The 492,842-nt window shown below is 35.6% G+C and overlaps 73 protein-coding genes, 5 long non-coding RNA genes, 3 other non-coding genes and 6 pseudogenes across 132 annotated transcripts; 29 read left to right on the plus strand and 58 right to left on the minus strand.

Annotated features, from left to right (window-relative positions):
• Positions 1–266: 266 nt before the first annotated feature.
• On the minus strand, positions 267–2,788 carry LOC18610909 (laccase-11-like). The gene is made up of 6 exons (XM_018113892.2): positions 2,559–2,788; positions 2,305–2,456; positions 1,976–2,220; positions 1,727–1,855; positions 591–1,514; positions 267–484 (listed from the first exon to the last, which is right to left on the minus strand). The coding sequence occupies exons 1-6, from the start codon at positions 2,664–2,666 to the stop codon at positions 354–356; spliced, it is 1,689 nt and encodes a 562-aa protein (XP_017969381.1). The 5' UTR covers positions 2,667–2,788; the 3' UTR covers positions 267–353.
• Positions 2,789–7,198: 4,410 nt separating this feature from the next.
• On the plus strand, positions 7,199–10,310 carry TLP2 (tubby like protein 2). Of its 2 annotated transcripts, none has more exons than XM_007046839.3 (5): positions 7,199–7,636; positions 7,866–8,258; positions 8,555–8,642; positions 9,097–9,226; positions 9,315–10,310. In XM_007046839.3, exons 2-5 carry the CDS (start codon positions 7,905–7,907, stop codon positions 9,985–9,987), a joined length of 1,245 nt encoding a protein of 414 aa, XP_007046901.1. In that variant the 5' UTR covers positions 7,199–7,636; positions 7,866–7,904; the 3' UTR covers positions 9,988–10,310. The 2 variants fall into 2 exon arrangements, with proteins under 2 accessions (XP_007046901.1, XP_007046900.1); XM_007046838.3 differs by having other exon boundaries at positions 7,199–7,420.
• A 1,037-nt stretch (positions 10,311–11,347) lies between these two features.
• Positions 11,348–13,384, minus strand: APC10 (anaphase promoting complex 10). 2 transcript variants are annotated; one of them, XM_007046840.3, is made up of 6 exons: positions 13,067–13,378; positions 12,920–12,980; positions 12,707–12,799; positions 12,552–12,622; positions 11,861–11,965; positions 11,348–11,763 (listed from the first exon to the last, which is right to left on the minus strand). In XM_007046840.3, the coding sequence occupies exons 1-6, from the start codon at positions 13,243–13,245 to the stop codon at positions 11,694–11,696; spliced, it is 579 nt and encodes a 192-aa protein (XP_007046902.1). In that variant the 5' UTR covers positions 13,246–13,378; the 3' UTR covers positions 11,348–11,693. The 2 variants fall into 2 exon arrangements, with proteins under 2 accessions (XP_007046902.1, XP_017970259.2); XM_018114770.2 differs by having other exon boundaries at positions 11,519–11,763; positions 11,893–11,965; positions 13,067–13,384.
• A 1,236-nt stretch (positions 13,385–14,620) lies between these two features.
• HBI1 (basic helix-loop-helix (bHLH) DNA-binding superfamily protein) lies at positions 14,621–17,588 on the minus strand. Of its 5 annotated transcripts, none has more exons than XR_016024224.1 (7): positions 16,644–17,588; positions 16,175–16,378; positions 15,916–16,050; positions 15,752–15,823; positions 15,435–15,610; positions 15,227–15,335; positions 14,621–14,986 (listed from the first exon to the last, which is right to left on the minus strand). XR_016024224.1 is itself a non-coding variant. In XM_018114447.2 (7 exons), exons 1-6 carry the CDS (start codon positions 17,109–17,111, stop codon positions 15,264–15,266), a joined length of 1,155 nt encoding a protein of 384 aa, XP_017969936.2. In that variant the 5' UTR covers positions 17,112–17,588; the 3' UTR covers positions 14,621–14,986; positions 15,227–15,263. The 5 variants fall into 5 exon arrangements, 2 of the variants coding, with proteins under 2 accessions (XP_017969936.2, XP_007046905.3); XR_001926283.2 differs by having other exon boundaries at positions 15,227–15,338; XR_001926284.2 differs by having other exon boundaries at positions 15,227–15,338; positions 15,435–15,607; positions 16,644–17,587.
• A 77-nt stretch (positions 17,589–17,665) lies between these two features.
• On the minus strand, positions 17,666–17,739 carry TRNAN-GUU (transfer RNA asparagine (anticodon GUU)). Its single transcript has one exon. It is a non-coding gene; the product is annotated as a tRNA-Asn (tRNA).
• Positions 17,740–19,752: 2,013 nt separating this feature from the next.
• Positions 19,753–25,592, minus strand: LOC18610914 (ARM repeat superfamily protein). 6 transcript variants are annotated; one of them, XM_018113872.2, is made up of 7 exons: positions 25,397–25,592; positions 24,879–24,948; positions 24,326–24,398; positions 23,532–23,717; positions 23,107–23,214; positions 21,285–22,456; positions 19,753–20,770 (listed from the first exon to the last, which is right to left on the minus strand). In XM_018113872.2, the coding sequence occupies exons 3-7, from the start codon at positions 24,380–24,382 to the stop codon at positions 20,020–20,022; spliced, it is 2,274 nt and encodes a 757-aa protein (XP_017969361.2). In that variant the 5' UTR covers positions 24,383–24,398; positions 24,879–24,948; positions 25,397–25,592; the 3' UTR covers positions 19,753–20,019. The 6 variants fall into 6 exon arrangements, with proteins under 6 accessions (XP_017969361.2, XP_017969359.2, XP_088663420.1 ...); XM_018113870.2 differs by having other exon boundaries at positions 24,326–24,402; XM_088807294.1 differs by having other exon boundaries at positions 25,446–25,583.
• Positions 25,593–30,385: 4,793 nt separating this feature from the next.
• Positions 30,386–36,973, minus strand: LOC108660493 (uncharacterized). The gene is made up of 3 exons (XR_016024287.1): positions 36,927–36,973; positions 32,539–32,665; positions 30,386–30,802 (listed from the first exon to the last, which is right to left on the minus strand). It is a non-coding gene; the product is annotated as an uncharacterized LOC108660493 (long non-coding RNA).
• LOC18610915 (protein RADIALIS-like 3 pseudogene) lies at positions 35,001–36,717 on the plus strand (annotated as a pseudogene). The gene is made up of 2 exons (XR_016024286.1): positions 35,001–35,484; positions 36,522–36,717. The product of XR_016024286.1 is annotated as a protein RADIALIS-like 3 pseudogene (transcript).
• A 3,428-nt stretch (positions 36,974–40,401) lies between the features above and the next one.
• LOC18610916 (AAA-type ATPase family protein) lies at positions 40,402–44,720 on the plus strand. 2 transcript variants are annotated; one of them, XM_007046855.3, is made up of 8 exons: positions 40,402–40,898; positions 41,096–41,191; positions 41,326–41,436; positions 41,853–42,162; positions 42,248–42,338; positions 42,965–43,307; positions 43,702–43,850; positions 43,975–44,720. In XM_007046855.3, the coding sequence occupies exons 1-8, from the start codon at positions 40,623–40,625 to the stop codon at positions 44,483–44,485; spliced, it is 1,887 nt and encodes a 628-aa protein (XP_007046917.3). In that variant the 5' UTR covers positions 40,402–40,622; the 3' UTR covers positions 44,486–44,720. The 2 variants fall into 2 exon arrangements, with proteins under 2 accessions (XP_007046917.3, XP_088660565.1); XM_088804439.1 differs by having other exon boundaries at positions 40,769–40,898; positions 41,331–41,436.
• An 865-nt stretch (positions 44,721–45,585) lies between these two features.
• Positions 45,586–49,043, plus strand: LOC18610917 (late embryogenesis abundant domain-containing protein / LEA domain-containing protein). Of its 2 annotated transcripts, XM_007046856.3 has the most exons (4): positions 45,586–45,951; positions 46,632–46,741; positions 46,871–47,676; positions 48,963–49,043. In XM_007046856.3, the coding sequence occupies exons 1-3, from the start codon at positions 45,776–45,778 to the stop codon at positions 47,632–47,634; spliced, it is 1,050 nt and encodes a 349-aa protein (XP_007046918.3). In that variant the 5' UTR covers positions 45,586–45,775; the 3' UTR covers positions 47,635–47,676; positions 48,963–49,043. The 2 variants fall into 2 exon arrangements, with proteins under 2 accessions (XP_007046918.3, XP_088661958.1); XM_088805832.1 differs by lacking the exon at positions 48,963–49,043 and having other exon boundaries at positions 46,871–47,844.
• A 1,126-nt stretch (positions 49,044–50,169) lies between these two features.
• On the minus strand, positions 50,170–52,518 carry HB24 (homeobox protein 24). The gene has a single exon (XM_018113977.2). The coding sequence runs from the start codon at positions 51,457–51,459 to the stop codon at positions 50,383–50,385; it is 1,077 nt and encodes a 358-aa protein (XP_017969466.2). The 5' UTR covers positions 51,460–52,518; the 3' UTR covers positions 50,170–50,382.
• A 7,940-nt stretch (positions 52,519–60,458) lies between these two features.
• On the plus strand, positions 60,459–60,530 carry TRNAD-GUC (transfer RNA aspartic acid (anticodon GUC)). The gene has a single exon. It is a non-coding gene; the product is annotated as a tRNA-Asp (tRNA).
• Positions 60,531–60,699: 169 nt separating this feature from the next.
• On the minus strand, positions 60,700–61,827 carry LOC18610919 (DNA glycosylase superfamily protein). Its single transcript, XM_018114295.2, has one exon. It carries the CDS (start codon positions 61,725–61,727, stop codon positions 60,861–60,863), a length of 867 nt encoding a protein of 288 aa, XP_017969784.2. The 5' UTR covers positions 61,728–61,827; the 3' UTR covers positions 60,700–60,860.
• A 1,380-nt stretch (positions 61,828–63,207) lies between these two features.
• Positions 63,208–68,639, plus strand: LOC18610920 (sugar transporter ERD6-like 6). The gene is made up of 18 exons (XM_018113903.2): positions 63,208–63,697; positions 63,782–63,844; positions 63,943–64,032; positions 64,259–64,318; positions 64,405–64,470; positions 64,573–64,638; positions 64,747–64,822; positions 65,292–65,356; positions 65,466–65,558; positions 65,738–65,818; positions 65,923–66,007; positions 66,491–66,537; positions 66,645–66,707; positions 66,800–66,859; positions 67,028–67,093; positions 67,218–67,277; positions 68,162–68,276; positions 68,362–68,639. The coding sequence occupies exons 1-18, from the start codon at positions 63,239–63,241 to the stop codon at positions 68,472–68,474; spliced, it is 1,728 nt and encodes a 575-aa protein (XP_017969392.2). The 5' UTR covers positions 63,208–63,238; the 3' UTR covers positions 68,475–68,639.
• LOC18610921 (alpha/beta-Hydrolases superfamily protein) lies at positions 68,617–70,904 on the minus strand. The gene is made up of 4 exons (XM_007046864.3): positions 70,191–70,904; positions 69,191–69,280; positions 69,038–69,105; positions 68,617–68,940 (listed from the first exon to the last, which is right to left on the minus strand). Exons 1-4 carry the CDS (start codon positions 70,839–70,841, stop codon positions 68,805–68,807), a joined length of 945 nt encoding a protein of 314 aa, XP_007046926.1. The 5' UTR covers positions 70,842–70,904; the 3' UTR covers positions 68,617–68,804.
• A 3,315-nt stretch (positions 70,905–74,219) lies between these two features.
• Positions 74,220–75,946, minus strand: LOC18610923 (GATA transcription factor 18). The gene is made up of 2 exons (XM_007046866.3): positions 75,091–75,946; positions 74,220–74,965 (listed from the first exon to the last, which is right to left on the minus strand). The coding sequence occupies exons 1-2, from the start codon at positions 75,544–75,546 to the stop codon at positions 74,672–74,674; spliced, it is 750 nt and encodes a 249-aa protein (XP_007046928.3). The 5' UTR covers positions 75,547–75,946; the 3' UTR covers positions 74,220–74,671.
• Positions 75,947–82,656: 6,710 nt separating this feature from the next.
• Positions 82,657–90,866, plus strand: LOC18610924 (nucleolar protein). Of its 2 annotated transcripts, XM_018114390.2 has the most exons (26): positions 82,657–82,857; positions 82,961–83,122; positions 83,419–83,584; positions 83,728–83,844; positions 83,943–84,076; positions 84,167–84,317; positions 84,418–84,485; positions 84,964–85,035; positions 85,306–85,421; positions 85,889–86,063; positions 86,144–86,254; positions 86,349–86,427; positions 86,553–86,696; positions 86,794–86,907; positions 87,109–87,230; positions 87,311–87,393; positions 87,472–87,596; positions 87,679–87,799; positions 87,952–88,089; positions 88,500–88,596; positions 88,705–88,830; positions 89,445–89,537; positions 89,640–89,745; positions 89,848–89,990; positions 90,071–90,151; positions 90,253–90,866. In XM_018114390.2, exons 1-26 carry the CDS (start codon positions 82,702–82,704, stop codon positions 90,379–90,381), a joined length of 3,129 nt encoding a protein of 1,042 aa, XP_017969879.2. In that variant the 5' UTR covers positions 82,657–82,701; the 3' UTR covers positions 90,382–90,866. The 2 variants fall into 2 exon arrangements, with proteins under 2 accessions (XP_017969879.2, XP_017969880.2); XM_018114391.2 differs by lacking the exon at positions 83,728–83,844.
• Positions 90,867–91,328: 462 nt separating this feature from the next.
• Positions 91,329–92,995, plus strand: TTN5 (ADP-ribosylation factor family protein). Its single transcript, XM_007046868.3, has 5 exons — positions 91,329–91,511; positions 91,612–91,722; positions 91,880–92,042; positions 92,259–92,339; positions 92,676–92,995. Exons 1-5 carry the CDS (start codon positions 91,447–91,449, stop codon positions 92,811–92,813), a joined length of 558 nt encoding a protein of 185 aa, XP_007046930.3. The 5' UTR covers positions 91,329–91,446; the 3' UTR covers positions 92,814–92,995.
• Positions 92,996–94,557: 1,562 nt separating this feature from the next.
• Positions 94,558–98,569, minus strand: LOC18610927 (Maf-like protein). 3 transcript variants are annotated; one of them, XM_018114165.2, is made up of 10 exons: positions 98,420–98,541; positions 98,178–98,256; positions 98,001–98,072; positions 97,531–97,605; positions 97,140–97,223; positions 96,284–96,353; positions 96,117–96,208; positions 95,447–95,488; positions 95,267–95,347; positions 94,558–94,930 (listed from the first exon to the last, which is right to left on the minus strand). In XM_018114165.2, the coding sequence occupies exons 3-10, from the start codon at positions 98,049–98,051 to the stop codon at positions 94,820–94,822; spliced, it is 606 nt and encodes a 201-aa protein (XP_017969654.2). In that variant the 5' UTR covers positions 98,052–98,072; positions 98,178–98,256; positions 98,420–98,541; the 3' UTR covers positions 94,558–94,819. The 3 variants fall into 3 exon arrangements, with proteins under 3 accessions (XP_017969654.2, XP_007046932.3, XP_007046933.3); XM_007046870.3 differs by lacking the exon at positions 98,178–98,256 and having other exon boundaries at positions 98,420–98,564; XM_007046871.3 differs by lacking the exons at positions 97,140–97,223; positions 98,178–98,256 and having other exon boundaries at positions 98,420–98,569.
• Positions 98,570–99,538: 969 nt separating this feature from the next.
• Positions 99,539–100,310, plus strand: LOC18610928 (uncharacterized). The gene is made up of 2 exons (XR_001926238.2): positions 99,539–99,862; positions 99,999–100,310. It is a non-coding gene; the product is annotated as an uncharacterized LOC18610928 (long non-coding RNA).
• Positions 100,311–100,471: 161 nt separating this feature from the next.
• Positions 100,472–101,828, minus strand: LOC148764420 (uncharacterized). Its single transcript, XR_016024741.1, has 3 exons — positions 101,574–101,828; positions 101,172–101,227; positions 100,472–100,826 (listed from the first exon to the last, which is right to left on the minus strand). It is a non-coding gene; the product is annotated as an uncharacterized LOC148764420 (long non-coding RNA).
• A 1,081-nt stretch (positions 101,829–102,909) lies between these two features.
• LOC18610931 (protein RADIALIS-like 4) lies at positions 102,910–104,214 on the minus strand. The gene is made up of 2 exons (XM_018114167.2): positions 103,523–104,214; positions 102,910–103,145 (listed from the first exon to the last, which is right to left on the minus strand). Exons 1-2 carry the CDS (start codon positions 103,804–103,806, stop codon positions 103,124–103,126), a joined length of 306 nt encoding a protein of 101 aa, XP_017969656.1. The 5' UTR covers positions 103,807–104,214; the 3' UTR covers positions 102,910–103,123.
• A 2,944-nt stretch (positions 104,215–107,158) lies between these two features.
• LOC18610932 (uncharacterized) lies at positions 107,159–113,397 on the plus strand. 13 transcript variants are annotated; one of them, XR_016026522.1, is made up of 17 exons: positions 107,159–107,481; positions 107,588–107,749; positions 108,015–108,194; positions 108,286–108,343; positions 108,883–108,933; positions 109,160–109,242; positions 109,592–109,679; positions 109,881–109,922; positions 110,011–110,085; positions 110,286–110,354; positions 111,180–111,295; positions 111,777–111,889; positions 112,351–112,375; positions 112,501–112,575; positions 112,656–112,776; positions 112,965–113,031; positions 113,172–113,397. XR_016026522.1 is itself a non-coding variant. In XM_088806923.1 (17 exons), exons 1-17 carry the CDS (start codon positions 107,222–107,224, stop codon positions 113,305–113,307), a joined length of 1,665 nt encoding a protein of 554 aa, XP_088663049.1. In that variant the 5' UTR covers positions 107,159–107,221; the 3' UTR covers positions 113,308–113,397. The 13 variants fall into 13 exon arrangements, 2 of the variants coding, with proteins under 2 accessions (XP_088663049.1, XP_017969446.1); XM_088806923.1 differs by having other exon boundaries at positions 112,712–112,776; XR_001926207.2 differs by lacking the exon at positions 112,351–112,375 and having other exon boundaries at positions 112,496–112,575; positions 112,712–112,776; positions 113,172–113,243.
• A 658-nt stretch (positions 113,398–114,055) lies between these two features.
• LOC18610933 (FAD/NAD(P)-binding oxidoreductase family protein) lies at positions 114,056–121,246 on the plus strand. Of its 2 annotated transcripts, none has more exons than XM_018114861.2 (16): positions 114,056–114,448; positions 114,567–114,728; positions 115,035–115,214; positions 115,446–115,503; positions 115,975–116,025; positions 116,276–116,358; positions 116,624–116,711; positions 117,301–117,342; positions 117,436–117,459; positions 117,671–117,739; positions 118,093–118,208; positions 118,826–118,938; positions 119,749–119,828; positions 119,975–120,095; positions 120,467–120,533; positions 120,860–121,246. In XM_018114861.2, the coding sequence occupies exons 1-16, from the start codon at positions 114,186–114,188 to the stop codon at positions 120,993–120,995; spliced, it is 1,653 nt and encodes a 550-aa protein (XP_017970350.2). In that variant the 5' UTR covers positions 114,056–114,185; the 3' UTR covers positions 120,996–121,246. The 2 variants fall into 2 exon arrangements, with proteins under 2 accessions (XP_017970350.2, XP_007046941.3); XM_007046879.3 differs by having other exon boundaries at positions 114,057–114,448; positions 117,436–117,510.
• Positions 121,247–123,491: 2,245 nt separating this feature from the next.
• LOC18610934 (Clathrin adaptor complex small chain family protein) lies at positions 123,492–127,491 on the minus strand. Of its 4 annotated transcripts, none has more exons than XM_088805314.1 (8): positions 127,374–127,491; positions 126,019–126,190; positions 125,828–125,898; positions 125,537–125,588; positions 125,190–125,286; positions 124,490–124,560; positions 123,854–123,945; positions 123,492–123,745 (listed from the first exon to the last, which is right to left on the minus strand). In XM_088805314.1, exons 2-8 carry the CDS (start codon positions 126,085–126,087, stop codon positions 123,679–123,681), a joined length of 519 nt encoding a protein of 172 aa, XP_088661440.1. In that variant the 5' UTR covers positions 126,088–126,190; positions 127,374–127,491; the 3' UTR covers positions 123,492–123,678. The 4 variants fall into 4 exon arrangements, with proteins under 4 accessions (XP_088661440.1, XP_007046943.1, XP_088661441.1 ...); XM_007046881.3 differs by lacking the exon at positions 127,374–127,491 and adding an exon at positions 126,561–126,689 and having other exon boundaries at positions 125,537–125,598; positions 125,828–125,870; XM_088805315.1 differs by lacking the exon at positions 127,374–127,491 and adding an exon at positions 126,561–126,689 and having other exon boundaries at positions 125,537–125,585.
• LOC18610935 (Putative methyltransferase family protein) lies at positions 126,267–127,369 on the plus strand. The gene has a single exon (XM_007046882.3). It carries the CDS (start codon positions 126,475–126,477, stop codon positions 127,267–127,269), a length of 795 nt encoding a protein of 264 aa, XP_007046944.3. The 5' UTR covers positions 126,267–126,474; the 3' UTR covers positions 127,270–127,369.
• A 12-nt stretch (positions 127,492–127,503) lies between the features above and the next one.
• LOC18610936 (vacuolar sorting protein 39-like) lies at positions 127,504–133,230 on the minus strand. Its single transcript, XM_088805307.1, is given in 13 exon segments — positions 127,504–128,023; positions 128,197–128,295; positions 128,450–128,896; positions 129,120–129,362; positions 129,484–129,705; positions 129,925–130,254; positions 130,512–130,935; positions 131,290–131,402; positions 131,646–131,789; positions 131,873–132,004; positions 132,090–132,301; positions 132,728–132,841; positions 132,844–133,230. Coding segments are annotated over 13 exon segments (2,994 nt in total). The 5' UTR covers positions 133,157–133,230; the 3' UTR covers positions 127,504–127,822.
• An 807-nt stretch (positions 133,231–134,037) lies between these two features.
• TRNAI-UAU (transfer RNA isoleucine (anticodon UAU)) lies at positions 134,038–134,111 on the minus strand. Its single transcript has one exon. It is a non-coding gene; the product is annotated as a tRNA-Ile (tRNA).
• A 255-nt stretch (positions 134,112–134,366) lies between these two features.
• On the minus strand, positions 134,367–136,726 carry LOC18610937 (MIP18 family protein (DUF59)). Its single transcript, XM_088802981.1, has 5 exons — positions 136,530–136,726; positions 136,174–136,277; positions 135,866–135,965; positions 135,516–135,561; positions 134,367–134,852 (listed from the first exon to the last, which is right to left on the minus strand). The coding sequence occupies exons 1-5, from the start codon at positions 136,641–136,643 to the stop codon at positions 134,752–134,754; spliced, it is 465 nt and encodes a 154-aa protein (XP_088659107.1). The 5' UTR covers positions 136,644–136,726; the 3' UTR covers positions 134,367–134,751.
• Positions 136,727–141,332: 4,606 nt separating this feature from the next.
• On the minus strand, positions 141,333–144,307 carry LOC18610938 (uncharacterized). Its single transcript, XM_007046887.3, has 6 exons — positions 144,042–144,307; positions 143,476–143,538; positions 142,993–143,169; positions 142,555–142,653; positions 142,222–142,467; positions 141,333–141,839 (listed from the first exon to the last, which is right to left on the minus strand). The coding sequence occupies exons 2-6, from the start codon at positions 143,530–143,532 to the stop codon at positions 141,495–141,497; spliced, it is 924 nt and encodes a 307-aa protein (XP_007046949.3). The 5' UTR covers positions 143,533–143,538; positions 144,042–144,307; the 3' UTR covers positions 141,333–141,494.
• An 8,030-nt stretch (positions 144,308–152,337) lies between these two features.
• Positions 152,338–152,743, minus strand: LOC148764421 (uncharacterized). The gene is made up of 2 exons (XR_016026313.1): positions 152,601–152,743; positions 152,338–152,510 (listed from the first exon to the last, which is right to left on the minus strand). It is a non-coding gene; the product is annotated as an uncharacterized LOC148764421 (long non-coding RNA).
• A 1,362-nt stretch (positions 152,744–154,105) lies between these two features.
• LOC108663207 (uncharacterized) lies at positions 154,106–154,865 on the minus strand. Its single transcript, XR_001929227.2, has 2 exons — positions 154,627–154,865; positions 154,106–154,493 (listed from the first exon to the last, which is right to left on the minus strand). It is a non-coding gene; the product is annotated as an uncharacterized LOC108663207 (long non-coding RNA).
• Positions 154,866–157,292: 2,427 nt separating this feature from the next.
• Positions 157,293–158,407, minus strand: LOC18610942 (late embryogenesis abundant protein). 2 transcript variants are annotated; one of them, XM_007046891.3, is made up of 4 exons: positions 158,231–158,407; positions 157,913–158,122; positions 157,688–157,821; positions 157,293–157,589 (listed from the first exon to the last, which is right to left on the minus strand). In XM_007046891.3, exons 2-4 carry the CDS (start codon positions 158,092–158,094, stop codon positions 157,516–157,518), a joined length of 390 nt encoding a protein of 129 aa, XP_007046953.3. In that variant the 5' UTR covers positions 158,095–158,122; positions 158,231–158,407; the 3' UTR covers positions 157,293–157,515. The 2 variants fall into 2 exon arrangements, with proteins under 2 accessions (XP_007046953.3, XP_088666055.1); XM_088809929.1 differs by lacking the exon at positions 158,231–158,407 and having other exon boundaries at positions 157,913–158,137.
• A 2,970-nt stretch (positions 158,408–161,377) lies between these two features.
• On the minus strand, positions 161,378–163,908 carry LOC18610943 (SCARECROW-LIKE protein 7-like). Its single transcript, XM_018114145.2, has 2 exons — positions 163,736–163,908; positions 161,378–163,634 (listed from the first exon to the last, which is right to left on the minus strand). The coding sequence occupies exon 2, from the start codon at positions 163,598–163,600 to the stop codon at positions 161,774–161,776; it is 1,827 nt and encodes a 608-aa protein (XP_017969634.2). The 5' UTR covers positions 163,601–163,634; positions 163,736–163,908; the 3' UTR covers positions 161,378–161,773.
• A 5,580-nt stretch (positions 163,909–169,488) lies between these two features.
• Positions 169,489–175,450, minus strand: SDH1-1 (succinate dehydrogenase 1-1). The gene is made up of 16 exons (XM_007046895.3): positions 175,198–175,450; positions 174,503–174,664; positions 174,305–174,392; positions 173,681–173,827; positions 173,453–173,593; positions 173,096–173,181; positions 172,928–173,020; positions 172,759–172,822; positions 172,440–172,583; positions 171,893–172,080; positions 171,363–171,537; positions 171,110–171,280; positions 170,812–170,881; positions 170,606–170,726; positions 170,478–170,515; positions 169,489–169,920 (listed from the first exon to the last, which is right to left on the minus strand). The coding sequence occupies exons 1-16, from the start codon at positions 175,300–175,302 to the stop codon at positions 169,818–169,820; spliced, it is 1,896 nt and encodes a 631-aa protein (XP_007046957.1). The 5' UTR covers positions 175,303–175,450; the 3' UTR covers positions 169,489–169,817.
• Positions 175,451–180,698: 5,248 nt separating this feature from the next.
• On the minus strand, positions 180,699–185,459 carry DWF4 (Cytochrome P450 superfamily protein). Its single transcript, XM_018114041.2, has 8 exons — positions 184,846–185,459; positions 184,421–184,745; positions 184,168–184,320; positions 183,822–184,073; positions 183,621–183,713; positions 183,442–183,520; positions 183,229–183,335; positions 180,699–181,231 (listed from the first exon to the last, which is right to left on the minus strand). The coding sequence occupies exons 1-8, from the start codon at positions 185,046–185,048 to the stop codon at positions 180,953–180,955; spliced, it is 1,491 nt and encodes a 496-aa protein (XP_017969530.2). The 5' UTR covers positions 185,049–185,459; the 3' UTR covers positions 180,699–180,952.
• A 9,025-nt stretch (positions 185,460–194,484) lies between these two features.
• On the minus strand, positions 194,485–198,084 carry LOC18610946 (uncharacterized). The gene is made up of 2 exons (XM_088803866.1): positions 197,681–198,084; positions 194,485–195,208 (listed from the first exon to the last, which is right to left on the minus strand). Exons 1-2 carry the CDS (start codon positions 197,788–197,790, stop codon positions 195,004–195,006), a joined length of 315 nt encoding a protein of 104 aa, XP_088659992.1. The 5' UTR covers positions 197,791–198,084; the 3' UTR covers positions 194,485–195,003.
• A 1,629-nt stretch (positions 198,085–199,713) lies between these two features.
• On the plus strand, positions 199,714–201,966 carry LOC18610947 (protein LIKE COV 3-like). The gene is made up of 6 exons (XM_007046900.3): positions 199,714–199,889; positions 200,392–200,444; positions 200,853–200,962; positions 201,055–201,222; positions 201,300–201,524; positions 201,631–201,966. The coding sequence occupies exons 1-6, from the start codon at positions 199,773–199,775 to the stop codon at positions 201,744–201,746; spliced, it is 789 nt and encodes a 262-aa protein (XP_007046962.2). The 5' UTR covers positions 199,714–199,772; the 3' UTR covers positions 201,747–201,966.
• Positions 201,967–202,193: 227 nt separating this feature from the next.
• CHR1 (chromatin remodeling 1) lies at positions 202,194–207,633 on the minus strand. Of its 3 annotated transcripts, none has more exons than XM_007046901.3 (16): positions 207,527–207,633; positions 207,237–207,314; positions 206,581–206,844; positions 206,409–206,492; positions 205,648–205,994; positions 205,371–205,560; positions 205,067–205,242; positions 204,559–204,628; positions 204,287–204,476; positions 204,000–204,095; positions 203,818–203,912; positions 203,609–203,728; positions 203,247–203,366; positions 203,052–203,150; positions 202,852–202,956; positions 202,194–202,733 (listed from the first exon to the last, which is right to left on the minus strand). In XM_007046901.3, exons 2-16 carry the CDS (start codon positions 207,303–207,305, stop codon positions 202,494–202,496), a joined length of 2,265 nt encoding a protein of 754 aa, XP_007046963.2. In that variant the 5' UTR covers positions 207,306–207,314; positions 207,527–207,633; the 3' UTR covers positions 202,194–202,493. The 3 variants fall into 3 exon arrangements, with proteins under 3 accessions (XP_007046963.2, XP_007046965.2, XP_088664958.1); XM_007046903.3 differs by having other exon boundaries at positions 207,518–207,584; XM_088808832.1 differs by having other exon boundaries at positions 207,523–207,561.
• Positions 207,634–208,795: 1,162 nt separating this feature from the next.
• On the minus strand, positions 208,796–213,699 carry LOC18610949 (sulfite exporter TauE/SafE family protein 3-like). Its single transcript, XM_018114316.2, has 12 exons — positions 213,288–213,699; positions 212,964–213,123; positions 212,471–212,671; positions 211,973–212,037; positions 211,850–211,886; positions 211,291–211,352; positions 211,096–211,182; positions 210,824–210,874; positions 210,164–210,385; positions 209,624–209,717; positions 209,348–209,488; positions 208,796–209,242 (listed from the first exon to the last, which is right to left on the minus strand). The coding sequence occupies exons 1-12, from the start codon at positions 213,513–213,515 to the stop codon at positions 209,160–209,162; spliced, it is 1,431 nt and encodes a 476-aa protein (XP_017969805.2). The 5' UTR covers positions 213,516–213,699; the 3' UTR covers positions 208,796–209,159.
• Positions 213,700–216,125: 2,426 nt separating this feature from the next.
• Positions 216,126–221,415, minus strand: U1-70K (U1 small nuclear ribonucleoprotein-70K). Its single transcript, XM_007046907.3, has 10 exons — positions 221,013–221,415; positions 220,633–220,747; positions 220,464–220,543; positions 220,006–220,081; positions 219,852–219,916; positions 219,701–219,763; positions 218,078–218,159; positions 217,841–217,991; positions 217,320–217,388; positions 216,126–217,095 (listed from the first exon to the last, which is right to left on the minus strand). The coding sequence occupies exons 1-10, from the start codon at positions 221,112–221,114 to the stop codon at positions 216,486–216,488; spliced, it is 1,413 nt and encodes a 470-aa protein (XP_007046969.3). The 5' UTR covers positions 221,115–221,415; the 3' UTR covers positions 216,126–216,485.
• A 1,025-nt stretch (positions 221,416–222,440) lies between these two features.
• PERK4 (roline-rich extensin-like receptor kinase 4) lies at positions 222,441–228,466 on the minus strand. 2 transcript variants are annotated; one of them, XM_088806601.1, is made up of 9 exons: positions 228,332–228,466; positions 225,594–226,118; positions 224,532–225,074; positions 224,182–224,268; positions 224,026–224,096; positions 223,808–223,884; positions 223,475–223,619; positions 223,024–223,185; positions 222,441–222,941 (listed from the first exon to the last, which is right to left on the minus strand). In XM_088806601.1, the coding sequence occupies exons 2-9, from the start codon at positions 226,036–226,038 to the stop codon at positions 222,708–222,710; spliced, it is 1,764 nt and encodes a 587-aa protein (XP_088662727.1). In that variant the 5' UTR covers positions 226,039–226,118; positions 228,332–228,466; the 3' UTR covers positions 222,441–222,707. The 2 variants fall into 2 exon arrangements, with proteins under 2 accessions (XP_088662727.1, XP_007046970.3); XM_007046908.3 differs by lacking the exon at positions 228,332–228,466 and adding an exon at positions 226,401–226,928.
• On the minus strand, positions 227,067–230,281 carry LOC18610952 (F-box protein At5g03970-like). 5 transcript variants are annotated; one of them, XM_007046909.3, is made up of 3 exons: positions 230,124–230,281; positions 228,903–229,089; positions 227,067–228,476 (listed from the first exon to the last, which is right to left on the minus strand). In XM_007046909.3, the coding sequence occupies exons 2-3, from the start codon at positions 229,083–229,085 to the stop codon at positions 227,358–227,360; spliced, it is 1,302 nt and encodes a 433-aa protein (XP_007046971.2). In that variant the 5' UTR covers positions 229,086–229,089; positions 230,124–230,281; the 3' UTR covers positions 227,067–227,357. The 5 variants fall into 5 exon arrangements, with proteins under 5 accessions (XP_007046971.2, XP_017983672.1, XP_088662737.1 ...); XM_018128183.2 differs by lacking the exon at positions 230,124–230,281 and adding an exon at positions 229,840–230,056; XM_088806611.1 differs by lacking the exon at positions 230,124–230,281 and adding an exon at positions 229,567–229,676.
• A 503-nt stretch (positions 230,282–230,784) lies between these two features.
• LOC18610953 (putative F-box/LRR-repeat/kelch-repeat protein At1g11620) lies at positions 230,785–233,142 on the minus strand. Of its 2 annotated transcripts, none has more exons than XM_018119708.2 (2): positions 232,861–233,142; positions 230,785–232,184 (listed from the first exon to the last, which is right to left on the minus strand). In XM_018119708.2, exon 2 carries the CDS (start codon positions 232,148–232,150, stop codon positions 231,038–231,040), a length of 1,113 nt encoding a protein of 370 aa, XP_017975197.1. In that variant the 5' UTR covers positions 232,151–232,184; positions 232,861–233,142; the 3' UTR covers positions 230,785–231,037. The 2 variants fall into 2 exon arrangements, with proteins under 2 accessions (XP_017975197.1, XP_007046974.2); XM_007046912.3 differs by having other exon boundaries at positions 230,785–232,191; positions 232,861–233,140.
• Positions 233,143–234,320: 1,178 nt separating this feature from the next.
• LOC18610954 (anti-muellerian hormone type-2 receptor) lies at positions 234,321–235,140 on the minus strand. The gene has a single exon (XM_018122600.2). It carries the CDS (start codon positions 235,021–235,023, stop codon positions 234,520–234,522), a length of 504 nt encoding a protein of 167 aa, XP_017978089.2. The 5' UTR covers positions 235,024–235,140; the 3' UTR covers positions 234,321–234,519.
• An 857-nt stretch (positions 235,141–235,997) lies between these two features.
• LOC18610955 (Leucine-rich repeat (LRR) family protein) lies at positions 235,998–239,824 on the minus strand. Its single transcript, XM_007046915.3, has 2 exons — positions 238,179–239,824; positions 235,998–236,449 (listed from the first exon to the last, which is right to left on the minus strand). The coding sequence occupies exons 1-2, from the start codon at positions 239,280–239,282 to the stop codon at positions 236,180–236,182; spliced, it is 1,374 nt and encodes a 457-aa protein (XP_007046977.3). The 5' UTR covers positions 239,283–239,824; the 3' UTR covers positions 235,998–236,179.
• Positions 239,713–243,619, minus strand: PBRP (plant-specific TFIIB-related protein). Its single transcript, XM_007046917.3, has 3 exons — positions 242,945–243,619; positions 241,692–241,850; positions 239,713–241,270 (listed from the first exon to the last, which is right to left on the minus strand). The coding sequence occupies exons 1-3, from the start codon at positions 243,530–243,532 to the stop codon at positions 240,434–240,436; spliced, it is 1,584 nt and encodes a 527-aa protein (XP_007046979.3). The 5' UTR covers positions 243,533–243,619; the 3' UTR covers positions 239,713–240,433.
• Positions 243,620–243,925: 306 nt separating this feature from the next.
• Positions 243,926–247,164, minus strand: LOC18610957 (polyol transporter, putative (DUF1195)). The gene is made up of 3 exons (XM_007046918.3): positions 246,756–247,164; positions 246,443–246,658; positions 243,926–244,287 (listed from the first exon to the last, which is right to left on the minus strand). The coding sequence occupies exons 1-3, from the start codon at positions 246,999–247,001 to the stop codon at positions 244,207–244,209; spliced, it is 543 nt and encodes a 180-aa protein (XP_007046980.1). The 5' UTR covers positions 247,002–247,164; the 3' UTR covers positions 243,926–244,206.
• Positions 247,165–249,105: 1,941 nt separating this feature from the next.
• LOC18610958 (putative polyol transporter 6) lies at positions 249,106–250,955 on the minus strand (annotated as a pseudogene). Its single transcript, XR_016025492.1, has 2 exons — positions 250,722–250,955; positions 249,106–250,634 (listed from the first exon to the last, which is right to left on the minus strand). The product of XR_016025492.1 is annotated as a putative polyol transporter 6 (transcript).
• Positions 250,956–251,126: 171 nt separating this feature from the next.
• On the minus strand, positions 251,127–253,097 carry LOC18610959 (spindle assembly abnormal protein (DUF620)). Its single transcript, XM_088804952.1, has 4 exons — positions 252,954–253,097; positions 252,557–252,815; positions 251,889–252,227; positions 251,127–251,764 (listed from the first exon to the last, which is right to left on the minus strand). The coding sequence occupies exons 2-4, from the start codon at positions 252,767–252,769 to the stop codon at positions 251,285–251,287; spliced, it is 1,032 nt and encodes a 343-aa protein (XP_088661078.1). The 5' UTR covers positions 252,770–252,815; positions 252,954–253,097; the 3' UTR covers positions 251,127–251,284.
• Positions 253,098–253,763: 666 nt separating this feature from the next.
• LOC18610960 (putative polyol transporter 6) lies at positions 253,764–255,830 on the minus strand. Its single transcript, XM_018122566.2, has 2 exons — positions 255,687–255,830; positions 253,764–255,416 (listed from the first exon to the last, which is right to left on the minus strand). The coding sequence occupies exons 1-2, from the start codon at positions 255,808–255,810 to the stop codon at positions 254,020–254,022; spliced, it is 1,521 nt and encodes a 506-aa protein (XP_017978055.2). The 5' UTR covers positions 255,811–255,830; the 3' UTR covers positions 253,764–254,019.
• A 7,439-nt stretch (positions 255,831–263,269) lies between these two features.
• On the plus strand, positions 263,270–264,613 carry OFP7 (ovate family protein 7). Its single transcript, XM_007046923.3, has one exon. The coding sequence runs from the start codon at positions 263,461–263,463 to the stop codon at positions 264,562–264,564; it is 1,104 nt and encodes a 367-aa protein (XP_007046985.3). The 5' UTR covers positions 263,270–263,460; the 3' UTR covers positions 264,565–264,613.
• A 3,396-nt stretch (positions 264,614–268,009) lies between these two features.
• Positions 268,010–271,750, minus strand: EMB2444 (RNA-binding (RRM/RBD/RNP motifs) family protein). Its single transcript, XM_007046924.3, has 9 exons — positions 271,500–271,750; positions 271,330–271,378; positions 271,120–271,208; positions 270,966–271,022; positions 270,785–270,847; positions 270,627–270,692; positions 269,406–269,492; positions 268,897–268,990; positions 268,010–268,731 (listed from the first exon to the last, which is right to left on the minus strand). The coding sequence occupies exons 1-9, from the start codon at positions 271,602–271,604 to the stop codon at positions 268,235–268,237; spliced, it is 1,107 nt and encodes a 368-aa protein (XP_007046986.2). The 5' UTR covers positions 271,605–271,750; the 3' UTR covers positions 268,010–268,234.
• Positions 271,751–272,705: 955 nt separating this feature from the next.
• On the minus strand, positions 272,706–274,451 carry LOC18610964 (Tetratricopeptide repeat (TPR)-like superfamily protein). Its single transcript, XM_007046926.3, has one exon. The coding sequence runs from the start codon at positions 274,236–274,238 to the stop codon at positions 273,003–273,005; it is 1,236 nt and encodes a 411-aa protein (XP_007046988.2). The 5' UTR covers positions 274,239–274,451; the 3' UTR covers positions 272,706–273,002.
• Positions 274,452–275,296: 845 nt separating this feature from the next.
• Positions 275,297–279,579, minus strand: ATU2AF65A (U2 snRNP auxilliary factor, large subunit, splicing factor). Of its 2 annotated transcripts, none has more exons than XM_007046927.3 (13): positions 279,279–279,579; positions 278,651–278,925; positions 278,421–278,534; positions 278,137–278,231; positions 277,477–277,547; positions 277,347–277,391; positions 277,194–277,253; positions 277,051–277,111; positions 276,853–276,965; positions 276,331–276,777; positions 276,076–276,211; positions 275,727–275,794; positions 275,297–275,626 (listed from the first exon to the last, which is right to left on the minus strand). In XM_007046927.3, exons 1-13 carry the CDS (start codon positions 279,408–279,410, stop codon positions 275,489–275,491), a joined length of 1,755 nt encoding a protein of 584 aa, XP_007046989.1. In that variant the 5' UTR covers positions 279,411–279,579; the 3' UTR covers positions 275,297–275,488. The 2 variants fall into 2 exon arrangements, with proteins under 2 accessions (XP_007046989.1, XP_007046990.1); XM_007046928.3 differs by having other exon boundaries at positions 277,347–277,394.
• Positions 279,580–280,603: 1,024 nt separating this feature from the next.
• LOC18610966 (SIN-like family protein) lies at positions 280,604–285,898 on the minus strand. 2 transcript variants are annotated; one of them, XR_016024250.1, is made up of 14 exons: positions 285,357–285,898; positions 285,199–285,267; positions 285,003–285,110; positions 284,633–284,701; positions 284,240–284,404; positions 283,983–284,030; positions 283,630–283,736; positions 283,422–283,490; positions 283,160–283,211; positions 282,110–282,714; positions 281,749–281,961; positions 281,529–281,640; positions 281,109–281,197; positions 280,604–280,920 (listed from the first exon to the last, which is right to left on the minus strand). XR_016024250.1 is itself a non-coding variant. In XM_018114380.2 (13 exons), exons 1-13 carry the CDS (start codon positions 285,768–285,770, stop codon positions 280,849–280,851), a joined length of 2,103 nt encoding a protein of 700 aa, XP_017969869.2. In that variant the 5' UTR covers positions 285,771–285,897; the 3' UTR covers positions 280,604–280,848. The 2 variants fall into 2 exon arrangements, 1 of the variants encoding a protein (XP_017969869.2); XM_018114380.2 differs by lacking the exon at positions 281,109–281,197 and having other exon boundaries at positions 285,357–285,897.
• Positions 285,899–292,998: 7,100 nt separating this feature from the next.
• Positions 292,999–296,614, plus strand: LOC18610967 (zinc finger protein GAI-ASSOCIATED FACTOR 1). Its single transcript, XM_018129937.2, has 4 exons — positions 292,999–293,798; positions 293,910–294,306; positions 294,399–294,700; positions 295,164–296,614. The coding sequence occupies exons 1-4, from the start codon at positions 293,675–293,677 to the stop codon at positions 295,943–295,945; spliced, it is 1,605 nt and encodes a 534-aa protein (XP_017985426.2). The 5' UTR covers positions 292,999–293,674; the 3' UTR covers positions 295,946–296,614.
• A 2,813-nt stretch (positions 296,615–299,427) lies between these two features.
• On the plus strand, positions 299,428–301,586 carry LOC18610968 (laccase-6-like; annotated as a pseudogene). The gene is made up of 5 exons (XR_016027847.1): positions 299,428–299,447; positions 299,537–299,683; positions 299,818–300,083; positions 300,178–301,196; positions 301,309–301,586. The product of XR_016027847.1 is annotated as a laccase-6-like (transcript).
• Positions 301,587–303,431: 1,845 nt separating this feature from the next.
• Positions 303,432–307,422, plus strand: LOC18610969 (Protein phosphatase 2C family protein). Its single transcript, XM_007046934.3, has 5 exons — positions 303,432–303,811; positions 304,150–304,880; positions 305,072–305,396; positions 306,347–306,496; positions 306,994–307,422. The coding sequence occupies exons 2-5, from the start codon at positions 304,294–304,296 to the stop codon at positions 307,288–307,290; spliced, it is 1,359 nt and encodes a 452-aa protein (XP_007046996.3). The 5' UTR covers positions 303,432–303,811; positions 304,150–304,293; the 3' UTR covers positions 307,291–307,422.
• A 262-nt stretch (positions 307,423–307,684) lies between these two features.
• LOC18610970 (vicilin-like seed storage protein At4g36700) lies at positions 307,685–310,367 on the minus strand (the record flags this gene model as incomplete). Its single annotated transcript, XM_088808953.1, is given in 7 exon segments — positions 307,685–308,802; positions 308,894–308,932; positions 308,934–309,197; positions 309,379–309,459; positions 309,592–309,767; positions 309,872–310,081; positions 310,262–310,367. Coding segments are annotated over 7 exon segments (1,779 nt in total), but the record flags the coding sequence as incomplete, so codon positions are not given.
• Positions 310,368–315,834: 5,467 nt separating this feature from the next.
• HAM4 (GRAS family transcription factor) lies at positions 315,835–318,054 on the plus strand. Its single transcript, XM_018114355.2, has 2 exons — positions 315,835–316,526; positions 316,650–318,054. The coding sequence occupies exons 1-2, from the start codon at positions 316,046–316,048 to the stop codon at positions 317,720–317,722; spliced, it is 1,554 nt and encodes a 517-aa protein (XP_017969844.2). The 5' UTR covers positions 315,835–316,045; the 3' UTR covers positions 317,723–318,054.
• A 1,052-nt stretch (positions 318,055–319,106) lies between these two features.
• On the plus strand, positions 319,107–322,378 carry HVA22K (HVA22-like protein K). The gene is made up of 8 exons (XM_018129743.2): positions 319,107–319,399; positions 320,039–320,097; positions 320,246–320,343; positions 320,946–320,997; positions 321,114–321,177; positions 321,671–321,766; positions 321,900–321,972; positions 322,064–322,378. The coding sequence occupies exons 1-8, from the start codon at positions 319,367–319,369 to the stop codon at positions 322,171–322,173; spliced, it is 585 nt and encodes a 194-aa protein (XP_017985232.2). The 5' UTR covers positions 319,107–319,366; the 3' UTR covers positions 322,174–322,378.
• Positions 322,379–322,470: 92 nt separating this feature from the next.
• Positions 322,471–327,122, minus strand: GBF1 (G-box binding factor 1). 2 transcript variants are annotated; one of them, XM_007046938.3, is made up of 12 exons: positions 326,794–327,122; positions 325,407–325,542; positions 325,236–325,283; positions 325,023–325,112; positions 324,834–324,923; positions 324,546–324,703; positions 324,373–324,427; positions 324,171–324,219; positions 323,651–323,859; positions 323,340–323,417; positions 323,092–323,217; positions 322,471–322,829 (listed from the first exon to the last, which is right to left on the minus strand). In XM_007046938.3, exons 2-12 carry the CDS (start codon positions 325,464–325,466, stop codon positions 322,728–322,730), a joined length of 1,065 nt encoding a protein of 354 aa, XP_007047000.1. In that variant the 5' UTR covers positions 325,467–325,542; positions 326,794–327,122; the 3' UTR covers positions 322,471–322,727. The 2 variants fall into 2 exon arrangements, with proteins under 2 accessions (XP_007047000.1, XP_088664038.1); XM_088807912.1 differs by lacking the exon at positions 326,794–327,122 and adding an exon at positions 326,173–326,695.
• Positions 327,123–327,839: 717 nt separating this feature from the next.
• On the minus strand, positions 327,840–332,296 carry LOC18610974 (serine/threonine/tyrosine-protein kinase HT1-like). Its single transcript, XM_018115828.2, has 6 exons — positions 331,873–332,296; positions 330,382–330,514; positions 329,521–329,716; positions 328,773–328,894; positions 328,535–328,690; positions 327,840–328,413 (listed from the first exon to the last, which is right to left on the minus strand). Exons 1-6 carry the CDS (start codon positions 332,148–332,150, stop codon positions 328,105–328,107), a joined length of 1,194 nt encoding a protein of 397 aa, XP_017971317.2. The 5' UTR covers positions 332,151–332,296; the 3' UTR covers positions 327,840–328,104.
• A 2,221-nt stretch (positions 332,297–334,517) lies between these two features.
• Positions 334,518–336,463, minus strand: HB40 (homeobox protein 40). The gene is made up of 3 exons (XM_007046941.3): positions 336,223–336,463; positions 335,794–336,104; positions 334,518–334,882 (listed from the first exon to the last, which is right to left on the minus strand). Exons 1-3 carry the CDS (start codon positions 336,317–336,319, stop codon positions 334,661–334,663), a joined length of 630 nt encoding a protein of 209 aa, XP_007047003.1. The 5' UTR covers positions 336,320–336,463; the 3' UTR covers positions 334,518–334,660.
• Positions 336,464–346,565: 10,102 nt separating this feature from the next.
• LOC18610976 (Quinone reductase family protein) lies at positions 346,566–349,062 on the plus strand. The gene is made up of 2 exons (XM_007046942.3): positions 346,566–347,257; positions 348,530–349,062. The coding sequence occupies exons 1-2, from the start codon at positions 346,692–346,694 to the stop codon at positions 348,756–348,758; spliced, it is 795 nt and encodes a 264-aa protein (XP_007047004.2). The 5' UTR covers positions 346,566–346,691; the 3' UTR covers positions 348,759–349,062.
• Positions 349,063–350,290: 1,228 nt separating this feature from the next.
• Positions 350,291–355,958, plus strand: APP1 (aminopeptidase P1). The gene is made up of 16 exons (XM_018113942.2): positions 350,291–350,579; positions 350,668–350,731; positions 350,832–350,971; positions 351,071–351,355; positions 351,432–351,554; positions 351,712–351,990; positions 352,312–352,398; positions 352,584–352,648; positions 352,842–352,908; positions 353,359–353,493; positions 353,630–353,710; positions 354,274–354,328; positions 354,472–354,576; positions 354,674–354,745; positions 355,126–355,250; positions 355,598–355,958. The coding sequence occupies exons 1-16, from the start codon at positions 350,487–350,489 to the stop codon at positions 355,757–355,759; spliced, it is 1,938 nt and encodes a 645-aa protein (XP_017969431.1). The 5' UTR covers positions 350,291–350,486; the 3' UTR covers positions 355,760–355,958.
• Positions 355,937–357,537, minus strand: LOC18610978 (anthocyanidin 3-O-glucosyltransferase 5-like). The gene has a single exon (XM_018113943.2). The coding sequence runs from the start codon at positions 357,528–357,530 to the stop codon at positions 356,085–356,087; it is 1,446 nt and encodes a 481-aa protein (XP_017969432.2). The 5' UTR covers positions 357,531–357,537; the 3' UTR covers positions 355,937–356,084.
• A 2,594-nt stretch (positions 357,538–360,131) lies between these two features.
• Positions 360,132–361,790, minus strand: LOC18610979 (UDP-glycosyltransferase 72E1 pseudogene; annotated as a pseudogene).
• Positions 361,791–365,937: 4,147 nt separating this feature from the next.
• LOC18610980 (anthocyanidin 3-O-glucosyltransferase 5-like) lies at positions 365,938–367,728 on the minus strand. Its single transcript, XM_007046948.3, has one exon. It carries the CDS (start codon positions 367,462–367,464, stop codon positions 366,025–366,027), a length of 1,440 nt encoding a protein of 479 aa, XP_007047010.3. The 5' UTR covers positions 367,465–367,728; the 3' UTR covers positions 365,938–366,024.
• Positions 367,729–370,201: 2,473 nt separating this feature from the next.
• Positions 370,202–371,632, minus strand: LOC18610981 (UDP-glycosyltransferase 72E1-like). The gene has a single exon (XM_007046949.3). The coding sequence runs from the start codon at positions 371,630–371,632 to the stop codon at positions 370,202–370,204; it is 1,431 nt and encodes a 476-aa protein (XP_007047011.3).
• Positions 371,633–374,704: 3,072 nt separating this feature from the next.
• LOC18610982 (anthocyanidin 3-O-glucosyltransferase 5-like) lies at positions 374,705–376,444 on the minus strand. Its single transcript, XM_088804626.1, has one exon. It carries the CDS (start codon positions 376,315–376,317, stop codon positions 374,899–374,901), a length of 1,419 nt encoding a protein of 472 aa, XP_088660752.1. The 5' UTR covers positions 376,318–376,444; the 3' UTR covers positions 374,705–374,898.
• A 3,314-nt stretch (positions 376,445–379,758) lies between these two features.
• On the minus strand, positions 379,759–381,177 carry LOC18610983 (anthocyanidin 3-O-glucosyltransferase 5-like). Its single transcript, XM_018116698.2, has one exon. It carries the CDS (start codon positions 381,175–381,177, stop codon positions 379,759–379,761), a length of 1,419 nt encoding a protein of 472 aa, XP_017972187.2.
• Positions 381,178–382,794: 1,617 nt separating this feature from the next.
• LOC18610985 (anthocyanidin 3-O-glucosyltransferase 5-like) lies at positions 382,795–384,680 on the minus strand. Its single transcript, XM_018114263.2, has one exon. The coding sequence runs from the start codon at positions 384,356–384,358 to the stop codon at positions 382,937–382,939; it is 1,422 nt and encodes a 473-aa protein (XP_017969752.2). The 5' UTR covers positions 384,359–384,680; the 3' UTR covers positions 382,795–382,936.
• Positions 384,681–386,452: 1,772 nt separating this feature from the next.
• On the minus strand, positions 386,453–388,121 carry LOC18610986 (anthocyanidin 3-O-glucosyltransferase 5-like; annotated as a pseudogene).
• Positions 388,122–390,872: 2,751 nt separating this feature from the next.
• BEH2 (BES1/BZR1 homolog 2) lies at positions 390,873–393,181 on the minus strand. Its single transcript, XM_007046956.3, has 2 exons — positions 392,694–393,181; positions 390,873–392,172 (listed from the first exon to the last, which is right to left on the minus strand). Exons 1-2 carry the CDS (start codon positions 392,910–392,912, stop codon positions 391,429–391,431), a joined length of 963 nt encoding a protein of 320 aa, XP_007047018.3. The 5' UTR covers positions 392,913–393,181; the 3' UTR covers positions 390,873–391,428.
• Positions 393,182–396,345: 3,164 nt separating this feature from the next.
• LOC18610988 (Major facilitator superfamily protein) lies at positions 396,346–399,848 on the plus strand. Its single transcript, XM_007046957.3, has 4 exons — positions 396,346–396,872; positions 398,057–398,680; positions 398,829–399,004; positions 399,176–399,848. The coding sequence occupies exons 1-4, from the start codon at positions 396,790–396,792 to the stop codon at positions 399,772–399,774; spliced, it is 1,482 nt and encodes a 493-aa protein (XP_007047019.3). The 5' UTR covers positions 396,346–396,789; the 3' UTR covers positions 399,775–399,848.
• Positions 399,849–400,385: 537 nt separating this feature from the next.
• Positions 400,386–402,544, minus strand: RCE1 (RUB1 conjugating enzyme 1). Its single transcript, XM_007046961.3, has 6 exons — positions 402,378–402,544; positions 401,694–401,807; positions 401,319–401,427; positions 401,045–401,123; positions 400,812–400,928; positions 400,386–400,732 (listed from the first exon to the last, which is right to left on the minus strand). Exons 2-6 carry the CDS (start codon positions 401,800–401,802, stop codon positions 400,595–400,597), a joined length of 552 nt encoding a protein of 183 aa, XP_007047023.3. The 5' UTR covers positions 401,803–401,807; positions 402,378–402,544; the 3' UTR covers positions 400,386–400,594.
• A 940-nt stretch (positions 402,545–403,484) lies between these two features.
• Positions 403,485–408,364, plus strand: LOC18610990 (dolichyl-diphosphooligosaccharide--protein glycosyltransferase 48 kDa subunit-like). The gene is made up of 13 exons (XM_018123054.2): positions 403,485–403,835; positions 403,924–404,060; positions 404,153–404,278; positions 404,399–404,452; positions 404,532–404,645; positions 404,873–404,928; positions 405,015–405,056; positions 405,914–405,989; positions 406,155–406,226; positions 406,330–406,455; positions 406,548–406,652; positions 407,741–407,824; positions 407,937–408,364. Exons 1-13 carry the CDS (start codon positions 403,565–403,567, stop codon positions 407,982–407,984), a joined length of 1,311 nt encoding a protein of 436 aa, XP_017978543.2. The 5' UTR covers positions 403,485–403,564; the 3' UTR covers positions 407,985–408,364.
• A 958-nt stretch (positions 408,365–409,322) lies between these two features.
• Positions 409,323–411,124, plus strand: GGPS1 (geranylgeranyl pyrophosphate synthase 1). Its single transcript, XM_007046967.3, has one exon. The coding sequence runs from the start codon at positions 409,712–409,714 to the stop codon at positions 410,822–410,824; it is 1,113 nt and encodes a 370-aa protein (XP_007047029.3). The 5' UTR covers positions 409,323–409,711; the 3' UTR covers positions 410,825–411,124.
• Positions 411,125–414,323: 3,199 nt separating this feature from the next.
• LOC18610992 (UPF0496 protein At2g18630-like) lies at positions 414,324–416,413 on the plus strand. The gene has a single exon (XM_018128843.2). The coding sequence runs from the start codon at positions 415,156–415,158 to the stop codon at positions 416,326–416,328; it is 1,173 nt and encodes a 390-aa protein (XP_017984332.2). The 5' UTR covers positions 414,324–415,155; the 3' UTR covers positions 416,329–416,413.
• A 1,642-nt stretch (positions 416,414–418,055) lies between these two features.
• On the plus strand, positions 418,056–421,716 carry EMB3111 (Tetratricopeptide repeat (TPR)-like superfamily protein). The gene is made up of 2 exons (XM_007046970.3): positions 418,056–419,127; positions 420,240–421,716. Exons 1-2 carry the CDS (start codon positions 418,401–418,403, stop codon positions 421,244–421,246), a joined length of 1,734 nt encoding a protein of 577 aa, XP_007047032.3. The 5' UTR covers positions 418,056–418,400; the 3' UTR covers positions 421,247–421,716.
• A 7,098-nt stretch (positions 421,717–428,814) lies between these two features.
• LOC18610995 (calcium uniporter protein 3, mitochondrial-like) lies at positions 428,815–431,652 on the plus strand. The gene is made up of 2 exons (XM_018113817.2): positions 428,815–429,597; positions 430,871–431,652. The coding sequence occupies exons 1-2, from the start codon at positions 429,010–429,012 to the stop codon at positions 431,363–431,365; spliced, it is 1,083 nt and encodes a 360-aa protein (XP_017969306.2). The 5' UTR covers positions 428,815–429,009; the 3' UTR covers positions 431,366–431,652.
• Positions 431,653–439,668: 8,016 nt separating this feature from the next.
• HOS3-1 (GNS1/SUR4 membrane protein family) lies at positions 439,669–440,788 on the minus strand. Its single transcript, XM_007046972.3, has one exon. The coding sequence runs from the start codon at positions 440,649–440,651 to the stop codon at positions 439,800–439,802; it is 852 nt and encodes a 283-aa protein (XP_007047034.2). The 5' UTR covers positions 440,652–440,788; the 3' UTR covers positions 439,669–439,799.
• A 5,487-nt stretch (positions 440,789–446,275) lies between these two features.
• On the plus strand, positions 446,276–447,817 carry LOC18610997 (uncharacterized). The gene is made up of 2 exons (XM_007046973.3): positions 446,276–446,471; positions 446,927–447,817. The coding sequence occupies exon 2, from the start codon at positions 446,938–446,940 to the stop codon at positions 447,613–447,615; it is 678 nt and encodes a 225-aa protein (XP_007047035.1). The 5' UTR covers positions 446,276–446,471; positions 446,927–446,937; the 3' UTR covers positions 447,616–447,817.
• Positions 447,818–453,463: 5,646 nt separating this feature from the next.
• LOC18610998 (putative galacturonosyltransferase-like 1 pseudogene) lies at positions 453,464–455,149 on the plus strand (annotated as a pseudogene).
• A 3,771-nt stretch (positions 455,150–458,920) lies between these two features.
• On the minus strand, positions 458,921–462,957 carry LOC18610999 (PQ-loop repeat family protein / transmembrane family protein). Of its 5 annotated transcripts, none has more exons than XM_018114604.2 (12): positions 462,656–462,956; positions 462,487–462,529; positions 462,212–462,238; positions 460,809–460,907; positions 460,595–460,698; positions 460,323–460,494; positions 459,976–460,080; positions 459,797–459,886; positions 459,664–459,684; positions 459,527–459,585; positions 459,345–459,435; positions 458,921–459,228 (listed from the first exon to the last, which is right to left on the minus strand). In XM_018114604.2, the coding sequence occupies exons 1-12, from the start codon at positions 462,877–462,879 to the stop codon at positions 459,124–459,126; spliced, it is 1,140 nt and encodes a 379-aa protein (XP_017970093.2). In that variant the 5' UTR covers positions 462,880–462,956; the 3' UTR covers positions 458,921–459,123. The 5 variants fall into 5 exon arrangements, 3 of the variants coding, with proteins under 3 accessions (XP_017970093.2, XP_007047037.3, XP_007047042.3); XM_007046975.3 differs by having other exon boundaries at positions 459,797–459,892; XM_007046980.3 differs by lacking the exon at positions 462,212–462,238 and having other exon boundaries at positions 459,797–459,892.
• Positions 462,958–492,842: the final 29,885 nt, after the last annotated feature.

The raw sequence follows: 492,842 nt of genomic DNA on the forward strand, positions 1-492,842 counted from the left end.
TCTGTCTTTTTGGGGCCTCTCTGAGCGCCTCTCTGTACTTCTTTGGATTTGGTTTATTAAATAAAAGTATTTTTCTAAAAAATACATGTAAAGAAAAATAATAAAATAATTATTTTCCTTTCAATAATTCATTGCATTTACGACATAACTCAAACTTGAAACCTTTCTTGGAGTTTATTACAGTTGGAATGTCAAACAATTAGAACTTTACAATTACCTTTTTTTTTTCCCCCTTAAATTTGGTTCCTCAATACATGTCCTGCAACTTTTGCGGAAGGTATATATTTTGAAGCAGAAAATAAATTTTATGCACAAACTTTTTTTGGGCTGAATTTTGACAAACTTTTCAACAGTTAGCATGGTGGCAAATCCTTGGGTGCAGGCAGAATGGATTGATCAGCTCCTGGTCCATCTTCAACCACAAATGCCATTTTCAATCCCCAGCCAGTGTGCAGCTCCAAATGACAATGCATAAACCAAACACCTAAACCAGGAAAAAGAAAATAATTTAATCATATGGTTACTTTATTAATTCTAGGCTAACAATTTTTTTTTCTCTGTGGTTACTTATTCTAGTCTAACAAGGATACCTGGATTGTCTGCTCGAAAGCGAATGGCGGTCCAACCCCCTGTGGGAACACCAACTGTGTTTCTTTCCACAGGATCAACCAAGTTGTACTTAGCCGGGTCTTTGACAGGATCAAAATTCCCGATACCAGTTCCCACGACAAAGAAGTTATAGCCATGGAGATGGAATGGATGTGACTCAACTGTTAGAAGATTGGTGTCTTGCAGCACTAGCTCAACTGTAGAATTGAAGGCAATCTTGCTAAGCCTTGTTCCGTGTGCGGTGCCAAGATTGGCTGTGAGGGGTGCACCGGTATAGTTGAATGGTTTAGGGGGTTTGTCAGGGAAATCAGTCCGAAAAACTCCCTTCATATTGAAGTAATGAGCTTGGAGAAGTCCAACTTCAGGCATTACGAAAGAGATATTGTTCAAGGAGGCTAGGAGTCTTGTTCCATTTAAGCATGTTGGGCAAGTATCTTTGCCGAAACCGATTGTGTAGAAGAGTTTTCGATCAACTTTAAGGGGCACATTTGCAGGAAACTTCGCGGAGTTTAAGCTCCTTAGCTTTTTGTTGTAGCTCAAAGCGAAAGTTGTGTCATTGGGATCTGGCAGTTGGGGAAGGGTTGGAAGAACAGTGTTAGGGATTCCTTTGTATTGGAGTATCCCTGTCGCCGTTTTGTTGTCTATAGGAAGTGGAGCATCCATGAAAGGCCTAGAAGCCATGAAATATCTGCCAGGCATTTGGTTGGCTCGAACAAGAACGTTCGTCGTTTGCCCTGGTGCAATCAGTATAGCTTGCGTGATGAATGGCTTTGTATAAACTGCATCAACCTCAACTACTGTCATGTTGTGACCAGCAATGGCAAAGAAAAGCTCGTCGTTGAGGGCAGCGTTGATGATTCTTAGCAAGTATGTCTTGCCTGATTCAACCTCCATTGCAAAAGTATCTAAAAAACATTCAGAATCGAACAGTGAGCATTGCATGTAAAACAATTTATAAGGTTCCTCACTCCTTTTATATCTTCTGCACATGTTATAAAGCAACATTTTCTTGAAGGTTCTGCTACCATTACTTGAAAAAAAGATTGCATAGCTTCATGTGATGTTATTTATATATGCCATGTCTTGAAGTCTCTTCTAGCTAAGTAACTTTGCTTACGTTTCTCAGAGCATGGAAAGAGAGGTCCTGGCTTCCCGTTGATTGTGTGCGCATCTGACATATTCGGTGGCAAGCCCATGTTAGTTCCTTGCTTGACTATCTCTTCCACATCTTTGTGCCACCATTCCCCTGTGGTATGAACAAACAGATTTTGAAGCTAGCTTCAAGATTTACTAAATCTAAAACTCCAAATATTTTTCAAGTTCCCAAGGAACTTCTTAAATCAATCAAAATGACCCTAGAACCGACCTAATATAATGATCTGTTCCATGTTTGGATGCGGGAATGGAAATGGCGTCCCTTCTTTTGGCATGATGACTATTGCTCCATACACTGTAGCCCTTAGCCAAAGAATGTGCGCATGCCACCATAAAGTTCCTCTCTGCCCTGTTACATTGAAGTCGTAACTGTAGCTATTCCCGGTCTTAATTGGACACTGTGTTATGTAAGCTGGTCCATCTGCCCAACCATTTCTATATTGCTTCAATCCATGCCTGAAGATATCACCAAGCAACAAATTAAGTATGAAGAATTTTGTTTGAAATTTATTTTCCGCATATAGTTTAGTGAATCCCTACCAGTGAATGGACATGTTATACTTTGCATGGTTAGTAACATTGACAATAACTCTGTCTCCCTCCCTAACATAGATAGTAGGCCCTGGAAACCTCCCATTTACAGTTACAATTGGCTTTGCATGGCACAATCTGCTAACGTTCTTCACTTGGATCTGTTTAAAAGACATCATATAGACCTCATCAAGTGGAACAGCCGAAGATGTATATAATAAATGAGAATTAAATATGAAATGTGCACTTCTGATTTGACTCACATCAAACTGGTATTTCTTTACAGCAGCTTCTGCTGGAAAAGAAATGAATGCGAGGAATCCCACAACAAAAAGGGTCATTCTGGAAAAGGAGCCGCCTCGGATAGCCATTTGTCTAGGCAAATACTTCTAATTATTCTGTGTTTGTGTGGATGAGACATGAAGGTGAAAATATGAAGTACTTATATAAAGCTAAAAGAGGGTAACTATACCAGTTTGTTAAGGAGGAGGAGGAGGAGAAGGGAATGTAGCTGATTAGGTAGAAATTGCAAAGGGGTTGTCGTATGTCAAAGCTTGTAAGCAAAATACTGAAAGGAACTTCAGGACTATTGACTGGCGTAGAGTCTTAGATTGCTTAACAAAGATTAATTTTTTTAGAATCAGGGTGCTTTAGTTTTAGTTACCCCATTTCCGTTTTTCATGGCTTCTCCAATTTGATCTTAATGTGATTGAAAGATTTGGGATTGAAAGGTGTATACCAACCTAATCCCACATACAATACGAAGCTTTACCGTTAAGGAAAAGGAACAGTTGTAGGTTCTGATACTCCAAAGGCACTTTTTAATATCCACGGTAAAATCATCCTGCATGGTCATTTCTAGTTCACAAAAAATGTTTTTGGTCACATGTCATTCTCAATAGCCATTTCTCTTTACCAATCAGCTGCTTCTCACAGACCCAGTGAGTCCTTTGGAAATACCAGAATGCAGCTCTTTACCATGGTTTATCCATTAAAAAACAAATTCAGAAGGGCTTACTTCTAAGCACTTTGTTACATTTCTTTGCAAGGCCGGTTTGCTTATCTATGGTACATTCCCTTATTAAGATGCTTTCCAGAGAAACTTTGTTTTGCTTGTGATCAAACCATTTTTCAAACTAGAAAAGTAAAGATGGAGGAAAATCAATCTTAAAGTAAAGAAATGAGACAGTCATGCGATAGTACTTGAACTCCCTAGTCCATAAAGTAGAACCTCTGTTGCAGGATGGACAATTATGAGGAAGCTGCCATTACTCTATCAAATTTTTCTTTTCTGCGTTACAGCTCTCTGCCTCTGTAAATGAGAGTCTTTCAAATGATCACATGGCTAGCTTTGCCAAAGGTGCAAATGTGCAGGCAGGAGGTTCCTTGGGCATATAGACAGAAAGGACATAAATGGATACATGTATTTGGGGCAAAAAAATGAGAAAGTGAGTCCTATCTGCTAGTGAATAGAAGCATTGCCTTTTGAAGACGAGTTCTCCGTGGCAAGAGAAAATGTGACGCTTATTTCCCCTCTTTCCCCTTTCTCTTTCTCTTCCCACAAAGAAACATTCCAACATAAGCAAGGGAGGGAAAGAAAATCACAAACTCCTACGGCAAGAATACAGTAAAAGAAAAATGAAGATTACATCTTCATGCTGACTTTAGTTGACATGAAACTTGGAGTTTTGATCAAGTGAAGATATCATAAGTCCCCTTTCTCCTAAATTAGATTGGTTTTCATAAGTAATAATGCTTCCAATTATTGATGACAAATAAAAAGTTCTGAATGGCAGCCTGAGTTACTCTATGGACTTCACCAAAACCTTGCCGATGATCATTGCTGACACACCAGAATCCACACTTCTCAGAATCTAAGGAGAATCTTGTTGATGAATGCATTTCCTAAGGATAAATACACAATCTATACCTTTCTTGTCCTTCAAGAATAACATGCAGAATCATCAATATTTGACCATTGAGAAGGAAATAACAGAAGAAGATTGGTCCTCTTGGGGTATGTCAGATTAGCTGGTCAGCTCAGGCCGACCCTTGAAGACATCTCAGCTAGTTGAACCTATTTTTGGTCCAAACCAACCCCATGACATAACTCACATGCATGATTACACAGATCTTGATCATGTGGTTCAACTTTGACCAATACGAAAAAGATCGAGGGAAATTAGATTTATGTACGATCTTTCAATCAATTGGATAATAATAATAGAGGATGAATGGCATCAGCAACCAAACCAAAAGGACAAGGAAGAAAAAATGCAGACACGAGGGCACTAAAACTAGAGGCAACCAGATATGATTCATTAAAATCATAGATTGACCTAAACAGACAAAGAACTCTCTGACAAAATTAAATTAGTTAAAGAAAAGATGTTTAGTTCCCTCAACCAATAACCATAACTTTAAAGAGACAGATTCCAGACATGGGTTTTGTCGCTTTCTGCAAAACAAGTTCGTTTTTCCTTCACCTTTGTCAAGATTCAGCAACAAAGACACTGTAATTCCTCTGCTTATTTTATATAAATTTAATTTGATACATGATTTAAACTTATATCCGGGATATGTTTCTGGAAGATAATGTTGATTAATCTGTCAGTGAAAATCACTTGTACCTTAACTAGTACTATATTATTATTATATAATTTACAACTTCCGAAAATTCCCTTTTTCCAATAGACGATGTGGCCATGGCCACAGGGCATGTCCAGGTGGAAGGTAGCGGCAGTGGCAGCAGGGGAGAGTTGGGATTGTGGGAATGGGTGGCTAACCTTATCGAAAAGAGCCAATCCCCCTCGATTTTTACACAAAAATTGAGGAGCTCCAAAGCTTGAGCAGTCCCCTTCATCCAGCTAATTCTTAGTCTTCCTAAAATCATAGAAAAAGTATTAGTATATGTTGAGAGAATCCATGAGCATGAAAGGAGAGACATGGGATCCACAATCAACAAAAAGCAACTAGGCAAGCAGGCCTAGGACGTGGGAATTTGCCCCATTTTTCTTCTTTGCCATGAACGTGCATGTAACTATTGCCCGGTGGTTATCGCTTTGGTCTCCACTCTAATGACATGCCTCGTGGGTGCAGTACTGTTTTGGCCTTCTACTTGAAGCGCGGTACAGCCAAGGCCTTGCCACCTTTTCCATTTGTTGCGTGTAAAATAAAAATCACCGTTGTTGGTGAGATTCTTAATGAGCCTATCAATATCAAAAGAAAAGAATATTTGAAGTTGGACTGGAGAGAGGCAGGTTAGGCTGAGGCTGACTTAGTCCGGTTTTGCTAGAAACTTGTGAACGGATAACGTTGTAATCTTACCCAAACGTGGTCCACCGAGATAAAATAAAGAAATCATCCCAGGGAGTAACAATCAAGCCCACTGGCCATCGGGAATGGGCTCCGGCACATGCATCCGTGGACCTTTGCTGGGCTCCGATCTGACATGGGACTCCCACCCATTGATCGTGGTCTTCTTCCTTCACATGGCTCAAGGCTTTGACCCTACAGAGCTACGGAGCTAGGCTTCTTCCCGTTGGGGTCCCGCACCATCCACGTATGCCTTGAATCACAACTCGATTGACACCTATCCGAAGTGGCAGGAAAGGTTTAGCCCAGGTTCACCCAGACCCTTACGCCACGAAACGATGGGGCAGACCCCCAAGGCTGGCTCTGCCAACCATGCCATGAATTCCCACCGGGGGCCATTGTCTCCTATCTTTGAGGCCTGGATTCGGTTCCCATAAAGCAACCACACATTTTCCATCGTTAATGATTATTATTGGGAAGACAAAAGTGGAAATTATTGGGATTTTACGATTTTTTTCGATTGTTTGTATCTATGGGTTGTCAATTTGAACTTTTGTTTTTGATCTTGTTACCCATATTACTCAAATTGAAATTTTGAATTTTACATTATAAGACCACTCCACTTCCTTGGAGATTTTGTAATCTTGTTTTTCTCTCGTGTCCTGTCGGAAATTGTGTGCTATTATTTACCTTTGTCTCTGGTTTTCAGTTTTCTTTGGAGTTTAGTAGTTGGTGGATCTAGAAAGGATTAAGCATTTCAATTCCTAAAAGGTTACGCTAAGCTTAAGATTTAATACTAAATTGTTATAAATTATATGAAAATATTTTCATTTTAAGTCTACATTAATATATTATTTGAGTGTGAATTCTATTCATTAATGAATCTTATCTTCAAAGATTTTTGAATTTTTATTCACTTTATGAGTAAATAATAATATATCCACATTGTACAAGGGTGATACATCAAATTTTAAATAAGTTCGGATAATTCAATTAAAAACATAATTATATCCTTTATTATTAGTTTCTAGATAAACTTAAGTTTTTAAATTTGGAATAGACAAATTTAATACTTATATTAAAATAAACTATAAAAAGAACTATTTTTTATTAATTTTGTTTTAATTAAACACTTGAGCCAACCCTAATAGATGGGATTAAGCTTTCATTAAAGGTACAACATCCCTTAACTCATATATACTTAAAGATTGTAAATAGAAGATTTGTTCAATAAAATTTCTTTTTTATCTTCTTTTTTAATATATATATATATATATATATAATTTGAAGAGTTAATTAGTGGGGAAATTGATTTGATAGCATTAAAAAGGTCTCCCATCAAATACTGATCGGGTGGGTAGAAAAAATGACGTATCTCCGGACATTTACCTGATTGATTGCCACGTGTCTTCATCAGCACGCCTTTGTAACTCACTAATTCGTCAGTCCCAGTGAGAAGAGGAACCGTGAAATATCCTCCTCCATTAAAAAATAATTAATAAAAAAATTGCTTTTTATATCTTATTTTTTATTATATCACGTAATTCTAAAACCAAAAAAAATTAATTAATTAAAAAAACACTTTGGATCCGTTTTAAGTGAAAGAGCTTTTTCTTAGGAGCAGAAGAGAGATATAGAGAGAGAGAGAGAGAAAGAGAGGGCGTTTTGGCTCACTGATCTGGGGGGAAAACTGGTGGTGATGGCGATGACGGTGGTGGGGGTGGTATTACACCGGGACTGATGGTGGTGGTGGTGCTGTCACCGGCGTTAGCAATGACGTGGCCATCTTCGGATTCCTACTAAAAGAAAAGTTGGCACCTTTAAATTTTTTTCTATATTTACTTTCATTCCGATCTGATTTTTTTTGGTTGTGGTGTTGATTGACCTGTGGGACCCTAAGAAATGTGGGGATGCATCTGAGCTGGTTCAGTTCTGGGTTGATTTGAACCTGTTGGCTTTGAGCTGGTTTCCACATTTTTATTTTTTCTCTTCTCAAGTCTATAGCTTTTTTGGGTTGATGATTCAGGTAGGAAAAGATTGATCTTCTTTTTTGCATTTTTTATGTCATTTATTGGTTGCTGATCTTTGGGTTTTCTTTCTGTTTTGTTTTCTGGGTGTTAATTATGATTAAAGTTTGGATTTGTGGAGTTTGATTTGATGGAAAGTTGCTTGTAGTTGAGCTGAGATTTGAATAGTGGAGAAAAAGTTTATTATTTGAGGTGTTTTTCTTTAACGTGTATTTTATATATTTGCAGGTGAATGTTGAGAGATTGGATTTGGTTTGCTTATAAAAGATGTCACTAAAGAGTATTATGCGGGAGCTAAAGGAAATGAAAGATGGGATTGGGAACATATCAAGGAGAGGAGGGGAAAGTAAGGTTTGGCGTAGCCGGATTAGATCCCATGTTGCTCCTGATCAAGCACCAACGGGATCTGAACTCGTAGAACAGAGCCCGTGGGCGAATCTACCACCTGAATTGCTCTTGGATATAATTCAAAGGGTCGAAGAGAGTGAGACAGCTTGGCCTGCTCGAGCTGTTGTTGTCTTTTGTGCAGCAGTTTGTAGGTCCTGGAGGGAAATCACTAAGGAGATTGTGAAGACTCCCGAGCAATGTGGAAGGCTCACATTTCCCATCTCATTGAAGCAGGTTATACTCTTTCGCTGTTGTAAAAGAAAAAACAAGCCTTTTTGATCCCTTGAGAATAAGATACTGCATATTTAGGTTTTAGCTAAATTTACATTAAGGGGAGGAAAAACTTGCACAGAAATATATCTATTCTGTGGCCTTTCTACCATGAAATGACTCTGGCTGATAGTTGAATGTATATCTGCTACACAGTCAACAACTTTCATGTTTGTGTCCATGAATAATTGGAGTGGCTATTTTCTTATTCTTCCATTTTAAAAAGTTTGTTTATATCTTCTGTTTCTGCTCATGAACAGCCGGGTCCTCGCGAGTCCCCGATTCAATGCTATATTAAAAGGGACAGAGCAACTTCAACATATTCTTTGTTCTATGGGCTGGTGCCTTGTAAGTGATCTTATTCTAACGTTCTTGGCTACTACTATTCATGATAAATTTAAACTTATGTATGTACCTTTATACTTGTCATTCTTATCTGAAAAAAATTTGGTCCAATCATTTTTTTCCTTTTAATTGGATTCATAAAGATTTTGTGCTAGGGAGTCAAAATTAAGTGTGGCTGTATACTTGTTCTATTGTTTGGTTTCTTTGAATGACCTAATAAGATGACAGTCTCCATCTGTTTTGATTGGAAAGTTGGGAAACATTGTACGATTCTTTTTGGAAGCAACTTTGTGAGCTCATTGGGGTTACTTGGCTTTGTAGTTATGTTACTTCTTTTACATCCTTTTATCCAAATAATATATTCAAAACTTAAAAACCTCAATGGAGGTATCACTATTATGAAGCTTCCTCACTTTTTTTGGGAGGTATTTACTTGTGTTGCTTCTTTGATTTACAGCTGAGGGAGAAAATGATAAATTGCTGTTGGCAGCAAGAAAGGTCAGAAGGGCAACATGCACAGACTTTGTTATATCCTTGGTTGCAGATGATTTTTCCAGGGCCAGCAATACATATGTTGGTAAACTAAGGCAAGTCTCACCATTAGATTTGTTTCTTATGTTTGTCTGATTATTTTCTCTTCATATCTTATGATAACATGTTGAAAATTCTTTTCAGGTCTAATTTTTTGGGTACCAAGTTCACCATATATGATAGTCAGCCTCCATGTGACTCAATAATCCCATCAACTACCCGATCAAGTCGTAGATTTCACTCTAAGCAGGTGTCTCCTAGATTACCTGCATGCAACTACAGCATAGGTACCATTACCTATGAGCTCAATGTTCTGCGAACACGAGGACCAAGGAGAATGCATTGCATTGTGCACTCCATTCCTATCTCTGCTATTCAGGAAGGAGGCACTGCCCCAACACCATCAGCATTCCCACAATCCTTTGATGAGCAACTTTCTCCCTTAACCAGTTCGAAAGGAAAGGAACTAGTGATTGGCGCCAGCTCCCCAAGCCTCCCAGCCACACCAGTATTCTCCCTGGGCTCAGGAGAGCCATTAACCCTTAAAAACAAGGCCCCAAGATGGCATGAACAGTTACAGTGCTGGTGCCTGAACTTCAAGGGGCGTGTGACGGTGGCCTCTGTTAAGAATTTCCAGCTTGTCGCAGCTGTTGAGCCCTCACATAATGTATCACCTGAAGAGCAAGAGAAGGTAATCTTACAGTTTGGAAAAATTGGCAAAGACATCTTCACAATGGATTATCGGTACCCTCTATCTGCTTTCCAAGCCTTCGCAATCTGCCTAAGCAGCTTTGACACCAAACCAGCTTGTGAATGATCACCACTGGTGGATGATCCACATCATTAATGTTGCCATGGATTATTATTACCTTTCCTTACTTTCAAGCCTTTGCAATCGACCACAGCAGCTTTAGCCCAAATTGGCCTGTGAATGATAGCATGTTGGTCGGAGATGCACATGTTTCACCTCTCGAACGCTTCCTGTATTTTAGTACTAGTATTTATGTTCTAAATGGAAGCTTTTTCTGCATGGCCTTTGATGGCTGATTCTTAGCTGTTGGGCGCCTGGCTTTTCTGATCATGCATTCTGACTTGTATATTGTTTGATCATCTTGGAATCAAAGCTAAATTAACAGTAAATTGCCTATATCTAGTTGTAGTATTTTCTTATTAACAGCAAATTGCCTATATCTAGTTGTATCTAAATTAACAGCAAGCATGCACGCTTGGAGTAAACTCAAATATATCCACTAACAAAGGGCTCAATGTAATACTTATACCTGAGTTCCACTGACGAACAAGCAAGCACTTCTGTTTCTCTTTCAAGGTTCAGGTACTCGTGCCAAATGCTATACTGTGGATCACTTTCCCTTAATTGCTGCTGCAAAATGAAATTCTTTCTGGTTACTTCAAAACGAAGCATTGAGTTATGAAAGTGAAAGGTGCAGTCTGTGCAAGATATGGGAAAAGGGGTAATATAAAAAGAATAAAACTATTCATCTTTGGTGCAGAAAAAAATTATGCTTGGCACTTCTTTACGTGACAAACTTCTGTTCGTACCAACTTGGCCGCTTTAGCATCTGTCTTGGTCAAACTTCGGCTCTCATTACTAGTGGTAAATGGGAAAGCACCAAGTTTGAGGGTGGTTTGATGCTAGCTTTTCCCTGATCAAGTGATGTTACTTGCAATTATTTTCCTTACATTTAAAAGTATCTTCCCAGCAGAAGCCACACCCGAAGGGAAAAAGAACCAAGGCTTCCTCCAACTAGTAAAATGATTCGCAGTAACAATAGTAGATGTATGACCCGAAAATCCACCTTGATGGTGTACAATCAACTGGCCAACTAAAGCAATACCTGGAGCAGAGTCCTTGTCAAAAAAGAGCTTGAACTTGGACAATGAATCATATTCGAAAGCTAGACACTACATGACTTGAATCACAAGTCAGAGAATACTTTTAAAAAAATATGTCCTTGATGTCTCATTCTTTAAAATTAATAGAATAGCTATTGTCCTGGTGTTTCCAGTAACTTGGAATCTATATCACAGGTCCAATATTTCAAATGATAATAAGGTTTCAAGGCAACCTGACCAGAAGAAACCTGTGGCAAATTCTTTCCTTTTACTAGGAGGTGCAATGACCCACGAGGTATGATACAGGAACAAGGACAACATAATTTGTTGCAGAGTGACTAATTAGAATATCTGTCGCCTTTCCTCAAATAATAGAATGTCACAATGACCAAAGGCATTAGAAAAAGGAAAAGATGTGAAAAAGAACCTAAAACGGGATACTATCCAAGCTAGTTTAAACCATCTGCTCAGCACGAGCACAAGGGAGTGAATACAGACAATATCAACTCTTTTTCTTCCTATAAATGTTGATTGATACAAAACCATCATCATGTTATATATTTAAATTGCTTTCAGCAACGTTCTTAGTTCTCTTCAATCTGAGACACGATTCCACATATGATATTCCATGTCCTTTTCAACCCCAAGCCAGCTATTAGGTCACTTTTATTATCTCACAGTGGAGTATGTAATGAATTCCCTTGAGGTAAATTGGAATGGTTGGTGCGGAATAGGATTCCTGCAATAAAACATTTAAACAACAAAAAAGTTCAAATTAGAATAATGGTGATTGAATAACTCATGCACTAAAAGATGTAGGGATCTATGATATGCACAGTCGAGGCCCATAAACTTTGATCTGGCGCACATGAGTATCCCTCCCATTAAGGTGATTTGACAAAACCGCAATTTGCAGCATAAAGGTATTGACAAAAGTTTCGCTGCAAAACATTTTGATTAAACATTGTCAGTACCCAAAATAAATCTCCCTATGCTGAGGGCAATTTTCCTCAATAACTAGATAGTGTATGCACTTCTGCACTCCACTTACAAACTGTTGATATTCACTAACAGCTGTATAGCAATATAGCAGTAACTATTAACATTGCCAATGAATCTTAAGAAGCAAGAATACGGAATTCTGATACATCTCTGCTTGATTTGGTTTTGTAACATATCTTTGATGTCACACAACACAAACCAAACACAAATGGTAGTCAGTACTTTGAATAGGAATTTGTTGATCATTAAATTTGAGGTTGCATATTATTACCAATCAACCTAGAGAGGAAATAATTGGAATAATTACTAGGGACCTAAAGCATTATGTAGCAAAGAAGAACCCAAACATTTTTCAAAGAAATGAATTAGCCTCTTAATCTGCTAATAAAGAACAAACAGTCAGTGATAAAATTAACAACATTGCACCAACAGCCAACGAAAGAAACATGATCACTCCAAAATTCCAAATACTTCAGAAAGCAATAGCAAATATAGTGGCACTGAGACAATTGTTTGGCCACTCACCGAGGATCATTTCCGGATAATGAAAGATAAACCCAACCAGTTGGCTTGACAAGTTCCACAGTTTTAATCTCCTGTAGAAAACATTCACATACAAATTAACCAACCCAGTCAGAGGCCACAATTCTAAATGGAAAACTGAAGATTACAGATTATACCTTCAAATTATGAAAGCCATCACCGGCTCGAATGCAGATCTTACTTGGTGTGTAGCTCTCATCAAGCTTGAAATCCACATAAAGTACAACAAGCTTCAACAACCCAACAAAAGAAATAAAAACCCACAAATCGTCACAAAACCCATCATAAAAAATTAACAAAAATGAGAACTTTGCAACAAAAAATCAACCAAATGCAAAAATTTCGCATACTTGCAACTTAACCTTCTTCTGGAACTGAATGTTAACTAAATGAGGCTGGGCTCCATCAGATCTAAAAAACCAGTCAAAAAGAAAATGAAAAGAAGTGAGAATTGATATTAAAATTGGAGTAAAATCTGAAAGAGTCTGTGTTTTAACTGCCAATAGGTTTCAAGATTGTCGTCACGGAGAGAAGAGACGCCATTGCCCGTTTTACAAGAGCTGACACTCCAAGCTGCTTTTTTTCCCATTTCTCTCAGGTCATCTTCGACGATTAGATGTTGATTTCCTCCTGTAATCTTCCCTTCTTCTTCTGACTCTGAAGATTCCGTAGCCATTCTTTGAAAATGCAAACCCTAATTTGAACTATTCAAAAAACCAAAATCCCCCAATTCCCTCCCAAATATAAACGGCCATTTAAAAGTTACTAAAACCCTCCTTAATTAAGATTTTTTTCTCTCTCCCCTAATTAAGAGCTTAATCAAGAAAAGTTTAGTTAACAATTCCAAAAAGAAAAAAGAAACGTTGGGTTAAATTTGCTGTTATTTAATGAGCAAATTAATTTACAATGATATCTATATGAAAAGTTTAATTAAGAAATATTAAAGTATAAAAAATATTAACTACAATTTTAACTAAAGTATTTATTAAAATTAAATGCTAGTATATCTCAAATTTATATGGATGATCCAAAAATAAGATTCATTAATCTATTAATTTCCATTCCGATATTAATTTTACTTATGACTTTTAAGAATGTGGTTTTAGTTTAGTAAAGTTGGAATTTTGTGTTACCACCCACATTAAAAAATAATAATGGCAAATAAATAAAGAGGTTTAGTTTAGTTGTTAGAATGAAAAGATTCTCAAATTTTAATTACACAACGTAAAACATTAGTTTTATCAAATCTATAATTAAAATCAAATTCTTTGATTGAATAATTGCCTTTTGATGATTTTTGTGGTACCATTAGGATATAGGTTAAACACTAAGATATAATTATTAAAAGACAAAGAAAACTTCGAGATTATTGTTTGACTATTTATTTCATGGTTGAATTTTTTTTATTTTAATTAACGTTTTGTGGATTTTTTTATTAATATTTTTTGGATAATTTATGTTCATACAAAAAGTTAAATTGTAAATTTTGCTTAATAAAATTATTAAAATACTCTCAATTACCTTAATTAGAATAGAACTTATTTACGGGATATTAATTAAAAAAAAATTCTTGTAATACTAGTTGAAGAAGAAGAAAACACAAAGATATTATGCGAGAAAAGTCTAAATTAGGAAGAGAAAGTGCCAAAAACAACATTGACTATGAATTGATCTGGGAAGGTAGATCCACCAGGTTTCTGGAAAAAGAATGAGAAAACAGCTTACGGCCTCCGTAATGATGAAGAATTTCAGGTGTAATCCCAAGTGTTTTATATCTTTATCTGATTGAACTGCCTATGTTTTTTTGCTCTGCAAAGGAGAGGTTTTTGCTAGCTGCCAAAGCTCATCCAATGAAGGCACAAGTTGGGCGGCAGCTGGGCCATACCGTCACCGGCTCCTACCCTTTCCACTTCACCTCTATCATCTTCCTTGCCCCCACAATGATTTAAAGTTTCCCAACCGAATGCCTCCTCTGTCATTTTCTATTCCTATCAGCTTTTTATGGTAGTCTAGTGTGGTCCTGTCCACTTCCTCTCCTCACTATTAGAGGCTAGAAAGACATATCTACATTCATTCATAGAGGGAAAACATACAGCCAAGAAAGATATCTCTAGTCATTATACAGTGGAAATATGGAAATCTTGATGATTAATCATATGGATGATATTTATTGGAATAGTGGGACTATACATGTAGAACAAGAATGTGTTTCATTGAGTAATCTGTGAAATCATAGTAATAAAACCTGTGAGATGGTGAATAGTGTCCAAAAAAAAAAAAAACATCTCCAACTTGACACTGCTAAGATTTCAGAATGGTAACTATCAGAATCTTTGAAGTAAATCCTGTAAGAGGGTACATAGTAGCATCTAAAATTGCATTCCATCTTGAGCCTGATTGGATTCCAGGAATTATATCTGCAGAAAACAAGTAAACAACAAATCTTAGCAGGAAGGCAGGGAACTGCAATGGCAGATGTTTCTGCTGGGTGGGAGAATGGACAAACAGAAACAAATGTAATATCCTGCACGTTTAATGACTAACGAAGGAGAAGGGAATTTTCATTTTCATTTCACATTATAAAGTTTATGTACATAGAGGAATTGCAGAGAAGAAGAAGAAGAAGAAGAGAGAAAGAGAGAGATCGCTAGAGTTACCCGTCGATGTTGGAGACAAAAATTAGTTGATCATTCTTTAATGAAACCCCATATTGTACACATTGTAAAGACCTTGAGGGTCCGTGTTCCAAGTTGAAAATGGTTGCAGCTGCTGCAATATGATTTTGAGGCATGTTAGGCAAAACAGAACGTCATAAATCAAACCAGGGAATAAGAATAGTTGAAACCATAGAGTAGGAATAATTACAGTGATGCAGGACGAGCTGAGAGCTTGTTCTGGGATAGATATAGAAGCACTCGCAATTCCTTCAGTTGCTGTTTGAGGAGGGTGCCCTGTTGCATCTAACATGCAACTTACAGCCTTTTGCAAGGGATTGAACTGAAGGCAGGCCAAATTGGCCATTGCTGGTGACTTGGCGGCTGCTGGAAAATTGGCGACATAAGCAGGAAACTTCATTGCATAATTATTTAAGCACAAGTCAGTCATAGAAGAAGTCGCTTGTGGTTATCCATTTCCTCCAATGATCAGTGAGAAAGGACAAATCGGGGAGGCTGTTTTCTTACCTCTTTTGCAGGGAGGTTGTCAACATTGAATTCTACGCTAGGATTTACAGCAGCAAGTTTCATAGACAAGAACTGCATGTAAATTACATTGCAACCCGATAAGTTAACAGAAAGGTGATGTGCTAAAATAATCAAGGCTAACAAGATCGATATGTCTATCATACCTCAACCTGTCTTTGGAGAGATTGAACATAGTTGATTATTTCATCAAGCATTCCAGCTTTGCCTGTGATTTTATTGCACCCAGGGACTAAATCTTGCAAGCATTTCATCTTCTTACTAATCTTTTCCCTTCTAGCCTGCAATCACAGACAGACAAACAAACAAAACCAATATTTCTTAAGATTCAGGCCAATGGTTGTACTATCAATTTTCCGTAGCAAATAAACCTCAAAATTCAAAAACAAAAAAATTCCTACTTACTCTTTCTGCCAAGCTGTGACTGTCAGTAGCCTGGCCTCGACGTGCTCTTACATGAATGTAATCTGGCTTCTGGACCTCGGAAGCCTTGGAGTTCCCCTTTGAAGAGTTTCTGGAAACTTCTGTACTGCATTTTGTTTTGACCTCAGATTCCCCTTCCACTTCTCCTTTAATCCTCTTATCTTTGCATTTATCGTCTTGAACAGCCTGTACAATAAAAGTCAGATGCCTTAAGGACGACTATAATTGCTTTGATATAGCAATTCACCAGGCTTTATTCTTATACCCTTTTTGTTGGAGGCAACTAAACCCAATTAAAAGTAACATCTTTATCACGATTCCTACCTGGTTTCTTTCTTTTATCAAAGAAAAACCTTGCCTCAATGATTTATTCAAAAATTCATAATTCATTCTTCTAAGAAGCTACAACCCAAAAAGCGAATAAATTTAGAGTGAAGACATAGTAACAAACCTCAACTTTTCTCTTGTTAAAGCTCTCCCTGCCGGTGGTGGACTCCATTTTCTTCAAAATCACGTCCTCTCTTTCCTCGTTCATAACAGCTGTCTGGAAAGCTGTCATCTGACAGCTAGAAGTCCTAGAGATACAGTAATCTGCAGCAGCCTCTGGCGGCACCAAATCCATCTTACTGGCACTAAACTCTGGGCCAGCTACTGAAAGGTTCACAAATTTGGGAAAATCATCACTACCCAGGTAAACTTCTGGCTTTTTCATCTCAACTAACTGGCCACTACCAAAACTGCTTCCGAGAAAACCCTGAATTTGAGGCACTGAACTTGCACATAATTCAATAGGATTATTATTTTGGACCCCATAGTTTTGCTGCTGCTGCCATTTCAACCTTGCCTGCTGTCGTTCAAGCACTGTCATATCCATCCCGTTATAGGTACAGGTTTCCAGGGAGTGCAAACCACGTAACATCTCTGGTCAATCTCTAAGGAGGAGAAATGGGATTTTTCTTTGTTCTCTAGACTATTTAAGACCTTTTTTCCAGGGAAACTAGATGTTACTAATGTGAAAGAAGAGAAAAGAACGGGAGAGAGCTGACTTAGTAAAGATGAATTTGCAAGGGGAGATATATATAAAGAAAAGAATTTGGATAGAAGAGAGGCAAAGAATCAGAAGAGAATGTAAGCCATTAACGAGAGCTGTGGGCAATGGGACCCAGTGACACAACCGCCATGTGAGAATGTCCGTTTAACAGAGAAACGGAGAGGCTGAAAAACGGGGTTCGGGTTCGGGTTCTGGTTCTGGTTGAGTTTAATATTTTCAAGGTTTGGTGGAGGTGATTCAAACGAATGGTGATATTTAGGGGGTTCACATGCAGATTAAAGCTTTAGTTTTTGGTGAGTTTTCAACGTCAAAAAGTCTTTAACTCTAAACAAACAATCAAATCAAGTTGTTTGATGAACCTTCTATTGGAGTAACAGCCCAAAATCTATCAAATATAGCAATCATATTCAACTTCATAAAATCGCTAGAGGGAGGGGTCGAACCTCCGACCTTATGGTTAACAGCCATACGCTCTAACCGACTGAGCTACTCCAGCATGTTGAAATTGACTATTACCATAACAAATTCGCAATAATGAAACCAAAGCAGCAAGTTAAAATATTGTCGAGAAGGAAAGGTAAAAATGGAGAGTGATCTGCAGTGCAATTGCTACTGATAACATACTTTGATATTTAAATTACAAGTTTCAAGCGCCCTGCATCACCATAATTGCATGTGTAAACTTTTTTCTCTACCTCTACTGCCTCCTTTAAAACAAGGAAAAATGGGAAAGAGACATAAATAAGCCAAACCTCAGTATCGCTGGTAACTGTCCATTTCAAGTTTCACACAACCAAAGAAAGTTTGGAATCTGGATAAAGGGTAGCAAGCAACTAAATGTTTCTTAAAATTACAAAGCAACCAGCCAAGGATACCCTGCAGTATCCTGTGACTGATTCAGGGACAAATCTGTTAAATAGATGCACTTTTACAGGTATATATGAGTTTTATATGGATTGAAGCTCATAGAGGATAAGAGGTAGGGGGCTGTTTAACAGAAGGATCTCTGTTTTCCAGGCAAAGAATATTTGCATGGATATATCGAATGGATTTATATAAGAGACCCACCGACAATGTGTGCCAAATTAGGGCAGCATAAAAACAAATCCCACCAACCAACTGCTTTTCTTTTTAAGAAACTCACATCACAAGACCTAGGTGACAGCAAGCTTCTTTCATGTATTTATACTTTAAATTATTCAGAAGGAACCAAAAATGAAGAGTGCTGAAGAGTTCCAACTTTTTAGTCACAAGTAGTATTTATTTCTATAGTAGTTAACTTAGAAAAAAAAAAAAAACCCAGAGATGGGAGCACCATTTAGGTTTTATTTGGACCATATTTGGTTTGGTTTGGTTTCTTTCTTGTAATCCATTTTGCTCTCACACTTCATGGAAGATGGTTTCATTGGTGTTTTCCAGAGGGTTTTGGTGGAAGCATGGGCTGTTATTTTTATTTTTTACATGAACTTAAATGGTGCAGTAACAGTTGGTCACCAATGATGGGGTAAAAAGGAAAATGAGGGACAATGTCACATTAACAATGATGGAGAAAGATATAGATTGCACAAGTTAGGGCCCAGCTACAGTTAGATGTAAATAGCTTCGAATAATGGGTATGAGGATAAGTGGTGGTAGGGTAGGAGAGCATGGGTAGGGGGTCTGTTGGGAGGACCTTCACCAACTTCATATGGGTATGTCTCCCCACAAGTTTTGGCCATGAAGGCTCCTTACGAAGTCATGCTGATCAGATTAATTTTCAGTGCCAAAACCCCACCATTGTCTACTGTCCCCTGCCAACTCATTGAATTAAACCTACCAATGATCGAAACTTGCCCATCAAATTCTTTTAATTCTACTTCTGCAAATTTTAGATCCATGATTGCAACTGACTTTAGCTCAGTGGACCCAAATTGGGGAAAGGGTCGATCAATTATGATAAACTTTAAAGAGAGGAAAGCACTGGATATGAACTTGTCATCTCCTCTATAGAGAAGTTGTAAGAAAAAAGCCTTTGAAGAAAAGGATTTGCAGACACAATTTGCAATATGTAATAGAAGCCTTAACCACCTCCTTCCCCCCCACCCTGAATGTTTTTGTTCTTGCATTTTCAATGAAAAGAGCATGTAGGCGGCAGTGATGTTTACCTCAGTAGTCCTGATAAATACCTGCAAAGCTCACACGCCTCATAGGCAACACTGTTCTGTTTGTGATCTTTCAACTAAATTGACAACATATAAAAATCAGCACGACAAATAGAAGAATTTTGCTCATGTTTCTTCAGGAAAATGGGGATGTGATGTGAAAGGATTGAAAGGTAAGAGATCATGAAGAATGTTTTGGCATCATGATTAAGTTCTCAAGGATAAACAGAAATCTAACCTTACATATCAAAACGCAAGAAAGGCAAACAGGTACCATTTGGTCTCTTTTCCTATAGATCACTAGTTCTGTGTTGGTTCTATGTAAGGTCCAATAACATACAAAACTGCCAAAGATTACGCGAAGAAGGTACAATGAGAAAACTTCAACTCTTGCTAAAAACTGTACATTCTTAAAAATTATACAACCAGAAAATGACAGCAGTTACATCATAAATAATCAAATCTAGGAAACTAGATCATGGAATTTAGTGCTGGAGCCAGACAAAATCATTCACAAACTAACTACAGTTTTGTTACAGTATGATGATATTGCTGCCACATCCCAGTAAGCAAATCCCCTCCCAGGCAGAATATTTGTTAACTCCAATGTCAATAGAGAGCAGAAAATCCAAGTTTCATTTCTTCTTTTTTGGTGCACTGGATTTTGAGAATATTGGAAATTTCACTCCAAACAATTTCTTGTGAGACTTCTTTTCTTGGTAAGCATCATCGGATGTGACATTGTCGGATTGAAAGCATTCTTGTTCATCATCATTAGAGTTGGTATCTCTAAGAAGCCGCAGCAATTCAAATGCACTTGCCTTTCCTCTTTCACTCCCATTAACAGATACATCAAAAAGAGAAGGGAATATATCACACTCATCCATCACTAAGTGACAATATTCAACACGTTGTGAGCACAATACAAGGAGAATAGCCAGTGCATGCTCTTGGTCCTCATAACTGCCAGTCTCAAGTAATGTAGCAATAGAATTAATGCATCCGGCAGTTTGAGTAATAGAAATCCTAGCCTCTTGGTTACTGCACAAATTTCTCAACATCACTAAACAGTGCCTTGCAAGAGTAGTGTCTTGTAAGAATGGAACAAATTTTGGGATGCACTCCAAAGACACCAAATTGGAACAAACATCATTGCTCGAGGACAGATTGCGCAAAATTTTAATGACTTGTTCCTGGAAATCTTTGATCTTTGAGTCAAGAATAATTAAAAAGGAAGCAAGAGCACCAGATGCAGCAATCTTAGATCTACAACTGTCATGGCCAGACAACACTTCCATAATGTCAAGAACCTCTTTAGTTACTTCTGAGTTGATAAACAATGATAATAGACTATACACATTTTCATTTAAGTATCGTGTGCCACTCCTGCAAGAAGCATCAGAAAGCAATAGAAATGTCGCAGATAAGTCCCTCTGTTTAAAAAGATACATGATCATAAATAAAATCAAGGGATAACGGACACAAACAAAACAAGCTTTAAATGATCAAAAGACATCAAGTTCTGTAATAGACATCACAAGTGATGTAGGACAAGTAATCCAAAACTAAAAACACTCAAAAAATTTTCAAAATTCTCAACCAAATTCTCAACTATCAATATCAAATACTGAAATACTTAGAAAATATAAAAAATTCAGCAATCTAAGCTTCCTTGTAACTAATATAAAGTCTCGGTGTGAGCATGAGAATAATCAGGAGTTTTTTAAGTCTTGAAGGGAAAAGTACTGACAAGGAAATTAGAGAATACCAAACTAAGGAGGAAACAACTAGCACATTGAACTAGTCAGCACAATTTGGAAGGTACAAAAACAATAAAAAAATCATCCCAAACTAATGACATCTCACATCATAAACTACTGCACATTAAAGAACATATTACCTCTTTTTGCTCAGAAATGTCAATAACAACTGAAATCCAGCTCTCTGTGCTCTTATATCATGTAAATCACGAGCACAGCTCACAAATTTAGTCACAGGCTCAATGAAATTCTTGGATGACATAGACAGACAAGCTAGGTCATCACATCTCAAATTATTTTTCATTTCTTCAACCATATTGTATTGGGATTCCCAATCAAGCTCAGCAAGGTTAGATAGAGACTCCAAATCCATCTTACTTGCATCAGTGGGAGATTGATATTGGCAAAGATCATCAATGGTCTGCTCTGGTATCAAATTTAAGCCATCTAAAAACTTGTTACGTGATGCATCTGAAGTATAACTAGTATCTAATGATCCAAGTGATATATTGCTTAAGTCCACTGGAAAGCGCAGATCATTCATAGAACTGCCCAAACTAGCTATGGAAGTGGAAGAAGTTTCCAACGATTGAAGTACATGTGATTGTATACTTGGGTCCTGAATAGTAATTCCATACTTCCTGCACCATTTTGATATCAGATCCTTCATGACAGCATTTGGGGTCAATGATAGATTGGACAGTATCTTTTTAGTTTTTGGGCATGTATTGTTACCGTCATCAAACCACTTCTGGATCCAAATCCTTTCAAATGTTTGTCCAGAAGCAATGACAACAGGATCATACATCAATCTTGAAGAAATGGGGCACTGATATTCCTCAGGAGGTATAATCCTACTGAACCTATCAGCTTGAGCTTCATACTGCTTATACTCCCTATGAGATTCCACATCAACAGAGTGAGTATGCACAAAATTAGTACAGGGGTCGTTAACTGCAAATGATCCTTCATTCTGATCAGTTGTGTTGTCTGTTTGCTCTCGAATAATCAAGTTAGCATACTTCCTCAACAGATACAAAAGATATTTTAAGATCTTTCCCTTTTGTTGGTCAGTGTCTTTAACCTTTTCCAGCAACTTCCTAATAGATCTTTGCTCTATCAAGATGGCTTTTGAAGATGAAATATGAAGTCGCGAAGCTGCAATTTGAAGAGCTTTCATTTCAGCATATTCCATTGAATCTGACGCTGCAGCTCCCCTCTGGAGCAATTCTCTTACAACCTTCCCTGCCTCTTCTTCAAATTTATCGGGGACAAAATTTGCAGCTCGCAGATCATCAACAATTTGAGAGATCTGCAATAACATGTCATTATCAGCTTGAAGAAAGAACTCAACATGATGAACAAAGTTAGCTAAAACTAAATATAATTGATTTGACAGTTAGGTGGCTCCACTGGGACCTGGAGGTAACAGGTTCAGGAGCAAAACAGCTTCTCTATGGAAAGCATACATCTGACCCTCTTAAGCACCACAAAGGGAGAGCTTCATGCACTGAACTTTCCTTTACCCTTGTTAACTATCGCGAACTCCAATTAAGAACAAAAGGCCCAAAACGTATCAAATAATACAGATTTATGGTTGCTTTTCCAAAAACTTATTTTTGGAGAAGGCAACAAATGGACTAAAAGCAGGGGAATCTAGAAAAGGTCAAAAGTCTACAAATTATCCAAATTTGATATTTTGGCAACGCCTGATCATCCTAAGTCAGTGTACTAAGAACAGCTCAACCCATGTATCAGGGAATAAACATGTGCAATACAAAGAGTTCAATAGGTGCATGCTAAAATGGCTAAAGATAAAAGACAAACTATTCTAAAACACATGGAATTTGAGCCATCATCTGCCAGCTATTTGGTTGGAACAAGAAGAAAATGAAAATACAAGAAATTGTTTGTACAATGAAAGGTGAATAAAAGATTAATAAGAAATGTAGTTTGACAAACCTCAACAGCCAGCATGACTGGAACCATACTCTGAATTTGGCATAAACTTTGTTCGAACAAGTTCTTCGATCTTTGGCATCTTGAAACTATGGCATCTGTCGTTATTGCCTGAAAGTAATTGCAGAGCACTATCAACCACAAGGTATAACTTGATCAATCAAATGAATGATGAAATAAGGAAAAAGGAAGATTTCAATTTAAGCTCATAGACACCAACAAAACATTTCATACAGGATCAATGCCTATTTAAGAGGCCAAAAATGAAAGGTTGAACTCTTTGGAAGACGACTTATCATCAGATTGTTAAAAAAACTGGCTTTGCAACAGCCAGGTCATAATCATTTTTAAATAAAATGAAAATAGTGATAAACCTTGCCTTCACAACCAGTAACCACAAAAATATATGATTAACTACAAAAACACACCAGATAGAGTTTACTGGATTCACTGCAGTACTGAAGAAGTGACTTTGCTTTCACAATTGCATTGTTCAGTGAACATAGTGCCTTTATTCCTGAATCGCATCTAGGTCGAGCAGCTTCAATTTCCGGAAATATCCTTACAATTCTGTCAACGAACTTACCAAGCTCTGTGCACATCATGTGATGCACCTACAATCATCAGTGATAATTCTGAGAAAATTTTCATCTTTAAAATATTCAAAAAGGAAAGTCAGCTCAAATTTGAACTTTGTTCAATAAAATTCTCCAATAATTGTGAAGGCAGACTAAGTTCAAAGACACCCTAAATGTTTGTGAGAGAGTAACAGGGATCCATTCTACGTTTTTGAACAACGACAAAACACAAGCTTTCTCACACTTTTATGACTTTCTAGTTTAACTCAGCCATTAAATACCAAAGGCAGCATAAAGGAAAATACATTACATTTTCCTTATAAATATTTAAATTTTATATTGTGCATAAGTAGTTAGCATACCCATTTTAGATGCCTATCAGACACCTAAAAGCAGACATGGGTATGAGGATATGATCCTCGATATATAAGCAAAAACTCATGAAAAATTGAATATATCCAGCAAATATGTCATTTTACTCATAAATAATCAAACTATACAGTCATAGTATGACTTGTCATGATTTATTTTCTTGTTCCAAACAACATATTTTTACAATACTTAGGCTGCCAACCAAATAGAATTCCTTAAATCTAAAATAACAAGTTGGAACAGAAAAAGAGAACCACACCCAAGAATTGTACCTTAAAGAAACTGGGAATTGTTGGAGTCTCCACTACTTCAGCAGCATCAGTCCCCATTCAAAAGATAGGTATCCTGACTAAAGAAACAGAACATAAGTCAAAAAGTTAACCAGATCAGAAACTGCAAAACAGCAGGGGTTACCAAGCAGCTAAAAGCTTATCACAATGATTATAATACTCACACATACCAAACTTCTATTAAGCTATAAAAGATGAAACATTTCTAAGTGTAGATTTATGGTTTTCATTAACCATGCATCCTAGCTCATAGACTTTGTGGTGAAACTTCAGTCAACGAGGAAAGATATACAAATCAGACAACATATGAACCAGGCATTAGTAACCCCCGCCCCCGTCCCCCACCCATCCTCTTTCCAAAGGGAAAAAAAAATCCAACATATATCACCAAGCTTACTCATGATAAAAATTCATAACCATACAATATGCTTTGAATATTTCTTTCATCAGGAAGTAAGCTTTTGAACTTAATCATCATAAACAATAATGGAAATTGGAAACAAATTAGAGAGGGAAGGGGAAGAGAAAAACTCACCTTGTGATGCGGAAACCAGAACAATGATGAAGAAAGTTCCCCCTTTTTTTCTGTATTTGTATTTTTGAAGCTGTATAACAACACCAAATATACAGAACTTCAACCACCAGAGAGGCAAAGATTCTTTAAGTGAGCAAACCAAATACTTGGCGACTTAAATAAGTAAACACTTCAGAGAAGATATCATTAGAGCCTCCAGAGAAACAGCGACTCCCACCTTGCCCAACAGTCAAACGACCAACTTTAAAACAAACCCCTTAAAAAAAAAAGCTAATTTTTTTTTCAACTCCAAAGCAGAATTCAAGGCATCAAAAGTAATTGTCTTGCAGCTCTACCATAGATGAGCAAGGTAAAATGGAAACAATAGTTCAAAAAAAGCTTTATATATGACCAAGCCGATTGCATAATCTCCTTGCTCATATAAAAAAACACACACTTTCTTGATCTTGCTGATAATCCCAACACTCAAAAACCCATCTTAACAACCATAGATGAATTTTAATGTAAAAGACCAGAACCTTAAAAAGGTGAGATAATCCCAGAAATGAAACACCTTCAATAACCCACCACAAAAATTAACCGCCAATCAAAACCTTTAGCTCTGAGAGCCCTTCAACGCAGGGCAACCTAGGAAAACAAAAACCCAGAGAGAAAAATCAGAAATTCTTTTATAAGTGAAAGCAAAAGTTGCTTAAAAATGAGCGGTTGATTTTTTTTCTCTTTTTTTTTTTAAGACAATGAAAGTCTTTGCAGAGAAGAAATTATAAAAGAGAAACAAAAGAAAGTTTCTTACTTTTTATTTTAGACTTAATCATAATAAAGATAAAACAAAATAACAAAGAAAACAAAGACTCGTCAACGAGCTATCCTTCTCCAAAGAGAAAGTACCAGGTCCTCCTTGGTCGTCCTTAAGCCAAGGACTCTTATGACATTAGAGTACATACCTTCTCCAAGACAAGAGACGTCTGAAACTGTCACTGGAGTTTTGAGTCACATGCCTGTGATGTCCGTGATGGTTTGCAATCGTCGATTTTTTCATGGACGATTCCAAGGTCTACTTGATCCTTGTGTCGAATCCAACGGTGATTAAGATTTAGGGAGTAGCTCGTGATACCAGCCAGATGACAAATATAAGCTGACGTTTCTATCTTTGGACAACGCAGTCGCTCTTGAATGGCCAAGCGGGGACTTCGCTTTATTAATGCATGAAGTCAAACGAGTGCCCAATTGGAGAAAAGTCCCAACACCCCAGTTTTTGTTGCTCGTTCAAGTTGAGATATTTCCATGAAATTTAATTTCTTCTACTAATTTCTTGCTAACTTGAACTGGCAGCAGATGTTATCCTTCTCATTCTTCTTTTTGCTAAGTTTAAATAAAGTCCTAACATCTTATGATTTGATTTTCAATTAGACCCTATAGATTTTTTTTTCAATTAATATCATGAAAATAATTTCTATTCCTATAAGATGTTAAGTTGTCAATTTTACTTAATAAAATTATAAAAAAATCTTTAAACATGAACAAATTAACAATTTAACTCTTGAAATAGAAATTGTTCACAATATATTAATTAAAAAAATCTCAAAGTATTAATTGAAATAAAAAAATACAAAACATCATGAATAAAATTGAAATTATAGAAAATATAAGCAGAATTGACCTTTTCAATAATGAAATCTCACATTCTATAGTTTATTTTATAGATTGTTTGCTGACTAATTTCAATATTTGAGAATCCCATATTCTATTGTCCATGTTCCAATGTTTTGTTGCTAAAAATTCCACACTTACTTATTTAAAACATGCGAAGTTTCTAGTTCAGAATCATCTTACAGCAGCCAGAGACTGTTTCTCTAGTGGGAAAAAAATAAGAAAGTTGGTGGCGGTGTAGGTTTCTCCGGCCATTATTTTCTTATAAAGAGAATAATAAATTACGCATTCTCATAATTTATTAATTAAATTATTCTATTAGAATTTGTCAGGGGGCCTAGTTGGTATTTAATCTTATTCTCTCCCCTATTCTTTTGTGTGGTTGGCTTATCAAAAGGCTAAAAAGCATAGGGGAACCACAAAGAGAAAGAAAAAAAAAGGGTAATTTGATGTGACTCGTGGGGCCTACTTGAAAGTCTAGCCTGCACAAGGGAAGCAATAGTTTTAATCCAAAAGAAACACCAAGAACCCATTTCAGGCCCAAAACAGTCTTCATCATGAGATCAACCCGAAATGCAAATTCATATCATTTAAAGCACAAAAATTGAGCATTAAACAAATAGGGATTGGTGCATGCTTTTAATCATCACAGGGGAGAGTAAAAGCAAGCATTGTCACCCGTCACTAGAGAATTAAAACGTTGACCGACTAATTATGAAATATGTGAACAACGTTTCAGCACAATGATAGCATGAGTGGAGTTTGTGACTAAATGCGAACTTAAATGTTTTTCGGCTTCATTTTCCGGAAGAATCCTCATCACCATTAATTGTTTCTATTTCTCTAATCATTACAATTCTAATGAGCAGAGAAAAAAGACTTTTCACACAAATTTAACACGTTTATCTTATTAAGTTAGTGTTCTGAATTAATTGCAAGTGCATATTGTCCAAAATCGATGATTAAACATCATAACATAAAAATAATACTGTTTCTCCATTACTCAATCGAACTCTTGTATTTGTTAATTGAATTTGAATGGTACCTATTAAATTTTTATCTTTTGTAAAGTATTTAAAAGAGTTTATCATAATAATAAAGATATACTATTTGAAAATGTTTCTACTTTATTCAAGCAAATTGAGATAAATTTTTATTTTTTTATTAAGTTTAATTAAATTCTTATATTGTTATTTTAAATTAAATAAATCTTTATGATTCAATTAATGAAAATATCACTTGTTATAAAAAGTGAAAAATATCACATTATCATGTCATTCTATCATATAATAATATATCATGTCATTATTCATTATGATATGTTAATATATTATATTAATATCAAATAATATAAAATGATAAATAACATATGATATTTTGATTAATAATAATTAGTCAACTATTGATCATAAAAATTTATTTAATTCAAAACAAAAATATAAACATTTGATTGATTATAATAAAAAAGTATAATTTTTTTAAATAATTAAAAGACTTTTTTAGATATTATACTTAAAATAAAAGACAGTTTTTTAATTTCATAAAATCAAACATAGTATAAGTCAAAAAGAAAAAAAAAAAAAAGCAACAGCAATTTATGAGCATGCATGAATCTAGGGCTTTAAACTCTTACCTTTTTTGGGCGAAAGGTAGTAGCACTCAACTTAAATAGTGCTATTTAACATCTTCCTAACAAATTGAAATATGAAAGGAAAGGGAAACAAGTTACTACTTTCTACTTCACACGAATAGTATTATTTAACATCTTGCTAAGAAATTGAAATATGAAAGAGGAAGGGAAACAAGTTGCTCCTTTCTACTTCACACGGGGTTAAAAAAAACCTCAATTTGATATAAAAAAAAAACCAAAAAGATGATAATAAAATAAATAAATTTAACATTTGAACATTTAATTTATTAATTAGTGTATAATTGTCCTATTTAAAAAAGTATGAGTTTAGATTCTCCTTCTCTAAAAAGAAGGTGAAATTATACAATTAATCTTTATACTTTTATCAAAATGGTAGATTTAGTTCTAATATAATAATTTGTAAAAATTGAGTCATCATATTTTCTAAAATTGATAATATTAGTTTAATGTATTAAAATTTTATTATTATCTATGTTGATATGGCATTTAATTGTATTGGCATAACTTTTTTTTACAAATATGATAATGAATCTAATGACATTGCAATGATGAAGTGATATTTCACAAATGATGTAATAATAATAATAATATGACATGACCAAGCTTTGACATTAAATTTATAAATATGGACTTGAAGTTATCCAATGTGAGCTTATGGTTTTAAACAAAACTAGAAAAGAAACATATTTAAAATACGAATAGATTTATGAGATTTAGGGAAAAAAATGTTATACGATAGAAAAGAATAGAATTTTTATACTCTTTAATTTAAAACAATGATAAATATTATGAAACAAATCAAAAATGCCAAATCATCATTAACACATCATATTCAATACAACATCATTCAAAAATGTTATATCAATATAAATAATTAAAAAATTTTAATACTGTTAACAAATAGAATGATATTGTTAATTTTTAAAAATATAAAAATTTATTTTTTATAAATTATTATATAAAAATTAAATCTACTATTTTGGTAACGTATAAAGACTAATTCATAATTTAACCCAAAAAAACCTAAACTTAGACCTTGGGCTCAAAAGAAGTGGAAAACGAAATGGGCTTTTTCCACACGACGGTTAATAAAAAAATAAATTTTCTTGAAGTAACTTAAGGATTTCAGGGCCCACCAGCAATTTCTTCGTCCCACCCTCTACCCTCTTTAGGCATTTCCACAACCAAAATATCTTTTTTCACATCTAAAGAGACTAGCAACAGTAATGTAGATAAGACTTAACGAAGTTCGCGTAAGAAATTCAAAACGCTGCATTAGGTAAAGAAGAAAAGATCCTTGTTTGGGCTTGGCTTGATTCCCAGCCATAAACCCATGGCTGCTTAACGCTTTTCCCAACTCTTTTCCAAGCAAATTAAAGAGAAAGAGAGAGATACAAACAAACAGTCCTCACGGCTCTGGGGATGGGAAGGGGGACCATGGAAAAGACCTTCCTGTCTATTGTTGTCAGCTTTAAAAATAGAAATAGCAAAGGTCCCAGCAAAAGAGAAAACTGGTGCTTTTAGGTTTTAGCCTTCGTGTATTTTCTGGAGAGCTCATGCAATTGTTTGTTGGTTTAATTCACTATGAAGCAAACAGTGAAAACTGGTGACTATTTAATCTAAAGGTAAGAACAAAGCCAGTTGCATTGAAAGGAAAACTAAAATCTATTGCACTGAGGTTTTGGAAAGAAATTGAACTTTTAATTGTCCTCTTGTTACACGTTTTGTTCAAAATTTATTGCTTCCAGTCTCACGCGTCCTCCTCATTAACCAGACAGAGACGTGACATTTAATGCGAGCTTCTTCTAAGGTCCTCCTTTAGAAGAACTTTTCAGAATTTTTGATCAATTAGAACTTACGGGAGAGCAATGACACTGCCCGAGACTATAACAAAATAAGACTTTCTCAATCTCATTTATGATCTCTTTTCAATTTATTATTATCACACGATTTAAATTATTTAGAGTGATTTTGTTTTCTTATATTGTTTAATTTCTTCAACACAGATATCAATCACAGGTACTACTTAAGATTTTACCTTCGTCACCATAATAATTAACAGTTTGCATTGACAAAACCGAAAGACCTTTTAGAATAGAATCACCCAACTCTTACTAAGCAATTATATCATGAGAATAATGTTTTCATGAAGTCAATTAAATCAGTCAAGTTGATTGGGAGACTGCAATTCTATATAACTTCCTAATAATGTCTGGCCGAATAATTAAATTCTATGCATCTTGAATTGTTTTGCTACCATAGGTAGACACTCACCTAAGCAGCGAAGCCTTTCTAAAAGAGCAACAAATAGAAGCTAAGTGAATGGAAAGCGTTTTGCGAGCATTGCAAAGCCTTACAAAGGCCAAAGAATATGCCCCCATTTGCTTTCGAAGCCCGACGTTTCTATATTCTGTTTGTGATGTTGAATTGTTGACAATGACATCATACTCTATAATTTTATGATCAGCAATCCTCAAATACATGAATGATTTTTTTGACATGGAAAAATACTAACCAGAAACAGGCAACTGGCTGCTTCACATTGGGACAGTGCTCCGACAAGCAAGTTTGTACGTTGCAACTCATAAATGTTGATCCATACTTGCAACAAGACCTCCATGCACTGCAAACTCCTCCGATTAGTTCTCTAGAATTTGAAAACGCCAAGACTAGAATACAAAATACAATTATCCACTAACTTTAATCTCATACCAAAAATAATTTTGCCAAGAAGAAGAAACAATAATTATATAAAGGGTAGGGTTACATGCACTCTTAAGGACTCAGAAGTCAATTTTTTCGCTTGTCCCTAATCACCATCCATATCATTGAGCACGCAACTTGTGATTAAGGACCAAAGGGAGGGATAAATTGTTGGAAATGCACATAGAACTTTTATGTCCATAAAAGGCCATTAGATCTGTTCTTTCTTCCCCTTCCGGTGGGTGACAGGCTGACAGTCATGAACTATACCTAGTAGCTCCATCAAACTAAGCTGTTTTACCCCTGTTTCCTTAATAGTTCAGGGACAAGATACCTTCCCTCAAAAAAAGGGAATGAGAAGGCAGAGCCGGGCCATTGAGGGATGAGACAGCGGAAGCCCTGGACCATAGCCAACTGAATGTGCTGTTGCAGCCTATAGGCATCTTAGGAGGCCCAAAAGGCCTACATTTATAAAACCCAGGAGGGCAGGGGCCTAAAGGAAGAAAGTTCACAAACATGGAATAAGTGGCGGAAAACTGCTGCCAGTTGGGTTTATCATGGTCTTGATGACAATACAAGAGTACTGTCTCTCAACCCCCTCGCAATAATTGATTCAGTATCTTATCCAACCGATCCAGGCCACAGATCCATTATCTGTATCACCTTAGAAGTCCTCAAATTGGTTCCTAGCTAGCTTTTAACATAGACTAATATGCATGCACACAATTGATTGGTGCATGAACCCTAGTACCCTGCGAGTGTATGCTTTTCTACCCTTTGCAGAGCAAAAATCAATGAAAGATCCTTTGCTCCCTCGATCAGATTCAGTTGTTATTAACATTTTCCTAAACGGCTAAACCATCTGTTCTTTTGTTCAAAGATTCCCTAAAAGGTCTTATTCTAGCAGATGTAGACTAGGCAAAAGCAGTGAATTTACTTTCATTAATTTCACTGCCAAAGGTTAAACTTTACTGCTTGATTGACCAATTAACAATTAAGATTAGAATCCAAGTCGTCAGCCACTAATATACCTACAGGTTGAATTTCGATACAGGTCTGTGCAGACATCATCTATTCTTTGAATATGGAATCTAACCATAAAGGAAATAGAAAAAGGCTATCCAGGCATCTTCTTTTGACATATTCTGTCACTTATTTTTGGTAAAATATATAGCAACCGTGAAATTAGAACAATCTCTACCAAAGGGAAATATGGGAATCCATCGTGATAAGGATTCCAAATCTTAGCGAGATGAGATAAAACAATGCAAATGCATATTCGCTCCTCATTTACTCAAGCCACTGTCATCCAATGATTAGCCCCCAAAACTAAGCTTCTCTTATTCTTTGACGCCAACTAGCCAACATATTAACAATTACTCATGAAAACTACATTTGCACAACCATAGCTTCCTGAACCTCCTTGCCACTTGCCAGTATGAAAGGAAATATGGGTCAAGTGAAAGTTGAAAAGATCAAATTGACAGCAGGGCAGCCAGAGTTGTATGGTGAGGAATTATAGCTAAGTACTCATGTTAACATATGAGCGAAGTAAAGACAATTATTCAGTGAACGTATATCAACTTATAGTATGAATTCAGAATAGAAAGCATATAGCAACAAAAGGATACAAAAACTGAATAAAATTTTCCGTACCTTCTTCCTTTAGTCCGGAAGCAATTTCTGGATTCTAGCAGTGAAACATACACATGATCACAGTTCCACTTGCAAAAGGTTAGTCCATCTAGCCACTTGCGCAGTCGGCAAGCAAGGTTCTGGGTAGCTGCCAAGATATTATCTTCAGTTGAGAATCTATATGCCTCACATTCCAAGCAGTAATTTACTTTTTACTAAGAATTCAGTCCATATCTTGGTTAGAATAAAAGCAAGTGGAAGAATCAACAGTCACAATCTGTGTACCATAGAGGGGAAAAAATTAAAAAAGCAGCAAATGATAAGATTCATCAGCAAGAAGATCTTCCAAGATTTGGTAGCGGCCCAGTAGGATGCCCATTGACAAACTACATAAATTCTTATCACTATTGACTTTGATTATTTAATGTATTACATGAAGTATGCAAACTAAAATCTGCACGGGTACAAAAAATAAACAAAAGAATGGACCTCAAAACTGAACTGACTTATTAGCAATCCCTTTCGGTGGCCTAGTCCTGGCTTTAAGGTAGCAAAGTTTGAGTGTTACTAACATAACCTCATGCCGGTTCGCTTCATCATCATTAAGACCTCTTCTTCCCTCCAACATCAGATAATCGCCTTGTTATCCTGGTGCATTGATGGTGATCACTTTGGAAACAACAAGATAAAACAGACAGGCACATGTTAAAGAACTTGACACAATCAGACTCGAGTGATTTCTCTCTATCAAGCTTGCCACAGGACATTGTGCAGAACACAAATACATGCTGGAAAGATACAGAGCCGTTGTCAACAGCTGTTATAAGGTTGATCTGCCTGAAAGTGTGCTAGTTGTCATTTATAACTATGGTGCTCCGAAGTAGGAAGCAACTCTTATCCAAGTATACTTGACAACAAAATCGACTTGATTAATTTGTGTTTTAGAGCTATTTTCTACTGCTTCCACCGTCATAACAAGTATCCTGGAAGCCCTCATTCTGCTGGCATGTGATGGCCCTATGGCCCTATTTCTTCTCTAATTTTAAGAGAGGACTGCATACCTTTTGCCTTAATTCCTATGATGCAACTCAATGAGCAGTTAAGAGGTTCCCTTAACTGAGAGCTGATCAGAAAGATTATATGTACTTTGAAATTACTCAATTAATTAACACATTAAACAAATTGTGACTTTGTTGTCCAACTAAAACACCAAAAGAAACCTTATGAGTCGGTCTGCACCTTAATTTTGCTTCTAAACACCATGTCCTTACCTTAAAATTCAACCCTCTTCTTCAGTTCAATAAGCAGGCCATGTCATCATCTATGTTTCACAAGAATTCATCATAACTTTGACAGCGACTGCAAGGTTTTCAAATTTCTTTTGAGACAAGGTGAAAGCATATTGATTTTAAAACTTCAGTCCAAACAAAACTTGATGTCAAAATCAACATTGAGATGCTGCTAAAGATATTTGCCCCTCCTAACACTTCCCCGTTATCTCCCACCCCCCCCCCCCCCACCGCACCCCACCGCACCCCACAAAGAATAAGAAAGCAAAAAGAAAAAGGAAAAAGATTATTCATAATGAGGTGAGGCAGATAGCCCCTTATCCGAAAGGCCAACTGCCTATTGCTATCGTTACTGGGAACTGGTGGATAATGAAACAACCTGTAAAACAGCTTTAGCACTGCAAATAATGCTACAGATATATCACCATCTCAACTAAGAAATAACAATCATTTTCCTTTATTAGTTGAAGATATTCCTGTGGGAGTTCTAGCTCGGATTAGTCCACACACTCATGGAACAATGCCAAGTCCTGCTAAGGGAGCCATACAAGTTGGCTGACTGACTGGTGACTTGACAATAAGGAAATGAGCTGTATCTTTCTGAAAGCCAGCTAGAACCATTAGCAAAGGCTAACTAAGAGTGAAAAAATTCTTCACATGCTTGTGACACAAGAAAAACAAATAAAGACACTATGACAAGTAAATTATTGCACTTGATAGAAGAGATTGACAAACAAGAAAAACCGTAAGCTGCTAGAACTTCAGTTTAATTGACCTCTTGTTTAAATTATTCTGATGATCCCTTTCATACTAAATGAAAATGTGAGTACATTATCTTTAGCTAATGACAACCACTGGTTAGTCTAATTGATGCATCATTAGAAAACAACACAATATGAGTTTGCTCCAGCTAACAGTATCTACATCTGATATTTCTTCTCACTTACTAGTAACTAACACGGCAAATCCCACTTGCCACTTACCTAATCGAGGAATACGGTTTGGTTTAAAAAAATATAGACTGTCCTTTGATACTGATTCTTCTCTTTTACTTCTTGTTCCTTGTGCTGCTCCATCTTGTGGTTCCTAAGGGGACGGGTCACATTATACTCTGCCCTTTTGGAGGATATATTCGCCCAACTGGCTCAACCCCACCACACTTTTCCTCCTGCTTATAAGGAGCTCCTTTCATGATATCTTTCCCATACCGCCCCTTGACTTCAGTAATCTTCGGTGAGAAAAACAGCCCATCTTTTCCCTTGCATCCTTTTTGCAAGTTTCAACTTACTCACCCTTCCTTTCAAATTCAGGCGCCGACATACTTCTTTAACTTTCAGCCTGTCATTCTCCAGAGCTTGTCACTAAATCCTCTGATTTCATTTGCTGTACTTAGATTTTCAGTAATGGCATCCAATTCTCTCACTTCTTCCCGTAGCTCTAGCTCCTCCTGGACACCTAAGCAAAACAAATTGTTCGAGAAGGCTCTGGCTAAATATGACCAGGACACTCCTGATCGCTGGCATAATATTGCTAAGGCTGTGGGAGGAACGTCAGCTGCGGAAGTCAAGCTGCAATATGAGATCCTAGTCAAGGATCTCAAAGACATTGAGTCTGGCCGGTACCCATACCCATATCCCAGTGGGAGCAGCAACTAAAGCAGTGAGTATACAAAACAGAGGTAATGTGCTGGTTACTTTATACCACTTAGTAATGGACCCAATAAATAATCAGCTCACATCCAAAACCACTTTCCACGAGTATTTACAACTCTATTTATTTTTCAATATTTGCAAGTTATCCACAAGCACTTCAGATAACCAAGAAGTGAAGGACAATGTAAATGAATGAATTTCACATTCCTGATGATGTGCTTTCATTCTTTTTTGTAATAAATAATAGTTTTGCGTTAAAAGAAAAAATGATTCTGAGAATTATCTATGACAGGGTATCCATGAAGTATATCCTTGTCCTTCAGCTCCATACTCCCACAAGAACTCTTACTCTTAAATCATACACCGCCAACCCCAAGTCCTTAAACAGTGAAAACTGAAGTCCCCTTGTGGGTCCATAGAAGAATCCTCGAAGTGGGGAGAGTGCCGATTTTTTTTTTGGTGGTCCATCAGTGGTTTTTCTTTTCCTATTGAGCATTAGGCAGCCATCCTGTTCACCTAACCGCTTATCAAGTCATCATTTAATTTAATGTTTTTCCTGACAAAACTCCTTGGAACTACTTATCCTGTCTCTGAGCCAAACAAAGCCCACATGAAATCTAATCTTACCCTTTTGGATAGCATGCCAATGGTTCCATACATTACAAGTTCAAACAATTCCCATGTGAATATCAGAATACAAAAAAAACAATGCCTTCTTTTGTTTGATTTGAATGGGGAGTCACTCGCAAAAACTGAACTCAATGGTTTACAATTGTCATTCTGTCTTTCTAAGTCACTTAAAACTTGGAACATTTTTTAATAATTTTCTGTTTTTGTCTTTACACGGGACCAAACCAATTGCTTTCCAACCTATGTGAAACTATGGGCTGCATTATTACCTAATCTGATAATGTTTTAATTGTTTTTTTTTTTTTTTTGAATCTTCAACATTTGTGTTTCTGTCGTAACTCTTTGGATATGGGTTCAAGGTTTTCAATGGGCTATATAAAATACTAATTAAAATGTCTTTTCGAAAGTCTACCCTGTTCTATTTGTCTTTCAGGTTCCCTGAAGAGTCAAAGACTACATATAGGTGAAAGAACGTGATGCAACCAGAGACCTCTGTCCTCCATTGCAGAAAGACTAGCCTAGTAGAATATTCCCTACCAAAAAATGTTCAAAAAAATTGGAATTATTCCCCGCTGTAATACTATATGCTGTTATTACTATTCGCTCTTATATCTCTTTGTATTCTCCTTTGACCCTTGTCTAGTGAAAATGTCAACTATTGTATTATGGATATATAATTTGCTTGTTTACTAAAAACTATTAAGTTAAAAAAAGAAAAAAAGCCAGCCTACGTTTGAATTTACAATTAAAAGATAAGCAGTAAATAATCCAAAGAAAATTCCATAAATGAGCCAAAAGAAAACTACTAGTTAGGTGATGGTTGAAGAGAAATTGGAACCTGGTTAACCGCTGGAAAAGCAATCCAATCGACAACCAGTTGATCTTGCAAATCAGCAAACATGAAGAAGAATCCAAGGAAATATTAGTACAAATAATTGCTTAACGACAAAAAAATACTAGTACTGTAATCATATTTGGATGGCTCGTGATCAAACATCAAATTTTATAAAGGAGAAATTCAAACAGTTTCTTCAATTTCTGGAACAAATGCGCATAAGACTAACGAAAGGAAATTAAAATATCTGACCTCTGACCTTATCATAGATGTCGATTTTAATTTCGATTCTCGGTCATTTCCTAAAGCGATCGGGTTTCCACTGTAAAGAGGAGTCTGCTGTAATCGTTATGAAGGATTTCGAGAGAAACGGGAACGACGGGAAGAAAAGAAGTTAGACAGGAGAATTGAAATTCTAAATGGACCGAAAATTACGGTTAAGCGAAAATTTGCGCGGGCGAGTGAGGGGACGTAACCTTAGGGTTTTTTGTGGCGGGAACTAGTTTTCTCAAACTTTTTTCTTTTTCGTGCCAATGTTAGAAATTTAAAACGCCTTTGCATTTTAAAAAAATAATAATAAAATGAAATATAAACCGGTATCCGCTGGAAAAATACTACTCTTTCGTTTTTTTATTCATTTTATATATATATATATATATCTCAATTTGAAGTTCCTTTTAAGATATTTAATACTATTATTTTTCTGTATTATTAATTTATTTTAATATTTTTTAATTTTTATATTAAATATTTTGTATCATAAAAAAATTAAAATTATAATATAAAATAAATTAAAATCAAAATATTTATTTTAAACTCTAAAATATTTAAACAAAATAAATATTTACAAACGAAAACAAAGAAAGTAATAATACTTAAGATAACTATTTTTTTTATTTCATATATATAAAACGTACACTTATACTTTAAAATATGTGTACATTTAAAAATGATTACTTTTAAATTAAAAATTACATGATTTTAATTTTTAACTTATTAAAAGATTATCATTGTAATTTGAGCCTTTTTTTTTAAATAATCAAAAATCTTTATCAAGTTCAATTCAGGATAAAAGAAAAAGTGAAAATTTAATGAAATCAAGCTTAAAACAGGTTAAAAACTCCAAATTGGTGCCCCAAAAAAGCCCAATAATTGTATTAGCTTTAAAACTATATTGCAGTATTAACATCTTATATATATATATATATATATATATATATATTGCAGTATTAAAAGTTCTAATCAATGGTCATGTAAAATTTTTTTATAATAAACCTAATTTATCAGAAAAAAAGAAAAATCATTTAAACCTGATTAATGGTAAAAAAACTTGATTAATGTTAAGCAGGTTTACAAGTCTAGTATGTGTATTAAAATTACTAACAAGACAATAAAATCACTTGACATTTGTTTTTTCTCTTCCTAACTCTTTCTTAACTGTTGCATATTTAATCTTATATTATTATTTTGGTACTCATCATTTACGTTTGTCACAAAAGAAATTCATCTTAAATGGTAAAGTGAATAAATTTTCACTTGTGACCACTTAGATAGTTTAACTTAGAATGGTAGCAGTGAAATATTCAAGTTATTTCATTCCTTTTTATCACTAAAATAAAATATTATTTTCATTTACTGATCTCCAATATGCTCTAATATACATATAATTTAGTTTTGAGTTTAAATCAGATTTTTATATTATACAATTTTTGTCTTATTATGTTTGTCTCTTACTAATGTTTTTAGTAAAATAAATCTAATTTTGATAAAAAATTTAATAAAATCATAAAGTTAAAAATGACATTACAACTTTTGAATTTTAAACTTTTTCAAACATATTTTTTAATTTATAATTTTATATATATTTTAAAAATAATAATTAAAATTGAATTCAATTAATCATAAAAATCAAACGAAGAAAAATAAAATGAGACGAATATAGTATCAAACTATAATCTTAGTCTATCCAAGCTCTAACCTAACAAACTATAGAAATATGTACATAATAAAATGAATATAAATCAGATGTACACTAATAAATAAATATATATAATTCTACTTTGAAAAAAAAGCTTGGGCTCAATGCTAACCTTGAAGCCCAAAATCTTATCTTTAGGAACCCAATCTAATCCATCAAGAGTACCAAAACCAGTCCAAATGTGGAGTATAATGAAAAAAAGGGCATTATTTGGGTGAAACAAAGAAGGCGAGAGAAAGGTCCATGATGTGATCAAATCATATATGAATTTTTAAATAAAAAGCATACCAATCAACTATTAATTTCATGATAAAAAATAATAAAATAAAATTAGTATTAATTAGTTTTAATATAAATGTTAAAATTGATTTTAATTTTATTATTTTTTGTCTAAATAAAATTAATCATTTTATTTTTATATGATAAATATAACATGCTTACACAAATATACACTAAATTAAATAATTATTCAAAGTAATTTAAAATATATTATGCAATTGAAAAACCATATATTGATTTTATAGAAAAAGTAAAATCTTGTGAAGTATTAATTGATTATATCAACGATAAAGTGATTATTTCGTCTAAATTATTAATTAAAGACTTTATAAATCATAGTAACCATTCGAAAAAATGCTTAAAATAATAATTATTAATTAATGTAAGTAAACATGTAAGTAACGTTTGGTATGAGAGAAGTGAGAGTATATTTATTGTAATATGTTCAATTAAATTATATTACAGTATTTATTTTACAATAAATTACTATAATGTAAGATTATAATGCAATCATATTACAGCTAAGCGTAATGTGATTGCAGTAAAAAATTAATGCAATTATATTACAGTACACTCTGTAATGTTATTAAAATATTTTTATATTTTAACTTTATTATTTTGTTAAAAATATTTTATAATATTATAATTAAAATAAAAATATATAATATAAGAATTAAAAATTAAAATAAAATATAAGAAATTAAATTTTATATAATATTAGTAAAATAAATTAAAATAAAAGATATAATATAAAAACTATATTAAAAAATAAAACTATAATATATAATATTATAATAAAAAATGACATTAAAAATATATTTAAGAAATGATATTATAAAAAAATTAACAATAAAAAATATAAATATATTAAATTTATATTTTTATAAATAAAAATAATTTTAAAATTTAATATTATATTTTTAATAAAATACTTATAAATCAAATGTTGTAATGTTATTTTCTTGATATTTTAATCATTATTTTGTTTGTATACCAAACACTATAATGTAATTTTTTCTATAATCATATTACTTATAATCACATTACTTATAATTATATTACTTGTAATCATATTATATTGTAAAATATGTAGTAATGAATATATGGTCTAATTAAAACTTTTTCGGTAGTAATTACTTGGTAGAAATAATATATTTTTTATCAAATTAGAATAAATAATAGTGCAAAGAAAAAGCATTCACGCTTGTCGCATCGGTTCTTGGCTTGGATTACTCTCCAAGCAAAAGCCCGTGCCATCGGGTAAAATTTCAACCGTTTAAACCCTAGCAACCAGGGTTTATGCTCGCGCGCTTGTCCCCGTCTCAGAAAACTTGTTTTCTTAATCCCCTTCTTCCTCTCCTTATGATCCGAATTCCAATCCCAACTCATTGGTAATCACACCATTGACTCAAACATTTTGTAGTTCTTTTGCTTTATTATCCATGGCTGCTTCTAGATTATCATCTTGCGTAGCATTAGCAGCCGCCGCCGCTGCTTCCGCCTCCACGCTCCAGAACCGCGCGTATGCCGACTCGCCATTTCGGTTCCCTCCGTTCTCCTCATCCTCTTCTTCTACTCCCTCGGTTTCGCAGGCGGAGCAATCATCAAATGCGAAACCGGAGCCCGATGAGCCCAAAGGAGCAGGGTTCGATCCAGAGGCTCTTGAAAGAGGCGCCAAAGCTCTTCGAGAGATTAACAACTCTCCACATGCCAAACAGGTAATTATGTACATTTAATTGCCTTTTATTTTCCTTTTGAGAAAAGAAGGAAAGGCAAATAGATTTTGGTTTGTTTTATTGCCTGGTTTAGATACTTCGCAAAATAAATAAATAAAATTAGATTGACTGAGTAATCGAGTCTTTTAGAATCAATTGAGTTGCCGATCTGTAAATTTGCTTTTGTTTTGGATTTTCAGGTTTTTGATCTTATGAGAAAGCAGGAACAAACTCGGCTAACAGAGGTATCAGCTGAGAAAGCTCATTATGAAGCAATTCAATCACAGGCTGATATCGTGAGTGATAAGCTAATCCTTGCATGGCTTCAATTGACTTACTCTCAGTCTATAGTTCTATTCCTTGTTTTGCAATACAGCTTGTACGCACACTTGTTTGATTTTAACTCATACTATGATCATCACATTGGCAGGACAGGCAGCGGAAGTTGGCTGAAGAGCAACGGAATTTAATGCAACAACAAGCTCAGGCAAAAGCACAAATGCTGAGATACGAAGATGAGTTGGCCAGAAAAAGAATGCAGGTGAAAATGGCTGCTTTACCTGTGTGCTCATTTTACACTATGTTAATTGTACAAAAAGAGTTCTGTCTGAGACCCAGCAAGTACTACCCTGTGAAGCGGTACTTACATTGCGGCCTACTATTAGAAAAAGTCACCGGCATGCCTTTAGCATTGGTTGGTAATATCTAAAAAATGGATAACATATTTTAGGCATGCGAACTTTATTATAAACTATCTTTATTGAATCCTTCTATATTGAAACTTTGGTCAGATTGGCTTAAGATATATGTCTTTTTGTGTAATGGAGCCGACTGATGTATGAGACTTTGGTTTTGACTTTTCAATTAGAAGTTCCTCTTTTCTCCCCTTTTAAGCATCCAACTTGTTAGAACTCTTCTATCAAACTGTTATATTTACCGTCTTATCAATTTTTGCAGACAGATCATGAAGCTCAGAGGAGACATAATGCTGAATTGGTTAAGATGCAAGAAGAGTCATCTATCAGAAAAGAACAAGCAAGACGAGCTACTGAGGAGCAGATACAAGCTCAACAACGACAGACGGAGAAAGAGAGGGCTGAAATAGAGCGGGAAACTGTAAGAGTTAAGGCCATGGCTGAGGCGGAGGGACGGGCTCATGAGGCAAAATTGACAGAGGATCATAAGAGGCGAATGCTAATAGAAAGGGTGAATGGAGAAAGAGAGAAATGGCTTGCTGCAATTAATACAACTTTCAGTCACATAGAAGGTACATGACATTTTTAGCATTCTTTGTCCTATTGGCATCTGTTCTCTATCTTTATGGTAATATTTTCTTGAACTGAAATTTACAGGGGGTTTTAGAACTTTATTGACTGATAGGAATAAGCTACTTATGACTATTGGAGGAGCTACTGCATTAGCAGCAGGAGTTTACACTACAAGGTATTAGTACTCCCTTTTTTGTTGCTTTCGACGGAAGTTTGGTTTAGTTGAATATTCTATATAAAGCTTTTCCTGTATCCCCTTCCCCTCTTTCTCCCCTGGTTTTGGTGTTATTCTGCCATCATGTTCACATTCTCTATATTTGGAAAAAAAATTGCTAGTTTGCTTTATTGAAAGGCATTGATCATCTGGGTGGTATGGACGGTTTTTGGGAGTGTGTAGCTGTGTTGGATGTTGGCACCATGTTAGTATCATGTTGGCTGCGTTAAACATATGTGAGAAACACATGTGATCATTGTATTGATAGAAGCAATAAATCTGTTCTATGACTCAGCAGTACTGCCACATCTGACAGCCCCTCGAACTCTGCCATCACCACCTTCTGTTTTGGCTGGAATAACTGTAATAATCATTTTGGCAAGTTTTGAGATGTGCCCCGTTCACTGATTTATGGGAAAGATAAACAGTTTTGTACCTTCTACAGACTCTCATTATGTCACAAAGGCATTGTACCTTTAATCTACAGAATTTATTCTCTTAGAGACGTATCCCAATTGATTGTAAGTTCTTTAATCCAGTGCCCATTCAAGACTTGTTAAGAACTAAATTCTTTGCTGTGTTGACAGAGAAGGGGCTAGAGTCACTTGGGGTTATATCAATAGGATACTGGGTCAGCCGTCACTGATTCGAGAATCATCTATTGCTAAATTTCCTTGGTCAGGCATAATGTCTCAAGCAAGGAACCGAGCCTTAAAGTATAATACAGCAGCTGGGACAGCAGCACCACTGGAAAGCAAAAAGGGTCTTGAGAATGTTGTTCTCCACCCCTCATTGAAAAGGAGAATAGAGCATCTTGCTAGGGCTACAGCAAACACCAAGACTCACCAGGCCCCTTTCAGAAACATGCTATTTTATGGGCCTCCTGGCACTGGTAAAACAATGGTTGCAAGGGAGATAGCACAAAAATCGGTAGGTGTTGAATGATCATTTCATTTTCCCCCCTTCATACCTACTATGATGTACTTATACCTTACCCTCAATTGCTGCCTTGGAAAATTTGTTTCTTAAGGATGGAGTAATTCCTTCAAATTTCATAATAGAAGCATAAAAGAAAATGAACTGAGAATGTTGAATTTCAGTGGAAAAATTTTAGATTTATCCTTTAGCTATCTGAGAAATAATAATCTTTTCTATATGTTTGAAAATAAAATTACTAAGTATATGCTATGGAAACAAATAAAGTGAAGTTGAATGCTGTTGGAAATTTGTATGGTCTTGCTGACTTCCCTGTGGCAGGGAATAGATCTAACTTTAGACAAAATTAAATTATGTGTTTGATGTGATTTGACACTATATGTTGCAGGGATTGGATTATGCCATGATGACAGGAGGAGATGTTGCACCACTGGGTGCACAGGCTGTCACCAAAATCCATGAGATATTTGATTGGGCTAAGAAGTCAAAGAAAGGTTTACTGCTTTTTATTGATGAGGCGGATGCTTTTCTATGCGAGTAAGTTGCCATTTCCTTGGCATGTGTCAAGTTTCTATGTTGAATCGCAATCTGATATTTGTCAACGAATGAGCTCTTTATGATGACCAAGTTAATAATTGTGCTGTTTATTTAATTATCGCAGGCGTAATAGTATACATATGAGTGAAGCACAACGGAGTGCTTTGAATGCATTGCTTTTCCGAACCGGAGATCAGTCAAGAGATATAGTTCTTGTGCTTGCCACGAACCGGCCAGGGGATCTTGACAGTGCTATCACTGATCGCATTGATGAGGTGATCGAGTTCCCACTTCCTGGGGAGGAAGAAAGATTCAAACTTCTGAAGCTTTATTTAAACAAGTACCTCTCTGATGAAAGTGATGGTACATCCAAGTGGGGTGCTTTGTTCAATAAAAAGCCACAGAAGATAACAATAAAAGATTTATCAGAAGATGAAATCCGAGAGGCTGCAAAAAAGATAGAAGGTTTCTCTGGCCGTGAGATAGCTAAACTCGTGGCTAGCATCCAGGCAGCCGTCTACGGGCGCCCAGACTGTGTATTGGATTCTCAGATGTTCAAGGAAATAGTAGATTACAAGGTCGCGGAGCATCAACAGAGAATAAAATTGGCAGCTGAAGGTGGTTTGCCATCTTAGCTTGGCATTTACTCCTAAGATTTTTACTCGCAGGATAGAGTAGGCCTTCTCTTTGAAACCATAAATGTGGGAATTTTGTCTTTGTTCCCACATATTTCGGAATTTACTGCCTTGATGGGTCATTTACGTTTAATCACCCTTGTTTGTAATTGGCTTCCAAACATTGATGAAGATTATCGATTGACCGAATGCTATTAGATTCATTGCAATAGCCTGGTTCTGTATTGTGAGTTCATCGATCTTTGCTTCCCTGTTGGATTTAAAGGACTAAAACTTATTTACCTGATGCTCCATCGGTCAGGATTGATGCTATTGCAGAAATCTCCTCAAGGATGCTTGTCCTGGTAAGGCCATGGCGCAGATTTTATTTCAGAATGGAGTTAACTTGAAATCAAATATCATTTTTACCAACAATGGAGAGTGTATTGCAATGTAAGAGAACATGATTTTTCATATTTGTCTTGTGATATCGTAATCATGTTTTAATTAAAATATTAATAATTATATAAATAAATATGTATGCAAATTAATCGATAATTCTATTCGAATTGATGGATAATTCTATGTGATTCATTTAAAACACAAAACACGATAATTTATTTTAAATTTAAATCCGTCCCGTTCTGGATTAATGGATCGTTACGTGTTATCCTATATCGGCATGCTTACTTTGGTCAGCTACTATCGGACAAAACACAATAAACGCCTGTCCGAAGATTGGCATCATGGTTGGACCCGACACTTGTCTAAATCTCCAGGGCCAAAATTTCCGCAAAAAGAAAACGAAAATACCAAGAAAAGCGCACAGTGAAAGGTCAAAAGCGAAGAAAAAAAAAAGAGAACAAGGCAAAAGGCGATTTGGTTGGGTTTTTTGAGTTTGAGATTCAAAACATTCCTCCACATGGGCCACAAAGTAAGCGAACCACCTGGAACGGACTAACCGAAACAACAAGATCTAACTTAAGATTATGCACGATTCAGATGCAGCCAACAGTACCCTTGTCCTAATAACACGTGGCATGTTGGCAGCGTTTCTTCTTCCCCACTCAGCCACGTTACCCACTGCAATGCCACGTTTCAACACCAACGGTTTTTGTTCCCTTCCCCCGTTATGACCATTGCTTTGTTCTTTTTCCTCTACAAACCAAAAAGCTTGTCAGAAATAGCCAACACAAAATTTCTGGTTTTTTATCTTGTTCTTGTTACTGCAACACTTTCTTTTTTTCCTGAGAAACAAACAATACCCTCAGAGAGATAAAGAAAAAGAAAAAAAAAAAAGAGATCAGGAAGATGGGGAAACTAGTGGTGGTGGTGATGGTAATGGTCATGTTATTGGTGGGGGTTTGCTGGGGATGGGGAGAGGACAAAGCACAAGAAATCAAGCAAGGTGCTGGTGAAGCCATGCAAGATGCCGAGGACGAAAACGAGAACTCCTGGTTTGATTCGGCTTTTGACAATTTCCCTGAGTAATCAACCTTTCACCTTATAAACTTAAATCATATATACTACTATATATAAAAATGCATACATAATCTATTTATATTATAGTATATAGTCATTTTTAGAAGTATCTTATTACGTAGGCCAATTGGGAGTTGGGAAAATACAATTTGCTTTGTTGGCTTTTTAGTACTGAATTTCTTTTTGCTAGGAATGTGGTTCTTAAGTTTATCAGTGGCTAGGTTAATTCTTAACATGATTGGATTTGTATGTTGAAATATTGGTGTGATTAAATGAATGAACATCAGCAATTTGAGCATTTTTGTCTGTTTTCATTAGATCCCAGAAAACATTATACTTCTCAAAAAAATTTTCCATTAAATTGAAGTGAAAAATAACAAACCAACCCTAACAATGTGAAATTCGTCACAATTAATTGAAACCTTTCGTTGTTTCCATGAACCAGTGCTTTTTCCTATTGTTTTTTGGTTATTAATTTTTTCTATTAATCTGGGTGATATAACAGGAAATATAGCTGTCCTTTCTCTTTACGCTCCTCAATTCCATGTATAGACTCAAGCATATAGAAACTAAACTCCCTAATGGAAGAGACAAACTACAGGATCATTTGTCATGTATGACTGATTCAGATCACTATGTTATGAACAAAACGGTTGTGTCTCTCATATTGTAATGATTCTGGTAGGGTTTTTGGACATAAATACGAGAATGTAAGAGAAGCAGCCAACGATGTGATGAATAAAGCAGGAGATGCGGCCTCAAGGACAACAGAGACAATTAATTCTGCTGCCTCTGGTAATAATTAATCAATCTTGTGTCTTTCATATTAATTAATGTAATGTCAACCCAAAGTTTGTTCTTCTTATCATCAGGATTTATTTTTCGTTTTTCGGTATGTGTGATATATTACTTCTGTCCTTGCAGAAGCATCGAATTATGCTGCTGAAAAAGCTAGAGAGGGAGCAAACATGGCTTACGAGAAGGCACGTGATGGACTGAACATTGCTAACCAGAAGCTTAACATCGTTACAGATGTGGCTTCAGATCAGGGTAATAGTGCTAGAGAGACAATGGCAGGAGCAATGGCCTATGGGAAAGACAAAGCAGCCGATGCCTATAATGAAGCTAAGGAGAAGATGAAAGTAGATTCAGACATGGCTTCAGATAAGGCCTATGATGCCAAAGAGAAAATTGCAGGTGGGATAGAGTACGGAAGAGATAGGGCAGCCGATGCCTACGATCAAGCCGCGGAGAAGTTTGAGATGGCTTCAAATGTGGCTTCTGAAAAAGCCCATGATGCCAAAGAAACAATAGCAGGAGCCATGGGATATGTAAGAGATAAAGCGGTCAATGCCTATGAAGAAGGCAGTCAAAAAATGAATACAGCTTTCAATGAAGAGTATGATGTCAAAGAAAAGATGGCTGGGGCAATAAATTATGGAAGAGATAAAGCATCAAATGCCTATGACGAAGCTAAGGAGACGGTGACAGAATCAATGGGATATGGAAGAGATAAAGTTGCCAATGCCTATGAAGAAGCTAAAAATAGGGTAGGAGAAACATATGCGGCAGCCAAGGAGACCATGAATGAAGAGGCTAAGGCTAACTATGAGGCTGCCAAGGAGAAAGCTTCCCAGGCTGTGGGTGATCTTGGAGCTAAAATGAGAGGGAGTAGCGCAGAGCTTTGAGTGAAGCTATATTTTCTACTTGCTGACATTGTGAAACTATCTGTGAGTCACTGTTTTTATTTTTGTTTCTCTTCTTGGAGCATACTCTTTGGGATTTTTCTCTTTTACTAGTATTTGAAGAACATTATTTTTATAACTCCATCCTTTTATTTCCTCATATCTAGAGATCACATGCAGATATAAGCATATATACAGTTCTTGGAGAAATAATTTAGTAGTGTATTTGAACAAAAATGAAATTGGTAGTGTATTGAACATATCTTATTTTAAGTTCCATATATTTTTCAACACCATATAAAAAATCTAGTGCATAGGGCTTGGTAATTAGACAATGTGGTGGGCTTCATGACCATGAATATGTAAATCACATGCAAGTTGCTGATCGAGCAACCTTGTTATCTGGACTATGAAGCCCATTTTTGCAATGTAGATTTTCTCCATTAAATGTTGCTTTACTATATATTTAGAAATGAATTAAGTTTCTAGTACATGATCAGATATTGAAGTTATTTTTTCCCATTCTCTCTAGGTCTTTCTTTTACTTTTTCTGGGAAAATAACTGTATGGTTTGTTTGATAAAACTACAGAAATTCAGCACTTGCATATAAAAGGAAAATAAAAAGAAAAAGTATCTTTAACATCCTAAATTAAGGATGATGGATTTCCTTAGAATTGATTTAACTGGTAGAAGGCACTCTCTAAAAGCCTTTTTAAACTTAAACCTTGGGCAGGTCTTTTTTAAATAATTAGTGATAATATTGGTTTTTATCTGTGAAGGAGAACCTAAGAAGGGCCAGAAGTGGCATTGTCAAAGTTTTGCATGTATGGGAAATCTCAATATGATTGATGAACTTGGTAGTGAATTTAGATGGGAGTATTTCTCCAATTTTCCCCCTCTCTCTCACCTTCATTTTCTGCCTATCTTTTTTTTCCTTCTCATTATATCTTCTTCTCCTCGTGGAAAAAAGAATGATGTAAAGGATCCAGGCTTTCCATTTTGGACACTCTTATCTTTATTATGTCCCTCTCAAAGTCAATGGAATTCATTTGAATTGTTCTTAAATGCCTGTGAGGCTGTGACCTTCCCCTATTGATTATCTGTAGCTCTTAGCTGTTTTCCCGCAAGCTGCTGGACTAACTTTCCTGTTTTCTTTCTGTTTTTATTTCTTCATTCAGCTACTTGTTCCTCAAGAATTTACATTGTGAATGTTTTGAACCCATTCCTAGTTGGCATTAGATCACCAAGTTATTGCAGTTCTATTGGTTAGGTTAGTATATATAGTGCATCTTCTGATTTGTATAAATTCTTCTATCTTTTTCTTTAACAGTTCTGAGCAGAAGTTTGAGCTCCCAATCCACCCCCAACCTTTTTAATTTCCAGCTTCCTGATGTGTGTGAGAAAGAAGAAAGAGATTAGATTACTCCTTCTTGAGTTGCCAAGACTATTAGAAGGAAAGAGAACTCACATGTAATAACATAATTCAGTATATCAGCAAGTTCTCATGGGCATTTTCATGCAATCTCTCAACTTTTTGGTTACTTTTATTGTTGATTTGTCATGGACAAATGTACTTTTCGAACTACTTCAAATGCCCTTCTCTTTTCCAATGCAATTTGTTTGAAGAAAAGAAAGTTCACCAAGAGAAATAGACTTGACATGAATGTCACTAGCTTCTACATATCAATCTGTATGCAAGTTTCCAGCGTTTTTGCACGGTGAAAGAATCTCTCAACTAGGATATGTCTCCTTCAATCTATAGCTTTGATGGGGCCAACTAGTCCAACGGTGTTGTTATAGATGCCGATGTTTCACATGATGAACAAAGAAAGAAAATTCAGGATTGCCATGTATAAACAAGTGTCACATGGCTGGAATTCTATTATGCAACTCCAAAGGTTGAAATTTCCAGGTTACAACTTAGCGCAAAAACTTTGGATTAACCATGTAAAATGAATTATGAGAATAAAAAGAATAGGATTTAATGATGCCTACTAATCACGTCGGTATCATAAAACCCGTCATATTCCGTTTGCCCCGGCTTTAATACTAGAGAGAAATATGTAGGAAGACTTTGTGGTAGGGTTGGAAGCAACCAAAGGTACCATGATTGATGGGCCAAATGGGACAGTTTTGGGGGAAAGGAAGAGAAAAAGATCTTCATACATAAAATTTTGCTAACATATGTTTGTCTTTTTTCCTCTTTTTCTCTTTAGAGAAAAGTAATTGTAGTAGTATACGAAACAAGAGTGTTTACCAACCCGATTTATTTCATTAGTGAAAGAGCTTAGGCAACTGAGTAGAAAAAGTATGGGTCAGATTCTAACATTCTCTAAGGATTGAAATGATTCGGAATCATTTGTAGAAGAGGAAGATTACAGATTGACTGATGTTTTCTCTAATGAAAAATCCTGACAGGGTGAGATTCCCAGATGTTGAAGAGGGAAGAAGGACTAGTACAATCTTTATGAGCTGCCAGAGTTTCTAAGACTTGGGATATGTCAGAAATCAGAATTATCTGAATTAGAAGAGATTAAGAAGAAGAGAATTATAGATTTAATGATGTTAAACAAACATTTCTGACAAATCAGGAAAAATCAATAACTAGTAAGAGTTCTAGCTAATCTATTTCCACCTTTCTTTTTCTATTTGGCTATGCACATTTTTAAGCTAAAATTATTTATTCTCTAAATCTATCAATTCTTTAAGGAGAGCCGCTACTTGCAAGTGTTTCGAAGAAAAATTCTTTCTTACATTTGCTTTTTCTTCATGGCTTGTTTATTGTTGTGCATCCAAACTTTGAAAACCTGTCTCTTTACTCCCACTTGAGCGCAAAACTGCTGCACTTCTTGCTCATCTTGCTTCTGGATTCTCCACCCCAACTTCTCAGCGAATTCCATCATCTTATCCTTCTGCTCTTGACTGAACTTTGTTCTGAACCTCTTCTTTGATGACTGTGGCTGCGCCGATATTTGCCCTCCTGCATTAGAATGAAACATATTCAGATCTTCACTTGAGGACTCAGCCGGGCCGCCACCACGGAAGTTCATCATTACAGGTGCAATTGGCATGGCAGTAGGACTAGTAGACAATCCAAGAGAGAATCTTTGTTGATGAAGAGGGATTGGTTGTTGAGGATGTAGCTGAGAAGGAGGATGTGTAGTATCTCTTCTGTTGTTGTTTTTGTTGGGGTTATAGGAATAATAACAGCTTGGTGCATATTGTGTTTCCCCGTTGATTTCTTTTCTATGAAAATTCCTGTGGCATTCACAAGCTGCGCATTTCAAGGCTTCCGGGGTGCCTTCTTCGCCGCTTGGCATGAATTCTCCGCAGCCATCCATAACATGGCTGCCCATGCTGGCTGCGTGGTTCTTCATACATTCTCTATATCTAATCAAAGGAGTAGAGCTGATAGTTGTTGGTGATGCAGCTGCCACTGGCGGGGGCTGTGATGTTGGAGGTTGTTGCTGTGGTGATTTTAGGCTTGATCTGTTAGCTGAAGCAGTCACTGTTGCACTGGTGGTAGCTGTTGGAGCTGACACCGGATCTGGGTCTGGGTCTGGGTCTGGATCTCTTCTGGGCTTGTGTATTTGGTGTTGTGGATTCAATTCAGGGTGGTAAAGAGGGTGGAGATCTAGGGTTTGAGGTGGGTTTGGATTGAGGACTGTTGTGTCACCATGAACAGTTTGATCTCTCCTCCTTTCTCCCACACCTGAATTTATAGGTGCAGAAGAAGAGACTTTTGAGGAAGAATCCCTGTTGAGTTGATTATTATAACTAAAAGAGCTTGGCATCCCCATTTCCTTATCTTGGCCTCTCAGTTCCATTAACTCTGATTTTCTAATGTAAAACCTTGATCTAAGTCTTGATCTCAGCCGCCCTTTTATTAGACTAATATACCAGTGATATGTTTCTTTTCAAACCGTCGTCATCATCATCATGGTTTTAGTGATTTTTTTCTTAAACTAGGAGAAAACTTTTCCTGCAATCTTTTCAACCCTAATTCACCACCATCTATTAGTAGCTAACCCAAAATTATTCCCTTCTCTCTTATTCTGACTTTGACGTTTTTAGTGCTAAACCCACCAACTCATTTCACTAATTCCCATTTCCTGTTTCCTCAAGACGTAAGCAAGTGCTTGAGCAGTATGTACAGACAAATGAAATTTTTTAAAGGACTAAAAGAGATTTAATTTTATAGAAGGTGATAAAATTAGATTTGGAAGCTCAAACAGGAAATGGGTCTAATATGGGGCCCTTAGCTACTACCAAAGTTTACAAAAACTTACCTCGATGAGTTAAACTGATCACTCATCAGTTTTTGATGTAAGAATTCTCTAACCGTCAGCAGTTCCATGAGGTTAAGACCAAGCAAACACAAGCAAGATTGTTTTAGCATTGATTAAGGAAGTGCAAACGTGAAGCCTAAACTGTGAGAAGGAAAGAGTGAGGGAGAGATGCCAGGAGAAAGAGGTAAAAAAGAGGGAGGATAGAGATGTGTGAGAGGAGTTTTGTTTCCTAATCACCCATCCAAGCCCATAAAATCCATCTATCGAAGGAACAGGCGGGTTGGTTTGTACTAAAAAACACCAGTGATGACACTATTAGAGACTGGTGACACTGAGGTATCTAGTACTCTTGCAGAACAACCGACAAGGCCATGTTAGTCCTCTCTCAGAGCCTGCACACTGGTCCAGCTCCTAATTATTGCCCCCCTAACACTTTGCTATTTGTTCCGTTACTATTTTCTTTCCTTCCCTCTGCACTCTGCAACTCTAAACAAACCCCAAACGAATAAGCTAAAGTTAAAAATTTTATGTGCACGACAGTGATCAAGGAAGAGAAAAGAACAATACTACAGGAATAAGAAATGTATATCACGTCTTGAGAATTGACATTGGCTTGGTTTCCTGGAATCTCCCCGCAATCTCAAATTCCTACACTTAGGACAGGTTTGATCATTCTTTGAGATTTGTACATCATCAGCCCAAAAACCTCAATTACAGAATCTCTTAAACAAGGGGGTTAAGCTTAAGATAATCAGCGAAGGAAGAGAAAACAAAAGAGGGAAAGAGAGGAACCCCTCTATCTTTTGTGGGCTACAGGAATTAAAGTGCGGGAATGCTGGTCCACAACACTGCACTTGTCCTTTTAGTGTGTGTCAGATTCTTTCTCTCACTCTCTTTCTTGTCTTTAACTCTCTCTCTCTCTCTCTCTCTCTACTTGAGCCTGTTTTTCTTTTGGGTGCGCCTGCAGAAATCTTATTTTTCTGCTACTCCACTATTTCTTAACCAATGACTTTTGCCAGTCCAATTCTTCTTTCTCACTTCTATTGATGTTATATTTTGGCTGGCCTTTGCCTGGTTGGCATCTTTTTTTCTTCTGTTTCTCCATCACACGTCGTTTTTGTGCTTCTAGCAGCTTTGTTTTCTTGGTGGTAAAAGTGTTGTTACACGTTAGCCAATATAAGGAGGTGGCTTTTAATTGATCTGCACTGTGTTATTTGACTCTTTCCTCCTTTTTGGACCATGCTTTTCTTTCTCTTACGATACATCACATTAGATAAGCTATTCCCATACTGATTTCGACCATTTAAACCCCTCTTAAATCTCCCTTTTTCTGGGTCAATGTTCAACCTTGAATGAGTCAGAAAGACTGGTTTATGCACTCAAATCGTATATACTTACCAACTACTTTACACCCAGTTCCATTTTTCTCTTCAAATTTGAATTTGCAGCCACCTTTTTAGTGAGATTAAAGTTTTCATAACCAAGGTCAAGCGGTCCACCTCCAAGGCCCAGCTGAAGACCCTTTCTCTAATCTTTATCATTCAAATTAATTCTTCTTTTCGCCATGTTTCTTTGCTCTCTCTTACCTGACACAAAGGTTTGTTTCGTATCACAAATTGGGAAACACCATGTTCACATGTGTCTGCATAAATCTTTCTGTCTTAATTAGTATTTTATTATGAACCTAATGGCCAGGGTTTAAAAATGGAAGAATATCTCGTGGACTACTTATCTCTGCAATTAACTAGTATAATCTTATTTTAAGTTATCCAGGGCACCTTCTTTTGTGAGCTTGGAGGGGAACAATTTCCAACCAGGATTAATTAAAAAATGAATAAAAAGATCAATGATTAAACGAACACCTGACCACTTGTCTTCTTAATTAATGCATGCAAAGACCCTGGACAAGTTGCAAAAGCCCAGCCTGGTATCTCTGAAAACTTTCTTCTTTGGGATCCCTGGGAAAAAAATTTTGGTGTGGCCTGGTCTGGTTGCATATGTAGCTAGGGTTGTTGCATAAAGCTATTTCCATCATAATTTGCAGATTTAATGCTTCAATGCTCCTTTGGGTCTGCATGTGTTTTAGCAGTAACCTATGCTTTGACTTTGCTCTTGAAAACGGACCACCCTGTTTCCATGGGCCCCCTGATTTTTCCCAGGGAAAATTTTTTACATCAATTTCCCCTATTTTTTTTCTCGAAAACCAATCAATACTAAACAATTTATGCAATCTAACAAACAATATTCGTCCAAGTTTTCCAAGTTAAAGTTTTTTTGCTTGATTATTATAGAAGTCAAATCAACAATGACCATATTTAACAGCTATAGTTTGACGTGAAATTTATATTTATGTTAAATAGAAATTAGTAATCTTGATCTGCCGACTACTGGTGTGTGTTTATTTTCATATTAGGGGTAAATCAATGTTCTTTTGAGACACAAAAAACGAGTAAGTCGTGTGCTGTCTTTGTTAAGGGACCGCTCTTGGTCATGACTCTTATGCAATTTGTGTGTTAGATCGGTGTCCGTCGTTTGTCTCTTTAGCTTAAGATAGAAAGGAAAAGAATGCCGCAAGAAGAAATGCACAGTGATCCTTAAATGGAAAGGTTTTTTTTAATCCTAATTTGTGTACTTTTTTTATATTAGTTAATCGAGTTCTAATTAAAAAAAAGATTTTTTTCAACAAAATTTTTTTTGTCAAAAAAATTTGATTTTAGTCAGAAATATCTTTAATTAATTGGAAATTAAAAGATAATAGATGAAGTTTTCTATCAGAATTCGTAAAAATTTATTTATTGTTTTTTATAATTTCTTTTATTTTGTATCTTAAAAAATGAAAAAAAAAATTGTCCAACATAAGTAAACAAACAAAATAACAACAAACTAAATTAAGTACCTAATTTTGGAAATTGCAACGTTTAAAAGTAATATAGTAATATCTATTTTTCTTTATTTAAAAAAATTGACAGTAAAAGCCATTAAATTCCAAATTTTAAAGTTTCTCTCTCTCTCTCTCTACATATTTTAAATACATATAAATTCGAATAAACAACTGGATTCGAGATAAAGAAATCTTCTTTTCCTTAAAAAAAAAATTCCCTAAAAAAATAGTTTTGAGTTGAATGCTAATTATTGAATTTATTTTTGAATTCTCAAAACATTTTTTTTAGAGTAAATATATTAGTAATATAGGATAGCATAAAAAAATAAAAAGGGTACGGATCAGTTTGGGCTGGTTGGCTTTTTCACGAACCAGAATCGAGACAAGGAAATCAAACGTTGGCCATTGTTGGGCTCCTCGCTCCTCAGTCATATCAAAATCTGCACGCGGGTACGTGCATGATTTGAGTGGCGGAGTTGACGTTTTTGCATGTGGAATCCAACGACCCCAACATAAAGTTTTCTCCTTTCCCTTGGCCACTTAGCTCCTTGCTTAATAATTCCCACTAAGTACTTTCTTCCCAATTCTAATTACTACTCCTAATTATCACTTGCAAATACTAATTATTACCTAATTTCCCCCTATAATTTTCTCATTGGTGCATGAGTCACACCATGATGATGTTTTTACAAAAGATTACTGAGTAGTTTTTCAAAATAATAATCAGAATTTTTAACTTTAATTTTCATCGTAATCAAGAATAAAAACCGAAAATTCATTAACAAATTTATATTTGATGTCTTATTCACGTACACTATTTATATGTACTGTTTTCCAATCCTTTTTATTCCATCAACGATTCAATGGAGAAAGTTACGACTAGTACTAGACCTCTTCTTCTCTCGACCCACCATACATAAGCCTCGTGTTGTCTCGATCCAAGCATCTTCTGCCTTCCATGTTCTCTTTTTGTCTCTTTCTTTTCTTTCCCTCTAAGAATTGATTCTTTTTTATAGTCTATGGAAAATCCCCTTTCTCTTTAAACCCAAATTTTAGAGACGTTTGGGCTGTTGGTTGGGGAAAAATTGTTTGAGATATAGTGGTTTAATTGTAAGGAAAGTCAGTGTTGATGAGATGAGGTGTAAAATGCGTATACATTGACAATGCATTAAATTAAATTTTATTATAATAATTCAAGCACTTAATTAATTATATATGAAAATATATAATTAACAAATTAAATTTCATATCAATGATAGAAAATTTGTAAAGTCAAGAGATGAGAATTTGTTAAATTAAAGAAATTTAGAGAAAATTAGACGAAGTAATAATTTTAAATTTAACATATTTTAATTTATTTTTAAGAATTTTTAAAATTTTAATTTATTTATTTCTGAGATGATAATCTCTTATTCATTAACAATCTCGTTTTTTATAATTCAAGCAATTAAGTTTATTTGTTGATAGTCCATCTATATATGTGGTGATTATGATGGCCCAGGCTCATGCAAGATTTTCATAAAATCGGTAATCAAGTACTTTTTGTCGTTAAGTTAATTTAATTTAACAACAATAATGAGTTAATGACTTAAACTAATTAATTTAGACTTAATATCAATTGATTTTAATTATTTATGTCCCCTATTCTTTTTCACTGGATGATAAGAAAGACATGCCATTGCATTTAACTCTAACTAAAGTGCCTTTAAAAAAAAAAACTTTAACTAAAGTGGTTTAATGACACATTAATTATGCAACTTGATCGGGAACTCTCAGTTTTAAAAAAGTTTTTAATTAAGAAATAAATTATTTTCATAAATGGCTTTAAAAAGAAAAAATATTTAAGGACAAACTATTCATTAAGACAAAAATGACTTATATATCTAACAATTGTGTTTAGATATAAATAAAAATAAAGAAACTCTGATCAATTCACTATAAAAAACAAATTTTCTCTAAATTTTTTATTAGAAATTCGTGGAAAACCTATTAGATTATTCCAACAAAATATATTTTGTGAAAAAAAAATATTTTTTTAGTGATATTTTGACAGAATATATTTTTGTGGAAAAATTAGGTAAAATCTCATATTTCATATTACCTATGTAAAATAAATTAATGATTTTGATGGAAATTAAAGCAAATCAATTACTACTACAGTTGTCATGTCACCCTTCGTATTTATAGCCTGTTCCTTTCCTGAACTAGTGAGGTCTTATTTTCTTTCCAAGTATGTTTTAAATGAAAGTAATTAATAAAAGTAATTAATAAAGGGTAAATATTAAAACTCAATCAAGAGATGGTTGAGCTGGTGCAAATGGCTTAAGGACAAAGGGATTTTTTATGTGTGGGGTGTAGACTGCATTGTCTGTGAAGAAAATGCTACAACTTTAAAGGCAAAACCAAGTGGTTTCCACAGGTCTTTCACAAAAAAAAAAAAAAAAAAAACAAAACTTTCATAGTTCGTCTTACAAAAAATGAATGAGGGAGCAGCTTTTTCTTTCAATACAAAGCACATGGGTGGCCACACGACATAGGAGGATTCCCCCATCTTTCATGGCCCTACTCATCACAAAGAAGCTTCCAACTTCCTACTAATACTGCTACTATCTTCTCTTAACCCCCTCTCCTAACTCCCGCACAAACTTACATAGCAATACATGACAGGGAGCGGTCTGCCTCAGTCAACTCACCACTCGATTTGAAAAAAGAGTACGAGCACTAGCTATTGGCAGCTGATCTGGTGTCTCCGAGAGTTAATTGTAGGAAAGACTTGTCGTGCAAGTTTCACATAAATGCAAACAGTGGGGGGATGGAGTGGTCCATTTCCATGTTGCTCAAGGCACTTTTATAATGGGGGGAGGAGGGGATGATATAGATTAGATCTTAGACTACCGATCCTCCCCAAAAGATTCAATGCCGTGAAAATGCTGGACTTTATAAAACAAATATCTTAATCACTAAACCACAAATAATTTTCCGACGATGTTAATATAAGAAATTTACGAATATCTGAAACAAAATTATGGAAAACATTTTTATTCCGCTTAAGTTTCTCTTAATTTGATTGTCATTGTAACTAATAAAGGGTGCGTTGATTCATTGGACTATTAAGTCGTAAATATATCTTCCCACTCTTAGTATATCTTGAAGCAATAAACTGATTTGAGCTTTGATTGTCCTTTGAAGGTCCAGGTCCAAGCATTTAAATGTCATAAAAAGAAGTCTATTTTGATGTGAAATCTCACAAAGTAATCAGATTATTTGAAGCCAATTCATTGATCAAGCCATCAGTCTGCTGCTGATGACGATGTGTTTTATCTATATCTACTTTTAAGGTGTCGTGGAAGAGGTTGTCTTCATCCATAATCTCATAGTTTCATGGTGAAAATTAAAGAGGTGATCAAATTGAATTATACATCTGTGAATAAAGCAGACACTGCGTCCCAATTCCAACTGTTGAGCTGCATCTAAGATTCCAGAGAAACAAAAGAGAGAAAAAAAAAAAAAAACCAAGAAACAAACGCTTCTCAAAGGAATAAAGTGCAATTCTATACGTCATATCATGAACATATACCCCCATCTGGCCTTTGGTTTTTTCTGGAGTGTAGCAATCGGATGATTCATCCGCCCGAAGCCGCTTAACAGTGCTGCTAAACCAGTTACTAATAGACATTTTTGTGAATGAATACAAAGAAGAAAATCAAGTTAATAGTAACGTATTACTATAATATCGTAATCTAATATAATTATATTAATTTAATTTATAATCTGTATTATTATAATTATGTTAACGTATATATAGTTTTGTAATTGTACGTTTAAGTTTTTCTCTTTGGAATACTGTTTCCTTTGACAAAAACAAAAAAAAAATCGAAGTTGCTAATATGGTATTTTGATTTTAATCCTGCCATTACACGGAAATTCTCCTATTCTATTAATATAGTCATGAATATGAAATAATGAAAAAAGAGAGGGAAGAGAAAAAGAAAGCAGGCTTGTCTTGATTCGCCGGTGCCGAAAGCAAAAAGAACATGTTCTTCAACGACAATCATTAATTTGGATGGATACAGACATGAATTAATTTGGTTCATATGTTGATTAGTAATTTTGCAACATAACTATTTAATTAAATTATTAAAAAAATTGTACTTAATTATTGGTTTAAATTCTTTGTCCGCACTCAAATCTTATCCTCTAGCTAGCTTGAAAGATGTCTCATATCCCTGTCATATCAAACATGAAAAAAAGGATCTGGAGACACACTTATCTTTTGACTAGTACTATCTTTCTTTCTTTCTTTCAGAAAATGAATGATGTGGTGCAACCAAAAGATGAATGTAGAGATTAGAGCACATGTAACAACAAAGAACATATCATGTCAAGCCAAATAAGCTCTTGTAAGAAAGTGAAAATAAAAAATTCAACATACTGTGTTTGATTTTGGGTTCTCAATTTTCTGGGAATATTTCTAGGCAATTTTGTCAAGATGGGGATTTGCTCTCAAATCTTTTCTTGAGCTTTTACCTTCATCTTCTCGTCAAAAACCTATGCTTGCAATTGGGAATTGGCAAAGTCTGGTGTTGTGCAGCACCTTTGGGTTGAATTGGACTGGTGGGTTTGTAAAGTGAGAATCAAAACATGGACTGTTTTATTACTCTGGGTTTGCCCCAGAAATGCCAATCCATATCTGTTGGATTCAAGGGAGCATTAAGTGGGCTTTTGATCTACGGTTTTGGACAAAAGAGAGCATTTAGGTGGGCTTCTGATCGAAATTCTTTTTCATATTTAATTTTCTAACGTATCGTGTATTTTTTTTGGAAAATTGATTGATTTTTATTCTCCAAGAAAACAGGTAGATAAGCCTGTTACATAGCTCAACTGTTGCCTTGGTAGCATACAAGAGCATATTATGCAGAATTGAGAAATATCAAAACCTCTTTTCATAGCAAAAATAGAATGACTTAGTCCCCATGTTATACAAAGCCTACTGTTTAACCAGATCATTAAAGATTCTTGTAGCACCAGCTTGCTTCGTTCTATCAGCCTCCTTAATTATGTTAATGAGTTCATCTGGTGCTTTTTGCATATTCCTATGTAGTCTGCTATTCCTCTCCATCCAAATTTTGTAGATACAAGCACTCCAAGGTAATCTTAAGATAACAGATATAAATGTCTTTCCCTTTAATCTGTGCTGATCCCAAGTAAGTTCATTATTCTAGTCTCCAGTGTTTCTAGTCAAGCCACAAAGTTGCATTACCTTCTCCCAAATTTGCTTACTGAAGGAGCAAGAGAAAAATAAGTGATCTCGTCTCCTCAGCATTACCACAAGATGAGCAGGCAGCATCAATCAAACACCTGGACCTGATCCTTCCTTTGGTAAAAAGCCTATCGAGGACAGCCATCCAGGCCATGAGAACATGCTTGGGAAACCGTATGAGCCTAGGCCAAGCAACCTTCTCCTGCTCATCTCTGACAATATTCTAAGTCTTTTCAGTGGTGTAAGAAACAGCTAAAATGAACCAAACCCTATTTCCTTGTTGCTATGTAACCAATTGAAAGGGCAAGACTTCTCAAAGCTTCCTCCGAGTGCACTGCTACCAAAAGTAGGACATCCATCCGACAAATGTTTAGCTTAAAGGATGACAATCAACCGGTCGTTGTAGTATAGTGGTGAGTATTCCCGCCTGTCACGCGGGCGACCCGGGTTCGATCCCCGGCAACGGCGTCAAGCTTTTTTCAGCCTACCTGTTTTCTTCCTTTGGAGGGCTTGCCTTAATCACATCCGTTAAAACCCCAGTTAACAGCCTACCTGTTTTCCTCCTTTGGAGGGCTTGCCTTAATCACATCCTCTAAAACCCCATTAACAGCTCTAATAACGAACTTGCAACTATTAATCAAGCTGAAGAAACAAGTTAATTTATCCAAAATGTCTATAACTTTGACACAGACCCAAACCAGCAACGATAAACATGAGTAGATCTTAATTCTAGTTCAAAGCACAATAACACAAGCAATTAGAAACAATTAGATGTCTTTCAATCCTAAAAAAACATGATTAAAACCCTCCATTTTGTTCAGCTTCAACAGTTTGAGCTTTCCCATTCCCTTTGGGTTTGGCTTCCACAAGCCTCCACATATACCACGACCCAACAGATCTGTAAGGCTTCCACTTCTCACAAATCTGCTCCACTTGTAATGGCTTCGGCAGCTCCTTTAACCCGTACAGAAACTGGACTCCTTTCCTCACTCCAAGATCCCCAACAGGCAAAACATCGGGCCTATGAAGTGAAAATATCATAAACATGTGGACCGACCAAGGCCCGATTCCTTTGACAGCTGTCAACATTTGGAACAACGTTTCATCGTCCATTGTAAGGATGGAAGTATCCGACAGAAACCCAGTTGAAAACTTGTCCGAAAGGTCGTGGAGATAGCTTGCCTTGCGAACCGAGACCCCGATTTCACGGAGCTTTTGTGGGGTAAGTGAGAGGACTGTGTTCGGGAGGACGTTGGATTCGTTTCCGCAGAGGGAAACGAAGCGAGTGTAGATCGAGTTGGCGGCTTTGGTGGCGAGTTGTTGGAAGAGAATGGATTTGGAAAGGGAGACAAAGTAGGAGTTACAAGGAGAGAGTTTCGGTGGGGGGTGGGCGGAAATGAGGGCGGCGAGAAGAGGATCTGAGGTGCGGAGATGGTTAAGAGCGAGGTCGATTTCGGGTTTTGTTGATAGAGATTTTGGGATTTTGGGAGCAACCGTGAGTGAAGGTTGAGGAGACTTGGTTGCGTTGTCGACGGGGGTGTTGGAGATCACTTTTCGGATTTTGCGTGGTCGAAATGGGATTTTGGAGGGCGTTGAAGGGTTTCCACAAAGTTTCCTGACGGTACTTCTGGTGGTGATAGTGGTGGTTTGCGGCGGAGGGTTCATGATTGCGACTTTGTGATGGTTTCGGGAGAAGGCGAGTTTGGGCCTTTTGGCAGCAAAGGTTGTTGGAGTTGGGCTGGTCAAAGTTTCATAGTCTGGGGTTCTTGCTCTTCAAGAAATTGACTTCTTTTTTTTTATTTAATTGACGATCAAAGTAGAAATTACTTTAAGTGATTAAATTAATTAATTGGCTGACATCCCTTAATCATTATTTAAAAAAATAAATGAAAAGAAAATGAAATAGTATTACAAAAATATTCTTATAAGATAAAAAATAAAATAAATATGTGACATCAAATACATACTTAATTAAATAAAATAAATATATAAATTAAATAATACACTTAAATATTTACAAAATTAATATATTTTGGATCATGAAAATTTATTAACTAATTGAAATATTATTTAATCGATAAAATAATACTTTAGTAATTTATATATCAATTAATAAAAAATTAATTTATGAATGTATTTCTTTTTTAAAACATTAAACTTAATGCATGTCTTGTGTATAATTCTTTTTTACAATAAGAAATCACTATTTCAGAGTTTTTTAATACACAAAAAAGTTAGAGATGAGATCTAAAAGACATAAATTTTAAGAAGAAATAAATAATATTGAAGTCATATTTTATAAAAATTTTATAATTGAATCATATATATATATAAATTTTTTATGTATAAAGAGATTATTAATTTAAATATCAAGTAAGATTTTTGTGTTTTTTTTTAAATATATTATCTTATAAATTCAACGAATTATTAATTTATCACATTTATCTCAAATCTTAATCGATAAAAAATATTATTTAATCAAAGTTATTAATTTATCGAATATTATTTATAAAAGTTATACTATATATTTAAAATATTTAATAAAAATTACATCGAGTAATTATTAATTTCGTGACGATAAAAAATTTAAAATATATAAGTAACTATTTGATTATAATAAAAATGTAAACTTAATTTTTAAATTTTTATTTTTTCTAAAAAATCAATTTTTTATCTTTATAAATTTTAATATTAATATTATACTAGAATTGAATTCAAAAAATTTATTCATAATCATTTATTTTATCATTTCAATAAAATGATTGAATTAACATATTAAATCGAGACAATTCAAAATGATTCTGTACATTATTAATTAAATATTACATTATATCACAAGTCTAAAAATGAACACAACTCCACAAGTTCATGTGTTTTTTTTTATAAAATACCTTCAATAAGTTGGACTTAATCTTAATATAAAATTAATTAATCAGATTATACAGATTTGATCTCTTTATTTTAGTGTCTCCAAAGATTGAAGAAACCATGTCATCAAAAAAATAAAATATTTAATTTAAGTTCTTATAGAAATAATGAAAAATATTGCCAACATACTTGATAAAAAGTATATAGGAGATGTCGTTTTATGCCGGTAAAAGGGCCCCTGGTTCTAGGATCTAGTCTTTGAAATCATGGATTGTTGCCAAAAACCGACAATCCTCGACCATTAAAGCATGGATACGGCCCCGACCAAACTCTTTAATTACAATTATTCCGAAGAAAGAACAACCAAAATAGCCGCCACGTCGGCACAACACGTGTCTTTTCTCCCATACAAAATTCTGAGAAACTCGACACTCGTCATCATCATCATCCTCATCGTTTCCTTTTTTTCCTCCTTCAATCAAAAGCCCAGAGCTTCGAGTTTCCTGCAAAATTTGATCGTCGCAAATCGGGCGTCGTTTTTTTTTTCTTTGTCTCCCCTGCAACGAGAGGCGATGAGTTTCCGGGACGATAATGAAGAAGGCCGGGATCTCAAGAAGCCGTTCTTGCATACCGGAAGCTGGTATCGGATGAGCTCGAGGCAGTCCAGTGTCATGGGCTCCTCGGCCCAAGTCCTTCGCGACGGATCAATCTCCGTCGTCCTCTGCGTCCTAATCGTCGCCTTGGGCCCAGTCCAATTCGGCTTCACCGTATAATAACTCTCTCTCTCTCTCTCTTGTTTCTAAGTTCATATTCAACTGTAAATTTATAGTTTTTAAAATTGGAAAATGCAGTGTGGATACTCTTCTCCTACGCAAGCTCAAATCATCAATGATCTTAAGCTTTCGATTTCAGAGGTCCGTATTTTGAATCGCCAAAATTTTTTTTGTCATTATTCTGTTTTGCTATACATTAAAATTAGCATCTTTTTATTTGTTGTCTTTTGTGGGAGCAGTATTCTATTTTTGGTTCGTTATCAAATGTGGGCGCAATGGTTGGGGCGATAGCCAGTGGTCAGATTGCTGAATATATTGGCCGAAAAGGGGTACAAACTGATTTTTTATTAATTTCTTACTTCTTAATTTCTTTTATTTTTTCTTTGATTGAAGCAACGCTTCAGCTTTGAACTGAGTAATCGTACATATGATCCATTAATTTTCCAAATTTGTGTTTGTATTTACTCTGATAATGCATCAAATATGAATCCGTGATATTTGTTTATGCTTTTTCACTTTAATTACTTAAAACTGCATTGTTGTGTTCATTTGCAGTCATTAATGATTGCGGCGATTCCTAACATAATAGGATGGCTGGCCATATCATTTGCCAAAGTGAGTGACTTTGGGTATTTTTTGTCCTTGTTACTGTCTCTTTCTCAAAGCTTGTTGCTAACGCAGTATGCCTTGGGCCCTCATAGGATTCCTCATTTTTATTTATGGGGAGATTGTTAGAAGGGTTCGGTGTTGGTATAATTTCGTACACGGTAACATGAAAGCTTTCATTTATTCTTTACTTCTTAGCTTGGAAGCTTTTGTTAAAGTAATGTTGGAAACAGCAGTAGCATCATCATGTTAATTATGTCTAGGTGCCTGTCTATATAGCTGAGATATCACCACAAAACATGAGAGGAAGCCTTGGATCAGTGAACCAGGTTTGTTGCACATTATGCTTGCTGAATTTTCTAACATGCTACATTGGTATTAATATCCACATTTAATCTTGTCAACTGATTAATTAAGTGAACTCCTTTATTGGGTAGCTATCAGTTACTATTGGAATAATGCTCGCTTATCTTTTGGGACTGTTTGCAAATTGGAGAGTGCTTGCAGTTTTAGGTACGTGGATTAAAATTTGTTCACTTAGCCACTCTTTTGCAGAAAGAGAAGCGTTGAATGCTATTGGAGAAACAGTATACGAACTTTTCTTACTATTTGAACAAATTCGAAATTTTTCAAGATTTTATATTGTGGGATGCATTTGAGTACTTGAATTCTTGAATGTGATTCAAGTTAATAAATATATTTTTTTTTGTAGAAAAAATTATTGAAAAATTAATAATATTTGGGGAAATCTCTTTTCTCAAGGAAATAAAGTTCTTTTAAATTTAATAGAGATAGATGGCTACTAGGCTCTAGAGCAACTACTTCTTCCCATGACAATGTTAGTTATGGCATTATTCCTATATAAATTAGATTGCTATGGTTCTGTTAAAGAGGAATGATGGTCAATGTATATCAATAATCAATCAAATTGGTTGATCAATGCACAGTTTTCATAAATAGACTGCTTTGCTTCTTCTTGTAGGAATCTTGCCATGTACAATATTGATACCTGGCCTATTCTTCATACCAGAATCTCCTCGATGGCTGGTATGAAACATGTACCTGCTATTATATTGTTTGGACCTTTTATGATCTCTTATCTTTCCCATTACCGTTTCTATATCTTATTTTGTCTTTTCGGATGGGTTGCATCCAGGCAAAAATGGGAATGATGGAAGATTTTGAAGCCTCTTTGCAAGTTTTGCGTGGCTTTGATACAGATATTTCTGTTGAAGTCCATGAAATCAAGGTATTGAACTGAATTACTGGCTATCTTCAGCCAAGGCTCATGCTCTCTGGATTGAACTTGCAAAACTCAGTTGTTACACAAAAGCTCTTAGTTGATTAGCATAAGGTTGTATATTATGGGCATTTTTTTTTCTAGTCTCCTCTTAAAGTTATATTAGGTGCTAATTACTACTTCTGCAGAGAGCTGTAGCATCATCAAGCAAGAGAACAACAATTCGATTTGCAGATCTCAAGCGAAAAAGATATTGGTATCCTTTGATGGTAGATTCTTTTGTTTTTGAATTATTTATTTCATCTATAGCACCTTTTCCTTTGTCCTTAAAAGTATTGAACCCCCAATTTTAGTGGTATTTGGCATACTGCAGATAGGGATTGGATTACTGGTGCTTCAGCAACTCAGTGGTATCAATGGTGTTTTATTCTATTCCAGTAATATCTTTGAAAGAGCTGGTTAGAACAACATTTCTCTGATGTTAACTATTACTTTACTATTCATTGAAGCATTTTAAGGTGGATGAATATATTTTTCTAATGCATGGAGACTTCAAAATGTGTAAACCACCACTTTTGGATGGTATACAAATGTAAATTTGGTAAGACAAAGTTGCTGTCTGGATAATATTTAATGGATGTGCCAAACAAAGCAGGAAAGAATACATTTGTGGTCTGAGAGGGATTTGCTAAGGTTCTCTTTATACATTTTATCGCTGTTCTCATATGGTAACAATATGAGGGTCATTTTGTTAATTACACAACTTACTTATAATCAATTTCCCATTTCCATCTCAAGTGCTCTCATTCTATGACAACCATAATGGCTTAATGGCATAAATTGGTTTGTGTTCTTTGAAGTTGCAACAGCTTTGGTTTTCATTCATTTATTTATTTTTTGCCTTCTGTTTCATTATTTGACTTTGCTATAAATTTGTCTAGGGGTTTCATCTAGCAATGTTGCAACAGTTGGGCTTGGGGCTATTCAGGTAACTTGTCATTAGTCACGAACTGTCTTGTTTTGCCATGCAGGCATTCAAATATTGCAAGGGAATTATATCTTGATCGGTCTAATAGGAGTTTGTATTCTGTGTAGGTCATTGCAACTGGTGTGACTACATGGTTGGTGGACAAAGCTGGCCGCAGGCTGCTTCTTATGGTGTGTTCTAGCTAACTAGTTCACCTTTTATTTGATAATGAGCCAAAGTGAACATAGCAATGAAGAAAATCATTACTGAAATGATTTTGCAGGTATCCTCATCTGGAATGACTCTGAGCCTGCTCATTGTTGCAGTTGCATTTTTTGTCGAGGTTGGAGATGTTACATCCATTTACTTCTCATTTATCTTCCTTTTTTAAAATATTTTAGAATCCAATTTCAAGAATTAAGAAATCCTGCTTGAGAAATTCTTTCTTAATCATTTTACTATTGCCTCTTGATACCTTCTTCTCCCTCTTCTTTTTCTTCACTGATATCAGGGCATCGTCTCTCAAGATTCTGACCTGTATAGCATAATGGGAATACTGTCACTGGTGGGCCTTGTGGTAAGATTTTCGTTTAGACATGGTAGATTGTGTGTGTATTACACACACACACACACACACACATCATGTACTGTAGTTTTGTCAAGTAGATTTCAATCTGTTTGACTGGCTTTTCTCCATCCAGGCCTTTGTGATTTCCTTCTCACTGGGTATTGGAGCAATTCCATGGGTTATAATGTCTGAGGTATCCAAATTTCTCTTGTATTTCACCTGACCATAAATAAGAAACATTCTTAATTGTGCAGTGTATGATTCTGTATAATAGACTATTCGATGATGACAGTTGACTTGTCTGACCATGGATAATAAGCAACTGACACCAATGAAAAAAAGGAATATCTAATATCCGTTTAAGAATCCCCCTTAATATCAATATTTAGTTGGAGGCATGCATTTGCCTAACTCAACCAAAACTAAACGTTTTTGTGAGCATTATTGCTTTCTTGAAAGCTCTTTTTTTTTTTTTTTTGAAAGATGGCTTTCTTGAGAGATAAAGCAGAGATGGGATGGTTGAGGGTAATGCCTTATGTAGTGACAGTGATTTTAAATCCAGCGGGACTATATTACATCTTTATTCGGTATAGCTGCGAAACCAGGTGTAGATTCAGTCATCATACGCACTCGTATTTTTTTCATGACTGAGGTTCTTATCATGGGCAGTATCCATGTATGCATTTGGGTGGTCCATATTGGTTTAATAAGAATGCCAGAGATAGGAAGCAAGTAACAAACCTAGGATACACTTGAGTAATTTAAGTCCATGTATAGAAACAGCAATAAGGTTCCTACAATTTGGTAGCTATTGGCTATAAGTGTTCTCTTATAATATGCTGGTGCTCTCTCTTATGCATCTATGCAGTATTTCAGAATTTCTTGCTCAAGTTGTGACAACTTTAGAATTGGATACATGGCTGCTTCTCTAAACAGAAATTGAATGGTTAAAGAGTGCATTTAAGTCTTTTATTACTATTAATTCTGTGGTTAAAGTCTTTCTGATTATTAAGTACATTGCTCACTTTGTTGGGGTTGTTTCTGCAAGTGCTTATATTTCCTAAATTCATCTTTCAGATACTTCCAATAAATATTAAGGGTCTAGCTGGCAGTGTTGCAACGTTGGCAAATTGGATGACATCGTGGGCAATTACTATGACTGCAAACTTGCTTCTGACCTGGAGTGGTGGAGGTCTCTCTCGCTCTCTCATCTGTGCCTAGTTGTGTGTGGAATACAATTAGAGTCTATAATTAACATGGTTGCTTCTTATGAGCAGGGACTTTCACACTTTATGCAATTGTGGCTGCTTTCACTATTGTTTTTGTGGCACTTTGGGTCCCTGAAACAAAAGGACGAAGTTTGGAAGAGATTCAGTCATCCTTCAGATAAAAATGTTCTTCACTGTATGCACTTTTCTCTTTTCCTGATTTGACCTCGGGTAAATGAGTTGTACATGTGCAAATCACATTGGTCTTCAGTCTCTCTGTAACAGTTGTATGATGTTGTCATGGCATTATTGTTTTCTTTTCAAAGAAAAAGAGAAATTTGTTCCTAGTTATTATATATATAATAATCAACTCTTTGCCAGAAAAATGCTAAGATATTTTACCATCCATAACAAATAAGAGTCCCCCCTCCCTCTATTTCCTATTTCATGACACCAAGCTGTGTCATTGACTTTAAATAAAGTGGGAAGAGAATACTGGAACTAAAAGATTTTCATTTGTCAACTTTTTCCGCCAGCAAGGAAGCCAGAAAACGCTTAAGGCACCTATTGTACACACAAGGTCGCTCCAGGTGAACCAGGTGGCCAGCCTTCTTTATGCCTTCGAATGTTGTATTACCTCCAAGTTGCCTGTATAGAAATATCCAATTACGCGAAAGCCATATGAGTACTACTGAAAGATTGAGAAACATCAGTATCTGACTTTTATTGTTGAGGTAGAACATACTCTTTCATGTTGTGGGCAAGCTCCTGCTTAAAGATTTGATCTTCTTCACCCCATAACAGATGTATTCTCTGCAAATTAATATTGAAAAATGAGAGAGCAAACATGGGAAAGTCCAGGAACAAGAAAAAGAGAAGCAAAATGCAAATAAAAAACCTGTGGAAAAGAGGGAATGGTGGCATCCTTGTTGCTAATAACCAAGGCCTCCAGGAGTTCAGCTCTCTCTTTCCTGTTAGTAAACATCACCTGCCAGGGGGGGGGTTGATCAGAAGTTTCCAACTATAACAATGACAATAACTGTTCCTTCAGTCAATGGAACTTTCATTTTTTAACGCAAGGGTCCCTTTTTTTTAAGGTTTCCTAGTTTGGCCAACGTTTCCAAATTTTTCATCATTAAATTTCCCAGGGCCACGGCCACCTGCAACGAGAGAGGAGATATTGTCCACAGGCTCTCTAGGTCATTAGACCTGTCACTGTATCAAAAACACTTCTTATAGTACACTGTTAGGTACAGTTGGTTGAGCGAAACGCACTAGTCACATTTTTCTCGTTCTGTGTCCGCAATTTTCTTCCCCCTCATGAGGTTAAATTAAAAGTCTAATTTCCTTGCCGGGTTTTAATCCAAATTTTCCACTTAAAATTTCTGTAAATTTGTTCTATTTCAACAGTATCCTCCTTTGTATTCTACTGGTTTTATCAATGAAGGGAAATACGTATAAAATACCGTCACACTCCTTCAGCTGCCATCATTTTCATGGTGGATGAATTGTCTAGCAAACTTTAATGCGATAAAAAGTATAAACAATGAATACCAAAATGTATGGTGAGACAGAGGGAGGGTTGGTCTAATTATAACTAGTCATAACTTTTTTATACTTTAGTGGACAAATGAAATGAATTTTGTTGTATTGACACACGCCATGTTCTGACATATAATTGTGTTTCTTTACAAGTTGTAAATAACTGTAACTAATGATTTTCGCCATTGGGATATTAATTCCAGAAAGCCATGAAAATCATGTGATCACCAGTCATGCAAATGTTCCTGACACTACTTTTCTCAAAATCGTGGCATAAACTAGAGAATTTTTCAGAAAAGCAAGAAAGAAAGAAGGGAATTATGTTTGTTGATGATCATAAGTGTAATGGTACAAACCTCAAGGTAGTCTTTGTGAAGCCGATCAGGGAACCAAAGCTTCTTGTAAGCAGCAACTGAAAGAAGAGCTTTAAGACCCTTGACAGAATTAGGTAACAGTAATTCCGAAGAAGAGGAGAAGCCTAGCCTGTTTAGTGCCTCCACGCTTATAGAGTCAGTCATGGCCAGGATCGAGCCAGACACCACCATGGCCACGACCAAATCAGGGTACAACTCAGCAATCTTAAATGCTACCATCCCTCCGTAGCTAAACCCCACAACAACACACTTTTCCACACCAAGTTTCCTTAAACCCTTAACCAAGTACTCGGCTTGGAAAGTAGGTGACCGGTCAGGTTTGTCAGTCATGGAGCCACCAAAGAAGAGAAGGTCAGGTACATAAACGGAGTACTTCTTTGTTAAAGCACCAACTTGGAATTGCCATGTGACTATGCCTTCTGCAGCAAAACCATGCACCAAGACAACCACTGGTTTTGTTGGTTTGTCCAGGTGGGTGAACTTTTCACCCTTTCCTGGTTTCCTGATTGTTTCACAAGGAACCCAAAAGTTCATGACCGTGCCTGGCTCGATCTCCACTTCGTAAGGCCTAACCCCTGCCATCTTCATTAGTCCATGCAACAGGGGTTTCTGCGCTGCTACAAGGTTCACCATGTTCTCTTTTTTGGGGTTTGCTATCACTTCCTCTCTCCCTGGAACTTAAAAGCACTGAATCTAACGTTAGAGAAGGCAGGGGTTTTAAACTAACGAGGAACGTTGGGTTTGGTTACGGGTTGTTATCAGTATCATTAAAAATGGGCTCTTTACACAGGTTACGATATTTCAACGCATGTCATTTCCATTAGTGGTAGCTTGACTGCCTTGAGCACTCTTTGAATTGTTAATGGGCAGATGAAAGCCCGCGCAGATAAGCAAAAGGCCCACACCCGAAAACCTCGTTAACAAAACGAATCCTAATTATAGATTCTAAACTTTCTTACACGAAATCTTTCTTTCCAATGCGTGTCTAATTGGTTATTTCTTACAATTTTTTTAAGCCTTTTAGCGTGCAAGGTTGTTTGATTTTTGATCACCTGCACTGCCTACTTTCGTCTGCACGTCTGTTGGGGGTCCTTGACTGCTTATATAGATATAGAAGATTTAGAAAGACTAGTTGTTGTTTGCATGTTTTATCTGAAATATCTTATTTTTAAATCTCAAAATCCCTCCACAATTTAAGTATTAATCAACAAAATTCAACTTGCCTTTTGCTACTATTATCATTAACAAAGTTAATAAAACTTGTCCTTTCTTACACGTAGCAAAAATGTATCCATGATACAAGAAAAGGGACAAAAGATTTTTATTTGATCAAAAGTTTAATTTTAACCGTATCCTATAATAAATTTAGTGATCTTAAAATAAGGTCTATAAGTCTCTATATATATGAAAAAACAAACAATAAATGCACAATTTTAAAGGAAATATCATAATCTTTAACTTCATTTAAGGTTTACTAAGATAATATGACTCGAAGAGTTAGTCATTAATTAAAGAGGTCTCTTTAAAATAAAAGTAATCAAATTAAAATTTTAATTAATCTTAACAAGTGCTCGTAAATACTTATTAATTCGACCCTTCAAAAAAAAAAAGAATTTTGTTAACAAATGTTTAAGAGTAGTCATTAAAACTGCTATATTAGGTAATTGGTTTTTCTGTGCATTTTTTCTCGACTTGCAACAAAACAAAATGCAACCTTTGACAACTTTGTACCGAACCTGATGAACTAAACCAAAGATAGGAAAAATGATAAAGACAACACAACTACCCATGTTGCAACAGCCAACAGCCCACCCACTATAATAATATATATAAATTTAAGGATAGTTCTTTTTCTTCAATTAAAACAGTGAAAAGCTGATTACCTAAGCTAATTAATGCTGGCCAATAACAAAAGCCGAACCATGCAACTTTTAGCCCGCTGCCCCCGCGGTGGAAGTCAATCAGGGTAGTGCAGACTTTTAGGGGACGTCCCGGGGTTAATGACCAATCAAGATCCAGAATCCCAGGCCAGCTGAAATCGGAATACCAATAGGAACATGAATGTTTCTCTCGGCCCCGGTGTTCATGACCCAAACGGATAGTTTTTTCCTCCATATATGGAAACCACATGGTGATTTGTGGGCTGGGCCGGTCTTCATTGAGCTAGCCGGTTAGCAATAGGGATGCGTGGGGCTCTTGTTCTTCCTCACGAGTAAAAAAGATTAATTTGTTCAAAGCATCCTCTTAATAACTTGTCGGAGTTGCAAATTTGACTGCAACATGTATTGGTTCCTACCAAGAAATTATTGCATTAGAGAAGTCAAATTGAGATGGAGTGTTTGAGAAGAAAAAATCTTAAGACGTAAGAGATTAAAATTAATTCAATAAATTACAAGTGATTGGAAAATCGTATCAGAAAAAAATAGTTTTCATATGTTTATATGAAAGAAACATTAACGAATTTCATGTCTTTTTGCACCGTAATTCTTTATTATTTAATTTAATTATGAGATATATTAATACGTTTTTTACATCTTTTTACTCATTTCATTCATGTATTTTAGTCCATATAGTATTTTTATCTTTTACTCTTTTTTCTACTTTAGTATGTATGTACCCAAAAAATATATAGTACTTTTTATGTAAACTTTGCACGAGCATGATTTAGTGACAAACTCCGCATCTATATAGTGATATTTGAAGGACAACTTCTCTAAGTTGAAAGGATTATTCAACTTATATATATTATATTCAAAGCAATATAGTTAGAATCCACAAAATGTATCTAGCAAAAAGACGAACACAATTGAAAATGACGACTTCCAAACCTTTAATGCCCAAATAAAAAAACCCGATCCCATCAAGTATCAACTAACCTTTTGTGCATTTAGATATAAATAGAGAGTTTAATTTTATAACAAATTTCCTTTGTCTACAAATGAAAGAACAATCCTTCCTCTTAACCTTGTTTTTATATAATTAAGTTAAATTTTGTTCTAAACCTATAATATATATTACTTTCATATCAATCTTAAATGCATATCCAAAATGCTTAAATTTTAAATTTAAGAAACATAACAAGTACCAAGAAAACGAATCCTAACAGATAATCTGATAGATATAATATTTATTAAAATTCGAATTTTTTTGTTATATTGGCAATTACCATAATTTTTATTCTAGTTATCACAATTAAATAATTTTGTTATATTTTCAAACTTTCGATTGGGATAACGGTTTAAGTATCTATAGTTAATTACCCCATAAAATATCAAATTTCCGTGAATTTCATAATTATCTAGCAGACAAAATTAGTTTTGGCATCTCTTTGAGGAAGGCAATCAAAATCTACTTGGAACTGAGAATAAGAGTAGAAAACTATGAAATGCTACTGAAACATAGTATAAGAATGGAATAATTTTTGACATAAAATTACTACCCCCAATCACCACCAAACAGAAAGAAAGCCGAAGTAAGAGATAAAATAACGGTGGGAAAAAACAGAAAAAGAAACAGGGATTTTGCAGAGGTGTCCCAAGGTATGCATAAGAGGCCAATTTGACGGTCAAGAAGGAGTTGTTTTGACGTTGGCTAAAAAAGCCTAATACGACAAATGCATTACTTTGTTCTGAACCGCACACTGTCCTCCAGAATCAGAACATCACAAATTGTTAAACAAAGTAATTGGAGGGTCAGATTGATTCAGCAGAATCAAACGTAATAATTCTAATGACAATCAAACCTCATCTTCACTCTCTTTTTTTTTTTTTTTTTGCGTTCTCTTAACTTTCTCTTTCAGTTGTGAAATTCAGAGAAATGGAAAAAGAACCAACAAGAAGCAGCAGCAGGCAGCAGCTCCAGAGTCTCAGGTAAAGTGAACTTCAGTTCATATATCATGAAAAAGGGTACCATTTGCATATGTAAGCTAAGACGTCCTATGTTATTACATTACATCAGGGGAAATCAGTAATCAATCTAACGGTGCTGAACTCATCATAATCATGATGATGATGATGATGAACTTTGATATCATTTAAACGTAGTGGGGGAAGAGGAACTGGCAAACTAGGGGAAAGTGAAAGTGAAACTCTCTCAAACGGAAAGGGTTTTATATAAAAAAACTGAAAGAGAAAGAAAAGGTAAAGAACTTGGGAAAAAGAAAAAAAAATTCAAAACCCGAAAAAAAAAAAAAGAGAGAAAGGCAACTAAGAACATAGAATTATCCCGTTCTTACTCCATCTGTAGAAGACGGAGACAAAGGAAACAAACTGAAAAAGCACAAATAAAAAAATAAAAAAGAATTTTGGCGAGAAGAAACGAAGACCATGTAACCATCAACATCACCATCACAAACACACCTTCATCAACATCATCATCGTGATACGTTTCAGTCATTGCTGCATGATCTTGACCGTCAGTGGTGGGGTTTTTCTTTTCTTTTTCTTCTTTCTTTTTTTGTTCTTTCATCTTGTAAAGTCATGGACAAGGCTTGTTGGCCTGTCTGTGACGTTGAGTCTCCAAGAAAGGAATGGAATGCCTGTATCAGAATCTCGATCAGTATCTTCAATGAACCTGAATTCATTGACAGGTGAGAAACATGGCATTTTCTGGTTCTGGGAGTGATGAACCCATGAATTGTTGTGGTAGCCATGGTGTTGCTGCTCCAGCATTGAAGCTGTTGCACCCGAGTTGTTCGCATTTGCTGTAGCTCTTCTTTCTTCTTTTTTGAATCGAATTCCACAGGCATTGCAAAGTGACTGCAATTAAACAATAAAAAAAATGCATGAAAAGTCGAAAAAAATGGCAAAATAAGTATACTTGTTTATGAAGAAACAATAAAGAGAATAAAAATAAAGAATTGCAAATGAGTAATTTTGTGTACCTTTGGACCTCTTGGTCCGTTCCTCCAAAGCGGTGTGGAAGTGGTGTCACAGTTAGCACAGCGGCGAGCTAGGAGAGGATCATTGCCTGAGCTGCTACTGCTATTTCCACTGCTCCCACGGCTGGCTTTTGGGGTTTGCTGTGAATAAGGCGCGTTCTTGTTCTGTAACAAGTCCCAGCAAAAGTTAGACATGCAAGAACCAGAGCGGCGGTCATGGCGGATACGCTTGTCATCGTCTTCGCAGAGACGAGTAGATGGAGTCCCCAAGGAGAGAGTGCAATCAACGGAAGAAGAAGAAGAAGAGGACGTGTAAGCATACATGTCTGTTTCATCGAAAGATTTGTGGGGGTTTGGCATGGAAAATAGCATCGAGAAGGAGTTGCTTTGGTTATGAAACAGGCCACATGAACATGGACCCACCATGTTTCCCTGAGAGCTACTGCACCTGTGCATCATTTCTCAAAATTTCTTTCTCTATGATTATGTCGAAGGCCTACTACACTTCCACCTCAATTTCAGCACAACGGATATCAAAAAGATCAAGATGGGGGTTGATTCAGAATCATCAATCAACCAACAACTGCCAACTGAGGGAAAAGAAAAAAAAATGAAGGAACAAGGGATTAGCAGATGAAGAGAAGGTCTGGGCTAATGCAATTGACGGATAAAAAAATGTGATGGGATGGTGAGTTTATAGTTAAAGGGTAATGGCAGGGGAGTACGAGCCAAATAGTAAACTGAGAGCGAAGTGCAATAATATAATGTTTGAATAAGAACTTGAAGAGAGAGAGCTGAATGGTACGAGAGAGAGGACTGAGAAGAGTTGTTGTCTGGTAGCTTTATAAGCTAATAAAATGGCGAAATACCAGTCAGCACCTGCAGTCCACGTTGTCGTCAAATGCAAATGGAGAGATGTACATGCGTATATAGCAAGAGAGAAATAAAGATATAGACAGAGAGGGACCCAGGTTGCATGTTACAGAGAGAGAACACTTGGAAAAAAGAATAGGCACCAGTAACTATATATAAATATGTATTTGTAGTTAAATACTATACTACTACTACTACTACTCTTATATAACTAAGAGAAAGAAAATTAAGTCAGGCAGTCAGAGAGTGAGTCAGGAGTGGTGAGGGCGTAGAGAAAAAGTATGTGAGAAAAATGTCTGGGATATAAGGCTTGAAGTGTTGCGAGTGTTTGTCCGTTGTTAAAGAAATTGGTTGCGGCCAATTGAATTTATACTCCAAAAGAAGGGATGAGTTGGTGAAGGGGTGAGGTGAGCAAAAGGGGGGGCGCTCCTAACAATGCGAAGGGGCAGATGGGTTGGTCATTGGGTAGTCAAAAGAGCCCACGTGACTAGCGGGAACAGTCTTCCATGGATCTGCCTTCTCCGATCACGAGGCCCTATTAGTCTCAAACCCAATACATCAAAACCTCTGTCCGTATCCGTATCTCTGCCCCCTCTGCTCTGTCACTGCCAGCCTCCCAAGGAAAATGGAATAGTTTCCCTTCCCTTATCCACGCCCTTCCCTCTGCGTCTTCCTTCCACGCTCCAATCAATATTGCCATATGCCCCTGCCCCCTACGATATGCTCATTCTGAACTTACAGCTTCTCTCATGGTCCCAACATATACGCCAACATTTGATCTATCAACTTGTTTTTGATTATGGTAGTTTTCATTTTAGTACTTAGAAAAGAAAAGGAAGTTTGAACTTTGAAGTTTAAATTGTTCTCAATTAAACTCTTTTCTAAAAAATATGACAATGAATAGCATACCTTGATGTAGATGTCTTGAATAGAGACATTTTGCAATTCCCATAAACATTGATCAGTTAATTATAGTTAAAATTTTGTTGGTTTATGACATTGAAAGATTTATGTCTAACAAAAAAATAATAATGAATGTAACAATCAATTCAAATTCTTTGGATTGAAGGCATGTCAGCAAATTGAATTTTGATTTATCCCCATGATCAAAGAAAATTGTTTTGTTCCTCTTAATTAAAAAACAAAAAGATCTTTCATTAATTAACACCATATGATAGGGAGTGAGATGGTGCTTGCCATGCACGCACTGGTTTTGCCTGTGGGAGAAAAAGCAAAGCGAAAATGTTTTTGAGTTCATGCTGTGACTGGGATAAGTTTATTCAACAGAGCAATGACCACTTCTGTCTAACACGACATGCCCACTCCGTTAGTTGGTTATAGGCAGTCCAATCCGTCAATCTTACAATCAACAATAATATGACCCCCTCCACCTCCCTAAAGAAACAACCAGTTTCATGCTTACTACAATCAGTACCCCGTACCCTGGAATCACGTGAACCACCCCCCCCGCCCCAGCCCCCCCCTCTTCTATCCTCAGAAACAAAGCCAATTTCGTCATGATAATTTCCTCATGTTCCCGTATCTAAAACTCAATCAGCTCAGCACCAACCCAAAAAAGCTTTTTGGTTTCTAGTTGTAGTGGTAGTACGAGTATTTAGTCTTGGGCAAAATATTGTAGTCCGGTAGAAGATCCGACCATTTTAAAAAAGAAAGGTAAAGGGAACCAACAAGAAGAAGGAAAAACATAAAAATAAAGGTATCCAAATGAGATACTCCGCAATCATCAAAGCAACAAACTTCTGTTTCTACTTGGCTTACCAAGAGAGAAAGATCTTTGAGTCAAAGATGGAAACTCAAAAAGAAAGGGTTCAATACCAAAAAAAAAAAAAACTTGAATTGAAAACAATGAGAAATGACCCCACATCCATCATGGCTAAACCCCGAACAACAAAACACCAAGAAAAAAAAAATCCTTCTGAAGAATATGATCAAAAGATTCAAAAACATGAAGAGAGAGAAAGGGAGAAAGAATCAGATCGTCTAGAGATTGGTGAGCCTTAGTTCGACAAACGGGACGACCACCGCTTTCCAAAAGATGCTCTCTCTATTTCCACTTTGTAAACCACGAAAAAAAAAACCGCGATTAGCCCAAGACACTAAGCGTTGCCTTGTATTGTTTTTCCTTTTTTTTTTTTTGCCCACCACTCATGTTTTCCGCCACGCGACCCACAATTCTCGTGGGGAATGTCCGAGCGTGAAGAACACGCCATGGAGAGGAGAGTGGGGGGGTTGGGAGGAGGTGGGGGGTGGGGCGGCGGGGGAAGAATCGAGCAGGTTAGGACTCTGCTCAAATGCCTATAAATTCGAGTAATTAATGAGGATCTGTTTATACTCTTTTTAATGGAAACTCTGGGATTTGCTTAATCATCTCAAACCACAGAAAATGATTAAGGTTAAGATACGCATTTAATTTACATGCTAGTCAATCATGATGTTATGTGGCTCGTTGGATTTGGTGGGGTCCCCCCAATTGAGGGTCGTAGGGTTTAGAGTTTTTGTCCCAACATTTCCAAGGAAAGCAGATCGTATGGGATGCTAATATATTAATCATTAATTCTTTGATCAATTCTCTAGGTGCCACGTGGGCATCATGGGTATTTATTATTATTCTTTTTCTTTATATATATAAATATTATAATTTAGGATTTTGCTTTGCTTTGCTTTGCATGCATGCATGCAAATGTGTTAAACAAGAAAGACTTCACGGTCTTACTCACAGACTTTTAAAAAATTATGAGTAGTAGTTCGACCGCACAAGTTTAACATTCCTCAAAAGCAACGAGAATACAACTGGAATGTCTCTTGGGAGATTGGGATTTTCCTTTTTTATTTTTATTTTTTATTTTTTAGTGAAAGGGAGAGAGGGAAGGGGGGGAACTTGGGGATTGGTCTAGTGATCTTGTTGTTGACAGGATGTTCTTTGCCAGGTAAGATTTTTAAAGTAATAATTATTTAAGTTGGAATGAGAGGAAGGATGGGAAAAGAAAAAGGTAGTGTGCAATAAACCAAAAAAAAAAAAAAAACAAAACGAGGACCCCAAACCCAACATTTAGAAAAGGGGTGCTTGTTTGTAGAAGAAGAAAAAAATAAAGGGGAAAAACCCCTAATAAGCCGTCCTATGAAAGATAAGCTGTTGTCAGTATCAACATCCGAGGGACACTGTAACCTCCAATTGTCTCCTCCAAGGAAGTCTAACGACTGTAGCCCTGTAATCTAAAAGATACATTCAGATTTCCCCCTTTTTCTTTTTTTCTTTCTGTTTACCTGTCTTGTGAATTTATCTAATAACTATATATTTAACCAAGATTAAACTCGATATTTTATTAGTTAATTGGAACTATTTCCCATGTAGATGAACATTTTTATTGGTATCATTAATTAGTCGCATAAATTTAAATTTTCTAGCTAGTTACGTATATTTGTAAGATAAAATAAATTATGCTCATATAATTATTTTCATTCGAGATGTGAATAATATACGTAATTTAGTATTGATATCATTTTCAAAATAAAAATAACTTTTTTTACGTTAAAATTTGTCAGAAATGTTTTAATGTGAATCTTTAATCTCTTAATTTTATTTTGATGGGAATATATTACATTGATTATTATTATATAAATTTATTTATTTATTTTTGAATGAGATGCCTGGTTACTCAATTTGCAAACGTGGAATTAATTGAACTAGTGTTTTTTTTACATGAAATTAAATAATTAATTAAGTTTTTGCCATTCCCATATTCTATCTGAAACGACATATCAACTTTGTCTTTGAAGATCAGCTATGGTGTTTTTGGGAAAGAATAATAATACAAAAATGGTTTCACACATAGAAGTGTATGTATATTGTTTTAACGTTTAATCAAGGACAATAGAAAAGGACAACTAAGGGAAAAAAAAAAAAGGACAAAAACAACATGATGAATGCCTCAGAATGAGGGTAGGTATCATGGCCTGGATCTAGTCTCCTTGACTCATTGTATGCATGTTCTTTACGTAAACCAATCTCTTTTTATCCTTCCATTTCTTCCTTCTTTTTTTTTCTTTAAATACTTTGAATCTCTTATATAACCTTTTGCCCTGGAAGTAAACAGATTTTTCCAAACCGAACATGACATATTTTAATGCTTTAAGCTTACGATATGGGCACTCTTTTTCTTCCTTTCCTTCCACCAATTTGTTGTTTTAGAATCATATTCACAGGAACGTTGAATAAACAGTAGGGTTTTGGATCCTTTGCAGGAAAAATTCCATAAACAGGGTAGTACCCTATCGATCCCGTTTTCAATATTTGTTGACTGGTCTTTTCCAATATCTTGTCTGCTGCATCTTTATTCCCCTGGCGCAGGAAAAGTTTGTGATCAGCTGGCAGAAAGCTTTGCGATTTTAAGTTGTTTGAATTACAACTTCCACCTTGGCCCATGTCCTATCGATTTTGGCAATTTAAAAGCGTGACAAATGTCAGATTCCTTTTTTTTTTTTTTTCATTTAAGAGATAAGCCTGAGGAATTTTACACAAAAAATGACAATTGATCATCATCCGATTCCAGTTTGAATTCAGGGCAAAGCTGAACTTTTTTCTTCTAGTCTGTTGGAAAACACGAAAACTTGTACAAAAAAGAGAAATCCCAAGCAAAGGTTTGTACATATATGTGACTGATACTGTAGAATTTTTCATATACTACAATAAAAACAAAAGATGTTCAAGTGAGTTGGTATTCAAAGATCTCAACTCGATGTGATCTCCATATCAGAAACCCCACAATTTCAGGATCTTTGAAAGGCTTTTTCCACCCATGATCAAAGATCAAATCCAATGAACACCCTGTATGAAGAAAGTTATAATTGTTGTCAGAAAAGAAAGACTTGTTAGAATCAGAGAGTGGGACTTTGGAATCAGTCAGTCTTCTGGTGCTGGGCTACAGTATTCTTTCTGGAGACCCTTTTTGACGCTAAGAAAAACTTGTCAATTTGGAAGTTACTTCCCTGTTCTTCTCCATGGCAGCAGGCATGTGTTAAAAGAATAACATTATTTAAACAATATGCAAACAGTGAGAGTTCCATGGCAGCTGGTCAAGTTAACAGCTAGTTTCCTGAGAATTTGAGAAACGTGCCTAGAATAAGCTAAATTTGGAGCCGCTTCAACGCTCGAAAATTTTCCCGCTCTTTATGGCCTTACCTTCTTTAGTACTTGTGAGAATACAAATTTTTAGTAGGGTTTTTGTTTGAAACGAAGTGATACAAACTTTAAAAAGCAGAAGACTTTTCTCGGAATTTACTTGATTATTTTAGCTGGAATTTGGGAACTTAAATTACTTTGAATAATAATAATAATAATAATAATAAAACACCTAAATTATTTTTCCAGCTTTTCTTGGGCCTAAGAAAGCCCAAAGCATAGATGGGCTGTGGCCTTTTTTTAGGTAGATAGTCTAATGAAACGGTTGCACCCGGATGACAATGGATAATGAATAATCATATACCTGATTTTATTCGATCCAATTATATAAAATTTAAATATTTTATAATTGAGTTTGTAACGAATATAGTTATCAAGTTTAATATTTTTTTTGAATTCGAATAAGATACGAGTATCATATGTTGAATATCCATTACTCTGTTACATATTTATAATTATTTATTAAATATTTAGTCACATGTCATAAAATAAAAATTATTGTTTGTTTGTAATTTGTAAAGGACCCCAACTTAGGCAAAAATCATGGTAATCACAAGCTTTCTCAACAAAGCCAACCATAAAATTTGCTATAACTCGTTATTAAAACTTTTTTTAATGTCTAATTTCTTCAAATGCACTTTGAAGAAATCAAGTAAAACAAAAGAAGCTAACTTAGGCCATACAAATACTTTTGAAATTTACATTACCATCTTATTTTTTATATTTTGTTTTTGATATAATATTATAAAAAAACTCTTTGATTATTCAAAAAAAATTAATTTTTTTTATTACATTCAATCAATCTCTTATATTTAAATATTTGATCAAATAAATCTTTATAATTAATAATTAACTAATTACAATTAGTTAATATGTCACTTTTTATTTTATATACATATAGTGCTAACGTGAAAGGTAAAAATACGACATAGTATGGTATCATGTTATGTCATCATACTTTATAAAATGTTAGTATGTCACATCAACATCACATGGTATAGAAAGACAAGTGATATTTTAATTAATAACAGCTAATTAACTATTAATTATTCAAATTTATTTAATTTTAAATAAAAACATAAAAATTTAATTAAACGTAATAAAAGTATAATAGTTTTATCTTAAGTATTATTTTTTTTCTTCACTAAAATTTTTTAGTTCAAATATTTTACAAATATTATCGATTGAATTTGGATAAGTGTTGGGACAATAATAATCAAATTTTAATATATTGGATTCAGATATCATAAAAAAAAAAATTGAATATGGTGAGTAAAAAATAACGGATACCCTGTCCGTTAAAATTAAGTTTATGGCCCAAATATTCTGTAAATGGGCTAAAGCTAGTGCTCTATTCTGAGATCAACCTAATCGAGCCTCTGTCCATTAAAAAAAAAAAAAACAAAAGAATTTGGGCCTTATTATCTCAATTGATTTCCTAGTCTCTTTTAACGTCTTTAAACGGTAAAACCCTGCTCTCCCCCTGCTTAAACCCTAGCGGGCTAGCACAACTCTCATCTCCTTTGCAACTTCAAAGAACAATGGAGACTGAAACTTACGTAGACTCCATGGAATTTAAAGTTCAAGAGTTGTTAAAGGAGGTTCGTCTGGAATATTCATCTCCGCTTACTAAGTTCGTCGACGACACCGTTTCCGCCATCAAATCCGCTATAGATAAAATTCCTGAAGATCTTCAGGTATTAAAAAAAAATGTGTTCATTAATTGATTTTTTTTCCTTTTCATAAAATGGGAAGGGAATATAATGAATATTTTATATTTTTAATTAAAATTTTGTGAAGGTTACTGCGGATTGGGCTCCGGAGTTTGTGAGAGATATTGGTGCAGACAAAGTGGAATTTAAATTTAAGAAGCCAAAGTCTGTTGAAATTGGTGGTAGTTATTCAATAGGCTGCGTGGTAAAGCCAGATGTTAATGTGGATCTTCTCCTCCGGTTGCCAAAGGTACATTTATTTTCAATTTGCAATGTTTTGTTTACTATACTATTCAATTAACTTATAATGCCAGTTTCCAATGTTTTATTTACTACACTATTCAATTAACTTATAATGCATAGGTTCCACGCGTAGCATATGAAATGTTGATGAATAATTTTGTTTAGTTTATGCAACTGGGCATAGATTAAGTAAAGTGCATGAACTTTGTTTTATCTTTTAATGAGTTAGAATAATTACTATGGTTTTAAATTGGGTTAGGTAAGTGCTTCCTAACGACTTTTTTCTTTTTTTAAATGTGGCAGGAGTGTTTTCATGAGAAAGACTATCTAAATCATCGATATCATGCTAAAAGGTGCCTTTACCTTTGTGTTATTAAGAAGTATTTGAAATCTTCTTCATCAATTCAGAAGGTTGAGTGGTCCACTTTGCAAAATGAGGCTAGAAAACCTGTTTTGGTGTTCTATCCAGGTTTATTTCTTACTTATGCTTCCTCAAATTGTGACAAATTGGTGGTTCCTTAAACTAATCTAATCATATTGTGACGAGTTGGTAGTTTCTTAAAATTTTCAAACTATCCCTGAATTAGTGAAATTTGAAAAATGGCATTGTAGCTGCGAAGCTTGCTGAAGTACCTGGGCTTTTTATAAGAATAATTCCCACTGCAACATCTCTATTTAATCTTTCAAAGTTGAACTTGAAGCGGAACAATATACGAGCTCTGAATACTGGTAGTACATAGTCTTCTGTTCATGCTTGTTGTGATTTGAGCTGTATTGTGAATGTTCATCTCTTTATATTGATGATGCATGTTTAAATTTTTATGAAGGGGGTGTTCCTCAGCCTACCCCAAAGTATAATTGTAGCATATTGGAAGACATGTTTTTAGAGGAGAATTCAAAATTTGTTAAGAAAAGTTTCTCTGGATGGAAGGAATTGGGTGAGGCCTTAATCTTGCTGAAGGTATGATGGCATGTACTTTAAGCATTTTAAACATTGGGTTTTTCATGCCTTTGCATTGCAGCTGAAATTGTTAGTATGTTTTTGCTGCAGGTCTGGGCTCGGTTGAGAAGTTCGATATATGTTCATGATTGCCTAAATGGATTTCTAATCTCCATCATAGTGTCATACCTTGTGGCAGAGGATAAGGTTAACCATGATATGAAGGCAACGGGAATATTTCGTGCCACATTGAAACTTATTGGTATGCTAAGCTTTAATATTTTACGTGCGTATATATATGTAAGCAGAGGCTCACAAGTTGTCAGATTTAGTTAAAGATTCAAAATATTCTTCTACTGCAGCTACTCATCCATTGTGGAAGCATGGACTTTACTTTCCACTAGCAGGCCAGAATGCTTTCTCAGAGGAGGTCTGTTGTGTGGTTTTCATTGGCTTTTGTAGTTTTTCATTTATGATCCTCGGAATACCAATCTTCTGCATGTTTTATACTATTAAATTCTACCTTAATTTAGACGTTTAATATAACAACAGTTATGGATCTATCATGTAGCACATGCATGTGGATTTTCATCCTCTAGATTAATGATTGAAGTTATCAAAATCAGACATGATGCAGTTTTGCAAACCTTCCAATCAATAGTTAGCACCATTCTTTAGACCTATGTTTGAACATCAAGAAGATTTTCTTTGGCTAGATATAGTGTTTTAAGATATAACTCAATGTTGTGCTGAAGACAGATAATGATTTTATGATCTTCCAACTAAACATCCTTTATATGCTGTGGTTTAATTGATAGCTGTAGCTGTTTAAAATATGTAACCTTGCTACCCTGTCTGTTACATGGACATGCATGTACGTATTAATTCATTGGGCTTTGGAATTTCAGGGAAATGAGCGACATAATTCTTCAACTCGTGTCAATTTGGCTTTCCGAATAACATGTGTTGCTTATCCTCAGGTACTGTTATTGGGCTTGTGCACTATGCTATATGTTAGTGCTGTTGAATCCTCATATAATTATATAGTTAGAAAGCCTATATGTTAATTTTGTAATACTTTGTATTATTTTGTAAAATTACATCAATGTTATTCTTCTAAAGGTTCCATGTCGATATGTTAACTTTTACTGCAACTAATATGAAAGGCTGTTTTCTTGATTAAATTTCGGACTTCTTTGTACTGCATGAAATTCTTCTAAGAAATGTGTATATTTTCCTCCCATTTTCAGCTCCAAGATGAAGTTGCGTTGACACTTAGGTGTGTAGAAAAATTCAGAGACGGTGGATTTGAGGAAATTTTTGCAACCAAGATCGATAATGCTGCTAAATACGATTATTGCATTAGGTATGTATCAATAAGTTTGTGGTTGCTTGGTTGTTACTTCTCGTCTCATAGAAAATGATTGGTGGTAATGTGACCCTGAATTTAGTTTTGTTTTCTCCTGTTTGTGGTTATAAAAGAATTGTGCTTGAGCATTGAGAAGCATCTTGCTTCAGCTGTTTAATTATGCATATTTATGTTCTGTTTTGGTCTCGTAGAACCAAGAAAGAGACTAGGTTGTTATATGGACTATGGTTTATGAGTAACTTGACCCTGTGATCAGATTCCCTTCAAATTTCTAGTAAATAACTGAATTATCTTACTGAATGCTTCTTCCTCTCAGAGCATAGGTGCATAAAATAATCACTCTTTTAAATGATGCATTCTTGTTTCTACTTGTATTTATGATGCTCTATTGAGGGCTTGTGATATATATATCAGTCATTTCATCTTTTTGTTATATGATTAATTTATTTCTTTGCACTTTTCAGATTGAACTTGAAAGGAAATAATGAGGTTTATGCGCTGGGATTTTGCTTGGATGATGAATGTTGGCGAGTGTATGAGCAGGATGTACACCGTCTGCTTAATCAAGGATTGAGTGATAGAGCAAAGTTTATACGTGTTATTTGGAGGAACACCCATTCAGAGTTTAATGTTGAAAATGTATGGAATCAATATTAACTTTAGCTTCTATTTTACATAAATTTTATGATTCTACTCCTAAAGCTGTGTCATGACCCCAGGGCTTATCAGGACTTGATAGTGAGCCATTGTTTGTTGGAATTTCAGTGAGCTCTGTAGAGAAGGCTTTTAGGGTTGTAGATATTGGTCCAAATGCTGAAAAGAAAGATGAGGTAGTTGTTTTCATTTATTTTTTTTAATAAAAAGGTTTATTAAATGATTGCCCAAACTATTGAGTTTGGACTAATCTTCATTGCCCTGCAATAGGCTCTCCTGTTCCGAAAATTTTGGGGTGAGAAGTCAGAGCTCCGGAGATTTCAAGATGGCAAAATTGCAGAAAGCACAGGTGAGAAGTTCATGGTCCTGTTTCGGCTGATGTTAATTGCTTAGGTTGTGTAATTACCCCTTCAAACTTCATTCTCCGACCAAATTTGAAGAGAGGATAAGCCTAACGCTTTCCATGTTTTGAAGTGTGGGAGAGCGAGCAGTGGACAAGACATCTCATTTTAAAAAGAATTATTGAGTTTTTACTTGGACACCATCTTTCTTTATTGAAAAAGGATATTGTCCAAATAGTGGATCAGCTGGATTTCTCTGTACTTCATGGTGGTAAAGGTAATCCCATTAACCATTAAATGCTTTCAGTTGTTTGTTGCTTGTTTTTGGTTAATTATGCAATGGTTTGCTCGCAATGATGCAATCATTTTCTCAGACCCAGTATCATATTCCGGAAGACTTCTTGGAACATTTGAAGAATTGTCTAAACGTTTGCGTTCTATCGAAGATATTCCCTTGAGGGTATCTAGCGTGCAGCCTCTTGATTCTGGTATTTTTATCTTAGGAAAGCTTCCTTATATGTTGTTCTTTTTTTAATATTTTGTGGATTTTTTTTTTTTTTGGGGGGGGGTGGGTTTGAGTTGGGATTCAAGGGATGTATTCTGCTTGTGCCTTGAAGCAATGGATAAACTGCCTTCTGCTGTTTGAATAAGCAGTCATGATTGATTAACTTAATATATCACATTGACAGCTTTCAGGTTTACATCTGTTTTCCCTCCTGAACCTCATCCTCTGGCTAATAAAAAGGTTGATGTAGCAAGACTACAGAATTTCACCCCATTCTCTGTTCAGTCACTCGAAGTTATGATTCAGGTATGTTATTATATGGTCAAATCATTCTTTTCCTTTTAATCTTATTCAGATAGTTGAAAATTTTTTATTTATGCTGATAGTTGGAAGGTTCTGGTAATTGGCCAATGGATGATGTGTCAATTGAGAAAACTAAATTGGTTTTCCTTCTCAAAATTGCAGAGAGGTAAGTCGGGATGGCAGTATAGCAAACATTTTGTTTTTCATTTTTTGGAAAAATCTAGTTAATGAAGTGTTATGACAGTCTCCAGAATAACTGGGGGATGACATGTACTGCTACTGAGGAAGATGTGGATGTTTTCATGGATGGATATGCATTTCGTCTTAGAATTTTGCATGAGAGAGGCCTAAGTCTGGTGAATAGAGAAAGTAAGAACTCTTAGCCTGATGCAAGAATTATTTGTTTTTAACTATTGTGATGTTGAGTTACAGAACTTATTGCATGTTGTAGTTGGACGTGATCAAACAAAGTGGGTTTCATCTGATGATAAAAAGCTTTTCATTCGTGGTCAACATGCAAGCATGATTAATGGATTGCAGTTTTGTTACCCAATATTTGGGCCAGTTGTTAGGTGATAATTTGAATTATGTTAATTTGTTGAGTCCTTTTTCTTTTGAACCCTTTCTTTTGGTTTTTCATTATTGAAATTTATTTTATCTGGTTGAAAGAAAAGAATCTGAATTTTTCCTTCATTCTGTGGATTCTGTTTTAATGTCTACGAAGGCTTGCAAAACGGTGGCTTGCTTCTCATCTCTTTTCAGCTTGCTTGGCAGAGGAGGCTGTTGAACTATTAGTTGCATACCTCTTTTTGAAGCCTCTACCATTTAATGTTCCCTGTTCACGGATCACTGGTTTTTTAAGGTCGACTCCTCTCTTTCACTTTGAAGTTGAATTTAGTAAGAATCTTTCTTGTGCCTCAAAACACTGAACCTTGAAGTTTTTCTTGTTTTGACTAAATATGCTGGTAAACCTGTACTGTACTTTCTTTACTGCATTGTGTTTTGTGGTTAAGTTCACTTGAATATGCATTTCTAGTTTTGATTTTATATGGAATTGCTATTGTGAGATCTAAAAGTTGCAACTAAAATCACAAAATGATTAGGATGTATCCTACTTCATAAATGTTTGGTTAATTGACATATATGGCTGTCTGCTTTTGATTGATTCAGCAACAATGTGAAATTACTGCTGTGAAGCGACTATGTAAACTGACAATTGGCATTCCCTTTGCCTTTCATATTTCTTTTTTTTTTTTTTATTATGAATATCAGGTTCCTGCGACTACTAGCAGAACATGATTGGGCCTTTTCTCCATTGGTTGTTGATATAAATGGTGATCTGAGCCAAAATGATGAGAAAGAGATTGAAGTGAGTTCTGTAGTTCGGAAAATGATCAATTAAGAGTATATGATATATATTGTTTCTTCATATTTGTTATGTACTAAGTGGCCGCTAATTTGTATGCTGCTTGTGTAGGATAATTTTATGCAAATTAGAAAAGCTTATGAAGAGAACACCCAAAATAGAAGCAAGGCCATGTTCCTGGCTACTGCTTATGACAAGGCATCTGAAGCTTGGACCAGATGCTCGCCAAACCCACTGGTTAGTGATCCCTCTGCATTGAATTTGGTTGCATTTAACTCCATCTACCTTGAGGCTTTATTGGCTCTTCAGCTGGATGCCTGTGCCATATGAAGCTTTGAAGGGGGGTTAATAGAAAACACCTAGGGGCCACTCAGAGGATTGATGATTTATCCTAATGGTTGCCTGCCTGCTTCGTGTGTGTGGGATGGGATGTCTACATCTGTGCCATTATTAGTAATAAGTTGGTTGTTCAAAGACATATATGCCCACTTGATGTTTAACCATGCTATGTTCTCTTTAGTTTTTCTTCCTTGATCTTAGGAATCATTTAAGAATGGAGGTTTTTTTGCAATTATTTTGATATTATGTGAGAGCCATCCCCAACATTGTTTTGTCTGGTGTCCTGCTTTGACAGAATGTGACAATTGACAATTCAGTACATTTGTTATAATCTATCTTGTAGGTTTACTAGTTTGTAACAAGTTGAAACCAATGAGTTTGTATGACATTCTATTGAGCAATTCTGGACGAGTACCCACCTCTAATTGGAACAGTTTGTCTGCATACGTTGATTAGTAACAGTAGTAGATTTACTTATTTCTTACAACTGATATATTTTGTTGATGCAAAAGGAGCTTAAAAGGTTGGTGGCTTATGCTCGAAGCAGTGCGAATTTGTTGACAAAACTCATATTGCAAAATCAGACTGATTCCCATGGATGGGAGGTGCGTTATACGCACTTGTTGAATTTTGGTATTGCTTTCCTGTTTTTCTGCTAACACATATTTCTAAACCTGTACTTATTTTGGCCAATTGTTGGCTTGCAGTGCCTTTTTCGAACTCCTCTAAGCCTCTATGATGCTGTAATCCTTCTCCATGGAGACAGATTACCTTACCCGAAACGTCTTCTCTTCACTTCTGAACTGGACCAAGGTATATTCCTGGGAGGGAAAAAGTTTGCACGACTATCATATTCTTTTTTTGTATCAATCACTTGTCATGTTGTTATATGTAATATAATAACGATTTGATCAGGGAAACATGTGGCTCATGGCAATGCTAGCAATGCTTTCCACCCTTTCCTATTGCCTGCTGACATGAAGGGTAGCTTAGAGCAACTTAAAACCAAGCTAATGGTAAACTTTGATCCACTGAGGTGCTTTGTTGGGGATGTAGAGGTAAGTATTTAGGAAAAAACTTTGATGTTTGACCTTTGCTGCATTAGTCTTTTGTGCTTACATATTTTTTACATATGTAGAAAGAGTTCTCCAACAGATTGAAGTTGTGGTATGATTCTTTGGGAGGTGATGCTATTGGTCTAACATGGGAACAGTCAAAGGTATGATTCACTATGCATTATGTGTCTACTGATTGTGTTTCCTGATGCATAATAGTCCACGAATCACATTGAGTTCTGATCTATACATTTACTTTTCAAAGAAACGAGAACGAAAGGAAGAAGAGCTGGGAGGAAAATATCCAGTCGATTTGTTGAGAAATGTAGGTGAACTGGGGAAAGGATTTGTGAGGGATGTTTATTTGATCAAGGCTCCCAAGCTTACGAATTAAGGGAAAAAAAGGTTTAGTAGAAGCCCCAGTCCTAGCAGCAGAAAGACCAGGTGTAAGTAATTGAACTCATAATTTTACTGGATCATGCATCTTCAACTTTGAAGCAAAAGGCCACCTATCTCCAGAGCTTCACTGCTTGCAACAGAATCCTTGCAAACTCTATCAGGCTTGGCTTCCCTCTATATTACATTTGGAGGGAAACAAATTCAAGAAAGCACACCAGTAAAGATGAAGTCTCCTGTAGCTGTCTTTCAACAAGTTGCTGCTGATGTTAGAGCTAGATTTCGTTCCCTTCCTAATTTAGTTGATTGGCCCTTGAAACAAAGTTCTATGTACAAATTGGGGTATATGCCAAACTATTTTAGTTAGTTCATAAGGGTCATCTTTCTATTAAACTAATTGTTGAATGTAATATTCTACAAAATTTTGACCATTTAAGCTTTTTTTTAAGGGTGTAATTTAATTAATGATCTCAACTTCTTTCATTAACTATTTAATGCAATTTACTTAATTTGATTAAAATTTTTCTATGTATCAAATTTGTTAAACATTTGACGGATTATTTAAAGTGTTAAAAAAGTCATATATATGTATATATATACGGGACAAGAAAATTCAACCAATAAAATAAAATTAATTGATAAACATCATGACTTCATAAAATCATAGCTTAATCAAAATTTGCATATTAATTTAGTTTTACTGCTTGAAATTGGATTAAATTGATATGCTAAGATTTCCACTAGATCAATACCATAGTAAGATATTATATTTTTTGAAAATAGACTATTAAATTTTGATTAAAGAAAAATGAAAACATAGAGTAGAAAATTATAGACAAAGATTGAACTCCAAGTATAAAAGAAACGCAAACTAGGGAAACGCAGGAAATAAAGACTTTTTTTTGTTCCCTAAAACGACACCGTTGAAAGTGAAAGTGAATAAGTGATGTATCAACTGTCAAAACTTCTCAGCAAAAATCTCGAAATCAAAATTTCCGATCTGCTGATCAATCGATAATATTTCTTTCTTAGTTTCCTTCGAGCTTTGTTGTGAGCAGAGGAAATGGGGCTTCTTAGTATCATCCGGAAAATCAAGAGAAAAGAGAAAGAAATGCGAATTCTTATGGTGTAAGTCTCTCTTTCTCTCTAACCCTTTTTTGTTTTTCTCTCTTTTTTTCTTGCTCACTCGAAAATTTGTATTTGTAATTCTATCCCATTGTTGCTGCAGTGGGCTTGATAATTCAGGGAAGACCACGATTGTTATGAAGATTAATGGAGAGGACACAAGCGTCATCAGTCCCACTCTTGGCTTCAACATCAAAACCATCAGCTACCAAAAGTAAAAATTTTCCTTTATTTGCAATCTCTAATCATTGACTAGCTAAGCTCACCAAGTGTTCGAAAATATGCTTTCTGGGTTGTCTTTCTTTTTAGTTTTTCTATTAGAATTATGAGTTTTTGTAATCTTGAATCAGATTTAATCTGGGTTTTGGCAGATATACTCTGAACATATGGGATGTAGGGGGTCAAAGAACCATAAGATCATATTGGAGGAACTATTTTGAGCAAACTGATGGTTTGGTGTGGGTTGTTGATAGCTCAGATCTTAGAAGATTAGATGATTGCAAAATGGAACTTGATAATCTTCTAAAGGAAGAGGTATGGTCTTTTTATTTTACTTGTTTTTTCTATCAAATGCATTTCGGTGAAGCTATCTATCTTGCTCTAGCAGTTTCGAGGTTGCTGCAATGAATGTTTAGTGGAATATGAATTACTGCAAGTTAATGCCAGGCAGATTCTCTGGGGCTTGTGGCTTAGGATTTCTTTGTAAACTGTTTTCTAAGAAGTTGTTACCCCTTTTTCTTTGTGTTGCAGAGATTATCAGGGGCATCCTTATTGATACTAGCTAACAAACAGGACATTAAAGGAGCTCTTACACCAGCTGAAATTGCTAAAGTAAGGCTACCAGCTGATAACCACCTTCTTAGCTTCTTAATTTTCAAATTTCGATGTTTGTTAGATTGCAAAAAACTTAGAATGTTATGTTTAGTTCTTTCTTTGTCAAAGGCCCAAAGTCGTTTAGTTGTTTTCATGCTTTGATGCGGCACCTGCTTGATCCAAAAGCTTTTGGATAAATGCCATGTCTATAAACTCTGTAGTATAAGTTTCACATGTTTTGAGCCATTAAGGGTTTTTCATGGAAATGCTGGTTTGTTTTAGGTATGGGAATGTTGTTAAAAATCATGTACTTTTAGCTTAGTTTGTCTTGATCATGGACATAAAAATGTGCAGGTGCTGAACCTGGAAGCTATGGATAAAACACGGCACTGGAAAATTGTAGGCTGCAGTGCATACACTGGTGAAGGCCTGCTTGAGGGATTTGATTGGTTGGTTCAAGATGTGGCCTCCCGGATCTACATGCTTGATTAGCTTGAATTTGATTTATGTAGAGTGCTGTCATTCTTCACTTGGGACCATAGATTTGGAACCAAGGATTATTCTTTGTTTAGGTGAACTCTGATACACGAAGATAAAAATTTGGAAATCTGCCACGGGACTTCAAATATCAAATTTTAAGATTTGAAATGCATGTTTGCACCAAATCTATCCAATTTGAACACCCTTTGCTTTGATCTCTCTCTGCTAATGGATTATGTCACCTATTCCATCTCATTTCTCTCCCTCACAATTGCATTGATGATCAGTATGCTTTTTCTATCAAAGACATTCTCTCTCTTTGAGGAGCTTTGTGTGTTCCAAAGAGAGGAAAGAAGAACATATTATGAAGGGAAAAAAAACAGGAGAGGAAAATATCCTTAGCCATTTTAATTTTCTTTTATTTTGATTTTACTTAATCCATTAATCAATAATTTAATTTGATAAAAGCAATCAATAATAGGATTGGGAAGTCATAATCAATCCGAGCGATAATTGCACTAAAAACTACAAGTGAATCATTTCATGTAAAATGATGGATTTCACAAATGCTCATTTTTAGAGTCTAAAATTCATAATTTTTTTTTTCAAATTAAGATAAAACATTTTTTTATTTTACTTTTCAAAAATGTAATCGCCACAGACTTCACAAATATAGTAATGCCCTGGCTCGAACAGATCGTCGCTGATGCCGGCGCCATTGCATGCCTCACCTTCCCCACCCCTCCCCCCCCCGATTTCCCTCTTCTCCGTCTTACTCTTCCCTTTCTTTCTTTCCTTTAATTTATTTTTTTTTGGTTTGTTTTGTTTTTTATTTCCAAAAAAAGAAACAAATTGAAGTTTCTTTAACGTCAGTTCTCTCTCTTTTTCCTTTAAGAAAACAACTTATTTTTTTTATAAACGTATCTTTTATTCATCAAAAAGTAGGGAAATCCTGCAACTTGAACAGAAAACCAGTTCAATCTTGTTTCAGAAGGTTCATGAACTACAAAAACGTTGGCATATCGAGCTATAAGAAGGAAAGAAAAGTAGAAATGTAGGCATCATAGCGAGCAGAGAGCTGATGGCAAAGTGCAGCAGTTGCTTTCTGAGATGCCCAAGTTTGTTATCAGATCCTCTGTTCCTGTTTCCAGGCAGACATATGATCGAGGTCTGCACTTCGGCCATAAAACCTCGGGCTCTTGGTGCCTGAAGAGGACCTTTTAGCTAGGGATTTTCTTAACCACTGCCATGTTATTTATTGAATCCTCATGGGCTCATCCAATAAGAATTGTCTACAGACATTAGGTTGTTGGGCCTCGGCCCAATAATTTATTTATATTTTCCCTTAGCATAGGGTACTCAATTATCCTTACATTTATATTTGATACGTTTTTCACAAAATATAATCTTATAAATATACAAAATTAAAAATTAAAAGTCTTTTGAAATATATATTTAAAAATATGAGTATCTATGTTTAAAAGTTCTGAATATTTAAATTTATTTAGTAATGAAGTAACAACATTTCTTTTATTGATAATATATAAAATTTATACTATCTCGACTTGAAAATTTAAATTGAAAATAAATATTGCATATTTTATCACATAAATTTCAATCATCCTTTTTTGGATGCAAAATATGGTTACCGAAGGCGTTTGTAGATGGCCTGTTCTTATTATTTCTACTTTACCATAAAAATAACAAAATGCTTACCTTACTTGGTATGGTATAAGCTTCAAATTTACAACTATGGTGCATCATAATAGATTTTCATTAATACAAAAGACTCTTGCATTTATTTTTATCTTTTTCTGTATTAATGAAACAATTATGAACAAAACGATTAATATCGAAAGCGGTGAAAAATCAAGCAAAATGACTGTTCCATTTGCCTAAGGAAAGGAATAGAAACCTCCCCATTAGAGAGGAACTAGCTATATGCAATCTATTTGTATGAGATTCGAGCCTGCAAATTCCACCAGGGTTCCGAAAATCACTTGCCATGAAATTCATCCTCAGCTCACATTCGGAATGCCCGGCGGTGAACTTTGTAGAAATAGAGCTTCCTGTATAAGTTTTTCTGTGAGAGATTTAGACAGTCCCATCACAGTATCAGTTGCTCCTATCTGCCAAACACCCAACATACGCTATGTCAGAGGAATTCTTGAAAAGCAAGTGACAAATACTCAATCATCTTTGACCAGGTAACCTAGGATCACTTACAGCTCCTTGATGGAGCAGACAGACCGCCAACAATGTTGAGGTGGATCCTAACATTCTATAAAACTATGTAATCAAAATTCGGAAACGTTGGTGTACCAGACTGTTGGAAATGAAGGTAAGGACCAGATAATTTGGGGGGTTTAAAGTCAGTTGGGCATGTCTACGGTGCTCATTATGTGAAGTAGCAAAAAAATATGTTCAATGATAATGGAAGAAAACAACAAGAGAAACAAGCTCACCACTGCTTCAACAAATGGCAATGTTAGAGGATGTTCCAGCATCAGACCTCCAGCAACCTTGAATGGGATTCCTTCATCAATCTGAGCACAGCTCACCATCAAGAACGACTTGAATCAGGTGAAAAGGAATAGCTCATGAAAAAAAAAAATCTAGTGATTACATTTGTATACTAATTTTACCAGGTTATTGATCACCTCATCTGGTATGTCGTGAAAGTAAACCTGTAGGACAATAACCGAGTAGCAATTGACTTAAAGAAAGGTAGCATGATCCAGTTTCCATTTATAGAATGCTTCTATTGAGAAGAGATTATTGAAATAAAATATCTTTAAAAAAGTGCTTTTAAAAGATTTGTCCTGTTGGATGGCAGAACAATATACAGAGATAATTAAAATGTCTATTTGTTGTCTGTAAGGCACTCAAAAGTTAGATAGGTATTCTGCACACAGCATCAAGCAAATGAACAGAAAAGAAAAAAGGCTAATAGGTTATTTCTTCTATTTTCTAACAAAGATTAAAGCAGCTATGTATAACTCACCAGCAATCCATGGGAAACTGGGACATACTAGAGAACCTGTCATTCTTAGATTTCCCCGATGATACAGGCAGCCAAGATGATAAGATGATATCGCATAATTGAGTTAATATTATTCTGCCATAATGGTGCAAGCAGATTGGTAATAGGGAAAATCTAGTTAACTGTTCTAACATTAACATGTCAATTGATAAAATTAAGCTGCACCGGAAGTCTTTATATTTTTGACATGCTGCCTCCATATTAATAAAATGCAATTCATCATTGCTTTTCTCCAAAAGCAGAAGCTAAATATATCTGGAATTAGGTAGTACCTCTGCACTTTCCCATCCACCTTTGCTTGCTCCTGTTCTAAGATTAGTCACAAGAACAGATCCTACCACTGCCGCATGGCCCCCAGAATATCCTGCAATCATAGGTGAGCTCTAAATCCATCTAATTCTTGTGGTTGGAACATCACATTGAAGCCCATTAAACAAACCTTTGATATATTCTCGTGCTTCTTCCTCACTGCTTGGTTTTTCTCTGATCATCCCCTTATAGACCACAACCTACATATACAGGTAAGAAATAACCTTATGTAATTTCCATGCAAAACCAAGAAAAAGACCACCAATATTGATACCTTTTCTTATGCTCACCTCTGACATATTTTATAAAAGGCGGGCAAAAAACAATTATAGTAAACCAATAGAAGTTCTGATAAACATGATAAATGCCAACTTAGCACCGGTTAAAGCATATGAGGAAACAACAAATCTATGAAATAAACAATGTTAAGGCAATTTTCTGTCTTACTATGTTGTCTGCTCAGGGGTCAGAAACTAACATGTGATACACTTCTAGATGATAACATGACAAGAAAAGTCAACATAATGGTGACAACTATCACAATAAATTACATCTACAAATCTTTAGCATTGCTGCAGCAGGATCACTGTTTGGATTAAGTAAATCTCTAATGAGACTCAAATTTGCAGGCTGGTTGGTCAACATCATTGGCAGTTAAGAACGGGCAAAAACATGTTTCCTTCTAGTAGAACCACACCACCTCTGATAAGCATTAAGCTGATAGGTGATGATATGTGAATAATATCAGGCTGTATCAGATAAGCAGATAATGCCAAAACATGCGGTTGTCATTAGCTTGTAACAAGGAGATCCAAAATTATAAATCAGCTATCACCGCACTGCTCCTCAATATAGTACTAGTATCTAACACTAAGAGCATGAACAACATATGAATGCTTTTCAGTTGATGATTCTCAGTGCACTTGTTATAACAAAAAAAAATCCCAGAATCCTTTAACATAGAATGAAATCATGTTGAAGAATACCGTATCTGCAGTAATTAATAATGTTGTGTGTGCATCTTCCTCTATTATGCCAGTATTCTGGAGCATTGATATGATGGCATCTGCCTAGGAAAAAGAAATTAAGATAAGAGTAAAAATAGAATTGTCATAGCTCATAAGCCATCAAAACGACAAAAACTGCTGAATGAAATGAAGAGCTTCCTCATCTACTGATGTGCCACTGATTCGGATTCCATCCCATAAAGTCAAATCATAAATTGAGACATCCTAGTGAAAAACTGCTGAAGCTCTATATTGCAAGTTCAAATAAAACATTGCTCTCGTGAAATGAAATAGTAAAGCATGAGCAACAGTGACCTTTGTGAGATAACTGAGAGTAACAATAGGTAACAAGAAAGCAAAGAAGTCATACCTTTGCCTCAGCAAGAGCCGTCACCAAGTCTTCTGGCTTTTCTTTTCTAATACTTTTCTCATCTATATCTGCAGTCTAAATCACACTCTTAGTTAAATTTCTTCCTACTTTGCTAAATGGGAAGAAGAAAGAAAAAAGGAAAAACTTAATTAAAAACCCCATCAATAGAATTCTTCACTAGATGAAATCCAAATACTTTCCCTGCCTAAAAGTACAAAGAAATAAAAAATTTCATGCTTAAAACCCCAATTTTAGTTAGAAAATTTAGGGAGACTCCTTTAAGCCAATGAGAAAAATGAATAAAAACCCAAATTTTTTTTTAAAAAATCATACTTAAAATACCCAACTTTTGTCCTTTAGTTAGAATCAGGGCTCACTTGTTTAAGTATACCAAATTCTTTTTTAGTTCTTTTTCCTTCTGAAAGTCCCCTTGAAAATGATGGATATATACCAGCACCTTAACAACATACCATGATTGTAAACTCATATCCCATCTCAGCTAGAATTCGCTGCCTAGCCATTGATGAAGAGCCCAATATCAGCTGTCATCAAATATCCATAGTAATTAATTATGAAGAAACGGAGGATGATTTATGTCAAAAGCATGGAGGAGACAGTCCAAATTTTCAAGTAAAAACAATGCAAACCAATTCCAAAGCAAACGATTTTCACAAACTTTACGGTTGAGCTCTGTTACATTGAAAAAGCATCAACCCTTTTGATTCCCTGAAAAACCAAGTGCTGTTTTTCATTTAAGTTTTTTTGCTTCAATCCAGAATAAGAATGAACAGCAAGAAAATGCATAGAAAATGAAGGGATTTTTGCCTTCTTCGTTTCAAATTTTACAGAGTTTTTAAGGTGAATTAAGGTATAAACAGTAGAAACGAACCTTAAAAGATGATTCTCCAGCAGCCATTTCCCTCTTTCTCCCTTACAAGTTCCGCTTTCTTAGGGACTCTGTTGCTTGGACAAGCTGTGGCTTAAAACTTAACTACACTGCCAAACAGTTCTTATTTTTTTGCGTATCATCTACAGTTTCACTTGCTACGGTTCATTCGATTTCTTCCTCGGAGAAAGTCAACCAATAAGGATTAGCCACGAGAGCAAAAGGCTGACTTCCAAAATCACCCAAACTCTTTCTCTGCGGGACCATATCAAGGGTACGATGCCGTGACTTTGAAGAAAAAGCGAGCCATTATTTGAAATCATATCTACCGTACGGTGTCGTCTCCAGTAGAGTCACAAACAAATACGCCGCCTTTAATGATTTTTTTAACCCTAACTTCTTTCCCAAGTACCACTCTTGTGGCGCAAGCTTAGTATTTTCTTGGACTACGTATTTGCCTTTGAATCAAACACAGTAGAAGATATACAACCCAATTTATCTCTCTTGCTTTAACCTTTTCAAATCGATATTGGGTCAAATTTTCACCCCTTATTTGCTTGAGATTTGTCATTTTTTTTGCCAGACTTCTTGTTAATTTCGAAGCCTTCCTTGTTAGGTGCTAGACCAGATAGAGTCCATGAAAATCCAATCCGCTACGCAAGCCCCAGAATCTGAATCTGCTCCACGTTCGATCTCTTCACGCGGAAGGGTGAATTATGACAATACAAGGCTTGTTGCTACTATGAGGAAATCTTTATGTAGGTGGCAATTTCTCTAGGAAATGAAGGAGACTTAGCGACATGCTTATATGTAGTAATTGGGCTTGTCAAAATTGCTTTTAAATGTCCAATTGGATTAAATTTGCAAAAAATGAACTTGATGCAAATTGCTATGATTATCCTAAAGATGTTTGGATTGCTTCATTAAGTTATTGAATCTTATTTTATTTAAGTAAGTTAAATAATTAATAAACTAATTAATTACTAATAGTCCAAGAAGACTTATAGCTTAATGCAACTCAATGGCAAATTCTAATTTAATTAAAAGTTAATCTAAGAGTTAGATTACAAGTCTTTTTCTTTCTCTATTTAAAGGATACACGCAGGATACTTTGATCAAGTATATCAAGAGCCCTCTTTCCCTTCAGCCTTTTCACATCCTTGGGTCAAATTTTCACCCATCTTTTGCTTTTGATTTGTCACTTTTTTTGCGAGACTTAATTGTTAATTTCGAAGCCTTCCTTGTTAGGTGCTAGACCAGATGGAGTCCAAGAAAAACCAATCCGCTACGCCAGAGTCTGAATCTACTCCACGTTCGATCTCTCCATGTGGAGGGGTGAAATATGACAATGCAGGGCTCGTTGCTACTATGAGGAATAGCTTTAGTCGGTTTATTCATGCTTCCATGGATGAACACATGACTTGTTTCGTAGAATCCCTTGGGCAGGTGATTATTACTAGCATTATTGATTTTTTGTTCTTTGCCTAACAAGATGAATTCAAAAACAAAAACAAGAAAAAAAGAGATTCTTTTGTTCTTTACGTGTTGTTCTGATTAATGCCTTATCTTTGGTGGGAAACAGCTGCTTGACAACAGGGAGTTCGGGAGCTATACTGCCTATACAAACATGTTGATTTTTTTCCCAAAGAGCTGGGCTTGATGAAGCTGAGAGTTCTCTGTGTCCCTTTCTATAGTAGCAATTAGCAAGAAAATAAGTAGTCTTTGTCATGCTTTATTTTGAGATGTGAAAGTTAGGTGCAAAAGCTTTTTAGGGGAATGTCATATCATTGTTTTTTCCTTTTATTTCTTAGTGGCATAGGAGAGAAGGTTATGGATCTATTGCCTTTTGGTGTCAAAACACTGTTTTAATAATAAGTAATTTTATCTTTTCATATGTACTTGTGATTTTGTTCTGTTCTTGGTAGCCAAAATCATAATCTTCTATCTCAATTCTTCCCCTATGAACTGTAACATTAAGGTTGATTTTAAGCCAATGACAGGTAATACAGATTACTTGATTATCTATATTGGATGAGAAAGATTGGTATGCTGGGGTAATGCTTCTTTATATATAAACAGAACCAAGTATTACAGATCCAATGAGCTTGTATGACATACAAAAAAGTTGATACACTCTTAGATCATGACATGACAAGCAAAGTCAACATAATGGTGAAAACTATCACAATAAATTACATCTATAGATCTTTAGCATTACTCCCTCTGCCCTCTGCCACTAATTAAAGGATCATCTGTTGGGACAAGTTCAACTAAAACATTGCTCACATGAAAATAAAATAGTGAAGCATGAGCAAAAGTGCACTTTGTGAGATACCTTTGCCTCAGCAAGTGCCGTCACCAGGTCTTCTGGTTTTTCTTTCCTAGTACTTTTCTCATCTGTATCTGCAGTCTAAATACATATTTAGTTAAATCTCTTCCTACTTTACTAAACTATATAAAACCCATCAATAGAATTCTTCATGAGATGAAAGTTCAAAGAAATAAAAAATTTCATGCTTAAAACCCCAATTTTAGTTAGAAAACTAAGGGTGACTTCTTTAAGCCAATAAGAAAAATTAATAAAAACTCAAAAAAAATATTTTAAAAAAACCATACGTAAAAAACCCCTAACTTTTGTCCTTTAGTTAGAGTCAGGGCTGACTTGTTCAAGTACGCCAAATTCCTTTCTAGTTCTTTTTCCCATTTAAAGTCCCCTTGAAAATGATGTATATATACCAGCACCTTAACAACATACCATGATTGTAAACTCATATCCCATCTCAGAGCCATTGATGAAAAACCCAATATCAGCTGTCATCAAATATCCATAGTAATTGATTATGAAGAAACGAAAGATGATTTATATCGAGAGTATGGAGGAGACAGTCCAAATTTTCAAGTACAAACAATGCAAACCAATTCCAAAGCTGAAGATTTTCACAAACTTTAAGGTTGAGCTCTGTTACATTGAAAAAGCATCAATTCTTTTGATTCCTTGAAAAACCAAGTGCTGTTATTCATTGAAGTTTTTTTGCTTCAATCCGGAATAAGAGTGAACAGCAAGAAAATGCGTAGAAAATAAAGGATTTTTACCATTTTCGTTTCAAATTTTACAGAGCTTTTGAGGTGAATTGAGGTATAAACAGTAAAAACGAACCTTAAAAGATGATTCTCCAGCAGCCATTATTTTCTCTCTTACAAGTTCCGCTTTCTTAGGAACGCTGCTGCTTGGATAAGCTGTGCCTTAAAACTTAACTACACCACACCAAACAGTCTACAGTTTCACTTGCTACGGTCCATTCGATTTCTTCTTTGGAGAAAGTCAAACAATAAGGATTACCGACGCGAGCAGAGGGCTGTCTTCCAAAAATCACCCAAACTCTTCCTCCGCAGAGACCATATCAACGGTACGGTGTCGTGTCCCTCAATTGACTTTTGGGGAAAAAAAGGAGCCATTGTTTGAACTTTGAAACCATATCTACCGTACGATGTCGTCTCCCGGTGAAGTCGTAAACAAATACGTTGTCGTTTGATGATTTTTTTACCCTAACTACTCTCCCAAGTGCTACGTATTTGCCTTTGAATCAAACACCGTAGACTATATATAACTCAATTTATCTCCCTCACTTCAGCCTTTACACATCGCTCATGGGTCAGATTATCACCCGTCTTTTGCTTGAGATTTGTCACTTTCTTTGCCAGACTTTTTGCTAATTTCGAAGCCTTCCTTTCCTTGTTAGGTGCTAAAGCAGATGGAGTCCGAGAAAAACCAATCCGCCATGCAAGCCCTAGAATCTGAATCTGCTCCAGTTCGATCTCTTCATGTGGAAGGGTGAAATATGACACTGCAGGGATCGTTGCTACTATGAGGAATAGCTTTACTCGGTTTATTCATGCTTCCATGGATGAACACATGGGTTGTTTCGTAGGATCCCTTGGGCAGGTAATTATTACTAGCATTATTGATTTTTTGTTCTTTGCTTAACAAGATTAATTCAAAAAAAAAAAAAGAGATTCTTTTGTTCTTTACGTGTTGTTCTGATTAATGGCTTATCTTGGGTGGGAAACAGCTGCTTGACAACAGGGAATTTGGGAGCTATAATGCCAATACAAACATGTTGATTTTTTTTTCCGAGGCCCTGAACTTGATGAAGCTGAGAGTTCTCTCTGTCCCTTTCTATAGTAGCAATTAGCAAGAAAACAAGAAGTCTTTGTCATGCTTTATTTTGTGATGTAAGTGTTAGGTGCAAAAGCCTTTTAGGGGAATGTCGTATCATTGTTTTTTCCTCTTTTTTTATTAGTGGCATAGGAGAGAAGGTTATGGATTGGATCTTCTTGATATCCAGAATTATAATCCTCTATCTCAGGCTAATTTCAAGGCAATGAAAGGTAATACAGATTACTTGATTATCTATATTGGATGAGAAAGATTGGTATGCTGGGGTTGGCCTAGTGGGAAAAAATAAGAACAGATCAAATGAGTTTGTATGACATAAGAAAAAGTTGATAGTTAGATTTATCATTTCTCATGGTGTCCGTATATGGAAGGTGGGCACAGATAAGATCATTACATCAAAAAAGGAAGAAAGGGAAGACAAGAAAGAATGTAAAGCAAGATAAATGGGCAGCCTTTTAATTGCTAAACAAATTGATAAACCTTTCCGGGGAATAGCTAGTAGCCTCTACTGCTACATTGATCATTCACCATTAGAGCTTTAGATGCTTCAATCTGTAGAAATGAAAATAATAAAATAAAAAAAAATTAGCGCAACATCAATAGATAACTCTACTGTAACAACTTTGTCAAGTTGGAATGAATCACAGTATGGGTGAAATATTACTTATTAGGATGAAAATGGAGAATGAGGAGCATGTTTTGCTAAAGGCTCTGGCTATCTGATAGTGTGTACAAAACAATATAAGCTTCAAGTGCAGATTAGATTAAAATCTAAGCTTAATTATATATCTAGGATTTCATTCCTGTGGAAGGGAAGTGGGAGATGATGCTTCATCACCCCAGCGACTAGAAAGTTGACGCAGCAGAAGCTTAATATATGTGAAATTAATGCAATTTTGAAACCAGTATATAGAAATCTAAACAGTTACCTCTGCTCTTCATTGCTAATGTCATTGATCCTGCTGCTTCCTTCATTTCTCCTGTACTTAGGAAGGCGTACTTTGCCTGATTCAATGCGCTTGATGTCATCTAAAAGGATTTCATACTGCCTCTTCACTTCCTGCTCGTTTGTCCCACCAACTAGCTTGGCTATTTTTTGCCATCGATCAGGAACATCTGTATCATATATTGCCAGAGCATTCTCAAACATTTTGTTCTGCTCAGGAGTCCAATTTGAGTCGTAGGTAGAGGAAGAAAATTGGCTAGATCCCATATTGTTACCAGAAAAAAAAGGATAATCTAGTTGCTAATGACCAAAGGCCTTGATGATCAGTGCAAATCTTGATAGAAGAAGAAAATATGGAAGGGAAATCCAAAGGCATAGAATCATACGGCGGATAAGTATGCACTGTGATTTAAGATAAAAAGACTTAAATGAGCTAAGAAAAACTACATGCGGGCACCGCATAATCCGGAAATCAAGGCTTTGATAGGTTGATGGCAAGTTGCCAAATAGAATTTTTTCAGCATATTTTATATGACAATTTAAGCATCCAGAATACGAAGGGAGAGAGAGAGGTTGGGATCAACATTTCCAAGGATGGTCAATTTCTTCTTTTTCAAGGCTAGTCATTTAAGGTATAATTTATCAAATTGTAAGTACGATGTTGTGATAATCTATACACCATGTGGGATTTCTTAAATAGATAAATGCAGTTAACATTCTTGAAAGAAATGAACCTACAGGCCTGTTAACACATTATATATAATAATTATACCTAGTCAATTTTGAACTTGTCTTCCTCCTCTATACCTAATTACCAATCTAAGGTTAATAGGTTAATAAAGAAGGTTAGCTAAGTTCCAAAACCCACTCCATTCTTCAAAGAACAGAGGAGGGAAAGGTGGAAAATTATGCTGAAAGCTGTGTGAGTATTCTTGAAAGTTGAAACTTTTGTAGTAGTGCATACCAGAAATAGCCAAGAATTTGGATGTTTTTCTGCATATGTATCTTTAATTAATTATAGCAACGTTTGAGGATCATATTCTGGTTGGTTTCCTAACAGTTTCTTTTTTATTATGAAGAAGACAAGATGCCCTAATGGTCAAATAGTAGTTGAGTAACAATGAGCAACGAGCCGCCCTTAAACTAGTGATATCTAAGGAGGGGTTAGGGGTTTGATCTCTAACCCAATCCTGGAATCTTTATCACGGGCCAAGCCAATCACAAAAACAAATTCAATGCGTGCCCTGACATCTACCTGTATTAAACAAGAAAGATCCAGATCCATGCTTTGTCAGATCCACTCTCATGACTTTTTTTTCCATGTTCAAAATCAATCAAAGTTTGTAGAGCCCTAAGAAATTGGCTAAACATCACACCATCTCATCTTCAGTTAATAATTTTTTTTCTGTCAAGTTGATCTATATTCTTTATTGACTAAATGCAGTGAACATTAATTTCCAAGTCTCTTTTTAAGTTTGTACTAGTCCTTGGATGAGATGGGTGGCCTCATCCAAAGAAAGAGAGAACTTTGAAAACTATGAGATGATGGTGAGGAAGATAAGGGTGTCAAGGTATTTCATGTATCAATTTCTAACTACAAAATTTGACTGCTAAATCTAATTTTTTTTTCCAAAAAAATTATGGACTAAATGCAGTGAACATCAATTTCCAAGTCTCCTTATCCGATGGTATGATGGTGAGGAAGATATGGCTCTCAAGGTATTTCAAGACTGCTAAGTCTAATTTTTTTTTAGTTTTGTGATGATATGATGGTGAGGAGGATAAGGTTGTCAAGGTATTTCATGACTGCTAAGTCTAATTTTTTTTATTTTTATGATGGTATGATGGTTGTGATGGTATGATGGTGATTTTTTTTTACCAAAAAAGGTCCCACTGAAATTTGAACTTGGGTTATTGGATTCAGAGTCCAATGTCCTGACCACCAAACGATGGGATCAAAACTACTTTAAGGACTACAAATATGGTTTCCTAAGGCGACAATCATAAAACAATTGTTTCAACCATCCTTCAAAGGGTGTGGTAAGGGTCGCGCTTCAACGTCAAGATTCCTTGTACTAAAAAGAATCGATGTTTAGATTCGTTTAGTAATAAAAAATAATTTGTTGGAAAAAAAAATCGGTATAAAATTTTTATAAAAAAAATTAGTGTTTTTTGTTATTTTGATAAATTATTGAAAACATTTTTTATCATTTGCATCATTATCTTGTAAAAAACATTTTTTGTCATTTAAGTATTAAGATGATAAATAAGAGTGATTACAAGATAATGATGTCATTTGATTTTCACTAATTTGAAATTAAAATAAATAATGTACATAAAAATGAGTAAAATCAATAATAATATTTTTCAAAATATTTAATTAAGTATCTATAACTATATATAAGTGAAGCTAATACTTTATCTTTGCACCATGTGAAGTGATAGTTTTATATCGTGAGTAGCACTAATTGATTGACATGTGAGTTAGTTGAGTTTAGAGGCTTTCAAGCGTGAGTTTGGTCTTTTTGAACTTTCGCTCTAAACGCGTGGCTTGAGTATCATGCCTGTTTTTCATTTTTGAATTTTTCTATTTCTCAATATATTTTATTTTATCAATTCTTCTATTCCATCTAAATTTATAAATTTTTCTATCAATTCTATTATCTTATCCTAAATCATGAGATTTTAAACGATGGATTAGATCGTTACTTTTTACCTTAGGTTTTTATTTTTAAACTTGTTTTTAAACTTGTGAAACTATATTTTCTGGGTTATAAGCTTTGAGTTATACGTTATGCATTGTTGTTGACCTGTAAGACTAATAGTAGTATTTTCATCATATGCTTTAGATAAAAGCCAATGCTTTTCTTGAGTAAATTATCTTCCTTTGAATGAAAAATAATGTATAGTAATTAAGTTATTTGGACATAGTTAATGGATGTTTATAAATATCAGTTAAGTATGTTCGTATTTGAATATTTTGTTTAGTGATTAGTGTAATATAAATATTAATACTACCTTAAATTTTATACAATGCTAGTTTATCATTAAAGTTAGTTCTAATTTAAAAAAAAATTCTATCTTATCATTGTTTACCATAACATTATAAAAATGTTAATACTTATCAATGGTATATGAGATTCAAAACCCATATTTATGTATATTCACTATAAAAATATTAATATTTATTAATTATGTAAGACATCTAAAACCTACTTATGTGTATATTTTCTAAAAATATCAATATTTATCAATTGTGTATTCATCAAATAATAATCATTGAAATAATTTTTATTATAATTATTTAAAAGATTTATTTAATTTATTAATAAAAATTAAATTACATTGAATAGTTTCATTAAAAAATGTTTTTAATTTTAATAATAGTAAATAATTTAAATATTTTTAATTTTTAATATTTAAATTAAATATTAATATTTATTAAATTTATATTTTCAAACTTAATATAATTTTTTTATTTTTTAAAAAATTTGTTATATCCTTTAGTGGACTAAAACATTAAATGACACGTAAAATATTTATATTTAAAATAATTTTTTTAAACAAATATAAATCTTAAAAATATTTTTTGAAAAATATTTTAAGTCAAAAAGAAAGAACGGATCCTTCCTACAACACCAAAAAAGTTTCTACGGGAGTTCCGAAACCAGCGGTTTCGGAAATGTGGCGAAGAGGCTTTACCAGCAGCTACACGGCTGGTGCGCAAGCACTAAAGGAGAAGAAATGGGACGCATTGGTGATCGGCGGTGGGCATAATGGCTTGACAGCGGCGGCTTACTTGGCTCGTGGCGGCTTATCCGTTGCCGTGATAGAGCGACGCCACGTCATCGGTGGGGCAGCCGTAACCGAAGAAATTATTCCTGGCTTCAAATTCTCTCGCTGCAGCTACCTCCAAAGCCTCCTCCGCCCCTCCGTTATCAGGTTGACCACCTTTTTTCTTTTCCCTCTTTGAAAATTAGAAACAAGAAAAAATTTGTATTGATTTTTTTTGGTTAATTTATGTTATGCTATGTCATTGAAATTGAAGAGAGCTAGAATTAAAGAGGCATGGCTTGAAGTTGTTGAAGCCGACAGCGACGTCGTTTACGCCATGTCTTGATGGGCGTTACCTTCTAATGGGGTACGATGATCATCATAACTACTTGGAGATATCAAAGTTTTCCAAACGTGACGCGGACGCTTATCCTAGGTGTTCCTTCTTTTCTTTTTCTTTTTTGTTCTCGTTTTCCTATTTCTCCCATTAAATTCAGCTTGAATCTTCTTGGAAAATAAATGTAAATTGCTTAGTACATTTTCATTTTGAGCCTCAAAACATGTTGACGATTAGCCTTCGCTATGTCAAGTTCACTAGTTTTCAATTTTATGAGTTTCCCGATTTAGTGAAAGTTTGAAATGTACCAATGTCATATCTGTTTTGCTCAAGGCTTCTAAAGCAAATTTTTTCTTGTCAGCAGATATGAAAATCAGCTATATAAGTTCTGTAAATTGATGGACTTTCTTTTGGATTCACGTACCCCTGAAACCTTGCACTGGGATTCATCATTTACTGATCGTCTGTGGGATAAGTTAGAAAAATCGGTGTTTTGGGCTTCCTGCCTGAGGCATATTTTCGCTTTGGGGCAAAAGGATATGGTGTAAGTCATATTCTTCTCATGGATACCTATAGATGGTAGTTTTCTCATATTTTTCTTTTAGTTTCTTAATTTATGGTCTAATGTTTGACAGGGATTTTATGGACCTTTTATTGTCCCCTACATCAAAGGTTCTAAATAAGTGGTTTGAGGTTGTAATTATCTTAGTTACTTTCTTTTACTTCTAGAGAGATGATTATGCACCCTGATTGTTTTTAAAATTTGTGCTTAATTCTTGAGATGGTTAAATTAGCCTTATTTCCTGCTTAATGCTTCATTGTTTGTCAAATTCCGTGTGTGCTTACTCCAAGCTTCTAGTTAGTTCAAGTTATGATCTCAATCTGTTTTGGTGCTTTTGGGTAGTTGATGGCTTGAATGCAGTCAATTGCTGGGTTCAGAATAACGTTGACCAGCCAACCCCATCGCTAGTCCTGCATTGGTTGGTTATGACCACAACTTTGATTTTTTCTTTAATGCTCTTCACCTAGTCCTAATATAATTAAATGGTATATGCATACATTTCAAGTTGTGATAACTAGCAATCTACATGGCTAATGTCCTTAATTAACGTATGAGTTATCAATTCATAATCTTACATAACTTATCTAAGTGATTGACTAATAGTTTCTTGATCGAGGAACTTAAATTTGGTGCCAAAAATTATTTTTATAGGTTGTTTGGGTTTTTGCAGAGTGATATACTGAAGGCAGTACTTGCTGGAGATGCTATTATTGGAAGTATGGTAAGACCTCCATACTTATTAATGGTTGCAAATATGTCTTAACATTTTCTGTCAGACAGATAATGTTAGAAAAATATAAAAGTGAATTTAATATCTATATCTAGATTTAGTCCCTAGGATTTCGACTTTCTTTTGAAAGGGGCTTTCGAATACATGATAGCATGCTCCGTGTTAGTAACCTTTGGCATTAATAATTGGTGTTGGTGTTTTCAATTATTTCCTGTAGGCAAGCATTCATACACCTGGCAGTGGATATGTTCTACTACATCATGTGATGGGTGAAACTGATGGTGATCGTAATATATGGTTGTAAGTATCTCAGAGGCAAATTTTAATCAGTAGATGGGATGATCAATTTGGTCGTCTAAGAAAATGGAAAGACTAACAATTACACCAAGCTTGTGTTAACTGAATTCTCACTTCCTTTTGATTTGTGTAATAAAATTGCTTCTTTTGTCGCCAGTACACTCATGGATTTGATATTTTATGGTAGAATGCCTGATTGAGGACATTGTTTTGCAAGATACCTTTTAGATTTATAACAAATCTCTTTCTTGTTGATGGTAAATGTTGGAATGCTATCAAAGAAAGTCTCCAGGTTTTATGTCCTGCTCAAAGTAGAATGGGCTTAACCCAATGCACTCAACACGTGCTGTAGGCATGTTGAAGGTGGGATGGGCTCTATATCCATGGCCATAAGTAATGCTGCAAGCGAAGCTGGGGTTTCTATTGCGACAAACGCAGAAGTATGTCTGCCCTTCTTTCATTGCATCAGAAAGTTGGAATTTGTGACGCTACGACCTAAGAAAAATTCTAAATAATGTTGTTTTTTTTTTTTTTTAATTTCTGTAAACTTCTCTAATGTATTATTTTCAATCAACAAATTAGCTTGTTCAATCAAGTTTTATAGTTCTTACTGGTTTTCAATTTTTCATCTTGCTGTACAGGTGTCACAATTAATGATTGGAGATTCTGGTACAGTAAAAGGGGTTAGTTCACTTCTTGGACTGACACAATGGGTAAATCTGGAAGTGTTTATTAGTAAGTAGATTACTGATTACCATATTGATAATCTAGGTGTTGCTAGCTGATGGGACAAGAGTACATTCTTCAGTTGTTCTATCGAATGCAACCCCTTACAAGACCTTCCTGGTATGATTTTCTAATGTTAACATGTCTCCATGTCTGTTTCATGAACTGGAGAAGTATTGATAGAAGATGATATGTTAAGAAAAGGTGACTATGGAGAATTATATTGATAAAATGAAGAGGAAGATTCATATCAAATTTTTTTCTACTTGCTTTTTCTATGAAGTTTTCTTTTCAAGAAAAGCTGTGTCTTTTTGATGCAGGGATTGGTGCCTCAAGATGTTCTTCCTGATGATTTTCTCCGTGCTATCAAGTACTCTGACTACAACTCTGTAAGATTACTTCACGAACAGCTTTAGCTGAACCTACATTCATCCACATATTTCATTGGGGGAAGAAAAGAATAGTGGGTAAAACTAGTTCAAATTTTGAATTATTTGCTGCAACTACCAATGCCACCTTTCAACCTAAATGCTATCAAAGATTTCATTTATTAAGGATTCTGCCTGATTTGTTTTATTATTTAACCCCTCAGATTGTCAATCTTATATCTACCATAATTTCATAAAAATCTTATAACTACCTTTGCATACTAAAGCATTTGACATAAATTTTGTCATATTTCCATTTTTTTTTATTTTGAGGATTGCTGCTAATTCCTATTTTATGCTTTGGAAGACCGTGTTATGGGTGTTTCACTCTATATTGGTTACTTTAAATTATTTTCTTAATGAAATTAAAAAAAGGAAAAAGATATTGAGTCGTACTTTGTCGTCCACATTGTTGAAGCATTAAACTGTCAGGATGATATATCAACAAATATATATAGACCTCCTGCTTCTGAGTGCTGAAAACAGCTTGAGGGAGGTTTACGGAGAAAATGAGACATGCCCTACCCTCTACCCCAAGAAAAAAAAATTCCAGAGAAGAAGAAAGGGATAACTATTGAGATTTTAAAGGGTTTGAGTTGTAGTATCTGAAATGTGTTGTCCATCTTTCTGTTTGCTTGTGCTAGTTGGCTACTTCCACAGTGATTTCCGAATGAAAGTGAGCAAAAGAACTTACTCTGCCAAGGCTTCCTTTGTGCACACCTTTACTAGTTTCTATATTTGGAAGTTATTCAAGAATCTAGATATACTAATCACTGATTGGAACAGGGAACCACAAAAATCAATGTAGCTGTTGATAAATTGCCCCAGTTCCATTGTTGCAGATCAAATAATCCAGAAGGGGGTCCTCAGCATACAGCTACTATTCACATTGGTTCTGAAAGGTATACTAAAATGTAAACGGTCAGTTCTTTAACAAAAAAAGTGGGGCTGCATATGCCTGACATACTCTTATGGTGGGCAATTTTTGTTCTATTATCTCTTTGAAAGAAGCACACAAAAGACGTTCTCATCAGTTTGACAGCTTCCTGAAGCTTCTGCTACTTAGCTGTCAATAATATGGATTTAGTTTGCAGCAGTGATAATAATGCTTGTATCAGGTCAACTTTGGTTAGATATTAAATAGTATCATTTTATACTGCCTTTGTCATCTTAAGGACTGGTAATGATTCGTATACAGCTGCATTAAACTATTGTTAAAAAGGCTAAACGTTCTTATTATTGTCCATCCACTTGTTCTCAAGTTGCAGGTTTATATGATATTTTGAATGTTATGTTGACATTTAGAGGATTACACCTTATAATGGCACAACTTATTCCTCTTCCTCTTTTCTTGCTCCATTGTTTCATTTGGCACCATAAAAGCATGGAGGAGATAGGATCAGCTTGTCAGGAAGCTTGGAATGGCTTACCTTCAAAACGGCCTGTTATGGAGATGACAATTCCTTCTTCACTGGACAAGACTATTTCTCCTCCTGGTATAGTGAAGTTAATCTTCCTTATGCCTTTCTCCATTCATGATGTATGCAATTATTTTTTTAATGATTTTGTCTTTGAATCATGCCGCTATTCAAAAGGTATGTTTTTCCCAAAATTTTTAATCATTGTCAACTTCCTAAGCTTAAATACACTTTCTCTATTCTTCTGACTCATTCATTATAATGCATATGGAGGGAAGCATATCTCTCAGAGATACAAGGAAGAATAAGGATCAAAACAAAGTAGGGGTAATCAATCCTAAGGTGAACTAGACAGAAATGCAAGGAGAGATGGTTATTTCAAAAATAATCTTGTGGTGTTTATCCCCATAGTGAAGTTAGTTTTATACAAAACATTCTATGCATTGATAGATTCCAGTCTTCTTTTCTTTTACTAGAAATCCTAAGGTGAACTAAACACTTTTCTTTCTTTCTTTCTTTGGTGGGGTTCAACCTGCAAGGGGGAGCTTATTGGAGAGGGACAACGTACGATTATCAGTTGATAAAGAATTTAATGTTATCGTAGATAATTCTCTCTCTTCTCAGCTTGAGTTATTTTATATCCACATGTTGCTTTGTCATTAAGATTGGTGCAAATCTGTGTAGGAAAGCATGTGGTTAGCTTGTTCACCCAATACACACCTTATAAACCCTCCGATGGTAGTTGGGAAAATCCTACATACCGAGTAAGTTGCCGTTATTAGTAACAGTGTGTCTTTGGTCACATGTAACTTTTACAATAGCTAAATTACTGCTGTCCTGTTAGGAATCATATGCACAGAGATGCTTTAGCTTGATTGATGAATATGCTCCTGGCTTCAGCTCATCGGTTATTGGTTATGACATGCTGACACCACCTGATCTTGAAAGAGAATTTGGTCTAACAGGTATGTCACACCGCTGAACTCTTCCTGATGTACATTGAGAACTGACAAAATAAACATGTATACCTCTTTTAGCAACAATCACATTTTTCTTTGGACCTAGAAGATAAAAATGAATTGGGATATAGATCATTTGTTGATTCTAGATATAAATGTTGAATTTTCTTTATCCTTTTATGTATGCATGGCAGGAGGAAACATTTTCCATGGTGCCATGGGACTGGACTCACTCTTCTTGATGAGACCTGCGAAAGGATGGTAATTCTTTAACAATTGAAAGTATTTATCATATTAAATGATTCAACGGCAGAAAATTTGTTTGATTTCAGATACATCGACGTCTTGTTCATGTTTAAAACTTTGTAACAAGAAGAAAGCTTTACTTTCTTTACTTACAGGTCTGGTTACAGGACACCCATAAGAGGGCTGTACCTCTGTGGAAGTGGAGCACATCCTGGTGGTGGAGTGATGGGTGCAGCCGGACGTAATGCTGCACGCATTGTCCTTAGGGATTTTAAGAAGCATTCTTCTTAGGAATTTTGTTATGCTCTAACCTTTTTCGGGTGCTCATAGTCTCAAACTTAAATGAAAAGCTAATTAAAGCTTAAAATTTCTTGCTCATTCTCCTTATGGCTTCAGCTTTAATATATCTTCGCCTCGCATACGTTGCCAATCTCTGACCGACACATATTTTTTAATGAACGTTTATGCTTTTCTTTTTTTTTTTTCTACTTTGGACTTGGCTTGCTGATTTTGTCTTCGCCCCACAGCATCTTAGATCGTACGGCCACTAGCGTCTGCTACTGTTTTTTCGAGTTGTTGACAAATTGCGGAGTTTAGCCATAGCACCAGACACCAGTATTCCGTTGAGCCCGAGGGCCAAGGCCGAACCCACGTGTCACCTGACCTATACTTGAAGGATTGAATCAACTTGCAATCCCGATGAGCGATGTGGATTCCTTTGTATAATTTCTTTCCCTGGATGCCACCATACTCGTCTCTGTATTTACCCTTTAACCACCTGGCCCAACAACGCAACAAAATCGAGGTTTTTGGTTTTTTTTTTAACCAAAGTTTACGTTCACGAGCTTAAAAATTTTTGTACGTATCAGAACAAGATAAGCAAAACTGAATGCGCTTACGACAAACATTCTTTCAGGGTTCAGACGTTTAATTGCCTTTCTTTTATGCTTTTTATTTTTTCAAAAAATTAGAAAATATGACGTGGTGGTGATGATGAGGTGTCGAGCAAGCTAAGATTAAGAAATAAGTTTTCAAATCACAATGTTTGGTCAAAAACTCCAACCAAACGAGCATTTGCTCCACTATCGTTTTTCATTACAAAATTTCAGACTCTCTCTCTTATTTATTTTCTGCCAATCAATAAGCTGAAAGCAAGCTCACCCAGAGCAATGTGGCGAAGGAGCTTCAGCACCGGCAGTCACGTGAGCTCCATGCACATGCTGAAGGAGAAAAAATGGGACGCGCTCGTAATCGGAGGTGGCCACAACGGCTTGACTGCGGCGGCTTACTTAGCTCGGAGTGGACTCTCCGTGGCCGTGCTCGAGCGACGCCACGTCATCGGTGGAGCGGCAGTTACCGAAGAACTGATCCCTGGCTTCAAGTTCTCTCGATGCAGTTACCTCCAGAGCCTCCTCCGCCCCTCCATCATCAGGTTCTCAAAGCATGTCTTCCATTTTATACTATTTTAATAATTTTTGAACTTTTTTTTTTTGGTTATTTAGATTAAATGAGTAAACCTCATAATATTTTTGTTTTCTCGAGTTTGTTAGAGAACTAGAGTTAGCGAGACATGGATTGAAGTTGTTGAAAAGGAATCCATCGTCGTTTACTCCTTGTTTGGATGGAAGATATCTTTTGTTAGGGCCTGATAAAGAGCTTAATCATTCTGAGATCTCCAAGTTCTCCAGACGAGATGCCGATGCTTATCCAAGGTACTTATCTATTCTAATCTTCTTTTAATCCGATTGATTTTCCTTTTAAATTTTGAATCCTCTGCTCATATGTATGTATGTATGTGATATCATTTCTTGCATGAAAACAAGATTATCGTGAATTTTGAGATAAATTTTTAATGATAATTTGAACAACGAGCTCTGTTTTTTCTTTTTTCCTTTCTTTTGCAATAATCTGTTTTACTGATTTTTGAGTTTTACTAAGCTTGATTATGTCATTTTTCTTTGTACTCATTTTAATAATTCTTTTTAATGATTTCATGCAATTTTAATCCTAATTTACAGATATGCGAGTCAGTTAGAGAGGTTCTGTAAACTCATGGATCCACTTTTGGATTCACCACCTCCTGAAACTTTGCAAGGTATCTCATCTCTCCAAGATCGATTCAAAAATAAAGTACACAACTCAGCCTATTGGACTCGATTGCTGTGCCAGGCTGCATCCTTGGGGCAGAAAGATATGGTGTAAGACTTCCTTTCCTTAAGTTGAAGTGGTTTCTGAATTCTGATGTTGTGGATGTTGCTTCACGTTATTTGCTAATAGAAAGTAGCCAGAAACTGACTGATAGAGATACTTTCTTCAGTCAAGTAATTAACTAACAAGCTTGAGGTGCTTACACATTACAATCGTGAAGTAAGCCAGTCCATTCCAGTCTAATTAAGCCTCACATCATGTCTATTTATATATTTTGACAGGGATTTTATGGATCTTTTATTGTCCCCGGCTTCAAAGGTTTTGAATAACTGGTTTGAGGTTGTTGTTTGATCCTTTAATTCCCTTGTTGTATTATCCTTGTAACTTCATAGATTGCAATAAGCTGAAGTGTTTTTTTCCGCTTGCATATGGCTTAAGTGAAGTTGAGTTATGGTGACTTCAGCTTAGTTTTGTTTTGTGAATACTTTCCTTTGTCTCAAACCAGATAACTTTGACAAATTTCAAGCCTGGTTGCATGTTCATTCTCTTTCTCTGTAGTAGCTTTAGGATCACACACTATCTCTTTGCAACAGTTTATGCCAACTCATCAAAAATTTTCTCAAGTCATGCAAAAGTTTATCATCTGAGACCACAGGGCACGGATTTGGAGGTTTGAGTGAGATTCATGTTTTTACAGCTTTTCCTAAAATTATGGTTTTAGATCTTAGTTCAAAAAAGAGATGTGTTGATAAAAAAGAGAAATTTATATTCATCAGTTTACAGTTCTATTGTTGGCTGTGACATGTACAGACAGATGTTCTGAAGGCAACCCTTGCAACAGATGCTGTGATAGGGAGTACGGTAAGAACTTTTATTATTAAAAAGTAGGAAGATGCATCAGTTTTGAGATTCAGTTATGCATAAAGGCACATATTTTATACCTTAATGTGCTTTGAACTTTTCCTGGCAGTTTTTTTTAAGAAGACTGATATTGTAGTGGTTGTTGTCAATATGGTTTTGAAACATGAATAAATGAACAGTGTTTTTTCTTTGGCTACCTTGCAAACATTAGTGAATCATTTGGCTTCTTCTCCTTCAATTTGTACTGTAGGCTAGTGTCTGCACACCAGGGAGTGGATATGTTCTGCTACATCATGTAATGGGAGAAACAGATGGTGATCGTGGAATTTGGTCGTATGTATACTATTGCTGGATTTGTATACCATTATCCTTCTCCTATTCTTTAGAATATGATTGTATTGTTAACAGGTAGATGTGTGCATGGGCCGGGCTGGATCCAGTTGATACTTTTAAAATCTAGATCCAAATCTAGTCCACCCATTTAAATTAAAAAAAATGATTAAAATATTAAAAATTACTAGTACATTATGCTAATGCAGTATATCATGATAAGATCTCTCTTAAGGTATCAGCATTTCAAAAACTAACAAATTTGTAGATACGTTGAAGGTGGAATGGGGTCAGTCTCTATGGCTATTGGCAATGCTGCCAAAGAAGCTGGGGCTCATATTGTCACAAGTGCGGAGGTATTTCTCTAGCTTTCATCATTCACCTTTCTTCTTATGACTGAATGGAACTTATGAAGTTCTATTTTGATGTCTTATTTGATTGCATAACTACATTTAGTTATTGAGATCCTATATTCTGGAACTTGCTTGAAATATTGAAGTCATATGTAGAGAACATAAATTGAAATTAAAAAATTGGATTATATTCGCATCTTGAAAATTTTGTCAAGAATGGATAAGTGTTTCTTGTCTCAATTTGTTTGCATGACATAATTCTTGTTTTTTTCCATGCTAAATTGCTGTCTTGGTCAAATTAATTTCTCCTTGCACTGCATCCATATGAAGCAAAAGACCTGGAAATTGGTTACTATCTAACAAATCACCATAACAAGATCATGCAGTTTGCGGAGGATTTCTTTTTCCTTTTTAACTTTGTTAGTTTTTTTTTATGTTTATACTTTTTAAGCAGAATGCGTGATGAGAAAATGATGTGAATTCTGGGTTTAAACTTGAAATATAGTCCGTATTATCTTGACTAATTGATAATAGCCAGGACAAATTTATGCTTCATTCCCACCCTCACTGTACTGGTTATTATATTGTCAAGGTTTCACAGCTGATAGTTGAGGACTCAGGCAAAGTGAATGGGGTTAGTTTTACTACCTGTGTTTCTGCAATTCAGCAGATCTTTAATATTGAATTAAACTAATTACATGTCGTAAACATGGATAACATTGTTTAGGTGCTGCTGGCTGATGGTACACTGGTGCGTTCTTCAAGCGTTTTATCAAATGCAACCCCTTATAAAACTTTCATGGTAAAATTTTACCACTGCTTGTTCAATTGTGTTGCTGGAAGAAGCAGAAAACTAGTGTTTTCAACAAAAAACAGGAAGCAGCCTGTGTGTTTAGCTAATTAACTTGTGCTTAAAATGTACTTTTATTTGATCATTGGCTATGCTTTAATTTCCGTCACAGGAATTGGTGCCTGATAATGTTCTTCCTGATGATTTCAGTTATGCCATTAAGTATTCTGATTACAGCTCTGTAAGACCCTCTCTTATTTTCTTTTATTCTACACAACTTTGTTAATTTGGTTTTTCTTCTCGCTTAATCAGCTATACAACTGCCAGCCAAAAACGAAATCAGCTATACAGTTACATTTTTTTATATTTAGCTAGCATGGATACATTGTAAGATCAATATAGTCTGCTGATAAAGAATGTTTACAACGTGCGACTCCATAATTGTGAAAATCATTGTCATTATGCTCAGAAACCATAATAGTATCATGAGTTCTTGCTTCTGACAATTTCTAAATGGGGACATGGAGCAATAGTTGCAAAATGCAGTCATACCGCCTGGTGCTAAACATTTTTAGATATCATTTACTGAAACAGGGTACTACAAAAATAAACCTAGCTGTTGATAAATTGCCTGAGTTTCACTGTTGCAAGTCAATTTATCCTGGTTCAGGTCCTCAGCACACTGGTACCATTCATATTGGTTCTGAGAGGTATGCTGCTACTCTTTGCTCATGTTTTTAAATGGTCCATCCAATGTAACTACTTAAATCAATAACTTTGAAGCATTTTTCCTCAAACTAGGAGCTCAATTTACTTTTGAAAGCCAGGCTGAGTGCCATTTAGATGCATGTCACAAATGTGGCTTCTTTTAGAAAGACTAAAAATTGCGGTTTTAATCAGGACAAAGGCATGATACGTTAACCTTTTCAGTTACAGCTCGCAATCTGTTTTAATGTTAAAGTGGACAATGGTAAGGCAGATGATAATAATCTAGTAATGACACAGAACAGTAGGAGCTAGATAGATTGCAGATAGGGATGCCATGATCAAAGAAGTGGTAATAATAACATTAAGTTGATCACTTGGCATTATGATCTAAAATGCTATTCCATCTCACTAGCTTAAAATGATCAGTTCAGTTCATTTATTCTGTCATCCTTGGATTTCATATGTATTGTCTGATAATGCACATCTGTTAGTCACTTCTAAACTGGATCACCAAACTTATAAATCTGGCAATTGTCACACTTCTTAGCATTCCATTCACCATATCTTCGCTTCTTTTACATCCCAAGTTTGAAGATATCCTATGCCTACTTTTATTCAGCATGGAGGAGATTAATTCAGCCTCTCAAGATGCCGTCAATGGATTACCATCAAGAAGGCCAGTCATTGAAATGACAATTCCATCCGTACTGGACAAGACAATTTCTCCACCTGGTACCCAATTTCGGCATCCTTTTATCTGCATATTATTGGATCCTTTTCTTCTTCTTCTTATTTTAATTATCAGTTTTTATTTTATGATAATTCATTTTAAAAATTTTATTGTGTTCATATATAAAATTTTTTTATTATGTACCACTATCACTCTTTTTTGTAATGTTAGTTGTGCTAGTTTATCATGTTCATATGCAAATCACGGTGAAATCTTAGAAATATACCATTTTCAGGATTTGAAATGATAGCATTTCGTTACTTTTCCCTCTCATAAACATATATAATGAATATTCCCTTGAAGCAAATTCTCCTCACAAGATTGACCTGACTATTTTGTTAAAGGCTAGTAGGGAAAAGAAAATGGTTCAGATTGAGCTACTGAAACTTGTCAGTGAAGTCAATTTGCATGATGACTATTCAGGAATTTATGCAGTGTGTTTAGTTTGGGCAGAACTTAGGTATGATTTTATAGATTAAGTTTGTGAGGTTCTTCTTTAAAAATGATCAAATAAAAATTAAAATTGAAAATCCGAACTGATAGATTAAAAGACCTTGTTACATAAATCAAGTACACAATATTTGAAGTAACTTGAATATGTTTTGATACTTTTTCTAGATAGGCAAACTAGGATAATGGACATGAGGCGCCCTCTGTCTTATTCACATTACATTCCTCTATTACATTCACAGTCCTCTTCTTTAATTTTCTTCTTTTTAGAAAGTAATCCGTCGCTGCACAGTGGGCTTCTTTCAGCACCTATATGAGATTTATTGCTTATACTTTTGACAAAATCTTACGTGTATTCATAGGTAAGCATGTCATTAACTTGTTCATCCAATACACACCTTATAAACCATTGGATGGCGGCTGGGATGATCCTGCTTATAGGGTGAGTAGAATTTTATCCAAGTCTCTTCTTCTACTTCCAAGCTTAGGTAGAATGTAAAATCATTGAGATTTTTCCAAAAACTTACTCTTATTATCATTGCTCTTATTATTACTGAATGGTCCCTCATAATCATTCTTATATTGTAGGAATCATTTGCACAAAGATGTTTCACCTTGATTGATGAATATGCTCCGGAGTTCAGCTCATCTATCATTGGCTATGACATGCTAACTCCTCCTGACCTTGAAAGGGAAATAGGCTTGACAGGTTAGGAATATTTCTGTGTGTTAATCCGTCAATTCTGCTAATTCTGATGCGGATTTTATCTCCAAATTGAAAGTATTTCTTTCGATGAATTAAAAATGGTTTTCAAACCTAGACTTTCTTCCCTGCTTTATTCATCGTAAATCATTTTTAACTCATAACTAACTCCCTTTCAAGCACATCTTCTTCCTATTATAATTGCAGCAAGCAAGTTTACAGGCTATTTTTAATTATCCTTCTCCATCGAACTCCACCTTTTCCTCCCATTTTTTTATTTTATCAAAGCACAATGGTATTAATTGTATGTACAATTTACTAAATGTACTTTATCCTGAAAGCATTGAATTTTAGTCCATGGCTTCCATTGTTTGCAGGAGGAAATATCTTTCATGGTGCAATGGGATTAGATTCTCTTTTTCTCATGCGACCTGTTAAAGGATGGTATATCTAATTGCTTCTCTTTTCCTTACCAAATGAGTACATGTTTTAATTTATCAACAATTTTTTATAATACTGTACATTGTATTTTTGTTTAAATAACAATTATATATAAATGTAAATGTTTAATATGATTATAATTTAAAAATATAAAAATAAATGAATAAAAATTATTCAATGAAATTAGTATTCTTATATATATACCGAATAAATCTGATTGCTTCTTTTTGCCTTTTTCTTTACAAGAGTGACTGCATTGATAAATTTAATTACAATTTTTTGTAATATATTATTATTATTATTATTATTATCCAAATTTGTGGATACAGGTCAAATTATAGGACCCCGTTGCCAGGCCTTTACTTGTGTGGTAGTGGTGCTCATCCTGGGGGAGGTGTGATGGGTGCGCCGGGCCGCAATGCAGCACAGCTAGTTCTTCAAGATTTCAAGAAAAAATCCAAGTGATGCTCGGAAAACCAAGCTCCGCTTTTTCATTAGTCTCTGGCAAATATATCCTTTGGTCGAAATTCAGAGCGGCTTCTTTATCCGAATCATGATGTTGAATTAAATATACGTCCTGCATGTCATTTTTATTATTATTATGCTTTTATATAAAATTATTAAAATAGAGTATTTAACAATACAAAACATAGATATAACTAGATGTTGAAATAATATATTTAATATTATTATAAAAAATCGATATATTTTACTGTTTTATCAAATTATTAAAATAGAGCATTTAATAATATAAAACATAGATGTAACTAGATACTGAAAGAATATATTAAATATTATTATAATTAAGTTAATTATAAAAATATCAATATTATTTAACTGTTATATAAAATTATTAAAAGAGTATTTTGTAATATAAAACATAGATATAACTCGATATTGAAATAATATATTAAAATTATTATAATTACGTTAATAAAAAATATTGACCTTAATAATTATATTATATAATAAAAATAATAATTAAATTACTTTTATTATTATTAAAATATTGATATTATTTTGCTGTTATATAAAATTATTAAAATAGAGTATTTAATAATATAGTTATTAAGTAGATTTTGAAATAATATATTAATATTATTATAATAAGTTATTATAAAAATATCAACATTAATAATTATGTTAGATAATAATAAAAATTAAATATTACTATTCTATTTATTAATTAAAATAATTAATATAATTTATTAGGTAATAATTTATTAGTCTACATATTAAATAGTACAATTTAGTAATTAAAAATAAATTATAATTAGTTATATTAAAATCATTAAATAAATTAATTAAAATATCCAGTCATTATAATAATTTAAAAATAACTAACATAGTGATTATAATGTATTAATAATTATATTAGAAATAAATAATAATTAATAATAATATAATCTCATAATAATTATTAATTATCAGAGAGATTTTATTTTTATACATTATATTTTTATATAATTAACAAATAATTATAATATCATATATCAATTTAATAATTAAAAAATAATTATAACATGAATTAAGAATTATCAAATTATTAGTTAACAAATAATTTAATCATTTAATTTTATGCTTTTTAAATAATAGCAATATTCAATAAATATTAATTATGATAGTAATTAGTAAATCAAACAGTTATATTTTTCACATTATAGTAGAGTGATTGTTTTTATTATTATATAAATTAAAATAATAATTTTAATTAATTAATTACAAAATGCTTTACAATATTATATTAATTATAAAAAATAATATTAATAAACAATTAAATCATTATCCAAATATTAATAATAATATCAATTACTAATTAGAATAAATCTATTTTTAATGTCAAATTTAATTAATACTTAAATAGTAATTCTAATCTTAATTTTATATAATAAATAATAAAATAATTATATTAAATAAATAAGTCGTCAACTTAATATTAGTGATTTGATTATTTATTATTATCATCATTTTTAATTGTTAATTTCAATTTTTTGAAAACATATTTTAATATTTTTTATTATATTTATGTTTAGATATTAAATTTAATTGAATAATTCAGCATCTGATATTTTAATATACTAAAAAATTAAATAATTATTTAAGGATTAAAACAATATAACAAGTGTTTTATAATGTATGATGTTGAAATAATATAATAGGAGTCATGTAGAATATATTCAATCAAAATACAAGTATATAAAATATAGAGCACCAGTTAATATATATCTATATGCCATTACTATTTTAAACAAATCATTAAAATAATTACATTAGAAACCGGCAATAAAGTTAATTAAATTTTAGGTTTTATCTATAATTTATAATTAAAAACTTTTTAAATATAATTTTATAAACATTAATGTTGGAATCTTAATATACTATATATTTATTCAATTTTTTGTTTTACCTTTTTACATATTTTCAGAATTTTATTCTTTTAAAATTTATAATGAAAGAAAACATTACATTTATTACTTTATAAATTTATAATAATATTAAATCCATATATTAAATTCCAAAGAGTCAAAAATATATATAGTTCAATATTATTAATAGTAAATATAAAACCAAATAAAAAGATAGTAATATCTTAATTTTAGAAACGGAAATTTATTTTATAAAGATTTAACTGCCGCAAACAACACCTAAGCTGCGCAGATTAATCTGCAGATAGAGCCTAGAGTAATTCTACACATTATAGAACGAATTGACTGTTCAAACAACAAAAGAACCGGACCATTCAAGAAAACCGCAGACCCCTATAAAAACGGTGGTAAAGTCTACCTGATGCGTGCTTCACTTTAAAAGCAAAATGCCAGGGAAAACTAAATAGCAGCAGAAATCACTGCTCGTACAAGTGTTAAACGGTAGCTGAGATCTCAAAGTAAAAGCATATTATAAATTGCGAGTAAAACAGCTTGTTACCTGTATTTATTTCGTACTACGAAGCACAAAAATAACTAATCAAATATAATAATACCTCTTGACATTGATGATGTGGACCAATACGAAACAGATCCCTTCACTCAAAGCATTTAAACTTTCACCAATGTACAACACCGGCCCAAGTTAGTAAAAATCACAAGTTATCAACACACACTGACAAGAAATAATTGAGGACTGGTTTGAACAGCATTTGAATGCAGAACTACCTACTTCGCCAACCGGAAGCAGACTTCGGAATGAGTGTGATAGCATTTGAGGCAGCTTCTAACCTACATCATGGTTAAGCATCATCTGTTAATAAGTATAAGTACAATTCAAAAGGGGGAAAACTTGCATGCTTCACACATAAGCACAGAGTTGAGGGAGAGAAAGAGCACTTAGATATCTCTTCAACTGCCTTCATAACTTCTGTTGAACTTGTTTCCAGCACTTGACCTCCAAAAATTATCTCATCCAGGATAGTGTGCATCTGCAAAGGATTATTGAAGATTCGGTCAATGAACCCAGCAGAATACAGTAGTAAGAAAGCATTCAACTTACTTTGAATCAGTTGAGTGTACACGTAGGATGTTATAATGATGTCATAAAAAGTGATTATTGAGCATATTCCAAAGACAGCCCCATGGCTAGCTAAGCATAAAAGCACTAATGTTCAGCTAGCTTTGCCAGCAACAAAGTATTGACTACAACATCAACAATATAGGCTATCAAGTATACTGTGGAATTTATTAAGACAAGATGCTAAGGAGTTCAGACAAAGTTAACTTCCAAAGTGACTCTAAACAAGCTCAACTGGAGGTGAACCCCAAAGCACCATAAGAAGCTTTCCCTGCCATCAAGTAATGTTTGAAACCTGAAGCATACCTCATATAAGTTTACCAAGAACATCATCTCCTATGTCATATAATCACTTCGTGCCTATTATTCCAAACTAGCAATATCTTATCTATATGTAGAATCTTGCATACCCTGGCACTAAATAAATGCATATATTATTGATGAGAGGGTACAACCTTGCTGTAATTGAACACAATGTCAAGCTCGCAAACATTCTTGAAGCATTTGTCCAACGTTTCCACAAAAACTGAAGGCATCACATTTAAAGTAAGTTAAGTTATCCAGTATTTGAAATAAATTTCAGCAATTATTGCTATATCCAGCTTCTAGTTTATAAAGGATATGCATGACCAACCTGGTACATTGTTCTCATCAGATAACATGCAATTTTTAGAGCCAAGAAGTTCATTGAATCTTATAGTTTCATACCAATTATTATTATAATCGTCCATACAGAAAGATGGTTATATACAAGTTAACTTCTACAAATTGTATTGATGCAACCAAACTTACCACTTAAAAGACACCTGAGGTCAACTCAGCTAAGTTGGGTGACACAACAGTTATCACTAATTCCAGTGCACATGAATATCAATTTTGTTTTCTTGTTTTCAGTAAATCCTCATACAAGAGAACCTATTTCACAAAAAGGTGTATCTGAAGTGAATTCAACTTCAAATCATCAGAAAAAACCATCAAAAAGGCTCGCTCCAGCTTCAAGAAAAGTTTTCATATCAATGATGCAATATAAATATTTGGACATTTCCCAGTATTGAGAAATTGAAATCTCTATTTCGAAAGGATCGTTTCACAGAAGAACAACATTTCATAACTTGATTACTGCATCATAAGTCTTCCAGAAAATGAGAAGCGTACCTTGTATCAAGTCAAGCACGGCTAGTTCATTTTCAGAACTATCAAATACAAAGACAAAGTAAAGAGTAGCAAAATGCTTGTATACAAGGCGACTATCCTGCGAGTGAGAATTCAAAAACAATTAAACAGAGTTCTACAACAAAGCAGAGCTAAAATAAAGCTACGGCAATTACTACACACGATTCAAACAAGAAGTTTAAGTCAAGAAAAGGACGAAATGAAAATTAATTGGTTTCTAACCTTAATATAACAAGGAAATGAAAATTAATTGGTTTCTAACCTTAATATAACAAGGAAATGAAAACTGAACTAGAAATGAAGAAAAAATAGAAAGTAAAAGAAGTTACCGGGCCAAAAATCGATTCAGCCTCTATGAAATTGCTTACGTTCTCAGCTCTACTGCACAAGACTGTTTAAAGATTAAAATCAAAATTTAAAGCAAAAAGAAAAAATGAAAAATGAAAAATAAACGCTAAGTACGAATTCAAGAACGATCGATTAGGTTAAATCATCAATGAGATTAGAAAACCGCATCTAAAATTCATGCCATCCAAACAAAGCACAATTCAAATTAATCACAGCTAAAGTAAGAAGAAGAGGACGAAGAAGAAGAAGAAAGTTGGATAAGAGATCGGAACCTGCAAAAACGCTTCGTATAAGCTCCTGCTGCTTCTCCACTGGCTGATTTCAACGAAATTCGGAGCCACGTCGATTATTGCAAAGGAATTTGAACAAGGTAATAAGATCGTGATCTTCATTTTTTAAAAAATAATACTAATAATAATAATCAAATGAGAGTAAAAAAATCAAAAGAGAAAGAGAAATTTACCAGATATTCGTAAAATTTTGCAAGGCGAGGCTTGCCTTGAGTGTTCATCACCATCACAGCTTTTATCATCTTTGCTCCTCTCTCAGCCCACTCCAAAACCAAACAGAATTTTGAATCTGTTTAAAGATTTTCACCCCTAAATATATATATATATATATATATATCTAATGGCCTGAAAATTGTAAATGGACAAAAAAGTCCTCGATCAGTGACTGGAAACCGAAGCGACCATCGGGGTTAAATTAAGAATCTCATAATAATGGACAAACCAAAGTGTTTATCCCATCAGGGTTAAATTAGGAAATGGACAAACGAAATTGTGATGTAATAAATAATATAATAATCCACGTCCTCTCTAGTCTCTACCCTGGACGAGCCCTAGACAAGGAGAGCAGTTTTAAAAATGGAGCGGGAGCGGTCTGAAGTTGGCGGCGCAAAAAGAACGGAGCCAAGAAAATGTCTAGTCAAGAAGACGATGACGAAGAAATAGATCCCGTTAAAATGATCTTGCCTGACGAACAAGAGGAAGGGAAGAGCCTTACTACGCTAGGTGACGATGCAGCGAAGCAACAACTGCAGGAGCATCATATCCGTTCGGTCGAGTCAATGGTGGTGATTAGACAGCTTCCTTCTGAAGGGCTTTCTTTCCAGCTATGGCCAGCTGCTACGACTCTAGTCACTCTTCTTGACAACCATCGCCATCACCCTAGCAAAAGCCCCCTCGCAACCACCCTAAGCGCTTTGTCCAACGGTGATAATGATCGGAAACTGAAAATCCTTGAGCTCGGCTCTGGTACTGGCCTTGTTGGGATTGCCGCAGCAGTCACGCTAGGAGCTGACGTGACAGTGACGGATTTGCCATACGTCGTCCCCAACCTGCAATTCAACGTCGACGCGAATGCTGACGTGGTGGCTCAAAAAGGTGGGACCGTCAACGTAGCTCCGTTGAGGTGGGGAGAGGATGATGACTTGGAGGTTGTCGGCCGAGAATTTGATCTCGTATTGGCTTCTGACGTGGTTTACCATGATCATCTTTTCGAGCCTCTGATCCAAACGCTGCATTCTCTGTTGAACGGAGGAAGAGGTGGGAAGAAAGTTTTTGTCATGGCTCATCTGAGGAGGTGGAAAAAGGACACTGTGTTTTTCAAGAAAGCGAAGAAGCTTTTTGGTGTCGAGACTATACATGCAGACCCACCAAAGGAAGGGTCTAGGATTGGGGTTGTTGTTTATCGTTTTGTTGGGAAAAGCTAGAAATTGAACGAGTTAAGTCAAATGTTAAAAGAGTTTTTGATGATTGAAATAGCAAAATATTGTTGAAAAAGTTAATGAAATTGATGGCTCTGTTCGATTATTACCTGGCTTTTTTAGTTTGATTTCATTTCGGAGTTGAAATATTTGACTGGATGTCACCGTCCAAGCTCTGACAGCCACAACTGGAAAACTGGGATGAGGGTGGTAACATATCAGAAAATTTACGCAGTTACGGTAAGAAATGTAGGGCATAGCATTTTCATACTAATCCAACTTTTTACAACCAAAGTTACAAAACCCGTTTTCATCAATCGGGAGTGTCTCAGACTCCACGCTCATACAAATCCCCGTTGGCCGCGTCACCGTTGAAGCCGCTTTCGACTTTAACAGCTCCGTCAGTGGCCTTGAATTATGTGAAAAGCACGGCAGCATTCGCAAGGTAAGTCTCCTATATATAAATGCCTCCAACACTGTTTCGGAGCTCGATTCCGGGCAAGTGAGTTGCATCTTGGTCGTGACTGAATAGCGATGCATCCTTCCTATGGATCAAACATCATCGCTTCCTTATTGGTGAGCCTTTGGCTACTGCTTTCATACTTTGCGAATCTCTGAAGCAGACAAAGTGCACCAGTGTTTTCCCGTTTGGATAGACTGCAAATACGCTCGTTCCTATTTTCTTGTTACAGAGAGAGCACATACTGTCACTTGAGATCTTCACTACAGCTTTTCTTTGGCTGTAGAGTTCATCTTTCACCTGTTTCAAAGGGGAATTCAGACAGATGCTTAGACGAAAGAAAATCAAAAAAGTATTATTCGAGGAACCAACGAAATGATATTTGTGAAGATATATATATACATATGCTAAAAGGAAAACCTCATACTATGTGCTAAACTGTTTTTCTTTTGTAAGTAAAACAGTTTCCGTACCAGTAGGTTCTCACTCTGCCTCAAGCTCTTGATAACAGAGAAGTTCCTGTATGCTTCACTGGATTTTTTCGGAAGAGGTCCCAGAAATGGAAGCAAGTTCTGCAGGTAAAAGACAAATACCTTAAAGAAAGAGCTTACAATTGATACTCTGATGCCCAAAAGGCAATCTAACAACTTAGATATCAATGACCATATACACTCAGATACAACTGGTTCAGGAGATTTGTAAGCAATTCAGGATTTTGGTACATACCTCTAGCTTAGTCTCCCTTGGTAAGAGTTTGAGTGCCTGAGCTCCATTGATTCTATCCCACCTTCGGCTCAAAAGATCAAATACCTGATCAAGCATAATTGTAGAAACTCCTTCCTCACCCAATTCTTCAGCATCACCATCACTCCTACCACTATCAGTGTTGCTGGGACTAATACGAATATCCTCTGCACCTTCTATTGAGGCAATTTTCTTACGTCCTCCTTTACCTTTAATTGAAGCTGCTGAACCAAACTTTGGGATGCTTGTATTTGGGGATGATACCAAATTTGTAATTCTATTTTCAAAATTCTTGGTTGTTTTTTGAGAATTCAAATAAATCTGTAGAAGCGTGAGGTATATATTGCCAGAAGATCTTACCGGCAGTTGATGAACCACAGACTCATAAACCCGATCACAATAGGCCAGTGCCAGTTCAGGTACATGAAGCTATAAAGGTCAAGAGCAGTTCAGTTAATAGGAGCATATTCATAAGAAAAACAAGAGATTTAAGGAATATAAAATAAAATAAAAAGGGGGTGTGATGTCGGGGAGGGAGGGGGAAAGCATTTTATAGTAGCCTAGCTCAACCAAAGGTTCAACTTCATTTTGCTTTTCCTATTAACCATCTTTCTCAATATAAGGAAACTGGATGAACCATGTAAGAAACTACCTTATGAACATATAGTGATAGCGCAAGCTCATGTTGGTTCATTTTTCCCAACAAAATTGCACGCTCTTCAAATAGAGCATCTGGAGGAAGACGCCTCAACAAACCCTCCAAATTGTATCCTGAGATGCTTTCCAACGCAGATAATAATTTCTTCCTAGTTGGTAAATAAGCGTTCTCATCCCATATCTGTTGAGCACTTAGTTCTGTATACCATTCAAGTACTTCTGAGAGATAAATTTGTACCTACAATAGTCATTGATAGTACTATGAGCTGCACTATCACCAACACAAGTGGCAACTATGAGAACTCCAGTGGCTTCAAATGACAACCGAAAGTTATTTTGATTAAAAATAAAGGCTTTACCATTTCATTTTGAAGGTTCCCTGAGATCCCATTTTCATTCATCGCAAGCATAAGCTCCAAGTACCTGCCCTGCATGTTTGGAGCACGCTGCTTGAAATAAGAGTTGACCAAGTCTGCTGGAATATTTCCAGACAAAAAAAGTTCAATGGTTTCTGTTGGACAGCTTTCAAGAACAAGCATCGAGAACTCGAGGACAAGCATGGGATCGGTGCCACAGAGAGGCTGCCAATAAAACCAGACAAAGTATTCAGCATATAAAAGTTCTATCACAGCATATTGTTGAGTCCATAAGGTCAATCCATAACAAAATTAACATTATCTTTCATATTATTCAGGGGTAAAACTTCATATAGCCTCTTTCACAAAATATAACATTATATTTTATGTCCTACAGAACACGCATGACCCAAAAAGCCTAATGCTTCCATAGCATAAACTGACCTTGAGATATTCAATAATTGCCGCAGCACTGAACTTTTGGATGAGCTCGGCCTGCTATTGGTTTGATTTTGCCTCTTCTACTAATTGATGTAGAAGTTTTAGAGCTTCACGGTGCATTGAGTTACTTCTGTAAAGTTCTAATAAAGCAGCATAATGATTCCCTTTCTGAAGAATCTCCTCAAATATTTTTACATCACAGTAGTTAAGACATTTCAGCAATTCTAAAGCTACTGAGGATTGTCCAGTAAGAAGCAGAGCTTGGAGGAGGGCTGTGTCCAGTATTGCTGCCATCTCCCTAGCAGCTGAGTTAATCGGAATGCTACCACGTACCTAAGGGACCAAACATTACTTCAGATCATTAAGAAAGAAAGAATGAAAAGAAATTGGATATTAACAGAACTGATTGCAAGTATTTTCGATCAACATACTGGCATTTAAGGAAGGAAACTTTTAGCTGGCTTATGTCCATAAATTATGCACTTCTGCATAAAGCCAAATTCTAGTGCACGAGCTGATATCGAATCACAAAATATGCTTTGCTTTTTACAAACATTATTAACAATAAAAAAAATTGAAATTAGCCTCACCTTATTGGACTTCTTAAACCTAGCCGAAGTAAAATCATCTCCAACGGCATCTAAAACTACCTCTTCTGTTCCCTCAGCAGCAGCCTTCTCTAAAACACTGAATCTCTTCTTCTGTAGGAACTTGATGAGAGCCATGAGAGTATTGTGGCTCATTTTTTTGAACTCAAGTGCTGCATTCTCATCAGATTCTGATGATTGTGGAAAAAAGGTTTCCAAATCATCCGACAGACCAGATGAACCTCTTGAAAGTTGTGAAGCATCCAGAGAAAGGTCCAATAACTTCTCTGGCTCTGGAACTGTGGTTGTTTTGGGAAGAACAATGGATGGGTACAAAGTAAGCACATAGGTAATATCTATTTGAGATGCCAAAAAGTGCTCCATTGCCTCCTCATAGCACCCATTGTCAAAAAGATAATGAGCGTATCTGCAACAAGGTGACACAACCAATCAAGCAGAATGAATCACTTGAGGAACAGACAGTAAGCCTGAATAACCTGCAGAAAATTTATACCAGGGAAAAGAAGGTTTTGGAAGTATTTAAGGGGTAGATTTTCATATGCAGTGTTTACAATACCTCGAGAACTGTAAGGAGAATGACCTTGAGAAAATAAAGGAGTATGATGGTGTGCAAAGTTTTTTAAAAGGTGTACACTATGCTGTGGCATATTAAACATAAATAAGCATTGGAATGATTAATTTATTCTTATTAAACATGATATAACCCAATTAACTTGATATAGCTGCACAAAGTAATAACTGTTAATGGGGAAAAATACACCTTATATGAATTGACCCCTCCTTTGCGGCTCTAAGGCTTGCATCTTCTGGTGGAAGAAGCTTACACAAGGCCAATGCTTCCTCAAAATTTCCATATGCTGTTAATTGGACAATCTGCAATGCAAGCAGGAACATTTAATGCAATAACCAAAGCATTTCTTCAGAGTTAGCATATGCAGACCATAGTCAAAAGCATAAAAGAGTTACAAGACAAGGGGCACAATATGATGTTCAAGCATAAACAAGGGGGAAAAAGAATGACCAACGTTCATATAAAAGCTTAAAGAAGGAGGTGCATCTGGATTTGAAGCTGCAGTTGTTTAATCGCGTTAAACTTCTTAAGCATACTAGGAGTACCTGCGCACCAAGAGGAACAGGGAAGAGCCCACAAACAGAATTTTCTAATGCTACAATGACAGCATTGTTACTTTTTATAAGATGACGTGCATTTTGGAGGACAATCGTCTGTATCAATGGATATGGAACTCGAAGAAAGCGAATCTGCAAAGAATAGTTAAGTGAAAGGGCATAAACCAAATTTAAGTCAGCAAAATCCAATCTTCTTTAGCAATTAGTCATGCTACCTCAACGCGTCTTGTTAACAGAGCTATAGCATATGGCCTCTGGATGACAACAACAGCAGGAGCTTCGGACCAACATATCCTATCAGCTTGAAGAAGCTTTCCATTTTGATCCACAAAGACTCCAATATTTTCCTAAGGCAGCAGGAACAGCACATCTTATTACTCCCACCCAAAAGAATCCTAGAGTCATAAATAAATGATTAAAGCGAGTCAGTACCTTCCCAAGAATAAGTTCCCCAGAGGGAAGAGCAACAACCAAAGGTGGCGCTATCTTCCCAGAAGAAAACACCTCCGACAACACACCATTCGTGGCATTTAGGATCATGTATTCCTTTCTAATTCCTAGACATATGTTCTCACCACACCATGACATCGACTTTACAGTATCTGGTACACCAAAATCTTTCACCTCCACAAAACCTCGTCCTCCTAAAAAACATTTTGCATATCAATCAATTCCACTAAACAGTTAGCAGACTGATAACAATTAATTCCGAAAAATATTTATCCAATTTACAAAACTGAACCAAAAAGAGAGATCTTATTTTCCTTTTTATTCATAAGAAATTGCTAAATAATAAAAAGCAAAACCATAATTACCTATTCTTATTGATTGTTCAATATAAAAAATGTAAAATAAAGGCATTGGGTTCTCTGAGAAATTTCATTTTAAAATATTGAAAAATATTACTATTTGCTTTTTATCCAAACAGACTTTCTACTATTTTTTTTCTTCAAAAAGTTCAAGAAAAAGATAGCAAAAGAAACAACCAAACAAGACCTAAATATTCAATTAGAAAGGTAATTTACAGGTAACCAAAAATAAAGAACAGAAGGAGAAATCGAAGGACTTACCGTCGTGCCTGAAAATACACACTCTCTTTTGCCTGGCAAAGCAAAGGAAGCCTCTCTGGTCTTCCCAAGAGTAGGAATTAGCGCCATTAGCTTTGGCGATCACAGCAATGGTTCCAAATTCGGTAGCCGATGAAAAGCGATCGACTCAGAGAGCGATAAGAGTAGCTCTCTCGATTCCAATACTTGCATTAAGAGCAGCGCCTTCTTTGAAAACCTTGCAACGGTTCTCTCCAGTGCGTACGGCTCCTTCCGCAAAGCGTGCTGATCGATCGGCGGAGACCGGTCTGCGCCGGAGGAATCTGGACCGTAGATTCGAAGGGACCCATCGGAGCAACCGAGGAGGAGCTTCGAGCCATACGATTCGATGGCGTCGATTTTAGTGGGACAATCGTGGAGGAGCTCGAAGGAATCATAGGCGCTGTGCACCATGTTCTGGGTTTCTTTCCGGCCTCTTCGCAAATCATTGGAGCATTGCTCTATAACGTGAGAGCTTCTACTTTTGAGATGAATATATGTTTCAAACTACGTTGTTTCCTTTCAACCGCACATCTAAGCGACAGCCTGATTCGTTGGAGTTAGGTCCCGCGCTTTTTTGTACTCAATATAATCCAATTACATCCCGCCACGTCGAATCCAATATACGACAAACTGGTAAAGGAACATTTTACCTATGAAAATAAATTGAAAGATCATCAAATTCCCCTTGCCTTCTTTTTTTTTTTGGTTGTTTTATTCCATAATTTTGAAGGAATCTCATTGAATAGGATAACTTTTATAATTTTAAAAATTAGATAAAAGTTATAATTTTGAAAATTAAATAACATAAATTAGATAAATTTTAAAATTTTGAAGAGACAAATAAGAAAAAAAACATTTATATTGAATATGATAAATTTCTTAATTTTGAAATGACGAAGAAGAAAAATAGCATTTTCATGAATAGGATAAATTCCATAATTTTGAAGAGGCAAAGATTGAATAAGATAAATTCCATAATTTTGAAGGATGAGTAAGAAAGATAGCATTTTCATGAATAGGATAAATTTCATAATTTTGAAGAGGTGAAAATTGAATAGGAAAAATTCCATAATTTCGAAAGATTTGCAAGAAAAATAGCATTCTCATGAATAGGATGATTTCCATAATTTTGAAGAGACAAACATCGAAGAAAAATAAATTCCATAATTTTAATAGCATAATTAGTTATATAAATTCTATAAGTTTGAAGAGGTGAACAAGAGGATAAAGCATAATTGGTTAAATTTTATAATTTTGAACAGGTGAACAAGAAAAATAATATAATTAATTCTTGGACCCGGCGAGGCTCGAACTCGCGACCTTCGGCTCATAAGACCAACGCTCTAACCAACTGAGCTACGGGTCCAATGAATTAAAAAAAGTATGTGATAATTAAGGAAATTTGATAATGTCTGATTTATATAATTATATGCATACACATGATACTGCTAAAAAGGTATTGATGTATCACAAAAGTTTTATCCATCAAAGATCTTCCTTTTCTCTCTATAGTTTATCGTGGCTTTGACACAATATGACATCAACAGCATCTTGTTCCACAATCTCAACCTGCTACTTATGCATCAGTAAATTACATTGCAAAATTTGGGGAACAGAAAGATAAAGCCAACTCAAGAATGTTTCCAGAACTCAATCCAAGTTTTCAAACAAAAAGGAGTCATTTCACAAGACAACTATTTCTACAAATTCTAACAAGTCCTGCTTCTGAATTCCATCATACATAAAAAGGTTCCTGTGCTCTAAATTGTTACACTTTGCCACATGAAGGAAGGCCATATGATAAAAAACATGTAGCACCATTAGTTTTCCCCCATCTAAAGAGATATCCAAGCTGCACTCTTCTGCATGAAGTAAAACGAGGACACACACAAAGCATATACACTCAGCGAATGAAAGTTACATCACAACAAAGTCATTTCTTATTGCATCTGGAGCTGCTGACGTTTGATCTGTACATAAACTTCATAATAGGTGAGCGTACTTGGTCAAAGCTCATTGGAGTAAAGGCACTCGTCCACAAGTTGGCGAAGATTAGGATTTTCCAATGCAGCGGCAACTCTTTCTTTATCATTTAGCTGCTTATTAACTGAAGAAAAAACAAGGCGGAACATTTTAAGGATTAGATCAGGGAGACCGGAGACTGAAAGATGAAAATGGGGAAATAGATCAGCTGACTCTATTGAGATAACACATTAGATGCTAGAAAACACTCACATAACATTCAAGTTTCAATGGAGGCTTCATAACTCACTATAGCAAGAAAGCTTGATGAAGGGCAAACTATTACAGGATATGAATTGACTCAGTTAAATGTATACTTCTCTTGATCTATCATTTCTCTTGGTAAGAAAATCCCGAAGTTTTTGTTCAGAAAGAACAAACTAAAACATTAAAATCCTAGCATACATAAATCATACCAAAGATATTTCATTTATGAATTGATAGACATCTTCTCCACCTAAAAATGTAGATTTTTAACCTTTTTTACTGTTAATTTCTGCATTGGCCGGTACACTAAAAACCATTAACATATTTCATTGTAGGAAGTTTCCACTTAAGCATACGCATTGCAAAAGTGATCAAAATATGTTGGTCTCGCTCTTCAAGTTATCCTGAATAAGATTGGATCTCCCAGATGAAACTTGAACAATCAGTCCCCCGAACTTCACATAAGATGCATTTATTTTCAAGAAAAGTATTCAAAAGAGCTACTCAGATAAACTTCTATATACTATTTTTCCAACTTCACCTGATTCTTCATCAGCATGAGATCCAGGAGCGACTTTGATGTCAACCTGTAAAGATAAAAATCATTAAACCATAAATGATTTCCAGCAATTGTAATCAAAAAAGAAATTATCGAGACTTCAAAGATTTACACAAAAGGAAGAAGGAAAATAGAGGATTATAAAGATTCAAAGACTTCTTTTTATCGGTTTAGTGCTTACAGAAGAGGAAACGGAATTGCTTCTTTTCAGAATTTTTATATCTAAAACAACAATGCAATAGAATTTCCTTTTTTGTGAAAACAAATTGAGAGGAAAAATTAAATAATAAAGACTTTTAAAATTTACAACTTGATATAGAACAGAAACTGACCTTAAAATGTGGAGGAAAACATTCTTTTAATTTAACCCTCAGGCATAGACCGATTACCGCCGCCATGCTGCAATGCTGAATAGTGGGAGTGAAAGTTATCCTAAACCATTAATCAACTATATTACTTCATAATAAATAAAATGCAAAATAATAATTAGCTTTGAAAAGCAACTGAACAAATTAACACCACAGTTTCAAGATATTGAACTTAGAAAACCTAAATTTACTAATTCTAAACTCAATTTTGCTCAAATTGTCACAAATTTTGATTAAAAGCTAAATCAAAATTAAAGTGAGAAAACCCTCACAGAATTCGGCCGAGCTTCTCATCGACGGTGATTGATTCCTCGGAGAGAACACTAAGCTGCTCCAATGAATACGGATGTTCTGGATCTCTTATATCCCTCACAAAATTTACAATTCCAGTCAAAGATCACAACATTTTTTTTCTTTTTTCAACTTCGTTTTTTCACTCACAGAAATGAGAAATACTCTGTTTTATTGCTGAATAAATGCAAGCAAGCAACTAAAAGATGTAAATGAAATCTAAATTTGAGCTAAGCTAAGAAAACAAATTGAACAAACTAGCTCCTTCATTTTAATTGTTGAACAAAAATAAATCAACATCAGATACAACATGGAAACTGAATGGTACTAAAAGGATATCATAGATTTCGAGGGGATCAACGGCGTCCTCACCGTGAGGATCTTCGCTTCGAGCGACTCGTTCTTTCTTGGCATGAACCACTGGGTTCGCATTGATCAGGCCCAGAGTCATTTTCCCTGTTCTTCGTTTCTACGTTTGGTTCACGGGACCTTTCTCGCCTTCTGGTCTTCAAGTCGCTTCGGTGGAAGACTAGAAAGAACTTATTGAAGGCGTTCATTGCTGATTAGTTTTTTGTTTCTTCTTCCATTCCAATGGCGTAGTGCCACGTCACTTATTTTTTGGTTTGGTGGGGTAAAGTTCTCAAAAGGCAATGCATTGTGATCTTGCCACGTGTCATGTTGGTCATGGTTGCTAACTATTCCGTTGAAATTTTGCATTTGAACATTCCAGATAAATTTCACTTTCTTTTTTATGTTTGTAGTTGGTTTTTTATTATGTAAAAATTGAAAGGTTAATATTTGATAGTTGATACACCTGGTTATACATTATGGGTGCCTTTTTTTTTTAACTGAGAGAGAGAAAAAATTCAAATTTTACTCTTAAGACATGAGAATTATGCATCAATCAATAAATAAATATTCTTATACTTATTAATACATTTGGTACAATACAAGTGTGAGACATTCCCTATAATTAAATTCCAAAGAATTACATTGCAAGATTTGATTGATATTTTGAGATGGAAATCACATTTTCCTTCTCTCATGGGGGACAGTTACTTTCTATTAGTAAAGGGAAAGTAAAAAAAAAAAAATCTCAAATTAACCTCTTGATCCTCCTATTCTATTTTCCGTTCTGTTTTTTTTCTCTTTTATCTTTTTTCCTTTTTTTTCATTGTCTGTTCCAAGGGTAGTCAATCACTAGCACATTTGGATAAAATTTCATCACCAAATTCGATAATTTAAGAGATTAGGACATTTAGGATTTTATAAAACCTTAACTCAAATTTTCAAAAATTTTGAAAGTATTTTGAGAAAACTTTGTGTTTTTTATGTCAAAAATTGAGAGAAACACTTTAAGGGCATGCTTGGTTTAGGAGAATGGAATAGTCATTTCTCCTCTATTCTTATTCTTGAGATAAAACTGTATTTGATTCAATGGAATGACTATTTTTCAGAATAACCATTCAAAGAGAGACATGAATAACCATTACCAAGGCCCCCTTGGTAATAGTTATTCCAAATTATTGGAAATAAGAAAAGAAGTTGATTAGACAAATATACCTTTTTATAATTTAAAAAATTACCTTATAAAAAATACTAAACTTATTTTTCCTCTCTCTCTTCCTCACTCCTTTTCTCTCTCTAAAGCACAAAATACACAAAATTTTTTACTTTATTTTCAAAAAAAGGGAAATACAAATATTTAAATATTATTTAATATATTAATATTATTTCACTATAATAAATATTATAAAGCATATTACTTAATATTATTATTTGAATATAATAAATGTAATAAAGAATATTATTTAGTATTATTAAAATTTAATGAAGAATATACTTTATCTCTTAATATTAAATATTATTTAATTATAATAAAATGTTTAATTATCTTCTAATACAAAATATTATTAAATTATAATAAAAATATGTTTGTATTTTGGTAAAAATATTATTTAATTATAGTAAAAGTTATTTTGATTTTATTGCTCATAAAATTTTTTTCTTTTAACAAAATAAATTCTTTAATTTTAATAAATAGTATTTATTTCTCATCATAGTTTTTTTGTTTTTTAATTGAAAAAATTTTTAAATTTTAATAAAGGGTATTTTTATCATTTACCCATTATTCTTTAACCATTCTTAAAATTATTCTTGTCAACCAAATAATGGAATAAGTAATAATAGCAATTTCTATTATATTTAATTCTCATGAACTAATCTGCATAATAACTATTATTTCTCTATTTTATTTCCTTTGAATGACTATTTTATTTTCATTTTATTATTTTCAGTGAACTAAGCATGCTATAAATGGTTTAGAATCAAAGAAAATTACTAGGGAGTTGAGAGGATTTGAGAAAACGAGGTGCTTTGGTGTTGTGGTTATGAGATAAAGGAAGCATCATACACACTTAAAATTGTAAATCTATTAATCTATCGATAAATTATATTTAAACTTTTGACCACGAGTATCTATAGTATGATCTATGAATAGATTTTTCTTTAGATTATGTTTTTTATTATTCATGTGATAATTCTAAACATTATTAAATTTAATTTTTATAAGTTTAAAGTAAAAATAAATATTTGGTAATTTTACATTTTTAATATTTAAATAATTAATATTAAAAATATTATATTATTTTTATCATGTTATTATTTATTATCTCAATAGATAAAGTTGAAAAGTTAAAATTTTAGATTAAAAAATTAAATTTATTCAACTTTATATTTTTATACATAAAAATAATTTTGTAAATTTACAATACATTTTTAATAAAATACTTTCAAACTAAATATTATATAATATAATCCTTGTATTGCCTACAATCATCACTTTTTCATGTTTTACCAAAAGTTACAAAGTTATCTTCCTAACAATTACATTCTTAATAATCACAATCCCAATAACATACCAAACACAACCTATGGTTCCTTACAAATGATGATGTTTTGCGGTATATTTACAATGTATAAAAAATATACACTGTCAACAAGGGCAAAACTAAAGTATTTTTAAGGGAGTCAAACAAAAAAGGCTTAACGATCAACGAGAACTTCATATATTATCTAATTCTCACATGCAATATATGTATATTCACTTACCCAAGTTAATAGAATAAATAGCACAACACTAGTTAAAAGAATGTGTAAAAAATGTAGTGATATAATGATATACTAATATTTCAAATTAGTTCAAAAAGCTCACTTAAAATGACATGTCAAAACTCAAAAAACTTCAATAAGAAATTCCTACCTATTAATTTGGATTTGGATATTTCTAACTTTTATATAATTATATTATTTGGATGAAAAATAAATTATTAAATATTTAAATCAATAAATTTGTAAATGACATATTCTGTTAAGAGTAAAAGAAAAAAGTTAATATAAATAATAACATTCAAAATAGAGGGTCAAATTACCTCCCTCGTCAAAATGATTAACAAGAAAACTAAATGATACAAGTAAAAGACTTATTAATACCAATAAATATTAATACTGAGGAATGCTTTCAACGTTTTCCTAATTGTTTCCTCTAGAATGTTTATAAAAGGTTATTGCATAAAGTACTGATCATCAATTTTAAGTATTTATTGTTGCTTGGCAAACAATAATCCTTTTTCTATACCAAAAGCGAAAGGGGTCTAAGGTAATTTTTCAAACTATAACTATATTTTAAAAAATTAATAAAAAAAACTCAATAAAAAATTGGAAAAAACTGATTGAAGTGACAAATAGCTTCAACTATGAATTGTTTTGGAGAGATCAGCAGTAGAAGGAAGCCTTTGTTTGAAAATAAGAGCAAGCGGCGGCTTTGTTTGTTTTGGAAAATTAGGTAGTTTCCGGAGGAAGTTTTCATCCAAAGGATTCTATTTGTTATGGCTTATGATAAACTTAAATTTATATAGACTTAGTAGGTTTGAGTTAGTAAACTCATTTTTATTTTTTAAAATTTGATAGGCTTAGTATATTGGGTTGGAATTTATATATTGAACTTAGCTAGTAAGTATAAATTTCACAAAATTTTAAAGAGTCAAGTTAAGAAAATTTTAGACAAAACTAATTATATGTAATGAAATTAAAAAATTTGGGGGGGCCTTTATAACAAGGAGGAGCCACCCCTGACTGCTACTATATCAAATATAAATTCAAAATTAAAAATAAAAATTTAAATACTGCTATAATTTATTAAAAAATGATAATTTATTTATATTCATTTAAGTCTTGTTGGCTTTTTAAAGTAAATTAATTCTGTTTGCTTAATATTTTGATTATATATTATTTATATAAAAAAAAACAAATAATAAAACTATCAATGAAATAAATTTTATATTTTTTTATACATTTAAGATTTGAAATCAAATTTAAAATTCTAACTATGAAAAACTATTAGTCATCGGCTTATACTATCATTGCCGATGTTTGAAAAACTATTAGTCATCCGTTTATACTATCATTGCCGATATTTGAAGTCATATACAGGAAATGATATGTTTCCAATAATATCGTACGCTATGAATTCGCTTACAAAATTAATATCGTACGTTTCCAATATAACTATAAAGTCATATACAGGAAACAAAGAAACAGCTTTATGAATTCGCTGCTTCAGTGCCTTAAACGATCGTCCGTTACCGTTTCACGTAACGAAGTCCATGAATACCGCACGCCCTATGAGAAAGGTAGCATTGACATGAGCCGAATAGGTCGGTAGACGAGGTAATCAACTTCAGTCACGAGATAATTAAGTTGCACGTAATTTTAAAATGCTTATCAAGGATTAAAATATGAATTTATACTTGATATATAAATTTAAAAGTTAAAAACTTTTAAAAATAAATATTTATTTTGAAACCTTTTACACATTAATGAGTGATACTTTGATCACGAGCGATGATACCGTTTATTTACTATACACTAACAATGCATTGATTTCGTGAGACCATCAATGAACAACAAATGATGTTTAAGTAGATAATAGAAATGGATTTAACAGGTAACGACTAATTTGGCACTAAAGACTGGAGAGACCATAACTTTCGAGAAAAAAAAAAGACCGGAGAGATCATATTTACTCATGCCAACTAATAAACTAGCAGCATCTTCAATCTTTTGTTGGGGAGAGGGGGCAAGAAAGAAAACTTAAGTAGCATTTATAATGGTTAGCATTGAGAACAAGAAATGGCGTTTATTACAAAAGGCAAGAACTGGATGTTTGATATGCAGTTCCCATTTAGGTTGATTTAAATTTTAAGCTAATCTGTTGGATTCAATCCGGTGGCTGTATTTTACATCACTTGATTCTGCCAGACCATTCTGGATGATGGGCAGGCTCTCTCAGCTTGCCTGCCTGTGCAATGGGTGTTGGCTCTGGTGCCACTTCAGCCACTGAATACCCATTGCCAATGTGGTAGGGCTTCTCATCAATTCCCCAGAACTTTGCAGTTTTCACATCATCCTGAGCCATCAACCGTGAGAACTCCTCATGATCGTACTTCAGAGAGGCTTTTCCCCCAAATTCACTGGGAAGGTTTTCAACATCAAAGTATGATTTCATGAGCTCCACACTATCTTTGTTTTTAGGGTAAACAAACTTCACCTTTTGAGCTGTTTTTGGATCCAGAAAGTACTTAACAGCCTATGGAGATGTACATAGCACAATGTCAATCGAATGAAAGATATAGCTCCTAAAGGAACCATTATGCAAAATGTTAGTGCCGCCATTTAAGATTGACATATTGCATTCAACCACATTGAACTAACTCCAGATCTAGTCCGCTCTATAGGTTCACCAATCTCTTTCCTGACAGCCCTTTTTATATAATATTAATCAGAATTCATGGTAATCAACGTGCACCAATTCACTCTCTGTTTCTCATGTGATGAAACGAGCTAGCAGTTAACTTTTACACTAGGAAGAAGACAAAAGATTTGTTTGGAACATAGACCAGAAACTAGGATAATTACTGAATTAGAGCAATAGCTAAACTAACCAAATGGAAAGAGTCAGGAGAACAAACCTTATAGAATGCTTCAAAAATCCTTGGTGGATTATACAAGAAAGCAATGGCCAGCCTCTCTGGATAGTGGCTTTGTAGAATGTAAATGATATCACGAGCTGTTCTGACAGAAATATTGGTGTTTAATGAAAATCCAGTGAAATCTATCAACCAGGACATTTGTTCCTGGCCCTCAGAGAGGTTCATGATAGCATTTTCTAAGAGATAGACCAGATGGCGGATGTTGTTTTCTGCTGATGTTGTGTTCTGCCAAGAAATATAGGTGGAAAAATTAATAGTGCAAATTAATAAAAGATTGGTGACAAAACAAACTGAAGGAAACCAAGTGCAAACCTGCATCCCAGGCCTCATTATAAGCACAGTCCTTCCATGACGGTCATGAAAATTTGCCCTGGAAACTTTTCCAGTCTCTCCTTCATGTGCCACTTCATGCTGGAGAACATGTCATGCAGTAAGTTCAAGAAACCAAAAATAAAGCAATTATTGCCAAAAATTGCCCCAGTTATAAACTCATAATCATATGCAAATACCGAATGAAACACATGATCAAGTTACAAGGCAAGAACGATTATCCAGTTTCATTCAAAATTTTTAATTGTATATTAAGACACCAAAACTGAATTAAACAAGTTTCAACCTGAACCTACTATGTAAAGTTTATAGGATTCTAACAGGATTTGGAATCTCATTCGGTCCTAACAAGACAAAGACTGATCAGAACCAACTTATACACATAACTAAAATATGGAGGCAGTAACTTATCTAACATACCCAGCGGATTTCTTCTGGCTTATAAGCTGATCGCCACTTTAATGTCTCTTCCAACATTTTCTTTGACTTGTCAACATTCCAATTCCGAGCTTCCAAATATCTCCTCAGGCATGCATCGGTGCAGTACTTTGAACTGCGTCCAGACTGGGGCCCTATAGCAGTCTTGAGTTCACTGACCTGCATATCGACCAAATATCAAGAATTTACTAGCAATTGCACCCCAAAGAATACATCGACCCTACTAATTAACAGAAAATTCAATTACTTTAGCCTTTACACCTTCCTATTTACCTCATCAAGAGAAAGTCTGGTAGCATTTCTCATTATTTTCAGAGTTTTGATCAACAGAGACTACTAAAGCTGTAAACCAAATTCAACATAGACCTCCCGGAAAGATGGTTATGCCGAATTGCTGATAATTAACTAAATATGTTCCCCTTCAAATGTAAATATGAATTAAAAACTAAATAAATAAATAATTACCTTTGCATCCCGTTGCTCGGAATCATCCGTCTGTGTATGCCTTCTCCGAAGAAACATTTTTCACTGCAAATAAAGTCAACCACAATCTTAATAACTAATAAGACCAACTTTAAAGTTTAATTCTCCGAATTAATTTTATTTTTAATTCTCTTAAATGAAAATTCGAAAAGCAAAGCAGAGGAAATGAAAATCATGGCCACACCGTTTTCATCTTTCAAACATTTAGTGAACGACTACCGGACTCAGAGCTCGTAAGGATCCATCACTTTACAAACATTTAAAAACAGATCTATCCCTGCCTAAACTTTCGAAAAAAACAATATTTTCTTCAACTCTCATGATCAACAGAAAATTTTGGAATAAATAAATAAAACGAATCAGTCAATGCTGGTAGATCTACTCCACAACACCATAGGTATTTCCTAACAAAAAATAATTCTGCGGTGAAACAAATAGATTGACGATCAGTTTTTCCAAAGGCCGACAGCCGGCTTTTTCAACGGCCGGCACAAGAACTTCAAACGTTAAACAAAAACAATAAAAAAAAAAGAGAGAAAGAAATATACCCGGTTAAGCAAAAACAGCTGAATATCGAAAGCTTTCAGCGCGAATAAAAAAGAAACGGACCAGATTTCGTGCCGAGGAAACGAGGAAAATTTTTGAGCCTAACAAAGTGTCATTTAATTCAAGCGAGAGCAAGACCGAGAGAGAGAGAGAGAGAGAGAGAGGGGGGGGGGGGGCGAGGAGTCTCCTTTATTGTGGTGGGAAAGCAGAAGAGTAGACTGGGTAGGCGAGGCCACAGTGTTGGCTATAGTCTATGCGAGCGCACAAGCGGGGCCCGATGCAACTCCGATTCTTGCTTCTTGGTTTGCCCCTCCGTCTTTATAGTGGAAACGACTTTTACAAAAGGCCAAAAATTTGGACCATCAAAATATTTCCTTTTCGGGGCACCAGTTTGGACTCCAATAGCGGATAGTTTTTTATCCATTTATTATTTATTATTTCATAGACGCCAAAATTAACTCTTTCCTTTCATTGGAAAAAAAAAATCTGGAAAAAGAGGGTATACGGTATACAACACCAGCAATTAACTGGCCAGACCCTTCGTTCTTGAAATTTGTTTAGAAACGGCAAAGAATTAGAGTACTTTGTAAACAGATTCCAGTAAAGTACATATAGTTTTATTAAAGTATTTTTTATTCAAGTGTGATTATAAATAATAAATTTTTTAAATATTAATTTTGTTTTTATATATTTTTTAGTTTATATATGATTTATGATTGAAATCATTTATTTTAAATTATAAATTGTTTAAAAAAAATTTATTAATTTCATTTTGATTAATAAAAAAATTATTATTGAATTCAGGTCATATTTGATTTTGTAATGAGTACTCACATCAATTTTAACTAAATTAGTGAGTTCGGACTTTACTCAACTTCTAAAAAATTATTATTAATATAATTCAAATAAAGTATGAATATTAGATTTTGTACTCAAATTAGGATAAGGATATCTTAATTAACTAATACATTATCTATTGTCATTCTTAAATTCTATAAATTATTTGGATAAAATATTCACTTTTTTGAATAAAAAGAGTAAGTATTGTTATGCATTCTTTGAGAAATTGCAAAGGATTATTATTATTATTATTATTGGAAAAATAATTGCAAACGAATTAAATGCTAGCATCAAACAGTATCATTTCTTTTCGCAAGTGACTTACTCTATAGCCTATTCTATTACGTCTGAGAAAATTATTGGCGAGAATGAGCTAAATTTTCCGACATTGCTGTTAGGAGTGCTAGTATCATTTAATCCGCCGTGTTTGGCAGGTAGACAGCGTTATTAAACGAATTCGGGTCATAAACGAATTTCTACTTACGTTAAGCAATGAAATCGGGTCATTCATGCTGTGCGTATTTCAGCAGTTGTTGAAAACATTTAAACATGTGCTGGCTACTGAAAAGAAAGAATAAGTTGAAGAGATTGAAGAGTAATCCACGGGGTTTGGGGCTTTAGGCCCCAAAAAAAATAAAAATTATACAATTTATTTTCTTACTTAAAATTTAAATTTTACTCTTTTATTCAAGTATGTTACGATAAAAATAAAATAAAAATTGATATAATATTTAAAAAGAAATTTGAATTATTTAAAAATTTTTAACTTTTTTAATTCTTTTATTATATTAAATTATAATTAATAATAATAAAATGACATATTGATTTGTTATAAATATATAATGATAGCAGTCTCATTTGTCACATTAACATCACGTGAACATAAAATAATAATTACTCAATTATTATTATAAAATTTTATTTAATTTAAAATAAAAATATAAGAATTTGATTAACAAAATTGAACATAATAAAAAAAACTATTTGGATTTTGTTAATTAATTCAATTTTTTGTAATTAACAAATTTTTAAATAAAATTACAATTTTTAAATAAAATTATAATTTTTAAAAAAATGTATTGGACAATTCATTAATTAGCTATTGACATTAGGATAGGGATTCTCCATGTTACAATTGATGAAGACTCTTTACTACTTTTGTTGGCTAAGGGAAACTCAAAATCCTCTCTCTAGAAGGTGACGTGACTTCAAACTTTAAAGTCAAAACCAGAGTTTGTTTACTTTTATGTAAAATATTTTTAGAAAAAAAGTTTTTATGATTTATGTTTGTTTGAAAAACAAAAAAAATTATTTTAAATATAAAATATTTTATGAATCAACGGTAAAAATATCCAAATCATGTAAAATGTTTTATATACTTGAGAGGTGTAAAATATTTTTTACAAAACAAAAAAAGCTACTTTTATATTAAGCTTATCATAATAAATTTGATAAATATTAATATTTAATTTAAAATATTAAAAAAATTAAAAATATTAATATTTAATTTAAAAAATTTAATATTTAAATTATTCAATACTATTAAAATTTAAAAAATATTTTTAATGAAATCATTCAATATAATTAATATTTTTATTTATAAATTAAATAAATCTTACTAATAATTATAATAAAAATATTTGAATGATCGTCATTTAATAAATACATATTTATAAATATAAGTTTTGAATATTAATTAATGAATATTGATATTTTTATAATCTTATGATAAAAGAATTGATAAGATGAAAATTTTTTGAAAAATAAAACTTACTTTTTTTATAATATGTGATTAATTCATTAATTACTAATTTTTTAAATAAATTACAATTTTAAAAAATATTTTTTGTATTGGACAATTCATTAATTAGCTATTTACATTAGGATAGGATTCTCCATCCAACATTTATGAAGACTCTTAATTACTTATGTTGACTAAGGGAAACTCAAAATCCTTTGTTTTGAAGATGATGTGACTTCAAATTTTAATGTCAGAATTACTGCTATGAATGCAGCCAGTTTCTAACTCCATTCTTGTCGTTTCATAGCATTTTAGCTTATACAACTCTCCAAAATTTCATGGTCCACCGTCCTGCTTTCTGCCAGTCAAAGCTTCGATGGTACCCACTGTCACATTTGACATTTCCTAACTCTAGAAATGTTGCCACATAAAGAAAAAATGTTTAATGATGTTTTTTCATTTTTTTTGCCAAAACAAACCTTAAGCTTTTGAAATAATTTGTTTCATGACAAGCGTATTTATTTTTTTATATAAAAAGTTAAATTCAAACTTTTATTCAAATAATAAAAAGATTTATTTAAAAAGGTTCAATTTAAAATTTTTTATCTAAATAAAAATATTTTGATATAGTACTAAAAACAGTCTCTGAACTATTTAAAATTCAAATACTGTTATTCTTTTATTACATTAAATCAAACTCTTATATTTTTATTTTTGATCGAATAAACTCTTATAATTAATAATTCACTAACTCTTATTAATTGAAATTATTTGTATCATTTTACATCATGTTATAATGAATGGTGACATGACAATTTCATCATTTTATGTCAAAGTGAGTATAGAAATAATATGTTTTATTTTGATTAATAATAATAAGTTAACCACTAATTATAATAATCTATTTAATTCATAATAAAAATAAAAACTTCATTAAATATAATAAAATAATAAAAATTTATTTACAAATTTGTAAATTATTTAAGAACTTTTGAAATTACTATACCTGACAATTTTAGCCTCATGTTGACAGATAAAACCGAACCAATTTTAACTAGATAAATTCTAATATAAATCTGAACAAGTTTATGGATTTGTTTTGTTTGAATTAGTCAAAGGAATAAAACTCAAATATATTCACAATCATTACACGAATAGGCATGCGAAGAACACATCAAGATTTGATGAGATTTTGCTCGTAAAATATTGATGACTTCTCCTCAGCCATCGATTTTCAATTAAAAAAAGAAATGATTTCTCTGGTAAAGTATGATTCATGCTGGCAATTGACCCATGGAAAGTTTAATATTAACTTAATCATAGGCTTTGAAAATACTAACATTGGTTATGGCCTCCTCTGTTGAATTTAAGGGTTGCTGAGAGGGCTGGGACTTTGAATCACATGGTTCAAAGAGAAGCAAATCGAAGATGTGATGGGAAGAAATGGACTCAAGGCATCGCGTTTGTCAAACCCCGTAATTCCCAACACAAAATCCACCTGTTCGATTTTCAACGCAAAATAGGCCGAAGGGTTTGGACTTTGGGCACATCAGATTTCTTTCAGTGTGTTACTTGCAAAATGAACCAAATTGTTTTAGAAATTTGCACTTTTGACAGATCGTTTGTCAGAGGAGGACGTTTTAGTTTCTAAATGAGTAGACACGTGTAGACGGTTAATTCGATTAATTTAATTAATAGATTTTTTTAATTAAATTAATCGAATGTGTTGGGAAAATTAACTCAATAGATAGAAAATGAAGTTTTTAACCTATCAATCAAATTAAATTGATTAATTCAATGAACTGAATTTCTTATGTCATTTTACAAACACATATATTATAAGATATGAATGACTTATATATAAATGGGTTAATCTTATTAATCGAAAAAAATTTTCAAAACCAAAACTGATAAAATTAATCAATTTAATCATGTTTATTTATGAATTAATTGAACCGTTTAAATCAAAAATTTTTGATTAATTTGATTTTAATCAACAATTGCTCACTCTTATAAATAAGAGTTTCACCTACGCCCTCAGCCACGTCATATCCTCATGAATAAACAGTAAAAAATAAAAATTATGTACAAAAAATTATTAATTAACTTAACTATTCAGATTGAAAATTGTGTTGTAAGCAATTTATCCAGCTTAATTTTTTTTGATCCCAGCATGTGGTTAATGAATGGATTTGACATTTCCATGAAATTATTGGATATAATCATATTAAGAAGCAGGAATTTTAATAAATTACAAAATTTTCTGTCAAATTTAATTTAATTGTTTTAATTTTTACGTTTGATACTAACATTTTTGTTAGTTATGTTGATGATTAAAACAGCACTTAAATTCTTATAAATAAAATAATTAAACACAATTTATGAATGTTAAAAGTAATTTATTAGTACATTTAATTGGACCATTAATATACAAATAAAAAGTCTAAATAAAAAAATTTCCAACATGTATATATATAAGATGGTCCATATTCCACTAAGAAAACGTATAATGAACTATCTTACCTCAAATATTTGTTTTTTAATGTCATTTGAAAGAGACATAATATCTAAAAAAATCTCTAAGCTATTTAACAAAATTTAAATAAATTTTTATATTTTTATTACGTTCAATCAAATTCTTATATTTTATTTTCAGTCAGATAAGTTTTTATACTTTTGTTTTAAGTCAAATAAACTCTTATAACTAATAATTGATTTGATTAAAATGTTATTTGTCATTATAAGTAATGTGGCACTAACGTGGCATGCTAACATATTATAATTAATAATAATGTGATATGTTGACATATCATAATTAATGTTGTTACGCATGATAATATGGTTATGTGACATTTTTTACTCTTCATATTAATATCATGTCAGAGTCAAGTGAATATAAAACGATAACTGACATTTTGACTAATAATAACTTATTTGATCCAAAATAAGAGTAAAGATTTGATTAAATTTAATAAAAAATAAATTTTTAAAAATTTATTAAATGATTTAGAATTTTTTTTAACATTATACCTATAAAAAAAGCCTTTGAATTCATTTCACGAATCAATTGTTTAGGTTAGAAAAACTAAAAAAAGAATTAACCTAACTTTTTATTCACTCGTCCAATGCCTAATACCATTAGGTGGTGGTGCCACAGAAGTTAAAGACAAATGCTTTAATGGTTATTACTGTTCTCCTCCTCGTCAATGTGGTCTTGTCTTGATTGTAACGAAAAAGATTATAAAACTACTGAATCTCATGTTCTACTCTCATCATCATACATGAATTTCGTTTAATATTTTATTTCCTTTATTAAATGTATGTTAAGAACTTTTGAATTCATTTCAACATCACATGTTTGTGTTGGAAAATATACAAAGGAAGTTAGCCTAACTTTTCTCACTCCTTCAATGCCTAATACCATGGAAGTTACCACAAATGCTCGTATTAGATTTTATATTGCTTTGTCTTTGATTGCGGTACTTTGGGAACAAGATGTGGCCTGAGCTAAAAATTGCAATCTGGAGCCTTTTTTTTTCTTGGGGCAAAGCCCACCAACTGTAAGCACCCACCAGCCATACCCCGGAAAACTGTTCCAATAAAATCCTCTTCAAGTCATTTGAAAAACATGACTTACGAAACAAAAAAGAAAATGAATAATTCATTTGACAAATGCTACGATCACTCATCATTTTTAAACAAAAACCAAGGTTTCCAAGAAAGAACACCCACACCTCCATGTGCTGAGGTCAAGTTAGAGATTTAGGATTCGGCACAACAAGACACCAACTATGAAACTCTGCAGAAACTTCAGGCTCCGAAGGGGATCTTCCATAAAGGCTTTGGAGATGCTCAGATCAGAATAAATTGTGCTAGAGTCGCAACCTACGAGAGGATGTCCGGTTCCAAAAAGCTGATACACGAGTGCCTTGCAAGGCGTGAACGAAAGAGGAAGAAAAGCTTGGGTTTTCGAAGCAAGGTTTTCAGCTCCAGAAAAGTTTCTGTACAATTCCCAGATGGAAGATGGTGGCCTTTGCAGGAATGGGGATGACTCAAATTAATTAGTCCACTTGGCCTGGATGATGAAGCTGATAAAGGACAGACAGTCTATCGTCTAATTGCAACACTATCAATCTGTTTCCTGATAACTTATTTACAGAATTTTTCCTTCTAAGTCTAGATATTTGGGTTCAAAATTTATCCTTCCAACTACTTTTCCAACATGAAGTTTCTACTCAGTAATCAAATATTACAATGCAAATTGTTTACATTTATACTGCAGTCTCAAGTATTCAGATTTACAGTCCAGTCCAAAACAATCCATGGCGGAAGGGTAGAACTCTGGATGTGGATCTCAATCGACGATGGCCGATGGGTGACTACCAAGAACGGCATAGAGCTGACTTCGGAACAATGAGATGGGATTTTACCTTACCAAAAAAGACAACAAAAGACGCAATATTATTATGGAAAAAGAAAACAATAATCTTGCTATTACCTAAAACCAACCACAAAAAAGCCCAAGCCCAATAAGGAAGACACAGAGATAAATATCTTTAACAACCAGAATCACACGAAGAGAACAACAAAGAACACATACAAGGAGATCCGGGCGGATTCGAACCACCAACCTCTCCAACCCCTATCCGGGATTGAGCGCTCTGCCGTTTTGAGCTTACAGATCTTTCCAAACACAAGGATCAGACGAGTTCAGCGTCCATGCCCAACCTATTAAACTCAGCATTCTTTCTAATTCCCAGATTGTAGTTTTATTGGCGATATGGTGAGCACAAATCCACTTTCTAATGACATTTTTCCCACCCAAGACCTATGAGAGACTTTCAAAGCCGAAAATAGAAATTTTTTTAAAAAGAAATGTCCGTTGAATATAATTTCAATCCTCATTTTCACCCTCCAAAATTGAATACTATAACCCGTAATTGAAAAATATTTGACACAATGTTAAAACAACTTCGAAATTCATCTTTAATTTTGGTTCATATTAAAAATATTTAAATAAAAAGGGAGTTCGGCAGTTAAATCAAGCACTACACGGTAAAATTCAAAATAAAAATCGGCTGAGAAAACATATGAATTTTTATAATTTCACATTCCTAAATGGTCAAATCAAGTATCATATTTAATTGCAAATCTACAAATAGAGCCAGAAAATTATTCACAGAAAAATTGAGATTCCGTAGCACTCAGCTTCACTATCAAACACTAAAATATGAGATTCAGCTTCACTAAACAAATTTTCAGCTGCTCAAATCAATCCATCCTTCCAACCTGCAAAAAATAACTTGATACAATGGAGACCAGATACAAAACAGTAATGGCTTTTTCTGATATTTGCGGGAACAAAGTGACAAAAAAAGAGTAAATTTAACAGATCAAAACATAAAGCTTGAGCCAAATATTCAGTTAAAAATAAAATTTAACAAATCATACAAATGCAAGAGTCAAATTCTACACCAAGCAAACTATACAGTTAAAAATAAACTTAGAGAGCAATAGAGATTGTTTAAACACATGAAAAATGTAGTGGTAGATAAAAATTTATAGGGAAAGTAAATACTAACTTTCATCACCTTGACTGCCACTTACCATAGGCATATCAAAACTGCCAAAGAAGTGTTTCAACTTTGACATAATTGCAGACGGTACCAATCACCAACACAAATGCGCAACATATAAATATAAACAAGACACCAAAATTTACGTGGAAAACCCCTTCAATATTAAGGGGAAAAACCACGGGACCGTAGTCCACTGAAAATTTTCACTATGTAAAGGAACTGGATACACAGTTGGCATGTACCTCTTATGATCAATCTCCGACAACAAAAAACAGGAGTTCTTCAACACTAATCTCAGTAAAGCAGAGCCGCTGCACCATATAAACCAAGAAGGGTTCAAATAACAAGCCTTCAATGCTTCAACAATTAGCAAGTGATGGAAAGATCTTCAGAGACTAGACCTGCTGCTGCAACGGATTTTTTATTATCATGAGACTCCAAAGCTGGTTCCTTCACTTCCAAGGTCTACAAATACCTTCTGATATAAAATCTTGAAAGTTGACCAAGCTCAAACACTCCACTCCATCCACCTTGACTTTAAATGTTTATCAAAGAACAGAGATGCATTTGCCAACATGCTTGACATAGTAAATCCACTAATATTTCAACATCATGCTCACCACTGGGACGTCTTTCATCAAAATCCTCAATAGCCAGGGAAGGAACTCCAACCTTCAACCCAATGTAAACAGAAGCCCATGCAAGGGCCTAAAGAGCTACAAAGAGAGCAATACAAGCCAAATACACATGCTGCCTCAACCTATGTATGACATTCTCCTATAATTGTACAGTTTGATAATGCACCACTAGCAAATCGACACTAAGATACTAAAAATGCAATTGGCCTAAAAAATAATAAGAATATATATAAACAACCATCATAGAATAGAAAATAGCTTACGCAATTAAAGGGCATCCATATTTTTGCAGGCACAACAATCTCAAGATGGAATGAACCTCAACATAGAATAGTCAATATTGAAACATTCTGGTAAATGAACCAATGTTAGAGAGGCATGGCAACTTTGAATGATGTAAAGCTTTACCGTGTTGGCTGAGATGGCTTTGAGATGGAATATGATCAGTCCTAACTAACAATACAGTATGGCCAATACTTTGTAAAGAGAGCAAAATGTTGCGAATAACAGATATAATATTGCTCTATTGCTCTATATCTGCCATGGCAACTGTAGATGTTCTGATTAACTTCTCATTGCAGGTATATCAGATAACCACAAGTACTTTGGTACACCTACTTTTTATTGAAAACCAATTTCTTTAGTTCAATTTTAATTGATAGACCACAACTTGATTAATGTTAACAATATAATGAGAATTTAATAAACTAATATATCAACAAAATAGTTTCAATTTGCTTCCGAAGATACTGGTTATTAATTTTTTTTAAGTTAATTTTTTCAAAGATAAAATTTTGATTTCAAAATTAAGATAAAAATTAGTACTATAAGAGTTGTAATATAACAGTATTGCTTAACTTTTGAAAAAAAAGATTGAATCAGAATAATTTAAAAGTTTTATAAAATAGGTGACAAAATCAAAATCATGTTAAAGGCTCTTTTTAGGATAAGTGCTAAATATTTGACCAATTATAAATTTATTCTATAATCTTAAATGATAATGAAAATCTTAAAATATGTTAAAGCCTAATGGTGATCGTGCCATCTTGGTCAAAATTAGTGGTTAACTCTACTTACAAAATAACTAGCAAAAACTTGAATTTTAAAGCAAATTTAGACAAGGCGAATTTTGGTTTAAAATATGTAAAGAATACCTTGGCCTTGCGATTTGCTAGTAGAGATCAATGGCTTGGAGGTCATTCCGATGTTGATGATGATGATTGATGTGGATCATGCATCCATCCCGTATGGTGCAAGAATATCAGAGGGGACTAACGGCAGAGTAAATAATGGAAAGCGAAAGGGGAGAGGGGGAGGGGAGAAAGAGTAAAGGCACGACACACCACACCACAGCAGAGGGGAGAACCCGGGCAACCCCGTGCGAACTCCCCTCAAAACACCAAAAAATTGAATTTTTTATTAAGTTCGGGTGACCTGCCATGCAAGCGCACCTGTCATGGCAAAGGTCGGGGATGACAAAGATAGATCAGGACTCAGCCCCCTTCCATAAATAAATAGTAAGACTTTTGCCCTGACATCTTACACATCCTTTCAAAACAAAGCTCCCTTCAGCCCACATCGCTATTTCCCAACATCATTCTTACCACGAACCTCGACCGAAACTCTTCCCTATTTAGATATAATCTTTCTCCATCTCTGGACAATTACAAGAATAAACATAAACAAAAGAATCCCGCAAGATTACAAGAATAGAACGTGTACAAAGGAATCCATGAGAAATCAGGAGACATCAAAAGAAAAACGCACTTAGGAAGATAGGACATCATACCAATCTTTGCCTGCATAACGCCTTTAAGCCTCTGCAAACCGGAGAACTTTAGATCTTAGATCCGATTACGTTAATCCGCTCATCGAACAAAATCTTATATCAAAAGAAGATCAAGGAGCGACGCAACCGGTACCGAAGACACAATTCTTGGAAGGAAAATCATCATGGAGAATAAATCTTATCTGCAAAAAGAAAGAAATCAAACGGCAAAGAGGAAAATAAGAGGGTTTGGTTAGAATGAAACCTACCCTTCCACAAAGCGTTAATATATAGAGGGCGCTTTGAGGAATGGACGGTCAAAATAAAAGAGTGCTTGGCAAGAGCAATGGAGAAGATGCGTCCACGTGTACTGAGTCGGCATCTTTTATAGAGGAAATTATGCTGCCGAAGGAAAGGTGAAAAGAATTGTACGAAACGTCCAATGGTGGAGCACCACGTGACGCATATGAGGTGGCTACAGGTCAATGTTTGTGAAATTGCGTTGTGAATACGCAAGTTGGGTTGTTCTGATCTGACCTTATCAAAAACGACTCTAGAGCCCTCGGGGACCTTTCCTTCGGAAACACGGCCGTGTTGAGTACTATTAGGTTTCTATGGAAATAAAACCTTCAAATTAATTGAATTTGATTAAAAGGCTGTTTGGTCCATTATTTTTTTAATTTAAAAATTATTATTAAAATTTTATAAAAAATAATAATTTTTAAAATTAAGTAAAAATTATTTAATAAACTATTTAATAAAATAAATTATATAAATTTTAATTTTATTTAAAATTATCATAAAGAGTATTCATAACATTTTCAATCACCTAAATTTATATATAATATCAAATATTAAAATAAAAATATCAATAAAGAACTCAAAAAAAAAAAAGAAAAAAGATGAAATAATGAATTTAACATTAAAATCTTTTTTTGTGAAAAAGAGAAAAAAATCTTGAAATACTATTGAACGCAGTTTTGAATTTTAAATTTTTTTTTTGTTATTAGGTTTTTTTTTTATAATTGGGGGAAGGAAGATTCAAATCCTGCTCTTTAAGTAAAGAGATTATGCACCAATTAATGAAACAAATGCTAGAGTGCATATTTTATTATTAGGTTTTTTGTGTTTTTTAGTAATTTTTACAAAAAGAGATTGAGGAAAGAGAAATCGCGATTTACATTGAAAAATGATAATTTGAAAAGGGAATAAGAAGAGAGAGAGATTGATTGAAAAAATGATATTTTTTAAAAAATTAATGTGTTTTTTTTTTTAAAGAGAAAGCTCCTCCATAAAACTTTTTTAATCTCTTTTTTTTTAATTTATTTTTTTAAAAATTATTTTTTTAAAAGTTTTTCAAAAAATCATATTTGATCTAATTTTTATTTTTAATAAATAGATAAGTTAAAAACCAAACAAGCATTAATGTAATTTAATATTTTAAAAAAAAACGATTTATTTGATTATTTGAATCAATTTTTTTATCAAAATTATTAAAATAATTATATAGCTTATTTAGTTAGAGTTCTTATTATATAAAACTATTATCTAGTTCAATTATAATATTTAATTAGATTATGAGTAACAATATCATCTAATAACTCTAACTAAGTATTTTATTTAATTATCAAATATATACAACTCAATCGTAATAAAAAATTAATTATCAATAAATTGTTTTAAATATGATATATTATTAATAATTTCAAATACATATAATTAAACTAAATACATTTAGATTTTATGTATAAACATTATCAACAAATTAACTAAAAGTCTTTTAAATATACTTTTTATATTTAATATTTATTAAAACTAATCAAATCGATTATATGGAACAAATTAATTTTTGTTTTAAGATAAAGTTAAATCGATATTGAATAATTTTTATTGAAATTTTAATTAATTTAATTTTTAAAAAATTAAAAATTAAATAAATGTCAAATTAAAAATTCACCTCTAATTTTTAATTGTGTCCATCTTATTAATGACTTATTTTGTTAACAAAATTAAAATTTTCAAATAATTATTCTCACAGTAAATGGTCTAATTTCAACATTTAAAATTAATTAATTTTTGAAGGGAGAAAAAAATATTTCATTTAAGTTTAACCTTTATTTTATTTTAGCTACCGAAATATAGTAAACAGTAGCTAAGTTTAGAACTTAGGTTCTCTTATGAAAACAGTTCCTCATATGTAATTTAGGAAAAGAGACAAGACCCATCTTTGTATTGTAAACCTCCACAATTATATTTGATAATGTAGAATCTTGTAGTTGATCAGCTGATAGCAACACAAAATAAATGGTGGTACCGTATTTTGAGTTTATATTATAGTTGAAAGGATGAAATAGGGAAGACAACAAGAAGAAAAAAAAATCATTTTAAAATTTATAATAAATTAAAAATATATTTAAAATAAATTTAATTAATTTTGAATTGAAAATATTTTAATAATTTCTTTTTCATAAAAGGTATTGAGTGAGTGTGAATTGACAGGAAAAAATTCACAAAATATATTTAAAAAATTAAAACTATAAAAACGATCGGATCGACGTTAAACCAATCTAAGCCGCTACTGACCTTGGCCCATGGACATTTTAAAAAGCCCGTCATCATTTTTTTATTTGCGAATGGAAATAGGGAGTTTGCTTCTCAACTGATACAAGAAATTATCAGTATCCAAATGGTTCAAAATTTATCCCATTAAAACCCTAAAACCTATATGCCACTTCAAGGCTTATAATAAGCGAGCCAGGGTGTCCCAAGGACCAGCAATTCACATTAACAAATATACTGAAAGAAAAAAGAAAGCTTCAGCAGCTTTCACAGCGTAGATAGATTAGTCCAAGAGAGAAAAATTCCAGAGCAAAATATATCTCATAAACATCAAATCTCTGATCTTCCAAGTTAACTCGAAGCCTGGGTTTGGTGCCTGGCTTTCTCCTTCTCTTTCACTTCACTCCCCTGTGTCTTGTCATAAGCTTCATGCACAAAGCAAACGCAGAGCAATTAAAGTAAGTAGAGTTTTTCTACAACTTTGATGATTAATGAATGTACTTACAGACAGCCTTCAACTCACCTGGATGATTTTCATGAATCTCCTTGTCCATTTCTATTTTAGAGTTACTCTGATTCCCTCCATATGTCCCTCCAAATCCTTCTTCATCCGACCTCGTGGCATACCCCTCTCCAAATGAATGAGACATCACATCTCTTAACAAACAGAATTCAACATGAACAATTCAGACAACAGAAAAGGGAGGAGTGTAGTCAAGCAAATTTCAATAGTGTTCATGTTACTAACCCAGTTTTTTCGTTAGGATTTTTTTCTGTCTCGTCCATGGTTTGTGGATTTCCTGAACCCTTAGAAGAACTTGTAACAGGCCTGAAGCTGATCACTGACCTTTTGTGGCCTAAAGAAGATTGCAGGGAAGAGGAGAAAATTGCTGGTGGCTGAGCTCGAACTGATCGAATTGCCCGATTCATTTTCGTTTTCTTTCCAGTTGTGAAGAGACTAATATATACTCATCAAAAGGAAGTGATTTTAGCCAATAAATACATTGCATTAAGGGTATAATGACAGAAATTGAGGCTGGTTCAAAAGTGCTGATCCAGACCTTACCACAAAGAAAATACCAGAAACCTTCTGTCACAGTACGACACGTGGAAATGTCTTGGAGACGTGTCGAGTTCGTATATAGCTTCTGGTTACGTGGGGCTTTCTGCTTTTTATGCCGGTGAGTCTCCCCCAGATGGCACTTCTGCAGGCAAAGCTTGGTTTGTGGATAACGAGCCTAGAGCTATTCTAATGGTGGCGAATCACATGCTTAGGAACAACCACAGGTTGCCGCAGTCGACTGGCCTTTTAAGATATCGACACAGACTCAACGTTCGCGTGACAATGTCCGAGGAGACCAATTCCACTGTTCGGATGGCCAAGGCCCATGTTGCGTAGACGGTCCATCACCCCAGATTCTAACCTCATCCTGGCCCATAAACACGTCCATATAGTATGGCGAGGTGAGGTCCATCTTTATAGTATAAATGAGTAAAATTAAAGTTTGATAATTAATTTATACATTATCAATTAATTAAATGTTGATATTTTATTAATAAATAAACATCAATATGCTAAAGAAGTAAAATTAAAATTCATATTTGATGCACAAATAATGTATAAAACGAAATATTACTATTTTGTTAATAACTTAATTTGAAAATTAAAACTTTTAAAAAATATTCATAATTTAAAAAATATTTAATTTGAAAGATTTTTGAATTTTTAATTTTACATGATATTTTGTAATTAATTAATTGTATATAAATATTATACATGAACAATATATCAAATATAAACTTGTAAAATTAGTTTAAATTGCAAACATGATAAAAGAAGAGAGTATAACGGAGAAGAAATGCCATACAGCCTTCAATATCCACTGTAAATTGCTATTTGCATTCCAAGCTTTATTGTCATGTCCACATCCTAAAATCAAATGCTCCACAATAACTACTCTCTTATTGAGTATATGGAGATGGAAGCTAGCAAATTTGGCTCAAATTCCAGATAATTAAAATTCTATTTTCTGATTCTTCAACACAAAAAATAAATAAATAAAATGGGGCAAATTCAAATCCTTATTCTTGTGCTACTTGGGCTCTGTACCAAACCAGCAAAAACAAAGCCTTTATTTAGAAAACAATAAAATGAAGGCGAGAGATACGCTGCCGAGGAAAAAAAAAAGTTGCAGTGTCAGGATTAGTCTAGTCTAAGTCTAGAGCAGGATATATAGAGAGAGAGAGAGAGAGAGAGAGGACACGTCACTTTAACTAATACAGTTCAGAGTCTCATGTCTCCAGATTGTGGGACCACTCGACCGTTGCTGCTACTGGCAGCTTGCTGATCTCATCACGCACCTTCAGTACCAACAATAAGAGCTAAGGAGTAGGGGGGAGGTGATACGGTCACCCACATAGTACATGGGTACGTGCATGATGTCAGAGCTCTTTGGGCGCCTTCGGCCCTTGATTTGCCAGCATTATTCAGTCTTTTCGGGCCGCCTTCAGTGGATTTTAATGCCATTTCTCTGATGGACTGTCTCTCCTGTTTATGCAGGTGGGGTTCTCGTCCTAATTCATTGAAGAAAAAAAATATAAAAAAAAAACAAAAAGAAAAGGTAAGGGAAGGGTGTTAGGTCTCCACAAAATTTCAATTCCCCCAAAGTAAATTGGAAGCAACAATCGCAGTGTTGGAAGATCGATGACTTTGATTTTCCATGGTCCATTGTTCAATATTAGAGTTTTGGCTGGGAGAAAATTCAGTCAAGTACCAAGCTAACGAAAAGACGAGAGAACCATCCGACTACAAAATTGGACCCTTGCAGAAAAGAGAAAGAAGGGAGAAACCTCTCCTCTGCATAGGTGCAAACGGTTCACGTGTAAGATGAAACCAGAACTTGACATGGATCTAGTTAATGGTATCAGGTTTATCAATGTTGTAAGGCATCCATCCATCAGGATACCAAAATGCAGGCCAAATCTTGAATATATATGGTATTTAGGCAGAAGATTGAGAGTCAATTTTCTTTGCAAATTTAGGGTGAAACAAGTTCTTACAGGGAACATATCAGATGAGCTGTGTGATGGAAGAGCATTGACAAAGAGAGTTGAAAGAGGACCCATACCAGAACCCTAAAAGGGTACTCTAGTTATATGGGGGGTTCAACGTCTCGACTCTCAACAATCTTATGGCTAGAAGTGACCCCATGCCGGTCTCAATCAGTGGACTAGAAACAACATCATGCAAAAACCCCATCACCAACCTTGTCCTGTTCTTGGCCCATTGGTTATCAGGGAGTTGGAAACAGGCAGCTTTCATCGCCCTGGTTCCATCTCAATTATGTCAAAGGATGGGATATCATGTTCAAGCTACTCACTTGTGTCCCTCCCTTCATTTTCCACTATTGGGTGGAAATTAGACAATCAAGATTTTAACAAAACTCTAAAATCAAATGAGAAACCCGCAATCAGGGGATAAAATCTCACGTTCAATTCCTCCCACAAAGAGAGAGAAAGAGGGAGATTTAGAGTTTGATTCAAGATGACAATGACTGCCATTAAATCTTATAACCAACAGTAGAAAGGCCTGCCATAGATTTAGAAAAATAAGAATAGCAGGGATGGCAACAACCACCGCAAGCGAAATTCAAAGTCCTTTCCCAGCCGAATAACAAAGGAAAATGATGGGTACTGTAAGATAGCAGCAGCCCAAAGATTGAAAGTTGATCGAGAGAAAAGATAAAAAGATTACCTGCCATATAATTTACGCAAAGGCAGAGTTTCTATGTAAAAGTCTTAATCAGAAAACCCTGTTCCATGAAATCATAAGTACTGTGTTGGTCCTCATCAAACACCAAATACAGAAAATCCCAGTTCAACCCAAGACTCGGTCTCAATCAAAACACCCAATTCCAGTGCCTGTGAAAGAGAGTGACATTTTTAACTCTTTGTTCATGGTTTTTACTACACCCTGCAGGGTGCAAGGCCAGGTGAAAAATCTGATCACATTAGTAAATATAGACAGAGTCACAGGGTCTTTCATTCAGGGGGCAACCAGTGACCAGAACAAGGCTTCAAGTTCAAAGAAAGAGCACGAGAAACTATAGTTTCTTAGTCATTAAATCAGTTTTCACCTTCTATTGCAATGGCACTGAACTAAAGTCTACATTGACAATAACATGAAACTAGGAAAGGAAAAAGAAATAAACCATATCAAAAGGTTTCAAATTTATATACAAAGCAAAGTTGCTAGACACCCTAAGGGAAAAGTTGTTCTCGAATTTCATTTTCCCCTATGTTACAATTTTTGTCATGCTGAAAGTTCCAAACCTGTTCATAAAAGAAAAAAAAAAAACCCAACAAAAACAGAACCCAGAACTAAAATAACCAAAAGATAAATCTAAGATCAAAATCAAAATGAAAAAAATTAATATAACCATGGAAATAACCCTAAAAAGCTTCTCAATTGCCCCTTAAAATATTACCACTGTTTCACTGAGCTGAGGCCCCAGAGTCTTCCCAGATCAAAATCTGTTCCATTCCACACTAGAGAAAAATTACCAGGTGGAAAATTTTACAACTGTGAACGCGAAAATCCCACAAATCATCAACGCCACGATGAAACCGTGAGTAGAGGCACCTCGTTCCAAGCTAAAGAGAGAAATCCAGGTTGGGATTCAATCAGTGAATACGAAGAGCTGTAATTGTAATTCCACAACAGAATTCTCGCTTGACTTCTCGCGTAATGGCTAAGGGCTACCGTTTCAAAACCTGCACTCTCTAGTAAATTCTTCCATTGTTCTTTATCTTCCATCCGTTCCCTCCGTTTTTCCACTTCTTCCGGTCCAATAACCCCCGCGATTCTTCGACCAAGTAATAGTCTCTCAACTTGGATCCTCTCTGGCGAGTCTCGAGGCAAGTTCGGTTCCAACGATTCGAACACGGCTGAGTAATACCTTAATGCATTCTTAAACCGGTTCTCGAACCCGACTCGATTCAAACTCGCTTCGTACTCACCCAATGTCACAATTTTCGGGTTCAAAGATTTAGCCAACAGGAGAGCGGTTTCTACAGTGACCGGAGCTTCATCCAACAAATTGTACAATTGAAGCATGAAATTTACAGCCAACACCTCATCCTGGTCAACCCGGAAACTCAACTCGTTAAGCTCCTCAATTGGAGTGAGAATTGGTTCGAACTCAAAATTCAAATCCAGGAGCTTCGCAAAGTCACGGAGACGATTACCAGTAGCATAAAGAGAAGATGCTGGAGATTTTCCCAAAACCGGAGCGGGTATACCCGAGATTCGGATTTGGGTCGGTTTTCCAGCAGAACGCGTAGCTAACGCTTGCAAAAGAGCAGCCCACTGAACTCCTTGAACAATTCCAAAGTCCACTATGTGAATCTTACTTGCTCTCTCCGTTGCTTCGAGAATCGCTTGATTTGCCGTCAAATGAGCAAACTTTGAGTAGGGACACGCGTCGTTCAAAGCTTTGTAAGAGAGAGTGAACTCCTCCGACGTCGTATCGAGAATAGTCAATCTTTTCTCAGCTTGACGCGAGACTCTGCTATAGAGAGCTTCGGTGAAGTAAAAAGCCACTCTTTCAGTTGGATCTCCGCATTCTGATATTGATTCCCTGAGTCGAATCAGTGATTTAATCGCGCGTTCAGGCTCCGACTCAGCTAGTCTGGCACAGTCGAGTAAAGCTTTTAAAAGCGGGGGAGCTGACTCGGCCTCGGGAGAGGCGGATGAGACGCCTACGACGTCGTTTATGGATGGCGTTTGGCTCGGAGGAGTGCTTATTTTGGTTTCTTTAACGGTCACTTGAGGAGGAGGAGGTGGAGGGGATGGGGCCCACGTAGATAACTGAGGCTGAGCTTGAAGAGAGTTAGGGTTTTTCTGTGCTTCTGTTGAGAAAATCACTCGGTTCAGATCGGACGGCGGAGAGCACGTCACGCTGAGACGATTCGGGCAAGCACTAAAGGGATCGGCACCGTAGAGACCAAAATCGCCATTGTTCTGCCACGCCTCACAACCAGACGGCAGATTCGAACTATCCGTTGAATCCCCACTGTTCATTAAGCTATCCATCCACTCGTCCGAGTCAAACTCACCACCCGCACCACCACAAAAATCCGGGAACCGAAACCCACTGGATTGATGCTCGATGTTTGGAAACTGAAACCCTTCTCCAGTATCTCCCTGAAACGGGTCGGCAAAACCAGGTCCTGAAAGCCCGTACCCGAGATTGGGGGCGTTGGAAACGGCATGGTGTGTATTGGGCCAAGGGTTTATAGAAAAGGGATTGAGACCAAGGAGCTGTTGCTGCTGATGGTGGTGTTGCTGTTGTTGTTGCTCTTGCTGTTGCTTTTGCTTTATAACTTGTTGAGCGATTGCCATTAGATTTCCACTATCCGCGCACATATATGCCATCCTCCGGCAAATCTTCGCCGGAAATTTTCGTAAACTGTACGCACATTACCCACAAAAAACTATAAAAAATCAGCAAAAGAGTGAGTGTTTTAAAGCATGAAAGAGGAGGAGAGAGAAGAGGAAGAGGGTACATACAAGACTGTAGGCCCGAGAGTAACTGGATCAGAAGCTCTACAAACTTGGATTTAGCTTAAGCTAAGAGAAAGAGAGAGAGAAACTGAGAGGGAGAAAGAGAGAAACTTGAGAAGTGTAGCTTTAAAGAACGAAAGCCAGTAGCAGAAGCCGGACGAGAGCTGAATAAAGTCCCTCCAAATGAAGAGTGGGTCCTTAATCCTTATAGCTATTATAAAAATAAGGTGGGTCCCGCCTTTTCTAAAGAAAATCAAATGCAATTAAAAAAAGAAAAATGACGTGGAAATAACGAAAGACATGAGAGGATGGAAATCCCGTATACCCTACTGTGAGCGGCTACCATGCTATTCCTACAAATCTACAAATTTCCAGCAGCTCTATCTCTCTTGTTTTTCTTTGTTTTTTCTGTCTCTCTGAGTCCCAGTTGCTGTGCACATGACGTGGCGCCCATACGACGTGTGGGACCCACTCTTTAATTTTCTATCTACCGAAATGACAACACCGGGAGGGGCGTCATTAGCGTCCACGTGTACCCGCCTCCCCTTTTGATTTCAATCTCTCCCGCTCTGTTCGGGGACCCCTTCGACATTGGGCTGCGGGGCCCACCCCTTCGTCACTACACATCGATTTTTTTTATACGGCTCGTCGGTGTCGCCGTCTCATTGACGTCATCAAACCCCCTCCATTCACCCCCTGTGATCGTCTAGGGAAGGTCGCTCTAATCTTAACCGTCCCTTTTTTTTGTTCTTCTTTCTAAAGATCTGGGCATCCGGTCCTGTCTGCTCTGCCCCCTCCCTGAGAGAGTGCAAAACGACGCCGTAATTCTCTCAAGGTCACGGCACACAGCTGATCGCATTTGTCAAACGTTAGGTTCCTCTTTTCTTTTCTTTTTTTTTTTTTTGTAATTTTTATTTTTCACCTTTTTTTTTTCTTTTGTTGTCAAGAGGGTAAAAAAAAAAAGGGTTAGCGACTAAAAGGTGGAAAAAAAAAATTGGCGTCGATGGGGGTGGGTCAAAAGGACTTTGCCCATTACGGTCCGTTCTTTTTGGGCGGTTGAGGGACCCACCAGGGGACGAGATGGGACCAAGGTGCCAAGGACCATGAAGAAGAACAAAAAACAAAAGTGGTAAAGTGGGGTCCAGAAAGGGGTGGAGGGTGAGGAATGCAATGGGTAATCCTCGACCAACCGAAATGCAACAACTAAGTAGAAAAAAAAAAAAAAACCAAAGAAAAGCAACGGTGCAGGATATTTTGACGGGGGGTGGGCAACGTTGTTTCGTTGATGGGGCTAGGTTGAAAGCAACTTGACACGTTGCCGTTGGCATGGCTGGGAAAGACGTTGCCTCCACAACAAAGCCCCTGGGTCAACTGCCCAACGTCTACATTTAGTGCTTTCTAATTACTACCCTCTTTTTTCCCTCTCCCCTAAACCCTTGGATTCGAATTTAATTTTATTAAATATTTTAATATTACAACTATAATTAATTTGTTAAATTAACTTACTTTAATCCGATCAATTATGCTTTTTTTCGAGTGTTATAATTTAACGAAACGAAGTGAGAAATTAAGTTAAAATTTTCATAAAAAGCATTAATGGTTAAACTGGGGAATGAGACGAAAGGCTTAGATTTTAGATTTACTTCAATTACACGCTATTGATCTTCTATTTTGGCCATCCTATTTATATCTTGCATTGGATTATTACTAAATATGAAAAAAAAAAAAAGCAAATTAGATAAAATTATGTCTTAATCAGCCGTCATTAGTTGGATGATTTGACAAGGAATTCACAGCAGTCGGTTCCAAAATGGCCCACTCTAATTACCACCTTATCTAAACTTTCTTTTTCCCCTTTCCAAACTCTCTTTACCATCACACTGGCTCTCAAAATTGTTCAGCTTTCCAATCATGTTGCCATTTCAATTCCGAGACTGCTAACTCTCCCGCTCTTCCTATCTGAGGCTGCTATAGCTCAATCTTTTTAACTTCAATTCAATCCCCGGCAACGATTTTGACCATAATGAGCAAATAGGCCACTTTTAGTTTCCGTTTTAACTGCTGAAATCCTAAAGCTTTCTTTCAAGCTTCTGGTTCTGAATGATCCAATTTCTATTTGATTTGAAAGATTTGATCATCAACTGTTCACTACTAAAATATTTTGGGTTCAAATCATTGTGATCTTGTCTCGTCGGTCCATTGGGATTTCGTGACTGTTCTTAAATTCTTATAGGATAAATCCAATTTAACATAGGATTGAAATGCAACTAGGTTTTCAGACCAAATTATAAGAATTTGGTTAGCTTTTTTCTTTTTCTGTGAAGGACGCACCCCGATTTTAATATAAAAAAACCCAAATCGAAAAATTTTGAAACAAGTCATTTACACGAGAGCATTTATTCTCTTTAAAAATAAAAGAGTATCACTTTTTATATATTTATTTGGATAAGTTATTTTGAGTATAATTACAATCATAATTAATTTAATACGAAAGTAAAACGTCAATATTAATATATAAATTCATTAAAAGAAGAAAAGAAAATTATCATTTGATTGAGATATTGAATAGGAAATTTTCTTGTAATGGAGCAGTATTTAAATTTTTTTTATTTTCATTTCAAAAGCATAAATTCTAAGCTCCAAATATCCAATCTATTTTCCCCCTATTATCTTTTATTTTCTTTCTTCTTAATGGGGCCTTTTATATTAGAGAAATTAATTAGCCTACTGTTCTCCTTTAGTACTATTTATTAAATACAATAACATCTGATTAAAAATAGACCAAACAAACTAGCACACATAAAATTTGTATATCATTTTTTGTGAGATTGTTAGGCGCAGCTTATCTTAAATCAGAAACCGTTCACATTTAATCAATTTCATCCACAAACAGTATAATTAAATAATAATAACAATAATAAATCATCAAAGTTAAAATATAAAAACGAACAAAAACAATTCAAAATTATATATATATATATATTACATATAAAAATTATTGTTCGTTGACAGTGTTTTTGTCATTTTCTATGATTTTTCCTGCTTTCATTCTCATCGTAAATTGATAGCGCATGATGGGCTTGACCACATTCTTCCATCATTATGACATTTAATTTTATTTATTCATAATTTATAATAATAATTTAATTATGTGAGCACGATCTCTTCAATCTTATTTATTTTGCCCCATTAGCAATGGCGACTGCCTTTTTTCTAAATTGGACCACATCTCCCAAAAAAAGAAAAATCAATGTCACAGTCATTACTATTAATTTTTAGGAAAACAGTTGGACTCGATAATTGTCACTCCATGATGTTGCAAACCTTTGCTTTCATGTGCATATATCCAAACAAATTTTGAATTGGTTTTTAGAGTAATTTAAAGTAATTAAGTACTAATACGACTTTTTTTTGAGGGGGATCATTATTAGCAAATACTAAAGAACAAGATGCAAGATATAACAATCATGGATTTGGAATAACAAGAGGAACAGTGTGTGGAAAAGGACTATAGATTAGTGTAAGTTTGAGTGAGAAATTAGTAATGAGGACATGATTTAATAATAATGCAACTTGATGGTATAATCAAATTTTGATTAATCGGAATTCTCTTTATCATTTCACTTTTTAATTAGAAAGCAAGTGGTGTAATTATTTTAGTAAAAGTTTAGGTTTTAAGGTTTAGAGTTTAAAAAATATAATTCTTATTATTTTATTTTAATATATTCAAAATTGATTTCTTTTCAATTTTGTTATTATTTTTATGATTTTAAATATTCAAAATTTATATAAAAATAATTAAAAAATAATATATCCATGCCCGACAATTTATTTCAAATTCAAGCCAAATTAGGAAAAATGTAAAAATTTTTTTGTTAAATTTTAAGTATGTAATGGGATATAATGCTTTTATCATTTCTTAAATTTCTTACTGTTTGATTTTGAATTCTCAACATTAATATAAAAAAGTTTCAAAAAACATATAACGTACCCACTGTCGAATACTTTAATCCAAGTTCATGCAATTCAGAGAGAAAATATAGATGTATGTTTATTAAATTTTAAGTTTGTAAAGGGAATGTAATGTTTTTATCATTTCTTCGATTTTTTTTCTCTTCTTGTTAGGACTTAGATTCGAAATTTGCAAGTTGAAAATATGAAATCATGGAATTTTTTTCTTTTTCTTTTGGCTAAAACGGTTTCAGATCCTCACCCACACACACTATGTCTAAACCCTCAAAACAAAAAAAAGGAAAAAAGAAAATCTACAAAATTTTAATGTACCCAGGTTGAACTTATATCCATGCTAGGAGGCTTGTATGTGACTCGATCCGATCTGGCTGATTATTTTAATCTTTTTCTCTATGTATTTTTCTGGAACATATCCCTAGGGAGGCATTGTAGCCTTAACCCCTTAATAATCACAGTAAATTAAAAACAAATGATTATAAAATAGAAAAAGCAGGTTGATAAAAAGTGAAGCCCCGAACGTTTCTTAGTAAATCATGACGAAGTAGGATCTTTCAGTCAAACTAGCAATAGAGTGGGTTCTTGATCACCCAAAGGCTGCTTTTTTTGGTGCAAGTGTTTTTCACCAGCACCGATAGGCTACTACTACCAGGCAGTGACAACAGGCAGTGGCCTGTGACTGGTGAAAACAACTTGGAAAGACGTTTTTAGTACTTCTTTGTAGTGGGAGACACTGTACTTTTGACAAAATGGGATAGGATACTCATTGGGTTTTTTTTTTTTTTTTTTCCCCTTTTTCTCTTGAAAGTGTATTTGTCCTTCGATTTTTATATATATTGTCTATGCAAAAATCTGCTCTTTTAGTCAATTGTTATAATGATTAGTATTTTTAAACTAATATTTTGAGAACAACCCCCTTGGGATTGGATGATTATCTTGGCTTGTCTCCCCATGATAGTGATGCTTGCGCAAGAAAAATAACATAATGAACAACTTAACGACTGGTTTGGAAGACTTTTAGTATGGATTGGCTGCCCCACACTTATTTGAATGATTTTATTGAGGAAAGAGTAGGTGTAGCTAAGCAGGTTATGTCCTGTGGAGGTATGATCTTTAAATCAATGATCAAATGAAATTAAATACAGGGACCTGAAGTCGTGGCAACAAAAGGAGAAGCTTATTTCCTGCTGGGCTGCTTTGGTTCAAACGAGAAAAAAGATCATGTATCGAGCCACATGCTGAACAAGGGTTCAATTTGTGGGTCTTGAATGGGCTCGTACGGCCTATGATACATCTCACAGAACCCATAAACCAAATAACCCAAGTTTCTATGAACTTTGAAGCTTAATTTGATGCCATGATTCGGGGTGGGGGGAAGATGAAGCCAGGCTAAAAGAAGGGGTCGGGAGAAGGTAAGTTGGGTAGTGGTTCAAGTCTTGCAACACTATTATCAGCAGTTAAACTTGGACATGGGTCTAGTCCTCTTTTCCTTTCAGTTCAACAAATTCTTTGTCGTTCTTACCGTTCCCAAAAGAAATCCATCCAATCTACACTTTCCGAGAAAAGAGAAGAAACAGTCGTTCTCCACATCTCTTACCTTCCAATTTGGAGAAACTTTTTCACAGGGAGTGTATTCGGAGGAATACATCATCCCCACCAAAACATAATTAAATTGAGATTTTAGCGGAAAATTAGTCCTAATCAGGGTAAACAGTGAATTAATTTACTCATTGAGTTATTCTAATTAATTATGTTGTAATTTGAGAGCCTAACCACACAAGCACAACGGATTTTGAGCAACAGAAATAGCTGACTTTCAACTTCACATGTTAGTGTTAATGTCTGAAGGACAAGGAGTCACTCGTACAAAGGCTTCTCAAATCAAGCGACAGGTAACCTTATTACTGACCAAGGGAAATACAAAATTCGGACTAAGATTTAAACTTGTTGCTGCTTTCAATCACAAAAGTTCAATGATTGATGAATGGCACAAATATTGCCAAAAGCGCTGTACGTACAAATACTTTATTGCATCCTTTTTCTCCATAACTTATTCCGGGCTGAGTTGTTGCATACCTCGTAAATCATTTGCATAAAGCACATGATATGCCTTCTCGAATTAATACACACGGGCTTTAGGTGGGAATGACTCAATCTCATCATCTAATGTGTTCATGTGAACTGGCCGGTAATCCAGTCGAACCTTCTCATTCTCCCAATAGCTGCAAATCAAAGTAGAATTTGTAAACAAATCAACAACTTGATGTTCCAAACTAGATTTTAAACCAAAATAATGTGGCAATTTAGTGATTTGCATCCAAAATCTAGTAAATTACTAATGATACTCAATAGATGATTATCCCTAGCAATAATAAACATTCTCGGATTCACTCTGCCAATACGAACAACAAAAAAGTAGATTTTATCAGATTCAGGGCATTAAATCATGTTACCAATCAGACAACAAACAGAAATACCATGGAGAACCCGTAAACTTTATGCTCTTTCCTGCAAGAAACATTCTACACTTAAATGCCTCACCCGTGATATATTTTTCTTATAAGTGGCTCTAAGGGTCATATTATATATAAAATTCAATAACCTAAAGCCCAAGCATTATAAATTTATACATCTGGATTAAGATTGGTTCCTTATTAACAGAAACATGTCCTCGATACAAATACACCTGTCTCTACCAATTTTAAACTCCCCCCACCACGACATAAGTCCATATACATAATCACAATGCGTTCTTCCAAGTAAGGGAAAGAGATCTTACCCCAATGTGTGTTTCATCCAGTTCTCATCATCTCTTTTCTGCAAAATAAAAGCAAATTCACTTTATTAACAGTAGCTTGGCAAAAAGGACATAATAAAACTGAAAAAAAAAAGAAGAAAAACACTAACCGTAAAATCTTCACGGGCATGTGCACCTCTGCTCTCTTTCCTAGCTTCAGCAGAATGCATAGTGATACAGGCATTTATCAAAAGATTTTCCAGCTCGATAGTCTCTATCAAATCAGAGTTCCTGCAAAACAGTTTAAAAGTAAAGCTAGAAAACAATCAACTACAACAATGATTTGATCATCAACATCCTAGTCCTCCAATCTTACCATATTAGACTTCGATCCTTCAACTTAACATCATGGAAACTTTCCCATGCCTCATCAATTAACTGACAACCTATGAAACATACAAAGAAGTAAATAGGTTTTCCCAAGTAGTAACTAAAAGTTAAAAAAATTTATTAGATTCAGAAGTAGAATCTCATGAACAACATAAAGATCACTAATCACTCTATTTCCCTGATAAAATGAGGAACAAAAGGAAGGCTGAATGGGGAGAGGAAGACACATGACGCAAAAATCAAAGGGACAAAACTAAAACATTAATGATGAAGAAACATCACACCTTCTTCTAATGTTTCCTGTGTGCGGAAAACAGCGGCATTGTTTTGCATTACTCGTTGCATATTCAATCGAATTTTTGAAGTTGGAAGAGAACCATTTGAGTTTCTTATTTTGTCCAGCCATGCAATTGTTTTCTCACTGGCATCCTTCTCCAAAGGTTTCAGCTTCTCCCCTGAAAAATAACTTGTATATGAAATAACATCGAGCCATAAACAGCATAGTTACTCATCTGCAAAAAATAAAATACAACATGCCTGGTCTATGGATCTCTGCAACTCTATTTGCACAAGCCCGACCAAAGACAACAATATCAAGAAGGGAGTTTGCACCCAACCGATTGGCACCATGAACAGATGCACAGGCTGCCTCTCCAGCAGCCATTAGTCCAGGAACCACAGAATCGGGATTGCTGCCTCTGACAGTAACAACCTGAGAAAGCCAAAAGCACACTGATTAAATAAGGTGAGCGTTAAATTCACAAAATTTAAATGCATGGTGAGATTAAAACCACAAATAGTTGAATATCAGATGTGATTATTTGAAGAAACTAATTATTGCAAAACAGTTCTCAGATAATATTGCACATCTTTCAGTTTTAAAATATGTATATCAGTTATATAATCATACAGATAGATATCAACATATATTTGTTCTATGTATCTCTAAATGCATTAATATCAAAATTAAATTCCAGTAAACCTCCACAATTATACATTCTTTAATATCAGAAATATTTGTTCAGAACATCCACATGTAAATGCATTAATGCATCTGAATAACACACCTCTCCATGGTGATTTGTGGGAATTCCACCCATATTATAATGTACAGTAGGCAAGACAGGGATGGGCTCCTTTGTAACATCCACACCAGCAAAAATGGCAGCTGTCTCAGAGATACCTGGAAGCCTCTCCTTGAGCACCTCTGGGGGTAAGTGATTCAAGTGGAGATAGATATGATCCTTCAAAGGTCCTATTAAATATAAATATCACAGTTAAAGACTCCAAGTCCAGAGAAGATTCATATTATTTTGCATGTAACTGTTAATTGTCTGCATCACACAACACCAGAGATAAACATATCTTTGTTGTGGCATTGGCACCTACAAATATTAGTCTTTTAAAAAAAAAAAATTTGATACCGAAAACTTCAAAGAACTGAGACTAAGGATCCCATAAAAAGAAACCAATTATCTACTCTAACCACAAGCTCCATATTGCAATACCTAACTGTACATCTTGCAAACCCATATACACACCTTAAGCAAGAAAAACACAGATGACACTGCATGTAGTACAATGGAAATGTCAGCAGTGAGGAGATAAGCATACCTACACCACGACCTTCCCTGATTTCCATGGTCATAGATCTTGAAACAACATCCCTTGAAGCAAGATCCTTGGCCGTAGGGGCATACCGTTCCATAAAGCGTTCACCTTCACTATTTCTAAGAATACCACCTTCACCACGAGACCCTACAAATTGCCGATGAAAATTAGACTATGAACCTTCTCAACTTCAACTAAAGAAAAGGGTGCAATTTAAAATTAAATTCAAAAATAGAAAAAGAGAAAGGTATAATAACTTTCTATATCATACAAATATCGACCCAAGACAATGCCCTTCATAAGAAGTTGAATATGCACAAACCTTCAGTGATGAGGCACCCAGCCCCATAGATTCCCGTTGGGTGAAATTGCACAAACTCCAAATCCTGTAAGAAGGATACATCAAGAGGGGGACGAACAGAGAAAGAGATAGAAGAAAAGAGAGCAGCTCCAGGAAACAAATTTAAAGGATAGAATGAAACACAAGAAACCTGGAGGGGAAGCCCAGCACGAGCAACCATAGCATTGCCATCACCAGTGCATGTGTGAGCCGAGGTTGCAGAAAAGTAGGCTCTACCATATCCCTGAAAGAAACAGACAACAAAAATGAAGGTCCTTTATTCATTTCGAATAAAAATAAATAAGAATAAATACAATACCCCAGTAGCCAGAATTGTCGAAACAGCACGAAATCTATGTAGCGTTCCATCCTCCATGTTCAAAGCTATCACTCCCTGGCAGCTCCCTGCATATAAGGCATCAACAATCAACAAAACTTATTAACATTACACAATAAAATGAATGAAAAAAAAACTTTGTTTCGTCAAAGGTTCAAAGGTATAAAACGTGGGATGACACGTTCATCAAAATAAGAAAACAATAAAAAGCTCAAAAGTATGGACAGCTAAACATAACAAGGGATGATAAATATGCCAGGCCTAAGGTAACCAACACAAACAAAAGGAATCTGAAATGCAATTGACGGAGAAAACCTTAAGTTCCCTGAAATTGCCTACCATCACTATTCATCAACAGATCCAAAGCAAAATATTCAACAAAGAATTGGGTATTATGTTTCATAGCTTGGCCATAGAGAGAGTGCAATAGAGCATGCCCGGTTCTATCAGCAGCACATGCACAACGATAAGCCTGTCCACCTGGTCAAGATTGAAACATTGCGAAGTCAAGATCAGAATTCTACCCACTAATCATCTGAGCCCATTATCAACTTTGTGCACTCATACCTTTTCCAAAGTCAAGGCTTTGACCGCCAAAGGCACGCTGATATATTTTCCCATCTTCTGTTCGAGAAAAAGGCAACCCATAATTCTCAAGTTCAATAACAGCTTTTGGTGCCTCCCTGCACATATATTGAATAGCATCCTGATCACCTACAATAATACACCCTCTTCGGTTAAAACAGAAAACAAATGGAAAAAGATTGTTAGAAAGGTAGTTAACTACTGCACTATAGAGGTGCAAGTGGAAAAGGTAGTTTAATATTGCAATACAGAAGTGTAAATGTATGTGCACTGCATGGCTCTTATGCCTTTAGCATGAATCATATTGCTTTGTTACATATGATCATCTGATATTAGTAGTTTGATCAGAGTTTGAAGGAAAAAACAAAAGGTCAACATATGTGGAAGCCACTTCGACAAATTCAGGGAGATAACAATAAACAACTTCAGGCCAGACAACAGTGCACTTGAGGTAAACATATCCCTTTACTCAAAAACAGAAAGCTGATTAATAAATAGACCTTTGTTATACAGCTAAATATCGAGTAGAAGCATGTGCTTATATACTTCTCATATATTAAGTTCCTACAAAATCACAAAAGACACAAGCTCAATCAAGTCATGTACCTAACCAATCACTTCCTTTAACTGTGTCATACATGTGCCATCGCCAGTCATCTTCAGTCATATTCCCCAAAGCAGCATTTATACCACCCTGAACAGAAACGTCAAGACAGATATGAAGTCCACCTATCCATAGTCATAGTACACGTGTGCCTTGAATTATAGCAAGAACATCACTCATGATCATGAATTCCTGTATACCTGAGCCGCAACAGTATGTGAACGAGTTGGGAAAAGCTTGGTAATGCAAGCAGTATTGAATCCATGCTCTGAAAGACCTATGGCTGCTCTTAGACCCGCACCACCGGCACCAACCACCACCGCATCATATGTATGATCCACTATGGTATAAGGGGATCGTACCTGCAATAATCGCAAATGTTCAACACAGAATCCTATTTGTTCCATTTCTAATTACTATAATAATATATATGAAACGTTACCAATCAGAAGAACACATAATACTTAACAAGCAATCGAATATATAATGCATTTTACATAATTTTAGCTAAGTAAATTGGGGTAAAATCACGGTAACCTATCCAAGAAGAAAAAAGATATTAATTCTTAAGTTCGATATGTTTGTTTGCACAGTAAATTACCACAGTCAACTAAACGGAGCTAAGTTAAGATCATTTAAGAAAAACCTCTATAAATTTCTTAGACTATTTTCCTTGGCTGCATTTTCTCAGCAGCCAAACAATCCAACCAATAAAAAAATCATATAAATTAATAAAAAAAAAGACATATGAGGTAAAACCAATCAGAAAAAGAAAATCCAGAAATCGTGAACAAAAAGAAGAGGAAGAGATAAAAGCAAAACATCTCTTACTTTTCAAAATAGAAAATAAAAATTTTAAAAATCCGAAAAAGATTGGAAAAAGAAAGAACCGTACAGATTCGTTGTCGAGGAATTTGGAAATGTGAGATCTAAGAGAGTCATATGAGACCGATCTCTTCGAGTATGGAACTCGAAGGCTACGAGAAACGCAGCGCCACATCTCCCCCCACTTAACTAAGAATTTTGTTCGATAAGTTTTTCTTTCTTCTCCTTCTTCTTTTCTGAGTTATGAGTGAGGTAGGCGTGTGGTTAATCTGTAAATATTTGCTGGGAATTGTTCTCGGAAGAAACAGCGAAAAAGGAGGCGCAGTGAGATATTAGAGGAATAGGTGAAGTAACTCGCTGTGCTGTTACGCTTACCCTTGGGTTTTCGAGATAACTACCAAAATGCCATTCTAGTTGCATTTAAATTTTTAATTCATTTTTCGATGAACATAGAAAAAAAAAAAATCACGGAGCAGGTGTTATTAGATTTTGTCACTAATTATTTAGTTGCTTCATGTATGTAACACAACGACTCAACTTCTCAGCTACAGAATGAACACTTATCCAAGAGTTTATATGTATTTTTCAGGAGTGAAATTTTTTAGAATTCTCGATAAAAGCACATCATTTGTTAAAATTATTAATTCCCAATTAAAAATTAAAGTTTAAAGTCCACGACAATGTTAAAATTAACTAATTTTTGTTCAAGGGATATCAACCTTTTTCAGTCTTTGGGCGTTGCTCTTTGTTTTTTACTTGGAGAATCCTTTCATTCCTCACTCATTAATGGAAGTTCTTTCTTGACTTTAAAAAAAATAATTAACTAATTTTACTTGATTTAGTGAAATATTTGAAATTTTTATTACAAAAATGTCAACTTCATCTCATAATATTATAAATTTTATTAACAAAATTAGAAAGATATATCGTGTATCTCATTATAATAAATTTAAAAAAATTAAAAATTTTGATATAATATATAAAAATAAAGACATTCGTATTTTGCTTGTAAAGTTTTAAAATCTATTAAAAATAAAAATTCATTGAATTAAATTTGAGTTGGGTTTTGGTATTACCTTAAAAAATATAAAAGTCAAAACCTCCAAATAAGAACAAAAATTTTTATATTTATTCTTCATTTTTTTTGGAGGGTAAAGTTTTAAATTTTAATTTTGAAAAAAAAAAGAAAAGAAGAAAAGTTGAACAATAAACAGGGGCGGTAAAAGCCGAGTTTTGTTGTTGCCTAAGTAAGGGAAACGTCAACGGCGGAAGGCTGGTGTTTTAGCAACCTTAAACCAAGTTTAGGTGGGCTAATTAATAATGACCCAGGTGCCACCACGTAGGAGAAGCAGAGAGGCATGCCGCAGTTACCTGGTTCATTCCAATGATACGAGCTGCTGCGCTTTCCTGCCACGATGGATTTTTTTTTTTGGCTGGAGAAAGCAGCCACGTTGCCTCCAGCCTCACCACTCTTACAAAACAAATTCCATTATGATCTTGATTTCGTGTACCGTAATTAATTTGGGAAAGTTAGTTGCACCTATCCTTTGCAGGTATTTTATGGAAGTGAAGTCGCAAGCTTACTGTACATGTTCACTTCAGTCATAAAACCAAGGCCCTAGCCCGTTCAAGCCTAAAAGAAAGGGCTATTGGATCCTGAGAGGTCATTTCAATTCAGCCCAAAAGTCCATTGACGGTACAAGGTTTGGGTGGAATTAAGAAAATTAAGAAGGCACCTTACGTCATTTATCATTGGCCTTTTGCTATTTCTTTTTCATCCAACATTCCTCAAAACAATTTCTCGTAAAAGCCCTCAAAAAGTCTATAATACTAAAACCCGGGCTCGGCTCAAGCTCAGCCCGTGAATATTATAATATTAATAAATTTTTATATTTTATATTTAATTTTAATTTAAAATATATTCAAAATAGAAAAAATATTAATAAAAAATATTTTTTACTCTTTCAAAAATGAAATAACTTAAACGGACTATTCAAACATGAGTTTTTAAAGCGTCATTTCGAGTTCACGCTTGAGGTATGAGTACCTCTATGCCCAAGTTCTTTAGCTTGTTCAACCTTTTAAGTTTTAAGTAAAGACCCAAACGGAAAAGGATCAACTAGAGCACAAGTCCACGACCAATCCACTCTACTTAACTTAAGCAAGCTCATGACCAGAGCTCGTCAAGAGGTTGCAATTACCGGGCAAAGCTAAGGCAGCCACGATTCACCATTTAAAGACGCAACTAACAAGGCTTATGGTGGGACAGGATGGACTTTTCAAGTCCCAATCGCAAGTCCATCTCTAGCCATTAAGCCAATGCGACATAACACAAACAAAGGCACAGGATATCCATAAATGTTCGATTTTTGCAATTTCCATTGCCGGTCTGGGAAACAACACTGATATCTAAGCTCCTTATTTGTCTATTCCCCGTCTCGTTCTATTACAATCATAATTTAATGGAGAAGATTGTTCTTTGCTGGCACACAAAATCTCTTTATCTTTTTTGTTTCTTCCTTCAAGCACTACACCACATTGATTCAAATCACCACCACACAAGCATCTTTTTGTTAAAATGAAGAAAAAGAAAGGTGTATGCGATACAAATATGTTGAAGTAGGTCAATATTCATGCAGACAAAGCAAATCTTAAATATAAAAACTTTGTTCCGCTCAAATTATTGTTTTTTCTTTACTCAACTTGACACGTTTAAAAATTTAATAAATATGAAAATAATTAGACTAAAAAAATGTGCAAAAATAATATAGTTAGATTATGAAAAGTGAAATCAACATGAAAAAATAAGGAAAAAAAGAATCAATATTCTATGCAGGACAAACAGTGTAATTAAAAAGTATTTGTTCTTTTGTAAATTAGTTTTTTACAACTAAAATAACTTAAAATTTTTCGAAAGTAAAAAAAACTATACAAAGTCGAAAATTCCCAAAAAAAACACTAATTGCAAATTTTTTGCCTCGAGAAACAAAAAAAATTAAGAAAGAGAAAAGAAAGGCAAAAATGCATGCATTGTTACTTTCTCATTAATGGGTTTGGGCTGGTCCATCACTCAAAAATTAAAAAAGCCGCGTTAAGGCCTAATGCAAAAGGGCCTACTGTTGTGAAAGGTGTCGAAGTTTTGCGGAACCGTACAATACATCATCGCTGTTATGAAAACCTCCAGAAATTGCCAAATTGTCCATGTGTCGGCAATTTCAGTATCTCTCATCCCTCCCAACAGCCAAATATTATGGCAAGATCCCCTCCCATGCCTTTTTCTATTTAAAAAAAAAAAAAAACCTCCACCCAACGTAAACGTGCACCTTGCAACACCACTGCCTTATAACACTAATGCTGAGCTTGACACACGACACAAACAGAGACACATGAAATCATTGAGAAAAAGTAGTAACATAAAACACAAAACGTATTGGAAAGTGAAAGGAAACCTAACCAGCAGGCCTAGAGGCCAGCGCTGAGGTGATGCTTCGCTCAGCACCCCCCCACCCCCTCCCTCCTCCCGTTTTACAAGGAAAAAAACAGGTATCAAGATATGCTACCATTTAATTTCTCCACAAGCTTTCCTGCTGCCCTTTCTTTCTATATATCATTCATTTCTATTTTCGGTTGTTGGCCTTTCTTTTATCGAATCGTGGGATACATTTGGATTTTTAGAATTAGCTAATCGGAGGAGTTGGTTGATGGTTTTTGGAAGGTTCCAATCAGGCTGCATGGAAAAGCATGTGCTTTGTTTATGTCCATGGTCAGAGACAACATAGGCTCCTTAATTATTTTATCATAAAGATTTGAGATTTTATTATGAATTAAATCTCGTTTTGTTTTTAGGGTGCTTGAGGAATTCACACCGGAATGTCTTACAGATGTAATGATGGGAGTAAACCCATGATCAAGAACATAGCCGACATTTTCTATGTTCAATCATAAAATCAGTGGAGGCCCTTACGTCCTGTGACTTCCATGGTCTTTCTGAACAAAGAGAAAAAGCATAGTTGCTTGCACTTTGCACCTTTGATTTTGGTTATTTTTCTGCTTTGATGCTAATCATTTTTTCACCAAACAAAATGCTTGCTGGCTAATAGTCTGTCACATTTTATATATGTACTATATTCGTTTAGATGATAAACAAACTTAAATAAAGAATAGCATATGATAAGGGGTTATGTCATGTTAATTACAAAAGCTCCTTATCAAATCTTGCTAACTTTACTAGAAATAGATTTTTAAATTGCTCAAAACCTTGATGGAGACATAAATGGTTTGTTTGTATACCATTAAATAGCATTGTAGAAGTGCTCAAAGATTAAAAGTAGTTTGATAATGTATTAATTAATGTGTATTGCATGGCATGCTTATTATTAATTTAGTTTTGGACTTTTCTAATGAGAATAATCTCCTCGCTTCTCACAAATTTCACATGTTTTTAAAATTTAAATATTGTAATGCCTTGCCTCTAAATTTTAATTTATAATTGTTGAAACATCACTTCAAATCAATTTAATTAGATTATAAAATTTTTATTCATATTTCATTCTATACAAATTTAAAATCAGTTGAAAGAATTTAATCAATTTCTTTTTTTCTAGATTTTCTTTCATTCTGGACGTACCAAGGAAAATGCAATGGCTTAGACTATATATATATATATGTATAGTTATCTATTTAGAAGTAAAAAGAGCAAAGGGAAAGACAAGGGAAAAGGATTGATGTGCAAAGTCGGAAAAGAAGGTCAGCCACTCGTGGCAACGACACAGAATTATAAGAAGAGGGCCCGCATATAATCAAAGATACGCATTGCATGGTGGCAACCAAAAACCGTTAGAACATTTTTTTCAAAACGGGGGAGAGAAACGGCCAACGCGACACTGTCCCAAACGACAACATCCTGTCTATTAATTATTTTTCCTCTTATTTAATTTCCATGTTCCTTTCCTCATTTTTGTATTCCATGAGCCTAAATCAAAATATCTATTTTCTAGATGGTATATGGTATATGAGAGAAGAGAGTAACGTAGACATAAAATAAAAGAAAGGATAAGTATTTTTAACTATTTTCATGTCAATAAATAAAATATATTTCAAATTTATATTGAATATCTATCTTAAAATTTAACAACAAAAAAAAAAATCAAACCAAGAGTAAACTTCCTCAACCTTAGATCTATTTATAATGCTAAAATAAAGTATTCGCATTTGTTGTGCTTCGTTCATCAAGTCAAACTTTAATATTTATAAAGTTATAAAAATTGTACAATTGGTTTCATTTCATTCTAAAATTCTTTATCTTTAGAGCTATTCAAAATTAGATTTAATAGAAATTCTTACGATAATTTCATTATATATATATATATATATATATTCACACAAAACAAAAGAGAATTGTAAGATATTAAATAATTGGGATATCTTCATTCACCATATATACTTTAAATTTTACTTCAATATACAAATATTATTAACAAATAAGCAAACTACATGAAAAGAAAAGCCATAACACATAAATATATATATTTAAATGAATAATAATAATAATAATAAATCTCAAAATAAAAATTTACAATATTGTGGATGAATATATAAATATAAGGTGGTCCTAAAATATTTATATATATCTGTGTTACGTACTTCGATTCTCTTTGTCTTTCCCCTTTTTCTTCATGTGATATCTATATATATATAAACGTCAAACAACTAAAACAGGTGGAAAATACAAAAGCCACCATCGTCTCCCACGCACAGATCAATGCTAGTAGCTTTGGTGCAATGCCCGAGCAGCTGAGACTGCCAGAAAGACCCATGTCTCTTTTTTAATTCATATCCGAAGTGTGGCGCTGGACTCTGATGGGTAAGCCTTTGGGAAAGTCGACAAAAGGGAAGGCAAAGGCTTGATCCACATCAGCTAACTCCCATTGGTAGTTGAGGACCAAATGGTGGATGAAAACCGCCATTTCGAGTTTAGCCAGTTCTGATCCCGCGCATAGCCGTGGTCCTCCCCCGAATGGCAAGAAGTAATTGCTGCTCGACGCGCTGGGCGTTGACGGGCACGAAGACGAAGGCGACGTCCCTCGAGTAGTATTATCATTTTGCTGCATCAAAATGAATCAATCGGACGGGTGATAATGATCAATAATCTAACACAAGCTGTTCAAGAAATAGTAGCAAGGGAAGATGCATGCATGAGTTAAGAGAACGAAAAGTGTCTACTGATTTAACATATGAAAATTATATCAGAAACTTGTTTTATGACATGGATTTTGTACGTAGACAGGGACGAAGAAACTTAAATTCAAGCTTGATTAAGGATGTGCAAGTAGGGTGTATGCCTCTCTAACTTGAATACATGTTAAATGCAAAAAAAAAAAAAAAATGAGATTGTAACAGTACAACATGCACTATAGCATGTTACTGTCATGATTGATAATGGCATCAAGAAGACTTTTGGTAAGAAAACTTTATGAAAAGGATCTAAATGTACCAAACGTGCATGCATTTGTAGCCAAACTGAAATAATAATATGGGACATGTATACCAAAAAAAAAAACTTCTCAATGTGGGGATTATCCATTGTCTCAACTTTACTAGAATTTGTATGGTTCAGTGCTCTCTTTAACCTTCTCGGTAACCTTTCAGACATTTTTTTTACTAGTAATAACAATTCTTTTTTTTTTTTTTGGACCAATCTATGAACTGTGATTGACCCACTAGCAAGAAATAAAGGCACACCCCTGCACGTGCATGTGAGAACCCCACAGCCACATGGGGGCTTTAATCATCATCTTCAAACCCCCACACCTCCCCACACGCACGAGAGTAGAGGCCAGACCCCCAAAGCCTGGTCCGGTCTGGTTTTGGTTTTTGAGAGGGGAGGGGAGGGGAGGGAGGGACCAACGTCCGTACAGCACGCAACAAGGGTTCATTGATCATGACAGTTCATGTATTAAGAGGATCCGTTGGATCGTAGCTTGTCTTTCAGATATCTTTCCCCTAAAGCTGATTTTGCGTTTTCCTGATGCGACAGTAATCAACGGCTTTGATGGAACTTTGAAGGACCCCACATGGTTTCAATGTTTCTACAAATATTAATTCCTAAAAACATTTGCCACACCGCTACAATGATGAAAACTTTATCCAATTTTTTACTTTTAAAAGAAAAAGGGGAGAGAAGAGAGCTTATGGCTTGAGGGTAATGCTATCATTCCCCGAGGAAAGAGGGAGTAGTTATCAATGTCCAAAACAATTCATACATCATTAAATCTATGCTACGCTCTTCATTATTAGTTGTGACCACTTATCTTGTAACCACAATGATATCTTTATTTGCCTAGTACAAATGTCTCAAATTAATATTTTATAAGTTTTTGAGGACACCGTATTCCTTTATTATATATTTTTTAAAAAAATATTAAACTCAATTTTGTAAATAAAAATACATATATTTCTTTGGTTCTTTTCTTTATTTTTCTATATCCTGGAAACATTAAGATAAGAACTTTAACTTAAGTGTTTTGTATTAATAAAACTATTTAAGGATCGGAAGAGATATTTATCATGGACATCGAGTCAAAAAATCAAATGCTACCACTGTATATTTATTGTTGACATTATGAACATTTATCCATTTAAAGTCAGTTAGGGGAGTTTAGACTTTAGACGCATCTCATCATTTTTGTAAGATAGACTTCTCTTCTGTCTTCTTTCAAGACATCATGATCTCGGTTGCTTACGACTATAGTGACAAAAATTGACGAGTCAAGACTAAATGAACAGCAAAGTTTCATACTCTATCTGCTCTTTTTTTAATTAATTAAATATTACGAAAATTAATTTGATTCTTTTATTTCATTTGGCATCCAAAGGAAACTGTTTGTAGCTCATTGAACGGTACTATTCTAGGATCATTGACAAAAAAACTTGTCAAAACTAGCATAGAATCCGAATGAACTCATGTTGGTTCTTGCCTACTAGTACTATCTCTAATAGATAATGGGTTTTTTAGGGCTTCAAAATGAAAATGGAAACTATCTGAATAACAACAAATCAATAACTATTACATAGGCATGATCTGGTAATTAAGTAGACTGACCTGCCATCTCCATGGATTGAAGTGTTCAGGCTGGTCAAAAAGAGAGGGATCCAAGTGCACAGCTGCAATCACTGGCAGCACTTTCCAGCCACATGGAATATCATAACCTTTCCAGCATAAGGAAAAAAATGGGTTTTCAGTTTCATTTTTGATGCTGTTTGACTAAGCCAGTAAAAGTTAATAAAGTAGAAAAGGTTAGTATCTTCAAGTTACCTCCATACCGAACATCTTTGAGAGCCTTTCTATGAAGAAATCTGACAACATTTCCGAGCCTAAGCGTCTCATTGATAACCTTTAGAAAGTAAAAACAAGGAAAGAAAATCAAAACATGATCTTAATCATAGCCAATGACCCAAAATAGTATAGATTTAAGGTTAATGAAAAAAGCTTACGCATTGTGTGAATTTCATTTTCTTGTAATCATCCCAGTTCAGTTCCATCTCCCCTGACTGCTTCTTGGCTCTGAAAATTTCAAGGTGTTCTTCCTGGGTGTTTAGAAATAATAAAAGGAAAATGATGAATCAAAAGGAATTAATTGGAGATACGAAAAGGAAAGGCTGCACTCTGTTAGATAAGGGTCGGTAGTTGCTTACTCTCAACTGTTGAATAGCGGTGGGACAACCCGGCAGGAAGTAGATGGCTAAAGCTATGGCTACTGATGAAGTTTCATGCCCAGCGAAGAGCAAGCTCAGGATCAAGTCAAGGATTTGCTCTGTCGAAAGGTTTGAATGCTTCAAAACCCATTCAAGAAGATCATCTTCCTCGGGATTTTCTTTTCCCTCCTTCGTTTTCTTTATCCTCTCTTCCATTTTTCTCTCAATAAATTTGAGGATAGTTGATCGAGACTGTCAGAAGCAGAACAACAAAGAAAATTAAACCATCAGATTCATGACCAAAAGAAATATATAGCATATGTGGGATTAATTTTATAGTTTACACCTGTAAGGCCTTTCTATATGCAGTTCCAGGTAAATTTAAAGGAGCAGAAACAACTCCTTTCATGAAAGTAACATATTCCTTCTTGAGCTGCTCGGTCTCAGGATGTCCAGGATCCATGCTCATAATATTTTTTGCCATCAAATTGAAAGTGAACTGCAAAGCATATTCCTTAAAACATAAGCTAATCACTTTTCTTGGCTATATATTCAAATAAAGCATGCTAATTTCATAGACTTCCAAGATTTCTTTCTACCTTTTTTGCTTCATCCTGAGCTGAAAATATACAATCCTCTTTCCAGGTACTCAGAACAAGTAAGGTATGCTTCTCCACTTCCCTCAACAGATGAGTCCTCAGCCTGGCGTTGCTCAAGAAGTTCAGTGATATAATTCTCATGTCTCTGTGCATGTCTCCAACTAGAACCAACATAGACCATTTCCCAAGAATGCCACCGATACTTCTCGGATAGCTGCACTCAAATAATCTTCCTTCGTTCTGTAATATGAACTTATTCAACCCAGCATCTGCAGAGACGATTGTCTTATCGCCAAACAAATTTGATTTGTAGATGTTCCCATACCTGCATGATAATTGAAACATAGGAAAGATTTTGATTCATTAGAAAAAGGCTTTTGCTTCAATTTGCTTTTCATTTTTCTAACACGGAAAGTTTAATTTACCTTGATATGTGCTGCTGCATGAATTCTCCTACTGATATAGCAGAGTAAGGCTTCAAGTAACCAATTGTTTCACCCACAAAAGGCCAACCCATTCTGCCTGGTGGAAGGTTGAATGTTCTTTGCTTTCTCTTGATGAGAATGAAGAACAGAATCAGAGATAAGAAAGAAGGAAGAAACAAGAAAATATGCTCTGAGTCAGGCATGGAGACCGACTCTTTCTTCTTCCTCTCTTCTTCTCCTGGTTCCTCCTCCTCCTTCTTCTACTCTCTTTTCTATGTGTGTATATGGGTGAATAATTTGCTTAGCTTTCCAAGAAAGAAATCAGATGTCTACTTTTGCTTTTGAAAAGTATTTTCCGTTTCTGGAGACTTTAAAGTCACTTACGGCAGGTGGTTTTCATGAAAAACCGAACTTAATGGAAAGCTTTGAAGCCAATAAGCTTACTTTTCATGCTCTATCGATTTGGATCCTTTCGCTAACCTTTAAGGGAAAAGAGCGGAAAGTGGCAAAGGAATTGGTAACACTTAAGAAAATGTTTGCCTTTCACAAATAAAAATTTCAGATTCATAACATTCTTTCTGAGGATCAAAAGGCTTTTTGCTGCATCTGCTTTCTTTATTCTTGATAGGCAATATATAAAGGCAAATAATGGAGCAACTGCTGCCTCTTTTTGTACTTAAAAATTAAACTCAAGGGTCCAAGGACTAAAGGGCCAGTTTTATTTTCGATTTTTAACAATATTTTTACTGTCTTCAGTTATTTTACGTTGGTTTTAACAGAGCAGAAAAAAAAAACAAAAAAAAAAGAAAGCAGATTGCATGGTCCTTTCCCTTCATTAATTGTTTAATGGCTGCTTCTTTATGCTTAAATCCCATGGAGTAGTAGTACTTTATTGGCTTTGGTTTGGCAAAGGTGAATTGGAGCTTCATGCAAACTTGGAAGCAGTCAAGGTCAAACTGTTATAATTGCGGTCTAGCCCAAAAGCACTGTGAATGGACAGAAGACCAACCAGTAGCGGGCCAAAGTGGATTGGACAGTCAAACACACAGAGAGAGAAAGACACCAAAGGAAATCAAGTATAATATCTCTTACGTCAGTAGAGTAAAATGTTAATTTAATACTTAATTTCATGAATACATATATATAACTAGTCTAGTTTTAAAAGAGTAAAATAATTTTTATATTTTTAATTTTCATGGTACGTAAAAGTTGGTGATTTTTTTCTTAATCTTCTTAACTCATGCATTTAAATAATTATATTTCAATATTTGACTTTTTCATCCAACTACAAAATTCGAATTTTCATGCTTCTAAATAAAAAGAATATTGAATCTCGTACTACTTAATTTCAATACCATTTTGCACCAGAATATTTGATTCATGAGTTATTACATAATTTTTTTTCAAAAAAAAAATAAATTTTGAATCTTTTTCTCCAAATATAAAAGAAAAACCTCATTCTTATTCATTTAGTTAAGTGTTATAATATCTAATTTCTTTTACCAAAGGTTCCAATCTAATGTCACTTTTTTTTTTCCTTTTAATTAGTTTTTAAAGCAAATATCAAAATGTGTGATATATCACAAAAGCAAATAATAATATTTGAAAAAATTAAAATTTTTAACTCTATAAATGGATCATAAAATACATGATTTTGCTTCCATTTATTAAAACAATTATATTTGTATTAGTATTTTCTTATTGCAATTTTTATATATATAGTTTATATCAACTTTTGAGATAGTCATAAAAAAATAAAGAAAAGGTTAAGAAAGTAAGTAAAAATAAAAACCAATTTATAGATTGTTGCATACTCGCCTTGACATTGTCATTTTGAGTTTGGCTCGTATTATTATTGGCATTAATCTTGCCTTTGTCCCCTCCCCTCCTTTACATAATCACTAAAGGAGTTTTTCCATAATCTTCCATTTTTCTTCAACAAATCCTTTTCCGATGATTTATTAAAATTCGGTGACAGAAATTACGGTTGAATTTGATCCATCAATAAGATAATTTAGATAAACAAGAAATGACCGGTTAATGTAACATTTACTTTGTTGTTTTCGAAACTTCTGCCGACATCCCCATTCCTATGATTGAATATTGCCTCTTGCCAAATATCTTTGTCAATTGACCTTATAATTTTACAATATATGGAATGGTAAATCTCTTTTGCTATTTCATTTTTATCTTAGACCCTGAAAAATTGTTTAACCGAATTAAAAAAATAAAATTGTTTTAAAAAGTCTATACATGTTTAAGTAAAATGTTTTAATTACGTATCGAATATATAAAAAATATTAAAAAGTTTAAAAAGCTGCACAGCCCATCAATTAATTTCTTCATAAAAAAATAATAATCTCGTAATACAAACTCCCCCTACTTTACATAAAAAATCACAAATGATTAATCGCAAATATCGAGATTTGATTACTTACATAAAACCTTCACGTGCATAAACGTTATGGGTTTAGATTTTAGACTTTAAAAAAATTTCGCCTCCTAGAAAGGAAAAGAAAACCAATACTTTTTCAACCACTTAATGCATTATTATTACGATTTTCAATACTAAAATGTGTCTCGTTCATATATTGTGGACTTTTTTTCTTTGATGAATTAATTATGGACTTCATGTATCATAAAATAATTTTAATAATTATTAGTTTGAAAATTATTGATAAAAATTAAGTATGTATTGAAACGTGAAAGGAATGTTAATTATTTTTAAGGTTTTGTAGAGGGATTCTAGGCTCGGTGGGAGGCGGCTGGTTTTCCGAAATTTGGGTTAGTCAAAGAAAAGTACTGGATCTTAGTATTATATATATATATATAAAATAATGCATTATTTATATTCGTTCAACTTTTATTTATTTTTTGGCTAATTTTCTTGCATGCAGCTCAATAATCATGGCATCAACATAAAACGTTGGATTGCAAAAGCATTTCTTGTTTCAACTAATTGATTGATGATTATGACTGCTAGCTGCTAATTACCACCATTATTGATTCAACAACATTCTCAGTTTCTCATATGAGCTGTTCTAATCATGGAGAAATCTGGGATGTGCGACAAAACAAAGACCCCACCATCACTATGCAAAATAAATAAATATATATATATATAGTGATATGACATTTAACTTTATTCAAGATCTTACACTTCTTTTTTTCGTCATTCCGTCCTATTAAGGTTATAATTTTGATAATAAAAATTATCCAAAAAAATTTTGAAATATATGTTAAATTTTAGAACGGACTCTAATATCGTGTTAAGTTTTTTTAAAATGGATATTTAATATAAAATCAATTGATAACAAATGAATTTTTTTTATTATATTTATTATTCAAAATACTTTTAATTTAATAGACTTGAGATTTTAATTATCACTACTCTATATATTATATATAGACATAATGAGAAATAAATTTAAAACGCTAATTAATGTAAGATACACATAAACCTTTATATTAAAGTTTTAAAATTTCACGAATTAAAATATTTATACATGTGGATTGTAAAGTCAAACCAAAAAAAGAGAGTTTAGTAGTGATGTATGCTTTTATCTGAGTCCAGGCATGAGCACTAATGGTGTTCACGTGAAAGCTCATTCCTGCCAACTTATCTGAGCAAAACTTCTCTAAAAAATGAAAAACAAAAAAATCCACATGCCTTTAAGAAAGAGTAGTTTTGGTTTTGTGCATGCAAACACAACGACAAACACCAAATCCAGCCTTCATGTTAGCCTACAAATCCTAAAGTGTACTTACCGGATCCAAGTTCGTTAAAGAGGGGAGGGGAAAAAACAGAAAAAAGAAAAAAATGCTTTAATTCAGTAAGTAAGTACTGTACAATTATTATTAATTAATAAAGAAGGAAAAAAAGGGGTTTGAATTTTGAAGAGGGACACGTGGTCCAATAGGAGAGAGTTGTTAGGTGCAAAAACGAAGATGATTAAGGAAAAACAAAAAGCAAAGGGGCAAAAGGCGGAAAAGAAATATATATAGTACTAGTATTTTAGCAAGCCGCTCGTGCGGGTAGGCAAACAAACTTACGCTGCCAATGATTGCAGGCAAGTGCATGAGCGGGGACGGGGTGACGCGTGGCGAAGGGTACACGTGTGTCTCAAAAGACGTGCGGCCCCGGCAATTTTAAATGCCCACTGACCTTGCGCTTTAGAGCCGGTAGGGTGTGGGGTTGCGGCCCTTTACAGCCTGATTTGATTAGACTTAATAGCACATTTCTGCTGGAAACCCCTCGAAAGTCTTACCAAAAGGGATCCTTCTATTAGAAGCAAACAAAATATTAGAGAGAGAAAAATTGTCCTTAATCGGTTAAATTGAAAATATTTCTGTATTAATAAATATAATTAAAAAATTTATTAAACAAGTAATTAATTTACATTTAATTAATAATAAATAAAAAGATTTTTATTATATTTATAAACTCAAATATTTTATTATATTTATCACCATTGTGATAAAAATAACCTCCAAATTTCACCATTATTTTTTTAAAATCTTTTATTTTAACTTTTTATCGATCCTGTTGACCAATTGATGTTACATTGACATGGGCAGATATAATTTTTTTTTTACCATAAATTTTCAAGTTTTTTGCATTATTTGATATATCGAGGATTTTTCTATTTTTTTTCATGGTCACTGGAGGAAAGAATTTCAAATTGGATCGTTTTAACCAAATACTTTGGTTTCTTTAAAAGTATTAGATTTGAATTTTAGAATTATGAAAACAAATGATCGTTCATTGCATTTTTTTAAAAAAATTAATGAGTGTTTATGGATATTATAAAAAAATTTTCCACGTAGAGAGAAGAGCTCTGTCTCCCAATAGGCAAACATGACAAGTTAGGCTCAGACAGAATACAAATAAATTTGCATGTTATTTATATTTGGATTAATTATGTAATAAAAATTTAGATTTTTCTTGACTAGAACCGATAGTCTATAAAAGAAAAAGGAAAAAAATGTATGTTTCGAATTTGGACAAATAAGCTAAGTTACAATATTTTGAAGCCAAGTTCTTGATAAAGTGTCTGATCAAAGAGAATGTACAAAAAATACCCATAGATTACTTTTTTTTAACTCGAGAAAAAAAAAGATAATTAGATAATAAATCAATGAAACATGATACATTTAAAGGTAGTTGACAAGATTTTTCCTAAATATTTATGGTTATTTTATTATTTTTTAGAGTTATTAATTAACATTTAATGAGATACTTTGTGTAAATTTATTCTAAAATAATTATTTATTTAATTTCAAAAATCAATTGATAATAAACAAAAAGATTTTTATCATATTTAAATTTCTAAGATACCTCTAGTTTAACAAATTTTTTATTTACCACTCTGATATTCTCTTTCAGTTTTTTAAACGTTTAATTAAATTGAAAGGGAAAGAGAATCGAATTTGATCTATTGGTGCAAAAATACATAATTATTGTGAAATTGATGTGTTTCACGTGTAACATGAGCTGATGCTTGTTATTTTCTTGGGTAAGTTCAATGGAATTAATTATTTATCTTGAAAAACTAGTTAGTGTTGCAGTTTTTTTATATGGAACTCGTGTCTAAATTTTTCCTTCCCAACGATCAAAAAGTAAAATTCAAGTGAATTATTTATCAAACTATTTGTTTGTTAAAGTAATTTTGAAAAGAATCGGATCAGATATTTTTTAATGATATATAAAATTTATGTATATATCATTGAATTAAATATTTAAAAATAAGTAAAATTGCCGACATATTAGGATCCAAAATCAAAAAACAAATAACAAATCCATGCAAAGGCTAGCAGCCTTGTTATCCTCCTTCCTCATTGTTGTGTATGTATGCACTTATCCACCAACCATCGTCTTTAGATTCCAAATTCCAATCAAGCTGTAATAGCGAGACACGAGACTTCCCACCACTTATTTGGACCAAACTAAGGTAATGCCAAAACGAAGGAAAGAGATTGAGCTTGAGCTGCACGATCTTAGTTTAAAGTCACTGTTGACCGAATTTTGTGATACTTCCAAAAGATAGGTGCCACCATCTGTCTCTATCAAGAAAGAAGAAAAAATTAGAGAAGAAACAAGAATGTCCACGTTTTAGAAAAAAATTTAGACCAACTTTTTACTTTCTTTGCAAGGGTTTGATCTATAGCTTTCCCATACCTATACAATCCATGTATCTTTAAGGATTTCGAGGAAAGAATTTTCGGACGAACACAAAAGAGATAAAAAGAAGAAGATTTGGGGCAAAATTTGGGGTCCCATTTGCCCATTTGCCAAGCAGGAGCAAAGCCTTTTCAACCCTCCATCATCCATCATCCATCATCCATCATAATTGTGAGAAACAGGAGGTGGGGCCTCAATGATTGCTCACGCGCGGAGGTGGAGCAAAAAAACCTGGCCACACGATGCTCAAGGAATTTTTTGAAGGGATAATCAAAATGATGACGTTTTGGGTCTCCTCCTGCCCTTTCCCTTGCTTTGCTTTGCCTTAATTACCCAACCAAAGTAAGAAGCCTTTTGTTTTTTTTTTTTTTTGATTTCTTCCTCTTGGTTTTTGTTAAGGCAGTGAGTTTTGAAGGAGGGCTAAGGCAAATGCAAAATCTTTGATTGTTTTCTTGGTTTAGTGGCCAGAGAGATTTGTTTTGTTTGGAAGGGGCATGGTGATATGATAAGGGAAAACATTTTCTTTTTTTGAAAGATTTGATTATTCAAATGCTTAGATTATTTACTAATGACAACGCATGTAGCTTCAAAAGGCGTGTTTGAGAAATTAACAATGCTCCTTGCCCACTCTGCCTTTGCCTTCCTTTACATTTAAACTTACCAGCTTTAAGGCTTAAATAGTAAAAAGTGTTTTGAATTATGTTAATGCTATGCAATTAAGTCTTTATTTTTTTTATTATACTCCACAACAAAATCGTTTTTTTTATTTGTACTCACGTAAGTACTTAATTCAAAAGAAAAATTAAAAGTCATTAATTTTAATGTTAATTGACATTTTCTACTCATGCAATAATTGACAAGATCATATTAATTGTCATATTATCATAATTATATTATCAAATCATATTATGTGTCATGTAAATAAAAAATATCAATAAGTATTATGTCGAATTGTGTAGGTATGATTTTTTTTTGAAAAGTGTGTAGGTACCAATTAAAAGATAATGGTTTGATTGGGTACAATAAAAAATATAAATTTACTTGTATAAATTAACATAATTTAAGAGTAAATAGTTGGATAACAAGTAAATTACAATTACAATTATTAAATTATTGAATGGAAAAAGAAAAATATAGTACTTGTCTAATTGATAGAAAGTAGAAGCTGTGAAATTGACTTGTAAATATCTGGAGATAATGCTTTTAACCACTTTGGATGGAAAAAAGTTGGAGAATATGAGGATTGAGGAATAGTCCCACAAACGTGATTCATACAATGGATCAATTCAAGCACGAAAGTCATCCCCAGGACTACAAAATTACATGTGACAAGTAGTCAAAAAGCAGAGTGAGGGTTTTTCATTTCTGACCTTTCAGCTAGAAGACAGAGCTCAGACCCCTTTTCTCAGTACCAAAGCACTTAAAACAGGATTCAAAATGAAAAAAAAAAAGAAAAGAAAAGAAAAAGAAAGTGTTCATTGAGGGGGAAATAGGATGAAGCCAAGGCTTTTTTGGCTTTAAGTCTGGAAAACGAAATTTGGGTTCACTAGCCTTTTGCTTTCGGCTTAGTTGAAATCCCCAATTGATGGTTAAACGGTTGAGATTCATTGCAGCAACTGAAGTATAATTGCTTCTGGAGAAGGCACCATCAGCATCAGCATTAATCAAATTATGCTTAATCAATAATTAGGATAACAATAATTAAAGTTTAGCACGATGGGGTTTAGGCAAAGATAAAAAATTGTATTGATTGGCCGAGAATTTCGGCCTTTTGAGGGAGTATATTGCCTCATCTTATCAGTAGAAAAGCTTATGGCAACTAAAACCTTTTGTTTATTGATGAAAACTTAGTTTAAAGTAGTGAAGTGACCTCAAATTATTGATTTATTATGATGGATAAATCATATATGAATGCCACCATCGAAAAATCTGATAGTGGATTGAATAAAGACGTTTAAATTTATATTTCATAAACTTTATAAATATACATTTATAATGAATCTAATGTTATCACATTGTTAATAAATAAAATTAAAAAATAAAAAATTTTAAAAATATTTATTTTGATTTATTTTTTAAATTTTTTTTTGCTTTTACATATTTATAAAGTGACAGTCTTTGATTAAATGATAATGTAACAGCGTATTAAACATAAATCCATATTTAAGACGTTCCTTCAAAACCAACACACCATTCTTCCCTTTCTTCGGATAAACTCATGAATCCATAGAACTTTGTTGAAAGTAAAGGCTAAATGTCTAGCAGGAATAGGCCTACCTTGCGGCCAGTCTTGCCGAGGGGATATAAGAGCAAATTATCCTATAGCTTTTGCCTGAAGAGATAATACATAAACAAGGATAGGTCGCTCTTTAGTTTCCTTTATGGGCAATAAAGTCCAAACAGGGTACATATCCACCATAAGTATACTCAAAGAGTTAGGGGTTTGCTTTTTTTGCAACAATTCCCACCCTTCTTTTCAAACCTTTTCTCTGGACTAAACTGCTACTGCCTTGAGATTTCTTTCACTATAGGCAAAAGCACATCATTCTATCCTCTCATGCCAAATAGCATGTTTCATAAAGGTACTTTGCAGGGTTGCAGGGCCACTACTCTCCTTTTTCCTTTTTTTTTCCCATCAACAGAAGAAATGCATGCCATGCACCAGTAGTAGCATCATAGATTGCTTAGTACCATGAATAGGATCATAGTAAGCTAGAAATCCAGCACCATGAAAGAAAAAGGAAACCCAAAACTCTCAGTTTAATCACATATTTGTAGCTCCCATCTGCTTCAAATCTAACAAACAAATCCCAGACAGATGAAATGGAATTTGTATGGAATGAATCACAAATCAAATTCCAAGTAATAGCTACCGAGTTTAGAGAGTTCAAACAGTCTAGTTATTATAACCAGACAAAGGGCTTTAACCATGAAACCAAAGAAAACTTAAAATCATTGGATAAAACAATGATTAAATGTCAGCATTGGTCTTACCCAACTAGCAGACAAAAAAAGAAGCCACCCCCAACATTCCTTTATAATGCATGTGTAGGAGGGCCATCTACTCATTAATTAACAGCAATCATGCCAATTCTTGTCACCCATTACCATCACTTAATTTTATTCCCTTACTTTTCTCCTTTGCTCATGATCACCAGTACCTTGAGGCCGTATTTAAGGTGAACAGAACAAAATGGTCCCCGAGTGGACCATGACATTATGGATGTTTTCTAACTGAAAATAACACAAACAAGCAAAAGGATACACTTACTCTGTACTTGCTAAGTTTGCCAATATCAGTTCTAATATTCCATCAATCTGAACTATGAAGCAAGAAGACTTAAATTCCGTACACCATAAACTAAATCACAAACAAACAGTTAAGGACTTCAAATTTCGAGTGTATTAGGAGGAAACCAACAAGTTTATAAATCTTATGCTAAATACTTGATAAGAAGTTACTCATCAAGGAATTGAAGTATATTGCATGATATACCACTTACCAATGTTAAATTTCTGTCTACCTCCCTTGCCAATGCAATCTAGAAATGATTTTTTTTTTTTAATGTTCTATCTCTCTGTCTGTCTCTTTCTCTCTCTCTCTCTCTCTTGTTCTCATTTTATAGGAATATTGTTGTTGTTTTGTTGTACAAAGAACATTAAATAATTAAATTTCCTGCACCCCAAACTTCTACAGGCAACTGACCCTATAAATGACTGGCAGCTGTCTCTTGGCTGAACTGTGAAGTGTTACAGGTTGAAAGTGTCTGACAAATTACCATGGGGTTTGTGTATGGTTTTATGAAGAAAACTGAACAAGAAACTGTACCATCTACCTTAAATGAAGATAGGCAACAGTCTTCACTGACCAAGATCGATTCCCAAGCTGTGTGAATTTGCCACATATGTTAAGCTGGGTAGTAAGCCATCCATGGGCAAATCGTATCAATTAAAGTACTTCCAGTTCCAGAAAAGGCTCACATAGACAAAGGTAACAGAAATTTTCTCTCCCTCTTCTTGAACAGAGCCTGCCTACAACTTCTCAAGCGTATGGGAAGGAATACACCAAGACATATAGTAATACAGGAAAGCCAGAAATGCCTAAAATAAAGGGAAAAATAGGCTGATATCACCAGCACAATAAATGCAAAGGCCCAAAAAATAGCCACAGCTACATCAGCCCTGCATAAAGTCAACAGAATCTCATCAAGAACGTGTAAAATTTAATTTACAACAGAAGTATGCAAGAGAAATGCTAAAAAGACACATGATATATTAAAATGTTCATGACGGGAATTTTTGCCTGAATAACATGAACCACTTTTTTGTAGGGATGAGAAGGACTGTACTATACTTTCATAACTATGATGACATCCAAGGGAAAGATAATATGAGCAGGAAAGAGCAAGGAATTGTATGTTTCAGCCCATTGGAAGATGGAACAGCAGCCTATGACTAGAAAACAAGAAAAACCATCAAGGTAGAACCATGTTTCAACAGCAACCTAAGCCTTAGCTATTGCAATTAAGATGATCCCTGTCGTCAAACTAATTGTTGCCCCACATCTGGATTTTGCAAACTGCTATATTCACTCCCGATAAATTTGACTCGTAACAATCTAGAAGGTCTAATATTGTTCAGTTGTTTGTCCCTAGCAAAAGTGGTGAAACCCAATCAAGAGATGTGTCTCTCTGTCAATGAGTAAAAACTCTTATCATCAGCCAAGGAAACACATATGCTTAATGATGATAACAATCTTCCATCTGTAAAATTTGAACTGTGGATATTTCCAGAGTTCCTACTGGATACAGAATAGTGAGCTACAGGAACTTTTGGATTCTGAAGCAAAGTTAGTATTCACAATCAGGAGGTCTTATACCAGCAGAAACTTTGATTGTCACAGCTTGAGTCTTAGCCTGTTAAATGCATTACTTCAGTTTCAACCATGAGTGATACCTCATGCCTAAGCTAAGGTATCCAGAGAAAATGGGTGTCTGAGAAAGTATACGTCAAAGACCTTGATTTCAATTGAAAATAAAAAGAAGTTCAAATCTCTCCAATTACCACCATCATCAGGAGCCTTTGGCAGCTTAATTGGTTCTCCCAATGGCACACCTGAGAACCATCCCTCAAATTGTCAAAGTGTAGTAATATAGTAGTATGGTACTCTCCAGTTAAAGCAATTTCAGTCAATGATCAAGTATGATCATCATCAAAAAGCTTCAATAAAATTTCAATCAAAGGCAGACTGCTAAGGTGAGTCGTTATACCATTCAAGGCCTTATTACCCAGCCAGAGTTGGGACCAAAAGTGAGCTCAACATAGCTTTTTACCCCCAAAGTAATTGTTACACCTTTTCAGTAGCAAACAAGATTGCCAAAAATTGATTTTCTATCATATAAACCATGGGGCAAGAAAAATGACCTATGTCAAAACCAAATCAGTGTCATACAAAAATGTATATATCCAAAAGTTTACTAACAACAGTAGAATTCCTTGTCAACAGGCAATCAGACAATTGTGACTAAGCAATAATTGACCTTACTGTTATGACTCAGATAAACTTCAGGAGGAGAAAGACAATTACGAATGACTTATAGTCTCTGATCAATTGCATAGAACCTATCAATGGACATTTACACAACAATGATTCTTCAATAATAATAAATGAAAAGCTTGGAGAAAATATGAAGGACTACCTTAATACTTCACAAAAACAGTCATTTTCATTCAGGATATTAATGCTTGATTGCTGAATGGCTAGAACCTAGAAGTAGGACCAAATCCTGTTTGTTTTCTTTCATGTGACATCCTGCACCTTTTGGATAGCTTCTATTTTGAGTGTTAGAGGAAGTTTTAAGTTACCCTAGTTGGAAACTATAACTGGAAGAATTTGACAACCCTAACCCCTCAAAAGTTAAAGCTCTTCCGAGAATTAAAGTAATTAACTTGTAAACCATTCTTTGGTTGCTTTATAACTAAACTATTTCAATTTCAGTAGTGACTTGAACGCTGCCACTTCCACAAGATCGATTCCACTTCAAGTACCAGACAAACCTTGGGATAAACAGTAAAAATTTCAAATGAGATTCAATAATTTGCTGCAAGCTACAAGCGACACCAATGTGCACTCAAAGAACATCCTTCATCCTGAATCAGACTTAAGAAAACACAAGCGAAGTCACAGGTTTCTACAAGCTTAAATGCTTGCATGATCCAATTGCTGCATAGGCCAGTATAATTTTCCCGCCAATTATATACCTTGGAAGCTTAAAGTGCAAAATTTCTCATTTTGTTCGACTTAATAGTTAATACCAGCAAAAATGATCATTGGAAATTGGAACACTACCGAATTTCCAAAATGTAAAATTTCCACTCATTCTCGACGATTCAACATTAAAAAAAAATAAAGTTAGCAGTTTTAATCGAATCTAGACCTCTCAGTTTTTGTTAAGTGTAGCTTTGATATGGCCAGAGAATCAAATTCCTTCCTTTTTCAATTAAAAAAAAAAAGAAAAATTAATCTTTCCGATTACAAGTCGATCAAATAAGCAATCATATACAAAAACATGCAATGAAAAATGCTAGATTTAAACGTCAAATATTAAACAAAATAGCTAATAAATGGAAATCAAAAAGGGAAAAAATCCGTACCAGGAAGTGATATGGGGTGTGGGAGAGAAGAAGGTAAGAGCAGGGAACTTGTTTTGAGATCGGATCTGGTAATCTCTGAGTTGCTCTACGAGTTTAGACCGAGTTATCATTTCTCGAAACCGGAGATCTTTCTTCTCCGATCTTTATAACCAAACGGTTTTTCGGCTTTCTCCTAACAAATTTGTGATAGTAAAAGCTTGAACGAGAACGTTATTTTCTGTTTGTTTTTCCTGTTTTATAGCTGGAAATTTGAATTGGATAATTCGTTGTGATCGATATGATAAATTGAACCAAATGAAAGGAAAGACGGAAGCGGCCGAGACTTGCTACAGTGAATTTTTTCGCTGATTTTGGTGGGCAGGGTAACTGCCTTTTTTTTTTCTGATTCGGATGTAGAAAGTGTCGGGTAACCCGGATTCTGCTCGGGTGGATCATTCATTTTAGCCCTTGCCTAAAACGGTAAAACCAAAGCTCCCATTTGTGGAGTTTTTTTTTCTTTTATTATTATTTCTTTTAAATTTTAAAGACAAAACTGATTAATCAACAGTGCATAAATGTGACTAATTACACTCCACTTTAAAAAAAAAAAAAAATTAAGTTCAAATTATCTAGTATCATATTAAGTGATACTTCCTTTGTCTTTTTCTTTTCTTTTTTTTTTAATTTTTATAAAGATTAAGATAAAAGATATGATTTTAACATGTTTTATATTAAATTATAAAATTATAAAATTTTTTAATCTAAATATTCAATACTTTTTAATATAAAAAGTAAAATAATAAAAAATTATAATATAAAATGTAAGAATATTATATGTCTAAAAAAGAAAAAAAAATTATTTTGAAACTTTAAAAGAATATAAACAAAGAAAAAGAGACATAGAGAGTAAATTGTTGATAAAATCAGGCTAACATATATGATACGTAATAATAATCTAATAATATTATTAATCGAGTTCATGTAAAATATAAATATTAAATTTTACAATCGAATTTGACTACAAATATTGAAGATTAACGAATATTCTACCTATTACCATTTTATTATTCCAATAATTGTCTTTAAATTGCATTTGGTTTTACTTTCAATACGAGCCAACCCAATTTCAGAAAAGCTTTCTTATTCTTTACACCGTGAAATGTCATTTTCTTTTTTCTACTGTGTTTATTTTAATAAAAGATTAAATTATGAATTTAATCTTTATACTTTATTAAAGTGATAAATTTAGTTTTTGTACAATAATTTATAAAAATAAGTCTTTATGCTTTTTAGAATTAACAAATGTTAATCTAATCATTAACAATATTAAAATGTTACTATTATTTATGTTGAAATGATATTTTTTTTATTGATTTGATATTGAATATGATGATGTGTTAATGATGATTTGACATTTTTATCTATTTTACAAAGTTTTTCACTGTTTTAAATTACAGAGTACAAAAATTCTATTATTTTTTGTCTCATAACATTTTTTACCTAAATCTAAAAAATCTATTCATATTTTTAATATGTTTATTTTTCGATCATTGTTAAAACTATTAACTCACATTGGATAATTTGAAGTCTGTACTTATAAATTTATGTCAGAACTTGATCACGTCATAGTAATACTATTATTGTATCATTCGTGAAATATCACCTTATTATTGTAATATCATTAGATTCATTGTTATATTAGTAAAAAAATGTCATATCAATACAATCAAACATCATATCAACATAGATAACAGAAAATTTTAACATATTAAATTAACATTATCAATTTTAAAAAATATATAAATTTAATCTTTATAAATTGTTGTATAAATATTAAATTCATTATTTTAATAATAGGGAATCTAGATTAATTGCATGATTTCACTATGATAAAGGCAAAAACGTAACGCACACGTGCAACATGAAGCGGGCCGGCTCCTTTCAACACTGACGCATAATAATGACCAGAATGGTGACGTTAATGGGCTCTAACAGGCCCAAAAAAATTCAGAACGAAAAGCCCAGTCCCATTGATCGCCATCACGAGTTCGTTGCTTCAAAGAGCGGGCAACAGGGTACGTTAATCTGCACCTGAACTCCAGAAGAAAAAGAAATGGAGACGAGAGAAGAGGAATTGAATTTGATTCCAGTAGCAGTTGTAGATAACCGTGAAAATGGAGACGAATCTGTTTGTTCATCGGCTTCGATTTCTAGTTCTTCTAGCAAAGAGGTTTTCCATTGTTTTTCTTTTGTTCTCTGAATTTGCTGCTCTTATATTTCTTCTACTCGTTTGCTTTCTGATCAAATGCTTCAAAGAGATTCTTGATATCGATAAACTGATAAACATGTCGATTCCAACGTTATCTTCTAAACATTTTCCTGGAGGTTAAGCTGATATTGGCAGCCAAGCCATCTGGTTTACTCGTGATCCTTTCATTTCTGAGCTGTTTCAGTGTCTATTTTTCTTCTCCTTCAATTTGATTAACGTAGAATTTTTTCTACGGTTTGATCACCAAGATATATGCTAACAGATGGGAGCATCTTGCTTTACCTGGTTCAGAAGCAAAGTTGATAAGCAATGAATTCTCTAGGAGATTCGCGAATGGATATTTGTTTATCCTCTAGATTTTGCAACCAAATTAAGATGAAGAGACTGTAGAGTAACAAATCAGATCAAAAGTGTTGAAATTGTCGAGATGTGAAGTAATGTTTCGTGTAATTCTTCTGTGCAGGCATTTTACAAAGTCATCCGTAGCTGGGCTTCGAAGAAGTTCATGACAGGATGGTTAGCTCTTTCTGCTTTTTAAATGATTATGTTGTTTCGGATTATCTCGTTTCAAACTACAGTATGTTTGAAACATCTAGCAAGCTTCATCCTAATCCCATATATAAAAAATTGGGTTGTGTAAATCCTTAACTTCTGCAAGTTTCTACTCCTTTTGGCTAGGCCTGAATGTTACTTTTGTGATCATACTCCATTTTCTAGGATCTAGTCCTGATGTAAAGCCAGTAAACTTAACTAGATAGCTAGCTAGATACAAGGGCAAGGTTCTAAATCTGCCCTTCTCTTGGGAAATTACCAAGGGTAGCGGGTCAACTGGGATTGAAATCCATTACCCTCTAATTCCTTTCTGATAATCTTTGATTTGAGCAAGGTCTATATATTCGACTCATATCTGACATTGTTTTGCAGCGTCATTTTACTTCCTATAGCAATTACATTCTACATCACTTGGTGGTTCATTCATTTTGTGGATGGATTCTTCTCCCCAATATATAAGCATCTTGGGATCAATATCTTTGGTTTGCACATTGCTCATCTCTTTTCATTCCTTTCAAGGGTTTAATGTACTTTCTTGCTAATTAATCAATTAATTCCTACAACTAATCCACAGGGCTTGGATTTGTGACCTCTATCACATTTATCTTCATAGTTGGTGTGTTCATGTCCTCATGGTTGGGAGCATCTGTTCTTGGCTTGGGAGAATGGTTGATCAAGAAGATGCCCCTCATTAGCTACATTTACTCTGCTTCAAAGCAAATAAGTGCAGCAATATCGCCGGGTAAGCACAAGCATTTGTTTTCAGTTACAGCATTTCGGATTCTTACACTCTTAAACAGCAGCATCAATATTTTCCAGATCAGAATTCCCACGCCTTCAAGGAAGTGGCTATCATTAGGCATCCAAGGGTCGGAGAATATGCATTCGGTTTTATCACTTCCACAGTTATTCTTCATGGGAGCTCAGGTTCAGAGGAACTTAGCTGTGTTTACGTTCCCTCCAACCACCTCTATATTGGAGACATATTTCTCATAAGCTCAAAAGATATTATAAGGCCTAACCTCTCTGTTCGAGAAGGAATTGGTAAGATTTTCAGGCCAATATATCCCAAAAAGAAAAACAGGGGAAGGTGACTATTTTCTGTTGGGGGCATCGATGTAATCTAGTTCTTTATCTTCCTTTGATGTAGAAATTGTCATCTCTGGTGGCATGTCCGTACCTCAGACATTGACCACAATGGATGCACAAGCCGTTCATATAGCTGGACTCGAAACTTTCGACAAGCCGCAAGGTAATGGCTGCTAACTGCTGGCAATCCTTATGATCCATCTTCTGGTTGTTTTGCATGTACAAGAGATTCAACTTTTGCCTGGCTGAGCTGATTGATTCTAAGGTCTACCACAAAGAAAGAATAAGTTTTAGGGAAGAAGTTCCAAGTGTCTGCATGAACCTTATTTTCGTTATAATAGCCTAGAAGGAGTACATACACATGAACCTTGTATTTTGTAAATTAGTGTGTTCGTAACTTAAACCTTGCCAGTACGGTGCAATGAGTATAAAATGTGAACAATGTGAGCAGCCACCCGCTCTCGTCCAGCGGTTTAGGACGTCTGACTTTCACCCAGGAGACCCGGGTTGGATACCCGGCATCGGATTACCTATTTTTTTATATAATGCCAACCAACCGAGATTTTGGCAATTCCATTTTTTACCACATGCATAATTAATTAATAAAAATACGTAAGTCCAATATGATAGCTTCCTAAATCAATAATCAAAAGGACCATTGATCCATACATTGGAATTCACCTCAAAAAGTACCATTGGCTTAATTCTAAGTTTCGGGTTGTTAGCAATTGATTAATCAGTGATCAACTTACTAGTTTCTGTTATACCTATTCCTACTGATCATGCACACCCCCATTTACAAAAATCAGCTCAAAAGAATCGAGAGCCTTTTTCTTTAGAGCAATTTTTCAGCTCAACCAAAAAACCCAAAAGTGGTACAACTCAGCACCCCCAATATGAAAATGCCTCTGGCGTGTTTAAGTGTCAACTGTTGAGAGTTGAAAGCATGCCGCCGGAGCCAGTTGGCAGCACAACCTCCCAACCTGGACCTTTGAGGGGAACTGCATCAGCAGTGGCGGCCTTAGCCTTCTCTCCATTATCAGATTCAGTAACAAGGTCACTGCGATCCAGAAGTCTCTCCAGATCCTCATCACTGATATCTGTCTGTATCATCTTGTCTTCTGCAGTTTCTTCATCTCGGAGTAGTGCCAGTAGATCCTCTTCCTGAAATTTTTACTCTCAAAATCAGTCTACAACCCAACAATACTCTTCATAAGGACAGGAAATCCATGGAAAACCTATATCAAGTAGGTAGAGAAATGGAAGAGATGATAGCACAAACCTCCCATAGGTTGTTGTCTGGTTTTCGTTCTTGATGAAACTGCCCTTTTCCAATCACCACATGCTCAAGCTTCAACTTGCTATAAGCTCTTTTCAAAATGCGACACTGTTAAAACACACTTGTTTCAGTTTCTTCTCAATTTCAATGCCAGAAGAAAACTTGCAGACTAGTCCTGAGATAAAAAAATCCACGTGCTATACCTCAACAGAATGTGCAGTTGCAAGTCTGTAAACATGAACAGGTTTGGTTTGTCCAATCCGATGACATCTATCCATGGCTTGCAAATCCATTTGTGGATTCTGCAATGGCATGAAACATAATGAATAACTTTAATCACCATTAACATATAAGGGCAACATAAAGTGAATACAAGAGGAATGAGAACAACTTAATACCCAGTCACTATCATAGAGTATACAGGTATCAGCTGCAGTCAGGTTGATACCCAAGCCACCAGCCCTTGTGCTGAGAATAAATATCCTACAATTGCTGTTCTCATCATTGAACTCCTGGATCTATTTTGCATAAAAGAAAAAAGGCAATGAAATGTAGCTGGTCAATAATTACAAGTAATAGGAAAACTGATACCACAACACACAGCATGAAGCACATCCCCACAGGGGATCATGATAAAAATGATTACAAACCAATGGACTTCTTTCTTTATGAAGACCAAAAAACACAGGTCAACCAATTTCTGCACATACCATGTACTTGTTACAATGAATATACAAAACTTAGGGACTTTCGCACATACCTGTCTTCTCCTTTCATCTAACTTCACACTACCATCTATCCTACAAACTTTAAATCCCTTTTCACTAAAATAATAATCCATTATATCCAGAATCTTAGTCCACTGACTGAAGATGAGAACCTGTTAACAAAGGTCAGGGGGAATAAGCAGGCAGCTTTTAACTTTTAAGCAATGGGAGAATATAAAAACTAAGAATGCTTATAACGTACTTTGTGTCTGCGTTCAAATAACCGAGCCAACAACCTGTCAAGCAAGCAGAATTTTCCACACTGTTCAACTATCTGCTCTACTGGTGGATATAAATCTGTCACACAAACAAGAAAACAGTGTAAATGGAGCTGCTGAGCATTCTTTCAGAGCAAATTTTCAAGCATTAAAACAAGGGAGGTACATGATCCATCAAAGGCAGACTCTAGGAGATCTGGATGGTTGCAATTCTTCCGAAGCTGAATCATCAAATTGTTAAGCTTCCCTTTTACACCACGTCCTGCAATTTTGCAATCTCAATTACCATAAGAAACTTGACAGAATACAATGTAGAATGCTTGCAATTAAGATTTTGAATTCATCTATCAATGGAGCCAGAAAATTTTTTAATATCACTCTTTATGCCTTTTTCTCTCTCTTCAAATTGAAACGTTAATAATGCAGCTTCTACAATTAAAACTGATCTAATACCTGAGTCAACTTTCTCTCTTAGATAGGTTTCTAAAGTTTGATTAAGCAAATGATCCTGGAAATTCTTCTGATGCTCAGTCAAGGAAGCATATAATATGATCTCTTTTTTACGAGGGAGCATCTGCTCAACATCAGACTTCATTCTTCGAAGAAGAAAGGGGCGCAATATAGCATGGAGTTTAGCTACCACCTGCAGGCATAAAAACCCCAAGAATTATACTTTGTAAAATGTTGTTTTGGAGGAGGGGGCAGGAAAACAGTCAGATACACACTTGATTCCTTCTCTTCTCTTCCATTTCTTCCTTTGACACCTCACCATTGATTTTTCCCGAAAAATCAAACCTGAATGTTTAAACCATGCATCAATGAAATAGCAGTAAGACAAGACAGCAAAAATTCATCAAAAAAGAATAAAAAAAAGCACATTCATGAAATTTTCCCATCAAAGAATAAAATATCTGTAAAAGGATTACTATAACATGCTTTCAAGCAAAAATCAATGAACTAAGGGGCCAGCAAAGCATTTCCAAAAACCTTGTTTTCCAAGTATTCAATAGTACTAGAGAAGCAAGATTTTTGTGATATGCACTCAGATTAACATTAAAAATCAATGCAGTAAGCTAACTGAGCACTTCTGGAAGAGTAAGTCCATGATTATGAATGTCACATAGCAATTTTACTTGAATTGGAACCTTAAGATTATAAATAGTAAGCAAATTTATAAGTTAATAACAGATATTAAACTTGAGGTTTGATTAAGAAAAGATTAAGCATACCTACCATGACTCAAATTCTTCATGAGACTGAAAAATATCAGGCAAAATGAAATTCAACAATGACCATAGCTCTGCCAAATTGTTCTGCAGAGGTGTTCCAGTTAAGAGGAGCTTATTGCCAACATGCAAGTGTTTCAATTCCTTCACTAGTTTGCAGTTAAAGTTTTTCAATCTGTGCCCCTTTAATAAAAGAAGATAAAAGTTAGAGTATATAATTTGCCCATCCACAACTTTCAAGCTTTCACATATATATAAGTGCAGCCAGAATAGTTAGCCAGGCTATAGACAATATAGGGCAAATTACCAACCTCATCAACCACAACATATTTCCACTCATAATGCCTCAAACATTTCTTTGCATCACTCATTGCCATCTCATAAGAAGTAACAACTATTGGAAACTTGGGGCCAATTACTTTAGGCAAGTGCTTCTGACGAATCTCATCCCTTTCTTTCCTGTTTCCATGATAAATAATTGCATTCATCGTAGGTGCAAACCTATTTAAAACAGGAAGGGAAAGAGAAGAATTAAAATATGAAATTCAATTTTATGCTTGTTTCCATGGAAGTTACGAATAATTTTACCTTGCAATCTCATTCATCCAATTAGAAAGAGTAGAGAGAGGAGCAATAATCAAATAGGGCCCATCCATCCCATTTCCTTTCAAATGTGCAAGAAAAGCAATTGTTTGAATTGTCTTTCCAAGACCCATCTGATCAGCAAGGATTCCGTTCAGCCCATTTTGCCATAAGGAGATCAACCACTTCACTCCTTTTAGCTGATAGGACTTCAATTTTCCACCAGTCAACAATGGTACAAGTTCTCTCTGCTCTTTCTCAATTTTTTCTTCCTCAGTCAGGTTTACATCTTCGGTTTTCTCAGCCTCTTTAGATCTTGTAAGCATTGCTGCAACTGCCCTCTTGGCCTTCCTCTGGAAAAAAAATCACAAAACAATAATGGCTTAATAGATTTCAATGAATCCAATTAAATTAGAAGGATCACATTACTATCAACAGATCAAAAAAATACAAACTGCATACAAGGTTCTCAGAAAAACAGTTATCATACAAATTATTGAATAAACCAAACTGCCATACGGTAAACAGCAGCATTGAACAATTTGCATGTTGTTGAATACTCCTTATGATACAGGACTTGCCAAGCTATGATTAACGAAGAAATTAAGCATACCAAATATCAAGTCAAAATACAATAGATATACAACCCAGCAAGTACAAATATAACATAATTAATTCTGTGAAATTGATCAATACATTATAGCACATTTATAATATATTGAAGGCATTCCACATTGACAGAGAAAATAAAGCAGAAAGACCATTACATTGTTGTACTGGTTAGCAGCTCTTCTTTTTGAACCTCGACCTCTCTTTTTCTGAGGAGCTTCAGCTTCTGGCTCGGCGCCAATCTACCAATATTATTAACAGCTAATCAGAACTAATCAAACCATTTTAAAGCATAAAAATCCATGTGAAAGAAAGGTGAGAGAGGAATACAAATGTAATGTCCTCCATCTTTTCAAGCAAAAACTCTGAGTACATCTGCGTTTGGGTCAAAAGCTCATCCAATCTAGTAAACTGAGTGTCATTCAAGTGCACTGCCTCTGCAGGCTCCTCTTGTTTTGTCTCCTCTTTCAACCGAACTTCCATTAACTTTTCTTCCTCCTTGACCATAGACCCTGATAAAAGAGAAGAATCCCCATTTTTGGCGTCCAGAATTGTTTCCTCCTCCAACTTGATGATTTCTTCTTCGCACTTCTCCTTCATTTTATAAGAAAAACAAAATTATATAAAAACCAAAAGGAAACGTTTAACATCAATCTGCAATGAATCTAGCGAGGGCAACATGTTCATCTTAAACAACTGTAAGTTAAATCTGAAATAAACTCCAAGCTTATGTCAATGCAAACACACTTGCCTACCGAATCAGAACATTTACTATCATAACCAAAAGTAGTGTCATGTCATTTTCCTCACATTCCAAGTTTATTTCATTTCTGCTTTCCTTTCCTCTCTCGCTTTAAGCTTCCAAACATAACTTTACAAATTTACCTTTCATTTTCCTTCACTATCTCAAGAAAACCAAATAGAAGCAGGGAATGTAACATTAAAACCTGAAAATAAAAGGAGATAACAATATAGCAAAAACAAACCTCGTCTTCAAGAACTGAAGTCGGCGATTCAGCTGAAGCGTCATTTTCCTTTCCTTTCTCCGCCCCCATTGTGAAACCCTAAAAGGCCGTACATCAAACAAAATTTAAGAAAGAGAGAGAAAGAAAATAAAACAAAAAAAAATCAAATTCTATGAGATTAAAACAGATGAAATAAAGCTTTAGTTTCATTCAAATCCAGAAACCGCCCTAGGGTTTCGATCATTGAACGGAAAACAATGCGATTCAAATAAGTAAAGCACGAAACGTATAAAACAACGAACCGTACATACAGTGATAGGAGCTTCGACTGTGAAACCGGACAGAACCGCAAGCGTCTCTTAAAAGAGAAACAGAGCAGAGAAAATGAAGGTCTGAAATAATAAATTTTTGACAGCAGTGGAGCACTTAAATTAAAACATAATATTTTATTTAATTAATTATTTTCTAAATTAACTGTCTGGGAGGGTTTGGGCGGGAAAATGAAAGTTGACAAATGCCCCTAAATCGTGCCATATATTGCACAGGTTTATAGTCCTTCTCCGATTCTTAGTAAGGGTATATTTGTAAATGGGTAATTCTGCTGGGACCTGCAATACGCGGCCTTCACAGGTTGGTCATGGGTTCCCGAATTTGGGGCATGCTTTGTCCCGTCCACTATGTTTTTTTTTCTTTTTTTTTTGAATTTCGAGAAATGGGTTTGGGAGTGGGATTTTCAACTTTTAAATGATTTGATTTAAAGTTTAAACTTGATTGAATTATAGTAGTTGATATGGACACTTAACGGTAAATTTTTTAGTGCTTAAAGGGGAAAATATTTATTAACTTGGACAAATAAATTTATATTTGGATAATAATTTTACATAGGATTTAAAGAACCAACATTATGAAAATGGTCAAAAAAATATATGCAAATTTGTTTTTCATATATAATTATACACTATGATGTATCAAATATAAATTCTATCTATAAAATAAAAAAAATTAAATCTATATTTGATCATTGTCTATATATGATAATCATACATTGTCAATTAACTATAAATGTCATATCATATAATAAAAAAATTAAAAGTTGAAAATTTTAAAAAATAAATACTCAGAATTTTAAAGTTTTATCTTTGTATATGAAATATTATGATTCAGTTATAGTGTAATGTATATTGACAATGTATGAAATATAAAATTATAGTTGAAAAAGGTAGATATTGAAATTGTAACTTTGCATCAATGCACTAGGTCATTAGCAATCAATCAAATGGCACAGCAAAATGAATTTTATGTTTCTCTTATGACATGGCATGGCCTATTGGGGGAATGGAAAAAGAGTTATTCAAATTGTTCTCAAAAAATTATAGGACTAACAGGGATTAGAAAATTTTTCCATGGTAATGGCAGAAAATTGAGAAACAAAATGTGTTGAGAAATTCAGGTGGTCCCCAAAGATTCAAGAAGAAGCTTTCTGCAATTTGAAACCAAAAAGTTCAGATAGCTCATTGGGAGATTGAATGCAACCATGAAAGCCAAAGCAAATTCATTATCGTAATACTTAAAGCTCGTCAGAAGATTCAAAGCACTGACATCTTATGTTATTTAGCCAAAGGTTTCTTACATAATTGTCAAATAGAATGTGGTAGACAGTTTATGGCAGGCACAGTTTGTATTTAACTAGGAACCAAAGGAAAATAAGATGCCAGGGAGAGGGGCAAAAGAAAAAGAAACACATAAAGAAGCTCGGTTGGGGAAGTTCTTGCATACACCGGACAAGAAAATGAGTATCCAGCAACATATAAAAACCCAAATCTTTTAAGTGAAAATAATTGAAAAATAGTTTGACTGTGGAGTGCTGAAGTTCACTGCAGTGTTTGATGGAGTTGCTCCCTGGTGAGAAATTCCTCCTGTAATAGAGCGAAAAAACAAAAGAACTCAGGACAGCTTGCAAAGATTCTCAAATCCCATATACTCTTCATTCTCCAGCTTTTCAACCATATCAGCAATGCCAACTCCACCTGTACCATTCAGGAAAATGATGTCAGCTTCTCACCATTTTGAGAGGTTCTCAAGTTAAGTGACTTGCTTTTCAGAGACTGATAGAAAGCAAGAAAGCATTGTACCTAAACTTATTGCGCTGATAAAGATTGTCAAAGCTAATATGAAAATGATTATCGATGCTCTTCCGAGGACTGCAATAATCTTTCTGACTACATGCTGGCCAGTAAAGGCAGCTATTGTTGCTACTAGAACGAAATAAGCAGCTGCAGGAGAAAAGAAAATGTAACACTGAAACTATAAGGATGATGAAGTAATGGTCCACAACTTAAAGGTTGAACGTTTTTCTTAATTGCTAACAATTGATTCTTATTGTAAATCTTCACTTCATTGTCACTTACCATATGGGACTGGAAAACGGTTGAGAAGATAATATTGTACAACTGACATTGAGGAGGAAAATACCATAGCAAACGTTGATGTTGCACTTGCTACCTGCATAAGCATAGTAGTATTGTTATGTCCTAGATGCAAAACACGAACATATACGTTCTGAAACTAAGCCAGTTGCCATGGCCATGCCAATGAACCAGTCAAGTCATCTTTTTCAGCTTCTTGTGTATTCATACTTAAATTTTCTCTTAGTTTCGACCTATAGTCTACCTCTCAACAATGGATTACCAGGTTCTCATAATTTTTCAGAATGAATAGTCTTCAAGGATGGGGTTCTTGATATGATATGGTACTATAGTTTTGACAGATTCTGAGAATCACTATCTGGATCATTGTGAAAAGGATTTTCTGACAAAAAAAAACTTGGACCATGAGAAAATTTGTCTGATAATACACTATGTCTTAGTATGTTTAATAATTGTATTTGCTATATATCCATCCCCACCTTGATTTCATTATTTGAATGAAATAATACTAGTTAATTATACCTGAGGAGGAATTCCTAGTTCAAGGAATAGAGGACCCAAGATGAAGCCACCTCCCAGTCCTAGCAGCCCACCAACCATACCAGCTATTATGCCACAGGAGCAGTAAAGAAGAATCTGATATATCTTCCAATTTGTGACTTCCTTTCCCTTGGATGCAATCACCCTGGTCCCTTTGTATAAGCATATGGCTTCAAAGAGTGTCACTGAGGCAGCAATCGGTATCTATTGAAAAAGCAACAATCGAGTTGAAGAGATTTAGCCTCAGTAAACTCTAGATTCTCTGTTTTGTAAACAAGTGCTCCTCAAGCTTTAGTTCAAGTGGACTAAGATTTATCTCCATTTTGTAATGTGATTCATGCAGAGGCAAGTGGTATTAAATGACTCTAACAAGATTTTTGCATTCATATTAAAATGATCGGATATAAATTTGCTTTCACTCATGTAAGCAAAATCTTTAGAGCCCCATTCCTAAAAACTATAGATTTGTCTGAACTCTGAGTAAGCTTATATCCAGTCTTTTCTCTGCTGCAGCCACTTACTTGAGAATGCTTATTGTAGTTTTTCAGATTAAAAAGGAATTATAGCGTTAAAAAAAAAAAAGATTCCCTCTATCTGTCTAGATTCTAGAACAAGTTTTTATCCAGAATTCTGAGTTTTTACCTGCAAGGAGTTCACAATCCAATACACGACTGAGCAAGTTGGAACATATTCCTGCATAGACAAACATGTGGATGTCATTCAACAAAGACAACAATAACTTCATATTTTGCAGAATGCTAAATAATAGAAGGGGCTATGGACAGACAGGTGATATTGCAAAACTCATTGATGACAGTAGACTATGATTTGAAAAGAGATAAGATAGTGGAAGACCTTTGAAAGAACTAACATGGAGTTATTTTCTTATAATGTTATGGATAATATTAGCATACCTTTACAATCTGGACAATAAGAAAACCGATCCACACATACATGAGCAGTGATAATTCTTTCCAGTAAATGTTTCGTAGCAGAGGAACCTGAATCGAATGATAAGAACAACAGCAATTATAACAAAGGTAAGAATAACGTTGAGATTAAAGATAAAGAGTATTGTTGTAGGAAAACCATAATTTTCTTGGACTCACTTCATCATCTGGCAGGGTGCCCGGGCCACTAGGTAGCCGTTTATAATCTTGTGCTGCTCCATCTGCAATTCCCAGGTTTAGCACAAGCCATTTGCATTTCAATTAACATAATGGAAATTCTTTTACCAGTAGACCTCTATGTGTATCTTGAGATTTTCTGTTTCACACATTATTGGTCTTAGAAACCACTATTTGAATCTTAATCCGTTTCTTATTGCTTATTTGGACTGATAATTTATGGCCAAAAATTGGATTTTTCCACAGATGGATTTGCTATTCACTCGTATCTCAAACTCAGATACCAAACTAGTGACACTTAAACGAGGTCGTCTATGAACACAGTTTACTTTGTTTTCAGTATGACCTGTTGAGGGGCAGCTCGTTTCCTTTCCTTTAATCTTCTCTGATAGCATCTTAAATTTGTTTAGCAATAATTTTTTTTAATGTCACTTCCTCATTTGAAATTTCTTATGAAGTAAAAGCTAGTATTTCTGTAGAAGTTTTACTTTTAGGATGAATATAGAGGAGGTTTACTTGGAGGGGATCATAAGGCACTCACCAGCTGGTTTGGACTCTGATTCCAACTTGGCTGCTTCCTGAAGAAAAATTCTCACTAGTTATCTTATAACAAAGGGAAGATATCCATGGAGTACATAAAGAGAAACGAAGTGGAGTATCCTACCTTTTTCATCATTGTCTCTTTCTTCCATGTATCTATACCTTTGAACAAGGCTTTAGTTGATGTACCTGCCATCAACAAATTTAAGCACCCGCATCAGAAGGAAACCATGTTACATAGATCCTGAACTCATGATAGAAAACAAATGGTATCTTCCTAGCTTGAATGTTCTATTCCTGGTTTTGATGGACAAGGATTTGAACCTAGATCCTGCCTTATTCCATCTGTTTCCCTATTGCATACACTGTTTCCTTTGTGAAAGCTGTCCTGGCTGACCGTTTTCTGGTTTAATATGGATAAAGAAAAGCAGACTCCACACGAGAAAAATAAAAGTGGTATGGATGATTCCATTATTCTCAAAGCATTTTCTTGCAAATATCCTTAGGTTACCAATTGATCTTTAAGAAATTCAGCAAGCTAAATTCGAATTTGTGTGAGAGGTAGAATAAGACCAACTATGCAAATGAACTTGAATGCCAAAAATTATGTAATTCTTATTACCAATGAAGAGGATGATAAGCAGAACTGTCACCATCCAATCAGCGAACATGACATTGAGGGCAACTCCAATGCTGATTCCAAGCATAAGCATGGGCTGAAAGAGCAACGCCAAGTCATAATCTATGAGGGGCATCTCCAATGTTGGGTGCCTAAGTCTCAGGTTATAGTATACCGTTGACCCAGCTGCACCCATGATCATACCTGCAATCCAAAATATTCAGAGAATTCTGCAAAAACTGGGATAAGCCTAAAAGCATCAAGCTTACCAATGTTATAGCCAAGCTTGCTACAGACATACTATTTATAAGCATGATTATGAATTTATATACGAGTACATGCATGCATGCATGTCTTGAAAACAAGATAAAGACATCCAAGATTGATGTTTAATGGATGCTGGTTAGCTGTGTTCTGTCATTCTATGTCAGGTAAGTTGAAGGTTAAACTACAGGAACGAAATAGGATTATTATATTTGAGCAAAGCAAAACTCACACTTGGAAATGGCAGTGGAAGACTTGGGGTCGAAACCAATTATGAGAGTGAGCATGGGAACAAAAATTCCACCACCTCCAACCCCACCAACACTGCCCAACGCTGCACCAAGGAATCCAACAATTGATCCTACAACTATTTTCCAACCAAACTCCAACTCCTGCTCAATCAATAATTAAATTCAATATCAAGATAAACCAAACTTGAAAGATCAATGACACAACGATAGGAAAAAGTTTGAAAAGGTTTCCTCTCCTTGATGTCCAACAAGCAGAAAAAAATAGCAGATGTTGTTAAACAAGCCTAGCTGGATGACTCACTCACCGGCCAGACTGGTTCATAAGAAGATTTCCCACCCTGCCAGAGGAAGTTGGCAACTCTAACTAGCAATCCTCGTGTGTTTTCATTTTCGTTGTCTTTGAAAACTCGTTGGTTCCTTTTGTCTTTCAATAATCTCTCTGCAATCCCCACGTTGCTCATCATGACAAGAACCAGAAAGACGACCCATGCCATGATAGCCAAGCTTCTCTGGTTCACCTGAACTCGAGCCATTTGGCTACTGCCCTGAATTGCTAGCAAAGAGGGAGAGACTCTCTAACTTGTGTAAAGGAATTCAAATGGAAAAACTTATCCCGGCTTTATATTTACTCACTTCTCTCCTTATTCCTCTCTGCTATCAATACAGTAGCACACAAAGAAAGAATGAGTTCACTCTTTTGGTACCTCCACGCTGTCTACATTTATAAATCCCACTCTCTTTCTCCCTCCCTATTGTACGCTGGACCGCGTGGTCCAATGACACAGTTCCTTTTTTTCTCTTTATTTTTAAAAAAAATTTTAAACTCCTATTTTCCCTTAAAAAGAAGAATTAAGTAAGAAAAAATATTCATTTATTTCCAAATACTAAGGATTCGGTGTTTATGTTCTGTTTTAGAATCAACTGATTGTCCCCTCTCGAATCTGTACTACTCAATGTCGTTGTATGTTTAACCATTTCATTTCTTTCGAAGCTTCCAAAATTTAAACCTTGGGTTACTCAGGGATTCCTTCCAACAACATGTAATTTACTGATTATCTGCCCTGTTTCTTCAGTATCCTGTTTTACCTACATGTCTTGGAAGTTTCGAGGAAGCTAATGAAATGCTTAGTAAACAAATTAGATGATGAGGTTTTAAACAAAATTTACCATGATTTGACCTGTGCTAATCCGATTAAGTTTGAATCAAGAGTTCTAAGGGTCTCATAGAAATGAACTTTTGCATGGGGCAGCTGAAGCCTGGACTATGTTCCGTGACTCTATCCATCACGCCCTTTTAGCAAGTTACTTGGTTGCGACAGTGGCTGATGTTACCCACTCTTGTTCTCCGTTTTCAAAATCTAGGCTAATCCAAGTCAGATCCTCCCGTACTAAGTTTACGCGGCAATGGAAGCTTCATGGCTGCTTCCGAACCTAATTGCATTAGACTTCTTTCCATTGGATGAAACCCCAAAAAAGAAAAATTCTTCCAAAAAATGATATTAGGTAAGTAGTTACTCATCAAACTATGTTCCTTAATGTCAATTTTAATGTTGCTTTTCAACTTTTGCTCTTACGTTTTCCTTCATGTCAATTTGTTTCTACAAGTGAACTGGGCAAGCCATGCAAAACAATTTTTGCGTGAACGCTAAAACAAAAGAGCAAAGCAAGCCGGTTTTGAAGGAAGCTTCCCAGAAGCAGCATCAAGTTCTCAAGACACCTTAGTACGAACCAACGAGCAATAGCATCAAGGGGACTAGCCTGAGTCACAGGCTTTCTGCTACGGCAAAAGCCATGAAGCTTCATAGTTGCTTCAATCCATCTTGGATCCTTTTTTAGCTGTTAATTTCTTTGTAAAACGCACTTCCAGACAAAATCCCTCAAAACATTTCCTCCTTCTGATTTTAGTATCCATGTCCTTTTGCTGTTTTTGGAGCTTTGTGACTTCCTTGTGGTCAAGAAAGCTTAGCTTCATTGAGACATGATCAGACCCCCCACAGGTTTTGACGTGTCCGAGGAACTCAAAGTTCTATGAACATCAAGTTGTGAAAAAACAGAACGAAATTGGGATGTCACATGTTGTAAGAACATTGAAAGAGATGAATTTTGAATCCAAAGTGGTTCTGTTTGTTCTATTCACATCAAATTTTGCTGATTTATCATTGAAACAAAGTAAAGTGGGATAATGTCTCTCAGGGTTGTATGATGTTAGATAGGAATATTGTGACATGATGTTTAAGATATTAGATTAATAATTCATGCACATGAAAAAATAGCACATTGCATTAATCAAGAATATTCTCTAACTTTTTTTTCTGTTAGATTATTCTCGATATATTCTCTCCATTTAATTGTATATAAATCTAGCACATTAATTATTTAAAAAAGGTACGAAATAATTATTGAATCATAAGAGCTACTCAAATACTAATTCCAATGGAAATGTGGTTTTGTGAGGGGTGTAATTGAGCCAAACCGAATCAATACCGTATAGGCTCGAGCTCAATTCGACTAAAAAACTTAAAATTCAAGTTTAATTGGGTTTTATTTTTCTTTAAATTCATTCAAAAAATAATCATATTACTCAAACTCAACTCAATTAGGTTTTATTATCATTAATTTAAATTTGAATTTAAAATAAAATTTTAAAATATATAAATAAATTGAAAGGGATGATCAGGCTTGCGAATCACTTGAGTCGAGTGTTAAAGTTTTCTTACTCAACTCAGCTAGTTACTAGAGTAACTTGAGCTAAGCTCCAGAGTAAACGAGTCGATTTCGAATATCTATCAAACCGAACCCTAATAACCTATGAGTAATTTGATTTGTTTACATTTCTTACTTTCGAATGATTGATTGAGGACCTACAAAGTTTAACTATCATGAGCCCAATTAACAGACCAACGTAAGCTCCCATAGAGAGAACCTTTTTCCCTCGAGGCCATCTCAGAATTAAGAAGCTTTCGGAGCAAGCCGTATTCAAGAGCCTCTCCTCTATCCGCCGGTTACGATACAAAATTATTGCTAACTAACCTGGTAAAATCTTTTAAGCTTATGCAGCACCGGTAATAAGATAAGCTAATTTTAGTTTTGGATCGGATGCAAGAAAAAGCAACCTGCGCTAAGGATGAGCATGAGAACGACAATGATACAACAAACATTAATTACCCATTTCAAGCGTCCTCGAAAAGAGAGCAAACACAATAGGTCGATAGGATAAAAGCTTAAAACCACATAACAAGTCTTTCTAGACATTTTTAAAATAAAATAAAAATAAAAGCAGAGATGCCATGCACATAGTAGTACCAGGGTTCCAACTCCAAAAGCCAACACTCCTGAACTCGGAATTCACCACATCAGAGAGAATGCATATAGAAAACTGTTTCCTTGAGATCTTAACTAGACCAAGGTGCATTAGGAGAAAAAGCAGCTCACACTAAAGAAGAGTGACCAACTGACACTGATCTTCATGCTCCGAACATGATTTCTGTCTTACGATCATCTAATCACCTATAATCATCTTCTTCCACCGCATCATAGCGATCACGGTCATGGTCAGCATATTGATCATAACGATCATGGCCACCATGGGCATCCAAATCATATTCTCCCCGACCTCGATGATGCTGATAGTGTTCATAATGTTGGTCATCTAGGTCTGAACGCCTATGCCCATGCTCATGCTCTTCATACCACCCACGATCCTCATCTTGCTCACCATGATCATAGTCCCTCTCACTATGCCGGTCCCGATCATGTTTGGATTCAACACGATCATAATCGGATTCCCTATCCCTAGAACGCCCACGATCACGATCATAGTCACCAACATCATAATCCCTGTCTCTGTCCCTCTCACGTTCACGGTCACGATCTCTTTCTCTATCGCGCTCATATTCACGACCACGATCCCGAGCTCGATCACGATCACGTGCTCGATCGCGATCACGACCACGGTCTCTCTCTCTGTCCCTATCTCTGTCTCTAGTTCTTTCACGATCTCTGTGGTGCCTATCCTCTCTATCACGATCCCTTGGTCTGTCATGGGAGCGCTCACGAGACTTTTCTCGTTCCCTCTCCCGTTCCCTTCCTCTTTCACGTGATTTTTCCCTGTCCCTAAGATTTCCAAGATCAATCAGATATCTATAATATAATATGGTGACACCATGGCAAAAGACTAGAAAATGGTTCTTATCACAGATTTCCCAGCAAAAGTAAAGGTGGGATAAATTATTCTGGAATTTGTACTGAAATAAGTTTTAAGCCAGTAATATACACTTTTTACATTGTACCAAACGCTATAAAAACAAAAATTAGTAAAGTAACTCAGCTAATCTTACCGGTCACCATGTCGATCCTCTCGAATCCTTGGCTCCTCAGAACGAGATGGTCCTGATTGCAGTTGCTCCCTGAGTAGTAAAAGAACATAACATGTTTAATTTCCAGATAACAACAGTTGAAACTGAGCCCGACGTATCTGGTCAATCCTAGCCTGGTAATACCGGACTTCAAGCATACCAAATATCAAAACATCAAGGAAGAAATACATAAGAGCATATGCCATGCAAACTTTTTAAAGATCAGCTTAACTCCGATGGAAGCATGTGAACTAAAGGCTGCTGCATGCAGCCCTACTCAAACCATCTCCCACCCGCAAAACAATCAGAAAGGGAGAATCTGTTAAGATGCATTACTGGTATTTTAATTTTTCAATATCTTACTAGTCACTTAAATAGTAATACCCAAACTTAAGCAATTTCTAGAAAGTAATAGTTTTGAAATTTGTAAGACACATTTGTCAACTTTAACAGGGTATGTTTATGCATCAGATTACAATATGCATAGCCGCCTCCCAAAATACCTTTGAATAACATCTTCACCTCCAACCCTGGTTGTTCCAAGGCCACCACCTAGCCTACGAGGGCGCCAATTTGGGACTGTCCTACCACGCTCAACATCCACAAGAACCCTTCTTCCTTCAATCTTCCTTCCATCAGCTTGTTTATAAGCAGCTATGAGATGTACAAAAGCAGAGATTAGCAAAGCTCACTAAAGCCTACCAGCTCAAAAGTGACAACATAATCAAATGTAAGCCAACCTTTCATATCCCGAGTATGCATGTACTCAATGAAAGCATAGCCTCTGGGTTTATTTGTGGATTTATCAGTAATCAACCGAACCTGGTAATCTCACAACACAAGAAATAATTAATAAACAGTCAGAAGAAACGTATAGAAGAACAATCTTCTGGTAGGAATCAGATAGTTGTAATCGATGATGTTTGATCTCCAGAGCTAAGTGCTAGCACTACCAAAAAGTTAAAACAGTAAATCCTAAATGGCACGGCAGGCAGGCAGGCACTATGCCTCATTAGCCGTGCTCACCTTTTATTCATAGGGCTGCCACTGCGAGATGCTCACCACCACTGCTAGAGTTGCAGAAAAACTGATGTATCGTGGCATATTTACCATTTGTTGAACAAACTAAACTCCCCTTACCAGGGAATAATTTTTTAAAATAGAAAATAGTTATAGACTAGGAAATACCAGAACACCTTCTCAACTGCTGATATGTTTTTGATAGCCTTTAAAAGCCAAAAGTAAAATTTTTAGTAGCAGTAAAAGCATGGACTAAAATTAAATAACAAAAGAAAGAGATGCTTATACTCCCAATTTGTTTTACCCAGAGCAGGAAAAAGAACAGATGTCAGCCACCTTTTGTTGCTCGAAAATAAAGGCCAAAAGGCATAATGCACAACTTCTCTGCTCAACATAGTTTTTTCAGCTTTGCTGTGCAGGATGAAGCAACATCTTTGGAATTGGATTGTAAAAGTATTGGGAATTGCGAAATAATCAGCCCTTACCAGGTATACCTTTATAGGATGATTCTTAATGGTACAACAATACCTAAAGAGTGGAAAATCACCTATATCTGGAGATGGTTTCTACATCCTACCATATTAAAGCAACTTATCAAGGGGTCCATTGAAACAAACCCATACACCCTTACCAGTAAATAGGCTGTGATACCTGTTATTTTTTTTCAACTTGATCAGACTCCAAGTACAATATATTACAGAACAGGCAGAAATTGGATTGTAAAAGTATTGGGGATAGAGAAATAGAGTAATCAGGCCCTTACCAGGGATACCTTTATAGGATGATTCTTAATGGTACAACAATACCTAAAGAGTGGAAGATCACCTATGTCTGGAGACGATTTCTACATCCTACCTTATTAAAGCAACTTATCAAGGGGTCAACTGAAACAAACCCATTCGACCTTACCAGTAAATAGGCTGTGATACCTGTTTTCATTTTTCAACTTGAACAGACTCCAAGTACGATATATTACAGAACAGGCAGATGCTCAGCATACTCATAGTTGCCAAACAGAAGTTGTACATGCATTGCTATTTAGAACTACCATGTAAGGATAGAGTTTTGCAACTACAACATGCATTACTGCATATGAAGTTTATACAAACATTTTTAACATAGGTTCTTAGTAAGCTTAGGTATATAGTAAGTACATATGTCAAAAGATTTAACCTTTTTTACAAGAAAAAATATAGCTTGATTTGAAAAAACTGGAAATCAAAAAACTTTAAAACTTGAAATTTAGTTTAGGAAACTAAAATCTTTTATGCAAGAAACAGAAAGGATAAAGCGGCTGCATAACCTCTTACCAAACCTGCATGAGGGTGCTCAAAAATACCTACCCGCTTAATCGGTCCATAAGATTCAAACTCCCTTTTCATTCTACTCTCAGATGTCTCGTAATTCTGCAAAAAAATATTACAGCTAATAACTTATTCCAGAAGGGATGAACGAAAGATGAAGTTAGATGTGAAATTGGGAAAATTCACTTACAAGTCTAGCAACAAATAATGTCTTGTAAGGATCACCTGAAATGTTTGGGTCGTTATTTGGATCATCTGCATAAAATACACAAAAAAGAAAACAAGGATTAGAAACCACAAATGCATCAGTCGCTAATAAGTAACTTAAAGAAAAGAGACTTTACAGTTTTTCAACTCCTCAGCAGCCTTCTCTACACCCTTCTCTAGTCGTAACTTATGAATTCTGGCTCTTCTTTGTGCCTAGATCCACAAAAGATTCATTGCAAAAGCACAAATGTATGTTAAAATTTTATCCTTCCATCAAAATAAAGTAGATGGTCAAATTAACATCTTACACCAAAAGCCACTGTATAGTTACATAATTATTTTTACAACATGCTCACCCAGTTTGGACTAGAACATAGTACTAAAGCCATGTTTACATACAAACACAAAAAAAACATAACTGAAGTGATCTCAGTATACAGCTGCATCAATTGTACATCTTATTGACATATCATATTACTCGAATGAAATTCCAAATTCAATAAAACCACAGAAGATAACAAAAGATGCACTACCAAACCACTTTACTTATGCAAAGCATTTCATAAAAACAAAAACATAGTAACTTGTATCCTACAGGTGTTTCAGCTTCCTGAACAGGCGGAGCGTACTCAGTATCTCCTGGCTCAGCAAAGTGACTCACGAACTGTGCCATTCCTAAGAAAGCCAAACAAAGCAAAGCAAATCAAATCAATAAATGTCAAAATCTTGAGAGAAAATTTAAAAGCCAAATACAAGACAAAGACCTGTGTACGGAGGACATTTTCTCTTCTCCGGAGGCGGTTTAAACTCCAATGGAGGTCGAGGTTCAAAGAGCTTCAAAAGATTGGCTGTTAAACCAGTAGGATGACTTTGTCCAATCTACAAAGTTAAAACAGATTATTTAATCATCTTTCTTTTACAACAAATCAAAATCGCTATATAACTTTCAATGGCATTAATTTTCCGGAAATCCCAGCAAATCTACATATCTCAAAATAAAAATTGAATAAAATCCATCACAAACTTTGGAAATAGAAAATAAGTAAACAACAATGAAAAATCTACAATTATCTTAAGCTAACAACTCGAACTTAAAAATAATCGGATCACACTATTCAAAAAAAAAAACCCTAAAATAACGAACCAGCTTGAGCTGTTGGATATTGGCGCGGTTCTGAGGGGGTTTAACGCGGGCCTGAACAGCGGCGTTTTGGTTGCGCATGAAGGCATCGTTGTAATCTCCCATGTTGAAGAGAGATCAGGGGGCTTAGCTAGGGTTTTTTCGACAAAGCGAGGATTTGGTAATCTAGATTAAGACGATAAGAAGCATCGATTCGATTGTACTTTCTGAATCGTGTTTCGTAAATCGGGTCGGGTCTATCGCTAAATGGAGCCTGAAAGACGGCGGGGGGAAGAAGCTAACAAAGGGTTTTTAGGAGAGTATATATAGCTGGCTTTAAGAAAAATGTACGAGCTTTGGTTTTTCCTTTTCTTTTTCTCTGTCCAGCTTGAAAGACTAGCATAAACCTCGCTCGACTTGATTGTAACCCCGCGTCCGAATTACGTTCGTTAGGACGGAGGAGGTTGCTGAAGTGGTGTCGTTTTTGTTTGACTTTAAAAACTAAAATGTTCATGGACATGATGGGCTCGGGCCATTTGTTATTGGGCCAAAAGTTTTGAGCTAAACCCATATCCGTCTACAGACATAATAACCTCTTACTTATTAACAATAATGAAGTTTTACATTAATATTTCGATAAATAATATTTTTAAAAATTAAATCTAAATGAAAGTATGTTATTTTATTCAATAAATTGTAATAATTTTTGTTCAGACAAGATCGATTTCGAGTTTAAAAATGTTTACTCTAATTCGAAAATTGAATTAAATTGAAAATTTAAATTTAGACACGATGAAATCTTTTTAAAAATATATCAATAAATTTTAAAATTCTCTAAACACAATGTGGAATATGAAAATGATTTTCCCTAACAGAAAGATTTTCTTAGCTACTGAATTACAAATGTCGAGGTATAATTCTTTTTCTTTGATCTTTCTAATGCAAAGTTATAACTTAAATAGCTACTAGTATTAAAAAAAAAATTATGTAGTTAAAATCCGGTCACAATGATAATCGTATATTTTTTTTATTTAAAGAGTTAAATTCGAATTTTATTTTTTTCAAATTATTTAACTATTAATATATTTATCAATTAATCTCTCTAAACAAGTTTTTTTTTTCTTATTAGTGTAACAATTAATATACTTACCAAATTATTTAAGGACATATTAAAGAAATTCTGTGTTTGTGTGTTTTTTTTTGTTTTCCTTTTTCAAATATCATTAAGTAAAATCAATCTTGTCATTTGCTGAATGCAAATAAATTTATTGAATCCCAATCTCTTGTGGCAAAAATGGCAGTATAATCGTAAGCATGATACCCAAAATGTAACATAAACACAAAAAATTTCCCCTTTTTGTTTTTGAAGGTATGGGATTTTTGCAAAAGTTACTTACTGATACAGAAGAGTTACATGAATTCCTTTTTCTCAAAAATGGAATGACAAAAGCATTTATCTTCTTAAACACCATCAAATTCATATATAAGTAAGCATAGAATCAGAACTCACACAAATAACAGAAAGCTAGATGTGCCAAGATACATGATCAAAGATCAAATGCATAAATAATACAAATGCAAGATAATAAAGAGAAAAACACTTTTGAATTAACAAAGATCCCAATTAACAGAAGGACCTGGAAATCCCAAATTTTTTTATGTAAATAATCACTGTGTTCTTTTTCTTTTTTTTTTTGTCAAGCTTTTTGGTCCAGTTGGTTAAATATTGTGCCTTTGCATCTCTCTCGAGTGATCACTGCTGGAAGTTCCGTCTTCGCTGCCCCCGAATTCCTGGCTTGACAGTGCTAATTGTCTGAACTTCTTCATGTCAGCGTTATATGAACTGGCACTGTATTCGGAGCTTACACCAGAGCTGTAGACGGCGCTATGGCCTGGCTTTATCCCCTCGTTCAAGTCATCCAGGGAAGAATCTCCTTCCAGGGCACGTACTATCTGCTTTGCGTTAACATTTTACATTAAATCACTTGTGATGCAACTAAACGTTGACAAATGAAGTTGGAGATCATTGCAAAACCTGGCTCATTTTCGGGCGCTTTTTGGCAGAATGTCGGATGCTGGCAGCAGCACAGGCTACCATGCGTTGCATTTCGTGGTGGTTGTAGTTAAGCTCCAAGAGTGGATCAGCCAGCTCATCATGGTTGCCATCTTCCAGTGCCCGAGCCAAAAGTGGTCGAGCCTGTTCACAGCACGCCCAAAAAACAGGATAACAATAAGAAGGAAAATGAAACATTAGTTGGACAGCACAGAACAGACAGAGGCAGCATTCTCTATGTAATCTTATGGTGCCGAAAGGAATTTATATTGGATACATGGCCTTTGTATAATTGTATGTACTATCAATCATTTATACTCCACTTTGCTAAGTCATAGTTTTAAGATCTCATTTTTTTGGCAATTAACATCAACTTTGAGCTCTAGTGCAAGTATTAGGTTTGGAGATATAGAGGAAGTAGCAGAGTACAGACCCAATCGACTAAGCTGTCTTCCATTGCATTCGTAGGATCAACAGGTCGCTTTCCAGTAATGAGTTCCAAGAGCATGACCCCAAATGAGAAAACATCTGATTTCTCTGTTAACTTGCCGCTTGAGGCATACTCCGGAGCCAAATACCTACATTATAAAAAGAAACAAAATCATCAGTGAGTGGAGTTCTAGTTTCCTCTTTCCTTTTGGAAATGCTGTTTGAATCAACCTTTTCAAGCAAACTATAGATTTCCCTGTTTCAATCTTTCTTTTTCCTCCAACACAACTAATCACAAACTAGCTTTTCACTTTTATTTATGGACTCAGTTCCTTACCCGAATGTTCCCATCACACGAGTTGAGACATGAGTGTAGTTATCAGAAGACAGCTTAGCTAATCCAAAATCTGCCACCTGTAAAATGTGCTCGGTTAGTTTTTGCCCAAATAGATGTCATAGGCTGATGTGAATGATCATTGTGAACTTGGTAGTTCCATTTTATTGGATAATTGACTTTCAATGATGAATTAAAACACTGGTTTTAAGAAAAGATACCATGGCTTCGAAGTTGTCGTCAAGAAGAATATTAGCTGCTTTGATATCACGATGAATAATGCGAGGATGGCCTGCACGCATGGTTCAACAAAGAAATCAGAACTTCAGAAAGAAATGGAGAGAGAGAGAGAGAGAGATAGAAAACTGGGAACTTACAATCTTCATGAAGATAAGCAAGACCTTTAGCAGAACCTAATGCAATACGAAGTCTGGTGGAAAAATCCATGACTGGAAGATCCTTTCCTGCAGTGGAAAGTTGTATCTATTTCAGGAGTGCAAATCACTTCAGATCAAAATCTTTGCCATAAGGTTTTTTAGTGCAATCCACTATAGGACTCCAACATATTCTCCCAATTTTCAGGAGCATTCAATTTGGAAGACTTAGATCATTATTTGCTTAAATCTTTTCTAGAACTTATGCATCAGGGTCCAAGACTGCAAGCATTGAATTTCTTTACGCAAGTACTAAAAGAAATAATAATGAATGAACCAAGAAATTAATTTACCATGGAGATGATGTTCCAGGGTATTATTTGGAACAAATTCATACACCAACATCCGCTGCCCGCCAGCAATGCAATATCCAACTAGTGACACAAGATGGCGATGATGTACACGGCTAATTATTTCAACTTCAGCCTGGAATTCTCTTTCTCCTTGTCCACTGCCACTTTTTAAACTCTTGACTGCAACCTCCTTTCCATTCGGTAACACACCCTTGTGCACATATCCGAACCCACCTTGACCAAGCAGATTAGCCCGAGAAAATCCACCGGTCGCAGCTGCCAGCTCCTCATAACTGAAAGTGCTCTTATTGAATCCAAGAGCAATACTTGGTGAGGGGGGTGGCAAAGGAGGGGGACGGTATGGGCCTGAGAAGTTGGAGCTTGCTTCACCACTATAAACTGGTGCTTGCATTGGGGATGGTGAACCCCAGCCGCCGCCACCACCTGGTGGTGGAGGAGGTACTTTGACAACATGCTCTGCCCCTTGGGGACTATTGAGCCAGGGAGGATTCTGTGTTTTGTTATAATATTGATCACCACCACCTGTGCACAAACCAGATAATAGAAATAATTTTTGAGCCACATACACTATACATCGACTCTCAAATCATAAAATTGATATCAAAGCTAGTTTCAAGATTCAATATAAGATAAATTACAGATCATGCATATTGATTTTCTTCTCTTCACTGGATTTTCATGATCTTGATTAAAACCTATTTACAGAAGTCCATGATAATGTTTCCTTTTGCTCTAGTTTTAACAGGAAAAATTGCTACAAGCAACGCAGGTCCCTTGCTTCAAATTAGGCTAAGGTTTTTGCTAGTCCTTTAAAGCAGCAAAATAAAGGGAATTTGATAATGGAACTCTGCTTCGTTACATTAGAAACACAGGCCTTAATGTTGGTTTAATTGACAAAGAGAACTTTATGGCAAGTATTTGTAAAATTCCAAGCTTTCTTCTCCTAAGTTTCACCAATGAAGAAAAAGTGCATTCCAGGAAAAAAAAAAAGAAACAAAGTCCTTTGCCTTGGCAGCAGGAAAGAAGGGTATTGTTTTTCACCTTTAGCTTCATGAGATGGGTAGTACTGCATTTGCTGACGCCTTCTCTTCTTCTTCTTTTGCTGAGTGCATCTTGCTACACAGAGTAAAATGAGAAGAAGCAATAATCCTGCCCCCACAGCTACTCCTGTAATAATCTTTATATCCGTCTCATTACTTGATGAATCCGAGGATGATGAAACTGAAGAAGATGTATTATTAGCAGAAGAACTGTTTGCCTTGGTACCACTACTTCTGGGAGGAGGTGGGGGTGAGGGGTTGCGGTTACTGTTAGAAGTTGGAGGAGGAGAACTATTATTACTATTCGGTGGTGGTGATGGTGGCGGTGGTGATCTTGTGGATGATGATGGTGGTGGTGGTGGTGATGAGTTATTTCGTGATGAATTTGATGGTGGTGGAGCAGGTGGGGAATCTTGTGATGGAGAATTCTCAGGGGATGATGCCATTTTGTGTTAGCTTTGCGAACTTCCAGCCAAGAAACTCTCCACCCCTCCCTTATTTGCTTGTCTCAAACAACTGAAGAACCCTGGAGAAGATTGCAAGGTTAAAACCAAGGAAATTGTGATAGATACAGGCCATTTAAGATCAGATATTGCGGTCATGCAAATGCTCTAAATCGAGATTAAAAAAACAGAGCAAACAAACTTCTCCAGAAGAACATTTAACAAATTTCTAACACAAATGTCATGTTATACATTGAACTTCTATGATGAAATTCATGAATTGCTCTTTATGTTTATGATTGGAAACACTTTTTGGTGAATAAGTTTTAACTTTATTTTTTCCTTTTGCAAGAGGAAAGAGATACCTGAATGAAGAAGACAGAAGGGTTCTCAAGAGAAAGAGAGAGAGAAAGGGTGTTGCATGGTAAAATTGCCATTCTAGAGAGGGGATCCTGTCGTTCCGCGGTGGCTTCCTACAAAGCAGGACTCTTGGTTCTTTTTCTCTCTTAACCTCTTTTGTCTCTCTGCCACCCTTGATTCGTTTGAGTTGGTTATTCTTTTTTAGTTCTTTACTATTTCCTGCTTTGCCTAGTCCTTTACTAAATCTGTGGCAACCTATTTTCTGGTTTCGAAGAAGTGGCCTAAACAGTACGGAACATCAACTCCAATAACTACAAAACTCATTCCTCTTTGTCCCCAACATGAGCGCTTATTTTCACACTTGTAACAAACAGAGCCTCACGCACTAACAGATCACTGGCCAAATATTACCACCCAAAGGTAATATAGAAACAAGAATTTCATTAATATTGAACGAAAAAAGAAAAACCTTTATGGCTTTGAGAAGCAAAGCAAACCGAATTCCTTTGCTATTTTTCACTATGTAATCTCAGTTTACCTCCAGGCATTTGGCCTGTTCTGTTCTGCAAAATGCAGGAACAATTGGCTATACCTAATAGTCTTGTATCATTAAAAAAAACCCAATTTATTGCCCCATTTTTGCATCGAAAAAGGTAAAATTCACACCATCATGAAACCAATGATATCAAAGAAAATGCCATTCTTGTTGCAAAGTAGCAACCATATCACTAGCTTCCAAATGCGAAGTTCCTTGACAAAGCTTACAAGTATTAAGTTTCAAAGCAAGAACTTCAGAAGTTTTCAGTTACAAGATCAAACAACCTCAATAATTTAAGAGAACGAAAAAGTATTAAGATACCAGCAAAGGTGAGGCTTGGTTAAGTATGTATCTCAGTAACCTCATATTTTAACCAACAGATGACACATTTACAAGAGACTTTGAAGAGGAACTGTACAGACAATTAAGCCGATACTCCAACCATCGGATCCCTCACTGATACGAGGCTGTTCACATACGGAAGATACCCAGTACATGAATCAGCTGTCATTGTGCATATCACTTCCAACTTCTGTTCTCTCACATGATAAGCAATCACCCTTGTCCCAAGTACAAGCATCAGAATGTCATCATTAGCACCAGGCAAAGCCCTGCAGACACCATATGTGCTCCCCACATCATCACAAGTAAATTGTAGTACAGTCTTGAGCCTCATATCCATATTCCCATAAATGTATATATTGTACTTATCAAATATAAGACAAGGCAGAATGTAACACAACTCCCCATGCATTACAGTTAAAGCACCATATTCTCTACTGCTGAGAGGAAGTGGTAGAATCCCATATTGCTCATTCCTCAAATTAAAAGCCAGGATGACACCAGAAGAGGCTTTCCAATAGACAACTCCCTTCATGTAGTACCCACCACTAAGCAGATCCAAACAATCAAGCTCACAGCATATGGTGTCAGAGACTCTCCAGGAGCTTGACCTTGATGAGTAAATCTCAAAATAGACAACCGGATGATCAGGAAAAGTGACAGCACAGACAAGCTCATAAGTTTCATTAAAGTTCAACGGATGTGGTTCAAAAACAAGTACCATGGCTGCCTCAGCTCCATGGTACATGTTTGGCCTGGGAAGCATTTTCCATTGCTTGGTCACAGGGTTGCAAATGTAGTAGACATTGTCCCCGACACTTTGGCAACAAAGCAGACCATTGCAAGAGGTTCTGATATTGACAGGCTCAGGCAAGAACTTCAGAGAGGGATCAGGCATGCCATATGCATCTTGATTAAATGAGATGAAGGAAGGATCTTCACCAGGGAGTTGAAAAAAGAGACCAGAAATGTTTTTGAAGTAAGTAGTTTGTATGTGGGCAAAAAATGGACTGCTTATCCACTGATCCCATCCTCTGGAAACAGTTCTGAACTTACAGAGTGTTTTTGCAGGAAGAAAATGAAGAACATGGTCCCTCAAAACATCTTCTATGCGCACTTCCTTCTTCATGTTTGTAAGCATGGGGGATCTGGCATAGGCCTCTGGACTCTCAGGTGTGGACTTGAATGACAATATCGGAAGCTGAAATATAGAATAAAACTTATCACAAAAATATTTAAAAAGGTTAAAAAGGGATTGAAGGGGTCGGAGAAAGAGCAGCTTAACAAATTCCACCTCATTTACTTTTGACAAATGCAGAAAAATTTATAAAATCAGGCCCATCTATCCAATCTATAAATGATTTTGCTGCCTACAGAAACAGATTAGCACTAATAGCCATAACGCATAAGAAGTTATTTCAACGATCCAACAGATGTTACTTCATAGCTCAAACCATTCCGGACCTTTCAATTACGATTATTTCAACGATCCAACAGATGTTACTTCATAGCTCAAACCATTCCGGACCTTTCAATTACGAAACATAGCTTATCGAAGCTAACAGCAAATACTCCCATCGAATTTGACATGTTCTAAGTGAGAGTGGAAAAAAATCTAAAAACATACCTCGTCTGAACTTTCCTCAGCACCCGATTCTGAATCATCTTCAATTTTAATTAAACAAAAGTCAACTTCCATCTTTTCCTGATCGTCACTCTCCAAATCTGCCATGACCCAAGAATCACTATCTGCCATGACCCAAGAATCACTATCTGCCATAACCCAAGAATCACTATCCGAATCAGCCATGATCCTGCAGACAAAAGTTTCATTAATCAGTAAAAGAAAGGTCAAAATTGCACATAGAGCTTGGGAAGTTACGATCTATGACAAGTCAACAACGCCAAAATTAAGCTTGTTATCATCCTCAACTGAAAGAAAAGATTTACAGAGGTTTATCAGAACAATTCAACCCAAGCCACATCTTACAATTGCATGGTTTACCTTGACAAGTATAAGAAAGAAAATGAGCAAAAAAGGAAATGAACAAAGCCAATCAAAAGAAGTTGAAAAATGATTATAGAAATAAAGAAAGAAATAGCAAAGGACGTTACAATCAACTGCTCTGCTTCTGATGAGACAGAAACCAAATAAAATTAAATATATATTTGCCTAATCAAGGAAAGATTAACCAAGAGTAGAGACGAAATGCTAGTTGCAGTCAAAGTCAATTCTTTGGGCCCACACAGGATAATAGAACAAGTAAACAGAAACTTGGCACGAAGTTTACGCTTTATTCCAACTTTTCGGAAACTAATTGGAAATTCACTCGAAGAAAATTCTTCCCCTTTTCCACATTTTCTTACTTGTTTCTCATCTATTTTCTTGGCAAACAAACAGAGACAATCAAGAAAAATAAACTCCCAGAAAAAATTATAAATAATATATATAAAGGCCATCGAAAGAAACAGAAAATTGAAGTCAAGTCAATTTTTTATGGGGCCCACGGAAAAAGAAAACCAGAACATGTTAACAGAAACTCAAGGATGAAGTTCACTCTCACTTTCGTTTTCTCAAACTGAACGGAACTTCAGTCGACGAAGTCTTTTCTCTTTTTCCGTACTTGTTCCCCTTTATTTTCTTAGGAAACAAACAATCTAGAAAAGAAACCTAATAAATATCAAACAAAACCGAGAAACGGGTTTTAACCGAAAGAATCAACATCGTAGAAAATCAAAAAACGAAAACGAGACGTAAAAACATCACCAAGAAAACCCCTAAAAGAGGAATACAGAGAGAAGAAAGAGTTCAAGACTACAGAAGAGAGAGAGGAAGAGAGAATGAAACCTTGGAAATGAGTGAGGAGATTTTGATCAGTTCTCAAAGAGATTAGTGTGGTCTGGAGAGCGGAATCTGGCCCTCGCGGATTATCAAAGCGTGTTAATATAGATGAGACTCACACGTGGCTTCCTCGTATTGGTTTCATGATGTTTCAACTTTATTTTCGGGGTGATGACCAAGAACTTGGTGGGAAAGTAGTTGTTACGTTAGGTCAATCATAGATATTGATTCGCCCGCTGATTGTAAAAAGGCAAACTTGTGCAGCAAGCTTCTCACTTCCTTCAAAATTTCTTTTGCAGTAACAAAGTAACAATAAAACGCGAAATTTATTAGCCGTACGAGTTTAAATTTATTTATCGACGTATAGAATATTCTACTTAAAATAAACAATCACAATTATCTTATCTTATATTTTATGTTCGTTACATGATTATTGATTAGACATACTAAAAATGATTTAATTTAATCATTTTTTTTATAATGGGTAGTGATTAGAGAACTAATTATGTTAAAGTTGATTTCTACTTTTCTTGTACTAATATGCAAATCACGTCAAGTCCTACTAGATTTCTTAGTTATCTCAATTCTTTACCCAATAGCTTGTTACTTTGAAATTCCTTTTGACTAGGCTCGTCCTCAAGTAAGTCCTTAAAGGACCAGCAAAGTCTTCAATTAATGCACTATCCTTATCTTGATTAAAGGAGTTGTGAACAGAACCAGAACTACAGCTACTCACAGATTATTGGGAGTAGAAGAAGACAATCCTTACTACAGGCACCCAAAAAGAAAAAAAGAGAACACAGAAACATGTACCAAAAAGTTGCACTAATTTTATATCTTCCTGATTATAAGAATCGGAGATCGTTTGGTGTTCTTCTCAAAACCGGACGGTATCCCATTCGCAAGAGAAAAGAGGCTAACTAGAGCTCAACAAGGCTATTCACATAAACAACAATCCCTGCATCGCTATCAATGTTAACTTCACCCAAAGAATTAGAGGCCTTTTTCTTCATGTCATAAGAATAAAATTTGTTCCCATTTCGAAGCAACACCATGTCATCACCTATAAACACCACACCTCCAGAACCATGACCATATCTACCAGAAAAATGATAGGGAGTATAACTATATGATTCTGCAGCCACTGTGGGATCTAGATTGATGTCAGATTGGATTTCTACCCAGGTCCTGGCATCGCTGTGCAATCGCATGGTATTCGAGTGAGTATTAGACAGCAAACTCACAACTAATCTCTGACCACGTACATAAGCTGCACAAAGCTTTCCACTCATCATGCCTAAGGCCCCAGGTGCAGAAGAGAGGAGCTGAGACCGCTCTGATGTGAGATCAAATGCAATAACTCCTTGACTTGACAGCCAATAAACAGTGCCATTCACATGAACACCCGACTTCGGCAGGAGCTTCCAATCACCAAAGCAAATCTCACCAGGATTTCTCCATGATCCTTTTTCAGAGGAATAGATGTCAAACTCATATCCACCAAGTTCAGATGGAAAGGCACAAACCAGCTTATAGTTAGCAATGAAGTTCAGCAATGATGGTTCAAATAGGAGCACTACAGCAGGGTCAGGCCCATGATCAGCACCTGGTTTTGGAAGTTCTTTCCATCGCTTGGTAACAGGATTGCAGATGTAGTAAGCCCGGTACCCAGTACGTCCCTGGCAACACAGTAGCCCATTGCAGGAGGCGCGAATATCAACAGGTTCAGGCAGAAACGTTAAAGATGGATCTGGAACACCATAAGCCATGGGGTCAAGAGACATGAATGATGGCACGCCTGCTTGTGTTTGATAAAAGAAACCAGAAGTAGAGTGGAAAGAATTTGATTGATTGTGAGCAAAGAAAGGTGTTGATATTTGAAGCTCCCATTCCCGACAAACTCCAGTGCACCGAAAAAGTGATTTAGCAGGAAGGTAACGAAGGGCATTCTCCCTTATTATATCTTTTAAATCCAAGTACATCTTGCAGTTATTGTTCCCATAGAAATTAGGCCGCATCTTTCCTTTATCCATTTTAACTCGAAGTTTTCCCACCTCACTCCTCAAGCTGCAGCCTAACGTCAACAATTTATCAGAATTACTTTACAACATGATAACAGGAACAGGAAAAAGGGGGAAAACATGGAAAATTACCTACCGACATGAATGGTTAAAATCTGAGACTAAGATATGAATACTAAAAAACTATTCACAGTTCAAGGATGAGTCAAGGTGAGCACACTAATTCACTAAGAAAATCTACCTTCAGAAATCAAAAGGTGGGGTTTTTTGAGAAAAATCCTTCATGCTGACAAACATTTTCCATTCTCACATATAAAAAAAAAAAATCAATTCCGACACGATTAAAGTACTAGAATTCCGTATACCTCAACCAAATCCCAATATTGCTCAGTATTCAGAAGTACACAAATTTAATAGCTGAAATCCGTACATTAAAAAAAAACAATGATTTTGATCAAGAAAAGAGTCTATTTTCTCAGCAACCAAACACACCCTAACCACATCAACCTAATCCAAAGCTAAAAACTAAGAATTAAAGCCAACAATCCAGATCCTACTTGTGAAAAAAGACAAAAAAAGAAGAAAAGAAAACCAAAATAGAAAATAACTTAAAAGGAGGCAAAGACTGCATTAATTAGAAAGTTTTGACATTTACAGTAGCGTTTAACAAGATAATCAAAGATAAGACAGCGATTATAAAGAGGTTGAGTGAGAAGCGATACCTCTTATTGCTTTCGATCGAGACTTTGGAGAGAAGTTTCTATGAGAAGTTTTGATCGAGAAGAGAGTTTTTATTTTGTTTGGGTTTTTTCTTTTATTCTGTTTGGGTTTTTTTTTTTTTTTTTTTACAGTATTGTGTAGTTTTGTTATTATATAATGTCTGTTATGGATGGGTCTTTATATAACTACTATAGTTGTGTTTGTTTTAAATTTTTTTTTCGTTGGATTTATAAGTTTGTAGTGTTCGTGTTTGTTTTAAATTTTTTTCTTAAATTTTGGTTGGAGAGGTGGATTAGGTCGATGATTGATTTTTTTTTTTTTTACATTTATATTTTTTATTTTTTAATTATAGTTTTTTAATATTTTTCTAATTTTTTATAAACTTCAAAAAAAATTTAACATTTATTAATTCAAAAATAAAAAACAAAAGAATCTAAATAAATAAATTTTTAATTCAATATTTAATTAAAACGATATAATACATCGATTCATATAGTTTTTTATTTATATCATAATATATCATATGAAATGTATCTTGTATCATATATTAATAATTTTTATTTTAAATATAATGAGTATGTAATGCTTTAATTTGGAAAAATAATATAATAGAATACATACTATTTTTTTTTTATAATTGGAGGAGATAATTCAAATTATACTCTTTACGTAAGAAATTATGTACCAATCAATGAATCTAATATTCGAGTGTTAGAGTATATATTAATTATTATTAAAATGTATGATATAAAGACACAAAACGCTGCATTAATTATAAAGCTTTGACATTTAAAAATAGAAGCGTTAATAATCTTAATTAACAAGATAATCAAAGATAGTACAGCGATTAAAAGGAAATGAAAGCGGAATCATTAGAGAAGGAACTTCAGTGAGAAGCGAAACCTCGACCGGATGTTTTTGTTTTGATACTGTTGATTATCGACAAGGAAGCTATTTGATCGAGACCTTGGAGAGAAGGTTTTGATTCTACTGGGGCCTTTTTTTTTACTTACTGTATAAAAAAGAACCGGACTCCAGCTTGACTGGAGCTCCAAGTCTATAGGACTGTTTGGACACACGGATTATGTAACCTATTACCGGATTATGTAAAACTAGTGTTCTAGCTTATTAATTACAGAAATTTTTTTAGAATATAAACATAGACTAATTTTTAGTAGGTTTTTTTGTATTGAAGACATAAAAATGGGGAATAAAAAAAATTTTGACTTTGTTGAAAGTTGGTAGAAATTTACGAATACTAGGAAAATTTCTGGTCCATTTTTGCTGTGTATCAAAACTAAAAAAGGGAAAAGAACCATGGTAGATGAAAAATCCTTCTGACTCTAGGTCAAATGGTTGCATGTTCGGTTCGCTGTCAATTTGTAAAATCATTGTCTAGGCCTCATTGTTGCAAATAGGCTAATAACCACTCAACTTGCAGATATATATATATATATATATATATGTTAAGCAAACCAGTTGATAGAAAATGGAAAAAAGAAAGAAAAAAAAATCCCATTACATAACTTCTTTGCAATCCTTAGGCACCAGAGTCTAATCAACCATGTGAAAAACAAAAACTAGAATAGTTGCAGCTTGGAGCAAAATCCATGGCCACAAGCACAAGATAGAGCGGTAGTGGCTCATACCACATTATCTCCTTAGCCGAAGCACTGGTCACTCGGGAGAGGTCCGGGAATGGAACCGTTCTGAAAGAATTGCAACCCGAAAACGACCAGAATGGCGAGCAAAGACAGGAATGAAAAACCTTCGACAGCACCCAACAACCCAAAAGGCCCATTAGGCAGACCAGAGCCAGTTTTGGCTTTCATGAACAGAGACCAACCCACGATCCCCACGACTGTTAGGTAGCTCACACCTTCCAGTGCACCTATAGAGCCGCCTGGACCCGGGGGCAGACCACACCCCGTCGTCTTGAGCGTGTAAAGGGACCAGGCAATCACTGGGTTGGCAACCAGGCCACTGCCTACTGCTGCTTTCTCTATAACTCCATTGCCGCTTTCACTGGTCTCCTCTGCCATGCCTAGCACTTTCAGCGGAGTCTGCAATCTTGGCCTTTTATATGTGACGATGAAACGATTGCGTTTTAGTGAAAGTAGGGAGGTGGATGCTGGTGATAGTAGAAGCATCTTTGAGGCATCCATGGCCAGAGGGGAGAGAGAGAGAGGGGAAGTTCGTTTGGTGTCAGCCTATTTCTTGGGTGGTGCTGCCAATTTTGCTAATTAAGTTACTACCTTATCCACCCTTGCGAAACATACCAAGTGGGGACTCGCGAGGGTCTTCATCGGTCTTAGGCCATTCACCATTTATCTTCGAAAATTTTAAATTCTTTTCCATTAATACCAGAAACGTGATGGAACTTCAGAGCAATTTTTAATTTATGAGTTAAGCTAAATTACACTTGTCTAAATTACAAATATACCATACATTGTAATATCAATTTACTAACAAACAAGCTACTTCCTTTATGTCAAAATTTTGTTTTTCCCAATATAAAAGAAACAGTTGGTTTTACCAGCAACAAGTAAACTACAGAGATGCGAAACTTTACAATGAGAGAAGGGAGAGATCGAAGGGTAATCAACGGTACCATCATGTATTCACAGAAAAGAATCTGTCAATCCCATGTCACACATGACCGTGAGACGAAAGAAAAAAAGTACTTGATCCTTATTAGCGATCAACCTCTTCCTCTAGGCCCTGATAGCCACATGGCCAACGTGCTTCAGCTCATAAATAAAAACCATTCGACCAATTACAGCTTGACATGTGGGAAAAATAAAGTACCGAGCTGGTCAATTGCCTTAAGCCCACTTGGTTTCAATAGGGGAGCCGAGGATGATAGCTATCTACAATCGTTTTTATCACTGAATCTTTCAAAAAAAAAAAGAAGCAAAACCCCTCCCCCGCCCCCCCCACCCCCCGCCTCGGCCAAAGACGAAAAAACAAAGATTTTTTATCAAGTTCTCTTTTCCCTCCATTCTTCCCCTTTAGAAATACAAGACCCCCGACTCCTGAGAGCTAAACATGGGCGGTAAAACCGTCGTAACTGCCATTTGAATTAACAAATAGTAACGGCTATATAAGAAAGGGCAAGCGGGAGAAAAAGGCTAACGACTTTTCGAACTAAGGCATGTACCACCCAAGATACAATTCCTTTTCACCTAAAACATTTGTCCAATAACACAGCCAACATCACTACCGAGACTGACTCTATCAACCAATCTAACATCAAGTTTCCCCTGTTTCCAAGCTTTTTAAGCATTAATAAAACATCTAACTCAGGAAATTCAGAAAGAGCTAACGATGCTTCTTCGATGCCTTTGCAAACTCAACAACATCGTCTTCCTCCTCATCATCCTCACCATCACCGTCCTCAGCATCATCACTTCTCTTTCTCTTAAGATGGGAAGTCGATGGCAGCACCTGAACTTCCTCATCATCTTCAACTTCCTCCTCCTCTTCTGCATCTTCTTCTTCATTCCCTGGGTCCATATCACTACCTCCAGCATCATGTTCTTCAGCCTGGCCCACTGGTTGAACCAGGTAACCTTCACCAAAGTCTTCATCCTGACATTCCATTCAAGAACGAGTTAAAACAATTTAATTATTTCATCAAAAGTATCGCAATCACCACAATAAAATGACATTTAAAGCATGAAAAGAGAACTATATTCAAAACAAAGTTTATACCAGATATCTAAGACTTGAAAACAGAAATAAAAATTAATCAGCACTGCAATCAGCCAAACAATCCAGACAGACCCTTAAACCCTCCTCTTCAATCCCCTCCCAACACACTCAACCTTCCAAAACAAAACAAAAAGCAGTAGTTCTATTTGTCTGCACAGCAACACGTGTTAGCCAAAATAGCTCATAACTGAGATGTTAATAATTACAGTTATATCGAACAATTGATGAACTCAACCACTACAACAACACAACCAGAAATACTCACATGCCAATAATTTTTCAAATGATATATAATAAGAAGTTTCTAATCCCTGAGCAAAGGCCACTCCACCAAGAAAGTAATATGCATGCATAAAAAAGCCAAAAAAGTTAAAAGCAAGGGATATATCAACTAAAATTTCCAAAAACTCCATAATCCCCTCAAGATAATACAGAACATCACTGACAAAGCAGCCACTGCATTAGAAAGATGCTTATCAGCTTTACAACTGCACTTTAACTGCAATCCACAGAACACAAAGTTGCCAACCAAATTGCCAGGGATTTCTATATAAACTGCTTAGTAAACCAAAGTAACATTCTCACAGAACCAGAAGACAAAAATAACGTAACATTAAAAAAAATTGAATCAACTCAAGGAAAATTATTTTAGAGAAAAAGCTGAAAATTTTCTGATGCTAGAGTCATAACAAGATAAGGCACACATCACCTACACAGGACAAGTTAACAACTATATTCTCATGACAAAAAACTTGCTAAACAAGGGACTAAAACACACTTCAAAGACAAAAAGCCCAATTCACCTTTTCTGGATTATTTGCTCTGGTAAAGAGCACGTATGACAACAAAGATCAATAGTTGAGGAAGGGTTGATATATGACAACAAAGATCAGTGTTTCCAGAAAAACATTTGACAAGGCTTGCTCTAAATTAAAAATCCAAAACCAGTATGCTTTGAAGTAATTTCTGTACTGTCCTCACCCAGCAAAGACTTGCTAGAATGACCGTGAACATGATTTGAAAATTAGAACTAATCAACTAGAAACTACCAGATATATTATCAAGCAAACGAAGTATAAAATCACCAAAAAAGCATGTTAAAAAGGGTTAAAAAACGTGTTTATATGAGCTCTGTCATGGGGGAAAAAAAATCCACATATATGATTTGTATGAACAAAATTAATCAGTGTAACAAAACGCCTGACTGTGAATAAAAGCCTATATACTTAAAGCGCAAAATTCATGGCTAGTAGCGAGACAGAAACACAGCACTCATTCTCCTCTTGGAGGTTTTAGAGCAACATAAGCACACAGCAACAAGCGTATACGCCAAAAATAATTTCTGTTAAGATCTGCAAGACCAAGAAAAAAAATTATAACCAACGTTGTAGAGATTCCACAAGTAATAGCAAAAAACAGCATTCAGAACTTAGCAGCACAGCCATGTCGTCTCCCTCTCTTGACAAATCTAAAAAGGCCATTTCAATCAAACAATCAACCCAATTTATGAGACAAACACAAACACAAACAGTAAGCAGAAAGTACGAATTAAAACACATCAATTAGATTAAACCAGAAGCTTGTTGCAAGCAATAAGGAATCTCACCTCATCTTCACCCTCTTCTTCATCTTCAAATTCCCCATCATCTTCAACACCTTGCTCTTCCTCACCAGTCTCACCATTATCATCGTCATCCCCATCATCTTCTCCATGTTCATGCCCATCAATCTCCCCTTCTGTGCTCGTCAAACGCCCAGTACTCTCCGGCTCAGCAAAATCACCTTCATCATTATCTACCTCTTCCTCCTCATCATCCTCGTCGTCGTCATCATCCTCATCATCCTCTACCCCATCTTCCTCATCATCACTATCCCCAATCTCATGAACTTCCACAACATCATCTTCCTCATAATCATCATCAACTTCCTCACCTGAATCATTATCATCATCATCATCATCCTCTTCTTCTTCATCTTCATCTCTCCCTACTTCCTCAATCCGAAACCCGTTAGCCTCATGGCTTTGCCCATTTACTCTTCTACCTGTCTCTGTCTCTTCTTCATCCGCATCGCTCTCTTCATCCTCATCAACATCAACAATCCCTTCCCCTCCTTCACTATGCCCGTTATTTATTCTGTACGGCCTATCCTCACCGTCGATTTCCCCACTCCCAGGATCATCTTCATCGTCCTCCTCTTCATCTTCCTCCTCATCATCCGACTCCGGCCTTTCATTCTCCTCCGCATCCATTTTATCCAAATATTTTAACGATTTTATTAACCCAAAAACCCTAGATCGATAATCCTTAACTCTGGTAACCGGACACTCATAAAGATCGAGGGAGACAAGCTTAAGCTGGGCAAGCGGGGCAAGATCCTCGATGTATTGAATCCGATTGTTGGACAGGTCGAGGTCTCGGAGCGAGTCGAGGCCAGCTTCGACGAGGAACTCGAGGCCACCAGCGATTCTGTTATCGGAAAGGATAAGTTTCTGGAGATTTCGGAGGCGAGGAAACTGTTCTAGAGATGAAACGCCGATGTTGGCGATGGAAAGATGTTGAAGATTCTCGAATTTTTCCAACAGACTCGGCGGTGGGAGGCGACCCTGAACGCACTTCACCGCACCGTCAAGTGTTAAGGTTCGAGCCGCCGCGTGGTCCGTTTGCCCGTCTAAAGCTGTCTCCACCGCCCTCTCCCAGATCTCGTCCATCAAATACGGCGCCGTCTTATCTCATATACCCCTATTTATATAAACAAATATTGAATTCGAGCTTCTTTACCTATATTTCGAAAGGAATAAATGGATTTAAAGGGATGGTTCAAAACGGAAGAGATTGAGGAGCGTCATTCCAATAAAAAGAAAAGAGAAAACAGAAATTCAAAGAAAGGAAGCTTAAAAATGGCGAAAAACAGAAAGGAAACCCTAACCCTAGATTTTTGAAGATCGAGAGTAAGTTTGGCTTTTAATCTGTTTCAACGGCTTAAAACCCTAGAGATTTTTTTCCAGACGTACGGTCTCAGTTCTTTCAAGTTCCAAGCGCTTGAGAAGGAGAAACACACAGATGTAAATTAGAAAAAAAAAAAAAGAGAAACCTAATTTTGATTTCCTCTCTTCCTCTCTCTCTCTCTCACTCACTCACTTTTCTTTTTCGGTTTTTTTTCCCTTTTTTTGATTTTCTTCGTTTCTTATTGGCTAAGGGTGGGCGAGTCGGGATAAACCTCAGAGAGAAAAGGTGGGGGCTCGTGGTTCGTGGTTAGGGTTAAGGGCGCGGTTTTGTTTAACGGAGGGGGGGGTGGTTTTGTGAATTATTGGAGTGAGGTGAGCCGTTGGTTCGAGGAGGACACGGATCGCTGACGTGGACTAAATGAACGGTGGAGATTGTAGGTGGGTGTGTTTGTTCTCGGGAAGGATGTAGGTAGATGAGAGAGAATGAGCTGGGCCGCAGGGCCTCGCCATGTTTGACACGTCACTTGAGTGTAAATATCTGGGAGGGTTTAAGGTAATGCCATTAAAGTTCCAAGAAATTTCGGAAATGCCATACGGGGTTATAGACAGCTGGATTAGCTAAGCATTACGAGGGATTGATGGTTCAAAAATATCGAGAGTCACGTCTGAGTCTGACGGATCACGGGCCCTGGCCTGCCATTTTCAAAACCAAAAGTTCAAAATCAAAATAAATTCTTTGGATTCCATTCTTTCCTTCTTCTGCCTACCACAACAAATTCATGCATTCTAGCACAAGCACGATTATGGGCATGTAATGTAGGTATATAAATAGAAACAACTCTAACCTCATCTACTAATTATGATGTTCCAAAACAATTTATACCAAAGAGAGAATGGACAAGTTCTATTTTTACTTATGAGTCTCCACCCTGATTGGTATTTTTACTTCCATTTTGGCTCCCCGGTCCTTTGAGTTCTGCATAACCTGGTGGCAACTTTGGCGGATGCACAATTGGCATGTTCGGAGTAGGCCCTGATGAGGGTGGTGAACGAAATGGCCAAGTGATTGTACTCACATTTGAAGCTGGAGTGGTTGAGAACTGGCTTGGCCTTAGAGAACTAGTAGCACCCTTGCTATCGATCTTGGGCTTATCCCCCTTTTGCTCCAACTCTGGACAGCTCGTTTGTGCCTCGTTGATGTCTGCTCGAACGATGGTTTGGTTTCTATCTCCTGCTGTCCAAACAGCAGGTGGCCCAAACTGAAGCCAGGGCTGCCTGTAATGTGGTGGCCGGTTCAACATAGCAGTATGGGTTCCAGAAGGGTTGCCGTTGCTTTCTGCATCATCCTTGCCTCTAGCTTGAAGGCCTGGTTCCAACGTTTCAATCTGCTTATTTGGTTTGGAGTCTTGCTGCTTATCTCTCTCCACTGAAGAAGTCAGGTCAATTGGATCAACTCTAGGCCCTGAAGATCGGCCTGTGGCAATTGTAGTTGTGGGAAATGCTTTCTCTGGAGGGACAGCCGGAGTATAATTTGATGGAAGTAGATCATCCCAATTTTCTAATAGTTCCTTGTAGACTTTTCGAAGGGTGACCTCCGTGAGACCTGTCACCTTACAAATCTCAGCCTGTGTCTTGCGTTTGTCTTCTAATTGGCATGCCAGATATATAGCAGCTGCAGAGATGCTGATTGGATTCCTCCGAGTGCAGAAGCATTTGTTGATAACAACTTCTCCAATATGAGTTGCCAGCTCCTGAAAAAAAATTAAGACTACATTACAGCCATCTTCAATCAAAAACAGAACCTAATAGCAGGAGCTTAGAAAAACAACTGAATCAAGCATCATTTATTAAAAGAGTAGGTAGGCACCACACTTGATATTTACATCCATATTCTTCAGCCACCATATACAGATACCAAGAAATTATACAGTGTAAAATTCAATTATGATCGTATTACAAACTTTCCTGACAATTTGCATACATTTCGAGGTAATCTCTCACATGCCCTATCTAATTTTAAGCAATTTTGATGTTCATTTTAAATTTATCTGCAACATCTTCCATTGTAATTATCAAAGCATAAGCACATAGAAAGGGTTATAACTTCTAATAGCTACAATTCACCTTCATCAACTAAAATAACTAGGTCCAAGCAGTGACTCTTAATTGTACCTGTGCAGATTTGTTAAGCTGGAGGAGAGTGCAAAATCTTGGCATATGGACTGATATTGAATTACTATTGATAGGCTGACTTAGTTGTAGAGCTTCTCCCAATATCTTTATGTACTTGCCTATCTCTTTCTGCGGTACATTGGCAGCAATGGAGATTTCCTGCCATTTTAGAACAGTCCTTAGAGATGCTTTAGAATAAAAGAAACGGGACAAATTACATGCAAAGAAAAACATGTAAGATGAGCAGTGCTTTACTGTCTACCCTACATAAGCAACATCTCCGTCAACACTCCCTCTTAAATTTTCCCTTTTAAGGGCTCAAAATACTAAAAAAACATTGAAAATAAAACAAGAAGCATTTCATTTCGAGAATTTGAGAGACTCACTCTCAGGAGTTCTATACTTTAAGACTCCAGGTTTTCTTATATACTCATTTACCACCTCAATTCCTCATAAATTTTTACCCACACAGTCATCATTACCTTGATTTACCTTAAGGGTTGCCAGGTTCTCCGATCAATCCCACCTCTCTACTTCCTCTCTTCATTTTCATACCAGTCCACTTCTCCACGTTATTATTCATAAGAGCAACCATGCCACCACCTCTCATGAAACTGAAATCTCATGTAATAGTGAAGAATGATACCTAAGGAACCTTAGCTTCGTCTTAAAACAAAGTCACAAGAGATAAAAGTGCAATACTTTTTAAGAAAGGTATCTCCGGACTACTAATCACATATAGATCCTGCTTACAATACTACAGGGTAATACTACAAGATGCAAATCCCAAACTCCAGAAGTGGTAGTTGAGAGTTTAAAGTATAGCATGCAGTTAGGTTCTTGTCACTCATTTTCTTTCTCAATTCTCACGAGAATTGACCCCAAGCAACAAAAATTTGCAAACACTTGAAACATATAAATATGCATTACGACATTATTTACAGCTATCTTACAATAAAATTGCATCCCATGTTTCTAAACCAGACAATGAAACTTAAATCAATTCAAACGGGCATAAAAACGATCTCAACTATGTGAGCCAAATGCAGGCTCTCTTAAGGCATTGAAAATCCAATTCCTAGCTGTGATAACAATATTACCTTACTAGAATTTCAGCTAAATTTAAATTACCATCATTAACATGAACAATTCAAATGCAAAACCTCACTTAATCAACAGAGACGCTATTTCAACAAAAAAGAAGTATGAGTGTCAGTATATATATAGTTATAAAACAGAAATGTGAGAACCACCTGGAGGGTTCGGGGCTCTTGAGCTTCCCTAATGGCCTGAACAAGAGCAGCAGTAGCAAGCGCCTCAACACTCCGGTTCCTCAAACAAGTGGCCGAACAACAATCCCTAAACAACTGAAACGCGTGATCCGATATGTCGCAATCCAACCCCAAAATCGACGCCACGTCAATAATCTGCATATACGCCCTCAAATTATCCACCACAACCGTCGACGATGACGTAGACGATGGCGCCGAAGACGAAGAAAGCTCCAGAGTCCGTTCGAGCTCGGCGAGGTGGCCGGAGAAGGAGAGAGAGGAGCGGAGGAAGAGTGGGCTGGGCTCGAGGGACCATGTGGAAAACGCCGTGATAAACCCCGTGGGCTCAAACGGGTCGTCTTCGTCGACTTGGAAGGCCGAAGCGAGAGCGGGGATTTCGGAGGTGACAAGGCAGAGAGGGGTGTCTTGAGCACGCACGTGGAAGAGGTGGTGGTTCTGGAATTGGCGTTCTTCCACGACTCGACCGCACGAGGTGCACTCTGTTATAGACCGGCCCGTGGTCGTCGTGGCGCACCGACCTAGCGCCGCCGAGCAATATGGACACTTCATCGGTGGTTGATTTGTTTGTTCCTCTGTCTAACAACCGCGAGAAAGAAAATACGAGAGTGGACCAGCATTTATTTAGTTATTTATTTTTAATTACAATTTAATTTCGAATTTCTTTAGTTCAGAATTTATTGGAGTGTAAGAAACTAAATTGCCCATTTTATGATATAGTGTCAATAGTTAAAATTAAACATTTAACTTTTCAAGAATTGTAATTCTTCAGTCTTCACACGGTCCGATGATAATACCATATGGAGAGAAAAAACAGCTCTCTTCTTAACAATAATCCAATTTAATTAGCTTGGGCAAGGTTCTACCCTTGTTTCACTGCCCGTGCCCGCCGGGCATGAAGAAAGGCTTGGTAAGAGAAAGAATCTGGCATTACTTGGATACATGTAAAAGAAATCTCTTCAAAATTTTCTCGCTTCCATTTATCAGGCTAAGGAAGATGATTGTTTCAGTTTTACCATCCACAAGACAAGATCGTGACAGCAAAATTTTTAAAAAGAATTGAGAGCCTAACTAAATAAATACATAGTTTGTTGCTGTGAGAAAAATGTGAACAACTATGGTTTTGCCGACCACTACCTCTGACAAACTTGGGCAGCACACGAGCAACTGAGAGTTACAAAAATAATAAAAAGACTTGGAAAGCCTCGGATCCAGCATTCTTCACATCATTGACCACTTCCGATAGAGGCTACCTTGGATCCTCCTTTCTCCGATCGTTTCAGACCCTTGCTCAGTTCCCTTGCGTTCTGCCAACATAAACATAGTAAACAAGCGAGGTCAATACAAAGTTAATTTCCATGCATGTCTCACTCTAACAACAGAAAACAGCAGTTAACCGACATAAAATAAAGTATTTAATATTTCTGTAACTCCAATTGTTTCTGCAATCAAATCCACCTTAAGAATTAGAATGAATAAGATATTTTACCCTCTGACTGAATCGTGATAGCATGATAAAGTTCTCTACTACGGAATCATTCATTCAGACATTGAATGCCATAGAGTTTAACCACCACGAAAACTAAACATTGAGAGAAGGAAAACTTGTGGGCAGGGTCTTGGAGACGGTTCACACTTTTCAATCCAGAGATTCAATTCTATTAATTCAATAATGAGCATTCAATACCATCCACCCATGACCACACAGTACCTCATAATCTTTTAGATAAAAAGGTTCTATGATTTAGAACATCCCTATGGTTCATCAAATGTAACTTGATTGGTTACACGAGCAGCCATTAAGTTAACCAATGTGACCCCAGACAAAGTTATAGAATAAATGGCACTTCAACGAATTCGATTAAATGATATCTCAAGTGTAAAAGTAACTACATTATCTATCTTTCAAAAAAAAAGGTACCTACATTATCACAGGACTCCTATGGGGACAGTCATTAGGAATACAGCAAAAATGCAAATTACCATAAGATTCAACATGCTGAGAGACGCTCATAACATAAGAGCATGGAACATAAGTTATTCGGAATCTAGATCAAAGCAAACAGCCAATCTTTGTGCTTACACTAAAATATTATGCACCTTCCCACACAAGACTACAACCTCAACTTACTGGAATTATTCCTTAAGAAACTCCAAAATTAAAGGGGTGAAGAATACATAGTAAGAAAGCAGGAATGCTCCAGTATATTGTTTCTTTCCTTAACAAACATGGTAAAATAAAACGAACCAAGAATGTCTACAGCTGCAAATTCACGTCAAATTCAGATATGATCCAATTATCAAACAGGTTGGGTGGCATAAACCTACATTTTAAATAATTGAATTAATCAGATCCATTTGACTTTTCAGCATGAAATTTGACCATCCACTGGTCTCATTCAGTTGACGCAATCTTATTCTTTTCGGCCTTCTGTACCAAAGAATTCTATATTATAGAGAAACTTGAAGCACCAAATCCAACGCCTCCATCCCAATTACAAAATATTGTGAACAAACATTCCAACCTCCTCACAACACCTAGACAAACGTCAATTAATTGTATTCAAACTCTGGAGGGCAAAAATTGTTCAGATGAAGATCAATTACAGCTTTGTCAGAACTAATTTCTCCCACATATAGAGGCCAAGATGTACTTTGCATTCATCAAGGTCTATATAGTTGCTAATCTATTATGGATTACTAAAAACTTGAAATTCCTTAATCCTCTAAGAGAATGGATAGAGGAACTTAACAAGAAATGCTAAAGCAAAAAGAAAAACAAGGACTCTATAAAAGATTAGCAACAAAAATGTCTTAACTCCTTTCTTGGAACATAATGAAGATCAAATCAACTAACTAGTCCCAAACTAGTTGGTGTCTGCTACATGCATCAAAATTCTAGATCCCACTAGCTTAACACTAAATCCTCAAAAGAAAGATGGCGTTATTAAACAACTAAATGAAAGATTGTACACTTGGAGGATCAGAAGGCAGAAATTATACTTCAATGCAATACAATGGAAATTGCATATAAAACAGCAAACCAATAGTAGGCAGTAAAATCAATTCTAATGAAAGGAAATTAAGCTACTGACCAAATGTAATTGCAAAGCAACCTAGTTGTTCTTCTGGTCATATGCAATTAGAAATCAAATTTCATCCCAAACGAAACTTTGGTGAAAATAGCAAACCAGTAATAGGTATTAAGATCAATTCTAAAGAAGGGAAAGCCCAGTCAAGCTACGGGCCAAAAGTAATTAGTGGAAAACCCAGTTGCTTTTTTGGTAATTTACATTTCATTGGACAATCACATGTTAAGGAAAGCAAGTTTTTAACCAAATGCTGAAATGCATGAATAGCGACAATTATTCTAGATCACCAAAACTAATATAATAAAGAAATAATATATGATATCCTTGCAGCAAATCTGCATAATTCACAACGAAAACACTCGATCCTCACCGTTGATTGGATGGGAGGAGGATCAAGATCGACGGAGCGGATGGACATCTTAGCGATCTCAGTGATTGCAGCCTCTCTAACCCCAGGCACGTCACTGGTCAACTCCTCGTAGGCAGCCTCAAACGCCTCTTGCCAAAACCTCGGTAATCTGATCCGACGGCTGTTAGTGTACACATCCCACATGTGCTTCACCACCTTCTCTCGCTCCTCCATTTCCTTCACCAAAAAAAAAAAGGGAAAAATGAAGAATATTTATATCTATTTTTTGGACAAATGCCAAGTTAGACAGGATAAAAATTTGAGGGGAACATACGAGGACGTCTAGATCGTCATGGATGGGGCTATCGAGATCATCGGAAAGACGGTTGAGATTACCGGCGGACCACCGGAGAGTTACGGTGCCGGTGAACATCGACCAGAATGCCAGCAACAAAATCGCTGCTAATGCCCAGAACTTATAACGGCCTTTACCAAATAGACTCGAATCTGAGCTTTCCTTTTTCACATACGCCGTGCCCGTTGTTGCCGTCGTCGTCGGCACAGTGTCATCATCCTTCATTTGGAATCAGAATTGGAAACAAAATCTTTTTCTTTTTTATTTTTTGGAAGCTAAATTTTGTTTTATACTTAAGTAGGAAAATGGAGTAGGATTTGGGAAAGAAACAACAGGAGGGGGTTGATCATGATTTGCCGTTTGGAGGCAACGGAATTAAATTATTGTAATGATACTATTTGCGGGCCAGCACACTAGATTAATCCCCCTTTAGTTGACCTTCATCGGATTTGGAGAGGATACTTACCGTCTGATGTGAATGTGATGACAGATTTTAACGGTTTTGAGAGGGTACTTGTCAATTTCTCATGCAGCTTCACGACAGGGCCACCGACGCTGCGCGGACTATGGTGTCGTTTGCAATACCTTTGGGATTGCATGCTCATTGTTAGACTGGGCCGTGCTTTATTCGTTGGTGCCTTTTCTTTAACCAATAGTTTTTGATGTATCTTTTGCATTTATTAATACATAAGTTTTACAGTCATGAATGACGATGATTAATGTATTTATTTAAAAAATAACGGACGAAAGTCAAACAATATAGCCTCTTGTGTTCGTTTATTAATTATTCAATTCTTTTATATGTTGTTCGAACCTCATCTCTTATCTTTATGAATTTAATCAATTAAAATTTGAATTTTATGATTACCTTTTTTGTCATATACCAAACCTCATCTCTTATATTTTTATATTTTAATTTTAAATATTTGAATTGACTTATTAAATTTTAAATTGAATTTACGTAATATTTTAATTATTTATATCTAAAAATACATTGAAAACATACAGTTAAATAATGTAAAACTAATTACAATTTAATTTAAGTTAAAAGTTGAAACATGAATCAAGTTTGATGACGATGGAATTGGATCATGTAATATTTAACTTCCATTGTCTTTCAACTACTCAATTAAGCTTAAACCCAATGTCCAATTTCAAATTTTCTAACCAAGTTGAATTTGAACTTTTAATTTTCTTGCTTACCTCATTTACAATCAATTATCACCTTTATAAACTCCACATCTAATATTTTGACAACAAAATGGGAAAAATCACGTAGAATATACATTTAATTTTTTAAAAGGGATATTAGAATATACACTTAATTAGAATAATCTTTAGCTTTTACTTTTACTATAATATTACCCGTGTGCAACACACAGACCTCGTTGCACCCCCTATCTTTGCTTCAACATATTTTCTCTTTCTCTCTATTTGTCCTTCACGCGGTTAACTCTGACCCTTTTGCACCATTCTCTTTCTTTTTCTTTTGTTCAATATCTTTTCCCTTTCACTTTCTCTGTCCTCCATGTGGTTAACTCTGGAAGCTCCAATGGAGCTTCATTTTAAATATGTTATAAATTCTACAAAAATATTTTGCAAATATTACCTTTTTTTTGTTGCCAAAAAAGCTTAAGAAGAGTTCATTAATCATTTAGCTAGCTCGTAAAAGTTAATATTTTCTTTCCTATCTTTTGAAATTTTAAAATAATAAATTATATACAAAAAGAAGCCACCAAAAAAAGAAAGAGAAAATCATCTAGGGAATAAAAACTTTTTAGAATAAAGAATCAAATAAAGCTAGTCTATAAAGCAACATTAACTTATGAAATTATAGTGGACGATTCATTGGGTGTTTTAATTTTTTGAATTTATATTTAATACATTGTTAATGCATAATACTTATATACTATTATTTAATTATAAAATATTATCTTGTAAAGTACAAAAGTAAAGTTTTTATTTTTTGTAAACGATAAGTATTTATTTTTTAAAAGATTTTTAAATTTTAAATTTATTTATTAACAAAAATATAATATTTGATTCATTGATAATATATAAAATGTATATATTAGTAAGGCATCAAATCTAAGTTCTTATATTTTTTTATGCATTCTATTTATCTTTTCTTTTGCATGTACCTCAGGCAGTCAATAAAAATTTATATACAAATTTAGTAAATTGCATTAGTCATTTTCATTATTAATTAAGAAAATTTAAAGCCAGTTTTCAATAATAAAGCTTTGGATATTTTTATCACAAGTCATTAAATTAAAATTATACAATCTAATTCATGTGCAAAAGACAGATAATTTAAAATTTAAAATCATATTAAATTCAATGCTGCTATTAAATAATAATATTTATAATCAATTTTTTTTTCAAAGTTGGGCTATGTTTGATGTGAAATAAATTTTCATTGAGGAAGATGGTCGATATGCCGGGAAAGACGCACTTTTCTTGCGCAATTTTCTCTCTAAGAATGGGATTTCATGACCATCTAACCGTTCTGATCCTGCCACGCGTCCGTCAAGCTTTGATGATTCTTCATCATCTGATGTACCAACAACACCACCACGTCTGATTTCCTTCTCCTCAAAGGATTTCCCATGTGTTTCAGGTAGCAACTTATAAAAAAACAACCACGCCACTGATGCCACTCCCGCGAACAACAGAAACGGCCCCCCAACCGTGACAACACCGTACGATGATATGAAAGCCAACGATGCTAAGCCACGTGTACCCAGATTAACTGCTGCCCCTAGACTTGCCCCTTGGGCTCTTAATCTCAAAGGTGAAACCTCCGAGCTGTAGACCCACGTGATGGGGACCAATCCAGCAGAAAAAAACGCTGCGCAAAGGAAAGCCATGGCCACGCCCAAATCAACGGCCCATATTAATTTCTCATCCGAATGACAAAAGATCGTCAATCCGAAGCCTAAACCAGCGAGGGATAGGATCATGCCAGCTACGCTGACAAGAAGCAACGGTTGCCGTCCGATTTTGTCCATTATAAAATCTGCGGTTAAGATGATGCCAATCTTAATGAATCCGACGACTGATGTAACGCCTAAAATATACCCCTGATCTTTTACCCCTGCCATGTCTAAAAGTCTGGAACTGAAAAGATTCACGGCTTCAATTCCTGTTGAACTTCGAAAGAAGTTCAATCCAACCACTGCGATTAAAGCTCTTCGAATCGACGGTGATGGATGGAGGAGAAGCTTCTTCCAGGATCCTGTCCAACACTCTGTTTTGACTCGGCGGCCAATTTAATCTCGCCGAGTCTTAACTTCGCCTCCTCTTCGCTAACTGAGGTTTTGGTAAGAACTCGTGTTGCCTCACTGAGTTTACCTCGAGCTACAAGCCAACCCGCTGATTCAGGCAAAGTGAATAGCATAGCGAAAGCTAACAAAAACGACGGGATCGTTCCGAGTCCGAGTCGTGAAATGAGAATCTTTTTGGAAGAGATGCGAGGAAAGGTGTTGTCCACTAAATACCCGATACTCCAAAATACTTCAGGGAAAGTAGTCAAGAACCAGCGAGTCCAATCGGGGGATAACTCGGTGATGTAAACGTGAGTTACAGCTAGCGCGAAACTAATCCCGGTGTCAACTAAAAGGTAACCAGTCACGAAGACGACGTAGTTTGGAGCTAGGCTGGTTACCAGAGAACCGAAGGAAAAGAAAATCGGAGACAACAATAAACTATATCTACGGCCAATAAGGTCAGATAAAGTTCCGGCGGCTAACGGTGCTAGGAAATGGAAAATGCTCGAAAATGTTAAGAAAGTTTCAATCTTTCTTTCATTGTTTTTCATGAAAAGGTCCCCTGTTTCGTTGCCCAACTCACCATATTCTGAAAAAAAAAAAACAAAAAAAGGCAGAATTTGAGAATTTGTTGTTAAAACGAGTCATAACTAAAGACTGGGAGAAGGAAACTCACGTAAGCCTGCTAGAAATGAAGTCAGGGAGGCGAGGATTGCGCATGTTAACGTGAACTTGGTTAAACGTGCCATGCTGGGGAATCCAGGAATTTTGTGAAGCATTTCACTGGGCAGGCCGAGGAACTCCAGAACAGGAAGACTATAATTTTCAGGGTCTTAGTTTAGCTTAATGATTGACGGCAGACAAGGAAGTCAAATAATAAGGCACGAGGGGAGAGGGTGTTGAAAAGATTGAATAGTATTCTGAAGAAAAGTAGATTATGAAAGACAACCCAACAACCTCTGGTAACCAACTTGATGCACTGGACATCAGAACATCTGCCTGGCAACTTACAAGACATCATCCTTTCCTTCGTTTTTGTCTGTCTGCAGTGATCTTTCTTGGTAATAAGCAGCAAGCAATATGAAAAATTAAGGAAGTTCCTTCAAAATTTCTTTATATTCAAAATATTGTTTTCAAATTCTCTAGTATATACACATTCTTTTTCCTTACCCTCGTCTTAAAAATTTAAAAAGAAAAAAAAAGTTGCACATTTTCTCTTCTTCTGGTCTAAGCTAAATCTTAATCTTTTTGCAGACCAGATGGAGGCAGAAAATGATCCATCGACAAACCCCATACATTGAAATCTACGTCTTCAATTTTCCATTTCTCTTCGATCTGCCTCTTGTGGTTGGCAGATTGCTCTCCGTATCTGAATACCGTGACGCTTGTTTTACCACCGTGTGCAATGTTAACACCATCAATATACTGATAGTCATCCATTACCGACTCTGTCCTAGTCTCCCAAAAGACATCGTTGTCATCCTTGGTTTTCATCATCAACAACCTGGAATCCTCAAACTGAATCAAGAGACCAGACCTCTGGCTGAAGTAGCCCCAGATTGTGTGGTGGATGATCTCATAATTTGGTCCGCTTTGCGCCTCGCGGATTGCTGGACTCGTCTCGAGCTTGAGGATGAAGCAGTCTTCGCCGCTTATGATTTTCTCTCCTATGCATGTTGCGTCTATAAACAAATTGGCCGTAGACCTTGGATCCAATCCCTACTCAAAAAATGAAAAAAAAATAATCAGTCAAAATGTTGTTGCTAATCAATGGCAACGCTGAGGAGAAGAAATGCCTGTCTGTATAAATTGTAATGTTGCCTTGAGAATGAAAGGAAGATACCTGAAGGAAACGGCGCAAGGGCCTGGGAGGACCTTTTGAAATGGGAGTTTGTTGATTAGAGGAATGCCTCCAGGAAAGTTTGCCATTGCTTCCAGAAACCACCTTGCATCCTGATACCACAAGCTCCAAGCACCATAAATCCGGATCCTTTTGCCAGAGTACAAATCCACCCATTTCCTCACTGCTCTTCACGTTAACGCTAGCATCACCTTGGTGAAACTCTGATGCAGTAATTTTCACCTGCCCGGTTACACACATGCTATGCACTGCGTTTAATGCCTGTTGTCCTCCTGTAGCAGCCATGTATTGCTGCACAATGTATTTTGCTGTTGAAGCTTGCTGGGAAAGGGAAAAAATTAGTCAATGATTAAAGTCCTTAATAGAACACATATTTCCCAAATCTATTCATTTTTAAACTTATTTATCAAACGCACATTTCCCTGTCTCATGGTGTATGCAGATACTGTTTTTAAGGACATGAATTCAACAGACATGTGTGATCTTTGTTATTTGATTCAAGGCAATTTAAGAAGGGTAATGTAAAAAATCGAATGCAATTACTGGGGGACTGTTTTAATGACAAAATAGTGTAGAATTGACACAAGGAAAGCTACATTCAAAAATGATTGAAGAGTTTTTGAGAGGAGGGTAAGAAATGATATCCTTACAATTGAGCAATCTTTGACAGGTTTGTGAACAGAGTGGCCCAATTGCACCTGGAGAGGGATAAGAGGAGATCCTACAAGGTAAAGAAGGAAGCGTAGCTCGTTAATCCGACCTGCAATGACTGGTTGCGACCACTTATCAGAAGTTTGAGCCTTCATCCATGTTAACATGTTTGCCAAGCGCACTTGAAGATTGCTGCCCATGCTGGTGAACATTTCTTCCGGTACTGGGACCTCGAGAACCGTCTCAAGGCCATCTTCTCTGTCAATATTTGGACAAAGTTTCCTCATTTAACAATTTCAGAGACAGGAAAAAAAAGAAGATAGATAATGAAGATATCAGTAATTGGTTAGAGAATGCAACAGAAGGAGAGAGATTTCGAGTCAAAACGCCAAGTACCCTTTCTCCCCCTGGATCCTTTTCCTGAGAGTGAAAAAAGGGGAAATACGTGGGGAAAATGAGACCAAGACGAATTTGCCTAAAGGGCTCTCCTTGATTGTAGGAGTCGTGTGGGCACGATTTATATCTTGGGCTGATTGTTTACAGAGCTACTAATTAGGGGGGAAGAGCAACCCGAATTGTTCCAAATGTCATGCCAAGTGCTTATTCAGTATTGGCTTGCACTGGTTTAAAGCTTTGAGATTTGAGGCCCCAAAATTCCGTTGACTAAGAAGCCGAGCTTACATCGTTTTGGTGCATGGACCATTTTTTCCATGGAAGAAGGATCAAAATGCATATATTAAGACCCTCTCACTAAAGGAAGAAGTTTTTCCCAAAAGGAACAGCTCTCTTTGCAGGGATTAGCAGCAGGAATAGGAAATATCAAGAAGTATTACTTTCTCCTCCCTGTTTTCCAGTAATAGCTCATGCTTTCTTTCCTCTTACCAGCTTAATTACAGAAGATTATGCAAGCAATTTTAAACCTGCTGAAAACTTAAGTGAGACAAGAATTAAACATGTGATTTACATTAAAAAAAAAGGGTATTAATTTAGCTAAAGGCCGTTTCCTTAATTGCCATTTCGTTCTACCAAAGGTCGCCATATTTCATTGGCAGAGGTTGAAGAAGATTTCACACACCAGACGAAGACGTATATATTAATTAGCAGTCGAGCAGCCAAATTGAGTGGTCGGCCATCATGACTTATTCACTTACTGTAAACAATTCATCCAATAAAAAGGAAAAATTGATTAAGGATGCCACTCAAGTCTCAAGGAAAAGTAAACCAAAAAAACTGAAATGATAATGCTAACATTTACAATTGGGGGTGGGGGGGTACTGAACTGTAACAGTGCAAATCTATGTGCATCCTTTTTCCAAAATGAGATGGAAATTGGAAAGTAACAAGTTGGGGTATCATTAATCAACTTTTCTCACGATCTAATCCAACTTGATTGTGCATAGAAACACTGTTATTTTACATTGGCTTATATATGTAGAAGATGGCGTTTCGAAGAACGCCAGTTCTATGCTTCAGCATTGCTTCTCGGCTGAATTTCCAAGCCTTCTTTTTTAGGCTTCGTCTTCCTGGTGAAGAGTGTCTCTATCTCTTCCAAGGACCTTCCTTTGGTCTCTGGCAATAGGAAGAAGAAAAACCACCAGGCCACCACAGCTATTCCTGCAAACATAAAGAAGCAACCTCCGATGGTAATTGCTTTATAGATTGAGATAAAGCTCATGGAGACCGTCGCATTCATGACCCTGTTGACAGCCACACCGATACCGACTCCTTGTGCCCTTAACTTCAGAGGAAATATCTCAGCACTGTAAACCCAGGTGACGGGCGCAAGTCCAATTGAGAAGAAAGCTACAAAAATATATGTAGATGCAATGCAAAGGCTTAGTGCCCATAAAAGCTTTTCCCCAGTTCGCTCTACCATGGTCAAGCCGAATCCTAACGCTGTCAAGGCTACAACCATTCCTCCGGTGCTTATCAATAAAAGGCGTCGTCTCCCAACTTTGTCTAGTAAAAATGTGGCTACTAAGATGAACGTTGTCTTAGTAAGCCCTACCCCAACTGTGGCGAGCAAAAGCTTGTCCTTGCCGTCGACTCCGGCTTTCTTGAAAATTCTTGGACTGTACAAAATGACAGCTTCGATGCCGGTTGCATGCTCGAAGAAATGGATTCCGATGGCGGCAATCAGGATCCAACGAACGGTGGGTGTAGGCAGCAAAAGTTCCTTCCACACGCCTTGGCCGCGGCTGTTACTAGGAGGCTTGACAACATCCTGGATGCAATTTGCATCTATCCCAGCTGCAACTTTAATGTCACGAAACCGAGATTCAGCTTCTTCTTCGGTGTTGGAAACCAGCGACAGGATTTTCCTGGCGTCACTTAAACGACCTTGTAGTACTAACCATCTGGGAGACTCTGGCATTTTCAGTACGCCAAAAGCTAAGGCAAATGAAGGGATTGCTGCAACGCCAAGCATCATCCTCCAGCCAAGTCTCAGAGTCAGTTTTCCAAAGAAATAATTGGATACGTAACCAAGTAAGATGCCAAAACTGATGCAAAGCTCCGGTAGAGAAGACAATAACCCTCGCGAGGAAGGAGATGAAATCTCTGCTGAGTAAACCGGAGCAATCATTAGGGCAAAGCCCACGCCAACTCCAGCAGTGCATCTTCCGGTCATCAGGATGGCATAGTTTGGGGCATAACCCATTAAGATTGCACCCAGAAGGAAAATTATGGAGGCTAACACAATTGTGTACCGACGTCCAATATAATCAGACGTTCTTCCCGCCAGCAGCGAACCAACCAGGGCGCAAAAATTCAGAATTCCGGCTAGGACTTCCAGTTGGACGTCACTGATTTTGAGATCCTCCTTTATGAAAATCATGGCTCCGCTCATAACTCCAGTATCTAAAAAACAAAAAAGAACGATTTTCTCTAATTAATTCATGGATGAGAGATACATATACCAACCATTTCATAAAATCCTTTCTCTGAAATAAAAATGCATGTTAACATAATTATGGCACGGATCTGAGTATAGAAATCGATTAATCTTGTGGACAAATCTCGAATATCAGCATACTCCAGTAAGTCATACCACCATTTGAGAACACGCACACACACACATCTTGCACAACTTGGATGAGTTTTCGAAGATCAGTGAGAGAGAGATATTACCATAACCAAAAATGATGGATATGAAGGAAGCAACCATAGCACATGAACAAGCATATTTGTTCAAGCTTGTCTGGTTTTCTCCTGCCTCGGCTGCCATTGAAACCTGAGTCATCTGTCTGCCCATCTTCGGATGTGTGCTTTTGTTAATTGCTATGACAATAATCTTCCAAAGCTTGCCGATTTTTATAGACGGATGGGGTAAGAGAAAATTAAGTGGAGCAAGATCTTGCACAAAACTTAGGTGGTACCCACCATTGCTGGTAATATGAGATGCAGATATTAGTTAATTTCAATATTGCATAGAAAGGGTAAAAAAAACTACTTACCCTTTTCCTCTATTCATTAATTTAATTACCTTTTTCTCTCAAAACATTAAATTCTTAATTTAACAGGCAAATCAAATACATTTTTGATAAATAAAAGATAAATAATATAGTTTTTCTTCATAATATTACATTATAAGATGTAGATACATATTTTTCCATCTGCAGGTTAGAGCGAAATAAAATATTAAATGTTTTATAAGAACAAAGGAGGAAATATGAAAAGAAAAAGCAAATTATAATTAAGAACAAAGAAATTTGTATTATAAAATCACATGCATAATTGATAGTGACCATTCTTATGTAGTCTCTTTTATGATTCTAACTTTATATATTTTGAATTCTTATAAGTAGTAATGTTTGAGTTAGATTAGAATTTAAGGTAGTTATTCAAGTGAAAAGAGAGTGAAATTGTTAATTTTAAATCTATTTTTAAATTATATATATATATATTGCATGCTAAAATATGAACTTATGTAATAAAAATAATTATAATTATAAATGATGGTTAAAAATTTGAGAGAACATCCCCATTAGGAGGATTGACTTAAGTCTGTGGTTTGCTGAAATTTTGGATGAATGTCAGTAATTAGCTATTTTGATCTGGTTTCCTTATTTAATTTGGATAAGAATGCCAAGCAATCTGATCAATATTTTCAACACAAACCGTCCGACTGATGCGCCATTGACTAGGCATCTCTAGTCAATTGGAATATTAATGCTATGGTAGTGATCCGCTCTCTTGAGTAATTGCTCTCAAACTTTCCACAATTAAGTTGATTCCAAAGGATTATTACCATGCATGTTAATTTCCTAATTAACCCAAATCTCATGTAGTTAAAAGAAAAGATAAGAATGGTCTACGTGGGTAGGTTGATTACCCTATCTCCAGTGGATAAGCTCTCAAGAACATTCGTGTATTGGTAAAGTCAGGATTTTGTGTTTGGGGGGTGAAGAGCCGAAGACAATATAAAGTAATTTAAATGAAAAAAATTCATATGAAAGTTATACAAATAAATTCTGAAAATTATTTAAAGAATCAATCTTAATAATTTACTTAAAAGAATTAACTAGTATAATCATAAAAAATATAATAATGACAATAATCTCACTTTCTAGATAAACTAACAACAAATAAAAATTAACAAATATAATAACAAAAATCTCAATGAAAAGCAATCCATTAAAAAATATTAAGGGTTATCAATTAAAAATTCCATGGGAAGCAATTTCTTAAAATTAGTCACAAAAATTAAATACAATATCAATAAACAATTCAATGAGAAAACAATCCCGAATAAAAAACTTAATTATTCATAAGAATCTAAGCAAATAAAAAAACACATAATTTATAGAAAAGCAATGAAATAATCCATAAATAAATAAGTAATAATTAATATTAGGTGCTCAATCAAATGCTTGTTTTGTTGTTTTCAACAAAAAATGACTAAGACGTTAAATTTTAAATCAAAATCACTAAGTAAAAATTATTAAATAAAGAAAAAAATTTAAAATTGAAAATGTTAAAAATAAAATAAGTAAATAATCTAAACTTACCACTTATTATATCGACTAGAGGTTTTCTGCATAGAGAATGCTGACAAGTAAAAAAGTGTAAAAGAAAATAAAATTATGTTTTTATAGTATTTGGTAAAAAGAAAAGAGAATAAAAGGGAGTGACTGTGAGATTTTAGAGAAGTAGGGATTGAAAATAATTCTATTATAATAGGTTTTATTTTAGTTCTATTAAAATTAATTATTGTGAGATATTTAAAGGTAAAATTATTAAATTAAAAAAAAAATAAATTACAAAAATTTTGAAATTATTGGAGGGGCGGGGGCCCCCACTACTCCCCTCCGCCTCTGGTGCACTGCATGCTGGATACAAAAAAAATCCGAAAACATTACCTTAATTTAGCATGTAAGAACCTAGATAACAACTTTTTATTTACAAAAAAATATATATATTTTTTAACAAAGATCTTTTTTTATTTATTTATTTTTAATAATTAAAGAAGAAGAGATTCAAATTATGTTATTTAGATAGAGAATCATGTACTAATTAATAAGTTAAATATTTTGATGCTCTTTCCTTGATATTTTAATTTGTATTAAAATAGATTGCTCCAAGGGCTTATGATTTCGTCTGAAGTGTTACGGAAGGCTTGCTTGACATAACATTTCATGGAGCGTGCACATGCAAAGAGTCCAAGACTCTTTTCTTGGTGTCCAAAGACCAAACGAGAATAGATAGTTTAATTCCTCAAGCTAAGAACATTATATTGTAAATATTGGCTTCACCATCAATGAACCTCCGAAATCCCATTTTTTCCCATATAGTTGGGAAATTAGCAACCAAATTTTTCTTCCATTTTTGTGGGATTTGGTAAGCACTTTTTACAATCTACTTTATACATAAGGACGTCACTAACTGAGACAGGTGAAATTGCAGCAATGGATAATTTCACGTTAGGAAATGGAAGATACATCGGCTGTGGGGAAATTTAGTGTTGTCTTTCTCTATCCACTTCGACATGGTGGCATGGCCAGGTTGAAGTCATCTCCATATCATTGTCCAATGCACTGAGTCAAACTACCTACTGACCCATCTATCAAGTAGGTTGGCTGGTGCAAGATTAAAAATTCAATATCCCCTCGGCCAAAAAGTGGCTAGCCTTTTCCACGAAATGATCAGGCCCCAAGAGGCAAAGAGAGCTTGTCCAATTGCAGCCATCTGGTTATTCGTCAACATTGTCTGGCTAGTCCGACTGCCTGGTTGTCATCACCAAATTCTCGTGCATTTGGAAATCACTAACGAATATAGGTCTTCCAGAAAAGGTTGCAAGTACGTGCTCCACGCGGACATGCTTAGCCGGTAAAAAAATTGATCAGAATCAGATCTTTGTCGACTATTTCATATAAGTAGAGAAAGTGTTTATTTGCCACATGCGCTTCCGATGGATCGAGTAACTGCTTTAGGCAGCAAAAGTGGCTTTAGTTTTCTCCTTGTATAAATTATAATGAATACAAATCAAGTGTTATAATCCTTCATATATGTTTTATAGATAATAAATTGTTCTTAAGAAGATGTAATGCTTTCCGATATGCCATATCGCACATGTATGGAAAATTAGTGTCATATATGAAAAAAAAAAAAAACCTTTTCTAGGACCCAATATTGAAAACTTTTAAGTATTAAAAAGAGGGTCATTTGAGGCCAAAAGTAATGAATTTAAATGGGTCAACTTGGTCCCATTTTCACTTCAGTTTTGTTTCCTTCTGTGAAACCAGCACTGATCTCTTACAGAAAGGAATGGGGTATATGCTGAAGAGGCGCATATGACGCATTTTCTTCTTCCATAACTCTCTCATGAGTCTGATCATTCCAGCAGTTCAATTCAATGCTCTAAGACTTTTCAGTATCTTCCAAAGAAAATATCTATTTATCTAATAGATCAAATTCCAAGCTTTGTTTGGTCTTAGATATTGTTTTGTTAGGATGCTGGAAACTCCTGGTAGGCCAAATCTAAAAGCAGTCAACTTGCAGCTGCTTGTCGTCTCTCTTCTTTTCAAACTGTCAACTTGGTTATCTTGCTTGGTTCCACTTCCATTACATCAAACCAAACCAAGCCAAAGGCAGCAACGTGGACAAGTCAGGCAAAGGAACTTAGTATAAGTCCAAATACAATCTCATCACCATCTTTGTTTATTTCCATTAGTGTTAGTATTAGTTTCAATAAGGTACTTTCCCTAGTTCCAGAATCCACAGGCAAAACAGGAGGAAAATATCAAACACCAGCCTGCCTAATTTGATAAATTTCTGTCACCTTCGCAACTTTGGTCCGTTTTGGTTGTTCAAACTAGTGCACGAAGTAGGCATGTATACAGTGGTTTTTCCAAAGACCTAAACTTATCTGAAAAGGACCTTGCCGGTAAGTTGTACTTAGCTTTCAAGTAATAGGGGTGAAGATTTTCACGTTTTTTGCGCGTTAGGATTTTGCCAGCAACATTACAGACAGAATCTTAGCTCATCTTTGAAATAGTCTGCAGCCTAAAACAAGAACTAACCTTAGCCTGAGCCTGCAATGTTACCAGGAAAAATATAGCATTAAAGCATATTCTTTTTGTTGATTTGATCTTAGTTGATTATTGGTTCTTTGATCGAGAACCTATCAATACATAATTAAATAACTTTACAAATGGTTTATTTTTGGTGCCTAATGAATGCCCACAACTCATTTTGCTGGGCTTAAACCTTAACATGATTGCCTACATCACCCCTCTTGATTTATGGCTCAACAGCTGATAAGCCAATTACCAAGTTCAGGCCTTACAAATTGTTTAATGCGGAGGGTTCCAGTGCCAGACAGTGCGAGTTTCTTTATATGAAAGAGATGGATCCAATCTGGGTAGGATTGGTCCAAAAATAGCCCAAACAAAGTGTTCAATCGGTGGACCTGCAACAATATCAGCCCTTTTAACAACAGAAAATGATGTTTCCCTTGCATTGTAATTAGTAGCCTCTAAAGCCTCAAAGTCTGGAGTAGACCCCATGATTACTTTAAACCCTAACTCTTTTATACAAAAAAATATTGTACTTGAACCATTAAGCCCAATGCCCATGGACAGTCTGTTAAATCTAGCCCCTAAGTTACAAGGCCAGAGGTAATTTTGGAGCCTAACTCAAGGAGCTTTAGAGAGCCTAAACCAGCCCTTCTAGATTGATTAACGTTTGGGATTTCAAAAAAACTCAAAAACCGACAATTTGAGACTCGGGGAGTGGAGTAAACAGCCTCTGGTCTGTCTCTGGTGAGGGTTTAAGACATCTGACTAGCTTGGGAAGCCCAGGGGGAGGCAACCATGTTGGGGACAATTGAGTGCAAAAGAAGCTTTTTCACTATGCCAAAGTGAACCCTGTCCCTTTAAAAGGATAAAGGGGAAAAAAAAAGGGAGAAAACATATGGATGATTTTGTTTCCTTGGATCCCACCATGTGCTAGAGGAGGAGCTACTTCGGATTGACTTTCTTAGAGTCTACTCTCTGCCCCAGAGATTTATTTATTTTTTGAATAGTAAAAAAGCCCCAGAGATTTATTTATCCATACAATTCAAAAGAAAGGGCCCTCCTTTTCTTCTTGCACGCGTTTGAAGTTTCAATGTAATTAATCCTCTGCAGTCTGCCCTATTTAACTTGGAAACGACAACGAACACTTGCTTAGTTACTTCATTCAAGTGTATTTCCTTTTGAATCATTTAAACAGAAATAAAAAGAAAAGGGTGGAGAAGAAAGAATGAAAGGGAACATCACCATTCCAGGCCTCAGGTCTAAGCCCGGTGCTAAACTTCTAGCAGTGGAAAATTTTTACCCATCATTCAAGAACAATAACTTCATAGGGTGGCCACTATCCCTAGGATAACCACACTGGAAAGCTTTAGGCAGCCCCCATCAGGCTCCTCTGGAAGCATCATCCTTTCAGAATGACAATTCACTCATTCAGTTTTTACATTTGACTATATCAGAAAATAGTTACAGTAGCCAATTTTAATCTGTTTTTGAGCTTAGTAGCTGCCCTTTTTTCTTTTCTTTATTCCCCATGCAAGCAAACTTTTGCTTTAAAAACAGACTCCTTTTGAAAAACGCAGCATAAAACTTATCATAACGTATCAGTCCCTGCATCAACATTCAAAATGCAGCATTAATACTTTTTGGGTTCCTTGGATACAATAATATTCTTTTGCCTCAACCCTGAGATGAAAACAAACGCGGGCAATATGAAAACCAATATAGAAACTTCAAGTTGAAAATCATTTTCTCCTTTCCTTTCCTTTCCTTCGTGTTTGTTTGCAATATTAAAATATAAAAGAGAGAGAAAGCAATTGGAAATCATTTTACTTGGGAAGCGAACGACCGTGAAATCCAACTTTCAGATACGAACTTTGTCGTGACTTTATTGACATTGCCTTCTTGCAGAATACGAGTAGTACATAAGGGTATTGGATTTAATTAACTCCAAATATCAATATTCTGATTGTTATCCAATTACTAATTACGATTCTGGGTTAACAAAGAAATTAAAGAAACTTCATGCACGTGCAGAGTTCAGCAGTTCCAGGAACGTGCGAAAGGAAATAGAATCCGTCAGCGTACGATTGGATACACACCTAGATAGCCGGATCCAGCATTATCATCACATTCCCAAATTTTTGTTTTAGCTGTTGGATTGTTATCGGTTCTGTTATCTTGGAAAGGCGGCTTCCCCTCCGAGACAACTTCAAGAAAGAGCAAAGAACAGTGACAGGAGGTGCACCGGTAAACCCGAGGGACATATCCAGCATATGTTTTCAGGGCTGGGAATGACTCGTAAAGAAAGGACGGCCTCCACAGGATTAACGCAAAGTGATGATGGAGAGACGTAGAAATTAGATATGGTAGTCTTCACCTCATCCTTTTTTACAAGGGTAGTAGGCGATGAGAGGCACTGCTTTTGATGAGAACGACTCATCGAAGCCCAACACTTTATTTTTTTTTTTTTGCAGTGTTCGCCATGATTGCTATTATCAGGTACCCCATGGCACCGTGATGACCCCTCTCGACGGTGTAATCTTTTATATAAATCGTACATTTGAAATTAACATCGGCAATGAATCGTGAATAATTTTTCTTCCTTTATTGTTCTAATTTTTTTTCTACCAATGGGGACTCTAAAGAGAGGAAATTTGCATGGATTGAAGCTCAAAGTAGCGCTTAATTTTATAGAATAAGGTTGAATACATGAATAGTTGATCGACAAATATATTAACGTTAAAAGAAATTTCAAGTTTATTAATTTAGGAGTATTTTAGATATACAAAACAATAAAATCCAGTTCATTTATTAATAATTACCCATTGGTTTTAGATTTGACAATTATCCTAAAAATGTCAATAAATTAACCTCTAATTTTTCCAAAGATAGAGAAATGATTACTGTTCTCTTAAGTCTTAACCTATGCCTCTAGCCCGTTGAAAACATACTGATCATAAGCTCATGACTCAAGATTAACATGTTTACAGTAAACAAATCTTTTTCTTTTATCAATTATTGCTTGTGATTGGTGAATCTCCAACATAGGAGCATATATATAGCTACAATAACTTTCCTCTTTCCACCCAAATGACTTTGAAAATTAGCTTTTTACCAATCAACCACGCTCTTCCGGGATAGCGTGGAAAAGTGGTCAAAACAAGTGGTGAAGCTTCATTGCTTCAACATGACATTAAAAACACAGACTCTATTTTATGCTATAATCTCCTCCTTTTTAACAAAAAAGAAAAAAAATACTTACAGCTTCAGTCTTCCCTATATATATAAGTTAAACTTTCTCAGACAAAACAGTTCATGTCTTGGACAATGCATATCGCTTCGAGACAAACCTGAACAGAGAGAGCTGCTACTCAAAGTAATCTTACAAAATGGCGAAACGTTTCAAGCTTAAGATATCCCGCGTCTTCCTTTCCTTGCAGTCTTGCCGTTCCAAAGACCCTGCTGATCTGCCATCAAAACCTGTCCCTTCATTCTTCAGACTTTCTTCAGTTAACCCCGACCCTATTACCCTCCAGTTACCACCACCACCACCAGCACCCCCACCCCCACCAGCACCACCAACGTCAAAGCCTCATTACTCCTCCCTGAAGCGTCACGTTTCCTCGGCGTTCTCATCAATCGGCTGCGGCCTGGGATCAAGATCATCCACGCAGTACTTCTCCGAGACTGACCGCAGCGAGTCACCGCCGCCGCCAACACCAGAGTTTCACTGGGAAAAAGAAGACAGATGGCACGTCATCGCCAAAGTTTACGACGATGACGAAACCCCTCGCCGCAAAATCTACAATACCTCCGAGAACGACGACGACGACTTTTTTCCTCCTCCACCGCCTCCCAACACGGAGAAGAAAAAACGACGATACAAGAAGAAGAAGAAAACGACACCAAAAATGCGCATCAGCACCTCGTCAGCTGACAGCGGATTGTTTAGCAGCGAAAGCTTTGACGAAGATGACATTTACGACGAAGAAACAGAAACCCTAGTTTCGTCTTCTAGGAGCTTCTCCACTGATTCCTCGTCAGAGTTCAACGCCAACCTAGAAACCATACGCGAAACAATGCCTGCGAGGCACAAAAAGAAGAGGAAGACAAAGAAACTTAAGAAAGCAAAAAGGTACGTTCCGAAAGAGAGAAGTATGAGGTTCTTGTCGTCAGAGAGCGAATCGCCGGCGAGGTTATCGAGTTTCTTTCAACGGATGATACCCTGCACGGTGGATGGGAAAGTGAGGGAGAGTTTTGCTGTGGTGAAGAAGTCGGAGGATCCCTACGAGGATTTCAAGAGGTCGATGATGGAGATGATATTGGAGAAGCAAATGTTCGAAGAGAAAGATTTGGAACAACTCTTGCATTGTTTCTTGTCTTTGAATTCTAGGCATCACCATAGGGTTATTGTCAAGGCTTTTTCTGAGATTTGGGAGGCTTTGTTTGCTCGAAGATCGTCTAGTTTTCGAGTCTCTTGTGTTCTTAATTAATGAACGAGTAATCATCAATATCAATAAATAATTCAACTTTTTAACCTTTCTTAATGTTTCAGTCAGTGTTATTATGAATTTATTGATATTCCATGATTCATATGACCGTCAATCAAGGGCAAAGAAAATTAAAAAGGAAAAGCTTCTAGGCTTCAGCCTATCCTATCCAGGATTGTTAACCAGAAAACCTGTAAGAATGTAAATTTGGAGTTTGCTGCCGACTGCAAGAAAATGGGTCCATGCCTATGAACTAGCCAAGTTAGTGCCACCTTGCATGCGCAAGGCCTGGGCTGCATTGGCATTTCTTTGTATTTATTGCAGTTTAACTTTTCTTTTTTGCTTTTCAAATTTCACCAGCCTTCAATGCTTCCATTTGCATCGTTCTAACTTGCAGGCTTTAGTTTCTATATTTTTTGTAGAAATATTCTGTTTGCAGAAGGAGTGATTGGAACCCGCCTGGGACCTGGCTAACCCAAGTATGAAACCAGGTCCTCCCACTCAATTTTCCACGATGAAAAAGAACAAAAAGGTGCTGCTGCACACGGCTGATAAGTAATAAACGAGTGATGAATAATTTTGTGGACAAGGTCAAGGGTCATAATCCAATTGGATTACAAAGCAACACGTGGATGTTTCTAAGAGGAGATTGAGAGATTTCAGAACTCCCCAGCAATTTTTTTTGACCAAACGCTGGATTGGCTGATGATTAAAACCAGTCCAGGACATCTGAAAGATGTTCCCTTAAATTCGGATACTGATGCTACCAATAATCTCCATCTTCTCCCGCTTTGCACGGTGATTATTCCCTTGCACATGTGTTTTCCTTTTTTTTTTTAACTCAAATATCATGGTCCACCTTGTTACACTCTAGGCTGAGACCCCCCGGCCAGCTATCATTGTTTTATGCCAGTGAGCCCCCATGATGGGAAAAGAAATGGACTTGGACCTCATTCTTTGTTAGCTGAGAAAAAGGAAATTCATTACCTTAATGCTCCATAATCACGAAAATGATGGGTAGAAGATCAAGACTTGATACTATCTTAATTTTTTTTTACACCAACCATATCGATTGAACCAAGTTCTTGATATAAATTATACAACACTTATATGTTCATCAAGGTAGCCCCCTGCCCCAGGGCTGTGCACTGGGCTCGTTTGCTGCATGTGCAGATCAATGTCTATTAACAATCAATCCGTACTTATCTCTGTCGAGGCATGTAGGTGTGGAGGTGAGACGACCAACTGCTTCAGTAAAAGCGAGAGTGTCTGTTTTAACTAAGTTGGTGGTTTCATAGGGTCAGTTCTGTTTCGTAAATGGCACGCAAAGGCCTGAGTTCCTGGTAAATTTTTTACACTTCACCAAACAGAGAGGGGAAAGAGCTCAAATTTTAACTGCCAGTAAAGGATAATTTCGATGAGAGGAGCATACACGGTATCAGAGATTCTTTACCAACCCAAAGAAACTGACTAAGATGCGCACTTGTTCCCATAAAAAAAAATTATGACAGACAGCCTTTTTTTACCTCTTGGGCAGCTTAAGATTTGATCTTTCGAATATATGATATTTCCTACGTATCTGGTTTCCAAGCATGCCAATTGCCAGCTCCCCCCTTTTTACTGTTTAGTGTTTAATCTTATCACGTTGCTGCCTGTAAGTCAGTTTTAGTCACTGTTAGGGAAGCTCATGGTTGATTTGTCGTTGGAATTTCTATTTTCGTAAGCCTTGGGATTTGGGAATCGAAATGAGTTAGAATTACGGAGATCTGCTTTGGGTTGTTGGCCTTCTTTAAAATGACAGGTTTTAGAGTCGACCCAGCAGAACAGGGATCGGACTTCGGACAATGGAAACAATTTGTAGCACACATTGCTTGGGAACAACAGGAGTTGGTGGCTTTCCAGCCCAAAATTTGGGCCACAAACAAAGTTTACCAAGATGTTGTTCAATAACTACTTTTCATGTACATATTGCACCAGACCTAATCGGTAAAGAAGCCCATGAACTATTACACGTTCTAATTCATTGTCCCAAACTAATAGAAGAAAAAGGAGCGGGAAGTAACATTAATCCACAATTTCTGGTACATCCGCGAAGAAATTACCAACAAAAAGTCTTTGATCGTTGATCAGCTCAAACAAATCCGGGATTGGTCCTGGAATCACAATTTCCGAACAGCATGTTGAAGTTGGTATAGGTGATAATGGCGGCGTCGATGGGGTACCTGAGCACGAAACCATCCCCTTACCAACTGTTTCGCTACCACAAGTGCTCATTAGCTCCTCTACTGATTCTGAAGTCAAGGGCACGTTCTCTTTTTCGGAAGGCGTCTTTCTTTTGATCCCAGGCTCCTTAGTTATAGCTTTTGGTAAACAATTGGGCAAGGTTTTGGAACTGTCGTTGTAGGAACTCTCAGGCGGTGTTCCTCCACCACGGCCGATTCCACCGTCGGAAAAATTCTTTGGCGGCGGCGTCCCTTGACCTTGGTGGCTTGTCATGATAGTTAAGACATATAGCAATGGCTCTGTTTCTTATAATAAAAGATAAAATTTATATAACTGAAACGATACGAATAAAACGATAAGAATGAAACGATACAATTGATAATGATAAGTAGTAAAAATTTTGTAACGTTTTAAATCATAATCTAAATTGTCAAATCGTAATCTAACAAAAATATAGAATTCTATATATTCATATTTTAACTTATTTGTGAAAGATAATAATTAGATGTAGTTATTTATATTTTTGGTAAATGAGAAAAGTTTCCCAATTAAAAGGATGAAATGAAATGAATTTGGAAACAAGTTTGGTAAAATTAAACAGATTTGGTTCAATGAATCTCTAATATATAAAAAATAACTAAAAATAGTATTTATATATGTTTCTTTGTTTAATGATAGTGAATATAAAATAATAATAAATTCATTTTAAATTTTAATCCATCGAAACCGTAACAAAAGTTGATTGAGTTTTGTTAAAAATGCTTCAATTTTCATATGAACGATTTAATTTGTCATAACTTTTACAAAATTCATCTAGGTTTTTTCCGTAATTGAAAAAATAGAGTGAATAACCCCTCATTTAAGATTTTCTCACTAATGTGAAGAATCTTATTAATTAATATTCCTCTCAATATATATATTAGCTTTCACAACCTGAACATAAAATCCGCTGTAGCACAAACGTTTGGTGAAGAATTATATTCTTAAAATTCCGGGTTCGAATCCCGGCAGCGGAAATATATTTTTTGAAAAAAAAATTGTTATCTCGTAAAATGACTAGAAACTTCTTAATCACAGACGTGGCAGCCCTTAGTTGGTCATCAATCCTATTCCATCACGTACTCTTACAACTCGGAAGCACAGAATCCACTCTGAAAACAAATAAAATGTGAAGAGCCCAACCAACGGCCAATACGACGGAAATATTTCTAGTTTGCTCATCATATACGATATTCCAAGCATTTTGATTTCAACATGAAACTCGAAAGTTATACGACATTAACATGTTAGCATTGAGGTATTTGCAGTAGTGGTAGATCACCCCATCCAGAGTCTAATTTTTGGGTAATCATACATCAATAGAGAACAATTCATATTATCACTTGTATCACCATGAGAAACAAAAATGCAACTACAATTAGTGAATCAAGAGAAACAGACTTTTGGATCTTTAACTTGTAGATGGAGGTGGGGGAGGGGGTGGCATTGACATTTGTGGCATGGGGGGCCTTCCAACCATTTGCTGTGGTGGTGGCGGTGGTGGCCATTGTGGTGCTCCCATTCCCATTGGTGGGGGAGGTCTTGAAAGAGCAGACGCTGCCTGTGGAGGTGGTGGCGGTGGCATATTTGGAGGAGGAGGTCTGAACTGCATATGCTGAGGCATGACTGGAGGTGGAATTGGTTGACCTGGTTGCTGTGGCTGACCCTGCCAAGGTGCTTGTCCAGGAACCTGCATTGGTGGGAAGGGTACACTTTGTGGGGGTGGAGGACGAAGTACTGGCATCGGGCCAGGAGGAACAGTACCGTTTGCAAAAGGTCGTGGAGGCACTGGTGCACCTATAGCACCATTGGCCTGGGGACCAGAGGGGAGTGATGGAGGTGCACTTGCAAACAAAGTATGGGGCCTGCTCTTCTGGGCATTTGGGTTGCTTGCAGCCAAAACCCTCTCTGTCTCACAAGAATGGCAAGTGAAAATTTTTTTTTAAAAAAAAATATTTTAGAAAAAGTTCCAAAACGTACATAGCAATCTATGTGGCAAAGACAATTAAAAAAAAGAAAAAAGAAAGAACAGAGGGACCAAGGGGAAGGTGGGATGCAGGTGGAAATACTCACCTGCTGGGGTGCCATGGCGCTCCCCTTTGGTGTCTTTCTTATATGCATAAGAAACTGTTATTTGACGGTTACAGAGGTATTGGCCATTCATTGCCTGTAACATCAAAGAGAAAAAGTGAACACATTTTGCAAGATAGATGAAACCAAATCGAAGGTATTTAGACTTCACATCACATATTGAACAATAAAAGCAGTGACAACAGCAATAACTATTTCCATTTAGCAAATAAATTTGTGAATGATAACAAATTCTTCCCAACTGTTAAAAAGCTAACACCAAGAACCAAACTAATCAGTGAGAAGTTATGCCAGATAAGATTCCAAATCCTATATTGATTTGCCATGAAGCTCTTTAAAATTGAAGGCAGAATGTACAGTTGTAAACAATTATGTTACTCCAAAAATTCACCAAGAACTCCAGAAAAACAAAATCGAGGTTTCATCCAAATGTTCTCATGATGTAATCTTGGTAACAGTTCACGTAAATGCAAGTGGCAATGCAGAAATACCTCAATAGCTGCATCAGATGCCTCAAATGAATCATAGCTGATAAATCCAAAACCACGTGAATTTCCTGACTCTGGATCTCTCATTATCTGATCACAGGGTGGTAATTATCAGAAACCACAAGCAAGTAGTGGAGAATAAACAAAATGCTGAAAAAAAAAACTATTTTAAATATTTAGCAACTTCTTATTCATTTTCTGAACCCCCTATCAATTCCTTTCAAGATATGAGCAGAATGAGACTAGGACTCACTATTAGTTTTCGTATCATTCATCTCTCCTGAAACAAAAATAAGGTATATAAGCATTCCAGTCCATCTAATAGATTATGTCATTGGATGGCCATGCAAATGTGTTCAAACCAAAATTGTCTTTAGGAAACCTGGTTGCTCATAACATAAATAGTCCATCCTACTGAGTCAATCTACCCAAAAATTAATTGCTTGAATAAAAAGCTCCCCCTATTTGATGTGTGTAAGGAACTGAAAAGCACCTAGTCCACATTTCGATTATAAGATGCAATAAAAGGTAAATTCTCCTTTTATTTATTATTTCACATAGGTACTGGCAAACTCTGTTTATAAACTTCCATAAGGGTAAATATATACTTGTGATTATTAGATGTCAATAGAAGCATTTCCTAGGAAATGTTTATTTAACCATGAAGTTGAAGAGTAGAGCCACATGTATTCAAGAAATACAGTCAACAGAAGCATATCTCCAAACTAAAATATCAATTACTAAAATTTTTCTTGTTTTTCCTCCTTTTTTCATCCCTTTACCACTCTATATGAACTATTAAACCAAACGCTATCAAGTGAGTGACATGCTAAGCAAAACCAAGAACCTCATGATACAAATAAAATTAAGAAAAGTAACAAGCTATTGCTGCTCTTCTTCCATCAATTATTACATCTCACAGATTCTAACATCATCTCAACTCAACATCAATCATGTATAAAATTATGATGGCAAAGGCTTTAGTTCAACCCTTTATCTACAAGGCTTCAACACCCTTTAAAGTTTCTTTTTTCTCAAAAAGACCGGAGTGATGGTTGATTAATTATAAATGGCATCAAGAAGCAGCAGAGCATCAAAACTAAACAGGAATGTGAAGACATGCAGACATACACGTTGATATATGGAGAAACCAGAGGTCATTAATCTATGGCATAACATCAGAAAAAATGGAAATAAATCAAAAGGAAATTAGAAAGCCAGTACCTTGGGATTTGTTACAATAACTCCAAATGCACTGAAAGTATCATACAAAAGTTTCTCATCCACATCCTGCATGTATGATCAGATAATCACAAAGTTAAAACAGGAAATCTAGTCAATGGCATCTCTACACTTCTAATGATATAATATGCAATACTTACGGGGTCAAGGTTCCCAATAAAAAGGTTTGCACCAACATCCAAGCTCTTTTTATCTTGAGACGCCTGAGATCGATCAAAGTAGAAAAAACCATAACAATTAAGCCAAAAATAATGATTCTTTAACTCCAAAATATGGCAACATTATTCCCATTTCCAACATAATCAAAATCAAATTTCATACCTTATTTACACGTATTGGCTTTCCATAAAGCTTAATCATGTTGAGAACCTTAATCGCCTACACATTTGACCAAATGAAACTAATTATTCCAAAAGCAAAGACATAAGGAAAAGGAAACCAATGGCCACACGGTCCATAAAGGAGTAGGACTTACATAGTCAGCATCTTCTTCGCTTCGGAATTCTACAAATCCATATCCTTGATGCAGGTTTGTCACCCTATCTTTTGGCACGTAAACATTAACTGAAATAACAAAAAGAAACCAAAGCATTTCCAATTAATTCACTCCCAATAAAGCAAAAATAAACTTCAGTAGCTTAAAAGTAAAATATAAATTGACAAACTTTAAGATTATCAAACGCACCAACGGGACCAGCTTGAACAAATAACTCCCATAGTAGCTCCTCAGATACCTGAAAAGTAAAAAAAAAAAAAAAAGAAACTATAAGATAAAGAATATTGATAAAAATAAGGTGCAAAAAAGAAAAAAGAGAGAGACAGAGAAACAGAGAGAAAAAGGAAATTAGCGGGAACCTGAGGATCGAGATTGCCGACATAAGCAGTGGCGTCTTGGTTCCTCTCGGCGGAATGTTGACCAAGCAAGTTCGCTCCAACTCCTGGAGCGATTCGCGTAGTCATTTTGCGTGGATTCGCTGTTCTTCCCTTCTCTTTACTTTGATGTCTTCGGTTCTTTTGCTAAAAACCCTGATTATGCCCTTCTCTTTCGCGTTTCTGGTTTCTGCTCTCCGGAGATTTCTGACCTAGAATTAGAGAGAAAGGCTAGGGGATGGATTGCATTTCGTGGTGTACTACAAGCCCAAGTTAGGATTTTTAATGTTTTTCACATTGGCCCATTTAGTAACGGGCTTCTAAGTCTAATCCCTCGGCAGTTTGCCCATGAACCGTCGAAATTGTGTTGAGGCTAAGGTCGAGTAATGGACATCCAGGCCCCAACAAAATACGATACTTTCCCTGCTATGTTGGCCCATTTAATAGACAATGGGCATTTCTCTGCCCATATACATGTGGGCAAGTATTTACAGGTTAAAGAGTATATTTTATAATTTTACAATGCAAAACAAACAGTCTAACATTTTGTGAGAATAAAAGTTATTCACAAGATGTTAATTAAATAAAATTCACAAAATGTTAATTGAAAAAAAAAAAAAAGAAATCGCAAGATATCGTATGACAAAAAGTTGAAATTACAAGAATATATATAGAATTTACCCAAATTTTTATCAGAACCACATACCAAAATGCATTTTCTTTTCGAGTACATGATTATTTATCATTTATAAATTTATTTCTGCAATTGATTTTGCATAATAAGTTCCTCAGGAAAACAAAATTAGTAGTACCAAATTCCTCTTGGCATGCAACAGCTAACGGTGTTGGGAACAATTCTGTATATTGGAAATCCTAAGGAGCTGTGACGTCCTTTACTTGAAGTAGACAATGTTTTTTACTGTAAAAGGCTACAGCAACCGAACCTTAGCAGTCAAGACTGAGGAGCAGTACTTCAGTGAACATGTAAACTCAGCCTTTAATTGGTTTCAGAGTAGAAATTTTCAGTTAGTGTTGCAGAGGATGCTCGGGTTGCAGCCACACACTGAAAATGGCGGGGAATGGTTTGAAGACATTCATCAACAAAAAGCATTTAAAGAGACATAGAACAAAGCTCAATGTCGTGGACAAACCAAACTAAAATCCAACAAGGAAAGGAGTTTAACCAGAAAATTCATTGAAATAAGTAAATTGTAGATTATTAGAATGTTCTTTTCCTTCCAAAACAAGTACACCCATAAAACAACTAGCAAAAAATGACATCGATCCTTACAATTAAAGCAGAATTGATGCTTGTAAAACTATCTGCAGCTAAAAATCATCACCATTCAAGCTTTAGTTGCAGCTTCACCTGAAATTAACATGGCTAATCGCATACGTCATCACAAGTCAGATCATTCTCAGCTGCAGGTGAAATGAAAGCAGCTTGACTCAGCCACAAGCAAATAACAACTAAAGCCCACCCCACCTCTAACCTGTAGCCTCTTTAGCTTCTTGAGCTTCACCACCACCAGCATTACCAGAAACCAAGCCAAGTTCCTCCTCAAGCTTCTTCCAAGCATTCAAAAAATTAGGAGGAAACTTCTTCTTTACCGTCCTGATCAACCCTTTCGCCTCCTTGATCTTCTTGTTCTTCACCAACCCCTCCACCAAATGCTTCAACGTATTAAAATCTGGGATCTTATGCAATCTCACACTTTCCTTAAACACCTTATAACCTTGCTCATGCAACCCATTCAAACATAAATAAAACACCAAAGTCCTAAAAGTAGCCGCATTTGGATTACACCCATTACCTTCCAAACCTTCATAAACCTTCTTAGCTTCATCCAACATGCCATTCTTGCAATAACAAGTCATGAGATAATTATAACTAATCGTATCTGGCTTCAAACCCATGGTACTCATCTCGTCAATCAATTCCTTCACTTTCTCCGGCTCGCCGCCTTGCAAATTCATGATCCTAACATTATAAGAAGCAACATCTAATTCACAACCATTCTTCATCATATCACTCCACAACTTCTCAGCCTCTTCTGTTTTCCCCTTCTTATACAAAGCATTTAATATTGTAGTAAAAGTAACTGCAGTTACCTCCACGCTTTTCCTTTCCATTTCTCTTAAAACCTCAATCCCTTTATCGGGATGACCCGCCTCGCAATAAGATTTAATTAAAATCCCATAGGAAACTTTGTCAGGTGACACACTGCCGTATTTTTTGGGAATTTCTTTGAACAGTTGGGGGACTTTATCGAATTGCCTCGAATGATTGCAAGCAGAGAGTAAGGAGTTGAAAGAAATGGTGGATCTGGGGGTACCAAATTGGTCCATCTGATCGAAAGTTTTGATCGCATGATCTAACATGCCAGCGATGCCATAGGATCTGATGAGAGTGGAGAGGAAGGGCTCCTGCGTAATTTTCGGGTCGGTTTTGTGCGACTCGATTAAGGATTCGATGTCGGAGAAACGGCGGGACTTCGCGAGGCGGCGAACAGTGAGGTCTTGGGCGTAGCGGGAAGAGGAAGGGGAAGAGTAGTGTTTGGAAACGGAAGAGTAGATTTCGAGGGCTTTGTCAGGGTCGTACTCGGTGCGGAGTTTGTTTTTGGCTTGGGAAATGGAAATGGAAATGGAGGATGAGGCCGTGGCGGCGGTTGTGGTGGTGGTCGAAAGGTGGCGTAGGTGGCGGAGAGGGATAGAAGATGACATTTTTGAGAGGGTTTTGGTAAAGGGTTTAAGATGGGAGAGGAAACGAGGCCGGTTGGAGTACTCGGGCCAGTGGTCAAGCGAGAAAGGAGAAGAGAAGTTAAGGTTTTAGGGTTTTAGAGGAGTTGGCCAATTGGGGAAATATTTTTCTGAATTTCTGTTTCCCGGTAGGCAGCAAAGTTCCGGGCCTCAACTCTTTCGTGGCTTGATTGCTTTTTTTGTTAATTGTTACCTGTTATATGATTTTTAAATTTATTACTATGAATAAGGTAAATAAAAACCAATTTTAATTATTTTTTTAGTACTTTAAAAAAGTAAGTATCAATTGATAACATATAAATATACTTTAAGATTGTATATTTGTTATTTTAAAAAATCTTTTTTGACGTTTAATAATTTAAATAATGTACGAAAACTATATTTTCACTATCATATGAAACTCTCTTTTTTTTCTTCCTCCTTTTTGTCCATCTTTTAGATATCCCAAAAAATATTTTTTTCTCTTTTTTAAACAACTAACACTCTTATTCTCTATATTATAGTTTTTTTGGTATTAAAAACATGAATATTTATATTAATAAAAATTTCACAATTTGTAATATAAAATAATCAGAAACAAAAATTTTATTTTAATATCCTTTAAAATAAATAATAATAATAATAATAATAATAATAAAACGAAAAGAGTACCGTTTTCCTTCACAATCAGTAACAAACTAGTACGCCTCAGCTATTTAGATTAAATGGAAGTGGTAAATTGAACATTACATTTTTCCATTGTGGTTGGATGATTCTGGTATCAAAATGCTTAATCCATTATCCTATCAGCGAGTTTGAAAATCCAATAATGGAAATGCCGTACTAATAATAAAGTTGCTTTATTGTGAATTTCCCAGGGAGACAATTCGTCGGCAAAGCATTTCTAACTTTGGTATTAGCCCAAGCTTCAATCATTTTTCTTCCAAAATCTTAAAGATGGTTCCAACACTAGCTGTGCCAATCTCATAAACCTTGCTATACGTGCAAAACCAACATGAGATTTTAAACACTACGTTACCACATCCGTCCAACTCTAAACTAGATTAATATATTAAGCCACATTCCGTTCGCTGTTCCGTTCAGTTTAACAGCTAAAATTTAGCAGAGAATTACACCACAGGCTGTCATCAACAAAATTCAAAAACCATCTTATATTTAAACCTAAACATGGAATCATCCCAACTATAACGCTAAATGCATTGCGCAGAACATTATTAGGCATCATACTCCTCCTGCACAAACTTGTTCTCTGGGTAGAACACGGCAATAACTTGATTGTCACCAAATTTCCGCCCGTTCATTGCAGCTTGGGCTTTTCTGGAACCTTCAACGTCCGAGTACTCAAGAAATACCTATAACATCAAAGAATTACAGTCAGTAACTGGGGAAAATGCATATGTGAATTTCTTATAATTAGCATATGTAACATGACCGAAAAAGGCGAGGACTGACCTTCCCAACACCTGCTGATGGTTCGCCATTTAGATTTGGGCGGGGGATGACAACATTCACCAATACACCTGCATATTAAGTGTGAAAATTTCGAATCCACAAAAAACTTTGTTCAAAGAATTAGTTTGAGAAAACAGTATCAAGAAAATATAGATAAAGGGTTATGGTGTCTTCAGTTGGTGTATGTTAAACATTCTTTATAGCAGAATGTGGAACTAGAAAGGGCTGTAAGACAGAAGAAATATGAACACAAGAAACAAAGGAAATTAATAAAATATTCAAGGGACTCTGCATGTTAAAAAGGAAGGCCAAAAACAAAAATGATGCACAAATAGTTTAAGAACTTTACCATGTTTCCCACCCTCTTGTCTCATGTCTTCAACAATGTCGTCATACTCCTCATCATCTCTAAGATCATCTTCACTGAGTGCTTGAGTCAAGCAGACAACCTTTGTGGGCAAACCTTGCGGTTGCAACATAAGCCTCTGGAAAAAGAAAAGGATTCAGCAAATTAGCCTATAAAAAAACACCCAATACTTAATCCACAGCCCATAATTGCAATAGAGTGACAGTATAAGATAATAATACTAATACTTAATGTCACCTGCAGAGCAATCTGCTGCTGTGCATGCTGGAGTATACTCTCTTGCTCAGGTTTAGGCTGGGTAGTACCTTGGTTTGCTCGCCTAACAGTGAGAGTTTTATCACCCATTTTAATTCCATTTAGAGCAGCACAAGCAATGTCTGTAACTGACAGATCTTGATAAACGCAAAAGGCATAGCCTTTTGAGTTTCCTGTTTCTCTATCTTTTACCAGATCAAAACCTCGTAGAGGCCCAAAAGACTCTAACAACTCCCTGATCTGTGCTTCTGTGAAGTAATAGGGAAGTCCTCCCACAAAAATACGGTCCGGACCCTCAAGCCCACCAGCAGAACCTGGACTTAGACCCACAGCCGCTAGATTAAGATTGGGATTGGGTTGGCTCGGACCAAGGGTTGCAGCAAGCGAGGGGTTATAGTCACTGGGTCTCCTCACCTTCACAGGTGCTCCCTGGAAATTCAAAAAGTTAATACAGCTTGTATCTAAACAAATTTAGAATGAAGATCCAGAAGAAAATAAAAATACCTCAAAGATAATCCCATCTAAAGCCATTGCATTACTGGCTTCCTCAACGGATCTCATCTCTACAAAAGCAAACTTCTTTTCATGGTTTATGTAAACATTAACAACAGCATCCCCTGAATGTAACATAAAAGGGTGAGCAACTAGAGAAAGAAGGCAGGTAGTTCAGTCATTCAACAGACCAAAAAAATTTCTGTATACCTGGACCAGCAGTGTTTCCACCAATAGCAGCCATAACCTGACTGAAATAGGTTGCAACTGACTGTAATATAAAATTAAAGGTCAGTACCAGCACCAAACGCAAACATAAGGATAATTATACTAACAATAGTGTAAAGTAAAACCTGTTCATTGGCTGTAGGAGGAAGCCCTCCAACATAGACCCGACGAGCATGCCTAGTAGCCTGAAATCACAAGATAAATCATATAACTGTCTGTAATGTGAAAAAATATATTTTCAAGGCTCTAAACTACAAGGAATGCATAATCCTCCAAACCTGCTGAGTCATTGCCTGAATTGGCATAACAGGGAGAGCCCCAAACTGCTGCAGAAGACCAAAATTAAACAAAATTACAGGACAAAGAGCAAGCCCACAACTATCAGATACACATGAGAGAAATACTTACCTGACCAGTTGCTAGAGGAAACATGTTTGGAAACACTCCAGGTAGGGCTGGATTAGTCCCAGGAATCTGGCCTGCAAAGGAAATTCAGATTTCATATAAGGATATAATTGTAATTCAGGGTAGTGTTTCTATAGTGGTTGATTCAACAAATGGACATTTATGCCTAATTTCCCATAGCAAATCTAACCTCTTAGAGATTAAAAAAGAAAAAGAATATATCATACGCAAGTTCTGGAGGAAATATTTGCAAGACTACCCGAAAAGGCAATAGTGGCCAGTGGAAAGACGAACAATACCATTAAACTGGTGCATTGATCCCTCCTTGTACATAAAAGCTACAGAAGTCGGCTCACGCCATTGCCTTCTTACAACAAAGACAAAACCATAGAAACAAACAAACAAACACCAAACAAAAGACAAAACCAAAAACTCTCTCAGTTCCAGAATTATTTCACCAAGTAAAAATATTTTTAAAAAAAATTAAATCCCTACCAGATGACCGCAGCTTAAAAGTCTATATATACAAAATGGGAGAAAAAATACAGCTTACCCAAATCACACCAGTATTTTGATACGACCTTTCCACAGTAGATCAACCAAAAACATAAGTAGCAGTTAACAAAATATAACAATCTTAAATTTTTGTGAAGGCTTATGTACCTGTAATGGCAGAAGCACTAACAGCAGCACCAGCAGCACCAGCAGCTAACATTGCTGAAGCAGGAGGTGCCATGTCAAAACCACTAATCCTTTTGCTGCAAAGTGCAAACATATAAAGTTAGTATATCAGGGACAAGAATATAACTGACATAAACTGGGAAAAAACTTCACACTTTACTGCCAAGACTTAGACAATAAAATTAAGAGGAAAGCAGTATGCTAAAATTTACAAAATACCGCTTCAATTTCTAAAACAAGTGAAACTATGTTGTTTTATAACATACCTCTTTGAGGGTGAGCGAGAGCGGGACCTTGAATTTGATCTGTGTTCAGATCTACCCCTTGGACGAGACTGGAGCCTGTGCCTGTCCTCCCTGTCTCCATCAAAATCCCTTCGTCTGTAAACAACATTTAAAAAATATAACTCTTTCAACAATTAGCAATAAGAACAAAGAGCATCATACAAAAAGATGAATCAGAACTCAAGACAGCTTGAATTGATTAATTATGCTACCTGTCATAGTGTCGACTTCGATGATAGTCATCATCGTCCCAATCTCTTCCCCGCTCCCTCCGCTCACTCCGTTCCCTACTTCGATCCCTATGACGATCTCTGTTATGACGGTCACGATCCTTTTCTCGGTCCCTATCCCTATCCTTATTTTTCTCCTTGTCCTTGTCCCTTTCCCGGTCCCTGTGGCGATCACGATCCTGCTCCCTTTCCTTATCGCGGCTTTTCTCCTTTTCCCTACTTCTAGAAGACCCTTTCTCATAATCACCAGTTCCATGCTGCAAATAGTTTAGTCACATCAATAATAACAAACATGAAATCCACAATTATATTGCTAAAAAATACCTGATTTAGGAAAAATATACCTAATTTATGAAACAGGCCAAATTCCATGAGCAAAACCTAATTCAAACTAAACTAACCCGAAGAGATTCACCGCTCAGGAATGAGCTCCAAATTTTGATACAACTAAAATTACAAAAAAAAATATATAGAAATTTAACCAATATAACATTCCTCCAAATTTCTTCTAAAAAAATTAGAGACAAAACAAGCAAAAACTGATATCTGGAAAAGTAAGGGAAAAAGGAACCCTAACTTCACGCGATCTCGTCATAGGAAACATACGTACCTGAGATTTGGAACCGCGTTGATCATCAAGGCCGCCGTGACTACCTTCGCGAGGCTGAGGAGAGGGAACGCCGCCGTAGCTGTTTTCTAGGTCCTCTCCGCTGCTTTGGTACCTGGCTTCGTAATCGGTCATCTTCTTTTTAGCGGCTTTGGTTGGGTTATTTTTTCAGTTCGACTATTTTCCTACCGTTTTTAGATTTTTCTTTTTTCGGAGGAGGGAATTTTGGGTTTCGGATACTTCTATTTAAGGAAGACGGGAGCGGCACTGCGGAATGGATTATTTTATTGTAAAATTACGATATATTTTTGTTCGGATTCCCTCTCGTTACTTTAACGTGAAGTACTTCACCTTTGGCAGCCAAAGCTTAGGCTATTCTAAATCATATAATTAATACCGTTGTAATCTCTAAGGTTTAATTATCTTTTTTTTATTTTTTTTAATTATTTACACATTAATTTCAGATTTTATTTTTGAGTATTTGACATGTATGTAATGCTGATGCACTCACTTAATCATAAAACGTCACTTAATAAATGTATAAAAATAAAATTTTAAAATTTTTCAACATAAATTTTTTTTAAATTATGAATACTTATTTTTATTTGTTTATTAATAATCTAATCATATTTAATTTATTGATGTTATATAAAATTTAGAATAAAATACCTTGATCTCTTAAATTTGAATCGAAATTATATAAAAATTTATTAATTTTTAAAATAGACACTCCGCTTCAAAAAATTATTTTTCATTTGATACATAAATCTAATAATTAATCAACTGTTAATATTTTCATCAATTTACTGATGTGACAAAAATAATAAATAATTTCTCTTAATTAGTTTTATAATTACAATTATATAATTTTATTTTTTTATTAATTAAAAAAAAAAAACTCCTCTTTGGGGAGCACCGGAGCTCCCTTAGGGAGACTGATCAGCACCGGTGCTCCCCTGGGGTGCCTAGGAGCATCGATGCTCCCCCGCTTTGGGGAGCAAAGGGTTAAAGCAAGCTCACAAGGGTAGCACCAATGCTCCTCTCCTTTGAGGAGCATTGGTACTTCCCTCCTTTAAGGAGCACCGACCTTACTGGGCCTTATTTTTTTGTTTAAAAATATAATAATAATTTTTTTAATTAATTAAGAAAAACATTCTAGTTTTTTCATTATTTCCGTTAATAGTTTGTAATCTTTGGACGAAATATCTATTTTGAAAACTAATGAATCTATACATAGTTTCAATCAAAATTTAAAAAATCCGGATATTCTACCCTAAAATTTATACATTTATAATGCATCAAATATAAACTCTTTACTGCATTTGCAATTTCTGAAATGAAAATTTGATGTGATATGTGAATTTAACAAAAAATGAGGGTGCATATTCAAAACACTTAAAAGAACAATAAGCTTGAGAGAGGTAGATGAATTTTCCACCATCATAAGATGCAATCACAAAATTTCTCGTATAAAATGCAAAACAAAAAATTTGTACATAATCTGGTCAACTAGCTCCTCTTTGCAACTATACCTGATCTCGTCAGCAATTCGATGAATGGTAGTATATACAAATTAGCTTGGCTTTCCATCACCACTTTTCAAGACCCACCAACTGCTTTTATACTCACAAAAATCGCTCATGACCTGCAAAATGAGATAACCTTTTAGAATATGACTGAGGAAATGATGGATCAGATGCCATTGGATAATATCCGATTACACCAATCAATGCAGATGCCAGATAATATTCCAAAGCCTAGTTTTGTTAATGCATGCCTACTTGTATATAATTATTAACCGGGTTCGGTTTAAGTTATAAATTACTGAGTTACCTTACAGAATGAAAAGAGAACCAACTAGTAAGATTTTGCCAGGGCGATATACGGTACACACATCAAGCAATGTCCATGTTACGTAATGCCTGTCAAAAGATAAGCATATCTTGAAATCTTAATTGGCATAACAACCTTTTCTTGTATGGTTATCTTTATGGTGTTCCACATACTCTTAACACATTCATCTTAATGTTAAATTCTACTGGGATGACAGCATGATAATGTAATAGCACAATCACTCTACTATTCTACTTATACTTTCTTACATCATTATATACACCTCATGTGAGTAATGCCACAAACATATAATCTCTTCATGGTGAACCATGTCTAATCCTGAAGGCAATCTAGTGACTCTCACGGAAAAAATCAAAACCAATCTCAAAAAACAAGATATAAGCTAGTTCAATAGAATACCTTGTTATACTCATTATTAGAAATTTCCCTCTTTAGACTAAGAAGGGCAGCAGCTGAGACATCAGCCTTCTTAAGCTTCCCTTTGACACGAAGAAGATTAATCACAACTTCCCTGCATGGAAAGAACAATTCTGATGAAAAAGAGGGATTTTGTAAAAAGAACATAGAGACCATAAACATCTCTTCCCATTTAAATACTAATTGAACATATTTATGTAACCTCAATGGATCATATTCTGGATGCTCTGGGGATGACCTCAGAACAAAAAGACCACCATGAAGCTCTACTGCAACTTCACTTACGACTTCCTGGAGCTCATGTGCAGGTGCATCAGCACCATATGCTGCCTTAACTACCATTCTAGCATCTGCCTTGGGAAGGGTAGACTGGGAAAGAGCCAAATCCCTTAGACCTTTGCGAATCAGTTGCAAGCTGACAACAAACAGGCAGTGCCACAAAATTGTAAAGAAGCTTTCATCAGTAGAAATTAAACAAGCTTACATATTCAATATAGGATGGGATGAATGAAATAAACAATCAAGTTTGAAATGTCTACTGTTAAAGCCTCGACCAATCATACCTGCAAACTTTGTGAGTTTGAAAAACCTTTTTCAGGGCCTTTGGTATAGCTTCTCGAGTTTCATCGGACATTGTCCTCCCAGCTTGCACTGCAGGTGCAACCCTTCGCACACCTTTATCAGAATTCATTGCTTTTTCAGGCTTAATAACTGTGCCAGGCTTTGTTCTACTAGGGCCACCTTTTGCACCTCGACAAATATGATTAATTACATTATCTTCACCAGCTCTCCAAATCTGTTCCTGATTCTTCACAATATCTGGATAGAGTTTTTTGAATCCTTCATCAGCATTCTCTTTCAACTTCCAATCTTTGAAGGATGGCCTTTCTATGGCTAAAATTTTCAGGAAGCCTTTCACCTCTTCTTTGCGACTTGGGGAAAGGGCATGTACTTGTGCTAAGCTTATTATTGGATTCTTGCTAAATAAAAGAAGCACATAGTCTCTGGCTAAAGATTTATAGGGATCCTCCGGAAATAATAATGAACTCTTGGGAACCCAGAGTCCTTGCACTAATAGAGCATGCTTCTGAAGGACTTCAAATATATCTTCAATTGAGGCATCCGGAGCAAAGTGCTTAAGAGCACTGAATCGGTGAAATGGAGGTCCCTATTGAGAGAGGAAAAGGAATTGGAAATATTAAATGGGATAATACACAATAATGTATGGCGTTAGCAACCCAAGCAATAAAGTTTAATAGTTAAAGCCTCAGTGTTTCTTTTTTGAAACTAAGGTTAAAAAAGTAAAGGAAAGAAGAAATACTGGTTAGGAAAAAGCAGAATTTTATTATTTTACTTAATTTAAAGCAAATACTATAAACCAATAAGATAATGATCCTATATTCAGACAATCAAAAGCACTAAAGATGCATGTAAGCAAAAGCCTAAGTTCAGTGGGCATGGATATGGCAAAAGTCTATGTTAGGTCCAGTTTTCAGTGCGAACTTTTAGGAGGTAGAACTGCATCTTATTATATTCTATTATATCTGGCAGCAGCCAAATCAGACAAACAAACACACACAAAAATTCAGGGTGGATTCTCTAGTTGAACAGACCTCAGACAGTAATTTCTTCAAACGTTCTTCCAGCGGAATTGAAAGCAACAACCTGGAAAAAAAATTCAATAGTCTTTAAATTATTAAACATAAGGAATAGGCAGATGATGCAGTTTCCATCACATAAGAAAACAATGAACATATCAAACACAGAACAACGGGGAAACATACATATAAAACAAAAGGCAAAAAACATACCAAATTCCTTTTCTTTCTTATATACCTATGGAAGCTAGAAACAGAAACTAGAAGGGTAGCATACCTTCTAGATGGACCTTGGGCTTTATTGTTGTTGCTTGCTCCAGGACACAAAGAGTCAACATAATCGTACCTAGAGATCATGAGAAACTATTAAAATCAATAGATAATAAGCTTATTGATGCTTCAATACAAAAACTTCAAACTTCGCTTAGAATTCTTAGCTTAAGGGGCCAACAAACAAACAGGTGATGAGTAGGTAAAGAACATACGGGCTCATGGTAAACTGAATTCGACAGCTTTCTTCTGCCATCATTCTCTGCAGATACTGAGCAGAGAAATCATTCTTGGAGCTATGATACTTGAGCGGAACCCAACACTGGAACAGAAAAGAAAAAAGAGCGAAAAATAGGAGTAAATCCAAGTAATTTGTAACTTTCAGAATACAGAACAAACTCCAACAGTAACTCATGTGACTACAAAGTTGGTGGAAAATGCAGCAAGCAGTGACAATATCCTATAATTACAAGCCAGTGGATTGCTCATGTTTCAGTGTGACATTAACATATAATTAAAAAGAATAGTGTGACTAACATATACAAGTGAAAGAAAGTAAAAGTAATACCTCTTTATCATCTGCTTTTTGCTCAGTTGAGGACTGCATTCTCTTGTTCTGCATCAAGCGTAATACTTGGAACTCATGCATTATGAAATTAATAAGCAAAAAGCATTTATGGAAAAAACTGAAAAATCAGAATTTTCACCCAAAAATACTAATAAATATATGGAACAATGGATCCAAAAGCAAGGTATGTTTCAGACATATATTCTGAACCTTAACTTCAATATCTCACAAAATATATCTTGATAATCAGTAATCACCTGCTTGGTTGATGAACCAGCTGCTTTCCCATCATTAGGTTCTTCTACTTTAACAGTAACTTCTGCATCAGCTGCAGCTGCGTTCTTTCTTTTTGAGACACTGGGCTTGAGATGACACATCGATGGTCGGAGCTGAACAACTGCATGAATAGGATTCAGGTGCAACTGCAATATAAAAATGATCTTAGAACAACAATATGTGTCAAGGATTTCAAAAACTAGCCTCTTGATTCTTATAACAGGACTAAGTAATGCGTATGCAAGCAAAATCAAAGAAGACTAGCAGAAGATCAACATTATATCTGCTTTGGATTAATCATTGGGAGCTTACAAGTCAAATAGTATTTAAATAATTTCAAACAAGCTCATTGAAGAGACACTAGATATGCATACCTTATCGCCCATTAAAACTCCAACAGCATAGCCAGTTGTGCGAGGTGGCAGCCATGAAGAAGATAAAGTCTAAAAAGGAACCATAATACATAAAATCAGGCTAGGACGCAAAATGCCCAAAAAGATTATAAAAGAAAAAACACATTTACAAGCACTAGACAAGGTCACAAACGCATCAAAGCCACTCAACAACTGAATTTTGTTTCATTAGGTCGAAAACCAACTTAGTATGCAACTTATCAATAGATGGCCTTAGCAATATGTAGAACTTTAATCAATAAAAAGGCTCTAAACGCATTTCTAAAAAACTATAAATCTATCAATAAATAAATAAATTAAAGTTTGTTAAAATGCGAAATCTGAGCCAAACCTGCTTTGTCATCTTCAATCTGCTAGCACGTTCACTGTCATAATTGTTGGAATCAACATCGACCGCCAAGTCCATTTCCACTTCCCCACTCGCAGGTTTCACTCTTACCTACAAAATAAATTTACAGTTATATTGGTTCAAAAAAACAGTGCACAAACAAATTTAAAAAAGAAAAAAAAAAAAAAAAAAAGCAAACCTCCTCGCAACGTTCATCTAATTCGTATGGTCGCCAGCAAGGCCTTAAAGGATATTGCAGAACATATAGCTGCAATTTTATTCCAAAAAAGAGAAACAATTAAGCGAGGCTGAAATTTAAATCTTAAAAAGGAAAAAAATAAATAACAATTAAAGTACCTGAGTGTTGGCGTCGATTGAGGGAGTGAAGAATACATCGATTTCGCGAACAACCATATCTTCTTCTTCTCTGTTTCCTTCATTCATAATCACATCCTCTTTTGCTTCCTCTTCAATCTCCATCTTCACCGCGCCATTCGAGAACGATTGTTCGGTTTTCGTCTCAGCAATCACCGGCGGCTTTATATCCTCTTCTTCGTTTTCTTTCTTCCTTGAAATTGATTCCGGTGGTGGTGGTGGTGGTTCCGGTTTCGGTCCGGAGTTGAGGGGCTCTTGTTTGGATGACGGTTCGGGTTTCAGCTTGAAGTTTGGTTTTAGCCTGGGTGCGAATTTGGAGGATTTGGGAGCGAATTTGGTAGTTCGGGTATTAACTTGGCTAGGACCGTCGAGCTCACCTAGATCGTCCAGGTCCATTTCCGACGTTATATCGGAGTTGCTCCGGTGATTGGCGAGGGTATAGGTCTTTGGCGCCGATAATGCTATGACTGTGAGTTGTAAATCGCCGAGCGAGTGTCAAAATCAGTCTAGCGGCTTCAGGGTTTGGCTTTGAGTGTGGGCCTCAAATAGCATGAGCGATTGGTCACAGGCAATGTGCTGTCGTTTTGGAAATGTGCTAATAATTGCAAAATTATTCGATGAAATTAATATTTAAAATCGAAATTATGGTGTAAGTACTAACTACTTGCTAAAATTTCTAATGTTCCTTTGCTGTCTTTTTTTTTTTTTTTACTACTAAAATTTGGTCTAAATTTGGTATTAAATCAACAAAAGATACATAATCTAATTAATGTATCATGTATAGAAAAACTTAAACTTGCTTGCATGAATCATCAACATAATTTTGGTAGGATGGTAGTCAAACTATTTAGGTATAGTTTAGTGTGCACTGAAAAATTTTGTGGTCAGTAAGATAAATTTACCGTAATCAAGATATTTTATTGTAAAATTTATTTGATTTGATAGTGAGACCTATACTTATACAAAACAAATTATTAAACTTTAAATTGACCAAATACTTAAACTTTAGATATCAGGGAGATTGGGAAAGAGCTCATAAGAGAGAGTTATAACATGAACATATGCAATTGTCATCCTATTCACTTCCACTATTGAATATTGAAAATGCTTACTCACAAATATAATGGTAAACATAGCATTGAGTTAATTATTTTATTCCGATGTTCCAAAAAAGATAATACTATTATTATTTATAAAAAAAATCTTGAAGAATGAAATTTATAAAATGGTAAATGATTTAAATTATTTGACAAAAAAATTCATAATAAACACTTAAAATCTCGTGAACAAAAATTGTTAATTTTTCACCTTAACTTGTATTGATAAATCTAACAAAAGGCTGCATATATTTATAAGTATAGCAGTGATACCATTTTCTTGCAACATTAATTAGCATTCACCTCCATTGACTTAAAGTCTTAAAACAAAGATAGCAACATTAATTATAATTAGCATTCACAATCTCCCTGGGCCCTCTGTGGAAACTTGTTATCTGAGCTGAACACAGCCGCAGCTAATTCGGGTTGGGCTATTTCGGCATCATCGCTTTCCGAGTATTCCAAAAAACTTGTTCGGTTTTGAGCCCAATAGGGCCCAATTTAAAATTATAAGAAAGGTCCACTTTAATCAGTTATATTGGGTATTGCAGCCCAACTTTGCAAGTTTGATCATAAAGGGCCAAGTTATTTTCACTTAAATAAAAAAAAAAAAACATCTATGAACCAAGTTGATTTATGTAATTAAATTATTTTTAATTATTATATTCAAACAAATTTTTATCTTTTTATTTGAATCCCAACAACTATGTTAATACCAATTAACATTTTTCCTACACGTGACATGATATAATTACGTGACTCACATTACACTAATTGTTATGTGATCATGTCAGTTGTCATATAATTATGTCATATTCTACACAATTAAAAAATTTTAGTTAACATTAGCTAACAGCTATGAATTTTTCATTATGATTAATGGTATGTAAGAGTATAAAAGTTAAGAATTTGTTCATATATTATAAAATAAAAAAAAAATTAGTTACATAAATAGATAGAGTTAAAAAACTTTTTAAATACTCAAGCCATGCATATGCATACTTCGTAAAAAAAAAAAACTTTTATAAGAAATGATTTTTAGTTTTTATTTTTATTTTTATTTTTCAAACTAATTAAACTTGACTCAAGTGGTTGGTAGCTAGGAGGAGCTATGGCAGTTTGTCTATAAATATTAGATTCAAGACTAGGAGTTCTTTTATTTTACTAAAAAAATAAATATAATAACTCATTAACTTTTTAACCTAATTTCAATTTGGATGGTGTCGCAGCAATATTACTAATTGTATAAAAGTTCGTTGAATTTGATATTAAACACAATTAAAAAAATAATATAATATTTTTAGGGTAATAAAAAAAGGTTTTTTTTGAAAGTCATAATAAAAAATAAATAAATAAAAGGGTTATTCTCCTATACACAATCAAAATATTTTTATCACTAGCTATACGTCCTCAGTGATGTAAACAAAAGAGACTTTTTCCAAATCTATATTTTTCCTTCCAAAATTAATAATATGGTTGAAGAAAAATTACAAATCTTGAATCCATAACACATTCTTTTATTATTGCTTTTATAAATATATAATTTCATTATGTTCTTGACCTCTTGAAATCTTGGCACGTGTATCGCACGGACACCCATGACATGTCTCGCCTTTTATTTTTTATTTTTTTAAATCCTTTTCCAAGTTTTAAATATTTTCAGTAACCTTTAGATACAATATAGTAACAACATGAATTTAAACTTAAGCTTAACCCATTGAACAAAGAGTAAAGTCTTTGAGTTCTTTGCTTTGTTAAGAGAACTATGTCTTCTAAGATGGACACTAAATCTCTCTTCAAAAAAAAAGAAAAAGATGGGCATTAAATCTAATAATAGGTGAAGAAATTCTTGCAAAATTTTTTTTATTATATTAAGTATAATTTCATTAAACTTTTAACACGGATATTTAATTTAAAATTAATTGATAATAAATAGAAATATAGTTTTATATTTAAATATTTAAAATATTCCTAATTTAATTAATACAATAATTTTTTTATCAGTACTGCAATACTCATAGAAACGATTCTTGTTCTGAAGTACGAAAATGTAATTAATAATTAATTACAATAGAAATCTTTATTATATTTAATATCTTGAAGTGGCAAGTCCTGACTTTCGAGTTGAATCGAGGAGAGTAATTAATCTTATTACTGATTGGCAGCTCGTGGGAAAACGTTTTGCAATTTGTGTTGAAGAAAACATCATTCCATTCAGTCAACCTATAAAGGCTTGAATCGATGTGGTTTTGTCATGATACTTTTGTCCCGGAATTTTCTTTTGGAGGAGCAAACACTGCTGCGGCTGTCATTATTGCCTTTCCTTCCTTCCGTTGTTGTTATTTGCATGGGAGATGGGGGCTGCTGAATGAAAGTAGACACAAAAAATTTTATACAAAAGAATATAATTTACTTTAAATTAACGTCATTGTCCGCTCAAGGTTCTTCATTTTCCAGTTTTATTGTATATCAGTTGAATCCAGCAAATCCTGTTTGACTTTAAAGCATCAGGAGATGGAGAATTCAACATTCAAATGTGAAAATTTGCTCAGCTCTGCTTTGGAATGCCCTGCTGCATCAATGAATTCCACATTCGTAATAATAGCACTATTGACTCTTTTACTGAAAGCTTCATTGCATGTGTAACCATTCTCTTATCTGAAAGCACTTGGCTTTTAGGATGGTAAAAACAGGTATACCTAACAGCCCCTTGTGATTCCCATCTCCAGTCAAACAAGGTTTTGAGTATAGATTTTGAAGGGGGAAAAAAGGCAGATTTCTCAACCATTAATTATCTTTGTTGAGAAAGCATCGGATAATTTTACTTCTGAGAATGTAATGGCACCCTTTTAATTGGATGATTGTTCTTCTGCTCTTTGTTGATTGATCCAATCATGGAAGATTTCCCTGGAACTCTTTCTTCACTGCAAGTGGCATGTAGCTGACTGCAGGAGAAGGGCTTGCTGCCTGTGCAAATGTCATTTTACTCATATCTAAAAAATGAATATTTCACAGCCGAGGAAGGGAATATGTTTGTTTCTGACATTGATTTCGAGCTTTGAAAAATGGTTTAGTCCACATTTATGGACTGTCATGAGATTAGCTACCCTTTCTTTAAAAACATAAATTCAGTACTTATTTTGTCATAGCTGCAACATCATTGCAATGGGACATCATTGGAACCATGAACATATCCTGTCCTTGTCAATTAGCAAAAAGAAGAGAGTAGAAAAAGGGTAGGGGTGAATTGGGGAAATATTGAATAAAGGATGGAATCAGCTTTCCCTAGTGGACATCTTTGAAAATTGGGGAACTTGTTAGAAGAATAAGATATTCACTTCCGCTACTTGTCTCTTCTTATCTATATTTCCAAGAGAAGACTCAAATACATGTATGATTTAGAAGTCAATGGCCTGTAGTTTTCCATTAGGTAGCGTGACCTGGTAAACCACAAGGACTAAGAAAAATATGGCCTTTTCTTTAGTAGGGATCTGTTAAAGTGTAAATACTGCATTGCAGACCTCTGAACTTTTCTACTACCCATGCCAAGTCTCGATTCCCGGGTTAGTAACTGATGGGAAGTCAAAGAATTCAGATGGACATATGCAGTGTATTAGAATTAACCTTAATAAGCAAGAAAGGGAGAAAAACAACTTTTTAAATCCTGACTTAAATATGCCTGGAAAGACAAGTGTGGGAACATAAAGAAAAGAAAAGTCTAATAAGTTTCTTAATACTATTCTAAAAAAAGGAAGAAAGATAGTCAAGTTTCTTAATGGTCCATTTTTTGGTCGTATTAACAGTAACTTTGCAGAGAAAAATGCAGTCACTTTGGTAATCTGGTGCTGTTTCCAGCACCCTGATTAGTCCTGACTCATGAAGCAGGAAGCCTGGCATTGCTGCCTGGTTGCTCTTATCACTGTAGTTTTCCTAGAAGCGAGCTTTTGGGGGTATCTTTTTCCATTAATCAATGGAGAAACAGTTGCTTCTCGTCAGATACCAAAAGCACTTAATGCTTTTTACCTAAGCCACTTTGCCCTCATCAGGTTCTTTCAGGAAAATGGGGCCTGGATTTTGGCAGATTGGCCAGTAGAAAAAGACAATAAGAGAGATAATGGGTTAAAAAATAAATCTCTTTTCCTTTACAATCCTACATGTATTTGCACTAACAGGACACATTTCCTTGCCTGTTTAACTCAGATTAGAACCAAAACCCCAAAGGTTGGCTAAAGATGAGATTTGAAAAAGATTGTGCTCGAACTTCAAAGTCCAGAGGTGCTAGGGGGATTGGTTATCAGCAATGGTATTAGTACCTAGGCTATGCTGATTAACCTGAGATTCTGATGGCAAACGGTGATTTACCATTTAAAGCAAGGATGGATGGCCTTGGCCGTCTCTGAACTAAGAAAAATAATATATATTAACATCGGTGGAGGGCCCATTCTCCTGCCTAAAATAATGCCGAGTTTGAACTAGAGAAAAGAAAAGCACCCAAGTCAATGCAAGTTATGATGGAGTGCGTAGAAAAAAACATGCCGGCTTTTTGGTTGTATATCCCTTCAAAGCTCCTACTTGAAACCCCAAATCTGATCGTCGTTATCCTAAACTAAATCAAGAATCAAAATATAAAATCATGCTCAAAATCTTTTTCCTTCATGTGTGCTGGATCATGAACATTAACAAATACAAGTAAATGCGTGTACGCCAAGCGCTCCAAATGCAGCCATTATCATCAGCTCCTGGAAACAGCAAAATGGTTTTACATCCTTGTCACCACCCTTAAAAGAATTTCAATCCCATTCTTAAAATATGGGCATTTTAAAGAGTTTTAACTGTTTTTTTTTTTTCTGACAAAAAAAGGAATGAAATCATCATGACTACAATATAACATTAGACAGTCGGGTATCTAAAAAACTTAAACTAATGAGGATGAATGTAAGCATATGTGTTCTTCCATAAGGTAAGAATCTTATGATCTCGAAGTGAAAATTGCAGCAAACTTTACTAATACTGGAGAGGCAGTCCTGGTTTTGAACAGGCAAGGTACAAGCAGTCGGCAGCTTTAAGATAAATCAAATGCCATAGGTTTTGTTTTTATGTGCATCCCTATTATTGATATCAATACAGACAGCTCTTTGCTAGCAATGCACAAACCCCAAACCAGTACCCCCCACCCCTTTGGAGAAATTGAGAGAGAATTGGGATTTGGGGGGTTTGCTTCGGAGGCCTAAGAACAAGTTGATGTCAATGTCTTTTGTCAAAGAGTTTGCTTGGACACAAAATCATTGAGCTCGTTGAGGTAAATCGATAGGCCATAAGTAACGATTAAGTAACATTCACGTTATACATTCGATTTAATTAAATTTGAGGGGGGAACAGAAAAAAGATATATCCTTAGTTAATTCCATTTCAAGTTTGAAGGGTTTCTGATTTAAGGTACGAGGTACTACTACATAATTATTTCACTTACCGAACAAAGGGTACAAATATTAAATTTTGTAATTAAAATTTTTACCAAATCAAGTAACAAAAATGATCTCTCAACATTGACAAAAATATTTTGGCTTTGGTGGGTGATGCCTAATTCATTAATGCTTAACTATAATTCGTACATGCTTTAAATATCTAATTGCCCAACTCTTTTAGCTATCAAGGTCTCCTGTTAATGACTTGTAAAAATAATTAATTTTTCAAAATCCAATCATATATATTACGTAAAAAATTGTTGTTGTATATATATATATATATATATATATATATTAAATCGTATTAATAAATATATAAAAAAGAATAAAAAGAGATTATTATTTGAAAGATACCACAAAGTTGGTGTACCCATTGGTGGAACAAATTTAGCATCATAATCAAAATTTATCATGCAAAGATGTGTAAATTTTCTTGGCCACAATCTTATTTGAAGCATAAAGCTTTTTTCTTTTTATCCCCTCTAGATTTGAGAATAATTCTTGAACAGCAAAAAAAATAGAAGGGGATAAATGAATCAATTCAAGACATATAATCTCTCTTTATCCATCTTAAAAAGAAAAAAAGAAGAAGAAAATCCACATGATTAGTATAGATAAAAAGTCCTTTCCAGACAAGGTGCTCTATTATTATTTAAAAGTATATATATATATATATATATATAAAGGCAACAATCAAACATGTTCAGTCCTAGTGTGCCCACACCACGTGTCTAAATGTAACTGGGTATAAACAGTAAAAAGCTCCACTCAATGATAAAAGTAGTTTGACTTTACATGAATTTAAAGCAACACCATGGACAACGCCTCAGCTCTTGTGCGAAAGGAATGCAGACCAGTTCGCTACACGACAAAACAGGAACCCTTCCCCGACAACTTGTCCGAAACCCACAAGTAAACGGTAAAATAAAATCCCAAAACTCATTTCAGTTCTTAAACAATGTAATAAGATTAGATTAACAGTAAATCAATCTCACTTAACACAAATATTTAAACAATTTCTTTATATATATTTTACTGGGTTTTTATTTTATATATGTTCTTTTGTTTTTTCTTCTCTGTTCTGAAAAGTAAGCCAACAAGAGCAATTAGACCAAACAACTTTAGCAAGATCTCTCTCTTTCTCTTCCTTTCTCCAAAAACTTTCACATGAAGTCTCTATGTTTTTTTTTCTCTTTCTCTCTCTCTTGTCTCTGTGCTTTTTAAGCCGCCTTATATATCCATATCTGATTCTTGTCCTCTGTTTTATTGAGATATTTGGTGTAGTTTAGATTGTTATGTTTTTGATTCAGCTTTGACCGTTGGATCTCTCAGCTGCAGGGGTTATTGATTGGATTTGCTTTCTGGGGTTTTTATTTTTTTGGGTTTTTGGATTGAACTTTAAAGCTTTAGAGCTGAAAGAGGTGGTTTTCAGTGTTTGGGTTTAATGATTGAGCTCCGTTGGGTAATGTGAATTTTGGTCAGAGAGCTAGCAGAGAGCTGGTAGGTGGCCTAAAGAGAAAGAAAGAAAAGCAGATTGACTGGTAGATAAAAGGAGAGGAAGACCTAAAACCAAAGCCCTAGAAAGAAAAAAAGCAAAAAAAAAAAAAGAAAAGAAAAGAAGAAATACCAGCTTTGTGTATGAAAAAGATAGTTTAGAATTGAGAGATAAATGCTCTAGATTTTCACCTTCTTTTTTTTGTCTAGTAGTTTGATTTCGAAGAAAACTCTGTTTTAAGCCATGCCGGTCGACTTAGATAATTCCTCTACCGCTTCCGGTGAAGCTAGCGTTTCATCCTCCGGTAACCAAAACCCACCTCCCAAATCCACCACCAAGAAGAAACGTAACCTGCCTGGAATGCCAGGTACCATAAAATAACTATCCAATAATCAATAAACAGCCAGACTTTTGTCTTTTTTAATTTTTTTTTGTATCTTATTTTGTTATCCATCTCATTTTCTTTTTGTTGGTATAGATCCAGATGCTGAGGTGATTGCTTTATCTCCAAAGACTCTTCTAGCTACGAACCGATTCGTTTGTGAAATTTGCAATAAAGGGTTTCAAAGGGACCAAAATCTTCAGCTTCATAGACGAGGTCATAATTTGCCATGGAAGCTGAGGCAGAGATCGAGTAAGGAAGTGAAGAAGAGAGTTTATGTTTGTCCTGAGCCCTCCTGTGTCCATCACGATCCATCGAGAGCGTTAGGCGATCTTACGGGAATTAAGAAACATTTCTGTAGAAAACATGGAGAAAAAAAGTGGAAATGCGATAAATGTTCTAAAAAATATGCCGTTCAATCTGATTGGAAAGCTCACTCTAAGATTTGTGGTACTCGGGAGTACAAATGTGATTGTGGAACTCTATTTTCCAGGTATTGAAAACGATTTAAAGATTCGATTTTTATTGGGAAAAATTGGATATTTTCGTGGGATTGATTGTCAATTTTATTCTTTTCTTTTTCAGGAGGGATAGTTTTATCACCCACAGGGCTTTTTGTGATGCGTTGGCGGAGGAGAGTGCTAGAGCTCAAACTCATCCTCAGCCTCAGAATCAGAATCAGGCGGTGGCGAATCCCAGTTCGGAATCGGACCCGAAAGTTCAGGCTGTGGATTCATCAGCACCACCTGCGCCTGCACCAACACCGGCACCGGCACCAGCATCAGCACCAGTGCAAGTTTCAGCTTCAGCTCCAGCTCCAGCTGCACCAACTCTGCCTCAGTCAACTAGTGTGATATCCTCTTCAGTTTTGCCAATTCGAAGTTCTGGTAAGTATTATATATTACCGAATTTGGAAATTATCAATTTTGTCGGTTCTTACTTTGTTTAAATTAAACAAAGACAATTTTTTTTTGTTGTTATTATGTCTTTGGATGAACTTGGAGTGTAGTCGTTTTTTGTCTGTTACTGGTCTTTGTTGTCTTCTGGAGGTTTTAGTAACTGGGCTTTTGAGACTGGGATTTGGGAGGGGAAGGGAAGGAGTTAAAATAAACTCATTTTCTAAACTGTGAGGTTCAATTTGGGCAATCTTGATGAAAGACCAAAGTGATTCAAAAGCTAAAAGAAAAGAGAAGTGGATTTAGAGAAAGGAAACCATTATTGATTCTGCTTTTTGCTTTAAAAGTTCTTCCATAAAGATAGTCTTTTAACTTTCCATGCCTCTATGTTTCAGACTTTTTAAGTCAGGTCCCCTAATGTTCTATTTCCCTTCTCTCTTGGTTCTTGTTGTAGAGTTGCCAGAAAATCCCACTCCTATTGTGGAAGAAGCTCCGGTTCCAGCACCAGCTCCAGCTGGACTAAATGGAAGTTGTAGCACTAGCACCAGCTCAGGTAGCAATGGTGGCAGCAGAAGCAGTGTATTTGCTAGCTTATTTGCATCCTCAACTGCATCTACGAGCTTACAACCTCCACAACCTCCGGCTTTCACTGACTTAATTCGAGCTATGGGTCGACCAGATCGTCCAGCTGACCTTGCTCCATCTACATCCACTGAACCAATTTCTTTATGCCTCTCAACCAACCATGGCTCATCAATATTCGGGACTGCAGGGCAAGAGCGCAGGCAGTATGCACCACCGCCACAACCTGCTATGTCTGCCACAGCACTACTGCAGAAAGCTGCTCAGATGGGAGCAGCAGCAACCAATGCATCCTTGCTTCGTGGCTTTGGTATAGTCTCATCATCTTCATCATCTGAACAGCAAGATAGTTTACAATGGGGTCAGAGACAAGTTGAGCCTGAGAATGCCTCTGTTCCAGCAGGGCTCGGACTTGGGCTTCCTTGTGATGGAAGTTCAGGATTAAAGGAATTGATGATGGGAACTCCTGTATTTGGTCCTAAGCAAACTACTCTTGATTTCCTTGGATTGGGGATGGCTGCTGGTGGCAGCCCCAATGGTGGCCTGTCAGCTCTAATTACCTCCATTGGAGGTGGACTTGATGTTGCTGCAGCCGCAGCAGCGTCTTTTGGAGGTGGGGATTTTACTGGCAAGGACATTGGACGGAGCTCATGACCTGGGAGAAACAAGAATTTTTCTTCTCCGTTTGACTTTGGTGAAAATACAAATTGTACAGGGCCATGGTATTGAACTATTTCGAGGTTGCAGAAGATAACGATTGTAAGATATAATTTTCCATAAAGAGTTGCCATTGTGGAGGTTAGCATCAAGCCATCAAGAGGCAGTTGGGGTCTTTTTTATTGTTCTGCTGCCTTCTATGTGACAATGGAGAAAATGACTTTGCTGTGCCAGTATAGCCTTTGTAGTAAAAGGTAAATTCAAGAATCAGATGTGTTAGGATGCTGGATGTGTAAGTTTGCTGTAGCTGGAAAAAAAAAAAAAAAAAAGGAACACCAACATCCCTGCAATGATATTTGGTAAGTGGAGGCATTCCGACATTCTTTGTGTCAGGTTTATCAAAGCTTGGAAGAAACATCAACAAAAACAGCAACGGGATGTATTTTGGCTATTTAGACTTGTAGCTCCAGGCATAGACGGATATGTAGTGGGAAATTAGCAGTAAAGTGAAATACCAACGTGGACTGGCAAATTGCTGAAAATGGAAGGATTTTGGTTGATCTGATCAGTGGACTGGAATTAAGGTTCCACTTTGTTTGAACCAAGTCAACCGTAAACCACTCTGTTATTATATTTGCAATTAATTTAAATTTGTTGTTATGTTTATTTTGCTGTATTCCATTCTCTTTGGAGGATCAGGTCTGTTTATGGTGGAACCCTGATAAAAAGAACAGAAACTTAAGCTTTCTTTCCAAGCTTACAAAATTTGTACCTGGACACTTTCAGGAAAGCTCTGTAAAAACCATCTCGCAATCCCATCAAAGGAAAAAAGTTGAAGACTTGGATACTGGAATGTATCTCTCAAATCCTGCCTGGTTTCTTCGTTGAAGAGCGAAAGTCCTTTTTTGTTCCTTTGAGATAAGGTAGGAGTAAATGTAGTCAGAGAGAGAGGTTGGCAGAATTGAATTGCTTTGTCACTGGACCACAAAGAGGAGAACAGTAAGTGCGGCAATGTAATGTAGAGTAATTTTCATATGTGCACGATAGGGAGATAGGAAATCAAATGCAGATATTATTGGGGCCCCCCTTTCTTTTTCTCTCTCTGATCTTCTAAAGACATAAACCCCATGAAAACGTCATCTCACTGATCCTTCGTAGCAAGGTTTTAAATGCTAAGTTGTTGGTTGACGAGCGGGAGCGGGGGCGTGGCCCCTTGATCCCAACGCCCAAAGTCCAATCTGATCTTGTCTTTGGTCCTTGTCGTTTTCCAGTTTCAGGGAAAAACCTGCCCTCTTACGTGCTCTTACTCTGTATTTAGCCGCCATCCTTACGTCCTTAGCTGTCTTTCTCTTCTTCTCCACGTCTGTTTCCGTTGTACTGTTTCACTGCAATTTGATGAATTTTTTAATAATTTAATCTCGGTAGTAGTTAAGTTAAACAAAGCATAACACACGCCACATTTAAGAATTTGTCAAGTTGTGGTGCTCTTTCTTTTTATCTACTTGTTCTTCTGCAGTCTTATTACAAGTTTTCAGTCGGGTCATAGTATTGATTTCACATGCTTTTTACTTTGATTAAGTTGAAATTAAAATAAAAGAAGGAAAAAAAAGGAAGCAAAATTGTGATTCCCTTTGTTTTTTTGAATGGAATTTACTAATTTCTGACTTTGTTTTATGTTAAGAAGAAAAATCGTGTTATGCATGATTGTTAGAAGTAATTAGGCTTAGGCCCTTGATTGTGTAAAGCCAATAAAAACCCTTTTTCTAGAGTTTTAAATCTAGCATTATTGAAGAGTTTTTTTGGGGAAGTAAACAGAGAAAAATAGAGATTTCAACTTTAAACTTCAAATTATCCGGTTGAGAGTAACATTCGTTAGATTAAATTTGAGTTGTTTTAGTTTGAATTTTTTTTTTAAAAATTATTTATATGGATGAATATAAAGACGATAAAGTTATTTAAATAATTCAAGATTTTAAAAACATACATGAATATATTTATTGCATGCATTATATGATACGATAAATTTATATAAACACGATTAGTATATTTAAGTAGAATCATAAATCGGATAAATAAGTCGTATTTTATTAATTTACATGATTTTTTTAAAGTTATTTAGAGAGATTCCATTAAAACCAAGGGAATGAATATTTCTCCATATCTGATACAGGCTATGGTTACAGAAGAAATCCATAGATATTGGAAGTTATTAATTTACATGATAATATAATTAATTAAAACAAATTAAATATGTTATATTCGATTTAAACGTAGTTTGTATCTTAAGTGCGTTGATACGTTTAAAATAAAAAATACGATAATCTTAAAATCAAATTCATTAATTTCTTATCATTCTCATGTCTTGTTAATCAATCGTGTTTAAAATTTTTAATTATAATGTAACTTAATAGTAGTTATATATTGGGACCAGAAAAAATAGTACATAACTATTGCAAGTCCATAATTATACTCTTTCAGCTTTCTAAATTAAGTGCCAGGTGGCAGGGCAGTGAAAGTCTCAAACAATCCAAATACTAGGAAACAAACTGATGATACTTAGAAACACATACGACCATAGCTTTTTACATGCTCAATACAACGACGGTCTACCAAACCACAGAATCATTTATAAGTGTTATGCCTGGATGACCAAAACTTGTCTCCTACGATCAAGAATGTTAGCAGTAGGTTCTTTCTCAACTGCTAAACATGGATTTTAGTGACCAAAATGTCTGTATAAATTGGTCCTCAAGCTTTTTTGTGTGTGTGGATGGACATGCCCAAAAATAAGACGCAAAAAAGTTGCTGCAGGTTTTTCTTGTTTCTTCTTTTCTTCTTATTCATTAATGGAGCTGTTCTTGAAGCATGGCCTAAAGGGAGTGTTACAAGATGTTATGAACTAAAGGTGATTCTTGATGCAACCCTGTGTTAATAGCATTTAATAGGGGAAAAAAAAAGCTAGGTCGTCGTGGATAATGTAGGACTGATGCTTCCCCCCTTTGCAGTTGCTAGACAGCATTAATATCTAGCTGTCGATTTATTGATTAAGCAGGGCCCCCGGTCTCAGTATCAACTTTTCATTCTGTTTTTCAAACTAAAAATTCTCTGTAACTATTTTGAAAGTAAAAAGTTGTGGCTGAGACTATAGTTTTTTGGGTTATGCTATTCCTTACACTAATATGGAAGTCGATGCGCCTGGCAATGTCACTACCCAGAATAACTTAAATATGCTAGTCATGTGAAAATTATCTATCAGATGCCAGAGGTAATGGCAGTTTATCTAGAAAATATTTCTGTTAAGTGTCACTCATGATGTCCAATTTCAGCATCTTGTGAGTTGTGAATTGTCCTAGAGATTGGAATGAATATCTCAGTGAATGAACAGGTTCAAACAGCTTCTATTGCAAAACTGTGCAAGACATCAACTGTTGTCAATGTAAATGGGATGTATCCTGGACCTAAGATTTCTGCTCGAGAAGATGATAGGGTGGTTGTCAAGGTCACCAATCGTACTCCATATAATACTTCAATTCACTGGTAAGTAATTCAGTCAGTAAATTTGGTTCTGTTTTTTTCCCTCTAGTACAGCACATTGCTACTATGTATAGCAGTAACATATATTGATTTGGCTTCTGATGAAAGGCATGGAGTTCGCCAAAGGCTAACTTGCTGGTCTGATGGCCCTGCCTACATAACACAGTGTCCAATCCAGTCAGGCCAGAGTTTCAAATACAGGTTTACCTTGCTCAACCAGCGAGGCACACTCTTCTGGCACGCTCACATATCGTGGCCAAGAGCAACAGTTCATGGTCCCCTCATTATCTACCCCAAGCAAGGTGTTAGCTATCCGTTTGAGCCTCCCTTTGAAGAGCATGTGATTGTTCTAGGTATTTAATTTCTAGTACTTCTTTGCCCATTTCTAATCCACCAAGCTACTCCTTAGGCTGCTGGGATTTTTACAAATATGTTTCAGAAATTTGCAATGCTTTTGTCGGCGTTTTGATAGGAGAGTATTGGCTTCGAGACATCCAGGACTTGGAAAGACATGTGAAAGAATCAGGAGGAGGTCCCCCAAGCTCAGATGCCTACATTTTGAATGGTCGTCCTGGTCCGCTCCATAACTGCTCCAGAGACGGTATCATCTTTAATTCACTGAACCAACAATGTTAAGTCTTTCTTTGCTGTTAAATGTTGATATGAAGTGGTTCCTTTCATTTAATTTTATGCAGACGTGTACACTGTTAGTGTTACAAAGGGGAAGAAGTATCTTCTCAGAATCATCAATGCAGCTCTTAACATGGAACACTTTTTTGGGGTGGCTAACCATACTATGACTGTTGTAGAAACGGATGGAGAGTACACAAAACCCTTCAACACCTCGTTCTGATGCTGACTCCGGGTCAGACTTACAATGTTCTAATTGAAGCAGACCAGCCCATTGGAAAATACTACATGGCCATGGCCCCTTACATGCCAGCAAAAAACGTCCCCTTCTTGAACAAAACATCTTATGCAATCCTCAATTATGTTACACACACCAAGTCAATTGCATCACCACCCACAGTGGAAGTAGACAAATTAGCTCGAAAGTCATGTTCAAGAAGGTCGATGATACTTCATGAACCCATCCTACCTAATGCAAATGACACTGAATCTGTTCAAGCATTCGCAGACCAGGTCAAAAGTCTATACCCGAACCAACATTGGTCTCCGATTGACGTTCCTTTGAAAATTGACAAAAGCTTGTTTTTTGCAATCGGGCTTAACGTGTTCAGCTGCAACTCATCTGATGCTGATAGATGCCAGGGGCCTAATGGAGGAATTTTCGCAGCTTCTGTTAACAACATAACCTTTAGAAGACCAAGGGTTTCACTTTTGAATGCTTACTATAACAACTTAGAAGGATATTACAGCACAGATTTCCCCGACAAGCCTGAAAAGATGTATGATTTTGCGAACGAGGCTCCCAATAACATTGGCGTAGATACACAGCCAGCTATTGGGACTCGAGTTAGTGTCCTAGAGTATGGTTGGGCTGTCCAAGTCATATTTCAAGACACTGGCACGGTGGGAACCGAGAACCATCCTATTCACCTTCATGGCTTTAGCTTCTACCTGTTAGGCAAAGGGCTTGGCAATTTTAACTCCAGCACTGCAGTTCTTAACTTCTACGATCCTCCCTATAGAAACACTGTTGGAGTGCCAGTAGGTGGATGGGCTGTTATTCGATTCAGAGCTGACAATCCAGGTGAATTTGCTAGCTGAACCTTCAAAATTTCATGCAATATTTTGGTTATTCCGTTGTATAATCATCTTGATTATCTAAACTGAAATGGGCTCTCTTTCCTTTTTTCTTTCAGGAGTTTGGTTCATGCATTGCCATCAAGATGTGCACACAACATGGGGACTCTCTATGGCTTTTCTAGTGAAGAATGGGAAAGGCAAAATGCAAACTTTGCCGCCACCACCTCCTGACCTTCTACCCTGTTAATAAACTTCTAGTCTGTAAAAATCCAATATCTGTCTCTAGTTGTATGTATCTAGTATTTTGAATATCCGCCAAGTTATGTGAATGTGTATTTGATTAGTTGGCAACAGCGACAAGTCATGTAATTATAAGGATTGTTTGCAATAATTATCCAATCAATAAGATGTTTATCTCTTATGTCCGTTGCCCTTAATAGAATGTTAGAAACATTTAAAGGTTCAAACTATACAGGCATTTGCAAATTTGTTACATCTGTCAGACAAAATCTCTGTTGAGAGACTCGTGTCTTCCCCTACTTTATCTGTTTTGTCATGGTATTGGAGAGGCCCAGTTCAGGTTAACTAGGGCAAAAGCGGCCGAAGAGGGTTTCAAATTTCAACGCCTCTCAGTGAAAATTGCATCCTGTCAAAATGGCTTGATCAATTGAGTCAACTCATTTTTCATTAAATATGAAGTGGATTTGATCATGAAAATTTAAATTTATATTTAAATCGAGTTTAGATGGATCAACCCACCAAATTAATGGATTGGGGTGAGCTAGGGCGGGTCAACTTTATGAGTAAAAAAATTAATAATTTTATGTATTTAATTATATAAAAATAATAATTTAATTATCAATAATATTACTTATTTTATATATTTTAATATGTTTAATTTTTACTTATTAAATTAATAATTTTAATTTATGAATTAAATCATAAAATAATTTTTTTAATAAAAAATTTATTAATTAAAATTATAAAAATAATTTTTTTTTTAAAAAAATAAGTTGGCCCAACTCAGTTCATGAGCTAGTAAGAGGTGGGCTGGATGGGAGATTTTACAGCACATATAAAAAAATAAGCTGACCCGGACCGTCTTATATTTTTTCAATCGACAAGAGCTAGGGCCGAGTTGGGCCGGGCTGACCCATATTGACAGGTGAACTTGACCCCTTAGATTATATTTGGGCCATCAGGTAGGAAAGGGACAATTTCAGGATGGAATCATTTTGTACTTTTGTAGGATAATCGTCGCACAGCCAAATGGCCCATATCCCCTCCCATCATGGTCATATGCCACTAAAAAAAATTGATCCTTTGTCTTGGGAAGAAAACCAGGGAGAGATAAGAATTACCTTTTTCTAAGTCTTTTTTGGTGGCTTTAGTAAGCCAGTCTGAGAAAACAATTTTTTTTTATTGAATTGAAAATGAAAGTTTAGTTGTTTTTTTTATTTCAATTTGAATAAAAAAATGCTCCAAAAAAATATCTTTTTTTTTTTACTTACCTATACTTTATCCAAATACTTAACCAACCCTATGAATAAATAATTAATAAACTCCACATGTATTTCTCATTATTTTAATTTTTTTCATAAGAACAGAAGTTATTCATACCAAAAAAAAAATCCATTGAGAAAAATAAAACTAAGAGATGTCATATAAAAAAAAGTTAAAAATCGCAAAAAATAATTTAAATAAAGTTTATCCATAAAAATTTAATTCTGTAATTGAATCTATGTTGCTTTCCTAGTTAACCTATAAACACAATGTAACTTATTTTGATTAAAAGTTAAAAAGACAAACACAAAAACGTCTTTATCAAAGACTTGTCCGATTTCCATTAAAATAAAACTTGAACATTGTAGAGGAGCATCTTATCCACACACTGCACCAAGATTTTCACCTGCCAAACAATGAACTTCTCGAACTTTGTAACATCGGCTCCACCACCACCGTGCACTTACCACCAAAACTGCAAAAAATGGACGGACCTCCTCGCTCGTCAACTCGCCGCATCATCGACCGTACGTTTGTGCTCCAACCCCAACTGTCCTTTAAATTAATTATTCAGGCCACCAACCTACCACTGACCGCCACCTCATATTTTCTCACTCTTGTGGGGCCCATGCTTCGAAACCAAGCAATTAGGTGATTTTTAATCTTTTTTTTTTAAAAAAAAAAGGGTAGTGAGAAGGCCCTTCGATGTTGTCACCCGCTTGCAGATTTGAATTGAACGTATCGAATTCCCAAAACGCCCTACAATTGACGCCGAAATGGCCGTTCCCTCGATAACTTCAGGGTTTATTTCAGTCCATTAATCTAAGCCAACGTAGAGTTTGCTGTCCAAAATATGTCACGTGCAATCCTTCCCTTGTAATAAGTGAAGCTTACGCGCGAGCTGCACATCCACAGAGAGAGAGAGAGGCAGAGAAGAAGCTCCGGAGATCGTAAGAATCGGATCCGGGGTATCTTCGGAGCTTCAATCCAGGGAGAGTCGAAGCTTTCGGGTCTTTCTCTTTCTTTCTCATAGGATTTTCAAATCAATAATAGCTTTAGCTAAGGTTCAGGTATCGAATAATGTTAGATTAACCGCCACAAGCCACTTGAAAACAGGTTCATTTTCACATTTTTCTTTTATTTTTTTTCCTTTTTGCATTTGGTTTCCTTTTTAATTCGATTTGTCTTGTTAGGTAGTTGTGGAATGTTTCAGTTTTTGTGAATTATCTTTCTCAGTATTGTGAGTCTTCAGATTTAGCTACGTTTTGTCTTCATTAAGAAAAGGTGCAAACTTTTAATGATTTATTGAGCTATGTTATCATTTTAGGTGATTTGAACATTTTTTGTTCTTTCTTATTTTGTTCTTGAATTTTGTTCGCGTTTTATTCATCTTAGTTACACGCCTGAATAGATAATTTTAAACTATATACCTCTCTTTGGTGTGCTATTTTCAGGTGTTGAAAGAAATATGCTTCATTGGAGAAGAACTAGATTTAATTGCTGATAGGTGTAAATGTGTAACCTTTTATGTGCCATTCAAGGTTCAACATTCTCTCAGAGAGTGATTGAACTAAGGGAACATGATTTAAGGGGTTAAGATGCCACCTGTTGTGCTTTCTAAGCTAAACCCAGCAATATATACTGGTTTTCGAAGGGCAATTTCAGGAAGACGAGTTCGGTTGTGCAATCCAACCAGTTCACTACTTAGACAGCGCAAATTGTTGTCTGCCAATTCAGGGTTGACTCAGTTTTTGCCTTATTCAATTAATTTGATATCTGATAATAGGTTTGTGCTGAACCAGCTTTGTACTAGTGCAAAAACCATGGCTGTGTCTGGTTCCAAGGCTGTTTTTGGAGATGTTTATGTGGATGAGTTAGTAGCAAGTTGTGGGAATGGCTTGGACTTCTTAAAACCTACTGGGGTTTATTTTCCTGATGGAAGTCGTACCAGTTGCCAGAAAGTTAGCATGACTTTGAGAAAGCGAGAACAAACCAACAATCGTTTTGTATATGGATACTATGTTTGTGATGCAATGCAGAGAAATACCAAATATAACCCGCCTTTTGGTCCAAAGATCAAAAGTATTCACACCTCATCTTTGTTGTGTTCATGTGCTGGGGCTGCTCATGATGTTTCATTTGATGGTGGTTCTAAGGATGAACAGATTGCAAGTTTGCCTGAACAGTATGTCCTCTCTTATCTTCTATATATTTTCATATGTTGCCTTTTGTCCATTTTTGCATTTTTTTTTTAAACATGATCTTAAAAGAATGGCCTACAATATGATTTAAACTTTTCTACTTTCAGGCATTTTTAAGACAACATCTTTGCTTGTCCTCAATTTCCATAATTTGCTTCTTTGATGTTGATTTCAGAGCTATTCCTGGTGAGAAAACCTTGACATTAGTTTCAGGGTCATGTTATCTGCCGCATCCTGCTAAGGAAGAAACAGGGGGAGAGGATGCTCACTTCATTTGTGCCAATGAACAAGCCATAGGTGTAGCTGATGGCGTAGGTGGCTGGGCAGAAGTTGGCATTGACGCTGGAGAATTTGCCCGTGAACTTATGTCTAATTCAGTGACAGTAATTCAGGATGAACCCAAGGGTTCCATTGACCCAGCCAGAGTTTTAGAGAGGGCCCATTCAAGCACAAAATCACAAGGATCCTCAACAGCCTGCATCATTGCCCTTACAAAGGAGGTTTGTTTTCACTTTCAAAGGCTAGGCTTGCACTTACTTATGTTAACAAGCATGGGATGAGATGATCTTTAGATGAATTTTCTTTGACATATGTTGATGAGGGCTAGGTCTGCTAGGATGTGAGTTTTCAAGGAAACAGAAAGTTTTCTCTAAATTCTACTTCATTATTAACTTTAAATTGATTTTTATAACTGGAAAGGTTTGGTGAACTCCACCTGATGTGCTCCACAGATTTTGGCTGGATGAAGTAAGCTTCTTACTGTTGTTGATCTCGAGGATGGTTACAGCAGTTTAGTGTGACCAAAAACAGTAAATTTGGTTTATTTTGTATGTGAACCATTTGAAGTTTGTATCTGTGTATTTTCACCCACAAAATCCCTGCCCACCTCCAAAACAAAGAGAAAGAAAGAAATGAAATTCCTTTTGTTGGGATATCATATAATTTATTTTCTTCACAAAAAATGATTAAGTCTTGGCATGGTTGTATGATGCAGAGTTTCTCCGTTTCTGAAAATTGAAGTCCTTGCTACGTTATTGATTTTCTGTGAACTTAGCATGAAGACTTTTTGACTGCGAGAACATATTGAAATCTTTCTTCTTCTTTTGGCTAGAATGGGTCTATAGTGTTTAGGGTACTGTATTTTTGCTGCATACACCTATGCTTGGAGCTCAGCCAATGTTCTTGAGTCTCAGTTTATGATTTCTTTTCTTGTTTACATTCATCTGTTTCCATATCTCCATCTGTGTCTTAGGGCATCAACTGCTATCATTTGGTTCCATGTCTTTATACTTAAATAGACCTTATTTTTAGTGGTTCTAAAAAAATTATCTATGGTTTGATTTTAATTGCACGTTGGATAGCTTGGTTGCCTGTGTCTAAATAGGCCAATATGATTTTAGCAAGCAGAGCATGTGCCTTGTGGTTTCATCTACTTTATTTCTCTCGACAGGGAATACATGCTATAAATCTGGGGGACAGTGGTTTCATAGTGGTTAGGGATGGTTGCACTGTCTTCCATTCCCCAGTGCAGCAACATGGTTTCAATTTTACATATCAATTGGAGAGTGGTAATGATGGTGATCTGCCGAGTTCTGGTCAGGTTAGTTGATGACTTGTTACTCCACCATGATACAAGGGATTGATCATAGTGTTTCTTTTTTCTTTCTTTTTTGACCATAAAACAATATATTTGAATTGCATAGAAAATCCTGACTTTGTTCCTGCTCTTTTTAGCATCTTGTATTGTTAAAGGTTAATTTTGTATTTAAATAAAACTAAAATTGTTTAAACTTGATCATTGGCCCCATTTGGCTGCATTTCTTAAATGGCCTGCTGCTCAGAGTTGCAGTAGAAAATATGTTCATATCCGCTCTCTTGTGATTTAGTTTTTGAATTTCTTGTGAGCCAGATGTTTTCTATTTTCTTTTCTTTATCTAGTTCATGTTTGATGAGATGACGAAATGGGATTTTCTCTTCCAAAGAAGATTTGAAAGACTTCAGTAGGACCTTAAATCAAATTATAGCACTTAAAATGATTTCTACTAGTCACAACTCAATGCCCCTGACCTAGCTATCATTTTGGAATAATATGCCCAGGTTTTCAGAATTCCTGTTCTACCAGGTGATGTCATTGTCGCTGGAACAGATGGGTTATTTGATAACTTGTACAATAATGAGGTTACTGCTGCTGTTGTTCATGCTTTAAGATCTGGCTTCAGTCCCGAAGTAACTGCTAAGCAGATAGCAGCTTTGGCTCGTGAACGAGCAGTGGATAAGCACCAGCAGACACCATTTGCCAAAGCTGCTCTAGATGCTGGGTTTCGCTATTATGGTGGGAAGCTTGATGACATCACTGTTGTTGTGTCTTATGTTACTAGCTCTACCCATGTGTGAGTCTTCTCCAAGTTAGTGATCCTATTGACATTGTATACGTTGAAAGAGTAGTTTTTATGGTGGCTTGTAGGGTTGGTAAGCTCATTACTTTCAGTTTTTGGCAATGAAACCTAGTGAAAGAAGTTGAATTCATATTAGTTCTACAATTTCCTTTTGGTTTACAAATTTTGATCCTTGCTGTTGTCAAATAAGTAATTCACTGTTGATTCCCTACTTTGACAACTTTGATAGATTTTTTTTTTGCTCATCAGGAGGAAAAGAAAACCCATGAGATCATTTTTCTGAGAGCAGGAGCCGCCGAAAACAGATTATATAGCATGACAAATAGTCCTAATGATTGCAGGAAAGTTTAAATAAAGCAAGAAATTCATAATTTGGTAAAAAGTTTCTCTAGTTGGACTGAGGATCTGAGAAGGGCCGAAAGAGCTGTCTCAATACAGTCAATGGGGGAAAAAAGAAAGAGCTTATTTAAGATCAGCACCCAGAAAACAGAGATCACAAACTTAAACATGGAACCTAAATGCCTAAACATAAGATAGCATAGTAGGAGAGCCTTTTATTCACTACTCGTGCAAAACCAAGGACTAAAAAATCCAACAAGGGATGGGATTAAATCTTCCACACTTTCTTCAGAACTGTTCGTTCACCCGCATCGTCACCTTCTCCTGGTTCTCTTCCTGGCTTCTCCCTCTCCCTCCTGGCCTCCTCTTCTTCTTGTTCTGCTCTCCTTTGTCTTTCTTTTTCCTGTCTCCTGGCCTCCTCTTGCTCCCTAGCTGCAGCTTCTTCTCGCTTACTCCTTTCCTCGTGCCGCTCCTTTTCTCCTTTCCTCCTCTTAGGTTCTACTTGCTCTTTTTCTTCCTTTCTTCGTCTTTCTTCCTCCTGCTTCTTTTCGCCTTCCTGTTTTCCCTTCTCTTCTTCTTCTTGCCTGGCCCTTCTTTGCCTTTCTTCTTCCTGTCTTCGGGCTTCTCTTTGCTCTTTCCTTGCATCTTCTTCTCTTCTCTTCTTGGCTTCTTCTTCTTCTCTCTTTCTGGCTTCTTCTTCCTCCTCTTTCTTCCTGGCTTCTTCCTCTTGCTCTCTTTCCCTTTCAATTTCCTTGTCCATTTTTCTTTCCTCTTCCTCAGCACAAGAAGTACACTCTAATATGACTGATCCTTTCTGTGGGGTTAAAAGCTGATGAATTGTTGTGTTTGTGACATTGAGTGACATAGCCAAGATCTGTCTATCCAGGACCTGCAGGACAGAGCTCTTCCCTGCTAGAAATTGAGGATAGTTTCTCATTGTTGATGTGCGGAACCCCATGAAAACAAATGAATCATTGTTGAAAGACATTTGAGCCATGGGATGGAACCTTCGTATAGCCAACACATCTCCTTCCTTGACTCTAATCCTCATGCTTTTGCACTCAGATTCACTGGCATTGCCAGGGCAAACCACCCGAACCATCCCTTGACCTTGCAACACTATTGCTATCTCAGAAGCTCTTGGATTCCAGTGTGGTCCCATCATCGAACCCTTCAGAAAAATTACAAGGAGAATCTTCTTAATACGTGCAACAACATTTTCACTTTTAGCAAATTCCACAAGGACAGCTGAGTTAACCTACCTTCGTCAAGTTCACCATGAAAACTCCAACGTTGGAATCTCTTTAACAAACGCAGGTCATGTCTGTCCACTGTAAGGCTCCAGCCATTACAATTCTTGAAATCTGGATCTGCTTCAAGAACATTATATGCTTTTGTTCTCTTCTTCTTGCCATTGATAGAATCGAAGCCATCCCTGTTTCTCCCTAGAAAGGCTTTCAAGAGTCGAGCTTGCCATTCGCAGTTCTCCTTTTTCTTTTGCACTGCATGAATTATTCCTGGTGGTTTAGTTGCTTTCATCACTTCTTCTATCACATCCTCGGGTACCTTGAGACAGAAGTTCGCATTTATATAGGAAAATTAACACAAAGCAGAATCATTATTCATGTCAAAACCCAAATTTATTTGCATGTATATGATTGGGGTACCACGTTCATTGAATTGGGTCGAATGACCAAAAATCTTAAATGAGAAAGCCCCTAACCAACTTTTAAAGTTAAAATCTTACCTTAAAAGCTGCTTGGAGGACTTTCGAATCAAAGCCAAGGACCAAATCAGTAATGCTTGAGTATGCCCCGACCCATGGCTCCTGCATTTGTTAAATTAAACAGTCCGAAGTTCAGACATAAAAGTCACTATGATTTTAGTCTAGTTACTAGAATTAAAACAAGAAGAAAGGGAAACAAATGGAGAACAAAAAAAGTAGCTAAGAATGTCATACATATATGTCATCTTCTGCATTAGAGAAGATTGCATGAATTCTAAACTTCTCTCGTTCAGGCTTTAAGCTGCTCTGTACATAGAAAACTGATCCTGGATGCAGCCTATATATATCTCCTTTCCTGAGGTTCACGTTCCTTATCTCATTATCATCAGTCCAACTCAATGTTCCACTCCCTAAACCAAAATTTCATTGAAGGAAAAAGATTACGGAAAACCATGAGAAATTCCATGCAACTTTCATTAAATACCATCCTGAATTACTATTAAGTTCAGGGTACCTGTGTGAACGTAAAAAACCATATCTGCATGCAGCAGCACTGGAAGAAAAAGGGAGCTTGGCTCCAGGGTGATGAATTGAAGATGGTATGGACCTCTTGTTCCATCAGTGAATTTAACGGCTGAGATTTCACCATATTCTGTCTCAATTAAGGGCGTCCTCTCATGTTTCTGCACCCAATGCCCCACAGCGGAAGCATTTCTATGCGAAGCTTCAGCAATGACCAGAAACAGACTAAGAACGCATAAAACTGTGAGAAATGAAAATGGGAAAATCAAGGTTCCCTTCAGCATTGTATCAAGAGAAAGAGATGAGAATCTGAGTAGTGAACACTCTCTAAATCTTGACCATACAGAAGAATGGTGGTGATGAGATTAGAAAGTTACATTACGTGGAGTTCCGTTTGGACACGTGCATGCCCATGCAACAGCTGGCACGTGCTTAGAAGAATTCTTCCAGCTATCTTTCAAAGTGGTTTGGATCCAATCCAACCGAGAGAGAGTGCATGCAGGTGATTAAGTTGAACCTGAGCGGCTTCATCGTCTTAATTTCCGCAAAGATCACGTGGTTTCAGCAGGAAAGGGTATGCCGCTATGGACTGTCGACTGGCTCTGGGATGATTGTCGGCCTGGCCTCTGCCTTGCAGCAAAGAACCAAAGCTTATATGATACCCGCGAAGGATGCCGAAGGAGTAAGGATTGCTGAAGCCAGGCCTGGCCCTTTGCTACATTGCAGATATATACTACTACTACATTTGATGTTGGCTCGGATTTTACTTTTTGCACAAAGGGAAGGGCAAAAAGCCCAGAAAAAAGTAGCCCCCAAAACTGCAAACTGGGCACCTATTTGAGTTTATCGGAGATCTAGGATTATGTTTCATTTTAGTGGGCTTGGGTGTCTTGTATTCTTGTTCATTTACAAACTCTTCAATTCTCCCCCCTTAGGCCATGATAATCCAAGTTACCAACTAGTGCATGCCTATGATGCTTAAAAATTCTGCATCAAGTTGGACTCCAAGAGTTGGTCTTTTCCCATCAATTCAAGTTGGGCAGAAAAATATGCTCAAACACCTTTAAGGCTTTGACCATACACCACATACCATCTGATATCTTAATCTGTCAGCAAACCCCTAATGGTCCACCATATGGCACAAAGACTGGGATCCCACCTGTAAAAATGTGGAGGAATCACAATTAAGAGAAAGAAAGAAATGCTATAGTTAATATGAGAGAGAGAGAGAAAAAAACTGAGAAAAACTAATTGAATCAAAGGGTATTTTTCCCAAAGCAAAATCAACATATCCTAAGGATCCTCCATATTGCAAAAAGGAGGTGTAAGGTTACTTGTTGAATAGAAGATAGAAGATCCTCCCCCAAGATCATCTTCCACTGCTGCTGCCCACAAACACCCCCCCTCTCCCCCCTTTGCCTTTTCTTTTTAGGGGGTAATGGAGACCATCTTTATGTGAATGATATAAATCAGAATCTCAAATATTTTGTTTTTTTCCGCCTTTTGTGAACCACAAGCCTTCCCCCCTTTCCTTTCCCAACACCGCGTGTGCTCCGTGTGATTTCATTTTTGAACCTTAATACCTAAGTATTCTGACTCACAAAAATTATTCCCAACAAAATACTACTGGTATTCTTGCAAGTTGCAATGCAAATCATGTGTATGTGAGGAAAATGTTTTCTTTTTGGGAAGATGAGGCTTTGATCAGCTTGACAGATGTTGAACAATTATTGGTTCTTCGAGAATTCAGATGCTAATTGAATCATTGGGTTTTTTTATTTTTTGCATTAGGAATATTCTTTATATTTTTACTGATGTCAATTTAATTGATTGTTTATATTACCATGGTGTAAAGATAATAGAAGATGGAGCTGGACTTCCTGATGTGAAAACAATCCTTTGCCTTGATTTTTTCTGCAAATTTCATAGTCAAAGTATCCATGGTTAAGTACAGAAAAGCTCTCACTCTTTAAAGCAATCATAATTTAGTGTTTTTTTTTTCTCTATACACAGCATATGGCCGGTATGCTAGAATTTTCTATTACCAACAACAATTCTCAAACTTTGAGAAGGTGCTTTCTAGTTTATAATCTTCTTTTACCATATGGGACCTTCTTAGAGGCTTTTCTAGACACTTTTCTTTTTAAAGTTAATTATGTTTAACTTTTAGTTTTTCCCATTTAATCATGTTGCTTCTTCTCAAATGAAACACCAAATTAATTAACCAAAAATTAATTTGTAATATAGGTAGGGAAAAGTATAATTTTTTCAAATAATAAAGAATCTTTAACATTTGCAATCAATTGTAAGCAGATTTTCAAAAAAAAGAAGACTTTTATATATCATGTTAAAAAAAGGAAACATTTAAATCAATTGATAATAAATTAAAATTTTTGAAGCTATTATATAAAAAGGTAAATTCTACATGCACCTCTTGTTAATTCAACTTTGTTCATGTGATATCTTGTAATTTTTTTTTCAATTAACACCCTGTAGATAACTTTTGTTCTCACATAACTTAGGTTATATGCCAAATAAAATTATTAAGATATTTTTAATTTAAAGTTAGTCTATTTGTTCGTACTTAAATATATTTTTATAATCGTATTTGGTAAAATTAATAGCTTAACTCTTTATTGGAGTAGAAATTATACATATGGTGCTAATTGATAAAAAAACCTACTAAGTGCTGATAAGGGAAAAATTAAACTACAAGATATTATGTAAGAAAAATTAAAATCACAAAGAGTGTAAACATAATTTATTGCTTTGGTGGATAGGAATTTTGTTTAATCATGTAAATTCTAATTTCTTTTAAATTGAGAGAAGGGAATTCGAACCTTACTATTTAGATAGAAGATCATGTATCAATTAATGAATTAAATATTTAAGTGCCATGTAAATCTTAATTATATCTTTTATATATTCATAAAAAAAAAACTAGATCCTTTGATAATTGATTCAACATTATATAGATTAAGCATCGGATCCCTCCTAAGCATTCACACCTATAGAACCATCTAAATCCAATACTATTGATAAAAAAAAAAAAAAAAAAGAAAGGAAAAGGCCTTAAAGTTTAAATTATTAGAAAAAAAAACCCCAAATGACCCACATAAGCTTGATTGCGAAATAAGTGCTAACATCATAAAAAAGATATGTTGCCACTAATTTGTAGAATTAAAAACATTTCATGTTCTTTGCAAGTAATTAAAGTTTAACAAATAAAAATTAAAAATAAAGTTTGTTAAGACATCTTTTTGGGAGGTGGGCAATAAAACTTTTACCTTAAAGTGCAATTACAAAAACAAAAACAAAAGAAAAGAGGGGGTGGCATGGGATATATTTTCTTTCTTTCTGGTACGTAAATGGACGGATAGAGATTTATCAGTCAGAGGAAACGCACTGTCATCAATCGGGAACATATTCCCCTCCATCTTTCCTCTTCTTTCCTTTCTTTCTTTCTCGCCGCCAAAAAGCCGGGGCTGTCCTACGTGGGCGTGGTTACTACGCGCTCTTTCATCAACAGTACCGTTGGGAACTAGTAGTCATAAGGGTTGTTTCTTTTGGACCTTGGAACAGAACATCCATGCATGACCGACAAAAAGCCGTCTGGTGGGAACCTGTTGTGGGACACCACCCCCACCTCCCACTGGCCACTCCTGTCACAGTTCCATGTCGCTTTGTGGGTCCTACCGTGAGAGGGAACGGTGGGGTTCACTTGGCTTGTCAACATGAATTCCATGAACTTTTACGGGGGCTGATGGGGTCGCTGGCCTGCTGCTGCTGCCGCCGCTAAGCTAATGTGAACGTCCATGTCAATTCTTGAGTTATACGTGTTTTTTAAAGGGTTTGTGTTTTGTTATACGTGGATGGTAGGAATTTGGTTTCATTTCTTTTTCATTTTTTTTATCTTTTTCGGGGGTGAATTGCCTCCCTAACTTTTGTAGGATCGGCCAAGGATGTGTTCTTCGATCGTGGTCCTTCCCCGTTTGTTTGGTTCCTGAGAAAATTGTTGAAGCTTCTACTTTTGAATATCTTTAACTTCTGCAGCCCAAAGATTTGGTTGATTGAACGAAGACGCGTTGGTTAAGAAGTCAATGAAGGCTTTTAGTCATATTCATCACAAAGTTGAAAAATATAGTTCACTCCTAAACATAGTTTCATGTTGTAGTTTGTTTGGATCATTACAAAATGAAAAAACTTAAATATTAATTAATATAAAGTTAGGCTATTACTTTTGTAAGTAAATTATAAAAATATATTTAAATATGAATAAATAGATTAATATTAAATTAAAAATATTTTGATAATTTTATTGAACTAACAACTTAAGGTTTTGTGAGAACAAGAATTATTCACGTAATATTAATTGAAAAAATAATATATATAAAAACTATGCTCCTCAATATAATATAAAAGATATATAATTAATCAAATTAGCATATAGCTGGGTTTCATACATCATTAATTATTTTTGTCCAAAGAAGAAGAAAAGTTAATTTTCCCTATTACAAATCAATTAATCTCATTTAGCTATGATACTATTGATATAGGCAATATGAAAAGTTTTCCTTTTATCTTAATATTTTTTGCCATAATAATTCTATCATACCAAATAGTATCAATTTTATATGGTCACAAAAAAAAAATTTACACTATTTTTTTTATAGTTAACAACTCAAATATTCCAATATTCTTTTCAAATTCAAATATGACTACCAATTAGATTTTTTTCTTTTCATTTGGTTAAACAGTTAAAATATCTAAACATTTTTCTTCTTTCTTTTTCGGTTAGAAGAAAGATACAAAGGGGCCAATCAATCATGGAGGGGGATGAGTTTAATAAAGTAGCCTCTCACTACTTTATCATAATGCCCCTTTCCAAGCTGATGTGACTACGGGGAAGGGAGAGAGGGGAGGTGCTGGTGCTTGTCTTTGGCTCGCCATTTGGAACTTTTGTGGGGTCCTGATTGGGAGCGGTAGGGGCAAGGAAAAAAACCATAGAGCTTTAACGCACGCAATTTGACTTACGCGTCGCCTTCCGTATTCGCAAGTCTTTGTTTTTTGATTCATTAACCACATTCTTCGTTTATTAGGCATCAATCTTCCCACGTTAATTTACATTATATTATTTCCCAAAGAAACATAAAAAAGAGCATATTTCTTTTGTTTACCTTTTTTTTTTCCACGAGTTTCTTGAATTTTAAAACCCACTTTGACCAATCTTAGATAATGTTTATAAATAAATAAATAAATAAAAACTCTCATCTCCATTTTATGTTTTGTTTAGTATTTATTTTATAATTTTACGTTATGTGTTTAATCTATATTATTATTATTGATTCTTAAATTTTAACAGTAAGTAACTTTAATAGTAATGTAAAATTATTAAAAAAAATTAAACAGAAGATTTTTGTTTGATATCTATAACTTTGAATTAAATTAAATTTTGTCTTTGGACATGTTAGGGTTCGTACCATTCTTTATGAGGCAAGGGCAGCTGGTTTGGTCGCATGTCTATTTAAACAATAATTAAAAATGTTGAGATCTAGGTTTATGGTATGAGTTCCTTTTCCTATGGATTTTTCATTGATTACATTTATGTAAGTACAATCATGCAAGTCAATTCATAGGATAAAATACAAGAGATAATATAGTCTAGACTCAGTACTAAATTAATCAAAGTCTACAACACTAGTAAAGAGAAATAATTGATACCACCACCTTCTGCTGTCTAAACGTGTTAAATCGATGTTGAGAAGTTCTGTGAATTTAAGAAACAAAATGCGGGGTGATGGGAATCCCATAAAAAGCAAAACAAACTAACAAAGCAAAAGCTTGAGTTTGAAGCCTCAAAGTTGATAAAAAGACAGGTCTGACTTGTGTCGAGCATGTATGTGGATGGTATGGTCATGCCATGTCATCCTCCATCAAACACACCCATAACCCGTAAAGCCCATTGACCTCTCCACCTCCATGCACACACACACTCTCCCACCACGCAAAGATAAAAAGCCAGCAATTATAACCTCTAAAAGCCCCCCCTTCACTCCTCCTCCTCACACTTTCAAACCCTAAAACCCACAAAGCCAAAAAGAAGGAAGAAGAAGACCGAAGAAACCAAAAGCTCCACAAAGAGCGCTTTCTTTTGTGCTCTTAAGCTATGAGAGTCCCCGTTACTTCCCCACAAAACAACCATTCTCCGAGCCCAAAAACTAACAACAACAGCAGCAGCAACAATAACAGTATAGCCCGGAACATCAGTTTCCACGGGCTTAACGGTGTTCAGACCTCATGCTATGAGCCAACTTCCGTTCTTGATCCTCGTCGTAGCCCTAGTCCCGTGCCCGAGAAGCCGGTTACGAATTCTGTCGATGTTTCAAATTGTATCTCGTCGGATCCTCATCATCATCAGGCCCCTTCTCCTGAGTGGGGCGAGTATGTGCTGCGAAACATGGACTGGGATTCCATCATGAAAGACTTGGGATTAGACGACGAATCTGTGCCTCCTATCAAAACTATTAATCCTCAGGTTATTAGTCCCTGCGAGAATCAAATCCAAAGCCTCCCTGAGTTCACATCTTGCGAGTTGACTCATCAGTCGGTCCATTCTGATTTTAACAACCTTTACGATTTTTATTCGGGTCTAAATCAAAACCCATCTCATCAAAGTTTTAATACTGCTACTAACAATTACCTCGATATTTCTAATAGTTCTAATTTTCAAAACACTATTAGCAACTTCAACTTGGGCTTTGATTTTATAGAAGAGCTGATAAGAGCCGCGGATTGTTTCGACACCCACGAACTGCAACTCGCGCACGTGATATTGGCGCGGCTCAATCAGCGGCTACGATCTCCTTCGGGCAAACCGTTACAGAGAGCCGCTTTTTACTTCAACGAAGCTCTCCAGTCTCTGTTCACCGGGTCAACTCGGTCGACTCGGTTATCTTCATGGAGTGAAATCGTGCAAACCATCAAAGCCTACAAGGCCTTCTCCGGAATCAACCCTATTCCCATGTTCAACCACTTTACGACCAATCAAGCTCTCCTCGAAGCCCTGGACGGTTCAGCACCGTTGATTCACATCATCGATTTTGATATCGGACTGGGAGGCCAATACGCTTCTTTAATGAGAGAAATGGCTGAAAGAAATGATCATTCCTGCAAGTTCATTCGAATAACCGCCGTGGTTCCCGAGGAGTATGCCATTGAGACAAGGCTTATCAAAGACAACCTTTTCCAGTTCGCTCAAGACCTTAAATTAAGGTTCCAGATTGAATTTGTTCTCCTTCGAACCTTCGAAATGTTGTCTTTAAAAGCTTTTAAGTTCATCGACGGGGAAAAAACGGCAATCCTTTTATCTCCGTCTATTTTCCGATGTCTCAGTTTAAACGTCGCAGCGTTTCTAAGTGATCTTCGGAGGGTCAATCCAAGCGTCGTCGTCTTTGTAGATAGCGAGGTGTGGATGGAGTCAGGCACGACGTCGTTTCGGAAGAATTTCGTTAACGGCTTGGAGTTTTACGCCATGATGTTCGAGTCGTTGGACGCGGCGGTCGCGGGTGGGGAATGGGTGAGGAAGATAGAGACGTTGTTGTTGCGTCCGAGGATATTGGCGGCGGTGGAGGCGGCGGCCAGGAGGACGACGCCGCCGTGGAGGGAGCTGTTTGTGGGGGCGGGAATGAGGGCGGTGCATTTGAGTCAGTTTGCGGATTTCCAAGCCGAGTGTTTGTTAGGGAAGGTTCAGGTTACGGGATTCCACGTGGGTAAAAGACAGGCTGAGTTGGTGCTTTGCTGGCACGAGAGGGCCTTGGTTACCACGTCAGCTTGGAGGTGTTAAGCCGTAGCCTAGCTGGATTTAGGATTAGGAGGAGGAGGGCGGCTGATTGGGGATGTAATTGTACGTATCCTGATCCAATTTAATTTTTTGCTTTGTTTGGATCTTTCCATGTTTTAGTATCAAGTATAGTATCTTGGTATGATTTGGTGTAGTTATAATGAAAGAGCTGGGGATACCTTTTAGTTTTAGGTGGCCTTGTTTCTTCTTATCCAGTATTCCAGTAATATGTATATCCAGCATAACATATGAGTCCTCAAACAAAACCGTGTACCAAAAACTGATGTATTCCAAGGGGGCAACCCCCCAATAATGAAATCAAATTTTTTAGGTTTGCTTTTTTCTTTGAGGGGACAAGATCTTTGTTTTATCCTAAAGTTGTTCATGTTTTATAGAGAAAAAACTTGATGTATTTGTCTAAAAAGGTTTTGAGCTAAATAATTAGTCCTACTTGAAAATATACCATTTTAAGAATTTCAGTTCATTTGAAAGCTAAGTTTCTTTCAAAATATAATAATAAGATTTCCTCTTCAATAATTAAATCTAAAGTTCAACGTATGTAAATCATGATATATTTCATCCAATTTGACAGTTGATTTGTTTTAATTAATTATGTAAATCGTTTATTTGTTTTTTTTACTTAAGAGATGTATATTGAAAGTTATTTGATTATAATTGTTATTATTATAGATAAATGCAATTTTATAAAAAAACATAATATTAAAAATATTTTTAAATTATTAAAAAAATTTAAATAAATCTTTTTTCTACGTTCAATTAAGTTTCCATACTTGTTTTGAATTAAATTAACTCTAATAATTTATGATTAATTAATTATTATTAATCAAAATATCACTTATAATTTATATACATGTACGTTGATGTGATATATTAACATATCATAATAGATAATAATATTATATGATGATAAGATCATATGATATTTTTACCTTTTATATCAATATAATAATGATAAGTGACATTTTTAATTAAAAATAATTAATTAACTGTTTATTTGATTCAAAATAAAAATATAAAATTTAATTAAATATAATAAAAATAAAAACTTATTTAATTTTTTTTTAAATATTATGTTTTCATTTATATATATGTGTGTGTGTGTCAAAGCACTACTATTTATAAAAGGTAATTATATTCTCTTAATTGTAGAGTAAAAGATTTCATATAGTAATATTGAAAAGTATTAAGTTATGTTATAAACTTAATTATTTTAACATTTTGGCATTTAATTAAAAGCTTAGAAATCCGTATCTAACGTATTTATCCGAATCATAATAATTTAGGTATGATTTGATTTGATTCTTTGACAAGATGAATAACAATAACAGTAATACAAAACAAATACTACGACTCCCACCATTTTTTGTCCCTTCCAAACAATTACACTTTTGTATTTCTTTATTCTACTCAAAGCCCGTGGCGTGGCCCAACCATTAACAATGCGAAGCCCAAACAAAAACTTTCCTTGTTCAAACGACATCGTTTTTACCGCCAGGAAATGAAATTTATTTTTGCCTTGGAAAATTCCAAAACTCCAAAAGTACCAAAAAAAAAAAAACATTTAGCCCTAATTATTAAAATGTAAAAAATACAGGTTAATTTGGATTCTCTCCGCAGAATCCTGCAATGGCTTTTCTCGGATCCAATGTAGCCAGCGAGGTTTGAATCTATCTTCTCTTTTCATCTAATGTTCTTGGTTTCTTGGTTTCTTTTTCTTTTTTGCTTTGGATTTTAATTTGTTTACTGTATTTTGTTTGATCACCCTTTTGGATCTGTTAATCAGTTTATAGTAATGTATTTATTAGCTGAAATTTGGTGTAAGTCGGAATAAATTTGCACCCCGATCATAAGAAAATTATGATCTCAGATTATGAGCTGATTGTTTTTCTGTTCATGTAAAAATCAGCGCCGATATTGCTCATTGTTGGATTAAAGAGTAAAAAGTTAGAGAAATCGTTTCTGATGTTTATACTCTCGGAGTTCATAGAGAAAAATAGAGGAATTTATATTTATTTATCCGTTTATTTTGTTTAGCTGATAATGAGAAAATAGTAATAATATCTTGCTTTTTCTTTTTTTTTTTTAGATTTTCTATGTTTGCTTAAGTTAGGGAATGTAATAAGTTTCATTTCTTTGCGGGGATCATGCTCATCGATTTTGCTAAAGTATTTTGAATTGTTTGTTGCGTATGTTTTTATGGTTTGGTTTAGGTATTGTGTTGAGTTTTGATGCTTGTTACCTTTCTTATGGTTACATGTTTAACTTGCTTCTGAATTGTTTGCATGCCATCTAATGTAGGTTGGGTTACGGTTGCTTCTCTGCCCACTTGGTTCTAACATTGTCACTCGTGCCGCATGGTGCGTTCTAGTTGAATCTAGTTCTTGTCTCTTGGTAGCTTGCTTGACATGTTCTCCTAAATATTTGATATAAAGTTGATTACTCCAGCATTAAGTGGAGTCACCCTTTGTGGATATCAATCTAAACCTATTTTTTGGTGTGTTGCAGCTGTTCTGTGGGGATTGTTTTACCCGTATACTCTACATTTAGGGCAATTGAAAGAAATGATGAAAATGAGCAGCAAAAGTGGCTTACATATTGGGCAGGTCGGCAAATTGTTCTTTAGCTTTTCATTTAAAGTTGCAATCATTGTCATTTTGTTGAATTCTTGAGCTTTGACCATCTTTCCTCTACCTATATCAAATTTTAGGAACATTCACCTTGCATTTTCTGACATAAAATTGCAGTTTGTTGTTTTCTATACTGCTGTTTCTTGCCGGTACAAGTCGAAACCTTCTTTTAATTGTTTTATGCAAACTTGAAGCCCAAGTGTTTCATTGTTAAGATGCTTTAAATTAGTTGGCTAACAATAAATGGTCATGCAGTGGTTTCATTGCCTACCTCCTCATTTTATAGTACACGAGTCAGGACAAAATGACAAACTCATATAATCAATGAACACACACTTTGGAATAAAAATGAAGACAGAAACCGTAAAAGGGGACAATATTAACTAACAGTAAAGATAAAGGTAATCATTAGGATTTTGATGTGTTATAATCCAGGGCTTGCGTATTGCATTTGGCTTTTGTTTTGGTCGTTTTCTTTTTCAACTTTGTGTTATGTTGATATGGTGAGCATTCTGATTTATGTCAATAGCATTTTTATCTTTGAAATCTGGAAGTACATGACCTTCTCATCACTGCAGCTTATGGATCTTTCACCATTGTTGAAGTGTTCTCTGACAAACTTCTTTCCTGGTACCATTTGACCTGAAGTGTTCTGATTCCTAACCATTTATGCATGTGAACTATCTAATATTCCTTTATGCTTACATAACTTGGTATATTACTCAATATTTATTTCATTTTTACAGGTTTCCATATTATTATCACTTCAAGTTTGCATTTCTTGTCTGGCTTCAACTTCCATCTACTGAAGTAAGTTCAAAATCATGATTATTTTCATTCATACTGAAAGCCAGGGTTAAAAAGAGGGTGCTGAGATGTTTATTTGTTTTGAGGTTTTTTTATATCTTCTATGTTGTTCTTCTGCATCCTCTGTTTTAATTGCTTTGTTGCGTTTTCTTACAATCCACTATCTAATTACAAGGATTCCTTCTTTTCACGGTTAGATTTTCACCAAGGTTTTGGTATCTACTCTGTTTTCTTTCAGGATTAGATGAAGCAACATAGAACTTCCAGAGTCACAGACTTCTGACTGTTGGTTTCTTTAGTGCTAATTAGCAAATGGAAAACCAATTTAATCAGGGGATAGGGGAAACAACTTAACAAATTTAAAGTAATACATTTGTTTTTGTCCCACTTATTTCATTTCTAATTGCAATTCTGCTTGTATTATTTTTCTTTGAAACCTATTTCTTTATGATATTTATGTTGGTATATTCACATTATGAAATTGCTTTGCTAACAGGGGGCTAAGCAAATATACAAGAACCGCCTGCGTCCATTCTTGTTGAGGCATCAAGCTAAAGTTGATCAACTTATGGGCTTTGCATGTTCTGAAATGGTATGTAATCCCGTTGACTTTGGTTTTAATTTGACATAGCCCTCGTGTGGATATCTGCACTTGGGTTCCTCTTTATTTCGTCTTCCAATATGTAAACGAGATGTAGACATCAAGGTTTTGTGGACATGTGTAGGCAAGATTCATCAGCACGCATCAGGAAGAGTTCCGATTTGTTAGGATAATGTTCAGGAAGATGACAGGGTCAGGTTAGCACAATACTACATAAACTGCTAGCTTGTTAGCCTTTTTTCCCTATTTTCCGCTATATCATGCTGAAAATTGTTGATACTGAATCAGCAAATGCAAAGGTGAGGGGTGCTGCGGAACCAGATAAACCGAGACGTCTACCTGAAATCAAGGGCCAAACAAGAATGATCTCAAATCCGGAGTCTGATCACAATGAATGATACCTCGCCTTTCTAGGGAGGTAGCTGTATATTATGTTTTTCTACCTATCAGCACCCCAATATACAAGGAGGTAATCTTTTTGTATAACAAATCAGGGCCTTTAATGTGGCCGGAAGAGGTGGAACATGAGATATAGGCAGCCTGCTGCTTCTTATGAGAGTAGGCAGCATTCTTTTACTCAAAATTTCATCTCTGTTTTAAGTCTTTTCTCATGCAAGATTCCCACATTTGTCGTTTTACATAGAAACAATAGACAATGTTTCTCTCATGTATTTTAAATAAATAGTACACGCAAATTTGATCAAAATCTGAATAGTGGCTAAATCAATCTCCAAATATTCTTTCGCCCCAATCAACTATAACAATACAACAACCTTTAACTCTGGTTAAAACTTTTTTCTTTCTTAAATAAACATTACAGTTATAAATGGTTAAGGTATAGATTAGTAAGGAAAACAAATGCCCTATTACTCGACTAAAGCCATGGTAAAAAGAATTCCTGGAGACCAAGAAATTACTGCACTTGCTGCATGCTATCACTGCTTGTTTACTATTAACTATTCCCCTCACCACCTCGGGACTGAAGAACTGAAGACGGATTGTCTTGTTCGACGTCAGTTAAAGCATCAGGTCCACACATCCGTGTCAACTCGTCCTGTTATAGCAGCAAAATCATATTTGTTGATAACATATTTAAAATCACTCTTAAGAAAGAAGTGATTGCAACGCACTTAATAAATTGATACTAGTATTTTAACAATCACAAAGGTTCCACTCTCCGTCAGTAGAGTAAAGTCAAGGGAAGCAGGTAAGCAAGGTAAGAAGATAGATGTGCATTCATGAAAAGGACGAGACCTCAGGTTCAGTGCCGAGTAAAAGGGGACAGCTGTTGTATACCTTAGACAGCTGTTCTATACCTTAATAGAATTATTTTCCGACGTAAGCTTCTCGCATTCATCAGAAAGCTTCTTTAGTTCATCTCTAAGGTTGCAGTTTTCATTTGCCAAGCTCTCCACCCTGGCTTGTAGCTCTTCACACTCCGCCTAAGGAAACACAAAACACAAGCTACAGATTTTAACCTTCACCCTGAAGCTGTAAAATACTTCATATGCTATAAAATAAGTTCTAAAACCATTGGTTGAGGAACACATGTAAACCAGACTACCTGCTTGCGTAATCTTGATCTCCTAGCAGACTCCCTATTAGATTGCTTCCTCTTCTGTCTTTTCAACTCACGTTCATCCTGCAAGAACGCACCAATTTAGTTAAAAACACGAAACTGCAGAAGTTTCTTGAAAGCCAAACTGCAAAAGTAAGTCACATCCACAATGCTCTAGTTGCTTAAAAGGATGCACAAAGGACGCAAACAAAGTGACATTAGGGACTAAGGTGGGTTTTAGCAACTCAGAAGCAGAACATCGAATTACAAATGGAGCAAATACTAATAGATGAAAAATCTCCCAGTTAGGCTCATACCTGAATCCACTGGTCTGGCATTACACCTCCAGGAGCAACTGTGGCTACAGCACCAGATGAGTTAGGTCTCATTTTTGCAGCTCCTGCAGCAGCAGCGGATCCGCTCCATAGGTCCATCCCTATATTCAAAGTAGTTGCAGGCATAGAGACTATGGGTTTCCCAGGAACTAAAGCCTGAGATGCCCCAGCAGTGTTACTCTGTGCACTGGCTGGTAACAAGAGCGATTACAATTAGAAAACTATCACATTATATAAAGTGAAAGGTTAACCTACAAAACCAGCCCTAAGCTTATTACCAGAATTACACTTAGCAACTCTTATTTTTTTTCAATTTTCTTACACTTATTCCCTCATCACACTTTTCCGTCCTCCCTATTTATAATATTTCAAGAGGGAGTCAGATTGCGTGTCTGAAACCATACGGAGAAAATTTTTTAGCTCCAAAAAAACCTGAAGCTTGTCTTTTTGGTTTATCCATAGTACAAAAATAGCAGAAATTAGATAAGGAAACTTAATATACCATCTGCAAGCATCTGGTCAAAGCTTCCCTTTTTACCAGCAGCAAGTTCCTAAAGAAAGAAAAAAACGGGCACATATTTATTAGAAGGACAATTCATTGCATTATCATGATGGCCAGTAAACAATGTTGATGAAGGAAAATGAATTTATAAAGTAGGCAGTGCCCTCGATGATAAATCAAATATTGATAATTAGGCGCATACTTGTTGATTATTCTCATCACTTCCATCTGATGTACCTTCACTGCCACTTTCACCGCTGTTAAGAATACGCATGCACAAAAATTGAAGAAATTTTTTTAACCAAATTTCTACGTTGAGAATAAATGTGAGTATTGTGTTAGAAAAAAGGTTGAAACATCATAAGGCTAGCGCACCTTTGAGAGCCACCATCATTTCCAGAGCCTGAAGCCACTTTTCCACTCTCCCCAACCTTGCTTCCTGAAGTTCCCTTGGATTTTTTGGTGGCACCTCGATCCTTTCCATCAGTACCCTTCACTTCATGATCAACATTATTCTGTGCAGAAGTTGGAGTCTGTAGAAAAAATAGAATAGCCACAGTTAGTGACAAGAGGAAGGGCATTTATTTTATGAGTCACTATGAATCAAAAGGAAATACAAATGGGAAAGTGAAAACACATAAAGAAAGTAAATAATAATATTACCGTGGCCATATTAGGATGTGCATAAACACCCCCTGGAGGATATATAGCTGGGTATGGAACTGGGGTGCCGTATGGAGGCATTAAAGGATGCTGAATGAGAACAACAAAAAGGAAAGTAAGAACATTACTCTGATCAAATATTGAAAGAAACAGACTGTTGCATAATGGTGATTTCAAAAGTGGAATCACCTGGCCTCCCCATATATATGGATGTGGAGTTGGAGAAGCAACAGTTGAGGCAAAAAAGGGAGGTGGAGTAGCTCCAGCACCATAATAAGCCTAAACAAGAAGCCCAGCTGTAAGCTTGAATGCTTACTTACAGGGTAACGACTTTTATGAATTTCATAAACAAGACCAACAGTTAAAAAAGAAAATCAAACCCCACGAATTATTTATACAAACCTGGATGGAGCTTGACCAATCAGGATATGAGGGTGTTGTAGGTATTTCCTATAAGCGCAAAGTAGAAATATCAGTAAAACTCATCCACATGTTAGTGGTGAGAGAAAAAGAATGGTATGAGCACATTTTTTGTTCTTTTCTTTGGGTGGGGTGGAGGCAACTATGATAGACCTGAGTTGAAGCTGTAGGTTTGGAAGGCTTGGCAGGTGTGCTCTCCTCTTCTGTTCCCATTATCACGTTGGTAAACCTCTTAAATTCAGCAACTTGGAATCAAACTTGTATATCCTCAACGACTTTTATGAAGCACCTGAGCACCCAATACCAAGAAACCCTAGTATGTCAGAAATGAGAGATCACAAGAAAATTACCTAACAATGTCACAGCTAACAAGGAAATAGAAATAGTATTTGGAATATGCTGAATCAGGTTAAACATTCATTCAGAAACTTCACTTATGAGCCAAAACATGATTCATTGAACATAATCTATATGAATTTCTTTATCAACATATTATCATGAAATGACTTCAAAATAGAAAGATAATACAACTGAACTTCACTCAGTGAGACCATAGACTACAAAACCAATTGCCCAACTTGAAAGCCCCAGGGTTTGCAAGAAAGCATCATATACAAGATGATCCAGCAGACAACAAAACCATCCTGAAAGTATTGTATACAGCCTACACCACTAGCAATGACCTTAATAACCATTTAATGAAGCTAAAATTTCGAAACAAGCTCATTACTTTCCAAGATCTTCTCTCATCTTGGCCAACACTTCTCACAGTAAATAAACAATTCCAAAACCATACCAATCCGGTTAATTTGATCTTCATTGATTCAGTCATATGGAAAACAAAGTGGAGTATCGGACAACAATCCTGGATAAAAGGACAACCTTGAAATAGGAAGGAATTCTTCAATTCCACTATTACCTTCCAAAAAAAAATTCCTTCCCTCCAATTTGTTTAGTACAAAGCATCCAACTTTTTCAACAGTTCCCAAATTAACAAGGGAAAAAAGAACCACAAGGAATTGGCAGTATCTGCTTTGAATAGCCCAAAGCTAAAGCTAGCTAGTCAACACGAATCCCTCCTATTCTTCTCTACAAATTGTAGTAAAACCTAATGTTGACCAGCAATAGACATCTTACAGCTGGAATCCATCCACTTTCTTCCCAGACATGTTAAAGAAAAAAGATCCATAAATTAATTAATTACTAATAAACATGCTAAAGAACTATTTTTTTTCCAAAGATTAACAGCTAATCTCAATCTTCAAGCCTTAACCCACAGGATTCCCCACGGTCATAACATAAGCAAAACTCAACAGAAAAAAGAAACAATTTAACCATGAAGTTCAGAGGAAGAACAAATAATTATCACTAATCCAACTGCCTGATCGAAATTAAAGCATGATATATAAGATCCTGAAACTAATTCCCTAATGGTTCAACTTCTAAATGCTTTTAAAGTACATATAAAAACAAAATTTAAAAAAAGTAAAATAGGAAAATAAAAGAGAGAGAAAAAACAAAGAAAAAAAAAAGGAACGACCTGTTTTCATGGCGTTGAAGAGGCAAGTGAGGTGGAAGTCCAAGTGGAACACTTAATGAAAAGAAAATTAGAAGAGAGATATATTTATATATAAATAAAAAAATATAGCTCTTTTATCGGACGGCTGAGAATTGATGATAGAAGGCAATTTGAAGGCTCAGAAGAGAACACTCGTACGTAAATTAAAAGTACAACGCAAAGAGGAAGAAAAACTGTTTTGTTCTGATCTGGTGTGGTCGTTTGCTATAGGTTCAAGTTGTGGAGCAAATAGCGAAAATCCAGAGAGGCAGGAAAGGGGAAGGAAAGAGAGAGAGAAAGGGAAGTAGTTAGGGTTTCGCGGGTGACACGTGCGAAGGAAGAGGAAGACAGCTGGGAATGTTTAACTGGATTAGGTTTATGACACAGCATCGAACGGATGATTCATCATTTTATTTGACTCATTAGTTGGGAGAAATTGTCGGAAACTACGCCGTTCTGTCTCTCTTTTCTGGGGGTTTTGAGGTTGTTTTTGTTTTTGTGTTCGGTTCCGTTTTCGTACGGTTATTATCCATTTGGGCTTGTGTGGCTTCCACGTCACTGGAATATTATCCGTTAGTTTTTGCCTGTGGAAAGTGGGATCCCCCAATCAAATGAGCTCTTTTGACCCGATTGGCTTAGAGCCATGGGCTTTGAATGCTTTATCGTGTAATCTAATTGGACTTTGGTTGTTGTTGATGGGCATAGCTAAGTGCTGACATGGCCCACCAGATCCCTGAACCAGGTCTTTGAAATGGAAACGAGTTGGACTTAGTTTACTAGGCCACTTGCTCTATTTTTTTTTTCACTTAATTTTTTTATTGGAGATATATACACTTACCATTTTAATTTATTTTTTTCTAATTTAGTCTGATTGGGAAAAAAAATTCAAATTTAATTTTTTCAATAAAAGATACATGCACTTACGATTCGAACCTAATTTTTTTAGTAAGACATATATGCACTTATTATTGAATCAAATGTATAGATACACTCAAACAAGATTAGGATTAAAATAAAACAAACAATAATTATAATTACTTAAATAGGGATTAAGACATTAAATAGTCAAAAGACTACTATGAGTTTATAAAAGCTTTATTTTCCTTTCTTGTTTTTCCTTATCTTTGTATTCTGAGCTGTTTCTGATGTCTTATATAGGCATGGATGTCCAAATTGACAGTCTTTGTAAAGTCTATCTTCATCAAAAAGGAGAGAAATATAATCAGCCATGTACAATTTTACATTACTCTCAGCCGTTTAAGAACTGAAAACATGATCCACCATCCCACCTGATCAATCTGATAAGCAGTCATCAAAGCAGCTGAAGAATGTAGAAGAAGTCTTCTGTTTCTTTCCCTTGTCATCAGCCTTGTTGGGAACATGGCCAGCATCAATGGAATCTTCCTGTACATGGCTTTCCAAATAATCCATTGAAACTATCTTGGGAGGTGTGGTCTCTGTTGAGCGTAAGTTCTGAAGGAAGTTTGTGAGAGAGCCAGTGATTTCCTTGAATTCTGGTCGGATCTTCGGGTCCTCTGCCCAACAGGACTGCAGCAGAGATACAATATCTCCTGGAAGACTTTCCACACTAGGCCTTTCATTCTGGAAGTTAGAAGAGTGATATCAATTGAAATCATGAAAGTTTCAGAAAGTAATGGCATGGAAATCAGCAAATAATTAGAAGGTTTATGTTTTTCAGGTTATTGAAGAAAATTCAGCTTACTTTTGCCGCTGCATATGCCACTGTTACATTGTCCCTTCCTTTAAATGGAGCTTTGTTTGTCAGCAACTCCCACAGAACAATTGAGAAGCTGTACACATCCACCTTGTGGTCATAGTGTTTCTTTGCTCCTACTGGAAGTGGATCTCTGCTGTATAACTAATTCAGAGAAAGATAGAGTTAGACATAATAGGCAGATATGCAGCTGCAAGATATTTTTTAAGCAGTAAAGGAAAAGCACCTCCGGAGCCATCCACCGGTAAGTACCAGCCTCACAAGTCATTCCACCCATTGCTTCCTCTCTAGCTAGCCCAAAGTCAGCCAACTTAATTTGCATTCTATCCTCTGTGAGAAGTAAATTGCCTGACATAATTGCAAATGTATGTAAGAAGCAGATTATCTGCTGGCATAATATTTTCTCTAGTGCTCAGTGTTGCAAAGCTTAAATACTGCATTGTGTAAATGCTTAGTATCAGCTTCTAAAATGCTTCGGAACTTTGATGCATCTCATTCATTGAAGAAAAAGTGAAAACTTTCCATCTCACTACAACTTTGTAATTTGTTTGGCTCAACTTGGCATTATTGCAAAGTCAGCTTATGTTACTGAGACTCGGAGGTGAGTGTCGGATACAGGTATGCGTTGGACACGGATACATTCAATTTTTTCTAAGCTTTTCCATATTTTTGGGGAATTGGACCTCCATACCTACGTAGGTCCTACCTGTGTCTGTCAAATACATCGGACATGGGTACTTCATGGAAAATGAAAAGTCAGAGCAACATAACACTTCTTCCTAAAAAATGAAGAGTGGGAGCAACATAAGACTAATCTATTTTTGTTATGAATATTCATTATATCTTGTGTCACAATCACCACAAGCAAGAAAAGGCATGTGCGTCCAAACTGAGATTAATGACACCATGCATATTGTCGACGGTTTAACACATTAAAGCAACCACAATATTGAGATAAAAAGAGAATGAATTACTGGGCTTCAAGTCACGATGAATAATGCCATTGGCATGCAAGTATTCCATAGCTCGGGAAATATCCAATGCAAGACTTATTGAAAGCTTCAGATCTAGACGCTTTGGGCGTATGCTCCACAAATACTTCTGAAGTGTTTCACCTTTCATGAGTTCAGTAACTATCATCATAGTTGGCTCCACAGAAGCACCAATAAACTGCTTCAGCAAAACAGATCGGAATTAGAAGGACAAGGTGACTAATGAAGATGCAGATATGAATGCCAACTCCTAGAAGAATAATGGAAGGAAAAATATCCAAAAATGACTTCATCAGAAATTTGTCTCATCCAGAACTCTATTAAGTACGAAGCAATTTCAATGCTATAAGCAGTTTAAAAAGCATTTGAACAATGGATTCGAAGGCAATATTGAACTAAACTGCACTTAGATTTCATGCCAATTCCTTAAAGATGTCTTTTCAATATAAGCACATGTTTCCAGTTAGTACAACTTTATCGATAGGATAATTAGAACTATTAGATATGGAAAATGAGATTTCACGATACTGTGCACAACTAGAGCGTACCCTTTTTCCCTTTCACACCATTATATAGAGTGCAAAATGAACTTCTTCCATAGATGGTTATATTATTGACTATCAAGGAAAGAGTATCCTCACACCAAATCCAACAACTTAGTTTTGTTTATATAGCCTGTTGGCAGGCTGGCTAGTGAGGAAGATAGGGGAATATACAATGGAACAAGACTACATTATGCCTTAATCACCCATTGCCTGCTGTCAGTAACTCAAAATGAAAGAGAGTGGTGGAAAGGTAAAATTAGATTCACTATTTGGTCTTAAAGCAAATGAAGTAGAGTACCTTTACAACATTTTCATGGTTCATCCTAGACAACAGTAAAACCTCCCTCTGAAATCTCTCTTTATGGTCACGAGTTACAGCTGATGTATTACTTGGCTGAATGATCTTCACTGCGACTGGTTTGAGTTTGTAGCTGGAATGAAGTCAAGTAACCATCAGTGTCATCATTCTAAATCATTTGTTGACAGAACAAAGTACGTTGAAATTTTATTGCAATGGTTATAGCTTTATAGGAGATCTGTAACAGCATATAAGGAGTAAGCATATGATCAAATTTGCACAATGCGAAGATAATATCAGAGAATTAGTAAGCATGACAACAAATGTTTGTTCATATGGGGAACAATTTATTTTTAGCCTTCTTTTTGCCTTACATTACTGCCAAATACAAAGCAACAAAAAATTTATTTACCACATACATCCATAACAGAGAGGGTTGTTTTCCCAAAACAAGATCAGAATAAGATAGTGTAGAATGAGTTCAACTTATCGAGTTTGACAGAAAACATAAACCTGCTAAAATATTAATGATATATGACAGATGTTTAATTTGATAGAAATTTGACAAAAAAAAATGTCCTGTCAACGAGCAATCATAAATAATCTCAAATCCATCTGATGACGAATCCTTTAACTGTCAATTATGCTACTAAAGAAAAGAGCACCACGGTCCGAATTCCACGTGGTGCTACCAGCTAATGCAGTTAGATCCTAAATAATTCCTCTCATCACTAAATCTTCATCAATCTAATCTCAAGCACAACATTTGGCAGTGCATATAAATATTTAAATCACACCGGCCATACCAAATCAATGTTGATATGCCACATATATAGAAACAAGCACCAACGGCTAGCTAACTAGTAATTTAACTCATCCAAATTCAATGGAATTTCAAAATCAGTCAATCATAGTTCCAAATAAAATACCTAAATAACCAACAGAACAGTCTTATATCACTACTTCTTTCTATCAATGTGACATCAACTGCATAATTCTTCACAAATTCAGCATACAAGGAATCACGAGTCCACTTACTCAGCAATTTCTATTGAAGAACTCAAAGAAGCCCCAAAAAGGAGATAAATCTTTCTTCTTGAACAAAACATGGTAATTAACACTCCACATCAACAAATAAGATGTAGCACCTTACAGACCCAAACTAAAAGGAATCCATATACCATATCAAAAAGAACCCAATTTTTTCTCAAAATATATTATCAAAATTGCACCAATATCAGCATTAACCACCTTGTAAACCAACCCTTACAAAATCCTAGAAGATTTTCTCAGTACGATAACACAGAATTCAAATGCCATAAAAATGAAACCATAATTCAATTCAAATCAAGCAACCCAACAAAAACCAAAAAGAGCATGAAAATCCACAACATGCAGACAATGTGATTAACCTAATCAACCCAATATCAAGAAAACCAAACATAAAACACCCAAAAAAAAAGCATAAAAACACTTAAAGAAGGAACTCACAATCCTTCATGAACGGTAGAGTAAGAGCCTTCACCGATCATTTTGTCAAGCAAAACAAGACGAGGATCAATCAACAAGCTTCGATCAATCTGGAAGGCAAAGCTGTTATCAATATCATCTTCTTCATCTTCCGCGTCATCACAGAAAGTTGACGTCAGCTTACTAATTGTGTTGCCAATGTTTTGAAGAGAATAAGGTGAAGACAATTCGAACAAGTCATCCTCTTCACGTCCATCCATTTCTGAACCTCCCTTGTCTTTGTAGTTTCCTTGCTGCATTACACAGTAAAGACAGGGCTGGCAAAAGGGTTCTCTTGTGGACCAAAAAAGAGGTCTCGGGGTTTCTGGAGTGGGTTTTAAATATGAGAGTTTGGGAGTGAAACGAGAGGGAAACTATGGAAAGTTTTTGTTCTCTCTCTCTTTATTTTTAATTTCTTGGTTGTAGCACACTGAAGGTCCATGAAGGCTTTTGCATATGCATTTATGTGGCAAATTTGCAGGTGTAGACTAATGTGGTGATTTGCTTTAATTGTCATTGATTGGAGAGTGGGAATGGTGGAGGTTACAAATAGAATATAGACTTTGATAAACATGGAAATGATTATGAGGACAATGGAAGTTTTGGAGTTTGTACTCCAACATTAATTTTGGCAATCAAGGATAAATAAATGCCTTATATATTTGATGATGATTCCCTTTGCACATGACTTGGACTAAATTAAAAAAAAAAAAAAGTGAGGGATTTTTTCTTAATTTATGTATTTTGTTGATTGACTTGCTCTCAATTTATTAATCTAGCTGCTAATTCAGCTTAATCTCACATGCATTTGCCCATGTGTCAAAGCTCATCAATCAAAAGAGCAAATTATTAGTATTTTTTTAAAATTAAAGTAGATTATGATGGAGGGTTAACCCATCCAATTTATAAAATTAAGCAAGCAAAAGGGGTTTAGAGTTAAAAGTTTATAAAATCATCATCACTTAATTTTTTTAGCTATGGACAACTTAAACAACCAAGAGCTATTCAAAGCAAATAGGATAATTAATTAACTTGTCCCATCAAAGGAAAAAAAATGATAATGACTTCAAAAATAATACTAGCAACAAAATAGAAAAATTCCCAAAACGAGTGTCATTGTTTTGGTCCAAAAATAAATATATAATGGTTTAAAATGCAAGGTAAATTATTGTGGAATAACAACCATTAGAAAGGGCTAGGTCCACTATTAATGGAAAACCACCAACACTGCCAAACATTATCAAGGTGCAATAAATTCTACAAAGAAGCAGCTTTCAATGTCAGGAGTTCAACTTTTTAGACTACAAACTTCTATCATTGAAACTGGATGAAATCAACTTCTGTACTTGGGTTAAGCTTATAGTTTCATTTATATGCTTTTACGTGTTTATAATTGATGCAGGGTTTAGTATATAATATTTATATAGTACCACTTAATCATTTCATAATATTCAAAATAATAAATGTATTAGAAAAATAAGAGTTTATTTGATTTTTTTTAACAGTTCAGGAAGTTTTTTCAAGTATTATGTATTTTTATTTTTAATAGTGGAATGGAAAAAGTTACATTAATTCTTAAAATTTTTACAAATTAAAAAGTACAAAAATGAGATTAAATTATTAGTAATTGAAGCCTTATCTATTATTGCCTTTTGGGCTTTGAACTGCATTTGGCATAACACCAAGGCTTGAGCCCAACATTCCGCAGTTGGAATTGTTGAAAAATGTAGGTTGCATTTCATGACCATGTATGTAGCCTTATTTGAGACTTTTGGTTAATTTTCCAGGGCATTCACAGCTTTGACCAGTTACCGTAAGCTGCAAGTCCTGGCGTGTCACGCAACGACATGGCCAAGACCACCGTGTCCCATATTCTTGAATGGGATGAATTCTCCTTGTCCCTCGTCAGTGGACAAAGAAAGGTCACCCAAAGAGTGAGTCAAGATCATATCGATCATCCATCTTTATCTATTATCCTTTGGAAAACCTTGTGCTTCAATATCGTAAAGATTCCCTTTGTTACTTCATTTTGTTTTTTCTTTTGTTTCCTTTTATCAACAAACAAATCATGACTCATAATCTTTTTCATCGTCATAATCTTGCTATAAATAAACGTATGGTCTGCTTTTCTTTTTGGGTGTTCATCGTTTTGTGTTGGGTTGCGATATATGATGGGGCCTGAGGAGGGGAGGAATATATGTTTCCAAACTTTATGGGGGAGATGAATGTCTTCTTATCCTCCCTTGGCGTTTGTTAGAATCTACATCCTAATGTTTGGGTTTGGTGCATTGCATCTTCACTTTCTTGCTTTATCAAATTACCCTACAAAATTTTCTTGGATCAGTGCATGAATTGACCACTTTTCCGAGCTAAAACCCACCAAGCTAATTAAAAAAAAAATATTATGCTTGCTTTAGTAATTTTCCAAAAGTTTAAGTTGTCATCTTATCTATATAAACTAAGTGTTTTTTTAGGTTGAAAATTATGAATGTATTTTCTTTTTATTAGGCGAAATTTGTGGTTACGTAGTTTGACATCTTACCGTAATTATATAATTATTTAAAAAGAGTTAAAGACTTTATCTACTTCAATACTCTCTATCATTTTAATGAAAAGGGCAAGTTAAATGGTAGTAGTTAATTAATAACATTTCTAAATTTCGAGTTCCGGTCAACATTAAAACACTGCATGGGGGAAAGATAATTAAGGATTATAATTACATTCGATGTCATTATCTACACATACTAAAATTGCACTAGCTAGTTTACATTCACAGATTCATCCAGTACTCCATGCCATGGATATAACTGTTTTCTGGCATGTAGAAAACATCATCATATCCTTCAACTCCAAATTCCCCGAGGAAAGGTGGATCCATGGCTTCCATCGACAAAGATGAGCTTGGACTGTTACTCGAAACCCCATCCACTCGTTCTGCCAACCGTTGGATTTCTTTCTCTGCCTCGCAAAGTTGCCCCTTAAGCTTGAGAACCTACAATTACACATGTGATCGATGAGTTGATATCAAGACTCTATTAATCTATCTATGGGTTAAAGACAGCACATGCTCAACTGTTCATCTATTTATTGGGAAGAAGACATGGGATTCTTCAATGCGGAGTTTGTGTATGGGAAATATACGCACAAAGGGTGAGCAGTTTCCCACGTGGGAAGAAGTGCAAATTTTTGCTGTTCCCGCAAGTGGGCCTTGGCTAAGCCCAAAGCCAGCCACCTTAAAACAAGACCGTACGGACCCCTTATGGATTGGGAAAAAAAAAAAATTTAGTACCTTTTGTTGTCTAATGAGGTGGCAGTTTGCTGTTCCTTGTCAATTTTTTGCCCGCTTTTTGTCACAATTTTATTTTTTTTAAATGGCCAAACCCAACATCATGGCATGGCTTTCTTCGAGCCCAGAGCTCATGCACGTTCTAATATGGTGGGTCACCTTGTCTTTATCAAAGGATAAAGATTAGAGAAGATCATAGGGCAGTTGCCTAATTGGCTTGATCTTTGAAAACGTTCACAAAATAAGGAAGGTAAGCTCCCACCACCCTGTTTTTGTTTAATAAATTAAATAATTTCATGTTGAAGAAAAAAAAAAGCTGTTTAAAGGTATATGTCAACTGGGAAAAAAGAAAACATGTTTTGTCTCCGTGAGACCCTGAGATATAACATGTCTCACAAGAGAACAACCTGATATTATTATTAGCTTCTGTTTGGTTCCTGAGAAACTAGAAAAAAATAACCAAAGGAAAAATGGTAAAATTCAGGAAGATAAGAAAACTTTGATTGAGAAAGGGTTTGTAACTTTGTATATATATAATCATGTCATTAAAATGGTTTTTTCAGCTGAATATGAAACTAAAACAAGTGAGAGTATGGAAGAGAGAAAGAGAGAGATACCTCGGATTCAAGGTGGCATTTATCCAGAACAGCGCCTTCATGGACTGTCTTCAACTTGTTGTACTCCTCCTCGAGCTTCTTGTTCTTCCAACGAGCTCTTCGGTTTTGGAACCAAACAGCTACTTGGCGAGGGTCAAGTCCCAGGTCTGAAGCAAGCCGGTCTTTTCTTTCAGACTCGAGTTTATGTTCATCACTGAAATTATGTTCGAGAAGGTTAACTTGTTCCTGGCTAAGCTTCCTCTTTTTGGCCCCCGCCAGGCTGTTTTCTCCTCCCTTGTTCTTCTTCCGCCGGCGTCGAGGCTTTGATTCCCCTGTTCAGATTATCAAAAAAAAAAAAAAAAGCTTGAGTCAAGCAGAAGAGAAAAAACATCAAAGCCAAACTTGGAAAAGAATAGTTTTCTCTTCTGTATTAAGTTTTACTACACAAACCTTGATGTGGTGCGATTTGAGTATATACACCAGGGTACATTTGGGAGATAAGAGCCATGTGATCTTCAAGCTCATTCATTTGGATTGAACTTGTCATCCTTTGATAATCTCCTCTCTCTCTCTCTCTCTTTTCTCTTTCTATCTTTCTTCTTCTTCTTCTTCTTTTTTTTTTTTTTTTTTTTTTTGAGAGGGCTTGGTTTCTTTTCTCTCTTAAGTTTACTAATGCTGATCTCTGCTGAAGAAGTGGAGGTGCTAGGAAGTAACGTTCTTTATTTATAGGGTTGAGTAGGACTTAAGCAGTTGTTTGTTTACCTTAAGACCCTATGAAAGATTGGACTTCATTGTCTCATGAATAACAACAATGCCATTGCTGTGTTACAATTGGCATATTAATGAGAGACAAAAGGAAGTGTCACATCTAAATTGTATGATTGAACTAGCTCGGACCAAGTTAATGTATGGGCAAAGTTTTGCATATGCATATTTTTGTTAGTTTTCACCCTCGCCCTCTCCCCTCAATCCTAGCTTCTAGTAATTATCTAGTAAAATTATGTCAAACCATATGCTCTGGCCCCCCAAAGTGGATAGATCTAGTTGGTAAGAAAATCCCAAAATGTGCACAATATATCCTTACGAATTAAAAGGGTGGCAAGAAGATGGAGCAAAAGATTATGAAAGTTTTCATAACTTTACAAGAGAAATAAAAGAATGATACCATGAAATCTACATTTTGTAATCTCATTTCCTTATGAGGTCTTTAATTTTGACATCCCCTAGACGAACCTAGGCTTAGATTAGGCTTTCCTAATTAGGTAATTAAGAGAAAAGGAGAGGGGTTATTGTGGTGGTGAGCCAAGGAAGAAACAGTTTAGTATGTGGAAAAAATTTTAAAGGGTTTGGGATCCCAAACCTGACCACCTCGAAGTCAATAAACAATGTGGTACGGTTGGCCTCTGGATTTGGACATGCAAGTCACCCTTGTTGTCCAATTAGGTGGCATTCACCTCTCTCAGTGTCTACTACAGCCAAGCCATATCCATTGGCTAATTAGCCAATAGCCATGGCTTTTCACCATAGCTCATTCGTGGCTCAAGATGACTGTAAAAAAATGGTATTTACATATATATGCGAGCTGCGTGGAAGAACCTCGATCTTTTAATAATCTTAAACTAGGAAAGAATATTAAGGTTGTTGGAGAAATCTTTAAGGTCACTAGATATGTCGTCATTGTTGACGTCTTGTTTACCACCTTAAGACCCCGCTCTCTCCCCCTCTTTCCTTTTGGGAAGTGATCATTTCAATGCATTTCCATTTGAAAATTGGATAATGTTTGCTACATTTCCAGCACTTCACGAGAGTTTTCTCTAGATTTCAAGAGAAAAATATAGGGGAAAGGGGGAATTTGGATGATAATTATTTATAACTAAAAACAAAGGAACTGCTGGTGTATATATAATAGAATGTGTATATATTATGACAACTTCAATTATTCTTATTTCCACTAGCATGAGTAAATTATTATTCATTTAAATTATTAATTAATTACCTTAAGAATCAAAGTTTCTTTAATTTAAATTAAAGAATAATCTTATTCGGTTTCAGTGAAAACAAAACTTATATTTTTTATGAAAATTGTAAAAATTATATATACAGATATGATGAAATCATCAGACAATTAATTTCAAGAAAATTTTAAAGATTAGGTGATGAAAAGAAGAAAAGCAATTCAGTGCATTGGAATTTTTTTTCAAAAGGTATAAGTATTGATTTCTTTACTTAAGTTGATTATAAAAAACTATGAAAAATGGTAGTGGAGCAGAGTAACACACAGAGGGACACAGCAGTCACCTTTTGCGTTTATCTGCTTATATGAATATGTAAGGAACTATCTCAGTTATGTTTGAGATCCAATCGGTAATTAATTTATTAGAAAATTAATTAACATAAAGGAGAAGGGAATTAACTAGAAACATTGATAATTCTATACTACATTAATTATGTCTCAGTTTTGATGTGATAACTTAAAGATATAGAAAATTACTAAGTTGATCATATATTTAAAGTAGAGTTCAACAAATTTTCCAATGAGTACAAGAATGTGCAAGACAAAATGCATAAACATTTGAAGTTTAAATGAAAAAGGGTACTGTTTTTCAATAAGTACTTGAATATATAACTTGGAAATACCGACGTGCATTATTTCAAAAAAGCCATAAATTTTCATGGAAAACTCTAGTACACAAATAATTTGTCATATACACGAGTATTAATTCATCTCAAATAAAAAAGTGACATGTAAATCTTTAAATACATGCGTGTGCATTTATCCTACACGGATGTGATTACATTATATATATATATATATATATATATATATATATATATATATATATAATGAAAATAAATATTCCAAAAGAACTTAATATAAAATGATTAATTTTCATATAAAATTTTCAAATAAAAAGTTGCGGAATTATAATACACATTTTTATCATAATTAAAAATTATACATTCACAACTCGAGAAAGCAAAAATTTGTATATATGGGTCATAATTGAACATTGAAAAAGTGGAGGGTTTTGTAATTTTAGGCCCTAGCATTGAAAAAGATTCTATTTTAGTGGACTTTGTTGACAAAGTCGTCCGAAGTCTGGATAGTGGAGTGTACTTACAAATTGTTAAACACTACCCCTAGTATCCTCCGTTTACCATTTGTGTTAGCTTCATTTCTATTATATTTGGTATATGTACAATTTTGGGGTTTGTCAAAAAGCCCTCAAAAAGATAATAGTAATGGTAAAATAGCTCAACAGTCCTTGGTTTACGCATCGGTAGTAGTTATTAAGGTCAAGCACATGTAGGGGGGTTTTGGAAGAATTCATCTTTCACTCAATTTTTGTATATAGAATTGCAAAGTTTTTGCTGTGTTGCAGTATAAAGAAACAAAGATAAAAGGACGGAGAAATGGAGTTTCTCAACCATGACCAGACAAATATTTTTTTGTTTGACGAACAATAGCTGCTTGTTTCCGTTATCTCTTTATCATTGAGGCACCTTTTTAGGGTTAAGTGAACCATGGACGAAGAACTGTTGCAAACTTTTTCCTTGATTTCTGCACACCCCAACAACAATAGTCGCTGTCCTAACCTTTGAATTTCTTTTCTTTTCCTTTTAGTAATTTATTTTCAGACAACTTTATAAATGCAGAGATGACTTGGTTAGGAGGGATACACGTGCCCCATGGCTCCCATACTAAAATAACTTTCCGGGAATATTCGAGTGGAGACAAGAAGGACACGACCACTTTGTGTCTTCTGTCCCTGAAAAAGCTTCATACTTTTATGTCTTGAAATGAGATATTGATATGAGCCAGATGGAATTGCCCGAAAAAAAAAATTTGAAGGGACTTGAGGGAACATAAAAAAACAAGGTCTTCTCTCTTCTTTCTTTCTTTTTCTTGATGGTTTAGTTGCATCAAATCAATTGCAAAGGTGGTTTAATCTGTCCATGGAAAATGCAATTGGCAGGCACTTTAGCTAAGGAGCAGAGGCACGGCCGCACGGGGAGCAACTTGGTTGGCTGGGGGTGGTTTAAGGGCTTTTCCAACCACAGACACAGCCTGCCTGCTTCCAACTTAATACGATAGGGCTGTCAAAGAGGTCATGCACTCTCCCAATTGTGCCTCCAAGATAGAAAAAGTTGCCCTTTGCTTTCTAATCTATAATGATTTTCTTTCAGAGAGATTGATTTGCGGTTTTTACAGTGGAGTTGTTCTTTCTAGTTTCTCTTTCAATCTACAAAGGCGAAGAAAGATAACATCATACTATGTGTCTAGGATTGACCCTGACTTCCGCTTTTCTTGACTATGATTTTCAAGAACATGATCTCCTGACATTCTATGTGTTAAATCGACGACTTTCCAGAGACAATTGGTATATGCATGCTTTCTATTTTCTCCCCATTGTTCAATTATTGTAGTAATATAAATATTTGGTTATTTATTTTGTCAACTTAAATCCTTCTTAAACCATTAAACATTTTTTATAATTGGAAGGAAGTGTCATCAGGTTATTAACTCAAACAAAATTTTATTACATGTCATGGATTAATTAACGGTCAACATGTTTTGCTCTCACCAGTTAGGCCTTGCTTTGCTTCCTACCATATATATATAGAATGAATTCCTAATTTGACCGAGAGAAATTAACAAATAGATAAACTTAGAAATCAACAAGATAAGATCATGTGAACATGAACAAGACAAAAATAAAAGAATAGTAAGTTGTTGAGTCCTTCCTAAGAAATGCTAGGGGAATTATAAAAGAAAAACTAGTTTCCAACATGCGATATCTTAAGATTTCATTCAATTTTTAATTTCTAAATAAAATATCAGAGTGTTAAGACGACTCAAACTCAAGATGATAGGAGAAAGTTACAGCGTCCACAAGGACAAGGTAACTGAGGGAGCCGGTGATGGAGAGAAAGCTAATTCGGCTCAAACTCAAGCCATTTAAGTCATGGGAGGATCCCTGAGGAGGAGAGGTCAGAAATAGAAAAAAGAAAAGAAAAAGGTTGCAGAGAGAGGGTGACAAAGACTGCTTTCGTGGCAAGGGAAACGCACATGGGGTGCAACCAAACATTTTATTCGTGTCACCACCCCCCAAAGTACCTCTTTTCGGGACCACCCCGGTTCTATCCATACACGTGTTACTTTCCAATAGATGTAGACAGTTCTGTGACCTGCTCGCCAATCAGGGCTCGTCCGTTTACATTTGCACTGTGACGCTCAGCCGCAATATTTACCCCCAACTCATCAGAAAATCCTTGCTCAATGGACTTATATCAGTCTTCTAAAATACCCTCAATCCTCCAAGATTGTAGCATTTGATTTGATTCTCTCAAATCTCACTTTAACTAACATTTGATTTCCCATTGATGCTAATTAAAAACATGAAACACATGCGTGTTTCAAAAGAAATATATCACCTATAATTATTACATTATAATTAATTAATCATAATAAAAAATGATGTATGGGTAGTTAAAATTTTCATATAGAACTCACATTTATCGTTATATTATTATTTATTATAATGGGATAATCGTAGAATTGTAATAAAAAGATTTGTACATAAAATGTTCTCCTCTAAAGAAGGTAAATCTAAAAGAATGATAACTTTAGATGTTCTTCATTATCTTTTAGAGTACATCTTATCTAAAAGAATCCATACATTTATGAGTAAAATGCTTCGCTACTAAGATTATCCCTTGGTGCTAATTCAGGAAAAAAATGGGCTGGCAAAGACAGGTGTGCTATAAAAATCACACTGATGACTCCATTATGTCGTCTAAAAGTGCTTAAATTGGGGTAAGGGTTTTGCACAGGAAGATCAGTAGTGCAACTCTTTGTTCCAAATAGGTATATATAGCCTATTGCGATAAGTGGTATGAAAGTTTTAGACAGCCAACTGGGTCCATTGGGAGCAGTATTGTCAATGTTGGAGGGAAATGATAAAAGTTGTCTGTCAAGCAAAGCATTAATGGGGAAATTCCACACTGTTGAAGAAGATAAAGCTTTTACTATATATTACTTTCTTGTTTCTTAAGAGTAAGGGAGGGTTTTGTCAGGTTAGGTTTGTTTTTAAATCAAAGTTGGTGTTTGTATTTCAAGCAAAAAGAGATAAAAATTTGCAATGCATCTCTTTCCCCTTTTCTCTTTACCAAGGTTAAACTTGGATTACTCAATAATAGCCATGGTGGTAAGAAAGGATAAGGATGAAACCATCGACAGAGAGAGAGAGAAAGAGGGAGAGATTCTCTCTAAGCTGGCAGCTTAAGTTAATTGTGTTATACTTTTTTGTTATTTGTTTAATGAAGAAAACAAAAAAAGAAAGCTAGGCCGAGGGGAAGATGCGCATGGCATGAGAGGGATTCCTTTTTGCATGCTTTTGAGTTGTTTATGAATTTAATAAACCTTAATTTTTTTTTCTTTTGACTAAATAATGAAGTGAAGTGCTTAAACTAATGGTTGTCATGTTTATCCCGACACTTCCAACTCTTGTTTCCCCATCTTCCAACTTCAATTAGATGCTAAACAGCTATTGACAATTAGATTTCTTTTTTCGTAATCTTTTTAATTTGGCTAATGAAAGCCATCCCCTTGATTAAGGAAAAAAATGTTAACCAATCCCTAAACACCTAAGCATCTTATTTTATATTTGTCAAAAGAAAACATATATATAAATCTCAACCCTCCCCCACTTTTCAGTTTCATTCCCTTTGAAAGAGAATATACAGTGGTCCACTCCCACCCCACTGATCTCACACACATTGCTTAATAATTAGCATTAGATCTTAAACCATACAGGTGTTTTCTCCAGGCTTAAAATGTATTCATCTCCATCAATATTTGACTGTGATACAGCTCGAACATCATCAGATTTCTTTTGTTCTCAACAAGTGTTAGAAAAATCCCATTTTTTATATCATAGATTTCCTTCCTTGGAGGTTTTTTTCTTGGAGTCCTGTGCTGTGATGAAGACATAACCTAAAATCTGCATATTACAATCAAATCCGGGCCCTATGATGACATACTGCGCCGGGATTAATGAACCTATAGCTTGACATCTTGAAATTCCCCTTTTTTTTTTATCCTGTCTACCAATCAGTAGTTTCACATGATAGATGCGAATATTGACCCTTTTGCCTCATAAAGCCCTGGAAAAAACAAAAACCCATTATTTTTTTGTGCTCATTTTCATCTGTACAGTTGTTAAAGTAGGCACCTACCTCTTCCCCAACTCTCCAAAGAGTGTCCAGTGGACAATAGAGCAGCATGATAGGGATCGGAAGTGTGTCTCTAGATTAATGTGAGTGCTTATCAATTATCCACTCCCAATCAGGCTCTCTGGTTTTCTCATCCTCTTCCTCCCCAGTCAATTTTGTTTGTGTTGAATATGCCACACACAGTATTCTTCCATGTTTCCCTCCTCCCATACTAAAAATCCTTCACGCCTAGTCCTATAAGTTCGTGCCTCATTTCAATGCGCCAATTAGATTAACAATTCAGGGCGTGGATTCTTTCATTTTTTTTTTCTATTATGTTTAGCGTAGGTTTCATCAACAACCCTTGAATTACGCCTTAATTTAGGCCATTATCTAGGTGGGTTATGACTTTTAAGTGTACCGTAATAGTAATTAAACTTGTAATTTAGATTCGAACCTTAGTTTTATAGAATGTAGTACAATGCGCCACTAGGGAGCACGGGCCACCCGTCGGGCATCGGTTAAGTTGTCTTCAGGTTCGAGGTAATACAAGAGTGCGTGTGGCGCGTGAGAACCAAAACAATGGGAGAAAGTAATCCATCAATTACTGTGAAACCTAACCCATATCTTACCTGTTGGTGAAAAAGATGTTAGTCAAATACTTAAAATGAAACCCAGAGAGAGAGAGAGAGTAGATAGGCCTTAATCTTTTCTATTGGAAGGCAAACACTTAAAGCTTGTCACTTTCACTTTCTTTAAAGTCCACACAGACACACACAAACCAACAGATAAAGTCGGATTATACCCCATACTTAAATGCATGAAATCTTTTCAACAGCTAAGTTTGTATCTTTGGGGGGATTAAATAAGGATCAAAGATTCTACAGTATTCGATTAACCCCTTAATTAAATCCACAATTTATGATTAAACATACAAAAGAAAAACGTGGATGGATGACAAGTGGATTCGTGGCATACTTTTGGGTCCGGTTTAGTGTTATTTCCTCTGCCCTTTCCCTGCCCAAACTTTCACGAATTTCCAAGCTGTCTCTGGTTCTTTCCCTTTGATCAAGCTGCCCACCCCCTTTGCTTTGGCACATGGTAACCATTATAATGTTTTTTGTTTTCTATTCTCTTCCTTCGGTTTTTGGGTATGATTACTGTTCACTTCTACTAAATACTTTTCCTTCTGATATCACGATTGACACGTGTTGGGCAAGGGCGTGGACGTGTTCCTGGGTATAGGTACGGATTCTCGCAGCACTAAAGGCTATGCCTAGATTGCTCTCTCAGATGTCCTATCCGAAGACAATGGCATATGGTACCTTTTCGTGTTCAGAATTTTGCACTTCATTGGGTGGTCCATGAGCATGGCATTTCCATGGAACCCGCTCGGGCTTTCGATTCCTTTTCTCATCTCCTCAGCTCTGGTCTCCATATTTTAACTGTTAACTTAAGATTATGTGATGATCAAACATGCACGTACAATTTCTTAAAAGTTAGGACTTGGTTTGATCCGGGGAGCTTTGAAAGTGTGAAATCAAGCTTGCGGCTTGGCGCCTGCCCCTGTTAGTGTGAAAGGCACCGGTATACTTAAATTTGGCTCAAGTCTAGTCGTATGTTTGCGATACATCACGCAAGGGGAAGCTGCAAACATTTACCAATCAAGAAGATTAAAGACATAAATAAAAAAAAGCACCTTCTCGAGAGAGAGTCCAAATGGGAATACATTATTTTATAGCAGCATTGCACCAAACTTGTTGTGTATTTTAGACCGTCTATTTAAATTTTTTGTTTTCTATAATTTACAGGAGTATTAGTCGTACAAGAAAATAATACTATATAAGTTTTATACATGAATGACACGTGTTCATAACACAACCAATAAATTAACGTAAATTATAGATACATTCTTACCTAATCCAGAGATTACTCTGTGATTATCCCTGTGGAAAATTGGTTGCTGGAAACTCAAAAGTAAATGATTGAAAGATCATTTTGATTCTCTTCTCTTCTCTTGATTTTATTTTGATATTTCTAATCATTTATTTATTAAGCGACAGCTAACTCTAGCCTATGTGGCAGCACATTTTTATGGGCCATTGGTTTAGAACTCAAGCCCATCATTTCATAAATGAATGGCTTTTACCTCTAGACTCAAGTCCAGCCTTCTTGAGCTTGGGTCCAGTAGTAGAGGTCATTGTTTTCGACTCAAGCCCATTCATTTGTTAACGGTGTGGGTTTTGTATTATGGATTCCAACCTGTGCTTCAGTCCAATCAGGAGCAGCCTCATCATATTTGGTGCTCAAGCAAATTTCGAGTTAGATCAGGCTTGAGCCTTGAGCAGAAAATAGGTTTTTTTGGGTTTGGAAATGTACGTAAAACTCGACCCAAATTTGAGCTCAATTCAATATATATATAATTGTTAATGTGCTCACTACCCACTGGAAAATTTAAAGGCAAAGAAAGAGCAAGTTTCAAATTTAATGTCTTGAAAAGGACAGATGGGAGTTGGCGAAGTTAAACGAGTGCAATTGATGTCTCAAGTCTGAACCAACTCCGGGGTCAGGCGAAGTTGGTTCGAAAACACCTAAGATAAATATGGGGGGCCATGCTGATTTCGGCTTTCGGGGGTCGCTGCCGGTTGACAGCTTTCCATGGAGTTGGGTGAGGACCAAATTTTACTTGCCGTCCAAGCGGAACCAGGGCTAAAATGCTTTAGCCAATAGCCAAGTTTAAACAAGGGAAGATGACAGATGGCGACGGGTGACGGGTTAAATATTCAATCATCCAAGGTAGCTAACCGGGTTAAATATTCAATCAAAAGAGATTCATAATCGATTTTATTATTATTATTTTTATCATTATTAACGTATAAAACAAAACCATTAAACCATTAACAATTCACACGCAAAGCAGTTGACGTAGCATGTCCGGTTACAACAATTGGATTTTAAATACAGGCTTGTTTTTGCTATTTGGATTGTCTGAAGACTTTATGCTTAAACATATTAAATTCCAATCATTTAGAAGCAAAATTTGATTTTGGCTCCATCCTATTAGATTAAGATAAAAATGTTATCAATAAAATATATACGACAAATACCCTTTCATCTTAAGCATCTTCAACCCGAATGGCCGAATTTAATTATAATAATTAAGGTACTTGAATTTATATAAAATAAAATTTTAAAAAAAATTTATGTAATATCTTGATTGAATTTATCGAATACCTCAACTCACAAATTTAATTAAAAATCAGTATACGAGTGTTAGAAGAACTTGATTTGACTTGAATTGGAAAATGAGATTAATTCATCATTAATTTTAATACATTTTGGTAATTTTTTTAGCAGAATAAGCTAATTTATAATGCAAATTGCAAGTCAAATTAAAAATTAATTCTGCTTGTTAAAAGGAAAAAACGAAAAGAACGGCAGAACATTGACTCATTGAGACGGCAGCGTTTAGCAGTGAAAAGAAAACGCGGACACGTGTCGTACAACGAAGTCGTGTAGTATCAGCTGCAGCTAATCGAATTTTTTTTTACACCTACTCTTCGTCAAAATCCGAAGTATTTCCTTATTCCTACTTGGAAAAAGCATGCGAATCTTCATTGTCTATGCTTTCTTACCTTGGATCCAAAAACCTCAAAAAACCTTCACTTCTTTTTCACCTTAGCCTCAATTCCCCTTAATCCTCCATGGGCAAAGGCGGCGGCTGCGTCCCGAGCAAAAAAAAACATCCCTCCTCGGCCGAAGAGGCCGCCCGCCACCGTGGCTCCACTACCACCACCATCACCAACAACGCACCCATCGTTGCCGATGAAGAAATCAACGAAACTCCCTCCGTAACGGTGGATTCTACGAATACTCAATCGGTTACAGCCACTTTGAAAATCTTCATTGTTTTTTACTCCATGTACGGTCACGTGGAGAAGCTGGCGAAGCGGATGAAGAAAGGAGTCGACGGCGTCCAAGGTGTCGAGGCGGTTATTTATCGGGTTCCCGAGACGCTTCCGGCGGATGTGCTTGAGAATATGAAGGCGCCACCTAAAGACCCGGAGGTTCCGGAGATTCAGGCGGCGGAATTGGCGGAGGCAGATGGGGTTTTGTTTGGGTTTCCGACGAGGTATGGGTGTATGGCGGCTCAGATGAAGGCGTTTTTCGACTCCACTGGGCAGCTTTGGAAGGAGCAGACGCTGGCCGGGAAGCCGGCTGGATTCTTTGTTAGTACTGGAACTCAAGGAGGCGGCCAAGAAACCACCGCGTAAGTGAGAATTGCAATTTAATTTCTCTATCATTGTTGGAGTGATTTATTAGTAGAGTTTTAAGGCCTTATTTTTATACATAAATTTGAATGCTTTAGTTAGTTTCATTTCTATCTAAATCTCTTCGATTCAAGAGAGAAATGAAAACTTAAAGAGAGAAATTCGAGTAACAATTTCTATTCTTTCTCATTACCTTGTATCCTTCCTGAATTTGTTATCCAAGCAAGAGAAATTTAAGAATGTTGGTCATGGTACATGTACAGGTGGCTTCTTATGAATCATGTCATAGCCTCATAGGTGATCCAAGTTCTCTAGTTTGACATGTTTAGTTGAACAAAGTGCTAACGGCTTATCTCAGAGCTCCGAAGTCATGGAAGATGTCTCACGAGATTAAATAGATGAGGGGTAGGAATTGTTGCCACCCTTGGTAGGAGTTGGAGCCACCCTTGTAACTTTAATTTTTTCTGGGAATTATGAAGAGTTTTTCTCAAGTCTGCATTAGTTAATTTTTTTTTTTTTGTTACCATTGTCTGTGGCCTTTTGAGAGACGTTATTGTTTTTGTTACAATGTTGATAGGAATGCTAAATCCTTAAATTCGTTGATGTTAATTTAAAGAACCTACTGGTGCTCTATTAACATGTTACTAGTGTAGAAAATTGAGACAAGAGACACTTGCTTCCAATCATACTCCTTGCTAGGTTTTCCAATCCAAATTATGGTATTTATGTTTTGTTCATGCTCAGTCAAAGATGAATTTTGCCTTACATGAATTGAAATATAGAAGCTTTCTAGGCTTTGGATGTTGGGTGGTGGTGGTTTACTTTAATGTTATTGTAGCTTTTCATCTCTTACGAGTTTCAGTGGACTTTTATTGGTATGTTAGCAATGGAAGTTGCTCTCAGCATTTCCAGATGATTGGATATCAGATATAATGAGCTATATTTGTCCTGAGATCGCTAAAATTTGAGGATCTACAGTGGTTTCATTTTCAATATGATAGTGTTATTTAAGGAGCTTTATGCTCGAAGTTATCAGCATGGAGTTTCATTTGAGAGCCATTTGTGCATCAGGATTATCTGTCCTAATGATCTTTTCTGACCTTAGCTGTTGTCTATTATAACTTTAATAAATTTGTGGAGGAAGATGAATTAGAATTGCTTTTATGCAATTAAATCTAAAATGCCTAGGTTGTGTACTTATCAGTGAAGTCATGTACCTAGGTATATATTCATCAAGATTCTGGCAATTCTCATGCTTCTGTCTGGTTCAGTTGGACAGCAATAACTCAGTTGGCACACCATGGAATGCTATTTGTTCCCATTGGCTACACTTTTGGAGCTGGTATGTTCAAAATGGATTCCATACGAGGAGGTTCACCTTATGGTGCTGGAGTTTACGCTGGTGATGGCACGAGAGAGCCTACTGAAACAGAGCTGGGCCTTGCAGAGCATCAGGGGAAGTACATGGCTAGTGTGGTCAAGAGGCTTTCTCATGCTTGACATTCCCCACACTTGGGGATCCCATTTTCTTATCAATGTTCATAAATTGGAATGTGTTTTGGTTTTGTGGCTGGGCTTGGCATTTCTCCTTTTTCCATCAGCACCAAAAGATGTCACCTAATATTGGTATTCCTTTTTGCCAATTCCATTGAGAAAGATGTACATGATTTGATATTCTTCCGTCCTGGCTTATCAAATAAGATGTCGGTATGTGGGAATTGGGATTCTTCGTTTGTATAATTTTCTCCTTGTAATACACTCAAAGCTTTGGTTTAATAAGATTTCATGTTCTTTTTTCTAGTCATTCAACGGTAACTTTTCGTATCCCTCTGCTTACTTCACCATCCATTCATTTATTTTATGAACCAATATTCCTAGCGTTAATCTGAGCGCTGGATGAACCAATCCCTTCGTTAGTTACAGGTGGATTCGAGAAAAAAAAAAGGATGAACAGGGAAACTCAGTACTGTTCCAATTGTCTTGGATTCCTTCCCTACAGAGATAACAACGATGCCCATGTCATGTCGTGGAATATGATTCTTTTGTAATAATCTTTCGTTTAATTCCTTGTATGCTTGGTTTATGAAAATTTATAAACTGTTTTCGCATCCAATATAAACTTATAAAAACATTAACATTATTTTAATAAAAAATCACTTTAGATAATATAGTAAATCTTCTATAAATTAATATTCTTAAATCATGAAAATTTATTAATTAATTTAAATACTATTTAATCGATTAATTTATCAATATATTTTTTATTTTTTAAAAATATTAAATTTAATTCATATATTGTGTATTGTGATTATATGAATATTATTTTATTATCGACTTACAAATTATCATTATTCATGTCGAGTAAATTATTGAGAATGTTATGAGAATTAACAAAGAAGATGAAGTTGTAGACAATAATCTTGCAAAAATATATAATTTTCTCTTATAATTCAATAATAGTATACTAAAATTTTTTAATGTAATAAGAAAAGTTAGAGATGAGGTATAACGAGACATTAATTTTAATAAAAAATCAATAATATTAAAATTATATTTTACAAAAGTCTCTTAATCGAGTAATGTATATATATAATTTTGATGTATAAATATATTATTGATTTATATATCAAGTAAGATCTATATATTGATTTATATATCAAGTAAGATCTATATATATTTTTTAAATATATTATTTTATAAATTTAAAAATTTATTATATTAATTTTAAGTCAAGATTTATAAAAAATATTATTTAATTAAAATTAATAATTTATCGAGTAGTAATTTATAAATATTCTTTATTAATCTTCTTTTCCATTTTTAAAAAGAAATGACATATAACTTTTCGGTCAGGTCGCTTTAATTCAAAGCCCAGACCCACTTACTTTTTTTATTAATTTTATTCTCTTTATAAAGCAAAGATAATGTAAGAGTAAAAATTCCTGGGTAACTCACTGCTACACGACAAGAAGAAGTGTAGCGGTAAAATGGTAAAATATTATAAAAAACAACGCCAACCCCGGAATTTTGACAAAACATAATATTTCAATCTGTTGAGACTTCCTTAGTTCAGCTTTCACAGTCGCCAACGAAACTCGAACTCCTCGAAGCAGCGGCCATTTGAGTTCCCCACTTCTATAAGATCGCGCCTCCTCCCTCTATCTAGAAAGGGAACTCTATTGAAAATCTTCCGATACTTGGAACTAACTGTCGCCAAGAGGAAGAACCATGGCGGAAATACTTGCTGCTTTGAGGTCATTAATGGCCTCTCACTCTCCCCCTCTCGATGCCTTAGTCGTCCCTTCTGAAGATTATCATCAGGTTAAAAATCTTTAAAATAATTAAATAGGTATTTTTTGTTATTTCAGTGATCGATTTTTTTAATTTAATTTTATATCGGTTTATTTAGAGCGAATATGTTTCTGCTCGGGACAAAAGGCGCGAATTCGTTTCTGGATTCACCGGAAGTGCAGGTCAGTACGGCATTTTAATTTATTCATAGTATTATAGATATTAAATTATTATCTGAGTATGATTTTTAAGGTTTTATTGAATTTGAGAGGAATATTTCAGGTTTGGCACTTATAACAAAAAATGAAGCTAGGCTATGGACGGACGGTCGATATTTCTTGCAAGCAACGCAGCAGCTTAGTGATCAGTGGCAACTGATGCGTATCGGAGAAGATCCTTCCGTTGATGCCTGGATGTCTGATGTAAGTTTACCATTTTTACTCCGCAAAAATTGAATCTTGTGTTTCAAATTTTGATATTTTCTTAATTTTCATTTCTTTTTTCTGTTGTTGAAAATATAGAATTTGCCCAGAGAGGCAGCTATTGGGGTTGATCCGTGGTGTGTATCAGTGGATACGGCTCAAAGATGGGAACGTGCTTTTGCGAAAAAGCAACAGAAATTAGTTCAAACCTCAACCAATTTGGTTGACGAGGTTTGGAAAACCCGGCCCCCGCTTGAAATTAATCCAGTCATTGTTCATCCATTGGAATTTGCCGGTCGTTCTGTTGCTGACAAGTTGAAGAATTTGAGGGAAAAGCTTGGGAATGAAAAGGCTCGTGGAATAATCATCACAGCTTTAGATGAGGTGTGGCTTTATCAAATTATTGGTCTAATGGAATTTGTTGAGCAATTGTTTTTGAGTATAATTGGCTACTTTGCAGGTTGCTTGGTTGTATAATATTCGTGGGACCGATGTGTCTTACTGTCCAGTTGTTCATGCATTTGCTATTGTAACATTGAATTCTGCTTTCCTTTATGTGGACAAAAGGAAGGTTTCTACCAAGGTAGGATTTCAAATATTCTAGTTTGTTGAAGTTTCCAGTGTTTATGCCATTACTTGGCTGTATTTTGCGAATTATATTATTACACCCACCTTAAATGAAGGTATAAGCTTTATGGGCTAGACAGTTAGGTTTATTAAGTCAATTTATGTTAATGCAGGTGAGCTCTTTCATGCAAGAGAATGGAATTGAAGTTCGGGAGTATGGTGCAGTGAGTTCAGATGTTGCATTGTTAGCGTCTAATCAACTTGACCAGGACAGGGGAGTAAGTTCTGGTCAAAATAGAGTTTGTGAAAAAGATACATCTGAAGAAGAAGAAAACTATAACGATCTTATATGGGTTGATCCCGCTTCATGCTGCTATGCTTTGTTTTCAAAATTAGATGCTGATAAGGTGCTCCTGCAGCAGTCACCTTTGGCCCTTGCAAAAGCCTTAAAGGTTGTTTATGCAGTTCCTATCTGGTTGAATATTACTTTAGGAGTGCATGAAATATATTTATATTGTGTGTCTTCTGATATTCTGAAAATAATTTATTCAGAAGTTAGAACACTTCAGATTTTGGATGTTTACTTGTAAATACACATGCACTGATCCACAAGGACATACATATGCCACCTCCCTAAAGAAGAAAAAAGAGATGAGACTTTTACTTATTTTAAGGAACATGACAGGATCTGGAATATTTAAAGGGACATTCTATTTGATCATGTTTTATCGTAAACTAATTTCTCATCAACAAATTGTTTTGTTATTTTTTAGAATCCAGTTGAGTTGGATGGATTAAGAAATGCGCACATCCGCGATGGTGCAGCTGTTGTGCAGTTTCTTGTCTGGTTGGATAAGAAGGTATATGACTGTGAACTTTACATATTCTCTTGCTAAATTGATAAATATTCTCTCTGATTGTTTAAGATCTACCCCATATGTTTTAAATTCGATACTTTCAAATTTAAGTATTTCTCAACATATGCAACGAAATTTAGGCTGTTGTTAGGTTGGAAATGATGCTGATTGCTCTTTCAAATGTGCAGATGCAAGAGATTTATGGGGCTTCTGGTTACTTCTTGGAGAGGGAGGGGGCAAGCAAAAAAAGACTGTAAGTTATAGAATTGGAAAGTTGATATGTTGCCTCTCTTTCTCCCTGCTCATCTGATTTTTAAGGCTGAAACCAAACAGACTGTTCCCCACTCCTTTGGCTGACTGCACAGCAGTTGCTAAAATGTGAAAAAGTTTCTGAGCTTGAGGTGGACTGACTCTTTCTTTCTTATGCTATTGAATGAACCATGCAGAGAGACTAACAAGCTGACAGAGGTGACTGTTAGTGATAAGTTGGAGGAATTTCGTGCATCAAAAGAGGTAACAATACTTTTGACTATTTTTTTTTTTTTTTGCGGTATTAAGGAAAACTAGTCAAAATGTCATTTTGGATATAACAATAATAATGAAATTTCAAGTGAGAAATTCTGTTGGCTATACCAATTAAAACTATAGCTTAAATAAGCAGTGCTACATCTGCTATTAGCATTGACAAATTGTACTAGAATTTTTTTTTTTGTTTCTTTCTGTTCTTTTTTTCAAAAAAAGATAAAATTAGCAAGTAGCAATTATTTTGATATGTGAACTTGTTTGCATCATAGCATATGAAGGATGAGAATTTCCTAAGAGTCAGAACTTATAAGTAATTAATGTAAAACGAGCATCTTGCTTCAAATTGTTGCAAAAATCTTAGTTATGTAGGTGGAAATGTGTGCATGCATTTGTATGTGTTCATGTCACTAAAATTGTTGCTATGTGTACTAATTGCAGCACTTTAGAGGCCTAAGTTTCCCTACTATTTCTTCGGTTGGTCCAAATGCAGCCATCATCCATTACTCACCTCAAGCAGAAACATGTGCTGAGCTTGATCCAGATAGCATTTATCTGTTTGATTCAGGAGCCCAGGTTTGCTTTTAAACACTAATATTTTAGCTATATCCATTAACTAAAATTATCAATAAAGTGCCAACTATTTTATATTCTAGATACTTAGTTCTGATTCTTTATTCCATTACTGATAATATGAATGGCATCATTGAAGTATCTGGATGGGACAACTGATATAACTCGGACAGTTCATTTTGGAAAGCCTTCAGCACATGAGAAGGCTTGCTATACTGCGGTAAGTGGCTTCTGTTGCTTTCTCTTCTAGATATGTCACCTATTTAGTACCCACTTTCACCTTCCTTTGGTCACACTATTTAAAGTTTTAATTCTGATGTGCTTTTCTTTCCAAAATCTCGTCCCTGGTGGGTTTGATAAGACAAGCTGGATATCCATCTTTGGGCATCTTACTTGCTTTGCCTGGGTGTTATGTGTGACATGAATGATTGGGAGGTGTGATAGGAATTATAGAATGATTTGGGTGTCTTATCTATATTTGACAATTCACAATCTGCTTTACATTGCAAGAATCGAGCAACATATATTTTTTGTGGTAATAAGCTGATTGAGTTATCAATTTTGATTGTTTTATACATGCTAACCCAATTTGTATCAACATTAAGGCTGTTTAAGAATGTTCAACATATTGGAAGTCGAAATTTATTGATCTCTCTAGTTTATTTTGATTCTGCTTGTTGGAAAGTTAGGTTAAGATGCTTGGGTCCCACTTCTCTTCTTCCCTTAAATTTTCATGGATTTCATTTCTTATTCTGCCTGAGCTTAAGTCTGGATTCCATGCAGGTTCTCAAGGGCCATATTGCTCTGGGCAATGCTCGATATCCTAATGGAACAAATGGTATTCAAGTATTCTCTGTTTATCTGTTTAATTGTTCTATATTTATTTGAGCATGTCAGCTTGAAGTCATGTGTAGGATCTATGTCTAAACTCCAATGTCGATTAAAATTTTTTTATTTTGATTAATTGGTCGCCTTTTGTAGGTCATGCTCTTGATATTCTGGCTCGAATTCCCTTGTGGAGGTATGGTCTTGATTATCGACATGGTACCGGTCATGGAATTGGGTCTTATCTGAATGTTCATGAAGGTTAGCAATGAGCTACAATTGCTTGCCGAAGTTAGTTTTGCAGTAAATTCGGTCAGACTTTTATTTAATTATTTCCCGTTTAAACTACTTGGAGCAGGGCCTCATCTAATTAGTTTCAGACCACAGGCTCGTAATGTGCCACTTCAAGCATCCATGACTGTAACAGATGGTTAGTATTGTTTGTCCTGCCTTATACTCTGAATTTCCATTTTACTTGACAGAGTATTTTTGTCCTGCCTTATACTGATATCCTTTCACTTCTTCCTTAATTTTTTGTAGTTAATGCTTGGTTTACTTCTAGTTTTTCGCACATATTTGTTTTTAAGCATTTAACATTGCACTTGCTAGGGCTGTTATTCTTGGCTCCAGTCTTTTTCGCGTAGTGCATAGAGGACTATTTACCATGATGATACAGTTTCAATTAGATTTACGAATTCCATTATCTCAAATGGAAAATAGTTCCAGCTGTATGCTTGGTCTGAAAAATAATGTGTCATTACTAAATACGTGGAGTATTTACTAATTCTATTTGAAAATTCCATTTCCCAGAACCTGGATATTATGAAGATGGGAGCTTTGGTATAAGATTAGAGAATGTACTTGTAATCAAGGAGGCTGATACAGAATTCAATTTCGGTGATAAGGGATACTTATCTTTTGAGCATATCACTTGGGTAAGGTTGTCGTAATATGTAATTGTTCATATGTGTTCTCCTCCTATCAACCATGTTGAGTGTGTGTGCTCACGTGCAGGCATGTTTTAAACTTTATGCATCTCCAAGCTTGTTATTTATTAGAATTCTACTCTATTAATGTAGGCTACATTAACTTGAAAAGAACTCATGTATTTATCCAAGTCTTTACTGTTAAAGTTTCGTTTTATACTCTATTGCAAGTAGTTTTGAAATTGTCATTCTTTATAAAAGTCTCCTTATTTTCATCTCATAGCATGTTGAATGAGAGGGTTTATGTTTTTTGTTACACTTCAACGATTTAATGTGTATATTTTTCTTATATTCAGGCACCCTACCAAATAAAGTTGATCGACTTGAGCCTCTTGACACCCCAGGAGATTGAGTGGGTGAATTCCTACCATTCAAAATGTCGGGAAATTCTCGAACCTTACATGGAAAAGCATCAGATGGAATGGCTGAAGAATGCCACTGAACCTGTAAGTGCATGATCTGTCTGTCCAGGACGCCCAAGGAATCGTTTCACATCTTTCTTCTTTCCTCCATCGGTATTAAAGAATAAAATTTGGAGATTTGGTCCGTAAATGATTTTATTTTGCTAAATAATATGTTGATCTTTATGGAGTATTGATGTTTTTACGTATGGGATGTTCAGACTTGGAGGAATGAAATCGATGAATCGCCTCATCATTTTATTTGTTCTTGAATTTTATTTTATAGTATAATCGGGAGAATACCCAACACGAAAAACGCATTAAGAGGGATTGAAGATAAAACTCTTTTAATTGCATTCACTAGGATGATGGCCTGTGAATATCAAGCGCCAGCTTTTGTGATCCGGCGCTGCAGGCTGATCTCGCAGTCTTTGGCCACGTTAGCCAGAGAATTATAAGACCCACCACCGTTGCTAAGAGCCTTCTCCGCCCATGATTTTAGCATTCTCACCCTGGCTCTGATTGCTTCCCCTTCTTTACCCACCATAAGCTTTCTAACCATTGCCTCTATCTCACTCCTCTCAATCACGTCCTCTGATGGTAACACCTTCGACCGGACAGCTATCCCGATATGCTCAGCCAGCATTGCAGCGTTCATCTTCTGTTCTGCGTACAGCGGCCACGCGATGATCGGAACACCATTGACAATACTTTCTAGGCTAGAATTCCACCCGCAGTGAGACAAAAATCCACCTATGGATGGATGGTTCAAGATTTCAGTTTGAGGCGCCCACATCGGAACCACCAGCCCAGTTTTGCTGGTCCGATTCAAGAACCCATCAGGCAAGTAGTTTGCGTAGTCGGCGCAGCCATTGCTTGTCTTGAAAACGGTGGCTGCTGAATCATTCTCAACTGGTAGACGAAGCACCCAAACAAACCGTTGTAGGCTCTTTTCTAAACCCCATGCCAGCTCTGTAGTTTGCTTGGCTGAGAGGGTTCCACCACTCCCGAAAGAAACATATATCACCGACTCGTTGGGTTGCATGTCTAGCCAACTCAACACTTCACTTCTCACACCAGGCTCGGCGGGCCTCACCAGTGGTCCAATCGGATAAACCGGTGCATTCGCGACCAGCCCTAGCTTCCTTATATCATTTAAAGCAGCAAGAGTCTGGGGTTCCAATTCATGAAACGTGTTCACCAATATTCCATCTGCCGTGGATATCTCGGTTCCCATGCGCAAATACTCCTCGTAGACTTGATTGTTTGGTTTCATAATCGGCTCAAAAGAGTCAACAAAGCAAATGGGTTTGCACCCTGGAATGACAAGTGGTTTTTGTTTGTTAACGTGATCATCTTCCTCTTTCTTATCAATGGTTGGTGCATGGACTGTAAGGGCAAGAAACCAAGCATTTGAAGTGATGAAAACATACTTCAGCATCATGAACTCTTCAGCAATAGCAAAAGCTTCAGTCCCAAACATGTCTACAATAAGAGCAATTGGTGGAACTTTCATCGCCGATATTGCTGACCGGAGGCTTGGTAATGCCTCACGCATCATCATTGCAAGCTGCGTTAAGATTGAAGTGGTTTGGTCGATCTGGCTTGAGATATCTACCGGTGGAAAGAAAACAACTTCAAGGTGATAGGAAGTTTGCGACGGTTTTAAAAGTTGGGATTGCGAGAGAGAGGTATCTGTCGTGACGACAAAGATAGTGACACTGAAGCCGTGATGGGAAACAAGGCGTTTACCGAGCTCAAGGACGGGAGTGAGATGTCCCATGCCAGGGCTTGCAAGAAGCGCCGCATGAGGCTTTCTGCTTTGCATTATGGCTACAATACAAACTTTTTAAGACAAAAGCCTAAGATGGTGGAGGTTAGTTTGTATTTTGTTACTTGAGTTTGCTATGATATTAATAGGCAAAAATAATAAGCATTCAATGGGAAAAACAAATAAAAAATAAAAAAAAGTTAACGTATCGTGACCTTAACCCTTGACTGACGCGTACGTCAGTTCCAGCCAAAGTCTAGAGTAGATACTTACATTATTTCGAAGTGTCAACTTCTTGTTTTACAGTTCCATAAATTCATTATACATTAACTTGCTTGATTATTGTTTTTTCTTGCGTGCAATAGAGTGTGATTTTCTCTCAAATTTTCAAAATAAATTAAAGAAAAGCATAATGTTCAAAAAAATCTTGAATTACTTAAAAAAATTTAAATAAATTTTTATTCTTTTATCACGTTTAATTAAATTTATATATTTTTATCTTAAATTAAATAAATTTTTATGATTAATGATTGATTAATTATAATTAGTGAAAATGTCATTTATCATTTTATATATATGTAGTGCTGATGTGAATGATGAAAAATGTCATGACTTTTTTATCATATCATATCATCCTTCCACGTTATGATTCATTATAATATATCAACATAACACATTAATATCACTTGATATAAAATAACAAATGATATTTTAGTTAAATTTTTTATTTAAAAAAAATATAAAAATTTAATTGAATGAAATAAAAAAATAAAAAGTTATTTAAAATTTTTTAAAAGTATTATTCCATGGAAAGAACAACATTAAAGAGCGTTATAAGTACTTCTTAAAATAATATTTATAAAGAGAATTTTGTAATTATTATATCATATTTTTTGTTTAACAACTCAAAAATACATAGAAGCACTTTTGCTACCGAAAAGAGACCGCCACATCTTGCCATCAACACGTTCTCCTGGAAATTTCAGGCGACAATCATGTGAGGACTGGAAAACAACCATACCTTTACTGGAATCCGAAAAACGTTGCAAGCGCATTGACTAGACTTACTGCTTATGTTGAACAATGTTTAGTTTCAGAGTCAGGGTCATCAGCCAATGACTTGCAAGTTGGAAAGCATAGTCAAATGTCATTTGGTCTCCCTTTCATATCATGAACTTTATTTATTCTTTAATATAGAATAACTATCTACGATTGTGTATCATGTGAACCTTACGCCAACCGATGGCTTATTTGTTTTAAAAAGGTGATGAGATTTTTTTTTCATCTAAATTATGAAAGGAGAGTTATAATTTCAAAAGATAAGGTTTCTGGAATCGTTTTTATAGTAATTAAAGGAGAAAGCTATAATCCAAAATTTAAAAGGTAACCATCAGATTATAATAATTAAACATTTATTCTCGTCATTGTACCTGTTCTGTTATAAACAAAATGATTATAAATATGATTTTTTTAATGTGATTATTGTATAATTATATTAAATAAGTTTTGCATCTCAGTTCTTGTGGATTGAGATTCATGTGAATTGTTGTTTTTTTCTTTGCCTTGATAGACTTTTAAAACATGTTATTCTTCCTTGGTGTGTAACATGGCTTGCACCCCTCCCATCTTATTCGCATGAAAGTGTTGTGTGACACCATTGTACTACATGTATGATCGTCATTGGTTTTCTTTGGATATTATAATGTATCGTTTTTAAAGTATGAAAAATTATTATAAATAATTAAAATTATTTTAAATATTTTTATTTTAAAATATTGCATTTATATTTTTTAATTTAATATTAAAATTTTTAATATATTTATTATTTTAATTATAATATCACTCCAAGAAGATTCATGTGCACGCTCTGCTTGCACCAGTCCCATGGTATAAAAAATTCAAGCGTCTGCAGTACGAGCTTGAGAATTCCAAGGAACATAGAAGGGGCAATTCATTTACTTTGACGAAGACCATGTTCGGTCGAACATCCATTGAATTGGCATTGAAATCTTTGGTCAATTTTGAGGTTATCTTTACTTTCCAAGACGGGAAATTTGTCTATTCTTTTCGTATTAGCATCGATCTTAAATATAATTTGGTAATGCGATTCACATTTCCTATACTTTAATTAGTGGGAAAAATATATTGTCAGATTTACTATCCATAGAAATGTCTTCTATGGAATGTCTTTACCTTGACGAATAGAAATGTGATTGGTCGTGACTTCGTTCGTCTTCCACTAATGGAAACCTTATTATCTAACATCTGAACAAGTTCCACAAGTTCACATCTCAATCAATCGATGGAAATTGTTAACCTTTCTAAGGGGCGAATTTATTACTTTGACGACTAGTTCACTTCGGGTACTAATTTGATGTATAATTCTTAATCGATTTCTGGCATTATACCTTCATTTTCAAGATGGGAAATTGTGCCTATGCGCAGCAATATCAAATATGATTTCATTCTTATCCGAACTTTAATTTCTATTCAAATTAATTCTTAGTCGTTGGGTTCCAACAAATTAAGCTGCCCAGAAAGGAACAGCAATCAATCCCAAAAATCAAAGCAAGAAGTCCAGACGTGCTTTCACAGAAGACCAGTATAAAAAAAAGCAGGAAATGGCCACAATTCAAAATAAACCAAAACACCAACAAATGAACATCACAAGCTTCTTCATACACGCATAAACTATGTGGTTACATAAACATGAAGAACAAGATCCTAATATAAGTATAATCAAGCTCCGTAAGCCTTTGTTTTCAGGTGTTGAATACAGATCTCTGCTACTTGTGAAAGTGAATTGCAGGAGGAACCACCCTCGCTCAAAGCTTTTGCTGCACTGTTTTTCAGCTCCTTCACCCTGGCTCTAATGTCTTGCCCTTCACTATCCACCAATATTGTCCTCACCATCGATTTTATGTCTTCTCTTCCCACCACTCCACCTGATGATTCCAGCGCCTTTGCTCGGATGCTTGCTCCGATGTCTTCCGTCAATATCGCAGCGTTCATGTTCTGCTCAGCGTAAAGCGGCCATGCAATCATCGGCACCCCGTTGGTAATACTCTCCATGGTCGAATTCCACCCACAATGGGTTAAAAATCCACCGATCGAGGGATGACTCAATACCTCAACTTGTGGAGCCCAGATGGGGACCACCAATCCTCTGTCCTGGGTCCTTGTAGAAAACCCATCTGGCAGGTAGTCCGGGTCGCCATCGGAGCCGTTCCCTACTGTGAAAAAGGACCCTGATGCATCGTTGTCGGAAGGAGGACGAACCACCCAAACGAATCTTTGTTGGCTGAGGTCTAGGCCCAAAGCCAGCTCTGCGACTTGTTGGGCTGACAAGGTTCCACCGCTCCCAAACGACACATAAATCACTGATTCTTTAGGTTGTTTGTCGAGCCAATCTAAAATTTGGTTGCCCAAAACCGGCTTTTCAATTGGTCGTACCAGTGGACCAATTGGATAAACGGGTACTTTCTTAGCCTCCGCCAAGGCTTTAAGGGTTGTGTGCTCTAGCTCATCCCAAGAATTGACCAAAATCCCATCAGACAATGACATTTTCACCCCTACACCAACATAGCCTTGATATGATGGATCGTCATAATCCATGAAAAAAACGTCGAGGGTATCCTCGAACTTAACCGGCTTGCATCCCGGGATGTGGAGTGGCTTTTGGTTCTTAACATGCTCATCGATCTCCTTCCTATCAATCTCCGGACTATATAGCACAACCGCAGAAAAGAATGCGTTAGAAGCTATGAACACGTATTTTAACATATTGAATTCATCCGCAATGTCCAAAGCATCAGTTCCGAACATGTCGACAACTAGAGCTGTCGGTCGAAACTCCATCTTAGAGATTTCGGATCGGAGAAATGGAACGGACTCCAGCATCATTATCACTATTTTTGTTGCTAATGATGCATCGGGTTCAACTAGTTTGGAGAGGTCAACAAAAGGGAGTAAAACGATATCGAGGAGATCAGGGTCTGGTGATTGGAGGAGTTGGGAGTGTGCGATCGAGGCATGATCGGCTGCCACAACAAAGACGGTAACTTTGAAGCTGTGATGGGAGACGAGGCGCTTGGCAAGCTCAAGGACGGGGATCAAGTGTCCCATGCCAGGGCTTGCAAGGAGGGCTACATGAGGCTTTGTGCCTTGCATGGATGCTGCAGGTTTGCTGAAAGCTGACTTTGGATTAAAGGAAAGAGAAACAAGATGGGTCTTAGCCGCTTAGGGGGGATAAGTTTACAAGTCAAGTGCCTAGAACGGTGGTGTAAGGCTGTTTATTAAAATAGCAAAGTTTCTCTCTTCCCTCTTCCTTTCATATTCTTCATCATCATTAGTTTTTATGAAGTTTAAAAAACAATAAACTTTTGATTTTGATATATTTAATTACATATTTTAAGTATTATATAAAATTTATATCTCCCAATTTTAATATAAAAAATTAAAAAATGAAAAATAATATTTAAAAAAAGGAACAAATAAAATGAGAATAAGGAGAGTATATATTATATAACTAAACGTGAGATTTCGATAAACAAAAAAAAAAAAAACCGGGTTTTGACAAAATATATAGTAATGTTTGAATAGAAAATTTTTACTTAACTTGGTGTCCGAGTAAAATTTTTTTAAAACAATAAAAAAATAAACATGTGATATTAAAAAAATTTTAAAAATAAAAAATAAACATGTGACACTAAAAATTTTGAAAAAAAATTAAAAAAAACATGTAAAGTAAAATTATAAAATAAAATATCAAAGACAACACCAAATGAGACATAGTATTTCTGTTCCTAAAGCTTCCCTTTCGTGAAACCCATGATGCAACGCTAATTTCCCCTTGCCCCCACCCACTTCCTCAAAGCTTTTTCGCCTTACTTTGATAAACGCAAGGGCAGCAACTGTTGGTGGGAAAGGGGAGTTTTTATACGATATTTAAGAATAAGTAAAATTAGCTTCAAGATTAGTCTTTTAAATAGATATTTATTTTTAAGATTTATTTCACCCCACCACTCCGTATGCAAAGGGAAATAATACGAATAGTCTCAATGATACAATGAAACCAACGTCTAACTTTCGTATTGCACTTATGAAGTAAACCGTTAGATACATTCGAAAGTTTGTAAAGTTATTTAGCTTTAGAACCAACTTTCTGCAGCAAGTAGATAATAAGAAATTCATAATATCTTGAAAATGATGAGAACTTCTAGTGTTTATGTTTATAACATAACACTTTCTTACTCTTACTCTTACTCTTTCTCTTTGGTGTTTTCTGATATGTTTAAAATGGTTGACACCAAGCCCTTTATATAGGCTTCCAAATGTCTTTTCTTTAAATACACAATCCTCTCATAAAGACACATTTTTATTTAGAAAGCATATTTATGATATTTGTCAACACAACTTTTAAATATAATTATTATTTCAATAGTCATCTTATGAATAGATAACTATTCACCTCACAAATTATAACCTTTGAATTATATCTTGAAACAATAACTATTCACTTTAACTTTTGAACAATGGTGTCTTCTAACTTTTGGATATGATTTTTTAAGATATATAATCATTCACATGAAAATATATCTATATCTAATAAATACATTATGTCACTTTTCGTAACATAACTTTTGAGTTAATGATAGCTTTTCCATCATATGAAATAACCTTCTCAACTCAATTAGAGAGTACTATATATTTTTTTTTTCTCTTTTCTATCCCTTACCATCAATTGACCTCCAAATATTCTAATAAATTGTGCCACATATATATTATTTGTTAAAAGTGACAAGGCATTAACATTTGTTCTATGATTTGTACAATATAATTCCATGGGTATAAAATTTGCTCTATAATTTGTATCATAATTGCGTGTAGTTCAAAATTATATATGTACACAACTGTGAATTGTACTAGCAATATAATATAAAATTAAGTAGTAGTAATTTTTCTTTGATCAAACGCGGTACGTCACGCACCACGATCGCGTGGTGGCACTACAGCTTGTCAGTTGTCACTGCCATTGGAGGAGTCCAACTTTACCTAGTTATAGTTTTATTAATATCTCAATATAAAGCTTGTACTTTTCATCTAGTTTTAGCTTAGGTACATTTTTTAAAATTCACTAATTAATTTTCAGTTACACATATGTATCAAAAATTAATTTTTCTTAACTTTTTAATATATATATATATATATATATGTATATGTTAATGTATGTATGTATGTATAGATTTTAACATTTACATATATATAACTTAAGATTTTGTAGTTCTAAAATCGATAGAGACATTAAGATTACCATAAATAATATTCATCTTCTTCTGATAAATTGAAATTCATTAAATTAAGTGTCAATTACTATAATCAATACAAAATATTACTTATAACTACTATTTTATTTAAGCAAAAAAATGTTCTAAGAGTATTAATTATTAGCAAAAACTCTTAAAAAAAAATTAAATATTAATTATATTTATTAGGAGAGATATAACATTGGAGGCTGAGGGAGGGGGGGCTTGTAGAATCACCGTCCTCTTAAAATTTTAAAATTTAATAAGTTTTTTTTTTTAAATTTATAACTTTACTCTGTATTTTTTAAAATATTTATAGTTTCGTTTTTACAAACATTAAATTTTTTATTTTTATCCTTTCTAACTCCGCCACTTAAAAGTCCTTAAATATCACCCCCTAATAATTATCAACATTCAAACCTATAGCAGCCTCTCTTAATTAATATAATAATGAGCCGAAACAGGACAACGCATGGCAGCCGACTTTGGACTTTTTTCGTTTCTTGACAAAAAAAAATCCATATAGCTAGCTTCACCTTCATAAATACTTTGTTTATGCCTTACAAATTGCGAATGGACGGTCCAAAATTGACTCAAAAAAGTTAAATTATCAATAAATAAATAAATATTTGACTTTTTTACTTGTACATATATATGTTTGGCGACAAGATTGAAAATTATTATAACATTTCCTTCAAATTTTTACCGTTAATTCATCGTTATTCAAACGTGACAAAGGATGGTGCAATTAATTTATCTTATCGTGTCTTTGAAATCTTCAAACATTAGCGACAATGTCGATAGATGTTTGTGACAGAAACCAATTTGTTACATCCATATTATGTAATTCACGTTTGAATACTATAGTTTATGTTTGGCTCTATCTGTTGACTTTGCTTAGCTAATTCACTTCGTTTTCGAACGAAATCGAAGTGCTGAAAATGTCTGATCATTGTTAAGGAAGTTGTATAATTAATTAGTAAAATTAGCCTTGCGTGATGTATCGACTACTAATTTTATGGACATGTACCTATTAAATTACGTATCGTAAATAAAGGAGGTCAGTTTTTTTATATTATTTAATCCATTATATTTTAATGTAATGTCAATATTTGAATTTGAGATAACATTTAAATTTATTTCCGTGGTTATTATTCTTTTAAAACTAATTAACTCATTAAAAGCCAAGCAAACCCTTCAAGTAAATATTTGTAAATTGTAAGACTTAAACTCATAAAAAAATATTTATTTTAGAGATTTTTTTCATTTTAAGTTAAAGCTTTACTTACTTAAAACGTTTATATCTAATACAAATAATAAATAAATAAATAAATAATAAAAAAATCTACCAATAACACTTAACTACACATTAAGATTTTAAAAGTAATAAAAACTTAGTAATAAACGTATAAATGAATTATAATGTGAATTGTAATATGAATATATGATTTTTTTGTATTATTTATCAATTTGATATATTATTATTATTATTTACATTTATGTTGATAGAATATATATGTGTGATTGTTGATTAAATTTTTTAAAAAATTATAAAATTTAAAGTCAAACTCGAACCACCGAATGATTGTTTATATGAAACCATGCACCAACTCACATGGGTGATTCCCATTGATCTTAACATAAGGTCGTCCATTCGAACCATGCCTACCTAGATTAGAAGAATTTTAGCCTTGTTGGGATTGAATGTTGGGATTGAATATACACCTTCGACCAATGGTGGAGTCAATATTTTATGTTTGAAGGAGTGAAAATAAGAAATTTAATGTCTGTAGAGGTTAAATTATAATTTTTTTTAAAAAATAAAAAGTAAAATTATAATTTTTTAAAAAAAATATTAAATTTTAAAATTTAGAGAGGCTGGGGACCCTATTAGCTCCCCTCCCTCCACCTCTGCCTATGACGAGCCGAACATTATTTACTAAGTCAGACCAAATTATGGATACTTCAAAATTTTAAATTATCGATCATCTATTCAGTCATTTTGTATTTTTTTTATCTACAATTTAGAGGGAAATGCTAAGATTCCCTATGCAACATCTGACCAAAAATAGCTTTACATAACTAATCCACGATTCTTCCTTATATAATATTCAGCTTTTTATTTAACTCAAAGATTCGTACGTCTTCATTACATAAACAAAAAGCACAAGATCATACATTCATGAAAAGGCTATAATGCATCTGGTAACAAGTATTATACACGAAGAGCCTTGATTGGGAACTAATTAAGCACCTTGAACCTTTGCTTTGAGGCTCATCTCAATCTCTTTGGCCACTTGGGAAAGTGAAGTACAAGAAGAACCTCCTTTGCTCAAGGCCTTTTGTGCAATATGTTTTAATTCCTTGGCTCTATCTCTTATCTCCTGCCCATCCTGGTCTACCATGATCTTTCTCACCACCATCTCCAACTCTTTCCTCTCCACTATTCTGCTTGACGTCCACATCTTTGGCCTGACTGCCAAGCCAAGCTCTTCCGTCAGCATTGTAGCGTTCATTTTTTGCTCCGCGTAGAGCGGCCAAGCAATAAGAGGTACCCCGTTGAGTAGACTTTCCATGGTTGAATTCCATCCGCAATGTGACACGAATCCACCAACTGATGGATGGGCCAAAATATCTGTTTGTGGAGCCCACATTGGGAGCACTAGTCCTCTATCACGGGTCCGGGTCAGAAACCCGTCCGGTAAGTAATCCGGGGTACCGTCCGAATCGTTTCCAACTGTGAAAAAAGTCCCGGATGCATCGTTCTCAACGGGAGGACGAACCACCCAAATAAATCTTTGTTGGCTTTGTTCCAAGCCCCAAGCGATCTCGGTCATTTGCTTGGCTGACAAAGTACCTCCACTTCCAAACGAGACATAAATCACTGATTGACTAGGCTGCTTGTCCAGCCAATCCAAGACCGGGTCAGCTAAAACCAGGGGTCCAAGCGTTCTCACAACCGGACCAATTGGAAAAACTGGTACTTTTGCAACTCGGCCCAACAGCTCTGCATCTGTCAAGGATCTAAGCGTTGCGGGCTCCAGGTCCTCAAAAGTGTTCACCAAAATCCCATCAGCTTCAGGAATTTCAAGCCCTACACGTGCATATTCTCCGTATAATTGATCATTTCGGTTCAGATAAGCTTCCAGGGTATCCTCAAACCGAACCGATTTGCACCCTGGAATCTTCAGAGGCTTTTGCTGCTTAACGTGCTCTTCATCCACTATTTTTTCAACGGTTGGAGCGTAAACAGTGATTCCAAGAAACCATGCGTTGGAAGCAATGAAAACGTACTTCAACATCTTGAATTCATCGGCAACAGGTAAAGCTTCAGTCCCGAACAAGTCCACAATCAAAGCTGATGGGCGAGACTTCATTGCAGCTATAGCGGAACGCAGGCCTGGCAAGGACTCGCGCATTATGACGACTATTTTGGTTACTATGTGTGCACCTGGATCGACTTTGGTAGAGATTTCTGCGGATGGGAGGGAAACAATGTTAAGAACGTCCATGTTGGATGATTCAAGAAGTTGGTTTTGTGCAGTTGATGCTTCAGATGCCAAGACAAAGATTGTGATTCGGAAGTTATGGTGGGTAACCAGGCGCTTGCCAAGCTCGAGCACAGGGATCAGGTGGCCCAAACCAGGGCTTGCCAAGAGGGCTACGTGGGGTTTTGTGGTTTGCATGATGATATCTAAGAGCTGTTAGAAACAAGGCTTTCTAATGTTTTGTGATGAACGAGTAACATTGCTTGGATATTTATAAGCAAAATTGTTGCACCGGCAGTTGCATTCTAATTTGTCATCTGCATATATTAAATCTACAAGGACCCCATTGCAAGGTTGGAAAATGGAGAAATTTTTTGAACTTTCTATCCAGCTAGCGTTAATTCTCCTTCTGCCAAGAAGCTCCAAAACTCTAATCCAACTCAAAACAAGTTCTATAGATTTAAGAAAAAAAAAAAACAGGAAGAGGGGATAAGAATAACTAAACAGAGATTGTTTAGGGCGCTGTGTCTGGTAATATATAGGGTAACAAATAACTTGGCACATGGCTTGTTCTTGATTGGATCAGTTGCAGTCAACCGACATGTTGATATGATTATGATTTAAATGACAAAAAAAGAGGAGGCAGACAATCGACAATTCAGCAGCATTTCAACTTGTGCATGGAAATACAAATTAAATCTTGAAACATTAATTTACTCTTAATCAAACAGAGTCTCATCTGTCATCGATCGATGGGTTGCGTATATATTACTGTTCTCACATGGCTACTAAACTAGCTATAAACAATAAGTCAAGGTTTAAATATTGCAATGGATATTTCAAAATTTTCATTACAAGGATATTAGTATAAAAATTAAGCTTTACTTGCGAACCCCATCATCATATACTGCATCCCACCATAAGTTCCCCGCGCTGGATTCCTTTCTAGCAGCTGTCATGTCTCCAATCTGTCTTTGTTTTTTGGAAAGGCTTCAATCTGTCTTATTGCGATGACGATGATGGACAGGGCAGCTCAATACTTTTAAAGACCTAAAGTGATTAAATATTTAAATGAGGCCTTGAGTAAAAAAATAATAATTAAATGAGGTCCTTTTTATTGAAATTAAAAAAAATTACCCTAAGTTAGAGATCATTAAAAGCATATTACATTCATTGAAAATAAAAAAAAATTAAAAATTATTAGCATTATGAGAATTGAGAAGTGATAAAAAATAAAAATTTGTTAGGTACATAATTGAGAAAATAAGAAAATATGTAATTTTGTTAATTATTTTGACTTTCACATAAGTGAGGAAGTGAGATAAATAATTGAAAATTAATAGGAGGTAGGAAGTGAAAGAAAATAAATTTTTAATAAACACTTAATTTAAGAAAAAATTTATTAATTATTTTAATTTATATATATATATGTAATATAATTAATTATATTATATAAAATCATGAGACCTATAAAATTGTGAGGTCTAAAGAAGGGCTTTGCTAGCTTTATGCTAAAGTCGACCCTGATGTTGGAAAACTTTCAAAATTCTTTTCTAGGCCTAATTCGACAGTTTTGAGAAACCTTCCTTCTCTTCCTCCAATCCCCAAGAAAGAAAGTATTGTAAAAGAGACGTGCAGAAGCTGTTGACAAACCTAAAATTTTGCCTAAGATTTCAAGTGGGTTAAAATACCCATCAAGTACTTATATCCATACATTTTGTTTAATTTAGTTTATATACTCACAATCGAAGTAATTTAGTCTTTTAATTTTGAAAATTACTTCGATTTAGTTCCTCCCTCTAACAGCATCTAATTTTGATGTTAAAAAGATGATATCAGCGTTGACATGACACATTTTAATGACATGGTATGTCATGTGATACCGACGTGATAGTGTCATGTAGCATTAATATGATGACGTGGCATTGATATGCCGATGTGGTAGTGTCATGTGACAAATCAAAAATTTTTGTGTCACGTCATAAGAATTAAATTGAACAAAAATATATATTATATGGATTAAATTAAATAAAATTGAGATGTTGAGGGATTAAATTAAAAAAAATATTTGAAAAATATAAATCTTTCTGTAGATGATGAATATATTTATTAATAAGTCAAATATTTAAGCATAAAAGATTTATGGTGTTAAGAAATATATATAAATATTTTCTTACTTGATTATTTGATCGTAGAATATGTATATTGATTTATCTTTTTGGCAAAAATTAAGTTTAAATTCTCATATTATAAAAAAAATTCTAAAAAATTTCATATTTAAAATCAAATTTAGATAAATAACTTATATTATGTTAGAATAAAATAATATAAAAAGATTAAATAATTTTTTTCTTTTATTTATAATTGTACAAAAATTTAAAATTTATTTGATTTAATTTTTATCTTAAGCTGAATTCAAATTAGTAAAATAAATTAATTTAATATATATATATCTTTCCTAGCTACTTATTTTGTTGCTCTAGAAAACAGAAGTGAACAATATATATTTTTTAAAAATTATAATCAAATATGTAAAAATTTTAATTAATAAAACGCATGATTCTATGTTTATGTCATCTATTTATGTTATAATTGTTCTTACATTTCAAACATTTATGCATTTTTCGCCAATTATGATTTAATTTTTACTTTTTGTAACATATAGCAACTTTTGACCCCCACTCCTTCAAGAAACTTAAATTCTATGAACACAAATACATTAAATACAGAAATATCTCCAGGGGCTTTAAATAGTGACCATAAGCAATCCTTTTGCCCTAATGGAGCTTCTTTAATCATTGAATCTTACAACTTTTTTCTTCAAAGATATGTGTCTCGAAAGAGATTAAAAGCTTTTTCTTTTATTCTAGTTGCATGTAATATGTACGAGCTGGGAAGCTCATGCTTCCGCTCACTATATTAAGCACCCCAATGTTTACGCTTGGAGGCGCTGCAAGCAATCTTTGGCGATTTGGGACAATGAATGGTAAGAGGAACCGCCCCTGCTCAGAGCCTTTTCTGCACTGCTGTTTAGTTCCTTGATTCTGGTCCTCATTGCATGCCCTTCCTTATCGCCCACCATGATCTTTTTCACCATTGTCGCTATCTCATCCCTCTCAACAATTTTATCAGTCTGTGACACCTTGGGTCGAACAGCAATCCCAAACTCCTCCGTCAGCAATGCAGCGTTCATTTTTTGCTCTGCATAAAGCGGCCACGCGATCATTGGTACCCCATTTAAAATGCTTTCCAAAGTTGAATTCCAACCGCAATGGGATAAAAATCCACCCACTGATGGATGGCTCAGGATCTGTGCTTGAGGTGCCCACATTGGGATCACCAAGCCAATGTCCTTGGTTCGAGTGAAAAACCCTTCAGGCAAGTAATCGGGGGTGCCATCCCCGTCGTTTTTCCCTATGGTGAAATAGGTCCCAAGTGCATTCTCTGATGGAGGACGAACCACCCAAATAAATCTTTGCTTGCTTTGCTCTAAACCCCAAGCCAACTCTGTTATTTGTTTGGCTGATAAAGTCCCTCCACTTCCAAACGAGACATAAATAACTGATTCGGTGGGTTGCTTGTCAAGCCAAATCTTTACTTCTTTATCTAAAACCTGCTTTCCATCCTTCCTGATCAGTGGACCAACAGGATAAATAGGGACCTTAACGACTCTCCCCAAGAAGTTATTATCACGAAGTGCTTTAATGGTTGTTGACTCAAGATCCTCCCAAGTATTAATCAAGATCCCATCGGTCTTTGTCATCTCAGTTCCCATAAATTGAGACCCATCAAACCTATCAATGTTGAGAAAAGATTCAAGGGTATCCTCAAATCGAAGCGACTTGCAACCAGGAACTTTTAATGGCTTTTGGCTCTTAACATGTTCCTCCAAGATTACATTTTTACCGATGCTCGATGAATGTAACGCGACGGCGAGGAACCATGCAGTGGTGGTGTCGAACACGTACCTAAGCATTCCAAACTCGTCGGCTATTGCAAAAGCATCAATTCCGAACAAGTCCACAACCAACGCTGTCGGGCGACACTTCATGGCACAAATCGAAGACCTGAGGCTTGGCAAGGACTCCCGCATGAGCACGAGCAGTTTCGCCACGAGAGGGGCTTTGGGGTCGACTAGGCTGGAGATATCCACAGATGGGAGTGCAATAATGCCAAGATCATCATTTGGGGTTGGTGATTTGAGAAGGGAAGTTGAGGCAGGATCACTTGCAACAACGAAGACTGTTACAAGAAAATCATGGTGAGTGACCATTCGTTTGCCAAGCTCAAGGACAGGAATGAGATGTCCCATGCCAGGGCTGGCGAGCAGGGCAGCGTGAGGCTTCTTCACCTTTGTCATGGCCATGGCTGAGAAGAATTGTGGGTTGCTGGTTTGTCTTGAACTTGATCAAGCACGAATCTGGTAGACATTAATTTATAGAAAAAATCATGGTATCTATTGCATGTTTCCTAAATATCATTTCTTTCATTAGGGAATATCTTGAATTAATAGTAATTGACACAATTTAAGGAAAAGAATCTGGGAAAATTTTATCATCCTTGGCTGGCTTGTAGCAATCCATCATCTTTGGTTGATAAAGGTACCCTTTGGGCACACCGATTTGTACTTTGACTTTGATTTTATCAAGATATAGACCACATATTTTAAATTTTAATTTTATGTTGTTGAGTTAAAAAATTTCATGGCTAACCTTTCCATATAATAGTAGTAAATATTATGGGCGAGAAATGAATAGATTAGGTGGTTTGGTCTGTCATATTTAAAAACCAAATGAATCAGATATTTTTAGAAAATCGATCAAACATAACCTTTTCATATAATAGTAGTAAATATTATGGGCGAGAAATGAATAGATTAGGTGGTTTGGTCTGTCATATCTAAAAACCAAATGAATCAAATATTTTTAGAAAATCGGCCAAACATAAAGGAAGATCAAACCGTTCAAATAAAAAGAAAAACCAAATCGATCAAATATAGAATTGGTTCGGTCGATTTGGTTTTGGATCAATTGATTAAAATTTTATCACTTTTTTTACAAATTATAATATTAAAACTTATAAACTTTATCCATAATTATAAAATATACAAATTATGTATAAATTAAATATATGTGTATATATAATATATTACTCTATTATATATATGAAATTAATGATACAACTTATATGTTATAATATTTTAATTTTTATGTCAAAGTTTGTATAAATAGTAACTAATTATAAATAATATGTTATAAAAATTAAGACTAACTAATAAAATTATTAAGTATAATTATATAAATAAAGTTTATTATAAGTTAAATAATACTTATATATAAATTAAATATATGTATATATATAATATAGTACTTTATCATGTATATATGAAATTAATAATACAACTTATATGTTATAATATTTTATATCAATGTTTTATAATGTTATGAATACATATAATAACTAATTATAAATAATATATTATAAAAACTAAGGTAATAACTAATAAAGTTATTAACTATAATCATTTAAATAAAGCTTATTATAAGTTATAGTAATACTTATGTATAAATTATATATATATATATATGGTATTTATATAATTATATATATTCAAAACATTTTATATTACGAAAATTACTAAGGTATAATAATTATAACATATTAATATGTAACATATTTACTATCATATATTATAATATTAGCATATAAGTTATATCATTTAAAATATATAACTTGTAATTTCATATTAATATAAATTTATAAATAAATACATATAATTAAAATTAAATTGTTATGATTATAATTCGAATACATACATATAACAAATTAATATATTTTAAGTATATTATTAATAAAGTTTACTATCAATTCATTTTAATATAAATAAAAAATTATATATATTAATATATATAAAAAAATTAATTTAGTTTTTTGAATGGATTGATCTAAAAATTTTAAAATTGAGAACTGATAAAAAAATCAGTTGAACCAATTAAGTCAAACCGTTTTACCCCAATTACATTTAGTTTGGATGAATAATTAATCTAGTTTGGCTTTGCTCATCGCTAATAAATACATGCATGAAAAATAGCCAATTCAAGCATTAATCCCTAAATTCCTTGGCAATGATTCATAATCTCAATCCTTAATTCCAGCTGTGACTGAAATATATCGAATCCGCATGCATTGCATCATCAATCTAATTAATCACACCGTATAATTAGTAATTTTTCCTTAATAATCTTACTAGGTTATGTTCCAAGCTAGCATTGGAGGGGGTGGTGCCATGGGGCAATTAAAAGTTTAACATAAATTCTTAATACAAATTGGCATTAAAATGTGTGCAAAGCCCACACCTTCTTTTTCTCAATCAAATAAAGGTACAATTTTGCTTTAAGTTATATTCAAAACAGCAAATAATTACCACTACGTATGATTTATCTTAGATCTATGCCAAATTTAGCTAGCGAAGACATTAACCTCTCTAAGAGCCTGCACAAAAAACAATATCACCGATATTTTTTGTCAAGTTATCAATTTCATTTAACAAACCATTTGTTCACTAGTTAGGTTTTAGAAACTTGTTTAGTTTGAACTTTTCTACCCACTTGTCCACTAAATTAATTTTCCCTTAGATATATGTATCAAAGTTGAATTTTTCTTGATTTTCCAAGTATTAATCTTTAATTTTTTTCGTACAAGCCTTTACTTTTTATGAATGTATGTATGTACAAATCTTTATTTTTAAAAATAACATGGCATTAAATTTTGTTTTATGTTTTGTATGATAATTGCATGTAGTCTTAAATAAAAATATGTACACAACAATAAAAACTTAAGAAACAAAATTGAGAGAGTATTATAATTATATAAAATAGTATAAACTAAGTACCTTACCTAGTTATAGTTCTTTTAATATCTCATAATAAGGTTTGTACTTTTCATCTAATTTTTGCTAGGTTTCTTAAAATAGTTTAATTTTCAACCTTTCTACCCCCTCGTCCACTCAATTAATTCAACAATAAGACATTTTTTTCTCAATCCAAAACGATGAACAAAAGGCCTAAATAGCAATCTTAATGACCATCAAATCACAAAGTTTGAGTCTTATATTCAAAGAGAGCCAAAGAAACTTCCAAAAATAGTACCATATATATAGCGGAGGCCGATGGGAGAGGGTCCAGTGGGGCCCCTGCCCCCTTTCCAAAAATTTTAAAATTTTAGTTTTTTTTTTTATTTTTTTTAAATTTTATAATTTTATCCATATAAACATTGAAGATATATATATATATATTTGTTGAATTTCAAGAATCCAGTTTAACCCTTTGTGATTCATAGAAATATGATTATTATATGTGCGATTTCACGATTTTGACTATCACCCAAACTCACTTATTATTGTTTTTACATGCTTTTATTCGAAAAGCATAAATATCGATTTAATAAAAAATAAAAGATTTTCACCATTAAAAACAATATCATTTCTTGCAATCTATATAAATAAAAAATTAACATCACATCATAAGAAATTGTAATCTTCACAATTTCCCACACATATAATAGTAATACTATAATTTTTTTTTTTGTTTTTAAGAGACACGACCAAATGCAATTCAAATGATAGAGAAAAGATTAACACATTGCTTGAGCCAATGCTTTCCAAGAAGAACCATTCCTAGTCCAAGCTCTTTCTGCGCTCAATTTCAGCTCCTTGACTCTAGCCCTCATTGCACGACCTTCATCATCCACCATTATCTTTCTTACCAACATCTTTATCTCCTCCCTCCCCACAATTCCCTTTGATGGCAATATTTTCGATCGCACAGCTATTCTCAGCCCCTCTGCCAACATTGTAGCATTCAGTTTCTGCTCTGCGTACAAGGGCCAAGCGATCATCGGCACCCCATTCATGATACTTTCTAAGGTTGAGTTCCAGCCACAGTGCGAGAAAAATCCTCCTACAGATGGGTGGCTTAAAATTTCAACTTGTGGAGCCCAATCTGAGACTACCAACCCCAGATTTTGGGTCCGGCCCAAGAATCCTTCAGGCAAAAAGCTTAGTTTGTCGTTGCTGCTGCCACTCCCAACACTGAAAAATGAGCCATCACCGGATTTTACAGCTGGTGTTCGAACCACCCAAATGAACCTCTGTCGGCTTAGCTCTAAACCCCATGCCAACTCCCTCATTTGCTCGTTTGACAGCATCCCTCCACTCCCAAACGATACAAAAAGCACAGATACACTCGGTTGCTTGTCTAACCAATCAAATAGTAGCTTTTTGCTTGAGTGATCGACTGCTCCGATCGGCCTTATCATTGGCCCAACCGGATAGATTGGCACCTTGCTGATACGACCCAGGAGCTTATTATCTCTCAAAGCAGCAAGTGTTTCAGGCTCCAGTTCCTCCCATGTGCTAACCAAAATCCCATCAGCCATTAGAATATTCATGCCCATATGTACGTACTCTGCATATTGTTGATCCGATCGGCACATCATTGGATCGACTACATCTTCAGGTTGAACGGGCCTGCATCCAGGGATAAACAGAGCTTCTTTCTCATCAACATACTCTCCTTTCACCACCTCATCTAATCTTGGAAGATATATAGTCAGTGCGAGAAACCATGCATGCGAGGGGATGAAAACAAACTTTGGAATCTTAAAGTCATCAGCAAACCCTAAAGATTCAGTTCCGAATAAATCAACTATAAGGACAGTTGGAGGGTATTTCAAAGCAGAGATTGCAGATGAAAGAGCTGGCCTAATTTCACGCATTAGAACTGCTATTCGTGTAACCACAGCAGCGTCAGCATCAACAAGGTCGGAGATATTGGCTGGTGGGAGCCTGATGACTTCACAGAGCTCCGGGCTCATGGAGGATTGGAGGACCTGTGATTCTGCTGCTGCTGTCAGAGAGGAAACAACAAAGATTGTAACCTTGAAATTATTGACAGTCACCAGGCGCTTTCCAAGCTCCAGGACTGGGATGAGGTGGCCTAGGCCAGGGCTTGATAGTAGCACAGCGTGAGCCTTAGCGTTTCTGCCCTCCATATCTGAAACTAAAGCAAAGCAAGAGGATCAAAGAAAAATGGGAAATTATAAGGCTAAAAAGAAAGACTGAAATCTTATTTTAAATCTTAAAAGTAGCATAAATAAAAGAACTATAACCATGAAGTTGTATCTAAAGCATGCCCATCTCAATTATATCATGATGTCTTTTCACTTTTCATCTCTGTGGACGTGTGTACGGGACTAGTTTGGTGATCAATCAAAATTTTCTGATGAAATTGGCGTGAGTGGTGGAGAATTCTTATGTGATAGAATCCTTCCTTGACTGTCCCCGCCTGATTGGCTGTCCTTTTAGCAACATTTACTCCTCGTACTAGAGGCTGCTGAAGTCATTTAAATTGTAGCTACCCCACTGCTCACGGGCACGAAAAGTTCCTTTTGCTGATTTGCACTATCAATGGAATTTTCTTCAATCCTCTTGGAACACAAGATTCCAATTTCACAAAAAATAATGTAAACTAAAGTTGCTTTGTAGGTCTTTAGTTCATCATTGTTTTTTGTGAAAATTCAGTAATGGTTCTCATCTGGCTGGGATACAAACAAGTTTCCGGTATGTTATTTTCACAGTCCTGAAGTAACATCTTTGAATCGTTGCACCAAAATAAGTACCCAAACATCTATACAAAAGAGTTGGATTCCTTGGACTCTATTGCCTGCCAGTAACCCTTCCTGACAAACAGAGTTCAATAAATAAGTCCAGAAATTATCAAGGCCCAAAGGGAAGAACAGAGAAGAAGAACAACAGAATGAAGCTCGGGGCCAAGGAGAAGGAAGCTGGACAAGAATCGTACAGTGCACTGTTTCAATTTAAGAGAGCATAAAGGATACGCAGCACCTACACTAAAATAGTGTTTGGTACAAGTGAAGTGAGAACATATTTTTTATAATGTATCCAATTAAATTATATTACAGTATTTGTTTTGTAATAAATTATTGTAATATAAAATTGCAATTACAATCATATTACAGTCAAGAGATGTAATGTGATTGCAATACAAAACCAATGCAATTATATTATATTACATACTGTAATATTATTAAAGATATTTACCTCTCAATTTTATTATTTTATTAAAATTTTTTGTAATGTTATAATTAAAATAAAAATATTAAAATAAAATGTATAATATAAAAAATTATATTAAAGAAATAAAAATAAAATATATAAGATTAATAAGATATAAAAATAAAATATATGATATTAAAAATATATTTAAGAGTTGATTTTATATAAAACTTAATAATAAAAAATACAAATATATTAAACTTACATTTTAATAAATAAGGATAATTTTAAAAATTAACATTACGTTTTTAACAAAGTATTTGTAAATCAATCGCTATAATGTTATCTTTATTCTATTTTGATCATTATTTTACTTATATACTAAACACTATTATGTTATTTTTCTCACAATTACATTATCTGTAATCATATTATATTGTAAAGTACCAAATATCATCAAAATAAAACACACCATTTCACTAATTAAGATTTAAAAGTTAGTTAGTTACTTTAAATTTGTACAGTTAGCCTATATACTTGATTAATTAGCCGTTGCCCAATGTATATAAGACTGTTTTCTCTGCAATGAATCAGAAAACTTTTCCACAAAAATTCATGCGCCGTTTTAACATTTTCTTTCATATTAGTCACTTCCTACTAACAAACTCAAAAGATAACTCCTGTACCTGCCATAAAGACACCGATATCATCAATAAATCCCTAACCAAGGCAAAATGCATCAGATCAAACCACCTCATATTCTTTCTCTGTACATGCATGAGAGTACAAAAACACAAGAGATCACTTACGACAGCGGCCAAATTCCACCAAAAGAAGTTCCTCCTTGCATAGGCAATCTCCTTCAACAGGACCCCCACAGAAGGGGCGGGTATCTCAAAAAATCTAGGAAAAGAAAAGAACAATTTCGAAATTGCTCCTCAACTCCCAATAAAGAATCTCAGCTAAAAAACTCATCATAACACCCAGAAAAAGCACATACGAGGCTGCCCCAGCACATTGATGCAGCAACATATAAACAACGAATTAAAGGAGAAGAGGAAGTATTCCTGTAATCCGAACAAAGCACTACCATGAACCTTGTGTCCCTTCACCAAAGGTCGTCAAAAACAGTCCTTACGACCTCACGTACCTCCTCTCATTCCTCATTATCATTAACGTTAAGGAGATCAATTTGGCGTTTGACCCCTCCTTTATTAGGCTGTCAACGAGTTGATTCCTTTCCCTCAAAATGTGGTTGACCTCCCATTTGTTAACCCCCTTTTTAAGCTTTTCAATATGCAAGATCCACCTCCAGAACTTCCAAGGGGCTCCTTCCGGTTTATTTACCCATTTCACAGCATTTTTTGAGTTGCTTTTATCACTGACGAGTGAGATGTGGCCTACTTAGACGCTGAGAAAATAAGGAGCGCTTCTCTTATGGCTCTAACTTCAGCAAGGCTAGAGTCTCCAACCACAATGGATTTGGAAAACAGAATTCTGATCTGTCCATTTTCTCTCGCAAAACCCCACCAATTCTCGCCTCATCGGGACACCTTTGGGTAACCCCATCGAAATTAAACTTCATTTCTCCACGTGCCGGCTCGCACCAACTTTCCACAATCCTATCCTTTTTGGCCAATCTCATCACAATCTCCCAGATGGATTTTTGTACGTATCAATAACAGTCCCATACTCAATAAATCACCTAGGTTTAGCTTACATAGCAACTCTTAACTTGCTCACTTTATACACTTGGTTGACATCCCAAAGCATCTCTCTAAACACCATGTCATTTCTATGGAACCACACTGACCTTATGATTACATAAAACCACAATATCCAAACTTTTTGATCTCCTTGTTTTAGCTCACCATTATGAGTAAGAAAGAAATCACATATTGTTTAATAAAATTCGAAAGTAATTATCTCTTGGGTGCGTAATGAATAGTTTAGATTATAAGATAAGTGGTACATTTTGTCTTTAAAAAAAAGATAAATGATACATGTTTAATGAGATTTGATAATTTTAGAATATTTATTGAGAATATTACTTTTTTGTATACTTTTTACAAATCTAATATTTTTGTAGATTTTTTTTGTTAAATTTGAAAAGATAGAAATGTTTTATGTTTGGTGGTAAATTGAATTTGAATTTTTACGTTTCTTTATAGGGTGCTGAACTATAATTTAAATTTCAATGTTCAATTACTGTTAGGTTTTTGCTTTAAAAAAAAAAAAAAAAAACTGTTAGGTTTTTGGCTGTTTTTGTGTCAGGACCACTATTTTGTATAAGTTTTGATATTAATAATTTTTTTTTTATTTTTTATAGAAGATTTTGAACTCGCAATTAAAGGTAAAATTATTGCATAATCTTAGAGACTATCGACCATCTCTGTTCACTACTCTCTTCTGAGTTCTTAGGTACATTGTTTCACCATTTCAGCTAGTGCATTATACGAAGAACCACCCTGGCTCCATGCTTTCTCTGCACTAAGTTTTAGCTCTTTAACTCTGCCTCTTATTTTGCCCCCTTCTTCATCCACAAATATTTTCTTAACCATCGTCTCGATTTCCTCCCTCCCCACAACACCCTTGGATGGTAACGTTTTCGATCGAACAGCTATGCCAAGCTCCTCCGTCAACATCGTAGCATTCATTCTCTGCTCAGCGTACAGCGGCCAAGCGATCATTGGCAATCCATTGCTGATACATTCCATTGCCGAATTCCACCCACAATGTGTGAAAAATCCCCCGCACGACGGATGGCTCAAGATTTCCACCTGCGGAGCCCATTGTGGAACCACCAGACCCTTCCCGTGGGTTCGAGACATGAAACCTTCGGGTAAGTAAGTTGACGTATCATTAACGTCGAACCCAAACTTGGGAACGGACCCAATTCCAGTTTTTGTTGTGGGTGGACGCACTACCCAAATAAACCTTTGTTGGCTCAACTCTAAACCCCAAGCCAGTTCTGTCATTTGCTCGAGTGATAGCGCTCCCATGCTTCCAAAAGATATATACAGTACAGATTCATTTGGCTGCTTGTCCAGCCACCCAGATAGCTCGCTCTTTGATCCGACAGCTCCCTCTGCGGTCACTGGGCCGATGGGGAAAATTGGTGCCTTGGCAACACTTCCCAAGAGCTTATCATCCCTCAAAGCTGCTAGGGTTGTGGGCTGCAGCTCCTCCCATGTATTCACCAAAATTCCATCAGCCTTTGGAATCTCTGTAGCCATACGTATGAGCTCAAGATAATTATTTTTAGTTTGGACCAACATAGGATCTGGCAAATCTTCTGGTCGAACCGGGGTGCAACCTGGAAGAACAAATGGTTCCTTCTGATCATCATCTCCAAGCTCTCCTCCTACATTCTTATCTAATATTGGAACATATAAGAATAACGCAAGATACCATGCATGAGAGCTCATGTAAACAAATTTAGGAATCTTAAGCTCATCAGCAATCCCTAAACAATCAACTGCATAAACATGAGCAACGAGAGCAGTTGGAGGAGTCTCCAACGCACATATTGCAGACCGGAAAGCTGGCTCGCTAACACGAACCACCGCTGGAAGCGACGCGAGTCCCGTCTGGCCAGGGCTAATAAGGCCAGAAATGTCTGCTGGAGGCAGTTGGATGACATCAAAGAGCTTTTCACTTTGAGCAGATTGCACCATCCGTGATATTGTTGCTGCAGATCCAAGAAAAGACGTGACAAAGGTTGTTACTTTCACGTTTTGGTAAGTGACGAGACGTTTTCCCAGCTCAACCATAGGCGTAAGGTGAGCCGGGGAGGATAGTAAGGCAACGTGAGGCTTTGTGTTTGAGAACTCCATAGATAAAATCTATCAATGATTGAGAAGAAACAGAAATTCTTTCTTTTGGACAATAAGTTGCGAGATAAGAAACGAAAATGGAGTATGAACCTTATATCTAGAGAGAAAACTAAATGGTAAAATCGAAGAGTGGCTAAGGGAAGAACACAACGTTTCGAACAGTGGCATAGTTGGTGGCCAACTGGCCATGCATGAATCCAAACTAATTTATGGAAATAACTAAACTCAAATCCGGGGATTTCCTTATGTCCTTTTTTAAGTAATGAATCCGACATACTTGTATATAGAAAGATAAACCTCAAATTTATTTCCTTATATAATTTGTCAAATACATTATTATTTACAGTAACACTGGATCTTTACTAATTTTGTAGAATTATATATACATTCCACATTCATTGAGTGCAGTCTACCAAAACCTTATCTCATCCTTGATATTAGAGCTAACATATGAATCAAAAATTTCCCATTCAATACAACAGAGGTTAAGGCAACCTCTCCCCAGTTTTAATTTCAATGGGAAGTTCGCCATATCTTCAGGGAAGCAAATCAACAAGCCGATTATTTAGCGAAAACAGGGATAAGAAGGGGGGATAATCTGCTTAACATCTGGGGGGAGCTTTGAACAATAATGACAGAACCTGACGAGGGTTCTGCGGCCTCTCAGGGATTTAAGGATGCTTGCTGGATTGTGTGCAGAAGGTGTTATCCCCATGGGTGGTTGGTGTCTATCCTTTTTGTCGGTTGGTTCACTGAGGGGCTCTTGTCACGGGGCTGTGCTGCCTAAAGCCTTTCATTTTGACGCTTCTAGGCTGTTCCTTGATAGCTTTTACCTTCACTCTGCTGATGGTCTGAATTTCTAATGTGCACTTAGAGTGTCTTTTCCCTTCTTCGTGGCTGCTTGGGTCGTTTCTTCTCGACTTATAGATTGATTTTTGTGGCTGAGTCTCGTTTTATAGGTAGCCTCTGCCTTGGCTTTGAGCAAAATGCTCTGTTTTTGTGTAGTTTTGATAGATTTCTTTCCTGGTTATGCTACCACTTCCCTTGAGGAGCAGACCACTTTTGAAATATGTACAGAAGTCCTCAACTCCATCAAAGCTGTTATGCCGCGTTGGTGAAGAGATAAAATAAAATCACTTTTCAAAAAAAAAGAAAACAGACAAAAACAGTGTGTTGCAATCAAAGGAGCCAAGCACCGAACCCACATTTCAATGAAACAGAAAATAAAACCAATAAACACCTACTATCGCCCCCCTTCCCCTCCCCAGAGCTCATAGACTGTACTATCCACGTTGGGGATCCTCTGTTTGTACCCATTTAACAGCATTGTGGGAATCACGTTCCACCTCAATGCCGTGAAGATTGAGAAGTCCTTTCCAATGGCTACCAATTCAGCGGTATTTAGAATATCACCCCTTCTTCATTTTCTCATTGCATAAAAAGTAAGGTGCTATTTGATAAATTAAAAAATAAATAACTATTGAAAAATTAAGTATATTAGATTTATTATAGTACTTAAATATGGTTTGACCTATGAATTAAACTAAAGGGGAGGTAGAAATTAACACTGTTTAGAAAGGATGGAAAGAAGTTTCTAGAAATCAAGGCGAGGTAGACTGAAAAAAATGCATATGCATTTATAGGTAGAATGGAAGAACAACTTGATTTCATAAATTAATCTTGCCTTTCTAATCGACGCTAAACACTTTTAACATAAAACAGAGTTATATTAATGCAAACTACTGCATCAACGTGTCAACTACCGGCTCTTCTGACAATGTTTTACCATTTCATGCAGTGCCTCGTACGATGAACCACCATGACTCCAAGCTTTGTCTGCACCGAGTTTTAGTTCTTTGACCCTGCCTCTTATCTTCCGTCCTTCTTCATCTACGAATATTTTTCTAACCATCGTCGCTACCTCTTCCCTCCCGACGACACCCTTGGATGGTATTGTTTGTGATCGAACAGCTATGCCAAGCTCTTCTGTTAACAACGTAGCATTCATTCTTTGCTCAGCGTACAACGGCCAAGCGATCATTGGCAATCCGTTAATGATACATTCTATGGCTGAATTCCAACCGCAATGGGTGAAAAATCCACCGCACGATGGATGGCTCAAGATTTGCACTTGCGGAGCCCAATGGGGAACCACCACCCCCCTGTCTCGGGTCCGAGAAATGAAACCTTCAGGAACGTAACTTGACATATCGTCAGCGTTGTGCCCAAACTTGGGGGCGGATCCACTCCCTGTTTTAGCCATAGGTGGACGGACTACCCAGATAAATCTTTGCTGGGTCAACTCTAAACCCCAAGATAATTCAGTCATTTGCTCTACTGATAGCCCTCCCATGCTTCCGAAAGATATATAAAGCACAGATCCACTCGGCTGCTTGTCTAGCCAGTAAAATAACTCGCTCTTTAACCCGGCAGTTCCTTCCGTGGCTATTGGGCCAATTGGGAAAATTGGTGCCTTAACAATACTTCCCAACAGCTGATAATCCCTCAAAGCTGCTAGTGTTTTTGGCTGCAGTTCCTCCCATGTGTTCACTAAAATACCATCAACCTTTGGGAAATCCAAACCTATTTGAAGGAATTCAAGATAATCTTTTTTAGTTTGGACTATCATTGGATCTGGCAAATCTTCTGGTCGAACCGGAGTGCAACCTGGAAGAAGAAAAGGTTCTTTCTTATCAGCATACTCTCCTCCAACCTCCTCATCCAGGACTGGAGTATATAAAATCAGTGCAAGATACCATGCGTGAGAGCTCGTGTAAACATATTTTGGAATCTTAAGTTCATCAGCAATCTTTAAACACTCGATTGCATAAACATGAGCAATTAGAGCAGTTGGAGGAGTCTCTAGAGCAGATATGGCAGACAGGAAAGCTGGTTTGGTTACGCGCACCCCGGACACAACCGCAGTAAGACCGGTATGGCCGGGTTCAACGAGACCAGAAATGTCAGCTGGAGGAAGTTGGATGACATCAAAGAGTTCAGTTTTGGGGATAGATCCGATGGTTTTTGATACAGCTGCTGCTGCTTTAACAAAGCAAGAGACAAAGACTGTTACTTTTACGGATTGGCAGGTGACAAGGCGTTTGCCAAGCTCAATGGTAGGCGTGGGGTGAGCAGGGGAGGATAGTAACACTAGATGGGGATTTTTGTTTGACAGAACCATTTCTAAAAGAAAAATCTACCAAGTATTTTAAGAGAAGAACAGGAATTTGATGATTTCAGTCATGAAATTTTAAAAATGAATTCTGTCTCTGCTCTAATATAAAGGAACAAGACTTGACTGACGGAAAAGGATCAGATGAATAACGGGCATGAGATGGTCAGGGGCGGATAGTAATACTAGATGAGGCTTTGTGTTTGATTGGTCCATAGTTGTAGAGATCTAAAACTTTAGGAGAGCTTTCTGCTTAGGAGGTATTTAAGAACGAAAAGAATATGCAACCAACTATCCTTTGGTTTGGTTAAATGATCGGTGTATATTGTTTCTACTAAGAAAGAAAGATACTTTTCTCTAGAGGGCTATAGCAACTACTCAGGGATCAAGGAAAGGAGCACCACAAATTATGAAAGCTTGTGGGAATTCCAGGGTAAATAAGAGCAGCTTTCACCATTCACCAATGGTGATCAAACTGGACACGTAGCAGGTGAAGGACTGACAAAATATCATTACCAAAACAAAGCTACTGATAAAGTTTACCCTTTCTTTGTGAGAAACCAGACGAGGCTCTTAGGATTTGCTCCTTTTATTTTCTTTCGAGCAATAATTGCTTACAGCCAAAATCTATTCTGATATTAGTCGATTTGAATTAAGAAGTTTAAGGTTTTCAAGATTATGGTTGAAAAGTTTATTTGAATCAATAAATCCAAGTCAAAGGTTAGTATCAGATAGCAGCAACAATATGAGAAGTAAATTGCAAAATTTGCCCTTCTATGTCTCAAGTTGCAATTATCATCTTAAATTTTGAAACTTTTCTAATTATCTCTAGTCCTCTTCTTGTGGATGGTTTGCTTACATTTGCAACATTCGAGGGAATGTTGTAATTCATCTATAGGTTAAGGGGATAAGAGACAAAGTGAAAAATAAAAAATTGAAACCAATTACTCAAAAAGAACATATTTTTATAACTTTTTTTCTCCTCAAAAAGTATTGAGACTCATTACTCTAGATGGGGAGGGGAGGATAGTAACACTAGATGGGGCTTTTTCTTTGACAGAACCATAGCTAAAAAAAAAATCTACCAAGTCTTTTAGAAGATAATATTAGTCCCCTTGGTTTTGTTTAATGTGTCTTGAATATTTGTGCTTAGTTGATTTGGTTCAAGAGGGTTATGAATGGCTTTACGAATGTATAGAATTTTGAGATTAAGTCGTTAAGGAATGCTGGCTGAGGCTCCAAGGATGTGTATTGAGCTGTGGGCTTTTTTCTTTTGATTTTTGTTGTAAGTGAGGGGAAGTCTTATGAGGGAGTAGTGGAGTTTTCAGTAGGGGTGTTGCTTCCATTACTCCTGGGTTTTGATTTTGTTGCAGATGTACCCTGTAAAGGAATGCTTCATTCCGGTTATTTATGGAAGTTAACCTATGCTTTTAAAAAAAAAAAAATACTTCTCTTTCTTGCAGGAATTTATTGATTTCAGTCACGGATTTTAAAAATGAGCTCTACTGGACTGACAGATAAGCAGATGAATAATAAACGCATTAACTTAATTTACTGCCATTTTCTTTACTGTTTTCAATACTCTACAGATGGGTAGCTGGTGTCTATTAAAGTTAAGGATAATAACAATTAAGGAGACTAGTGTAAAAAGCTTACGCATTAATGATTTCAAATTTTTTTGGTGACAACAGCAGAGCATTTAAATTGAGGGTTTTTTTTAATTTTGTTTTGTGTCGGCCATGCCCATCTTTTGATTTGAGGTTTAAATCACCACATTAGTAGGTGCAGAACTAGTTGAATGAAATGTTCGCAAACCCCAATCTTCCATTCAACCTTTTGAAGGTCTGGTTGAATTAGGGCTACTCTTCCTCTTCTTTTCTTTTGAAGGACTGGTGGGCAAGTTGCCTACATTTGCCAAAGCCAATTGTGGCTCAAATCAGTTGTCATTCCTGGCAATGTCCGTGCCTGTGATGATATATGAACCCATTTGGTTGGCTAGAGATATTTCGGCTTGGGCTCGACCCCATCAGGATCTATTGGAGGAAGATCTGTTAATTGTAGAAGATGACAATCTGCTGCTGGTTATGGGTCCGTCGGCTCTAATTAATCGGCACAACGAAGAACATGTTTAAATTTTATTGATAATACGCAAAACTAAAAGCATGGAAGCAGGAGGAATTATTTATTCCATGAACCGCCATTTCAGCTACAGGCTTTTCTGGCGGTGTTTCACCATTTCAGCTAGTGCATTATAACAGGAACCGCCTGTACTCCAAGCTGTCTCCGCACCAAGTTTCAGCTCCTTAACTCTGGCCCTCATTTGACGCCCTGCATCATCCACAAATATTTTTCTCACCATCTTCTATATCTCGTCCCTCCCCACAACACCCGTGGAAGGTAATGTTTGTGATCGAACAGCTATGCCAAGCTCTTCTGTCAGCAACTAGCATTCATCCTCTGCTCAGCGTACATTGGCCAAGCGATCATCGGTAATCCATTGGTGATGCATTCTATGGCGGAATTCCAACCACAATGTGTAAAAAACCCTCCGCATGATGGATGGCTCAAGATTTCCACCTGCGGAGCCCATTGTGGAACAACCTGTCCCCGGTCCCGGGTCCTGGAAATGAACCCTTCTGGCAAGTAACTTGACATATCATCACTAGCGTTCCCAACCTTGAGACCCGAGCCGCCTCCTGATTTTTGGGTCGGTGGACGCACTACCCAGATGATCTTTGCTGGCTCAACTCTAAACCCCAAGCTAATTCCGTCATTTGCTCAAGTGAGAGCCCTCCCATACTTCAAAAAGATATGTAAAGTACAGAGTCAGTCGGTTGCTTGTCCAGCCAGTCAAATAACTCGCTCCTTAATGCTGCAGAACCCTCTGAATTTATTGGGCCGATTGGGAATACTGGTGCCTTAGCAACGCTACCCAGAGGTTACCATCTCTCAAAGAGGCTAGTGTTTTAGGCTGCAGTTCTTCCCATGTGTTCACCAAAATCCCATCAGCCTTTGTAATTTCCATACCTATTTTCAGGTATTCATAATAATTTGCTTTGGTTCGGAAGAGCATCGGATCAGGCAAATCTTCTGCTCGAATCGGCGAGCAACCTGGAAGAGCAAATGATTCTTTCTTATCAACATACTCTCCTTCCACTTCCTTGTCCAGGACCGCAGTGTACATGATCAGAGCAAGAAACCACGCATTTGTGGAGACAAAAACATATTTTGGAATCTTAAGCTCATCCGCAATTCGTAAACACTCTATTGCAAAAACATGAACGATGAGAGCAGTCGGAGGAGTCTCCAAAGCGGATATAGCAACCTGAAAAGCTGGCCTGACTACACGCACAGCGGCGGAAAGTGATGGAATCTCCTGATCCCCGGGGTAACAAGGTTGAAATTGTGAAATCCAACATCTCACGATGTGATTTATATAACAATTCAAATTCGTTACTATTAATAACTTGAACTTAAATTTTTAAAAATTATGTGATTGTTACAAAAAATGTCGGCTGGTGAGAGATGGATGACATCAAAGAGTTTTGTGGTCAGCGCAGATTCGACCATCCGCGATTCCGCTGCAGCTGATTGGACGAAAGAAGCAACAAAAATTGTTACTGTAACGTCCCGGCAAGTAACAAGGCGTTTGCCAAGCTCAATAACGGGCATGAGATGAGCTGGGGCGGATAGTAATACTAGATGAGGCTTTGTGTTTGATTGCTCCATAGTTTTAGAAATCTAAAACTTAAGGATTGCTTTCTGCTTGAGATGTATTAACCAACTACCCTTTGGTTTGGGTTAATGATCGGTGTATATTGTTTCTACTCAGAAAGAAAGATACCTTTTTCTAGAGAGAGCTATAGCTACTGCCCAGGGGTGAGGAAAGGAGCACCACTAATTATGAAAGCTTGTGGGGATTTCCAGAGTAAGGGCAAGGACATTGGGCCTAGCTTTCAGTATTCCGAATGGTGATCAAGTGCGATAGCAGGTGAAGGACTGACAAAAGATCATCACCAAAACAAAGCTACTGTTAAAGCTAACCTTTTCTTTGTGATAAAGCGGACAGGGCTCTCAGGATTTGCACCTCCTTTTTATGTTTGATAAAACAATTGATTTTTCTTCTGAGCAATTATTGCTTACAGCCCAAACGGATTCTGCACGCCGCACTTTTACTTCAGATATTAGTTTATTTGAATCAATAAATCCAACTCAAAAATTACTATCAGATATCAGCAACAATATGAGAGGAAAATTGCTAAATTTGCCCTTGTTATGTCTCAAGTTGCAATAATCATCTTAAATTTTGAAACTTTTATAATTATCTCTAGTCCTCTTCTTATGAATGGTTTACAACTCGAATGTTGTAATTCCTTTATAGGTTAAAGGGCTAAGTGACCAAAGAGACAAAGGAATGGTAGAAAAGGAATGCAACTTTAATAGAAAGCGGGAGACATGGGTATGACAAGTATGCCCTTGGGCTACCTAACTCAACGCACTGCAACACTGAAAGATACAGTACATTGCATTGGAATGAGAAATACTGACACAATTTCTTATTTTTTCACCATTCGAAAAGGATGTTTCCTTTCTCCTCTGCTCAACCACAATCATAGTTCATTAATATATAATACTAGAGTGTATTCCATTCTATGCGTTCAAGATACAATTATTTTATATATAAATAAAATTTAAAATTATTTATATTAATAATAAAAACAATTATTTAAAACAAATGATGAATTACTGTATCATTTACAAATATGAAATTATATTGTAATCTGTCAAGTTAACTTATAGATTATTACCGTATTGAAAACACAGATAAAAATTCACAAATTATACTATTTTTCCTCTTAAAAACAAAGTAAGTTGAAAAATTAAACATATATTAATTTGTTACATGCAAAAAAAGTTTAAAGTGAAAACAAAAGTAATAAAAATAGTAAAAAACTTAGAGATTTGGTTCAAAAGATAAATAACTTGAGATAAAAAAAAAAAGAAACAGAAGAAGAAAAACAAAGAAAATGAGGAAGAAAGGAATGAAGAGAAAAACTAAAGCGAAAAAACTAAAGATGAAAGGGACAAACAATTCTAGGAAGAGAAACCCAAAGAAACCTTGTAAAATTAAAATAATACTAATCAATTGCATTCCTAAAAATTAATCACAAAACCATATCAATTTAAAAAACAAAAAAATTTATATATAAAAAAGACTCATAGGTAGTTCATATTTGCTTATATGACATTTATTTCTAAAAAAAGATAAATTGTAAATTTAATCAATAAAAAAATTAAACAATTATAAAAAGAATAACAAAAAAAAAAAAGAAAAAAATTAAACAAATTTCAAAACTCACTAAATCTGTAATTTGATAATAGTCTATCAATATGGTTTCATTAATATACAATTATAAAGTGAATAGTTGACTAATATTACATTTTGTAAAAATACACTTATTTATGATATTTTTGAATATTCAAAAAGTAACAAAAAAATATCAAATGAATTGAAAGATAAACATATAGCAAAATAATAATGATCAACATGTAAATTAAGGAATATATTTATAATAAATAACATATTCTTACTAAAAAGATAATTAAAAATAAGCTTATTATAAGATAAGATGAATAATAGGTAAAAGAAGTCAATAATTGATATAACTTGAGTAAAAGTGTAATTAGATTATTATCTACAATAGAAAATATAACCATACACCTAATTATATAAAATAAAAACTAAAAAAAGAATTAAAAAAAATTAGATGACAGACTTCTAATTCTTGTGTGGAAATAATAATATTATAAGAATAAACCCCTCTCTTGCCTACAAGACCTAGAGGACAAGCCTGGCCCGAGACAGGCTTGGACTAGAGCTCGAAGACTAGGCAGACCAGGCTTTGAAATACAATCCCAAGGGACCGGTTTGGTTGGACCCAAAAAGTACCCTATTTCAGGCTGGACCATGTTGATAAGAATTGATAGCATCCTAGCCGATTAACATTTTTTTGTAACTTTTTTCCTCAAAAAGTATCTAATTAACGACTCGAGTTTGGGTTGGCCACTCTTAGCTAAGATAAATCACCAAGAAAAAAAAAAGAAGAATTAAATTGAAGGGACAACGGCCACATTGCCAGGGCCTTTTCTGGTCTTAGCCAAACTATTTAATAATTGACAAAAGAAGTTATTGAATTGGTTTGGTACATTACAACATCAGACGTGACACAGATCACATGCCAACATGAACATACACCTTCACGTGGAAGGGGACCCTCGTTGGGGTTTTTCCATTGTAAGATGCCCTTTGAAGTTTGACCTTGGCAACCCCAAAACACTGCACAAATTTCAGTAAACATTTGGTTTTGAGCTAGAAGCCAAATATTTTAGACAACAGAGAATGGGCCTACCCCAATCAATCCCCCACAGATAATCACTTTTGTTTCAGTTCAATTGTCATATCATTGCTTATGCTAATCCTAGACTAAATTCAATGGAGAAAAAAAAAGAATCAAAGGATCAATTGCCAAAGAAGATTTATCTAGTAGTAGTGAGTAAACATAGTACTAACTAGCCTTACAAATTCTGAGTTTGTGTTTTTCTTCAAAGGATAGATAAATCCTTGATTTACAAAGTAGAAAATGAGCACAATCTCTCTATCTGAGAAATAGAATTCTATCAACCATATGATAAATGAAGAAATTATAAGAAAATTGTGAACATAAACATTGGAGGGGAAACATATTTTTATATAAACCCCTAAACTCGGTTCAGTCTTCCTTTCATACCACTTGAAGATTGAACTATCCCGTAGTGTCCTCCAGTAGAGCAGCCTGGAATCAAATGCAATAGGCTTAAACTTTTTTTAGACTTGTAAAAGTCTCCCTGAGCTCAAAACTGTACAAATGTGAAAGAGATAGGTCACTGTAAGTAATGGAATGATGATCTTCTGAGCAATGTAAGAACTCAATGGAGGCTTCAAATATGGCACACGAAACAACTCACTAAGAAACCGAGCAATATTGAGAATGCACAAAGAACCCATGTTCTAGAGGAAAGGTTAATTTCCTAACGGAAGCTTATGCACAGGTCTTACTAGTCCCTAGTGTAAGTTCCAGATCATCAACCCCAATCTCATGTATTCTCTCACCCTCCCAAGGTTTTACTCTACCATTCTCAAATTCAAACTCGGAGCCTCTCCCAATCTCTGTTACTGTTCCCCAGGTCACCCCTCCATGCCCTGTGACACCATCCTGGAGAGGATTCTGTTGAACCACCCTTTTCACAAGATTAAAAGTAGGTGAAGGAGGAGCTGCTACTGCTGCAGCTGCTGTGGATGCCACTGTCTGAAAACTCACCCAGCGGCCAGAATCCACAGTTGAGGCATCAGACTCATCACATTCTGGAATTGTTGCTGGTGTCTTGTGACGCCGCCTTGTGGGGCTAGAAGGGGCTGAGGTAGCGAAAAGAGGGTGGCGACATGAGTTTAGGGAGCCATTAGAAAGGGACTCCCAGTCAGCTTTGGGCTTAGATCCTCTCGAAGTTGGGGAAGAAAGTGGTGGTGTCACAGGAGCACTATTGGATATTCTAAGAGGAGGGAGATTGTTAGGGATAGCTGCAATGTTGCGGAGGAATGGAAGAAGGTAGGTTGAGGGATTTGCATCGAACCGAGTTGGGCTCGGGCATAAGGAGGAGGAGGGGCTGGCATGGTAGGAAGGTACAGGACTTGGGAAAGATGAGGACTGTGGACTTGGTTGAATAGATGAACATGCACTGATGTTTGTTGAGGCCCCTGCAAGTTCAGACAGGGGTGGCTTGCATCCCTGCATCAATCAAAGCCATTACAAAAAGGAATTACGAAAAATATAATCCAATTATATTGATAAAGCAACAAACACTAGTTAAAAGAATACAAAGATCAGCAATCATTTTTGTTAGTACTATTACATTACCAAGATCTATTTCTATCAATAATACAAGGAAAATCTTGATCAGGGTCTTAGAACAAAGGAGTATTATAACAAGATTAGAGAAAAAGTAGAATACTTTCATGTAATTTGGTTTAAGTACAAAAAAAAAATCAAAAGAGTTGAGAAGCAAATAAAGGTTTGGCAGATCAAGCAAAAGTACAAAAGAACCAGAATTCCAACAAATTCAAACGACAAACACATCAAAAGTATACCGGATCAAAACAAGTTAAACACAATAACAGATCAGTAGAAACCTGTTTCAGAACAACTATCAAAATAAAAATTCGACATAAAAACAATGCATGCATGTAGATCTACAAGTGTGAAAAGAACAAAACCCAGAAATCTAAACGGAAAAAAAAAAAGAAGCAAACCTTGCGATAAGTGGTACCATCCTCTTCAACGATCCAACCAGCCTCAGCACAAAGGGCTTTCAAGACCTCGTTGTTGTCACAATGTTTAGGAAGCTTGTAGTTGCCTTGAGCTCGTAGCCCGGTGTATATCTTTGCAGCTATAGCTCTTCTTCTCCTCTCTCTCCTCTTGTTATTCTCCCTTTCTTTCCATGTCGGTAATCTCCCTGCTGCCCCCGTCATACTTTTTTCCTTCTTTCTCTTGCAGCGAACCGACCTTTGCCCCTTTTTTTTTTTTGTTTCAACCTGTATTTTCTTGAAGAAGAAGACAAAGAGAGCTTTGCATTAAGGAGAGAAATGGGCAAAGTCCAAAGAGAGACACGCAGGGTACAAGTCCCTCTCCCCCTTTCACGAGGATATTGCTTTCTCTATCTTTGAAAGTTTTGTTTGTTCAAGAGGAGAGAAAACGCTTTTGCACTGCTGCTTCCTTAGATTCTCTCTCCCTCTATCCGTCGCCCTTTCTTTTCTGTTTTCACACTTATATGAAAAAAGTACCCTTATATTCAGAAAAAGTGATAATAAAACCAATCTTCTTAAAATCTTAAAAAAAAGAGGTAAATTATTGTATTTTGTGTTTTCAGCATGCCAATGGGGCCTTCGGCCTAAGACTATAGGGTAGCATGGTCTGCGTATTAGTAAATTAATTATTAGCCTAATCAAAGCTGAACTCAGTAGAGAAAAACTTGAAACTGCTTGCCTTGCATGCCACATGGAGGGCTGTTTTTGTAAGGGCTTTTCTCTTCAATTTTTGGTTTGGGGGAAAGAGGAAAGGGCCAGAATTTGGTGAATCTATGACCTCACCTCCTGCTTTCAGAAATGATTGTCATCTGTCAGTTATTCCTGAAAAAAGTTTTTCAAAGGACTGACCATTTGGAAGTTGTATTCTCTTTCTTTTTTAACCTTATCTTCGTAAGAGTCACTGTGTTTTTTTATTTGTGATCTTTGTTAATCACATAATAAAAATGGGAAAAGGGTTTGTACCAAGAAATGGATAATACTTTTAGAGATGGCTGGAGCTAAAATGATAGCCACAAAGGCTTACAAGAAAAAAAAAAAAAAGACCAGTCAAAACCTTGGTTTCTCACAAACTTTCCATGAATGAATTTTGGTTGTATTAGACTTGGTAATAGGGCAGACACAGCAATGTCTCCCACACTGGGGCCGGAGAAATGGGTAGCCTCCATTATTGACAAGGATAATATTGTTGCAATTACACCCCACGCCCCCCCGCCCCGGCCCCCCCCCCCCCCCCCCCCCCCCCCCCCCCCCCCATCCCCCTCCCTTTCATCTTAACCTTTTTTCTTGATTTTCTCTTTATTTCTATTCATACAAATTAATGTTTATATTCAAAATAAATAAAAAAAAGGGGTTATGGTCTAGTGATTTGACGGTGATAAAAGCTATCAGAGATTTTGAGAGATACATTTGCTTGTATTAAAAAATTGCCCAAGAGAGATGATTAGAAAGGGTAGATGCCATCTCTCCGGTAATTGAGGTAGCTGGCTACTGACGTGATGATCAGATTAAACGGAACAGATGTGGACAAACAGCGATCTCAGAGGAGTGGGACCCCCTTTGGACAATAGCTTTTAGCGGGGTCGATCTGCTCCACACGTGCGACACAGAAATCTGTATATTTATTATATTTATTTGCTTAATAAATAAAAGTAGTAAACGACCCTATCCCCCGGCTGGGGACCGACCTCTCTTCGACGTGTCCAACCATTGCTTGGAACGCGTGAAAGTGGTCCCATGTTTTTCTCCCTTGTTTTTTTAAATTTATTTATAGGAATCGGACCCACGGTTTCGCTCAGCCCGTAGCCAACGACTCCGTGACTAATAAAATGAAATCGGTATTTATTTGCAAATGTCTAATGAAGATGAGTTCTTTTTTTTGGGGGGAAGGGCCGGGGGGGTGAATAGGGAAATGCGTGGCTTAGGGCACGTGCGGTTCCAGCTAAGCTTAAAAGGGGGAGGAACGACAAGAGGGGGCTGTAGCTGGCAACACCATGAAATCAACGAGACTTGCCCCACGTGCGGGGGGAGAGAGGCGTGCCTTTGGCGGGTCTTTTTGCTGGGGACCACCTCGGCTTTTTTGTCTTGTTGTTCGGAGAGAAAGGGCTGGCTGCTCAAAGCTCTCTCTCACCAGGGTCTTCATTGGTAGGAGAGAGCACGTGGGGGTTCATTGCTCCAAAAGCATTTTCCTAGCACTTGATTTCCCCCCCCCCGCCCGATTTTTCTATTAACCCTGCTTAACTTGCCCCTTTGGCCTTCTTTCAAAACCACCAACTATTCGTATTTATCTCATTGCAAAAGAATTAATCAAAATCATTTGTTATCGATACAATATCATTGCTTCATTAGTGGCCCAATAGCAATGGCAGTTGCTTTAGCTTTACATGTTTCTTCTTCAATGTGAATTAGATCATGAAATGTTTGATGAATATAGTAATGTTTAGAGTTTGTAAAAGTAGCAGTGTTAAACAATGGTTTGGTCTTGTGATTAATGATCAATCCATGAAGTTGCCAAGGGAGACATCCCCACCGCATAAATTCAAAGTGGCCCTACGAAAGACTTTTGGATCTAGACGGCTTTAGCTCACGTGGGGAAGATGTCAGCCAATTCCAATTTCTACGAGGCTGACGTTTTAATCACGGTGCTTTAGACTTTTTTTAATTGATAATCAAGTGATCATGGAGTCGTCTTAAAGGAATATTAGGACTAATCTAATCCAAATTCTCGAATACATTAGCATCATCTCATATAATAATATCCAATATTATTTTACAATATCTATTTTAATTAAACCATTTCTATTTCTTCGTCAAGCATAATCTGTCTGATCTTTACTCACTATTTTGTTCATCGTAGTGCACTGCACGTGTCAATAGAGTTGCTCCGTAAGGATGAAACAAACTCACTCGAAGGCCCAACTAAAACTTGCTTGGAGAAAAAGGGCCATCTATTGGTGGCGAAAGGTTAAGGGGTTTGGGTGACATTTGGACTATGATGAAAGGGCAGAAAGTAGCCCAAATTCTTATATTTGGAATCAAAAGGGTCAGCCCATTGGGTTAAAAATGTACCATGTATGCCCTCTTGACACTCGTTTACCCACGGGGTCCCATTCTGTCCAATCATATAGAGGATTAATCTCCATTCTCCACCGATCCCAAGCCGATCAAAAGAGAAATGACATTATCGAAAAGAAAAGATTCTATAAGTTTTAGTACAACACATCATTGTAAAATGATTATCATAAACAAAAATATAATTTTCAATAAAAAAAAATCTCGATTTCGGAGTATTGAAATAATTACAATTGAATGGTCTCGGTCTTAAATATCTCGAGAACAAAGTCTTTTTTTAAAAATAGCAAAGTATTTATCTAATTGTCGAATTTTTTTTTTTACTTAAAATTTGTTGGAGTGATTAATAACAAAAATTTCTAACTGTTAATATGTCATAAATATGACTAGGAATATTTGGCAGTCTCTCCATTTATTTTAATTAATAAATAACGTCCAAAATAAAATAAAATAAAATTATTCATGGAGAGCAAAATTTTCGGACACGTTTTAAGGAAGGTCAAAAGACGGGAAAAACACAACCTCGGAAACAGGGTACCCACGTATCCTGGAATTTTAAGCTTAAATTCTGACACCAACTCCGCTATCCAAGCCTTGGCTTAGATCCCATGAAACTAGCCATTGACATGAAGCCACGATGCTTCGTGGCGCGCAACCTTGTCGAAAGCAACCTCTTGCTATTCCGGCTGACTAACCAACTTTAACTTCCTTGGTTGTTCCAATCAAAAGGATTTTAAAGAGATTGGGTTCTTTGACTTATCTGTTAATTTTAGTATATTCAACGTTATGATTATCATTAATTAATTGAAATATATATCTTGCTTGATTTGAATATTCTTTTTTGGGGTAATTCCTGATGAGTCCCTGGATGGCCCTTTTGTTTCAACGAGGCAAGTGGGTGGTGTTCCAGATCCACCATAGAAGCTGGAAACACAGTTTTCCAGGATTTTAGCGGGTTGTCTTTATTTTTTTTATGGGCTTAAATCGAAGCCATTCAAGATTTTCTGCTGCCCTCCGACCGAAGCCTTTGTTTCATAAACATCTTCAAGCCATGAAGTGAGTTTCGATTCAAATCTTTGTTTTTTGTTTTCCTTTTTCTGATTACTGAATCGCTTATTATTTGATTGTTTGTTGATTATGGATCTGGGTACTCATTTTTCTGTTATTATTATCCGAAATAAAGTACAGTAAAAGCAAATGAAGTAACAGTCCATGCTTTAGAAGGAGTTTTTTTCTTTTTTGCCTCTTCTTTTCCGTGTGGGATATAGCTCTTGACATCAATATTTTCCCTATGGGAAATTGATTTTTACCTGAAATTTGTTACTATTTTTGGTTGCTTTTATAAGTTATGCTCTATCATCATTCAGAATTGATGTCTGTGTATAACAGACTGCGAAAAAGCAATTTCAGCTTTCGCAGAAAACTACTGAGCCAAAGAATAATGTCATTATCTGATTGTGGTTTTGTCATGGGTGTATTGGTTTCCATGATAGTTGCTATGTGGTTCCCAATTTGATGTTTATGTCTAAACTATGCTTGAGACATCACTTACATTGCTGCTCCTTAAGTACTTTCAAATAGGTGGACTTGGATAATTATAATTCTCTGCTGGATTCGTGCAACATAAGTCTCGGCCGTTGTCTTACTGATTTGGATTTTGGTCTGAAACTCTTAATGGACCAGAATTTCCTGTCTGTGAACTTAGATGAAGGAATTTATTTGAATAGAATGCCTTGCCTCCTATTTTGAGGTATCCTTGTCAAAGGATAATATATCCTTCTTAGGAAGCTATTTCCTTGTTTAGGAAATCTAGCCAATGAAGGCCATGACTTCCTCTTTTTGAATTTTCTATGGAGGCTAGCATAATTTTCCTACATTTCGGTTAGTTGCCAAAGAATGCATCTTCAAGTGTTGGTATTTGTAGAAGGTGCCCAAATGGGAAGTTTACTGGTGCTACACACAATTCTTGGTATTTCTATAGCTATCATACTTAACTTGAGATATGTATGTAATTATTGCATGGACCATATCTGATTTAGCTAAAATGTTAGAGTGCTTTGAAGTGTCATATGGTCATAGTATTACAAACTTTCAATCCTTAGAGATGTTACTTTTATCTTTTTTGTGCCTGTTGTAGCATACATGTGTGCAAATGTAAAATATTAGCAATGCTTTCTCCTTTTCTATGTGTTTACCTTGTTGGAAATGCTTAATTTTCTATTGATGATACTATTTCACAGAGCAAGAAGGGTTTTCGGTGTTTCTCTTTCTCTCCTTCTCATCAACTTGGCTGCCATTATGGAGCGTGCTGATGAAAATCTCCTTCCATCTGTATACAAAGAAGTTAGTGAAGCTTTCAATGCTGGGCCATCTGATCTTGGGTATCTCACCTTCATAAGGAACTTTGTGCAGGGATTGGCATCTCCTTTGACAGGTGTACTTGTAATTAACTATGACCGCCCTACAGTTCTTGCAATAGGCACTTTGTGCTGGGCATTATCAACTGCTGCAGTGGGTGCAAGCCAGCAATTTCTGCAGGTTGCACTCTGGAGAGCAGTTAATGGCTTTGGACTGGCAATTGTAATACCAGCACTTCAGTCTTTCATTGCTGATAGTTACACGGATGGTGTGAGAGGGGCTGGATTTGGGTTGCTAAGCTTTGTTGGTACCTTGGGTGGCATTGGGGGTGGTGTTGTTGCAACAATAATGGCGGGTCAGCAGTTCTGGGGTATGCCTGGATGGCGTTGTGCCTTCATTCTGATGGCAACTTTAAGTTCATTGATTGGGTTCCTTGTGTTCCTATTTGTCGTTGATCCAAGGAAAACAGTTGGTGTCAATCATGATGCTGCTAATAGTTTTGATAGGTACTGATTGCTTGTTCAAAGTTTTGTGGTTTCATTTCTATTTCAGTTTCTTACCACGGTTAAATGCATTCATCGTAACCTTTCCAATTCAATGATAGTTTTACTGTTCAAAATATCATGTTGGTGACACGGCTGCTTTTTGTTGTAGGGATGAGTTGATAGAGAAAGGGAATACTGGTGCATCATCTGTCTGGTTTGAGTCTTGGATGGCCACAAGAGCTGTTATAAAAGTTCCAACATTTCAGATAATTGTCTTGCAGGGAATTGTTGGTTCACTACCATGGACTGCCATGGTATTCTTTACCATGTGGTTTGAACTAATTGGTAAGTACAGATACAAGTTCCAATATCTCTTGCAATAATAGATGGAAATGTGGACGTCTTTATTTTCTTTAAACATAAGAATGGAAATGGTTGACTGCTATATAATTTGCCCTGTCAATTGTCATAGCAGAAGAATGATCGCTTCGAGTCTTTGTTTTCCTTGTTTCCTAGGTTTTGATCATAATTCTACGGCAGCACTGCTAAGTCTTTTTGCCATCGGATGCGCAATGGGATCCTTTCTCGGCGGGTTAATAGCAGATAAAATATCACAAATCTACCCTCATTCTGGCCGTATCATGTGTGCGCAATTCAGCGCCTTCATGGGCATCCCATTCTCATGGTTCCTTCTGAAAGTGATCCCACAATCAGTGAGCAGCTATTACACCTTCGCTGTCACCCTCTTTCTGATGGGCTTAACCATCAGTTGGAATGCAACGGCTGCAAATGGTCCAATGTTTGCCGAAGTTGTCCCTGCTAAACATCGGACCATGATCTATGCATTTGATCGTGCATTCGAAGGATCGTTTTCTTCTTTTGCTGCTCCCTTGGTGGGTATCCTGTCGGAGCAAATGTTTGGTTATGATTCGAAATCTATTGATCCGATCAATGGGTCTCCGCGCGAGGCATTTGCGCTGTCTAGAGGGCTTCTGGCGATGATGGCAATTCCTTTTGGTTTGTGCTCTTTGTTTTACACGCCTTTATACAAAATTTTTAGGCGAGACCGTGACAATGTTAGATTAGCCAATTTGAAAGAGGAAGAGATGATTTAAGTTTGAGTCTCATTTACAACGTGAATACTCTATGTTACTTTATGAGAAATAGAATTCTGAATTTCATTATACAATGAAGCAGGTCTGTATGATCTTGCTTCTAGCCCATGGTGCTCAACCAGCTTATCAAGAAAGTCATTGCTATGCTGCTCATTAAGCAAAATTGACAGCAATAATTTCTTGCAAACAGGAAACCAAATCAAATGAAACACATTGCTTGCCAACACCAGGAGGACAACCATTGTTGCTTGATAAGCCCTGTTTCTCTATTAGCAGCCCTGGTTGGGTTGATAAGCACGTGGTATCCTGTCGACTAAGAAGGCAAGATTAATTGACCAAACAAGAACTTCATGTTGAACATGCAAAATGCAACATGAAAATGATACTTCTAATGACAAGTCTAACTCCTTATAGTTCAGGAATCACTTAGATTAATGGATCAATGAATTGCCCATGGTTCACTAGACATCGGATATCCCAGCATAAGTTTAAAAAACAAAGACGTCATCATTTTCTTCCTCAGAGAAAGAGAGGCAGCGAAGGAAGAATGTACTATTCTAGGCCAGTGCATAAAATCTAGCCTATCCTAGTTCCACATTAAGACAGATATATGGCACAGCAACACAAATAGCATCAGAAAAGCTACAATAAAACACAGTTGCAATTTTAGCAGGTTGGTCTTTTAGGAGTTAATTCCCTGAGCACCACCAAGAGAATCAAAAGGGATGACAAAAGGTAATTTGCAGATAAATTATACAGCCCATTGAAACTCAAGTGTTGATAACATATGTGCATTAGCACTTTCGCTACAGAGCAAAAGCTAGATACACCGTGGGAAAAAGGTTTGCCCGACATACCCACCAGCCATAGCCCTCCTCACGTTAGATTCAAACATCTTTGGGTTATCCCTCAACACTGCAGCAGCATCATGATTGAGGGGATCCTCATAATTTGGTTCCTGCAAACAAAATCAAGTGGTTCAGATATCATATGGTGTAAATTCATATAATTATTGTTATATATAAACTACGTATTACCGTGAACAGATGATATAATCCATAAATTATGGTGTTTATATTAAGCACAGGTTTCCAGTCTTCACGTAAGATGTTAAGGCAAACATTTCCCTCCAAGTCAATATTTGGATGGTAGACCTGGAAATGGGAGTACAACATGAAATAGGTCAGGATATAACCAAAAGCATATGAGACCACAATAGAATTCAGTAGAGGAACAGACGACACAGAGTAAATAAGACGAGCCGGTCTACCTTGGTCTTGCACTTAACTTTTGGTGCCTCATGTGGATAGATGGGAGAAACTTGGAAGGAGAACAAAAATGTTCCACCACTGTAACCAGTGGTAAAACAGCACCCAGGAAAGTACTAGTTAGCATTATTAATAAGAGAAAAGGCAGGTAAAACAATTGTATGAAAGAATAGCACCTTCTCCCCAGCAAAAGAGAATTTGAACCCAAGAGAATTTTGCTACAGAGCAAAACATTACTACTTGTTTTAGGATTAAGGCATGAAAGAAATTCCTTACAAATAATATCCTTCATCAGGTCGAATTGAAACCTCAAAGTTCATCAGGTCATCCTTTCCATTAGGAAATGATATGGCACAAGATTTAGGTAGGTTCAGCTCAGAAATATCTGCAAGTAAAAGGCCACATTAGATGTGAGACTCACATTTATTAAGCGCTAATTAACCTTATATCAAACACAGATCATCTTAAACCTGATGAATCCAAAAAGAGAGAAACCTTCAGTGCTCGAGCAACATACGATTAAATAAATCAATCTCACTCAAAATCTTTCTCTTCTTCACAAAGCTATAAAGAAACTTGCAAAGAAAACATATGGAAAACAGAAGGAAATTCAAATAACTCAATTCACTAATAAACAGGTGAAAAACAAACCTTTGTGTAAACGCAACTCGCCAGCAGTTTGCTTTTTGATAGGTACTCCACCGTTTGCATTTTCAGCAAGTTCTTTCTGCTTTTCCTTTACTTTAAACAGCCGAATCATAGCTCCTGCAAATATACATATTACATATTTAAAAATTAACATAAACCCATTAATTCCCACAGTTACTAACAGAATTTAGTTACAGCAACAAAAGTAATATCAATCCAAAATCTAACCTAAACCATCAAAAGAACTATGTTCTCTTAACCAACCCTAACTGAAAAACACTCTCTTTGTAATCTAATTTGATTTCATACCCTAGAACAGCATATAAAAAGAAATTCATTTTCTTTAAAGAACCAAAAAGATCACGCCTTTTAAGTGATTCGAAAACAGAATCACCCCAATAGCTATTTCTTTTTATTCGATTAGACTACTTTCAATCTACTTAAAAAAGAAATAAAGAAACTGGAAGGAAAGAGAGTAAATCTTTGCGATTCAAATCTGAAAAAACCAAAAAAAAAACATAGATTCAGAATCAAAATTAATTCCCAACAGATCATAATTCAAGAGATAAAGCTAGCTAGCAACAAATATAGATCGTCTTAGATAAGGGAAACTTTATCTGATTTAAGCAAACAAATCTAACCCAAAAAACAAAGATAAGAACAGAGTTTCCTCAGATTGTAACGAACCTTCTCAAGAAAAACCCAAAGAGATAAAGGAAGAAAGCAGGAAATTCGATGAACAGAAAAGGAAAAAGGAGAGGGCTTTTGGATATGGACGCGGGAAGGAAAGTAAAGGACAGAGATAGAGAGAGAGAGATGACACGAAAGTAGGACCCACCTTTTTTTTTTTTGCTTTCCTGTGTTCCGAAAACTAGCATCCGCGGTTTTGTGGCCTAATTGTTTAATCAAACACTGTGCATCGAAATTTGGGTTTGTAAAAAACAAGACGAGAAAACAAAATCAAATATATATTTTGCTTTTTCCCTACGCTAACGTGGAACCAAGTAACCTTTTTTTTTACTCTTTTTCTATTTATTGGTGAAAAAAAGGAATGATTTTGTATTAATCAATTTAATCAACGAGTTTGTAATTGATTTCCTGTTAAATCCTCCTAGTTAAAAAATAAGTTTTCCCTTATTCTTGCTTCTTCTTTTTTGAGTTCTAATATCAATTTTTTTATAAAAAAAAATAAAATAATTTATTACTTCATTCTAAATCAAACAAATCTTTTTTATCGAATTCGAATATATTTTATTTTTTAATTTGAACCGATATAAGAATTTAACACTAATAAAACAGTAAAGTCTAGAGAAAACTTTAGTCGACTTGATGCCTATTAACTTTTTATTAAGATTAAGAGTTTGTTTTTAATAAAAAAAAGAAAAAAAAATTGTTGGGATATAAGAAAAGAATAGAAAATTTATTATATGAATAAAAATATTTAAAATCAAAATGTTTTCGTAATAATGTAACCAAAGAGAAAAAGAACATTTAATGAATATTTTAATAGCGTCCCTACTACTCTTAAGTCACGATTGAAATTATATAGTAAAATTTAATACTTTGTATCACAGACAGCTAGGGACCAAAATTCTAATTTTCACAAATTACGCAAAAAAGAAAAAGAAAAGAAAAGAAAGGATCATCTGGGCCCTAACTAATGGATAAGCCCAATCCTTTGAAGATCATCTGGGCTCAGAAACAGATATCAATTGGGCTTCAACCAACTTTCTGGCCCGTATCGAAGTTGACCGAAACGGGTCGTTGTTGCGCCTTCAAGTTTCAACGGCCTCCGCCATTTCTTTCCTTCGCACACTGAGGAACAGAAGCCGAGAAGAAGTCGCTGCTGCAGCAGGAAAAACAAAGGGCTGAAAATGAAGAACCTCTCTTTCCTCTTCATCTTCGGGATTTCTTTCTTTCCTCTCCTCTGTTTCTCTTTCGATCCAGAAACGCCAACGGATCGCCGAGTCTTAGTATTACTTGACGATTTCTCACTCAAATCGTCTCACTCCATTTTCTTCAACTCCCTCAAATCCCGCGGCTTCGACCTCGAATTCAAACTCGCCGACGATCCAACTCTCTCTCTCCGACGCTACGGCCAGTACCTCTACGACGCCTTGATCCTCTTCTCTCCTTCCACGGAACGTAAGCTCACACAGCTAGAAAAAAGCGCCGTACTCTTTCCTTTCGGTTTCTAACGCATTTTAATCGTGATTTTAATTCTCTTGGCTAGGGTTTGGTGGATCTTTGGACTTGACGGCGGTGCTTGACTTCGTTGACTCCGGTCACGACTTGATAATAGCAGTTGATGCGTCTGCTTCTGATTTGATTAAGAACATTGCGACTGAATGTGGAGTTGATTTCGATGAGGTTAGTCTTTATTATTATTATTATTTTTTTTCTTTTTGGATTTTAAAAATAGAATTTCTTCTAGTTTTAAGTGAATTTGATAAATGGCTTAGGATTCATCGGCAATGGTTATTGATCACAAAAGCTATGCGATTTCGGGAACTGAGGGTGACCATACATTGATTGCCAGTGATGATTTTATCCAATCTGATGTCATTTTAGGAAAAACCAAAATCAAGGTCAGTTTTTACTTGAGTAGAGATGTTTTCGGTTTCTTATTTTAAAAAAAAAAAATCTGAAATTGATAGCTAAAATGTTCATCTTATTAAATGAAATTTTGCTTGTTGTGAATGTTTTAGGCGCCAGTAATTTTCAAAGGGATTGCACATTCAGTAAATGCGGCTAACAACCTGGTAAAGCTTGAAGATGAATGGTGCTTTTCTTTTGCTGAATGTAGGCTAATGTTTTTGAGGTTTATGACACAATGTGTAGGTTTTGAAGGTGCTTTCTGCATCTCCTTCAGCTTATTCTGCTAACCCGACATCCGAATTGTCAAGCCCTCCATTGCTTACTGGATCTGCCATTTCCTTGGTGTCAGTTGTGCAGGTAGGATGTTTCTTCTTGAATATCTTTCCCCATGAAATGTGCATTTATTTCCTTGATAGAGTTATGAATCTTTCTTCCTAATTGTCTTTTTGTTATATGACATGTGGGTCCATAACATGAAATTGTGCTTTAGCTCCTGTTTCCCTAAGGGAAGCTGGATAACTGGTTGCATTTGCATCTACTTTATGTGCTTTAAAGTGTTATTGACAATCCTTTGCATAATGCAGGCTAGAAACAATGCTCGGATCATGATCACTGGCTCTCTAGATTTGTTTAGTAACCGGTATATAATTACGTAGTGTTTTTGATATATGGGCTTAGAATATTGTTTCTTCATTTTCATTGATAAAATTTCTTTGTGCAATTCAGGCTGTTAAGAACTGCTGTGCAGAAAGCCGGGAGCCCAGATAAGTAAGTGAGACCAGAATATTTTCTGTTTGTTGATAAATGGCTTGTAAAATAATCTTATCTTGCATTTTCTCATAATCTGCATAATACCAGTAACCAGCCTTTCCACGGAAATGGTCTGTTTATTTGCATAGTCATTATAAAGATAATTGTTTGTGTGTGTTTATGCATATAGTTTTCACATGTGTAACAGAGTGAGAATAGGAAAATCGATGGTCAATTAGTTTCAATAGCACTTGAACTTTTCTTCCTTCACAAGGAAAAGAGCCAAAGACTATTTTCCATTAGAATTAATTTTAATGTGATGCGTACTTACATATGTGTGAAATATTGGTGTAGACAACTTTTTTCTTTATTCCATTCTCTAGAATGCCTGCTGTTGTGCTCATTGCTTTTATTGATCCACGTTAATGCATAAACTTACTAGTTAGTGACTTGCAGCTATACTAACTGTGGTTGGCAAATCATGAATCAACCTTTTGAGCATAATTGTAAAAGCAAAAAGACCCTGTGTGCTATTTTATCTGATGCTCTTATTCATCCCAATTAATGCATGGATTTAGAAGTGTCTGTTTGCAGCTTTGCTGCCTATGTAGTTGGCAAATCATGAATAGACTTTTGAAGTTTTTTTTTTTTTTACATATTCTTTAGATGTTGGGTGGATCTTGGATTCCTTTAATGATTTTTAGCACTAAAACATCCCTCCAATGAATATCTGTGTGAATTTGTATTTCTGCAAGTGTTCTTTACTTTTTCTTGTTCCACCATGTGTTCTGCTTGAGAGAAACAAACAGTTTTTGCTGTTTGTCAGTGATATTTCAAGTAAGTACCTAACATTCTTCTTAATTATGCTATATCAGATATGAGAAATCAGGTAATGAGCAGTTTGTGACAGAAATTAGCAAATGGGTCTTCCATGAAAGGGGTCACTTGAAGGTGAGACATTCTGAACTATGTTCATTTGTGTGGTCTATATAGTATAAAAATAGCAAATTTTTTTATCCAGTCAGGAAGCCAATGGTCTTTGCTTATCTAACTTGCTTATAAAAATGCTTTTGCGTTGTCTTCTCTTACACCATTAAATCTTATGCTTAATTTCAGGCTGTTAATCTTAAACATCACAAAGTTGGAGAAACTGATGAGCCTGCAATTTATAGGATCAAAGATGACCTGGTACTGTCCCCATCAATTTTGTTCTGTTAAAAGTTTTTGTTAAAAATTTGTTTATTTAAGAGAACTATTCACACTGAATCTCCCATAATATATACGATTGCAGAAATTTTCTGTCGAGATATATGAGTGGTCTGGAGAGAGCTGGGAGCCCTATGTGGCAGATGATGTTCAGGTCCAGTTTTACATGATGAGCCCTTACGTTCTAAAAACACTATCAACTGATGGAAAGGTATTCTTTGGTCAGGTTCTTGTGTTTTCAACTTTGCAACCCTACTGCAACTGATGTCATGTTTATATGTATGTGTGTGTCTAATTTTACAGGGGTTGTATCATGCATCATTCAAGGTGCCTGATGTTTATGGGGTATTTCAGTTTAAGGTTGACTATCTCAGGCTTGGCTACACTAGTTTATCTCTTTCCAAACAGGTACAGCACTTGATTCTATATCTATGATACTTCTGGGATCTGGCTTGATTCTATATGTATGATATTTCTTGGTAGTTCTTCCTTGAAAATTTTCATATTTCACAACCATTATAAAATCCATTTGGACTTATTAAGAAAATGGTTTTAGAAACTGAAAATGTTACTCAACTGTTAATTAGTGGATTGGATGAATGTTTAGTAGTTAATTGGATGATATTGTAGCTTAGTACTTGATATTAGAAAAATTGTTAATTATATCAGATATGATCTGGGGATGGGTGAATATTCTATTAAATTCTGGTACATATGATTTGTTTTTCCAAGACTATAGCATCTAAAACTTTCCAAAACCAGCACTACAACTGCATGCCCTTTGCATACTTCCTAACTATCGCTAGTTTGGTAGAAAAAGTTTGTTTCAGAGCTATGCTTTAAATATCGAGAGAAGTCTCTTGCTTTTCGAGAAAGGCTGCTATACAAACATGTTTATAATGGTGTAGACAACATGTTTATCATATTGCTTAAAAATGAGCTTGGCTTAGGCTTGTTTTGGTTTTTTCATCAAACTACTTGAACAAGTCTAAACAAAACATAAAAACTCATTTAATCAACAAGGCGAGCTCAAACATAGCTGAAGTTTGGTCCATGAACTAGCTTTTTTACAACTTGTTTAATGAGGGAGTTAATATGTACTTGGTTTTAAATGCAGTTCTTTAGGGTCTTTTATCGCCTTTTTCTCTTCCTGAAGCTTGTTGATGTCTCTTTTCTCTCCGCACTGTCTCATTTTCCCTCACCCCCCTCCTCCTTTCCTCTTTTTGCTCCTTTCGTTCCTTCCTCAATGTTCTATACTCTCTCTCTCTAATCTAAATTAAGATTTTGCATTGTCGCAAATCTCCTCTAAAGACATCACCTCTTCAAATCTAACTCTCCCACACGCACATCATACATAGTCTTAATTAAATCATGTGCATGTGTTCAGACTATGTGTGTGAAGATATGGCCTCTGTCACTGTCTTCCATCTGCTGCAGCATATTCCTAAAGCAAATATATTCTTCCGTATCTAATTAATGGACATTATTACTTGCAGATTCCAGTTCGACCCTTCAGGCACAATGAATATGAGAGATTTATAACAACTGCTTTCCCGTATTATGGAGCTTCTTTTACCACGGTACTCGCCCTTTTTGAGTGTGTTTTATACATACAAACGTGTCTATCTGCACGGTAGCTCTTTATTTTCTAATAATAAATCTGTGGTAAGCATTTGTTTTCGTTGAATGCAGATGGCTGGATTCTTTATCTTCAGCATACTCTACCTGTATAACAAGTAAGACCTGTCAATTGAAGAAAATTGGATTATCTTCACTGTAGTTCTTGGCTGTCTTTTTGAACAAAGAAGGAAAATGAAAAACTGACAGCTTGTCCCTCTTTCAAGATATATCTACTTGGAAGCTAGATTAGGGCTTTAGATTGGTTACACAGAGTTATCGAGGGCTTAGATTGGTGAGGACTAGATTTTGCTGTCAGCTTGATACCCTTTAGTTTAATCATATGATAGATTATTCGAAACTGTTTATTGGAACATCATCCAAATGTGAACATCAAACTATCTAACATTCACATTGTAGTGAAATTATAATGTTGTGACCATGACAAGTGAAGACTTTTAAACGAAAGAAGTGAAAGCAATATGATTTTGATGTTGAAGAAAGCAATTTGCTTTTCTCTTCTGTTGTCTTATAATTTGGATTTAGCTGCTGCTGAATCAATCAAATGATCACTGAATTCGTCATTTCCCTGACCATAATTCTGGACGAAATTTGTTTAATGCATGAGACATGGTTTCAGGCAGGTCACATGGAGGAACTCGTCCAAGGGACTTTGATGGATATCTTGTCGGACATGTCTCTGGACGCAGCCTTCTTACACGAGATATGCATGTTCTGCATTTTCTTCGGGTCTTCTTTATTGTTTTTTTATTCAATTTTTCTCATTTTTGATCTTGAAGTTTCCAAGATGAGTAAAAGTCTATGCAGGTCCATGTTAAGGAAGGCTTTTGTTTCTTTATTGGAAATTAAAGTTTAAGTGGCAGTCCAGGGCGTAGAAAGCAATGTGTGGCATTTAAAATTTAGTTAATGAACACTTAATTATTATAATAAAAAAACCCAAAAAAGATATCAGTAGGAGTATTTAATCCAGTTACTGTACAACTGTTGTCGGTTTTGAGAGGAATCTTATCTCGTTCGAAAACTTTCCCTTTGAAAATAGGATACTCCTCATCTTCTTCTTTGGGTTATTAATTATTATATTTTACATTTTTTTAAAAAAAATTATGGAAGCTTGTTTGTGGACAAATTTTTTTGGGTTAGAGATTAATGTGAACAAAATTTAAATTTTAAGGCGATTTTTTTATGTACAAATTTATATGCTCAAATAAAATTTGCAAGTCTATTTAAAGATAAAGCAAATATATATATATATATATATATATATATATATATATATATGTACTATATGGAAAGGTACTGCTGAAAAAAGTCGTCGGCCGCATCAAACCAAGCCTAAACAATACTGTACTGAGTCAGCTGCTGATGTCAATTAAATATACTTAAAAGTAATCAGTATTTAGTGCGAGGCGAAGCACCCATTATATATGGTGGGGGCTGCGAAAGATGCCAATGCTACAGGAAGCACCCAAATCCTAATATCCTATCTTGCTCCTTCTGTTGGCCGCTCTTTGGCTAACGTTTAACAAATGCTCATCCATTTCTAATTCCATTGAATTTTTAGGTATCCTCTCTTTTCCTTTGCCCAACTCCTCCACTTTCCAGACCTCTGCCATTTTTATAGGGCCAACATTTGGACCCCAACTCCCCATCTCCCCATTGCATGAGTCCTTAACTAGTTTGGGAAACTGGAAAATTTGCATTAGAATTTGGTAATTTTAGCTGACCCCCATAACTACTTTCCATCTTCATTGTAGCCTTTTGTGTCAATTCCTCCTTTTGCTTCTACATAAAAGAAAACCCAATCTTTCAAACACCCAAAGGAAAAAAAAATGACTACAATGAATCTGGGTTCTTGGGTTCAATCTTACTCCATTTTCAACCAAGCTTCCAGATCGAAATCCATTCCTTTACCCAGATCCTTCCCCTTCAATCCCCTCAAAAATTTGTCATCTTCAACCCCCAAAAAGCGCAGCTTGACATCTCTTCCTTCAATTTCCGCAGTCCTTACCAAAGAAGACACTATTAAGGAAGAAGAACAAGACCCTCAAAAACCAAGCTTTGATTTCAAATCCTACATGGTTCAAAAAGCCAGTACAGTTAACCAAGCTCTGGACTCAGCTGTTTCACTCCGTGACCCTGTTAAAATCCACGAAGCAATGCGTTACTCTCTTTTAGCAGGTGGCAAAAGGGTCCGCCCTGCGCTTTGTTTAGCTGCCTGTGAACTTGTTGGTGGCCAAGAATCCATGGCTATGCCAGCAGCTTGTGCTGTCGAAATGATCCACACCATGTCTTTAATCCACGATGATCTTCCTTGCATGGATAACGATGATCTTCGTAGAGGAAAACCGACTAACCACAAAGTTTTTGGTGAGGATATAGCTGTCTTAGCAGGGGATGCTCTTTTAGCTTTTGCTTTTGAACATATAGCTGTTTCTACAGTTGGTGTTACGCCTGGTAGGGTTGTAAAGGCAGTTGGGGAATTAGCCAAAGCTATTGGAACTGAAGGGTTAGTGGCTGGTCAAGTTGTGGATATAAATAGTGAGGGACTAATAGATGTGGGATTGGATCATCTAGAATTTATTCACGTTCACAAAACCGCTGTTTTGCTTGAAGCGGCAGTGGTTTTGGGGGCAATTCTTGGAGGTGGATGTGATGAAGATGTGGAAAAGTTGAGGAAGTTTGCCCGGTATATTGGGCTTTTGTTTCAGGTTGTGGATGATATTCTCGATGTGACAAAGTCATCCAAGGATTTAGGGAAGACTGCAGGGAAAGATTTGGTGGCTGATAAAGTGACTTATCCAAAGCTGATGGGGATAGAGAAGTCAAGGGAGTTTGCAGAGAAGTTGAAGAGTGATGCGCTTGAGTTGCTCCAAGGATTTGATCCTGAGAAAGCTGCTCCTTTGGTTGCTTTGGCTAATTATATAGCTTACAGGCAAAACTAACTTTTGTTTTCTTGTTGTATAATTTGTATTATCTTTTGATGATTTCGGTGAGGCGGAATTGTCTAAAACATTTTTTCAGACAAAAGGCCTTGGCTTGCTGCTTCTTGTTGTGTTTGATCCAAAAAGGCATAGAGAAAGAAGCAGGTGAGTAGTATTAATGTTAGACTATTCTTCTACAAGGATGATAAAGATAGAATTTTATTTCTCTCTGTGCTGAAATTTCACTTGTTAAAATGGTGTAATAGGGTGATAGTGATGATAAATTCCCAAGTTGGAGTTTAATTGTTAATTTCTTCCTTATTTGTTGATCTTATGAGCTTAATTTTTTGAACCTGGAATTTTTTATTTTGGAAATGGTACCAAAAATCTGTGAGTTGGTTCTGCATCATGGGTACAATGATTAATCTGGTAAGACTGTGGTATGAATGAATTTAGGCTCTTCCTATATTTTGCTAGTTCCAAGCTTGTTTCCGTGATGTTGGTGACTTTTGAGATTGTAATTGTTGTTCTTGGTGCTTGGTTGTGAATTTTTCATTACCTGTCCACAAATCCTGGATGAAACTACAGATTTTAGTTCATTAAGGGGCAGGTTATGTGTATCTTTTGAGAAATTGCCTGCAATGGTACTGCCTCTGCAAATCCTTTTCCATTTTTGTGTATGAAACTCTCAGGTAACAAACAAGTCTTGATAGGTGCTAGTGAGAGCAGTTTAATGAAAATTTGAAACAAAGCTTGTTCTGCTCTAATTTTTAATTCAGGTGACTTACAGAAGATTTGAAATATTTGTTTACCTGGTACTGGAATTTTCTGGCTTGTATACTTATGATAATAAAATTCACCACAGGGGAAAATATTAAGCAAGGACATGATCTTTGTTGGTTAAAGTGGAATCTTTGAGGTAAGTCAAATAGAAAGAAGTTTGTGAATCTTGTTTGTTTACTTTTGTACATTTAGTTTTTGAAAAGTGAAGAATTCAACTGAAGTCAAGCAGTTGAAAATTGAAGAACCAAGCTCCACTGAAGTTCAAATTGTGTTATTGTCTTCAATGTCAAGATTCTCTAGAATGATGGTCAATAGCTTGCTCAATCACTTCCAATTTTCTTGCTCAGTCGTGAGTGCGATGTTATGATATTTGCGTTTGATATGTTATTTTTGTTTGGTTGCTTGATCGATTACTTCTGCTTTTCTTCCCCAGTTTAAGGGCGAAAAACTTGGTCCTCCATAGATACTCGGCAACTTTGCTGAGTTCTGATTGTAATTTGCAAAGTTTGGTTATTCTATTTTCTTTTCTGCATGTATAGTGCTTTCTGGGGTCTGTCCGCCACTATTAAATGAATATGTATTTATCAATCCCTTCAAGATTTTTGCTAGCTGGTTTGTGGACCAGTCTTGAACTCCTCTTTTCTTGATTCTACTTTGCCCATGCAATTGAAATTTCCTTGTCTGGTTTGCCTTCTATCCTGCCAACCACCAGCTCTAGCTGTCTAGCTTATAATAAAATCCAATGCTGTTTGATGTCAACTTCCCTAGATCAACTTGGCAATGAGCTGCATTGAAGCCGTCAATGGCTGCTCTTTTTGTCCCTTTCTTGGTTTCTCCTTAGCTTGTCGGCAGAAGGTCACTGAGTCACCCTCACGGAAAAACAACAAGGATATGATCCTTGTTAATTGTGTTGTAAGTGGTTTATAAATAGCAATTTCCCCATCCCAAGAAACGAAACCAGGAAAAAGAAAAGGAAAAACTTGAAAAATTAACGGATCAACATGAAATTTCGATTCCATGATGCCTGGTGTGGAATCCATCAACAATTAAGGATATTGGCGGGAAGGATTTTGTTGTCAGTAACTGGGAATCTGAAACTGATTGTTGATTGATTAATAAGAGTTCACCGAGAGTACGAAATAGGACCTGCAGAATCTGCATTAGGCAGCTCTGTCAATCGCTCCGGGCAAACTGTTGCTAATCTAACTAGCAAGATGACTCTGTTCTTCCCTGTTCAGCATCTGCCTAAAAATAACGAAATTTCTATGTTGTACATAACATGCTTCATTCATGAAGTGAGGCAGATGATGAAGAGATTGAGAGCTGAACCTACACAAAGTATAGGCAAAACAAGGTGGGAATTAGTCAATCTGTACAGCACTATCGTATTGTTAGCTGAATTTTCACAAGTACAAACTATGAATGACTGAAGATTAATCTTTGATTTCCATTCTGGCACTCAACCACTCACATTTTTGCCTCAATGCACTGGGAAAATCTCTGCTTCCTTGCAGCAATTTCAACAGCTGAGGCTGAGTTCATGCTTGTTCTGTAATGTACGGGTTATAGGGTCTTCATTTCCCGTAATGACTTCTAATGCCTACATATCAAATATAGGAGATCAGTGCCATGATTTGGAAGCATGAATTGAATATCTATCTACTGCCTACCTGTCTGATCAAGATTCTTGATAACCATTTGCAGGCAGCATGGTGAACTCAGCTTTCACAAAGTTCAACCTGGTCCATGGCCATGCAATTAAATCTCCTAATTTCGGGTGGACCTGATCTACTAATTTCAGGTTTTTATCAACTGATATGAAGATGTGGCTAGGCTCCAGGGAAGCACAAACATGTCACGAATGTCAACTTAAGTTTCTAGCATTTCGTTTTTCAGGACTCCAAATTCTAACATCCAATCTACTCCATCACACTCACAATCCTTGCATCAAAAAGGCATGATTCACCAGCCTGTCTCAGCAGATGAACCATGCAACTGACATGTTAAAACTCTTTATTAAAATACGTTAATCCTTCATTAATGCAAAAATATAAACACGTGCCAGGGATCGAACCCAGATCGCCCGCGTGGCAGGCAGAAATACTCATCATTTTGATGTCGTAGGTTGCCTAGTTTTCTATTAAATTTTTTCAATAATCTTTCAAAAAATGACCCTACAAATATTTTAACCGAATATCTATATATGTTCTAATAAAACCATGCTACATGCTTAAAGCTAAAGCTAAAGCCAAAAGCAGGTAGATGTTGCAGATGAAACTAATTGACATTGCACCTACTTACATTGTTAAAATTAGCAGTACACTTATTAATTCTTTTAAATATATATAATAGCAATTAATTCTTTGATGACAAATTAGAAACAGAACACGGTTAGAGGGTGTGACTATTAGGGCTTTAACTAAAGACACTACCAATTGACCAAAAAAAGAAAGCACTACCAAAAAACAAAGCCCAAGCCTTGTCCGAATGACTGATGGACACGTTCTAATCCTATCATTTTCCATTTATCACAATTCAATGGACAAAAAACAAACTAACCGCAGAGATTTTCTCCAAAACACCATTATTATTGTAGTAATTACATGACAGAACCTTCTTGGAGGGTTCCGCCTTGTCCTTCAACTACTCGGTTGTGGTCTAAAGCTTACCAGTTCAGCCTCCTTGTTTGACTTTCAAACTCTAGCGTTACCGTGGTATACTATACGTAGATGAAAAATATCAGAGAATGAAACACTGTTGACTACTTCCCTCTTCTCTTTCCACTTTCTGACAATTGTTTTCTCTTATTTCCTTTACTTTCCCTTCCAGTTTCCTCACTCCTGCAACCCCATCTCTTGCATTACCTCAATGCCCTTTCTAAATCCTTTTTTTTCTGAGTTATCGGTAAATCATTCAATTCTATTCAAGATTGCTCCTTCAATTCCGATCAAGATTTTGAGCTTGATTGTCTGTGGTCAGCTTAGATTTTTGAGTTTTATTGTCTGCTAAGGATTTCAAGCGAGAAGAAATTAGGGAAACCATAGAGTCTTTGGCTTTTCAGCTGAAATTCAGGTACTTTAAACCCATCCATTTCTGGGATGTTTGAAAGATTTAATCTTTTCACCTTTTTGGGATAATTAGTTTTCATTCTCATCTGGATCTAGTTGGCATCCACACGTGAAAACCATCTCTGGGTTTTAAGATCATACCCAAGCTTTGCTGTTTTTGGGCATTTTTTGTACTTCAAGAAAGTATTGGCTGGATTGTGTTGGATTTTTGAAAAAATTTTCTTCTGAGAACGCCATTGAGTGCACTTGATTACTGGGTTTTACTTATTTTAGATCTTTGCAGTCTATGGGTCACTGAAGTCTGAAAGGTCATCACATCTCTGCCATTTTATCTAGAATTGACATACCACAAGCTTTGGTCCTTAAGTCAATTTCTACACTGAAAGCTATATCTATATAATTTTCAACTCATCCTTTTCGTGAAAATCACCTACCTCAAGGTCCAAAAGTGCTTCTGGATTTTTAGGATCTTCGCCATTACGATTTGAATCTTTATCAGCTATGATGGGATGTCAATCTAGCAAAACGAAAGGAGGTGATCCAGAACCGTCCTCCCAAGTCAAGACCGATTCTAAATTAGAAGCTGACTTGAGCTCTTACGAGGCTGCTTGTAGACATGATCCAGCTTTGCAACATTTTGATGCAACCCTCCATGAACGTACTAACCATGTCATCAGCACACTTGCTGCTGGTTTGGGGGTTTCATCCATATCATTCGACTCACTCAAAGAGGTGACTGGTTGTCTTCTTGAAACGAACCAGGAAGTAGCCAAAATCATTTTAGAAAGTCAGAAAGATATATGGGACAATCCGGAATTGTTTTCTTTGGTAGAGGAATACTTTGATAACAGTAAAAAGACTTTAGACTTTTGTACTGCTCTTGAGAATTGCCTCAGACGTGCTCGAAACAACCAATTAATTATTCAGTTGGCAGTTAGGAAGTTTGAGGAAGAGGTTGAGTTACAAGTTGGGACTGATGGGAAGAAGTTTGTGAAGACCTTAGAAGAACTAAGGAAATTTAAAGCAGCTGAGGAACCATTCAGCAAGGAGTTCTTTCTACTGTTTGACTCTGTCCGAAGGCAGCAGGAATCAATGCTAGGGAAATTGCTTGTTCGGAAAAGAAAGATTGACAAGAAATTGAAATCTCTGAAAACATGGAGGAGGGTGTCAAATGTCTTGTTTGTAGCCACTTTTGTCTCTGTGTTGATTTTTTCTGTGGTGGCAGCAGCCGTAGCCGCTCCACCTGTTGTAACAGCTTTGGCAGGTGCATTGGCAGTTCCTATTGGTTCAGTAGGAAAATGGTGTAACTGGCTTTGGAAGCGCTACGAGAATGAGCTAAAAGGGCAGAGAGAGCTAATAACTACAGTGGAGCTTGGTGCTAGGATTACAATCGGTAACTTGGATAACATAAGAATGCTTGTCGGCCGATTGGAAATAGAGATCGAGTCACTGTTGCATTATGCTGATTTTGCTCTTAGAGAAGAAGATGCAGTGAAGCTTGCATTTGATGAGATCAAGAGGAAGTCGGAAGAATATATGGAGATCATTGAGAAATTGGGTCGACAGGCTGATATGTGTAGCCGTGATATTAGGAAGGCAAGGGCAGTGGTTTTGCAGACAATGACGAGACAGTCTGGCACGTCAACGACTGGAGACAGCCCTTGGGAACTCTAGAAATGACATATCTCACTGTGCTTATGTTGTATCTATTTTGTGCTCTAGGTAATGAAATTCATCCTCCAGTCGTGAGGTGACTCAATTTGGATTTTACCTATATATAATAATTACATTGTTGGCTTCTCAAAAAACAAATATAATAATTACATTGTTCAGCTGGTCTAACATTGGTCATTCTTAGAGCATATTCTTTTATAGAAAAAAATCTCCCTTGAGTTTAGTGCATGTCAAGTGTTTGGATCTGGTTCATGGGTTAGACTTAGATTGCTATAATTATAGATGCACTTGTCATCGGAAATATCAAAGGTAGTTATTTGGTTAGTGCTGGTATCATGATTGGGGCAATCATGAATGTTAAGCATCATGCAAGTTGGTCTGTAGAAGAACATGAGTAGTTCATCCCAAGGAGAATTAGTACCTACAACTTCTCAAGTAATCCTTCTGTCTCAATTAATTCATGGTAAATATGTAGGATTGCGGGAAAGTCAGTGATGAAATAAAAACTGATGGAGACTGGTCTAACATCACTAAAATGCTATGCTTACTTCTGACGAGGAGAAAGGCCCTTAATCATCTGTGTGTTTCTGCAGAAGATTAAAAAAGGTGGGTTGAAGAAACAAAATCTGGGACTATGAATTAATTTGACTAATCTGGGTTGAATGAATCTTAAAATTCCAGTTTTGAGAGTTTCTTGTTATAAAATAGGTCTTATGAAAACCATGGATAATTTAGGTGGATTTGTTGCCGCGGGGAGCAGGGACGTATAAGGCCAAGGTTGCTGTCATTGCCAGGATTGTGATTTGCTTATGTTCTCAAGCTGTTATGTGACAAGTTTCTCTATTTGATGCTTCCATTTGAATCCAAAACATGTCATTTCTGCAGTGTGCTTTCTGGGCCATTGTCATTATCGCATACTTCTCAGGAAGTATAATGATTTTGAGATGCGAAGGTTGGATCACTGATCTCCATGCTCATTTGTGAGCAGGTGTAGTCGTAGTTCTCCCTGTTCAGTGCTATGCATGGTATCAAGTGATATTTAACATTATAAGACTGGGTATTTTCCCAAGTCTGGTTTTCTTTGCACCGACTTCCGTCAATGAATTGAAACTCTTTGTTCCCTTGCAAAAGAATATTAACAAAACTCGCATCCAAGGAAAAAGGTCTAAATGCTACGAGAAAAAGGAACTAAACAGATTCTCTTAAAGAAAGAAAACAAAGGAAAAGAGAAAAGTCGAAAGTTGAAGGGTTCTTGCCAAAAATAGTCCTTAAAGGAATCTCAACACCTCAAACGGAATGGAAGTTTTTGTTCAAAACATCCAAATCCTTGAAATTATCTTTGCTTGTTTTCTGGATCCCAATGCATTTTGCCTGTGCTGCTGCTACCTGGGCTGGATTCTAGCACCTTTGTGCTTTGGGTGTATTGATTTGATTGAGCAGAATCTACTGAACCCAAAAGTCTATTCAAAGTGGTGATAATTTTCAGTCACTCTGGAAATTTTTTTTATGTAATGATTCATAACCTTCAATCTTTGCATTCTCTCAAGTCTCAAATATCTTTCCAAACTCTTCATGTTCTATGCTTTGAGCTGAACTTCATCAATGTGAATTTGGAATTTTTAGAATTAAAAGCAAAATAAACGATAATAAAGAAAATGAAAATCTAGTTTTTGGGTTTTAAAGCTTTTTCTTTCTCCTTTTATTGGTAAAAACCTAAAAGGAAAATCCATCATATTCATTTCCACAACTCCACAATTCTCCTTTTAGTTGTTTCATTGAAAAAGAAAGAAAGCATCTTTCCTGCTATTAGAAGAAAGAAAGGAATGTGAAGTCGTAAGCTTTGAAGCATAAAACTTTTGATCCCTGCCCAAAGTTTTCAATATTTGGTATTGGCCCCAAATATTAAGTAAATCGCTCTCCTGTTCCTCGTCGATACGTTTTGGGTTTTGGCTCCCCACTCCCTAGTCATCACCATCACTGTTTAAGCCCCCTTCATGGTTTGTTTCATTTACTTAAACGTTTGAATTAAAAAAAGCAGAAGCTTGTCCATGATACAGCTCTGATCTCAACATATGTTTAGAATTAATTATCTCCATGGATTCGTCACAATATTCAGACGTTGGAAATACCCCATCAAATGTTTACATTCCTTTCATCAACACAAACCTGAAACACCCACCAAATACAAATTTACTAAAACCTTAAAAAACCCAATGAAACCACTTGAAGTTGAGCCAAAAGTTTACATGCGAGACACAATATCAAACATTTACAAAATCCTCAAGTACTCAACTTGGGACGCAGCTGAAACCCAGCTGAAGCGGTTACGCATCAAATGGGACTCTTTTACAATCAACCAAGTGCTCAAAACCCACCCACCAATGGAAAAAGCATGGCTTTTTTTCAACTGGGTTGGTAAAGTTAAAGGCTTTAAGCATGACCAGTTCACTTACACAACAATGCTAGACATTTTTGGAGAAGCTGGGAGGGTTTCATCGATGAAGTATTTGTTTCAGCAAATGCAAGAAAAGGGCTTAAAAATCGATGCTGTTGCTTATACTTCCGTCCTGCACTGGCTTTCAAAGAGTAGAGATGTTGATGGGGCAGTGGAAATGTGGGAGGAAATGAGAGGAAAAGGGTGTTTTCCTACTGTTGTTTCCTATACGGCTTATATGAAAGTTTTGTTTGACAATAAGAGAGTTAAGGAAGGTACTGATGTGTATAAGGAGATGCTTCAGTCTGGGATTTCTCCTAATTGTCATACTTATACAGTGCTGATGGAGTATCTTTTTGAGGCTGGTGAGTAGAAGAACGACTTGTTTGAGTATTGTTGTCTTCCTGTTTGTTGAATTGTCTAAATGGGGTGCATATTTCTTTAGAATTTATCTTGTTAGAGTTTATAATTTGATGCCACTTCATCAAAATTGATGTTCATTAATTTTGAAAAAAATTATAATGAGGTGGCAAGTTGCAATTTATTGACTGTGTATAGAGTTACATGTTGAGGGTGTATCAGATATAAACTCAGGTTGGTTCAGGTACATTGGCACACTAATTTCATGGCATTGTATGTTTTAATCCTTGATGAATGAAAGTTCTGTTTTTAATACTCTCTTTGGCTCATGTGAGAAATTTTGAGTAAATCAAAAACACCGATGTCCTCATCTCCTCATGTTGATAGGTCCATTTAGGCACGCTGGTTTATGTAGAAACAGAGTTCTTTTATTCGTTAGGGCTGTGGGCTGTTATGACATTAACTTGAATACTGTAATGTTACTTTTTCTTTTGTAGGCACATCAGACCACTTCTGATGCTTAGCCAATCCTCGTATGCGACGATTGTTTTGTCTTTAGCTGTAAGCTTATGTCTCCCTTGTGAGACCTCATAAATAAATTTGCCTTTCATAAAAGAAAAAAAAAACACCCGTGTCAAAAGAGTGAGAGGAGAACCTAAGAGAACATGGTTGAAAACAGTAAGAAGGACACCACTTTGTGCATAATCCATATAACCATCCTCGGTTCCTCACATATAGTTCGAAAAGGCTTAGTTCGAGGTGACTTTGCTATTGGTTGAAACTCTTATTGTATAAACTGTTAAAAACTGCAGCATTACGGTAAAAGTACAAACAGAATTGATGAGTTGCATTCATAGGCTCTTAATCTTGTTTACTTTACAGTGTTCTTAATTGGGTACAAAAGTAAGATTAATGTGAAAGCTTGTATCTGAAATTGTTGTCCTTGATCAGAAACAGAAGTGTTCTTTTTTTCATTTTCTATGCATGTACAATTTTGGTGGTTTGGCATTCTAACACAGATGAATGCTACTGTAAATTGCTTTGGCTGCATCTGGCTGTCTTTGCTGGAGTATCATGTTTACAAGGAAGATGTTTATTCGTTTTGTGGTGGATCCAGGAAAGTCTGAAGAAGCCCTTGAGATTTTCAACAAAATGCAAGAAGCTGGAGTTAAGCCCGATAAAGCTGCATGCAATATTTTGGTTGAGAAATGTTGCAAAGCAGCGGAGACAAGGGCAATGACCCAAATCCTTCAGTACATGAAAGAAAATTATCTTGTTCTTCGGTATCCCATATTTCTAGAAGCACTTGAAACCTTTAAAGTTGCTGGTGAGAGCAATGTCCTTCTCAGGGAAGTTCATCCTCATATTTCTGTTGAATGCATAGGCAATGAAACAGAAGCTGAGTATAAAGGAAATGCTTCTGAAGCTCCTTTAAGTTTTGACAGAGGACTAATGTGGGCTCTTTTGAAAAAGCAAAATCTTCTTGCCATTGATAGTTTACTTACTGAGTTGATGGATAAGAATATACGGTTGGACTCTGAAATGATCTCTACCATTATCAATATAAACTGTAACCATTGCAGGCTGGATGGTTCTTTGTTGGCCTTCAAATACAGTGTGAAAGCAGGTATAAATCTTGAGAGAGCTGCATATCTTACTTTGATAGGCAGTTTAATAAGATCAAACACATTTACTGATGTAGTGGAGATTGTTGTCGAAATGACTAGAGCTGGGCATTCTCCTGGAGTATATCTTGGTTCGCTACTAATCTATAGGCTTGGATGTGCTAGAAGACCCACTTGTGCTGCAAAGATTTTTAATTTACTGCCTGATGATCAGAAATGCGTTGCTACCTACACTGCTTTGGTTGGTGTCTACTTCGCTGCTGGGACTGCTGATAAAGGACTTAAAATATACAAAACCATGCGCAGCAAAGGGATTTCTCCTTCTTTAGGCACATACTGTGTCCTATTAGCTGGTCTTGAGAAACTTGGTAGAGTCTCCACAGCAGAAACCTACAGGAAGGAAAAGAAAAGTCTGCAGAAGGATGCTTATTTCCGTGAATCCATTCCCATCGAGGAAAAGATATGTGACCTCCTATTTGCTAGGGATGTGGTATCTTGACAAATTTGTTAGGTTAATTAGCAAACCCACTTTGATGGAAAGCTGCCAAGTATGATGTAACTATGATTTGGTTCTGGAGCAATTGACCAGTAATGTTTATGAAGTGCTTCCAACAGAGGATTATTGACTACCTACATGGCAAGATTGGCTAGAAATATTTTATTGGTCCAGAGATTCAAGCTGGTGTTGCTCATACAGATAGGACTCTCATCCTGATTTGTTGAACAAATGTTTCATTGTGAATGTGAGAAAATGGATGTGATGAAACAGAGTCCTATGGTGTTTGTTGAAGGTCGATTTTTAGGGCTCACTCTTGGGAAATTACATTGACTAATCTTCTTGTAAATGCATTTGACTGTAATAGCTGATTTTTTACAATTACATGAACAAAGTTCTGTTAACTTCAGCTCAATTTCCCTGTCTAAATGGGTAAAAGTAAAGATGCTCCCAATAGGGCACCTTGGCTCAAAGGCTAAAGCCTTCTCTTGGTGTATATTAGCTTAGCCCTTAGGCCCTAGTACAAACATTTTGAACTACAGGAACTTGGAATATGCTTTTCTGCCATTTCAAATCTCTGAAATATATTATATGGTTGGTCTATCAATATGATTAAGGTATGTATGGCACAGAATACCAACCATGTTTTATGATGCAGTACATTACATGTGATCTATGAACATGATTGAATATAGAAAGGAGAAATTCCAGTGGCCTATATTGGCAGTGACATTGAACAACAGCAAACGTCTTCAATCATGGATGCAATAGGTATCTATTCCCTGAAAAAAAAACTTTATTGTTTAGCCATTTTAAGGTTCCTCTCTAGGCATTTATACGCACTCTCAGTATTTGTTTAAGTGAAACAGAGAGATGGTCAAAGGGACAAGGAAAGAACAATACTGGTATGATCAGGGATTATTCCTGGAAATATCTCATGGTCTGCAATTTTTTTTATCTTTCCTAGATCTTGACTTAAATCAAGAATTATTGTTAATATTCGAGCATATCCAAAATGGGATTACCTCGTTTTAATTTTAGTTCTTCTGTTGCATATGGCAGCAAAATGCCTCTCCTCCTCCATTCTCCTCCCGTCTGCTGGGTGAAGATAAATGAAGTCAAAAACGATCAATGTCCTCATTCAATGGCTAAGCAGTAATAAATTGCGTATCAGAAGTTGTTGGATGAGATTCTTGAACTCATTCAAACTGGCATTTTGATGAATTTTTTAATTAATTTCATGATCTTTGACATACTATCTTCGATCTGCAACCAAATTTTTTATACCCTAAAACAAGCATTTTGTTTATTAAGACCCAAAGATTAATCAAGCGTCCAGCTTTGAACAACTAAAGAGCACATATGCAGTGGATGTAAGCCAGCTCGAAGACAGGGTATGCTGACTCAGTTTGGTGACGGAGGTAATCATCCTTCAAACCTCCCTTAACGTCTAGGAGATAACAATTCCAGATCAGTCTGTGCTTAATCTTTGAATCACTGTATCCACGTCTTAGGCCACTTGTTTGACAATGGCACAATGGGTTGATCCTGTTTTTGCTGAAAGATTTGTCATCTATAAGCAGAGAACATATGCAATTTCTCATTATAAAAAAAAAAAAAAAACTATATGGGTTTCCAATCTTTGACCACATATATTAATTTTGAGTTCATCCATTTAAACCAAACTTTCCCTCTTGAAGCAAACAGGGCTGCCCAAAATCTGTTCTGCAACCCTTCTGTCGATGATTTGCTGAATTTTTTTCAGGATATTTTGGAAGTTTATGATCTGCACGGGTTAGAATGTGGTGCAAATTAATCCTATGATGAAATGCAGGCAAGCTTGCAAACGTAGGAAGAAAGCTAATGGGATTTTAGGCGAATGATCTGATTGCATGTTAACCATAGAATTCCTGTGCCACCATTGTGTGCTAGCTAACCTGGCAAGCTATCCTTTTCCTTGATCCATAGCCAAACTCCGGAGCCAGAAACGACAACTTCATAAAATTTGACCAAACTTTAGTTTAATGGTTAATTAATTGATCAATTATAGCACAATTTGGATTTTTTTTCTTTTTTTTCTCTCTTTTGCGTGTTTACTCAAGAAAGTCAGCTGCAGTTCCTCAATGCTAAGCAAACCTAACAGATTACTAAGATGCAAAGCAAGAGCTCTTTATGGTCATCCAAATCATGCATGTTTTTCATTCAGTGTTCCACATACCACAAACTACAATAAACAAGAATATCTTCATCAGTCTTTTCTGATGAATGCGATTAGGTACGTACATCGATATGAAACCTCTCTGCCCAATTCTTTTTCTGCTAACATCACCTCTTTGTTTTGGTAATTTCATCAGCTGCAAACTTAAAACTATTTATGGGGGTTGGAGCCCTTTGTCCTCAACCTTCGAGTTTCAACGATAGGGATTAATGCTTTTGGGCAACACATGAAAGAACCCAAGCCCGCAATCGACATCATCATCATGCATGCAGATGCAGGCCAGGGCAATAATTTTCCCCAAGAATAGATGCTATTTCATCAAACTAGATAGATAAAAAGGTCCTTTAATATATTGAAAAACATAGAGAATTGCAGTGCATGGTTGAGGTTCCTCCAACTAAATATCATTGTCATTTTCATAGTTAAAGCTTATACGGATCGCAATCTTTGGATTAAAAGCTTTAAAGTGTCAGATTTCGATATTATTTTTTTTATAGATTAATTAAATCGATAAACAAGTATTAAAAAAATTTATTATCGTTAAGAATTAAGTTAAAATAAGTTAATAATCTAAAGCTTTTCCATGTGAATGGATGGAATTGATCATGCCAAGAAAATAAATAGTACTGGCTCTAATTTTGTATTCAAAGTTAATCAGGCTATGTGCCTTCCAAGTGTTATAATTCAGTGCGAGCTTGCCTTAGAGCCATGGCTTTTTCAGACCAAACCAAGTGCCTACATGCCAAGGGCAAGGAATGACAGCATATAAGGAATAGGAACATTCTAGTCTCCTCAGCCTGAGTGAGAATTAATGGTCCATTTTTTGTATCAATTAGAGCTCTATTTTCCTATCTCTCTAAACTTTGAAGAGTGGACACATGGCCAACAGAAGGAAAACGTAAAAGGGAAAAGCCATACTGTGAGGAGCATCAAAGTTACTTGTAGAAAGAATTTTCACCACCATCCTTAATAATGTTATTGGTGGAATCCATGTTTGCATTTCATTGTTGAAAAAATTCACAGTGCAGCACTTTGCCTTTTGGGGCTGAAAATTGACCAATTGAAAAACAAAGAAAATTATTGTACCAAGTGGGGGTGGGGGGGAATAGAAAATCCTTTAAGCATTTGCCAAGAAACATGAAATAGATAAAACTGCTTTCGAGCATCTCATCTTGTATAATTATTAGATGTGGAATCTATGAACATGAACGTTTCTACTCGAGATATATATATATATATTTACATAGCAAAGAATAATAATTTTTTAAAATAAAATATTTTAAATTTTAACCGATAAAATACTTTTTAAAAAACTTATCTGCCAAGTGTCACGAATCCTTCCATCCAAATATAAAATACATTCCTTTTCTTTGTTAACTTTACACATTAACACCATGACTTAAAATATCCTTTCATCTAGAAATAAAATTTTTTAAAAGAAATATTTATTTTTTTGGATGAAAATAATCATGGCAGCAAAGAAGTTTAGTAAATGATCATGGCTGGTGCCCGGTTTCTAGAAATCCGAGACGCAGTGAAAACAATATGCTTAAAAATATTAAAATAATTTTTTATTATTTTATTCTTTTTTATTTTTAAATTATATAAATTTTTATAAGTAATAATTTATTAATTATAATTATTATTTACATTCATTTAATATTGATGTGATATATTAATTTGTCATAATTGAATGTGACGTAACATATTTATGTGATCATATTATAATTTTACTCTCTTTTTTATCATATAATATAAAAAATTATAAATATTATTTTGACTAATAATAATTAACCTAATATCATAAGAATCTATTTAATTTAAAATAAAAATATACAAATTTAATCAAACTCAATAAAAAATAAAAATTTATTTATATTTTAAAAATAATTTAATAATTTTTCAGATATTAGTGCCTTGGTTATATCCAACATGTTATTAATTGAAAACATTACTCTAGCAATTTAGGGTTGGAATACCGAGTACCATAGTTAACTCTGATATATAAATTTAATTTAATCTACATTACCATGAAAAATGAGCCTATTGCTTATAGATCATAGGATTGTATTGGATTGTCAAGGGTAGGTTTTTAGTTGTATTTATTGTTATGCTATTGCTTATTGTTTTCTTCTTTTTTTTCTTTGAAAATAATATTGTTTATTTTATGAATTAATGAAAATTTTTCAATGTCATAATTAAATAATGTTTGGTAGAAACTAAGCAATAAAATTTAACGAACTAGCCCTATAATTAGGCCTAGTAATTATTGAACTCTTCAACAATGACTAAACAAAAAAGTAGGCAGTGGTGACGTCTTTCGTTCATCTTTATGGGCGATTATGTGATTGCTTACGCAATTACCTAAAATTTCAAACCAGCCTTGAACTTTTGAGCATGTTTCTGATTTTATCCATGATTATGTTATTGCTTATGTAATGGTTTTACTATCGTGTTTATAAATAAATTTCGATACAAATTAAAACATCGAATAATAAGCCCAAATTATAATTAGATTGATTATTTCTCCAAATCTTATATAAATAAAGATATATGTTAAGTAGTAGAAGAAATTCTTGATTCTTGTATATGTTATTGATTATGCAATGCTTTTACTCGTTACTATCATATATAGCAAAGCTTTTTTGTATTCTTTTTAAAAAAATGATTTTATTAATTTCAAAATTGAGATGTCGTGTAAAATCTCACGCTTAATTGATCAAATACTCTGGTATTATTAAAATTTGATTTGAGAAGAGAAATTGTACAAAAACCTCAAAGCTGCCACTCACAAAAAATTCGTGACTGATCCTACAGAGCATTTGATAAGCAATAAAGAAAAAGAAGGTGCTCTAAGGGTAAGTAGTAAAATCTTGTAGACCATTGTTGAAACATGTTACTTCAATGTGGATGTCATTTGATTTCTAAGTTGAAATTTGAAGATATGGTAGAGATGGGTTATGAAGAACTCTCTCTCTCTTTTTTTTTTTTTTTCACATTTTCCATAATGCAAATCTTGACAATTTTGATGTTCCAAACATGAAAGTAGCAAACGTGTGTGAATGCAGGAGCTCAATACGAGTGTTTTATAGGGATTTAATTAGCTACAAAATTAGTTTAAACCATTAACAATTAATAAACTAAAAATCTCGTGAAAAAAGTGATAAGTATTTTTTATATAAAATGTATTAAAAGTTATTTTCATTTAATATATTTTAAACTGTATGCTAAAGACATTTATATTAAATAAACCAAATTAATAATTAAACTTTGAAAGAAACGAGTTTTGCACCACAATTATATGACGCGCATACCATGATTTAGTGTTTAGATGGACAATCACATGCATTGATCGCGTGATAGAGACAGAGAAATTTTGTTAGAATTATTTTTTTTTTCAATTCGCATAATAGACCAGAAATTTAATTTAATTATTATTGAGAAAGATATTCTAGTTTTATTTTTTACACAATTAATTACTAATTTTTTGTGACACATGTTAAAATGATGAGCCCAAATCCATTATCTACATCTTGTATTAAGCACCTTGTGGATTTTGTTATTGACTTCAATTACAAAAAATTATGATTGTTAGTGTATGCGTATGCGTGTATATATATATATATATATATATATTTATATGTTTGTAACATCATCTTTAATTATATAATAAATTCACGTGAAACATCAAACTTTGGATCAATACATGATTACGAGTGGTAATATAAAATTAATTTTACAAAGTTGAAGAAATCTTTGTTTCAATAATATTTATTTTATATATTTAAAGAAAGAGGATTCAAATTTTTTTTTAAATTATGTACCCAATAATAAATCAAATACTTGAATATTTTTTTTTAATAATATTTACTCGATAATAAAAAAATTAAAATTCAAATTATTAATTGAATGACGTTACATTTTTTTTTTGTGATTTGTTCAACTTGCTTGATATTGCAGAATCATTTGACTTGTTGGCACGAGGTCAAGGGGTAAAAATTTTGACTGGGATGCGTACAACCCAAAACAGAAGAATATCGTTCTTGCTTCTTGGCAGTCTCCAAGTTGAGGAGCCTGACTTAAAATTATTCAGCAATATATATATATATATTACTATTAAAAAGGGAAAAAAAGCATGTGAAACGTCTTTTTATTTATTTATTTATTTATTTTAATTGAAAACTATATCCATTGAAATCTACTATATGCAAATAGCATATATTCATGATGCTTATCTTAAAACATGATGGGGTACTCAATAATTACGATGGCGTACTCAATAATTACTTACATTTTACCTAAACTTATTGATAATTAATCATTATTAAATTAATTAAGGTTGTTTCTCTGTAAAGTAACGCTATAGGAATTCACATCCTCATTGGTCATGAAGAATTTTTTGAGAAATTCACACACACACAAAAAAAAAAAGAATAAATTATGTTTCAAAGGTGTACAACTATTTTGATGCTTCAAGGAGAAATGCCATATAAAAGATTTAATTTCTTCATATAAAAATTGGTTTAGAGGTAGATGATGGAAATCATCTTTGATCTAGTAAATTTGCTCATTTTTTAAAAGAATTTGTTTAAATGTTTAATTGTTTACCAAATTAAGGGTTAAAAGTGGATAATATTACAATTTTAACCATGAAACCGTTACTCAGGTTGGCATTAACTGACTTGTCAAATGGTTTGAATGTGTAATTTTTACATCTGCCAGGTGCAAATATTCTCACCCAAGAAAAAAAAAAAAACAGAAAAACTTGTGGAGGAATTTGCGTGAATGCCAAACAACTTTTAAGAGATATCTCAATATTTATTGCACTGAACAAAACATATGTGGCGACACGTTAGTGTGAACGGACAGTCATCAATTGTGTTCTGTTCACGGCAGAGAAACTGTCGCATGTAACGGAGCCTTTTCTAATCCTTTGACCTCGAAGACAACTCGTGTAAGAAAATCACACGTGTTTGCATAGCTAATCAGCCATTTTATTTGGACGGAAATGTACTTACCAGCTTCAATAAGTCAACATCAGGGGAGCTCGGCATGAGAAAGTTTCATACGATCCGACGGTTAAAACAGCTTCCAGCTTAGCCATCCACGTGTAGGGTGATCGAATCAACCTCTTTGATATTTCCTCTCGTGAATCATGTCTCCAATTTCTCGTCCTCTCCAACCTACCCCGATAAATTGAAATCTTATTTTCAAATTTATTCTGTAAGAATATTCCAAAACGTAGGGCAGGAGGCAATAACAAAAAAAAAAAAAAGGTAGCCCACTTGATTCGCTCCAGTCTCCCGTATCGTTTCCAAATTTCTCAAATTCTCGCGATTTTCATTTCGTTTTCTATATATTTTTCTTCTGTTCATCTTCCTCCTTTGTTGGACACCTATATAAAGGGCCCATCCTTCATTGATTGTGCCAACGCCGACGACGAGCAAAGCTTACAAATCTGCACAGCTCTCTCCGAAAAAAAAGAAAAAAGAAAAAAAGAGAAGTTTATTTTTATTGTTATTGTTTTTAATTTCTTCAATTTCTTGCGATGGCGTTGAAGAAAACACTGGCCGAGAAGCTTTTCAACATTTCGAAAATTTCTTCGCAAGCGCTCACCAACTGCCGGATTTCCTCATCGACGGTTCGAAACCGAGTCTCGCAGAAAGCGGGGAAAGCTACGAACTCCATGGCACCGGATCCAGGAGACGGTAACGGTAAAGTTAGCGGCAATGGCGTTTTCAGACGGTTCCTTCATAAAGGAGCTATGTTTTCTCCCGCAATGAGGAAGTTACCTTTGGGGGAAAATTTGAAGGAGAGGTTAAACGAAATGGATACTTCCAAGGATCGCATTCGGTTGGACGGGTTGAGTCCATATTTGGCGGCGAAATCGGCGGTGCCGGAGGTGGGGGGTCTGTCGGTTGATGAGGTGAAGAAGTTGCTGAGGGTGGCGCAGTTGGAAGTGGTGAAGAAGAGGCTGAGGGAGACCGGGAAAAACTGGATTTCCTATTTGGACTTTATTCGGATCTGTGGAGAAGGTTATTCGGATCCGGAACAAGGATTGCAGTTTGCGAAACAGCTAGACGAATCTGGTTCCGTCATCATTTTGGGCAACGTCGTCGTTTTGCGACCTGAACAGGTTAATAAAAGTTTCTCTACTAATTACCTTTTTATAAGACGTAATTTTCTGCAGATAAGATTCTACTTTGTGTCCTGGCTCACAGCTTATAGCTTACATAAATCATTCATTTGCATGGTGGTGGAAAAAAAAAGATAGGTTTCAAATTCACGATTTTTGCTCTTTAGATTCTTATTTCAGACGCTACCGAAAACTGATATGGTTTTTTTTTGTGGGTATTTTGTGTTTTGTGTTTTCTCTTTCGACAGGATTTTTTACGACAGATCTAAAAACGTGTAAGGGTTCCCACGTTTGAGATGGTTTGTGAGAAGGACCAAAAAAAAAGCCCTTCGATGTTTCTACAGTTGTGCACAAGATCACAATTTTTTTTCTATCTGTTTTCAACAATTCATTATCGTGGGGTTTCAGGAGTAGGGCCACGGGAATGGGATCTTTCTCACCCATTGGCCTTTACTCCACCCATTTCAAAAAATTACAAAACTTAATACTAATTCATTTGAAGGGGTAAATTTTTAATTAGAGAAAAGTTCAACATTAAGCAAAAATTTTGGAAAAAAAGATGTGTAGGAGATCGAGGAGGGGGATAGCTGATTGGCTATGGTTTTTTCTTTTTTACTTTTTCCTAACTTTTTGGTTTTTGGGGGGTGGGGAATGACGACGTTGGGGAGCATGAGTGGTGTGTTTTGATTGCCAACTATTTGGGTAGTAATTAGGATTTGTTTGGGTGTGCTTAGATTTGAAAATATCTACAAAATTGTTGAGACGGTGGTTATGAATGATTCTGCCCGAGAGGTGGTGTTGAATTCAACTTTTAATTTTAGACGAATGAGGAAGGAGATTGGTGGGGGAAAAGGGGCTTTAATTGGAGTAAAGTTTGCAGGGTCCTTGGCAATCCCTGTGATGACGATCCCAACTTGTTGACATACACGTATTTTTCATTTACTTTTCTGATTACAGAAAGTGGACCTGGAATTGTCTTGATAAGGATAGGCTTCAACTTGACATGAGCATTTTCAGAATTTTATATTTCTTATTACTACTTGTATCATTCTGTCAAGTTTTTACTGTAATTTATTCGTTAGACAACTCTTTAATTTGTTTTATTTAAAAAAAAAAAACCTTAATTTCATTCCTTTTTCGAGTCATTGTTTGCGTTCTTTTAAAGGTTTGGTTCATTTTGACATTGAAAAGATCCCAAAATTGAGAAGAAAAGAAATGTATGTTGAGGTTGAGCCATGTTTTACCCAAAAGCGTTTTGGTTTTCTGATTACAGGTAGCAAAAGCAATTGGAGGTCTAATTCCTTTACCGGGACCCAATCCGAATGATCCAAGAAGAAAAGAACTCGTGGAGTTGGAGAAGCAGAAAGCCTTGATTGATGAAAAAGCTGATTCCTTGGTCCGTCGAGAACTGTGGCTTGGCCTAGCATACTTGGTGGTTCAAACAGCCGGGTTCATGAGGCTAACGTTTTGGGAACTCTCGTGGGATGTCATGGAACCCATTTGTTTCTATGTCACTTCCGTGTACTTCATGGCTGGCTATACATTCTTCCTCAGGACAGCCAAAGAACCTTCTTTCGAAGGTTTCTACCAGAGCAGGTTCGGTACAAAGCAAAAGCAGCTGATGAAGGCTCACAATTTTGATACCGAGAGGTATAACGAGTTGAGGAGAATGTTCCATCCACACTCTTCATCAGAACAACCCTCATCCCCGGCCTTGTTTGATCATCATTCTGAAAAGATGCAGATTGGGGCTTTAGATCATTCATAGAAAAATAATATACCAAAGCAAGAAAGATCAATAGAAAAATAAATACAATTTTGTTTTAGGAGTAGGAGCGGCTTTCTGTAGCAATCATGTCAAGAGTTATCTTCCCAAACCCGGCACCCCCTACCCTCCCTCCCTTCCCTCACCCTGGGTCCTCTGTCCAAACATATAAAATATTTGGAGCTAATATGTATTCAGGAGTGAAGGTCGATCCAACATAGGGTTAGGAAAATATAAAATCTGTATAGCACAGTCAAGAATTAAATCCAAAAATCAACTTTTCAATGCAAGTAATTGTGAAAGCCAGTCAAATTTGGAGTCCCCCATTCCCCACTCGCACCTTAAAAAATTGAACGGGTTACAGTGTAAAACTTTGAATTCTAATTACAGCGTTGGACAGGGACACTTTGAATACGTTTTAACCACTAAGTCTTGTCCTCTTCTGGCCAAATGAATAAACCTAAGCTAATTGCTCAAATCTTTCATCTGTTTGACAAATTCCAAGAAGCATGAAAGAGACAAACAGACAGTGGAGTGAACGTTAAAGCAATATACCCATTCATTACATCAACTTAGCTGTAACCCTGCTAGTTTAGTACTCTGAATAAGTGAGCCCCGCCATTGCCTTCCAGCCAGCGAGGACAGAACAGCAGGTTGTTCATTTCTGTCATTTTATTCCTGGCAAACCGGTTAGGTCAACCAAATTCTTTTTTCTTAATGTTACGTTTAGTTTACGAAATAAATAGGAATGTAATAGAATAATTATTATATGAAAATATGATGAAGTGAGATTAGAATAGAATAATTATTATTTAGTTTGGTATGACAAAAGGAATAAGACATGAATAATTAGTATAATTTATTGTATTATTTGATTGGTAACAATAATTTTAGAATAAGAAAGGAATAGAAAATAAAAAGACAAAAACACTATTTATTATTTATATGACATTTTATTTTTATTAGATTTTTTAAATATTAATAATTAATAATTTAAATATTAATATTTTATTTAATTTAAATATTATTATGATTAATTTTTATTTTATTTTATTTTTAAAATATTAATAATTGATAGTTTCAATATTAATATTTATTTATAATTTAATTATTTATATTTTAAAATATTAATATTTTATTTAATTTAAATATTATTATGATCAATTATTTTATTTTATTTTATTTTTTAAAATTAATAATTGATTATTTATTTAAAATATTAATAATAGATAATTTAAATATTAATATTTCATTTAATTTAAATATTATTATGATTAATTTTTATTTTATTTTTTAAATATTAATAATTGGTAATTGTTTTAAAATATTAATAATTGATTATTTAATTATTAATATTGTTTATATAATTTAAATGATATTATGTTTATTTATTTTTAATTTATTTTGTTTTTAAATAGGAATAATTTATAATTTATTTTATTAATAATTTATAATTTAAATATTAATATTTTATTTATAATTTAATATTAATATTTTAAAATATTAATATTTTATTAAAAATTGAAATCAAGTGAGAGAAAGAGGAGAGAGAGAGAAAAATAATATTTTATATAAATGAAGTTGTAATTTTTCAAACTTGTAAGAAGTTTTTTTGTTTTTATCAATTTTTGAATTTATTACTCAATCATAAAATAGCTAATACCATGGGGAGGGTGGTATTAACTATTTCTTGATTTTAAAGGATTTTGAAGAATAAGAATAGTTATTTCTTAGATCATTTTTCAACCAAACCAAAAAATAAAAATTTCTTAAAAATAAAAGGGAAATGGCCAACCAAACATTGTCACTGTCCATTAAGTCTTCCTCCAATGTCAATCTACTCCATACTCCTGGCCAATAACATTGCCACGCGATAGAAACCTAACTTGTCCAAAAAGTTACCAAATACCCATCTGATAAAGATTTCCAGGCTCGTGCCCTGTTGCTTGTTCGCGCAGAACTAGGGAAGGTTTTCTCGGACAGGCCCAATCTTTTTATTCCTGTTAGGTCGAGGCATCGAGACCCTGGTCCTGAAATTCGTATTGACAAATGTACCAAGTTGGATGGTCCCATGATCCCTCAGCCTCGTAACAAACTACCTACCAGGCTCGTCCACATTTTCCAACCTGTAACAATTAATTACACCCCCCACAAGTTTTAGCTTGTGCTTGTCCAATTCTGCCGACCAGTCTAATGCATTCTAATTTCGACAGACAACCCTTCAAAAGAACGTGAAACAATCAGGGGCTGACTCAGGATCCGCCTCGAGATTATAAATAAAAATGTGTGATATAATATACGAGAAATACATTGAACTTTTCAATCCGCTCAGAAAGGATTACCAATCCGATATATAGAGTTCCACGTTGCAAGAACGTGGATCTCTTGTTTAAAACATTATCCGTTTTACGAGTTCAAACAATTAGCAATACAATATTACCATATAGCATAGAATTTGTCTTTCAAACTAGATTTAGGTAGACTCTCATCATATATAAAATTCAATCCTCTACTATTCTTGTTTAAGCAACGTGTTCCACAAAAAAGGAGGATGGGGGGCTAACCCCGTCATGGCTTCAGCTTTGAGATGTTCATAGCATGTTTGGTTGGGAGAATGACTAAGTCATTCCCTCTTTATTCTCAAAGAATTTTTATTCTTTTGTTTGGTTGAAAAATGATTCAAGGAATAGCCATTCTTATGAAATGGTTATTCTTCAAAATCCTTCAAAACCAAGGAATAGCTAATATCACTCTCCCCATGGTATTAGCTATTCCATGGTTGAGGAATAAATTTAAAAATTAATAAAAACAAAAATACCCCTTACAAGTTTGAAAATTTACAACTTTATTAGTATAAAATATTATTTTTCTCTCTCTCCTCTTTCTCTCACTTGATTTCAATTTTTAATAAAATATTAATATTTAAAAAATAAAATAAAAAATTAATCATAAGAAAATTTAAATTAAATAAAATATTAATATTTAAATTATCTATTATTAATATTTTAAATAAATAATCAATTATTAATTTTCAAAAATAAAATAAAATAAAATAATTGATCATCATAATATTTAAATTAAATAAAATATTAATATTTTAAAAAATAAATAAATATTAATATTGAAATTATCAATTATTAATATTTTAAATAAATTATCAATTATTAATATTTTAAAAATAAAATAAAATAAAAATTAATCATAATAATATCTAAATTAAATAAATGTTAATATTTAAATGATTTATTATTAATATTTTAATTAAATTCTAGATTATTAATATTTAAAAAAATCTAATAAAAATAAAATGTCACATAAATAATAAAAGGTGTTTTTATCTTTTTATTTTCTATTCCTTTCTTATTTCAAAATTATTGTTACCAACCAAACACTACAATAAGTCATAATAATTATTCCTGTTTTATTCTCTTTGTCATACCAAACTAAGTAATAACTATTCTATTCTATTCCCGCCTCATTATATTCTCACATAATAACTATTCTATTCCATTCCTGTCTATTCCGTCAACCAAACATACCATCATGGTGCAAGGGCTGGGAACTTGAGTAAAAAATCAAAATTACGTTTTCAAAAAAGAAAACAAAAACAATTGTGAAGTTAATTTTCGTAGGGATTAAATGACTTCTCATTTGGAGTATTTTTCATTAAATTTGCAACAATTTTCCAGATTCATCTAGTGACATTTAGAATCTATCAGCAACGTAAACTAAAGAACAAATCTTTTAGAGATGGGGTGACCGAAGATTTTTTATTCAGATGATTCTGGACACTGCTAGGGAAGGTAGGCCCAACTTCATTAATAGTGTTTTCCATATGGTTGCTTCTTTTTTGCCCATGCTTTTTCCATGAATGCTCTTTTCATGTCGACCAGGACGTAATTAGGGTAGGGCGAGGCGGCGGGCGGGGCCTTCGCGCCCCAAACCCCAAAGTTCCTAAAATTGTTCATATACCCTTTATAAGATATGTAATTTTGCTTTTGCGAAAATAAAAAATTATAGTTTGGCCCCCTCAAAAGTGAAATGCAAGTTTAATTTGGCCCCCTCAAAAGTGAAATGCAAGTTTAATTTGGCCCCTAGAATTTTTTATTTTTCATTTTTGACTCAACAAGATGCGAAATTAACATATATGATTTCAGAAAACAACAATTTCAATTGTAAAATTAAAAAATTATCTAGAATATTTTTAATCAATCTGCTAATTTCAATCTCGCTTCAATTTTCATCAGAGTTTATTTTTAGTCTAGTTTTTATAAATATTTTTCTTAACAATTTAAACTAGTTAATGTATCGATGTTTATTGTATCAATTTTGCATATTATGCTATCCTAATGTTAGGATTCTTTATTAAATTTCTAAAAAATTAATTGTGAAATTAAAATATCTTTATCATGTTACAACATCACAAATATGAAATTGCACTTTGTAAATGATTTTTATGAGGTGAAAAATCATTGTCCTCGCCTTAAATAATGAATTTTTTTGTCATGGATTTTTCTTAATTTGTGCGTATATTAGATTACTTAATATGTTGTAAATTGGTTCATTATAGCAGAAAAAAAAGAAGGAAAATGGGTTCCTTATATTAGTTAAATTCTTATAAGTACAAACATCAATTTCACCTTCTTTTTTTACTGTTCTTTTGCCTTTATGTGAGTGGTTCTTATCTTTTAATTCCCCTTTAATCTATTGTCCCTAAATATATGTATGATGCATTGGCACTTCCCTGTTCTCTTTCTCGGCTCATTTGGGCCTCTTTCTTCTTTGTTATATGAACTATGGGCTGAAAAAACCCTTGGGCTATTCTCTTATAATTTTAAAAGAATTATAGTTGTAGCCTAACATATAACAATTAGCCTTCTTTCCATCCTTCTCCATGATAAGTCCTATAGCTGTAGTGAATTTTTTAAGTGATGAACATATCAACTGTCATATAGTTTACCTATCTTTGTTTTTTTTCTCTGTCCTTATAATGTAAAGACTTAGGATTAAGTTATGGTTTTAGCAAAGGATGAGAGCATTTAGGGGAAGAAAGAATATTTTATTTCATTGTCTAGGTAAGTAGCAGCTGAGGGCTGAGTCAATCCACCTTTTTTTGTCCTAGCATCTAGAAAGAGAGTGGGAAAAGAAGGAAAGATTCAAACAGTCCAGCCCACTTGAATTGTGATTGATCCAGACCAGAGCCATGTGATTCTGTGGATTTTTGTTTGGGTTTTAGGTCACCAGGTTTAGCCCAAAGTTTTCTAAGCCTGGTTGCTACTTGGGGGCGAACCATAAATCATTTTTGTTTTGTAATTTGCTCATTGAATTGCTTGAACAGAACTTGAATAGCAATCTTTTCATACCACCATTTAACTGTTAGTATAACTATGAAATTGAAACATGCTTCTTGCTTTGTTCTTGTTACAATCTAAGGTGTTACAATCCTTTTTTAAATGGTGCTCCAACTTCACATCCAACTAGAAGATCTCAAGCAGGAATCCCTTCTCCTTGTTCCCCAACTATTCCCTCAAAACCAAAAAAAAACCTTGAGGAAATTGTTACAAATAACTTTCATCGTAATTTCAATTTAAAAATATCATTTTTTATAATTTTAATTATTTTTAGTCAATTTTTAGTATTACTTGACAATAATACTCTTTAAATAATTTCAAACAAATTAAAATGATTTCAGTTTTCTCTATCCCGCCATCCAAACAAATATTTCAAAATTAATTCTCGATTTCTCTCACAGGTCAAATACTATCTATCTCGTCATCAAAAGAGTAGAGATGATATCAAGCTCTTTCTTATTTTATTTTATTTTTTTGGATAGTGGATCTTGGGTGATAAATAGTGATTTTGCTCTTCTATAGTGATTGCAAGTAGCATGATGAATGTGGTAACTGAATGCGTTCTGGTGATGACTTGCTTCGAAACGTGTCTTGCGATGGAGATGCCTGTGTTGATAAGTTGGATCGGATTGGTTAAGATGATGGGCTTAAAGAAAAGTAAAAGCTAAAGCATATTTGATGGGTTTTATGGTGGTTCACAGTTTTGTTGTGTTTGGGATTGGGATGATTGTTAAGCATGTTTCCTAAAGATTTTGATTTTTTTATGAGATTTTGAGTTAAAATTGTTTAGGAAATATTTTGTAAATGTAGTATATTTTATTTTTGTGTAAGGGGAGTGAGTAAGGCCCTCTCGATAGGGATATATTTTGTCTTACTTTGAAGGGTTATGGAGTTTTGTAACCTATCTTTTATGAAATGTACAATTTCATGGCTTAGCAAAAAAAAAAATGTGTTTTAGGTTCTTGAGTTTATTAGTTTATTCATAGAACCCCAAAGTTAAGAAATTGAAATTGATTATATTAGTTTTTAAGTATTGCAAGACTAGTTTTTAGGCATTGCATGACTTAATTACTGCGTGACTGATTTTTAGATATTACGTGATTTGTTTAGGTATTACGTGATTAATTTTTAGGCATTGCGTGACTAATTTTTAAACAATGCTTAAGTCACACAATGCCTTACTAACTAGTCACGCAATACATTACTAACAAATCACATAATGCCTATCAACTAATCACGTAATGTCTTACTAACTACTCACGTAATGTCTTACTAACTAGTCACGTAATGTCTTACTAACAAGTCACGCAATGCCTATCAATTAGTCTCGTAATACCATATCAATCAGTCACGCAATACTTAAAAACTAGTCACGTAATGTCCAAAGTCAATCACGCAATACTTAAAAACTAGTCACGCAATGTCCAAAATCAATCACGCATTGCCTAAAAACTAGTCATGCAATGCCCAAAAACATCAAAACTATTGAATATCATTTAACAAAATCAACAACTTCAAACGATACACTATAATCCATTTAACAACATAATTAACGAAAATGCTTACTTGATAAAAAATGCTCAAAATGTTCAAAGGTTTTTCTTCATATATCAAAAATCACTCCAAAATACTTAAAAATGCTCAAAAGTACTCAAAAGTTTTTTTCATATATTAAAAACTACTCTAAAATGCTCAACATACTTAAACATTTTTCTTTCTTGTAAGGAAAACTTCAAAAATGAATAGTTTGGTGAAAAAAGTTCAAAGAATATGAGTCGATTTGAGGTGCAGATCTAAATATACTTGACCCGTTAATAGATTTTGGGTTAAGACGCGAAGGCAAATAAATAGGTCGATTTTATTAAGGGAAATTTGTTTAAATTTTAATTTTTTTGATTAAAAATAGTTAAAATTATGAAAAAACTTATTGTCAGAAACACCTTATACATGAGGTCTATTTAAAAAAAGAAAACCAAAAACCTTGATTGAATTCAATATTGCATCGGCTTGAGGGTTAAGGCCTAAACTCCTTGATTGAAACAACAGAGAGCCTGGCTTTTCATCAAGCAGCGATAAGATTGAAGAGTTTTTGTCAACTGTCATTTTCCTGCCTATAGACAAACGAATTTTAGCGCTTCCTTATCTCATAATTTACCAATACAATTACAATGAAGATCGTTTTGTCTTTCTCTTTTGTTTTTGGTATCCTCTCTTGGCCAGAAGTTTCAACCTGAAAAGTGACCCTTTCTTTTGAAACACAAGTATATATACGAAATTGTTCGAATGAATACAAAATAGGGTCGAGTACCATAGTTTCTTGAACTGCTCAAACTTGAATTAAGGTGTTTACGAAACTCCAATTTCACACTTTTGATCATTCAAAAAAAATCCTTACCTTCCACGCTGCAAATTGGAACTTGTTATGGCAGTATTTCAATTACCAGGATCTTTCATCTCAAGTCTGAAATCTGCACAAAAAATCAGTGGTGAGTCTGCTATATTTAAAGAGGGGTCCCTCCCCTCGACATGCTGGTTGCTGACCCTTTCTATCATCAAGGTGAAACCCTGAAAGATTCCCATTTTTGGATACCAAAACAACCAATATTTAGCAGCATCAGCCTTAGTGCAGCAGCCAGCGAAGGATATTCCTTTGTCGTTCCACTTGGTAAAAGAATCATGCGAGCAACACACAGCCAATGTAATACTTTACCAATATAGTACGTAATCGTTTTCTTGGGAATCAAAGACATTATTCAATTAAAAACAATCCATTATATGAATTTAAATTTGATGTTCTTTCTTAGGGTATAAGAGACTTATAGCATCAGTGAATCACAATTCTAATTATTCAAGTGTTGGAATCTACGCCAAAAGCAATTGACAAAAGAAAAATAGAGAAGGAGAAGAATAATCATCTAATTAGTGTAACAAAATAGATTTTCTGTAAGCAGAGACTAACATAATAATATCTTTATAGGCCTTATTTTCTTCTTCTTTTTTTGTACAAATTAAAAAGAGATATTTAATTATACAACTTGTTCAGTCTTTTTGAAGACGAAGGAAAAAAACCCCAAACACGACACCACTCACAAATCTTTGTCCTTGACAATTTCCTTCAGCTTAGCTTGTTTCCCATCTTTTCTTCTGCTCTGAACATAAAACTTCAAAAACAGTAACAAAATAACCCCATTCAGAACGGAGTTCAAAACCCAGGCTCCAATTCCATTGCAGCCACCTTTCATGAAATGCAAGGTCAAGACCCCGACGTGGCAGACCAGGTTGCAGCCTAACAACAGGATTTGGCAATTCAAAACGAATGGAAAGCACGCGCTTGGTAACCCTATTCCCGTCCAGAATCTATAGCCATAAACCGCTGCGTAAACCAGGGTCGTGAACAGGATCGCCAAAACCTGAAACGACTGTGAAAACTCTAGCCATAGGAACGACATGATCGTCAATATGGAGTTGTTGAAGAGGTAGAAAAAGGTTAATTTTCGGGTTCGGAAGATTATGAAGATAGTCCGGAACATGTGGAGGAAACGAGAGAGGTAAAAGATGTAGGACCAGAAGAAGACACGGCCAGAGGGACGGGTTCCGAGAGGAAAGCAGAGGAGCCATTGGAATGGGGTTTTGGAACGGCGCCAGAACCATCGGGTTTCCTTGATTTCAGCGGCGGCGGAGAGGAGGATTCCGGCGAATATAACGGCGGAGGTCAGGGACATGATCAGGCTGTGGAAGGCCGGGATTGGACCGAGCGGAACAGGCCTGCCACGTTTGACGAGGAGGGATAAAAAGAGGTGGAGGAGGGAAGAGAGGGCGAGGTAAAGGGCGATGGATGTGACTAAGAATGACCAGGTGGAGCCCCATGATTGGGTGTGGCTCCAACGGAAGGTGATTATGGAAGGGTGTTGGGAGAGGTAGTAAGCGACGGCGGTCATAGCGGCGGATGATAGGAGGAGGGTCGATGATGAGCCTAGATGACTATTTTACATGGTCTCAGAGTTCTTTTTTAGGAAGAATAAAGAAGTTTGTGTTTGAAGCTGAAAATTAAGCGGTTTTAGAGAAGGAGAGATGAGGGACGATTAAATTGGGTCGAGGGACGTGAACGTCTGGTTGCCATGAACTCTTCCACTCGGAGAGTGAGTTTGTTGTCGTATGAGGTGGTCTGAATTGATTTGTTGCACATGTGGGCGGTCGCACTTACACGTGTAACTAGTAACCTACTTTTTTATTTTAATCAAGAGTAACCAATTTTATTATTTTTAGAATATTAATTAATTACATTTTTCGAGCTCCAATCTTAAAACTTTTAAGTTTGAATCTTAAAATGAAAATAACAATATTTATAAATTCGGATATGCATAAAAGTAATAAGAATACGTACATAATTGTTATTTTTGAAGAAAATAGGTGCAATATAATAAAAAGAATTTGGATTCAAATTAAAATATTTGTAATACCAATATTATTGATGGATGAATTTGCAAAGGAATAAGAAAAAATATGGATGTTTGTGTGATTTTAATCAGACAACGTGCTACTACCTTAAGGTATTTTTTTAAATGGTATGTACTTTTATAAAGAAATATATGTCAAATTCAATCGTTTGCCTTTCATGTTTTAGTGAGTTAAAACGTTTACAAAAGTGATGTACGGGTGTAATAATTAAGTACTATCTTTCAATTTATTCGGTCAAAAAAGCAGGAAGTAAAGAAGAACAGTAAAGAAAATTTACTGGATTAGTGTCTGCCTTTGTTAAAGATTTGAAAGTTTTCAATTTCCAAATGCGGACGAAACAATATCAATTGGCACATTTACATTATGCTTATCATTCCCTTAAAGAATGACCATTTTCAGAATATTCGAATAAAGAAAAAGCCTTTTCACATTAAACTTTAACGAGTGATGTGACAAAGTGGGGTCACCAGCTTGACCACCTTTTACTTAAGGTAAAATATTTTTATTTTTTAAAATTTTGATTGAAATTATATAAAAATTTATTCATTTTTAAAATAAAATTTTATCTTAAAAATATAAACATCATTAATAAAAATTTAAAATATTAAAATATTTTTTGTTAATTTAAAAATAAAAAAAAACATCATATCGATGCTTCTTGACAAGGAGCTTTTTATTTTTAATTAATACAAAATTAATTAAAATAATATAAAAATATAATATTAATTATAAAAATTAATTAAAAAAATTATCTTTTTATTCTTATCACGTCAACAAGTTAACAGAAATATTAACAATTGACTAACGGTTGAAATTATATATTCAATAAAAAATATTTTTTTTAGATAAAGTGTCTATTTTAAAAAATTAATAAATTTTTATATAATTTTGATCAAAATTAAAAAAAATCAAAGTATTTTACCCTTTCACTTATTAATGATGATAAATAAACAAAAGGGTCCCTACAGCTGCCTCATGTTGACATTTTGATCTATAACAAATGTTGCTCAGTTTCAGGTACTGAAGGAGGGTTTGCTGTTGGCTCGTCCTTCGCATTTTACTCACTTGGAAATTGGAACTGATTTTCATATGGTTTTTATCTTTTTAATGCAGGAGAATGGTCCATTATCCTCTGCTGCAAAAACCCTCCTCAGTGAATGTTTTTACTATCTTAATTTTTTTGGTGTAGGTTAAGTTATTATTATGTTATATCTGAATATTTGATTTATTAATTAATACATAATTTTTTATTTAAAAAATAAAATTTGAATTCTTTTTTTTAATTAAATAAAAAAAAAAACTGCCGCTATGCTATATCGAGAGGTTGATGGAGTTGCTGATCTTTTGGACAGGAGAGGCTGTTAACATCTCCAGAGTTCATTATGTCTAAATCTTATCATCGCCTTGTTACTGGCTTGGAAAGAAGGGTTCCCTGATTGGTTCACAAAAGAAGTGGGCTAGAAAGTAGAGGAAATTCTTAAATAATCCTTTCAGGTAATGCTTGTGCGTGGCCTACAATTTATGAATATGATTTTCGTGTGTCTGACCTTGCGTTAGTTATTTAAACAGCCAACCCTCGGAGAAAAAGGCTTGTAGTCGGTTCATGCATGACATCACTGTAAGGCTAAACATATGCTATACGATTAGATTACATTGTCCTTGTAATTTGATCTCTTGACAATTACTATATAATTTATATAATTAATCATATGACTCATTATGTCAGCTATTTACTTGGATCTTCTTTCAATTTGATCAAGTCGAGAACTAGCTAGCTAGTGATCTTCCTTTGATAGGTTAAAACTTTCATGTGATGTGTATAGAATTTGAATAGGAAGTAGTTAAATTATTTTTTTATTCAAAAAAAAAAAAAGAAATTGGAATCCATTTTTTGAAATAAAAAGATATATACATTTATTATACGGAAAATTATATGTTCAAGTATAATTAAATTATTGATAACTAAGAAATTTCATAATATCTTATTTTTTTAGAAAGAAAGATCTCAATACTTGTCCTTATATCATAAAAATCGATAATTGTAGAATAAAATATCTAAATTAAAACAAATAAAAGAAAAAAAAAAAAGACAGAGGAAGGAACCTCATGACAATTATAGGAACTCAAGAAATTCGTGCTGTCCCTGTCAATGTAATTTCTTAGGTGCTATTGATCAATTTCGATCCTCTAGACTGTTTCTTTTCATTTTTTTTTGTAGTATTTTTTATGAATCGAAAATTTGTTGGACATGTGGCATTATTGGAATCGTAGGATTTCTTTGATGAAATTCATCAATTAATTAGTATAGCAAATTAAAGGGCATGTAATCATCCCAACTTTCCCACCAAATTAGCAAAAGATCACTGCTTTTATCATTTTATGCTTGGATTTTGTCCGAGAGTACTGCTTTGTTTTGACATATGCTTGTGGCTTTTTTTTCTCTTTTCAAGTTTGCAATCAATGTCCTCTGAACAATATTTGAAGCTTATAAACGAAATGGGGTCCTCTTCTTGGTCGTTGTCTTGTAGCTATCGTTTTGTTATTTCGCCATGAATTTGGGAGAATTGGAGAGGCAAAGATGAGAAAATCTCTTCAAACAAGTTACTTAAAATTCCTTTTAATTAAGATGTATGTTGGCATCGATCAGGTAAACATACGAGTCATATCTAGTTACAGACATAGTGACGACATAGCGATTAATAGGTTATGAATTGAATGACAACATAAATGTGTAAATTAACAAGTAAACGATATGAATAATATCTTTCATGGAATCAAAAAGAAGTAAAAAGTCGTCCCAAATGTGGAAGAACCCCATACATTGAACGTGATTACCATGAAAACAACAACTTTCAAGTTTCAATAATTGTTATTGATCAGATAACACATGTCACCATTTGAGATTGCAAAAGTTTCATTAAAAAGGGCCAAACGAACCGAATTGAATGATATTGACAGTAATGGAGCAGTTGTTTGTAGACTAATAAAGAGAACCTTTGCAAAAGCAAAATTGCTTTACAATTATAACTGCGTTTACCATACGGGGTCCTCCTGTTTTGATGAGAAAGGTACATTTGGTTGAAGACTTTGAATAGTGTTGACAAGTCACAAGTATAGAAACCTCCCAAGTTTGCAATGACTGGAATCATGGTGGAGGAGTTGATGCCGTGATGCGTATTTTAGCTTCTTGTCTCATTCTGCCGAAAATTCACCAAAAATGTGAATAAAATTCTCCAGCAAAGTCTTAACAAATTAAGTTTTTGGTGAACCTGATCAAGCTCTAAACATCAGATAACAAAGTTTTTAAGCAAAAACCAAACGGATTATGATAAATTATGATGATGAATGAGACTAAAACATATGAAGACAGATGATCAGTAAACAAAGTCAGTACAGGACTTTTGATTGTAACTAGTAATATTCAATTACATGAAGTCAATCATAGTTTCTCTTCAATGTTTTGTGCCTCACCTACCCCGACTGAGACAATAAGAATTTAAAACAAGAAAAAAGATATAAAGAAAATAGCTTTTAGAACGCCATAGACTATGGAATGTCAGCTTTGCCAATGCTATATCAAATATTGGCTTAGAAAAATGGCAAAGAACAGTTAAAGGGTTAGACTAGGTTATTAATATAGAGTCAGGTGGAACTGAATTTCCTGCCTGAGGTGGTAGTTTACCCGTGCAAGAAAGTCTATTATTTTGTGCCAACCGACCTAACACTCAGCTCTCTAATCAAACGATAAAAAAAAACAGTTGTTTCAGCAATTCAGGGTCATGCAATAGGAGCATGCTGTTTCATTTCAAGCAGCATAAATTTGCTATCTACCTTTCTTTTACTGTACTTTTCTTCTCTCTCAAACTGCTAGGATGAGTTGCTTTCTCTTGAAAGAGACTGTACCATGGGCTTGCTCCTCAATGGAAAATATTTACTCTCTGTTGCATAACTCCAGCAATATTTATTCAAGAAATAAATAGTATACAAAAAATGTTGTTGAAGGAGGTTTAATGGTTTATTTTCAATGGCTGGCTGAGGCTCTGGGCTAAGCTATGGGCCAACTTTTGGTCACATAACATAAAATGAAATCAGGGATTGAACGGAAAAAGGCATTTTCTTCCTAATTATTCATTTTAATTTGAGTGGGTTGGGTGTTTTTCCATGCAATTTCCCTATCATTCAATCAACTTTTCAAGCAAAGTATAATTTATTTGGCAAAAGGCATTGTCAAATCAACTTCAGTCCTTTTCTAAAAGATTTAAATAATAAAAAAAAAGTCTAGGACATAACATTTTGTTTTTTAGTATATCAAAAAGGATTTTTATCTTTTGATCAGCATTCATTTAAATCTTTGATCTTAAATTAATAACCGATCAGACGTAAAATCATCTAACGTTTTCTGTTCCAATTTACACTAATTATAACGTCATATATCATGGGGTTACATCAATTATTACATCATATATCATGTAAATAAAAACTTTTATTAATACTGAATTTAATGATTATTAATTTTTTTGTTAAAATTAAATGTTTGTGTGAATATAAATCAAAAAATAATTTTTTATTTAAATTCAATGAAAGAATGGGACTTAGTTACATATATAAACGTAATTTGGGAAAAATTTTTATTATTTAAAGTTACAAGAAAAGAATTCTTATATTGTATAAAATATATATTTTACAAAAAAATTATTATTTATGATTACATATAAAATTAATCCTAGTCATAATTTAATTCTAACCTATTAACGATATTATAATATAATCTTAATTGAATAATAATATTATATAATAATTTTAATTAATTAATTTGTAAATTATCTTAACACTTAAAACTTTCTAAAAATTCAATCTATTTTTCAAATAATATACTAACACACTTATAATTTTTTATTTCCATCTAATTGAAATTAATTTTTTTATTATTGGAGGACTAAATCAAATTTTAAGTTGTGTAAAGATTGAAGTCAAATCCTTTTTTGTTTTCCCCTTAGTCATTCCAATTTACCAAATTATTCCAAGCGAAAAGTAGGTGAAATACCACGTGACCCAATCACTGATTTTCTTTTTCATTTTTTCAGATATAAAATTAAAAATAAATTCTCCAATTTACCACTTCCTACCCAAAATTGGGCTTAGACGAAACAACGAGCAAGAATTCGAAAACCCTCGAATCTTCCCCAAATTGCCTAACTTCCCATTAATACCTGTCTCTCCCTTGACTCCACCCCTTCCCAAAAATTTAACAAAATAAAAGAAAAATAAACCTTGATCCATTCAGTTCCTTCAATTCTCAGGTTAGTTTTTTTTTTTCTTGGGCCCAATTCTTTGATCTTAAATTTGTTATTGTTGATTTATAATGTATGCGATCTTATTGTTCCTGGGTTTTGAATTGATTGTGATTTCGAATAGAAAAAGTTTATTTTGATTTGATTTATTTTTCTGAATTTAGATTAGAGATTTCCTTTTTTAGACTAATAAAATTGTTCGGATTAAGGTCGTTTATGGGATAATTTGATGAACTATTTAAAAAAGATTCGATTTTTAGGAGTTTTATGGTATGTGGTTAGTTGCGTCTAAAATTTTCTAGGGTTTTTTTTCAAGATATTGGGAATGGCTTTTGAGCTGAGCTTATTTGGTTGATTGAAAGTTGTGATTTGGATTCCAGAACTTGAATTTTGGATTTAAGCCTCTTTTAATTGTGTCCGCATTGTTTTGATTAATTTATGATTTCGTTGATTTATTGTGTTAGGTGTGCAAGGGATGGCGAATGGGTTTGGGGAATCAACAAGCATACCGCCCCCAAGTCCATCTTGCTCGGGTAGTAATAATGCTAATGATGCTGGTGATTTTGAATGCAATATCTGCTTCGAATTAGCTCAAGATCCTATTGTCACTCTTTGCGGCCATCTCTTCTGTTGGCCATGCCTATACCGATGGCTGCATCATCACTCGCATTGTCAAGAATGCCCAGTCTGCAAGGCCCTCATACAAGAGGAAAAACTCGTTCCTCTTTACGGCAGGGGCAAAAACCAGACTGATCCACGTTCAAAATCATATCCAGGCATGGAAATCCCAAACCGCCCTGCTGGGCAAAGACCAGCAACTGCTCCTCCTCCCGCAGAAACAAATCAGTTTGCCAATTATGGTTTTGGACTAATGGGTGGTTTTGTTCCCATGGCAACTGCAAGGATTGGTAACTTCACGATGGGATTTGGAGGCCTATTGCCATCCTTGTTTAACATTCAGTTTCATGGATTTCCAGATGCTACTGTGTATGGAACAACTTCAGGATTTCCTTATGGCTTCAATTCATTTCATGGTCGTCATGCTCAAGGATTTCCCCAGCCAACAACTCGAGGACACCAAGCAGATAATGTTTTGAAGAATCTTCTTTTGTTGATCGGGGTCTTTGTGGTCCTTGCTCTGCTTTATTGGTGAATTAGTTTCCATTTAAGCTTAGTCAATGCTCCTTATTTAGTGTCTGTGTCTGTAAATATGCAAGCTTCATTGGTGATTATGTTTTGTGCTTGACAAAAACTTGTCCATATGATACTGTCACTTTTGTTTCATTTAGCATCGGCAACAACTTATACCTGTCTTAATTTCTCTTTTCAAATTATACTGGTCAAAGTTTTCTTTATACATGGAGACAATGTGTTGTTTGCCTGCTCCAAAGCCGGTTACTATAATATGATCACTTGCTGTTGAAGAAGTTATTGAGCATAGCTTATGAAACTGTGTGGCATGGAGAAGTAATTGTTCTTGTTCGTGTATTAGTGAAAATGATATGTTCTACGTGGGATGCTAATTGCAGCCAACATCTTGTCCAATAACAGAGTTGAAAACAGGTGACATGTCCTGAGAAATATTGTTGTCAATGGAGAGAGAGTCAATTTTTGATGTTAATGCTTTTTAAGGTTGGCAAACTGTTTCTCCTTTGGCTATTGTCCCCAGATATAGTGTTGCACTGACCATTTTTTTTCCCTATTTTTGGATTCACTTTCTCTGGAACACCCTTTTGATAATGAAAACTTCCTCCACATCAGTAGGTTTATTGACTAGTGGCTGGTTTAAGTTTTTGGAAATACTTTTACTGGAGTCTTAGATCATTAATTCATTATTAAGTCAAACATGATAATTTAATTTATCAGATCAAACTCAAATCCTTAAGTTGAGGCATTATTACGCTGTTGTTAAGTCAAACAGGAACAATCGTTTTCCTATTTGTGTCATCCAATTATTGTACACTATCGGTGTTGGACATGGATGTAGGTCTCCGATTAGCCAATTATTGGACATTCTGGATTGATCAGATTTTTTTTATATTGCAAACGAGCTTGTGTCTGGCACTCAAACATAGTTCTTGCTTCTAAAGAAACAATGGACGTCGTTTTGATAGAACACAAATTCATCTAACCAACATCGAGCAACAGGCTCGAATTGGGCTGTTTGTATCGAATGGGCCATGATAGTGAACATGATTGCTGCTAGTGGGGAAATGCCAGCCCAAATGTTTGTAAGTTTGTACTGTGCGCTGTCCTCAAATTCTTGTGTCTGTCTGCAAGACTGCAACAGTTCCGTGTTCATCAAAGCTAGGTGTCTCCCCTTGCCTTTTACTCAAGTTTAACACATGGAAAACTTTTAGTATAAGCACTCTATGTTCAAACTTGAAACTAAGTTTTGAATATCTAGTGTTTTTTTTTCAGCCACAACTTTGTTGAATCATGGACTGTTCTGATGTTTGCATTTAGTAGGAGACTGAGATGTGTATCCACATGGTAGGGCAGGGAACCCATAATAGCTCATGCGATTCATTCATCGAACCATGGCCTTGGTGGTAGGAATTCCTGAAACGTATTTATTGTTTTCTCAAGTACGGAGAAAAATGAAATCTTAATAAAGTTGGTCCTTTGAAACATCGATTCTGCACGTAGTTCCAACGTCAAAAGATCACTGTCTTGCACTAAGGATATTTATTGCTCAGCTCCACTGTCTGGATTTTGCATTGTCGTGGTTGAGAAAGGAAGTTCCTAACAGTTTCAGTCTAATGCTTGAAATCGAGCAATTTAACCACGGCAAAGCACTTCCTCTCCTACCACATGGAAACGAATAAATTCTGTATACCCAGCAGTTAAAGCGGTCTGTTGCCCTTGTCAAAGGTTAGGTTATGCTCATGGACCGCAAGTTTTCATCTTCAGCTTCACTTGATAAATTTGTGTCACTTTTACGTGATAGAGAATATTGAAATGATGATAAAAGATATTTTATATCACATCAATTAAATTAAGAGTCTCTTCATCTATTATTAACTAATTTTAAGAAAAATCAACTCAGGGCCGTTGATTGGTTTTTCTGGGAAAGCTGGGACCATTGGAAAGGATGGGTCTAAGAAAATATTAGTATCCTGGAAATTTCTGGTGCGGAATCCTATTATTAGCCCAGCACAAGTTTAACGATAAAGCACTCATGTAAAGCAGCCTTGTGCTTAAATTCAAGCTTAATTAATTGGCGGCCACAGTGATAGAAATATTCACAAAAATGAAAGAACAAGATACCTGAGTCAGAAAAATGGCATCATGAACTTCCTCTCATCTCTAGATGTGTTTAATTAAGTCCTTTGTTAGGTTTAATTATGTAGCTAATGCAGGTTCCCCCAGGCCATCATGTATGTCACTTTTTGTTTTTTCAGTTTACTTGCAATATATTATTTGTGAAAAAGGTCAGCTGGTTCACATTGGATCGATATTTCAAAAGTAATTTTCCATTCCATGTCATGCACCAAACCGTGTCAAAATCAATGGAAAGGACGGGGGAATTTCGAGTAAACGCTTGGGAGCTGGCTGCTGTCCATCTCTTCTTCTACCGTAACACCGTGTAGTTCAATTCCAGTCTTTTCTTTGACTCATAATTTTCTATATCTGTATCTTTAGATTGTACGGTTTCTTTGATATGTATTCTTCAATGGTGGCCCCTGACCAAAGTTACTGTGCTGATGCATTTAAGCTTCTCTGCAACTAGTTGTTGAATGGAAGTCATTGATATGGTCCATTTCGCCAGCTTGTCCTGTCAAAGATATAAGCCTCTTCAATATTGCGGGCTGTCAATTGAACTTTAATTCCTCTACCCTTCCAAACCCTTTTTCTTTTTTGTCCTTTTGACACAAGAATATTATATATCTAATAAATCAAACTATATATTAAAATGGAGATAAACAAATCTAAATCCTATTAAAATTAAAAGAAGTTAAGGGTACAAATATAGTAAGAGGCATTCTACTTATTATCAACTGATTAAATTAGACATATGTTTAAAAATTTGATATAATATCGAAATCGATACAACCTCTCTTATTGTTATTTTTTTAATAATAAATTATCACGTGATAAGTTCATTATTTCTTTACATATGATGATAAAAATTCTCACATCTCTTCAATTATTATCAATTCATTTTAAATTTGATATTCATCTTAAAGATTTAATATGAGCTATATATATATACTTTAATTGATTCGTAATATTTTTAAATCTTTAGTTTAAAAAAACACACTCAAAATATCATCCAAGATTACTTGTTTTGTGAGTGAGGGAGTCAGTTTGTATAAACCTTGTTAAATCTGTCTCATTTTCTCCTTTCCTATTCTACCTTTGGAATCTACTTTTCTTTAACGAGCGAGAATACCTTTACAAATTTCCAGTTCAAAATTGCTCACTTGTCATCTGGTATTCACTAGAAAAGTCAAAATAAAGTTGAGAAAAATATATTAAAAACTGTTAGAACTTTGAACTTCATTTATTAATGGAAGGCACGGTTGGCAACTCGTTAATGGTATTATTATACTACCATACAACGCAAAAGGGCGAGGGGGAGCAAAAGAAAGTAAAACATATATTAGTAATACAAAAAAATCCAAACCTCTACGAAACATACGACTTTTGGAATAACGCGTACCAGGTAAATTGTACCGTCAATAACTAGCAAACAGACAAAGCTTGAGAGTTGAGAGGATTATAATATTGGGATCGCCGCTTTAAGCTGACTTTCTTTTCCTTCATCCATCATCTGCTGTCGGTGATAAACAGTGCTGCCGCAGCTATGATCAACACATATATATATATATATATTGTGTAGATCCACAGTAAAGAAAGGTGAAAGAAAGAAAAAAGGTATAATTGAAAAGTTATAGACATGGACGTTCGACTCTTTAAATACATATATAATTTTAGAAAAATTGAAGATATTGAAATCGGATACATAAATATACTCTATATATAAATATATATATATATATATATATATAGAGAGAGAGAGAGAGAGAGAGACAGAGACAGAGACAGAGAGAGATAAAACATAGTTTTCAAAATAATAAAGAAGTCGCAGCGCCGACAGAAGAGGAGTAATGTCAATCAGTGGAAAAGGATCGCATGGGGTTCGATTTTTTTGGAAACAAGAGGAAAGAAAATGAGAGGGAAAGAACGCTAGGGTCACCCTTATAATTGGAAGGTGTGTATGGACTTGAGGGAGTTTGTCATGTGTATAGCACATGCTTCCTTCGGTTTTAAATATTTTGCTTCAATGAAACTCTAATAATGGAAAGAGGAAGCATTTCCCATCATTTCTGTTAATAAAGGGCAAAATAACTTATTTGAGGAGCATGTGAGGTGCACATGCTATTCAATGATATACAGTGGAGGATGTTTCCTCCCTTCTTTTCTTTTTCTTTTTCTTTTTTTTTTCTCCATTTTCCCCTCTTTAATCTAATTTCTCTTATTCTTCACATAAACCTCCATGGTTCCTCTTTTTAATTTTGGTTTGCTAAGAGGAAAAGGCTTTCATTAAAGAACACTATCATTGCTGGTACAAGAGTAGCTTGTTAAACGAAAGCATTCTTGCCTATAGGGTTTTGGTTTTAATAATAGTAGAAACCTCATGTATACAAGTAAATGGTAAGATGCCTTTAACTATTCTTATCCCAAGTTTTATATTAAAATCAATGGTATAAAATATACTCAATTTTTAAATACGTGCTTTTTCTTTTAAATGTAAAGTGATTTACATACAATTTGATTATCACTATTGAATAATTTTTTTCAAGCAATGTTGATGAATTCATTTTTTTTTTCAAGAGTAATTTAATTTATACGTTTGAATATATTAAATATAATTATGCATAGTTGCATTCAAACTTTAAATATGATTTTTCCACTTATATCATATAAGAAAAAATAGAAATTATTATTATTATTATTATTATTTTTATTATATATATATGGAAGATGGTGGATCCAAATCTATGGCCAAAACTAGAAGCCTTTTTCTTTTATATCTAAGCAACAAGGGGAGCCCCTGTCTGGACCTCATATTGTCACACGATCACAAGTTAGATAAGGAGAGATGGAAGGGCAAAATGTGTAGTTAGGGAAGCACTTTCCACCAATTTCTAGTTTCCATGTCCCTATCCATTAATGAACACCATAATCTTTCCAACAATGGGACCCATCTTTTTTCCCTCTATGTCTTGCTAGGTGGCACTGTATGGACCCACCTCATTTCAGCTACGTGGCATCTTCATTTTTGTTCTCTCTCACCCGCCGATTAAGTGTTGAAGCAGATCTGGCCGTACAATAAGGTGATGTGTCCTTATTTTATATTTATATATTTTTTACATTAATTTTAGTTAATTGAATTGCCCCAGTGCCTTTAACCATGAGACACGAATAGCCACAGGTAGGCCTCTGCATTAAATGCTCCACGGAATATCAGGATCAAATCAGTGAAAAAAAAAATCAGTACTCCAATAAGAGAAATGAAGCCATCAAAATCAAGAGTTTGGGTTTTGATTGTCTCATCAAAATTAAGCCAAATGTTATCGAAGAAGGTAAATGAGGGAAATAAATGGTTGAGGATATGCAACAAAAAGGCTGATAAACATGGATCATGCTTCCACTAAACATGCAAATCCTTAGATTCAAAGGCAATGTGCTGTGCTGGAGCTTTCCTAGACCTGGATGGCTCAACCAAATCGTTGGTATGTCATTGTAAGATCTTGGAAGGAAAACCCAAGTTAAATAATCTGTCCTTTGTTGGTTGTCACAGTAAAAAAAACTAAGTCATAAATTAGCAGATCTTGGCAAATTCTTCAAAGTTTTACCACATTTAAATTAGCAGATCTTGATTTCAATAGTGAAAGCATACCAAAATTTGAACATAAGATATAAAAGTATTCGTATATTCTCTATAAAGATTTGATATGGTATACCCTGTTTGAGACCCCATTAAAGTAAAATACTAAACAGTTTGTGTCAAAGAAAGAGGAGAATGAGAGCGGCAAGTTCAAAAATGGAAGAAAGAAATGTGAAGGCAAAGACTAAATTAATGGTTCAAAAACCTTTTGCCTCAGCTTCCTAGCAGCACCCTTTTTTCAGCCAACGTGGGTTCAAAGGACACAGAGTAGAAATCATTGATGTGTCCCCCTCCCCAGTCTGAAAAAAAGGTTAAAACCCGCAATCTAACTCTCCCAACTCTTCCTAATTTGTAATATCCTCTTCCCTTCCCACCACGAAGATGTCCAAACTTGCACTATTCCCACCACATCACCTTCACCGACACCATCTCCTCCTCCTCCTCCTCCTATTCTTCCTCCTCGCCTCGGCCACCAATGCTGCCGCTACTACCGCTTACCATAGATTCAAAGAAGCCCCGCAATTTTATAACTCTCCGAGCTGCCGCTCCCTTGGCAGTAGTGGCGCCAGCGATATGTGCTCCGATGAAGGTGTTCACGTGGCAATGACCCTAGACGCGGCCTACTTACGTGGTTCAATGGCTGCCATTCTCTCCGTCCTTCAGCACTCTTCCTGCCCTCAAAACATCCTCTTCCACTTCATTGCCTCCTCCACCGCCAACCACCACCACCTCCGTCACAAAATCTCCCACTCCTTCCCTTCCCTTAAATTCCAAATCTACCCTTACGCCTCCTCTGCCGTCTCAGGCCTCATTTCCACCTCCATCCGCTCGGCACTCGACTGCCCTCTCAACTACGCCCGCAACTACCTCGCCAACATCCTCCCTCCATGTCTCCGCCGCGTCGTTTACTTAGACTCCGACCTCGTCCTCGTCGATGACATTGCTAAACTCGCCGCAACTCCACTTGGAGACAACTCGGTTTTAGCTGCACCCGAGTACTGCAACGCCAACTTCACTTCCTACTTCACCCCAACCTTCTGGTCCAACCCTACATTGTCTTTAACATTTGCTGGAAGAAAAGCTTGTTATTTTAACACCGGGGTGATGGTGATAGACATGCAAAGATGGCGTGAAGGAGATTACACTACAAAGATAATTGAATGGATGGAGCTTCAAAAGAGAATGAGGATCTATGAGTTGGGGTCTTTGCCACCGTTTTTACTTGTCTTTGCAGGAAACATAGCCCCTGTTGATCACAGATGGAACCAACATGGACTCGGAGGCGATAATTATAGAGGATTATGTAGGGATTTGCATCCTGGTCCTGTTAGTTTGTTGCATTGGAGTGGGAAAGGGAAGCCTTGGGTGAGACTAGATGCCAACAGGCCTTGCCCTTTGGATGCTTTATGGGCTCCTTATGATCTGCTGCAAGCACCCTTTGCTTTGGAGTCTTAGAATTTTGGTTTATGTTCTACAATAAACATATATATATTTTTGGCTGGGTCCTTTTCCCTTTCTGGGCTGAGATTTTTAGCTTCAATGATGCCATAGAACTTAGGAGAACAGAGATCTGAGTGTTAAAATTAAGATCTCTGTGGCAGATGATCAAGAGAAGGGTGGGGGGAGGTGTTCATAGACTATACAGCAGAGACCATTAACAATCTTACAATCCTTTTTTTTTCCTTTTTTTGATCTATGTATCTGAGAACAGTATATATATATATATATAAATATATCACAGTTACGGCTACTAAACAAGAGAAACAAGATCAAAAAATTTCCATGTTCATCGCTTTCTTTTCCTTTCTTTTTCCCTCTTATTGCATCGACATCTTTCTCCGATAATAACTTGCAAAAATCCCGGGCATTGATTGTGAAATTTTGAAAACTATATGATGTTGGTGCCATGTCTGGTCGAATGGACTGCACCTTGTTTTACTGCACAATTTAAGACACTTTTGAATTTCATACACGTGCAGTAAATGATTTTCCATTTGTTTACCTACATGCCCATGATCACTGTAGTTTGTTTTCTTTCTATATTTGAAGAGGAAAGCTTTATCATGGGATACTTTTACAATAGCCATAACTAGCTTCAATTCATTTACTATATCACTTTAGCTTTTTTTTTTTTTTCTTTTGGTGTCCATTGTCCTGCCAAAGCCAAACATTTACCTTTTATACTTTGACCAAAATGATGATGATTGATGGGCTATTGCTTAGGTTCAAGACTGCCTAAAAAACAAAAAACTTGGTAGCATTTTCCCATGATGATTAGCCGAAGCAAAGGGCTTCATTACATATTACAAGGCTTTTTCCTTGCCGAGGTCATATACCCAAATCTCTATTTACACCGCAAATTAAGCTGTCATTGTAGAGGAAAAAAATTATGGGGTCCCAACAGACACATGATCAAAGCCTTTAGTTGTTTGTTTGTTTTTTCTTTATTTTTCCATTTTGCCTTTCATCACATGGCCTAGGGTTTATTCTCCAAAAAAGGCACTAAATTATGTTGATACAAAAATTTGAGGTTGAAGGTGAAATTGAAGATTTGGTGACCAAATTACTTAGCAAGAATGAGTTTGGAGCTGCTCTTAAGACTTTTTCAATGATATGAAAATCAGTACGATCCTTTGACAGCTAATTGTTGTTAAACATATACTTAATCATTAGGTACAGTCCAGTCTTTCCAAAAAAAAAAAATCATTAGGTACACTCCATTAATTTTGTTCATCTTTTGTTAAGCAAAACTCACTATAAAATAAAGGGTTTACTTTGAGATTTTCAATAGATTTTCGACAAAATTTCCCTTGAAAAAAATATTCTCCCTTTTTTTGTGATTTGGGAAAATCTTTTATGGCATAATATTAATATAATTGTGTCTCAATTAGAGAATGGGAAATAAACAAGTGAGGCAAATCTTGCACTAACCACCATATATGCCAAAATAGCAGTACTTTGACTAAATAATAATCTCTCTCAGTCCAAAACTCGTTTTGAGGTCCTCCAGAAGCTGTAGTCCACCCCAAAATAAGTCAAAAAATGTACACAAAATTCTGTTTTACATGGGTACTCCATTTGATCGTACGACAGAAGTATAATCCAATTGACTTCTTTGAAAGGAAAAGCGTTGAGCATTTTGAGTTTTTTGACCTAACCTTACAGGTTAGAAGCCATTAATTAGGTAGAGTAATCTTTTTTTCCCATAAAAAAAATCACGTGGTTGTGGAATTTCTCTCCCATTTTATCTGGTTTATTGCAGTACTTGTGGATTTTTGGCTGGCAAATGATTTGTTCTTTTCCTTTTTCTTCCCCCCTCAAAGCTTAAAAATCTATGTTCTGAATTCAATCTCTGACCAGTCCCAGAACCCACCCAGCCAAGCCTGAGTTGAAAGATTTCTATTGACGTGACAAAGAGCTAAATTGATAGGTCTGATTTGGCCATTTTTAACAAATTATTCATGGTAATAAAATAAATTTTACGTTAATTATTGTTATAAATAAAATCTTTAAAAAATAGAACAGTAAACGCGTTATCTTCTTTTCATGTTGATATTATTTTGACTTTAAATAAATAAAATAAGGAGTTTTTTTTTTTAATGATTTTCTTGTTTTTAGCAGCTGGAGGCTTTGCTCCCGTCTGATTCCCATTGCCCTCTTTCTCTTTCTTTCAATAATCCTTTTCCGAAGGACAGTTTCCTATCTTCCAAACCAGGAATCAGACTTTGGAGCTTCAAGCCACGGAAGTTACAGACTTGTAGCCCTGGAAACATGGTTAGCTGCCTTGTGCTATGGACCAAATAAATAACAAACTATAAAGCTAGGCGAAGAATTAAGTTTCTGACAGTCTAATTACTATGGCCTGCCTATCGATCTCTCTGCATATGGGTTTAAGGGGTCAACTCTTCGGGATTTATAAACTTGATCACTTACAGACTCAACAGTCAACTTATCAAGCTGTGTATGTAATAAGATCTAACCTAGGAAATATGAACAAGGTGAAGGAAGGGATTATACAATTATATCTGAAATGTGAATTTATTTTAATGTAATCATTGTTAGCCTGACTTGGTTTTGGTCTTTAGTGGTAACGTGGAACAGACTGACATGAACTAATTAACCAACCAAAAACTTTGAAAGAGGGAAAGGCAAGGCAAAGACCAATGGCTAACAGGCCCAAATTAGCCATTATGAAATGAAGGAAACAAATCTTCAAACCTGTTACAATTTTAATTCCATTTTTTCAGTGAAATTCTTATGTACATTATTTGAATATTTTATGAAATTGCAATCCTGTTTGATTGACAGGTTCGTGCTTCCATGTGAGAAGGAATGAAGGAATCAGAGATGGGGGGCCGGGCCAAAGCAGAACCCTGACAACTGATTAAAGTATAATGAAGTAAATCACCAATGATCTGAGGGCTTAAGTTTAACCAATTGGTCACTTCATGTTGAAGATTACAGCACATGTGATATGTTGGTGTGGCTTCCCGTGATGGATTTCGGACTTAGTCTTTGCAAGTTTATATGAGTTTCAATCTCTTTGCTGAAGGGAGTAGATCAAAGGCAATCTAATTTGTGCTAGACTATAAATTTTAATACTCGTTTAAGAATTGTTTGATGTTGATGTTTCAGCTCCTCGTTGGGTATATTTGTGAATAAAACATGCTTAAATAGAATTGGTTTTTCATTGTTAATTTAACAAGACAGGATTTGATTTTGATTTTTTTCTTGTTTTTAATGTTGTTGTTTTAGTCTTTTATTTATATCTATGTATATTATTTAGTAATTAGGAGCAATAGAAATTAATTACCCACCTTTCAAAAAAAAAAAAGGAGCAATAGAAATTACTACTTTTCTTTCTTTGTTCATCTTTTCTTTTCCAAGTGTTCCAAAATTATGGCTTCTTTCTATTTTTGAATACCTATTTTTCTAACTTTTTATATTTTAAAATTATTTTTATGACTTTTTTTTTTACTTTTCGGCATTAAAAATTATGGTACATAAAATTTAAAAAATATTAAAATTTTAATATAAAATAAACTTAAAAAATAATTCCTTGAAAATTAAATAAGAACAAGCAAAATGAGAGGGAAGAGTAATATATATTTAATATTTTTTAATATATTATGCAAAATAGACTAATTTCTATGGTTTAAGTCTTTTCAATATGGCCCAAGTAAATATATGGGGAGCTAACAGCCGTCCAAATAACGCCCATTTGATGGCCCAAATCTTCGTTTCCACGTTCTTTTTGGAGGTGGCCGAGAGAAAAATTTATGACCAAAAAAACAAAAGCAAAAAGGAAAAAGAGATTTGTATGAATATTTCATATTCATCATGTGCAAATGTGCCTTAACATATATTCAAACATCATAAAACAAGATCACCATTGGAAACCTTAAAATTTGTTGATGGATCAAAAACCAGATCTCCATGAAGAATTAGCTTTAACTCTATGTCTAATTTTTTTTTTTTTTGAAAAGTAACTATATGTCTAATTGACCATATAGAAGACAAAAAAGGAGTCTTGCATGGCCAGTTCTTGAATTAGAGCAGATTAGCTGATAAAAGATGACTACATTAAGGTTGTTAATTGACTAATCAAAAACGCCACCAAAAAACAAAAGTTTCAGTTTGATGATTGAAACATGTCGTCCTACAAAAGCATGAGCTTACACTGCAACCATATACTAGCAAGGTACGTAGGGGAAGTTCAACTCCAAAGATTTGGGTCATTCAGATGATTATTGCAATGTCCAATCATGGCACAACTTCTTTACTTGCTTCCATGTAGTCTCCATAGTCTTCTCCGTCGCTGTTATCTGTCTTTCTGAAATATTTGTAATAAACGTACTGCAATATGATCTGTTTATGCAGAATGTTAAGGTTCAATGGCAGTGTAAGCAAGCAATAACTGTTGGGATGATTGAATTGTCAGGGGAAAAAGTTATGTTTATGTGAGAAAAATAAGCAAAGGATACAAATAAGTCGAGTGCCACGCAAACTGCAGCATCCAGCAACCATGGCATATTAGCCTTAATGCTTTCCCATTCAGTGGTTCTCACTAGAATGCTGTGCAGACATTCAAAAGAAGAGCCTGAGACAAGCGAATTGTTGCAGAATGAAGTAAAATATAAATAGACAAGTTTAAAACAGAGCTAACCTTGCCACATAAGTAGCGTTAGCTATCAGCGCAAAGATGAACATGAGAGGATTCAAGCCCTATGCAATTTCCAGATATCTAGTGAATCAACCTAGATGCTTTTAGAAGCAGTAAAAATATATAGTTAAGAGTATTACCTCCACAGTCCCTCTTTTGATCTGGTAAAAAAAAAGAGCAATGATTTGATAAGGAACCGGAAGAATTGGTAAGAGAGAAATGTATGCAGATTTTGTAATAGCTACTACTTAATTTAGCTCAATGCTTGCTTACATTTAACCATATCTGAGGGATTCGGCCTCCCATGTATATGGCAGCCATTAGCCATCCCAGCCATTGACCGAAGGCGCTGTGCTCCATACTCTGTTCCTGCGACAGAGACTAATGATTAGAGGTAATTTACAGGGGCCAATTTCTGTTGAATATGAGTTAGAATTAACCAGGAAGGATACCTGTAATAGTCTTCTACTAGTAAAACCTGTGCGTGCTTCCATCCACGCCTTACTTCCTAGAGGTAAGTTGACAGAGGCAGCTAGAAATGTACCATAACTTGCAGCCTGAAAGATGAATGCTGCCATCACTCATATGAGAAAGCCGAAACTAAAATAAATCACAGAAAAATGAAATTTAAACTATTAAACATATCAATGTTATTCAACCAGTCTTTCAAGAGAAAAAGTGAAAAAGTTGCAGCATTTTAATGTTTTCGAATCATCAAATATGCGGGCACAAATCGAAGGATGAGATAGTTCTCTTGTTTCAGCTAGCTACAAAGTCATTTAGCAAGTTGAAGACTCACGGCTCTTGGGATTGGCCTAGGTTGGGTACCAGACTTTTTGAATGAAACTGGAGCTGCTTCATCTTCTGATGACGAATCGCTGTCAAGTTCCATAGCTGAAGGACCACTCTTAGCTACCCTCATATATGTTCGAAAAGGTGAAGTACCACTGCCAGCCAGAGATCTAGCTGACCTGAAACAATGGAATGTCTCAGAGGAATTAGCTTTCCTCAATACAAGAATTATGAAATAAATCTTCAACAAAAAAAAAATGTAAGAAGAAAGTTTATTACGTGTAGTAAAACTCCCCGCGAGGATTGGCTTTTGGTGAGGGCTTAGGTATGGGAATGCCTGAATCAGCTTTGCCAGGCTTCAAAGGTTTTTTCTCGTCTTCAACCTAACATTACACAACCATATTCGTGAAACCATGTTTCTCAGAAACAAAATTTGTGGTCTGCAATAAAATCATGTAAAGACCAGAATGTGTTAGGAAAGCAAGATGTATACCATGTTGTCAGTTTTGATCCGTCTACATTTCCACCACCTGTAGACATTATCATAGTATATAGTCTGCAATACTAGAACCAAAGTACTTGTTGTATAGAGCTGACAATGAAAACCAGGCAATTAGCTAATAATCATTGTTGTAGTTTAACATGAAATCAAAAATATGTGAGACAATTTTACAAAATTAGCCAAGTTGGTAAGTGGATATACTTCTCATCTTGTTGGCTTCTTTCTAAATCTCTGAACTTATCCTTATGAATCGATTGATGGGTCAATAGGTATGATGGGTCAATAGGTATTGACTATTTGCTAGCAATTGGCAAACATGCTTGGGTCTTTCATTTTAATGTGGAATTGGGCTAAAGGTTAGATGAAAGTCCCAATCCAATGCAACCCAAGGTATGGTCATGCATTGAGTGGGCCTCAAGAGTAGAGGTGTCAATATGAACTGGCCTGACTCAATCCGACCCGAGCTTTTGTAGGTTGGGAAAATACAAGTTGGGCCGGGGCAGCTCATTTTTACACGAGCCATTAAAACCTCAACCCAATCTATCCCTTGTAAACTCATAAGTCAAGTTAGGTCAGTCCATTTTTAAAAAAAAAATTTTTTTTTAAAAAAAATCATTTTTATGATTTTACTGAACAAATTTTCAATCAATAAAATTATTTTACGATTTAATCAATAAATTAAATAATAAAAACATATTACAAACAAATAAATTACACCAAATATAAATAAACAAATAAATTACATAAATAAAGTTGAAATCTTTAATACAAACTACCATATGTTAAACATACGTATATAACTAAATAATAAAAACTTCAAGACTCATTTATATCCTCCTCAATCCTTATCCTCAAGCAAAACATTTAAATCTTGTTTAGACAGCAATGATGTCTGAAGGTATGAATCATTATCAATTTATCATCTAATATTCATTATTAAAGAAAAAAAAAGATAACAAGTTTTAATCTAAATTAAAATTATTAATTTGATAAGTAAATATTAAAAAATATAAAATAATCAATACAATTAATAATTAAATTATTAATTTTATATAATTAAATATATAAAATTATTAAATTAATTAAAATTATTAAAAAAATTTTATCCATATTGCTGACCTGCCCAAACCTACCTCAACCCATTGATATGATGGATTGATCCTTTTAAATCCGATTTTAATATAAACTTAAATTTTTAAACTCAACTCAATCTATATTCAATATAAAATAAATCAATCCAATGAATCAAGCTCATTTTGACAGGTCTACTCAAGAGAACTTGACCAATAAACCCATGCTGTTGAGTAGGGCCATTTGCCTTTAACCCAAATAGAGGAAAGGCTCATTTATGAAATGAAAAATGTAAACCTACACAGAAGGCGTCAGTAGTATACCAGAGCTGTGTAGAACTGAGTCGGCAACTGCATCCACAAAATTTAAAAATGAAAAATTTTCAATTGGGACTGATGAATATAATTTTTTCTGAAACTACGGCAGTGGACAAGTTGAAAGAGAGCATCTATGTTGACAAAAACAAAAGGGTGGTTTTAACCAGAGCCAACCAAAATTTTCCACTTGGCTTCAGGTTTTTGGACCACGAAAGGCACACTAATGCTTTCTATGGCTCTCCCAATTCAATTTACCAAAGCCTGAAAAAGAAAAAACTCACCGTTGCAGGTTCCAGAAGACATCCAACAAGATTGAACACATCACTGCAACAAATAAAAAGAAGAAGAATAATCATAAACATAAATAAAAAAACAGGAATCGAACATTCTTTGGGTCATTAAGAAATGAGGGTGATGGTTTTGTGGTTTCGGGGGGAGAAGAAATCGAACCCAGCAACCCAAGTAAGGAGAAAAAGAAGGGAGACTCCATGGCTGGACTTGGTTTTGAAGTTGGTGATGATTTGAGGGATCTCTGCAACTCCCCAGCAGACTAGGCTAACTAGCCCAAAAGCGAAAGAGAAATCATCCTTTAGATTGCAAAGACAGTCTTTGAAGTGTCTCTCAACCCATCGAACGCAGGGCTTGTTTTCCTTCACACAATAAGCGTGAGACATAGCCAACTCTCTCTTTTTTCTTCCTATCACAACAAGCGTGCTACACTGTATTAAGTTGGTCTGTTTTGTGGATAAAGAAAAGCTAGCCTTTATATATATAGAAATATAAAATGAAAGGGTCCAAAAGTAGGTTTTATTATTAAACAAAACTAATTATCTCATATAAGACTAGGTATCTTACATTGTTGTCGTTTTTGGTGTCAATGGTGATAGCGCTTTCACAGTTTAGATGGCCTCTCGTCCGCATATTCTTACACAGGATGCTTCACATTCGTTTCAACTCAAAAGTGAAAAACAACAGCATCATTTCTTTGCATGCATTTTATGAACGCATATTCCTCTCACGACCATATGTAAGTAAAACGTTAGCAGACGGTCCAAATTCATCACAAAATTACAACAGGAAGGAGAGAATGAGAACGATTGGTGTCAGAATGTGATGACATTTTTATGTCATTGGAAGTTATGTAATTTCCCTACATGACCCTTCTTGCCTCTGATTTTCACAATAAATATATGGTAAGATCCAGAGAGCTTTGACTGATATGGTTTTGACCCTTAGTCAGCAATCTGTATTAATGAAGATCGTATTGTGAGGCTTTGATCACTCAATCAAAAACAACATTTGCTTTTAAAATAAGATACGGTCTGATATAATTACAATTCTAGTGAGAGATAATCCATGCGACTTGACAATTCTTTTATCAAATTCTTTAACTTTGCCCTCAATTTCCATCCACATTGCACCAATTCATACTTAGTAATATATATATAGCTGACAACATTCAAGTCTGTGGGTTGGTTCACCTTTTGCAAATCTGTGCTCCACTGTGCTTTATGTGGGCAATAATTTTCTATCATCTAAATACTAACTCACACTATCCAAGTTTAGATGCAAAAGGTAATCCCATTTGTATTTTAAAAACCAAAAAAAAAAAAAAAGAGAGATCAAGTTAATTGTGAAAAGTAATTTTTTTTTATTATTAATTCGAGAAATCAATAATAACTATTTTAATTTTTTTCAAAATGATCATTCGGTGATCTAATCAAGAGAATAAGGGGAATGGCTTCAAAAATTGGAATTTAAAAATGTAAACCATTACCAATCATTCTTATCAATGATGTGAACATTAATTCTTTAATATGGTAATTGAGTACTAGTACTAGTACTATATAAATCTGGCCTGGTAAATAATAAACCTAGCTTTCTATGAAAGGAAATACAAGCTAAATGCTGAAAGATTTGTACATTTTAAGATATCATAACGAGCAAAACACTGAATCGATATCACCAACGTGTCAACAGAAGCTCAATCCGCCTATTGCAGGGGTACTTCGTACAGTCTCATCTCTCTTCTCTGCATGCAGAGCCTCATGAACCTAACACATTATTCTGGCCACGTTCAATGCTGCAAAGCTGACGAGACAACTTTTGATTTACTTCATTCACTTACTTGAACATGGTCCTGAAAATCATCCAGGTTCATTCTCAGGAAAAACAAATCTAAGGAAACAAAGCAAATGTTTACAGTCCAGCTGAGAAATGAGGTTCTGTTAATCATGGCACTGGGGCAGAACTGCTAATAGGCAAAGTCGAGTTTGCCCCTTCAAAATTTTCACAGGAACCGGAGATGACGTGTCAGCTAGAACTGGGATCTTCGTTCTGATCTCTAATAAAGCGAAAAATAACAAACATCTTAATCCATAACACGGATGGAAAACGACAGCAACGGCGACGGTCCGCTGCAAGTTGTCTGAAAAGGAGTTACACGTAGCCTAATGTTTTTCGCGTTTGCCAGAGTCATCATGTCTATCCTGGTCTTGGGTTCGATAAGGTTTTCAATTCTATCTGCAACCCCCTTTTGGCCCCAAGGCCGGCTTGGCTGTCCCGTTGGGGCTTTTCTTCTCAGCTTTCTACTAGAAAAGGTCTGGCTGGGTCTTTGTCAATTTCCACTACAAAAATTCGACAAGAATTTGGAGGTATATTGAAAAGTCAATAAGATTGTACATTAAACTACTGTGGCTTAATGGGTAATTAGAAAATAGTAGTATAAACTTTGATAATATCAAAGTTTCCCACCTTGCAAATTATATGAACCCAAAAATTTCTGTCCAAAAAAATTATATTTTTTTGGTAAAGGTTTATTTCGTAAGTTTTTCATTATTTTTCTTATATATTAAGAATGAAAATAAAACAACTTATATCATTTTAAGTGAAACTATTCTTAGACATTATGCAAATAAATATGTAACACTGCTATTTGGGGAAGAATAAAAAACATGTAAACTTAATATTATCATGGTGTGTAGCCATCCTATTGATATACTAATTGATTTTACGATAAACGTGAAAAAACGAATAATCTCACAAAACATCATTCCAATGATTCTTAAAAGATGAATATTTGGATCTAATACAATTATATCATCAATTTAAACAAATAATCTAACTTAACGAAAAAATATATTTTAAACTACATTTCTTATTACAAAATGGGTTTTTTATTAGAAAAGCTTATTACAAAATAAGTTAATCTCGCAGCACCGTTCCACAATCAATTCCTTCCTATCCACATCCCTTTCACCAAAGAATATCATTACCATACGATGTTTGATGTTATTTTTTTAATTCAATGAATTTCCTCCTTCCTGGCTGTTGCTAGAAAGTTCTATTTCCATTTTATATATTATAAGTACTCTGGTTGTCCAATTTTGACCTCATGGTTATGCACCTTAATTGATACTTGTTGTGAATATGTATGTAGACACTCCCTTTTTCTTTGTAGCACTAAAAAATTTTGTCTTTGGTTACTTTTTTTTTTCGCTTTAGATTAAAGATTAACTACATTAATTTCAATCGCATTCGCACTGTCTTTTGGCTATAAAAAAAACAAAAGAACATCAAGATGGGAGGAGGGTAGGCAGGCAATCTCCTTGGCAAGTGACAACGCATGAGAATATGTATAAAATAATGACTTTGCATTTACGTCAATGTCTGCTTCTTATCTACTCCATCAATGCTCGTGTCTGCCTCTCTTCCATCTTATGATTATATTAGTCAGCACGATGGCGACCTCTTCTTCTTTTCTGGGTTCTTTTTCTTTCTTAATAAGCGTTGTTGGCAGCATTGAGCATTCCATGCACATTCAGCCAGAAGTTTTTCACATCCATTCGAAGAAACAGCAGGCTTCAATTCTGATTTATTCTGTCTTTAACTTTCACCTTCATGTGCTTTCTGGCAGGGCTTGATGGCCTGTTAGCTATCACATTATTAAGCCCAATAGTTCACATAAAAACGAAAGGGTGCTCTGCTTCCCAGAACAGTGGGCAGCCCACTTTACGTTTTCTCTTCCTTCTCGATCTTTGGACCAGCCGAGAAGAACGATTCCAAATTTATTTCCTCGAGTTGGTCAGGTAGGTTTGCGACTTCAGGACGTTGGACAACTCTTTCACAGGCAAAATTATCTTGTTCTTGAGCTAGGATTTCGAATGAAGGTATTATATGTTTCAATCATGTCAGATAAGTAAATTAAATTTTAGACAATTTATAAATATAATCGTTGTATATCTCAATAAATTAAATTTTTTAGAATGATAATTTCGTAATAAAATAACATTAGAATAGATTTAATTTAAAATCAACTTATGTGAAGAACTTTCAGAAGGAAGGTAGGCAAAATGATTAACGGAGATAACATATCATCCGGATTGAATAGGGAAGAAGTCATACTATAGACATTTAAAAAAAAAAAAAAGATATTTTAATTTGGCATTGGACAGGTAGGAAAACTTTTAGAATTTATAAATATGAGTCCCGCGCACCTAATCGATTAATTTTTTGGAAAAAAAATATAATGACCTTGTTACATATATATTTAAACATTTTTTTCCAAGTATAATTGAAAAAAGAGAGAAATGTATATTTGGACTTGATATTAATTAAATAAGTACACTTATTTTTAAGTTCAATATTCATAAAATTTATATATAATATTGTAGACACATAAAAAAATAATAAATAAAAATAAAATAAAATAAAATATAAATATAAAAAAATAAAAAAATAAAAAAATAAAAAAAAATCTCCCTTCGCCTTCCCATCCCCCACCCACTACGCGTGAAGTGGGGGGCTCTGACCACCAACTCCAGGGGGTGGCAGAACCCCCCTCGCCGGGTTGTCCAAAAAATTGGACAACCCGACTCTTTAAAAACCCTGCAAAAAAGAGAGAGAGACAGCAGTTAGCCACAAACAATCAAAGAACAAAAAACAACAACAAAAAAAAAGGGAAAAAGGGTTGAGATCTGAGAAGAGGAAGGGGTAGAGAGAGAAAAGGAAGGAACGGCCGGCGGAGAGAAGAAGGGAGAGAGCTTGACGCCGGCAACGGAAGGCGAAGTGATTCGCCGGCTAGGAGAGAGAAATCCGAGAGGAGAGGGGGGGGCGCCGGCGCCGGTGAAGAGAGAAGAAAGGAGAGTTTTAGAGAGAAGGGAGAGGAAACGCTAGAGAGAGAAACTGAAAGGCTGAAAATGAGAGGAAAGGACGAAAGCGGGGTTTATATACACGAGTCCAAGGCCTAAAACGGCGTCGTTTCGGTAGAGGGAAGAATTCAAAGGGTCGACCCCAAAACGACGTCGTTTGAGGGAGTCCCCAGAGCCCCAAAACGGTGCGTTTAGGAGAGGGCCAAGCGGACCAAGGAAGCGGGCCAGGCAGACCTCCACGCGGCCCAGACAACTTGGGCCATCCTTCCGGCCCAAGCAAGGTGAGGCCTTACCCATCTCTTGTGGATTTGGGCTCATCTAGTTTAGTTTATTTTAATTATTTAGCTTTAATAAAGATATGTAAATAATAAAAAATATTAATATTATAAATATATTTCAAGGCTTGCAAAAAAATAAAATAAATAATAATATTAATAGTAATTCATGATGCAAATATACGTATATATATTATATTATATTTAAAAAATTAAATAATAAATAAATAAATATAAATATACATATATATATTATATTATATTTTTAGATAAAAAATTTAATTAAATAAAAAAATATATAAAATAAAATAAAATAATGATAGTAATAAAATGAAAAAATAAATAAATAATAACAATAAATAATATAATTGGAAGAAAATATTTGAGTATTACCGCCAAAAAGGGGGCAAAGAGTTGCCTCTTTCGGGCGGAGGTTTTTCGGGTGCGAAGTTCGAGACGGATTTTCACCGAAGCGTCGGGATAAATCTGAACTCTAAATTTCAAAACCCATTAAGTCAAATAGTTATTATTAGAAAATAATATATGAAAGATTTCGTTAATTCAAATAAATATTACCAAATAAAGTTAAATTAATCGTTTAAAAGTTAATTAATTAATTATTTAAATAAGCTTTGTAAACAAGTAAAAAATTGACCAACAATAAACATGGATTTAAATAACCAAAAAATAAAGTATATATAAAAATAATAAATAAAAAATAAAAAAATAATAAATAAATAACCAAAATTTTTAAAACAATCAATAAACGCGTGCATATAGATACCATCATTTTATACTGTCATTGCATGCCACTCATATTTTGCAAATGGCGCGGGAATCCCGATGATGGGATTTCCCCGAGGAGCTTGTAGAGACGAGTTCTTCCGGGGATATCTCTAGGTGAGGAAGATTTCGAGACTTCACCAAAGCGTTGGGATAGTCTTCGAATAATTTTCCAATAAAAGATTACCGACTCCATCATTTAAAATAAACAAGTCACGACATCATTCTACGCTTGCATCATATGCATACGTAAGACCAAGTGAAAAATTCAGTCTGACAATTCAATAAAAATTTAATTAATAAAAGAGGGATTAAACTAAGAAAAGGCTATATTAAGATAACTTAAGATTAAATGGTACCGTTCGTAGAACGGGCGTCACGGAGGTGCTAACCCTTCTCCGTGCGTAACCGCACTCCCGAACCCATCTTTAAAAAACGTGGATCAGTTCTCGTTCTTTCGACGGACCTAAAATTAATTTAGGACTTCGTCGATTAAGAACCGGGTTAATAGGTGACCAATCACACCTAGATAAAAAAGATTGGTGGCGACTCCCGCACCTTGCGATTTAATTTTCGCCCCACGTCTGGCGAACGGCTTCCCGAACCCGCACGTCACGACAGATGGCGACTCCGCTGGGGATATCGAGAGTCAAGCCATTAATTAATCATAAGTTATCTTAAAGCCTTAAATAATTTACTGTTTTCCATAGCGTCAATTTTGCACATTTTTGTTTAATGTATTCATTTATTTTGTTATTATTACTTCACTATTTTAATAGTTGCGGGAAATTTAGGATAAGGGGAATGTGAAATTATTGGTCCAAGGTCGGTATATTCCTTCTCACACACTACACATCTTGCATTCATGCATAAGCCTTCCACCCGGGCTTTATCCTTAATTAGGAGGGAGTTAAGTAGCTACGCTCTCGTGAGGTGATAACCTCCGCATGGGCTAGTGAAGACTCCCACTCAAATCGAACCTAGTCCGTTTGAAGCCTGTAATGGGTGAGGACCGGGGTGCCTTACTAGTCCGTGTGGACGACAGTGAGGAGCGATTAGGGAACCTTTAGCTCCATTTTCAACCCAAACTCAGCATGTAGAATGCCGAGAGTCGCCTTTGCTTAGGTAGAGCTTCACCCGTGAGAATATACCTTTTGACTAGGTACACATGAAGGAATTTTCATAATCCCCTCGTTCTAAATCCTTCTCCGCAAATAATAAAGGTATCAGGTTACTAATTACTTTCATTCATCTTTTGGGAATTTTTGTTTATAGTGCTAACTTGAATTTTTGTCATATGCATATTTGCATCATAATAGGAAAAGTATTTGTCACCTGACAACCATTAACAGAGTAGATCCAATTGCATACATGGAGTCGTCATGGCCATCCTCCAGTTACGATGGAATTTATCAAGTGACTCAGCATATGGCGAGTACCCAACAAAGTGAAGGAGATTGCTTGTCAAAGGATCACTTCTCATCACTACCTGATAGGGTCCACCTTGATCTCAAACAGAACGACTTCACCGATTTGCTCAACATATGGGATAAGTGGGGGGCTACCACTCGGGCAAATTTTGATAGGAAATATGGTCACATTGCTCGACTCCTTAAGGTCCAGGTAGATGAACAGTTGTTGAAGGCCATTGTGCAATTTTGGGATCCGTCGTATAGATGCTTCGTGTTCAATAAGGTGGATATGGTCCCCACGATCGAAGAATACTCGGCTCTCCTGCAAATCGATCTCGATAATCCGGACAAGATATATTGGAGGGGACAGAAGACCGGACACAGGCGAAAGTTAGCCAAGATGATGGGTATTACTTCGGCGGAAGTTGATCAGAACCTAAGGAAAAAAGGGGACAATGAATGTATCCCGTGGAGTTTTCTACGTAGTTATATCATGAAGCAACGGGACACTGAGCAAGGACAGCTTGTGATGGCCTTGGCAATTTATGGGCTAGTGATCTTCCCCAAAGTTTTGGGACATATAGAAGTCGGAATTATAGACTTCTTCGAGCAAGTCGTCAACAAGGCCAATCCTTCGCCTTCTATTCTAGCGGAAACTCTCAGATCACTGAATTACTGTCGAAGAAAAGGTGAGGGACGATTTGTGGGATGCGCACAGCTTCTTTCCATCTGGATAGTGAGTCACTTTGAATGCAAGGTCAATAAGTTCAGAAAGCCATTTCATCCGCAAACCGCCCCTGTCAGAGAATTTTGTGAGAGTGAATGGCCAGAAAATAGGACTAAGGAGCAATGGATCTCTAGATTTCGGGAACTCATGAATGTGGAAGTGACATGGAGAGCTCCGTGGATGCCGTATCACCCAGTCTTGTATAAATGTGGAAACGAACCTTGGGTACCGTTAATGGGGCCATGGGGAGCCATCAGTTACGCCCCAATTATGGTGAGAAGACAATTTGGGTCAGAAAAGTTTGTACCGATGACACACCGACTTAATACTTTAGAGTTTGCTTATGGAGAGCCGGGTTTTTTGAAAAGGATCGAGGAAATTGCGCAAGCTTGGAAGAAAACTAGCCGAGTTGATCAAGGGAGGTACACCGATGAAGTGACTACCGGATATCAGATATGGCATGACCAACGAGTTAATGACGTGGTATATCCGAAAGAAGATGCACTACGTGGCCCAGTTGATCCAGAACCACGAGACGCTTTGCTCGAAAGTGAGTTGGCTCGAAAGAAGTCCGAAGCTGAAAATGCCAGTTGGAAGCAACGGTATGAAGACCTCCAAAAAGAGTGTGAGAAAATGAAAAGAGAAGTAAGTGAGCAAAGAAAGAAAGTCCGGAAAATGGAAGGGAAGTATGAAAGCCTGAATGATAAGTTTTCTGCCACAACCAGCGAACTTCAAAGGGAAATACAGGTGAGAGAAAATCGAGGCAATGAACTTCAAACGCACAATGATGGTTTAAGAAGACAAGTGCGATTCCAACAAGAGTCCATCCAATTACTAAGACAGGAGTATGAAGAGCTCGAAGGGGTCATGACGACTTATCAACAGGAATATGAGCGCCTCAAGCAACAGAGCACCAGAATCCAAGAATGAGGTGAATCGTACAGACAAGCTTATACAGAGAAGTACAACCAGATGGATTACTTGGTTTGGAAAATGAGGGAGGTGGCTTACAAGGCGAGAAGCATGGCTTGGAAGACGGACATATTAAGAAGCCAGATCTTTCCAGTTGGAAAACAAGAGCAACAGTTGATCAAGTATTTAGATGAGGTGTATAGCCATTATAATAAGATTGGCGAATATTTCTAGATGGCCTTTGAGTTGTAATCTAAGACAAATATCTTATGCAATGGATGACTTTTGTTGTTGGGTGTCATGTGATGAATACTTTTAGTACATAATCATTCATACATGCATAAATCATCATTTCATGGCAATAAGTATTTTCATTTAAAAAAAAAAGATAATGGGTTCACTCATGCATCAAATACGCATCTAATTCATGTTTATGATCAATAATAAGGTTCCAAAATAGCTCGACCACCTAAACCAAGTGATCAACGTGTTCATAATACGCGTCAACGAGCAAGGATCATGGAAGAAGAACAAAGAGAGCGAATGGACAGAATGGAAAGAGCTCAGGAAGAAATGAGAGAACAGTTAGCAAAGATGATGGAATTGATGATGAGTCTCAGTAAAGGAAAAAGAGCGATCGAAGAGCCAGCTCCGTCAGAAAACCCACCAGCACAAGACAGTGGAAACCAAAGGGAAGATCCACCCTATCCCCCAGGGTTCACTCCACCACATGCCCAAACCTCTCAAAGGGTCCACCCTCAAGTGATCCCACCCGTTTATTACAATGCACCACCCCCGCTAGGCCATCAACCGATTCATGGGCAATTTGGGCCATATTCTGGGATAAATCCTGCTGAACCAATAAATGTCCCAGATTTAGACGATCCAAAAGAGCAAGAAAAACTAAGAAAGGACTCGTCACAAACAGGGGAAAATGAAAAAGACCAGAAAAAGTATGACCTGTTGGAAGAACGTCTTCGTGCTATCGAGGGAGTTGATAGGTTTGGTACCATGGATGCAACCGAGTTATGCTTAGTGCCGGATGTATTGATTCCTGCCAAGTTCAAGGTTCCAGAATTTGAAAAATATGACGGAACAAAATGTCCCATGGCACATATCACCATGTATTGTCGGAAGATGGCTGCACAGTCTCACGATGATAAGTTACTGATCCATTTTTTCCAAGACAGCTTGACTGGGTCAGCTGCTCGGTGGTACGTACAGCTAGATCGAAACCGTATCAAGACTTGGAAAGACTTAGCAAGAGCCTTCATAGCTCAGTATAAGCATGTGGCTGAATTAGCCCCTGATCGGTTGTCATTACAAACTATGGAGAAGAAGCAAAGCGAGAACTTCAAGGAATATGCCCAAAGGTGGAGAGATACAGCAGCGCAAGTTCAGCCACCTCTCACTGATAAGGAGATGACTGTTTTGTTCATAAATACCCTCCGAGCTCCATTCTATGAGCGCTTGATCGGCAATGCCACGAAAAACTTTGCAGATCTGGTCTTATCGGGAGAAATAATAGAAGGAGCTATCAAAAGCGGAAAAATTGAAGGGCATGAAGTTGCCAGCTCAAAGAAAGGGAGTACGCCCAAGAAGAAAGAAGGGGATGTGCAAGCAGTCGCTCACGACAGCCAACAAGCCCACAACTTTAACCCATATTACCCGTACCCTCCATACCAACCCTTCTATCCGCACATAGGCAACGTCACACAAAACCCATATGTGTACCAACCCGTCCCGCAACCAACATTTCAAACCAATGTTCTTCCACAAACTCCACCACCAAGGCCGATAGCTTCAACCAATAATCCTGGCCATGGTCAAAGAGGACCTAAAACTACCCCAGAAAGACCAAAATTTGATCATATTCCAGTCCCTTACACTACATTGCTGCCACAACTCATAAAAAATCGACTCCTTGCTCGAACCCCTTTAGAACCACTCCGACCACCTTTCCCGAAATGGTATGATCCGAATGCGCATTGTGATTACCATTTTGGAATTCAAGGGCACTCCACCGAGAATTGCACTGCTTTAAAACACAAGGTTCAAGCGCTCATTAAGGCAGGGCTCTTAAATTTTGCCAAAAAAGACAGTTCGGGTGTTGATGGGAACCCGTTACCTAATCATGGAAGACCGACTGTGAATGCCATACATGAAGGGATGATCCGAAGGGTGAAAAATGGTATTGATGAGATTCAAACGCCGATGGATAAAGTGTTTGAGGCGTTGTACAAGATAAATGCCATCACTCCAGAACCCATCGACACAAAGAAAGTGGGGCATGATCTCGTTTATTCTTGCAAATTTCATATGGGGGCAATTGGGCATTCCATTCAAAATTGCGATGGTTTTCGTCGTAAGTTGCAAGAATTGATGGATTCATCGGTAATTGAGTTTTATGAAGAAGCTGAAGAGAATTTGGTCGGAACCATAAATGGAAACACCCCAGCTGAAGTGGCATCAAGTTCATTCGGGGCAAACAAACCTAAACCTCTCACCATCTTCTATGAAAAAAACAGAAGCCCGATGAATGATACATCCCCAACTATGATCAGAAGTGGTATCACCATCGAAGTCCCCAGCCCATTCCCTTACAAGAGCGATAAGGCTGTCCCATGGAATTATGAGTGTAATATTTTGGGCACAGCTTCATCCGCCCCCTAAGCATATTTTGAAGACATAACCGGTGTGGGGGGTATAACGCGAAGCGGGCGATGTTATTCCCCTGAGGTAGCAGAAAGAATCGGAAAAGGGAAACCAGCACAAGGAGAGGGAGGCCTAAAGAAAGCAGATACCTGTTCCAAGGACCAAGTTGACGAATCCGTAGTTGCCCCGAACAGTGAGGTCAAAAATCCTGTCACCGAGAAAGAAGCGGGTGAATTTCTCAAGTTTATCAAACACAGTGAATACAGTGTGGTAGAACAATTAACCAAGATGCCCGCTCGCATCTCGTTGTTGTCTTTACTGTTGAATTCGGAAGCACACAGGAACGCACTGCTCAAAGTCTTGAACCAAGCTTATGTGGTACAAGATATATCAGTGGAAAAGCTAGACCACATCGTGGGGAACATTACAGTGGGAAACTTCATTGCTTTTAATGATGAAGAAATACCATCGGGTGGTCGAGGAGGTAACAAAGCGCTGCACATCACCATCAAATGCAAGGACCATGCCGTACCTAGGGTTTTGGTCGATAATGGTTCCGCTTTAAATGTCATGCCTCGCTCTACTTTAACCAAGTTGCCAGTAGATGTGTCGTATATGAGAACCAGCCGCATGGTTGTAAGGGCTTTCGACGGGACCACAAGGGAGGTGGTAGGGGACATTGAACTACCGATAAAAATTGGCCCTTACATTTTTGAGGTTCAATTTCAAGTCATGGACATTGCCCCGTCCTACAATTGCTTGTTAGGGCGTCCATGGATTCATATGGCTGGAGCCATACCATCTTCCCTTCATCAAAAAGTTAAGTTCATAGCTGAAGGCCAACTGATAAGTGTATGTGCGGAAGAAGACATACTGGCTATTCAACCATCATCTGCTCCCTATGTAGAGGCAACAGAAGAAGTCCCAGAATGCTCTTTCAGATCTTTTGAATTTGTTAATGCTACTTATGTGGGGGAAAGGAAAGTGATACCGACCCCTCGTTTGTCAGTAGCCACTAAAATGGGAGTTAAGCAGACTGTGGGCAAAGGATGCCGTGCTGGTTTGGGGTTAGGAAAGAATTTACAAGGAATTAACCGTCCTCTGACTCAATGAATAACGAAGAAAGGTTTGGTTTGGGGTACAAGCCTACCAAAGAAGAGAGAAGGAAGCTGACAGCTCAAAAGAAGATTAAAAGGATGGCACAACTTGAGGGAAAGAAAGAAGAATTCGGGGAACGGACAATCCCACACCTATATGAGACTTTTCGCTCTGCAGGTTTCATTCATCCCGAAGCGCCACCAAAGGTCAATCAGGTTCTACGGATATTTGATGAGTTATCAATCCATATGATCAGAGATGAAGAACCTGATGGGAAGATCCCTGTGGTGTATCCAGTACTGCCGGGAGAGGAGTTAAGCAATTGGACAGCCACGGAACTGCCCATCATCTTTAAGTCTTCCAAAATGTAATGAACAATTCTATCTAAATGCCTATGCCCAAGGGTGTTAAGATTAATTTCCTGTTTAAGTAGGGCTTTCTGTTACCTTCATCATTTGAATAAATGACAATGCATAATGTGTTTCATAATTCATCAATCTTTTTGCATATTTCTTTTCATCTATTCTTTTAGCCAATAAATACTTGCCCATACACCCGTCCAACTTTACCTGTTTGCAGGTCTTTAAATAATGAACACGAAGACAATCTAGACAACGATTTGAATATCGATTTTGAGATAATCCCGAACATTGATGAATTGAAAAATGAAGAGGAGGTGGATGACTACAGCTTACCCCCTGATTTGTCGAGAATGTTGGAACAGGAAGAAAAGGAGATTTTACCTCATCAGGAACTCACAGAAATGATTAACCTCGGAAATAGGGAGGAGAAGAAAGAGGTTAAGATTGGCACCTCGCTGTCATCCGATAAACGGCAGAAGCTGGAAGAATTACTCCGTGAATATGTGGATGTGTTCGCTTGGTCATATCAGGACATGCCAGGTCTTAATACTGACATAGTTGTTCACAAGTTACCTTTGGAACCAGATTGCAAGCCTATTAAACAGAAGTTGAGAAGGATGAAACCAGAGATGTTGCTGAAGATTAAAGAGGAAGTAAAAAGGCAATTTGATGCTGGATTTTTAGAGGTGGCTAAGTACCCTGAATGGGTAGCTAATATAGTTCCAGTTCCTAAGAAGGATGGAAAAGTTCGAATGTGCGTTGATTATAGGGATTTGAACAAAGCGAGTCCGAAGGATAGCTTCCCTTTGCCACATATTGATACTCTTGTGGACAACACGGCAAAACATGCTTTGTTCTCATTCATGGATGGCTTTTCTGGTTACAATCAGATTAAGATGGCACCCGAAGATATGGAAAAAACAACATTCGTGACCATGTGGGGAACGTTTTGTTACAAAGTAATGCCATTTGGATTGAAGAATGCAGGCGCCACTTACCAAAGGGCAATGGTAGCTCTGTTCCACGATATGATGCATAAAGAGATAGAGGTATACGTGGATGATATGATTGTAAAATCTCATACAGAAAGGGATCATACTGTCAATCTCAAGAAACTGTTCGAGAGATTGCGGAAGTTCCAGCTCAAGTTGAATCCTGCAAAATGCACTTTCGGTGTAACCTCTGGGAAATTGTTGGGGTTCATAGTCAGTGAAAAAGGAATCGAAGTGAACCCGGATAAAATACGAGCTATTCAAGAGCTACCACCTCCCAAAACGCAAAAAGAAGTGAGAGGATTTTTAGGGAGGCTGAATTACATTGCTCGATTTATATCCCAACTCACCTGCAAATGTGATCCAATCTTCAAGCTGCTTCGAAAACGAGACCCAGGAGAGTGGAATGAAGAATGTCAAATAGCCTTTGATAAAATCAAAGAATATCTCACAAATCCACCGGTGTTGATGCCACCGACGGTCGAAAAACCTCTCATTCTGTATTTGACTGTGAACAAGGATTCTATGGGATGTGTATTGGGACAACATGATGAAACTGGGAAGAAAGAAAGAGCCGTATATTACTTGAGCAAGAAATTCATGGAGTATGAGTCCAAATATTCTGCGCTCGAAAAGATGTGTTGTGCACTAGCATGGACCGCTCAGAGGCTCCGGCAGTATATGTTGTATCACACAACATGGTTGGTGGCGAAATTAGATCCCATCAAGTATATTTTTGAAAAACCCTGCCTGTCCGGAAGAATAGCTCGATGGCAAGTGCTATTGTCTAAATATGACATTGTGTATGTGTCCCAAAAATCAATCAAAGGGAGTGCCATCGTCGATTTCCTTGCAGATCGAGCTAATGAAGATTATGAATCTGTAAGTTTCGATTTCCTAGATGAAGATTTGATGGCCGTCTTGCATGTAGAAAAAGTTGGTCTCAATGAACTTAATCCATGGAATGTGTATTTTGATGGGGCATCCAATGCTTTGGGGCACGGAATTGGGGCAGTGCTGATTTCTCCAAATGGGAAGTACTATCCAGCCACGGCGAGATTGAATTTCAATTGTACTAACAATATGGCGGAGTATGAGGCGTTGGTACTAGGATTACAAGCAGCAATTGATATGAAGGCTGATGCGATAGATGTTTACGGAGATTCGACTTTAGTGATATGTCAAATGAAAGGTGAATGGGAAACTAGAGATCCTAAACTAGTTCCATATAAAAAGCTGGTTACAGAATTAAGCAAACAGTTCAAAGAAATCAGCTTCAACCATTTGCCTCGAGAAGAGAACCAGATTGCTGATGCTTTGGCCACCCTCGCTGCGATGTTCAAAATAAAAGAGGCGGCCGATGTACGCCCTTTTGATTTAGAAGTCCGTGAAGTCTCCGCACACTGCTTGAATGTTGAAGAAGAGGTTGATGGTAAGCCGTGGTATCATGATATCATGCAATACATCAAGCACCAGACATACCCTGAGAATGTCACGGATAATGACAAGCGAACTCTTAGAAGGTTAGCAATGGGTTTCTTCCTTAGCGGAGAAGTGCTCTACAAAAGGAGTCGAGATCAAGTACTTTTGAGATGTGTGGATGTTGCGGAAGCCAACAAAATAATGAAAGAAGTCCATGAAGGAACTTGTGGAGCTCATGCTAATGGACATATGTTGGCTAGACAAATTATGAGAGCTGGTTATTATTGGTTGACATTGGAATCAGACTGCATAAACTTTGCTCGAAAATGCCACAAGTGTCAAGTATACGCTGATAGGATCCATGCTCCACCAGCCCCATTGCATGTTTTCACAGCACCTTGGCCATTTTCAATGTGGGGAATAGATGTGATTGGACTTATTACGCCAAAAGCCTCTAATGGACATCGATTCATATTGGTGGCCATCGATTATTTCACGAAATGGGTAGAAGCAGCTTCCTATGCCAATGTGACACAAAAAGTGGTGTGCAAGTTCATCCAAAAGGAGATCATATGTCGGTATGGGCTTCCAGAAAGGATCATTACGGATAATGCAAGCAATTTGAATGGTGCGATGGTGAAGGATGTTTGCACTAAATTCAAGATCAAGCATCATAACTCGACAACTTACCGTCCGAAGATGAACAGAGCGGTAGAGGCAGCCAACAAAAACATCAAGAAGATTGTCGAAAAGATGACTGAAGTTTATAAAGACTGGCATGAGAAACTTCCTTTTGCCTTACATGCATATCGAACTTCAGTGCGTACCTCTATCGGGGCAACTCCGTACTCATTAGTATACGGTGCAGAAGCAGTTCTACCTGTTGAAGTAGAAATCCCATCATTGAGGGTGTTGATGGAAACGAAATTGAAAGATGCTGAGTGGGTCCGCTCCCGCTACGAACAGCTGAATCTGATTGAGGAGAAAAGGCTGGCGGCTCTTTGTCATGGTCAGATGTACCAACGAAGGATGATGCAAGCATACGAGAAAAAAGTTCATCCCAGGCAGTTCCGAGAAGGAGAGTTGGTTCTCAAGAGAATACTCCCTAATCAAACTGATTTTCGGGGAAAATGGATGCCGAATTGGGAAGGGCCATACGTGGTAAAGAAGGCTTTTTCAGGAGGAGCTTTGATTTTGACTGACATGGATGGGGGAGATCTGCCTAATCCAATAAATGCAGATGCGGTGAAGAAGTACTATGCCTAAAAAAAAAAAAAAACGGAAGGGGTTCATGCTGAAAACCCGAAAAGGGCGGCTCGTACCTAAAGGAGGGGGTTCGTGCTGAAAACCCGAAAAGGGCGGCTCGTACCTAAGGAAGGAGGCTCATGCCGAAAACCCGAAAAAGGGCGGCTTGAGGTCGAAAAACAGGAAGATAGAATGGAATTTGGGGATGTCAGCCTAAATACACCATGGATGGAGCTCCACAATTTCACAAAGAAGGGGAAGCTAAGGAATCTGCAACCTACAGATTTGATCAAAGCATCAATCAAGGACGATTCTTGAAATCGAATATCAGATTGTTTTCTCTTAGTGGTCTGGGTGTTCATTATTTAAAAGATCTAATGTCTGCCCTGTAAATTCTGTTTATCTTGAACTATTTGATTCCTCATATATGAAGTTTTTCTTCGCCTCTTTATTTCAACTCTTTCGTTATTTACCATCCCATGATTCACATAATGATTGTCATGGAAATGAATAATGATTGGTAAAAGAAATAAACTAATTAAGCAAGAAGTTACACTCATTGTTCAGTAAAAGACTTAATGATGAAAAAAGGAATGGCAGAGCCCTGAACCAAAGACAAAGCCAGATGTCAAGAGAGAGGGTACTTAAGGAAAAATTTGGAGTTACCTGAATTCTACAGGAGGAAAGAAAACAGGCAAAGAAGATCGAAAGTTGCAGTGAAAATCGGATGAAGCAGGAGAAAGGTCTTGGAACCTTAATCATAAACATGAAAAACATTCTATCATGTCAATCATGCATACATGCCTAACCATGCACTCGACAAGAGTCAAAATTAATTCATGTCCCAAGCTTTGAAGGTCAAAATTCACTCGACTTAAAATGTTGAGATTGTAAGACTTCAATGGAAGGATTTGAGTCTTTTCATTTCATGTTATTCCAATTAAGTTAGCATTAATTTTTAAATCGAACATGTTGTGAGATAGGTCGAACCTAGATTAAGTCTAGGAATTTCAATTTTTAGATTGAACTTGTTGTGAGATAGTTCGAGCCTAGATTAAGTCTAGAAATTTTAATTTTGTTTAAATTGAACCTGTTGTGAGATAGGTCGAACCTAGATTAAGTCTAGGAATTTCAATTTTTAGATTGAACCTGTTGTGAGATAGGTCGAGCCTAGATTAAGTCTAGGAATTTCAATTTTCAAATCGAACCTGTTGTGAGATAGGTCGAGCCTAAATTAAGTCTAGGAATTTTAATTTTGTTTAAATCGAACCTGTTGTGAGATAGGTCGAGCCTAGATTAAGTCTAGGAACTTTAATTTTGTTTAAATCGAACCTGTTGTGAGATAGGTCGAGCCTAGATTAAGTCTAGGAATTTTAATTTTGTTCAAATCGAACCTGTTGTGAGATAGGTCGAGCCAAGATTAAGTCTAAGAATTTTAATTGAATTTGTTCTAACATGGGTCAAGCCCAGATCAAGTCTAGAAATTTCATTTTTGTTTAAAATCGAACTTATTTTGAGATAAGTCGATTCTAGATCGATTTGATTAAACCAACTGGCTTCAAGATAAGCCAAATGTGGTGTCTACGTCTTTGCACTATCCTTGATTCTCAAGAATGTGCAAAGAGGGGCAACTGTAGACACATAAAAAAATAATAAATAAAAATAAAATAAAATAAAATTAAATTAAATTAAATTAAATAAAAAAATAAAAAAATAAAAAAAAATCGGGATGGCTGGGCGTACGCCCAACCATCCCTTCGCCTTCCCATCCCCCACCCACTACGCGTGAAGTGGGGGGCTCTGACCACCAACTCCAGGGGGTGGCAGAACCCCCCTCGCCGGGTTGTCCAAAAAATTGGACAACCCGGCTCTTTAAAAACCCTGCAAAAAAGAGAGAGAGACAGCAGTTAGCCACAAACAATCAAAGAACAAAAAACAACAACAACAAAAAAGGGAAAAAGGGTTGAGATCTGAGAAGAGGAAGGGGTAGAGAGAGAAAAGGAAGGAACGACCGGCGGAGAGAAGAAGGGAGAGAGCTTGACGCCGGCAACGGAAGGCGAAGTGATTCGCCGACTAGGAGAGAGAAATTCGAGAGGAGAGGGGGGGGCGCCGGCGCCGGTGAAGAGAGAAGAAATGAGAGTTTTAGAGAGAAGGGAGAGGAAACGCTAGAGAGAGAAACTGAAAGGCTGAAAATGAGAGGAAAGGACGAAAGCGGGGTTTATATACACGAGTCCAAGGCCTAAAACGGCGTCGTTTCGGTAGAGGGAAGAATTCAAAGGGTCGACCCCAAAACGACGTCGTTTGAGGGAGTCCCCAAAGCCCCAAAACGGTGCGTTTAGGAGAGGGCCAAGCGGACCAAGGAAGCGGGCCAGGCAGACCTCCACGCGGCCCAGACAACTTGGGCCATCCTTCCGGCCCAAGCAAGGTGAGGCCTTACCCATCTCTTGTGAATTTGGGCTCATCTAGTTTAGTTTATTTTAATTATTTAGCTTTAATAAAGATATGTAAATAATAAAAAATATTAATATTATAAATATATTTCAAGGCTTGCAAAAAAATAAAATAAATAATAATATTAATAGTAATTCATGATGCAAATATACGTATATATATTATATTATATTTAAAAAATTAAATAATAAATAAATAAATATAAATATACATATATATATTATATTATATTTTTAGATAAAAAAAGTAATTAAATAAAAAAATATATAAAATAAAATAAAATAATGATAGTAATAAAATGAAAAAATAAATAAATAATAACAATAAATAATATAATTGGAAGAAAATATTTGAGTATTACCGCCAAAAAGGGGGCAAAGAGTTGCCTCTTTCGGGCGGAGGTTTTTCGGGTGCGAAGTTCTAGACGGATTTTCACCGAAGCGTCGGGATAAATCTGAACTCTAAATTTCAAAACCCATTAAGTCAAATAGTTATTATTAGAAAATAATATATGAAAGATTTCGTTAATTCAAATAAATATTACCAAATAAAGTTAAATTAATCGTTTAAAAGTTAATTAATTAATTATTTAAATAAGCTTTGTAAACAAGTAAAAAATTGACCAACAACAAACATGGATTTAAATAACCAAAAAATAAAGTATATATAAAAATAATAAATAAAAAATAAAAAAAATAATAAATAAATAACCAAAATTTTTAAAACAATCAATAAACGCGTGCATATAGATACCATCATTTTATACTGTCATTGCATGCCACTCATATTTTGCAAATGGCGCGGGAATCCCGATGATGGGATTTCCCCGAGGAGCTTGTAGAGACGAGTTCTTCCGGGGATATCTCTAGGTGAGGAAGATTTCGAGACTTCACCAAAGCGTTGGGATAGTCTTCGAATAATTTTCCAATAAAAGATTACCGACTCCATCATTTAAAATAAACAAGTCACGACATCATTCTACGCTTGCATCATATGCATACGTAAGACCAAGTGAAAAATTCAGTCTGACAATTCAATAAAAATTTAATTAATAAAAGAGGGATTAAACTAAGAAAAGGCTATATTAAGATAACTTAAGATTAAATGGTACCGTTCGTAGAACGGGCGTCACGGAGGTGCTAACCCTTCTCCGTGCGTAACCGCACTCCCGAACCCATCTTTAAAAAACGTGGATCAGTTCTCGTTCTTTCGACGGACCTAAAATTAATTTAGGACTTCGTCGATTAAGAACCGGGTTAATAGGTGACCAATCACACCTAGATAAAAAAGATTGGTGGCGACTCCCGCACCTTGCGATTTAATTTTCGCCCCACGTCTGGCGAACGGCTTCCCGAACCCGCACGTCACGACAGATGGCGACTCCGCTGGGGATATCGAGAGTCAAGCCATTAATTAATCATAAGTTATCTTAAAGCCTTAAATAATTTACTGTTTTCCATAGCGTCAATTTTGCACATTTTTGTTTAATGTATTCATTTATTTTGTTATTATTACTTCACTATTTTAATAGTTGCGGGAAATTTAGGATAAGGGGAATGTGAAATTATTGGTCCAAGGTCGGTATATTCCTTCTCACACACTACACATCTTGCATTCATGCATAAGCCTTCCACCCGGGCTTTATCCTTAATTAGGAGGGAGTTAAGTAGCTACGCTCTCGTGAGGTGATAACCTCCGCATGGGCTAGTGAAGACTCCCACTCAAATCGAACCTAGTCCGTTTGAAGCCTGTAATGGGTGAGGACCGGGGTGCCTTACTAGTCCGTGTGGACGACAGTGAGGAGCGATTAGGGAACCTTTAGCTCCATTTTCAACCCAAACTCAGCATGTAGAATGCCGAGAGTCGCCTTTGCTTAGGTAGAGCTTCACCCGTGAGAATATACCTTTTGACTAGGTACACATGAAGGAATTTTCATAATCCCCTCGTTCTAAATCCTTCTCCGCAAATAATAAAGGTATCAGGTTACTAATTACTTTCATTCATCTTTTGGGAATTTTTGTTTATAGTGCTAACTTGAATTTTTGTCATATGCATATTTGCATCATAATAGGAAAAGTATTTGTCACCTGACAACCATTAACAGAGTAGATCCAATTGCATACATGGAGTCGTCATGGCCATCCTCCAGTTACGATGGAATTTATCAAGTGACTCAGCATATGGCGAGTACCCAACAAAGTGAAGGAGATTGCTTGTCAAAGGATCACTTCTCATCACTACCTGATAGGGTCCACCTTGATCTCAAACAGAACGACTTCACCGATTTGCTCAACATATGGGATAAGTGGGGGGCTACCACTCGGGCAAATTTTGATAGGAAATATGGTCACATTGCTCGACTCCTTAAGGTCCAGGTAGATGAACAGTTGTTGAAGGCCATTGTGCAATTTTGGGATCCGTCGTATAGATGCTTCGTGTTCAATAAGGTGGATATGGTCCCCACGATCGAAGAATACTCGGCTCTCCTGCAAATCGATCTCGATAATCCGGACAAGATATATTGGAGGGGACAGAAGACCGGACACAGGCGAAAGTTAGCCAAGATGATGGGTATTACTTCGGCGGAAGTTGATCAGAACCTAAGGAAAAAAGGGGACAATGAATGTATCCCGTGGAGTTTTCTACGTAGTTATATCATGAAGCAACGGGACACTGAGCAAGGACAGCTTGTGATGGCCTTGGCAATTTATGGGCTAGTGATCTTCCCCAAAGTTTTGGGACATATAGAAGTCGGAATTATAGACTTCTTCGAGCAAGTCGTCAACAAGGCCAATCCTTCGCCTTCTATTCTAGCGGAAACTCTCAGATCACTGAATTACTGTCGAAGAAAAGGTGAGGGACGATTTGTGGGATGCGCACAGCTTCTTTCCATCTGGATAGTGAGTCACTTTGAATGCAAGGTCAATAAGTTCAGAAAGCCATTTCATCCGCAAACCGCCCCTGTCAGAGAATTTTGTGAGAGTGAATGGCCAGAAAATAGGACTAAGGAGCAATGGATCTCTAGATTTCGGGAACTCATGAATGTGGAAGTGACATGGAGAGCTCCGTGGATGCCGTATCACCCAGTCTTGTATAAATGTGGAAACGAACCTTGGGTACCGTTAATGGGGCCATGGGGAGCCATCAGTTACGCCCCAATTATGGTGAGAAGACAATTTGGGTCAGAAAAGTTTGTACCGATGACACACCGACTTAATACTTTAGAGTTTGCTTATGGAGAGCCGGGTTTTTTGAAAAGGATCGAGGAAATTGCGCAAGCTTGGAAGAAAACTAGCCGAGTTGATCAAGGGAGGTACACCGATGAAGTGACTACCGGATATCAGATATGGCATGACCAACGAGTTAATGACGTGGTATATCCGAAAGAAGATGCACTACGTGGCCCAGTTGATCCAGAACCACGAGACGCTTTGCTCGAAAGTGAGTTGGCTCGAAAGAAGTCCGAAGCTGAAAATGCCAGTTGGAAGCAACGGTATGAAGACCTCCAAAAAGAGTGTGAGAAAATGAAAAGAGAAGTAAGTGAGCAAAGAAAGAAAGTCCGGAAAATGGAAGGGAAGTATGAAAGCCTGAATGATAAGTTTTCTGCCACAACCAGCGAACTTCAAAGGGAAATACAGGTGAGAGAAAATCGAGGCAATGAACTTCAAACGCACAATGATGGTTTAAGAAGACAAGTGCGATTCCAACAAGAGTCCATCCAATTACTAAGACAGGAGTATGAAGAGCTCGAAGGGGTCATGACGACTTATCAACAGGAATATGAGCGCCTCAAGCAACAGAGCACCAGAATCCAAGAATGAGGTGAATCGTACAGACAAGCTTATACAGAGAAGTACAACCAGATGGATTACTTGGTTTGGAAAATGAGGGAGGTGGCTTACAAGGCGAGAAGCATGGCTTGGAAGACGGACATATTAAGAAGCCAGATCTTTCCAGTTGGAAAACAAGAGCAACAGTTGATCAAGTATTTAGATGAGGTGTATAGCCATTATAATAAGATTGGCGAATATTTCTAGATGGCCTTTGAGTTGTAATCTAAGACAAATATCTTATGCAATGGATGACTTTTGTTGTTGGGTGTCATGTGATGAATACTTTTAGTACATAATCATTCATACATGCATAAATCATCATTTCATGGCAATAAGTATTTTCATTTAAAAAAAAAAGATAATGGGTTCACTCATGCATCAAATACGCATCTAATTCATGTTTATGATCAATAATAAGGTTCCAAAATAGCTCGACCACCTAAACCAAGTGATCAACGTGTTCATAATACGCGTCAACGAGCAAGGATCATGGAAGAAGAACAAAGAGAGCGAATGGACAGAATGGAAAGAGCTCAGGAAGAAATGAGAGAACAGTTAGCAAAGATGATGGAATTGATGATGAGTCTCAGTAAAGGAAAAAGAGCGATCGAAGAGCCAGCTCCGTCAGAAAACCCACCAGCACAAGACAGTGGAAACCAAAGGGAAGATCCACCCTATCCCCCAGGGTTCACTCCACCACATGCCCAAACCTCTCAAAGGGTCCACCCTCAAGTGATCCCACCCGTTTATTACAATGCACCACCCCCGCTAGGCCATCAACCGATTCATGGGCAATTTGGGCCATATTCTGGGATAAATCCTGCTGAACCAATAAATGTCCCAGATTTAGACGATCCAAAAGAGCAAGAAAAACTAAGAAAGGACTCGTCACAAACAGGGGAAAATGAAAAAGACCAGAAAAAGTATGACCTGTTGGAAGAACGTCTTCGTGCTATCGAGGGAGTTGATAGGTTTGGTACCATGGATGCAACCGAGTTATGCTTAGTGCCGGATGTATTGATTCCTGCCAAGTTCAAGGTTCCAGAATTTGAAAAATATGACGGAACAAAATGTCCCATGGCACATATCACCATGTATTGTCGGAAGATGGCTGCACAGTCTCACGATGATAAGTTACTGATCCATTTTTTCCAAGACAGCTTGACTGGGTCAGCTGCTCGGTGGTACGTACAGCTAGATCGAAACCGTATCAAGACTTGGAAAGACTTAGCAAGAGCCTTCATAGCTCAGTATAAGCATGTGGCTGAATTAGCCCCTGATCGGTTGTCATTACAAACTATGGAGAAGAAGCAAAGCGAGAACTTCAAGGAATATGCCCAAAGGTGGAGAGATACAGCAGCGCAAGTTCAGCCACCTCTCACTGATAAGGAGATGACTGTTTTGTTCATAAATACCCTCCGAGCTCCATTCTATGAGCGCTTGATCGGCAATGCCACGAAAAACTTTGCAGATCTGGTCTTATCGGGAGAAATAATAGAAGGAGCTATCAAAAGCGGAAAAATTGAAGGGCATGAAGTTGCCAGCTCAAAGAAAGGGAGTACGCCCAAGAAGAAAGAAGGGGATGTGCAAGCAGTCGCTCACGACAGCCAACAAGCCCACAACTTTAACCCATATTACCCGTACCCTCCATACCAACCCTTCTATCCGCACATAGGCAACGTCACACAAAACCCATATGTGTACCAACCCGTCCCGCAACCAACATTTCAAACCAATGTTCTTCCACAAACTCCACCACCAAGGCCGATAGCTTCAACCAATAATCCTGGCCATGGTCAAAGAGGACCTAAAACTACCCCAGAAAGACCAAAATTTGATCATATTCCAGTCCCTTACACTACATTGCTGCCACAACTCATAAAAAATCGACTCCTTGCTCGAACCCCTTTAGAACCACTCCGACCACCTTTCCCGAAATGGTATGATCCGAATGCGCATTGTGATTACCATTTTGGAATTCAAGGGCACTCCACCGAGAATTGCACTGCTTTAAAACACAAGGTTCAAGCGCTCATTAAGGCAGGGCTCTTAAATTTTGCCAAAAAAGACAGTTCGGGTGTTGATGGGAACCCGTTACCTAATCATGGAAGACCGACTGTGAATGCCATACATGAAGGGATGATCCGAAGGGTGAAAAATGGTATTGATGAGATTCAAACGCCGATGGATAAAGTGTTTGAGGCGTTGTACAAGATAAATGCCATCACTCCAGAACCCATCGACACAAAGAAAGTGGGGCATGATCTCGTTTATTCTTGCAAATTTCATATGGGGGCAATTGGGCATTCCATTCAAAATTGCGATGGTTTTCGTCGTAAGTTGCAAGAATTGATGGATTCATCGGTAATTGAGTTTTATGAAGAAGCTGAAGAGAATTTGGTCGGAACCATAAATGGAAACACCCCAGCTGAAGTGGCATCAAGTTCATTCGGGGCAAACAAACCTAAACCTCTCACCATCTTCTATGAAAAAAACAGAAGCCCGATGAATGATACATCCCCAACTATGATCAGAAGTGGTATCACCATCGAAGTCCCCAGCCCATTCCCTTACAAGAGCGATAAGGCTGTCCCATGGAATTATGAGTGTAATATTTTGGGCACAGCTTCATCCGCCCCCTAAGCATATTTTGAAGACATAACCGGTGTGGGGGGTATAACGCGAAGCGGGCGATGTTATTCCCCTGAGGTAGCAGAAAGAATCGGAAAAGGGAAACCAGCACAAGGAGAGGGAGGCCTAAAGAAAGCAGATACCTGTTCCAAGGACCAAGTTGACGAATCCGTAGTTGCCCCGAACAGTGAGGTCAAAAATCCTGTCACCGAGAAAGAAGCGGGTGAATTTCTCAAGTTTATCAAACACAGTGAATACAGTGTGGTAGAACAATTAACCAAGATGCCCGCTCGCATCTCGTTGTTGTCTTTACTGTTGAATTCGGAAGCACACAGGAACGCACTGCTCAAAGTCTTGAACCAAGCTTATGTGGTACAAGATATATCAGTGGAAAAGCTAGACCACATCGTGGGGAACATTACAGTGGGAAACTTCATTGCTTTTAATGATGAAGAAATACCATCGGGTGGTCGAGGAGGTAACAAAGCGCTGCACATCACCATCAAATGCAAGGACCATGCCGTACCTAGGGTTTTGGTCGATAATGGTTCCGCTTTAAATGTCATGCCTCGCTCTACTTTAACCAAGTTGCCAGTAGATGTGTCGTATATGAGAACCAGCCGCATGGTTGTAAGGGCTTTCGACGGGACCACAAGGGAGGTGGTAGGGGACATTGAACTACCGATAAAAATTGGCCCTTACATTTTTGAGGTTCAATTTCAAGTCATGGACATTGCCCCGTCCTACAATTGCTTGTTAGGGCGTCCATGGATTCATATGGCTGGAGCCATACCATCTTCCCTTCATCAAAAAGTTAAGTTCATAGCTGAAGGCCAACTGATAAGTGTATGTGCGGAAGAAGACATACTGGCTATTCAACCATCATCTGCTCCCTATGTAGAGGCAACAGAAGAAGTCCCAGAATGCTCTTTCAGATCTTTTGAATTTGTTAATGCTACTTATGTGGGGGAAAGGAAAGTGATACCGACCCCTCGTTTGTCAGTAGCCACTAAAATGGGAGTTAAGCAGACTGTGGGCAAAGGATGCCGTGCTGGTTTGGGGTTAGGAAAGAATTTACAAGGAATTAACCGTCCTCTGACTCAATGAATAACGAAGAAAGGTTTGGTTTGGGGTACAAGCCTACCAAAGAAGAGAGAAGGAAGCTGACAGCTCAAAAGAAGATTAAAAGGATGGCACAACTTGAGGGAAAGAAAGAAGAATTCGGGGAACGGACAATCCCACACCTATATGAGACTTTTCGCTCTGCAGGTTTCATTCATCCCGAAGCGCCACCAAAGGTCAATCAGGTTCTACGGATATTTGATGAGTTATCAATCCATATGATCAGAGATGAAGAACCTGATGGGAAGATCCCTGTGGTGTATCCAGTACTGCCGGGAGAGGAGTTAAGCAATTGGACAGCCACGGAACTGCCCATCATCTTTAAGTCTTCCAAAATGTAATGAACAATTCTATCTAAATGCCTATGCCCAAGGGTGTTAAGATTAATTTCCTGTTTAAGTAGGGCTTTCTGTTACCTTCATCATTTGAATAAATGACAATGCATAATGTGTTTCATAATTCATCAATCTTTTTGCATATTTCTTTTCATCTATTCTTTTAGCCAATAAATACTTGCCCATACACCCGTCCAACTTTACCTGTTTGCAGGTCTTTAAATAATGAACACGAAGACAATCTAGACAACGATTTGAATATCGATTTTGAGATAATCCCGAACATTGATGAATTGAAAAATGAAGAGGAGGTGGATGACTACAGCTTACCCCCTGATTTGTCGAGAATGTTGGAACAGGAAGAAAAGGAGATTTTACCTCATCAGGAACTCACAGAAATGATTAACCTCGGAAATAGGGAGGAGAAGAAAGAGGTTAAGATTGGCACCTCGCTGTCATCCGATAAACGGCAGAAGCTGGAAGAATTACTCCGTGAATATGTGGATGTGTTCGCTTGGTCATATCAGGACATGCCAGGTCTTAATACTGACATAGTTGTTCACAAGTTACCTTTGGAACCAGATTGCAAGCCTATTAAACAGAAGTTGAGAAGGATGAAACCAGAGATGTTGCTGAAGATTAAAGAGGAAGTAAAAAGGCAATTTGATGCTGGATTTTTAGAGGTGGCTAAGTACCCTGAATGGGTAGCTAATATAGTTCCAGTTCCTAAGAAGGATGGAAAAGTTCGAATGTGCGTTGATTATAGGGATTTGAACAAAGCGAGTCCGAAGGATAGCTTCCCTTTGCCACATATTGATACTCTTGTGGACAACACGGCAAAACATGCTTTGTTCTCATTCATGGATGGCTTTTCTGGTTACAATCAGATTAAGATGGCACCCGAAGATATGGAAAAAACAACATTCGTGACCATGTGGGGAACGTTTTGTTACAAAGTAATGCCATTTGGATTGAAGAATGCAGGCGCCACTTACCAAAGGGCAATGGTAGCTCTGTTCCACGATATGATGCATAAAGAGATAGAGGTATACGTGGATGATATGATTGTAAAATCTCATACAGAAAGGGATCATACTGTCAATCTCAAGAAACTGTTCGAGAGATTGCGGAAGTTCCAGCTCAAGTTGAATCCTGCAAAATGCACTTTCGGTGTAACCTCTGGGAAATTGTTGGGGTTCATAGTCAGTGAAAAAGGAATCGAAGTGAACCCGGATAAAATACGAGCTATTCAAGAGCTACCACCTCCCAAAACGCAAAAAGAAGTGAGAGGATTTTTAGGGAGGCTGAATTACATTGCTCGATTTATATCCCAACTCACCTGCAAATGTGATCCAATCTTCAAGCTGCTTCGAAAACGAGACCCAGGAGAGTGGAATGAAGAATGTCAAATAGCCTTTGATAAAATCAAAGAATATCTCACAAATCCACCGGTGTTGATGCCACCGACGGTCGAAAAACCTCTCATTCTGTATTTGACTGTGAACAAGGATTCTATGGGATGTGTATTGGGACAACATGATGAAACTGGGAAGAAAGAAAGAGCCGTATATTACTTGAGCAAGAAATTCATGGAGTATGAGTCCAAATATTCTGCGCTCGAAAAGATGTGTTGTGCACTAGCATGGACCGCTCAGAGGCTCCGGCAGTATATGTTGTATCACACAACATGGTTGGTGGCGAAATTAGATCCCATCAAGTATATTTTTGAAAAACCCTGCCTGTCCGGAAGAATAGCTCGATGGCAAGTGCTATTGTCTAAATATGACATTGTGTATGTGTCCCAAAAATCAATCAAAGGGAGTGCCATCGTCGATTTCCTTGCAGATCGAGCTAATGAAGATTATGAATCTGTAAGTTTCGATTTCCTAGATGAAGATTTGATGGCCGTCTTGCATGTAGAAAAAGTTGGTCTCAATGAACTTAATCCATGGAATGTGTATTTTGATGGGGCATCCAATGCTTTGGGGCACGGAATTGGGGCAGTGCTGATTTCTCCAAATGGGAAGTACTATCCAGCCACGGCGAGATTGAATTTCAATTGTACTAACAATATGGCGGAGTATGAGGCGTTGGTACTAGGATTACAAGCAGCAATTGATATGAAGGCTGATGCGATAGATGTTTACGGAGATTCGACTTTAGTGATATGTCAAATGAAAGGTGAATGGGAAACTAGAGATCCTAAACTAGTTCCATATAAAAAGCTGGTTACAGAATTAAGCAAACAGTTCAAAGAAATCAGCTTCAACCATTTGCCTCGAGAAGAGAACCAGATTGCTGATGCTTTGGCCACCCTCGCTGCGATGTTCAAAATAAAAGAGGCGGCCGATGTACGCCCTTTTGATTTAGAAGTCCGTGAAGTCTCCGCACACTGCTTGAATGTTGAAGAAGAGGTTGATGGTAAGCCGTGGTATCATGATATCATGCAATACATCAAGCACCAGACATACCCTGAGAATGTCACGGATAATGACAAGCGAACTCTTAGAAGGTTAGCAATGGGTTTCTTCCTTAGCGGAGAAGTGCTCTACAAAAGGAGTCGAGATCAAGTACTTTTGAGATGTGTGGATGTTGCGGAAGCCAACAAAATAATGAAAGAAGTCCATGAAGGAACTTGTGGAGCTCATGCTAATGGACATATGTTGGCTAGACAAATTATGAGAGCTGGTTATTATTGGTTGACATTGGAATCAGACTGCATAAACTTTGCTCGAAAATGCCACAAGTGTCAAGTATACGCTGATAGGATCCATGCTCCACCAGCCCCATTGCATGTTTTCACAGCACCTTGGCCATTTTCAATGTGGGGAATAGATGTGATTGGACTTATTACGCCAAAAGCCTCTAATGGACATCGATTCATATTGGTGGCCATCGATTATTTCACGAAATGGGTAGAAGCAGCTTCCTATGCCAATGTGACACAAAAAGTGGTGTGCAAGTTCATCCAAAAGGAGATCATATGTCGGTATGGGCTTCCAGAAAGGATCATTACGGATAATGCAAGCAATTTGAATGGTGCGATGGTGAAGGATGTTTGCACTAAATTCAAGATCAAGCATCATAACTCGACAACTTACCGTCCGAAGATGAACAGAGCGGTAGAGGCAGCCAACAAAAACATCAAGAAGATTGTCGAAAAGATGACTGAAGTTTATAAAGACTGGCATGAGAAACTTCCTTTTGCCTTACATGCATATCGAACTTCAGT

The sequence above is a fragment of the Theobroma cacao genome, chromosome 1, assembly GCF_053813885.1.
Source record: "Theobroma cacao isolate CCN51 chromosome 1, ASM5381388v1, whole genome shotgun sequence".
Lineage (NCBI taxonomy): Eukaryota > Viridiplantae > Streptophyta > Magnoliopsida > Malvales > Malvaceae > Theobroma > Theobroma cacao.

Excerpts from the sequence above, each read along its gene's own strand:
- LOC18610909 (XM_018113892.2), bottom strand. The coding sequence starts at position 2,666 with ATGGCTATCCGAGGCGGCTCCTTTTCCAGAATGACCCTTTTTGTTGTG. Across the intron at positions 1,856-1,975 it reads GGAACAGATCATTATATTAG|GGGAATGGTGGCACAAAGAT; the intron begins GTCGGTTCTAGG and ends TTCATACCACAG. Across the intron at positions 1,515-1,726 it reads CTTTCCATGCTCTGAGAAAC|ATACTTTTGCAATGGAGGTT; the intron begins GTAAGCAAAGTT and ends AATGTTTTTTAG.
- TLP2 (XM_007046839.3), top strand. The coding sequence starts at position 7,905 with ATGTCACTAAAGAGTATTATGCGGGAGCTAAAGGAAATGAAAGATGGG. Across the intron at positions 8,259-8,554 it reads TTCCCATCTCATTGAAGCAG|CCGGGTCCTCGCGAGTCCCC; the intron begins GTTATACTCTTT and ends GCTCATGAACAG. Across the intron at positions 8,643-9,096 it reads GTTCTATGGGCTGGTGCCTT|CTGAGGGAGAAAATGATAAA; the intron begins GTAAGTGATCTT and ends TTTGATTTACAG.
- APC10 (XM_007046840.3), bottom strand. The coding sequence starts at position 13,245 with ATGGCTACGGAATCTTCAGAGTCAGAAGAAGAAGGGAAGATTACAGGA. Across the intron at positions 11,966-12,551 it reads TTATCCGGAAATGATCCTCG|CGAAACTTTTGTCAATACCT; the intron begins GTGAGTGGCCAA and ends AATGTTTTGCAG. Across the intron at positions 11,764-11,860 it reads AAAGTTTATGGGCCTCGACT|GAATCCTATTCCGCACCAAC; the intron begins GTGCATATCATA and ends GTTTTATTGCAG.
- HBI1 (XM_007046843.3), bottom strand. The coding sequence starts at position 17,111 with ATGTTACGTGGTTTGCACTCCCTGGAAACCTGTACCTATAACGGGATG. Across the intron at positions 16,379-16,643 it reads TTAACAAGAGAAAAGTTGAG|GCTGTTCAAGACGATAAATG; the intron begins GTTTGTTACTAT and ends TTTATTGTACAG. Across the intron at positions 15,639-15,751 it reads ACAACCTCCCTGCAAAAGAG|TTTCCTGCTTATGTCGCCAA; the intron begins GTAAGAAAACAG and ends TATGCAATGAAG.
- LOC18610914 (XM_018113872.2), bottom strand. The coding sequence starts at position 24,382 with ATGGGGACTGATGCTGCTGAAGTAGTGGAGACTCCAACAATTCCCAGT. Across the intron at positions 23,215-23,531 it reads AATCCAGTAAACTCTATCTG|GCAATAACGACAGATGCCAT; the intron begins GTGTGTTTTTGT and ends AATTACTTTCAG. Across the intron at positions 20,771-21,284 it reads ACATTTCTGAGCAAAAAGAG|GAGTGGCACACGATACTTAA; the intron begins GTAATATGTTCT and ends TGCTTCTTGCAG.
- LOC18610916 (XM_007046855.3), top strand. The coding sequence starts at position 40,623 with ATGGCTGCTTCTAGATTATCATCTTGCGTAGCATTAGCAGCCGCCGCC. Across the intron at positions 41,192-41,325 it reads TTCAATCACAGGCTGATATC|GACAGGCAGCGGAAGTTGGC; the intron begins GTGAGTGATAAG and ends TCACATTGGCAG. Across the intron at positions 42,163-42,247 it reads AACTTTCAGTCACATAGAAG|GGGGTTTTAGAACTTTATTG; the intron begins GTACATGACATT and ends TGAAATTTACAG.
- LOC18610917 (XM_007046856.3), top strand. The coding sequence starts at position 45,776 with ATGGGGAAACTAGTGGTGGTGGTGATGGTAATGGTCATGTTATTGGTG. Across the intron at positions 45,952-46,631 it reads GCTTTTGACAATTTCCCTGA|GGTTTTTGGACATAAATACG; the intron begins GTAATCAACCTT and ends TGATTCTGGTAG. Across the intron at positions 46,742-46,870 it reads AATTAATTCTGCTGCCTCTG|AAGCATCGAATTATGCTGCT; the intron begins GTAATAATTAAT and ends CTGTCCTTGCAG.
- HB24 (XM_018113977.2), bottom strand. The coding sequence starts at position 51,459 with ATGGAACTGAGAGGCCAAGATAAGGAAATGGGGATGCCAAGCTCTTTT.
- LOC18610919 (XM_018114295.2), bottom strand. The coding sequence starts at position 61,727 with ATGAACCCTCCGCCGCAAACCACCACTATCACCACCAGAAGTACCGTC.
- LOC18610920 (XM_018113903.2), top strand. The coding sequence starts at position 63,239 with ATGGATACGGCCCCGACCAAACTCTTTAATTACAATTATTCCGAAGAA. Across the intron at positions 64,823-65,291 it reads GAGAGTGCTTGCAGTTTTAG|GAATCTTGCCATGTACAATA; the intron begins GTACGTGGATTA and ends TTCTTCTTGTAG. Across the intron at positions 67,278-68,161 it reads CATGGGTTATAATGTCTGAG|ATACTTCCAATAAATATTAA; the intron begins GTATCCAAATTT and ends TTCATCTTTCAG.
- LOC18610921 (XM_007046864.3), bottom strand. The coding sequence starts at position 70,841 with ATGGTGAACCTTGTAGCAGCGCAGAAACCCCTGTTGCATGGACTAATG. Across the intron at positions 69,281-70,190 it reads TTCACAAAGACTACCTTGAG|GTGATGTTTACTAACAGGAA; the intron begins GTTTGTACCATT and ends CCCCCCTGGCAG. Across the intron at positions 68,941-69,037 it reads CTTGCCCACAACATGAAAGA|GCAACTTGGAGGTAATACAA; the intron begins GTATGTTCTACC and ends ATTTCTATACAG.
- LOC18610923 (XM_007046866.3), bottom strand. The coding sequence starts at position 75,546 with ATGATGCACAGGTGCAGTAGCTCTCAGGGAAACATGGTGGGTCCATGT. Across the intron at positions 74,966-75,090 it reads ACGGACCAAGAGGTCCAAAG|TCACTTTGCAATGCCTGTGG; the intron begins GTACACAAAATT and ends GTTTAATTGCAG.
- LOC18610924 (XM_018114390.2), top strand. The coding sequence starts at position 82,702 with ATGGAGACTGAAACTTACGTAGACTCCATGGAATTTAAAGTTCAAGAG. Across the intron at positions 83,845-83,942 it reads TATACGAGCTCTGAATACTG|GGGGTGTTCCTCAGCCTACC; the intron begins GTAGTACATAGT and ends ATTTTTATGAAG. Across the intron at positions 87,800-87,951 it reads ATATTTGGGCCAGTTGTTAG|GCTTGCAAAACGGTGGCTTG; the intron begins GTGATAATTTGA and ends ATGTCTACGAAG.
- TTN5 (XM_007046868.3), top strand. The coding sequence starts at position 91,447 with ATGGGGCTTCTTAGTATCATCCGGAAAATCAAGAGAAAAGAGAAAGAA. Across the intron at positions 92,043-92,258 it reads ATAATCTTCTAAAGGAAGAG|AGATTATCAGGGGCATCCTT; the intron begins GTATGGTCTTTT and ends TTTGTGTTGCAG. Across the intron at positions 92,340-92,675 it reads CACCAGCTGAAATTGCTAAA|GTGCTGAACCTGGAAGCTAT; the intron begins GTAAGGCTACCA and ends AAAAATGTGCAG.
- LOC18610927 (XM_007046870.3), bottom strand. The coding sequence starts at position 98,446 with ATGGCTGCTGGAGAATCATCTTTTAAG. Across the intron at positions 96,209-96,283 it reads AGCACGAGAATATATCAAAG|GATATTCTGGGGGCCATGCG; the intron begins GTTTGTTTAATG and ends CTATGATTGCAG. Across the intron at positions 94,931-95,266 it reads TGCCATTTGTTGAAGCAGTG|ATAGGAGCAACTGATACTGT; the intron begins GTGAGCTTGTTT and ends GGTGTTTGGCAG.
- LOC18610931 (XM_018114167.2), bottom strand. The coding sequence starts at position 103,806 with ATGGGATCTAGCCAATTTTCTTCCTCTACCTACGACTCAAATTGGACT. Across the intron at positions 103,146-103,522 it reads ATTAGCAATGAAGAGCAGAG|ATTGAAGCATCTAAAGCTCT; the intron begins GTAACTGTTTAG and ends TCATTTCTACAG.
- LOC18610932 (XM_018113957.2), top strand. The coding sequence starts at position 107,222 with ATGTGGCGAAGAGGCTTTACCAGCAGCTACACGGCTGGTGCGCAAGCA. Across the intron at positions 107,482-107,587 it reads CTCCGCCCCTCCGTTATCAG|AGAGCTAGAATTAAAGAGGC; the intron begins GTTGACCACCTT and ends TTGAAATTGAAG. Across the intron at positions 110,086-110,285 it reads CCCCTTACAAGACCTTCCTG|GGATTGGTGCCTCAAGATGT; the intron begins GTATGATTTTCT and ends TTTTTGATGCAG.
- LOC18610933 (XM_007046879.3), top strand. The coding sequence starts at position 114,186 with ATGTGGCGAAGGAGCTTCAGCACCGGCAGTCACGTGAGCTCCATGCAC. Across the intron at positions 114,729-115,034 it reads GATGCCGATGCTTATCCAAG|ATATGCGAGTCAGTTAGAGA; the intron begins GTACTTATCTAT and ends CCTAATTTACAG. Across the intron at positions 117,740-118,092 it reads AGTATTCTGATTACAGCTCT|GGTACTACAAAAATAAACCT; the intron begins GTAAGACCCTCT and ends TTACTGAAACAG.
- LOC18610934 (XM_088805314.1), bottom strand. The coding sequence starts at position 126,087 with ATGATAAAAGCTGTGATGGTGATGAACACTCAAGGCAAGCCTCGCCTT. Across the intron at positions 125,899-126,018 it reads CAAAATTTTACGAATATCTG|ACGTGGCTCCGAATTTCGTT; the intron begins GTAAATTTCTCT and ends TTGCAATAATCG. Across the intron at positions 125,589-125,827 it reads TATACGAAGCGTTTTTGCAG|TAGAGCTGAGAACGTAAGCA; the intron begins GTTCCGATCTCT and ends AGTCTTGTGCAG.
- LOC18610935 (XM_007046882.3), top strand. The coding sequence starts at position 126,475 with ATGTCTAGTCAAGAAGACGATGACGAAGAAATAGATCCCGTTAAAATG.
- LOC18610937 (XM_088802981.1), bottom strand. The coding sequence starts at position 136,643 with ATGACTCTGGGCCTGATCAATGCGAACCCAGTGGTTCATGCCAAGAAA. Across the intron at positions 136,278-136,529 it reads ATCCCCTCGAAATCTATGAT|TTTGTGAGGGATATAAGAGA; the intron begins ATCCTTTTAGTA and ends GGAATTGTAAAT. Across the intron at positions 135,966-136,173 it reads GAGAAGCTCGGCCGAATTCT|GATAACTTTCACTCCCACTA; the intron begins GTGAGGGTTTTC and ends TTAATGGTTTAG.
- LOC18610938 (XM_007046887.3), bottom strand. The coding sequence starts at position 143,532 with ATGTTTCTTCGGAGAAGGCATACACAGACGGATGATTCCGAGCAACGG. Across the intron at positions 143,170-143,475 it reads CCGAGCAACGGGATGCAAAG|GTCAGTGAACTCAAGACTGC; the intron begins GTAATTATTTAT and ends GTCGATATGCAG. Across the intron at positions 141,840-142,221 it reads TTTTTGAAGCATTCTATAAG|GCTGTTAAGTACTTTCTGGA; the intron begins GTTTGTTCTCCT and ends ACATCTCCATAG.
- LOC18610942 (XM_007046891.3), bottom strand. The coding sequence starts at position 158,094 with ATGAATCGGGCAATTCGATCAGTTCGAGCTCAGCCACCAGCAATTTTC. Across the intron at positions 157,822-157,912 it reads AATCCTAACGAAAAAACTGG|AGATGTGATGTCTCATTCAT; the intron begins GTTAGTAACATG and ends CTGTTTGTTAAG. Across the intron at positions 157,590-157,687 it reads GATTCATGAAAATCATCCAG|CTTATGACAAGACACAGGGG; the intron begins GTGAGTTGAAGG and ends TTGTGCATGAAG.
- LOC18610943 (XM_018114145.2), bottom strand. The coding sequence starts at position 163,600 with ATGGCATATATGTGCGCGGATAGTGGAAATCTAATGGCAATCGCTCAA.
- SDH1-1 (XM_007046895.3), bottom strand. The coding sequence starts at position 175,302 with ATGTGGCGCTGCGTTTCTCGTAGCCTTCGAGTTCCATACTCGAAGAGA. Across the intron at positions 173,021-173,095 it reads CGACAATTCTGGCTACTGGG|GGATATGGTAGAGCCTACTT; the intron begins GTATTGTATTTA and ends TGTTTCTTTCAG. Across the intron at positions 169,921-170,477 it reads TGGATGAAACACACATTGGG|CTATTGGGAGAATGAGAAGG; the intron begins GTAAGATCTCTT and ends TTTGATTTGCAG.
- DWF4 (XM_018114041.2), bottom strand. The coding sequence starts at position 185,048 with ATGCCTGACTCAGAGCATATTTTCTTGTTTCTTCCTTCTTTCTTATCT. Across the intron at positions 184,321-184,420 it reads CTCAGGATGAAGCAAAAAAG|TTCACTTTCAATTTGATGGC; the intron begins GTAGAAAGAAAT and ends TATGCTTTGCAG. Across the intron at positions 183,521-183,620 it reads AAATGAAATTCACACAATGC|GTTATCAATGAGACGCTTAG; the intron begins GTAAGCTTTTTT and ends TACTTTCTAAAG.
- LOC18610946 (XM_088803866.1), bottom strand. The coding sequence starts at position 197,790 with ATGATAACTCGGTCTAAACTCGTAGAGCAACTCAGAGATTACCAGATC. Across the intron at positions 195,209-197,680 it reads ACACCCCATATCACTTCCTG|GGCTGATGTAGCTGTGGCTA; the intron begins GTACGGATTTTT and ends GACTTTATGCAG.
- LOC18610947 (XM_007046900.3), top strand. The coding sequence starts at position 199,773 with ATGGAGACGAGAGAAGAGGAATTGAATTTGATTCCAGTAGCAGTTGTA. Across the intron at positions 200,445-200,852 it reads AAGAAGTTCATGACAGGATG|CGTCATTTTACTTCCTATAG; the intron begins GTTAGCTCTTTC and ends ATTGTTTTGCAG. Across the intron at positions 201,223-201,299 it reads AAGTGCAGCAATATCGCCGG|ATCAGAATTCCCACGCCTTC; the intron begins GTAAGCACAAGC and ends AATATTTTCCAG.
- CHR1 (XM_007046901.3), bottom strand. The coding sequence starts at position 207,305 with ATGGGGGCGGAGAAAGGAAAGGAAAATGACGCTTCAGCTGAATCGCCG. Across the intron at positions 206,845-207,236 it reads CTTCAGTTCTTGAAGACGAG|GAGAAGTGCGAAGAAGAAAT; the intron begins GTTTGTTTTTGC and ends TATAAAATGAAG. Across the intron at positions 203,729-203,817 it reads TATTTGAACGCAGACACAAA|GTTCTCATCTTCAGTCAGTG; the intron begins GTACGTTATAAG and ends CTTTGTTAACAG.
- LOC18610949 (XM_018114316.2), bottom strand. The coding sequence starts at position 213,515 with ATGGCTCGAGTTCAGGTGAACCAGAGAAGCTTGGCTATCATGGCATGG. Across the intron at positions 212,038-212,470 it reads GCTTATCATCCTCTTCATTG|GTACATCAACTAAAGCCTTG; the intron begins GTAATAAGAATT and ends TGTTGATGGCAG. Across the intron at positions 209,718-210,163 it reads AACTAGGAATTCCTCCTCAG|GTAGCAAGTGCAACATCAAC; the intron begins GTATAATTAACT and ends ATGCTTATGCAG.
- U1-70K (XM_007046907.3), bottom strand. The coding sequence starts at position 221,114 with ATGGGAGATTACAACGATGCCTTCATGCGCAACCAAAACGCCGCTGTT. Across the intron at positions 220,082-220,463 it reads TTCAGGAAGCTGAAACACCT|GCACAAAGAAGAGCCAGAAT; the intron begins GTAGGATACAAG and ends TTGTGGATCTAG. Across the intron at positions 219,764-219,851 it reads CATTATTTGTTGCTAGACTT|AATTACGAGACATCTGAGAG; the intron begins GTAAGTGAATTT and ends ATTTTTTTGCAG.
- PERK4 (XM_088806601.1), bottom strand. The coding sequence starts at position 226,038 with ATGGCATCATCCCCTGAGAATTCTCCATCACAAGATTCCCCACCTGCT. Across the intron at positions 223,885-224,025 it reads ACGACAACTTCGAAGCCATG|GTGGCAGATTTTGGATTAGC; the intron begins GTATCTTTTCTT and ends CACATTTTACAG. Across the intron at positions 223,620-223,807 it reads CGTGTGATGGGAACATTCGG|GTATTTGGCTCCGGAGTATG; the intron begins GTAAGGAACTGA and ends TTTATAATGTAG.
- LOC18610952 (XM_007046909.3), bottom strand. The coding sequence starts at position 229,085 with ATGGCTGATTCGGATAGTGATTCTTGGGTTATGGCAGATAGTGATTCT. Across the intron at positions 228,477-228,902 it reads CTGAGGAAAGTTCAGACGAG|CTTCCGATATTGTCATTCAA; the intron begins GTATGTTTTTAG and ends TCTATATTTCAG.
- LOC18610953 (XM_018119708.2), bottom strand. The coding sequence starts at position 232,150 with ATGGATAAAGGAAAGATGCGGCCTAATTTCTATGGGAACAATAACTGC.
- LOC18610954 (XM_018122600.2), bottom strand. The coding sequence starts at position 235,023 with ATGGATGCCTCAAAGATGCTTCTACTATCACCAGCATCCACCTCCCTA.
- LOC18610955 (XM_007046915.3), bottom strand. The coding sequence starts at position 239,282 with ATGGACGAGATCTGGGAGAGGGCGGTGGAGACAGCTTTAGACGGGCAA. Across the intron at positions 236,450-238,178 it reads AAGAAGAGGGTGAAGATGAG|GATGAAGACTTTGGTGAAGG; the intron begins GTGAGATTCCTT and ends ATGGAATGTCAG.
- PBRP (XM_007046917.3), bottom strand. The coding sequence starts at position 243,532 with ATGAAGTGTCCATATTGCTCGGCGGCGCTAGGTCGGTGCGCCACGACG. Across the intron at positions 241,851-242,944 it reads AAGAGCCCCGAACCCTCCAG|GAAATCTCCATTGCTGCCAA; the intron begins GTGGTTCTCACA and ends CTAAAATGGCAG. Across the intron at positions 241,271-241,691 it reads AGCTTAACAAATCTGCACAG|GAGCTGGCAACTCATATTGG; the intron begins GTACAATTAAGA and ends ATTTTTTTTCAG.
- LOC18610957 (XM_007046918.3), bottom strand. The coding sequence starts at position 247,001 with ATGAAGGATGATGACACTGTGCCGACGACGACGGCAACAACGGGCACG. Across the intron at positions 246,659-246,755 it reads ATGACGATCTAGACGTCCTC|GAAATGGAGGAGCGAGAGAA; the intron begins GTATGTTCCCCT and ends TTTTTGGTGAAG. Across the intron at positions 244,288-246,442 it reads CTCCTCCCATCCAATCAACG|AACGCAAGGGAACTGAGCAA; the intron begins GTGAGGATCGAG and ends TTATGTTGGCAG.
- LOC18610959 (XM_088804952.1), bottom strand. The coding sequence starts at position 252,769 with ATGTTCACCAGCATGGGCAGCAATCTTCAAGTGCGCTTGGCAAACATG. Across the intron at positions 252,228-252,556 it reads CTGTCAAAGATTGCTCAATT|CAAGCTTCAACAGCAAAATA; the intron begins GTAAGGATATCA and ends TCCCTTTCCCAG. Across the intron at positions 251,765-251,888 it reads CCTTGCGCCGTTTCCTTCAG|GGATTGGATCCAAGGTCTAC; the intron begins GTATCTTCCTTT and ends TTTTTTGAGTAG.
- LOC18610960 (XM_018122566.2), bottom strand. The coding sequence starts at position 255,810 with ATGGGCAGACAGATGACTCAGGTTTCAATGGCAGCCGAGGCAGGAGAA. Across the intron at positions 255,417-255,686 it reads ATCCATCATTTTTGGTTATG|ATACTGGAGTTATGAGCGGA; the intron begins GTAATATCTCTC and ends TTTGTTTTTTAG.
- OFP7 (XM_007046923.3), top strand. The coding sequence starts at position 263,461 with ATGGCGAAACGTTTCAAGCTTAAGATATCCCGCGTCTTCCTTTCCTTG.
- EMB2444 (XM_007046924.3), bottom strand. The coding sequence starts at position 271,604 with ATGACTACGCGAATCGCTCCAGGAGTTGGAGCGAACTTGCTTGGTCAA. Across the intron at positions 269,493-270,626 it reads TTATTGTAACAAATCCCAAG|ATAATGAGAGATCCAGAGTC; the intron begins GTACTGGCTTTC and ends CCCTGTGATCAG. Across the intron at positions 268,991-269,405 it reads CATCTGATGCAGCTATTGAG|GCAATGAATGGCCAATACCT; the intron begins GTATTTCTGCAT and ends TTGATGTTACAG.
- LOC18610964 (XM_007046926.3), bottom strand. The coding sequence starts at position 274,238 with ATGTCATCTTCTATCCCTCTCCGCCACCTACGCCACCTTTCGACCACC.
- ATU2AF65A (XM_007046928.3), bottom strand. The coding sequence starts at position 279,410 with ATGACCGATTACGAAGCCAGGTACCAAAGCAGCGGAGAGGACCTAGAA. Across the intron at positions 276,778-276,852 it reads TAGATGGGATTATCTTTGAG|GGAGCACCTGTGAAGGTGAG; the intron begins GTATTTTTATTT and ends TTGAATTTCCAG. Across the intron at positions 275,795-276,075 it reads ACAAGAGGGTGGGAAACATG|GTGTATTGGTGAATGTTGTC; the intron begins GTAAAGTTCTTA and ends CTTAATATGCAG.
- LOC18610966 (XM_018114380.2), bottom strand. The coding sequence starts at position 285,770 with ATGGACCTGGACGATCTAGGTGAGCTCGACGGTCCTAGCCAAGTTAAT. Across the intron at positions 285,268-285,356 it reads CAATCGACGCCAACACTCAG|CTATATGTTCTGCAATATCC; the intron begins GTACTTTAATTG and ends ATAAAATTGCAG. Across the intron at positions 282,715-283,159 it reads TGAAGAAATTACTGTCTGAG|GGACCTCCATTTCACCGATT; the intron begins GTCTGTTCAACT and ends CTCTCTCAATAG.
- LOC18610967 (XM_018129937.2), top strand. The coding sequence starts at position 293,675 with ATGCCGGTCGACTTAGATAATTCCTCTACCGCTTCCGGTGAAGCTAGC. Across the intron at positions 294,307-294,398 it reads TGTGGAACTCTATTTTCCAG|GAGGGATAGTTTTATCACCC; the intron begins GTATTGAAAACG and ends TTTCTTTTTCAG. Across the intron at positions 294,701-295,163 it reads TTTGCCAATTCGAAGTTCTG|AGTTGCCAGAAAATCCCACT; the intron begins GTAAGTATTATA and ends TTCTTGTTGTAG.
- LOC18610969 (XM_007046934.3), top strand. The coding sequence starts at position 304,294 with ATGCCACCTGTTGTGCTTTCTAAGCTAAACCCAGCAATATATACTGGT. Across the intron at positions 304,881-305,071 it reads ATTGCAAGTTTGCCTGAACA|AGCTATTCCTGGTGAGAAAA; the intron begins GTATGTCCTCTC and ends TGTTGATTTCAG. Across the intron at positions 306,497-306,993 it reads ATCTGCCGAGTTCTGGTCAG|GTTTTCAGAATTCCTGTTCT; the intron begins GTTAGTTGATGA and ends TAATATGCCCAG.
- HAM4 (XM_018114355.2), top strand. The coding sequence starts at position 316,046 with ATGAGAGTCCCCGTTACTTCCCCACAAAACAACCATTCTCCGAGCCCA. Across the intron at positions 316,527-316,649 it reads CCTTTACGATTTTTATTCGG|AAGAGCTGATAAGAGCCGCG; the intron begins GTCTAAATCAAA and ends TTGATTTTATAG.
- HVA22K (XM_018129743.2), top strand. The coding sequence starts at position 319,367 with ATGGCTTTTCTCGGATCCAATGTAGCCAGCGAG. Across the intron at positions 320,344-320,945 it reads GTGGCTTACATATTGGGCAG|CTTATGGATCTTTCACCATT; the intron begins GTCGGCAAATTG and ends TCATCACTGCAG. Across the intron at positions 321,178-321,670 it reads TTCAACTTCCATCTACTGAA|GGGGCTAAGCAAATATACAA; the intron begins GTAAGTTCAAAA and ends CTTTGCTAACAG.
- GBF1 (XM_007046938.3), bottom strand. The coding sequence starts at position 325,466 with ATGGGAACAGAAGAGGAGAGCACACCTGCCAAGCCTTCCAAACCTACA. Across the intron at positions 324,704-324,833 it reads CACATCCTAATATGGCCACG|ACTCCAACTTCTGCACAGAA; the intron begins GTAATATTATTA and ends TTTTTTCTACAG. Across the intron at positions 322,830-323,091 it reads CGGAAAATAATTCTATTAAG|GACGAGTTGACACGGATGTG; the intron begins GTATAGAACAGC and ends CTGCTATAACAG.
- LOC18610974 (XM_018115828.2), bottom strand. The coding sequence starts at position 332,150 with ATGCAGCAAGGAAACTACAAAGACAAGGGAGGTTCAGAAATGGATGGA. Across the intron at positions 330,515-331,872 it reads TCTACCGTTCATGAAGGATT|CTACAAACTCAAACCAGTCG; the intron begins GTGAGTTCCTTC and ends ACTTCATTCCAG. Across the intron at positions 328,691-328,772 it reads ACCGGTGGATGGCTCCGGAG|TTATACAGCAGAGATCCACT; the intron begins GTGCTTTTCCTT and ends TCTCTGAATTAG.
- HB40 (XM_007046941.3), bottom strand. The coding sequence starts at position 336,319 with ATGACAAGTTCAATCCAAATGAATGAGCTTGAAGATCACATGGCTCTT. Across the intron at positions 336,105-336,222 it reads TCAAATCGCACCACATCAAG|GGGAATCAAAGCCTCGACGC; the intron begins GTTTGTGTAGTA and ends TAATCTGAACAG. Across the intron at positions 334,883-335,793 it reads AATGCCACCTTGAATCCGAG|GTTCTCAAGCTTAAGGGGCA; the intron begins GTATCTCTCTCT and ends GTGTAATTGTAG.
- LOC18610976 (XM_007046942.3), top strand. The coding sequence starts at position 346,692 with ATGGGCAAAGGCGGCGGCTGCGTCCCGAGCAAAAAAAAACATCCCTCC. Across the intron at positions 347,258-348,529 it reads GGCGGCCAAGAAACCACCGC|TTGGACAGCAATAACTCAGT; the intron begins GTAAGTGAGAAT and ends TGTCTGGTTCAG.
- APP1 (XM_018113942.2), top strand. The coding sequence starts at position 350,487 with ATGGCGGAAATACTTGCTGCTTTGAGGTCATTAATGGCCTCTCACTCT. Across the intron at positions 352,649-352,841 it reads GGGGCAAGCAAAAAAAGACT|AGAGACTAACAAGCTGACAG; the intron begins GTAAGTTATAGA and ends TGAACCATGCAG. Across the intron at positions 354,746-355,125 it reads ATCCATGACTGTAACAGATG|AACCTGGATATTATGAAGAT; the intron begins GTTAGTATTGTT and ends TCCATTTCCCAG.
- LOC18610978 (XM_018113943.2), bottom strand. The coding sequence starts at position 357,530 with ATGCAAAGCAGAAAGCCTCATGCGGCGCTTCTTGCAAGCCCTGGCATG.
- LOC18610980 (XM_007046948.3), bottom strand. The coding sequence starts at position 367,464 with ATGCAAACCACAAAACCCCACGTAGCCCTCTTGGCAAGCCCTGGTTTG.
- LOC18610981 (XM_007046949.3), bottom strand. The coding sequence starts at position 371,632 with ATGGCCATGACAAAGGTGAAGAAGCCTCACGCTGCCCTGCTCGCCAGC.
- LOC18610982 (XM_088804626.1), bottom strand. The coding sequence starts at position 376,317 with ATGGAGGGCAGAAACGCTAAGGCTCACGCTGTGCTACTATCAAGCCCT.
- LOC18610983 (XM_018116698.2), bottom strand. The coding sequence starts at position 381,177 with ATGGAGTTCTCAAACACAAAGCCTCACGTTGCCTTACTATCCTCCCCG.
- LOC18610985 (XM_018114263.2), bottom strand. The coding sequence starts at position 384,358 with ATGGTTCTGTCAAACAAAAATCCCCATCTAGTGTTACTATCCTCCCCT.
- BEH2 (XM_007046956.3), bottom strand. The coding sequence starts at position 392,912 with ATGACGGGGGCAGCAGGGAGATTACCGACATGGAAAGAAAGGGAGAAT. Across the intron at positions 392,173-392,693 it reads ATGGTACCACTTATCGCAAG|GGATGCAAGCCACCCCTGTC; the intron begins GTTTGCTTCTTT and ends TGATTGATGCAG.
- LOC18610988 (XM_007046957.3), top strand. The coding sequence starts at position 396,790 with ATGGGCTTAAATCGAAGCCATTCAAGATTTTCTGCTGCCCTCCGACCG. Across the intron at positions 396,873-398,056 it reads AAACATCTTCAAGCCATGAA|AGCAAGAAGGGTTTTCGGTG; the intron begins GTGAGTTTCGAT and ends ACTATTTCACAG. Across the intron at positions 399,005-399,175 it reads CATGTGGTTTGAACTAATTG|GTTTTGATCATAATTCTACG; the intron begins GTAAGTACAGAT and ends CTTGTTTCCTAG.
- RCE1 (XM_007046961.3), bottom strand. The coding sequence starts at position 401,802 with ATGATTCGGCTGTTTAAAGTAAAGGAAAAGCAGAAAGAACTTGCTGAA. Across the intron at positions 401,124-401,318 it reads CCTGATGAAGGATATTATTT|TGGTGGAACATTTTTGTTCT; the intron begins GTAAGGAATTTC and ends CACTGGTTACAG. Across the intron at positions 400,733-400,811 it reads GATTATATCATCTGTTCACG|GAACCAAATTATGAGGATCC; the intron begins GTAATACGTAGT and ends TTTTGTTTGCAG.
- LOC18610990 (XM_018123054.2), top strand. The coding sequence starts at position 403,565 with ATGAAGAACCTCTCTTTCCTCTTCATCTTCGGGATTTCTTTCTTTCCT. Across the intron at positions 406,227-406,329 it reads ATAGGATCAAAGATGACCTG|AAATTTTCTGTCGAGATATA; the intron begins GTACTGTCCCCA and ends ATACGATTGCAG. Across the intron at positions 406,456-406,547 it reads CACTATCAACTGATGGAAAG|GGGTTGTATCATGCATCATT; the intron begins GTATTCTTTGGT and ends CTAATTTTACAG.
- GGPS1 (XM_007046967.3), top strand. The coding sequence starts at position 409,712 with ATGACTACAATGAATCTGGGTTCTTGGGTTCAATCTTACTCCATTTTC.
- LOC18610992 (XM_018128843.2), top strand. The coding sequence starts at position 415,156 with ATGATGGGATGTCAATCTAGCAAAACGAAAGGAGGTGATCCAGAACCG.
- EMB3111 (XM_007046970.3), top strand. The coding sequence starts at position 418,401 with ATGTTTAGAATTAATTATCTCCATGGATTCGTCACAATATTCAGACGT. Across the intron at positions 419,128-420,239 it reads GGAGTATCTTTTTGAGGCTG|GAAAGTCTGAAGAAGCCCTT; the intron begins GTGAGTAGAAGA and ends TGGTGGATCCAG.
- LOC18610995 (XM_018113817.2), top strand. The coding sequence starts at position 429,010 with ATGGCGTTGAAGAAAACACTGGCCGAGAAGCTTTTCAACATTTCGAAA. Across the intron at positions 429,598-430,870 it reads TCGTTTTGCGACCTGAACAG|GTAGCAAAAGCAATTGGAGG; the intron begins GTTAATAAAAGT and ends TTCTGATTACAG.
- HOS3-1 (XM_007046972.3), bottom strand. The coding sequence starts at position 440,651 with ATGACCGCCGTCGCTTACTACCTCTCCCAACACCCTTCCATAATCACC.
- LOC18610997 (XM_007046973.3), top strand. The coding sequence starts at position 446,938 with ATGGCGAATGGGTTTGGGGAATCAACAAGCATACCGCCCCCAAGTCCA.
- LOC18610999 (XM_007046975.3), bottom strand. The coding sequence starts at position 462,879 with ATGTCTCACGCTTATTGTGTGAAGGAAAACAAGCCCTGCGTTCGATGG. Across the intron at positions 460,081-460,322 it reads CTAGGCCAATCCCAAGAGCC|GCTGCAAGTTATGGTACATT; the intron begins GTGAGTCTTCAA and ends TTCATCTTTCAG. Across the intron at positions 459,685-459,796 it reads TCCCTCAGATATGGTTAAAT|ATCAAAAGAGGGACTGTGGA; the intron begins GTAAGCAAGCAT and ends TTTTTTTACCAG.